This window comes from Ranitomeya imitator, chromosome 8 (assembly GCF_032444005.1).
Source record: "Ranitomeya imitator isolate aRanImi1 chromosome 8, aRanImi1.pri, whole genome shotgun sequence".
In the NCBI taxonomy this organism is placed as follows: Eukaryota; Metazoa; Chordata; class Amphibia; order Anura; family Dendrobatidae; genus Ranitomeya; species Ranitomeya imitator.
Window position 1 is genome coordinate 127,973,587 of NC_091289.1, and position 576,716 is coordinate 128,550,302.

Genomic DNA, 576,716 nt, shown 5'->3' on the forward strand with positions numbered 1-576,716 from the left:
TCACAGAGGCCAGGATGTTGCTGGCAGTTTAACGACAGCCAATGCCGATATGGCACAGGCTGCCCCTTTAAATACAAATGCACCTTTTGCAGAGGGAATCATACACAGGACAAATGTTTTAAAAAGGCAAAGGGAAGTACCAGAGATGCCAATCAGAAAGGAGGTGACACCAGTGAGAATTGAGGTGATGATGCCATAGCTAAGGGATTATCTGGATAGATTGTCAGCTGAATTCTTGAATGATGGTTTTATGTTTAGTTTTAGGATACCGTTTGTGACAGATGTGCCATTGTTTCTCTCACAGAACCTTAAGTCTGCATGCCTCCACCCATCAGTGGCAGGCAACAAAACTGACCAAGGAGGTGTGGCTTGGACGCATGTCGGGTCATTTTAAGGAGCCATCATGTCCTCACCTGCGGGTCTCGCTACTGGGGGTTGCTCCAAAAAAGGAGATTTGATTAGAAATATTAAATTTGATGTACTTCGTAAATAATCATTGTTTCCAAAGACCATCCTTGTTTGGTCGCAAATGGTAGCACCTCTCACATGGTGTAACACTCATTCGGTGAACAGGATTGACAAAAATCAGGGAGCATGTCAACAGAACAGTGTCTAGTTTTGTAATCAGAAATGGGGGCCTGGTTGTGATACATAGAGAATTGAAGGTGGTAGATCTGGATTTCTTTGAATGAGGTGGGATTCAAACATTGGTCCTTGGACCTATGGGAAGGCATTGAAAAAGTGGTTAAGGTGTGGAGGGACTCTGTGGATCAAGGGGTCACGCTGGTTCATCTTGGAGGTGAGGAAGTCAGGGACAGCTTTGAGTAATGGGACAGAGGTGCTGTCGGAGGTACGGTGACCCCTTATTATTGTACAGGTGCTTCTCACAAAATCAGAATATCATCAAAAAGTTAATTTATTTCAGTTCTTCAATACAAAAAGTGAAACTCATATATTATAAAGAGTAATTACAAACAGTGATCTTTTTCAAGTGTTTATTTCTGTTAATGTTGATGATTATGGCATACAGCCAATGAAAACCCAAAAGTCATTATCTCAGTAAACTAGAATAATTAACAAAAAAACAGCTGCAAAGGCTTCCTAAGCCTTTAAAAAGTCCCTTAGTCTGTTTCAGTAGGCTCCATAATCATGGGGAAGACTGCTGACTTGACAGATGTCCAGAAGGCAGACATTGACACATTCCACAAGGAGGGTAAGCCACAAAAACGTCATTGCTAAAGGAGATGGCTGTTCACAGAGTGCTGTATCCCAGCACATTTATGAAAAATTAAGTGGAAGGAAAAGTGTGGTAGAAAAAGGTGCACAAGCAACCGGGATAACCAAAGCCTTGAAAGGATTGTTAATAAAAGGCCATTCAAAAATTTGGGGGGAGATTCACAAGGAGTGGACTGCTGCTGGAGTCATTGCTTAAAGAGCCAGCACACACAGACATATCCAGGACATGGGCTACAAGTGTCGCATTCCTTGCATCAAGCCAATAGACAACGCCAGAAGCGTCTTACCTGGGCCAAGGAGCAAAAGAACTGGACTGTTGCTCAGTGGTCCAAGGTGTTGTTTTTAGATGAAAATAAATTTTGCATTTCATTTGGAAATCAAGGTCCCAAAGTATGAAGGAGGAGTGGAGAGGCGCACAATCCAAGCTGTGGGAGGTCTAGTGTGAAATTTCCACAATCAGTGATGGTCTGGGGAGCCATCTCATCTGCTTGTGTAGGTCCACTGTGTTTTATCAAGACCAAAGTTAGCATAGCTGTCTGCCGGGAAATTTTAGAGCACCTTATGCTTCCCACTGCCAACAAGCTTTTTGAAGATGGAAATTTCATTCTTCAGCAGGACTTGGCACCTGTCCACACTGCCAAAAGCACCAATACCAGGTTTAAAAACAACAGTATCACTGTGCTTGATTGGCAGCAAACTCGCCTGACCTTAACCCCATAGAGAATCTATGGGGTATTGTAAAGAGGAAGATGAGACACCAGACTCAACAATGCAGATGAGCTGAAAGCTGCTATCAAAGTAACCTGGGCTTCCATAACACCTCAGCAGTACCACAGGCTGAACGCCTCCATGCCAAGCCACATTGATGCAGTAATTGATGCAAAAGGAGGAAAAATTGAGACAGAACACCAGGCGGAAGATTCCCTATATTGAGGCAGATAGAGGCACTGTCAATGCCATCTGGCCTATAATCCTGCGGTGTCCGCCTTTTTATTAGGAGTGTATAAAAGTTCAGCCGGCCACAGTTTTCTAGACCTCTGAAAAAAAGAACGTTGCTGAACAAAGGCCATATGGAGTCCAGAGTAAATCTGCAGCCTCATTATAGTGAGTGCCTCCCTCGGGGGTTTCATCTGAATTATGTCACTCAAAGATTTAAAGCTAAACCCCAATGTAAGTGCTCTGCGCAGAACGCCAGATAACTGTGATCCAAATTATGTAAAATGTTCCCAATAGAAGCTTCAACTCAATCCACAAACAAAGCAAGTCTGCACTCTGGTCCTCATCTGTTAACAGAAATATAGGGGGTTTCCACATTATTGGTAGTACAAATGCTCTGGAAAAGCTAAATGGCCCAAAAGAAATTCCACAAATTTTGCACTCCCAAATTTAAATGCCCCCTATATTCCGAGCCCCACTGTGCCTAATCTACATTTAGCATCCACATGTTTGGTAGTTCTGTGGTGATGACAGCCCACCTAATTTACAGTTGCATGAGCTGGGAACAGCATACTGGTCACCACAACGGGAGTATGGAATTTTCACTCAGCAACGTCCATTGCTGCTTGTTTCTGGAAAACTCCAATGAAGTCAAAATCACCACGACACCTGTAGATAAATTCCCATATTCGTATAATTTCCAAAATGGGGTCACTTGTGGGGGATTCTGCTCTTTTAGCACTTAGGGGCTTTGTATATAGAGTCTGCAAATTAATTATAGAAAATTCTGCACTCTAGGATGCCTACTGTATAACAGTGCTGCGTAGTCATACGGCGAGAATTCTATTTTCCAATAGCTCTCTACCCCTTGTAAGACTCATGTCGGTGTGGTAGTTGGGGGCAGGTATATCTCGCCCAGGTATTTGTCCTATGTGAATTAGGCCACGTGGTTTGTGCATTGAATCTGAGGCATACAGCAGGTTTTCTGAGCAGGCTGACCTCAGGTCAGATTTATTAACGTGAAAGCAACATAGAAAAAACAAAACATAAAAATAAATCCTAGCCTGTCCGGCGCTAACTAAACCAACACGTTGCTATCTCAACAACTGGGGGGCTTCTCCCACCCAGCTAACATCACACAATTCTTGAGCACAGCTCTCACTCACGTTTGTCTCACACAGACAGGCAATCTGTGTGCCCCAGGCTGACGCTGGAAACCCCCAGCTGGTCATCCTTTATTCCTGCACTTGTTAACCCATTAGCATCCTGAAGATACTGAGTGGCCTAATTCACATAGGACAAATACCTGGGCGAGATATACCTGCCCCCAACTACCACACCGACATGAGTCTTACACCCTCCTGAGTCTTTCCGCATGGCTAAGCAGTACTGTACAGGCACAATTGGGGAGCTCCTACATTCAGAAATTGAGGGAAAAATTTTGGTGCCATTTTTACCCATTTCCCTGGGTGAAAATGTAAAATCTGGGGCTAAAACAACATTTTGGTGGTAAAAAGTATAATTATTTTTTTCTTCATTGCCCAATGGTATAAAATGATGTGACCCACCTGTGGTGTCAATATGATCCCTTCACCCCTGGATGAATTCATTGAGAGGTGTAGTGTGTAAAATGGGGTCTCTTAGGGGGGTTCTCTGTTGTTCTGGGACCTTAGGAGCACTGCTAATGTGACATGGCACCCTCAAACCAGTCCAGCAAAATGAGAACTCCAATATGGCACTTCTTCCCTTCTGAACTTTGCATTGAACTACCTCAAAAGTATTTTTTCAACCACATACTGGGTATCATGAGAAATTGCACAACACATATTTGGTTCCATTTCCTCCTGCTATCATTATGTAAATAAAAAAATAAAAAAAATTTTGGTGGGAAAAATTTGATTTTTTTTATTTTCATTGCTCTACGTTATAAACTTGTGTAAAGCAGCAGGGGGTTCAAGGTGCTCACCACACATCTAGATACATTGAAAGAGTGAAAGAGTGAAAGAGCCTTGCCACATGACTTAAAGGGAATCTGTCAGCAGGCTTTTCCTATGTAATCTGAAGACGGAAGGAGATAGAGGCTGAAACACAGAATTCAGAGAAGTGTCGCTTGTCAAAGTGCGTACACTTGCTTACCTACTGTGAAGAGATAAACATTGCTGGACTACATTAGTTCGGCAATGCCCCCTCCACATATCAAAGGTACCTCACTGTCAATGGACTTTGTACGCAAAAAGCCAGTAATGGGCGGGGTTAACTTTCACAGCTCTGCTTCATTCTAATTCTAAAAGCTCAGATTTTGTCAGAATGGCTGCACCCAGTAATCTAAGTGATACAATGTTGGATTCAGGGTCTCTTTGCCAGCATCATGCTCCCCTCAGATGAGGTTTCAAAACCTGCTGACAGATTCCCTTTACTATAAGATATCAAACTAGGGACTCCATTTGCACAGTTTTGCCCAACATCAGTGTAAGGCAGGAGTTTGGCTGAGTGAGAGACCTTTGACAGGGGTTTTTAGGGCTACAATTTGTTATAACACTCACACAGGGATAAACATACAAAGGGAGATGTGAAATCTGCATGCCACAGGTTACTATACAGACTAGGCAATTCTGACCTTGAGTTTCCTTATCTGCACCCTCAACTATACACAGAGTGCAACCCCAAACAACAACAGGAGTACACAGTGCACATAGACAGAGGGCGAGACACAGGGCTAAAGACATGTTCACACAGTCATACATGAAAGACGGAAGAAAAAGAAAGGAACCCATAAAGACCTTTGGTATGTGTGAAAACTGAATAAATTGGAAAAGTGCTGAGAAGGGGAACATGCAGAAAAACTGCAGGAGATGTAATAGAGAAAAACTCAGCAAGATAATCCTTCACTGGGGAGCTGGGACTCCAAACATTCATCCAAAGATTGCATGTGTCATGAGAGTATAAATATCCCCCCAAAAGATGTGATAGGATATATCAAAATGATTAAGTGAATACACCTGCATAGAAGCAACAGAGCAAAGCAAAGAAAAGACAGAACATCATCAGCAGTTGGACAAAGACAACACAGACTGTAGTCCAACAGAGAGGGAAACCAACCAACAGCCAGAGGTCACGGGATCAAGCCATGACAACATTTCTCCTTGTGGAGAGTACAAGGTTGGCATAGGGAGACTTGTAGGCCATTCAGGGGTCTCTTAAGAATTGTAATAAGCAAACACCCTCTTTAAAGAGGAAGGGGAAAGGAATTCTAGTGCCACATAATGGGGGTACCAATTCTAAAACTCAATATCGACTCTTTAAAAAGCCTTACTACATGACTTAGATTAAGAATTCAAACCAGAAACTGCATTTACCCCTTAGACCTCCTGTCAAAGGCCTGTCACTGAGTCAACCGGTTCTCCTGCCTTACACTGATTACTGGCAAAACACCCTAAAACAATACGTGTTTGCAAATGGAGTTTCTGGTTTAACATATTATCCTAATGGCAAGGCCCTTTTAAGGGTCAATGTTTACTTTTAGGATTGCTACCCTCATTAGGTGACACTGCAGTTTATGCCCTCTTCATTTCTGAAGAGGTTATTTGCTTTTTTAAATTCATAGGGGTAACGTCACATGGCCTATAAGTGTCCCTACACCAACTTGGCACTCTCCAGAAAGACGAACTTTACCTCTGAGACCCCTTGATTCTTGTAATAGAAACACATTATTAAACTGCTAATTTCCCCAAGTTGCTAGGTAAAATAATGCAGGACCTTGGGGAGGAGTTTGATAGAAGTATTCGCTATTTCTTTTATATCCATGTGTCATGCTCCACCCATTTGGAACACACACTAGGTGTTACACAGTGCATTAGTTTTACTCAGAATGTTCCTTTAAGGCTGCCGTCACACTAGCAGTATTTGGTCAGTATTTTACATCAGTATTTGTAAGCCAAAACCAGGAGTGGAACAAATAGAGGAAAAGTATAATAGAAACATATGCACCACTTCTGTGTTATCACCCACTCCTGGTTTTGGCTTACAAATACTGATGTAAAATACTGACCAAATACTGCTAGTGTGACGGCAGCCTAAGGCCAAGTTTAAAAATTTAGGAACAAGTAATTGTATAAAACATTCAGGAATTATCTTCTATAGGCAGAACTTAAGTTTATTACATGAAAACCATGCAAAATGTGGATTAAATCCACCACAATTAGACCAGTAAAGCTATGGGTAAAAGTTAATTAACCCCTTCCCGACCTTTGACGCATACGCTGCGTCATGAAAGTCGGTGCCATTCCGACCCATGACGCAGCATATGCGTCATGGAAAGATCGCGTCCCTGCAGGCCGGGTGAAAGGGTTAACTCCCATTTCACCCGATCTGCAGGGACAGGGGGAGTGGTAGTTTAGCCCAGGGGGGGTGGCTTCACCCCCTCGTGGCTACGATCGCTCTGATTGGCTGTTGAAAGTGAAACTGCCAATCAGAGCGATTTGTAATATTTCACCTAAAAAACTGGTGAAATATTACAATCCAGCCATGGCCGATGCTGCAATATCATCGGCCATGGCTGGAAACACTTATGTGCACCCACCCCACCCCTCCGATCGCCCCCCCAGCCCCCCGATCTGTGGTCCGCTCCCCTCCGTCCTGTGCTCCGCTCCCCCGTCCTCCTGTCCGCTTCCCCGTGCACCAATCACACCCCCTGTGCTGCAATCAAACCCCCCCGCACTCCGATCCCCCCCCCGCACACAGCGACCCCCCCCCGTGCTCCGATCCACCCCCCCCGCACAGCGATCCCTCACCCCGTGCTCCAATCCTTCCCCGTGCTCCAATCCTCCCTCCCGTGTTCCGATCCACCCCCCCCCATGATCCGATCCACCCCCCCGTGCTCCGACGCCCCCCCCGTGCCCTGATCTCCCCCCCCTTATACTTACCTGGCCGCCCGAGGTCCGTCCGTCTTCTTTCCTGGGCGCCGCCATCTTCCAAAATGGCGGGCGCATGTGCAGTGCGCCCGCCGAATCTGCCGGCCGGCAGATTCGTTCCAGAGTGAATTTTGATCACTGAGATATATCCTATCTCAGTGATCAAAATAAAAAAAATAGTAAATGACCCCCCCCTTTGTCACCCCCATAGATAGGGACAATAAAAAAAATAAAGAATTTTTTTTTTTTTCACTAAGGTTGGGGTAAGAACTAGGGTTAGGGTTAGGGGTAGGGTTAGGGGTAGGGTTAGGGTTAGGGGTAGGGTTAGGGTTAGGGGTAGGGTTAGGGGTAGGGTTAGGGCTAGGGTTAGGGGTAGGGGTAGGGTTAGGGCTAGGGTTAGGGGTAGGGTTAGGGCTAGGGTTAGGGTTTCGGTATGTGCACACGTATTCTGGTCCTATGCGGATTTTTCCGCAGCGGATTTGAAAAATCCACAGTGCTAAACCGCTGCCGATTTATCGTGGATTTACCGCGGTTTTTCTGCGCATTTCACTGCGGTTTTACAACTGCGATTTTCTATTGGAGCAGTTCTAAAACCGCTGCGGAATCCGCAGAAAGAAGTGACATGCTGCGGAATGTAAACCGCTGCGTTTCCGTGCAGTTTTTCCGCAGCATGTGTACAGCGATTTTTGGTTCCCATAGGTTCACATTGAACTGTACACTCATGGGAAACTGCTGCGGATCCGCAGCGTTTTCCGCAGCGTGTGCACATACCTTTAGAATTAGGCTATGTGCACACGGTGCGGATTGGCCGCTGCGGATTCGCAGCAGTGTTCCATCGGGTTTACAGTACCATGTAAACATATGGAAAACCAAATCCGCTGTGCCCATGGTGCAGAAAATACCGCGCGGGAACGCTGCGTTGTATTTTCCGCAGCATGCCAATTCTTTGTGCGGATTCCACAGCGTTTTACACCTGTTCCTCAATAGGAATCCACAGGTGAAATCCGCACAAAAAACACTGGAAATCCACGGTAAATCCACAGGTAAAACGCAGTGCCTTTTACCCGCGGATTTTTCAAAAATGATGCTGAAAAATCTCATACGAATCCGCAACGTTGGCACATAGCCTTAGAGTTGGGTTGGAATTAGGGTTGTGGTTAGGGTTAGGGGTGTGTTGGGGTTAGGGTTGTGGTTAGGGGTGTGTTGGGGTTAGGGTTGTGATTAGGGTTACGGCTACAGTTGGGATAAGGGTTAGGGGTGTGTTGGAGGTAGAATTGAGGGGTTTCCACTGTTTAGGCACTTCAGGGGGTCTCCAAACGCAACATGGCGCCACCATTGATTCCAGCCAATCTTGTATTCAAAAATTCAAATGGTGCTCCCTCACTTCCGAACCCCGACGTGTGCCCAAACAGTGGTTTACCCCCACATATGGGGTACCAGCATACTCAGGACAAACTGCGCAACAATTACTGGGGTCCAATTTCTCCTGTTACCCTTGAGAAAATAAAAAATTGCTTGCTAAAACATCATTTTTGAGGAAAGAAAAATGATTTTTTATTTTCACGGCTCTGCGTTGTAAACGTCTGTGAAGCACTTGGGGGTTCAAAGTGCTCACCACATATCTAGATAAGTTCCTTGGGGGGTCTAGTTTCCAAAATGGGCTCACTTGTGGGGGGTTTCTACTGTTTAGGCACACCAGGGGCTCTGCAAACGCAACGTGACGCCCGCAGACCATTCCATCAAAGTCTGCATTTCAAAAGTCACTACTTCCCTTCTGAGCCCCCACGTGTGCCCAAACAGTGGTTTACCCCCACACATGGGGCATCAGCGTACTCAGGAGAAACTGGACAACAACTTTTGCGGTCCAATTTCTCCTGTAACCCTTGGGAAAATAAAAAATTCTGGGCTAAAAAATTATTTTTGAGGAAAGAAAACGTATTTATTATTTTCACGGCTCTGCGTTATAAACTTCTGTAAAGCACTTGGGGGTTGAAAGTGCTCACCACACATCTAGATAAGTTCCTTTGGGGGTCTAGTTTCCAAAATGGGGTCACTTGTGGGGGGTTTCTACTGTTTAGGCACACCAGGGGCTCTGCAAACGCAATGTGACGCCCGCAGACCATTCCATCAAAGTCTGCATTTCAAAAGTCACTACTTCCCTTCTGAGCCCCCACGTGTGCCCAAACAGTGGTTTACCCCCACACATGGGGTATCAGCGTACTCAGGAGAAACTGGACAACAACTTTTGTGGTCCAATTTCTCCTGTAACCCTTGGTAAAATAAAAAATTCTGGGCTAAAAAATTATTTTTGAGGAAAGAAAACGTATTTATTATTTTCACTGCTCTGTGTTATGAACTTCTGTGAAGCACTTGGGGGTTCAAAGTGCTCACCTCACATCTAGATAAGTTCCTTTCGGGGTCTAGTTTCCAAAATGGGGTCACTTGTGGGGGGTTTCTACTGTTTAGCCACATCAGGGGCTCTGCAAACGCAACGTGACGCCCGCAGAGCATTCCATCAAAGTCTGCATTTCAAAACGTCACTACTTCACTTCCGAGCCCCAGCATGTGCCTAAACAGTGGTTTACCCCCACATATGGGGTATCAGCGTACTCAGGAGAAACTGGACAACAACTTTTGGGGTCAAATTTCTCCTGTTACCCTTGGGAAAATAAAAAATTGCGGGCTAAAATTCATTTTTGAGAAAATAATTTTTTTTTTTTATTTTCATGGCTCTGCGTTATAAACTTCTGTGAAGCACTTGAGGGTTCAAAGTGCTCACCACACATCTAGATTAGTTCCTTTGGGGGTCTAGTTTCCAAAATGGGGTAATTTGTGGGGGATCTCCAATGTTTAGGCACACAGTGGCTCTCCAAACGCGACATGGTGTCCGCTAATGATTGGAGATAATTTTCCATTTAAAAAGCCAAATGGCGTGCCTTCCCTTCTGAGCCCTGCCGTGCGCCCAAACAGTGGTTTACCCCCACATATGGGGTATCTGCATACTCAGGACAAACTGGACAACAACATTTGTGGTCCAATTTCTCCTATTACCATTGGCAAAATAGGAAATTCCAGGCTAAAAAATCATTTTTGAGAAAAGAAAAATTATTTTTTATTTTCATGGCTCTGCATTATAAACTTCTGTGAAGCACCTGGGGGTTTAAAGTGCTCAGTATGCATCTAGATAAGTTCCTTGGGGGGTCTAGTTTCCAAAATGGGGTCACTTGTGGGGGAGCTCCATTGCATAGGCACACAGGGGCTCTCCAAATGCGACATGGTGTCCGCTAACAATTGGAGCTAATTTTCCATTCAAAAAGTTAAAAGGCGCGCCTTCCCTTCCGAGCCCTGCCGTGTGCCCAAACAGTGGTTTACCCCCACATATGAGGTATCGGCGTACTCGGGAGAAATTGCTCAACAAATTTTAGGATCCATTTTATCCTATTGCCCATGTGAAAATGAAAAAATTGAGGCGAAAATAAATTTTTTGTGAAAAAAAAGTACTTTTTCATTTTTACGGATCAATTTGTGAAGCACCTGAGGGTTTAAAGTGCTCACTAGGCATCTAGATAAGTTCCTTGGGGGGTCCAGTTTCCAAAATGGGGTCACTTGTGGGGGAGCTCCAATGTTTAAGCACACAGGGTCTCTCCAAACGCGACATGGTGTCCGCTATCGATGGAGATAATTTTTCATTCAAAAAGTCAAATGGCGCTCCTTCCCTTCCGAGCCTTACCATGTGCCCAAACAGTGGTTTACCCCCACATGTGAAGTATCGGTGTACTCAGGATAAATTGCCAAACAAATTTTAGGATCCATTTTATCCTGTTGTCCATGTGAAAATGAAAAAATTGAGGCTAAAAGAATTTTTTTGTGAAAAAAAAGTACTTTTTCATTTTTACGGATCAATTTGTGAAGCACCTGGGGGTTTAAAGGGCTCACTATGCATCTAGATAAGTTCCTTGGGGCGTCTAGTTTCCAAAATGGGGTCACTTGTGGGGGAGCTCCAATTTTTAGGCACACGGGGGCTCTCCAAATGTGACATGGTGTCCGCTAAAGAGTGCAGCCAATTTTTCATTCAAAAAGTCAAATGGCGCTCCTTCCCTTCCAAGCCCTGCCGTGCGCCCAAACAGTGGTTTACCCCCACATATGAGGTATCAGCGTACTCAGGACAAATTGGACAACAACGTACGTGGTTCAGTTTCTCCTTTTACCATTGGGAAAATAAAAAAATTGTTGCTGAAAAATCATTTTTGTGACTAAAAAGTTAAATGTTCATTTTTTCCTTCCATGTTGCTTCTGCTGCTGTGAAGCACCTGAAGGGTTAATAAACTTCTTGAATGTGGTTTTGTGCACCTTGAGGGGTGCAGTTTTTAGAATGGTGTCACTTTTGGGTATTTTCAGCCATATAGACCCCTCAAACTGACTTCAAATGTGAGGTGGTCCCTAAAAAAAATGGTTTTGTAAATTTCGTTGTAAAAATGAGAAATCGCTGGTCAAATTTTAACCCTTATAACTTCCTAGCAAAAAAAAATTTTGTTTCCAAAATTGTGCTGATGTAAAGTAGACATGTGGGAAATGTTATTTATTAACTATTTTGTGTCACATAACTCTCTGGTTTAACAGAATAAAAATTCAAAATGTGAAAATTGCGAAATTTTCAAAATTTTCGCCAAATTTCCGTTTTTATCACAAATAAACACAGAATTTATTGACCTAAATTTACCACTAACATGAAGCCCAATATGTCACGAAAAAACAATCTCAGAACCGCTAGGATCCATTGAAGCGTTCCTGAGTTATTACCTCATGAAGGGACACTGGTCAGAATTGCAAAAAACGGCAAGGTCTTTAAGGTCAAAATAGGCTGGGTCATGAAGGGGTTAAAGTTTAATAAAATATATGATTATATAATAGCATTTGCATAAAATACTCATGTACATTAGTAATTATTAGAATACCAGAAAGTACACTTTAATATATTTATAAAAAAAGGAGCTTATTTAATATATCTTTACACTTACCCTCTAACCTGTGAAATGAGATTGTGACAAAACTTCAAAGCTAATTTTCCATTTCTTGGAATATTTCTGAATCTTTATCTATATATTTTCAGGGAAGATGTAGTTACCTTACAGCTCTCCTGATCTCCAGGAACCTTTATGCTCAGCATGAACTGCCAATATTTCTTCTAATAATATGCAAAGAAAAGAGAACCATTAGTAATGAATCACTGAGCATATTTTAGTGGATTTTTAAGAATTGCAACAATTGTTCCCATTAAAGCTTCTGTAGAAAGCTGTGAAATTACACATTTAATGATCAGCATTAGTGGTGGGCAGCCTGAACAGTAAAGTTCAGAGTCTGTACAGAATAAGTATTGTTCGGGCATGGACCTACAGTAGAACACGGACTTCTCCTCGAAGTCCATGTTACTCTTTGGGTTCGGCATCCCGAACATCGAATGTTTCACATGCTATCATCTACATGACAGAGCGAGAAACACCGGCGACTTTGATCAGCAGTAAGATTATATTCGTTGGTCAGAGCACCAGCTGCTGTGACCGGTGGTAAAAAGTTTACCTCTGGTCACAGAGGCATCATCAGCTGATGTGAGTACTACTCCCATCAGCCTATGCCTACTGCTACCAATAACATCAAGAGCAGGAGCCGCAGTACTCATCAGCCAGCACCTGCGCTATGAAGAAATACATTTTAAAAAATGATGTGCATTCTTTCTAATTTTGATAACCAGCATGGTAGAACAGAAATATAAAAAATCAAATATACATATATTTGGTATCACCGCATTCAGAATCACCCAATCTATCAATTTGCAATATCTGAAAGCATGAGATGAACTTGATACAGCAACTACTGCAGTGTAAGGGAGAAGACCGGACTGCGGGTACCTGTACTAAACCCGGTCCGGAACTGCCAAAGCTGCATCCCGTGTTGTCCAGGGAAGGCAAAAAGGTCCAGAAAGGTGCCCTGACCTGGAAGCCGGAGGTGCGGTTAATAGATAGATTCAGAATCACCCAATCTATCAATTTGCAATATCTGAAAGCATGAGATGAACTTGATACAGCAACTACTGCAGTGTAAGGGAGAAGACCGGACTGCGGGTACCTGTACTAAACCCGGTCCGGAACTGCCAAAGCTGCGTCCCGTGTTGTCTGGGGAAGGCAAAAAGGTCCGGAAAGGTGCCCTGACCTGGAAGCCGGAGGTGCGGTTAAAAGTGAAAGCGAGCACAGAGTCGGGCTGCGGGGTGCACAGCCGGGCCGCAACTACACATGGCTGATCCGACACCAGGATGCTGCTGGAGCCCACCGCAGTAACAGGGAGAGACCCGGGAGCTCTGTTTAGCTAAGCGCCACACGTCAGCCTAAGAGCCAGGGCTGTGTTCCGGACTGTTCGCTGCTACCCTTGTTGCCGGACAGTGTCACGTCGCCAGGATCCAGGACTGCACACAGCTTCACTGACTTTAGCTGCACAAGTTTATGGGCTAGGGGCTCAGCGGAAGATACCTGAGACCAACTGCATCCTGCAACCTGCCTACAGCAGCGCCAACAATTTTACTACGTGAGAGTTTAATTGACACACACCTGGATGACTGGGAATATAGACATGTTTCCTAGACCTACTATCAGGCATGGAAATTAAAAGGTGCTATGGAGAAGAAGGAGGACAATCGGTAGTGGTAGATGATGGTGATGATGACAGTGACCACATACAGTACTGTCTGTTTTCAGCATAGGATTTAAATCCAAGAAGTATCATTATTTCCTTGCAAAGAGTGACATGTTGAGCATGTCGAGGTGAGGAAACTTAAAGCCGCAATACTCTTCTGGGAAATATGCAAATTGTCTCTTCAGAGAGGAAGAGGACTAGAACTCTAGTGCCACCTATTGGAAACAGCAATCCTAACAGTCAATGTCGATCCTTTAATGAGCCTTGTCACATGACTTAGGATAAAAGCGATCCAAGAAACGATACTTCTTGGATCCCAGTCAGACGCCTCTCACTCAGCCAAACCAGATCTCCACTTTGCACTGACGAGGGGCAGTACCCCGAAACACAATGTCTCCAAATTGAGTTTCTGTTTTGGCTTTTCTCCTAAGTCATGTGACAAGGCTTGTTAAAGGGTCGACATTGACTGTTAGGATTGCTACTTCCAATAGGTGGCACTAGAGTTCTAGTCCTCTTCCTCTCTGAAGAGACAATTACCACAACTATTATGTCATTTAAAATCTGCAGAGCATATGCAATTGCACATGTCTCTTTGATGCAGCCATTTTTCGAAATCACCAACTGGTAGTTATCAACTCTCATAAGGGTCCCGTATTATGATCCATTAGGTCTTATATCACTAACCTATTATATTCCAGTTCAGGTCTATTGATCGTGTTTTAATTCCACTCATCCCACATTGTTATGCTGCTTTGCAATTATGCAGCCATTAGTCTCCCAAACATGTTTCGCTTTACGACTTGCGGCATCATCATGGGTTGAGACCATAATGATAGTCTCTAGTTGCCTTAGGCAAATTGTGTGTTGATGACAGTGACCAGGCACTACTGGCTGACAAAAAGAAGAGTGTGAGGAGAAGGGACAGAAGGAGCACTTAAAGGGAATCTGTGAGCAGGATTTCACACCAAAACTAATTATATACCCATGTAGTTCTTTAAAAAATAACAACTTCAGCAATACCTTCAGATGCCTAATCCATTCTGCCATTACTGAAAAATCAGTATTTGAATTGGTGTGCAAATTTTTTGAAGAACTATTTGTAGATCTTAGTCCCCTGCCACTCCATCTCTATTCACCGCCCAGTTATGCCTCCTACTGCTCTACTGATCACTCCTTTGCAGTGAGGAAGATTAGTGCTTGAGAAAAGGAGAATAACAGATTTAATGACTAAGGAAAGAGATTTGGTTGAGCTGGCAGCTGCTGATTGGTTGATCGGTTGGTTATAATGCTGCTGCTATTCTGTTACACTTTTTTTGCATTAATATAGGAAATGGCTACCAATATTGCAAAAAGAAGAAAGTAAACAGTTTTTACTCTGTGATCGCTTCACAAATCTTGCTTGTCTCAGTTCTTCAAATTGTCTGCAAATCAATTATATTACTTCTACTAGCTGAAGAGCCCGGCGTTGCCTGGGCATAGTAAATATCTGTGGTTAGTTATAGCACCTCACTTCTCTAATTTTCCCATCACGCCTCTCATTTTCCCCCTCACAACTTTCATTTTCCCCCTCACATCTCTCATTTTCTCCCTCACACCTCTCATTTTCTCCCTCACTCCTCTCATTCCCCCCTAACACTTGTCATTTCGACCTCACATCTGTCATTTTCCGATCACTCCACTACTTTCCCTCGCTCCTCTCATTTTGCACTCACACCTTTTCATTTTCACCTCACACCCCTCATTTTCACCTCAGTATATACATGTTTGCATCTCCCTTATATATAGTATAAACCTGTATGTCATCTCCTGTATATAGTATATACCTGTATGTCATCTCCCCTGTATATAGTATATACCTGCTGTGTGTCATCTCCCCTGTATATAGTATATACCTGTATGTCATCTTCTATATATAGTATATACCTGTATGTCATCTCCTTCTATATATAATATATACCTGTATGTCATCTCCTCCTGTACATAGTATATATCTGTGTCATCTGTTGTGAATTCTGTTGTCGAACTCCCTCCTGTGGTCGTGAATGGTACTTCGGCGAGTTCTGTCTATGGGCTCACTCTGGTGGCTATGAGTGAAGCTGCTGCTTCTGAGGTTCCTTACACAGGTGACGTGGTTTATCCTTTGGTTGGCTTTTCTATTTAACTCCACTCAGATCATTACTCCATGCCAGCTGTCAATGTTTTAGCATTGGTTCAGTTCGCTCCTGGATCTGCCTGGTGACCTGTCTTCTCCTGCAGAAGCTAAGTTCCTTATTGTTATTTTTGCTCATTGTTTCTTTGTCCAGCTGGTTATCCTGATTTTGTCTTGCTGGCTGGAAGCTCTGGGATGCAGAGTGGCACCCCGCACCATGAGTCGGTGCGGAGGACCCTTTTGCACACTCTGCGTGGTCTTTTGTAGGTTTTTGTGCTGACCGCAAAGATTCCTTTCCTGTCCTCTGTCTATTTAGTAAGTCTGGCCTCCCTTTGCTGAAACCTATTTCATTTCTGCGTTTCTGACTTTCATCTTTACTCACAGTCATTATATGTGGGGGGCTGCCTATTCCTTTGGGGAATTTCTCTGAGGCAAGGTAGGCTTTATTTTCTATCTCTAGGGCTAGATAGTTCTGAGGCTGTGACGAGGCGCCTAGGGAGCGTCAGGAGCGCTCCACGGCTATTTTTAGTGTGTGCGATAGGATTAGGGCTTGCGGTCAGCAGAGCTCCCACATCCCAGAGCTCGTCCTGTATGAGTTTAACTATCATTTCGGGTGCTCCTAACCACCAGGTCATAACAGTCATCTCCTCCTGTATATAGTATATACCTGTATGTCATCTCCTCCTGTATATAGTACATACTTGTAGGTCATCTGCTCCTGTATATAGTATATACCTGTATGTCATCTCCTCCTGTATATAGTTTATACCTGTATGTCATCTCCTCCTGTATATAGTATGTACCTGTATGTCATCTCCTCCTCTATATAGTATATACCTGTGTGTCATCTCTCCTGTATATAGTATATATCTGTGTGTCATCTCCTCCTGTATATAGTATATACCTGTGTCATTTCCTCCTGTAATAGACCTCGTTCACACGTTATTTGCTCAGTATTTTTACCTCAGTATTTGTAAGCTAAATTGGCAGCCCGATAAATCCCCAGCCAACAGGAAGCCCTCCCCCTGGCAGTATATATTAGCTCACACATACACATAATAGACAGGTCATGTGACTGACAGCTGCCGTATTTCCTATATGGTACATTTGTTGCTCTTGTAGTTTGTCTGCTTACTAATCAGATTTTTATTTTTGAAGGATAATACCAGACTTGTGTGTGTTTTAGGGCGAGTTTCATGTGTCAAGTTGTGTGTGTTGAGTTGCGTGTGGCGACATGCATGTAGCAACTTTTGTGAGATGAGTTTTGTGTGGCAACATGCGTGTAGCAACTTTTTGTGTGTCGAGTTGCATGTGACAGGTTAGTGTAGCAAGTTGTGTGCAGCAAGTTTTGTACATGGTGAGTTTTGCGCATGGCGAGTTTTATGTGTGGTGCCTTTTGAGTATGTGCAAGTTTTGTGTGAGGCAACTTTTGCATGTGTTGCAACTTTTGTGCATGTGGCAATTTTTCCGCGTGTGCAAGTTTTGCATGTGGCGCATTTTCCATGAGGTGAGTTTTGCACGTGTGGCGAGTTTTGCGTGAGCCTAGTTTTTGCATGTGGCGAGTTTTGTGCGTGGCGAGTTTTGAGCGGCGACTTTTGTGTTTCGACTTTTATGTGGCGAGGTTGGTGTATTTGTGGTGAAATGTGTGCTGAGGGTGGTACATGTGTTCAAGCACGTGGTAGTTTGTGGCGCATTTTGTGTGCGTGTTCATATCCCCGTGTGTGGTGAGAATCCCATGTCGGGGCCCCACCTTAGCAACTGATCGGTATATACTCTTTGGCGCCATCGCTCTCACTCTTTAAGTCCCCCTTGTTCACATCTGGCATCTGTCAATTTGCCTCCAACACTTTTCCTTTCACTTTTCCCCATTATGTAGATAGGGGCAAAATTGTTTGGTGAATTGGAAAGAGCGGGGGTTAAAATGTCACCTCACAACATAGCCTATGACGCTCTCGGGGTCCAGAAGTGTGACTGTGCAAAATTTTGTGGCTGTAGCTGCGACGCCTCCAACACTTTTCCTTTCACTTTTTTCCCCATTATGTAGATAGGGGCAAAATTGTTTGGTGAATTGGAACGCACGGGGTTAAAATTTCGCCTCACAACATAGCCTATGACGCTCTCGGGGTCCAGACGTGTGACTGTGCAAAATTTTGTGGCTGTAGCTGCGACGGTGCAGATGCCAATCCCGGACATACATACATACATACACACACACACACATACACACACACATTCAGCTTTATATAGTAGATTTGACATACTGACATGTAGCACCAATACTGCTGCTGCTTTATTTTTGCCATTTACTTAGCATCTCTTGGTTGGCTCTTTCTTGGAGCGGGGAAAATTGTAGTAACAAAAATGCAAAAGAGAAGTTTAAAAAAAATACAGACATTAACCCCTTCAACATCAAACCATTATTCGTTTTTTTCGTTTTCGTTTTCTCCTCTCCTTCTTCCAAGAGCCATAAGACTTTTTTTTGGGTTAATATTGCTGTATGAGGGCTTGTTTTTTGCGGGACAAGTTGTACTTTTGAAAGACACCATTCATTTCCCATTTATTGTACTGAAAATCAGAAAAAAAAATCCAAGTCTGGTAAAATTGCAAAAATAGTGCTATTCCACAATAGATTTTTTAATTTTTTAATTTGCCATCTTTTCCAGGTCAGTACAAGTATGCAGATAGCAAACATGTTTATTAATTAATTTTTTCATTTAAGTGGTGGAAAAAAAATAGAAAATTTGTATGAAATGTTTTTTTGCTTTTGTTACCATTTTCCGAGACTTGTGGAGTTTTCCTTTTTACAGATATGGGGTTGTGTGAGGGCTTATTTTTTACCCACTGAGCTAACATTTTTGCTGATACCATTTGGGTTAGGCTGCGGTCACACTTGAGTGAGTGCAATGCGAGAATCTCGGGACCGCAGCGTGCGGCTGCATAGAAATACATGCAGTGCATGCTCCGGTCCTGAGTGCCAGAGGCAGTGCCGGGTATTGATGCGAGAGACTCGTGCGAGTTTCTTGCATTGCACTCGCAATTATGACCCCAGCCTTAGATGCGATGTTGCAGCAGACAAAGGTAAGTAAGCTAAGTAAGGTATTTTATAACAACCTCTTGATATCTTGGATGAGGACTGTCAGTGTTTGGACTTCGATGAGATGGGCATAGAGGAGGTGAAGGACATGACTCAAACACCTAGTTGTGTTAATGGTAGTGGAAGTAGGTGTGCACAGTTAGCCATAGTGGTAGAAACATTTTCAGTGGCAACCTACGTCTTAGCGGCGTTCTGAGTCATCCAAGTTAGTGCAAATCTAGTGGTGGGCGTAACCTTTCCCACAACTGTCAGACAAGTCATGGATGATGATTGTGCGGTGGATAGTACCTGGAAACCAGACTGGGATGATCAGGAGGTCATGTCATCAGAGAGGACAGTAATTTAACTTACTTATATATTACTAGATGGCAGCCCGATTCTAAAGAATCGGGAGTCTAGAATCCATATATACTTTATTTATTCAAATGTAAGAATAATACAATTAATAAATACTAGTAAGAAAGAACAAAAATAATAGGCAGTATATGGAGAAAACACCAAACAAAAGTTCAAAATTGGTGTGAAAATGTCACTGAACCACTTCACAACTAAATATACTGTATATAGTTTTGGTAAATGGTATTATCATTTTTTTGACGAAATTCGGCAGGAGCTTGAAGAGCAACGTCACTGGGCCCGCCTCCACGCAGTAGAAACTTGCTGTGAGGTAAAAATTCAAAAATCACACCAAAATGGCGGGCGGAGTGTGTCACAGTACGGCACGTTTCTGATTGGCCGCTCGCAGCAGGCGGCAACCAATCAGACACTGGACACTGTTGACGTCACTTATCTCCGGACATTAGCTCCGGACATTAGCTCCGGACATTAGCTCCGGACAAAGCCACGGAAGTTGGCACAAATTGCAGGAAGTAGTATTCTAGGCAATTATATATTAGATCAGTCAATACTTGTAGGTGGTTGTGGGGACATCATACTCTATGGTACACCATCATACTATGTTTGTGTGTATGAGGGGGGGTGCCGGGAGGCATCATAGTCTGTGAGTTGCCACCTAATTCTGCGGGGTGGACTGTGAGGGTATCATACTGTGTGTGGGGGCCTTCATACTCTTTGTGTCAACATTGTAAGCAAGTGACTAAATGAAACAGTGGAGGGACCAAGTGGAAACAATTTAAATATCGTGTTAACAATACAAACTAGAAACAGGCATACTGAAAATGGCACATTATAAAAGGACAATATTTTCAGAGCATTTGGACCGGCGATGTCTAGGTCAGGAACCTTGACAGGTGTTGTTCAGGTCTTTGGTACTTGACTGGCTGCGTCTCGGTACTGGCCTAGCTGGTATCTGCGGCTGCAGCCTACTATCTTTGCTGCTGGAGCAGCAGCAAGGAGCGTCTTCCACCTCTCTTGGAGCCAGATCTACTTCTGTTTTGGCATGCCTACCTTTTATATTAGTGGCTAGTTTCCTCACTGTCACCTGATCCAGGGCACTGCCTAATTCTGTATCTTCTGTAATTCTTCACCTTGAGAATATTTCCACAGGGTTTTGTTCAAATCTGGAGGCTGGATGGCTTTGCAACCCTTTGTCTCCTATGCTTCATTCTCCTACATTCCTCCCTCCCCAGTCCGCGGGGGAGGATAGTCTCTAGAAGATCTTTCTTTCTTCAGGAACAGTCTGAGCTCCAGCAGCAGTTGTGCACACTCCGGGGTCATTTGTTGGATTTGTGACCCGACAAACTCTTCTTGTGTATATTGATTAGGAGGAATGTGAGCATTGGTTCAATCTGTCCTTCACAGTTCATCAGATGAGGGTTCTCTTTGGAGATCTGGGGTTTCAGTCACCAAACCCATTCTTCCTCTTGCTCAGTCATGGTCCCCTCTTGGCTTCAGGTGAGTCTTCCAGGGGACCCATCTTCTTACCCCTCTCCATCTCAGAAAAGCATGGCTGGAGCATGTTTTTGTGCAGCACTCACATCGGGACTCCATATTCACCTTCAGTCTGCACCTCATAAACTGAGATTTCTGGGTGAACTTTCTTTATGATTTGGTAGGGTACTGCCTCTCATCGATGATCCAGTTTTTTTCTGGACCTCATATGCCGTATCAACACCTAGCCTCCTACCTGTATGTTTTCCTCTTGGGTCAGGTTTTTGGCTGGTTGCTTCACCTCTCTGAGGTTTTCCTCCACTAACTTCCTCATCAACGGGAGTCTGTGCCCCAGGACCTAGGTGCTAAGGCTACTTCCCTGGTAAGTGCTCTCTAGATCCAGCTCCAGCTCGGTTATCTCTCAGCCTCTTCATCCAAATAGTAGCATGTCTTGTGTGTAGCCAGGGTTTGCATGGACCTGATAATACACCCACCCCATCTCGGAGGTGAAGTCCAGCCACCTCATCTTCTGATCCTCCTCCAGTGTCAACAGCATCTGCAACAGGGTTCTATTAAAACTTTCATTTTCAGTTACATATCCTTACAGTTGGTAGGATGTGATTTTGGATTTATCAATGCCATAAAGGTGGTGTAACTCCTCCATTATCTTCCCTTGGAAACAGGCCCCTTGGTTCAAATGAATCTTCTTTGGGCACCCATACACATGAATGATGTCCCAACAGATTGCCCTGGCAGCCCTTTCTGCCAACTGGTGTCGTGTTGGAGTAACCACAAGAAATTTGGTGAAGTGGTGGGTCATCACCAAGCAATACTCATAAACTTTGCATGATGTCCCAATCATCAAGTAATCTACCATCAATACTTTGAGCTGAGCGAATGTATTCATGGCCTGAACAGGGGCTTTCTGCTCTGGAGGCTTGGTTAATTGACATTGGCAGCATTTTCAACAAACTTCTTTTATGGTCAGGCGCAGCTGAGGTCAGTACACTAACTGTTCCAACCATTGGAAAGTCTTTTCAGTATCAAAGTGACAATTTCATGAGCTTCTTTGGTCAGGCTGGTGGCCATTCTTTCCAGAATCACCACTTGCCAGGTGACATTAAATTCTTTGGGCAGATGAATTCTCCGATACAACAATCTATTCTTCAGAAACAGCCTCTACCACTGCATCAGAATCTGCAGTGTGCTCATTGACAGAGACCTTATTAACTCTTGGTCAGATCTGCCCACCTTGTTATCTCTGCACATTCATTATCGGAGTGTTGTAGCATGACCATCTCTTGGGTGCCCCAGGACCTGAACAGGCTTGTGCTCTACTTCCACTTCTTGGGCAGCCACCACAATGGAGTTGCATTTCCTTCAAGAACTTCATTTGTATTCTTCATCTGGGGTGACCGAGGACAACACATCTGCATGTATATACTGGACTTTTGATTGGTACATGATCTTGTACCGGTATTTGGACATCCTTGTAACCCACCTTTGCTCCAGCACACCCAGCTTTGCATACTCAAGATGAGCGAGGGGATTGTTATCACTCTGCACCTGAACTTTTGATTTTGACAGGTATTCTGTAAACGTCTCGCTCATGGCCCATACAAGCGCCAGTAGCTCTAGCTTGCACAAGCAATAATTATTGGTGTTCTTCTCAGTTTCCCTTAATGACCGACTGGAGTATGCAATCACTCTTTTCTTCTCTTCTGGACTTGAGTCAGCAATGCCCCTTATCCGTACAGACTTCCATCCATGTACCACACAAAGGGTTGGGATAAATCAATGTAGACCAGTATGGGGGCATTAGTTAGTGCTATCTTCAGAGAACAGAAAGCCTCTTCTTTCTGGAATCCCCACTGCAAAGTCTGTTGTTTTTGCCCTCCTACTGTTCCCCTTTGGAGTTCATTGAGCAGAGCCACAACCTTTGAAAAGACGTTAATGAATCTCGTAGTACCCTGCCAGGCCGAGAAATGCTCTCAACTCTCTCATATTAGTAGTAGTGGACCACTTCTGTACAGTCGCTTCTTTCTCAGGGGTTGGGTAAACCCCAGCATTGGAGACAGTGTGTCCCAGGCACTCAATCTCTCTCTGGAACAAAGGGCATTTTCAGGGTTTGACCTTCAGCCCATGCTTTTGGAGCTACTCCAACACTTGCTCTAAAGGTACCGTCACACATAACGATATCGTTAACGATATCGTTGCTTTTTGTGACATAGCAACGATATCGTTAAGGAAATCGTTATGTGTGACAGCGACCAACGATCAGGCCCCTGCTGGGAGATCGTTGGTCGCTGAGGAAAGTCCAGAACTTTATTTCGTCGCTGGATCTCCCGCTGACATCGCTGGATCGGCGTGTGTGATGCCGATCCAGCGATGTCTTCACTGGTAACCAGGGTAAACATCGGGTTACTAAGCGCAGGGCTGCGCTTAGTAACCCGATGTTTACCCTGGTTACCAGCGTAAACGTTAAAAAAACAAACACTACATAATTACCTTCAGCTGTCTGTCCCCGGCGCTGTGCTTCTCTGCACTCCTCCTGCATCCTGTGTCAGCGCCGGCCAGCCGGAAAGCACAGTGGTGACGTCACCACTCTGCTTTCCGGCTGACCGGCGCTGACAGTGCAGAGGAAAGCAGAGCGCCGGAGGACAGACAGCGGAAGGTAAGTATGTAGTGTTTGTTTTTTTAACGTTTACGCTGGTAACCATGGTAAACATCGGGATACTAAGCGCGTCCCTGCGCTTAGTTACCCGATGTTTACCCTGGTTACCGGGGACCTCAGGATCGTTGGTCGCTGGAGAGCTGTCTGTGTGACAGCTCTCCAGCGACCAAACAGCGACGCTGCAGCGATCGGCATCGTTGTCTGTATCGCTGCAGCGTCGCTGAGTGTGAAGGTACCTTAACTGACTGAGATGTTGTTCAAAGGTGGCGGAGTATACAACGATGTCTCCAAGAAAATTAGGGTGGGTTCGAAGCTTGAAGTCAATCTTCGGTCGATCCTAAGCAGCCGTAGAAACCTACCAGTAGCCACTGACTAAATCTAGGAAAGAGAAGTACCTTGCTTATCCCAGTGCAGACAGTGACTCCTGGGCAGGATGTAAAAGCACAGTATAGGCATTCAATCATCAGAAGTTAAACCTCAAGGTTCAATCCTTCTTCCGGACCAGTACAATAGGCGAGGCCCATGGACTCTGGCTTTTACTGAATCACTCTGTTTTGCAGCATATGTGACAATAACTCTTTCACCTCTTGGTACATCTGTGGGGAAATCTGACAGTTTCTTTCTGTAATGGAAGCATTGGTTCCTGTGGGAATTTCGTGTTGAATGGCCACAGTACATCTGCAGTTGTCCTCATAACGGGCAAACACACTTTGGTAGTGTGGTCTATTTGCCCCACTTGCACAGGGAAGAATTCAGTGAGATCACCCTCCATTTGCTCCAGGAGGTGGCAGCCTGATCATTTTTCCCATTTGTTTTCTTTTACAGTGAGGGATACTGACAGAGTCCTTGGATCTCCCTTCACTGGTGTCAACTCGATGGCATCATGCTTGGTGAGGTCTTCTGGCTTTAAATACACCTGATCATCTCTTTTCAGGGGGTTAACTGTAAGTTTGTTCAAGTTGATGCAGCAAACATGTACACGCCCCTGTCATATTGTGGCCAGAGTGCGAGTGATTAAGAGTCCAGGAATTGTCTCATCTCCTCCTATGGGCTCAATCTGTACCTCTATCTTTTCTATTAGCACACAAGCCTGCAATGGCAAGATGAGTATGGTCTGTCTGACAGGCAAGATTACCTTAGCTTCTGATGGTATTATCATTTTACCAAGGAGCTGGGAGGTGTCAGGCAATTTCTGGCTCTGGATCTTACATAAATGCGTTGTTGGAAAACTCTTCGACTGGCATGGCATCTGGTCACATGATTCCAGTTACTCCCTTGCTATCTATCAGCCAGAAACTCCCCTACTTCCTTGAGGATGTTCATCCCCAGGGTCACAATGGGCCCTGGGCCCAGGGGGCCTTTTACCAGCACAATCCCATTTCTTCCCAAACATTTTCCTCACATCTGAATGGTCATCCACATCATCCCAGCCACTGGCATTGACAACTCATTGGCAGCCATCAGTTTAATGTTTGACCCCGTTCTTAGACTGGTGAGCATCAGGAAAGGGTGTTTGAAAGTACACTTCTGGCATTGTGGTCACTCAGGAACCTGTGTCCACCAAGCAGCGGATGCGTAACCCATTAAACTCAACCAAAGTGATAGGCCTTTCAGAAACAATATCTTTGGAGTCTTCCTCTCCTTTGTCTAGTGTACGGGGCCCGATACACTCCTTGACCATGGGGAGCATTAGTTTAACTGATGGCTTCTGCTTCCATTGTCCTGGCTTGGGCAGTCCCAGGATTTGTGTCCCCTTCCACAGCAGGTCCAACATGGCACTCTATGCTCTTCCGATGAGTGATGAACTTGAGATGATGGGCCAGGTGGGGGAGAATAATCTATTTCATCTCTCCCTCTGTATCGAATATGAGGGTCACTTCTTTGAAGGCTGACATAGGCTTCATTTATACTTTACTGTGCAATTCCCCTCTGATATCTGTGATCTGGAGACCTAATTCTAGGGCCTCTAGTTAAGTTCCCTGCTAGCTGCTTTCGAAGGTGTGATCACTTGGTGGCTCCAGAGAATGCCTGTTAGGGCAAGCGCCTGTCTTTCTCAGACTCAAGCCTCAGCCCCAACCTCCAGGAAACTCATGGTGGGATTAGATTGTAGCTGCTCTTACAGGGTCTGTCTCAAATAATGATCCCTCAGGCTGACAGCAAATTGCTCCCGCAGGACTTTATCTAAAAGCCTCAGCCCCCAGTATTCTTCCTGAGTCTTCTTGGTGATATGCAAATAGATACAGAGAAGACAGGCTAACGGAGCGCCAGGTTGGCGGTCAGGAGAGATGTTGATTTAGAAAGGTCCGATGCAGCTCCTGCCGGGTGCCTCAGGAAAGGAATAAACAGTGAGTTGCAGGATACTCCGGTCATATGGGAGCACACAGGACACAGATGAAAGGATTAAAAGTTTCTTTGTTTATTGAAATCCACAACGCGTTTCGACGAAACGCCTTGTGGATTTCAATAAAACAAAGAAACTTTTAATCCTTTCATCTATGTCCTGTGCGCTCCCATGTGACCGGAGTATCCTGCAACTCATTCTTGGTGTTATGGTCTGTCACTTCCTGCCAGGCGCATACATAATGTGCTACAGTCTCGCCTTCCCCTTAGACTGTTTGAAATAGACGCATCTGTAGATTACCAAGGTCAGTAGTGTCACCTGGGGGATCAAGGTGCCACCCAATATGTCGACTAAAACTACTATTTGGGCGCACAGCAGGGCTCGGAAGGGAAAAAGCATCATTTGACTTTTTGAATACAAAATTTACTGGAATAATTAGTGGATGCCATGGGTGTTTACAGAACCCCTGATGTGCCTAAACAGTGGAAACCCCCTACATGTGACATCATTTTAGAAACTAGACCCCTCACGGAACTTATCTAGGTCTATGGTGAGAACCTTGAGCCACCAGGTGCTCCACAAAAGTTTATAACATTGAGCTGTGAAAATTAAAAAAATCAATTTTTTTCCACACCAATGTTCTTTTTTCACCAAATGTTGCATTTTCACAAGGGTAACAAGAGAGATTGAAAAAAATGGAACCGAACTTCTGTTGTTCAGATTCTTCTGAGTACACTGATATGTCAAGTCGTGTTTGGAGAGCCCCTCATGTGCCTAAACTAGTGGAAGTATCCCTCTAGATACCCCATTTTGGAAACTAGACCCCTCAAGGAATGTATCTAGATTTGTGGTGTGCACCTTGAACCCCCATGTGCTTCACTGAAGTTTATTACGTAGAGCCGTTAAAATAGAAAAATTAAATTTTTCCAACTAAAATGTTATTTTATCCCCAACTATTTTATTTTCACAAGGATGACAGGACAAAATAGACCCCAAACATTGTTGTGCAATTTCTCTTGAGTACAATGATATCCCATATGTGGTCAAAAACTACTTTTGAAGTACAGTTCAAAGGTCAGAAGGGAAGAAATGCCATATCAGAGTTCAGATTTTTCTGGACTGGTTTAGGGGTGCCATGTCACGTTGACAAAGCCCCTGAGATGGCAGAACAGCAGAACCCCCATAAGTGACCACATTTTACAAACTACACTTCTCAATTAATTCATCTAGGGGTGCAGTGATCATTTTGAGACCACAGGTGTGTCACAGAATTTTATACCATTGGGCAGTGAAGAAAAGATAATTACATTTTTACCCCCAAAATTTTGTTTTAGCCCTAGATTTTACATTTACAAAAGGGGAAATGAGCAGAAATAGCACTAAAATTTGTCCCACAATTTCTGATGAATGTAGAAATATTCCATATGTGGTTGTACAGTGCTGCTTAGCAATACGGCGAGACTCGGGAGGGACGAAGTGCTATTTGCTTCCTGTAGCTCAGATTTTCTTAGACTAGTTTGCAGACTCCATATACAGAGCCCCCAAGTACGAGAAGTGACCCCATTTTTGAAATTATACCTCTTTTGGCACAGGTATAGTGAAGATTTTGACTCCATGGGTGTTTTCCAGAAATATGCAGCAGTAGATGTTGCTGCGTGAAAATTGCAAAATGCTGTTGTAGCGACCAGTACATTGTAGTGACCAGTATGTTGTAATCAGGGGCGTCGCTATCATGAGGCCACTTGAGTCAGTTGCTTCAGGCGGCGCCACCTGCTGATAAAAAGGGGGGCGGCATCTGCGGGGAGCGTTCTTTCAGATGCTGGCTTGTGCCTGCATTTGACCGCTCTTGTCTCCCTGACATCCTGTTATCTCCTGCTTCATACTGGGGTAATATGCACTTTGGTGTGCGGTGGCTTTTACGCTCCGGGTTCAGCAACTCAGAGAGGGGAGGTGTCCTACAGGAAAAGAACATTGGCCAATGAAAGCTCTCACATCACTGACAGAAGAGCTGATTGGCCAGTGCTCCTGTCCTCCTGCATGGCACGTCTTTGAAGGGAAGAACTGAGAGCCAGGAAATAAGATCAGAGAGGAGCCACCTGTGCTGGAAGGTACAGGAGAAGCAGCTCCAATCCACAAGGTGACAGATCTCCTGCTGGGCAATCCCAGCAGAGAGAGTGGGTGTGGGGCTCAGCTGCTGTGAGCAGGGGAAGCTGCACACGTACACCAGCCCCCACCCCTGTAGCACAGAAGAGTGTGTGTGTGTGGGGGTTGTGTCGTGTGGGTTGTCTCTGTCGTTGTGCCTTTCTGTGTGGTGTGTGAGTAGTGTCTGTGTGTAGGATGTGTCTATGTGTGTGTCTGTGTATGGTCTGTCTGCAGGTTGAAAAAGATTGAAAAAGCTAACACTTTGGAAGGCGAAACGCGCGTCGGGAATTCCTGCTGGTAGGATCCAAACTGGTGCACATTGCCCTGCTACATTTTATTGGTAAGCGCCGCTTCTTATTATTACTTTAGGCTGTGGGATACTCTTCACCCACGGGCTGATTCCTACTGTTTACTGATGGCTGCAGTGGCAGTTTGCACCGGGGGATACTCACCTTCTTTTTAACCATCCTTTTCATTATATTATGTATTAACTTATTATGCACTTTATGCTTGTCAATTTAATAAAATTTAACAATTTTTCACTACCTCTACGCTTCGTTGGTACTCCTTTTTCTAGTGGGTTGCATGTTTGTGTGTGGGTTGCGTGTCTGTGTGGGTTGCGTGTCTGCTTGTGTGTGGGTTGCGTGTCTGTCTGCTTCTGTGCAGGTTGCGTGTCTGTCTGTGTGTGTGAGTCTGCTTGTGTGTGTCTGTGTGGGTTGCGTGTCTGTGTGTGGGTTGTGTCTATGTGGGTCTCTGTGTATGGTCTGTCTGTGGGTTGCGTGTCTGTGTCTGCTTGTGTGTGACTGTCTTTGTCTGCGTGTGTCTGTGTGGGTTGTGTGTGTGCCTGCTTGTGTGTATGTCTACACACCAATAAAGAACTATGAAGACTCTGGATGAAGGAGATAATTACTAAAACCACAATTTTATTAGAAAAAATCTAAAAATACATATGGATAATATACATAATATAACACACTGGTGAGACGTTAAAATAAACGGATACAGGGTCAGAACAGAAGCTCCAGACTAGTACAACCCCCTAACATATATCATATATCAGGTAACAAGTGACTATAATTGGCTGATAACTCCCTTATAAGTGCTGATAATACAGTTATCCCACAGGGCATGTAACTCTATTCCTACACTCCAATATAGCGATATCAGTATAGACACAATAGTCTCCAGAGAATGGAAGAAGCTAGCAGCTAGGAGTGATATCTACCTGTGGTCATGCTGGAACCAGGGAGAGAGGGGTCGTACCGGCTGAGCGCACCTCGACGCGCGTTTCACTGCAACAGCAGCTTCGTCTGTATGTCTGTGTGTGGGTTGCGTGTCTTTGTGTGGGTTGTGTCTTTCTGTGTGGATTGTGTCTATGTGTGTGTCTGTGTATGGTCTGTCTGCAGGTTGCGTGTCTGTGTGTGTGGGTTGTGTATCTGTGTGTGGGTTGCGTGTCTGTGTGTGGGTTGCGTGTCTGTATGTGGGTTGCGTGTCTGCGTGTGGGTTGCATGTCTGTGTATGGGTTGCGTGTCTACTTGTGTGTGGGTTGCGTGTCTGTCTGCTTGTAAGTGGGTTGCGTGCCTGTGTGTGTGTCTGCTTGTGTGTGTCTGTGTGGGTTGTGTATGTGTCTGCTTGTGTGTATGTCTGTGTGTGAGTGGCGTGTCTGTGTGTGGGTTGTCTTTCTGTGTGGGTTGTGTCTATGTGTGTGTCTGTGTATGGTCTGTCTGTGGGTTGTGTGTCTGTGTCTGCTTGTGTGTGTCTGTGTTTGTCTGTGTGTGTCTGTGGGCTGCGTGTCTGTGTGGGCTGCGTGTCCGTGTGTCTGCTTGTGTGTGTCTGTGTACGTCTGTGTATGTGTCTGTGTGTGGGTTGCGTGTCTGCGTGTGTCTGTGTGGGTTGCGTGTTTGTGTAGGTCGTGTCTCTGTGGTGTGTGGGTTGTGTCTATATGTGTGTCTGCGTGTGTGTGGTCTGTGTGGGTTGCTTGTCTGTTTATGGGTTGCGTCTCTTTGTGTCTGTGTGTGGGTTGTGTGTCTGCTTGTGTGGGTTGCATGTCTGTGTGGGTTGATTGTGTGTAGGTTGTGTCTGTGTGGTGTGTGAGTAGTGTGTGTGTGGGTTGTGTCTTTCTGTGTGGTGTGTGGGTTGTGTCTATGTGTGTGTCTGTATGGTCTGTCTGCGGGTTGTGTGTCTGTGTGTGGGTTGCGTATCTGTGTGTGGGTTGCCTGTCTGCTTGTGTGTAGGTTGCGTGTCTGTCTGCTTGTGTGTGGGTTGCGTGTCTGTGTGTGTGTGTCTACTTGTATGGGTTGTGTGTGTGTGTCTGCTTGTGTGCATGTCTGTGAGGGTTGCGTGTCTGTGTGTGGGTTGTGTCTTTCTGTGTGGGTTGTGTCTATGTGTATGTCTGTGTATGGTCTGTCTGCGGATTGCGTGTCTGTGTGTGTGGGTTGCGTATCTGTGTGTGGGTTGCGTATCTGTGTGTGGGTTGCGTATCTGTGTGTGGGTTGAAAGTCTGTGTTTGGGTTGCCTGTCTGTGTGTGGGTTGCATGTATGTCTGCTTGTGTGGGTTGCGTGTCTGTCTTTGTGTCTGCTTGTTTGTGTATGTGGGTTGTGTGTGTCTGCTTGTGTGTATGTCTGTGGGTTGCGTGTCTATGTGTGGGTTGTGTCTTTCAGTTTGGGTTGTGTTTATGTGTGTCTGTGTATGATCTGTCTGTGGGTTGCGTGTCTGTGTCTGCTTGTGTGTGTCTGTGTTTGTCTGCATGTGTCTGTTTGGGAAGCGTGTCTGTGGGGGTTGCGTGTCTGTGTGTCTGCTTGTGTGTGCGTCTGTGTATGTGTCTGTGTGTGGGTTGCGTGCCTGCCTGTGTCTGTGTGGGTTGCATCTCTGTGTGTGTCTGTGTGTGGGTTGTAAAGGCACGGATGATTGACCTCGTGGAGACCAAAACATCCAACACCGCGGAGACACCATCACGTGTTTCTCAACGCAGTGATCCAGAACACTGCCCCCAAATATGCAAATGCATGTAGAGGAGCTGCGGAGACACCATCACGTGTTTCTCAATGCAGGCAGTGAATAGCCAGGCCTTTCCCCGGGAAGGAACAACCAAGGGAAGGGTAGCATCCAATAAAGGAAAACATCCAATAAAGGAAAACCACCTATGCCAAGCATGGTATCCATCCACAGACAGCTGTTTCAGGGTTTTTGCCCCTTATCAGCGTGGAGTAGAAAACTGGCTATCACGAGCAGTGCCTAGTAGAAGTGTGTGGATTGTGTCTGCTTGTGTGGGTTGCGTGTCTGTGTGGGTTGTTTGTGTGTGTTTTGTGTTTTTCTGTGTGGTGTGTGGGTTGCATGTCTGTTTGTGGGCTGTGTGTCTGTGTGTGGGTTGTGTCTCTGTCTTTCTGTGTGGTGTGTGGGTTGTGTCTATGTGTGTCTGCGTGTGTGTGGGTTGTGTGTGTGTCTGTAGTTTGTGTCTCTGTGGTGTGTGGGATGTTTCTGTTTGTGGATTGTGTCTGTGGTGTGTTTGCCTGTGTGTGTGGATTGTGTCTCTCTATGGTGTGAGGGTTGTGTCTGTCTGTGGTGTGTCAGTGTGGGTTGTGTCTCTGTTTGGACTGTGGGTTGTGTGTGTGTATTGTATCTCTGTGTGTGGGGGGGCTGTGTATGTTTGTGTGTTTAGATATATTGTGAGAATACTGAGGTGTATATGTATATACACTTGTCCTGCATGCATGTTCTGTGTAATAATAATAATAATAATAATCTTTATTTTTATATAGCGCTAACATATTCCGCAGCGCTTTACAGTTTTGTACACATTATCAATATATATGTATATATGATGTATATGTGTATATGATGTGTACCTGCTGTGCATCTGTTATATAGCATGTGTGTACTAAGGACATGTATGATGTGTGTGATCTGTCATTGTATGATGTGTATGTAATGAGCATGTGTTGTCCAGTACATGTGTGCTGTATATAATGTAATTTAACCCCTTCACCACCTTTGACGTTCATATAGGTTGTATCCTTGCCTTTGATACAATCTTGCACACTGGCAATATAATATATGGAGGACTATGGGGGATGCATTGTAATATATTGATAACTATGGGGTGCATTATAATATATGAAGGACTATGGGGGGTGAATTATACTATATGGAGGACTATGGGATGCATTATACTATATGGAGGACTATGGGGAGTGCATTATACTATATGGAGGACTATGGGGAGTGCATTATAATATATTGATGACCATGGGGTGCATTATACTATATGGAGGACTATGGGATGCATTATACTATATGGAGGAATATGGGGAGTTTATTATACTATCTGGAAGACTATGGGGGGCATTATACTATATGGATGGTGCATTATAATATATGGAGGACTATATGAAGCCAATTATACTATATGGAAGTAATTATTATATTTGGAGGTCTCTGTGGGGGGCATGATAATACTTGACGGGCTGGGGATCTGTTGTGAATTCTGTTGTCAAGCTCCCTCCTGTGGTCGTGAATGGTACTTCGGTGAGTTCTGTCCGTGGGCTCCCTCTGGTGGCTGTTAGTGGAGCTGCTGCTTCTGAGGTTCCTTACACAGGTGACGTGGTTTATCCTTTGGTTGGCTTCTCTATTTAACTCCACTTAGATCGTTACTCCAGGCCAGCTGTCAATGTTTCTGCATTGGTTCAGTTCGCTCTTGGATCTTTCTGGTGACCTGTCTACTCCAGCAGAAGCTAAGTTCCTGATAGTATCTAATTCGTTCATTGTTTTCTTGTCCAGATGGATATCATGATTTTGTCTTGCTAGCTGGAAGCTCTGGAATGCAGAGTGGCATCTCCGTACCGTTAGTCGGTGCGGAGGTCTTTTTGCACACTCTGCGTGGTCTTTTCTAGTTTTTTGTGCTGATCGCAAAGCTACCTTTCCTATCCTCTGTCTATTTAGTAAGTCTGGCCTCCCTTTGCTGAAACCTATTTCATTTCTGCGTTTGTGACTTTCATCTTTACTCACAGTCAATATATGTGGGGGGCTGCCTTTTCCTTTGGGGAATTTCTCTGAGGCAAGGTAGGCTTTATTTTCTATCTCTAGGGCTAGCTAGCTCTTAGGCTGTGACGATGCGCCTAGGGAGCGTCAGGAGCGCTCCACGGCTATTTCTAGTGTGTGTGATAGGATTAGGGATTGCGGTCAGCAGAGCTCCAACATCCCAGAGCTTGTCCTGTATGAGTTTTAACTATCAGGTAATTCCTGGTGCTCCTAACCACCAGGTCATAACAGTACAGCTGGCCAAAAGTATTAATGCATCTCAATAGAGGGATAAGAGAAGTTCTGAGACCATTTTTCTTTCTTTGCACTGTGTTTTGTCTTTCTTTTCCCCTAAATCTTTGGGTGGTTCAGGACACAGGTGTAGATATGGACATTCAAGGTCTGTCCTCTTGTGTGGATCATCTCACTGCAAGGGTACAAAACATTCAAGATTTTGTGGTTCAGAATCCGATGTTAGAGCCTAGAATTCCTATTCCTGATTTATTTTCTGGGAATAGATCTAAGTTTCTGAATTTCAAAAATAATTGTAAACTGTTTCTAGCTTTGAAACCCCGCTCCTCTGGTGACCCTGCTCAACAAGTAAAAATCATTATTTCTTTGTTGCGTGGTGACCCTCAAGACTGGGCATTTTCCCTTGCACCAGGAGATCCTGCATTGCGTGATGTTGATGCGTTTTTTCTGGCGCTTGGACTGCTTTATGATGAACCAAATTCAGTGGATCAGGCAGAGAAAATCTTGCTGGCTTTGTGTCAGGGTCAGGATGAAGCGGAGGTGTACTGTCAGAAGTTTAGAAAGTGGTCTGTGCTTACTCAGTGGAATGAATGTGCCCTGGCAGCAATTTTCAGAAAGGGTCTTTCTGAAGCCCTTAAGGATGTCATGGTGGGATTTCCCACGCCTGCTGGTCTGAATGAGTCTATGTCCTTGGCCATTCAGATCGATCGGCGCTTGCGTGAGCGCAAAGCTGTGCACCATTTGGCGGTGTTCTCTGAGAATAGACCTGAGCCTATGCAGTGTGATAGGACTTTGACCAGAGCTGAACGGCAAGAACACAGACGTCGGAATGGACTGTGTTTTTACTGTGGTGATTCCACTCATGCTATCTCCGATTGTCCTAAGCGCACTAAGCGGTTCGCTAGGTCTGCCACCATTGGTACGGTACAGTCTAAATTTCTTTTGTCCGTTACTCTGATTTGCTCTCTGTCGTCCTCTTCTGTTATGGCATTTGTGGATTCAGGCGCTGCCCTGAATTTGACGGACTTGGAGTTTGCCAGGCGCTGTGGTTTTTCCTTGGAGCCCTTGCAGTATCCTATTCCATTGAGAGAAATTGATGCTACGCCTTTGGCCAAGAATAAACCTCAGTACTGGATGCAGTTGACCATGTGCATGGCTCCTGCACATCAGGAGGATATTCGCTTTTTGGTGTTGCATAATCTGCATGATGTGGTCGTTTTGGGATTGCCATGGCTACAGGTCCATAATCCAGTATTGGATTGGAAATCTATGTCTGTGTCTGGCTGGGGTTGTCAAGGGGTACATGGTGATGTTCCATTGCTGTCAATTTCGCCTTCCACTCCTTCTGAAGTCCCTGAGTTTTTATCAGATTACCGGGATGTATTTGAAGAGCCCAAATCTGGTGCCGTACCTCCTCATAGGGATTGCGATTGTGCTATTAATTTGATTCCTGGTAGTAAGTTTCCTAAGGGTCATCTGTTTAATTTATCTATGCCAGAGCACGCTGCTATGCGGAGTTATGTAAAGGAATCCATGGAGAAGGGTCATATTCGCCCGTCGTCGTCACCATTGGGAGCAGGGTTCTTTTTTGTGGCCAAGAAGGATGGCTCTTTAAGACCTTGTATTGATTACCGCCTTCTTAATAAGATCACAGTCAAATTTCAGTATCCTTTGCCGCTGCTGTCTGATTTGTTTGCTCGGATTAAGGGGGCTAGTTGGTTCACCAAGATAGATCTTCGAGGGGTGTATAATCTTATGCGAATTAAACAGGGCGATGAATGGAAAACAGCATTTAATACGCCCAAGGGTCATTTTGAGTACCTGGTTATGCCATTCGGGCTTTCTAATGCTCCATCTGTGTTTCAGTCCTTTATGCATGACATCTTCTGAGAGTACCTGTATAGATTCATGATTGTATATTTGGATGACATTTTGGTCTTTTCGGATGATTGGGAGTCTCATGTGAAGCAGGTCAGAATGGTGTTTTAGGTCCTTCGTCCGAATTCCTTGTTTGTGAAGGGGTCAAAGTGTCTCTTTGGAGTTCAAAAGGTTTCATTTTTGGGTTTCATTTTTTCCCCTTCTACTATCGAGATGGACCCTGTTAAAGTTCAGGCTATTTATGATTGGACTCAGCCGACATCTGTGAAGAGCCTACAGAAGTTCCTGGGCTTTGCTAATTTTTACCGTCGTTTCATCGTTAATTTTTCTAGTATTGCTAAACCGTTGACTGATTTGACCAAGAAAGGTGCTGATGTGGTCAATTGGTCCTCTGCGGCTGTAGAGGCTTTTCGGGAGTTGAAGCGTCGTTTTTCTTCTGCCCCTGTGCTGTGCCAGCCAGATGTTTCACTCCCGTTTCAGGTCGAGGTTGATGCTTCTGAGATTGGTGCAGGGGCTGTTTTGTCGCAAAGAAGTTCTGATGGCTCGGTGATGAAACCATGTGCCTTCGTTTCAAGAAAATTCTCTCCTGCTGAGCGCAATTATGATGTTGGCAATCGAGAGTTGTTGGCCATGAAGTGGGCATTCGAGGAGTGGCGACATTGGCTTGAAGGAGCTAAACATCGCGTGGTGGTCTTGACGGATCACAAGAATTTGACTTATCTCGAGTCTGCTAAACGGTTGAATCCTAGACAGGCTCGATGGTCGCTTTTTTTCTCCCGTTTTGATTTTGTGGTTTCATACCTTCCGGGATCTAAGAATGTGAAGGCTGATGCCCTGTCAAGGAGTTTTGTGCCTGACTCTCCGGGTGTTCCGGAGCCGGCGAGTATTCTTAAAGACGGGGTAATTTTGTCTGCCATCTCCTCTTATTTGCGGCGCGTGCTGCAGAAGTTTCTGGCTGATAGACCTGATCGTTGTCCAACGGAGAAACTGTTTGTCCCTGATAGATGGACTAGTAGAGTTATCTCTGAGGTTCATTGTTCGGTGTTGGCTGGTCATCCTGGAATCTTTGGTACCAGAGATTTGGTGGCTAGATCCTTTTGGTGGCCTTCTTTGTCACGGGATGTGCGTTCTTTTGTGCAGTCCTGTGGGACTTGTGCTCGGGCTAAGCCCTGCTGTTCTCGTGCCAGTGGGTTGCTTTTGCCCTTGCCGGTCCCGAAGAGGCCCTGGACGCATATTTCCATGGATTTTATTTCTGATCTCCCTGTTTCTCAAAGGATGTCGGTCATTTGGGTGGTTTGTGATCGCTTCTCTAAGATGGTCCATTTGGTACCCTTGTCTAAATTGCCTTCCTCCTCTGATTTGGTGCCATTGTTTTTCCAGCATGTGGTTCGTTTGCATGGCATTCTGGAGAACATCGTCTCGGACAGAGGTTCCCAGTTTGTTTCAAGGTTTTGGCGATCCTTTTGTGCTAAGATGGGCATTGATTTGTCTTTTTCTTCGGCTTTCCATCCTCAGACTAATGGCCAAACCGAACGAACTAATCAGACTTTGGAAACATATCTGAGATGCTTTGTTTCTGCTGATCAGGATGATTGGGTGTCCTTCTTGCCTTTGGCTGAGTTCGCCCTTAATAATCGGGCCAGCTCGGCTACTTTGGTTTCTCCTTTTTTCTGCAATTCTGGTTTCCATCCTCGTTTCTCTTCAGGGCAGGTTGAGCCTTCGGACTGTCCTGGTGTGGATAGGTTGCAGCAGATTTGGACTCATGTGGTGGACAATTTGACATTGTCCCAGGAGAAGGCTCAACGTTTCGCTAACCGCCGGCGATGTGTTGGTCCCCGACTTCGGGTTGGGGATTTGGTTTGGCTGTCATCTCGTCATGTTCCTATGAAGGTTTCCTCTCCTAAGTTTAAGCCTCGTTTCATTGGGCCATATAAGATTTCTGAAGTTCTTAATCCTGTGTCATTTCGTTTGGACCTTCCAGCTTCTTTTGCCATCCATAATGTGTTCTATAGGTCGTTGTTGCGGAGATACATGGCGCCTATGGTTCCCTCCTTTGATCCTCCTGCCCTGGTGTTGGTCGAGGGGGAGTTGGAGTATGTGGTGGAGAAGATTTTGGATTCTCGTGTTTCAAGACGGAAACTCCAGTACCTGGTCAAGTGGAAGGGTTATGGTCAGGAAGGGTTATGGTTTTTGCCTCTGATGTTCATGCTGCCGATTTAGTCCGTGCCTTTCATTTGGCCCATCCTGATCGGCCTGGGGGCTCTGGTGAGGGTTCCGTGACCCCTCCTCAAGGGGGGGGTACTGTTGTGAATTCTGTTGTCAAGCTCCCTCCTGTGGTCGTGAATGGTACTTCGGTGAGTTCTGTCCGTGGGCTCCCTCTGGTGGCTGTTAGTGGAGCTGCTGCTTCTGAGGTTCCTTACACAGGTGACGTGGTTTATCCTTTGGTTGGCTTCTCTATTTAACTCCACTTAGATCGTTACTCCAGGCCAGCTGTCAATGTTTCTGCATTGGTTCAGTTCGCTCTTGGATCTTTCTGGTGACCTGTCTACTCCAGCAGAAGCTAAGTTCCTGATAGTATCTAATTCGTTCATTGTTTTCTTGTCCAGCTGGATATCATGATTTTGTCTTGCTAGCTGGAAGCTCTGGAATGCAGAGTGGCATCTCCGCACCGTTAGTCGGTGCGGAGGTCTTTTTGCACACTCTGCGTGGTCTTTTGTAGTTTTTTGTGCTGATCGCAAAGCTACCTTTCCTATCCTCTGTCTATTTAGTAAGTCTGGCCTCCCTTTGCTGAAACCTATTTCATTTCTGCGTTTGTGACTTTCATCTTTACTCACAGTCAATATATGTGGGGTCTGCCTTTTCCTTTGGGGAATTTCTCTGAGGCAAGGTAGGCTTTATTTTCTATCTCTAGGGCTAGCTAGCTCTTAGGCTGTGACGAGGCGCCTAGGGAGCGTCAGGAGCGCTCCACGGCTATTTCTAGTGTGTGTGATAGGATTAGGGATTGCGGTCAGCAGAGCTCCCACATCCCAGAGCTTGTCCTGTATGAGTTTTAACTATCAGGTCATTCCTGGTGCTCCTAACCACCAGGTCATAACAGGGATCATACTGTGGCGGGATAGTTGAGGGGGTACAATAAGGTCTCATCATACTGTGCGTGTGGAAGAATCTTTGTGGGGATCATAGTGTTTGCGGGGCACCTTTATTGGCATCATACTTTATGGGGCAATGAAAGAGGAATCTGGGGGCTTCAATAGGAGGAAAATTACTTTGTAATGGCAGCAAAGTTGTGAGATATGTACCTATGTGATCCAGACAAATTTTTTTTTTTTGGGGGGGATGGGGGAGCAATAAGAGCTTGTGGTTTGGGGCCCCATGGTCTGTTTGTATGCCCTGGTGCAGGATGCATTGTCCTTTTCACAAACATCTGGAGGACTGTTGGCCCATAACTTACACACCATGTCCAATGCTGCCCCTCGGTACATACAGGCATTCAGCCATATTTTTCCTGAGCGTCGGTTGTGCTCGCTACCCTTCCCACTCTCACATCCCTTACTCAACCCAATAGGAAGGCCCCTGCTATTAGCTCCGGACAGCTCCGTGTGCGGCGCTTGTGATTGGCTAAGGCTATGTGCACACGTTGCGGATTACACTTAGGAATTTCTGGTGCGGATTCTGCCTCTCCTGGCAGAAAATACACCTGCGGATTTGTCGCGTTTTTTGTGCGTTTTTGCTGCGGTTTTCTTGCGGATTTGCTGCGGTTCTTACCCCTGCGGTTTTCTATAATGGAATGGGTACAAAAACGCTGCAGATTCACAAAAAAGAAATGACATGCTACTACTTTTCTTTTCGTTTGCGCAGGCGGATTTTCCGCAAAGTGTGCACAGCATTTTTTTTCTCATTGATTTACACTGTACTGTAAATCAATTGCGGATCTGCAGCGTTTCTGCACCTCAAAAAGCGCTGCGGATCCGCAGAGAATCCGCAACGCGTGTCCCTAAGCGTTTCGGGAAAAGGAGGCGTGATCTGTTTGGACATCTTTTTTCTATTTCTCTAAATTAAAATGTCTACTATTGTCCTCATTTTTACAGTATAGATATAAATCTGTATGAACCAGATTTATTCCTACCGATTTAAACAAATTTACTATGAGGGGGGGGGGCGCCATTCTGCACTTCGCCTCAGGCAGCACAGAGGCTAGGTTCACCCCTGGTTGTAATGACCAGCACGTTGTAGTACCCAGTACATTATGCCCTGCTCATGCTTCGGGAGAGCAGGCAGGCTTTCTTACTCCAGTGAGTGGCAAGTATAATAATCTTTTCATCTATTTATTCTCTTTCTATTAGCACACACCATGGGCTTAATGTGGGATACCCATGTGTTTTCTTACTATTGATCATTGGTTGACCTATAACTTATTTCATTGTGTAGGTACTTTCTATTATATGCACTTATATGCGGTTATTGTGTATAACATGGTCATTATATTTATAGGGGTTTCCTACATTTATAGCCCTTGGTTGTACTTTGCACATTTATTGCTGGATATTCTTCACTCACCGGAGTAGATAAATTGTTTGGGGTCATTTATTCCCTTTGGAGCCTGCTTACACACATGCTTGTATATAAGGGGTGTTGTTTAGGGTGATGTTTTTTATATTTTTTAAAAATGTTTTTATGACTGTAAGCACTTTGTTTTTTCAATAAAGCCTTGTTCACTATTTATGGGTTGTGTGTGCACATTATTTGCGCTTCTTTTCTCTTTCTATGTATTTCATGCTTCTGGAGACAAGCACCCATAAATTACGTGGGCTCTCACCGCCACTGAAATGCCAAACATGTGGACACTAAATGTGGTTTAGGCATACTCTGGGGCTCAGAATGGAGAGAGGCATTTGGATTTGGGAGTGCAGAATTTGCTGGATTTCTTTTTGAGGGGAAAGGAGTTATTTTGCTTTTCTAGAGCACTTGTAACGTGGAAGCCCCCATATTTCCATTTACATATAGAGCCGCTGAGTGGTGACTTGCTTTTTTGGGGGGATTGATTTGAAAATTTTGTTAGGAACATTTTACATAACATTTGGGATCACATTTATCCAGCACTCTATACTGAGCAGTTACATCGGGGTTTCCATCTAAATCTTCGAGAGACGTGATTTAGGTGAAACCACTGAGGGATCTGTTCACTATAATGAGGCAGCAGAGTTACTTTGGACTCCGTCTGGCCTCTGTTCAGCGTTGTAATTCTTTTCAGACGTTCACAAAACTGTGACACATGCCACTTTTATGAATACATAAGAAGACTGACACCGCCAGATCACAGGCCAGACAGCATCCACAGTGCCTCCAACTGCCTCATTATAGGGAATCTTCTGCAAGAGGTTATGTCTAAATCATGTATTTCAGGGATTTACACTTAACCCCGGTGTAAACTCTCAGCATAGAGCGCAGGATAAATATGCACCAAGACTTACTGTGATCTTTGAGAGGCAGAATCAACAAATCAACAGTAGGTGAAGAATTAGCTTTATTTAATTTTTACACTGTTCCTCATGCGGTATAGTGAATAGACAACATTATTCTTCATGTCAGTGTGACTACAGCGATACCACATTTATATTTTTTTAATGTTTGGAATCTGTCAAACACTAAAGGATTCTTTTTATTGCAAAAGCTATATTTTGAGAGCTATAATTTTTCCATACTTATGCTGACTGTGAAAAATATTGGAGATATAATTCCATGTCAATCATCTGTATCCTCTTGGGCATGGATTTACAAAAACCACTTCAGATGACACCTGGCCATCTTCAAACAAAGGGATTCACACCCACTCCACTAGCTAGCTGGTACAAAAACTTCTACAGGAAGGTCCCCTGTGGATCCAAGCCATGTTTGCTCCACCAGTTAGGATTTCATAAAAGAGTTATGAGTAGTGCAAACTGTAGGAAAACAAGGAGCACAAATAGGGTCTTATCCTACATTATACAATGTGCAATTTTGATCAAAAACTGCTCACCTGGTGGTGTAGAGACAAGGCTGGAATTTCAGCTGTCGCAGATCCACGGGTCGGCTAGTGACCTAATTAAAGCTATTATCAAGTAAGGCCAGTTTCACACGTCTGTGGCTCCGGTACGTGAGGTGACAGCTTCCTCACGTACCGGAGACACTGACACACGTAGACACATTGAAATCAATGTGTCTCTGCACATGTCAGCGTGTTTTCACGGACTATGTGTCCGTGTGCAAAACATGGAGACATGTCAGTGTTCGTGGGAGCGCACGGATTACACGGACCCATTAAAGTCAATGGGTCTGTGTAAAACACGTACAGCACACGGATGCTGTCCGTGTGCAGTCCGTGTGCCGTGCAGGAGACAGCGCTGCAGTAAGCGCTGTCCCCCCCACGTGGTGCTGAAGCCGCCATTCATATCTTCTGTCCAGCAGCGTTTGCTGGAGAGAAGATATGAAAAATCCTTTTTTTTTGTTTTTTCGTGTTTAAAATAAAGATCCCTGTCCCCACCCCCCTCCCACCCCCTGTGCGCCCGCCCGCTGTTAATAAAATACTCACCCGGCTCCCTCGCAGTGTCCTGTCCTCGCCACACCTTCTCCTGTATGAGCAGTCACGTGGGGCCACCGATTACAGTCATGAATATGCGGCTCCACCTCCCATAGGACCGCAAATTGCTCCGCACCCACCCTATAAGACGACACCCATCATATAAGACAACCGCCGACTTTTGAGAAGATTTTATATTTTATCTGGAAAAGTTGGGGGTCGTCTTATACGCCCAGTCGTCTTATACGCCGGAAAATATGGTAGTTGTTGTTTATATTGGTACCATTTTCAGGCATATGACATTTTTTGATTGCTTTCTATTAGGATTTTTGGGAACCAGCAATTCAGGAATTGTTTTTTTTCATGCAGTTCCAGTTGTGGTAAAATTGATCAGGCGGCTTCAGTACGATTACAGCGATGCCACATTTATAGAGTTTTATTGTGTTTTGACGCTTATGCGCAATAAAAACTCTTCAACAGAAAAAAATTATTACAGTATTATTTGCATTGCTTTATTCTGAGAGCTATGACTTTTTTCTTTTTCTGCTGAAGGAGCTCTGGGGGGGACAAGATGATGTTTTCAGTTATATCATCTTTATTTACATTTGCCTTTTTGATCACTTTTTTCCACGCAGAGATACCAAATATGTGCACTTTTTCATATTCATAGATGGGTACAATATATTTTTTATTATTTTTATTTTGTGATTTTTTTTTATAAATATTTAACCCCTCTGTGACCTTGGACGTACTATCCCGTCGAGGTGCCCTGGGCCTATCTGACCCTTGACGGGATAGTACGTCCTGCCCTTTAATGCGATACCGCGACTTAAGTCGCGGTGATCGCATTAAAATTCCGACGCCATCTCACCTGGGGGGAGATGGCCTCGGCATCCAGGGCATTGTCGCCGCCCACCCGCCCTCTCGATCGCTGTGATTGGCTGTTCAATTCTGAACAGCCAATCACAGCCATTCTCATTGTTTCAGCCAATCGGAGCGGCTGAAACAATGAGGTCACAGGCTAGGATCGAGTACCGATGTACTCGATCCTAGGTCCGGTGCCTGGCAACGCCAGGCACCGGCAAGAACAGCCCGGATTGGCGCGATCGCCGATCGCATCGATCGCGCCAATCGCAGGGCACCGCGCGGTATTACCGCGCTGTGCCCTGCCGGAACCTGCGTGGATCGGTGCTCTAATAGCACCGATCCTAGGATAGGACACAGTGCAGGCCCAGCAGGGCCTGCAGGAGCCGATTGGCGCGATCGATGTCATCGTCGATCGCGCCAATCACAGGGCGCAGCGGCGATCACTCTGTGACCGCTCTGTGCCCTGCAGGTGACCTGGCTGTGACCTGCCTAGGATGGCGCGAACAGATCCGATCCTAGGCAGGTCACAGCCAGGTCACCAGGAAAGCTCTGATTGGTGGGATCGATGTTATGGTCGATCCCACCAATGACAGGTCACAGCAGCAGCATGACCGCTCTGTGACCTGTCTGTGTCACCTGCCTGACCTGTGTATGACCGCTCTGCAGGGTCCTCATTCTAGCTGAGGATTCCTACAGAGCGGTCATACTGCTGGATCTCCCTGCTGGATTTTGTGCCTGGATCTCCCTGCCGTGCTGGGTATTGTGGTGCCACAGCAGCCTGTAGCACCACAATCCCTGCTAAAGAAAGAAGACAACTAAACGTAAGTTTTATCCCTGATCCCTGCCCAATCCCCGTTCATCCACCCCAATCCCCGTTCATCCACCCCAATCCCCGTTCATCCACCCCAATCCCCCCTTCCCCCTCTTTTTACCCCCTCCACCCCCATTTGTGCCGCCTCCGTGCGCACATTTAGTAGCCGCCGAGCGTTGATTGGTGACGCAGTTCACCGATCAACGCTCGCGCTCGCTTTTTTTCCCTCGCCCCCGTTGCGCCAACTCCGTACACACATTCCGCAGCCGCCAAAGTTTGATAAGTGACGCAGTTCACTTATCAGAGTTTGTGCCTGCCGTTTTCCTTTTTTTTTTTTCACCCCCCTTTTGCGCCACCTGACTACAACCGTACGTTTTGATCACTGATCCCTGCCCAATCCCCACTTCCACCCCCATCTCCCTTCCCCCTCTTTTTACCCCCCTTTGCACCTCCTTCCGTGCGCCCATTTAACAGCCGCCGAACGTTGATTGGTGACGTAGTTCACCGATCAACGCTCGCGCTCGCTTTTTTCCCTCACCCCCGTTGCGCCAACTCCGTACACACATTCCGCAGCCGCCGAAGTTTGATAAGTGACGCAGTTCACTTATCAGAGTTTGTGCCTGCCGTTTTCCCTTTTTTTTTTTTTCACCCCCCTTTTGCGCCACCTGACTACAACCGTACGTTTTGATCACTGATCCCTGCCCAATCCCCACTTCCACCCCCATCTCCCTTCCCCCTCTTTTTACCCCCCTTTGCACCTCCTTCCGTGCGCCCATTTAACAGCCGCCGAACGTTGATTGGTGACGCAGTTCACCGATCAACGCTCGCGCTCGCTTTTTTTCCCTCACCCCCGTTGCGCCAACTCCGTACACACATTCCGCAGCCGCCAAAGTTTGATAAGTGACGCAGTTCACTTATCAGAGTTTGTGCCTGCCGTTTTCCTTTTTTTTTTTTCACCCCCCTTTTGCGCCACCTGACTACAACCGTACGTTTTGATCACTGATCCCTGCCCAATCCCCACTTCCACCCCCATCTCCCTTCCCCCTCTTTTTACCCCCCTTTGCACCTCCTTCCGTGCGCCCATTTAACAGCCGCCGAACGTTGATTGGTGACGCAGTTCACCGATCAACGCTCGCGCTCGCTTTTTTTCCCTCACCCCCGTTGCGCCAACTCCGTACACACATTCCGCAGCCGCCAAAGTTTGATAAGTGACGCAGTTCACTTATCAGAGTTTGTGCCTGCCGTTTTCCTTTTTTTTTTTTCACCCCCCTTTTGCGCCACCTGACTACAACCGTACGTTTTGATCACTGATCCCTGCCCAATCCCCACTTCCACCCCCATCTCCCTTCCCCCTCTTTTTACCCCCCTTTGCACCTCCTTCCGTGCGCCCATTTAACAGCCGCCGAGCGTTGATTGGTGACGCAGTTCACCGATCAACTCTCGCGCTCGCTTTTTTCCCTTCAGCCTTTTTGCGCAACCTCCGTACACACATCCCGCAGCCGCCAAACTTTGATAAGTGACGCAGTTCTCTTATCAGAGTTTGTGCCTGCCTTTTTTTTTTTTTTTACAGGTTTTTCTTCTCCTTTTAGCATTTTCTTTTCAGATAAGTTTGCACAAATCACTATCCCCCCACACATACACATACAGTTATCAATAAAGTGCACCCAATCACCATATTCACACAAAAATGTCCCGCTCGTCCCGTTCGTCCCAACAGCGCTATTCATTGGAGGAGGCATATGCTTTCCTTGCCTCCGACACTGATAGCGAGGGAGAGGATCCCACTTTTCTTCACTTTTCTGATTCTTCATCCTCTTCCTCCTCCTCCTCCTCTTCCTCCTCCTCCTCCTCTTCCTCCTCGGGTCCTGCGGAACCACCACGCAGACGCCCCAGGACAGAAGATGAGGCAGCCCCCACCACTCCTGAACCAGCGCTCCCCACTGCGGAACCCACATGGACCTCGCCCCCCGAAAATTACGAGCCACTGATTCCTGATTTTGTGGCAGAATCAGGAATCAAGTTTGACACCACGGGCCTCACAGAAACAGACTTTTTCAAAGTCTTTTTCTCTGAGGATTTTATTAACCTCATGGTGGAGCAAACTAATTTGTATGCTCGTCAATTTTTGGAGCAAAACCCCGGTACATCATTTTCCAACTGGTCTCCTGTAGACGCAGTTGAAATGATGCAGTTTTGGGGCCTGGTCCTCCACATGGGGATCGTGAAGAAGCCAGAAATGCGGCAATATTGGAGTGTAGATGTTTTATATAACACTCCAGTATTCCGAATGGCCATGGTTCGGAGACGTTTTGAGGCCATCCATAAATTCCTGCATTATTCCGATAATGCACAGTGTCCCGCACGAGATGACCCCAACTTTGACCGTCTGTTCAAAGTTCGGCCGGTCATCGAACACTTCAACAAAAAGTTTTCTGAAGTGTACGTGCCCAAAAGGGACATCTGCGTGGATGAGTCCTTGGTCCATTTTAAGGGGCGGCTCGGATTCCGTCAATACCTGCCCAACAAAAGGGCCAGGTACGGAATCAAACTCTACAAGCTGTGTGAGAGTGCCTCAGGGTACATCCACAGGTTTAGAGTGTATGAAGGGAAGGACAGCAGGATTGAACCCCCTGAGTGTCCTCCTGTCCTGGGAGTGAGTGGGAAGATCGTGTGGGATTTGGTGCACCCACTGCTGGATAAAGGTTATCACCTCTATACTGATAACTTTTATACCAGCATCCCACTCTACAAATCCCTCTCTGCGCGAGGTACCGCAGCCTGCGGTACTGTGCGCAAAAATCAGAGAGGCCTCCCAAAGACGCTACTTCGGCAGATGCTCAGAAAAGGTGAGAGCAAGGCCCAATGTAGCGACCACCTGCTGGTGGTCAAGTACAAGGACAAGAGGGATGTCCTTCTCTTGACCACCATACATGGTGATGGCAGAGCCCTCAGCACTGTACGGGGTACCTCTACACAGGTCTGCAAACCGGACTGTGTACTGGGCTACAACAAAAGCATGGGGGGGGTTGATCTCTCTGATCAACTCCTCCAACCATACAGTGCTTTGAGAAAGGCCAAGGTGTGGTACAAAAAGTTGGCCGTCCACATCGTACAAATGGCAATGCTCAACGCTTTCCTGCTGTTACGATGTGCACGCCACACCGATACGTCGTACCTTCAGTTCCAGGAGGTAGTGGTTAAGGCCCTGATATTTGGTACTCCGGAAGGAGAGGGCCCCAGTACTTCCGGAACTGAAGGTGCTCGTATCGTACCAGGCCAGCATTTTCCGGGGGTGGTCCCGCCAACCGGCAGAAAAGGTAAGCCGCAAAAAAGGTGCCGAGTGTGTTACAAAAGGGGAATACGCAAGGACACCATTTATCAATGCGACACCTGCCCCGAAAAACCTGGCCTGTGTATGAAGGATTGCTTCAGATTGTACCACTCCTCCATGCACTACTAATTTACTTTACAAGAAAGCGTACATTAGTTCCAAAAAGGGGGCACATCTAGATAAGTTCCTTGGGGGGGTCTAGGTTCCAAAATGATGTCACTTGTGGGTTTTTTTTACTGTTTAGGCACATCAGGGGCTCTGCAAACGGAACATGACGACCGCAGACAATTTCTGCATTCCAAAACGTCACAACTTCCCTTTCGAGCCCCAACGTGTGCCTAAACAGTTTTTTCCCACATATGGCGTACCAGCGTAATCAGGACAATTTGGACAACAACTTTTGATGTCCAATTTCTCCTGTTACCTTTGGGAAAATTAAAAATTGGGGACTAAAATATCATTTTTGTGGGAAAAAATAGGATTTTTTATTTTCACGCCTGGGCATTATAAACTTTAGTGAAGCACGTGGGGGTTCAAATTTCTCACCACACAACTAGATAAGTTCCTTAGGGGGTACAGTTTCCAAAATGGGGTCACTTGTGGGGGGTTTCTACTGTTTAGTCACATCAGGGGCTCTGCAAATGGAACATGATGCCAGCAGAACATTCCATCAAAGTCTGCATTCCAAAACGTCACTACTTCCCTTTCGAGCCCCAACGTGTGCCCAAACAGTAGTTCCTCCCCACATATGGGGTATCAGCGTACTCAGGACAAATTGGACAACAACTTTGGGGGTCCAATTTCTCCTGGTACCCTTGGGAAAATTAAAAATTGGGGACTAAAATATCATTTTTGTGGGAAAAAATAGGATTTTTTATTTTCACACCTGGGCATTATAAAGTTTAGTGAAGCACGTGGGGGTTCAAAATTCTCACCACACAACTAGATAAGTTCCTTAGGGGGTACAGTTTCCAAAATGGGGTCACTTGTGGGGGGTTTCTACTGTTTAGTCACATCAGGGGCTCTGCAAATGGAACATGATGCCAGCAGAACATTCCATCAAAGTCTGCATTCCAAAACGTCACTACTTCCCTTTCGAGCCCCAACGTGTGCCCAAACAGTAGTTCCTCCCCACATATGGGGTATCAGCGTACTCAGGACAAATTGGACAACAACTTTTGGGGTCCAATTTCTCCTGGTACCCTTGGGAAAATTAAAAATTGGGGACTAAAATATCATTTTTGTAGGAAAAAATAGGATTTTTTATTTTCACGCCTGGGCATTATATACTTTAGTGAAGCACGTGGGGGTTCAAAATTCTCACCACACAACTAGATAAGTTCCTTAGAGGGTCTAGTTTCCAAAATGGGGTCACTTGTGGGGGGTTTCCACTGTTTAGGCACATCATGGGCTCTCCAAACGCGACATGGCGTCCGATCTCAATTCCAGCCAAAGTTAGCTTGAAAAAGTCAAACGGCGCTCCTTTCCTTCTGAGCCCTGCCATGCGCCCAAACAGTGGTTCCCCCCAAATATGGGGTATCAGCGTACTCAGGACAAATTGGACAACAACTTTTGGGGTCCAATTTCTCCTTTTACCCTTGAGAAAATAAAAAATTGGGGACTAAACGATCATGTTTGTGGAAAAAAATAGGAATTTTTTTTTTCACGCCAGGGCGTTATAAACTTTCGTGAAGCACTTGGGGGATAAAAGTGCTCATGACACATCTAGATAAGTTCCTTAGGGGGTCTAGTTTCCAAAATGGGGTCACTTGTGGGGGGTTTCCACTGTTTAGGCACATCAGGGGGTCGCCAAACGCGACATGGCGTCCGATCTCAATTCCAGCCAAAGTTAGCTTGAAAAAGTCAAACGGCGCTCCTTTCCTTCTGAGCCCTGCCATGCGCCCAAACAGTGGTCCCCCCCCACATATGGGGTATCAGCGTACTCAGGACAAATTGGACAACAACTTTTGGGGTCCAATTTCTCCTTTTACCCTTGAGAAAATAAAAAATTGGGGACTAAACGATCATGTTTGTGGAAAAAAATAGGAATTTTTTTTTTCACGCCAGGGCGTTATAAACTTTCGTGAAGCACTTGGGGGATAAAAGTGCTCATGACACATCTAGATAAGTTCCTTAGGGGGTCTAGTTTCCAAAATGGGGTCACTTGTGGGGGGTTTCCACTGTTTAGGCACATCAGGGGGTCGCCAAACGCGACATGGCGTCCGATCTCAATTCCAGCCAAAGTTAGCTTGAAAAAGTCAAACGGCGCTCCTTTCCTTCTGAGCCCTGCCATGCGCCCAAACAGTGGTCCCCCCCACATATGGGGTATCAGCGTACTCAGGACAAATTGGACAACAACTTTTGGGGTCCAATTTCTCCTTTTACCCTTGAGAAAATAAAAAATTGGGGACTAAACGATCATGTTTGTGGAAAAAATAGGAATTTTTTTTTTCACGCCCGGGCGTTATAAACTTTCGTGAAGCACTTGGGGGATAAAAGTGCTCATGACACATCTAGATAAGTTCCTTAGGGGGTCTAGTTTCCAAAATGGGGTCATTTGTGGGGGGTTTCCACTGTTTAGGCACATCAGGGGGTCGCCAAACGCGACATGGCGTCCGATCTCAATTCCAGCCAAATTTAGCTTGAAAAAGTCAAACGGCGCTCCTTTCCTTCTGAGCCCTGCCATGCGCCCAAACAGTGGTCCCCCCCCACATATGGGGTATCAGCGTACTCAGGACAAATTGGACAACAACTTTTGGGGTCCAATTTCTCCTTTTACCCTTGAGAAAATAAAAAATTGGGGACTAAACGATCATGTTTGTGGAAAAAATAGGATTTTTTTTTTTCACGCCCGGGCGTTATAAACTTTCGTGAAGCACTTGGGGGATAAAAGTGCTCATGACACATCTAGATAAGTTCCTTAGGGGGTCTAGTTTCCAAAATGGGGTCATTTGTGGGGGGTTTCCACTGTTTAGGCACATCAGGGGGTCGCCAAACGCGACATGGCGTCCGATCTCAATTCCAGCCAAATTTAGCTTGAAAAAGTCAAACGGCGCTCCTTTCCTTCTGAGCCCTGCCATGCGCCCACACAGTGGTCCCCCCCCACATATGGGGTATCAGCGTACTCAGGACAAATTGGACAACAACTTTTGGGGTCCAATTTCTCCTTTTACCCTTGAGAAAATAAAAAATTGGGGACTAAACGATCATGTTTGTGGAAAAAATAGGAATTTTTTTTTTCACGCCCGGGCGTTATAAACTTTCGTGAAGCACTTGGGGGATAAAAGTGCTCATGACACATCTAGATAAGTTCCTTAGGGGGTCTAGTTTCCAAAATGGGGTCATTTGTGGGGGGTTTCCACTGTTTAGGCACATCAGGGGGTCGCCAAACGCGACATGGCGTCCGATCTCAATTCCAGCCAAATTTAGCTTGAAAAAGTCAAACGGCGCTCCTTTCCTTCTGAGCCCTGCCATGCGCCCAAACAGTGGTCCCCCCCCACATATGGGGTATCAGCGTACTCAGGACAAATTGGACAACAACTTTTGGGGTCCAATTTCTCCTTTTACCCTTGAGAAAATAAAAAATTGGGGACTAAACGATCATGTTTGTGGAAAAAATAGGATTTTTTTTTTTCACGCCCGGGCGTTATAAACTTTCGTGAAGCACTTGGGGGATAAAAGTGCTCATGACACATCTAGATAAGTTCCTTAGGGGGTCTAGTTTCCAAAATGGGGTCATTTGTGGGGGGTTTCCACTGTTTAGGCACATCAGGGGGTCGCCAAACGCGACATGGCGTCCGATCTCAATTCCAGCCAAATTTAGCTTGAAAAAGTCAAACGGCGCTCCTTTCCTTCTGAGCCCTGCCATGCGCCCACACAGTGGTCCCCCCCCACATATGGGGTATCAGCGTACTCAGGACAAATTGGACAACAACTTTTGGGGTCCAATTTCTCCTTTTACCCTTGAGAAAATAAAAAATTGGGGACTAAACGATCATGTTTGTGGAAAAAATAGGAATTTTTTTTTTCACGCCCGGGCGTTATAAACTTTTGTGAATAACTTGGGGGATAAAAGTGCTCATGACACATCTAGATAAGTTCCTTAGGGGGTCTAGTTTCCAAAATAGGGTCACTTGTGGGGGGTTTCCACTGTTTAGGCACATCAGGGGGTCGCCAAACGCGACATGGCGTCCGATCTCAATTCCAGCCAAATTTAGCTTGAAAAAGTCAAACGGCGCTCCTTTCCTTCTGAGCCCTGCCATGCGCCCAAAAAGTGGTTCCCCCTCACATGTGGGGTATCAGCGTACTCAGGATAAATTGGACAACAACTTTTGAGGTCCATTTTCTCTTTTTACCCTTGGGAAATTAAAAAGATTATTGCTGAAAGATCATTTTTGTGACTAAAAAGTAAAATGTTAATTTTTTCCTTCCATGTTGCTTCTGCTGCTGTGAATCACCTGAAGGGTTAATAAACTTCTTGAATGTGGTTTTGAGCACCTTGAGGGGTGCAGTTTTTAGAATGGTGTCGCTTTTGGGTATTTTCTGCCATATAGACCCTTCAAAATGACTTCAAATGTGAGGTGGTCCCTAAAAAAAATGGTTTTGTAAATTTGGTTGTAAAAATGAGAAATTGCTGGTCAAATTTTAACCCTTATAACTTCCTTGAAAAAAAAAAGTTTGTTTCAAAAATTGTGCTGATGTAAAGTAGACATGTGGGAAATGTTATTTATTAACTATATTGTGTCACATAACTCTCTGGTTTAACAGAATAAAAATTCAAAGTTGGAAAATTGTGAAATTTTCAAAATTTTCGCCAAATTTCCGTTTTTTTCACAAATAAACGCAAGTTATATCGAAGAAATTTTAGCACTATCATGAAGTACAATATGTTACAAGAAAACAATCTCAGAATCGCTAAGATCCGTTGAAGCGTTTCGGAGTTATAACCTCATAAAGGGACAGTGGTCAGAATTGTAAAAATTGGCCTGGTCATTAACGTGCAAACCACCCTTGGGGGTAAAGGGGTTAAAGTATTACTAAGTCCCTCTATGGGATTTTCACTTTATGCAGCCTGATCACAGTTCTAATGCATTGCAATGCACCAGCATTGCAATGCATTAGAACTGTCAGCCCTGTAGACACAGTAAGACTAGTAAGATCATGTACTGCAAATGATCTAACTTGCTAGTGCATGGTAATCCGGATGTCATCGGACCTCTGTGACAATCGAAGTGCTCCCTCTGCATGCCTGAATGTAGTCATTGAAACTTTAATTCCAAATTGTAATGCTAGGCCAGACCTTGATACCTCATGCACTGTCCATGGCTGACTGCTTCTGTGATATTATAAAAGGTTCTAATGTGGGTCAATTGATAAGTCAACTACCTGTGTTACTTTCCTTACATTTTTCTACCAATATTACTGTATGAAAATGATGTGAGTGCCATCTGAATGTGGCTTGATTAAAAAAAAAAAATTTGAGTTGTTGCATGAGGTTTGAGGTCTCCCAGCTAAGAAGGCTTACACCGCTGTCTTAATCACCAGTTCCCCTTTGAAACTTCAAATCCGAGCTGTGATGCAGGGCTAGACTCTGATACCTCATGCGTGGCCCATGGCTGACATCTGCTGTGTCATTTGCAAATTTCTATTGCGGGTCAATTGATGCCACTTTTCATGGTGTCTGTCTCTAATTTTAGCTGTTTGGGAAGCTTTTTGTCAACCCTTAGGCTATGTGCCCACGTTGCAGAAATGCTGCGGAAATGTCTGCAGCATTTCTGCAACTCCCTGCCATGAGTAAAACACATGCGGAATTCGCATGCATTTAAAGTGAACGCTGTGCATAAGTAAGCTATATAGATAAATAGATAATATACCCCCAAATAGATATAATAAGGTGCCGTGCACATTAAATAAAGGAGGGAAACAAGGATATAAATAAAATCAAATAGTTACAAAGTGCACCAAACTGTAATCATGTGAAATGTTTCCATGGTCAGACATACCCTGATGATAAGCCCGCATGGCCCAACGCATGTTTCGCTTCAGCTTTGACAAGGGACATGATTACATTTTGGTGCACTTTGTAACTATTTGATTTTATTTATATCCTTGTTTCCCTCCTTTATTTACTGTGCACGGCACTTTATTATATCTATTTTGGGGGTATATTATCTATTTATCTATATAGCTTACTTATGCACAGCGTTCACTTTAAATGGATACTTTCCTGACATATGCACTTTATATTAAATTATTAAAACGCAGTGCAATGCGATTTATTTGGTGCACTTTAGAGGTAGTTTATTATTAATCATTTATTTATTTATTTAGACTTTTCTGGGTAAATCTGACTTTTTTGTCACTGCATTTATTTTTTGAGGATTTATTTGTAATATCAATTCTGCTACATGCACTATGTTCACTTTGTCCCTTACTTTTCCATATGGAATATACTATGAAATGTGAACAGTGCAATATAAGCTAAATTACCTCAATTTTTGATCATTTATGGTGAGATTTCCATGCTCATTATATTATCTGATTTCCTTAGAAATTAATTATTCAAAATTTATTGACATGCCCTTGTATGATAACCTGCATTCTACTGCCACCTGGTGGTCCTTTCCTTAATTTTAAACTTATTGTGTTTATAATAAAATTTATATTTTAATCTTAAATCATTGGTTGTTGTCTCATATCTATAGGTGTTATCTACTCTTATCTCTGCCTTCTCCTTCTCTGCTCTTAGCTCCACCTCCCTGCTCTTTCTCTGCCTCCTGGGATTCTGCTTTGCACCCACTCTTGCTCTACCTCTGCTCAGCAACTTGCCATACAGGTCTCTACCTGTTTCTTTATGTTCACCAGTCTGAACAGGTTCTTACCTGTTTCCATACACCCGCCTCTGTGTACCAGTTCCTACCAGAGTATCAGCCCTGTCTGCCAGAGTGCCAGCCTGTCTGCCAGAGTGTCAGCCGTGCCCGTCTGCCTGTATCTCTGTCAAGCCAGTCTACCTGTCAGGGCCTCTGCCATACCCATCCGTCAGCCAGTGTTACAGCCGTGCCTGCCTGCCTGTGTCTTGTCCCGGGTGGGATCAGCATCCACAGTCAGACTCCATCCTGGAGTGGTACCTGGTAGCTTCCTATTGCACAAGTCTGACCTCACCATCAGAGGCTCCAGCGAACACCTAGAAGCTACTTAGTTACGCCCCTTCCAGGGAAGTTTGGTCTGTGGTCCAGTGGGGCCACACCCCCAGATGCCAGCATCAACCAGTCTCGGCGCGAGCCGAGGAATCTTCAATGTAAGTCCAGTTGTCCATTTGCGTAGAAACTAAATTCTCAGGTATTCAAGTTGCTGCCATACCATATGGAGTCTGCTGAGTTTTATGAAATAACGACGTATCCTTAGCATCAGTTTATTTCTCAAAGAAAGTTATCCCTGCTGTGAACTCTAAGGCTATGTGCACATGTTGCGGATTTTGCTGTGGATCCACAGCGGATTGGCAGCTTTCCATGCATTGTACAGTATCATGTAAACATATAGAAAACGAAATCCGCAGTGCACATGCTGTGGAAAATACAGCGCGGAAACGCTGCATTGTATTTTCCGCAGCATGACAATTCTTTGTGCGGATTCCGCAGCGGTTTACACCTGATCCTCAATAGGAATCCGCAGATGTAAAACCGCAGGTGGAATCTGCACAAAAACCGCTGGAAATCCACAGTAAATCCGCAGGTAATCTGCAGTGCGTTTTACCTGTGGATTTTTCAAAAATGGAAAAATCTGCACACGAATCCGCAACGTGTGCACATAGCCTGACATGCTGGAGACTATGAGCTGCTCCTTGGAATTGTAATTCTGCTGCTATTTGCATTCCACTGTCGACAGCAGCAAGTCGTATCCCACAAAATAAATGTTTTATTATACTCACCTGGGGGACGGTCCGGTCCGATGGGTGTCTTTCTTCTTGGTCCAGCACCTCCCATCTTCTTGCAATGCCGTCCTCCTGCTTGCTTTAAGTGGATGACCCCTCCAGGCATCATCCACACAGTCTGCTCAGCATCTTTACCGTTTCTAGTTCTTCTTGGTTCGGCTCACTCAAATCTTATTATAATCGCCGTCCTCCTTGGTTCATGTGGATGACGCGTCCCTACATCATCCACACAGTCTGCTCAGCATCACACTCCTGCGCAGGCATACTTATCTGCCCTGTTGAGGGCAGAGCAAAGTACTGCAGTGCGCAGGCACCAGGAAAGGTCAGAGAGGCCCAGCACCTGCGCGCTGCAGTACTTTGCTCTGTCCTCAACAGGGCAGATAAGTGCGCCTGCGCAGGAGTGTGATGCCGAGCAGACTGTGTGGAGGATGCAAGAACGCGTCATACACACAAACCAAGGAAGACGGCGATCGTAATAAGATTTGGAGGAGCCGAACCAAGAAGAACTAGAAACGGTAAAGAGAGGGGCGCAATAACGCAGTTACCAAATTAACAAATAGTTTGCTGTAAGGTAAAATTCTCACCTTTACAAGTTGTGAGTATGCACAACACATATAATGAGTATGATAGGAGGGCTGCAGATGGCACCAGACCCTCCAAGAATCTTCAAGCAATTCTAGATAGGCCAACAATTCTGCGCTCCTCAAAAATCAGGCAAGGAAATCACAGAGTTCAGAAGAGTTGCATACTTTTTTCAGGGCTATAAAACGACGCGCCTTGTGGACATCCTGTCCACTTCCTCAGGTACATAGCCAATGCAACTCTTCTGAAGTCTGTGGTTCCCTTGCTTGATTTTGGAGGAGTGCATAGTTGTTGGCATTTTGAATATCCTATCTAGAACCAAGAAGAAAGACTCCTCTCGGACTGGACCGCCCCTCAGGTGAGTATAATAAAAGTTATTTTTCTTCTCTTACAGGTCAGGTTGGGGGCAGATGTATACAGCATTATAGAATGCTGTATATAAGCCCTGAAATGTGATGGCCGTATTTTTTATCAGCCAAACCTGCTGACAGGTTCCCTTTAAATCTGACATGGATAACTTAAAAAATGGCAGTTTATTACAGTTGCAAATGACTGTTATTAGCTCTGTTGGTGTGAACAATTATAAACATGACATTCAGAAATGAAATTACACCAGCAAACTCTCCCCAAAATCTCTGTCTCTATTAATACAATCCATGTAAAATTTGACAAGTGGCTTCCCCTCCAATAAAATAAAGCACACCACAACAAAGAAGCCTAAAGGCTACAAAATATTATTTGAAAAGTCCATTTATTCATTTTATCTTGGTTAAGTTTTACTGAGATTGTGAAAAATATTCTTAAAAGACAATTTGACATTTTGGTTAAAAACAGCAGTTTAAAAGATGTTTGATTTTGCTTACATCTGCTAAATATTTTGGCTTACTTTTTAATTATTGAATATTATAAAGTTATTTGGCCCCAGATTGTATTGTTAACCTTTCATTACCAGAGGCTCAAGATTAATTTTCTTCAACTTATTCCACCATCTCAAATAGAATTGAATATTGAGTAGATTCCATGATTTCCATTTAGGTCAAGCATGATTTAGAAGTGGGCATACTATGATGAACGGTTGTTTTGTAAAATTGTACATGCAAACACAGAGAACTGTTAGTATACTACTGACTTTATAAAAAATCGCACTGCTGATTTCCACAGAAGTGAAGAGATACAATCGCACAATGTTGATTACAATAACAACTTACACAGGCCCCCAATAATGCTTGCAAGAATTAAAAATGTGCTACAACACAGAAGCACCAAGCCTAGGATTAGGGTTAAGGCAAATGTACACATAATTCAATTTTTACAAAATAGTTCCAGCTTTTCCAGAGAGCATAGAAAAAAATAAAGCAAGATAAAGACCAATGACAATGTAACCAGTAAAATAGCAACACACTAATTAATATGTGGGTGAAGCAGAAACAGAGTATTGATTGGGAGAACAGTCTAAAGTTTTGATTATAAAGTATAAAATAGTGTCTAAGATACTTGGCCTTTGTTAATGGTTAACCTTTGTGTAAATAGGATTTGATTAATTTGCAATTATTTCACAAGTAGCACTTATACAAAAAGTAACACACATAATGATTTCTTTCCTAATTCACCCTGTTACGGGTCCACCAGAATATATATTTCAGTCATAATTATATGGCATTCTTCTCTTGAGTTAGGTCATATGATTTCATGGTGACCCTTCTCAGAATTTCATGGCTATATGTTTTCTGAAGGGGGCCACCATCTCAGTCTCCACATATGTAAACAAAAACTACTATCACAGTTACTGATAATGGCTTGACAGCACCTTCACATAATGAAGATCAAAGGTCAGCCTCCTTGAAAGGTGAAATGTGGGAATCAAGATGGAGGCTGAATACAAGAAAGAGTAGGCAAAACTGCTTGTTTTAAGTGTACCATGTATAAGAAAAGTGCAGAGTGTGACAGACAGTCAAGTCAAAGGTGTAAGGATGAAAAAAATAAAATTTACTAGACGGCTTTTTTGATGCTTGTATATTTAACCTAGAATCATCTCTTGCAATATCTTACACTATACAGGGGAGTTGTTTTTTTATTTAACATAAATGATAAAAGAGATTCAAGCTATACATAACACCAGAAAGTACCTTTCAATAGGGCTGATCTGCAATATCAGATAAAGCCCAAGGAAAAGAATGGTATTATTTAGGAAAATGGGCAGACCCTTTTATCTACTCTTAAAAAGTTAAGAGCAGACCTACATTGATATGTGCATTTTCTTGTAGAAAAGGGACACCAGAAGGATGGCACAATTTAGCAGCATAATGAATCTATTAATTTGGTAAGCAAATATAAAAATGTAGTTGCAACACAGATTATTAATAAGGGTACACAGATATTCACCGCATTTGAGCCAGATGGGCTGAATTTAAGAGAACTCAGCTCGGTTATTGCTGTGCACGTGTACATAATTTTTAGTGACCTCTACTAACTGGTACTTTGCCAAGTAACTGGCTCCAAGCTAATATGGTGGCCATTTTTTTTTTGAAAGGGCATGTTGTCTTTCCCAGGTAATTAGAAATCAGAAAGTTTAACATCCATTGTGGGAAAAGTGAGAGGCTTTAAGGAACTATATATCAAAGTACAAGGTAGAAAATAATTTCAGAGGTCTAAGGGGTAACGTTTCCCCTTGTGGAGAGAGACAAACCAGGCATGTTAAGGTAAGGAGGCTAATACGCCACGCAATGCTCCTCTGGGAAATTTAATATGCAAATTGTCTCTTCAGAGAGGAAGAGGTCTTGAACTCTAGTGCCACCTATAGGAAGTAGCAATTCTAAGGATTCTAGGATTGCTTCTTCTAATAGGTGTCACTAGAGTTCAAGTCCTCTTCTTCCCTGAATTGGTAATTTGCAAGATAATTTAGGTTATAGCCAGCACAGTTTTATGAAGGACAGATTACATCAAACTAACCTGTTTTTATGAAGAGGCGAGCATAAAACTGAACATAGAGTAGCTGTGTATATAGCAATTTTGGACTTTATAAAGGCATGTTACACTACCCCCATGGATGCCTAATGAGTAGATAAGGTATATTGGTTTAGAAAAAAAGGTTTATAATTGGCTGACAAACTGACTCGAAGACAGCACCAAGAGAGTTGTTGTGAATGTCTGATACTCTGAATGGTGTCCAGTTATAACTGGCGAACCCTAAGGTTGAGCGCTGGCTCCATTATTATTCCAAATATTTGTTAATTATATAGAAAATTGGATTATTTGTGTTGTTTCTATTTTCCATATTACGCCAAACTATGTATTGTAGTGTAGTGTACTCTATGGAAGTCGTTCATAAGTTACAAGCTGACATGAACAAACCGAAAATAAAATGAGGATCAGTGTGGATAAAAGAAAAGTTATGCATATGGGCACTAATAATATAGTGTAATCTTATCTTCTAGGGAAAATAAAACTAGGAGAGTCACTTATAAAGAAGGATCTGGGTGTACTGATAGATCACAGACTAAATAACAGCATTCAATGTCAATAAACTGTTTCTAAGACCGGCAGGATATTGTCATATATTAAAAGAGGCATGGGGCAGGGAGGTTATATTACCACTTTACCAAGTATTATTGTGATCTAATCTGGAATATGTAGTTCATTTCTGGGCAACAGTTTATAGATAGAATGCCCTGGAGCTAGAAAGAAGGTACAAAGAAGAGCCACAAAACTAAAAGCTTATAGGGGCATCTTAGTTAATAGGAAAGATTGAAATAATTACATGAATTTAGTCTTGAGAAGCAATGAACAATAATGTTATCATTCTACTTTACATAAAGAATACACACGTATCGCAAAGTTAAAACTGAAAACTGTATAGGTCAAATATTTAAAATGAATGAGGGCCATTCTATATATTTTTGCCTATTTGTACCACGATAAAACTTCATGATTTTATGCCTGTTGTATTGTCAATTCCTATATCGGTATCATCAATCGGAGCTAACAGGTTTTAATTAATAAGAAATAGACCCTAGACTGCAGATACTTTTGTGGGCAAGTACTATCAGTTTGGTTATGCAGGGTGGGCCATGTATATGGATACACCTAAATAAAATGGAAGTGGTTGGTGATAAAACTTCCTGTTTGTGGAACATTAGTATATAGGAGGGGGAAAACTTTTCAAGATGGGTGGTGACCATGGTGGCCATTTTGAAGTTGGTCATTTTGGATCCGACTTTATAAATGGCCCACCCAGGTGTATTCATATAAATGGCTCACCCTGTAGTATTACTAAAACATGACACTAGGGTAAAAAATATTTAGAGGCAGTTCGCACTAGGGTAAAAGCCATATAAATTTTTCTAATTTTTTATACATTTTTCCCTTTAAATATGTTTAATAAACCAACACCAATTGTGATATCTGAGAGTGATTTCTGATCTACAAAAGGTTGGGAGCCCCTGCCCCACATGATGGTGTGAATATAATTGACTTTTACGCATCCAATCCCCAGTTGACAAGCATATGTATGACATAAATCATCTGCTATTGTCCTGCCTTGCTGTCGTATTCTTGAGACAAGGTCTATTTTTACAGTCCTTATATTTGGAATCACCAAAATGTAAATTTATTATGAACATACAAATCTTGAGAAAGAATCCACAGTTATAATAATAATATGTAATTAGCCTCACTCTTGCATATTAAAGAATACAACTGGTGGTTCTTGTCTATGTTCTTTTCTTAGCATGTGTTTCATCAGTCATTAACTGAAATGTGGGCAATCTTTACAATGATACTCCTATTGCTACTTCAATCTTATACTACCGCAAGAGTTTAGATAAAAATTAGCTGGTAGCACATATTTAATAACATATTATAAATATATTATGCACTGTACAACAACCATTTATGGTGGTAATGTTATCCTCCTTTTATTTTAATCAGTACTCAAGTATCTGCATCTTTTATAGTGTTGTACAGAAATTACATATCCATGTCCTACTCAGATTTCCCTGCATTAACAGTAATAATATAGTAATATAGTTGGCAAGGCCGGAAAAAGACATTTGTCACCAGCAGGCGCGCTGTCTGGGTGTTATGTTTGACTCCGATCTCTCCTTCACCTCCCATATACAATCTCTTGCCTGCTCATGCCGCTTACACCTAAAGAACATCTCTAGAATCCGCCATTTTCTCACCATGGAGACAGCTAAAACCCTCACTGTCGCCCTGATCCACTCCCGCTTGGACTACTGCAATGCTCTATTAATTGGCCTCCCCCTTACTCGACTTTCCCCTCTCCAGTCCATCATTAATGCAGCAGCCAGGGTCGTTCATCTGGCTAATCGTTACTCGGACGCGTCCGCTCTTTGCCAGTCGTTAAACTGGCTGCCCATTCATTACAGGATACAATTCAAAGTACTTGTTCTCACCCACAAAGCTCTTCACAATGCGACACCCTCTTACATCTCCTCCCTCATTTCTGTCTATCAGCATAGCCGACTGCTGCACTCTGAAAATGACTTTCGACTAACCTCTGCACTAATCTGTACCTCCCACTCCCGACTCCAAGACTTCTCCCGTTCTGCGCCAATCCTCTGGAATGTCCTACCCCAAGATATTAGGACAATCCACAATTTGCATAGTTTTAGGCGCTCGCTCAAAACACATTTGTTCAAAGCGGCCTATCACGTTCACTAATCAAAGTCATTTTATGTGTGTGTGTGTGTGTAGCCCATTCACTATCTCCATCTATTCCCCAACCCCTGAAGATGGCTGGACCATCATTGTAAATACATCATTGTAAATACACACCTGTACTTTGTATCTCCCCCTCCTCATTGTAGATTGTAAGCTCTCACGAGCAGGGTCGTCTTATTTCGTTTTAATTATTGTATTGTTAACGTTGTTACTTATAACTTTTGTGTTTGAAACTGTTAAACTGTAAAGCGCTGCGGAATATGTTGGCGCTATATAAATAAAGATTATTATTATTATTTGTCCATCCAGTTCAGCCTATAACGTAATGATTTTTTTAATTTACATTAGGGGAAGGCAAATTGTTCAGTTCATCTATTGATGTTCCAAAATGGTCCAAAGTTCAGATTTACATTAAAGCAATCATTTCTAATACTTATAGGAACACCTTACAGGTATATGATATCCATATGCAACTTTAATTGCCCACTTGTTTGGTTGGATACCAATGACAATTTATATTTCCAGCAAGTTAATATTTTGGGTTTACATAAGCCATATAATGTTTTACTGTCATTTTTGAAGGAGAACTGAGCATAATCAATAAGCATCTTCCTGACTGTGTCTTACCATGGAACAGAACACATTTTCTGACATATTTTACTACATCGTGTGCACAATTATTAGAAAAGTTATTATTTTGAGCAGAGCATCATTTTTATGCAGAATTTCCAACTCCAACCTGTATAACCACTTATTAAGCTGTGCAGCATTATTAGGCAGCTTGGTTGCCTCAGTCAGAATAGGCCAAAAACAAGATTTAAAGACCCCTGAAAAGTAAAAAAAATGTTAAAGTTTTATAGAGGAGTGCAGTAGTATTGAAATAGTTAAGATATTATCAAAAGGTTTGCTGAAAATTGTCAACTGGGGCCCAAAAAAAGATGCACATTAACTGCCGAAGATTTGAGAAGAATCAAACATGTAGCAACCGGGAACCTGTTATCCTCCAGTTCTGTCACATTCCAGAGATGAGTCCTCCATAGAGTGGCCAGAAGTACAAGGTGTTCAGTGCTCAGAAACATGGCCAAGGTAAGGAAGACTGAAACCCGACAACCACTGAACAAGACACAGCAGTTGAAACATCAAGACTGGGCCAAGAAATATGGCATTTGTGCAGATTGATCTTCTGGCAGACTTCAGGAAAATGGTGCGGCAATGATGAGACAAGATCTCAATATGAGCAAGTGCTGCCACTGGCGATAGTTTACTGATGCCCACCATGAGATCAATATGAGCACGCTTTACCTGCAGTTAGGATGGCGCAGGAGTGAAATTTAAATTAGGAAAAGGATAAAGACACCCGGGGCAGCGGAGGGACCATGTCACAGCCGAAGACCCTACCCACAGCCCCTACTCACACCATAGTCCCGCCCGATGCTCGAATACCAAAACTTCTAATGATGATTTTAAAACTACCAGACTGTAGATTTCCTCACTGAATTTATGTATTAAATCTGTATAATGACGCCATTATGGGTATAGGTTTAGCGTAATATGTATAACCCTGATGACAGGTTTTCTTTAAATGGGAAACTTTTGGTGAAGGAAAATAGTAACCTCTCTGAACAGTATCTGGAAGGCTGTGGTTTGCTGCTGCCCATAAAGTTCATCAACAACAGAGTAAGAAACTGTCAGACTGCAATGATGGAAGACTTATGGCTGTTATTGAAAAGAGAGGATGTTATATAGGTCACTGATATATAAAATGCTAAAAAATGACATGGTTTTTAAATTGTCAATAGTAATCTGGTTTTGTGAATAAAACTAATCTTTATCTGTAAAATTTCACTACCATTTATAATCAATTTAAAACATGCAAGATCCATGTGTCTGAGTCAGTTTTTGGTAGCATAGCCATGCCATGGCTGTTGTGTGTGGATTCACCTTTATAAGTAAATATGCATTATTGAGTACTTATAATTATTAAAGGTTAAGGTTTCTTAAAGAAGGGTAATATAATTACTTACATATCGTACAATGAAAAGTACAGCACACAGTGTTTGGGAAAACAGTCTAGTGCTGAGCATGACATAGTGACATCCTGGATTTTTTAACCCCATGACTGGGCAAAGTGTGTTGAAATTCCCCAAAAAAAGTGCAATTCCACAATTGTTATTTGAGGTTTTTTTATTTAACATGTTCACTATACAGTAAAACTGACCAGGAAAAATGATTCTCCAGGTCAGTAGCATTACGCAAATGCCAAACATGTATAGTTTTATTTTTATTGAAGTGATGAAAACATTTTTTGCCTGTGACACAATTTTCCGAGACCCATAGCATTTAAAATTTTGTTGAAAAGGTGACTGTTTGAAGTCTTATTTTTTTGTGCCCTGAGTTGATGTTTTTAATGATACCATTTTGGAGCACATATAATGTCTTCATCGCTTCCTATTGCATTTTATTGCAATGCTGCGGCATCCAAAAAAAAGTCCCATTTTGATTTATTTCACATTAAGCCATTAACCGATTGGATTAATTTATTTTACATATTGATAGATCGGACCCTTACAAATGCAGCTATGCCATGCGTATTTTTCATTTTTTTGTTAAAATAGTTTTTTTTTTTAAAGGGGCAAAAGGGGGTGATTAGAACTATTGTCTTTTTTTAATTTTTTCATATTTTTAAATACATTTTTTTTCACTATTTACTGTATTTAATAGTCTCCTTAGGTGACCTGAACCTGCGATCTTCTGACTGCTTGTACTATGCATAGTAATACATAAGCACTGTTATGTTTAAAGAAAATCACCATTGAAAATCTCCATCTCAAATACAGGTCTTCAGCAGACCTCTCGCTGTCATGGCAACCCACTCCAAACAAGGCTGTTAGAGGCAGACTTATTAAATTCGTCATCATCAGGCAGAAAATATGTGGGTTTGGAGTGCGTGCACACATCAAAGTCAGGGACACAACATATGACGTAAATGTACGTCATATGTCATGAAGGGGATTTCAATAAGATGGGCTTATATCTTATGGAACCCATAAAAATATGTGGAGTTTTGACTGGATACATAAAATAGAGTGAGGCAGATAATAAGTACAAAAAAAATAAAAAAAATACAAATACATTTTTGAAAATAGAGACAAGCAGAAGGATCACATTTGTACACATACACTAAAACACATTAAGTAAGGAACGTACAGAAAAAAGTTGCGGCCTCCACTGACTGTCTCAGCGAAAATAATAATGGGAATTTCTCTGTAGATCACATCCACCTTTTGGGTCTTTAAGACCTGATGTTTTTTCTTGTCAATGGTATCTCTTTTGTAGTCAGGAAATTAATATCGCAAACTGGTTACTTGCTCATAGGCTCAACACATTAATAGAGTCTGTGTGATTAATAGACCAAATAATTGTCCATCGTTATGACTTATTAGTAGAGGCTGCTCCAGGGTTTAATAATTACAGATAATTAGACCTGCCAGCTAGCTATTCAGTGATATGATAAAGGAGTAATGGGACGACTCAGCTGATTAACCCTTTTATATCTCCCATGGTGATGATTAGTATCCTACAAGATTGAAATTAAATCATCATTTCAGTGGTTGACACATCCTTACTGCCACCCTACAAATATGAACCGCTGCGGTGCGTAAACCCTGGACTTTGTACAATATCAGCCGACTAGTTTATTTCTATATGTACAGTATACATTACATATGTACAGTATGTATTCATAAGAATGATATTCGCCATCAACTTATTGGCAGACAAAAAAAAATTCTAATTAATCGTTGACTCGTATTTTTATCATTATTCAGATGTTTTAAGCTTTACCTAAATTACAACAACCCAGACTTGAAATATTTAAAACTATATATTATATAGACTTGTAAAGTTGATGTGCAATCTATTAAAATGTATCAAATATAAAGGTTTCATAAAATATAATACTTATCATAAATAATTCTAGTTCAAATTAACAGATCCTACATATATTTTATTTCAGTATCCATTACTTATTCTTAGCTATTCTAACTAAATAGTTTAGATGTTAGGGGAGACAGAATATAGTTCGTGCTCAGGTTTCCATCTGACACCTCGGCATAAAGATGAAGTCTACAGTAGTACTATTAGATATGGAGGCTGATATTTTAGTGGCTGAATAATTGCTCAAATTGCTAAGATAATATGTTTAGAATCTTGTGGGAAACAGATGTTGCACTTTAATAAACTCTACAAATATTAGCTTACTTTTTCTACTTTAAAGAAGTTCACCTATACTTACACAACCCCTTCTTAAATACTATATCCCCCTTTAAAAATAAAAACATCTCGGGGCAGGTACTCCTGAGGCTTCTGTGACATTGTCATGGCCGTCGAGTCCTGCAGCGAATAAGCTAAGTGGTCGCTTTTGGGCTGTGGTTCTCACAATACCCTGGACGTTCGAGGTTCATCCAAAGGAATCAGAGCACAGCAGCTCCGTAGAGACAACTGATTGACTATAGGTTTCACAAGGCATGACACTGCCATGTGAGCCTAGGGGACCTGGCTCTAACATTGCTGAAACAGTGCCGTAATGAGGGGTAATTGTAATGTGTTTTTAATTTACAAAGGGGAATATAGTATTTAAAACTGAGTTTTCCTAGTAGTGGACAACCCTTTTAAGGACTGTGAGTAAAACTGGATGATGTAAGCAATCTGCTTAGTATACAGATGTATCAGCTGTATTTTTCAATGCTCATCACTCGATTGATGCTTTTTAAGTGAATGCCAGTTCTCTCTTTTGTAATCGGTCCTACATCATTGTGATTGATGTGTCTTGTAAATAAGCTTTCTGTAAATGTCAGACTGTCATGGATGTGGTAGGTCTCCCAGGCACTACAGTATGCTGGCAAAATATTTAATAACAAAGCATACAAGAAAGAAATAACTGGCAAAATAAAAAGGGTGTGAAAAGAAAAGTAGACACCGTTGAGTAGTAGGAAACATTAAGAAAGTAAGCAAGTTGAAAAAATGAACAACAGATCATTGAACGATGAGTGCGGGACCCTGTGTGGAAGGCAAGTTGAGTTGCAATTCACACATCACCATCTGTTTTAATGATGTGAAAAAGTGTGACATTGAAGAGCACCTGGTGTCCATTGTTCCAGGCATAGAGCGCACGGTCCCGAGCATTGTAATCCAGCATGGATATATGAAAATACTGATTGTGAAAGGGGATGTCCATGTACTCATATGAAGAGGACTTGGTTGAGTATGAGTAGTAGACCTTGGCACCAGTAAGATGGTTGTTGGTGACATACAATGTGCCACAAATCATGAAGGATTCTCCAGCACTCCTTTTGGGGTATCCTGTACTCCAGCTCTTAACAACTTCTAATGTGTCTTGTCGAAGTTGGCTTATGACAATATTTCCAGCATTCTGGTTAGTAGCATAAACGGCCCACAGCCCAAACTCATCAGCCATCAAGTCGATGTCAGAGTAGCCACCCCAAGTGTAAGGATAGACATTGTTGAAACCGGCATTGTCCAAGCTACGTTGGGCCAGGATTTTCCCTGTATTGAAGCTGTACTTGATGATTATGTTGCTCTGATACTTGTTGAAGAAAAGTGAACCATTGTAAACCAGGTGACTAGTGCCAGCCCATTTAACTGGTAAGGTGTAAGTCCTGGATTCAGCTCCTGTGACAAAATCTGCCAGTGACTTGTACTCCCGAACTATTTTGCTTGTGGTGAAACCTTCCATATACCAGACCTATCAAGAAAATAAAAACATTTCTAATTACCTCATACTTCTTCATGCATTGTACATCTATTCTCCTTATTTATCTTTTATTTACATATGAATGAACACATAAAACATGATTAATAAAGTGTAAATCATTAAACAGTTTTCAATGCTTTCTATTTTTTTAGTTAATTGATCTTATATCAAATAATGCATGTAATGGAGTGGAAAAAGATGTGATCATTATTATAATACATCAAAGTATAATTTATCTACTCTTTACAAAATTTTTCTTGTTTATTAACCATGCAGTACATACACGATTGTTTTTCTCAGATGCTACAGGATCCGTCATCCAAGCTCCAAACCGTGGCCCAGATGCCTTTACTGTAACAGGTCCAGTAATCTTCATGAGCTTTCCACATGCTAGAACAAAAAAAGATGTTCATGAATACATGACGTGTGACAGACTTGAAATTATTTTCTTATTTCTCCTTATAGGTGTATCCTCAAGTTGTCTATTCTGTAGTTCAGAGCAATGCAATCTCCTTATGGTCTTCTCACTTCCTGCTTTCTGGCAGGGCGGGTTCGCCTCCTTGAGTGACAGTTCTGGTGAGCAAAACTGTAGTATTTTGCTGTAACACATTCAGCTCTGAGGCCATGTTCACATGTTTTGTATTTTGGCAATATTTTTCATCACTATTTGCAAGCCAAAATCAGGAGTGTAACAATCAGAAAAAAAGTATAATAGAAACACGTCACCACTTCTATATTTTTCACCCACTACTGCTTTTAGCTTACAAATACTGAGGTAAAAACTGATCAAATACTCAATGTGTGAATGTGGACTCAGTGGTTCTGTAGTATATCATTATATTTACACACAAAGATAACAGGGTGTTTGAAGAAACGCATGGCTCAGGACAGTGTAGTTCAGGACAGTGTAGTAATTGGAAGAACTGTTATGGGAGAAGCTCATGTTGTGGACTGGTAATTTTGCAGGATTTATATTAGTAGCTCAGTCATGAGCTGAGAAGTTGGGGAAATGGAGGTGATCAGCTGACTGCAGAATAGAAATCAATGGGCTTGGGAGAGATCAATTGGATGTTAGGAGGGAACTTCTCTCCAGGAATATATCTACCAGGCACTCTCGGCCAGGGTGCACTCTCGGCCATGGTCTGAGCAGGCTCTTGAGGCCAAGCTCTATGGAAACCAGCTGTACACCATAAAAGATAAAAAGCTCTCATTGCAGGAGAATCGCAGCAGATGGAAAAAGAAAACCAACTGCAAACTTGCTTATTTTTATACTGTATAATTAAAGCACCATGAGAATATCCCATTAAATTCACTGATTTCATGCAAAGTATTGATACTAATCTTCTTAATATTCTTATTACACACCACGACTGCACATGAGCTTATACATTTTGCAAATGGGTATATGAGTCTTTGAAGAGCTTATAGACTTTGAAAAGGAATAATTCTAGTACAATGTGTGACAACACAGTGTCAATCTGGACACTAGTGTGGGGGTGATTTATTCTTAATTTAGCCAGATGTACTGTTCGTTTGTTCAGTAGGTCAAGCCATTGTTTCATGTGAGATTGTACATTGACCCTTGTAGTATGTTAATTTGTGGAATGCCTATTGATTACTTATAGCCCACTGTGGTGTACTAGTCTGCACAACTTGGAGGACAAAACTCAGTCTAATTGAACAATCAACCAATGAGGGATTCTTTCCCCCATCTTCCCTTAATCCTGTGGGATATAAAAGGGGCCTGCCTCTTTCACCAGTATGATGCTGCAGAACATCAGCCTAGGAACCAAGGCTACAACTGATGGAATATATCCCCAGGGAGTCATTTGAAGAACCCAGGTTGGGACAATCAGGTCATCTGGCCACATACCTTGCTATGCTCAGTCAGCTTCCTAAGCTTGCTGAAACCTCCTCTCTCAGGATGGCTTCCAAATGCATGGTGCTACTGGTTGAGCTAGTTGGCCCTGGATGCCCCGAATTTTCAGAGGTTCTAATCCCTAGCAAGCCAGCAGAAGGGTGACACTCTGTTATATGCACCATCTTGGGTCCTTGCTGGGAATGTACTATATGTTGCTCCAAAATGAAGAGACTCCAGCTCCATGAACTGTAATTCTTGATTCACATCATGTTGATGAGGGTCATGTCAATTTGTATCACTGACTATGTATGTCCTTCGAATTGCTTATGTGAATAAAGAATCACAGTTCGTGGAGATGGAGTCTCTTCATTTTGAATTGTCCACACCTTGACAAGGAGCTTCCAGGCTCCGGACATCCTCAAGATGCAATCCCGGTGAACTGGATTTTATTTTATTGTTGTTAACTGTTAGTGATATAATAAAATCTTACTGGAGTGTGGTATCCTCACCATGTGTTGTCTGAGTAGTGTTCTGCCCATGGTGAAGGAGTGCAGGCATTCAGTTGGATGAGCCCTGGTCCGTGCGGTCTTTCTAAAGACAGCCAGGCAAGAGCACTCACTGATCCCCGTATCTACACACAATGTATGATCCTCAACAGTTATATTTAGTTTTTTCATAAGTTTTTGGATAATAATTGCTATATGTCAGATTTTCTCTTTATAAATAGCTTTAATGTTTTTATTTACATACACTGTATGGATAAAAGTAAGTATTGGGACACCTACACATTACATCAATAGATTTTATTTTTTAAGGCCTCCCATTCTAAATTGATGGACATTACTAATAGTTTGTCCCTCTCTTGCAAATATGACAGCCTCCAGTCTTCTGGGAAAATTTTCCACAAGATTTTGGAATGTGTCTGTAGGAATTTTTGGCCATTCACCCAGAAGCGCATTTGTGATATTAGACACTGATGGTGGGTGAGCGGGCTTGGTTCGCAGTCTCCATTCTAGCTCATACCAAAGTTGTTTGGGAGGTTTCAGTTGAGGGGTCTGTGGATGTAAGTCACTTTCTTCAACACCAAATTCACCCAATCATGTCATTATGGACCTTGGACATAGTCATGCTAGAACAAAAATGACCTTACCCAAACTGTCTCTAAAATGTCTTAGGGGTCTTCATCTCTAAAATCCTGGAACGCTTGGTCCACTCCCGTCTAATCCGCTATCTCTCGGATAACTCTCTTCTCGACCCCTTACAATCTGGTTTCCGCTGTTTACACTCCACTGAAACTGCCCTCACTAAAGTCTCTAATGATCTAATAACATCATGTCCTCCCTCTATCTGAATCTAAATCTTTCCAAAACGGAACTTCTTGTGTTTCTCCCTTCTACTAACCTCACTCTACCCAACATCGAAATTACCCTTGAGGGTTCAACCATAATTCCCAAGCAGCATGCCCGCTGTCTTGGGGTCATATTCGACATCAAACTTTTCTTTACTCCCTATATCCGATCACTCACTCGCTCTTGTCACCTGCATCTTAAAATCATCTCCAGAATGTGACCTTTTCTCACCTTTGAAACTGCTAAGACTCTTACTGTCGCTCTTCTTCATTCTCGTCTGGACTACTGCAACTCTTTTCTGATCGGTCTCCCTCTTACCAAACTTTCTCCTCTCCAATCCATCTTGAATGCGGCAGCCAGGGTCATATTTCTGTCCAGCCACTTCACCGATGCCTCCATCTTGTGGCAGACATTACACTGGCTACCCATTCGCTACAGGGTCCAGTATAAACTCATCTCTCTCACCCACAAGGCTCTCCACAGTTCTGAAATGCCTTGTATCTCCTCTCTCATCTCTGTCTATCGCCCTACACATGCCCTCCGCTCTACAAATGACCTAAGACTAACATCCCCCATAATCCGAAACTCGCACCTCCGTCCTCAAGACTTCTCTCGTGCTGCGCCAGCTCTTTGGAATGCACTTCCCCAGAGGATCAGACTGATACCTAGCCCCGACCTATTCAAGTGCGCTTTGAAAACCCATCTCTTCAAACAAGCCTACCACATCAACTACTCAGTAAACTAACTTTGTCCTGTTCCCTCCTTCCAAATATTATTCTGAATCTGCACCCTACTATTCATCTGGCTCCAGACCCTCCATGCACATGATAACTGCACTTGGTACTTGACTATTGCACTTAAACACACAGGCTGATGACCGGATCATGCAGCTTTATATGAAAATCCCTATTTATTAAAATTGCCGGACCTGAAATAACAAGCACTTTTCACCTATTGTGTCCCCCCATTTCCTTGTAGATTGTAAGCTTGCGAGCAGGGACCTCACCCCCTAATGTCACTGTTTAAATTGTCTTAACTTGTATTGAATTTATTGTCTGTACATGTCCCCACTTAATTCTAAAGTGCTGCGGAATATGTTGGCGCTATATAAATAAAAATTATTATTATTATTAAGTGTAACATTTCACCTTGAGGAGAGTGCCAAGGTGATATGAGGAGGCTTATGGGCCTTGCAACTGACTTTTAGGACTGCTACATCCGAATGTGGCACTAGACTTCAAGCCTGCTTCATCTCTAAAGAGGCTATTTGAATGCATACGTGTCTTGTATGCTAAAGCTTTGAGATTTCATATCACTGGAAATCAGCAATTTAACTAAACCCAGAAAAAACAACACCATAGCATTATCCCTCCTCTACTAAACTTCACAGGTGGCACAATGCAGTCAGGCAGGTAATGTGCTACTTGTATTTACTAAACTCAGAATTGGTACAGCCGAATGGAGAAGTTTTAATTGTTATTAATACCAAGAGATTTTGACTTTTATCAGTCAGCAGAGCATTGGCGCCCTAAATGTACTAGGCTCCTCGGCACTTGGCAACCCTGCTCTATAAATCCATATGGTCTGCCACTTAGAGGCCATGCTGCTGCTGTTACTATATGCTTCTACTTTACAATAATACCATTCATAATTGATCATAAGATATTTATTTGGCAAGAAATTGCATGACCCTAATTGATACAACAATGGTATCCTATTACTGTACCAAGCATGTATTAAGTACCGTAATCTTTTTACATCTAACTATTTACATTTTTGGAAGACTCAATGCTTGGGAGGGGGTGGATTTTATCAAACTGTGACGATGGGACTAAATGATAATAGAGAAATCAATGATTAAGATATATATCCAAATACAATTGTTTACGTAGTATATGTCTATGTATATTTTCATTTTTTGGCAGGGATCCATTTCGAACATCATATATAACAGTATTACTAAAAAAAAAACCAGCCAAGCATCATCTTATTTATATACTGTTTTCATGATTCTACTTTTGTCATTTTTATTGAGTATTGCTTTCTGCTGATTTTTAAACACTAAGCATGCTGAAATTATAATTAATGCCAAAACTAATGTGGTTATCAGTGCGCCTTCTGAATAAGAATACAGACATTTGCATTCATTAATATTTGTGGCCATAAAATAACTCATAGGCAAAATCATCCTGAAGATGTCCCGCATGAATATGGCCTTACATACATTGCAGATATGAAATCATCACCAAACGCAGCAAGTCAAACAATGCATTGCTTATTGTTTGTCCTTTTCTCCACAGGCCATTAGTAATAGAAAATAATTTGTGTAAAATAATACTGATTATCTCAGAGGCCGCTTTCATTTATAGCAGAGACTCCCCGCAATTCTCTGTGAACACGCAGGCAGGTTGAGCGCAGCAGCACAACACTTCAATAAATAAATTGCAGCTTTTTTTTTCCACCTCATCAGATCTGAGTTTCTTAGCAAAGTTATACCTCTAACCTCTCACTTTTCTAAAGTGCTTTCCTACCTTTTGTAAAAACAACAGATATTTAAAAAAATATGCCTTTCAAATAATCACTTCTAACCATTAAGCACTTATTCTCCTGCTGTGTACGGAAATTAAGCAGGCATGTCTATTTTATTACAGCAGGCATCCCATTTCTTCTGTGTCTTTAGCATATGAGCCAAAGTTTTAATGCAATTTCATAGGAGAGCAATCATGACTGTTCAATAGAAGCAATAAATGAACAGTTTAACCATGTTTTCTTTACATTTCCTGATTCGAAATGCAAAATAAATTAAATAACTTGACAGCTGAAAGTGTTCTCTCTGTAAAGTTTAAAATGGGTTCAGTGATAATAATGCCATTAAATTCTTGTTTTCTGAGAAGTTATGATAAATGTTGTATTTGCTTCAGAATAAACAACCTCTGCTGCATAGTTTAAAGCACCAGCAGAGGTTGTCACAAACACACCCCCTGTCATGATTCCACCACTTATGGTCTCCTATGAATGCTGTGAATGACAGCTGTGCCAACCTATGGGATAGAGGGCTTGCAGAGTTGTCAGCCATTAGGATTGTGAGTGACAGCTCTGCCGCCCAATCTGAGGCAGAGGTGGGAGTATTGTGAATTACAGCTCATCTGTCCTATCTGGCTGGGTCTGTGGGATCTTCATAAGGTATCATCCATTCCGGGTGATTAAAAGGCTATTTAGCATGCTGATCATTGTCAATTGTAGATTTGCTCAAGTGGTGTGTGTGTGCATGTTTGCACTGTGCTCTAAGTTGTATTCTGATTTCGGTGTAAACCTTACTTTTTCCTTTGACCATCCAATTGACTTACAGCTTTGTCTTGATCTGCTATATTCTTGAACTTGGACTGTTATCTAACTATGCTTTTGTTTTTTCCCTTTGTCTATTACAAGTCCTCTTGGTAGTGACCCCAGACCTCTCGACTATCCTGGATCACGGTTAGTCCGTGAGTAGTGACTAGCGTCACATTGAGTAGCGACTAGCGTCACATTACAATTGGGCCAAATACATTTCTTTTCTTTCACCCACCAGTATGGAACGAATTTGCACACTTTGTGATCAGGTGATGAATCTGACCAAGATGGCTCAGGATCTGGTCAGGGAGCCCCAGAAAATAAAAGCATCACAGACTCAGCTGCAGGGTCAGCTTTCCCGTGCAATGGGTGCTACTCAGAACCCTCTGCTGCCGGCAGTAGCAATCATGGCTGTACAGTCTGATGCACAATTGTTCTCTCCTGAACCAGCATTTGCTCTCCCTGATAAATTTTCAGGGAAGAAAAATCTGTTCAGGGTGTTTAGGGAGAGCTGTAGGTTAATTTTACCCTGTGAATCTTCTGGAGATGAGTCACAGTGGGTGGGAATAATCATGTCACTACTATGAGGCGGCCCTCAGACTTGGGCATTCTCTTTATCCCCACAAGCCTCACAATGGTCTTTGATTAATGCCTTTTTTGACTTGATAGGGTTAATATATGTCAAACCTGACAGGATCCAGGTCGCAGAGGCAAAGATTATGACTTTGACTCAGGTGAGCTGCACTGCGGAGGATTACTGAACCGAGTTCCAGCAATGATCTATGAAATTGCTGTGGAATGATGCAGCTCTCAGGTGCCAGTTCCGCAGAGGCCTTGTAGATGCTTTCAAGGATGTTCTAGTTATCTATACTTCACCTTGTTCCTTAAAGGAGGCCATGGCCCAGGCTATTTGGTATTGCAGATTTCGGGAGAGGTGTGATGAGTGACAAGGGGGCTCAGTCATTTCCCTGAACCTGTCCATTTATATGATGCAGAACTGATGGAACTTGGAGCTGCCAGCTCTCGGGTCGTTGAGAGCAGGCATTGGCGCAATTCTGGACTATGCTTTTACCATGACTGCGGGCATTTTCTTTAGGACTGCATGATAAAAAAAACATGCAAGCTGGCAGGAAGCGCCAAAGTAAGTATGTATGATTGTTGAGGAGGTCACCCAGATTTTCAGGTACTTTTCACTCTTCTGATATACTGCTTTTGCAACTATGTTTTCAGAACTTATGTTTATCTGCATTTGCTTTCATTGACTTTGCTTCTGCAACCAACTCCATTAATTCAGGACTGGTTCTTAAATTAGGATTAGGGACAACAAGAGAGACCCATTCAAATTGTCGCTATTAAAAGGACACCGTTACTCCAAAACTTTATCCTCCTGGTAAAGGTGGAATTCACACTTAGAGAGGGAACACTCCATTCTATGTCCATCTCTTGTGTGATACAGTGACTGGCATCATTGTGAATGGCCGGTATGTGTTGCAGAGACAGAGGTTGTCCTCTGCGCTGTAAGCCCGAAATTTTGTTGCTCTGGGACTTGTAGTTCCACAAGTGTTTTGTTATGAGGGGGGCTTACAGGGTTAGTTGGAAACCTGGGCAGGACTGATGAACCACACACACCTATGGGGGTGGTTACCGGTACATAATGTGACCAGGGTATGGATCACATATTCAGAGTGTATGGACCTGAATGGTCAGAGTGTGAGGTTTTGGATGGCCTGTGTGTTGGAACATCCTGAAGTGGAGTGGATTCCTGGAAGCACATGGTGAGGGTATGGACTGATGGACTGCATGTTGGAATGTCCTAGAATGGACTGGATTCCTGGAAGCACATGTGAGGCCGTATGTGCAAAGTCTGTGATGGCACTGCGTTGGGGAAGCTACCGTTCCTTCTACATATCTGGACTATCTGATGTGCCCTGGTCACAAGGACGATGATCCCAGTTAGGCAGCATCCCTGGGAACCAGCACTGACAGGAGTCAGTGTGTGGAGCAGGAGCTCCTGTATGGTAACTCCAGATAAAGGGGGTAACGGGCAAAGTAGTATCTGCCATTGGAACAGATTGTCGGTCGTTATTGTGTTCCCTTGATATATATAATGAACTGTTCATGGTGCAGTTTATGATGCCAAAATAAACCGGATAGTCTGTTTATGTGAGAAACCGTGCCAGAGTGCTTTATTCCCGTTGCCAAGCGAGTGTCCCCCAACACACTCAGAGAGTTTTATCTCACGTATGGTGGAGAGTGCAGGCAACGGTTCAGTTGGCATGTGTGGAGGTAATTGCTGTAAATCGGCAGGGTTACAAAGTTTGCTGTGGATCGGCGGGTCCATGAAGCTTACAAGCATCTCGGCGGGGTTACGAAGAGTTGCTGTGGATCAGTGGGTCCACGAAGTCTGTGGTGCAGAGCCGTGCAGAGCCTTGTGGATATTAGCTGCAGTTGCAGCAAGAGGTCCGGCAGCAGCAGGAGCTGCAGTTGCAGCAGCAGCGGCTTGTGATCAGCACCCAGAGGTGCCGGCAGTTTGTTACTGCAGCAGGATCTGTGGCAGCACCAGCAGGAGCTGGTGATGTGTCGTGAGAGAGAGGACATTGGTCCAGATCATGCAAACTCTTAAAAGGCAATGGTGACCCAAAAATACTTATTTGTTGTGCTGTGCGGACTGGTACTTCTGAGTACCGTAGGGAGTCCATGGGATGTTCCCCAGGGAAGGAGTGGTATCCCAAAAAGGGTGGAGTCCCAAAAAGGGATGGAGTCCCAAAAGGAGGTGGTAACCTGAACAGGGACAGTTGCCCAAAAAGGGGTGGAGTCCCAAAAGGGGGCAGTAACCCGAACAGGGATGGTTGCCCAAAAGGGGGTAGAATCTTAGGGAATGATAGTTGCCCAAAAGTGGGTAAAGCATCCCGAAGGGGTGCCACAGATGAACTGTTGCCAGGGGCAAGTACACTATGTGTGTCCAGTCTGCCATAAGAACTATCCTCCGGGCAAGAGGCTATGTGGGTGTGTTCTGGAGTTGAATGCCGAGGTAGAGGATGTAATTTGGTCTGGTCGATTCGGGGAGGTTCAATGACCCTAGTAAGGGCTGTGGAGGATAAATTTGTAATGTCCGAAAGGAATATCGAGGTCACTAAGGTTTATTCAGTCAGGAACCATACATATCTTGAGGCCACCATAGTCCCAAACTTAACCTGTCCAGTGATAGTAGGCCAGGACTCTAGGCTGTTCTCACACTTGTGGGAGGAGGGCATTCCTCTACAACAAGAGGATGGAGGTCTCTCTACTGTTGGGTTGGCATACATTAAGGAAGTAACACCTCCCAAAATGGATGGGTCAGACGTAGTAGTGACCAGAAGAAAGTGTGGGTCTAACCAACTCTGGGACTTGGCAAAGGTGACCAAAGGTGTGGCTGTTGAAGCCGGGTAAGCTCCAAGAATGGGGGCCTACACTGTTAGAAATGGAGACCGCTGGTTCTGGGATGACCGATCGGGTGGTGGGGACTCCCATTCAGATGGTGACGTAAGCGGAAAAGAGTGTAGTAAAGCTGACTCGGGTGCAAGTGACAAGTCTTCCTCCCGTCGCCGGAGACGTAAAAGAGGCAAAGGGGCTGAGCAAATTGCACCCTCTGAGAAGATTGATAAAGAGGAGACAGGGACAGGTGCCAAAAAGGTTGACGTCCAAGATAAAGAGATAACCTTACAACTGACAAAACCCAGCACTGGGGTAATTGAAGACATAGGAAACATAAAACTGACTCAGAGTGGTGGTAGGGTAGCAACAGTTAAAATTGCAGTTGAAGAACCACTCCAAGACATAATAGAGAGCCTGCAGGAGAATTCGACGGCTGTCACCCGACAACTAGAGGAGGTCTGTCAACAGCTGGCGAATGAGAGGGTGAAGGTGTTGAGTATGGAAGTCGCCAACTCCGCACAGTTGGATCAGGTGCGTCTCCTGGAGTCTGAGCTCTTGGTAATCAAAGCTCAGGTTGGTCAGAAGGAAGTGCGAGACCATAACTCTCAGGAAAACACTGCTTTGTAGTCTAGGAACAAGAACAGTGATGTTTTAAAGATGCTTAAAGGCCCTGAGACAAGCAGCTGAGCACAGGGAGGATGAGCTGGAGAAGGAAGTCTCGGAGCTCAGAGGTCACCTTTTAATGTGGCAAAGTGTGTATAAGGCCTTAAGGGAAGATGTGGAAGTGGTCAGAGAAGCGATAAGAGGTCTTCTGCAAGAGGAGAAGATGGTGGTCGCAGACTTTCAGCGGCAGTGCCAGAGTGGTAATGAGGTGAAGCTGCCAATGCCCATCCATGCCAGGGGTCTGGAAGAGTGTAAAGTGGAGGAAGAGTTGGCGATAAAAGCAGAATAAGACAGTCACCCGGTTGTGGCAGATGTCTTGATGGAAATCTCCGAGGCAAAACGGGAACTGTCCTTCCATGAAGAGAGTGGAACGTCGCACTTCAAGTGCATGATGGAGGTACCCGAAGACGTTCAAGATGCATGTACTGGTGAGGGTGTGCATGAGGCTTTTAAAAAGCAGCAGAAGCATGTAGTGTGGGCATCGGAGACTCAGCAGTTGATCATACTGTCGACTAAGGAAGCCACAGTGAAGCAGGTGGCTATCCTAAGCGATATGCATCTACAATGCCTCCGCACAAAACAGATGATCCTCTTGAGGAATGGGGAAGCCGCTTCATGTTTGGAGCATACGAGGAAAGCTCAAAACTGGGTGGGCTTTGTGGAAGACATCGTTCAAATGCCACGAAATCTGGTGACGATAGTCATTGGGAGATGTGGAAAAGTGATGCAAGAACTCGGTGTGGCGAAAGTGTGAATTCCAGTGGATGGCAAAGTCCAGGTAGCTGGTGAAGATTGGATGGTTCCATTCATCATTTGGGACTCAGGGGAGAGCCTTGCTCACATCCGAATGCATCTTGAATATTGGGTAACATACCTGAAAGAGATAGAGCAGCTGAGACAGGAAAAACTGAAGATTAATAAACAGCTGCAGGACATAAGATGGTGACCACCTTTAACTCAAGGTAAATGGAAAAGAAAGGGCCATCCAAATAATGGAATGGCTGACAGCCAAAGACGTTCAGCAAGCCAAGGAGACCAATATTCTGCAAGTGACAGTTCTAATTTCAGTACAAGACTGATGAACCTGGACAGTAGCCCCTGTGAAATACTAAATGGGTTAGACTTAGACAGACAGTAGGTTCAACTGTACGTGAGACTAACGGCCACTGGAGACGGTCATGGAGAGAAAGGTCGGGTGACGGTGCATACTGGAAAAATGTGGAGACTCTACAGGGTCTGATGTGTTGTGAATTCTGTGGCAGAGCTCCCTCCTGTGGTCACAAGTGGTACTTCGGCTGATTCTGTCTATGAGCTTCCGTTGGTGGATGTGAGTGGTACTGCGGCTTCTGAGTTTCCTTCCTCAGGTGATGTGGTGAAGTCGTTAGGTGCTGCTCTATTTAACTCCACCTAGTGCTTTGCTCCTGGCCTCCAGTCAATGTTCTAGTATTGGTCTTGCTTCCTCCTGGATCGTTCCTGTGGCCTGTCTGCTCTGCATAAGCTAAGTTTTGCTTGTGTTATTTTTGTTTGCTATTTTTTATGTCCAGCTTGCTTTATTGGTTTTTCTTGCTTGCTGGAAGCTCTGGGACGCAGAGGGAGCACCTCCGTACCGTTAGTCGGTGCGGAGTGTCTTTTTGCCCCCTCTGCGTGGTTGTTTGTAGGGTTTTGTGTTGACCGCAAAGTTATCTTTCCTATCTCCGGTCTGTTCAGTAAGTTGGGCCTCACTTTGCTAAATCTATTTCATCTCTGCGTTTGTATTTTCATCTCTACTCACAGTCATTATATGTGGGGGGCTGCCTTTTCCTTTGGGGTATTTCTCTGAGGCAAGGTAGGCTTATTTTTCTATCTTAGGCCTAGCTAGTTTCTCAGGCTGTGCCGAGTTGCATAGGGAGCGTTAGGCGCAATCCACGGCTGCCTCTAGTGTGGTTGGATAGGATTAGGGATTGCGGTCAGCAGAGTTCCCACGTCTCAGAGCTCGTCCTATGTCTTTTGGTTATTGTCAGGTCACTTTGTGTGCTCTGAACTTCAAGGTCCATTGTGGTTCTGAATTACCTAATCAGAACAGTACTGGAGGCCCAAAGTACTAATGCTTCTCAATAGAGGGAAAAAAGAAGTTCTGAGACCATTTTTTTTTCTTTGCACTGTGTTTTGCCTTTTTTTTCCCCTAGACATTTGGGTGGTTCAGGACACAGGTGTAGTGATGGACATTAAAGGTCTGTCTTCATGTGTGGATCATCTCACTGCAAGAGTACAAAATATTCAAGACTTTGTGGCTCAGAATTCTATGTTAGAACCAAGAATTCCTATTCCTGATTTGTTTTCTGGAGATAGAGCTAAATTTCTGAGTTTCAAAAATGATTGTAAACTGTTTCTGGCTTTCAAACCTCGCTCCTCTGGTGACCCAGTTCAACAAGTTAGGATCATTATTTCTTTATTACGTGGCGACCCTCAAGACTGGGCATTTTCCCTTGCGCCAGGAGATCCTGCATTATGTAATATTGATTCGTTTTTCCTGGCGCTCGGATTGCTGTACGATGAACCTAATTCGGTGGATCAGGCAGAGAAAAATTTGCTGGCTCTGTGTCAGGGTCAGGATGAGATAGAGATTTATTGTCAGAAGTTTAGAAAGTGGTCCGTGCTCACTCAATGGAATGAAGGTGCGCTGGCAGCTATTTTCAGAAAGGTTCTCTCTGAAGCCCTTAAGGATGTCATGGTGGGATTTCCCATGCCTGCTGGTCTGAATGAGTCTATGTCTTTGGCCATTCAGATCGGTCGACGCTTGCGTGAGCGTAAATCTGTGCACCATTTGACGGTATTATCCGAGCATAAACCTGAGCCTATGCAGTGCGATAGGACTTTGACCAGAGTTGAACGGCAAGAACACAGACGTCAGAATGGGCTGTGTTTCTACTGTGGTGATTCCACTCATGCTATCTCCGATTGTCCTAAGCGCACTAAGCAGTGCGCTAGGTCTGCCACCATTGGTACGGTACAGTCAAAATTTCTTTTGTCCGTTACTTTGATCTGCTCTTTGTCATCTTATTCTGTCATGGCATTTGTGGATTCAGGCGCTGCCCTGAATTTGATGGACTTGGAGTATGCTAGGCGTTGTGGGTTTTTCTTGGAGCCCTTGCAGTGTCCTATTCCATTGAGAGGAATTGATGCTACGCCTTTGGCCAAGAATAAGCCTCAGTACTGGACCCAGCTGACCATGTGCATGGCTCCTGCACATCAGGAGGATATTCGCTTTCTGGTGTTGCATAATCTGCATGATGTGGTCGTGTTGGGGTTGCCATGGCTACAAGTCCATAATCCAGTATTAGATTGGAAATCAATGTCTGTGTCCAGCTGGGGTTGTCAGGGGGTACATGGTGATGTCCCATTTCTGTCTATTTCGTCATCCACCCCTTCTGAGGTCCCAGAGTTCTTGTCTGATTACCGGGATGTATTTGATGAGCCCAAGTCCAATGCCCTACCTCCGCATAGGGATTGTGATTGTGCTATCGATTTGATTCCTGGTAGTAAGTTTCCTAAAGGTCGACTGTTTAATTTATCTGTACCTGAGCACGCCGCTATGTGGAGTTACGTGAAGGAGTCCTTGGAGAAAGGTCATATTCGCCCGTCATCGTCGCCATTGGGAGCGGGGTTCTTTTTTGTGGCCAAGAAGGATGGTTCGCTGAGACCTTGTATAGATTACCGCCTTCTAAATAAAATCACGGTCAAATTTCAGTACCCCTTGCCGCTGCTATCTGATTTGTTTGCTCGGATCAAGGGGGCTAGTTGGTTCACCAAGATAGATCTTCGTGGTGCGTATAATCTTGTGCGTATTAAGCGGGGCGATGAATGGAAAACTGCATTTAATACGCCCGAGGGCCATTTTGAGTACCTAGTTATGCCTTTCAGACTTGCCAATGCTCCATCGGTGTTTCAGTCCTTTATGCATGACATCTTCCGAGAGTACCTGGATAAATTCCTGATTGTATACTTGGATGATATTTTGGTCTTCTCGGATGATTGGGAGTCTCATGTGAAGCAGGTCAGAATGGTGTTCCAGGTCCTGCGTGCTAATTCTTTGTTTGTGAAGGGATCAAAATGTCTCTTTGGTGTTCAGAAGGTTTCATTTTTGGGGTTAATTTTTTCCCCTTCTACTATCGAGATGGACCCTGTTAAGGTCCAGGCCATCTATGATTGGACTCAGCCGACATCTCTGAAGAGTCTGCAAAAGTTCCTGGGCTTTGCTAATTTTTATCGTCGCTTCATCTGTAATTTTTCTAGTATTGCTAAACCATTGACCGATTTGACCAAGAAGGGTGCTGATGTGGTCAATTGGTCTTCTGCTGCTGTGGAAGCTTTTCAAGAGTTAAAGCGTTGTTTTTCTTCTGCCCCTGTGTTGTGTCAACCAGATGTTTCGCTTCCGTTCCAGGTCGAGGTTGATGCTTCTGAAATTGGAGCGGGGGCTGTTTTGTCGCAGAGAAGTTCTGATGGCTCGGTGATGAAACCATGCGCCTTCTTTTCCAGGAAGTTTTCGCCTGCTGAGCGAAATTATGATGTTGGCAATCGAGAGTTGCTGGCCATGAAGTGGGCATTCGAGGAGTGGTGTCATTGGCTTGAAGGAGCTAAGCATCGCGTGGTGGTCTTGACTGATCACAAGAACTTGACTTATCTTGAGTCTGCCAAACGGTTGAATCCTAGACAGGCTCGTTGGTCGCTGTTTTTCTCCCGTTTTGACTTTGTGGTTTCGTACCTTCCGGGCTCTAAAAATGTGAAGGCGGATGCCCTGTCTAGGAGTTTTGTGCCCGACTCTCCGGGTTTGTCTGAGCCGGCGGGTATTCTCAAAGAGGGAGTAATTTTGTCTGCTATCTCCCCTGATTTGCGGCGGGTGCTGCAAAAATTTCAGGCTAATAAACCTGATCGTTGCCCAGCGGAGAAACTGTTTGTCCCTAATAGGTGGACGAATAAAGTTATCTCTGAGGTTCATTGTTCGGTGTTGGCTGGTCATCCTGAAATCTTTGGTACCAGAGATTTAGTGGCTAGATCCTTTTGGTGGCCGTCTCTGTAGCGGGATGTGCGTTCTTTTGTGCAGTCCTGTGGGATTTGTGCTCAGGCTAAGCTCTGCTGTTCTCGTGCCAGTGGGTTGCTTTTGCCCTTGCCGGTCCCGAAGAGGCCTTGGACACATATCTCTATGGATTTTATTTCGGATCTCCCCGTCTCTCAAAAAATGTCGGTCATTTGGGTGGTTTGTGATCGCTTCTCTAAGATGATCCATTTGGTACCCTTGTCTAAATTACCTTCCTCCTCTGATTTGGTGCCATTGTTCTTCCAGCATGTGGTTCGTTTACATGGCATTCCAGAGAAGATCGTTTCTGACAAAGGTTCCCAGTTTGTTTCGAGGTTTTGGCGAGCTTTTTGTGCTAGGATGGGCATTGATTTGTCTTTTTCCTCGGCTTTCCATCCTCAGACTAATGGCCAGACCGAACGAACCAATCAGACCTTGGAAACATATCTGAGATGCTTTGTTTCTGCTGATCAGGATGATTGGGTGTCCTTCTTGCCTTTGGCTGAGTTCGCCCTTAATAATCGGGCCAGCTCGGCTACCTTGGTTTCGCCGTTTTTCTGCAACTCTGGGTTCCATCCTCGTTTCTCTTCAGGGCAGGTTGAGTCTTCGGACTGTCCTGGTGTGGATACGGTGGTGGACAGGTTACAGCAGATTTGGACTCATGTAGTGGACAATTTGACCTTGTCCCAGGAGAAGGCTCAACGTTTCGCTAATCGCAGACGCTGTGTGGGTCCCCGACTTCGTGTTAGGGATTTGGTTTGGTTGTCATCTCGTCATATTCCTATGAAGGTTTCCTCTCCTAAGTTTAAGCCTCGTTTCATTGGTCCGTATAGGATTTCTGAGTTTCTTAATCCTGTGTCTTTTCGTTTGACCCTTCCAGATTCTTTTTCCATCCATAACGTATTCCATAGGTCATTGTTGCGGAGATACGTGGCACCTATGGTTCCATCTGTTGATCCTCCTGCCTCGGTTTTGGTGGAGGGGGAGTTGGAGTATATTGTGGAGAAGATTTTGGATTCTCGTGTTTCGAGATGGAAACTCCAGTATCTTGTTAAGTGGAAGGGTTATGGTCAGGAAGATAATTCCTGGGTCTTTGCCTCTGATGTCCATGCTGCCGATCTTGTTCATGCCTTTCATATGGCTCATCCTGGTCGGCCTGGGGGCTCTGGTGAGGGTTCGGTGACCCCTCCTCAAGGGGGGGGGTACTGTTGTGAATTCTGTGGCAGAGCTCCCTCCTGTGGTCACAAGTGGTACTTCGGCTGATTCTGTCTATGAACTTCCGTTGGTGGATGTGAGTGGTACTGCGGCTTTTGAGTTTCCTTCCTCAGGTGATGTGGTGAAGTCGTTAGGTGCTGCTCTATTTAACTCCACCTAGTGCTTTGCTCCTGGCCTCCAGTCAATGTTCTAGTATTGGTCTTGCTTCCTCCTGGATCGTTCCTGTGGCCTGTCTACTCTGCATAAGCTAAGTTTTGCTTGTGTTATTTTTGTTTGCTATTTTTTATGTCCAGCTTGCTTTATTGGTTTTTCTTGCTTGCTGGAAGCTCTGGGACGCAGAGGGAGCACCTCCGTACCGTTAGTCGGTGCGGAGGGTCTTTTTGCCCCCTCTGCGTGGTTGTTTGTAGGGTTTTGTGTTGACCGCAAAGTTATCTTTCCTATCTCCGGTCTGTTCAGTAAGTTGGGCCTCACTTTGCTAAATCTATTTCATCTCTGCGTTTGTATTTTCATCTCTACTCACAGTCATTATATGTGGGGGCTGCCTTTTCCTTTGGGGTATTTCTCTGAGGCAAGGTAGGCTTATTTTTCGGCCAAAGGCATAGCATCAATTCCTCTCAATGGAATAGGATACTGCAAAGGCTCCAAGAAAAACCCACAGCGCCTAGCATACTCCAAGTCCATCAAATTCAGGGCAGCGCCTGAATCCACAAAGGCCTAGCTAGTTTCTCAGGCTGTGCCGAGTTGCATAGGGAGCGTTAGGCGCAATCCACGGCTGCCTCTAGTGTGGTTGGATAGGATTAGGGATTGCGGTCAGCAGAGTTCCCACGTCTCAGAGCTCGTCCTATGTCTTTTGGTTATTGTCAGGTCACTTTGTGTGCTCTGAACTTCAAGGTCCATTGTGGTTCTGAATTACCTAATCAGAACACTGATGACACAGACAGACTGTGACTTAAGAACCAAAGCTGAATGCCTACATACTGACCGCTGGGGGCGGGGGAGGCCTAACAAGGGTATGGTGATGAATGATGCTCAAAACTGACTGAGACGGTTTTCTCAACTGGTAGGGCAAGATGACATAAATGCCCAGAATCATGGCCCCTGGTTTATGTCAAGTGTTCAACCCCGCAAGTTTGAACAGAGGGAAAAGGTATATGATACAGGGACTGGCGTCATTGTGAATGGCTGGTATTTGTCGCAGAGACAGAGGTTGTCCTCTATGCTTTAAGCCCAAAATGTTGTTCTGGGACTTGTAGTTCCACAAGTATTTGTTTTGTTATCAGAGGGCTTACAGGGTTAGTTGGAGTTTCGTGCATTGGGTTTCGTGTTTCGGCCGACCCCGACCCCGACTTTTTTATAGGATCGGCCGATTTCACTCGACACAACTTTTGAAAAGTCGGGTTTCGTGAAACCCAACCCAATCCTATAAAAGTAAAAGTCGCTCAACCCTAGTCATAAGAAATGTTTTAGTCCTGTATAAATTTGCTCCGCAAGCCTGGATGGTCTGCTGAGGTACCTGAAAGACTTTAGAGATGAGCTTTCCGATAAAGAGGCAGAGATACTACCTTCTCATCGTCCTTATGATTGTGCTATTAATCTGATCCATAATGCCAAATTACCTAAAGCTCGCCTGTATAATTTATCAGGTCCTGAACATACTACTATGAAAGAATATATAAACGAGAGATAATGGAATGGTCATATCCGTCTTTCCACTTTGCATGTATGTGCTGGGTTTTCTTTGTTTGAAAGAAAGATGGGGTCTCCGTCCTTGCCTCGTTTTCCGTGAATTAAACAAAATTACTGTTAAAAATACTTACCCACTTCCCAGTGGCGTAGGAAGGGGGGTGCGGGGGGGGGCGGTCCGCCCCGGGCGGCACAATGCTGGGGGCGGCCGGCGCTGCAGGAGAAGAAGATGGAAAAAAAAAAAAAAAAAAAAAGACGCCCCTTTAAATCTTCGGGCGGCGCCGTCCGCCGCCACGACCAGGGCCAGCTCCCCCCACCCCCGGGTCCCGCCCCCGCCCCCCGCTCTATACTCACCTCTCCTGGTTCCTGCGGCGCCGGCAGCTGCAGCGTCCTCTGACTCTGCGACGTCTCAGAGCAGAGGGCGCGATGACGTCACTACTGTGCGCGCCGCTCTGCCTCTCTGTCCTGAGCGTCGCAGAGCCGGAGAGACGCTGACTGCACCGGACCTGCGCTGGGAACGGGAGAGGTGAGGATTTTACTTTTTTTTTTTTTTTCTTTATGTCTGTCTGGGGCTGGGGCAATGCTGGACACACTGGGGCAATACTGGAGACCATGGGGCAGATTGCTGGACACACTGGGGCAGTACTGGAGACCATGGGGCAGAATGCTGGACACACTGGGGCAATACAGGAGACCATGGGGCAGATTGCTGGACACACTGGGGCAATACAGGAGACTATGGGGCAGATTGCTGGACACACTGGGGCAATACAGGAGACACTGGGGCAATACAGGAGACTATGGGGCAGATTGCTGGTCACACTGGGGCAATACTGGAGACCATGGGGCAGAATGCTGGACACACTGGGGCAATACTGGAGACCATGGGGCAGAATGCTGGACACACTGGGGCAATACTGGAGACCATGGGGCAGAATGCTGGACACACTGGGGCAATACTGGAGACCATGGGGCAGATTGCTGGACACACTGGGGCAATACTGGAGACCATGGGGCAGATTGCTGGACACACTGAGGGCAGATTGCTGGACACACTGGGGGTAATATGCTGGACATACTGGGGCAGATTGCTGGACACACTGGGGGTAATATGCTGGACACACTGGGGCAGATTGCTGGACAACATGGGGGTAATATGCTGGACACACTGGGGCAGATTGCTGGACAACATGGGGGTAATATGCTGGACACACTGGGGGCAGGACTTGAGGCATGGGCAGAATGTAGATACGGGGCATGATTGGAGACACGGGGCAGGATTGGATCATGGGGCAGGACGGATACGATGGAGGCTGGTGGGGCAGGATGGGGAGATCATATGGGGTAGAATGGATACTCATGAGGGCAGGATACGACAACATATGGCTGGAGCCAGGAATGAGATAAACGGGGCCAGGGTGGGGAATATTATTACCATAGGGGATAATTAAGGGATATTATTACTGCAGTGATGTATTTATTTTATTTTTTGAGTATACTGTTTTAAATGGGGGGGCGGTCCTGTTACTGTGCAGAGTGACACTATATCACCTTTTTTTCTTCATGTGGTGTAATGTAGAAGTTGTGAAAAATTAAGTAATGTGTTCTGCAAGCGGAGCTCGAGATAACTGTGTTATTTCCTGCAGAAACGAGTCCTGGCTGGAAGGAATGATGGCGGTCTGTGCTGGATGAAAGATGAAGGACTTCACCTAGAGACGTCACTGGTGAGTCAGTGTTACCTATACACTGACACTATACACTGTATACTATATAGAGGTCCTGTGTATAATGTCACCAGTGATCTCTGTATTACCTCTACACAGACACTGCATACTAAGTACAGATCTCCTGTGAATACTGGCACTTATGGTGATAGTATTGTGGTTTTTTTTATTACTGATCAGTGTTGTAGTATTCAGTCACTGTGGTGGTAATATGTGGTCTGGAAATGGTGCGGTGGTATTTGTCCCTTGTATGTAGTATTATTCGGTCACTATGTGGCCTGGTCATGGTGTGGTGGTATTAAGTCACAGGTTTGGCCTGTGGGGGTGACACCATTAGGCCCAGTTTAAGTTCTACAAAACAGGAAAACCATTTTTGGTAACCTTTGTCTGTATTGAGCTGGGGGGGGGGGGGCGCCAAACTCGGGATCAGCCCCGGGCGGCAAAAGCTCTAGCTACGCCTCTGCCACTTCCACTTATTCCCAACCTATGGAATAAGCTTAATGGGGCTAAATGGTTTTCTAAACTTGATCTTAGAGGTGCTTATTAGGGATGTGTAAATAGCTGCGGATAACTCCTTATCTGAATAACTATTGCACTTACTGAATAGCTGCATACCTGGATACCTGGAGCGCTCCCGATAATCAATTTTTCTTTTTTAATAAATTTGCAAAAATGACTACATTTTTTTTTCAGTCAAGATGGGGTGCAGAGTGTACATTAATGAGAAAAAACTAAACTTTTTTGAATTTACCAAATGGCTGCAATAAAACAAAGAGTGAAAAATTTAAAGGGGTATGAATACTTTCCGTACCAACTGTACTTTTTACTTTACGTTTTCACTTTGTGCCAGAAAAGGTTGTTTTTTTGTTTTGCTATACTGAGCGGTTTATGAAATTTAAATAAGCTTGCCTGAATATTAGAGCAATACTGCTTCCTGTGCCTACCTCAAACCACAGCTGAATGAGTACAACCCTCTACAATTGGTGCTAGAAGCACGGTCCCGAATCCCAAGGGGGAGTGTGACTGCCGCACAGATACTGCATGTCCTGGGTGAAAGCAACTGCAGAAGCAAAAGCCAACAAAATGGAGGCATTAATAAAGTAACTTATGCAGGCTAATCTCCAGCAGCAACAGATGTGGAAGCAGCAGCATCATCAGAAGTAGTAGCAGCCGATGCAGCAGCAGCACAGGCAGCAGATGGAACTCTTAGCTGAGGAGATCCGTGGCAGGGCAACCGCCCAAATCCAAAATCCAGGTGATGACTCTCACATGACGAAGATGGTAAGAATAGCATGGTAAATGATGACCCCGGGTGATGACGGCAAGGTGATCCTAACGGTGTTTGAATGGGTGGCGGAGCTGGAGAAATTGCCTCGGGAGTAGGGGGCGGCGCCATATTTAACAGGGGAACCACAGAATGCTTACTGTGACTTGTCGTTGCAGGACACAAAAGAGTACACCAAGTTAAAGGTTGAGATCTTGGCATGCTTAGGAGTATATCTGACTGTCAGGGCACAAAGGGTGCACCAGCAGGCCTATCGCAGTGACAAACCTCCTCGATCCCAAATGTTTGACCTCCTACACCTGGTCCAAATGGTAGCAACTTGAATCCCCCTCCCGAGCGCCGATGGTGGAGAAGGTTGTCATGGACAGGTTAATACACTCCCTACCAAGGCCGGTGCAATCCTGGGTTGCTCAGGGAGATTCCTGTAATACTGATGACCTAGTAAGCCTGGTGAAGAGGTACCAGGTGGTCAAGAGTTCCTTGCGGAAGCAAGGGGTCGTAGCATCCCCATACTGGGGTTCCCAAAGGGGAGCTGACACTCAAAAGAGGGGAACTAGAGTTGTATCTAGGGGACATCCAAGAGCCCAGGAGGCATCTTAGTTATTGTCAAAGGCCCCATCCAATACTGTAAATTGTTGGAGGTGTCATACCCCAGGTCACATAGCCATCTGTTGCCCCATGACCACCGAACCTATGGACTGCAGCATAGGACGGTGCTGCTCATATGCCACATATCTTGCCTGTAGTGCTGTCCCTCAACCAGGCAAGGAACCATAGGCATGCCCTGTGACAGTAAATGGAGTACAAATGACTGGTCTGTTGGATTCGGAGAGTTTGGTTATCCTAGTTAGAGCCACAATTCCCCATCTGCTGATTCCTTAAAAGAGCGTGGGCGTCCGCTGCATCCATGCCGATGCTAAGGACTACTCCGGGGGCAAAGGTTTGGTCATAAACACAAATTGTGGCACCGAATCCCATGAGTTGGGCGTAGTCAAGGACCTATAGCAGCCTATTATAATTGGGCAGGACTTTGCATTATTTTGAGACTTGTGGGGAAAGGAAGGACATGTGGTTATCCAGACAACAGCGAGGTTGCTCCTAAAGAAACCTTCTCGAAGCAGCAGCTGACAGGTTTCTGTTTTGTGTGCTTGTTGGCATGAGGATGAGGCAGCATCCCCAGAGGCCAACATTCGTGAGCTGCAGGTGTCCGGGGAAACTTTGGAACCGCCCAATTCAAGATTTAACTCTAAAAGGGGCATTTGATAATGTGATGGTACTTAATGGTGTTGCACAAGAGACAGGGGCTGACACCCAATACACATATTTTGCCATGAATGGGGAGTTGATATATTGGGTCACCAAGCTGAGAGGGGAGGTCAATGAGCAGTTACTGGTGCCAGGGCCGTACAGAAGGAGAGTGTTAGACATGGCCCATACACATGTGTTAGCTGGTCACCTGGGCATAGAAAAATTCTATGAACAGATCCTTCAGAGGTTCTACTGGCCTGGTTGTCACTGTGATATTGTGAATTTCTGTAGGTCCTGTCCCACCTGCCATCTGACTTCACCAGTGGCCCACTTTCATAGCCCCTTGGTGCTATTGCCCATTATTGAGGTGCCATTTGATCACATAGCCATGGATCTAGTGGGACTCCTGGTCTTGTCCGCCAGTGGACATCAGTATATCTTGGTGGTACTGGACTATGCTACGTGATACCCGGAGGCCATCTCACTACATATCTCTTTCTCCAAGTGTATCTCCCGAGAGTTGGTCCATGTCTTCTCTAGAACAGGGGTGCCTAAAGAGATACTGATGGACCAAGGGACCCCAATGATGTCAAAGGTGATGAAGGAGTTGTGCAAACCCCTGCAAATCACTCAACTCTCTGGTGTTACATAGGACTGCAGGTGACATCTACTACATTATCTGTACTCAGAGTTATCACTGTCTTATCTGTGGTGTTACATAGATCTGCAGGTGACATCTACTACATTACCTGTACTCAGAGAGTTATCACTGTGTTATCTGCAGTGTTAAAAAAATATTAAGAGGGGGTTGGGGGGCAACTCTTTGTCTTGGGACTTGGGCCCCCAGTCTTTTCTGACCCAAGCAAAGCCCCTGCGTATAGCTAATAGTGGCAGACCCGTTGGCCGATATAAGGCCCCTAAATATGGGGGCCACAGTGCGAGCACTGGCTCCAGGCCCCTCCACCAACTGTATCCGCCTCCTGCTCATGTAATGTTACCTAAATGTTTGTGTGATTTTACAATGTTATCATTTGGGGCCCCACTTTAAACTTTTGCCCAGGGCCCCACTTTGTCTAAAACCGGCCCTGTTTGCAGTGACATGTCCTTTATCACTCCTGGCATCTATATCCAAGCACAGTGATATCCTGTTGTTCACAAGCATCTACTATATTCACAGTTTATGCTGTATATGCACATATATAAACGTGATACAGCACACTGCCCTCAGCGCTTTTCTCAGGGATTAATTCCCATTACCTTGCACTGCTTAAGGGCCTCCTGTAATTCACTGCAATCCGGAAAGGTTACCAACAATTTTTTGGCTTGTGGTTCTATACTATTATTGTTGCTTTTTTGTCTGCTAAGCCTTCTGGACTGCTAAGCGATTTTTTTTCACTACTATGCATTTTGACAGCTTTGTTATTTTTCAATATTTTTATTATTTACGTTATATTATTTTTTCATTATTTTTATATTTTATTTCGAGTTTTTATTTTTTCATCTAGAATTTTCAAATTTTCAATTTTTCTTTCTTGTATCTATTTTTCCGTTCATAACTTCATATTGGCTTCATATTAGTCCTTATATCTCCATAACTCCATATCTTCATACCTCCAATGTCTTACACAGGTTCCCATGTAGAATTTATAATCACTGTGAGAAGCATGATTCATATCATTGATCTATAAACAATAATGGATTGCTACTTTGTGTAATTTTTCTTATTGAACATCTATGTGTATTTTTGCCTATTGAACATCTATGTGTCTTTAACAGTTTTTTTTGTATATGTACGGTATATCGATGCATAGTTATATTTGTTTCTTTATTTCTTTGTTTCTATCCTAGTCTGATGAAGGTCTGATTGTAAGACCGAAACGTTACATGAATTTGGGATTGCTTGACCTGAATAAAAATGTTTCGCATATCATAGAGTGCCAGATTGTTCACTACTTTTTGGCTTATTATTTTCATAATTATCTGTAGAACACAATAAGATATTGAGCCAACGGTTCAAGAGTGGAACCATAGCCCTCACAGTCACATCGGATGCTACCAAGCCGGGACTGCAAGCGCAGGAAGGGTCAGAATGTTAGATAGAGCGAACCAAACAAGTTTTTCTCTTTCGGTTAATCATTGTGCTGGCAGGAGATGTCCTAATAATCTGTGGGATATTCCATGATATTACTATTACAGGCATAGGATCAGTGCATGAAAGCGAAATTATGCCTCACAAAAATCTAGAAAATGATCCCTCCAAAAATAAGCTATTTTCAGAAAATAACAATTTTATTGTAGATATATAAAAAAAAATAATTAAATGTCAAGTTACATATGCAGTAAAATATTACAGAAATATCCATGAAAGCATTACACTAATGCTTGTGAAAGCATTATACTGTATGTATTTATGTTTCACAATATTACTATAATGTTTTTATGGATCTTTTGTAACTTATTACAGCTGCGGGGATGTCCGGTGAGGGCATAATACTGAAGTAGAGGTCTGATGGTGCATCATACTGTGTGAAGGGGTGTGAGGACATTTTGCTGTGTATGTTGGGAGTGTGGGGGCATTATACTGTGTGGGAACACAATACTATGTGTGGAGGTGTGGAGGCATCATACTGTGTGTGAGGGAGTGTACTAAGAGGGCATCATACTGTGTGCAAGGGGCTGTGGGGCATCATAATGTGTTTAGGGAAATGTACTGCGAAGACAGAAGAAGATCCAGGAAAACATACTCAGAAGGGAGGTAAGAACATTTCTAAAACAATCCACACCGAGGAGATTGGAACAAAACAAAATCCTCTAAACTGCATGCTTGCAAACGCCAGAAGCCTGACAAACAAGATGGAAGAACTAGAAGCAGAAATATCTACAGGTAACTTTGACATAGTGGGAATAACCGAGACATGGTTAGATGAAAGCTATGACTGGGCATTTAACTTACAGGGTTACAGTCTGTTTAGAAAGGATCGTAAAAATCGGAGAGGAGGAGGGGTTTGTCTCTATGTAAAGTCTTGTCTAAAGTCCACTTTAAGGGAGGATATTAGCGAAGGAAATGAGGATGTCGAGTCCATATGGGTCGAAATTCATGGAGGGAAAAATGGTAACAAAATTCTCATTGGGGTCTGTTACAAACCCCCAAATATAACAGAAACCATGGAAAGTCTACTTCGAAAGCAGATAGATGAAGCTGCAACCCATAATGAGGTCCTGGTTATGGGGGACTTTAACTACCCGGATATTAACTGGGAAACAGAAACCTGTGAAACCCATAAAGGCAACAGGTTTCTGCTAATAACCAAGAAAAATTATCTTTCACAATTGGTGCAGAATCCAACCAGAGGAGCAGCACTTTTAGACCTAATACTATCTAATAGACCTGACAGAATAACAAATCTGCAGGTGGTCGGGCATCTAGGAAATAGCGACCACAATATTGTACAGTTTCACCTGTCTTTCACTAGGGGGACTTGTCAGGGAGTCACAAAAACACTGAACTTTAGGAAGGCAAAGTTTGACCAGCTTAGAGATGCCCTTAATCTGGTAGACTGGGACAATATCCTCAGAACTAATAATACAGATAATAAATGGGAAATGTTTAAGAACATCCTAAATAGGCAGTGTAAGCGGTTTATACCTTGTGGGAATAAAAGGACTAGAAATAGGAAAAACCCAATGTGGCTAAACAAAGAAGTAAGACAGGCAATTAACAGTAAAAAGAAAGCATTTGCACTACTAAAGCAGGATGGCACCATTGAAGCTCTAAAAAACTATAGGGAGAAAAATACTTTATCTAAAAAACTAATTAAAGCTGCCAAAAAGGAAACAGAGAAGCACATTGCTAAGGAGAGTAAAACTAATCCCAAACTGTTCTTCAACTATATCAATAGTAAAAGAATAAAAACTGAAAATGTAGGCCCCTTAAAAAATAGTGAGGAAAGAATGGTTGTAGATGACGAGGAAAAAGCTAACATATTAAACACCTTCTTCTCCACGGTATTCACGGTGGAAAATGAAATGCTAGGTGAAATCCCAAGAAACAATGAAAACCCTATATTAAGGGTCACCAATCTAACCCAAGAAGAGGTGCGAAACCGGCTAAATAAGATTAAAATAGATAAATCTCCAGGTCCGGATGGCATACACCCACGAGTACTAAGAGAACTAAGTAATGTAATAGATAAACCATTATTTCTTATTTTTAGGGACTCTATAGCGACAGGGTCTGTTCCGCAGGATTGGCGCATAGCAAATGTGGTGCCAATATTCAAAAAGGGCTCTAAAAGTGAACCTGGAAATTATAGGCCAGTAAGTCTAACCTCTATTGTTGGTAAAATATTTGAAGGGTTTCTGAGGGATGTTATTCTGGATTATCTCAATGAGAATAACTGGTTAACTCCATATCAGCATGGGTTTATGAGAAATCGCTCCTGTCAAACCAATCTAATCAGTTTTTATGAAGAGGTAAGCTATAGGCTGGACCACGGTGAGTCATTGGACGTGGTATATCTCGATTTTTCCAAAGCGTTTGATACCGTGCCGCACAAGAGGTTGGTACACAAAATGAGAATGCTTGGTCTGGGGGAAATTGTGTGTAAATGGGTTAGTAACTGGCTTAGTGATAGAAAGCAGAGGGTGGTTATAAATGGTATAGTCTCTAACTGGGTCGCTGTGACCAGTGGGGTACCGCAGGGGTCAGTATTGGGACCTGTTCTCTTCAACATATTCATTAATGATCTGGTAGAAGGTTTACACAGTAAAATATCGATATTTGCAGATGATACAAAACTATGTAAAGCAGTTAATACAAGAGAAGATAGTATTCTGCTACAGATGGATCTGGATAAGTTGGAAACTTGGGCTGAAAGGTGGCAGATGAGGTTTAACAATGATAAATGTAAGGTTATACACATGGGAAGAAGGAATCAATGTCACCATTACACACTGAATGGGAAACCACTGGGTAAATCTGACAGGGAGAAGGACTTGGGGATCCTAGTTAATGATAAACTTACCTGGAGCAGCCAGTGCCAGGCAGCAGCTGCCAAGGCAAACAGGATCATGGGGTGCATTAAAAGAGGTCTGGATACACATGATGAGAGCATTATACTGCCTCTGTACAAATCCCTAGTTAGACCGCACATGGAGTACTGTGTCCAGTTTTGGGCACCGGTGCTCAGGAAGGATATAATGGAACTAGAGAGAGTACAAAGGAGGGCAACAAAATTAATAAAGGGGATGGGAGAACTACAATACCCAGATAGATTAGCGAAATTAGGATTATTTAGTCTAGAAAAAAGACGACTGAGGGGCGATCTAATAACCATGTATAAGTATATAAGGGGACAATACAAATATCTCGCTGAGGATCTGTTTATACCAAGGAAGGTGACGGGCACAAGGGGGCATTCTTTGCGTCTGGAGGAGAGAAGGTTTTTCCACCAACATAGAAGAGGATTCTTTACTGTTAGGGCAGTGAGAATCTGGAATTGCTTGCCTGAGGAGGTGGTGATGGCGAACTCAGTCGAGGGGTTCAAGAGAGGCCTGGATGTCTTCCTGGAGCAGAACAATATTGTATCATACAATTAGGTTCTGTAGAAGGACGTAGATCTGGGGATTTATTATGATGGAATATAGGCTGAACTGGATGGACAAATGTCTTTTTTTCGGCCTTACTAACTATGTTACTATGTTACATTACTTTGTGTGTGAGGTTGTGAGAGAGTCATATTGTGGTATGTGGATGGATGGTGGGGACATCAGATTGTGTGTGGGTGGTGTGGTGGCATAAAACTACTGTGTTTGGAGGGATCATGCTTTGTGTGGTGACATCATATACAGTGCCTTGTGAAAGTATTCGGCCCCCTGGAACTTTTCAACCTTTTCCAACATATCATGCTTCAAACATAAAAGTACCAAATGTAAATTTTTGGTGAAGAATCAACAACAAGTGGAACATAATTGTGAAGTTGAATGAAATGTATTGGTTATTTTACATTTTTGTGGAAATTCAAAAACTGAAAAGTGGGGCGTGCAATATTATAGCATGGTGGCTCAGTGGTTAGCACAACAGCCTTGCAGCGCTGGAGTCCTGGGTTCTAATCCCACCCAGGACAACATCTGCAAAGAGTTTGTATGTTCTCTCCGTGTTTGCGTGGGTTACCTCCGGTTTCCTCCCACATTCCAAAGACATACTGATAGGATATTTAGATTGTGAGCCCCATCGGGGACAGTGATGATAATGTCTGCAAACTGTAAAGCGCTGTGGAATATGTTAGTGCTATATAAAAATAATGATTATTATTATTCAGCCCCTTTACTTTCAGTAAACTCACTGCAGAAGTTAGTTGTGGATCTCTGAATGATCCAATGTTGTCCTAAAAGCCTAATGATGATAAATATAATCCACCTGTGTGTAATCAAGTCTCCATATAAATGCACCTGCTCTGTGATAGTCTCAGGGTTCTGTTTGAAGCACAGAGAGCATCATGAAGACCAAGGATCACAACCGGCAGGTCCGTGATACTGTTGTGGAGAAGTTTAAAGCTGGATTTGGATACAAAATGATTTCCAAAACTTTAAACATCCCAAAGAGCACTGTGCAAGCGATCATATTGAAATGGATGGAGAATCATGCCACTGCAAATCTACCAAGACCCGGCTGTCCATCTAAACTTACATCTCAAACAAGGAGAAGACTGATCAGAGATGCAGCCAAGAGGCCCATGATCACTCTGGATGAACTTCAGAGATCCACAGCTGACGTGGGGCAGTCAGTCCATAGGACAACAATCAGTTGTACACTGCACAAATCTGGCCTTTATAGAAGAGTGGCAAGAAGAAAGCAATTTCTCAAAGATATCCATAAAAAGTGTTGTTTAAAGTTTGCAACAAGCCACCTGGGAGACACACCAAACATGTGGAAGAAGGTGCTCTGGTCAGATGAGACCAAAATCAAACTTTTTGGCTACAATGCCTAACGATATGCTTGGCATAAAGGCAACACAACTCATCACTCTGAACGCACCATCCCCACTATCAAACATGGTGGTGGCAGTATCATGGTTTGGGCCTGCTTTTCTTTAGCAGGGACAGGAAAGATGGTTAAAATTGATGGGAAGATGGATTGAGCAAAATACAGGACCATTCTTGAAGAAAACCTGTTGGAGTCTGCAAAAGACCTGAGACTGGGACGGAGATTTGTCTTCCAACAAGACAATGATCCCAAACATAAAGCAAAATCTACAATGGGACGGTTCACAAATAAACGTATACAGGTGTTAGAATGGCCAAGTCAAAGTTCAGACCTCAATCCAATTGAAAATCTGTTGAAAGAGCTGAAAACTGCTGTTCACAAACGATCTCTATCAAACCTCACTGAGCTCGAGCTGTTTGCCAAGGAAGAATGGGCAAGAATTTCAGTCTCTCGATGTACAAAACTAATAGAGACATACCCCAAGCAACTTGCAGCTGTAATTGCAGCAAAATGTGGCACAACAAAGTATTAAGCTAGAGGCCGAATAATATTGCACGCCCCACTTTTCAGTTTTTGAATTTCCACAAAAATTTAAAATAACCAATAAATTTAATTCAACTTCACAATTGTGTTCCACTTGTTGTTGATTCTTCACCAAAAAGTTATATTTGGTATTTTTATGTTTGGAGCATACAATGTAGGAGAACGTGGTCAAATTCTGCGCTGCAGAATCATGTAGTCCAAAGGTATTGTTAAAAAGTGGTCTTTATTCATCGCGTTTCTGAGTTTCAAAGAACTCCTTTATCAGGAAATACCACATAAGGATAAAACCCTATTGCGCTTTTTTCCTCCAACAGTTTTCATATGTTTGAAGCATCATATGTGGGAAAAGGTTGAAAAGTGCCAAGGGGCCGAATACTTTCGCAAGGCACTGTACTGTGTGTTCAGAATGTAGTGGGGGGCATCATACTGTGTATGGCAGAATGTATGATAGAGACATCATACTGTGTGAGGGGATATCACACTTTGTGTGATGGAATGTACTGGGGACATTATACTATGTGTGGGTACTATAGGGTTATCATGCCGTTTGCTTGGATGTGTGCATATTTTGTGGAGGGTTGTATGGTCATCATATTGTGTGTGTGTGGCTGGGAGGGCATCATACGGTTTGGGCATTATATTCTATGTAGTTGGGGATATGGGACACTATAATGTATATCATACATTATACTCTGTGGCAAAATGTACTATAGAGAGACAGGGGGCATCATATGGTGTGTATCGGGGAGTTAGGGCTTTACACTGTGTATGAGGCTGAGATGCCAACATAACTGTTTAGGGATGTGAAGACATTGTGTATTGAGGGTATTTTACTATGCGTAGAAAGCTTTGGGAGCATCATATTGTGGTGTGTGGGTGTGTTGTGGGGACATTATATTGCTGTGGTGGAGGGACAGTGGGGACATCATACTTTATGTGAGAACATCATATTGAGTGTGTGGGAAATTACTGTGGAGGTCAACATACTGTGTGTGGCGGAATTTACTGTGCAAGGCAACATACTGTGTGTTGGGGAATGTATTGTGGGTGGCAATATGCTGTATGTGAGAGGGCACTGTGGGAGTCATGATGGGGGTACCATACGCTGCGGTAAAATTAATGGACCTCACTAGGAAAACATTTTTGTGTGGGTGCATATAAAGGGCTGAGCTATGCTAGGGTCCCGGCTTAGCTTGAAGCAAAAGTTACTGCAGAGTGCTATGCGTGCCACAGTATGCATCCTTCTTTCTTATCTTTGAAAGTTGGGAGGTATGCCTATATAGTGGCCTATATATCATTTTACTTTCATTTCATGTTTGATTGGAAGCTGATCAGCTTTCATTAGCATTATGCAACATTTTTTATCTGTTAGCTTGGGTACATGAAACGGGTGGGCATACCATTGATGCAACCTATGCAGCCGTGCAGAGGTCCAAGAGGTAATGGGACCAATTCCACCTCCAAAGAACATAGAATAGGATATTATGATGAGCTATTGGACTGTGAAGGGCCCACGCACTGTTCTCGCAAAGAGGCTCTCTTCTATCTGTGTCCGCTCCTGACATGCTATCAAATGATTTATAAAAATACTGTATATAAGCAAGAAACGCTTAGTCTTACTCAGTTTTTTCATGCACTCTCTCAAACGAGTTTCCAGGCCTAGAACCCGTTGATGCAATTCTTCATAGTCAAATGCTCCAATTTCTTGCTGAATGCTGGTGAGAATGCCGGTGAGATTCCGGATCTCTTCCTTGAACTGTGTGATCAGCCGAGCATCTGTCTTATACTGCTCTAAAACTGGAATTAGTGGCTGCAGTTCGTCCATTTTTTCTTTTAGATCCTGAAAAAACATTAATTGAAAAGTGATGGAATGTTATATTTTTCATAAATATAGAAAAGGAATAGGAATTTATAAAACTTATAACAGTGTCCACCCTTGGGATAATTTTTTAACAAAATGCATGTGCTAGTGTGTTCAGGCTGAAAACCATGGGAGAATGAGGTGCTATGAACGCAGCTTCAGTCACTAGTGGTGATGTCATCAAGGTTACCGCAGGTCACTGAGGCTGCGTTCCCACCGACACTTCACTGTGAGCCAGGACGATAAATTGCAGTGACCTTAATGAGATAACCTCGAGCACCATGAGAATTTTCAGGTTCAGGTTGTAAACCACTTATCACAGACATGGATTACTGGGAGGGACATCTTCACTTCGGACAGGTGAAGAGTATGGTTGTTATTTATTTTTTTACAGCGGACAAGGGCTTCAATAGAATGGGCATAAGGTGAGTATAACTGTTTTTATTAAATTTGTATTTCAAATAAAAGAGTTAATGTATTTCTTTCAAATGAATGATTTTATTCTGGCTCTGTCTTTTTACAATTTAACTATAGGGTTAGTTATAGATAAGCGTCTTACAGATGCTTCTCCATTACTAACCTGTGAGCTTGATGTCTACGGCCATAAAACAGCTGATATCAACTCCAAAAAAGTTACACTTCTTGCCACTGCACCAGGGCAATTGGAAAGAGCCACTCGAAGTGCCAGAATTGGTACAACTATTAGATGCTCCTCTTTTGGGTTGGCTGCAAGCTGCTATTTTTAGGCTGTGGGACCAATATCCATGGCCCCTTACCAGCCTGAGAATACCAGCCCCCAGCTGTCTGCTTTAGCTTGGCTGGTTGTCAAAAATGGGAAAATCCCACGCCATTCTTTAAATTATTTATTCAAATAATAATAAAACAAAATGGTATGTGGACCCCTTTATTCTTGATAACCAGCCGTTATAAAGCTGAGAGCTGTGGGTTGCATCCCGCAGCTCTCAGTTTTACCTGTGCTGGTTATCAAAAATAGAAGCGACCCCACATCATTTTTTTTTAAATTATTTATTTATAGCACAAGCTCCGGTTGATGACTACTTCCATCAGTGGCGCCTGCTCTCGATGTTATCAGTGACAGCAGGCATATGCTGATGAGAGTAGTATTCACTTATCAACCAGCCCATGGGACAGGCTGTAAACCTTTTACCACTGGTCACAGCTGCTGGCGCGCGCTGTCTTCTGACAGCAAGGCAACAGCAGCTCTCTGACCGGCAGTAATTATCTTACCGCCGATCAGAGCCTGTGTTTGCCATGCTGTTATGCAGGTGACCTTACATGACGTCACATGGTGCCAGACCGAGTGATGCCATTAGGTAAGAGGCAGTTTTTAAGACACCCGTCAAGCAACCAGAGATTACAGACATGACTGATGGATCAGGTCCTGCAAATCAAATTTGCACCAACTCTAGAGAGTAGAAAAAACCTTTCTGCTTCCTCTGGTGGTTTTCTATAAGGAGAGACAGAAAGAATGTGTATATAAATGCTAAAACCACATCTTAGCTGAAGCACAGACTGCTAAGTTAGGTGTTATTAGGGGTGTGTAGAACGGAAGGGAGAAGATGAAAGGCGTGGGAGATGTTTTCTAACAAAATATATATAAGCATTTACACTCTGCTAGAAAGTGATATTTCCAATGGCCTGGGTCTCCTAGTTCCGCATAATCTCTACTCACAACTTCTGACCTAGCTGCCTGTCAATCACCTAGTATATTCTCTCAGCATTGATATACACATATTACCTCCAATCTCTTATCATAGCAAAAGGTCAGAGGAGGCAGCAGAGATTTCTCTATTCATACAATCTGTCCTGCTGAGTGTTTAGGACAGATTTTGTGTTTAGTAATGGCCACCATTTTGAGAAACCTTATAATTTTCTTCCAAAATAACAAGCACACATAAACATATTTATCAATTTATTTACGCTAATGCATTTTTTCCTGTATTCATTTTCTTTATTTCCTATCGAACCACTTTAAAAATACAGTAAAATGATACATTTTTGTCAGTTTTTGAAGTTAAAATCTTTTTCATTCAGAAATTTATAGACAACATTTGAAAACACTTCACATGGAAAATGACACAGTGACTTGTATCTCCAATGTCATCTTGCTTTTTCTAGACTTCTCAGTATATTTTTATACAATTATAATTTTCAATGTTTTTGCATTATTTTTAGTTTTCATTTTTATCACTTTATGGACTTACATATTAGTGATTAAATAGAACCTGTCATCTCGAATTTTTATGTTAAAGTAAAGGCATGGCCATAATGCTGCTGTTATACAGATTCATCAGATACCTGAAGTGAAAACATCTGCAATCTGGTTTTTTAATCCACATTTGAAGTTTGGATTTCATAAGCTTTCGGGTATAGGGGCGGGACTGTGGGTAGGGTCTTCGGTTCTGCCACGGCCCCTACATCAGCATTTGGTGTTTGTATCTACCTTCTTTTTAAAAGTTTGTGCTGGTGCCATCCTCATCGCGGGCAGTGCTTGCGCAGATTCATCTCCTGGTGTTCTTCAGGAAAATGGTGCCAGTGGTGGTGCATGCGCAGATTCAGGGGTAGAGCCAAAGACCCTACCGAAAGTCTCGTTCAGGTGCTCCAAAAGTTTATTACATTCAAACTTCAAATGTTGATTAAAGAACAACCAGGAAGAGGAATTCTTCACTAAAGGTATCTATTGAATCTGTAGGACAGAGCTATTATGGTCATGCCTTTAACATGCAAAATCATGGTGACAGGTTATATCACAATCTCATATACAATTTCCATATATATTTGTGGAAGGATAATAGTCATAAAAATTAATTTTATTATAAATTGGATTAAAAATAGTAAATAAGTAATTCATGAAGAATAAATGTGGCTAGTGAATAACTATTGCATTTTTCCATGAAGTACGCTGCAGTTATTACTTTTAACCCCCATCCCTACTATAAGATTATACAGAAGAGATATTTAGGCCAAATTAGTATGAGTTATTACTCTATTCAGTCATGAGTAACAGCCAGTCAAATAGATAATATTTTTCACAGAGTTCAATATTCTTGCTGGTTTCACTCCACGGGGTGATAATATTTGGCCCCCAATGCTGGCACCCCTTCTGACATCGCACTTTCAACCGCATTGACATCTTCGTTAACAATACAGGGGAAATTAATGATGGAAGAGTGAAGCCATTCGCTCCCTCTGCAGGGCCGCTATCAGAGCATTACTGGTGTATGGGAAACAGTAAGCAAAAGGGGCCCGCACCGGGCCTCCTCTCTTCTGCTACCCAGGCCCCAGTGGCAGCATTCCACAGGTTCAGTAACTGAATGTGCATCCTTGGACATAAGTTCATTCACTATGTGGTAGTAATATATGGTCTGTTCATGGTGTGGCAGTACTTCTCACTTGTACATGGCATTATTCAGTCACTGCGTGTTGGTAATATGTAGTCTGGCCATGGTGTGGTGGTATTTGTCCCTTGTATGTGGTATTATTCGGTCACTATGTGGTGGGAATATGTAGTCCTGCCATGGTCTGGTGGTATTTGTCCCTTGTATGTGGTATTACTGTTCATTTTAAAAAAAATATATGTGACACATTCCCTTAATGAAACATGAATAAAATATACCTAAAAAAAAGTATAGGATATTTTAACAAATGTTTAATAGGTTAGAGTAGAGTAGGACCAGGCCAAAAGAGTCTACATTGCCATGGTGGCGGCTTAAAATATATTTTGGGCAAAACTAAAGCTGATGACTATGTATGTGATATGGTGTTAGATGGGAACTGTTAATGTGTGACTGGTAAGGACATAGTGCAGAATTGGAGTTTTTTCAAGAGTGGGTAGTGGGACTGTGGGAGGTTTGAGTGGTAGAGGCTGAGCAAGGGTGGAGTCTGGGTGGAGTCTCAAGGAGGTTCCAAAATTTTGCCAGTATGGGACTCTGAAATTCCTGGTGGCAGTCCTGTCCTTCCCCCATCATTCACCCTCGCTTCTGATGTTTCAGTGCAGCAGGAGTGATGATGTCACAATTTTGCACCTGCTGTGTCAAGCAGTGAAGATTTTCAGAGCACTCGCTGCTGAGACCTGAGCAGCAAGGGAATGGGGAGCGATGGATGTTTATTTATTTATTTTAATGTGTCCCCATTATACCATATGGAGGGCTATGTGAGGTCCATTAGTCTGTATTTAGGACTAAGTGGGACCATTATTCAGCATGGAGGATTATGTGGGACCATTACTCTACATGGAGGACTTTGTGGGGCCATTATTCTGCATGGAGAACTATGTGGGACCCATTACACTGTATGGAGGACTATGTGGGGCCGATTATTCTGTATAGAGAACTGGGGCCATTATTTTGTATGGAGGATGATCTAGTGCCCATTATTCTGTATGGAAGATAATATGGGGCCATTATTATGTATGGAGGCCTGTGTGGGCCACTATTCTTTATAATGCACTATGTGTGGCCATTATTCTGTTTGGAGGACTATATAGTGCCCATTACACTGAAGGGGCCATTATTCTGTATGGAGGACTATGTGGGGACCATTGATCTGTATGAAAAACGATGTGAGGCCCAATATACTATATGGAGGATTATGCAAGACCCATTATTCTATATGGAGAACTATGTGGGACCCATTACAATGTATGGATGACTATGTGGGGCCATTTTTCTTCACGGAGGACTATGTGATGCACATTATACTGTATGGAAGGCAATGTGGCGTCATTATTCTGTATGGAAGACTGTGTGGGGGCTGTAATGTATGGAGGATGATTTAGGGCCCATTATACTGTATGGAGGACTATGTGGGGCCCATAATACTATATGGAGGATGATGATGGTCCCATTATTCTGTATGGAAGACTATGTGAGGCCAATTATTTTGCATGGAGGACTATGTAGGTCCATTATTCTGTATGGAGGACTATGTTGGGCCCATTATTTTGTATGGAAGGCAATGTTGGACCATTATTCTATATGGAGGACTATGTGGGGCAATTATTCTGTATAGAGGGCTATGTAGGGCCCATTATACTGTATGGAGGACTATGTGAAACCCATAATACTATATGGAGGACTAGGAGATGCCCATCATTTTGTATTGGTGAAATGATTCTGTACGGAGGACTATGTGGGGCCCATTATTCAGTACGAGGACCCATTACTCTGTATGCAGGACAATGTGGGGACATTATTCTGTATGAATGACTAAGTAGGGCCCATAATACTATATGGAGGATTATGCAGGGCCCATTATTTTGTATTGAGGACGATGTGGACCAATTAATTTGCATGGAGGACTATGTGGGGCCAATTATTATAAATGGAGGACTATGTGGGGCCATTATTCTTACTGACACAAAAATAGGATTTAGAAATCCTCCAAAATGTTTTAAAAAAACAGCAGAAAAAGGCAGTGATGCTTACCTACCCAGGCCTCTAAACAAATGTACTATCAAGGTGCAGTGGACCCGATTAAAGATGGCAGCAACACAGATGCAGCAACACTGATGAAACAGCCACTCTCAACCTACCAATCCATGGAATGAGTGGCTGTTTGATATATTAGTGCACAAAAGATAATAATCTGTATGAGGTGTTAAGGTACCGTCACACTGGACGATATCGCTAGCGATCCGTGACGTTGCAGCGTCCTGGCTAGCGATATCGTCCAGTGTGACAGGCAGCAGCGATCAGAATCCTGCTGTGATGTCGTTGGTCGGGGCAGAAAGTCCAGCACTTTGTTTCGTCGCCGGCTCTCCCGCTGACATCGCTGAATCGGCGTGTGTGACGCCGATTCAGCGATGTCTTCGCTGGTAACCAGGGTAAACATCGGGTTACTAAGCGCAGGGCCGCGCTTAGTAACCCGATGTATACCCTGGTTACCATCGTTAAAGTAAAAAAAACAACCACTACATACTTACCTACCGCTGTCTGTCCCCGGCGCTGTGCTTCTCTGCTCTGGCTGTGAGCGCCGGGCAGCCGGAAAGCAGAGCGGTGACGTCACCGCTGTGCTTTCCAGCCGCTGTGCTTACACAGGGCAGAGAAGCACAGCGCCGGGGACAGACAGCGGTAGGTAAGTATGTAGTGGTTGCTTTTTTTACTTTAACGATGGTAACCAGGGTAAACATCGGGTTACTAAGCGCGGCCCTGCGCTTAGTAACCCGATGTTTACCCTGGTTACCGGCATCGTTGGTCGCTGGCGAGCTGTCTGTGTGACAGCTCTCCAGCGACCAAACAGCGACGCTGCACCGATCCGGATCATTGTCGGTATCGCTGCAGCATCGCTTAGTGTGACGGTACCTTTATTCACATGCAGGTGATGCAGAGCATCTGGCTTACAGCCTATTAGTGATGCTCATACTTTTAGATCAAGCGGGCTGCCCAGTGCTAACCAAAAGCATCCTGTGTGAACAGATGCCACCGTTTACAGAGCCATCTGGGCCCAACTGCACCCTGAAGGATAAAAAAGTGCAAAAAACACATATTAATATGTTAGGTATTAGTTGATATTAGGGCCCCCACGTTTGCGAGTCCTATCACCAAAAAAGAGCTCACAATACAAAAAGAGGACTTAGAAATCCTCGCTCTTTTTTGATGATAGGACTCACAAATGTGTGGACCCTTAACGTTGGTTGCAAGCTTCCATATTTTGGCCATATTATATTATATTATAACGCCACATGCAGATTAATATCCTTTGTGCACTAATATACCAAACAGCCATCCCCTCCATGGATTGGTAGGTTGAGAGTGGCTGTTATCAGTATTGCTGCACCTGTGTTGCTGCCATCTTTAATTGGGTCCACTGGACCCTGATAGTGCATTTGTTTGGAGGCCTGGGCAGGTAAGCATCTCTGCCTTTTTTCTGGGGCCATTATTCTGTATAGGGGACTATGTGGGGTCCATTATTTTGTATGGAAGTACTATGTGGGCCAATTATTCTGTATGGAAACCTGTGTGGGACTGTTATTCGATATGGAGGACTATGTGGGGCCCATTACACTGGGGTCCATGATACTGTATGGAGGACTATGAGGGGGCCATTATTCTGTGTGGAGGACTATATGGGGCTGAGTATTCAGTATGGAGGACTATGTGGGCCCAATTATTCTGTATGGTGGACTATGTGGCATCCACTGCGCTGTATGGAGGAGTATGTGGGGACCTTATTCTGTATAAGTGACAATGTGTGGCATATTATTCTGTATGTAGGACTATGTGGGGCCATTGTTCTATATAGAGAACTATGTAGGGCCCATTATCCTGTGTGGAGGACTATGTGGGGCCATTATTCTGTATGGAGGATTATGTGGGGCCCATTATAATGGATGGAGGATTATGTGGGGCCATTATATAGTATGGAGGGCTGTGTCGGGATGACAGTTGGGGCATCATACTGTGTTGGGGGTTTCAGTAGGGTCATCATACCTTGTGTGTGGAAGGTACTGTGGAGAGATACACTGTGGTGGTATCATATTGTGTTTGGGGGGCACTTTTGTTGGCATCATACTTTATGGAGTGCAATGAAAGGACAATCTAGGGGCTTCAATAGGAGGAAAATTAATTTGCTAGGGCTGCTAAGTTGTGAGATGTGCTCTTCTGTGACCACATCAAATATTAGATGTTTTTGGGGGAGTAAAAAACATATATAGATTGACAAAGGTCCCAATAAATACAAACACATTTAAAATGACCCTCCTACTATTTATAACATTTTTATTCATTAAAATTAAGTCCCAATATTTAACAATTTAATTAAAAGTGTTGTAAATAATAGAAGTTTTTTTCAGTTGTGTATTTTTTGGGAGTGAAGCTGGATTAAAACTTCTGCTGTAGGGCTCCATGATTACTACGTACAGTGGGCAAAAAATATTTAGTCAGCCACGAATTGTGCAAGTTCTTCCACTTGAAAAGATAATAGAGGCATGTCATTGACATCATAGATAGACCACAACTATGAGAGTCAAAATGAGAAAACAAATCCAAAAATTCAACTTGTCTGATTTGGCAAGATTTATTTTGCAAATTATGGTGGAAAATAAGTATTTGGTCACCTAAAGACATGCAAGATTTCTGGCTCTCACAGACTTGTAACTTCTTCTTTAAGAGATTCCTCTGTCTTCCACTCATTACCTGTAGTAATGGCACCTGTTTGAACTTGTTATCAGTATAAAAGACACCTGTCCACAACCTCAAACAGTCACACTCCACACTCCACTATGGTGAAGACCAAAGAGCTGTCGAAGGACACCAGAAACAAAATTGTAGCCCCGTACTAGGCTGGGAAGACTGAATCTGCAATACGCAAGCAGCATGTTGTGATGAAATCAACTGTGGGAGCAATAATAAAAAAATGGAAGACATACAAGACTACCGATAATCTCCTTCGATCTAGGGCTCCACGCAAGATCTCACCCCGTGGGGTCAAAATGATCAAAAGAAAGGTGAGTCAAATACCCAGAAACACAAGGGAGGACATAATGAATGAACTGCTTAGAGCTTGGACCACCGTAGCAAGGGCTACCATCAGTAACACACTACGCCGCCAGGGACTCAGATTCTGCAGTGCCAGACGTGTCCCCCTGCTTAAGCCAGTACATGTCTGGGCCCATCTGACGTTTGCAAGAGAGCATCTGGATTATCCAGAAGAGCAATGGAAAAATGTCATATGGTCTGATAAAACCAAAATAGAACTGTTTCGTAGAAACAAAACTAGTCGTGTTTGGAGGAGACAGATTGCTGAGATGCATCCAAAGAACACCATACCTACTGTGAAGCATGGGGGTGGCAACATCATGCTTTGGGGTGGTTTCTCTGCAAAGGGGCCAGGACAACTGATCCGTGTACATGAAAGAATGAATGGGCCATGTATTGTGAGATTTTGAGTGCAAACCTCCTTCCATCAGCAAGGGCATTGAAGATGAAATGTAGATGGGTCTTTCAGCATGATAATGATCCCAAGCACACTACCAGGGCAACAAAGGAGTGGCTTCTGTTGTGAATTCTGTGGCAGAGTTCACTCCTGTGGTCACAAGTGGTACTTCGGCTGATTCTCTCTGGGATCTTCCATTTGTGGAGGAAAGTGGTACTGCAGCTTCTGAGTTTCCTCCCTCAGGTGATCTGGTGAGCTCGTTAGCTTCTTCTCTACTTAACTCCACCTGATGCTTTGATCTATGCTTCCTGTCAATGTTTCAGTGTGGGACTTGTTTTTTCCCTGGATCATTCCTGTGGCCTGCTGCTCTGCAAAGCTAAGTTTTGCTTATGTTATTTTGTTGCTATTTTTCTGTCCAGCTTGCTTTATTGGTTTTTCTCGCCTGCTGGAAGCTCTGAGACGCAGAGGGACCACCTCCGTACCGTTAGTCGGTGCGGAGGGTCTTTTTGTCCCCTCTGCGTGGTTTTTTATAGGTTTTTGTGCTGACCGCAAAGTTATCTTCCCTATCCTCGTTCTATTCAGCTAGTCGGGCCTCACTTTGCTAAATCTGTTTCATCTCTATGTTTGTGTTTTCATCTTACTCACAGTCATTATATGTGGGGGGCTGCCTTTTCCTTTGGGGAATTTCTCTGAGGCAAGGTAGGCTTATTTTTCTATCTTCAGGATTAGCTAGTTTCTCAGGCTGTGACGAGGCGCCTAGGTTCTGTTCAGGAGCGCTCCACGGCTACCTTTAGTGCGGTTTGATAGGCTTAGGGATTGCGGTCTGCAGAGTTCCCACGTCTCAGAGCTCGTTCTATTATTTTGGGTTATTGTCAGTTCACTGTATGTGCTCTGACCTCCATGTCCATTGTGATTCTGAATTGCCTTTCATAACAGGCTTCGTAAGAAGCAAATGAAGGTCCTGGAATGGCCTAGCGAGTCTCCAGATCTCGTCCCCATAGAAAACCGTTGGAGGGAGTTGAAAGTCCGTGTTGCCCAGCGACAGGCCCAAAACTTCACTGCTCTAGAGGAGATCTGCATGGAGGAATGAGCCAACATACCACCAACAGTGTATGCCAACCTTGTGAAGACTTACAGAAAACGTTTGACCTCTGTCATTGCTAACAAAGGATATATAACAAAATATTGAGATGAACTTTTTTTAATCACCAAATACTTATTTTCCACCATAATTTGCAAAATAAATCATGCCAAATCAGAGAAGGTGATTTTCTGGACTTATTTTCTCATTTTGACACTCATAGTTGTGATCTAGCTATGATGTCAATTACAGGCCTCTCTCATCTTTTTAAGTGGGAGAACTTGCACAATTGGTGGCTGTTGTGAATTCCGTTCTTGGGCTCCCTCCGGTGGTTGTAAATGGCACTTTTGTGAATTCTGCCCTTGGGCTCCCTCTGGTGGTTTTGAGTGGAACTGCCGCTCCTTGGGTTTAGCTTTAGCAGCTGCTTTCACTAATCGTCTCTCCTGCTCTGCTATTTAACCTGTCTCTAGTCTTCAGCCTATGCCACTTGTGAATGTTCTCTGGCTGGATTCACATCTCTGCTTGGATTCTCCTGGTTTCCTGACCAGTTCTGCAAAGATAAGTTCTGGCTTTGCTCATTTCAGTCCACATGTTGTGGACTTATTGTTCTGTACATTCTATTTTTGTCCAGCTTGTCATTATGGATTTTTTTTGTTAGCTGGAAGCTCTGGGAAGCAGATTTACCCTCCACACCTTTAGTCAGGTGTGGAGATTTTGTAAACTCTGTGTGGATGGTATCAAATCAGAAAGAACACGGAAGCTTCTTGCCAATAAAAACATTAAAGTTTATTGATAATGCATATAAAAACTAAAAAAGTCCAATAGTACTCAATGGCGATACATAGACAGAATCTACTGACTGCATAAGGTAAATACAACATAAAAAACCTATGATAATCAAATGATCCCAAAACTGTAGATAGGTAGGCAAAAAAGAGATCTTATATGTGCAAAAAATAGTGTGACAAAGTTCTACACGCCCACAAAATAAGCTTTAACAGATTAATTACCATATATATGGTTAATGTAAGTCACAATAGACAAAGTTCAAAGGTATATGGGCTGAAAATATACTACCTACAGATATATGCACAAAAATGCCTCTGTTATCATTCATAAGTATGCTACAAAAAACAAGAGTGATAGAAAATACATGGCAGAGAAAGCTACCTAAAGCTAGATATGTAGCGGTACTAAAGATCCAAAGTGGCGTTTCACTTCTATGGCAAATATAAAGTGCTTGTCAGTGCTAAGATGCAGGGCAAGGGGACAGGTTAAGATGTATATTACCTGAAATACAGCTCAGTAGGAGGACCCCGACGCGCGTTTCGCGATTAGGCTTCGTCCAGGGGGATAATCATACCGTCAGTGGCTATGCGGGGGTTTATATAGCGATATGTATGCAGTGGTTGCAGCGGTTTGTAATGGCGCTCCCTTCAACACGCCGGCTCAGACGTCACTAGCGGTCAGCGTCACAAGGGGCTCATCCACTCTCCCTCAATACTCCCCAGCCATCTCACCTTCTCCTCAGAACTGTTCCTCCACATACAATACTTTTTATCCAGACACACACGGCCGCATCATGTCCTATCCTGCTCCCACCTTCTAATGATCAGTCTGCTACTCCTCATTGCTGGTGACATATCCCCAAATCCTGGCCCTCCCCAATTCATCCCCACACTCGTTTCTAACCCCCTGCCACGATCCTCCGCACGTTTTCCCAATGACGACAACCTCATACCCATTCATCCAGCCCCCACTCCCCCGCTCCCCCTACTTGGAGCACTATGGAACGCATGCTCCATCTGCAACAAACTGCCATTTATCCACGACCTCTTCATCACCAACAAACTCTCCTTCCTCGGCCTCACCGAAACCTGGCTCACCCCCTCTGACTCGGCCTCTCCAGCTGCGCTCTCCTATGGCGGATTCCACCTCTCTCACACCCCTCGCCCCAGCAACAAACGCAGTGGAGGAGTTGGCTTGATCCTGTCCGACACCTGCTTCTTCACTCCAATACCGCTACCACCCTCCACTTCTCTTCCCTCGTTTGAGGTGCACTCTGTCCGCATCTATTCCCCCTCCAACCTCCAGCTGGCTGTCATCTACCGCCCCCCAGAACTAGCCATCTCCACCTTTCTCGACCACTTCACCACCTGGCTACTTCATTTCCTCTCTGTTGACATCCCCACTATCATCATGGGTGATTTCAATGTCCCCATTGACATTTTCACCTCAGCTGCCTCTAAACTTTTATCACTGACTGCCTCCTTCGGCCTCACTCAGTGGTCCTCTGAGGCCACTCACAAAGATGGCCACACGCTGGACCTCATCTTCACCCGCCTCTGCTCCCTTACTAATCTCACTAACACACCCCTCCCCCTGTCTGACCACAACCTACTGACATTCTCGTCCCTCTCCTCTCCTAGTGTGCAACCCCCACTCCACAAACTCACTCACCCTCGCAGAAATCTCAAACATCTCAACTTACAATCACTCTCTGAGTCCCTTTTCCCTCTCACTGACATAGCTTCCCTTCATGACACAGATGCTGCTGCCACTTTTTATAACACCACAATAACAGCAACACTCGATTCGGCCGCCCCACTCATGCATAGTAAAACACGTACAATTAACAGGCAGCTCTGGCTGACCAGCCTGACCAAAGAATTGAGACGGGCTTCCAGGATTGCTGAGCGGAGATGGAAGCGATCCCACTCTGCCGACCACTTCACTGCATACAAGCAGTCCCTCGCCAGCTTCAAGTCTGCGCTCACTGCCGCAAAACAAACTTACTTCTCATCCCTCATATCCTCCCTGTCCCACAACCCTAAAAAGCTTTTCAACACTTTCAATTCTCTTCTCCGTCCCCCCGCACCTCCTCCCTCCCCCCTCATTTCTGCTGATGACTTCACCTCTTTCTTTAAACAGAAGATCGATACGATCAGAGAAAGCTTTGGCCCACAGCGCCCACAGCGCCCACTACACCTCTTAGCTCCTCAACCCTGCTCCTCAAAAACCAGCTTCTCCACCATGACAGAAGATCAGCTCTACACCCTCCTGTCAAGATCACACCTCACCACCTGCACGCTTGACCCGCTCCCATCCCACCTCATCCCTAACCTTTCCACGGTCTTCATCCCAACCCTAACGCACCTCTTCAACCTCTCACTCACAACAGGTGTCTTTCCCTCATCCTTCAAGCATGCCAAGATCACACCCATCCTCAAAAAGCCCTCCCTCGACCCATCCTCTGTGTCTAGCTATCGCCCAATATCTCTTCTCCCTTATGCCTCCAAATTGCTGGAGCAACACGTCCATCTTGAACTGTCCTCCCACTTCTCCTCCTGCTCCCTCTTTGATCGGTTACAATCAGGCTTCCGTTCCCATCACTCAACTGAAACTGCCCTAACTAAAGTCACCAATGACCTACTAACTGCCAGGAGCAAGCGACACTACTCTGTCCTCCTTCTCCTGGACCTGTCTTCTGCCTTTGACACTGTAGACCACTCCCTTTTGCTACAAATCTTCTCATCCCTTGGCGTCACAGACTTGGCCCTTTCCTGGATCTCGTCATATCTGACAGACCGAACATTCAGTGTCTTCCTCCCCCACACCACCTCCTCACCTCGCCCCTTGTCAGTCGGTGTTCCTCAAGGCTCTGTTCTAGGACCCCTACTCTTCTCCATCTACACTTTCGGCCTGGGACAGCTCATTGAATCCCACGGTTTGCAGTACCATCTCTACGCTGATGACACGCAGATCTACCTCTCCGGACCTGACCTCTCCTCCTTGCTTACCAAAATCCCGCACTGTCTGTCTGCCATTTCAGCCTTCTTTTCTGCTCGCTTTCTACAACTGAACATGGACAAAACAGAATTCATCATCTTTCCCCCATCTCACTCTACCCCTCCACCAGACCTATCCATCAATGTCAATGGCTGCTCACTATCCCCAGTCCCACACGCCCGGTGCGTCGGGGTGATCCTCGACTCTGCCCTCTCTTTCAAGCCACATATCCAAGCCCTTGCCTCCTCCTGTCGTCTCAAACTCAAAAATATTTCCCGGATCCGTGCTTTCCTTGACCGCAACACTGCAAAAACGCTAGTGCATGCCCTTATCATCTCCCGCCTCGACTACTGCAACCTCCTACTCTCTGGACTCCCCTCTAGCACTCTGGCACCACTCCAATCCATCCTACACTCTGCTGCCCGACTAATCCACCTGTCCTCCCGCTATTCCCCAGCCTCTCCCCTATGTCAAGCCCTTCACTGGCTTCCTATCACCCAGAGACTCCAGTTCAAAACCCTCACACTGACATACAAAGCCATCCACAACCTGTCTCCTCCATACATCTGTGACATGGTCTCCCGGTACCTACCTACACGCAACCTCCGATCCTCCCAAGACCTCCTTCTCTACTCCCCTCTCATCTCTTCTTCCCATAACCGCATCCAAGACTTCTCCCGTGCTTCCCCCATACTCTGGAACTCTCTACCCCAACACATCAGACTCGCGCCTACCATAGAAACCTTCAAAAAGAACCTGAAGACTCATCTCTTCCGACAAGCCTACAGCCTGCAGTGATCCTCAACCTACTGAACAGCCGCACAGCCAGCTCTTCCCTCTCCTAGTGTATCCTCACCCACCCCCTGCAGACTGTGAGCCCTCGCGGGCAGGGTCCTCCCTCCTTATGTACTCGTGTGCCTTGTTATCTGCTCATGTTTAATGTATTTGTCTATATTTGCCCCGTATTCACATGTAAAGCGCCATGGAATAAATGGCGCTATAAAAATGTATAATAATAATAAAATAATAATAATTTGTGAAGGGGTCTAAGTGCCTATTCGGAGTTCAGAAGATCTCTTTTTTGGGTTTTGTTTTTTCTCCCTCGTCTATAGAAATGGATCCTGTTAAGGTCCAAGCTATTCATGACTGGATCCAACCCACATCTGTGAAGGGTCTTCAAAAATTTTTGGGCTTTGCTAATTTCTATCGCTGTTTCTTTGCCAACTTTTCCAGTGTAGTTAAGCCCCTTACTGATTTGACGAAAAAAGGCGCTGATGTGACGAATTGGTCCTCTGAGGCTGTTGAGGCCTTTCAAGAGCTTAAACGCCGATTTACTTCTGCCCCTGTGTTGCGTCAACCGGATGTTTCTCTTCCTTTTCAGGCTGAGGTCGACGCTTCTGAGATTGGGGCAGGGGCCGTCTTGTCTCAGAGGGAGTCTGATGGTTCTTTGATGAAACCGTGTGCTTTTTTTTCCAGAAAGTTTTCGCCTGCGGAACGCAATTATGATGTCGGCAATCGGGAGTTGTTGGCTATGAAGTGGGCGTTTGAGGAGTGGCGACATTGGCTGGAGGGAGCTAAACACCGTGTTGTGGTCCTGACCGAGCATAAGAATCTGATTTACCTCGAGTCGGCCAAGCGGCTGAATCCTAGACAGGCTCGATGGTCCCTGTTTTTCTCCCGTTTTGATTTTGTGGTCTTGTATCTTCCGGGATCTAAGAATGTTAAGGCTGATGCCCTCTCTAGGAGTTTTTCGCCTGATTCTCCTGGAGTCCTTGAGCCGGTTGGCATTCTTAAGGAGGGGGTGATTCTTTCTGCTATCTCCCCTGATTTGCGCCGGGTGCTTCAGGAATTTCAGGCTGATAGGCCTGACCGCTGTCCTGTGGGGAAGCTGTTTGTTCCTGATAGATGGACAAGTAAGGTAATTTCTGAGGTTCATTGTTCAGTGTTGGCTGGTCATCCTGGGATTTTTGGTACCAGAGATTTGGTTGCTAGGTCCTTTTGGTGGCCTTCCTTGTCTCGCGATGAGCGTGCTTTTGTGCAGTCCTGTGGGATTTGCGCCCGGGCCAAGCCTTGCTGTTCCCGCGCTAGTGGGTTGCTTTTGCCTTTGCCGGTCCCTGAGAGGCCCTGGACGCATATTTCCATGGATTTTATTTCGGATCTTCCTGTTTCCCAGAAGATGTCTGTTATCTGGGTTGTTTGTGACCGGTTCTCTAAAATGGTCCATTTGGTACCTTTGCCTAAGTTGCCTTCCTCCTCAGATCTGGTTCCATTGTTTTTTCAGCATGTGGTTCGTTTGCATGGCATTCCGGAGAATATTGTGTCTGACAGAGGTTCTCAGTTTGTCTCTAGATTTTGGCGGGCCTTTTGTGCTAGGATTTGTCTTTTTCTTCGGCGTTTCATCCTCAGACTAATGGCCAAACTGAGCGAACTAATCAGACCTCGGAGACCTATTTGAGATGCTTTGTGTCTGCTGATCAGGATGATTGGGTGTCTTTCTTGCCGTTGGCCGAGTTTGCCCTTAATAATCTGGCTAGTTCGGCTACTTTGGTTTCACCTTTCTTTTGTAATTTTGGTTTTCATCCTCGTTTTTCTTCTGGGCAGGTTGAGCCTTCTGATTGTCCTGGTGTTGATTCTGTGGTGGACAGGCTGCAACAGATTTGAACTCATGTGGTGGACAATTTGACGTTGTCTCAGGAAAGGGCTCAACGTTTTGCTAACCGGCGTCGGCTGTTGTGAATTCTGTTGTCAAGCTCCCTCCTGTGGTCATGAATGGTACTTCGGCTGGTTCTGTCCATGGGCTTCCTCTGGTGGTTGTGAGTGGGGCTGCGGCTTCTGAGTTTCCTTCCACAGGTGACGAGGTTAATTCGTTAGCTGGCTGCTCTATTTACTCCACTTAGATCATTGCTCCAGGCCACCTGTCAATGTTCCAGTATTGGTCTAGTTCGCTCCTGGATCGTTCTTGTGACCTGTCTTCCCAGCAGAAGCTAAGTTCCTGCTTGTTTTTCTCTTGTTTGCTATTTTTCTGTCCAGCTTGCTATTTTGATTTTTGTCTTGCTTGATGGAAGCTCTGGGACGCAGAGGGGCGCCGCCGCACCGTGAGTCGGTGCGGAGGGTCTTTTTGCACCCTCTGCGTGGTCTTTTTGTAGGTTTTTGTACTGACCGCAAAGTTACCTTTCCTATCCTCTGTCTGTTCAGTAAGTCGGGCCTCTCTTTGCTAAATCTATTTCATCTCTGAGTTTGTAATTTTCATCTTAACTCGCGGTCATTATATGTGGGGGGCTGCCTTTTCCTTTGGGGAGTTTCTCTGAGGCAGGGTAGGCTTTATTTTTCTATCTTCAGGGCTGGCTGGTTCCTAGGGCTGTGGCGGGTTGCGTGGGGAGCATTGGGAGCAATCCACGGCTATTTCTAGTGTGTGTGATAGGATTAGGGATTGCGGTCAGCAGAGTTCCCACGTCCCAGAGCTTGTCCTGTATCATTAGTAACTATCAGGTCATTCCGTGTGCTCTTAACCACCAGGTCCATTATTGTCCTAACCACCAGGTCATAACAGTCGGCGTGTTGGTCCCCGGCTTCGTGTGGGGGATTTGGTTTGGTTGTCTTCTCGTCATGTTCCTATGAAGGTTTCTTCTCCTAAGTTTAAGCCTCGGTTTATTGGTCCTTATAAAATTTCTGAAATTATTAATCCGGTCTCTTTTCGTTTGGCTCTTCCAGCCTCTTTTGCCATTCATAATGTTTTCCATAGCTCTTTGTTGCGGAGATATGTGGTGCTCGTTGTTCCCTCGGTTGACCCTCCTGCCCCGGTGTTGGTTGAGGGAGAGTTGAAATATGAGGTTGAGAAGATTTTGGATTCCGTTTTTCGAGGCGCAGGCTCCAGTATCTTGTCAAGTGGAAGGGTTATGGCCAGGAGGATAATTCTTGGTTGTTGCCTCCGATGTCCATGCTACCGATTTGGTTTGTGCTTTTCACTTGGCTCGTCCTGATCGGCCTGGGGGCTCTGGTGAGGTTTCGGTGACCCCTCCTCAAGGGGGGAGTACTGTTGTGAATTCCGTTCTTGGGCTCCCTCCGGTGGTTGTAAATGGCACTTTTGTGAATTCTGCCCTTGGGCTCCCTCTGGTGGTTTTGAGTGGAACTGCCGCTCCTTGGGTTTAGCTTTAGCAGCTGCTTTCACTAATCGTCTCTCCTGCTCTGCTATTTAACCTGGCTCTAGTCTTCAGCCTATGCCACTTGTCAATGTTCTCTGGCTGGATTCACATCTCTGCTTGGATTCTCCTGGTTTCCTGACCAGTTCTGCAAAGATAAGTTCTGGCTTTGCTCATTTCAGTCCACATGTTGTGGACTTATTGTTCTGTACATTCTATTTTTGTCCAGCTTGTCATTCTGCATTTTTTCTGTTAGCTGGAAGCTCTGGGAAGCAGATTTACCCTCCACACCTTTAGTCAGGTGTGGAGATTTTGTAAACTCTGTGTGGATTGTTTTGTAGTTTTTATACTGACCGCACAGTATCCTTTCCTGTCCTATCTATCAAGCTAGACTGGCCTCCTATGCTATAATCTGATTTAATCTCTGCATATGTTATTTTCCCCTCCTCTCACCGTCAATATTTGTGGGGGGCTATCTTTCCTTTGGGGATTTTCTCTGAGGCAAGATAGGTTTCCTGTTTCCATCTTTAGGGGAAGTTAGATCTTAGGCTGTGCCGAGGGGTCTAGGGAGCGTCAGGTACCCCCCACGGCTATTTCTAGTTGCGCTGCTAGGTTCAGGGTCTGCGGTCAGTACAGATACCACCTCCTTCAGAGCTTGTCTCATGTTGTTCCTAAACCACCAGATCATAACAGTGGCTGACTAAATACTTTTTTCCCCTACTGTATGCCTGTCTGCGAGGAAATATCCAATGCCCTAGGCATGTGATCAGCCTCTTAAGATATATTAATTAAGATGTACTTTGTTCGTTGGACAACCCCTTTAAGTTTGTTTACATATGAAAAGGTTTAGCATTATATTTGACGATAAGGAAAAACTTCCTCAATTGTAGATTTTCTTTTAATAAATATCAAGCTTGGCCCACGACTTTGTCCAAGTTTTTAATTTAAGGCCCTCTGCGTATTTGAGTTTGACATCAGTTAGTGAAGTGAGATTATTGAATTATCTGCCATATTATGTAATATTGGTTGATCCATTCAAAAAAAGTTTAAGAAGGACCTGCATACCTTTTTTGGAAAGTATAACATTACAGGTTATGGGTATTAAATTCTGTGATGGGGCGTTGATCCAGGGAACTAGACTACCTGCTGTAAATGGAGTTGGGAAGGATTTTTTACCTTAAAAAGCTTCTGCACACAACCGCACTTTAGGTCAGAGTGCGATCCGATAAAATATCAGATCATATTCGGATCAACGTTGCTGTATGGGGCTACGCACACGTCAGATTTTTTCCTCAGATAGAACTGGTCAGAGTGAAAAATGCAGTGCGCTGAGTAGGACCCGAATGTAAGTCAATGAGTCCATGGAAACCATTCCACCTCCAAGAGAATCCAATCACACTATGCTGGCATTCTGATGAAACTTTGATCAAAGTTTGATTAAAGTGTAATTTGCATCTTCGGCCAAATTCATTCAGAAAATACTGTTGTGTGCCCCTAACCTAATTTGGGCAATTAGCAGCCATTTCATGGGTTTTTGCCTTCCTCAAAATCAGTGTTCCCCAACTCCAGTCCTGAAGAGCCACCAACAGGTCTGTTTACAGGATTTCCTTAGTATTTCACAAGTGATGGAATGCCTGCTTGTGCAGGTGATGCAATTATCACTTTTGGCTCTTGAGGACCGGAGTTGGGGAACACTGCTCTAGAGCAATATCAATGGTTGGGGCTGAACTATATAGACTTCAACCCTAAAAAAACTTTGAAATTATGAAACAAGCTGACTCTCCGCCTGTAACACATAAAAGCTTTCACAGATCTGTCTCAAAGCCTATTATAACTACAATGCCATGATTCAGCCATCACTACAAACCTAAAAGAACCAGCAGCGAGTCACTACATCTCATGTGAGCAGTGACCATTGCAAGACATAACGCTGGTTTCTTTATAAAAAAAAATTCTCCTTGATGAACTGCAAAATACGTTGGTGTGATGAGGGACAGTTTAGGAACATTAGCACTGCACTTGAGTTACAATCAATTCAGTTGGGACCAGATTTAGAATCAGTTATGAGACGAAACACAATAGAGCTGATCTGACTAAATACCCAAGCCATCACCATGGGATATTGGACCGTCTAATATAATTAGAACAGGAGTAGGATATAACAAACATATACGTGAATTAATTTTCCTGTCCTGGGATAAATCTATGGAAATTTCAATACTATATGTCAACATGTGTGAGATGGAAATAGATTATTTACATACATTAGGCTAAGTAGTGAAATTATAGTTAAAATATTTCTCGAGACAGATCTATAGAGACTTTCCTGTGTTACAGGAGGAGAGTGGATTAATATGTAGGAGACATATCTATTCTATGTAATGTAATTTGACTGCCTGCTACACATGGCAAAGAGCAATAATTCCTCTTAATCTGGCCTAGACATTTCTTTTACATAACCGTTTAGGAGACATCATGGGGGGTAATAGTAATCAAGGCAGTGCACTTCTTGGGATAATGCAATAGTTATGCAATAGTCACATTTTTCCTCTATGAAATATCATTTTTTAACGCAACTGATAATGACGGTTAATTTTTATAACTAGTATCCCTCCAGAAATATAAAGTTTTTTTCTCAAATTAATAACTTTTGTTTTCTCTTTTAGGCTGAAGAGACGAAGTGGTGTCAATTATGATGGAGCTGCCACAAATGATTTTAATCAGGGCTTGTGCACACTACTGATTTTCTTGGAGAAATGCTATCCGTGGGTTTCACAGAGAGCATTAATACCAGCTACCTCATAGGGCACGTCTGATTTTTTTCCTTGGACCAAGTGCTCCGCGGAAAAATTGGAGACATGTCTGATTTTGATTTGTGGGGTCTGGGATCAAAATTGGCAATGCAAGTCTATGGGATGAGATCCGAGTGTGGTCTGATTTTGACGGATTGACTTAAAGGGGAAGGTGGAAAAACTTTTCTTTCTCTCTCCATGTCTGAGAAAAACTGATGCCACGTTGATCAACGTATGATCAGAATAATCGGTCCATTTTTCAGGTATGTGGAGACATCGGTCACATGTGAAACTACCCTTAAAGGAAATATGTCAGTACAAAATGACCATTCAAACCAAGTACAGATGCTTGGTGCAAGCTTGGCTGCATGTCCAAACAAAATAGTGCACCTTGCCACCTATCTCCACCCTTCTATTCCTTGATTGATAACATTGGCTTTATAGGTGCCAGACAAGGGGCAGAAAAAGATGGAAAACAAATAGGTGGGAATGTGAACTATTTGTCACACTAAGAGCACCTGTGCTTGGTTTAGACTGATATTTTGTGCAAAGGTTTAAAATGATATTTCTTTGTGAAGTTAAGGAAACAGTAATTCAATGCTCTCTACAATAAAAGACTTAACCCATTTACCTGAAAGTGACGTGTCAGAAGTGTTTTGCGATCTTCTTCAATCTGCCTAAATTTGGACCTAAGACCCTTCATCTGTGTCTCCATCTTCTGCACATACTGATAATCTCTCTGCGTGCGCAAGTTTAACACTTCTATTGATTGTGACATGTTCTGCACCTGGAAATTTGAAATATCATATCAAATAATGTCATATTAATATAAGGTGACGTTTGTAATTTTTAACAAACCAATTTATGCAAAGTAAAGCTGACAATACAGTTTAACAAAATGTACAAGATATACATAACTAAATTGAATGAGCTTACATTTTAGAAAACTTGAATTTAATTTATTGATTGACAAAGGTTAGTCTACGAATGCAAGAGAGCAGTTTGCTATTAGTAGCACATGGTGGTATTTTACCTTGAGAGCCACATTCTGCTCTGAGAAATGGTCACGAGCCACATTCTATGCAAAGAAATCCTAGGAGCCATATCTACAGTGTAAAGCAGGAAACAAGAGGTTGTAGAGTTCCTTGACTAATTCTTCAGCGGTCAGAAGCACTACTGACCATCAGGTCAATGACAATACGCTGCCAGGATCGGGGTTAAAATGCAAGGATTAGAGTTATCTCTGTTCCTGGAAGATGCCAATGTAAAACAGCCAATACCCGCTGTGTAGAGAAAGCTCTCCTTCAGCATGCTCCAGTCGATGGTATAGGTGTTCCGACAGGCATTTGTGCTTGTGATGTCACCAGTGTCACTAACCTCCGGATAAAGAAGTAAGTGGAGACTGAATAATCTTTTAAGACTATCTAGATGACTTTTGACCATTACTGTATATTAACTGTCTCTGCAACCAACTCGCAGTTGCCGGTTTGCAAGAACCCTCGCTCGGTCTGTGTACCCCACATTGCAGTATAAGCAAGGACTACACTTAACGTAAGCCCTCTTTAATTAGAAATTAAAATGTGGGACTTTTATTTTAGAAACATATTTTTTAATGTTCTTCTCATAATCTTTAAATGTCCATAAACATCCATTTAGATTGTACACCATACGGTGACTAATGATTGACATGATAAAAGGACCTTAGTTTGTATGCAATGAATGTTCCGTCTTCCTAATCCATGAATGACAGCCGGCGGAATTAGAGGTCATTCCCATGTGTCCATACGGAGAGACTGATTTCTACAATGTGAATATTATTAATGCTCGATATAATCAGCTCAGTTTAGTTTTTGTTCAACTGCTGTAAATAATGTAATGTATTCTCACCTGTTCCCTAATTTCTGAGGTCAGAGAAACTAGAATTACCGTCACCCAACTGTCTGTAAAGCAGCTGCGCCAGAAAACAGAAACACCTGAGCTGCAAGTACATTTTAACTATTTACAGAATTTGAATATCCAAACATTTAATTTTGTTTTCACTGCAGGAAACTTTGTTTCTATGGATAAGTTGAGAACAACATGGCTACTAGAAACATTTGGTAAAATCAACAATTCTTATTGCATTTTTTTTTTGCATATAATTATATTACATTTTAATTATGAAAATAAAATTAACAAACATAGAAACAGATGGGAGACCTCATTATCCAAAACAAAATAACAACTGACCATGAGCAACTTGTTAGGCCAAGATTCAGTGGTGAAATTGACAACTGTACAAAAACCTCTTGCTTGACAAACAGTTTTTTGCATAGATTTTGGAGGGTTCTAAGTCCTTTTTTCAGGAGCACATACTACAATACGTGATTCATTTTTTTGGTGCATGTGAATTGAGTTTTGTAATACTATATTCACTTACAATGTACTGTCACCCTCCATCGTGAAAATCCATAACGAAAATACATTAAGAAAAAGCAGCTGTAAATGAAGTAGATGATTGGCTAATTGTCTTGAGTATTAGGATCCAAAATACATATCAGGCATTTTAACCCCTTCACCCGAAGCCTGCTTTCACCTTCCTAACCAGGCCATTTTTTTCAATTCTGACCACTGTCAATTTATGAGGTCATAACTCTGGAACGCTTCAATGGATCCCACTGACTCTGAGACTGTTCTTTCGTGACATATTAGTGATAGTGGTAAAATATATTTGATATGACTTACATTTATTTGTGAAAAAATTTGAAATTTGGTGAAAATTTTGAAAATGTTGCAATTTTCAAATTTTTATTTTTATACCGTTTAAATCAGAGAGTTATGTTACACAAAATAGTTAATAAATAACATTTCCCACATATCTACTTTACATCAGCACAATTTTGAAACATAATCTTTTCATGTTAGGAAGTTATAAGGGTTAAAAGCATACCAGTGATTTCTCATTTTTACAACAAAATTTACAAAACCAGTTTTTTTAATGACCACATCACATTTGAAGTGACTTTAACCCCTTCCCGACCTTTGACGCATACGCTGCGTCATGAAAGTCGGTGCCATTCCGACCCATGACGCAGCATATGCGTCATGGTTTGATCGCGTTCCTGCGGGTCGGGTGACCGGGGTCAATGAAATGTCACCCGACCCGCAGGTACGTGAGGACCTCTAGTTGACCCCAGGGGGGGTGGCTTTGCCCCCCCCGTGGCCACGATCGCTCCTGTGCCCTCTGTTTCACCCCCCTCCAGCTCTGATTGGAGAAAGCGTCCATGTGACGCTTTCACTCCAATCAGCGGTGGAGGGGCGGAGTGAAACATGTCTGACATCACTCTCCAGCTTCATCCCTTCCGTGGAAGCTGGAGAGTGAGGTCCCTGCGTGCCGCACCCGCCGCCGCCACTGCCTGATCGCCGCTGCCCGCTGCCAGATCGCCGCCGCCCGCTGCTAGATCGCCCCCTGCTGCCTGATCGCCGCTGCTGCCGCCTTCCGGTACTCCACCCTCTGCCTCCCTCTCCCCCCACCATCCGATCCCCCCCGCCATCCGTTAACCCCTGCACTCCCTCCTATGCCCCAGAAATCAGCCCCCTGCCCAGTGATCACCCAGGCTCCTACATCTCCCCTGCCCCCTCCTTCCCCCCCTCTCGCTCCTGACAGCCACCTTCTGACCCCCCCCGTGATCACCCACCCCAGTGATCACTCTGATCACCCCCTGCACCCCTGATCAACCCCCTTCCTGCTGCTGCTGGCTCCTGCATTACCTCAGGCCCCTTCGCTTGACTGCTCCCCCGTGCCCCACTGATCGCCGCCTGTCCGCCTTCCCATCCACTGATCGCCACCTGTCCGCCTTCTGGTACTCCCTCCTCTGCCTCCCGCTCCCCCAACCGTCCGATCCCCCCCTGCCATCCGTTAACCCCTCCACTCCCTCCCACACCCCAGAAATCAGCCCCCTGCCCTGTGATCACCCTTCCTTGCTGCAGGCTCCTACATCTCCCCTGCCCCCTCCTTCCCCCCGCTCCTGACATCCACCTTCTGCCCCCCCCGTGATTACCCGCCCCAGTGATCACTCTGATCACCCCCTGCCCCCCTGATCACCCCCCCACTGCTGCTGCTGCCTCCTGCATCTCCTCAGGCCCCTTCGCCTGACAGCTCCCCCGTGCCCCGCTGATCGTCGCCTGTCCTCCTTCCGGTCTGCTGATCGCCGCCTGTCCGCCTTCCGGTACTCCCCCTCTCTGCCTCCCGCTCCCCCCGCCGTCCGATCCCCCCTCCCGACCGCCACTCCCTCCCACGCCCCGGAAATCACCCCCTTGCCCAGTGATCACCCTTCCCTGCTGCAGGCTCCTACATCTCTCCTGCCCCCACATTTCCTCCGCACCTGACAGCCACCTCCTGCCCCCCCCAGTGATCACCCGCCCCAGTGATCACCCTGATCACCCACCCCCACCTCCCCCCCGCGCTGCTGCTGCCGGCTCCTGCGTCTCCTCAGGCCCCTTCGCCTGACAGCTCCCCCGCGCCCCGCTTATCGCTCCCGCATGATCGCTCCCGCGCCCTGCTGATCGCTCCCGCGTGATCGCTCCCGCGCCCTGCTGATCGCTCCCGCGTGATCGCTCCCGCACCCTGCTGATCGCTCCCGCGTGATCGCTCCCGTGCCCTGCTGATCGCTCCCGCGTGATCGCTCCCGCGCCCTGCTGATCGCTCCCGCGTGATCGCTCCCGCGCCCTGCTGATCGCTCCCGCGTGATCGCTCCCGCGCCCTGCTGATCGCTCCCGCGTGATCGCTACCGCGTGATCGCTCCCGCTCCCGCGTGATCGCTCCCGCGTGATCGCTCCCCCGCCCTGCTGATCGCTCCCGCGTGATCGCTCCCGCGCCCTGCTGATCGCTCCCGCGTGATCGCTCCCGCGTGATCGCTCCCGCGCCCTGCTGATCGCTCCCGCGTGATCGCTCCCGCACCCTGCTGATCGCTCCCGCGTGATCGCTCCCGTGCCCTGCTGATCGCTCCCGCGTGATCGCTCCCGCACCCTGCTGATCGCTCCCGCACCCTGCTGATCGCTCCCGCGTGATCGCTCCCGCGCCCTGCTGATCGCTCCCGCGTGATCGCTCCCGCGCCCTGCTGATCGCTCCCGCGTGATCGCTACCGCGTGATCGCTCCTGCTCCCGCGTGATCGCTCCCGCGTGATCGCTCCCCCGCCCTGCTGATCGCTCCCGCGTGATCGCTCCCGCGCCCTGCTGATCGCTCCCGCGTGATCGCTCCCGCGTGATCGCTCCCGCGCCCTGCTGATCGCTCCCGCGTGATCGCTCCCGCGCCCTGCTGATCGCTCCCGCGTGATCGCTCCCGCGCCCTGCTGATCGCTCCCGCGTGATCGCTCCCGCGCCCTGCTGATCGCTCCCGCGTGATCGCTCCCGCGCCCTGCTGATCGCTCCCACGCCCTGCTGATCGCTCCCGCGTGATCGCTTCCGCGCCCTGCTGATCGCTCCCGCGTGATCGCTCCCGCGCCCTGCTGATCGCTCCCGCGTGATCGCTTCCGCGCCCTGCTGATCGCTCCCGCGTGATCGCTCCCGCGCCCTGCTGATCGCTCCCGCGCCCTGCTGATTGCTCCCGCGTGATCGCTCCCGCACCCTGCTGATCGCTCCCACACCCTGCTGATCGCTCCCACGTGATCGCTCCCGCGCCCTGCTGATCGCTCCCGCGTGATCGCTCCCGCGCCCTGCTGATCGCTCCCGCGCCCTGCTGATCACTCCCGCGTGATCGCTCCCGCGCCCTGCTGATCGCTCCCGCGTGATCGCTCCCGCGCCCTGCTGATCGCTCCCGCGTTATCGCTCCCGCGCCCTGCTGATCGCTCCCGCGTGATCGCTCCCGCGCCCTGCTGATCGCTCCCGCGCCCTGCTGATCGCTGCCGCGTGATCGCTCCCATGCCCTGCTGATCGCTCCCACGCCCTGCTGATCGCTCCCGCGCCCTGCTGATCGCTCCCGCGTGATCGCTCCCGCGCCCTGCTGATCGCTCCCACGTGATCGCTCCCGCGCCCTGCTGATCGCTCCCGCGTGATCGCTCCCGCGCCCTGCTGATCGCTCCCGCGTGATCGCTCCCGCGCCCTGCTGATCGCTCCCGCGTGATCGCTCCCGCGCCCTGCTGATCGCTCCCGCGTGATCGTTCCCGCGTGATCGCTCCCGCGCCCTGCTGATCGCTCCCGCGTGATCGCTCCCGCGCCCTGCTGATCGCTCCCGCGTGATCGCTCCCGCGCCCTGCTGATCGCTCCCGCGTGATCGCTCCCGCGCCCTGCTGATCGCTCCCGCGTGATCGCTCCCGCGCCCTGCTGATCGCTCCCACGCCCTGCTGATCGCTCCCGCGTGATCGCTTTCGCGCCCTGCTGATCGCTCCCGCGTTATCGCTCCCGCGCCCTGCTGATCGCTCCCGCGTGATCGCTCCCGCGCCCTGCTGATCGCTCCCGCGCCCTGCTGATCGCTGCCGCGTGATCGCTCCCATGCCCTGCTGATCGCTCCCACGCCCTGCTGATCGCTCCCGCGTGATCGCTCCCGTGCCCTGCTGATCGCTCCCGTGCCCTGCTGATCGCTCCCCTTACTGCTGCTGCCGGCTCCTGCATCTCCTCAGCCCCCCACACCTGAAAGCCCCCTCCTGCAGTAAAGTTTCACAAAACACTCACACATACACACACGCACACTAATAAAGCTTAGTTTTTTTACACGCACGCACACACAATGTCCCGCTCGTCCCAGTCACAAAGGCTGTACTCGGCAGAGGAGGCATATTCTTTTATTGCCTCCGAAGCTGATAGTGAGGGAGAGGACCCTACCTTTCTCTATTCCTCCCACTCTTCCTCCTCCAGTGACACGGACTCGCCACCACCACGAAGTCGCAGGACGAGAAATCGTCCGCAGCCCAGGGAAGAAGAGCCGGAGCCCAGGGAAGAAGAGTCGGAGGCCGGGGGAGAAGACCCACAACCAAGTGTGAGTAACCCCCAACCTAGTGCTAGTCACGCCCAACCTAGCACTAGTACCCCCACCTGGACCCCCGTCCCTGAAAATTTTGCTCCACGGATTCCTGATTTCATTCCCCAATCAGGAATCCAATTTGAGACTGCCAACCTCAGGGAAATAGACTTTTTCAAAGTCTATTTCTCGGAGTCAATCGTCAGTCTCATGGTGGAGCAAACAAACTTATATGCCCTGCAATTTTTTGCCCAAAACCCAGTTTCATCATTTTCTGCTTGGAGTCCCGTTGACTCTGCAGAAATGTTGAAATATTGGGGACTGGTCCTTCACATGGGAATTGTGAAGAAACCAGAACTTCGCCAATACTGGAGTACTGATATTTTATATCAAACTCCAATATATGGCATGGTTATGATTCGCAAGCGTTTTGAGGCGATTCATAAATTTCTCCACTTTAGGGACAACACGGACATCCTTCCCCACGATGACCCGAATTTTGATAGACTGTTCAAAATTCGGCCGGTCATCGAACACTTCAGCAACATGTTTGCTGAAGTGTACATTCCCCAAAGGGAAATTTGTGTGGATGAATCCCTCATCCACTTCAAAGGGAGGCTTCAGTTCCGTCAGTACCTGCCCAGCAAGAGGGCGAGGTACGGGATTAAGCTCTATAAGATCTGCGAGAGTACCTCAGGGTACACTCTCAGCTTTAGAGTTTATCAAGGAAAGGACACCAGGATCCCGCCCCCAGAATGTCCACCTGCTCTGGGGGCGAGTGGGAAAATAGTGTGGGATTTGGTCCACCCACTGCTTGATAAAGGTTACCATCTGTACGTTGATAACTTTTATACAAGCATCCCACTGTTTCAATCCCTCTCTGCCAGAGCTACCGTTGCTTGCGGTACCGTGCGCAGAAACCAGAGGGGTCTCCCTTTGTCACTAATTGAGCAGGTTCTCCCAAAGGGTGAGAGCCGGGCCCAATGTAGTGGCAACATGCTTGTGGTCAAGTTCAAAGACAAAAGGGACGTCTTTTCCTTGACAACAATCCATGGTCCCGGCACCACGACCACCACCGTTCGAGGTACCACAGCACAGGTCCACAAACCGGACTGTGCGCTGGGGTACAACAAACACATGGGGGGAGTTGATCTTTCTGATCAAGTCCTCCAGCCCTATAGTGCCATGCGGAAGACAAAGGTGTGGTATAAAAAACTGGCTGTGCACATCGTACAAATGGCATTGTATAACGCATACGTGCTATCACGATGTGCAGGTCAGACCAACAACACCTTCCTTCAGTTCCAGGAGGCGGTGATAAAGGCCCTGATGTTTGGAGACGAGGAAGGAGCGGGCCCCAGCACTGCTGGAACTCAAGGTTCCCGTATGGTACCAGGGCAACATTTTCCCGGTGAGGGGCAAAAAAGAAAAAGGTGCCGGGTATGTTATAAAAGGGGGATAAGAAGGGAAACTCGTTTCCAATGTGAAACGTGTCCCGACAAACCTGGACTGTGTTTGGATGAATGCTTCAGAATTCATCACACGTCCGTGGACTAGCCACATCCTGATATTCGACTACAGCACTCACCCACACCAGGCTGATATACACAATACACCACACACACCAACCTGACGTACACTACACCACACACCAACCTGACATACACTACACCACACACACCAACCTGACCCTACGTCAGGTTGGTATGTGTGGTGTAGTGTATGTCAGGTTGGTGTGTGGTGTGGTGTACGTCAGGTTGGTGTGTGGTGTGGTGTACGTCAGGTTGGTGTGTGTGGTGTAATATACACCACACACACACCAACCGGACGTACACTACACCACATGTACACTACCCACCAACCTGATGTGCACTACTCCACACTCGCCAACCTGACCCTACGTCAGGTTGGTGTGGGTGTTGTAATGTATGTCAGGTTGGTGTGTGGTGTGGTGTACGTCAGGTTGGTGTGTGTGTGGTGTAGTATACACCACACACACACCAACCAGACATACACTACACCACATGTACACTACCCACCAACCTGATGTACACTACTCCACACTCGCCAACCTGACCCTACGTCAAGTTGGTGTATGTGTGTGTTGTAGTGTATGTCCGGTTGGTGTGTGGTGTGTACGTCAGGTTGGTGTGTGTGTGATGTATACTACACCACACACACCAACCTGACGTACACTACACCACATCCTGATGTACACGACGTACACTACACACCAACCTGATGTACACTACTCCACACTCGCCAACCTAACCCTACGTCAGGTTGATGTGTGTGTTGTAATGTATGTCAGGTTAGTGCGTGGTGTAGTGTACGTCAGGTTGGTGTGTGTGGTGTAGTATCCAACACACACACACACCAACCTGACATACACTACACACCAACCTGATGTACACTACTCCACACTCGCCAACCTGACCCTACGTCAGGTTGGTGTGTGTGTTGTAGTGTATGTCAGGTTGGTGTGTCGTGTGGTGTACATCAGGTTGGTGTGTGTGGTGCAGTATACACCACACACACCAACCTGACGTACACTACAACACACACACACCAACCTGATGTACACTATGTATGTCAAAAAGTCAAATGGCGCTCCTTCCCTTCTGAGCTCTGCTGTGCGCCCAGTGGTTTACCCCCACATATGAGGTATCAGTGTACTCAGGAGAAATTGCTCAACACATTTTAGGATCCACTTTATCCTGTTGCCCATGTGAAAATGAAAAAAATTGAGGCTAAAAGAAAATTTTTGTAAAAAAAAAGTACTTTTTCATTTTTACGGATCAATTTGTGAAGCACCTGGGGGTACAAAATGCTCACTATGCATCTAGATAAGTTCCTTGGGGGGTCTAGTTTCCAAAATGGGGTCACTTGTCGGGGTGCTCCAATGTTTAGGCACACAGAGGCTCTCCAAACGCGACATGGTGTCCACTAAAGATTGGAGCTAATTTTTCATTCAAAAAGTCAAATGGTGCTCCTTCCCTTCTGAGCTCTGCCGTGCGCCCAAACAGTGGTTTACCCCCACATATGAGGTATCAGTATACTCAGGAGAAATTGTTCAACACATTTTAGGATCCACTTTATCCTGTTGCCCATGTGAAAATGAAAAAATTTGAGGCTAAAAGAAAATTTTTGTGAAAAAAAGTACTTTTTCATTTTTACGGATCAATTTGTGAAGCACCTGGGGGTACAAAATGCTCACTATGCATCTAGATAAGTTCCTTGGGGGGTCTAGTTTCCAAAATGGGGTCACTTGTCGGGGTGCTCCAATGTTTAGGCACACAGAGGCTCTCCAAACGCGACATGGTGTCCACTAAAGATTGGAGCTAATTTTTCATTCAAAAAGTCAAATGGTGCTCCTTCCCTTCTGAGCTCTGCCGTGCGCCCAAACAGTGGTTTACCCCCACATATGAGGTATCAGTATACTCAGGAGAAATTGTTCAACACATTTTAGGATCCACTTTATCCTGTTGCCCATGTGAAAATGAAAAAATTTGAGGCTAAAAGAAAATTTTTGTGAAAAAAAGTACTTTTTCATTTTTACGGATCAATTTGTGAAGCACCTGGGGGTACAAAATGCTCACTATGCATCTAGATAAGTTCCTTGGGGGGTCTAGTTTCCAAAATGGGGTCACTTGTGGGGGTGCTCCAATGTTTAGGCACACAGAGGCTCTCCAAACGCGACATGGTGTCCACTAAAGATTGGAGCTAATTTTTCATTCAAAAAGTCAAATGGTGCTCCTTCCCTTCTGAGCTCTGCCGTGCGCCCAAACAGTGGTTTACCCCCACATATGAGGTATCAGTATACTCAGGAGAAATTGTTCAACACATTTTAGGATCCACTTTATCCTGTTGCCCATGTGAAAATGAAAAAATTTGAGGCTAAAAGAAAATTTTTGTGAAAAAAAGTACTTTTTCATTTTTACGGATCAATTTGTGAAGCACCTGGGGGTACAAAATGCTCACTATGCATCTAGATAAGTTCCTTGGGGGGTCTAGTTTCCAAAATGGGGTCACTTGTGGGGGTGCTCCAATGTTTAGGCACACAGAGGCTCTCCAAACGCGACATGGTGTCCACTAAAGATTGGAGCTAATTTTTCATTCAAAAAGTCAAATGGTGCTCCTTCCCTTCTGAGCTCTGCCGTGCGCCCAAACAGTGGTTTACCCCCACATATGAGGTATCAGTATACTCAGGAGAAATTTCTCAACACATTTTAGGATCCGCTTTATCCTGTTGCCCATGTGAAAATGAAAAAAATTGAGGCTAAAAGAAAATTTTTGTGAAAAAAAAGTACTTTTTCATTTTTACGGATCAATTTGTGAAGCACCTGGGGGTACAAAATGCTCACTATGCATCTAGATAAGTTCCTTGGGGGGTCTAGTTTCCAAAATGGGGTCACTTGTGGGGGTGCTCCAATGTTTAGGCACGCAGAGGCTCTCCAAACGCGACATGGTGTCCACTAAAGATTGGAGCTAATTTTTCATTCAAAAAGTCAAATGGTGCTCCTTCCCTTCTGAGCTCTGCCGTGCGCCCAAACAGTGGTTTACCCCCACATATGAGGTATCAGTGTACTCAGGAGAAATTGCTCAACACATTTTAGGATCCACTTTATCCTGATGCCCATGTGAAAATGAAAAAAATTGAGGCTAAAAGAAAATTTTTGTGAAAAAAAAGTACTTTTTCATTTTTACGGATCAATTTGTGAAGCACCTGGGGGTACAAAATGCTCACTATGCATCTAGATAAGTTCCTTGGGGGGTCTAGTTTCCAAAATGGGGTCACTTGTGGGGGTGCTCCAATGTTTAGGCACACAGAGGCTCTCCAAACGCGACATGGTGTCCACTAAAGATTGGAGCTAATTTTTCATTCAAAAAGTCAAATGGTGCTCCTTCCCTTCTGAGCTCTGCCGTGCACCCAAACAGTGGTTCCCCCCCATATATGGGGTATCAGCGTACTCAGGACAAATTGGACAACAAGTTTTGTGGTCCAGTTTCTCCTTTTACCCTTGGGAAAATAAAAAAAAATGTTGCTAAAAGATCATTTTTGTGACTAAAAAGTGAAATGTTCATTTTTTCCTTCTATGTTGCTTCTGCTGCTGTGAAACACCTGAAGGGTTAATAAACTTCTTGAATGTGGTTTTGAGCACCTTGAGGGGTGCAGTTTTTAGAATGGTGTCACTTTTGGGTATATTCAGCCATATAGACTCCTCAAACTGACTTCAAATGTGAGGTGGTCCCTAAAAAAATGGTTTTGTAAATTTTGTTGTAAAAATGAGAAATCGCTGATCAACTTTTAACCCTTATAACTTCCTAGAAAATTTTTTTTTTTTTTTTTTTTTAAATTGTGCTGATGTAAAGTAGACATGTGGGAAATGTTATTTATTAACTATGTTGTGTCACATATCTCTCTGGTTTATCAGAATAAAAATTCAAAATTTGAAAATTGCAAAATTTTCAAAATTTTCGCCAAATTTCCAATTTTTTCACACATAAACGCAAAAATTATCGACCTAAATTTACCACTAACATGAAGCCCAATATGTCAAAAGAAAACAATCTCAGAATCGCTAGGATCCGTTGAAGCGTTCCCGAGTTATTACCTCATAAAGGGACACTGGTCAGAATTGCAAAAAATGGCAAGGTCTTTAAGGTCAAAATAGGCTGGGTCATGAAGGGGTTAAGGGGCCTATATGACAGAAAATTTCCAAAATTGACACAGTTCTAAAAAATGCACCCCTCAAGGTGCTCAAAATCTATGTTTGACCTCTGTCATTGCTAACAAAGGATATATAACAAAATATTGAGATGAACTTTTGTTAATGACCAAATACTTATTTTCCACCATAATTTGCAAAATAAATCTTGCCAAATCAGACAAGGTGATTTTCTGGATTTGTTTTCTCATTTTGACTCTCACAGTTGTGATCTACCTATGATGTCAATTACAGGCCTCTCTCATCTTTTTAAGTGGGAGAACTTGCACAATTGGTGGCTGACTAAATACTTTTTTCCCCCACTGCATGCCCGTCTGTGAGGAAATATCCAAGGCCTTAGGAATGTTATCAGCCTCTTTAGACACATTAATTAAGATGTACTTTGTTCGTTGGACAACCCCTTTAAGTTTGCTTCCATATAAAAAGGTTCATCATTATATTTGACGATAAGGAAAAACTTCCTCAATTGTAGATTTTCTTTTAATAAATATCAAGGATGTCCCACAACTTTGTCTAAGTTTTTAATTTTAGCCCTCTGCGTATTTGAGTTTGACATCAGTGAGAGAAGTGAGATTATTGAATTATCTGCCATATGATGTAATATTGGTTGATCCATTAAAAAAAAAGTTTAAAGAGGACCTGTATACCTTTTTTGGAAAGTATAATATTACAGGTTATGGGTATTCAATTCTGTGATGGGACATTGATCCAGGGAACTAGACTACCTGCTGTAAATGGAGTTGGGAAGGAATTTTTACCTTAAAAGTTTGTGCACACAACTGCATTTTTCGGTTAGAGTGCGATCTGATAAAATATCAGATCATATTCAGCTCAACGTTGCTCTATGGGGCTACGCACACAAAATCACATTCAAGAAGTTTATTAATCCGTGAGGTGCTTCACAGGAATTAATGGAATGTGGAAGGAAAAAATAAACATTTAACTTTTTTTTCGCAAAAAGTTTCCTTTAGACCCAATTTTTTTTATTTTCACAAGGTTAACAGGAGAAATTGCACCATATAATTTGTTGCGCAATTTCTCCTGAGTACGCCAATACCCATTATGTGGAGGAAAATTACTGTTTGGGTGCACGGCAAGGCTTGGAAGGGAATGCAAAATTTGCTGGAATAATTAGTGGACACCATGTTGTGTTTTGAGAGCCCCTGATGCGCCTAAACAAAGAAAATCCCACCACAAGTGACACCATTTTGGAAGATAAACCCCTCAAGGAACTTATCTAGATGTAAATTCAACACTTTGAACCCCCAGGTGCTTCACAGAAATTTATAATGTGGAGTCGTGAAAATAAAAAAAAAATCAAATTTTTCACACAAAAATGTTTTCTAGCTCCAAATTTAGCATTTTCGTAAGGGTAACAGGAGAAATTGCACCATACAATTTGTTCTACAATTTCTCCTGATTATGCCAATCTCCAATATGTGGAGGAAAACTACTGTTTGAGCACATGGCAGGACTCATGGAATGAGCGCCATTTGACTTTTTGAAAGAAAAATGTTCTGGAATAATTAGTGGATGCCATGTCCTGTTTGGAGAGCCCCTAATGTGCCTAAACAGTGGAAACCCCCACAAGTAACACCATTTTGGAAACTAGACCTCAGGGATCTTATCTAGATATGTGGTGAGCACCTTGAAACCCCAGGTGCTTTACAGAAGTTTATAACGTTGCGCCGTGAAATTAAATAAAATCACGTTTGTCCCACAATAATGTTTTTTAGCTCCAAATTTTGTATTTTCACAAGGGTAACTGGAGAAATTGGACCCCAAAATTTGTTGTGCAATTTCTCCTGGGTTAACTCATAACCCATATGTAGTCAAAAACTATTTTTGAGATACAGTGTAAAGCTAAGAAGGGAAGGAGTGCCATATTATAGTGCAGATTTTGCTGCACTGGTTTCAGGGTGCCATGTCACATTTGCAGAACCCCTAAGGTGCCAGAATAGCAGAACCCCCCATAAGTGACCCCACTTTACAAACTACACTTCTGATTGAATTCATATAGGGGTGCAGAGGTCATATTAACACCACAGGTGTGTCACAGATTTTTATAACATTGGGCAGTCAAGAAAAAATAATTTACATTTTTACCACCAAAAGTGCGTTAACCCCAAATTTTACATTTTTACACTGGGAAATGTGTAAAATGGCACTAAAATTTGTCACACACTTTCTGCTGAATGTAGAAATACCCTATATATGGCTATACAGTACTGCTTCGCCACACAGAGAGACTCGGGAGAAATGGAGCGCTATTTGCCTCTTGGAGCGCAGATTTTCCCAAAATACAGCTCTGGCAAAAATTAAGAGACCACTACATAAAAACCCTGTCATGGGCAGCCAATCTCCAGACCTGAACCCCATTTAAAACCTCTGGAATGTAATCATGAGGATGATGGATAGCCACAAGCCATCAAACAAAGGAGAACTGCTTAAGTTTTTGAGCCAGAAGCAGTGTGAAAGACTGGTGGAAAGCATGCCAAAACACATAAAAGCTGTGATCAAAAATCATGGTTATTCCCCAAAATATTGATTTCTGAACTCTTCCTGAGTTAAAACAATAGTATTGTTGTTTCTAAATTATTATGAACTTGTTTTCTATGCATTATTTGAGGTCTGAAAGCACTGTTTTTTTAATTTTGACCATTTTTCTTTTTCAGAAAAAAAAATACAAAATGTATTGCTTGGAAATTCGGAGGCATGTTGTCAGATGTTTATAGAATAAATGAACAATTTACATTTTAAAAATCAGACAAACTGAACATTTTGCAGTGGTCTCTTAATTTTTGCCAGAGCTGTATATATACTAAGACAGAGGCACCAAAACACCCTCATACAAAGTGGCATTCATCAGTGTCGAGGCATTTGCAAAGAGATTATCTGCAAAAGAGAAGATATGATGTCAAGAGAGAGGAGGATAAAGTAACCTCAAAGCTTAGAGAAAATATGCAAAGTGACCAGTGCAGGGGTTTTCATGTGCCATGTGCTCCTACCCCAACAGTGCCGTTACGCATACGTGCTTCTCCAAAAGGGGGCACCCCAGGGAACTCACTCCCTATGCGATGCTCCTCACATAGAGCTGACACCTGCACCTGATTGACGTGGCACTCAGTGTGAGCCCACACGATCGCGGTGCCGTACATATACTGTGCTTTGCAGGAACACACCTCCTGAGGTGCCGTATATGTACGTCACATGTCAGGAAGGGGTTAAAGAATTATTCTGATCTTATAAAGTGATAACATATCACTAGTAATATATCCCTTTAAATGGGTTGATCAATAAGTTGAACGACCTCTTCATCAACAATTTCTTCAAGAATGAGGTAAAAAGGCATCCCTGATATAATTCAAATTGCAGCCCCTCCTAATGACATGTCAGTATAAATTGCAGATACCTGCATATCAACTGACAAGAGCTGTATCACACATGCCTCAGTCTGAGGCTAGGAGCACGGCTGTCATATGTGAAGAAATATATCTTTCTCAGTGAGTACAAAAGGGTTATCTCCAGTTTCATCGCCCTCAATGTTTCTTTCCAATGTTTCCAGTTGGGTGAAGTCGAACTCTGTGCACTGCTATACAGCTGTCAGACTGACAGAGGAGGAGGATGAAGCTGGAGATCTCTTCACTGAGCACAATGTAGGTTGAAACATATTTATTCACATATCAAAGCCATGCGCCCTGCTGCTGATTGGGTATGTGTGATACAGCTCTTGTCAGTTGACAGACAGGTCCCGGGATCTGTATGTCTTCAATCTACAACTTGGATTGACACATGACAAGGACGGCTGTAATTTGAGTTATGTCAGAGACTCCATTTTAAGTCCATTCTTGTAGAAAACCCTTTAAATCCCAAAGTTCCACAAGTGAAATAAGAAAAGCTGATACTCCACTCCTGCACTCGCTCAGTCCCAGATGTTGCCTTATCTATAATGTGCTACGAATATCCGCTGTAAAATGCTGCAGATGATTTTGTGACACTGATTGGCTTGGGCGCTCATATGACACAACAATATCACGTGGACGCTGGCAAACCCAACATATATCTGGAATAGCGCTAGTGCAGGAGCTGAGCAATGGCTTTTCTTATTTTTATTGGGCCACTGGGGTATTTAAGAAAAGGTTCAATTCGTCAACAGCTATAAATTTGAAAAGAGTGATCCTAGATTAATCTGATCTTCATTGAAACGTACATCAGTTACCATCAATCTGAATACGTTTCATGAGTTTTCTTCAATCAATCTACAACTGACAATAATGAGAAAAAAAAAGATCTTAACAGATCTGATGAAAACTAATGCAAACACATTGCCTTACACAAGGAATAAGATCCCACAAAAACAGTATGAAAACACTCCTTTTGAGAGTACGTCCATGGAGACGTCACTGCAGATGACTATGTGGAAATGCTGCAGATCTACAGCAGATTTGAACTCTTTGATGAAAAATCCATAACATAAATTGATATTATGTAAATTACAAATTCACAATGAAAATTCGTTTACGCTGTGGATTTTTTTGCATTGCGTGGATGATAATTTTTAAACATCTTAACATTTTGTTGCTTCATTTTGCAAATCTAAATATTGCATTCTGGTAGAATAAAAACTCACACCGTTTCTGCCTTCCATCATGGTAGTGCTGCCTCTACTAATTAGCTTTGGTTATCTGCAAATCTGGTATTACAAAGTCTGCGGTTTATATCAGTTAAGTTTTTTCGTTCTGTAATTTTTATGGAATTATATTTTCTGTCAAAGAGATCCCTTTGCAACCTGTGAAATAACTTGTCTGCAACCTGTCAATCATGAAAAAAGTCGCACAACACCCAACTACTGACAAGTCTTATAAATGTTTTTGGTAACATGACTTTTCGGAGACTTGCTGTCATACAACACAGCAGTGTACATGTAGCCTAAGGGGCGAGTCACAATTTCTATCCGCTCCTCACGTGTTAACCTCTGCAACATGTCAATGGATGTAAACAACGGGAATCTTGTAAATAACTCATGAAAGAATAAAGTTACGTTAAAACCATGGACACCATTGTTTTTCTTTTGAAATTCTCAATAAGTTTGATGTGTCACTGGAAAAAATAAAGTTGGATCCAAAATGGCAGATTTCAAAATGGCCACCGCCCATCTTGAAAAGTTTTCCCCTCCCATATACTAATGTCCCACAAAGAGGAAGTTGATATCACCAACCATTCCCATTTTATTTAGGTGTGTCCATATACATGGTCCACCCTTTATTTCATTTTAGGAAAAGAAAAATGGAATTTGGGCAGGAAACTGGTTCATCAGGTGCTGGACAGAACCATAGCCCTGCAACTGGACAGAACCATAGCCCTGCAACTGCACAGAACATAGCCCTCCACTGTCTATAATGCAATCTTTTGGGTATCCATTAAACTGCCAGTCATTTTATTGGAGCATATTACGCGGATCTAAAAAGAGCCTTACTTATTTTTATCTCCGTCATCATCTCTACAAGGATCCAGCATGTTTAGTGTGTCTTTAGCTCTTCTATCTGTTCAGAGTACTTGCAAAGCAAAAAAAACATATATTAAATAGTATACTAACCCTAAAGTGTAGAGAATGCTGGGGGGAGTTCTGCATGTTACTCCTATTGTTATTACTATTGTTATTATTTTGTTTCATAAACTGTTGAAAAGGGAGATGTGGACTATTCATATCGTGCAGTCTCTAACATTGTAAAGGTCTCCTCATTACTGCCTTAGGATTGCCCTCTGGTGGAAAAAGTCTGTGAGACATCACTGAATTAAATGATTACAGTGAGGCTACATAGTTAGGCTAAGTTCACACTAGGAGTTTGTGCTGCGTGTTTTTTAATGCTTTTTTTATGCTAATTTTCAGCTGCTTTTTACAGCACCAGAATAGTCTATGAGATTTCAGAAATAACATGAGCACACATTGTTTTTTGTCATCAGTATTTTGTGCTTTGCATGGTTTTTTGGACATAGAGCATGTCAATTCTTTCAGCGTTTTTCATCCATTGACTTGAATGAGTGGTGAAAAAACGCACGAAGGTATAATGTTTAGCCAAAACCTGGTGCTATGGAATAGGACTTTGTTTTAACACTAAACTTTATGAGCATGCACAAGAGACAAATCTAGCATGCCAAAACTGCCACAAAAAACGCATCCAAAACAGCGTGAACAACAAAAGGAAAACAAGCTTCTTTCCTGCCAAGAGATCAGGTTTTGCTGCAGAAAAAAAGCTGAAAAACGCCCAGTGTGAACTTACCCTTACACCTCAAAAGCCTTAGATATTTAGGGAGAGACAACAGAGGAAAGTAGTGATGCTGCATGGCATAATACTGTATAACAGGTGCATCCCTCTAGACATGCTAGACACACTTCCTTACATCATCTTATGGTTGCTGGTTTCCATTTACAATTTTGAATCAAAAATAGAGCAAGCCTTTAGTATTTTTTTTAAATTCATCTAGACAATTATTTTTCAATTTGTCAAGTAGAGTTGAGCAAAACAATTCAGAATGCCCTGGTGTGGTAAACACTTCAGTACTCTGTGGCAGTATAACAGGACACTGAGAACTTCCTGGGCAATTCTTATGATTACTTGGCTCCTTGAATGTCATGAGATGGTGTGAGGCCTAGTCATTAGGTCTCATGTGATGTCATAATTTTTGCTGTGTAGCGACATCATAACAATTATCAAAAAGATGCCTATGTTGTATATGAATGGTGGTCTGTATGACATAGGTTATAGACATGCTGCATTTCATCCACATCCTTGTGAGCCTGTACTCTACTCTTCTCAGCCACCTCTATGCTGCCTATATTTGAGACCAAGAGCGACAGGCCATCCCTGCACCATGTCACTACTTGCTGTTGGTGGCGGTGTGGTTCTGGTGGCAGAAGGACTCTGTGTGCTGCATAGTCTTTAGTTCGTGGACTCCCAGCTCCATAACTTGGAGCTGGTGAATGAGGGGCAGACATTACTGCAACCTGTGCAGTAGGGGTCCAAGAGTTAAGGGGTGCCCACTACTACCTCCATAGAAGCAAGCAGCTTCTCTCACAGACAGGAATTTTGATCTGCAAAGGGCCTATATACTGTCCTTACACAGTGGCCCTTTTCTGTTTGTGCCCGCCACTGAAGTAGACTGTGGTGCTGCTGGTGTAAACAGGTAAGCAGATGCAACTGCACAGAAGATGAAGACTCAGTGGTAACGTACACCAAGTGATTATTTGTTTACAACAAATTATTTAAGTGAACATGAAACTAAACATCTAAAGGTTTAGTGATTTACCAGAAGTGTTAAACTAGTTGACATTACCAGGGGTTACTATTTTAAGTATATGAACTGTATCTTTGTTTCACAAGTCGGTTGTGACTCACAAAGTTAACTATTTAATATAGCAAACAATATTTTTACTGGTACCTTAGCCCATGGTATGTCAAAGTGTGTGTGGTAGTCATCAACTAAACAATAAGTCTGTCGTGGTAGTCACTGCAACAGACCTCAATGGGAGTCAGCTCTATATCTCTGTTAGGCTGTAAGTCTACTGCCGTAGTATCCTGAAAAGTCACTTCACAAACTTGTCATTCTGGCAACCTCCATCTCCTAGAGTGCAGCCTGGGTCCTCTCCATATCACCACACCTAGGTCTCTGGGCTCCAGCTCACCTGGTAGTCCAAATCTACAACCACTCACTCAGTTGTCTGTATGCCTTTAACCGCTCACTGGATTATCCATTTCCCTTTAAGAAGGCTTCTTGCACTTCCCACTGATATGACCATCCCTTTAATATGGCTTCCTTTACTTCCTGTTTGTGAACCACTGTGCTGCGCCACCGCTGGGTCGGCCCTGTGTGCTCATCTAATTTAATTGTTTCCCTCGGCTGACTCCTTGGTCCCGCATTAGACCGAGGTACAAGTCAGGCAAATTGTAGTGTATTTGGTGAAACATTCCGGGCCTGGAGGTTTTCCAGCACAGGGGTCCTAGTTGTCTCTGACTAGGTGTGTGCAAAATTTAACTGTATTTGCCTTTGTGCTGTTAGAGAAACTCAATCTCCATTTTCATTAAAGAATAGCTGCTTCACAAGTGGTCTAGTTGTGTTCTTTGTCCATGTCCCACTGTATCCTGGGGAAACCACCCCGATACATGGTCTACACACTGGTGAACCCTTGACCCTGGACTCAGGAGTCAAGAATATCCTAAAAGGAATGAAGACCAACACCAGATGAAGTCCGGAGATTACAGTTATGTCCCTTCCACAGCTCAGCTCTGCTCCCTCCTGCTTTTACCACTTCTATTGCACTGCTCCTGAATGACCACTCCTATGCTTCCTCATACTTCTGCTTCAGCCATTTATTTCGTTTTTTTCTCCTCTATTTCTAGCTGTTTACTTAGTTTTTGCTCAGACTGTGGATTAACATATGTAGCACATGTGTAATAGAATGCAGGTGTTGAGTATGTCACCAAGGAATAGACAGACCAACTGTTGAGGGAGTTTATTAACTTAGATAAGATTCTCCTCGCGGGGAAAAAACAGTAGGATATAAACTAATAATATAACCGTGGAAATATATGGAAAGTGGTATGAGTTCCCAGGCAGTCAAACAGTGTAACAGTAGTAAACAGAATTTCTTGAGAAAACACTTATCAGTCTAATGAGGACTTGCTTGTAGGGTCGTCTTCTCCAACGTAGGCGCCGAGAAACAGCGGCACTTGTCGACTCTGAAGTCTCTCCTCTGTCTCCTGGAAACTCCGGGGTTAAATCTTTGCAGTCTCTTCTCAGGGTGAAACTGGAAGCAGGAAGTAGAACAACCACACTGCTGCACGAGGCTCTGTATGTTAAGCTGACAGTCTTTCTGCAGTAGCAATGCTACACACACTGAGCAGTTTCCTTGCCATACTCAGGGGTCTCAGCTTGTCACTGCGGTCACCGGGGCTGCGTGCTCGGGTCACTGTCTCTGCACTGTCAGGGGGAAAGTCTCCTCTGATGATGGAGGCTTCTGAGTCCACACCCTCACATCCAGCCTTCACTATGGCTTGTATCTCAGTCTCAGTACCCTCACGGGGAGCACTCTCTCGGGGAGTGTGGTGTTGCAGCCTGCTTTCTCTCTGGCACGCTGGCCTGCCCGCTTTTTTGGACCTCCGCCCCTTCCACTTCCTCTATGCTCCCAGCTGTCACATGGTCTCCTCCACCCAGGGCAGAAAGTCCTCCCCCAAACAACCCAACTGTCCGGCTAAGTGGTTCCAGGTAAGGAGCAGGGAAAGCAACCTCCTTTGGGCTCTTTTTTCTCTTCACCCCCTTACACATGTGAAGTTGCTGGCCTGTACCCCACCTGGATCTTAAACTTAGTGCAAAATCAGTCCATCCAGTATATGCTTTTATTCTGCATAGACTGAGTTCCTTCCATGCAGCTTTTGGTCTGAATTGCATCAGAATTTCCTCCTTTTGCCTCAGTATCAAACCTCAGTTCATCTAATCCTGTCCGAAGACATGGTTTATCTCAAGTGCTATGACCTGGGATCTATACACATCTGGACGGATCATATTTTAATGTGCTTGTCTTCTCCTGTCCCCTATGTTTCTCTTTATATTTGATCAATGGTTACTTAAGCGTTCAATGGGATTGTGGGAGCTCTAAACAAACAGAACTAAAAGATAATTTGTTTTTGATTTGTTCAGTTGTCATTTTCCTCCCATCGTCTGCCCGATTGAAACCCATTATAGGGTGAAGGTAGAGACTAATGATGAGCACAAGTGCTCGTTTTTCTAGGGTGCTTGGGTATGTACCGAGTATTGTGGGGGCTTAAATGAGATGTTTGCATCTCCACAGCCGTATGTTTTGTTAAACAGCCACAAAACATGCGGGGATTGCCTGTGTTTGTCAGGTGCATGCCCAAGCACTCTAGACAAACTCAAGTAGCGACCAATTGCCCTCATTACTAGTAGAGACTCATCAATCCAGGGCAGTGAATGGGGAGCAGCTTCTGGGGAGCAGCCTGTCGACTAGTCTACAGTGTGAATGAAGCAAAAAAGAGGATGCACAGCGAATATATAAGTGGGTACTATATCAGCAAGTGAGAGTTAAAGTGAAATAAAACAATAAGCACACCTATCTATCATAAATAAGACAATCGTCATTAAGACAGTAATATATGCAATAATTAAAATCAATTGAAAACCAAAGCAACCATAATACAGATATCCATGATGTAAATAATAAGACAATCAGTGTGAAAAAGTAGATCCAATAATATCCCCAAATCACTGGATTGATAAATTATCCATAAGGGTGTATCCCCAAATTAATTTGGACCTCAATTGTAGGCATACAATGGGCAATGCATGGAATCATGGCATGGAACCAATATCAAAAAAATAAATAAATAAACCATTAAAGTGCATTGTGTTTGAATATTATAAGACAAAGTAATCCCTGTTCAATGAAATAAAATATCTAATATAAAATGATATAAGGATATGAATAATACCTCCAAACACTTGGCCCCTACATCATACTCTACAGAATCAAGTCCATAATATGTAATCCAGAGGTAGGAGATAAATAGTAAGGATGTCAATGGAGAACAGAGCAATGGGCAGATGTTTTGCCTCCATACCTAACAGGGGAACCATAGAAAGCATACTAAGACTTCTTCCTGCAGGATGCCAAGGAGTATGGAAAGTTGAAGGCGGAGATTCTAGCACGTTTGAGCATAACCTAATCTGTCAAGCCACAAACGGGTGCACCTCTGGGGCTACCAAAGGACAAGCCTCCCCAGTTCCAGATGTTTGAGTTGTTACACCGGGTCCAGGAAAACTGCAACCTGAGACCTGCTCTCCGGCACAAATGGTGGAAAGAGTGGTAGTGGACAGATTTATACACTCATTACCTAAATTCATAAAATGCTGGATTGCCTAGATAGATCCCAAGAATGCAGCTGACATAGTGAATTTGGTGGAAAGATACTTGGCTGTGGAGATCTAACTGAGCAGTCAAGGGAGCCCAAAGTTCACCTTTCAAAGAAACCCAAAACAAGAGATTTAAAATCACCTCTGAGGGTAGCCTAAGATCCAAGGAAGGCTCAGGGCTTGATTCATGGGATATTCATTTATTGGAGGTGTCGTACTCCAGGTCATATATCAGCCCTTTACCTTGGAGCTGATGGACTGCTCTGCATGTAAGTGCTACTCCTACTTTGCCTACCCACCCTTCAGTTCTGGTCCTCATCCTGGCAACGGGCCTCAGGAGAGTCAGGTGAAAGTGAATGGCGTTCAAGTGATAGGACTTCCGGACTCTGGGAGTTGGGTAACCCTGGCAGGGGCCACACTTCCACATGTATTTGTCAGTACAAAAGTGGTGGACATCAGGTATGTTCAAGGAGATGCCAAGAACTTTCGACATTGACACAGACTGTGGTTCCATGATGTGGGAGTGGTCAAAAAATGATCAGCATTTTTCTTTAAAAAAATACCATATATTTGCAGAATTTTTTTTCGAAAATTTGCCACTACAAACAGTGCAATTTACCTGTTTTGTTTTATTGTTTATGGCATTTCCTTTTAACATAACATACTCTACGTATGGCTTTTATCAGCAATCTTTTTGTACATTTTTCTATAGTCGAGAAAAAAAATCTTAAAACACTTGTCAAAAATACTTTGCACAAGCACGTCGAAGAGGCATAGTTAGGCTTTCTACTACCTCAGGGAAAGATTCAGTTCACTGCCCTAGCCCTGCATCTAAACACACTGACCCCACCAAAATATCTTTTTGGTAAACCTCTGCCCACAACAAGAGCACTTGCCCCTTTATCCTTATTGTGCCTTGGCATACTGGTAACTCAAGTTTAAAAATAAATAGGTATCCTTTTTTGCTTTATTGTTCGATTATAGTCATGTCATGCTTCTAATAATATCCATGTGTCTGTGCTGCAATGCACAGGAGAAAACAAATACCGGTATTTCTCCTAAGAACAGGATGAAAAAACTAATTTGTATCCATATCTGACTACTGAAAGTAAAGATTAGCATTTTTTCAATCTTCTCTTCCTGTAGGGTCAATGAAAATCCTTTTTACCTTTTTGGAGACAATTTAACATTGCCATTTATTTTGTTATTCCACTTTGATCTATCAAATAAGGAGAATATATTTTATTTGCATTTGAAGACTCATTTTTACAGTAAGCAGGATTGTTTTGATACAAATGAGTACATTTTCTGTAAACCCTAGGAACCAATAATGCATTTGATTTTGCTTTTATGAACCGCAAAAACATGATGGAGTTGATGTGGATTTTACTTTGATCAAATGTGCATGACTGTCTGCCTTTTGCATAGCAAAAAGCTTTGTGGAGGCACATTCTGACCTTTCCTGGTAATTTAATTAATTTGCTTAACCTAGTCCAGGCAATTGGACGATGTCTAAATTTATCACAGTAGTGCTTGCTTTCTGGTAGATTTGATACATTTTCAGAGTTAAGACACCTTTCTGTCACTTACACCTGTTTCACATGTTTTGATATTTCCAGTACCGGAAAAAACAGTACCAGACATATCAGTGTCCATGTGTGTCATACTTGTGGCATACATGTAGCAACCGTGTGCCGCCTGTGTGCCGGATCAGTACCACACGTGCCGATCTCTGGAAAGTAGCGGTACTGTTAGCTGCGGTCGCCGGCGCTCATATGCGCAATGAGCTCTCATCCCTAGCTACGTTTGTCGCATGCTGCAGACACGTTGTCTCACACGGGTTCCTCTCTGGCTAACAGGCATCCTGATCCTTCTTGGAATACCAATACACTACGAGGTATCTATAGTGGAATATAGAAACTTCTCATCTATTCTGCTGAACCAGTTCTGACGAAGGTCCTCCTGTGGACCGAAAACATTTAACGTGTTGGTTGGATGCACAATAAATGGAATTTTTTTTTTTCACGCCAAATTGCTCCCTGAGTGCCAAGTTTTTTTGACAGTTGATACAATGGGCTGGACACCCTGCTTGGGCACCACTCTCTGTTTATCGTATAAGTGCCATATTTTTTGTTTTGTTCCGAACCATATTGGGTGTCGGCCTTTCTGAGCCCTATTATCTTCCAGTTGGAGTTACTCATGGTAATGCAGGTACATAACGTATTCCACAGGTCGTTGATCTGGAGATTTGTTGCGCCTCCGGAGCCTACGTTATTTCTGTCACCATTGGGCTGCGTTTGCCATAAACCTGAGCTTCAGGTGATGGCGGAGGTGAATACTAGTGGGTTGAGGCATCCTTACTGTACATTATTTCCGGTGTAGTCTAGTGCTAAGGGTAGAAATGGGTGGACACCTAGATATTCGGATCTGGCGGGTTTGGCCAAAAAGTTAAAAAAAATTGGGTTTGGGTATCAGAACAGTACCCAGATCCGAACCAGAACCAGAACTCAGAACACATTCACTTGAATGGGAGGCCCAAACATCCAGTGTATGCCACACTGTCATGTGCATGACAGCGCTGAAAACACCGCTTTTGATCGGCAGTGAAATCATCCCCACCGATCCGACAGCTGAAGTTCCCACACTGTCAAAAGACAGCATGAGTGCTCAGCTGTGATTGGAGATATAAAGTTTACCTCCAGTCACTGGTGTCAGTGGATGGGACTACAGCTCCCTTGATCCGACACCTGCTGTCGCTAATAACAGCGAGAGCAGGAGCGGCTGATGGGTGCATTCATTAGCCGGCTCCTGCGCTCTAAATAAATAATTTAAAAAAAGGCGTGTGTTCCCCTGTATTTTTGATAACAAGCCAGGCAAAACTCACCGTTGGGGGCTGCAACCCTCAGCTGTCAACTTCAACATGACTGGTTATCAAGAATACAGGGGTCCCCTCACCGTATTTTTTAATTATTTAAATAAATAATTTAAAAAAACATTGTGGGGTCCCCAATTTTTGACAACCAGCCTTGCTAAAGTAGACAGCTGTGGGCTGGTATTCTCAGGCTGGTAAGGGGCCATGGATATTGGCCCCCAGCCTAAAAATAGCAGCCCGCAGCTGCCCTGAAAAGGCACATCTATTAGATGCACCAATTCTGGTGCTTTGCCCGGCTCTTCCCACTTGCCTTGCAGTGGTGGCAAGTGGGGTTCATATTTGTGGGGATGATGTCAACTTTGTATTGTCAGGTGACATCAAGCCCACGGCTTTGTAATGGAGAGGCATCTATAAGACACCTATACATTACTAATCCTATAGTTGTATTGTAAATAAAAACACAGCCAAAATAAATTATTTTATTAGAAATAAAACAAAACACACTTTTACTTTTTTATTTAAAAATAACAAACACAGTTATGCTCACCTAACGCCTATTCCACCGAAGCCCTTGTTCTACTTTAATAAACCAAAAATAAAAAGCAGCAATATCCCTCACCTCTCCGTCGTTCTGTCCCATGCTGTAATCGATGTCTGGGGGAAAAACAGTTTTCAACCTGGCGGTGCCAAGATGCGACCGTCCAGGCTGAGAACCACTGGTGAATGAGTTGCTGTAAGTGCAGCATCAGTGACCGGCGGTAACATCATTGAGGTTACCTCCAGTAACTGAGGCTGCATTCCCAGCCGAGCTGAACTGCGGTAACCTCAGTGAGATCCCCGCTAGCACCGTGAGAGCACTAACTGTATCGCTGCTTCCCAGGCACCGGTACATGTCACACTGATGATATACAGATATCGTCTGTGTGTCATCACGGTGCACTTGTGCGGGATGTTTTGCGGCCCGTGCTGCTGTTAAAAAAAGAGACATGTCACCATGTACACAAGGCCAATGGAAACATGCTGACATGTGCCCACACCTATTTACTTTCATGGGTCTACTTGTGCAAGTGTGAAAACTGTCACCACATGAACTGGACACACTGACATCTGAAAAAGCCCCTAGTCAAACTCTTTGTTGGCTTATTTAGACCAGTATTTGTACAAGCCAATCAAATATTTGGGAAAAAAATTAAAAGTCCACTTAGTCATGTTCATATTAAAGCAGAAAAAAGGTTAGGACTTAGGAGTAGAAGACTAGATCACTTTTTATGCCTAACAGTTGAAAACAATTGTCTACAATGCTTTTCAGAACATTTTTTTGGAAACTACACAAAAACAAGCACCAACTCATTAGTGGGTGGCTGGGCATGGATGTAAAGAATTGTGCAGATTGCTGCAGGCATTCACAGGCCTCACCCAACCATGCCAAGATAGGTGGCCTGAAACTGTAAAAGAATGGAGGGAAGCAGTGAGTAGGCCGCACTCCGGATCAGTCCATCTAGTATGGGCTCTAATTCTTCATAAACTGAGTTCCTGACATGCAGCTCTTGGTGTGGGAATTGCAACAGAATCTGCTCCTTTTTGCATTTGCCTCAGAATCAATCCTTAGCTCATCTAATCCTTTTCCGAACAGATGGTTTCTCTCATGACCTGGGATTTGTGCACATCTGTGCCCAGGAATCACATTTTAATGTGTTTGTCTTATCTTGTCCCCTTTTTTTCTGCCTGATCAATGGTTTTCTTAAGCATTCACTGGTATTGTGGGAGCTCTAAACAAAAGAGCTAACAGATATTGTGTTTTTGATTTGACGAATTGTCATTTCCTTCCCATAGTCTGCCTGACTAAACCCCATATAGGGTATAGATAGAGACCTATCAATTCAAACCTGACCAACTAGTCTACAGCGCGGTCTCGGCTGCTATTAAAGCACCCCTTTAGCGTTATTTTAGCGTTATTTTTTATTTTAGCCACCTCCCTGCAGGACCCGGAAGGTCCCCTGTGGCCATTTTGGATCCGGGCCTGCAGGGAGGAGGAGGTAGGAGACCCTCAGAGCAACACGTTCACATTGCGTTGTTCCAAGGGTCTCAGGGAACCACGCAGGGAGCCCCCTCCCTGAGCGATGCTTCGCTGTGCCGCCGGAACGCTGCGATCATGTTTGATCGCAGTGTTCCGGGGGTTAATGTGCCGGGAGCGGTCCATGACCGCTCCTAGCACATAGTGCCGGATGTCAGCTGTAATAATCAGCAGACACCCTGCGGCGATTGGCCGCGCTCACCCAGTGAGCGCGGCTGATCGCGCTGGACGTACTATCCTGTCACTGGGAATTAAGTCCCAGGTAACCTCGACGGGATAGTACGTCCAATGGGATTAAGGTGTGAAACTAGTTTTTTCATCACCACATTTTGAGAGCTATAATTTTTCCATATTTAGGCCGATAAACACATGTTATGGCTTGTTTTTTATGGGACAAGCTGACATTTTTATTGCTACCAATTTTTGACACATGACATTTTTGATCGCTTGCTATTCTGATTTTTTGGGCGACAGAATGAACAAAAAACAGCAATTCAAGAATTGCTTTTTTTATACCGTTCGGCGCGTGGTAAAATTGGTAAGGCAGCTTTATTCTTCGGGTCAGTACGATTTATATTTTTTTATGTTATGGCACTTTTACACAATAAAAACAATTTTATAGGAAAAATAATTATTTTTACATCGCTCTATTCTGAGAACTATAACTTTTTTATTTTTCTGCTGATGGAGCTGTATGGCGCCTTGTTTCTTGCGGGACAAGATGTCGTTTCAGCAGCACCATTTTTAGTTACATTCGTCTTTTTTATCTCATTTTATTGCACTTTTTGTTCAGCGGTACGATGATAAAGCATTGTTTTTTGCCTCGTTTTTTATTTAGCTATTTTACGGTGTTCAATGAAGGGGTTAACTAGTAGAACAGTTTTATAGCGTGGGTCGTTACAGACGTGGCGATACCAAATATGTGTAATTTTATTGTTAATTTTTTTATTTACAAAAATAAATGTATTTATAGGAAAAAATATTTGTTTATTTTCTTTTCTTTATTTGGGTATTTTAAAATAAATATTTTTACACTTTTCATATTTTGTTTAACTTTTTTACATTGCCACAGTATGGGACATTACTGTATAACATCACATCGCTGATCTGATGTTCTGCAATGCATCTGCAATGCAGGGCATTAGGCCAGTACCTGACAGGCTGGAAAGGAGGCACTGACATGCCATCTTCCCTGAGGGACCCTGCGCCCATCTTGTTGCTGGGGGTCTCCATGGAGACCATCCAGACAATGTGATTGCATCGCGTTGTCCTGATGGAAGTGCATAGGGAGACCCCTCCCTGTACGATGCCCCTCTATGTCGCTGTCACTACTGATAACGGCATCAGAGGGGTTAAATGCCCGTGATCGGTGCTAGGAGCCGATCATGGACTTTGCTGCAGAGAGTCAGCTGTCACATACAGCTGACACCTGCACCCGATTTCTGCAGCGCTCAGCGGGAGGCCACATGATCGGTGCGCCACACTAGTACTGCGGGAGTACTAGTACTGCGGGAGTACAATTCCCGCTGAGCAGTACTAGATGTCGGGAAAGGGATAAAAGAAATTACCTGACAATTTGTGATGAGAGAACGTGCTCGGAAAATATACAAGCATGCTCATGTGGTAACCGAGTGTCTTCGGCGCACTCGAAGAAATATGTTCGAGTCCCATCACCTGCATGTCTCTGAAGATGCTCTGTACTTTATAATAGAAGTGAATTAAAATGCTCTAAAAGATGACCAGAAGAAAACTGTGCTTCTTTTTCGATTAATTTTGCTTGAGATTTGTTTATTGTTGAACAAGATGCCAAAAATATACTGGAAAAATGCTGAAATAAAAACACGACAGTGATCAAAAACATCATAAAAGTGCTCAGGAAATGACAAAAAAAAAATGCTAAAATAGACGCTTTGAAAAATAAACACCAGCGTTTCTTCCTCTTAAAAAACAGGTTCGCCCGCCCAAAAAAGAAATTCTGTGCATATACCATGATAAAGATGCATATAAAGAGCTATGGAAATTAATGGTGCTACATACGTGAGTTGAATAAATACCGCTAGGCAGACTTGGACTGGTCCACAGGAGAACAGGAGAATCCACCGGTGGGCCACTGTGCAGCACCCTCTTATATGAGCAGTACTTGGCACATTATACTTGAATCACTATGTACAGACGAAGGCAGCATCATAGGGTACCGTCACACAGTGGCATTTTGATCGCTACGACGGCACGATTTGTGACGTTCCAGCGATATAGTTACGATCTCGCAGTGTCTGACACGCTCCTGCGATCAGGGACCCCGCTGAGAATCGTACGTCATAGCAGATCGTTTGAAACTTTCTTTCATCGTCTAGTGTCCCGCTGTGGCGGCATGATCGCATCGTGTAACAAAGGTGTGCACGATATTGTATACGATGTGCGCATAGTAACCAACGGCTTCTACATCGCACATACGTCATGAAATTATCGCTCCAGCGTCGTACATTGCAAAGTGTGACAGCAGTCTACGACGCTGGAGCGATATTGTTACGATGCTGGAGCGTCACGGATCGTGCCGTCGTAGCGATCAAAATGCCACTGTGTGACGGTACCCTTATTCATTTACCAATCTGCCCAGTTCATTCTTATGTAAATTTGTGATTGAGAACACTGTCACATTTGCATGTAGTTGAGAAGTGGGGCCCTGGAGTTGGTTACTGGTGGGCTCTTGGCACCCCAGTCTGATACTGTGCTATGGGTTACATTTATGCTTTATTTGGTCTCCAACGGAGCAGACATATGTATTGGCATGTGTGTCTGTGTCAGACTAAAATACAGGCTCGTTTCATCAATATGCAGAGCAGGCATTCTGCTTTATAGTCTTGCACTTCAGACTGTCACCTTTCTGGCAACTGAGATGTTGTTACATGCTCCTCCACTGCTCTATTACACCAATTTTTGTGAGCGAAAGAGACTGTCTGCAGTAAGCACAGACAATGGACTGCTTTCCATATCAGGGGAGTCTGAAAGGATGGAATACGAGAGGCCTGCCATACTGATGGTTTAAAAGATTGATGGATTTTCTCCTCAGCCCTTGCAGTAGTTTTTAATAGAAACCTTATATTCATGTCTCGTAGGAATTGGATGCCTTACATAAGCTGTGTAATAAAAAATCTATATCTGTCCTTATTCCACAGTGGCAGCTAATCATCAACACCCCTGCTACACTGAGCATTGTCAGTAAAAGATCATTCACCAGTGTGATCCATACAAAGATCCCTGCTTCATCTTGTATTATCTCCTTCTTCTTGTACAAATTGTGTTGCTCTGCTTGTTCCCAGACTTGTACCAGTATGTAGGTCGTATGGACATCATTCGTAGCATTATATATATATATATACAGTGGGGCAAAAAAGTATTTAGTCAGTCAGCAATAGTGCAAGTTCCACCACTTAAAAAGATGAGAGGCGTCTGTAATTTACATCATAGGTAGACCTCAACTATGGGAGACAAACTGAGAAAAAAAAATCCAGAAAATCACATTGTCTGTTTTTTTAACATTTTATTTGCATATTATGGTGGAAAATAAGTATTTGGTCAGAAACAAACAATCAAGATTTCTGGCTCTCACAGACCTGTAACTTCTTCTTTAAGAGTCTCCTCTTTCCTCCACTCATTACCTGTAGTAATGGCACCTGTTTAAACTTGTTATCAGTATAAAAAGACACCTGTGCACACCCTCAAACAGTCTGACTCCAAACTCCACTATGGTGAAGACCAAAGAGCTGTCAAAGGACACCAGAAACAAAATTGTAGCCCTGCACCAGGCTGGGAAGATTGAATCTGCAATAGCCAACCAGCTTGGAGTGAAGAAATCAACAGTGGGAGCAATAATTAGAAAATGGAAGACATACAAGACCACTGATAATCTCCCTCGATCTGGGGCTCCACGCAAAATCCCACCCCGTGGGGTCAGAATGATCACAAGAACGGTGAGCAAAAATCCCAGAACCACGCGGGGGGACCTAGTGAATGAACTGCAGAGAGCTGGGACCAATGTAACAAGGCCTACCATAAGTAACACACTACGCCACCATGGACTCAGATCCTGCAGTGCCAGACGTGTCCCACTGCTTAAGCCAGAACATGTCCGGGCCCGTCTGAAGTTTGCTAGAGAGCATTTGGATGATCCAGAGGAGTTTTGGGAGAATGTCCTATGGTCTGATGAAACCAAACTGGAACTGTTTGGTAGAAACACAACTTGTCGTGTTTGGAGGAAAAAGAATACTGAGTTGCATCCATCAAACACCATACCTACTGTAAAGCATGGTGGTGGAAACATCATGCTTTGGGGCTGTTTCTCTGCAAAGGGGCCAGGACGACTGATCCGGGTACATGAAAGAATGAATGGGGCCATGTACCGTGAGATTTTGAGTGCAAACCTCCTTCCATCAGCAAGGGCATTGAAGATGAAACGTGGCTGGGTCTTTCAACATGACAATGATCCAAAGCACACCGCCAGGGCAACGAAGGAGTGGCTTCGTAAGAAGCATTTCAAGGTCCTGGAGTGGCCTAGCCAGTCTCCAGATCTCAACCCTATAGAAAACCTTTGGAGGGAGTTGAAAGTCCGTGTTGCCAACCGAAAAGCCAAAAACATCACTGCTCTAGAGGAGATCTGCATGGAGGAATGGACCAACATACCAACAACAGTGTGTGGCAACCTTGTGAAGACTTACAGAAAACGTTTGACCTCTGTCATTGCCAACAAAGGATATATTACAAAGTATTGAGATGAAATTTTGTTTCTGACCAAATACTTATTTTCCACCATAATATGCAAATAAAATGTTAAAAAAACAGACAATGTGATTTTCTGGATTTTTTTTTCTCAGTTTGTCTCCCATAGTTGAGGTCTACCTATGATGTAAATTACAGACGCCTCTCATCTTTTTAAGTGGTGGAACTTGCACTATTGCTGACTGACTAAATACTTTTTTGCCCCACTGTATATATATATATGCTAAAAGTATAGCAGCATTGCTCTTTTTGGCCTTTTGCCAGGTATATATGATTTCTGGTAATTCACAAACCACCAGTAGTGATGGGCAAGCACTAAAATGCTCAGGTGCTTGTTGCTCGGGTCGAGCAAATTGGAATGCTAGGGTACTCGACTCGAGCAACGAGCCCAATGTAAGTCTATGGGAAACCCAAGTACCTTTACCGCGATCCCCTCGAGGGTCCATTTAAGGTCTAAAAACATCTGAAAATGATGGAAACACTGCTCAAATGACACGGGAACATCATGGGGATCCCAGAAGCATTTCTGACTCCTAGGTCACAGCTGTAAGCAATGTTGTCAGGGTTTCATGCCATTTTACAGGTGCACCAATAAGCATACAAAAACTAAACCAAAAGGGATTTTGCTGGGAAATATGTTAAGGTACATCCTTTCCAGGGTAATGACTTGTATATAAGGCCAAATAATTAACCCCAGACCAAAATGTTCCTCCACCACTTGGGCTATGTTCACACGCAGTGTTTTTGATGAGTTTTTCAAATTTAACATTGCTTTCAACCAATACAAATGTTTTCACTGTGAAATGTCATTGTAACATTTAACAACCCTAGCTGGCCATGTGGTGTGTGACACATAAGGAGACATATCTTGTTTTATTTATGAAGGAAGGACTCTTAAAATCACAAAGGTTATTTTAAGAGGGGCATCAGGCGACATTAATATTCTTAAAGGGCCATTATTAAACAGTGGGTCTCCTATCCTATTGTTGCCTATGCAGTGAGTGGCTGGGCTGCCAAGAATTACGATGCACCTCAATACCCCTTTCACGAGAGGTACAGAAGGTCTTCCTGAAAAAATGTTGCATTGAATGCAAGGCCTGCCCTGCTATCAAGTCATATGCACCCAAGAATCCTTTGAACCCAGGTACTGGATGGCCACAGGAAAATAAACTTCACATTAGTCATTTTGTAATCCCATACTGTTTTCTATGTATTGACTGCAAGGCTTGCCGTGCTGCCAAGTCTTGTGCACCCCAATAAGGCTCTGGATCCAGGTACTGGATGGTCACAGGAAAATCCACTTCACTTTATTCAGTTGGTCCTGCCATACTGTTTTGTTATGTGTTAACTGCAAGGCCTGCCGTGCTACCAAGTCATATGCACCCTAATAAGGCTTTGAACCCAGGTACTGGATGGCCACAGGAAAACCCACTTCACATCCTTCAGTTGGTCATGCCATACATTTTCCTTATGCATTGAATGCAAGGGCCGCCTTGACCCAAATTTGCACGCAACACAATCCCCATTGGAAGAAACATGGAGGAGGGCCTCATAAAAAAAAGGGTCCCATTACAATGGAGCGAGTCTCCTAGACTCGTAATGCAAACATTTCCCCATGGGAGGGAGGTACATTTTTACAAAATATTTTATGGGGATCATAGACACCCTTGCCAAAAATTGGACTGGTTGTAGCAGCATGGGACAGGTAAACCCTAGTGATCTAGTGGTGGTGGATTATGAGACGTTGATGAAGGCCTCATTAAAAACTAGGCCCAATTTAAAGGAGCGGGTCTCCTAGACTCGTAATGCCCATACACTAAGTGCATGGGCTGAAAAACATTTCTCCATGGGGGTACATTTAAAAAAAATATTTTATGAGGTTCATAGACACCCTTGCCAAAAATTGGACTGGCTGTAGCAGCATGGAAAACGTTAACCCTGGTGATCTAGTGGTGGAGAATGATGAGACGTTGATGAAGGCCTCATTAAAAATTAGGCCCAATTTAAAGGAGCGGATATCCTAGACTAGTAATGCCCATCCACTAAGTGTATGGGCTGACAAACATTTCCCCCTGGGGGAGTACCAATTTTTTTGGTTTCAAATTAGTAACGGGCATCATAAAAACACCCTTGCACAAAAATTGAGTGACTTTTGCATCATGGAATACGTTCACCTTGGTATTCTAGTGGTTGTGGATGATGAGGATGAGGATAAGGAGGAGGATTACACCAAACAGACCAAATCAGGAAGCATATACCCATGTGTGGTTGTGAAGAGGTGCATGAGAATACACCTCCACAAAAAAGACAATGTATTTGAGGTTATGTTTCGCTGTTTTCATTTGGTGGTGTACAAAAGTCTTGCCCAATCCAGCCCTTGTTCATTTTTATAAGAGTCAGCCTGTCAGCATTTTCAGTTGACAGGCGGATGCGCTTATCTGTTAAAATTCCACCAGGGGCACTAAATACTCGCTCTGACAGAACGCTAGCAGCAGGGCAGGCCAGGACCTCCAAGGCATAGAGAACCAGTTCATGCCACGTGCCCAGCTTGGATACCCAATAATTAAAAGGCACAGAGGAATCCCAGAGGACGCTTGTACGATCAGCAAGGTACTCCCTCACCATCTTCACAAACATTGCACTTCTTGTGACAGCACCTCTTGCCTCTGTGCTGACACGATGGGAGGGTCTGAGAAAACTGGCCCAGAACTTTGCCATTGTTCCCTTGCCTGTGCTAGATTGTACTTCTGTCTCTCTCGCTTGGACTCATTGGTTGAACAACAAACTCTGACATCTGATGCCAGGGTTCTCAGATGGGATTTTTTTTATTAATTCCACTACAAGGGCCCTCTGGTACTGCAATATTTTAGTACACCTCTCTGCCTCTGGAAGAAGAGATTGAAAGTTCTCCTTGTAGCATGGGTCTAGAAGTGTCACCAACCAGTAATAAGTGTCACTGAAAAATTTTAATAATGCGAGGGTCACGGGAAACGCAGCGCAACATAATGTCATCCATGCGTGCCAGACTGCTAACAGGCAAGACTTCCATTTTCTCACCAACATGATGACTGGCCATGCTGTCCTTTTTCTCCTCCTAATTCTCCTACTCCCTGTACTCAGGCCATCCAAGCTTATCAGGCGGTATGACAGCTGTGCTTGTAGTACCGCCTATAGCGCATGAAAGTAGCCCCTGTTCTTCCTCCTCCTCATTCTCTACCAATCAAAGTTGGGACGACATGAGGCTTGGCTGATTGTAATCACCTTGTATGGTTCCTTACTCCATGTCTTCATGCTCCACCTGCAATGCATCCTCTTTCATTGTGAGCAGAGAGGTTTTCAGAATGCAGAGAAGTGGGATGGTGACGCTAATTATGGCATCATCGCCGCTCACCATCTTGGTGCAGTCCTCAAAGTTTTTGAGGATAGTACATATGTCTGACATCCATGTCCACTCCTGAGGTCTTATGTGTGGAGTCTCAACTGAATAAAGATGGCCTTGTTGATGCTGGTAGTCAACAACTGCCCTCTTCTGCTCCCAAATCCTTTCCAACATATACAGTGTAGAGTTCCAACGTGTGGGGACATCACACTCCAGTCGGTGAGCCAGAAGTTGCAAACTCTGGGATGATCTAACAGTTAGAATGGCAACTTCTGTCATGTTGGTGTTATAGAAAATGGGTGAATGCCTTCTGTCTGCGGCCACTACACTGCTTCTTCCTGCCTGTTGGGGTGCTATGCCTCCTTCCTCATGGGTGATGCTGTCCTTGCTCTGCATGTCCTCCTGCCAGGTCGGGTCAGTTATTATGTCATCCATCACCTTGTTTTGCACATCTGCACTCTGCTCCTCCTCCTGACTTTCTGGCAATTGCATCTCATCATCATCCACCTCTTATGACACTTTCCCAACATCGCCTTCATGTGACCGTGGCTGCTCAAATCTTTGGGCATCGCTACATGCGATCTCATCTTGCCCCACTTCAAGTTGACTGGCTGAGGGTCCGGAGTTTTTAAAGGGAAAACTGAACAGCTCTTCGGAGTGTCCAAGTGTGGGATCAGTTCTCTCAGGGAACTCAGCATGGTGAGAAGAAGGAGGATCAGGGTGAATAATATGAGGTCCACACTCACCGCTACCCAGGCTTGACCGTGTGGAAGACGTGGGGCTGGTGGTGGCAAAGTGACTGGAAGCATTATCCGCTATCCAACAACAACCATTTCACACTGCTCTGGCTTCAATAGTGGTGTGCTGCGGTCCCCTAGAAACTGGGACAAGAAGGTCGAGAGAGAAAATGTGGGTCTTTGTTGTGGCCCACTTTTAGCTTGGCCACGGCCTCATCCCCTGCATGCACCATCAGCATCATGTCCACTTCCACGTCCCTTGCCTTGCTCATTTTAAATGTACTACTGAAATATTTTAAAAGTTTAATACAAATGTATTAATTTTGAGAAAACTTATATGTGATCAGTATGCCAGAAAAGCAAGTATTTGGAGACCACAGATAGACCGGACATCTGCGTGAGATAACAGATTGTTTCAATATGTGGCCCGATTTTCGTTTTAAATTTTTTTACTGCAAAATACTGTATAGACCAAGGCTAGCAGACAAAAAAAGTTAATGTTTGCCTGCAAAGTGAGGATTTTGACACCACAGATACACCAGGAGTCTGACGGAAATAACAGACTGTTTCAATATCTGGCCAGTTTTTTTGTTTTACATTTTTTTCAACTGCAAAATACTGTATAGAAAAGGCTAGCAGACAAAAAAATGCAATTTGTGCCTGAAAAGCAAGAATTTAGAGATCACAGATAGACCAGGTGTCACACGAAGATAACAGACTGATCAAAATGTGGCCTTGATTTTTTTGGCCCACAAAAATTGTGTCAATAAGTTAGCTATGACACAAAAAAACAAATTGGAGTACTAAAATTGCTAAATATTTAGCGCAATGATATGCGATGCGTGTGGCGTACAAATCAAAGTGATAAATATAAGTACTGTAGCTAAATATTTTTGGGCCAGCTACAGATTTTTGGGGCAGCAAAATGGTGTCCAAAAATGTTGTAAGACACTCCAAAAAATAATATAGTACCAAAAATAAAAGGCCAGATTTTTCTGCGCACTCACATCTGATGCCTGGGACAAAAGAAAAATGTAAATTGTTAGATTTTCACGCTGTTGTACTGCAATGACCTGGCTGTAGTCTGCAGTGTGACCAAGCAATTAAATGTAGAAAAAGGGGGCTATGGATTGCTTTCTAATACAATTAGCAGGTATAAGGTGCAAAAAAAAAATTGCCACGGATACCTGCAGCTTCGTATATTCAAAATATGCAGCAGCAGACAGGAAAGGAGCTTTTGGAGGTATGCAGTGAGATCTATATACTCACATGCAGTGCTTGCATGCCTTGCACTGATGTGGATATGTGCACATAGACTCCCCTGCCTACCTAGCGCTGCAATCTATGTACCCCCGAATTAGCCCTAAAAAGGACTTTAGGTTTATCAGGATTTGTGGATTGAACACTAGTAGACCCACACTAACTAATAAATGTAAGAATCTGACCCTATCTCAGCAGCAGCTCTCCCTACACTAGCTGAGTCTGGAGCAGAATGTGGCTAGCAGGGCAGCGCCAAGTCTCTTAAAGATGACTCTGTTCGGACAGCCAATCACTGTAATACCACAACAAAGATAGCTGCGCTATTAAAGTGCATGGCAGACAATCCCTGCATGCTGATTGGTACTCTAAAAAGCGCCAAAATTAAAAGGAGGAGACCCGAGCTCCCGCCTAATAATCCCAGAAATACTCAGTGCTCGTTGAGTACACGCGCATAGTGATATTCGGGCGATTACCAAGTAGTGGCGAGCTCGTTCGCTCATCAGTGATCGCTAGGAAACCAGTAAAATGGAATAAAAATTTGTCAACCATGAGCTGTTCCACTCATCAAGAAAATACTGCATATGTTATCTATACAACAGTGCACATTACCCTGTTTACATCTGCTGACACAACTGTACTCGTATCACCTTGATGTCAAAGCCTTACCATGACTAGGCTCCAAACCAAATCTCTGCCATTGTTTTACAGATTTTAAAAGACTGGAGACCAATCCCCTACATCAGCTATTGACCTCTAACATCTACAGGATAGCTGATAAATGTATAATCACTTGGGAGTGGCATTGCGTGGACACCTACCAATCCCAAAAAGGGCATTTCCTTGTTCCCCTTTTGAATGGAGCCTTGGTCTCTCACGCACACACACACAAACACTGTGGGACTGACAAAAATAACCGAGTAAACACCTTAGGCCAGGGGTCCCCAAACTACGGCCCGTGGGTCGCATCCGGCCCCTGGAGGCCTTTTACCCAGCCCCCGCCGCAATTCACATGTTCCTCTCGCCTCTGAGCGCCCGGCGCTATGCAGAAGTGAGAGTTCCTCCAGACCTAGATGAGCACGTGGCGTAGGAAGGGGGTGTGGGGAGGCCGCCCCGGGCGGCACAATGCGGGGGCGGGGGGTGGTTCACCGGGCCGCGGCCAGCGCAGGCTGAAGATATACCCCGGATTATCGCTAGAGCCTGGCGGGGGCCATCTTCCGGAGGCCGCGCGTGCTCAGATGGCATCCCGCGGCCATTTTCTGAAGCCCCGGGAAGCCTAGAACTTCCGCCCCTCATTGTGCCGCCCGGGACGGCCCGGCCCCCCCGCACCTCCCTTCCTACGCCACTGGACGTGCTCATCTAGGTCTGGAGGAACTCCTACTTCTGCGTAGCGCCGGGCGCTCAGAAGTGAGAGGAACATGTGAATTGCGGCGGGGGCTGGGTTAAAGGGATTTTCACAGTTTTTTTATAGTCCGGCCCTCCAACGGTCTGAGGGACAGTGGACTGGCCCCCTGTGTAAAAAGTTTGGGGACCCCTGCCTTAGGCCACATTCAAATGTTCAGTATTTGGTCAGTATTTTACACCAGTATTTGTAAACCAAAATGAGAAGTGGAACCATCAGTGGAAAATTATAATAGAAGCACGTCAGGTCTTCTACGTTTCTCACTCACTCCTGGTTTTGGCTTACAAATACTGATGCAAACTATTGACCAAACACTGAAAGTGTGAATGTGGCCTTACGCTGGCCTTATACTGTTTGTAAAGTCTGTTTGATTCTACATGCAGAACAATAGAAATCCTTTTTTATACGCACATCCGTGGCTCAGGTCATCATCTACAGGTGGGATGAGTTTAACGCTCATTGTTTGAGCATTTAATTAATCTGCATAGTTCGTCCTTCTCTGTTTTGCAGGTCAACAAACTAGCTAGGCTGGTCTAATGTTTAACCAAAATATTAACAAACATCTATTGTTCGATGACCCTGCGTCGCTGTCCTCCAGAGATAACAGAGAATAAGTTACCATAAACATCAACTGAAGTGTCAACATTCAGACAATATGACAATAGTCCATGTTTTTTCACCAACCAAAGAAAGAAACATAAATTCACTAGTCAACATTCAGACAACAGCCTATGTTTTTGGTCCTAGGTCACACTAGGTTCACATTAATACAGTGCTCTCTGTCGAGTACTATATCATAATAATGGCTTATTATTTCTACAGCACCAACATATTCCACAGCATTTTACAATTCAAAGAGAACTTGTTATGATCAGTCCAACCAACAATATAATAAGGATCATTCTAATAATGCTACATGTACTAGTTACCAGCCAGTATCTGCACAAGTATAGATGCAAAGTTCTACCGAGTGCATGGAAAGGAAAACAGGGAATAGTTAGTTAGATTAGTGAGAGGAGGTGATAAGTCAATCTAAAGAAATGCTTTTTTCAGGCATGCTTCAAACTGTGGATACTGGGAATTAACCAGATTATCTAGGGTAGAACAATCCAGAAAACTGGTTCAATACAAGGGATGTCCTTGAATTGAGAGTGGGAGGTTAAGATTATAAAGGTTATTAGTCTTAAATCAAAAGTGAAATGGACAGGACAGCTTGACATGTAGAATTGTGGAGAGCTTTGTGGGTAAGAGTGATACATTTACACTACCATTCAAAAGTTTAGGGTCACTTAGAAATGTCCTAATTTTTGAAAGAAAAGCATTTTTTTTCCAATGAAGCTGACATGAAATGATTCAGAAATACACTCTATACATTGTTATTGTGGTAAATGACTATTTTAGCTGCAAACATCTGGTTTGTAATGCAATATTTTCATAGGTGTATAGAGGCCAATTTCCAACAACCATCACTCCAGTGTTCTTATGGTACTTTGGGTTTGCTAACTGTGTAAGAAAGCTAATGGATGGTTAGAATACCCTTGAAAACCCTTGTGCAAGTATGTTAGCACAGCTGAAAACAGTTTGATTAGAGAACCTATAAACCTGACTTTCCTTTGAGCTAGTTGAGAATGTGGAGCATTACGTTTGTTGGTTCAATTAAACTCTCAAAATGGCGAGAAAAAAAAACTTTCATGTGAAATTCGACAGTCTATTCTTGTTCTTAGAAATGAAGGCTGTTCCATGTGAGAAATTGACAAGAAACTGAAGATTTCCTACAACAGTTTGTACTACTCCCTTCAGAGGAGAGCACAAACAGGCTCTAACCAGAGCAGACAGAGAAGTGGGAGGCCCCGCTGCACAACTGAGCAACAAGACAAGTACATTAGAGTCTGTAGTTTGAGAAATCAACGCCTCACAGGTGCTCAACTGGAAGCTTCATTAAATAGTACACGCAATACGCCAGTGTCAACATCTACAGTGAAGAAGCGACTCCGGGATGCTGGCCTTCAGGGAAGAGTGGCAAAGAAATAGCCATATCTGAGACTGGCTAATAAAAGGAAAAGATTAATATGGGCAAAAGAACACAGACATTGGACAGAGGAAAATTGGAAAAAAGTGTTATGGACAGACGAATCCAAGTTTGAGGTGTTTGGATCACACAGAAGAACCTTTGTGAGACGCAGAACAACTGAAAAGATGCTGGAAGAGTGCCTGATGCCATCTGACAAGCATGGTGGAGGTAATGTGATGGTCTGGGGTTGCTTTGGTGCTGGTAAAGTGAGAGATTTGTACAAGGTAAAATGGATTTTGAATAAAGAAGGCTATCACTCCATTTTGCAACGCCATGCCATACCCTGTGGACAGCGCTTGATTGGAGCCAATTTCATCCTACAACAGGACAATGACCCAAAGCACACCTCCAAATTATGCAAGAACTATTTAGGGAAGAAGCAGGCAGATGGTATTCTATCTGTAATGGAGTGGCCAGCACAGTCACCAGATCTCAACCACATTGAGCTGTTGTTGGAGCAGCTTGACCGTATGGTACGCAAAAAGTGCTCATCAAGCCAAACCAACTTGTGGGAGGGGCTACTGGATACATGGGGTGAAATTCGCCTGATTACCTCAGCAAATTGACTGCTAGATTGCCAAAGGTTGAAAATGCTGTAATTGCTGCAAAGGGAGCATTCTTTTACGAAAGCAAAGTTTGAAGGAGACAATTATTGTTTCAAATAAAAATCTTCTTACAATGACGTCCTCTTCTTGTATTCCCGCTGCGACTCTGGCTCTGGCGTACTTTGTCTGCCCTGTTGAGGGCAGGGCAAAGTACTGCAGTGCGCAGGCGCCGGAAAGGTTAGAGAGGCCCAGCGCCTGCGCACTGCAGTACTTTGCTCTGCCCTCAACAGGGTAGACAAAGTACGCCTGCGCCGGAGCCACAGCATGAAGACAAGAAGAGGACATCATCGTAAGAAGATGGGAGGCCCCGGACCGGACCGCAACGCCCATTGGACCAGAACCAGACTGGGACCGCCCCTGGGTGAGTATAATCTAACCTCTTTTTCTCATCTTTCAGGATACATCGGAGCTTATCTACAGCATTACAGAATGCTGTAGATAAGCCCCTGGTGCTGGTGGGCTTAGCTCACCTTCGATTTTGGGGGTGAGAGGTTCCCTTTAATATAGTTGTTACAAAACAGCTAGCATGTAGAAAATCGATAATCACACTTATTTAATAAACATGGTGAACATCAAGGCATTTTAAAACATTTAAAAAGCAAAAAATGGGGAGAATTTTTGTGCTCAAATCAGATCTACTGTATAATAATACATATAGAGATCCACACATTCTCCCTATGGCCATGCAGCTGTCCATAAATATTGATGTTGGGATGAAAGCAAAATGAAACACTGCAAAAAGTATACAACACACTAAAAATGGCTGTGGTGTGCCCATAGATCACTAAGAATTTTAAATGTTTTTAATGTCTTGATGTTCTCCATGTTTATAAAATTAACTAGATGGGGGCCCGATTCTAACGCATCGGGTATTCTAGAATATGCATGTCCACGTAGTATATTGCACAGCCCACGTAGTATATTGCCCAGTCACATAGTATATTGCCCAATCACGTAGTATATTGCCCAGCCACATAGTATATTGCCCAGCCACATAGTATATTGCCCAGCCACGTACTATATTGCCCAGCTACGTAGTATATTGCCCAGCGACATAGTATATTGCCCAGCCACATAGTATATTGCCCAGCCACGTAGTATATTGCCCAGTCACATACTATATTGCCCAGCTATGTAGTATATTGCCCAGCGACGAAGTATATTGCCCAGCCACGTAGTATATTGCCCAGCCACATAGTATATTGCCCAGCCACGTAGTATATTTCCCAGTCACGTACTATATTGCCCAGTCACTTAGTATATTGCCCAGTCACGTAGTATATTTCCCAGCCACGTGGTATATTGCCCAGTGACGTAGTATATTGCCCAGCCATGTAGTATATTGCCCAGTCACGTAGTATATTGCCCAGTCACATAGTATATTGCCCAGCCACGTAGTATATTGCACTGCGACATAGTATACAGCACAGAGCCACGTAGTATACAGCACAGACACGTAGTATTCTGCCCAGTCACATAGTATATTGGCCAGTCACGTAGTATATTGGCCAGCCACGTAGTATATTGCCCAGACATGTATGAAACAGGTTAAAAAAGACTTAAAATAAAAAATAAACATATACTCACATTCTGAGGGCCCCTTGTAGTGCTGGTGCTTGTGTGCGGTGCACGCGACAGCTTCTGGTCCCAGGGTTGGTGTGAGCGCAGGACCTGTAATGACGTCAAAGTCACATGAACATGACGTCATGGAAGGCCCTTCTCGCATAGCATCCTTGCCACCGGAACCTGCCGCTTGCACTGCCGAGGACAGGGCGCACGTCCGAGGGTGAGAATAACCTTTTTTATTATTATTATTATTTGTAACATTAGATATTTTTACTATTAATGCTGCAAACGCAGCATCAATAGTAAAAAGTTGGTCACACAGGGTAAATAGCTGCGTTAATGAAGTGCATTACACCGCGGTCCATTAACGCTGACATTAACCCTGTGTGAGGGCTGACTGGAGGGGAGTATGGAGCGGGCACTGACTGTGGGGAGGAAGGAGCGGCCATTTTGCCGGCAGACTGTGCTCGTCGCTGATTGGTCGTGGCACTGATCGTGGGCGTTTTGCCCCGACCAATCAGCGACTTGGATTTCCATGACAGACAGAGGCCGCGACCAATGAATAGCCGTGACAGAAAAACAGACAGACAGACAGACGGAAGTGACCCTTAGACAATTATATAGTAGATGTGATTATTTATTTTCCATTACACATTTAATTTTTTGGGGTGTACAGCACAGATCCCTTAATTACAGTATTAGTAGTGCTCGTCCTCCCTCTTGCCATTTTGATTGCTATCCTTTTAATTGGTTACTGATATCGGATCGGTGCAGGTTTTGCGGCAGCGATATATATCCGGTTTATTGAATAAGAGCAGACCTGCAGTACTGTATGGAGCTTTACTATCTTCACTTATAGGCTGCCGTCACACTAGCAGTATTTGGTCAGTATTTTACATCAGTATTTGTAAGCCAAAACCAGGAGTGGAACAAATAGAGGAAAAGTATAATAGATACATATTTACCACTTCTGCATTTATCACCCACTCCTGGTTTTGGCTTACAAATACTGATGTAAAATACTGACCAAATACTGCTAGTGTGACGGCAGCCATACTCTGTGTACATGTAGCCATCATGGGACATATATCAAGTTGATTGGTGGGGATGCCATGAGTGCCCACCAATCTGATATAGATGATCTATCCAAGAAAAAAGGCTATCAATATCACAGTAGTGGAAAGCTCGATTAAGCTGTAATGCCAGATAACTTCACATAATACATAGTATACAGTAAAAAACACCTAACTATAACATTGATATGATCCCACAAATCATTGGTTACTACTGAATAATGTGCTGCACTAAGTATTATGAATTTGACGATGATTGTTCGAAATGAAGACTCCATGCAGAAATCTTCCTGGGGAACATTATGTTTTGGTAATCACAGACCTTTTCTAAAAGTTGGCGTAACTGTTTGCTTTTGGCATCTCTGGAACAAAGATTCTGCTCTGGAGCCACCACTGTACAGATGCACCGGCCGTCTGGGTCCTGAGCTGAGCTGTAAACCTGCCATCCTTCTCGGGGGCTTATTTGTGTCTGCAATAGAAGAAAATTCAAGTTAAACTAAAATATTCTATAACAGTTCTAAAGTAAAATTACCCACAGATTGGTAAGTGCATGGACAACCCTCAATCCTTCGACTACAGGGAAGAATAAGTAATAAATCCTTAGAATAAAGTTGCCCCACAAACAAGGCGTTCTGACTCTTTTATAATGTTTCCGTCAGTGACACTCCTAGTCACCCTGCTAGAAACTACAACAAAGCCATATTTACTTGCAATTGAGCTCTCACAATTTAAAATGTTACGGCTTACTCTATTGATACGTCATTACTATGTATGAGTGGAATATCCTTCGTAAGAAAAAATGGTTTCAGAGACAATGGACAGCTGTGGTGCAGTTGGTTGATGAAAGCAACCATACAGTATTTTTACTTGAAGGGGCTTTCCTGGATCACAATTTTCCTTGTAGGAGTTTTCCAGGAAAATAGTATAGATGGCTTCTGCTTAGGATAGACCAACAATATCAGATGGTGGGGTTCTACTTTCATCCACCCGCTAGGCACAAAACGATGTCCACTTGCAGGTAGATAGTGAAATTAAAATGCAAAAAGTACCCTCCATGACACCACACAGAGGATCAGCAGGGGTACTGAGAGCTGGATCACCAATAATTTGATATTGAGGACCTATCTTAAGGATATGCCATTAGTGCTGTGATCCCAGAAAACCTCTTTAAAGTGGTTATCTCAACATACATATTGCTTTAGGAATGCAAATGATTGACAGTTCGGACCAGCAGCATGGTTCAGCCATTAGTCTGAACTGCGCACTCTCCAGTGCTGCAACCATTATCTCTCCAGCATTGAATGAGCGCAGGGGCATTGATGCTGACCACATCCAGAGATGCAATCACTTATAAACTTTAAGGCAAAGGACTTGAAAGTGCTGCGCTATTTCCCTAGGAGACCATTCATTAATGATAGATTAAAGAGCTGACCTGAAATTTGTAAATATCATAACCATATGGATTAAAAATACAACAAAAACGAATACTGGGGGAGCAGAGGGAATAAAATAAGTGCAAAAAACATTCACTTTTGATCTGATGACAGATTCTCTTTTAAGGAGTTGTTCAGTTCAAATTGATAGGTCTACAGTCATTCTGGGTGACTGCCGATTTGTAACTCCACCGAAAACACGCACTGTGCTCTGCAGGAGTTTGCTGGTTTCTGACTCGGGGTCAGAAGGTACATATGAGTTATACATACTCCCGCCCAGTGAAGTATGGAGAGAGGTCGTGTCCTCTAGTCGGCCACACCCACTGGACAGCCGCGTCACCTTGCTCAATACAAGTGTATGAAGCAAGGCCATGCCACTGCAGGGCCCTGTCTGTATAACACATACATACCTTCCGGTCCCAGGTCAGGAACTGGCGAATTCCCACAGCGCATAGTGCATGCACTGGTGGGATTCATGCAGGCACACAGAGGGAATGGAGACTTACTGATTTGGACCGGACAACCCTTTTAATTAATCCTTTTCATCCACTTCAGGATCCAGAAATTATCAAAAACAAGTAAAATCCTGCAAGTAAAATTCTTTCAGATGCAGGTAGGAGGCATCAGCATGCTATATAGATAGTTCATTCAGTCTGTATCCCTTCACTGTGTTACTGATCTGCAGATGGCTATCATAAGGGCCTCTATTAGTGTAATCGTGGTTCGGGATGTTAACCGTGGGCGAGGAATTCATCTCCTGCGCCCCACCACGTTACATGAAAGTGGCAGTCCTGGATGGGTGAGTGGATTTATGTTGTAATGGTGGTATGCCCGTGCAGGCTGCATGTAACCGATGAAGCTGGTTTGCCAGGACCAGATGTTAACCAGATCATGGAAGGAAACCATCATTTAATATGGAACTTCTATTTACTGAATAATAACTTGACATGAACTATATACAGCAAATAGTTGGCATTTATCTTCAAGGATGTTTCTTTAGTCACAAGCGACATGAACACACACATCTCCTTATCCCCTGAAAACACTGTATCTTCTTCGCTTACTTCTTCTACTCTTTGCGCAGCCCAGCACACTATCTTGGGACCTTTTCTTTTCCTCTGAGACTGCTTGGGTCAAAGCGTTACGTCATGACCACTTTTCCTGTGTGGGGACTGCACGGGTCAAGGTGTTACGTCACAGCCCCTCACAGCTACTCTCAGTTTCCAGTCACAAGATTTACAGACTCCATCCTGTAGCAATGCGTCCTATGATTTCTCCATAGGAGAGGATGTGTCACAATATGGCGACTGTTGGCTTTCTTTACTATATACACTGGCTACAATGATGTTCATATTTTCTTGATTCTCTTTACTTTAGCCTTCCTTTACCTCACTAACGAAGACTCCGCAACGTCCTACTAGGCTTCCTGCCCTAGGCCCCGATATTCTTTCTCTCACTTTTTCTGTCCTGATTCTGGATTGCTACTTGCTTCTTTTCTCTGCTATCTCTTCTCTTACAGGCTCTTACTATCTGCTCCAGTAGTTCCTCTCTTGCTTCTGGGACACCCAGTGCATGCAGCACAGCTAACCAGAGACCTGAGGCCTTTACTCTGCACACTCTGGGCTCTTTCTGACTAACTACCAGGAAGTCATATCTGATCCTGCTGCATAGCCCCTCTCCCTCTCCGGGCTAAACTCTGGAGACTTATCTCCATCTTACCCTATTCACTGTCTGGTGTTGGGCAGACTATTACAACATAAATGCTATTTTGTGGCCATTATACTTAACATCACAAAACATTACGTATCACACAGTACACACTATACATTAAACTGTACAACATTACATGAAGGCTTCTCAAAGGTCCAATCCCCTCTCTATGAGTACTGCATAAACAGAATACAGGCTACTTTAAATGGGTTATTCCAATAACAAAGTACATTTTTATAATTTATTTATTATTATTTATTACTCATGTCCATGCCATATCAGCAGCATGGGGGCCACTGGCCACCATTTTCCTGAACTATAAGGCTATGTGCACGCGTTCAGGATTTTTTGCATTTTTTCGGTGGTTTTCCGCTGCAAAAACGCTTAAAAACGCTTACATTAAGCATCACATCATTTTTAATGCATTCCGCAATTTTTGTGCACATGCTACATTTTCTTCCGTGAAAAAAGGCATCGCGGAAAAAAACGCAGCATGTTCATTAATCTTCTGGTTTTTTTTGCGGTTTCACCGCTATATTATTGCATTGGGAAGCTCTTGAAAAAAATGCAAAAAATAAAAAAAAGAGCAAAAAACGTGAGGAAAAACGTGAAAAGTATATTACATTTGTGGAGAATATCTTCTCTGCGTATCGAATTTCCTGGAAAAATCGACACAAACAGGCAAATTAAAATTTTGCCTGATCATCTCTACTTCTTTTTTTTGTGTGTATACTTTATTTTATTTTTGAATATTCATTAACATATTAACATTTTGATTAAACTACAGTAGACAATATTAACAGCCATAAAAAAATGGTGAAGTGACAGGTTGGGAGTCGTAAGAATGGATTGGGGAGTATTGGATTATATTTGGGAGGTTGTGAGGAGAGAGAAGAGTCCTGCTTAAAGGGTATATCTTGGACTTTATAAAAAAAACCAAAAGTGCTAACAGGCAGGTAATTGCAACTTACCTGCCTATTGCTTCCGGCGCCATTCTTCCCTGGCACAGAGCGGTCACATAGCTCTCCTGCCTGGAATTCAGCTCCCTTTGCCGACGTGACAGGGTAGGACTTCCGACGTCATTCTGATTGGCAGCCAGTTCCCTCAGTTAAGCAGCTGTGATCCGGCTGTCAATCAGAATGACATCGGAAGTCCCGCCTCATCGACAGAGCATAGCGGAAAAGAATCCTCTGCTCTGTAGACATGATGTCAGCAGAGGTTTCAGAATCCCCGGCATGAGCAGTTTATGACCGCTCTATGCCGGGGAAGAACAGCGCTGTGCACAACAGGCAGGTAAGTTGCAATTACCTGCCTGTTAGTGCTTAGTACATTTTTTGTACATTTTTTGTAAATATCCCCCTTAAGAGATGGTATTATCTGGATATTTAAGGGTTCAGTAATAAAATATGAAGTTATGGAATATTTTTATTTTTTCTTTGCCTAATGATATTCAAAATGATAACGGTTAGGCCATGTTGACACAGTGCGTTTTTTACTGCGGAACCGCAGCGGTATTGCCGCTGCGGTTCCGCAGCAGTTTTCCATGCAGGGTACATAACAATGTAACCCTATGGAAAACAGTCACTGCTGTGCACATGGTCCGTAATTTCGTTTAAAAAGCCGCGCAGAATAGCTGCGGCAAAAAAGAAGGAGCATGTCACTTCTTTTTCCTGAACCGCAGCGGTTCTGCACCCATAGACCTCCATTGTGAGGTCAAAATCGCAGTAAAACCCGCAGATCAAAAATATATCTGCGGGTTTTACTGCGATTTGATGTGCAGAACCGCTGCAGCAGGAAGTGCGGGGGAGCGGGCGGAAGTGCGTGGGCGGAGTGTGGCTGCCCCCCCGTGCTCCGATCCCGCCCCCCGTGCTCTGATGCCCCCCCGTGCTCCGATGCCCCCCCCAGTGCTCCGATGCCCCCCCCCAGTGCTCCGATGCCCCCCCGTGCCCTAATCTCCCCCCCTTATACTTACCCGGCGTCCCGGTGTCCGTCCGGCCGTCTTCTCCCTGGGCGCCGCCATCTTGCAAAATGGCGGGCGCATGCGCAGTGCGCCCGCCGAATCTGCCGGCCGGCAGATTCGCTCCAAAGTGCATTTTGATCACTGAGATATAACCTATCTCAGTGATCAAAATAAAAAAATAGTAAATGACACCCCCCCACTTTGTCACCCCCATTGGTAGGGACAATAAAAAAATTAAGAATTTTTTTTTTTTTTCACTAAGGTTAGAATAGGGGTAGGGGTAGGGTTAGGGGTAGGGTTAGGGTTAGGGGTAGGGTTAGGGGTAGGGTTAGGGCTAGGGTAAGGGTTAGGGTTAGGGTTAGGGGTAGGGTTAGAGGTAGGGTTAGGGGTAGGGTTAGGGGTAGGGTTAGGGTTAGGGTATTTTCAGCCATTTTAGCCCTAAAAAGCTTCCTAGGAAACACACAGTCTCTGCATAGAAAACTGCATAAAAAAAGGATAAAAAAACGCATCAAAAAACGCATCAAAAAACGCATCAAAAAAGGACAAAAAAAGGACCAAAAAAAGGACCTGCGTTTTCTGCCAAGAGCTGCAGTTTTTTAAAAAAACTGTCCTGAAAAAAAAAGGATGGAAATCCTGAACGTGTGAACATACCCTTAGGGTAATTATTATTATTATTATTATTATACATTTTTATAGCGCCATTTATTCCATGGCGCTTTACATGTGAATACGGGGCAAATATAGACAAATACATTAAACATGAGCAGATAACAAGGCACACGAGTACATAAGGAGGGAGGACCCTGCCCGCGAGGGCTCACAGTCTGCAGGGGGTGGGTGAGGATACACTAGGAGAGGGAAGAGCTGGCTGTACGGCTGTTCAGTAGGTTGAGGATCACTGCAGGCTGTAGGCTTGTCGGAAGAGATGAGTCTTCAGGTTCTTTTTGAATGTTTCTATGGTAGGCGCAAGTCTGATGTGTTGGGGTAGAGAGTTCCAGAGTATGGGGGAAGCACGGGAGAAGTCTTGGATGCGGTTATGGGAAGAACAGATGAGAGGGGAGTAGAGAAGGAGGTCTTGGGAGGATCGGAGGTCGCGTGTAGGTAGGTACCGGGAGACCATGTCACAGATGTATGGAGGAGACAGGTTGTGGATGGCTTTGTATGTCAGTGTGAGGGTTTTGAACTGGAGTCTCTGGGCGATAGGAAGCCAGTGAAGGGCTTGACACAGGGGAGAGGCTGGGGAATAGCGGGGGGACAGGTGGATTAGTCGGGCAGCAGAGTGTAGGATGGATTGGAGTGGTGCCAGAGTGCTAGAGGGGAGTCCAGAGAGTAGGAGGTTGCAGTAGTCGAGGCGGGAGATGATAAGGGCATGCACTAGCGTTTTTGCAGTGTTGCGGTCAAGGAAAGCACGGATCCGGGAAATATTTTTGAGTTTGAGACGACAGGAGGAGGCAAGGGCTTGGATATGTGGCTTGAAAGAGAGGGCAGAGTCGAGGATCACCCCGAGGCACCGGGCGTGTGGGACTGGGGATAGTGAGCAGCCATTGACATTGATGGATAGGTCTGGTGGAGGGGTAGAGTGAGATGGGGGAAAGATGATGAATTCTGTTTTGTCCATGTTCAGTTGTAGAAAGCGAGCAGAAAAGAAGGCTGAAATGGCAGACAGACAGTGCGGGATTTTGGTAAGCAAGGAGGAGAGGTCAGGTCCGGAGAGGTAGATCTGCGTGTCGTCAGCGTAGAGATGGTACTGCATACCGTGGGATTCTATGAGCTGTCCCAGGCCGAAAGTGTAGATGGAGAAGAGTAGGGGTCCTAGAACAGAGCCTTGAGGAACACCGACTGACAAGGGGCGAAGTGAGGAGGTGGTGTGGGGGAGGGAGACACTGAATGTTCGGTCTGTCAGATATGACGAGATCCAGGAAAGGGCCAAGTCTGTGATGCCAAGGGATGAGAGGATTTGTAGCAAAAGGGAGTGATCTACAGTGTCAAAGGCAGAAGACAAGTCCAGGAGAAGGAGGACAGAGTAGTGTTGCTTGCTCCTGGCAGTTAGTAGGTCATTGGTGACTTTAGTTAGGGCAGTTTCAGTTGAGTGATGGGAACGGAAGCCTGATTGTAACCGATCAAAGAGGGAGCAGGAGGAGAAGTGGGAGGACAGTTCAAGATGGACGTGTTGCTCCAGCAATTTGGAGGCATAAGGGAGAAGAGATATCGGGCGATAGCTAGACACAGAGGATGGGTCGAGGGAGGGCTTTTTGAGGATGGGTGTGATCTTGGCATGCTTGAAGGATGAGGGAAAGACACCTGTTGTGAGTGAGAGGTTGAAGAGGTGCTTTAGGGTTGGGATGAAGACCGTGGAAAGGTTAGGGATGAGGTGGGATGGGAGCGGGTCAAGCGTGCAGGTGGTGAGGTGTGATCTTGACAGGAGGGTGGAGAGCTGATCTTCTGTCATGGTGGAGAAGCTGGTTTTGGAGGAGCAGGGTTGAGCAGCTAAGAGGGGCAGTGGGCGCTGTGGGCCAAAGCTTTCTCTGATCGTATCGATCTTCTGTTTAAAGAAAGAGGCGAAGTCATCAGCAGAAATGAGGGGGGAGGGAGGAGGTGCGGGGGGACGGAGTAGAGAATTGAAAGTGTTGAAAAGCTGTTTAGGGTTGTGGGACAGGGAGGATATGAGGGATGAGAAGTAAGTTTGTTTTGCGGCAGTGAGCGCAGACTTGAAGCTGGCGAGGGACTGCTTGTATGCAGTGAAGTGGTCGGCAGAGTGGGATCGCTTCCATCTCCGCTCAGCAATCCTGGAAGCCCGTCTCAATTCTTTGGTCAGGCTGGTCAGCCAGGGCTGCCTGTTAATTGTACGAGTTTTACTATGCATGAGTGGGGCGGCCGAATCGAGTGTTGTTGTTATTGTGGTGTTATAAAAAGTGGCAGCAGCATCTGTGTCATGAAGGGAAGCTATGTCTGTGAGAGGGAGAAGGGACTCAGAGAGTGATTGTAAGTTGAGATGTTTGAGATTTCTGCGAGGGTGAGTGAGTTTGTAGAGTGGGGGTTGCACACTAGGAGAGGAGAGGGACGAGAATGTCAGTAGGTTGTGGTCAGACAGGGGGAGGGGTGTGTTAGTGAGGTTAGTAAGGGTAATAAACTATAGTGTTTTCCAAATAATGTTGAATTTTGAAATATGCACCATCTGTTACAGTATTCAACAGATTTTTTTCTAACAAGTATAAGATAATTGAGCCTTTTCTAAAATGTATATACTAATCTTTACTTCTAACTATAGCCTATCAAGCAATTGCTTCTTATACAATTTACTAATCTTTGAAGTGACTCCAATACAACTTAAATATGTTAGGGCTGGACAAGGATAACTGCTCTTTTATAAGAGGAAAATGCACTTTGTATCATGATGACTTTTCAAAAACAACGCCTAAAGATGAATGTGACATCACTTTAATGTCTGACCCATCTAATCGAGTGATAAAATAAATAAGTCATAAACAAGTTTAATGAGCTTGACATTGAGAACAAAAGGAATTTTTCTACGAGAGGTTAATGAATATCAGCAGCTGATTAAAGCATCTGGTTATGAATTGTGTCATGGGGAGCCAACACAAGATCAATAACGAGCTGAGAGCTCATTGTAGTTATTAATCGTCTTAGGTACTAATAGTTACAAGAAGTCAAGGGTATCTCCATTATGTTATGGATGAAGAATAATAGGATACTGAGCAAACTGCAGAAAGAGTTAAGTCAGATTATTACAAAGAAAAGACTAAATACTGTAATTTATAAAAACTACAGAATATATTTGCTCTTCAAAGTAAACAATAACAGTATTTGAAGAGGAAAAAAAATAACATTTTCTTTACCTATTGGAGAATAAATGTTCTAGGTTTAAGATGAGGACTTTTGCAGAGTTAATTAGTCTCCATCTGACATAACTTTCCTATGATCTGCTGAAGATCCATTATCTTTTACAGTAGTTACCTATATACATTATCTATGTACATACGGTAGGTACATAGCTATGTAGGTTGAAAAAAGACAAAGAACCTGATTAATCAAAGGGTTTACACCAGATTTCTTAGCTAAAACACTGAAAAACTGCTACTTTTTTTGCATTTTCACAACACTTTTGCCCAGCTCTGTCATAACATGGAATTAAAGTTAAATAAATTACTGAATGTTTCTCTACAGAACTATATGCAGTAGCATGTAAACTTTGGGCACCCCTGGTCAAAATGACTATTATTGTGAACAGTTAAAGGGAACCTGTCACCTGAATTTGGCGGGACTGGTTTTGGGTCATATGGGCGGAGTTTTCGGGTGTTTGATTCACCCTTTCCTTACCTGCTGGCTGCATGCTCGCTGCAATATTGGATTGAAGTTCATTCTCTGTCCTCCATAGTAAACGCCTGCGCAAAGCAATCTTGCCTTGCGCAGGCGTGTACTACGGAGGACAGAGAATGAACTTCAATCCAATATTGCAGCCAGCATGCAGCCAGAAGGTAAGGAAAGGGTGAATCAAACACCCGAAAACTCCGCCCATATGACCCAAAACCAGTCCCGCCAAATTCAGGTGACAGAGTCCCTTTAAGCAAGTTGAAGATGAAATGATCTCTGAAAGGGCTAAAGTTAAAGATGACACATCATCGTTAGGAAAGGCCAGGAGATGCAAATTTCCTAGCTTTATAAAAACCCAGCCTCCTCTAACCTTGTAACAAAAAACAGCAGTCACTGGTTCTTTTACGTAGCTGCGTGCTTAGCACTCTGAAAATTAAAAGGGTGGAGGCCCACAAAGCAGGAGAAGGCTGTAAGAAGATAGCACAGCATATTCAAGTTGACCCTTCCTCAGTTTGAAATGTAGTTAAGAAATGGCAGTTAACAGGAACAGTGGTGGTCAAGATAAGGTCTGGAAGACCAAACAACATTTCAGTCAGAGCTGCCCATAAGATTTCTAGAGAGGCAAATTAGAACCCCGACTTGACTTCAAAAGGCTTTCAGAAAGATTTAGCAGACTCTGGAGTTGTGGTACATTGTTGAACTGTTCAGACACCTGCACAAATATGGCCTTCATAGAAGAGTCATCAGAAGAAAACCTCTCCTGCATCTTCTACATACATTTCAGTCAGAAGTATGCAAAAGAGCATCTAAACAGGCCTGATGCATTTTGGAAACAAGTCCTGCAGATTAATGATGTTATAATAGAACTCTTGGCCACAGTGAGCAAAGGTATGTGTGGAAGAAAAAAGGGCACATAATTTCAGAAAAAGAACACCATGTCAACCATTAACCATAGGGGTGGATAAACCATTCTTTGGGGTTGTGTTGCATCCAGTCGCACGGGGAACATTTCACTGGTATATGGAAAAATGGATTCAATGAAATTTCATAAAATTCTTTCTGCAAACATAGCATCATCTGTAAAAAAAAAGCTGAACTTGAAAATAGGATGGTTTCTACAAATGGATAATGATCCTAAACACACATCAAAATCCACAGTAGACTACCTCAAAAGGTGCAATCTGAAGGTTTTACAATTGTCCTCACCCTCACAGTCTCCTAATCTAAACAGCAATGAAAATCTGTGGCTAGACCTCAATGTAGTAGTGCATGCAAGACGACTGAGAAATCTCACAGAACTGGAAGAATTTTCCAATGAAGAATGGATGAAAATCCGTCAAACAAGAATTGAAAGACTCTTGACTGGCTTCAAAAAGTCTTTACAAGCAGTGATGCTTGGAAAAGAGGGTGCTACTAAGTACTAACCATGCAGGGTGCCCAAACTTTTGCATGGGCTAATTGTCCTTTTTTCCTTTTTGTAATTTTTAAATATAAAAGTTGAATATATATATATTTTTTCCTAAAATACAGAAGAATTGTGTCATCTTTTAACTTTAGGCCTTTTAGAGATCATTTCATCATCAAGTTGCTTAATTGATGACAATAACAGTAATTTTGACTAGGAGTTCCCAAACATTTACATGCCCTGTATCAATTAGTTCAGGTTTTACTGCTCTGTAACATGCTGCCTTTAGATGGACTGCTCAATCAATATGACATATGCCCTTTTAAGAGGATCTTTCACTACATTTTTCATGTTTAACTGGACCAACACTGTAATTTATGCTGCAGAGGACAAAAAGGCATTTTCTATTTTGCCTCTCCATTGCAGAGATGTTAGCCAAGCATTTGGCACTTAAACAGTTTTTAAGTTCAAGTGAGCATTACCAGAAAAACTTCACTGGATGTGTACTTCTTCCTCTTTCTGATGCTAACCAATCCTAAGCAGGCAACAACACACTGGGGAAAGAAGAACACCCCCTACAATAGCACTGTCAAATAGTCTACTCTTTTCACTGCATAGTGCTGACATGCTGTAGCACAGCAGATTTGGGTGTGATTAACTAAAGGCCCCTTCACATTAAGCGACGCTGCAGCGATACCGACAACGATCCGGATCGCTGCAGCGTCGCTGTTTGGTCGCTGGAGAGCTGTCACACAGACCGCTCTCCAGCGACCAACGATGCCGGTAACCAGGGTAAACATCGGGTAACTAAGCGCAGGGCCGCGCTTAGTAACCCGATGTTTACCCTGGTTACCATGCTAAAAGTAAAAAAAAACAAACGCTACATACTTACCTACCGCTGTCTGTCCTCCAGCGCTGCGCTCTGCTTCTCTGCTCTCCTCCTGTACTGTCTGTGAGCCGGAAAGCAGAGCGGTGACGTCACCGCTCTGCTTTCCGGCTCACAGCCAGTACAGGAGGAGTGCAGAGCGCAGCGCTGGAGGACAGACGGCTGTAGGTAAGTATCTAGTGTTTGTTTTTTTTACTTTTAGCATGGTAACCAGGGTAAACATCGGGTTACTAAGCGCGGCCCTGCGCTTAGTTACCCGATGTTTACCCTGGTTACCAGTGAAGACATCGCTGGATCGGTGTCACACACGCCGATCCAGCGATGTCTGCGGGAGATCCAGCGACGAAATAAAGTTCTGGACTTTATTCAGCGACCAACGATCTCCCAGCAGGGGCCTGATCGTTGGTCGCTGTCACACATAACGATTTCATTAACGATATCGTTGCTACGTCACAAATAGCAACGATATCGTTAACAATATCGTTATGTGTGAAGGTACCTTAACAGCTTTCAGATCTTATTGATGGCAGTCAGTGTGGGGGGAGGGGCAGTGCTGCACAGTTGTGTATGTGGCTGGCATTCCTTTCTGTGCTATAAAGCTCTAAATCTTCTGCATAGACTGAGTTAAGGCAGAAGCTTAGGATAATAGGGAAGCATGAGCACTTTTAGCTCAATGAATAGATGATATGGAGTGGGTTTGTTAGCTTCTGCTAGTGATGGCTAGAGGCAGTCCTAATTTATCATTTAAAGATTACCTGTCAGCTGTATTGACTTGCCTGTTTTAGTAAATACTTGCATACAAAGTGAAATTACAATTCTGGAACATCATTTCTTATAACTTTATGTAGTGCTGTTCCTCTGTTATTTTCCCATCACGCCTCTCATTTTCCCCCTTACACCTCTCATTTTCCCCCTCACTCCTCTTATTTTCCCCCTCACTCCTCTCATTCCCCCCAACACTTGTCATTTCGACCTCATATCTGTCATTTTCCGATCACTCCACTATTTTCCCTCACTCATCTCATTTTGCACTCACACCTTTTCATTTTCACCTCACACCCCTCATTTTCACCTCACACCTCTCAGTTTCCCCTCAGTATATATGTTTGTCATCTCCCTTATATATAGTATACACCTGTATGTCATCTCCTGTATACAGTATATACCTGTATGTCATCTCCCCTGTAAATAGTATATACCTGCTGTATGTCATCTCCTCCTGTATATTGTATATACCTATGTGTCATCTCCTCCTGTATTTAGTATATACCTTTATGTCATCTCTTCTGTATATACTATATAACTGTACGTCATCTCCTCCTATATATAGTATATACCTGTATGTCATCTCCTGTATATAGCATATACCTGTATGTCATAACCCCTGTATATAGCATATACCTGCTGCATGTCATCTCCTCCTCTATATACCTATGTGTCATCTCCTCTTTTATATAGTATATACCTGTATGTCATCTCCTCCTGTATATAGTATATACGTGTGTCATCTCCTCCTGTATATAGTATATACCTGTGTGTCATCTGCTCCTGTTTATAGTATATACATGTGTGTCATCTTCTCTTGTATATAGTATATACGTATATACGTGTGTCATCTCCCCTGTATATAGTATATACCTGTGTGTCATCTCCTCCTGTGTATAGTATATACCTGTGCGTCATCTGCTCCTGTATATAGTATATACCTGTGTGTCATCTCCTCCTGTATATAGTATATACCTGTTTGTCATCTCCCTTGTATATAGTATATATGTGTGTGTCATCTCCCCTGTATATAGTATATACCTGTGTGTCATCTCCTCTGTATATAGTATATATGTGTGTGTCATCTCCTCCTGTATATAGTATATACTTGTGTGTCATCTCCTCCTGTATATTGTATATACCTATGTGTCATCTCCTCCTGTATTTAGTATATACCTGTATGTCATCTCTTCTGTATATACTATATAACTGTACGTCATCTCCTCCTATATATAGTATATACCTGTATGTCATCTCCTGTATATAGCATATACCTGTATGTCATAACCCCTGTATATAGTATATACCTGCTGCATGTCATCTCCTCCTCTATATACCTATGTGTCATCTCCTCTTTTATATAGTATATACCTGTATGTCATCGCCTCCTGTATATAGTATATACCTGTGTGTCATCTCCTCCTGTATGTAGTATATACCTGTGTGTCATCTGCTCCTGTATATAGTATATATCTGTGTGTCATCTTCTCTTGTATATAGTATATACGTATATACGTGTGTCATCTCCCCTGTATATAGTATATACCTGTGTGTCATCTCCTCCTGTGTATAGTATATACCTGTGCGTCATCTGCTCCTGTATATAGTATATACCTGTGTGTCATCTCCTCCTGTATATAGTATATACCTGTTTGTCATCTCCCTTGTATATAGTATATATGTGTGTGTCATCTCCCCTGTATATAGTATATACAGTGGGGCAAAAAAGTATTTAGTCAGTCAGCAATAGTGCAAGTTCCACCACTTAAAAAGATGAGAGGCGTCTGTAATTTACATCATAGGTAGACCTCAAATATGGGAGACAAACTGAGTAAAAAAAATCCAGAAAATCACATTGTCTGTTTTTTTAACATTTTATTTGCATATTATGGTGGAAAATAAGTATTTGGTCAGAAACAAACAATCAAGATTTCTGGCTCTCACAGACCTGTAACTTCTTCTTTAAGAGTCTCCTCTTTCCTCCACTCATTACCTGTAGTAATGGCACCTGTTTAAACTTGTTATCAGTATAAAAAGACACCTGTGCACACCCTCAAACAGTCTGACTCCAAACTCCACTATGGTGAAGACCAAAGAGCTGTCAAAGGACACCAGAAACAAAATTGTAGCCCTGCACCAGGCTGGGAAGACTGAATCTGCAATAGCCAACCAGCTTGGCGTGAAGAAATCAACAGTGGGAGCAATAATTAGAAAATGGAAGACATACAAGACCACTGATAATCTCCCTCGATCTGGGGCTCCATGCAAAATCCCACCCCGTGGGGTCAGAATGATCACAAGAACGGTGAGCAAAAATCCCAGAACCACGCGGGGGGACCTAGTGAATGAACTGCAGAGAGCTGGGACCAATGTAACAAGGCCTACCATAAGTAACACACTACGCCACCATGGACTCAGATCCTGCAGTGCCAGACATGTCCCACTGCTTAAGCCAGTACATGTCCGGGCCCGTCTGAAGTTTGCTAGAGAGCATTTGGATGATCCAGATGAGTTTTGGGAGAATATCCTATGGTCTGATGAAACCAAACTGGAACTGTTTGGTAGAAACACAACTTGTCGTGTTTGGAGGAAAAAGAATACTGAGTTGCATCCATCAAACACCATACCTACTGTAAAGCATGGTGGTGGAAACATCATGCTTTGGGGCTGTTTCTCTGCAAAGGGGCCAGGACGACTGATCCGGGTACATGAAAGAATGAATGGGGCCATGTATCGTGAGATTTTGAGTGCAAACCTCCTTCCATCAGCAAGGGCATTGAAGATGAAACGTGGCTGGGTCTTTCAACATGACAATGATCCAAAGCACACCGCCAGGGCAACGAAGGAGTGGCTTCATAAGAAGCATTTCAAGGTCCTGGAGTGGCCTAGCCAGTCTCCAGATCTCAACCCTATAGAAAACCTTTGGAGGGAGATGAAAGTCCGTGTTGCCAAGCGAAAAGCCAAAAACATCACTGCTCTAGAGGAGATCTGCATGGAGGAATGGGCCAACATACCAACAACAGTGTGTGGCAACCTTGTGAAGACTTACAGAAATCGTTTGACCTCTGTCATTGCCAACAAAGGATATATTACAAAGTATTGAGATGAAATTTTGTTTCTGACCAAATACTTATTTTCCACCATAATATGCAAATAAAATGTTAAAAAAACAGACAATGTGATTTTCTGGATTTTTTTTTCTCAGTTTGTCTCCCATAGTTGAGGTCTACCTATGATGTAAATTACAGACGCCTCTCATCTTTTTAAGTGGTGGAACTTGCACTATTGCTGACTGACTAAATACTTTTTTGCCCCACTGTACCTGTGTGTCATCTCCTCTGTATATAGTATATATGTGTGTGTCATCTCTTCCTGTATATAGTATATACTTGTGTGTCATCTCCTCCTGTATATAGTATATACCTGTGTGTCATCTCTCCTGTATATAGTATATACCTGTGTGTCATCTCCCCTGTATATAGTATATATCTGTATGTCATCGCCTCCTGTATTAGACCGCGTTCACACGTTATTTGGTCAGTATTTTTACTTCAGTATTTGTAAGCTAAATTGGCAGCCTGATAAATAACCAGCCAACAGGAAGCCCCACCCCTGGCAGTATATATTAGCTCACACATACACATAATAGACAGGTCATGTGACTGACAGCTGCCGTATTTCCTATATGGTACATTTGTTGTTCTTGTAGTTTGTCTGCTTATTAATCAGATTTTTATTTGTGAAGGATAATACCAGACTTGTGTGTGTTTTAGGGTGAGTTTCATGTGTCAAGTGGTGTGTGTTGAGTTGCATGTGGCGACATGCATGTAGCGACTTTTGTGAGATGAGTTTTGTGCGGCGACATGCGTGTAGCAACTTTTTGTGTGTCGAGTTGCATGTGACAGGTTAGTGTAGCAAGTTGTGTGCAGCAAGTTTTGGGCATGGCGAGTTTTGCACGTGGCGAGATTTATGTGTGGTGCGTTTTGAGTATGTGCAAGTTTTGTGTGAGGCAACTTTTGCATGTTTTGCAACTTTTGTGCATGTGGCAATTTTTCCGTGTATGCAAGTTTTGCGTGTGGCAAGTTTTCCATGAGGTGAGTTTTGCACGTGTGGCGAGTTTTGCGTGAGCCTAGTTTTGCATGTGGCGAGTTTTGCGCGTGGCGAGTCTTGAGCGGCGACTTTTGTGTTTCAACTTTTATGTGGCGAGGTTGGTGTATGTGTGGTGAAATGTGAGCTGAGGGTGGTATATGTGTTCAAGCACGTGGTAGTGTGTGGCACATTTTGTGTGTGTTCATATCCCGGTGTGTGGTGAGTATCCCATGTTCGGGGCCCCACCTTAGCAAATGTACGGTATATACTCTTTGGCGCCATCGCTCTCATTCTTTAAGTCCCCCTTGTTCACATCTGGCAGCTGTCAATTTGCCTCCAACACTTTTCCTTTCACTTTTTCCCATTATGTAGATAGGGGCAAAATTGTTTGGTGAATTGGAACACGCGAGGTAAAATTTCGCCTCACAACATAGCCTATGACGCTCTCGGGGTCCAGACATGTGACTGTGCAAAGTTTTGTGGCTGTAGCTGCGACGGTGCAGATGCCAATCCCGGACATACACACATACACACACACATTCAGCTTTATATATTAGATTAAAAATCCTCTTCGTTTTAAAGAACAAATAGATTTATACTGTTGTAGTTTATTGCTTCTTAAAAATAGATTACTGGCTTCCACTACAGTCCAATAGTGGCTGCCTGTCTCCAAGGCAAGGAGCACAACGCTTACACGCTCTTTGCGATAGAGCTTATGTGCTGGATTATTGGATCTAGCCAGAAAAAGCCGACAGTTCAGACCAGTGGTGTAAAAATGTTGCTGGTTCAAACTGTCAATGAATCAATAAGGCCGGAGTCACACTAGAGAGGAATACGGACAAGTGCTATGCGAGAAAAAACCACATAGCACTCGGACCGATTTTAATCTATGGGGCAACTCCCATCATCAGCTTTTTTTTCAGTCGTAATATACATGCTGCGATTTGCACTGTATATCGTCCGAGAATCCCCAAAGCAAGTCTATGGGTGCGAGAAAAACTTGCACACCACACGGACCATCAGTGTGACTTGCGAGAAATACGCATCGGGGTCCTTTAGAAAAGCCGGCAATTCAGTGCAGTGCAATGTAAAATCACACTGACAGGTTAAAATAGAATAGAAAAAATAAATATCTACACATAGTATAGGTATATATATATATATATATATACATACAGTATATATCAGTGAGACACATATATATATATATTTCATAAAAATTTAGGTAGCTGAAGAGCTGATAATTCAGTTGTCGGCTTCTGTGCAATCATTGCAGAAGCAGACAGGATATGACACATGGTTTACATAGTGTAAACCATTGCATATCCGTTAGTTATTTATCTGTGTGTAAAATTTTGGAGCTGTAGGTGCTAAATTAAAGGGTTAATTCACAGAAAAACTGGCGTGGGCTCCCGCGCAATTTTCTCCGCCAGAGAAGGAAAGCCAGTGACAGATTGAAGATATTAATAGCCTAGAGAGGGACCATGGTTATTGCCCCCCCGGGTAAAAAATCTGCCCCCAGCCACCCCAGAAAAGGCGCATCTGTAGGATGCTCCTATTCTGCCACTTAGCCTCTCTCTTCCCATTGCCCTGTGGCAGTGGCATATGGGGTAATAAGGGGTTAATGTCACCTTGCTATTCTAAGGTGATATTAAGCCTGGTTAATAATGGAGAGGTGTCAATAAGGCACCTATCCATTATTAATCAATAGTATGAAAGGGTTAAAAATACACACATACATTAAGAAGAAAGTCTTTTAATAAAATAATGAAACACAAAGGTTTAACATCTTTATTGCACTGTATAGACTGTATATATGTTTTCATGAATAATTGAGGTCATGGATCCATTATATGTCCATTTTTCCAGCCACGTACCGATGTCACACGGATGCTTAGATGTGAGAAAATCGCATCCTCGCATTGCACACAGATGACATACGGATCACTGTTCAGGGAACATTTGTGCGATTCTCGGCTGTGAAAAATGGACTGATTTTTTTATACGTTGTGTGACTCCAGCCTAATACCCCAAATAGCAGGAAGCTGGGAGGCAGAGATATGGTAAACTTTAAGGTTATGTTCGCTTTATCACATTTTTAGCCTGAGAGCTGTGTAAAAAAAAACCACTGATCTCACACGGACAACACTAGTACCAATGCCCTATTATCTTCTGCACTTTGAATGAGACTCTCCTATTCAAGCCTATGGGTGCGAAAAAAAGGATCCCATAAAGATCAACTATATGGAATCCTATTTCTATGCTTATATTGTCTTTACTAACAGGAAATAATTGTTCTTGTACATTTTTTTACATGTTTGTATAAAAACAAAAAGGCATGCCATATATATGCTTCACCGATGAAAATGCAAATGAAGAATCATCCCTTTTTTCTGGATGAAAATCAGATGATATGGTTGGGTGAACTTAGCCAAAAAAACAGGATGAGAACAAACTAAAAATGGGTGTTACTATTCATTTGTCAGAGTGGTGTGTCATTACGCAGTCTGCTGATGCTGATTGGGCAGAATTAAAGTGTATAGGACACACTTCCAATTGATAACACCCAGTTGTTAACTTCTTAATATTTTTATAAAAGGAAACCATGCAGAGTTATTTAAAAAATAACATGCCCCGGTTTCAGGGGAGCTTCCCTATAAGTTCTGGCTTGGAGGAGGAGTTAGAGGACAGTCTGTGTGAGACAGTGAAGGGAGAGGAAGCACGGAATGAGATAAACTGGGAGTGGAGCTGTGACTGAGCTCACCCCAGGACTGAGCGCAGGAAACCAGACATCGGAGTCTGTGGTTGTGTGGAAGCTTCATGCCCCACAACTGAATCCAGATGGCAGGAAATTGCAGGTCTCCTGGCCACAACTTGCACCCGAAGACACAGCAGCATACTAGAGCCCGGAGTCACTCCGAGAGAGGGACTCCTGAAAAATGCTCGAGCTGTCTGCCATGCGGGTAGTGTTCCACCTGAGGGACAGATTGAGAGAGGGACTTATGGAAAGCTTAATCCATCAAGAACCCAGCAAACAGCGCAGTAGGAAGGCTTCCAACCCCACCTGACTAGGGGGATTCTGTACCGCTTCCAGGCTACCCGGATTTCCAACAGAGACAGGGGAGGCATGCATACACTGACGGGGAGGCATGCATACAATGACAGGGAAGGGGGAGGCATACATACAGGGACAGGGATGAGGAGGCATGCATATCATGACAGGGATGGGGGAGCCATGCATACCAGGACAGGGATGAGGGAGCAATGCATACCCGGCTTATAGTCGAGTCAATAATCTTACCCAGTTTTCCGTGGCAAAAGTAGGTGCCTCGGCTTATACTCGGGTCGGCTTATACTCGAATATGTATGGTGTATACGATTACATATCATACAACATGGTGTACTCATGTATTTCAATTCATAGAGTGACATAGAGAATCGACTAGACACAACACAAAAATTGGATTAAATTAGACTCAGCCATTCAAGTTTACGAATGTGTGAAGGTGGAGAAGATGGCATAACAACTCTCTAAAGACCCCTGTTGTTTTGAAAATATGAAAATGTACTGTATTGCATGTGATATCCTTCTGGAGGATGCAGTTCCTGTTAGTCAGGGGTGACAGGGTTAACTGTAGGGCCAGACCATAATTGGGGAGGAGTACGTGTTAGCTCCTGGGAGTTAATTAGATTGTAGTGGGATAGAGAAATGAAATGACACCCAGCCAAGACAAATAGAGGGAGCAAGTCTCAGCAAGAATTCTACAGTGGTGGAAGTTCTTAGTAGTAGGCAATCTAGGGCACTTAAGTACTGGAAAAGCTAAAGGAATAAGTGGTGGTAGGGTCAGCCAGGCTGGGGCACGTTGATAAGGTGGCAGCTAGTGAGAGCTCCCTTACACTGTTTCACAAGAGTGCACTGGCCACACCTAAACACATTGACCCATGTGGCCCTGTACCAGGAAGATGGAGTTACACAATTTGACCTGCTGTACATCTGTAGCGTTCACCCCAAGTATTGTGCCACCATCCATGACCGCCAATAATGTGCCTCTGTATTGTGCACAAGAAAAAAGCAAGGTTATTTCCTGCTACCCTATGTACATTACACAACTTTTATTGTCAGTACAAAAGACTAATTTTACAAATTTGTTTGGTCTCCTCATTGTCGGTTTAAAGGGGGCCGGCACACCACAAATTGCGACAAAACTGAACATGAATGTATCCACAGCAGTAACCCAAACACACACACCCAGGGACATTCCTTCTCATGTAGCCCACCGTGTCATGGGAGATGAGCACCTCGCCCACAGCTACTGTCTCGCACCACCAAATTAACTTTATTCCTCCCGGCAGCCTCTGAAAATCTGAGCCTGAACCTGTCTCAAGGAATAAAGTTCATTTCCTACCAGAAGTGGGGCTCTCAGTGCAGATGTTGGGCAGCTCAGAACACTATTGACCTGGGGGCTAGCCCAATATCTGTAGGTTAATACTGTACTGTTTTTTCACATGACAGGTTCCCTTCAAAATCACACAGATATGTGAATGTAGAATTTTTTTAAATATTTTTTGTAGCTGATGTGATGATAACAGTGATGCATTATTCATGTGTAATATTTGATTATTTCACAGTCTTTAAATTAATAGGCAACCATGTACTCCTGAACCTAAGTGAGTAAAAACAGAATAATTATTGTGAAAGGACTGGCAGAATTCTGACACAAGGTAGCGCTTGTTGTTCTTGTTAGCGTGAAAGGCTTTACTGCTATGCGTTACATAGAGAAATATCCCCATGAGCCTTCAGTCAGCAAGGATGTTATGATCCCTCCAGCTAGGGCTGAGCTTCGTACACCGCAGTCACTGACATGTTATCTAATTCATGCCCTTTCAATAACAGCAAGTGAAATTGTGCAAAATACATAGAAATCTTAAGTGTGATGCATTTTTTCTGACTCCACAATTAAATGACACATGACATGAGAGTACCAGGTCCACTGCTAGGCTACATTCACTACCTGTGTGTAAGCCTTAAAAAATACCTTTATTTCTACTTTTAAAATTTCATTAGTAAAAAGTCAAATATGTGAACTGACACCAAGAAAAGGACTGGGTATTGGTAATTGGTAATACCCAGTCCTTTTCTTGGTGTCACTTCACATATTTGAATTTTTTACTGATGAAATTTTAAAAGTAGAAATAAAGGTATTTTTTAATAGTTATTTTCTTTTTTGGTCTTTAACTAAGTATACCCTAATTGTATTCAGTTTGGTTTGTACTACCTGTGTGTTACCATCCCAGAAAAACTGACCAATTTTTCTCAGGTGTCATCCTAGTTGCATCAGGTTTTTTTTCTCATCCCTTTTTATTCACTGAAGGAGTTAGATTTCCTAAACTTTGCAAACCTTTTTTGTATCTATAGACTCTTAACAACAATGCACCAGGTAAAGGGGTGGTCCTAAACTAAGTTTTATTTTACTACTTAATTTCTATTCATCTATTTGTCAAAATCTATTTTTTTCTAACTTACTATAATTAAACATTTCCTATCCTTCCCTCACTACACGATCTGTTTTATTTTTACCCACTTAGTCTTTGATTGAGAATCCCAGTGTATGCTGGAATGCTGGAATACTCAAATGAGTCGTCATCAGTGAGCACAACCTGCAGCCACTATTGCAGCCTTTGTTCACTTCTTGAAACAAAGCATCATCAGTAGTGTCCATTAGGGGCAGGGATAGTCCCATGCTTCAGATGTCAATTAAGATGGATGCTCAGTAAGATTTATTCACTGTGACAATTCTCTATCCCACCAGCTATTTTAGTAGGGGGCCAATCACACTGTGTGTGGTGACTGTGGTAGCCATCATGCTGTGTTGTGGGCTGTGGGGGACAAAACATGCTATATAGTGGACTATGGGGGCCCAATCATGCTATGTAAGTGACCAACAAGCTGTGGGAGATCAATCATACTATATGAGGGGCTATGGGGGACAATCTTGCTGTTTGGTGGACTGTGTGGGACCAATCAAACTTTATGCGGAGAATGCAGTGAACCATTATTCTGTGTGGAAGTCTGTAGGGGACCAATAATACTGTGTGGGATGGCTGTGGTGACATCATGAAGTCTGGTAGGTAGTGGAGGACCAAACACAAGAAATAGGGTGCTGTGCGGTACCAATCACACTATGTGGAGAGTTTTGGGGCATATCATGTTGTAGTTAACCAATTATACTATAAGAGGTGCTGTGGGGGACCATGATATGGTACGAGGAACTTTTGGGAATCATATTGTGCGAGGAACTGTGGGGGAACATAATACATAATGTATGGCTGTGAAGGACTATCATACTGCATGCGGGGCTGTTGATGGCTATCTGTGACAACACTGAATTTAATCTTAATTATGTCAGATACATTTTCCAGTAGGTCAAGAGACATAGGTCATTGTTCATATGAGCCTGAACTTTGACTCTTGAATTGATTCTTGTTGCAACTTATTGTGTTCATGTCCTTGGAGGACAGAGATGCAGGGTCATTAAACTATTGATGTTTGCTAATATGTTGATTTCTCATTGTATCAGTCCGTGCAGCTTGTTGACCTGCAAATATTGAAGGACAAACTATGCAGATTGATTAAATACTCGATCGATGAAAGATTACCTAAACCCACCTACCCCCTGACCTGTGGATGATGGCCTGAAGGACAGTTGTGAACTATAAAAGGGATCTGCCTCTGTTACCATAGAGACTCTACATGACAGTAGCCATTGCACCATGGCTCCAACCGAAGGAATACAGATCTTATCTATTGACCATCACTGCACCCATGGAGATGCTTGGAGAAGCCAGGTTGGGAGAATCAGGTCACCTGGCCCCATGGAGACATTTGGAGAAGCCAGATTGGGGCATCAGGTCACCTGGCCCCATGCAGATATTTGGAGAAGCCAGGTTGGGTCACTCAGGTCACCTCTCCTAATGGAAATGTTTGGAGAAGCCAGGTTAGGACAATCATGTCACCTGACCACGTACTTCAATGGACTGTCAGCTACCTAACCTTGTTGTTACCTTCTCTCTGTGGGTGCCAGCTAAAAGCGGGGAGCTACTGGTGGGTTTAGTCAGCCCTGGAAACCTAAAAGTCGCAGCTGCTCTTATCCCTGGGTGAGACTCTGTAATTTGCTGGGACTGTTCTATATGTTATTGTCTGTTGGTGGTTCAGTAACATATTGCCACAGTATTTTACCCACACCCTATGTTGTCTGAGTAGTATTCTGCCCACGCAGAAGGAGTGCGGGCGTTCAGTGGGATGAACCCTTGCCCATGCAGTCTTTTTAAAGACAGCCAAGCCGGTGGATGAGAGCACCCACTGACACTTGTGTCTCCACACCATCATACTGTATGTGGGGCTGGGAGGGACCATCATACAGTATGGAGGGGCTGTGGTGGACTATTATACTGTATGGAGGGACTGTCATACTATGTGAGAGGCTGAGGGGATGTCATACTGTGTACAACATGCTTTGTGGTGGGCTGCAGTGGACATCATGCTGTATGGGTTTTTTTGGGCAGGGTTTCCAACCGTCTAGAAATTCCAGGACAGTCTTTAAGAACAGGGCACTTTTTTGCCATGTATGTAAATAATGTTTAAGGCATCAATGATTTTTCACAAGTTGAAGAAACTTATACATATTATTTTGACTATAATCTGTTATGATCAGGTGACCTTGGAGCAGCATGAAAACTTTCACTGGAGTAGGTGGTAACTATACTGACCGCAAACCATGATCTTATCCCCGCAACTAGAAGTAGCCGTGGGGTGTGCCTAACAAAACCTAGACACCTCGACACAGCCGGAGGACTAAATACCCCTATAGATGGAAATAGGAATTTCTACCTTGCCTCAGAGCAGAACCCCAAAGGACAGGCAGCCCCCCACAAATATTGACTGTGAGTAGTAGAGGAAAAGACACACGCAGGCAGGAAACAGGATTTAGCAAATGAGGCACACACTAGCTAAATAGGAAAGGATAGGACAGGATACTAAGCGGTCAGTATTAAAAATCCTTCCAAAAATATCCACAGCAGAAAATACAAAAACTCCACCATCTAACTAAAGATGTGGAGCGTATATCTGCATCTCCAGAGAATCCAACAAGACTGAGAAAACACTGACACAGTCTAAGCTGGACAAGAGAAAAAGAAATGAATAGCACAGAATATAAGCACACCGCATGTGTGCCACAGAAACAAAAACCAGACACTTATCTTTGCTGAATTGACAGCTGAGCAGGAGAAGCCAGAAAGTGATCTAACATTTCAGAAGAAACATTGACAACTGGTAAGGACTAATAAATCCTGCACACCTAAATATCCCAGTCAGAACTGCAATCAGCAGATACACCTGGCCAGGACTGCGACTCAGAGACAACTGCATTCCCACCTACAACCACTGGAGGGAACCCAAGAGCAGAATTCACAACAATAATCATCATCATTTTACAGTTTACGGTGAATGCAGCTGATGTCTTCTTATCAGAATTATGGGCTGTTGACATGCATCATAATGAGTAAATTTGTGTTTCCAACGTGTCCGTAAAAATATTATCATTCATACTATATAGGTGGCTGTTTGGGACATCATACTGTGTATGTGGCTGTGGGGGAATTCATACGGCATGTGGAAGCTATAAAACCATAATACTATGTGGGGGACCATGATGACCACCTACTTTGTGGGGTGCTGCATGAGGGGCATTGCTATATTGCTATATTATTATACTGTATATCAGTAAGGAGGTACAATGGTAAAAGGGACATTATTACTGTCTAGGGCACTGGTTATAGCACTTTATTCTTTGTGTAGAGGTGGGGAAATGTGTGGAGGGTGCTGAAAAGCAGTAAGCCAAAGTTGTCAGAGACGAGACACAGATGGGAGAAGAGGACTTGATAGTCAGAGCCGAATGGTAAAGAAAAGGAAAACTTAACTTCAATCACTGGTGAAAACCTGTACATTATACACATTTATGGTCTGCAGAGCACTGATGTAAAACTAATATCACCATTACATGGTCACTGTATGGTTGTAATATCAGTCCTAGTACAGTGGTTCTGATTATTAGCATGGCAATATTATCACTACTGTATATGCAGGTAATATTTGGTTATGGTCTGGTGGTATGTCTGTTATATTGCAATATTGTTATAATGAAATCTTAAATCGGGCTATCATTGTCAATATAGGTCATGGAGTAAACCTTGATTTCCTCCAGGCAGGATAATATTAGTAATATAGATGCCGATCTAGGGCTTGGGAGGGGATAGCATGAGCCCGTTTGCTTTCAAATACCAGGGTTTAATGTCATTATTAGTCTATTCCTCCCAAGCCTCATGCTTGTGCATTTATACAACTCATCAATTACACCCTCCATAAATGGTTGGTGTGTGACCGGTTGTTTCTTCAGCTTTAATGAGCTTGATTGCAGTGCCCAACTAGGTTGATAGGGATTGTGACATCAGGGACCAGGGAGGGGGTCTGGACATCAGACCAGTTCATGGCTGCTTTGTTAGTCAATGAGGGTTTCCAATGCAGTAAAGCTCGGTGCCACTTATATTCCATAAACCACCCTGGCGCACTTTATAGGATGCCATTGTATTGTTTTGTGATGACCTTTTCTATTACCATTTTACTGGATTAACCTCTGAACCTCTGGTTTGGCCTTGGACATTCTTACTATTGTTAATCTCTCTGACCTTTTTTGTTCTAACCTGGCTTTTATTCACTCCATTTTTGGTTCTGATTCTGTCCTTGTTATTGATTTTCCCTCAGCTCGCTCCACCGGTCAGTAGCTTAGAGTAATAACTTTGTTTTATTGTATTTCCATTTATTTCCTGTTGCACTAAAACATGGAACAAAATAATAATTCATTTTATTCCTGTGAGCAGAGAAAAGAATTTTCAAGATTTCACTATAGAATAAGAAATCTTGGAATATGCGCAATAGATGTATGCGGATGAAAATATGAATTTGTTACTAACTCTTTTCCATAATACAGTATATGCTTAATTGAAAGAACTCATGAACAGGTGCCAAGCTTCGGTACAGCTAAACATGGTAAATGAGGATTGTGCAATGCGATATCTAATAGATCCCAGCAACTTCTTAAAGAAATATTACCATGTTATAATGTTATGATCTCTACAGATCCAGAACTGCTACAAAACTTTATACAAGTGAGGTGCTGCAGTTCTCTATTTAGGATTAAAGAAACTGGATTCACCAATCCTTAAATAGTGGCATATCATGGCAATAGATGGGGGCCACCATCTTTTTCAAGTATATATTAGTGTCTGCCAATTTGCTTTCCCGACACAGAAGTGAATGTGGAAGTAAAGCCCATCCACATACAGGTGATTCTCACAAAATAAGAATATCATCAAAAAGTTAATTTATTTCAGTTCGTCAATACAAAAAGTGAAACTCATATATTATATAGAGTCATTACAAACAGAGTGATCTATTTCAAGTGTTTATTTTTGCTAATGTTGATGATTATGGCTTACAGCCAATGAAAATTCAAAAGTCATTATCTCTGTAAATTAGAACAATTAACAAAAAATACCCTCTACGTCGCTCGAACCCAATGAACCTGAACATCCACGTGTTTTCTCATCCCTACTCATTAGTATTATCCCCAAAAAATGGACCAATTTTTCTCCCAGGTGTCATGCTAGTTTTTTCACTTCCATTTTTTTTTTCACTTAAGAGGTGTACTTGCTTCCAAGACCCCAAAGACTCCTGTAAGGTTACACACGAAATATCTGTTAAAATCTATTACAAAGCAATAGATTCGTAAGACATTGACAGCCTTCTGATTTGCATTGGTTTCTCATGGAACCCCTTTGACTTGAATGACCGAGTATGATTCACAAATCAGTGAGTCTCAAGGATCTCACTCTCTTGTCCATAATGTGTGAATACATCCAATCTACTCTATGGGTCCAAATTAAGTCCAAGGAAAAATCGGATGGTGCTCGGACATGTCACACGGGTGTGAGAATGTAGCTTTATGAAGTGAGAACTAAGTACTGTGCAGCAATGAGTAATAATACGAGTTCAGAGTCTTTATTATTGATACCAGCTTGTAATGATCCCAAACTTACAAGGCAGCTGAGTATCACTCTGACCCCTTACTTTCTGATCAAACTGACACCTGTTTTTGGTGCTGATTTTTATTATTACTTGAGAAATTTTATTCTACATTGATGCTGTATTGATAGTTACAGATTTGTTTCAATGGTTTCCCTTTAGAACCACAGTGGCTCAGCAGTTAGCACAGTTACTCCCCAGCATTGGGATTCTGGGCTCAAAACCGACCAAAAACACCATCAGCAGTTTCCTACCACATCTCTTCTAAAATTATAATAATAGAAATGTAAGCTCTGATGGGTAGATTTAGTTATGAAAATGTTAATACAGTGCTGCAAAATGTGGCCCACTATACGGAAGATAGTCAAACATATAATGACAGGCAGACACTTATCCATGATGCAATACGGTCAAAGATGCTTTTGAATTGCTCTAAATTTTTTCAGCACCAGGACAATGACCCAAAACACAGCCAATGTCATAAAGATCTATCTTCAGTGTAGAGAAGAATAAGGAGTTCTGAAAGTCATGATATGGCCCCACATAGTCTCGATGTCAACATCATTGAATCAGTCTCGGATTACATGAAGAAACAGAATTATTTGTGCCAGTCCATATGCACAGAAGATCTGTGGTTAGTTCTCCAAGGTATTTGGAACTATCTCCCAGCTGAGTTCCTTCAAAAACTGTGTGCAAGTGTATTTGGAAAAATTAGTGCTTTTTCGAAGGCAAAAGGGTGATCACACTGAATAATGATTTGATTTGGATTTCTCTTTTGTACATTCACTTAGCATTTTGTTAATTGATAAAAGTAAACTATTAACACTTCTATTTTTTAAAAACATTATTACTTTCCAGCATTTTTGAACAACAGCCTAAGACCTTTGCACAGTAATATACATTATATATACAGTACAGACCAAAAGTTTGGACACACCTTCTCATTTAAAGATTTTTCTGTATTTTCATGACTATGAAAATTGTACATTCACACTGAAGGCATCAAAACTATGAATTAACACATGTGGAATTATATACTTAGCAAAAAAGTGTGAAACAACTGAAATTATGTCTTTTATTCTAGGTTCTTCAAAGTAGCCACCTTTTGCTTTGATGACTGCTTTGCACACTCTTGGCATTCTCTTGATGAGCTTCAAGAGGTAGTCACCGGGAATGGTCTTCCAACAATCTTGAAGGAGTTCTCAGATATGCTTAGCCCTTGCTGGCCCTTTTGCCTTCACTCTGCGGTCCAGCTCACCCCAAACCATCTATAGAGGCCAGGTCATCTGGCGTAGCACCCCATCACTCTTCTTGGTCAAATAGCCCTTACACAGCCTGGAGGTGTGTTTGGGGTCATTGTCCTGTTGAAAAATAAATGATGGTCCAACTAAACGCAAACCGGATGGAATACCATGCTGCTGCAAAATGCTGTGGTAGCCATGCTGGTTCACTATGCCTTCAATTTTGAATAAATACCCAACAGTGTCACCAGCAAAGCACCCCCACACCATCATACCTCCTCCTCCATGCTTCACGGTGGGAACCAGGCATGTAGAGTCCATCCGTTCACCTTTTCTGCGTCCCACAAAGACATGGTGGTTGGAACCAAAGATCTCAAATTTGGACTCATCAGACCAGCACAGATTTCCACTGGTCTAATGTCCATTCCTTGTGTTCTTTAGCCCAAACAAGTCTCTTCTGCTTGTTGCCTGTCCTTAGCAGTGGCTTCCTAGCAGCTGTTTTACCATGAAGGCCTGCTGCACAAAGTCTCCTTTTAACAGTTGTAGAGATGTGCCTGCTGCTAGAACTCTGTGTGGCATTGACCTGATCTCTAATCTGAGCTGCTGTTAACCTGCGATTTCTGAGGCTGGTGACTCAGATAAACTTATCCTCAGAAGCAGAGGTGACTCTTGGTCTTCCTTTCCTGGGACAGTCCTCATGTGAGCCAGTTTTTTTGTAGCGCTTGATGGTTTTTGCCACTGCACTTGGGGACACTTTCAAAGTTTTCCCAATTTTTCGGACTGACTGACCTTCTTTTCTTAAAGTAATGATAGCCACTTGTTTTTCTTTACTTAGCTGCTTTTTTCTTGCCATAATACAAATTCTAACAGGCTATTCAGTAGGACTATCAGCTGTGTATCCACCAGACTTCTACACAACACAACTGATGGTCCCAACCCCATTTATAAGGCAAGAAATCCCACTTATTAAACCTGACAGGGCACACCTGTGAAGTGACAACCATTCCCGGTGACTACCTCTTGAAGCTCATCAAGAAAATGCCAAGACTGTGTAAAGCAGTCATCAAAGCATACGATGGCTACTTTGAAGAACCTAGAATATAAGACATAATTTCAGTTGATTCACACTCTTTTGTATATAATTCCACATGTGTTAGTTCATAGTTTTGATGCCTTCAGTGTGAATGTACAATTTTCATAGTCATGAAAATACAGAAAAGTCTTTAAATGAGTAGGTGTGTCCAATATATATATATATATATACATATATATATATATATATATATGTATATATATATATATATACATATATAGTATATACTGTATATATGTAAGATTTTCATCACAATCCTAAGCACTGCTTGGAATCATGCATTTGGACCTCCATAATGTTTTTCTATATTACAGAGTAAGAGGAGGACATCTAGAATTGTTGTCCTGCTCCAACCACCTGCTCCGCTTTCAAAAATAATTTAGCAACATAGAATATTTCTTAGTACCAGAATTGAGCCGTTCCCCTTTCATTCTGTTCCCTGACTGTAAATGTTCAGAGAATGGTTGGGGACAGATGCAATCAGAGTATGCATCTCTCTACGGGGCACCAATAAAAACAAGTAGATATTTATTTAAAAATCTTAATGAAAAAAAGATCTAAAATGTAAAAACTGACAGCTGTAAGCATATGCAGAAAGCCATGAATATGGAAGGCATTGGTTCAATATGAATAAGTGATCGTGATAAACCTCACTTGGTTTTATTTCCTTCCTAACTCTAATCATTTTGTTATTAACCGCTATGAACTTGTAATTCATTTTAGCATATGTTATGAGAGGACTCATCTGGGAATCGCCTTTTCTTGTGGTTTTCTGCATATGTCAGAACACTAGCCTCCCTCAGGCTACAAACAGGCTTATAATGTTTCAAAGAGAATAGGGGGTAGATGGCCTCTTCACTAAGTGGCAGACACTGAGCACAAGCTGTGATCCTCTTAAGAAATTACAGAGTCTATTTTAGTTTACTTTTGCTTTTTGGAATTTGGATTGATTAAAAAATTACTTGCAAGTAAGAAGTTAGCGAATCATTATAGGTTTCATATAGTATCATTGGTAAGGAAAATGGTTTTCCAAGTGATAAGTGTTTTTCTCTATTTAAAGTTTTATAACAAAAATGATGCATTAAATGTTATGTAACGTAATAAATGGTAATCATCAATGTGGATCACTTATCAAAAAGACAGATGGAATTTTTCACAATCCACCGGATAATTTAAGGGCCAATTTAGACATGCCGATATTGTAAGTATAAATGGGGACCACCAGTAATGAGGACCATCATCTACCTTCGTTATCTGTACTAGCTGTCAATTTCACTTTCTCCACACATAAATGAAAGAGAAGTAAAGCGTATACTTAGGTAAATGCAATAACCAGGCATTGAACTTTTTAAACTAGGTAATAGATGAAACTATCAGAAATATCCATCTATAGACAATTACAATAATTATGCCATTTTGTGTATAGCTATAAATACTGGACCGGAATTGTTTTGGACTTATAATGCATGTGAAGAAATCGGAGTATATCTTAATTACCCAGATGACTATTTTTAGCAAACCAAGAAAAATAGTCTGTTATCTATGCTTTTGCTTGCATAAGTCTGTAATCGTGCCTTGTAAGCTGATATTTCATATAACATAGTGTGTGCTTATCTTTGATGACTAGTGATGTTTGCTGGTATGCTAATTATGCATTGTATTATGGATCCAGTTTGCTGACTTTTAAAGCAAAGAGGGAAAAAGTATGCAAATAGATTAAATAATCAAGTAATGCTACTTGATCTCATCTCCATTGTTCCCCTTATCTTGATGCTGGACTGAAGGACACTTGTTAAATCTAAAAATAGGTTACATGCCTCAGTATAAAGAGACTCAGAGACATAGAGACTGAGAGAGAGACAGCCAGAGATTCTGCCAAGACACCCAAAGGACCACAGATAGGACTGCAGCCAATTTCATGGCACCATCACGAGGGACACGGATCTATCATTCCACAGGAAACAACCTAGTTTTCGGCTTCGGTAGGAAGAATGAAGATCTGCTCCATTGACAATCGCTGAACCATGGATACGTTTGGAGAAAGCCAGGATTGGTACCCGCTGGTCGCCTGGCTCCATGGAGATGGTCAGATAAGCAAGGTTGTGACTCTCCTGTCAACTGGCCTTGGACCTTGTATGGACTGAACAGACTGTAATGTTTCTATGCTTGTCATTATCTCCTCTCTGTTTAATTACCACATGTGGGGTAACTGACCCTGGAACATCTGCCATTATCCTAATGGGTCAGCAGAAGGATGAGACTCTGCAATATGCACCATCTTGGGGAAATTTGCTGGGACTGTTCTATGGGCTATCTGCCTGTTTTGTAGTTCAATAAAGCATTGCCACACTGGTTTACCCTCACCCTGTGTTGTCTGAGTAGCGCTATGCTGACGTTAATGGGAGAGTGGACATTAGGCGGGACGATCACTGGTCCATGCAGTACCGGCTAGTGGACGTAGGTCGCTATCAACCCCCCCATATCTTCACACTGTACATCAGAAAGAAATATTCTAAACAATTTTATTCTCTTGTATGTGTAAAACATTGTCCATAACTCACAATCTTATTTTGCCATCTTGCCTCATCATACTAGGAATGCATGTTCCCAATTGTCTTGTATAAAAAGACCAAAGACTGGCAATTACCTGACGAATAAGCAAAACACTGGGTTTTTTGGGTGAGATGTTTTGTCAGAAATCTCAAAAAAATCATTATTCTCAATTGCACATCATCCTGTGTAAACAAGACAATTGCTGGCGCTAACATGAAGTTCTATGCACACAGATCTATTATGTTAAAAATTTGGAGTTTGAATATAGCTCGTTTAATGGCCCTGGCCCCAATTTAAATTGGCTCTGAGATTGGTCCCAGAAGCATACAAAAATCATTGTGTTTGAAATGTGATACAATCTCGGGCCTCAAAGATCTAGCAGAAGGAATACCTATTTTGTCCTGACCCTGGAGCCAATCACTTCCTGTTAGTGTATATTATTCATTCCGAAAATAACTTATTCTTCTGTATATACGGTATATTTCCTGTGTATGCAACACAAATTAAAGGGCTTGCCCACTAATCAGGCAACACCTTCTTCATATTATATTCTACACTGTAAAATAAAAAACAGATACTCACCTCCCATAGTGGTCTTGTTCCAGCAATGTCAGCATCAGGTCTCCCAGGGTTCTTGTGATTTGTTATGCCACGTGAGCCCTGCAGCCAATTAGCAATAGCTAATGACCTTCTGGGCTCTCACTTCATTCTGACAAATCTCAGACGTCTCAAGGAACTGTGAGAACTGCAGCCCACTAGTGACCTCTGATCGGTTGGAGGGCTCATGTAGCATTACATGATCATGAGAGCCCTCAGAGACCTGGTGCCATTTCAGTGATGTAAGGAGGTATCTGTTTTTTATATTTAACATTGGGGAATAAAGTATTAATGAAGATGTTATCTGAGAAGTGAACAACCACTATAATAACAAATTAAATTATTGGTCCTGGTGGGCTTCAAGAGCTCCATTTCAACATTCTTCTCCTCATTGAGAAACAATAAATATTTTGATTATATTCTATATAAAGAACTGATATTCCAGAATCCATGGGTCAACTTCAGCCTTAAACTATAAATTCTTCTGAAATGCTATAAAGTCAGGTTCAGCTCCTGCCAACCATATGAATAGTGATCTCCACAATGTCCTGTCTTCGGTTTGCAGGCCTCGTCAGGAAAGCTGATGATTTCAGCGATAACATCCATCCATCTTGCTGTGGGTCACATTGTTCCTCAAGATCCAAATATTAGTAACTACTAGAGAGAAGTTATTGTGCAGAAGAGATGATGGAGTTTCATGGCTCAGTCATTTTTACTGATAAAACTGTCATTTTATCAAAAAGCAAAGCCCTATACCTTTGAAGATCTGACATTTCATTTTCAGTACCAAGGTCAGTTCCGGCTGAGAACCCTTTAAGAGGCTTCGTAACTTTCAAATTAATCTGAAAAAAATGTCATCGGATAGATATTGTTTACAGTAAAGCGTGTTTCGGAGTTGCCAAGGTAACGCAAACAAAACCATTTTCTCTATGGATGTCATGTCTTGTAATCTTTATTCATGTAACACAGGCACATAGGGAGTTACAGGACCCGAGGCCCAAGCACAGAAAAGTTCCCCCGGCTGATGTTACTATGGCAATAATGTAAGCAACCCGCAACATCCGCCCTGCGCAGCTGTAAAGACATCAGCAGCTCTGGGAAAACAAGATTTGTATTTTAGAGTGTCATTTTTCATTAATAATATTAAGGCTAAGTTCACACGTCGCAGGTTTGCTGCATATTTACTGTGCAGATTTCACTCAGCAAGTCTGCCTAGTTCGCAGCACAACACAAGTCAATGGGTTTTTCCAAAGCCCAGTCACACGTTGTGAAAAATAATCCACCCGAAAATGAAAGCATGCAGCATGCTCATTATTATGCAGATTTTTCATTGTGGTTTTTACTCTATTTAATGTTAAGCTTATGGGGAGAAATCCGCAACCAAAATCTCAGTAAAATTCACAATTAATGCGTGGATTTCATAAACGGTTTTATAACCAAATTTTTCTGCAATGTGTGAACATAGCTTTAGCGTTACACTTGTAAAAGACGCAATAACATTTTTATACATGATTGTCTAAGACGAGAGAAAAAGGATATGGCCTCTTCTGCCCTTACATTGTGTCTGGTATTGCAGTTAAGCCCTGTTAACGGCAAGAGGCAGAGCTATATCATCAAACACAGCCCAAAGAGAAATATGGCACTGATTCTACAGAAAAGTGCATTCTGGAAGCGTCTCTAATACAAAAAGGCAAAAATAAGTAAGTTCCCCAGTATTGATTAAACACATAACCGATGCATTACTGCACATGAGTAGCGGAGCTGGGGATTTAGGCATAGTAGCTCGTCACTGAGTTAAAATACCTTAAGTGCTTTAATAAAACATACCATGGGATATAGAGATATTCTGTGTCAAGTAATACGCTCAGCTCTGCTGCATCTGTAACAAGAAGCACTAGTATGTATGATGTAATTTACTCCTATGAGCCTTTCGGAGATTTTTTTCAAATCGCAAGTACTGCAAAGCCTTCAGTTGCCTTGAAAAGACTTATGTTGTGCTCTGAGGTCTCCTAGGACTGTATTCAAATCTTTTCAAGCTCTTTAATGCAAGCACAGGCTTGTCAAAATGACTTCCTCAAATAAAAGGATGGTAACCTGGCAGTAACCAACAGCCTGTTTTATAGTACATTGCACTACCATGTCTTTTTGATAGGCAGTGGTCCAAAAATTATCCCTTTCTTGGAAACACTTTTTAGATTCATTTACTCTGTGCAGGATAAAGTTCCCAGCAGCAGTCCAATATAACTATAGAACATAATGGACAGGCAGGAGATGTGTGGCTGTCTATCAGCAGTGGCAACAGCAGCAATCGCACAGTACAGAATATGGTAACGTGCCAATTTTGACTCCATTACAGAATCCAGAAAAAATCACCCATTTTGCTTCTAATGTTTGTACTACCAACAATACTTGTAGGTCTTTAAGGTGATTCCTCTCCTAATTAGTGAGGAATGGATCTGCAGGTTTCAAGCTCAGTTATCGAGATTTGTGTGGAAAAATGAAAATTCACGTGTCTCTAACAAAACACTTCAAAAAAGTGCCGGATATTTCTCATTATTTAACATCCCTGATTAAACAGAGCTTTCAATGGATAAGGCCTAATAATTTAACCAGAAAAATCTTTTATTAAGAATATCTCATTAAAATCCCTGATCTTTGCTCACTCGTTTGACAATAATTTACCCATCCCCAGATCTCCGATAATGTCGGGACTATTTAGGCTTGGCAATCCCAGTATAAGTCATTGAAATTGAAACTGAAATACCAATTGAAATTTTAGAGGTAATCATATCCCCTTTAAATCTGAAAAGCGGGAAAATGGCATCAAATTGATTTCGGATTTATTTCTAGATAATGACAAAATCCTTTCTCCCTTTTATCTCTTACCAGAAAAATTGAAACTTGATGATACTGATTTTGTCCCATACCTAGATATAAAGAGATATCATCCTAATTTAGAAAAATAAAACATTTCCAAAGAATCACTTAGTGATCTCCACCTTAGGGTACCGTCACACAGTGGCATTTTGATCGCTACGATGGCACGATCCGTGACGCTCCAGCATCGTAACAATATCGCTCCAGCGTCGTAGACTGCTGTCACACTTTGCAATGTACGACGCTGGAGCGATAACTTCACGACGTATTTGTGATGTTGAAGCCGTTGGTTACTATGCGCACATCGTATACAATATCGTGCACACCTTTGTTACACTATGCGATCATGCCGCCACAGCGGGACACTAGACGACGAAAGAAAGTTTCAAACGATCTGCTACGACGTACGATTCTCAGCGGGGTCCCTGATCGCAGTAGCGTGTCAGACACTGCGAGATCGTAACGATATCGCTGGAACGTCACGAATCGTGCCGTCGTAGCGATCAAAATGCCACTGTGTGACGGTACCCTTACTCAAGGAGCCCCACAACTCTTCTAATTGGAGAACTAAAAATCTTTATAAACATTTCAATAGCGACATTGACCTTATTAAATCCACTAGTATTAACAACTGGGAAAAAGATTTTAGTAAGAAGTTTTAAATGGAGGAGTGGGAGAGTGCTCTGAAAATTAGGTAAAAATTAAATACTTGGGTCACCCTACATGAAACCTGTTATAAGCTACTTTCTCATGCCTCAAAGATTAAATAAGATCTCTTCATCCCAATCTCCCCTTTGTTGGAGAAAATGTGGACACAGAGGTCATCTAAAACACTTGTTTGGGGATTGCAGTAGTATCAGTATACTTTGGAAAAAAGTTGAATCTCTTATTAATAAAGTCATATATAACCAGATCTCACTCACCCCTTCCCTAGCAATTATTTCCGTGGGCATTGATAAACTGTTAAAACAGCACAAATATATTGTTTCCCATGTCCTAATTACTACTATTTATTTAATAGCTACATTCTGGAGACCTAAAAACACTCCTTCTATCGAAGATATCATTGAATGATTAGCAACACATAACGAAAATGAGCATAATCATGCTCTTAAAAATTTGCAATATTTTAAAATATGAGAAAGCTTGGTCTCTTTGGAACAAGAAATGCGCAACTTCTTGGTCTTACCTTTTTCACATTAGGCATTTATCTGTCGGTCTCTTCTCTCAAGCAGCGGGTAACTCAATTTAATAGATGTTAAGCGCACTCATTTTTAAATTCAATTGAAACTGAGTTTATTGTGTATATAATGGTCAATTCTTGACCACATATTGTGTATTCACAGACTTAGAAACCTGACAGTGTAACGGAGAAGGCGTACCAGTAGTCAGAGTACAGCTACATGATAATGCAGTGTGATGAATTACTGGCACTGTTGCTTTCAACTCTTCTCTCTCTCCACTTATCAATTGAATCTCTGTTTTATTCTTAAGGTACCGTCACACTCAGCAACTTTCCAACGATCATGACCAGCGATATGACCTGGTCGTAATCGTTGGAAAGTCCTTGTGTGGTCGCTGGAGAGCTGTCACACAGACAGCTCTCCAGCGACCAACGATGCCGAAGTCCCCGGGTAATCAGGGTAAACATCGGGTTACTAAGCACAGGGCCGCGCTTAGTAACCCGATGTTTACCCTGGTTACCATTGTAAATGTAAAAAAAAAAAAAAACACTACATACTTACATTCCGGTGTCTGTCACGTCCCTCGCCGTCAGCTTCCCGCACTGACTGTGAGCGCCGCCCGGCCGTAAAGCAGAGCACAGCGGTGACGACACCGCTGTGCTTTACGGCCGGCGTGTGAAGGTACCTTTAGACTACTAGACTAATCTTCGCTACTGCAGATATTCAATTACATTATCTGCAGTATTTGTCCAATGTTTTATGACTTTCTCTCCCTGCCTCTATTGCTAAGCTGTGAGCTTTGATGTCCTCTATCCATGTTCACTCCAAAATGACTGCTGCGTTCCCTGCTTTGCTTTTATACAGGCTATAGTAATCTCTCCTTACTGGCTGCGCTATACCATATGATATGATAGCTTAAAAGAATTGAATGTATTTGAGTCTTCTAGGGCTGATGCAATCTCCATATTCTGTTAAATGGTGGCAGGCATTTTTGTTGATACATGAGAAGCGAATTGCAAATTGTTCGAATTTTCTGTGTCTGGAGAATTTCCAAAAATTCAACACAAATTTGATTTACATCAAGTTATTAGTGCACCTAATTCTAGAAACTGACAAATATCAGACTTCTCAAACTGTATTTCAACTTGGAAGTTCTTCTTAGAAATGAAATTTAATGGAAGTATAAAATGTAACAGTCTGCCAACTAATCCCGTTGTCAAAAGTAAAGGTACAGTGTTATTTTTCATCATTGGGAACTATTATTTTCTGTCTTTGTAAAGATCACGGTACTACTGGTGCTTAATGGCTTCAATGTACAGAGCGTCTGGAGCCAGGCTTTGTTACATCTCTACAATCCCTCCTAGAATTCTCAACATCCTGAACATTCTTTTTATGGCCAGTTGCCAGAAGCAAATTGCAGAAGTTGTCACTTATGTCGTAACAAATCTTTCAGGCTGGTGCCACATTTTTTTTTTTTTACAAGTTCTCACTTTCAACCAAAAAAGTAATAATGTTGAAGAAAAATATGAGCTTCAGGGAGCATTGGAAATTACATTTGAATAGTTGATAAAATCATATTTAAAAAGTGCAATTTTGAGAAACAGATTAACCCTTCATCTTCGTTCTCATAGAGGTCTTTATAATTACTACTTTTTGGTACTTGCAAATTCATTCAGTCATCATTACCAGAAAACGGCAGAATATGATTGCAAAAATTGTATTGTTCTATTGCTTTTTGAATTTGCGTATTGTTGAAGTCAGGGGTGTAGAATGAAATTATAGGACTTGTACTGTTATGTAAAATGGACCCCACCTCAAACAATTACTAAAGTAATTATACTTAGACCTTATCTTAACCCCTTCATCACCATGGACTTTTCTGTTTTTGAGTTTCCATTTTTTGCTCCCCTTCTTTCCAGATCCATAACTTTTTTACTTTTCCATCAATATGGCCATGTGAGGGCTTGATTTTTACGTGACGATTTGTATAACATTGGTTTTGCTATACATTGGTTTGTACTGGTTTTGTTTGTACTAGAAAATGAGAAAAAAATTCAAAGTGCAGTAAAATTGCAAAAACAGTGCAATTCCACAATTGTGTTTTTTTTACCATGTTTACTAAATGGTAAAACTGACCTGCCATTATGATTCTCCGATTCATTAATTCCAAAACTTCTAAAAAAGAAAAAAGTTGCCAATTTCCAAAACCCGTAACAACTCCTTTTGTTTAGATCAGGGCTGACTGAGGGCTTATTTTTCATGTGCCATGCTGACATTTTTATTAATACCATTTTGGTGTATTTATGATCTTTTGATCTTCCATTATGCATTTTAATTCAATTGTGCGGTGACCAAAAAAACGCAATTCTGGTGTTTAGATTTTTTTCACGTTGTGCCATTTTTCTGATCAGAATAATTCTTTTTATATACTAATAGTCTGAGTGATTCTGAAAGCGGCGATACCAGATATGTGTATTTTTTCATTGTTTTACTTTGAATGGGGCGACTTGGGGATGAGTTGAACGTTTATATATATATATTTTATATTTAAAAAAAAATCTTTTACTTTACTCTTGCTTCAATAGTCTCTTGGAAGACTAGAAGCTGCGATCATACGATCGCTTGTGCTTCACAGAGCAGAGCTTCAGAAATGCGCACTTGCTATGAGCGCCAACCGCTGATCACAATTCCACACGCGACTGTTAGGGGCACATGTGCTAGAAAAGTTGCGGGCTCAGCGACAGAGCCTGCAGCAAACAGGGGGAGCCAACTTTAGACGTAACTATGGTGGTAAATGGGTTAAAGAAGCATTTCCATCAAAGTTTTTATTCTCCTAATATATTGCAATCATCTACTATATTATTGTCTAAGGGTCACTTCCGTCTTTCTGTCTGTCTTTCTGTCACAGATATTCATTGGTCGCAGCCTCTGTCTGTCATGGATTCCAAGTCGCTGATTGGTCGCGGCAAAACAGCCACGACCAACGACCAATCAGCGACGGGCACAGTCCGGAAGAAAATGACCGCTCCATCCTCCCCGCAGTCACTGCCCGGCATCCGCATACTCCCATCCAGTCACCGCTCACATTGGGGTTAATGCCGGTGGTAACGGACCGCATTATGCTGCGGGTAACTCACTCCGTTACCGCCGCTATTAACCCTGTGTGACCAAGTTTTTACTATTGATGCTGCCTATGCAGCGTCAATAGTAAAAAGACCTAATGTTAAAAATAATAAAAAAATAAAAAATTATCGTATATTCAACCTTCGGCGCCTTTCCTGCTCTTCGCGACGTTCCAGTGCTAAGGATGGTATGCGACAAGGACCTTCCATGACGTCACGGTCATGTGACCGTGATGTCATCACAGGCACTGCGCGCCTGCGCGAGAAGGACCTGCCATGACGTCACGGTCATGTGACCATTACGTCATGGCAGGTCCTTCTCACGCAGGCGCGAAGAAGCTGCGGTACCATGGAACAGGCAGGGTCAGCATCAGGAGCAGGTATTTAATATTCACCTGTCCGCGTTCCATCCGCCGGCGCCGCTCGTCTTCCCGTCCTCTTGCAGTGACTGTGCAGGTCAGAGGGTGTGATGACATATTAGTGTGCGTGCCGCCCTCTGCCTGAACAGTCAGTGCAGAGAGACGGGACGCTGAGGAGCAGCGACGAGAGGTGAGTATGTGATTTTTCTTTTTATTGCAGCGGAGGACAATTGGAAGGATGGACCGCAGAAAGACTTAGTAGGCCTAAAATAAAAAAATAGGCTCAATGCAGGTTCAATTATGTTGCAGGGGTGCACAGGCAGCATTGGTGTGATCAGCGGAGGACAATTTGAAGGATGGACCACAGACAGACTTAGTAGGCCTAAAATAAAAAAATACATTTCAAAAACCTGACCGGCACATCCAAACATAGACTAAGTGTGAACAGGTGCTGAACCTAGAGTCGCCAACTCGTATATAGTTAAATAAATAAGGCAGCACACTGCAGCACCAAAACATGTAAACTTGAAAACACGAAATTTGAACTGCATTACTGCACTAGAAATATGAAAAATGAGAGCTTTTAGCGCATAAAAATGACCAATTTTATGTGTACCTGGTAGCCCCTTTACGGCATCTCTCTTATACCAGGTCCTAAACTTGCCTTACCTCGCTGAGAATAAACGTCTCCGTCTGAATGGGTGCATGTGAAACCTCTTCTTGCAGTTCAAATTTCGTGTTTTCAAGTTTACATGTTTTGGCGCTGCAGTGTGCTGCCTTATTTACTTAACTATATACGAGTTGGCGACTCTAGGTTCAGCACCTGTTCACACTTAGTCTATGTTTGGATGTGCCGGTCAGGTTTTTGAAATGTATTCTTTAGCCTTCTGGTCGTGCACTCCGCCTCCTAGCTTCAGGTGTTTTAATTACAGCAGGTCCAATACCCCTCCACAGAGAGAGAATTTTAGTCTAAGAAGAGGTTTCACATGCACCCATTCAGATGGAGACGTTTATTCTCAGCGAGGTAAGGCAAGTTTAGGACCTGGTATAAGAGAGATGCCGTAAAGGGGCTACCAGGTACACATAAAATTGGCCATTTTTATGCGCTAAAAGCTCTCATTTTTCATATTTCTAGTGCAGTAATGCAGTTCAAATTTCGTGTTTTCAAGTTTACATGTTTTGGCGCTGCAGTGTGCTGCCTTATTTACTTAACTAAAATAAAAAAATAAGCTCAACGCAGGTTCAATTATGTTGCAGGGGTGCACTTAGTGCATTGGTATACCACACGGCCAAACCCTTATTGATGGCTGGCTGTTTCATTAGGTATTGCACCTGTGCATTTGCTATTTTATTTGGGTCCACTGCACCCTGCTTGTGAATTTGTATTGAGGCCCATTTAGACAGGTAAGCATCTCTGCCTGTTTTTGGTGTGTTTTCTTGAATTTTTCCTTTTTTGGTGTTTTTCATGTTAGAGTAGGACTGGCAATATGTAAGGACCCTTGGTACGGGTTGCCAGCTTGCATATTATGGCCAGAATATCAACTAATACCTTACATATATTTATATGTTTTGTTTTGGAAGTATACTTTTTGCAGGGTGCAGCTGGGCCCAAATTGTTTTGTACACTGTTCACACAGGATGCATTTTACCACTGGTCAGCCCGCCATAGGGCGTTTTTAATAGGCTGGAGCCAGATGCTTTGCATTCCTTGTGTGAACACACCACATACATAGTATTTTATCTTAGTGCATTGGTGTACCACACAGCCAAACCCTTATTGAAGGCTGGCTGTTTCATTAGGTATTGCACCTGTGCATTTGCTATTTTATTTGGGTCCGCTGCACCCTGCTTGTGCATTTGTATTGAGGCCCATTTAGATAGGTAAGCATCTCTGCCTTTTTTGGTGTGCTTTCTTGAATTTTTCCTTTTTTGGTGTTTTTCGAGGTACGGATTAGAGCAGAGGTTAGTCGAAAGTCATTTGCAGAGCGCAGCGGTCGGTTAGGCTGATAGACAGAAATAAGGGGGGCATATAAGGGGGTGCTGCACTGTGGAGAGCTTTGTGGGTGAGAACAAGTACTATGAATTGGATCCTATAATTTATAGTCTTTACCAAGGGGGCATTCCTCAAAGGACTCTCTGAGGTTTTGTTTTTAGGCTTCTCTGCATTATATCCCTGTGAACAACTCTTCTTTGGTAAAGACCATAAAAACCCATGAAATAATAAGTCCCTTATGTCTGTAACAGTATGGCGGGGTTAAAAACAAACAACAAAAAAATACTCAGGGAAGCATTAGCAATAAAAATAGCAAAATCTGACCACTTTTGACATGGTGGCAAGTTCTCTTTAAAATAACAATAAATATCACAAAGCAGAAAGGAGCGAGCAATGGGGGCCAGCAGTCATGTGACCTCAAGCATGCGATTTGCATACTTCCAGCCAATACGCTTACGCTGAGAGAGACCAAGCACGTCTAGTCGACACGTGACTGCATGCATGTAAATTGTATACCTCTGGTCACATGTGCGCCACCGGCACCAAAAAATCATAGCAGAGCGCATGCTGTGAGGATTAACAAGTCTGCAGTCACATAAAGTGACTGGAGACTTGTAGCATAAGACCAGACATCCCCTTTAAGTCTTAAAGGTCCAGTTACAGCGCATGATTATTGTAAAATGAGCGTTCCTATTAATGCTCATTTCCCGATATTTATGCAGTCTAAACAAGCTGGCAATCACAGGACAGCTTGGAAGAAACCCGTCGGGACGACAAGAAAGGGAGAGTGCAGGGCATGTGCATACAGGGGTAGCTGTGGACTGCCCTTGTAAGGGCAGGAGCTTTGGGGATAGCTTACTGGTAGCCTCATAGGGATTGACATAGGGATTGTCATCTCTGCTTTACCCGGGTGTTTATCTGACGTGGAAACATCTGGTGCTCCTTTGCCTGCCTGATGGAATTGGTGAGACCGTTCCTTTAAGTCTGTTTAAAGTTACAATATGCATCTCTTACAGTACACGCTAAGCAAATTGTTTATTGTCTATGTATGCGCCTGAGGATATAGGGATTGGTGCTGTCTCTCATTTTTCTGGGTACAGCTCCTTGTGATCCCTGTCTCAGTAATAGTGGTTCCGCAATCACTGTCAGAATTTTACTAATCCTATTTTGGGCTCATTTGTATCTCTAATCCATCACATATGGTTGAGACTTGGCCCTTCTGTTTTTATATATATTCACTTGGGTGACGTGATTTTAATGACTTTAGTATATTAAAAGTTATGTTTTATTTTCCACTTTTTTGCTTTGTTATGATTAATTATTAGTGGGATCATCTGTATGACTCACATTCTATATACAGATTTTTTGCTTTGTTACCAATCACAGGACAAATAAGACAAAACTACTTGATAGAGGGCACCATCTATAATTTTCTATATGCTCAACCTGCTGCAGGACAAATAAGAACAACACTCATTCTCTGCAGCGTGTCTTTTGATTGTATGTTTCTGCATTGTGATACTCAATATACAGTATCTTCATACATGTTCTTCATGCAGTTTTCCTTATGGTTTAGCTGAAATGAAACTGTGTAAAGTTTGCTTCTTTCCCAAACAAGCGTACATCCAAGGGGCAGAGTAATCAGAAAAAATGTCTCTAAGGTCCCTCTCAGTCCAACTGTACATTGATTTTTTCCAGACAGTAATTGGATTGAGTGAATATAAGATTACGAGAATAAAAGGAAATTATATATAGTTCAGGCACTTGGGTCTTACTATTGTAAAAGCAGTTATTACTTTACCGATTTGGGATGAAGCAGAAGGTAAACCAGTTATATGGTAGCATCATGAAAAACCATACTAACTAGTTTTATTTTTATGTAACGTCTTAGCAAAGCAATTTTGTAGTTAATTATTTGACTTACAGTAATATATAAATGTATGTGTGTATATATATATATGTATATATATATATATATATATATATTACTTTAGAACAACCAAAGAACATGCAGTCACTGAATCCAATAAAAGTATCTTTATTTCAAATCACTAAAATTACATACAAAAAGGCCAAACAAATAGCGAAAATGGGGCCAGCAGATGACAAGACAAATGCCGCAGGCAACAGAAAGAGCAGTCGCCCAAGGTATGGTGACCCCGGCAAAACTCCAGAACCGGCCAGCTGGTGTAACAGAGCACACACCGCGCCACATGTCAACCACCCATTCTAAAAAAGGTATAAGCAGTGCTGCCACGAAAGGCTACATAGTAACCTAGATAGTGTACATAAGTGAGGTAGGAGACATGTGGACGCTAAAATCACTGTGCGTATTACCTGCTGTAGAGGGTCCGGACCAGTGAAGGGGACAAGGGACACCCCGACGCACGTTTCGGTAGATGTACCTTCCTCATGCGCCCCCTGAGGAAGGTACATCTACCGAAACGCGCGTTTCATCTGATCATGTGAATTTTGGCTAGGTTGACTACTCATCTGACGCTAGGTTGACTATCCATCTGACAGGCATCTATCTGGCTTACTCCACTTCTGCACTCATATTCCATACATGTGTTCTAAGGAAGTTTAGGAGAGATAGCCTTTGCTCAGCCAAAAACGATCTTGTGTTTTTTGGCATCTTTAAATCCTCTTGATTATGATATTCTGCTCTTGAGACAGATATTTGCTTTTTTTTGCTGATACTGTTTGCATATTATAACATTTAGTTGCTACATTTTTATGGAGCAGCATCAACACAGTAAGGGTAGATGGGTAGGTTCACACAACCATTGTCTTCACATTCGAGAAAAATGGTCAACTATTCTAATCAGACGTTGATCAGAGTTATCGGTTTTCTCGGACATGGATGGGAAAAAAAAGAAGTTTCTTCACGTCTGGTGTCAGATGAGTGTGGTCAAATTTCTGCCACGGACCCATAGGCTTGCATTGCTGATTTTGATCCGACATACGGATCAAAATCGGACTCTTCTCCTTTTTTTCTGCAGACCACTCACTCGGAGAAAAAAAAAATCGGACATATGCCCAGGCTCAGTTCCATAGAATATCATAGGCTCTTGAATCACCTGACACATCAGAAGTACTACTGAATATTAAGTTTGACATTATTATACACAGAGGTACATTGGTGAAGGAATGTCAGAGCTCCTTTCTAATTTAACATCTCCCCATGTAGTAACACATTTATCAAGTTCTACTTAGTATTCCACATTACACTCTAAGAAGACGATGATAAATAATCAGTTCAATCCCTGCTTACATAAGTTTACTCACAGACATTTGTCTGCACCCATCTCTCATAGAGAAATACCAGTCTGCACATTGTCCCCACTGAGCAAACAGAAATAGGTTATTCATCAAAGAAGCAGAAACAAATCCTACACAGTCTAACTAGAAAGATTTGCTTTAGTAAAAGCTGCAAACACATTATGCAAGTTTTTATATTTAAAGGGGTTGTTTAGCTACCTACATAAAAAATACTCAAAAAATAATACAGAAGTAATATTCACCTGACCAATCCCCCACTACTTCCATTCTTTTCAAATTTGTTTTTATTGTTTAATTATTTTTATATAGTACAGAGTAATAGTGAGAAGGGGTGGGATAGGGAGAGGAAACAAAGTAAGGGGAACAGGGATGGATTATCATAAGCAATTTTAATGTAGACATTGTCAGGGCTAGCGGAACGCACCAAATAATTAGGAAGATGGTATAAGGTGCGTTCGCATCCCGGGGTCCACCGTGCAGAGATGGAACCTGCTGCTGAGTAATGACGGACTATATGGTGGTATAATGTGGATACACACACGGGTTAGCTTCACCCGGTATGAAGGAAGCGAACCCCTTTGCGTCACAGGGCCGCGGTACCGCACAAAGAGCGCAAGCAAGGAGTCACAGAACTCTGTCCCAAGACTCAGTGAAAAAGTTCCTCTAGACCTCTTACACTCGACATCACTACTGGGGTGTCGGAGTTAAATAGAAACAATAATTAAATTCACAAGAGTGCATGCAGTGTTGCTCTGGCAGATGCCACTAACCACCCAGACTTGGGTTAGGAAAGCGCTCTATTAGCGCACGGCGCCACACTGGTGGTCACTGCAATCAGATGCAGTATCATGTGGTAGGTGCAGGTAGCACTGTCGGGCACTAGATAGCAAGCATCCACCATTCACGAGCAGTCAACAGCACTAGGAAGGGGGATGAGAGCTACAGTCAAACATCTACACACACACGTTTTCAAGTATACACTAGCGCATGTCCGAGCGGCCATGCAAACCTTTTATAGCAGCAGTGCTACGGGACCTTCCAGATGGTCCAATAGGAACTGCAACAGGACCTGAGCATGTGACCCCTGACCTCCAATGGGAGGTCGTCTCGTGGGCATGCTCAGTATGGGAAAAGCAGGACTTAGTCCCAGAAAGACCTGCCTGCTGCTGATCAGTGTTGGCTACAAAGGCAGAGCCTGGAAGGGCAGCAGTAACCAGTTACACAGTATCAGCTCGAGCCAGACGCTGGGACCAACGTCTCCGCTGAGCAGGCTCCACTGTGACTGGAGAAGAATGGGAGACCACAGCGGAGATGGTTCAAGATTCTCCCTGTGCAGAGGTGGGAACTCGACACCTAACAGGAATTTTATATTGTTTTGTTATTTATTATGTTTCCTATGTTCTTATTATAGAACATAACTGTAAACACATTAAGTAAACAAAGATAATGAGTTATAATGACCATATCTTACTTTTTGTGGTGATTCGTTGTTTGGTTATTGTTGTTTTGTTAGATTTGAGAGGTTTAGTGTTTTTGGGTAAATTTAAGTGAGAGGTTGTTCTAGATGGGGAAATGTTTTGAACCAGGGTTACTACTAATTTGTATCGATAGCGAAAATGTTATTTCTGATTGCAAAAATATATTCATAAATGTTGTGTGTTACCATTTTTTTCTATAACTTTGTTTATTGTCAGAGTCTCTGTTTGTCTCCAATACACTGCTATAAGTATCTTTGTGACTACGTTGATGAGAATAGTGATGGGTCTTAGTTAGTGATAAGACAACGTGCTCACCACTGATAGTTATTTGATCGAGCATTAGGCTGCTTAAGGTACCTTCACACATAACAATTTTGTTAACGATATCATTGCTTTTTGTGACGTAGCAACGATATTGTTACCGAAATCGTTATGCGTGACAGCGACCAATGATCAGGCCCCTGCTGGGAGATCGTTGGTCGCTGGGGAATGATCAGGACCTTTATTTGGTCGCTGATCACCCGCTGACATCGCTGAATCGGCGTGTGTGACACCGATCCAGCGATGTCTTCACTGGTAACCAGGGTAAATATCGGGTTACTAAGCGCAGGGCCGCGTTTAGTAACCCGATGTTTACCCTGGGTACTATTGTAAAAGTTAAAAAAACCAAACAGTACATACTTACATTCCGGTGTCTGTCCCTCGCTGTTAGCTTCCCTGCACTGTGTCAGCGCCGGCGCTCACAGTCAGTGCGGGAAGCTGACGGCGAGGGACGTGACAGACACCGGAATGTAAGTATGTAGTGTTTTTTTTTTTTTTACATTTACAATGGTAACCAGGGTAAACATCGGGTTACTAAGAGCGGCCCTGTGCTTAGTAACCCGATGTTTACCCTGGTTACCAGGAGACTTCGGCATCGTTGGTCGCTGGAGAGCTGTCTGTGTGACAGCTCCCCAGTGACCACACAACGACGAAACAGCGACACTGCAGCGATCGACATCATTGTCTATATCGCTGCAGCGTCGCTTAATGTGACGGTGCCTTTAGGCATGCTCATTACTCAGCAGAGTGAAGTGTGTCACACGCCCCCAGAAGAAGACAGGCGAAACATGCATCATGCAAGGGACACAGCCAGCACCATACTGCTTTTTTACTTATATCTAGATAAATTTTGCTCATTGCTAGTAAACTAGGGTATAGTTTGCTCATACAGCGCAACTATTGTTCAGCATTTAGTATTCTTGTATGTTAAATTCTGTGATATGCACTATGCACTTTTTCTGGACCTTCAATCTGTGCATGTATTCATGGGAGACACACCAAACATGTGGAAGAAGGTGCTCTGGTCAGATGAAACCAAAATCGAACTTTTTGGCAACAATGCCAAACAATATGTTTGGCCTAAAGGCAACACAGCTCATCACCCTGAACACACCATCCCCACTGCAAACATGGTGGTGGCAGCATCATGGTTTGGGCCTGTTTTTCTTCAGCAGGGACAGGGAAGATGGTTAAAATTGATGGGAAGATGGATGGAGACAAATACAGGACCATTCTTGAAGAAAGCCTGTTGGAGTCTGCAAAAGACCTGAGACTGGGACGGAGATTTGTCTTCCAACAAGACAATGATCCCAAACATAAAGCAAAATCTACAATGGAATGGTTCACAAATAAACGTATCCGGGTGTTAGAATGGCCAAGTCAAAGTCCAGACCTCAATCCAATTGAGAATCTGTGGAAAGAGCTGAAAACTGCTGTTCACAAACGATCTCCATCAAACCTCACTGAGCTCGAGCTGTTTGCCAAGGAAGAATGGGCAAGAATTTCAGTCTGTCGATGTACAAAACTGATAGAGACATACCCCAAGCGACTTACAGCTGCAATCACAGCAATAGGTGGCGCAACAAAGTATTAAGTTAAAGGGGCTGCATAATATTGCACACCCCACTTTTTAGTTTTGAATTTTCACAAAAATTTAAAATAACCAATAAATTTCGTTCAACTTCACAATTGTGTTCCACTTGTTGTTGATTCTTCACCAAAAATTTACATTTGGTATCTTTATGTTTGAAGCATGATATGTGGGAAAAGGTTGAAAAGTTCAAGGGGGCCGAATACTGTCGCAAGGCACTGTATATATATGTATGTGTGTGTGTTACTCACATGTACAGTACAGACAAATGTTTGGACATAACTTCTCATTTAAAGATTGTTCTGTGTTTTCATGGCTATGAAAATTGTACATTCACACTGAAGGCATCAAAACTATGAATTAACACATGTGGAATTATATACTTAACAAAAAAGTGTGAAACAACTGAAATTATGTCTTCAAGTCATCAAAGCAAAAGGTGGCTACTTTGAAGAACCTAGAATATAAGACATAATTTCAGTTGTTTCACACTTTTTTGTTAAGTATATAATTTCACATGTGTTAATTCATAGTTTTGATGCCTTCAGTGTGAATTTACAATTTTCATAGTCATGAAAATACAGAGAAATCTTTAAATGAGAAGGTGTGTCCAAACTTTTGGTCTTTACTGTATATATACTGTATATGTACTCTATGTGTGTATTTCTATTCTGTCTATTCTATTTGACCTGTCAGTGTGATTTTACTGTACACCGCACATGATTTACCAACTTTTCAAAGGACACCGGTGCATTAAAAATGGACAGCACTCGCACACCCATAGACTTGCATTGGCGAGACTTGGCCGATATATGCGTAATATCGCAGCATGTTGCGATTTCACTTGCATGTAGAATGCGCCCGAGAAATAAAACGATGATGTGAGCTTCCCCATGGATGAACATTGGTCCGAGTGCTATGTGATGTTTTCTCGCATAGCACTAGTCCGTATTCTATGCTAGTGTGACTCCGACCTTAATAAGATTTACTGCCTACTCTCAGCAGTATAAAAGAAATATTTATTACTAGAGGTCATCTACTTTTAGATGAACAGAGGGTACCACACTTTTAAAATATGCAAACACATTTAAGGGCAATTCATTCATTTATTTATATATTTTTTATAAATGCATGCACTTTGGACTAAAAAAACCTTTTTTTGTAATTGTGTTTTTTTAAATATTTTGAACCTTTTACCTCTATGTTGCATTGTCTAATGCTGGCTACAGAATGAGCTAACTAAGAATCCGATAGTGAGCTCCTCCTGACTGAGAGTTTGTCACCTTTTTATCTGTCTCTTAAGGCCCCTTCACATTAAGCGACGCTGCAGCGATACCGACAACGATCCGGATCGCTGCAGCGTCGCTGTTTGGTCGCTGGAGAGCTGTCACACAGACCGCTCTCCAGCGACCAACGATGCCGGTAACCAGGGTAAACATCGGGTAACTAAGCGCAGGGCCGCGCTTAGTAACCCGATGTTTACCCTGGTTACCTTCCTAAAAGTAAAAAAAACAAACAGTACATACTTACCTACAGCCGTCTGTCCTCCAGCGCTGTGCTCTGCACTCCTCCTGTACTGTCTGTGTGAGCACAGCAGCCGGAAAGCAGAGCGGTGACGTCACCGCTCTGCTTTCCGGCTGTCCGACGCTCACAGCCAGTACAGGAGGAGTGCAGAGCACAGCGCTGGAGGACAGACAGCGGTAGGTAAGTATGTAGTGTTTGTTTTTTTTTACTTTTAGGATGGTAACCAGGGTAAACATCGGGTTACTAAGCGCGGCCCTGCGCTTAGTTACCCGATGTTTACCCTGGTTACCAGTGAAGACATCGCTGGATCGGTGTCACTCACGCCGATCCAGCGATGTCAGCAGGAGTCCAGCGACGAAATAAAGTTCTGGACTTTATTCAGCGACCAACAATCTCCCAGCAGGGGCCTGATCGTTGGTCGCTGTCACACATAACGATTTCATTAACGATATCGTTGCTACGTCACAAAAAGCAACGATATCGTTAACAATATCGTTATGTGTGAAGGTACCTTTACTGAGCTTCTTTCAGCTGATTTATGATCACATAAAAGATTAAGTCTCCTTGAATGTGGTTCTGGTAGATTTGAGCAAACAGATTCACAGGACCCTGGTCCAGGATCCATGTCAGTAATCTGTGACTGCTGGTCCAGAGCCCTCCACATCTCTTCATACCTGCCAGAATCACTGTCGCTGCTTTTGATTAGTTGGGTCTGCTAATCAGAACCTATGCAGGAGATGTCAGCACATAGAAGAAGGGTCACAGGGCTTTGGCCCAGCCACGATGGACTACTTATGTGGCCACTGGACTAGGGTCCTGCAAATTGTTTTACTCAAATTTTCTTGTCATCAATCAGCTGAGAGAAGTTCAGTAAAATAATTAAAAACTCCCTAATATAACAGATTCTTAGTTAATTAGTTAATGAAACCCAAATGCAAATTTTTTTGGGACCCAAAATATGTACATTGATGTAAAAGACAAACAAAGAAGATAATTACCCCAAAGTGTCCATATCCTTTAAATTGAACAGCAACTACTCCAACTCCTAGGCTTATTTTTTAAAGATTTACACTTCTTAGAGGGTGCTGATTTGCCAGCAAATGAGCTGTCAAATTAAAGCTGCTCTAAAATCATCAACGCATCACTTTACCTTGAAACCCTTTAAAGAATAGAACACAGATAAAAAAGATTCCGACTTTTGGAAGCTTCAATATGTCATGTTGACATAGTCATCAGTCAGCTGCCACTTTTCTGAAGAGACAGCAAGTATTTTGGAAGCCCTCCATGACTTCATTTTTGGTGTGTGTCAATAAATCTTTGGAAATTGTGCTAAGTATACTATATTATAACTCCTTTCTTGTTTTTTGTTTTTTTACTATGAAAAAGTAGTCTGTATTTCATGTCTCACTCATGAAGATAAGCCATAAAAGAAAGCCGGGTAATTTTCATAGGTATGTCATACCATCAGGTAATCTTCGGAGGTATTTCAAACCACCAGGTAATCTTAGTAGGTATTTCATACTACCAGGTAATCTTCAGAGGTATTTCATACCACCGGGTAATCTTCAGAGGTATTTCAAACCACCAGGTAATCTTCAGAGGTATTTCATACAACTAGGTAATCTTCAGAGGTATTTCATACCACCAGGTAATCTTCGAAGGTATTTCATACCACCTGGTAATCATAGGAGGTATTTCATACTAGCAGGTAATTTTTGGAGGTATTTCATACCACTGGGTAATCTTCAGAGGTATTTCATACCACTAGGTAATCTTCAAAGGTATTTCATACCACCTGGTAATGTTCGGAGGTGTTTCATACCACCTGGTAATGTTTGGAGGTGTTTCATACCACCGGCTAATCTTTGGCGGTATTTCATTCCACCAGGCAATCTTTGTAGGTATGGCATTCCTGAATTATGAATAGGACACAATATTTCAATCATTAGCGTCCCTTGCGCATGCGCAATATCATGCTGTCTAGCTGATATATATATCTATATTAACTTTTTTAGCAGCAGGGCGCATAATTGTTAGTCTGACATGCGTTATGCTTGCATTTGTTTATCTATAAGTGTTTGGGTAAAAGGGGGGTGTTGTCTCCCTTTTTGTAGTTTCAGTATTCCAGGCTCCAGCGTAGTTATATGCTTTACCGTCTTTGTGCGCAGCACTTTGACCAGCGGTGTACATCGCGCATGTGCAGCGCCCCAGAGATCTGGTCATTGCAGTATGACACTCTGCCGCTAAGGGGAGTGATGGTACGTCTGATGGCACTGAAGGAATTCTACTGACCAGGTATCACCAGCACACATTACACTTCACACTCCGGCCACTAGGGGGAGAAAAAGGCTTTATTTATTGGGCCACTCCTCACACTGGTAAATCTAGGGGTTGGATAGGAAGTTAGTCAGAAGCTGACTGGGTTGGATTCAGGCAACATCCCGTGGCAGGGGCTGTTGCAGGGAGAAGACACAGGGGGGTCCCTTTCAGGCGTGGGAACCTGGCAGATGCCTAGTGAACAGAGCAGAACGTTACGGAACCGCGCCTGCACACCCCGCGGCGGTATCCTAAGAGAGTGACACGAAGGGAAGGATATTGTGGAACAGTGAGAAACGAGATCAAGCACAAAGGAGAGCCAGTAGGAGTCATGCCGTGAGACCGAGACAACATCCTACTGAGGCGCGTAGCCGGTGGCCGGAACACCGCGGGAGTAACTGACTCTAGGCCTTACTTCGAACTCCGCAGGACAGTTAATTATAGGTTGGCTGTCTACCTTAAATTTCCTATGAAGACATAGGGGGCAACGCGTGGAGAGGGGCATCTCTAGGGTCCTGGAAGAGCTCCGAGCCTTCCCGTCATACGGGTGCATCCTAGCCATAACATACCTGGGGGACGAGAAACTAGTAACATCTGGAACACAAGAGAGAGAATTAGAAAGAACGAACGAACGAGAACAGAAGTTGTGAGGACTATTCCGAATGCTCAGCAGGGTAGCACTACAACACACAGGCGCTAGTGGTAGGCACTGATTTCCACCTGCAAAGGGAACTCTGGATGTGCCCATCGGACCGGCCGGTCTCAGATAGCCCTGTTAAGCGTGCTCTGGATTGAGGATCCTGAAGTCTTCAGTAAAGAGGTAAAGAGACTGCAACCTTGTGTCCTCGTTATTGACTGCACCTCACACCATCACCATCTACCTTACTGGGAAGCCCTGGGGACATACTTCACCTGTGGGAAGGTATACCATCCAGCTGCCATTCCATCACCCTGACCGAACACCACAGGTGGCGTCACGAATACCTTTATTGGACGCCCCTTAGCAGGGTCGCGGACCGGGTCTAGCCACCGTGACAGCCTCAGAACCGAACCAGAGAGGCCCGGTACTGAGAACTCGTGGCCCTGTGTCTGGGGGCGCTCCACATGTGCATGGCTATGCGGTCCAGCTGACACGCATATCAATGTCATCTGTCAGTGCAGCTGGGCGCATTCTGATCAGTGGTGTCTTTCGCGCATGAGCATTGCTATGCGGTCCAGCTGACACGCATACCATTGTCCCTAGTTAGACCGCACATGGAGTACTGTGTCCAGTTTTGGGCACCGGTGCTCAGGAAGGATATAATGGAACTAGAGAGAGTACAAAGGAGGGCAACAAAATTAATAAAGGGGATGGGAGAACTACAATACCCAGATAGATTAGCGAAATTAGGATTATTTAGTCTAGAAAAAAGACGACTGAGGGGCGATCTAATAACCATGTATAAGTATATAAGGGGACAATACAAATATCTCGCTGAGGATCTGTTTATACCAAGGAAGGTGACGGGCACAAGGGGGCATTCTTTGCGTCTGGAGGAGAGAAGGTTTTTCCACCAACATAGAAGAGGATTCTTTACTGTTAGGGCAGTGAGAATCTGGAATTGCTTGCCTGAGGAGGTGGTGATGGCGAACTCAGTCGAGGGGTTCAAGAGAGGCCTGGATGTCTTCCTGGAGCAGAACAATATTGTATCATACAATTATTAGGTTCTGTAGAAGGACGTAGATCTGGGTATTTATTATGATGGAATATAGGCTGAACTGGATGGACAAATGTCTTTTTTCGGCCTTACTAACTATGTTACTATGTCATCTTCCAGTGTAGCTGGGCGCACTATGGAATTCTGACATGCGCAGTTCGGTGCGTCACAGAAAAGCTTCAACTCAATCCACAAAAAACAAAGCCCCATTCAGGTATGTCATCTGTTAATGGAAATATCGGTGGCTTCCACATTACTGGTAGTACAAAGGCTCTGGAAAAGTGAAATGGCTCCATAACCCTCCAAAAGAAATTCAGCAAATTCAAATGCCCTCCCTTCTGAGCCCCACAGTGTACCTAAACCACGTATTGCATCCACGTTTGGGATTTTTGAAGTAATGAGAGCCCGCCTAAATTATGGGTGCCTACCTTCAGAAACCCAGGCTGGGCATAACATACTGGTGACTACAATGCACTGGTCACTACAATGCACTGGTCACTACTGTGTAATTGTGAAATTTTCCAAATTTCCATTTAAAAAAAATAAATGCCAGTCATACTGAATACATTTTACCATTATTATGAAATACAACATGTCATGAAAAAGCACTCTCAAAATCACCAAGATCTGTTGAAGAGTTCCAGTTATTACCTCATAAAGGGACAGTGGTCAAAAATGTAAAAATTGCAACTATTAGTAACTCTACAAGAATTGTATACAATAATGAATAAAAATATTTTTTAGCTAAAAATATATGTATTTTTAAATTATACATACTATACTCACTGAGGATACAAGGTCAAAACATGCGAAACGCATGTTGGGGTATATGTCTTTGCAGTAACTCTGTATGGTGCATCACACTATTTGTAAGAGGATTTTTGCTGCACACATATATGAACGGGTACATGTATGTTTGCATCTACTATATAATTGTCTAATGGTCACTTACGTCTTTCTGTCCTTCTGTCTGTCTTTCTGTCTGTCACGGATATGCATTGGTCGCGGCCTCTGTCTGTCAGGAATCCAAGTTGCTGATTGGTCTCGCCAGCTGCCTGTCATGGCTGCCGCGACCAATCAGCGACGGACACAGTCACTGGTACCGCTCATTAAAGTAATGAATATGGACTCCACTCCCATAGGGTTGGAGTCGCATATTCATTACTGTAATGAGCAGTACCATGTGACCGCTCACTACAGGAAGAAGCTGCCACGCCCGCAGACCGTGGGACATGCAGGGACTGTGTCAGGAGCGCCCAGAGCAGGTGAGTATTTCATATTCACGTTTTCGCGTTCCACCGACGCTCCGTCTTCCACGTCCTTTGCACTGACTGTTCAGGTCAGAGGACGCGATGACGTATTAGTGTGCGCGCCGCCCTCTACCTGAACAGTGACTGCGGAGAGACGGAATGCTGAGGAGCAGCAGGCAGCGACGAGAGGTGAGTATGTCATTTTTTTTAGTGCAGCAGCAGCAGCATTACATGTGGCACAATGTTATATGGAGCATCTATGGGGCCACAATGAACTGCATAGAGCATTATATGGGGCATCTATGGGGCCATAATGAACTGCATGGAGCATTATATGGGGCATCTATGGGGCCAGAAAGAACGGCTTGGAGCATTATATGGGGCATATTTATATATGGGGCATCTTATGTGGCCATAGAGAACTGTATGGAGCATTATATGGGGCACATTTTAATATGGAGCATCTTATGGGGCCATAATGAACTGCATGGAGAATTATATGGGGCATATTTTAATATGGAGCATCTTATTGGGCCATAATGAACTGTATGGAGCATTATATGGGGCTCCTGATTCAATATGGATATTCAAAAACACTTAACCTACTGATGCTGTTGCTGACTAATGGCATCCTGTGATAATCTAATTTCTTTTGCATCAGGGGACTCATGTGCTTGACGCCTACGCTTATATGCTATGTTGTTTTTGTCCTAGCGATGCTGTTGCTCTTCAAGAGCCTCATTTGCCCTTTGTTGTCTTCGACGTCGTGCCTTTGCTGCTTTCCTTTCATTGTTATTGGCGTACTTTTTAGGAGGAGCCATGTTGGCATTGATATTTGCTTTTTAAAGGGGTTTTCCCACGAATAAAAGTTCATTTTAAAAATTGTCTGGGTCTGACCGTGTACCAAACATACCACAGCTCCTGGGCAGGGGAGGAAGCAAAAGACAATACTGACATTATAGCAGGAGATCACAGAGAATACATTTTGTGAGGTAAAATATTTTTTAAAAACAGTCAGTAAAATATTTTACCTCACAGAATAAGTCCACTGTGATCTTCTGCTGTAATGTCAGTATTGTCTTTTGCTTCCTCCCCTGCCCTGGAGATGTGGTATGCTCATGGTCAAACACAATCAATTTTTAAAATGAACTTTCGTTCGTAGGAAAACTCCTTTAATGTGATCGGCTTCCTCTGCCTGTAGACACGTCGCTCATTTGCCGCCAGGATCAGCCGAATGATTCGCTGCACCTGTGTGTAATTCGCTCAGGCTCAGTAATTCAGACCACCGCAGACAGATAGCAGCGGCCACATTCAAACTGCGGATGCGCTCCTCCTGTACAAAGATGGTGGCAGTCAGTGAATCATTCAGCTGATCCTGGCGGCGGTGTGTACGCGACAGTGTTCCGCTGGTGGTACTGCGCTTGAGGCTGCGTGAGTGTGTGTGTGAGTGTGAGTGAGTGTGTGTGTGAGTGTGTGTGAGTGTGTGTGTGTGGTGCGTACGGCGTATAGAGTGTGTGTGTGTGGTGTGACGGTGTTCCGCTGGTGGTACCGCGCAATAGATTGGTACCAGCAGCAGTTTCCATATTGTGACACCCATCACTTGGGTATCCCAATATGGCGGTCGGTGAACTTCCTCCGCTTGGAATTCTGGGATACGGTGACATCTGGACAGAACAGGAAATGAAAACATTACAAGGTAATTATATTAGTAAAATAACACTAAAACAAGGTGCCTCACGCCAAAAGAGGACACAGCAGCATACGTATAATACTAGTCTGAATCACATACAGGTTAATTGCCCATAAAGTTAAGCCAAATAGACAAATACTAGACTTGCCAAAAAGTCAAAATATTTCTGTGTAGAACTACATATTAACTACTTTTGGTTTGCCATCATTAGAAGTAAATTTCTATTTATTTTTACCTTGTATAAGCATGCGTACAGATGTAGCGGTAAATCACTGAGTACGACCACCCACTTGCCTGGGTCAGAATGAACAGAAGTGTAAATGAATAAAATACAAATTATACTGAATGTTTTCCCACAAACCTATAGATCATTCTGCTCTACAGATGAGGATAGCCACTACTTCTTCTATTTGTGGGCTATGCTGCGGATAGTCCATTAATATCTAATTGGTGGGGATGTGACACCTGGCACCTCCAACAATTAGCGGTTATCTGCACCACCGGCAGTGGCCGGAAGCTCTCGGATGCTGACGAGTACAACAGCTCCATCAAAACTATAGTTGCTGCGGCCAGGTAATGTATATCTGTTAACCTGCAGTGTCCGACCGCAGTCACTATAGAGATGACGTACAGTATCTGCTGTGTTCCAGCAACAAATGAGAACTTCTGGCCAGCGCCTACTACAGTAATAGCCGGTCAGAGGGGGCTCCGAGTGTCGCACCTCCACCGATCAGATATTGATGGACTGTCCTAAAGACAGGTCATCAATAAAAAAGTAGTGGTTAATTCAGAATTCCCTCCCAGTATAGATAAAAATGTGTTTTGTAATTTGCACAGACCCTTTTATATCTACAGTTTGATCCCCTCCTTTCTATTCATAAGAATGGACCATACAAAAAATGATACTTAATGTATCTGGTTTTGTAACTCCTCACTGTTTGCATAATTTATGCTAAACCATTATCTGTACAAAATGTGGCTTAGGCCAGTGGCTTAATGCTCACTCGGGGTGTGCATACTCTCAGCTAGCTAATCCTCCTCCAAAAAGCCATTAGTTTGACAGCTCCAATCTCCGATCACCAGTAATAAAATCTGAGAATTCCGAGAGTCAATTTAGGAGGATTCCACAGTAGCATATGTCAGTATTAAAGGGAATGCGCCATCAAAAAATAATCAACTGTTATCCGGTTTTTATATTAAACATGTTTTTTCTCACATTTTTGACTTTTTTGCGTATAAAAATCTGTATTAGAAATGAAAATGAGAAATTTTTCAATTTTCATACTGGTCACTGGGGCTATTTTAGCCTTTCTCTTACTGTTCGTTGCTAATGCACATGTTCAGCAGTAGACTTCTATCACTATCTTTTGCATTGAAGCATCTAATGAACTTTTGCAAATGTCATTGTATGGGGAGGAGAGCAGGGCAAGCTAAGACTTTACCTGCTGTGACTGGTAGATAATGTGTTATCAGCAGTATATAATCCTGACTCTGATGATAAGGAGCCTTCTGGAAACACTTTCTGGTGTTTCAGGACAGTTCAGGAAGTTGGAATCTAAAAAAAAAAACAGTGGCCAGTATGAAAGTTTCAAGATTACTAATTTTCATTAAAGATAAAGATAGTGACAAGAAAATAGAAAATTGGCAATAATGTTTTAAAAATAAATGTAACAGAAAATTTTGATTTAAAAATAGGCAATTTTCTGATGATACATTCCTTGGTGTTATTAAAGGAGCACTCCAATTAAAGTTTTTATCCTTTTAATATATTGGAATTATCATATTATATGGCAATGTGTACTTAGAATAGCTAATTTTGCCTTTCTACACAGTTAATTCTTCTTTTTCCCATCAGGCCTATGACATCATTTGATTAAAACAAACTACCTGAATCCTTCTGAGCACTACCTAGAAACAGGAAGTCTCTTTTCCTTGCATGAGTCATCCCCCTCTTCAACTCCTGACCTAGCTGCTCTGCTTCTCCCCCCTGCCAGGGACTTTGCAGTAATGTACAGTGCCTTGTGAAAGTATTCAGCCCCCTGGAACTTTTCAACCTTTTCCCACATATCATGCTTCAAACATAATGATACCAAATGTAAATTTTTGGTAAAGAATCAACAACTGTTAGGGCTAGCGGAACGCACCAAATAATAAGACAGATAGAGTATGGTGCGTTCGCAGCCCGGGGTCCACCGTGCAGAGATGAAACCTGCTGCCAAGTAATGACGGACTATATGGCGGTACTCATAGGTAAACACACGTGGGTTAAACTTCACCCAGCGTGAAAGAAGCGATCCTGTTGCGTCACAGGACCGCGGTATCGCACATAGAGCGCGAGCAAGTAGTCAGCGAACTCAACCCCAACTAGGATTGAAGTCCGATTAGACCCTTGCTGGCACAACACCGCAACTGGGTGTGTAAGGAAACTCAATAACAATTTTAAGGCACAAGAGTGCATGCGGTGCCGCACTGACGAACGCCACTAACCACCCAGGCTTGGGTAAGGAAAGCACAGAGGAAGTGCACGGCGCCGTACTGGCGGTCACAGCAACTGGACGCTGTAATGTGTGATTAGTGCTGTAGGCTAAGTCGGGCGCTAGATAGCAACCATACACCTTCCACGAACAGACATTCAATAGGGTAGGGGTATCCAAGGACGACTTGCACTCACAACATACACACATTAACAATTGTACACTAGCGCATGGCCTTGCGGTCATGCGCAGTTTATATAGTTGCAGCACAGGAAGTGGCCACAAAAACTTTGCCCCTCCAAGACCTGCCAAGAGGACCAATGGAATGTGCTGCAGAGCCTGAGCACATGACCCTCGATCTCCAACGGGAGATCTTGCCCTGGGCATGCTCAGTGTGTGCAGACAAGGACTTAGTCCCAGAGAAGTCCGCTCGCTGCTGACCAGCACTGGCTTTAATGGCAGAAGCTGAAGAAGCAGCAGTAACTCTCAGTACAGAGTGAGACTGAGCAAGACGCTGGGACCGACGTCCTTGCTGAGCAGACTCCACTGCGGCTGGATGAGAATGGGAGACCGCAGCGGAGATGGCTCGAGATTCCCCCTGTGCAGAAGCGGGAACTCGAGACCTAACATTACCCCCCCCCTCCTAGGGCCCCCCCCCCCCCTCCTTGGGCCTCGCTACGCTCGAAGGCAGCAATGAGCTGTGGGGCCTGAATGTTTTCAGCAGGCTCCCATGACCTGTCCTCTGGGCCATAACCCTTCCAATCCACCAGATAGAACTTTTTGCCGCGTACCACCTTGCACCCCAAAATAGCGTTCACCTCGTAATCGTCCGTAGACGAACCAGATGTCCCGGCAGATGACTCGGAAAACCGGGACATGTATACGGGTTTCAAGAGGGACACATGAAAGATGTCGGTGATACCCAAGCGTGGAGGAAGAGCCAAACGGTAGACCACAGGATTAACCCGTTCGAGAACCTTGAAGGGACCCAAGTAGCGAGGAGCAAACTTAGTGGACTCAACTCGCAGCCTGATGTTACGGGCGGAGAGCCACACCAAGTCGCCAGGAGCAAAGGTCGGAGCGGGGCGCCGATGAACATCGGCGGAGGACCTCATTCTCTCCTTGGAGGCCCGAATGGCATCCTGCGTGCGGTCCCAAATGTCCCGTGCCTCCACAGCCCAGTCTGCCACCCTGGAGTCAGCAGAAGACACAGGCATGGGCACAGGAACACGCGGATGCTGGCCGTAATTTAGGAGGAATGGAGTCTGACCGGTGGAGTCGGCTACGGCATTGTTAAGTGCAAACTCTGCCCACGGTAGCAAGGATGCCCAGTCATCCTGCCTGGCAGAAACAAAATGTCGTAAATATGTGACTAAGGTCTGGTTGGCCCTCTCTACCAACCCATTCGTCTCGGGATGATATGCCGAACAGAGATTTAACTCAATACTGAGTAGACGACAAAGCTCTCTCCAGAATCGAGACGCAAACTGGGGACCCCGGTCACTAACAATTTTGTCTGGCATACCGTGTAGGCGAAAGATATGCTTGACGAACAAGACAGCCAACGCCCGTGCAGAAGGTAGCCGTGGAAGAAGCACCAAGTGCACCATTTTGGAAAAATGGTCGGTGATCACCCAGATAATGGTGCAGTTACGAGACTTGGGTAAGCCCACCACAAAGTCCATCCCGACCATCTCCCAGGGCCTGTCCGCCACCGGCAGAGGATAAAGCAAACCAGCTGGCCGTTGCCAAGGAGTCTTGTTCTTGGCGCAAGAGACACACGCCCGAACATACTCTGCGACATCGCGAGCCATATGCGGCCACCAGTATGTCCTCGCCAGTAACTCAGATGTCCTTTTGGTACCAAAATGTCCACCCACCCTGGACGAGTGTGCCCAAGAGAGAACCTCCGGTCGCAAACTGGATGGAACAAAAGTCTTGCCCGGGGGCACCGACTCTAGCGAAACTGGGGCCACAGTTCTCAAGCTATCGGTGGGGACAATAAGCCGAGGCTCCTCCTCCTCCGCAGATGACACAACGGAGCGAGAGAGAGCGTCGGCCCGAATGTTCTTCTCCCCAGAAAGAAAATGGAGGGTGAAATGAAATCGGGAGAAGAATAAGGACCATCTGGCCTGGCGAGAATTCAACCGCTGGGCTGTCTGCAGGTACACCAAATTTTTATGGTCTGTGAAGACTTGGAAGGGAAGACGTGCTCCCTCCAAGAGATGTCTCCACTCCGAGAAAGCCAACTTCATGGCTAGCAACTCCCTGTCTCCGATGGAATAATTCCTCTCTGCTGGTGAAAAGGTCTTGGAGAAAAAGAAGCAAGGATGCTTCCGACCTTGAGCATCCTTTTGGAAGAGGACTGCTCCAGCACCAACAGAAGAGGCATCCACCTCCATGATAAATGGCTTATCAACATCGGGGCGATGTAGGATGGGAGCGCTAGCGAAGTGTGACTTTATAGAGTTAAAGGCCTTGGAGACCTCCTCAGACCACAATTTGGGATTCGCCCCCTTCTTGGTGAGGGCAACCAAGGGAGCTACCAAAGTTGAGAAGTGCGGAATGAACTGGCGATAATAATTAATGAACCCCATAAAGCGCTGCACCGCTTTAAGAGAATGGGGTTCTTGCCAGTCCATCACAGCCTGTAGTTTAGCAGGATCCATAGCCAATCCCTGAGCAGAAATGATGTAGCCTAGGAAACGCAAGGACTCCTGCTCAAACATACACTTCTCCAACTTGGCATAGAGGGAGTTTGCCCGTAGGAGGTCGAAGACTTTGCAAACATCTCTCCGGTGGGAGTCAATATCTGGAGAGTAGATGAGAATATCATCCAGATAGACTACGACCGAGGTGGAAAGCATATCCTGGAAGATATCATTCACAAAGTCTTGGAAAATGGCCGGGGCATTACAGAGCCCGAAGGGCATCACCAGATATTCATAGTGCCCATCCCTGGTGTTAAAAGCCGTCTTCCATTCGTCCCCCTCACGGATGCGAATCAGGTTGTAAGCACCCCGCAGATCTAGTTTAGTAAATACCCTTGCTCCCCGAAGCCTATCGAAGAGCTCAGATATCAAGGGCAAAGGATACTTATTTTTAACGGTGATGGCGTTAAGACCCCTGTAGTCTATGCATGGACGTAGTTCCCCATTCTTCTTCTGCACGAAGAAGAACCCTGCCCCAGCAGGTGACACTGACTTCCTAATGAATCCTCTTGCCAGATTTTCCTGGATGTACTGTGACATTGCCTCCGTCTCCGGGAGAGATAGCGGATAGACTCGATCCCGGGGAGGCTCAGCACCAGGCAAGAGATCAATAGGACAGTCATAGGGGCGATGGGGCGGAAGGATCTCCGCCACCTTTTGGAGAACACGTCTGCATAAGACCAATACTGCTTGGGGAGAGAGGAAAGATCTGCGGGTACCTCAGTAGTAGCAACCTGAACGCACTCCCTCTGACACCTACCCCCACAAGATTCGCCCCATCCTAGGATTCTGCCAGAGGACCACTCGATATGAGGAGAGTGGTACCGTAGCCAAGGTATTCCCAACAGGACCTCATCAATTCCCTCAGGAATGACGAGCAGAGATATAATCTCCTGATGAGATGGCGACATGGACAGAGTAAACGGGATGGTCTGGTGTGTTATCTGTGAGGGCAGTGTCGACCCATTCACCACTCGTACCGTTACTGGTTGAGCTAGCATAACCAGGGGTATTGCGTGACGTTGGGCGAAGGCAGAAGACATAAAATTGCCCTCCGCCCCAGAATCCACGCAGAGCTCTACCGAGTGGGAGAATGAGCCTATAGTAATTGTCCCCTTAAAGGACAATTTAGAGGCAAACGTCGCCGTGTCTAGTGCACCTCCACCTACTACCACTAGACGCTCACGTTTCCTCGACCGCTGAGAACATCTGGTGGCTAGATGTCCCGACTGCTGGCATACATGACAGACCTTGAGTGCACCTGCGGTCCGGGACTTAGATCCCGCTTGTGACACTTCCCTGGCCTCATGTGACTCAGGAACCAGAACAGGAGATTCCAGAGGTTTGGCGAAGGTAGGAGCCAGCCGAAACCTCTGCCTACACTGGGCTCGCTCTAACCTCCGCTCGTTAAAACGGAGGTCAATTCGAGTGGATACAGTTATTAACTCCTCCAGTGTGGCAGGAATCTCCCTAGTGGCCAGAGCGTCCTTAATGTGGTCAGCCAGGCCCCTCCAAAATATGGGGATAAGAGCTTTATCTGACCAATCCAGCTCAGAAGCTAAAGTGCGGAATTGGACGGCAAAATGACTGACCAAGGACTCACCCTGAGTTAATGCCAGCAGTTGGAGCACAGTATCATGGGTGACTTGAGGTCCTAAAAAGACCTGTTTCAGAGTGCTCAGAAACAGCGGAGCACTCTGCACCACATGATCGCCACGCTCCCACAGCGGCGTAGCCCATTCCAACGCCCTGTCCGACAAGAGAGACACTATAAATCCCACCTTAGCCCGCTCTGTGGGAAAACGTGCAGCCAGGAGCTCGAGGTGAATAGAGCACTGACTCACAAATCCCCTACAAAATTTGCTATCACCAGAAAATTTTTCTGGCAGCGGGAGGCGAGAAAATGTCGGAGCAGGGGTGGCAATGGACAGGGTTGCTGCAGCCACGCTAGCAGCCTGTACAGCAACTGCGGTAACATCCACAGCTGAGGTTGCGCTCTCAAGAGCCACCAACCTACCCTCCAGCTGCTGGATATACCGCAAGGATTGCTGTTTGTCCGTCATTACTAGCCAGACCCTGGCGCTAGTGTAATGTTAGGGCTAGCGGAACGCACCAAATAATAAGACAGATAGAGTATGGTGCGTTCGCAGCCCGGGGTCCACCGTGCAGAGATGAAACCTGCTGCCAAGTAATGACGGACTATATGGCGGTACTCATAGGTAAACACACGTGGGTTAAACTTCAGCCAGCGTGAAAGAAGCGATCCTGTTGCGTCACAGGACCGCGGTACCGCACATAGAGCGCGAGCAAGTAGTCAGCGAACTCAACCCCAACTAGGATTGAAGTCCGATTAGACCCTTGCTGGCACAACACCGCAACTGGGTGTGTAAGGAAACTCAATAACAATTTTAAGGCACAAGAGTGCATGCGGTGCCGCACTGACGAACGCCACTAACCACCCAGGCTTGGGTAAGGAAAGCACAGAGGAAGTGCACGGCGCCGTACTGGCGGTCACAGCAACTAGACGCTGTAATGTGTGATTAGTGCTGTAGGCTAAGTCGGGCGCTAGATAGCAACCATACACCTTCCGCGAACAGACATTCAATAGGGTAGGGGTATCCAAGGACGACTTGCACTCACAACATACACACATTAACAATTGTACACTAGCGCATGGCCGTGCGGTCATGCGCAGTTTATATAGTTGCAGCACAGGAAGTGGCCACATAAACTTTGCCCCTCCAAGACCTGCCAAGAGGACCAATGGAATGTGCTGCAGAGCCTGAGCACATGACCCTCGATCTCCAACGGGAGATCTTGCCCTGGGCATGCTCAGTGTGTGCAGACAAGGACTTAGTCCCAGAGAAGTCAGCTCGCTGCTGACCAGCACTGGCTTTAATGGCAGAAGCTGAAGAAGCAGCAGTAACTCTCAGTACAGAGTGAGACTGAGCAAGACGCTGGGACCGACGTCCTTGCTGAGCAGACTCCACTGCGGCTGGATGAGAATGGGAGACCGCAGCGGAGATGGCTAGAGATTCCCCCTGTGCAGAAGCGGGAACTCGAGACCTAACAACAACAAGTGGAACACAATTGTGAAGTTCAACGAAATTTATTGGTTATTTTAAATTTTTGTGGAAATTCAAAAACTGAAAAGTGTGGCGAATACTTTTGCAAGGCATTGTAGAATTGTAGTCCTAATGATGACTCATGCGGTGAATAGATGCTATCTGTTTCTCTGACTCCCAGATCACTGCTGAAAACAATGGTGTGACACTGTTACTCTACTTTAAGGACTGACAATAAAACATTCAAAACAGATGAAAAATTTGAAAAATTGAAGTTTACAAGAAAAAAAGTTAAGAAACGTTCTTTCCTGCATAATAACTTGCATACCAGTCAAAATTTAAAAATGATTTAAAATAATAATAATTTTAGTTAACAAAAATTGATTTTTATTAATTTCTACTACATTTGTATTCATTTTTTATTAAAAAATAGGAAATTTCAGTGTAATTTATGAAGGAAGCAAGAACTGCCAATAATTAGATGGAAGAGGGACTCAAATACACCCTGTATTAGACATAAAGGAGGGCCTCATACACATTATGTTCAAATTGTCATATATTGTAATCTTAGACTCATAAAGGCTATGCACTAAGTGCAAAGCCTGCCAAAAATTACAAGCAGGGTCATTCAAAGCCCCTTGAAGGCACCAACTGTAGTACCTAATTCAAATATTGTGAACAAAGTGTAGTTGCTGTACTCCTACACTCATAAAAGCTTTGCACAGTGCAAACCTTGCCAAAAATTACAAGCTGTGCTATACATACTCCTTTGAAAGCACCAACTATAGTGCCTCATTCAAATATTGTGAACAAAGTGTAGTCGTGGTACTCCAACACTCATAAAGGCTCTGCAAACAGTGCAGAGCCAGAAAAAAACTATAAGGAGGGTCAGCCATACACCCTTGAAGACACCAAATTGAGTGCCTCAAAAAAAAATTAGAAATTGTAGTTGATGTACTCCTAGGGTCATCCAGTCATCTATTGACCCTTGAAGGCAACAACTGACAGGCATCATTCAAATATTTTGAAAGAGTAGTTGATGTACTCCTACACTTTTAAAGACTTTGCACAAAGTGCAAAGCTAGGAAAGATTATAAGGAGGGTCACCCAGTCAAACATACGTAGATCCAACTTGCAGGCCTCATTCAAATCTTTTAAAAGTGTAGTTCATGTATTCCTACAAAGTGCAAATCCAGGAGAAAATGATAAGGAAGGTAATACAGTAATCCTCTTCAGTTGTCTGCTTCTTCTCCTTTCTCAGGAAGCTGGGGTTACTGCCTCCAACGCTCCCTGGAGCCCGATTCTCAGGTGACTGGGCTGTAAATGACTTGGCTTCGGGTGATGCTGAAGCCCCTGACATATAGAAATTGGCAACAGCCCCCTGTGTCACCTGCACCATCACCTGCTCCCACATAGGAGGTGGGGAACATCAAGGACAGTCGGATCTCTGGAGAATGGTCACCTTGCCTTGAGCCACCTCAAGGAGCCTTTCCCAAGCCCGTTCATTTCACAAGAAGGGTTCATCCTGCTCCCTTCCTGCTCTGATTCTACCCATCACATACCAGTAATGTTGCCCCTCCATTTTGAGAAACTTGACCTTGGTTCCAGCCGTCAGCTGTTGCAGCCTTCAAGGCAAGTGTTCCATATCTACTGCCTTCTGGTTGAACAAGATGTGATGACAGGTTTTGGAATCTTCTATGGACCCCAATTTCCGCTGTTGCTCATATGGAATGACCTCTCCAAGTATGCTAATTCTCAGTACCTTGCGGCTAGTGGGCCCGCTATTATGTCTCCAACCCTGGCACTGGATTACCTCCTTCTTTATTCTGAGCAGCCTAGCCCCCCGAAGTCTGCTAACCAGTTGTTGGATCCTGGCTCTCCCTTCCGCATTCCGCAAGAAATGCAGCAGTGAAGGCTGCAGTCTGGGTTCAGGCCTTGTTGGTTCCTGGAAAGCGGCCTATTCTAGACCGCAGGCTCCTGCCACCTCTGCTGTCATGCCAGCTTGGTCTGGCTCCGATATTCCTCTGGTCCTTCCCTTGGGAGTCTTCAGGATTCTGCCATCTTTGTCACCTTGTCACCCACTAAGCACGTTACACTGTTTGGATTACTAAGTCAATCCAGATAGAATTTTTGAACACTTTTGTAGAGTGTTATATACCACCAAAATGTAACACAAAGCACGTAATACTCTATGGATAACAATTCAATCCAGAAAAATGATTTATCTCTTTTTTGGAGTGTTACATAACAGAAAAATGTAACACAGGGCACACAATACTCTATGGCTTACTAATTAAATCCAGAAATAGTTTTGAACACTTTTTTAGAGTGTTACATACCACCGAAATGTAACACAAACCATGTAATACTCTATAGATGACTTATTGAATCCAAATAAAATTTTGAAAGGTTTTTTTGAGTGTTACATACCATAGAAATGTAACACAAACCACGTATTACACTGTGGATGACTAACTGAATCCTGAAGTACAGCTCTGGCAAAAATTAAGAGACCACTGCAAAATGTTCAGTTTTTCTGATTTTTCTCTTTATAGGTATATTTTTGAGTAAATTGTAAATTGTTCTTTTAGTCTATAAACTTCTCACAACATGTCTCCGAATTTCCAAGCAATAAATTTTGTATGTTTTTTCTGAAGAGGAGAAATGGTCAAAATTAAAAAAAAAACAATGCTTTCAGGACTCAAATAAGGCAAATAAAACAAGTTCATAATCATTTAGAAACAACAATACTAATGTTTTAACTCAAGAAGAGTTCAGAAATCAATATTTTGTGGAATAACCATGATTGTTAATCACAGCTTTCATGCGTCTTGGCATGCTTTCCATCAGTTTTTCACACTGCTTCTGGCGCAAAAATTTAAGCAGTTCTTCTTTGTTTGATGACTTGTGACTATCAATCATCCTCCTGATTACATACCAGAGGTTTTCATTGGGGTTCAGGTCTGGAGATTGGGCTGCCCATGACAGGGTTTTGATGTGGTGGTCTCTTAATTTTTGCCAGAGCTGTATTTTTGAATGCTTGATTGGACAATATGACAATATAGTCAATTTTTTCATCCCAAGAAAAAGAATGTGGCTACGTTCAGCATCTATATATTAGCAATGGACTGAAAATCCCTAAGCCCTGCCTAAAGACTGTTTTCTGCCACTCTCCCTGCTCCTGCAACTGTCCCTAGACTAAATGCAGAATGTATCCGATACAAACAGCAAAGCACAATATTAGCCCTTAGAAGGACTATTAGTATGATGGTTGAGCATCAGCACCAGTATCTACTCTAGAGGACTCTGATTAGTTAAACTGTGTACACACTGCTCTTTTCCTTCAATAAGAACTGTCCCTGAGCTGTGCAATGACATTTGTGAGCGGATCATGGCAGCACCTGTCCTTTTAAAACCTCTGGTACGGTAATACGGAAAGGACAATTACAGTAATGCCACTATCAAGATGGCTACGGCATTACAGTGACTGGCAGGCAACCCCTGCATGCTTATTGGCTGTGTAACAGGCTCCAAACATGCAGGGTGGGAATTCAAGCTTCATTTCTGAGCACCAGCCAATACTCGTCGAGTGACTAGCACATCTGAGCACCCACATACTCGAGTGATATCAGAGTATCCCCAAGCACTTTGCTCATCCCTAGTGATCACTATAAAGAGTGGCCCGAAAGACAACCAAACCTGCTTCTTAGATACTGAACTTCACAGTGATACTGATGTGTGATAGCAATTAGGACTTGCTAGTAATATCTATATCTTACTCCAGCAATTTCCAAGAACCTTCCCTGGAGTCGTAAATAGTGTTGAGCATTCCGATACCACAAGTATAGGGTATCGGCCGATACTTGCGGTATCGGAATTCCGATACCGAGTTCCGATACTTTTGTGGTATCGGGAATCGGTATCGGATTCATATTAATGTGTAAAATAAAGAATTAAAATAAAAAATATTGATATGCTCACCTCTCCGGAGGCCCCTGGACATCACCGCTGGTAACCGGCAGCCTTCTTTGTTTAAAATGAGCACGTTTAGGGACTTCTATGACGTCACGGCTTCTGATTGGTTGCGTGCCGCTCATGTGACCGCCACGCGACCAATCAGAAGCCGCGACGTCATTCTCAGGTCCTAAACTCCTCATTCTAGGAATTTAGGACCTGAGAATGACATCGCGGCTTCTGATTGGTCGCGTGGCGGTCACATGAGCGGCACGCGATCAATCAGAAGCCGTGACATCATTCTCAGGTCCTAAACGCGCTCATTTTAAGCAAAGAAGGCTTTGCCGGAGAGGTAATGATATCAATATTTTTTATTTTAATTCTTTATTTTACACATTAATATGAATCCCAGGGCCTGAAGGAGAGTTTCCTCTCCTTCAGACCCTGGGAACCATCAGGATACCTTCCGATACTTGGTGTCCCATTGACTTGTATTGGTATCGGGTATCGGTATCGGCGATATCCGATACTTTTCGGGTATCGGCCGATACTATCCGACACCGATACTTTCAAGTATCGGACGGTATCGCTCAACACTAGTCGTAAATGAAAAAAGCTTGTCTAAAACATTCTAAGTGTTACCTCTAACAACACATCTCCATGCTTTTTACCAGAAAAGCGAAGCTCATTTGGATTTGTAGTGGCAGATAGAAACAGCTACAAGATAAATTAAAATATAAAAGTTTCCAATGTGCAAAAAGTCAGATTTACAAAGCTAAATGCAAAAATTTCAAGAATCAAGATCACTCTAAACCTGGACCTGACAATGCCATTATCTCACTAATGGAAACGTGATGCTGGAAATTTGTTTAATGAAGTCTCCTGGTAACTGACTTAGCACGGAAGACTTGTAATACTTAAAACATGAAATGCATGTATCGCTATTAGATGTGTCAGAGCTGATGTATACTTAGTCAGTTTTATGGAACTCATTTAATTAAAGGGGTATTGTCAAATTTGAAAGTTAATCTCTATGCATAGGATAGGGAATAACTACCTGATTATTACTTGGGGTTCAACTCTTTCTGCCCCAACAATCCAGAGAACTGGGGTTCAGGAATGCAGTGGTGGTTGATCATGTGCTGCACTACTCCATTCATTCATAATGGGAGTGCTGGTGATTGCTGAGCACTGCATTTGGTTGGACTTTGGCACTCTCATTAGTATGAATAGAACAGCAGTGCACAAGATCAACCTCCACTCAGCCGAGGACGAGCTTTGGTTCTCGGGATCGGTTAGGTCACAAAGACGGACCGTCAGAAATTGAGAAGCTATCCTCTAAAGTTTGGCCAGGTGATAGTTTCCAAACTTTAACCCCTTTCTGCCACTGGACGTACTATTCTGTCCATGTGGGGTGGGCCCTACTTCCCAAGGACGGAATAGTACGTCCAGCGCGAACGGCCGCGCTCCCGGGGAAAGCGCGGCCGATCGCGGCCGGGTGTCAGCTGCCTATCGCAGCTGACATCCAGCGCTATGTGCCAGGAGCGGTCATGGACCGCCCCCGGCACATTAACCCCCGGCACACCGCGATCAAACATGATCGCAGTGTGCTGGCGGAATAGGGAAGCATCGCGCAGGGAGGGGGCTCCCTGTGGGCTTCCCTGACCCCCCGCAGCAACGCAATGTAATCGCGTTGCTGTGGGGGTCTCCTTACCTCCCTCTCTGCTCCAGGCCCGGATCCAAGATGGACGCGGCATCCGGATCCTGCAGGGAGGGAGGTGGCTTACCAAGTGCCTGCTCAGAGCAGGCGCTTGGTAAGGCTGCAGTGCTCTGGGACAGATCGGTGATCTCACAGAGTGCTGTGCAAACTGTCAGATCACCGATCTGTGATGTCCCCCCCGGGACAAAGTAAAAAAGTTAAAAAAAAATTTTTCACACGTGTAAAAAAAAAAATAAAAAAAAAATCCTAAATAATGAAAAAAAAAAAATATTATTCCCATAAATACAGTGGGGCAAAAAAGTATTTAGTCAGTCAGCAATAGTGCAAGTTCCACCACTTAAAAAGATGAGAGGCGTCTGTAATTTACATCACAGGTAGACCTCAACTATGGGAGACAAACTGAGAAAAAAAATCCAGAAAATCACATTGTCTGTTTTTTTAACAATTTATTTGCATATTATGGTGGAAAATAAGTATTTGGTCAGAAACAAAATTTCATCTCAATACTTTGTAATATATCCTTTGTTGGCAATGACAGAGGTCAAACGTTTTCTGTAAGTCTTCACAAGGTTGCCACACACTGTTGTTGGTATGTTGGCCCATTCCTCCATGCAGATCTCCTCTAGAGCAGTGATGTTTTTGGCTTTTCGCTTGGCAACACGGACTTTCAACTCCCTCCAAAGGTTTTCTATAGGGTTGAGATCTGGAGACTGGCTAGGCCACTCCAAGACCTTGAAATGCTTCTTACGAAGCCACTCCTTCGTTGACCTGGCGGTGTGCTTTGGATCATTGTCATGTTGAAAGACCCAGCCACGTTTCATCTTCAATGCCCTTGCTGATGGAAGGAGGTTTGCACTCAAAATCTCACGATACATGGCCCCATTCATTCTTTCATGTACCCGGATCAGTCGTCCTGGCCCCTTTGCAGAGAAACAGCCCCAAAGCATGATGTTTCCACCACCATGCTTTACAGTAGGTATGGTGTTTGATGGATGCAACTCAGTATTCTTTTTCCTCCAAACACGACAAGTTGTGTTTCTACCAAACAGTTCCAGTTTGGTTTCATCAGACCATAGGACATTCTCCCAAAACTCCTCTGGATCATCCAAATGCTCTCTAGCAAACTTCAGACGGGCCCGGACATGTGCTGGCTTAAGCAGTGGGACACGTCTGGCACTGCAGAATCTGAGTCCATGGTGGCGTAGTGTGTTACTTATGGTAGGCCTTGTTACATTGGTCCCAGCTTTCTGCAGTTCATTCACTAGGTCCCCCCGCGTGGTTCTGGGATTTTTGCTCACCGTTCTTGTGATCATTCTGACCCCATGGGGTGGGATTTTGCGTGGAGCCCCAGATCGAGGGAGATTATCAGTGGTCTTGTATGTCTTCCATTTTCTAATTATTGCTCCCACTGTTGATTTCTTCACTCCAAGCTGGTTGGCTATTTCAGATTCAGTCTTCCCAGCCTGGTGCAGGGCTACAATTTTGTTTCTGGTGTCCTTTGACAGCTCTTTGGTCTTCACCATAGTGGAGTTTGGAGTCAGACTGTTTGAGGGTGTGCACAGGTGTCTTTTTATACTGATAACAAGTTTAAACAGGTGCCATTACTACAGGTAATGAGTGGAGGAAAGAGGAGACTCTTAAAGAAGAAGTTACAGGTCTGTGAGAGACAGAAATCTTGATTGTTTGTTTCTGACCAAATACTTATTTTCCACCATAATATGCAAATAAAATGTTAAAAAAACAGACAATGTGATTTTCTGGATTCTTTTTTCTCAGTTTGTCTCCCATAGTTGAGGTCTACCTATGATGTAAATTACAGACGCCTCTCATCTTTTTAAGTGGTGGAACTTGCACTATTGCTGACTGACTAAATACTTTTTTGCCCCACTGTACATTTCTTTATCTAAATAAAAAAACAAACAATAAAAGTACACATATTTAGTATCGCCGCATCCGTAACGACCCGGCCTATAAAACTGGCCCACTAGTTAACCCCTTCAGTAAACACCGTAAGAAAAAAAAAAGGCAAAAAACAACGCTTTATTATCATACCGCCGAACAAAAAGTGGAATAACACGCAATCAAAAAGACAGATATAAATAACCATGGTACCGCTGAAAGCGTCATCTTGTCCCACAAAAAACAAGCTGCCATACAGCATCATCAGCAAAAAAATTAAAAGTTATAGTCCTCAGAATAAAGCGATGCAAAAATAATAATTTTTTCTATAAAATAGTTTTTATCGTATAAAAGCGCCAAAACATAAAAAAATGATATAAATGAGGTATCGCTGTAATCGTACTGACCCGAAGAATAAAACTGCTTTATCAATTTTACCAAATGCAGAACGGTATAAACGCCTCCCCCAAAAGAAATTCATGAATAGATGGTTTTTGGTCATTCTGCCTCACAGAAATCGGAATAAAAAGCGATCAAAAAATGTCACGTGCCCGAAAATGTTACCAATAGAAACGTCAACGCGTCCCGCAAAAAACAAGACCCCACATGACTCTATGGACCAAAATATGGAAAAAGTATAGCTCTCAAAATGTGGTAACGCAAAAAATATTTTTTGCAATAAAAAGCGTCTTTTAGTGTGTGATGGCTGCCAATCATAAAAATCCGCTAAAAAACCAGCTATAAAAGTAAATCAAACCCCCCTTCATCACCCCCTTAGTTAGGGAAAAATTAAAAAATTAAAAAAATGTATTTATTTCCATTTTCCCATTAGGGTTAGGGCTAGGGTTATGGCTAGGGTTAGGGCTAGGGTTAGGGCACGGGTTAGGGTTAGGGCTAGGGTTAGGGCTAGGGTTAGAGTTAGGGCTGTGGTTAGGGCTAGGGCTAGGGTTAGGGTTGGGGCTAGGGTTAGGGTTGGGGCTAGGGTTAGGGCTAGGGTTAGGGTTGGGGTTAGGGCTAGGGTTAGGGTTGGGGCTAGGGTTAAGGCTACAGTTAGGGTTGGGGCTAAAGTTAGGGTTAGGGTAGGGGCTAAATTTAGGGTTAGGGTTTGGATTACATTTATGGTTGGGAATAGGGTTGGGATTAGGGTTAGGGGTGTGTCTGGGTTAGAGGTGTGGTTAGGGTTACCGTTGGGATTAGGGTTAGGGGTGTGTTTGGATTAAGGTTTCAGTTATAAATGGGGGTTTCCACTGTTTAGGCACATCAGGGGCTCTCCAAACGCGACATGGCGTCTGATCTCAATTCCAGCCAATTCTGAGTTGAAAAAGTAAAACATATGGGGTATCAGCGTACTCAGGACAAATTGAACAACTATTGGGGTCCGATTTTTCCTGTTACCCTTGGGAAAATACAAAACTGGGGGCTAAAAAATAATTTTTGTGGGAAAAAAAAGGATTTTTTATTTTCATGGCTCTGCGTTATAAACTGTAGTGAAACACTTGGGGGTTCAAAGTTCTCACAACATATCTAGATAAGTTCCTTGTGGGGTCTAGTTTCCAATATGGGGTCACTTGTGGGGGGTTTCTACTGTTTAGATACATCAGGGGCTCTGCAAACGCAATGTGACGCCTGCAGACCATTCCATCTAAGTCTGCATTCCAAATGGCGCTCCTTCCCTTCCGAGCCCTCCCATGCGCACAAACGATGGTTCCCCCCACATATGTGGTATCAGCGTACTCAGGACAAATTGGGCAACAACTTTCTGGGTCCAATTTCTCCTGTTACCCTCGGGAAAATACAAAACTAATTTTTTGGGGGAAAATTTTTTATTTTTATTTTCATGGCTCTGCGTTATAAACTGTATTGAAACACTTGGGGGTTCAAAGTTCTCACAACACATCTAGATAAGTTCCTTGGGGGGTCTAGTTTCCAATATGGGGTCACTTGTGGGGGGTTTCTATTGTTTAGGTACATATGGGGCTCTGCAAACGCAATGTGACGCCTTCAGACCAATTCATCTAAGTCTGCATTCCAAATGATGCTCCTTCCCTTCCGAGCTCTGCCATGCGCTCAAACGGTGGTTCCCCCCCACATATCAGGTATCAGCGTACTCAGGACAAATTGGACAACAATATTTAGGGTCAAATTTCTCCTGTTACCCTTGGAAAAATACAAAACTGGGGGCTAAAAAATAATTTTTGTGGAAAAAAAAATATATTTTATTTGCGCGGCTCTGTGTTATAAACTGTAGTGAAACACTTGGGGGATCAAAGCTCTCACATCACATCTAGATGAGTTCCTTAGGGGGTCTACTGTTGTGAATTCAGCTTTTAGGCTCCCTCCGGTGGTTGTAGAGGGTAATGCAGTTGTGCCTGGACTGCAGGAGTGGACAGGTGTATCTACTAATTGCAAAACTGACTGGGGTATATAGCTTTGCAGGATCCTTTAGTCAGTGCCAGTTGTCCATTGTTCTGGAAGGATTCACTTCCCTGCTGGTCTCTCCAGTTTGCTGTGCTTTTCTACAAAGATAAGTCCTGCTTGGTTTTTTCTGTCCACCTGCAGTGGACTTTATAGTTCTGTGCATTTTTCATGTTTTTGTTTTGTCCAGCTTAGTCTGTGAAGGATTTTTTGCAGCCTAGATATTTCTCTGGAGATGCAGATATACCCCCCATGTCTTTAGTCAGATGTGGTGATCCGTATTTTCTGCGGTGGATATTTTCTAGTGTTTTTATACTGACCGCATAGTACTCTGTTCTATTCTTTCTTTTTAGCTAGTATGGCCTCCTATGCTAAAATCTGATTTCATATCTACGTATGTTATTTCCCTCTCCTCTCACAGTCAATATAGGTGGGGGGCTATCTATCCTTTGGGGATTTTCTCTGAGGCAAGATAGGTTTCCTGTTTCTGTCTTTAGGGGTAGTTAGATCTAAGGCTGTGCCGAGGGGTCTAGGGAGTGTTAGGTACCCCCCACGGCTACTTCTAGTTGTGCTGCTAGTTCAGGGTTTGCGGTCAGTACAGGGACCACCTTCTCCAGAGTCCGTCTCATGCTGCTCCTAGGCCACCAGATCATAACAGTACAACTGGCCAACAATGAGTTAATTGCATCTCAGAAGAAGGGCGGAAAGCTTTTGAGCCATTTTTTTTTCCTTAGCCTGTTTGGTAATTTCCTCCCTCTTTACCTCTGGGTGGCTATGGAGTCTAGTATTAACATGAATGTTCAGGAGTTAGTTTCTCGGGTGGATCAGCTTGCTGCTAGGGTACAGGGTATTTCAGATTTCATTGTTCAAACTCCTGCCTTAGAACCTAAGATTCCCACTCCTGATTTATTCTTTGGTGACAGATCCAAATTTTTGAGTTTCAAAAATAACTGTAAACTGTTTTTTGCACTAAGACCCCGGTCTTCTGGTGATCCAATTCAGCAGGTTAAAATCATCATATCTCTGCTGCATGGTGACTCACAGGATTGGGCATTTTCCCTGGAAACTGGCAATCCTGCTTTGCTTAATGTTGATTCTTTCTTTCAAGCATTGGGGTTATTGTATGATGAGCCTAATTCTGTGAATCAGGCTGAAAAAATCTTGTTAGCCCTGTGTCAAGGTCAAGAAGCGGCAGAATTGTATTGCCAGAAATTTAGAAAATGGTCTGTACTGACTAAATGGAATGAGGATGCCTTGGCGGCAATTTTCAGAAAGGGTCTTTCTGAATCCGTTAAAGATGTTATGGTGGGGTTCCCCACGCCTGCTGGTCTGAGTGATTCTATGGCTCTGGCCATTCAGATTGATCGGCGCTTGCGCGAGCGCAGAGTTGTGCACACTGTGGCGTTGCCCTCTGAGCGGAACCCTGAGCCTATGCAGTGTGATAGGATTTTGTCTAGAGCTGAACGTCAAACATTCAGGCGTCAGAATAGGTTGTGTTTTTACTGCGGCGATTCTGCTCATGTTATTTCTGATTGCCCTAAGCGCACTAAGAGAATCGCTAGTTCTGTTGCCATCAGTACTATACAACCTAAATTTCTGTTATCCGTGACCTTGATCTGCTCATTATCATCATTTTCTGTCATGGCATTTGTGGATTCAGGCGCCGCTCTGAACTTAATGGACTTAGAATTTGCCAGACGTTGTGGTTTTCCCTTACAGCCTTTGCAGAACCCTATTCCTTTGAGGGGCATTGATGCTACACCGTTGGCTAAAAATAAACCTCAGTTTTGGACACAGCTGACCATGCGCATGGCGCCAGCCCATCAGCAAGATTGTCGTTTTCTGGTGTTGCATAATTTGCATGATGATATTGTGCTGGGTTTTCCATGGTTGCAGCTACATAATCCGGTGTTAGATTGGAAATCCATGTCTGTGACTAGTTGGGGTTGTCAGGGGGTTCATGATCAGGTTCCTTTGATGTCAATTTCCTCTTCCCCCTTTTCTGAAGTTCCTGAGTTTTTGTCTGACTTCCAGGATGTATTCGATGAGCCCAAATCCAGTTCCCTTCCACCACATAGGAAGGGACTGTGATTGTGCTATTGACTTGATTCTAGGTTGTAAGTTCCCTAAGGGCCGACTTTTCAACCTGTCTGTGCCTGAACATACTGCCATGTGGAGCTATATTAAGGAGTCTTTGGAGAAAGGGCATATTCGGCCATCTTCATCACCGTTGGGAGCGGGGTTCTTTTTTGTTGCCAAGAAGGATGGCTCCTTGAGACCCTGTATTGATTATGGCCTCTTGAATAAGATCATGGTTAAATTTCAATACCCCTTGCCTTTGCTTACTGATTTGTTTGCTAGGATTAAGGGGTCTAACTGGTTTACTAAGATTGACCTTCGAGGGGCATATAATCTTATTCGTATCAAGCAGGGTGACGAATGGAAAACTGCATTTAATACGCCCGAAGGCCATTTTGAATACCTTGTGATGCCATTCGGACTCTCTAATGCCCCATCTGTGTTCCAATCCTTCATGCATGATATCTTTCGTAGTTATCTTGATAAATTCATGGTTGTATATTTGGATGATATTTTGATTTTTTCCAATGATTGGGAGTCTCATGTGAAACAGGTCAGGATGGTATTTCAGATCCTCCGTAATAATGCTTTATTTGTGAAGGGGTCAAAGTGCCTCTTTGGAGTGCAGAAGGTTTCTTTTTTGGGTTTCATTTTTTCTCCCGCATCTATAGAAATGGATCCGGTTAAGGTTCAGGCCATTCATGATTGGATTCAGCCCACATCTGTGAAGAGTCTTCAGAAATTTTTGGGCTTTGCTAATTTTTATTGTCGTTTCATTGCCAACATCTGTGAAGAGTCTTCAGAAATTTTTGGGCTTTGCTAATTTTTATTGTCGTTTCATTGCAAACTTCTCCAGTGTGGTTAAACCCTTGACCGATTTGACGAAGAAAGGCGCTGATGTCTTTAGTCAGATGTGGTGATCCATATTTTCTGCGGTGGATATTTTCTAGTGTTTTTATACTGACCGCATAGTACTCTATTCTATTCTTTCTTTTTAGCTAGTATGGCCTCCTATGCTAAAATCTGATTTCATATCTGCTTATGTTATTTCCCTCTCCTCTCACAGTCAATATAGGTGGGGGGCTATCTATCCTTTGGGGATTTTCTCTGAGGCAAGATAGGTTTCCTGTTTCTGTCTTTAGGGGTAGTTAGATCTTAGGCTGTGCCAAGGGGTCTAGGGAGTGTTAGGTACCCCCCACGGCTACTTCTAGCTGCGCTGCTAGTTCAGGGTTTGCGGTCAATACAGGGACCACCTTCTCCAGAGTCCGTCTCATGATGCTCCTAGGCCACCAGATCATAACAGTCTACTTTCCAAAATGGTGTCACTTGTGGGGGGTTTCTACTGTTTAGGTACATTAGGGGCTCTACAAACGCAATGTGACGCCTGCAGACCATTCCATCTAAGGCTGCATTCCAAATGGCGCTCCTTCATTTCTGAGCCCTTCCATGCGCCCAAACGGTGGTTTCCCCCCACATATGGGGTATCAGCACACTCAGGACAAATTGGACAACAACTTTTGGGGTCCAATTTCTCCTGTTACCCTCGGGAAAATACAAAACTGGGGGCTAAAAAGTAATTTTTGTGGGAAAAAATTTTTGTATTATTTTTACGGCTCTGCATTATAAACTTCTGTGAAGCCCTTGGTGGGTCAAAGTGCTCACCACACCTCTAGATCAGTTCCTTTGGGGGTCTACTTTCGAAAATGGTGTCACTTGTGGGGGGTTTCAATGTTTAGGCACATCAGTGGCTCTCCAAATGCAACATGGTGTCCCATCTCAATTCCTGTCAATTTTGCATTGAAAAGTCAAACGGCGCTCCTTCCCTTCCGAGCTCTCCCATGCGCCCAAACAGTGGTTTACTCCCACATATGGGGTATCAGCGTACTCAGGACAAATTGTACAACAGCTTTTGTGGTCCAATTTCTTCTCTTACCCTTGGGAAAACAAAAAATTGGGGGCGAAAAGATAATTTTTGTGAAAAAAATGATTTTTTATTTTTACGGTTCTGCATTATAAACTTCTGTGAAGCACTTGGTGGGTCAAAGTGCTCACCACACCTCTAGATAAGTTCCTTAGGGGGTCTACTTTCCAAAATGGTGTCATTTGTGGGGGTTTCAATGTTTAGGCACATCAGTGGCTCTCCAAACGCAACATGGTGTCCCATCTCAATTCCTGTCAATTTTGCATTGAAAAGTCAAACGGCGCTCCTTCCCTTCCGAGCTCTTCCATGCGCCCAAACAGTGGTTTACTCCCACATATGGGGTATCAGCGTACTCAGGACAAATTGTACAACAACTTTTGGTGTCCAATTTCTTCTCTTACCCTTGGGAAAACAAAAAATTGGGGGTGAAAATATAATTTTTGTGAAAAAAACAATTTTTTATTTTTAAGGTTCTGAGGTTCTGCACTATAAACTTCTGTGAAGCACTTGGTGGGTCAAAGGGCTCACCACACCTCTAGATAAGTTCCTTAGGGGGTCTACTTTCCAAAATGGTGTCATTTGTGGGGGTTTCAATGTTTAGGCACATCAGTGGCTCTCCAAATGCAACATGGTGTCCCATCTCAATTCCTGTCAATTTTGCATTGAAAAGTCAAACGGCGCTCCTTCCCTTCCGAGCTCTCCCATGCGCCCAAACAGTGGTTTACTCCCACATATGGGGTATCAGCGTACTCAGGACAAATTGTACAACAGCTTTTGTGGTCCAATTTCTTCTCTTACCCTTGGGAAAACAAAAAATTGGGGGCGAAAAGATAATTTTTGTGAAAAAAATGATTTTTTATTTTTACGGTTCTGCATTATAAACTTCTGTGAAGCACTTGGTGGGTCAAAGTGCTCACCACACCTCTAGATAAGTTCCTTAGGGGGTCTACTTTCCAAAATGGTGTCATTTGTGGGGGTTTCAATGTTTAGGCACATCAGTGGCTCTCCAAACGCAACATGGTGTCCCATCTCAATTCCTGTCAATTTTGCATTGAAAAGTCAAACGGCGCTCCTTCCCTTCCGAGCTCTTCCATGCGCCCAAACAGTGGTTTACTCCCACATATGGGGTATCAGCGTACTCAGGACAAATTGTACAACAACTTTTGGGGTCCAATTTCTTCTCTTACCCTTGGGAAAATAAAAACTTGGGGGTGAAAATATAATTTTTGTGAAAAAAACAATTTTTTATTTTTAAGGTTCTGCATTATAAACTTCTGTGAAGCACTTGGTGGGTCTAAGTGCTCACCACACCTCTAGATAAGTTCCTTAGGGGGTCTACTTTCCAAAATGGTGTCACTTGTGGGGGTTTCAATGTTTAGGCACATCAGTGGCTCTCCAAACACAACATGGCGTCCCATCTCAATTCCATTAAATTTTGCATTGAAAAGTCAAATGGCGCTCCTTCGCTTCCGAGCTCTGTCATTCGCCCAAACAGTGGTTTACCCCCACATGTGGGGTATCGACGTACTCAGGACAAATTGTACAACAACGTTTGGGGTTCATTTTCTCCTGCTACCCTTGTTAAAATAAAACAAATTGGAGCTGAATTAATTTTTTTGTGAAAAAAGTTAAATGTTCATTTTTATTTAAACATTCCAAAAATTCCTGTGAAACACCTGAAGGGTTAATAAACTTCTTGAATGTGGTTTTGAGCACCTTGAGGGGTGCAGTTTTTAGAATGGTGTCACACTTGGGTATTTTCTATCATATAGACCCCTCAAAATGACTTCAAATGAGATGTGGTCCCTAAAAAAAAATGGTGTTGTAAAAATGAGAAATTGCTGGTCAACTTTTAACCCTTATAACTCACTAACAAAAAAAATTTTTGATTCCAATATTGTGCTGATGTAAAGTAGGCATGTAGGAAATGTTACTTATTTAGTATTTTGTGTGATATATCTCTGTGATTTAATTGCATAAAAATTCAAAGTTGGAAAATTGCAAAATTTTCAAAATTGTCGCCAAATGTCCGTTTTTTCACAAATAAACGCAGGTAATATCAAAGAAGTTTTACCACTACCATGAAGTACAACATGTCATGAGAAAATAATGTCAGAATCACTGGGATCCGTTGAAGCATTCCAGAGTTATAACCTCATAAAGGGACAGTGGTCAGAATTGTAAAAATTGGCCCGGTCCATAACGTGCAAACCACCTTTGGGGGTAAAGGGGTTAAAGGAGTTTCTCAGGATTAGAAAAAAATGACTGCTTTCTTCCACAAGTTGTGTCTATTGTTACATCGTAGTTTTAATAAAGTGACTGGTGTTGAGCTGCAATACCAGGCATGGCCTGTGGACAGATCTGATGCTGTTTTACAGGAAAAAAACTGCAAAGTTTTTCTAATCATGTACAACCTCCTTTTTTTAGATAGCTTAGTGGTTTCCAACTACAGTCATTTTTGGAAATTACTTATGAAATATAGCAAAATTATCAGTGAGTGGTGGAAAATGGCAAATTCAGGTGTTAGGGTATGTGCACACGTTGCAGATTCTATGCAGATCCACAGCGTTTTTTGAGGTTCAGAAATGCTGCAGATCTGCAATGGATTTACAGTACAATGTAAATCAATGAGAAAAAAAAATGCTGTGCACACTTTGCGGAAAATCCGCTGCGGAAACGCTGCGGTTTAAAAGAAGTAGCATGTCACTTCTTTTTTGTGAATCTGCAGCTTTTTTCTACCCATTCCATTGTAGAAAACCGCAGAGGTAAAAAACGCAGCAAATCCGCAAGAAAACAGCAGCAAAAACGCATAAAAAACGCTGCAGAACCGCACAAAAAACGCGACAAATCCGCAGGTGCGTTTTCTGCCAGGAGAGGCAGAATCCGCACCAGAAATTCCTAAGCCTAATCCGCAACGTTTGCACATAGCGTTACAATATTTCATACTTTAAGTATATATACAGCTCTGGCAAAAATTAAGAGTCCACCACATCAAAACCCTGTCATGGGCAGCCCAATCTCCAGACCTGAACTCCATTGAAAACCTCTAGAATGTTGTTTCTAAATGATCATGAACTTGTTTCTTTGCATTATTTGAGGTCTGAAAACACTATTTTTTTTTATTTTGACCATTTCTCCTTTTCAGAAAAAAATAAATAAAATGTATTGCTTGGAAATTCGGAGACATGTTGTCAGAAGTTTATAGACTAAAAAAAAATTTACATTTTACTCAAAAATATACCTATAAAGAGAAAAATCAGACAAACTGAATATTTTGTAGTGGTCTCTTAATTTTTGCCAGAATTGTGTATTTCTAACCCAGCACTAGGTGTAATATGTAGACTATGTGTTCTACATATAATGTAGGTATCAGTAGTGTACCGTAAATGTGGCGGCAGGCAGCGCCACTGCTATGGGGCTCGTGAGCTTGGGGGGTCTGGTGTCAGCGCCCACACCGGCCCCCTTTGCCCATAAGCGCCCACTCGCACATAATGATAGGGATGGAAGTGCCTGCTGATGCTCCCTCCTTCATCATCATTGCTTTTGCTGATGGCTAGAGGTGAGGAGGTGGTGTGTTTCGGGGTCACTTTTGTTGGCATCATCATCATACTTTAGGGGGGCAATGAAAGAGAAATCTAGGACTTCAGCAGGAGGAAAATTACTATGTAAAGGCTGGAAAGTTGTGAGATATGCTCTGTGACCCCGACAATTATTATTTATTTATTTATTTTTTTAGGGGGTGGGGAGATAGAACTTCTGCTATGGGGTTTCTAGATTTCTATGTACACCACTGGTACGTATGTATTAACATTACATGTGGTTGCCCCTGCTTTGTTAGAAAAACAGGATAGTAATACAAAATCATAAATAGAATAAAACATCATTATATTTCCATATAGGAAGCAAAGATGCAATAAAAGCTTCACATAAACATCACCTTGCTTGACCTTGCTACTTCAAAGATAAAACTAGTAATTTTGTCATCAGTTTTACACAGCAATATGAGCAGCAAATACTTCTTCACTGCAGACTAATCTTGGCACTCTGAAAGGTATTTACATCTCAGACATTTATGGCACATCCACAAGACCTACCTCTGGGATTGGCACCTAGGTCAAAAATGGGACCTTGTTGATCTCATCCTGCTTGAATGGAGCGTTGGCCGCACATGCACAGCTCCCTTCATTCACTTGTATTGAGATCTTAAAGTAGCATAGTGCACTTGCTTGACTATCTGGAGAACTCCTATGAAGTGAATGACCACTTCTTGATTTAGATGGGCACATATTTTCTCAGGGGTGAGACTGGCATCTAAAAGACTTTGTTAGTATATTGTAACATAGTAACATAGTTAGTAAGGCCGAAAAAAGACATTTGTCCATCCAGTTCAGCCTATATTCCATCATAATAAATACCCAGATCTACGTCCTTCTACAGAACCTAATAATTGTATGATACAATATTGTTCTGCTCCAGGAAGACATCCAGGCCTCTCTTGAACCCCTCGACTGAGTTCGCCATCACCACCTCCTCAGGCAAGCAATTCCAGATTCTCACTGCCCTAACAGTAAAGAATCCTCTTCTATGTTGGTGGAAAAACCTTCTCTCCTCCAGACGCAAAGAATGCCCCCTTGTGCCCGTCACCTTCCTTGGTATAAACAGATCCTCAGCGAGATATTTGTATTGTCCCCTTATATACTTATACATGGTTATTAGATCGCCCCTCAGTCGTCTTTTTTCTAGACTAAATAATCCTAATTTCGCTAATCTATCTGGGTATTGTAGTTCTCCCATCCCCTTTATTAATTTTGTTGCCCTCCTTTGTACTCTCTCTAGTTCCATTATATCCTTCCTGAGCACCGGTGCCCAAAACTGGACACAGTACTCCATGTGCGGTCTAACTAGGGATTTGTACAGAGGCAGTATAATGCTCTCATCATGTGTATCCAGACCTCTTTTAATGCACCCCATGATCCTGTTTGCCTTGGCAGCTGCTGCCTGGCACTGGCTGCTCCAGGTAAGTTTATCATTAACTAGGATCCCCAAGTCCTTCTCCCTGTCAGATTTACCCAGTGGTTTCCCGTTCAGTGTGTAATGGTGATATTGATTCCCTCTTCCCATGTGTATAACCTTACATTTATCATTGTTAAACCTCATCTGCCACCTTTCAGCCCAAGTTTCCAACTTATCCAGATCCATCTGTAGCAGAATACTATCTTCTCTTGTATTAACTGCTTTACATAGTTTTGTATCATCTGCAAATATCGATATTTTACTGTGTAAACCTTCTACCAGATCATTAATGAATATGTTGAAGAGAACAGGTCCCAATACTGACCCCTGCGGTACCCCACTGGTCACAGCGACCCAGTTAGAGACTATACCATTTATAACCACCCTCTGCTTTCTATCACTAAGCCAGTTACTAACCCATTTACACACATTTTCCCCCAGACCAAGCATTCTCATTTTGTGTACCAACCTCTTGTGCGGCACGGTATCAAACGCTTTGGAAAAATCGAGATATACCACGTCCAATGACTCACCGTGGTCCAGCCTATAGCTTACCTCTTCATAAAAACTGATTAGATTGGTTTGACAGGAGCGATTTCTCATAAACCCATGCTGATATGGAGTTAAACAGTCATTCTCATTGAGATAATCCAGAATAACATCCCTCAGAAACCCTTCAAATATTTTACCAACAATAGAGGTTAGACTTACTGGCCTATAATTTCCAGGTTCACTTTTAGAGCCCTTTTTGAATATTGGCACCACATTTGCTATGCGCCAGTCCTGCGGAACAGATGTGCCATATTGTGTGGATGTGCCATAAATGACTGAAATTGAAATGCCACTGAAAACTTCACAAAAAATACATATTACATTTTAAATCCTGTTAAAAAAAAAGACATGGGCTGCACATCCAAATATTCTAAATTGATCTAAAATGAACTGGAAGTTCTTAGTTAAATTTTGATCAAAGAGCTTAAGTACATTGACACGTCATGGTGACCTCTGTAGTATAAACCTACTCTATTCAAACACCAGGCCAGTGATTGTATTAATTTTAGCCCTGAAGTGGTGCTACTAACATATGGTCTCAGCATCTAATATTATACTCAACACACCCGTAGTCTTCAGCTCTTCCCAGTGCTGCTCGAGTCCCACAATGCCATCTTGTGACTGCAACTTCTGACTTACAAGAAGACACAGGTAACAGTCACAATCTCTCAATGTAGGTCTATGAGAGCCAGAACGAGAATTCCATAGACCTACATTGATAAGTGACCTCTGGCCCGCTCCAGCAAACATTGGAGCGATCTGACTGATCACAAACTGCTGGAGACCGACAGGATCGGCATGGATAACAGATGAACACGGTGGCATGTGAGTATAATACTAGGGGCCTTACATTGACTGGTAGCACCATTCTAGCGCTGCAATAAAAAAAACGCTGAAGTGGTGCTTTTTGGCTATGTGCACACGTAGGAAATGTGGTGCAGAATTTTCTGCACAAAATCCGCATCTCCTGGCAGAATCCGCAGCTGCGGATTTGCCGCAGTTTTATGCGGATTTTGTGCAGATTTGCCGCGGAATTGATGCGGATTTTGTGCGGATTTTATGCAGTTTTCTATTCTATCATGGACGGTTGCAGAAACTCTGCAGATCTGCATGAAATAAGTAACATGCACTTCTTTTAAATGCGCAGCAATTCGGCACTGATTTTTACGCACCGTCTGCACAACGTTTTATTTTACCCATTGATTTACATTGTACTGTAAATCACAGTGCGCATCTGCAGCCTTTCTGCGCGGAAAAATCCACTGCGGATCTGCAACAAATCCGCATCGTGTGCACATAGCCTAAGTGTAAGAATTTTTGGTGTCCACAGGGAGAGTAATCCAGGTGTAAAGCAGCACTCCTACTGACAGGCAAAGTCCTGCTAGGCTGTAGTCCACACAGTGATTGCACACAACCCGAGTCGCAAGTGAACTGATCTTAAAAATTCAGCATTTCATCTGATCTCAGAAAACAAGCTGAACATGTAGGTAGGACCTTTTTATAGTCTCCTGCTAAATTAAAAATACATGTTCCCTTTTTACAATGACAGAAAACACTACTTTCATAATTGCTCTCACAGGAAATATTGTCAATACTTTTTTTTAATAAGTTAATCCAAAAAATATTAATCACAAAAGTAAAGGGCTAACCCTATTGTCAATATTACATGCGCTTGTCGTCTGGACATTTCAGATCATACTGTGGCTGGACCATGCAAACTTGTACAAACTGAAAGACCTTTTTTCCTCTTGCCCATGGCTACACTGAGGAAAACTATTAGGGCACGCTCATATGAGCATATGACTTGGACGAGTGATATCTGATGTTTTATCTTATAGCACTCAGGCCAATGTTATACTATGGGGCAGTGCAGATTTGTGCCTTTTTTTCTCATGTTGCTTCCGCGAAAATAATTGCAGCATGATGTGAGTGGCTCCGCAAATTCAATCACACGCATCCATTCAAGTATATGGGTGGTAGTGAAACATAGGACTGCACTTGGATGTATTCTGAGTGCAATCCAATGTAGTGAACAGAGACAATAGAAAAGAGGGATAAATTAAGTTCTCTGTCTTCTCCGCACCTGTGATCCGATTCTCTCATGTGAGAGAATCAGATCACACTCAGGTGACACTAGGCTGAAACTCTGATCTGAGTTTTAGCTGAATGTCATTAACATAGAGAATGATCTCTCATTTTTTATCCTCTGCTGGATTATTGGACTCTCATCTCCTTGGACATGTATACGGTTACTGAATTGCATTCGGATTCTGGACTATCTTATCCTTTGTGTGGTGGATCGTGTATGGACCTTTCGTATTTTTGCCTAAATAAAGGTCATGGAATTGTTTACTATACCCTAGCTCTGTTGATTGTGTGGTACCGGAGAAGGACCCCTTGACAACTGGTGGCAAGCAGCGGGATCAACAGAGTGTAACCTAATAGAGAACCACCCACAGAGTGAGTACAGAAATTGGACTGTATCCAGTTTACAGGAGAGAGCCAGAGACGTGGGCCTGAACTACCAGGGAATGACTAAAGAGGCCTTAATTGACCTACTGGTGGGTGCCAGCCCAGCCAGCTTTTCCCATATGTCTGAAGGACGAGCACTGGAGACGAGGACCCCCACCCCAAAAAGCCAGTGGGTGGTGTGGTACGAAGAAGAGATGGCGGTTCTGGGCCCAGGTGTCTCTCAGGAGTACAAGGAGGAGGCTGCCAGCCGGGCACAGCGGAGACAAGAAGCAATGGAGCTTGAAAGAGAGAGTAACGCAATGTGGAGTGTAAACTTAACGATCCAGGAGCCTGTACGGATCACCCAGACAGAGTTTAAGTCATTTGATGAGGCTTCCAGAGATGTGGAGATGTTCTTCAAGGACTCTGAGCAGCAGTGTGCTGTGATGGACGTGCCCCATTCTGGCTGGATGCGTTTGTTAGTGGGACTCCTGAACGGTAGCCTGGCAGAGGCTTACCAAACCATTGACTCACAGCGGAATCGGGATTATAACATTGTAAAGCAGACTACCCTGGATTACCATGCTATCACCCCAGGCTCATATAGGGCCAAGTTCCGAGACCTCCCATGCACTACGGAGGGATCGTTTAGGATGTATGCACATAAGATGTCCCAGACATGTTGGAGATGGCTGGAAGCAGAAAACGCCTTTATTGTGGAAGATGTTAAACAGGCGTTCCTAATAGAACAATTTCTTGCCAAGTTCCCCGCAGAGGTACGGGAATGGGTCCATGAGATCACACCATGCACCGTGGATAGAGCTGCAGCCCTGGCCGATGAAGCCCTTACAATCCGACCCGCAATGGAGGAGGCTTCTGGACAATGAACCACGGCCTTCTCCCGCACCCCGCCCCCCTCCAATTATATCTTCCCTTCCACCTAGTCGCAAGCCGATGACAATTACGCCTCACAATCCTGGGCCCCAAAAGTTACGACCTGGGGGTATCACTGAGAAGAGATGTTATGGGTGAGGGCAACCTGGACATTTGCAGTCTGGCTGTCCCTCAAGGATTCAGAGGGAGCCCCACGCAGCCCCACCTCGTCCAGTACATCTTGTGCACTCCATCCCGCCTGAGGAAGAGCTACCACCACCCCCACCAGAGTGGACCACCGACCATGGCACCATAGATACCCCTCCTGGAGTGTACGGGCTCCGGCCTTTGTCCATCAGAAATACAGAGCAATGGCATTGCCACCTGCAGGATATCTTAATTGATGGATGCAATGTGTGGGGATTTAGAGACACGGGGGCATTCCTGACTATCACTGACCCCCGTGTGGTTTGACCCGAGGCAATTCACCAGGGCCTGGGAATTCCCATTGTCCTGGTGGGGGTGTCCACAAATATGTACAGCGAGCTTTGGTACATTTGGATTATGGTTTTGGAGAAAACTTTGTTGGATTGGAGTTATGGGAGGACTTCCTGCAGATATCCCCCTTGGAAATGACATTGGGGAGTAACAAAGTCATTTTGTGGGAGCAGAAGGTCTGTGGGTCTCTCACTCTTCTGAAAGAACAATTGGAGGGAGGTATTGCAGATACCGAAATGCCCATCATTCCCTACGTTCTAGAGTTCAGAGACTATCTCATCCAGCTAGTGTCATGCTCACGCCCTTTCTGGTGGGTGTGAGCTCGGGTGGTTTGTGGCCCCACTGTACCATGACTCAGACTACCCTGGAAGGGGCGTGACTATGACAGCTGCCTGGGTTTTCGCTGGAGCCTCTGCTGGTGAGGTCAGGCTTGTGCAGCAGGCAGCTGCCAGGTGCTACTCTAGGGTTGCGTCTGGCTGTGGCTGCTGATCCCACTTGGGAGACAGGAGCACTAGGATTGTTGCGGGCATCAGGCAGGACTAGCAGATGAGCATGGATGAGATTCAGACGAGCAGGCTGTCACGGCTGAAACACAGAGCTTGCAGAGACACAGGACTGGCAGGAACGACAGAGATACAGCGCTGACAGGCATGGCAGAGAACACAGGGCAGGCAGGCACAGCGGAGAACACAGGGCTGGCAGGCATGGCAGAGAACACAGAGCTGGCAGGCACGGCAGAGAACACAGGGCTGGCAGGCACTGCAGAGAACACAGGGCTGGCAGGCACTGCAGAGAACACAGGGCTGGCAGGCACAGCAGAAAACACAGGGCTGGCAGGCATAGCAGAGAACACAGGGCTGGCAGGAACGGCATATGAAGGTGTGGTGTATGAAGGAAAAGGTAGGGACCTTTTCAAACAGGAGATGCAGGTAAGGAAACAAGCAGAAAGGAAAGTAGTATGAAGGAACAGGTTGGGACCTGTTCACACAGGAGATTCAGGTATGGAAACAAGCCAGAAGGAAAGGAGAATGAAGGAACAGGTTGGGACCTGTTCACAAAGGAAGAGAAGTGCAAGGCTGCAGATAGGAGCGGAAGAGCAGCAAGAGATAGCGTAGCAACAAAAGCTAAGCAGAGCAGAAGCGCAAGGAATGCGGAGAGGAGCTGCATAAAGAGATTTCTGCAGAAGCTAAGCAGAGCGGAGCCACAAGGAATGTGAAGAGGAGCTGCAGCAAGTGATTACTGCAGCAGCAGAAGCTAAGCAGAGTAGAATGGAGCAGAACCGCAGGAGTGCGGAGCAGAGGGTGGAAAACAGGATCAAGGCAAGGCAAGGAGAAAAGCCTCTAGAGAGGGAGAAACACAGAGCAAGGCCTGGCAAACTCAGAAGCTAAACACAAACTGAGCTAACACTTTGCAAAGGCCCAGAGCTGGCAGAAACCACATCATGGCTTGGAGCAGTGGGTAAGATAGTGTGAGAGATGAGAGACCATGCCCTGATGCCAGCAGGGTTGTTACAGTACCCCCTCCTTTACGGCCCCTCTCCTTCAAGCCTGCCAGAATAACTTATAGAAGAAGGATAGGAGCACACATAGTCAGAACCATCACAACATTCCTCTGTTAGAATGAGGTAGATGAGACATTAGAGATCTCAGGTTGCCCAGTCTCTTTGAGTCCAGTAAGATCAGCTTCCCACATAGAAGATACAAGGGACAGGATGTCTTTCACCTGGTTGACTGAAAGCAGGGACTTGGAAGCTTCTGATTTGACCTCAACATAATCCGATTCTTTGGAAACTGAAGACACCTTCACTGGATCCAACTTAAGCCCATCATCACAAGAAAATTGAACCTCCTACTTTAGACTGTTGGAAAGCAGAGATGAGAACACTTCTGTCTTGGGATTTTCACCCAATAGCCAGATGGAAGCTGGAGGCATACATACAGGAAACATCTTCAGCCTGGAACCCTGAAAAAACTGTACCTCCTCTTCCGGATTAGAGGATGAGTAAGTCTCTGTCTTAGTATCAAGTAGCCACTTGGAAGCAGAAGGCATACATTCAGGAAACCCCATCAGCCTGTTACTCTGACAAACCTGGACCATCTCTTCCTCCGGATTAGTGAAGAACAGAGATACAAGAGCTTCTGCTTCAACTTCTTCATCCACCTGCCACATGGAGTCTGAAGGCATCTTTACAGGAAGTATCTTCTGCCCATAGTTCAGAGAAAAACTTTTAAGAGTCAGGGATGTTCCTGGGAACTGGTCACTGGTATTGTCACTGGAGGTGTGCGGAGAGAACGCCACTGCTTCCTTTACTTCAGTGATAGATAGAAGATAGATGCAGATAGGAGCGGAAGAGCAGCAAGAGATAGCGTAGCAACAAAAGCTAAGCAGAGTAGAACTGCAAGGAATGCCGAGAGGAGCTGAAGCAAGACTTTTCTGCTGAAGCTAAGCAGAGCGGAGCCACAAGTAATGTGGAGAGGAGCTGCAACAAGAGATTACTGCAGCAGCAGAAGCTAAACAGAGCAGAGCCACAAGGAATGTGGAGAGGAGCTGCAGCAAGAGGTTTCTGCAGCAGAAAAGCAGAGCAGAACCGCAAGGAATATGGAGCGGAGCTGCAGCAAGAGATTACTGCAGCAGCAGAAGCTAAGTAGAGTAGAATGGAGTAGAACTGCAGGAGTGCGGAGCAGAGGTAAAGCCACAAAGGTACAGAGCAGACAAAGCTGCAAGAGTGCGGAGCATAAGCAGACTGAGAACACAAGGAAAGACACAACAGGGAAGGAAGCCACAGACAAGGAGACCGAGATAAGACTAAGTTCAGACAAGGAAATTGAACAAGACAAGAAACAAGAACAAAGACACAGGGACAAGGATATTATGCCTCCTGGAGGGCGGAAAACAAGATCAAGGCAAGGCAAGGAGAAAAGCCTCTAGAGAGGGAGAAACACAGAGCAAGGCCGGGCAAACTCAGAAGCTAAACACAAACTGAGCTAACACATTGCATAGGCCCAGTCCACTGGGTGGAGCTGCACTAAATACTGGAGGCCTCTTGGTAATTGGTCAGGAACAGATTAGACAGGTGCACCTGATTCCTATAAGAACCAGAGAGTTCAGGCACCGCCCTCTATGCACACAGCCAGGAAGCATACAGAAAGCAGAGGAACAGAATATGGAGCTGGCAAGAAACAGAAACCACAGCATTGCCTGGAGCAGTGGGTAAGATAGTGTGAGAGATGAGAGACCATGCCGTGATGCCAGCAGAGTTGTTACAGCTTGCTACCTTGGCTAATGAACATCAGCGAACGGCCCAGTCCAGTCAAAAAGCCTTGTATGACCATAAAGCCAGGACCTAGGAATTTATGGACAAGTGCTCATGATTATTGCAACCCTTTGCACTGTACAAGGAACTATAAAGTATTGAGCAATATGGACTAAAGTGAGCAGGCCAGAGGTCTGTGTAGGCCTCATGGTGTGCTCACTTTTTATGAGGGGGGAGAGGTTGTGATGGTGTGATATGCTATGTGGGTATCATTTTAGTGTATATTTCTATTTTACTTATTTTCATGGTGTTCTCTTGTAGAAGGAGTTATTTTTTAATTGAACATTGGCTGTGGTTGCCATCTGATATCAGCCCCCACAGCACTGTATTGTCTTCTCACAGGATCAGTGAATAGTCCTTTTTGCTAATATGCTAATGATATATTGACCTAGCTTGTAGAAACAATGAGCCCCTGCAACCTTCCCCCTCCTGACCTGTGAATGAGGAGATGGATTTGTAAATATCAGGGAGGAGACACAGGTGAGTCTTGTGTGGAATGATGATGTGAACACAGCAAGTCAGAGAGTAGGGGAAGCATATGGACCATTTTTTTATCCTCTGTCTGCTGGATTATTGGACTCTCATCTCCTTGGACATTTATCCGGTTGCTGAACTGCATTCGGATTCTGGATTATCTTATACTTTGTGTGGTGGATCGTAGGTGGACCTTTCGTATTTTTGCCTAAATAAAGGCCATGGAATTGTTTATCATACTCTAGCTCTGTTGATTGTGTGGTAACGGAAAGGACCTCGTGACACGAGCTCTTAGAAATGTTATCCCTGGAAACTAGTAGCAAGCCCTTAGAAATGTTATCCCCGGAAACTAGTAGCGAGCCCTTAGAAATGTTATCCCCAGAAACTAGTATACTGATTAAAGTCTGAGGTTTTCTATTTTTGAAATTTGCCTCATAGGAGAAAAAAAGTTGTGAAAGGGCAGTACACTAATAAATTATATGCAGGCTAAATAATCTCATTACTACATGATGTTCCCTAAACTATATTGAAATTTTGTGAAGTTGTGCCAAAGAACTACACCATCTGTACAACTGCACGTTACAGAATGCAGTATAGTAAATTAATTCTCTCTCGTTTTAGTAGAAAACTTCCAAAACAAATGGAAGTTATGATTTATTTTAAAAGTAGTCATTCTGATTACTCTCAAATTACCAAGTATACAGAAGCGGATGGGGTTGTCCTTTGACACTCTAAATGTTGCTAAGCTACAAAACCCGGGATGCTCATTAGAACAGCATAGCTATTTTCATAAGAAAACTCTGTTTTTCTAAGAATTACTTTCTGTAAGCTCAGCCATTAAGATGGATGTAACAATTTCTTTTTCTTCATAAGTATGAGAATCCCATTGCCAGCCAATAACCCTTAGATTTTCATTTTCATAAGGAGTCTACAAGGTCGGTTAGACTTTATGAAGTGCTCTCTCCAGCTTCCAGTCTTGATGCAATTCCTTCTTATTCATTTTAATCCAAAATGCTCTAGGAACCTCAAGCGCAAGAATATATTCAGTCTGAGTAGAAGAAGCCTGGAGGTACAAAGCCGGGATGTCTTGGGAACATGAAGACAAATAGGGTCCCTGTTCTGAGACCTTAGGTTTTAATTCACTGACATAAAGTAAAATGTCTCTTCAACTCCTCATCTGCAAGTTGCAGTTTTAAGGCAAGATCTATCGGGAGGGGAAATCTTGTCAAAATTGAAAAATGTCATCTTACTCTACCATTTTAGGGTCCACAGTAGGGAGGTTACCTGGACCAAATGATGTGATACATACTTTTAGTACGCCTGGTTGCATACAATTACAGTATATAGTAGATTGCACAGTCTACTCCAGAGAGATTTGAAAATATTCTTCCTGCACTCCCAACAGCTGAAATATATCTGCCGCTGAAACATCCATCGTTAAATACTTAATGAAGCTACTTTAAAATCTCACAATGAGAAATTGGAACCGCTGCTCCATCTTTAATTTGGCAATCATATGCGTGACTTAACTCTTTCCCAGCACGAGACAGATTTCTGCCAGTAATGTCATACACCATGTTATGTCTATGTTCTAACATGTAAAACAGAATACTAAAAAAATAAAAAATATCAGTATGTTGCAAAGTAGAAAAAAAAGCTTTACAGAAGAAGATGTTCCTGGTGGATTACCGCTACCATGAAAGGTCCCTGTGATACTTCATGTTATAAATTCCACTTACATCGGGGAATAGTGTTTTAACATTTTAATCAGCGCTCACTCTCTATCATCTCTTTGTGTTTTCGCTGATTTCTTATAAGTTGGAAAATGCATTTTTAATTTTTTTTATTTCCTTAAAGATTACAGACTGAAAAGTAACATCTAAAGTGTAACGCGACTGCTAAAAACCCGAAGCTCTCCTGCCGGAGAATCTGAAGTAGATCAGCTCAAGCAGCTGTAGGGTTAATAATTATACAGTCATGGATATTACAGAGGAAAAAAAGATTTCAGGTGCGGGATAGGACAGCCATGCTGTGCGTGCACTTACCAGGGAGTTGCTGGTGGGAATACGTGTTGTATTTAGCCCAGCCAGGGAGGGGAGGGTCTGGGACATCCAGTTAGAGATCATTGCCATAGTGCTGAGGAGAGCACCAAGTGTTAGAAGCGGAGAGTCCATCCTAGGGAAGCTAATGAGTTTTCATAGTGACTGATCAGCACCAGAGATGGAAAGAAAAGGGAGGAGTAACTGCAGAGAGCCACAAACAGCGTCCAACAGGAGAGGGATTCTGCACTCTCCTTGGAAGCTCAGAACTGATTCCTTCTGCAATTTGTCAAAATCTACACACTCAGAACAATGTTGCCCAACGTTAGACGGTGGCATATATTCAACATTGCATAAGATTTGCACTTACCAGAATGACAGTCATGCAACATATCACACCAATAAATCAACACATCAATCACAGAGCCACTATTATAAGCAGGAGCCTATCCAAAAGTTATATATAAATCCAAAAATCATGGAAATATAGTCCACCGAGATAAAAGCAAAAAGTAGTACAAATGATGAGTACTTCAATTCACGGCAAAGTGAAGGTACACAAATATAAGCATAAGGCAGGGGTAATTTCACGCACTACTGCAAAACTTCACACGGGTAAAGTGTACAGTGTTGAGTAGGGTTGAGCGACTTTTACTTTTTTAGGGTCGAGTCAGGTTTCGCGAAACACGACTATCTCTAAAGTCGAGTCGAGTGAAATCGGCCGATTATGGCGAAAAGTCGGGGATCGACCGAAACACGAAACCCAATGCAAAGTCAATGGTTTTTTTTTCTCTCTCTCTCTCTCTCTCTCTCTCCTCCATCCCTGAACAGAAAAGCTGGTGTTACACATTTCAAATCGCTACAGCGCACAAGCGACAAGATGACGATAGGCGTCCACACCCCTAAGACCTATGTCATCACTCTGCCCACGCTCCTTCATTGGCTGAAAAAATGGCGCCAAGTGCGTCATACGAAACGCGACTTTGGCGCGAAAGTCGCGTACTGCATGGCCGACCCCACACAGGGATCGGGTCGGGTTTCATGAAACCCGACTTTGCCAAAAGTCGGCGACTTTTGAAAATGAACGATCCGTTTCGCTCAACCCTAGTGTTGAGTATAGAAAAGTAAAGAAAACTTTATACATACTCAACATATAAAAGTTATCAAAATTGTAACAGTGTACCTGCACAGACAATTGTAAAAATGCGCAAAAGTAGATTTATAGATAATTTTAATTCTGAATTGTGAGTGGAGAGTAATACCTACCATGCTCCGGAGTCAATGTTTTTTTTGCCCCATACAGTTTTGTCTGAATAAAGTTCACTAGAGAAGCAGAAGTATTATTTCAGTGAACATAGGTTATATGAGGGCTCCGTTTTTTTCTTTATTTCACTGGACCAGTCTTAGGCTAGGGTCACACGAGTGTATATGCTCTCATCTGAGAAAATCGCTCCAATTATGCTAATTGCACTTTAATTATGAGAAGATGGAGAAAAATATTCTATATCTTCTCAATTCTGTCAGTCCATGAAAATCGGACTGCAGTCAGATGTCATCTGAATGCGGTCCGATGTGTTCCACACACTCATTCACTTGCATGGCTGAGTGCAACGTGAATATCAGATCAAACTCGGGCATGCTATGATTTTTTCCTTGTACTGACTGGATCCAAAGGAAAAATTGGACATGTGCACTGCCCCATAGAATAACATTGGTCTCAGTGATACAATGTTTTGTTGGATCGCACTTAGACCAATACGACCATGTGCATGAACCTTTAAGTTGGGCTCCCTGAGCTTCTGTAAATGAACATAAAACATTGGTGCCAATTGTCACGGTTCCACTCATCAGTGTGTCTGGGATATAGCTACTGACAGCACATCCATTAAATCTGGTTTAGAGATGTGCTGAGCTGTCAGTGTGTTGGTTGAAAGCTCAACTATCCAATCTGAGACTGTGAGGCATCGGCTGTCTCCATATGTTCATTATGTCAGTTAATTGCCATGCTTCTTAACCGAGCTGTCTCTCAGAACTCTGCAATACGTACATTCAGCTTGTGAGTTTTGTCCTGTGCTCTCTGTGCCTTGAGCTCTGTAAGCTGGATCTGTTGCCTGACCTTGGACTTAGTTCTGACCACCCCCTTCAGCTCTGATCCATTATCCTCCCGTTACTCTCACTTCGGAACGTTACCTGACTACGCTTTTGTCTCTACATTCTGTTTATGACGTACCCTCCTGGCTTCTGACCTTGGACTCCTTGACCACTCTGACTCAACGCTTGGCTGTGAGATGTGACTAGCATCACACCAATCACTAACCCATGCTAACGACTGAGCTGGCATGCCGATATACAGCCCCTGGCAAAAATTATGGAATCACCGGCCTTGGAGGATGTTTATTCAGTTGTTTAATTTTGTAGAAAAAAAAGCAGATCACAGACATGGCACAAAACGAAAGTCATTTCAAAGGCAACTTTCTGGCTTTAAGAAACGCTAAAAGAAATCAAGAACAAAAAATGTGGTAGGCAGTAATGGTTACTTTTTTTAACCAAGCATAGGGAAAAAATTATGGAATCACTCAATTCTGAGGAAAAAATTATGGAATCATTAAAAACAAACAAAAATAAACCGCTCCAAAACATCACTAGTATTTTGTTGCACCACCTCTGGCTTTTATAACAGCTTGCAGTCTCTGAGACATGGCCTTAATGAGTATACCACAGTACTATTCATCAATCTGGCTCCAACTTACTCTGATTGCTGTTGCCAGATCAGCTTTGCAGGTTCGAGCCTTGTCATGGACCATTTTCTTCAACTTCCACCAAAGATTTTTAATTGGATTGAGATGCGGACTATTTGCAGGCCATGACATTGACCTTATGTGTCTTTTTTCAAGGAATGTTTGCACAGTTTTTGCTCTATGGCAGGATGCATTATCATCTTGAAAAATGATTTCATCATCCCCAAGCATCCTTTCAATTGATGGGATAAGAAAATATCAACATAAACTTGTGCATTTATTGAAGATGTAATGACAGCCATGTCCTCAGTGCCTTTACCTGACATTTAGCCCCATATAATCAATGACTGTGGAAATTTGCATGTTCTCTTCAGGCAGTCATCTTTATAAATCTCATTGGAACGGCACCAAACAAAAGTTCCAGCATCATCACCTTGCACGATGCAGATTTGCGATTCATCACTGAATATGACTTTCATCCAGTCATCCATAGTCCACGATTGCTTTTCCTTATCCCATTGTAACCTTGTTTTTTTTTCTGGTTAGGTGTTAATGATGGCTTTTGTTTAGCTTTTCTGTATGTAAATCCCATTTCCTTTAGGTGGTTTCTTACAGTTCGGTCACAGATGTTGACTCCAGTTTCCACCCATTCATTCCTCATTTGTTTTGTTGTGCATTTCCTGTTTTGGAGACACATTGCTTTAAGTTTCCGGTCTTGACGCTTTGATGTCTTCCTTGGTCTACCAGCATGTTTGCCTTTAACAACCTTCCCATGTTGTTTGTGTTTGGTTAAGATTTTAGACACAACTAACTGTGAACAACTAACATCTTCCTCAACATTGCGTGATGATTTACCCTCTTTTAAGAGTATGATAATCCTCTCCTTTGTTTCAATTGACATCTCTAATATTGGAGCCATGATTCATGTCAGTCCACTTGGTGCAACAGCTCTCCAAGGTGTGATCATTCCTTTTTAGATGCAGACTAACAAGCAGATCTAATTTGATGCAGGTGTTATTTTTGGGTATGAAAATTTACAGGGTGATTCCATAATTTTTTCCTCAGAATTGAGTGATTCCATAATTTTTCCCCTATGCTTGTTTAAAAAAAGTAACCATTACTGACTACCACATTTTTTGTTCTTGATTTCTTTTAGTGTTTCTTAAAGCCAGAAAGTTGCCATTTGAAACGACTTTAGTTTTGTGCCATGTCTGTGATCTGCTTTTTTTCTGCAAAATTAAATAACTGAATGAACATCATCCAAGGCCAGTGATTCCAAATTTTTGCCAGGGGTTGTACTATCCCATGTCAATGAATGATTCCATTCACTGAATTCACCCATATATTTATAAGAGGGGGGATATCAAAGCATTTTCACCAATATTTCAGCTTCAAAAACTATAAGTATTTATCACACAATATATGTGCCAAAATTGCAATTTTTACATTGTTCTGGCTACTTTTTTAACCCCTTTCTGACCTCGGATGGGATAGTACGTCCGAGGTCAGATCCCCTGCTTTGATGCGGGCTCTGGCAGTGAGCCCGCATCAAAGCCGGGACATGTCAGCTGTTTTGAACAGCTGACATGTGCCCGTAATAGGCGCAAGCAGAATCGCGATCTGCCTGAGCCTATTAACTAGTTAAATGCCGCTGTCAAACGCAGACAGCGGCATTTAACTACCGCTTCCGGCCGGGCGGCCGGAAATGACGTCATCGCCGACCCCTTCACATGATCGGGGGCCGGCAATGCTTCAGAATTGTAACCATAGAGGTCCTTGAGACCTCTTTGGTTACTGATCGCCGGCAGCTGTGAGCGCCACCCTGTGGTCGGCGCTCACAGCACACCTGATTTTCAGCTACATAGCAGCGAACAGCAGATCGCTGCTATGTAGCAGAGGCGATCGTGCTATGCCTGCTTCTTGCCTCCCATGGAGGCTATTGAAGCATGGCTAAAGTAAAAAAAAAAAAAAGTAAAAAAAAATGTGAAAAAAATAAAAAAAATATAATATAAAAGTCTAAATCACCCCCCTTTCGCCCCAATCAAAATTAATCAATAAAAAAATAACAAATTTACGCATATTTGGTATCGCCGCGCTCAGAATCGCCCAGTCTATCAACTAAAAAAAAGCATTAACCTTATTGCTAAACAGCATAGCGAGAAAAAAATTCGAAATGCCAGAATTACGTTTTTTTGGTCGCCACGACATTGAATTAAAATGCAATAACGGGCGATCAAAAGAACGTATCTGCACCAAAATGCTATCATTAAAAACATCATCTCAGCACGCAAAAAATAAGCCCTCAACCGACCCCAGATCACGAAAAATGGAGACGCTACGGGTATCGGAAAATGGCGCAATTTTTTTTTTTTTTTTTTTTTTTTTTTTTAGCAAAGTTTGGAATTTTTTTTCACCACTTAGGTAAAAAATAACCTAGTCATGTTAGGTGTCTATGAACTCGTACTGACCTGGAGAATCATAATGACAGGTCAGTTTTAGCATTTAGTGAACCTAGCAAAAAAGCCAAACAAAAAACAAGTGTGGGATTGCACTTTTTTTGCAATTTCACCGCACTTGGAATTTTTTTCCCGTTTTCTAGTACACGACATACTAAAACCAATGATGTCGTTCAAAAGTACAACTTGTCCCGCAAAAAATAAGCCCTCACATGGCCAAATTGACAGAAAAATAAAAAAGTTATGGCTCTGGGAAGGAGAGGAGTAAAAAATGAACACGGAAAAACGAAAAATCCCAAGGTCATGAAGGGGTTAAAAATGGCAAGGATAATTGTTATGGCCAGCTAAGCCAATTAGGTTTAAGTGGAAGTTATCAATTGTGAATATAAATATAAAAAACATCACAATAAAGTAGCAATTCTCACTCCAGTAGGAGGATGGAGTAAAACGTAGGGCAGTTTCAGGTAGAAGTGTTATACCTAAAGATGTACCAAATTTGAACACACATCACCCAACATTTTGATAAATTAAACCCAAAATAATAGTACAAGTGCAACTAATGTCAAAAATTTCTCTTAGGATAACTTTTCACCCCTGTATATCATGAGGAATTGGAACACTAATGGAGGAATTTATCATCAGAAGACTTTTTGCAGTTACTTGTGTTTGTTGCTGTGTTTCTGTTATTTGGCATATTTATCAACGTATCTCATAAGGTTTGAAAAAATGTCATGTATCCATAAATATAACATTTCTGTCGAGATTTTTACTCCATTCCCTTACTGGAAGAAGAATTACGAATTTTTATTCAACTTTTTTAAAAGTCACAATTTGTAAATTTAGGTTGGACATATTTGCATATCTTAGAACATCTTCTTTTCTACACAAGATTATTGAATGCATCAGATCATTGCAAAACTAGCAACTTTTGTAGTAAAAAAATGGAGCAAAACCTTTCCAAGTCATCCAAGTATAGCAGAAAGTTAACTTTAAATTACGCAAAGGATATACTTTATTCACATAAAAATGCATATTTCATAGTTTTTCAAGTTCTTTTGAGAAACCTATAAAGAAAAAATTCAGAAAAATGCCACTCCTTAATCCTGCTGTGCTTGAAACGTCAATGACAGTAAAAACGGAATGAAAATGTCACAAATTAAAGTGCTGTAATAGTAGGCATTTTTCTATATCACTTTCAATAGACAAAAAATACTGCAAAAATGCAGCCTAAATGGTACATTTGCAGATGACTTGAAATCAGATTTTTTTTCTACTTTAAGCGGAATGGAGATATCCATTTTATTAAAGAAATTCTGCTAGAACAAAATGACTGGTCGGGTGGGTACATGGTCTCTGGACATCGGTGTAGCTGCCAGGATGGCACGTGGAGAGTGAGGATGTGGCACGCTCAGCAATCTAGGGAGCAGCTGGGCGGATGCAGTGACGTCAGCAAGGAAATAAGAAGGTTAGCACGATTTTCACAGGAGCTTGAGAACACAAAAACAAGAGTCTCTAAATACAATCTGCAAACTGTGGGCCTAAAACAGGTCTAGTGAGCTGATATCCTAGATTCATGCTGGGCAGCCTGCAAAAACTGATGTGGAGCACAACTGAGGGCAGCAGACCGAGGTGAAGGGAGTGGAGACCGGGATATCTGGGACAGGTGTGTAACACCATGCACTTTCCAATGTACTTGTTTTCTCCTATCTCTGCGCCCTTTTTTCCTGATTGACAGCTCCTGGAACCAGAGGAAGGTTGAGATACATGGAAATCAAATAGGGCGGAAGGTGCACTGATCTGTTGGGCCACGCTCAAGTTGAAGTGAGCATTTCATTGGCATATTTTAATAAAAAAAACAATTTCTGGCAAATGTAGCAGTTGACTAAGAGACCGATTCATCGTTTACTATTTTTTCTTTTTTTAAGCCATTTTCCTTATTTTATGCTGTGGTATTTGCTGATGTTTATTGCCCCAAAATCATCAAAATGGCACGTGGTTCTTGACTTTTTGCAAAAAGTCAAAAATGGTCTATTTTGTTGACTTGAACAATTTTTGTAACTTTTTAAAGGAAGAAATCACACCTTTTTCAAATTATCACAAAAATTGCTCAATTCTTATTGATGGAAATAAAATCACTCTGGGATGTAGGACTGGAGTACATTTGTGACAAATTTTGTGACTTTTGAAAACTAGCAAATGATGAATCAGGTGAAAGTATCTGGAAACCTTAAATCCTGCCCACAGTGGTGAACTAAAAAAAAAAACAATGATATTTGATGCAAAAAACTAAATAAAAAACTTGACAAAAAACAGGCGCAAACGCAATAATAAATCGGGGGGTTCTTAAAGGTTTTTTTTATTAGGGCTATGCCCCCTAAAAAAGTATTTTGTGTGGTTTTAACAGTCATTTGATGCTGACAGACTCTCTTTAAACAGTTAAAAATGCAGAAATATAAGATTTCCTTCTCTCCAGGATATGACTGGACAAAGAATGAAAAGCTCAAATACATAAATCTATCTAAAATCATTACTACAAAAATATCATTAGTTCAAGGAAAACCATTAGTAAGTGATTCACTGAGGATCTCATTATACTAGCAGTGCTGAAGCCTGAAGGTGATATATGCATTTTTACCTATAGTTTCCAGGACATAATTTACATCTATAAAGTAATTTAGCCAATGGTGCATAGTATTTTTAACTATTCAGTAGTCAGAGCAGAGGGATGGTCACCTCACATGGTGTTCTTCATCAACTACAGGGGGCAGCATTTTGAACTATAAGCTGCTTTTGTTGACTTGTGTGAACAGAGTTGCCTAGACAAGCTGAAATGTTCCTTCTGTGAACACAGGCTAGCTGCTATTTCAGGCATCCTGAGCGCTCTCTCTACAACTTTATTTCATTTTATCAATTGGTTCCTCTTAAATGGAATTCCTAGTCAACTGCTCTGGGTAACCCCACGCCCCACAACTGATCAGCAGATTTTTGTCAATGAACACAGAAAGCTGCCAATCAGTGGTGTGGACAAGGTTATACAGAGCTCAGCAGCCTGAGCACTGATAGATCAGCGGCATATGAAACAGGGATTGTTTCAAAATGATAGCACAAGGACAAAGTGAAACTTCAATTAGTGTTTTTCAAAAGTGTGAAGAGACCCTGTCTTATATAAGGCTATGCTGTTCCTTCATCTTTATCAGGGCTTACAAATATCACTATTACATACATATAATGTCTTAATTGTATTATTATGCTTGTTGAACCATATTTTGTGGTCCCTTGCTGCTATCTACTGGCCATTGTTATTAAAGAGAACCTGTCACCCCCCTCAGGTGTTTGTAACTAAAAGAGCCACCTTGTGCAGAACTAATGCTGCATTCTGACAATGTGGCTCTTTTAGTTATGCTCCTTGCACATTCTGAAATAAACGCTTATAAAATGTGACCCTCATACCGTGAAATTGTCCCGGGGCGGGTCTTTCCCCCCCTAATCAGATGCAGCACAGCCGTCACTCCGGGCCTGTGCGCGCCGGGCGCCACCTCCTCTTGCTTCATCAGCATCCCTGGTGCCTGCGCTGTAAGTTGAAAGGGCAGCGCAACTGCGCATGCCCGGAAAAACATACAGTGCAGTCGCCGGGAACGCTAATGAAGCAAGAGGAGGCGGCGCCCGGCGCGCATAGGCCCGGAGTGACGGCTGTTCTGCGTCTGATCCTTGACATGTCAGCATCATAATTTCTGAAGGTACTGTGAGTAATCTACCTAAAAGTTTGTCCACTGCATCATTCTACCTGGATCCTCCACATGCAGTTGGTCAGGCTAAGGAGGAGGGGATAGCGAGTAACCTATCTACCATCACTTGTACAGAGATCCGTGTTCACATCCTTCAGACATATCTAACCTATGTACATCAGTGGCAGAATAAAGGCTATGCATTGTTATGTATCCTATGGAATACAGTATTTGCATCAGTCCTTTTGCCTTTGTAGCGGACAGTAAAATTCCTTTTATTCAATAACCTTAAAAATGTAATAATTATTAACATAGAGTCAGAAATAGTGGGTAGACCAGAAAAAACAAATGTAAACATTTAGATGTTTTTCTATGATATGATAATCCAGAACATTTGATGAAATGACACCTCTCCTGTCAGATTCTACAAGTTTACTTCACTTTGAATTCTTCACTTTTAATTAGTAATTAAAAGAGAAGAGGAAGATTCCAGCAGCAGGCAGATTCGGTAAAAAATTCTAATGTTTATTAGATCATAAAATCCATACAAAACCTTACCCACCACCACCTATAAAATCAAAAAGTCTGGCAGAAGTGTTTAGAATACATGTCCTTAGTAATTGCGCTCAGTGGCTTGTTTATACAGCATAATTAAAAAGAGAGAAAAACTGCCTTCTCCACCCCTTAGGCAATGTTCACACATAGCGTTTTTGCTGTGTGTTTGCACTCTCATTGCTGTCAATGGTGAAAAAACAATAAACCGATAAATGTAATTTTAACATTTTACTAACTTATCTGAGCATGTGGTATGACAAATCCTGTTTAATTTCTGAAGGTGGGACTCTGAAACTCACAAAGTCTATGTGGTCCATACAAGAACTGCCAAAAGTTATAAGGAAAAGGGACTCTTGTACAATCTGTATTAGACATAAAGGAGGGCTTCATACACATTCGGTTAAAATTGTTAGATAGTGGGACTCCTAGACTGGTAAAGCCTATGCTCTAAGTGCAAGAACTGAAAAGATTAAAAAATTTAGAAGGAAGGGTGACTCCGATATACATTAGACATATGACAAATACTCAAGAAAAATAGCAGCAACAACATATCAAAATTCTATGTACAAATTGTATCTTATTTCCCAATAGTCCCTATGCTATAACCATAACTGGATCACAATTATGGACTGATCACTCCTAAACCTAGACAGGGGGGAATGTGGAAACCACACACAAAAATGTGACCTAATAAGTCCATAGTAAAAGGTAGTATTTTATTAGAATCTCAAATAATCCACAAATTAATGACAGGGACAGAAAACGTTAAATGCAGCCATTAAAACACCTACAGCTGTTGAAATGGATGCCTCAGCCCAAAAAGCAGACAGGGAGATTAACAAAATAGTCAATCAAACATAAATTTAATTCATTAAAATCACCCACCCCATATTGTGCATCTATCTTATTTATCCAAAATACAATTAACAATATAAAGGTGCAAAGTTGCACTCAACAGTAGGGTTGAGCGACTTTAAGTTTTTAGGGTCGAGTCGGGTTTCGCGAAACCCGACTATCTCAAAAGTCGAGTCGAGTGCAATCGGCCGATTATCGCGAAAAGTCAATGGGGGAGCACAGTCGGCAGTAAGTGGAGGCCAGGAACACACCTACAGTGCCCATTTTAATGGCAAAAACATCCATTCTTGTTACTGAAGCTTGTCAATCTTAATTTACCTTATAATAATAGTAAGGCATTGGAAATTGGAGGTCATTTGGCTAAAGTTGTGGGGGGTAGGGCTGGTTCAAGTATTTAGTGGGCCCAGGAAATCTGGACCACGTCACGACAGTGGAGCAGGGAGAGGTAAGTATTTAAACTTTGCAAGTGCTGTGATCCTGAGCAAGCAGGGGGGGCCCACTCGTTGGCATTGGCACTGGCACAGGGCCCCTCAAAGTACGGCGGTGTACTGACTTTCAGCAGGGTCACAATCTTGCTGTGTAGCGTGCATGGGGAATGTTGCGTTATCGGTCAATGTACCAGCAGACTCATCTATCACTGGCTGGGCAATGGGCAGGATGAGGAGGAAACACAGATATAGGCCCAAAGAATAAAGTGGGCTAAACGCAGTTCAAAATTGGTAACAGGACTAACCAGGGGGCATTGCTTTGTTCAGTGGAGTACAACTGTAATGAGAGGCTGTCACAGTGAGTAGGCCCAAATCGGTAAGTAGGCTAAATGCAGTTCAAAATTGGTAACAGAAGTAAACAGGTGACACTGGTTTGTTCAGTGGAGGAGAACATCAAGGAGCGGCAGACACCGTTAGTAGGGCCAACAAAACAAGTAGGCCAAATGCAGTGTTATATTAAAAACAATTTAACGAGAGCCTGAAGATAGAAGCTAGGGAAAGGCAACCTGGAGAAAACCTTGGAGCGGAAGACACCGTTTGTAGAACCCAGACCCAACTTGTAGGCCTAATGCAGTGTTGTTTCAACAACTACTTAACGAGAGATTCAAAGATAGAAGCTAGGGAGAGGCAACCTGGAGAACACCTTGGAGCGGCAGACACCGTCCCTACAACTCAGACCCAACTTGTAGGCCAAATGCAGTGTTGTTTCAACAACTACTTAACAAGAGCTTGAAGATAGAAGCTAGGGAGAGGCACCCTGGAGAACACCTTGGAGCAGCAGACACCGTCTCTACAACCCAGACCCAACTTGTAGGCCTAATGCAGTGTTGTTTCAACAACTACTTAACGAGAGCCTGAAAATGAAATTTCAGGACAGGAAACCTGGAGAACAGCACGGAGCGGCATACACTGTTAGTACGCCCCAACCAAACTAGTAGCCCCACTGCAGTTGTTCGATTAAAAAACTATTTAACAAGAGCCTGAAGATTGAAGCTCAGGAAAGGCAACCAGGAGAACACCTTGGAGTGGCAGACACTGTTAGTAGGCCCCAACCAAACTAGTAGCCCCAATGCAGTTGTTCGATTAAAAAACTATTTAACAAGAGCCTGAAGATTGAAGCTCAGGAAAGGCAACCAGGAGAACACCTTGGAGCGGCAGACACTGTTAGTAGGCCCCAACCAAACTAGTAGCCCCACTGCAGTTGTTCGATTAAAAAACTATTTAACAAGAGCCTGACGATTGAAGCTCAGGAAAGGCAACCAGAACACCTTGGAGCAGCAGACACTGTTTGTAGGCCCAACCAAACTAGTAGCCCCACTGAAGTTGTTTGATTAAAAAACTATTTAACAAGAGCCTGAAGATTGAAGCTCAGGAAAGGCAACCAGGAGAACACCTTGGAGCGGCAGACACTGTTAGTAGGCCCCAACCAAACTAGTAGCCCCACTGCAGTTTTTCGATTAAAAAACTATTTAACGAGAGCCTGAAGATTGAAGCTCAGGAAAGGCAACCAGGAGAACACCTTGGAGCGGCAGACACCGTCTCTACAACCCAGACCCAACTTGTAGGCCTAATGCAGTGTTGTTTCAACAACTACTTAACAAGAGCTTCAAGATAGAAGCGAGGGAGAGGCAACAGAGAGAACACCTTGGAGCGGAAGACTCAGTTTGAAGACCACAACGAAACTTGTGACCCCAATGCAGTTTTATAATTCTGACAAGCTGAAAATCAGCCTTTTTTTTTAGAGCAGGACAGCTGTATTAAGTGGCGTAGACACACTGCTAGTAGGCCTTACACCACAAAGTAGGCTCACTGCAGGATGAAAAGTTACATGGGTACACGGTCGGCATTGGTGTGCTCAGCGGAGGACAAATGGAAGGAGGGACTGCAGACAGACTTAGTAGGCCAAAAATTGTAAAAAATAGGCTCAAAGCAGTTTGAATTATCTGGCAGGGGTACACAGGCAGCATTGGTGTGGTCAGCTGAGGATAATTGGAAGGAGGGACCGCAGACAGACTTAGTAGGCCTAAAATAAAAGAAATTAGGCTCAATGCAGTTTGAATTATCTTGCAGGGGTACACAGGCAGCATTGGTGTGGTCAGCGGAGAACTATTGGAAGGAGTGTCTGACAGTTAGTACTCCCAAAAAATAAATAGATGTTAATGTCTCGCAAAACAACAAAACCAAAAAACAAAAGGTGGCATACTTAGGTACAGGGGTGAGCTCCTCTGCTGAGTTTCAGACATAGTAATTTGGCGCTAAGTATTTACTGGTGTCAATATAGGACACTGACCCTGACTATTTTAACTAGCATCATACATGTCAAAAAATTGGTATTGTCAGTGCCAGGCATTGAAGGATGTCAGCGCATAGACTAAACATTGGTGGAGCTGTGAGAGATAATTTTGCAAGTGGTAGAACAGTGTTTGAGCTGGGGGGGAAACTCTCTTGTGGCCGGCGGTACAGGCCCAGGGCACCTCATGTTACAACGGTGTGTCTGACGTTGGTTGCGTGCCACCACCACCAGAGACACTTTATTGTACTATGAGGGACCCAGTGGCAGTGCCGTCGACCAAAAACGGGCACACCTACCTCTTCAGACAAACGGGTGCTTGCACCAAGTGGCGAGACCACGGCCCCGTGGGGTGAGTTAGCCCATTTAGGGAGGTGTAAACATGTCGTATGCTGGACAAACAGCTGCTGCAAATTAAGAGATTGGAACAGTCAGTAAGACCAGTCCACAAGCGAGACCTTTTTATAGGAAAGCTAGGTGTCAGCCGGGAAAGGTGGGGCAAAATAATTCGAAATCCATGAGTGGTTCATTTTAATGAAGGTTAGATTATTTACATTTTGGGTAGCCAGACGAGTCCTTTTTTTGGTCAATATTGAACCAGCAGCACTGAATACTCTTTCTGATAGCACACTAGCTGCTGGGCAAGCAAGCTCCTGCAATGCATATTCTGCCAATTCAGGCCAGGTGTCTATTTTGGATGCCCAGTAATCAAATGGGAATGACGGTTGCGGGAGAACATCGATAAGGGATGAAAAATAGTTAGTAACCATACTGGACAAATGTTGTCTCCTGTCATTTTGAATTGATGCTGCAGTACCTGTCCTGTCTGCGGTCATTGCGAAATCACTCCACAACCTGGTCAGAAAACCCCTCTGTCCAACGCCACTTCTGATTTGTGCAACTCTAACACCTCTGCCCTGTTGCCCCCTGCAGCTCGTGTGAGAACTATCACCGGCGCTGTGTGCTGGGAATGCCTGAATCAAATGGTCTACAAGAGTTGCTTGTTTGGTTGCTAATATTTGTTCGAGGTTCTCATGTGGCATGATATTTTGCAATTTGCCTTTATAGCGAGGATCAAGGAGGCAGGCCAACCAGTAATCGTCATCGGTCATCATTTTAATAATGCGTGGGTCCCTTTTGAGGATACAAAACGCATAATCCGCCATGTGGACCAAAGTTCCAGTTGTCAAATCTACGGTTGTGCTGGGTTGAGGGGCAGTTTCAGGCAAATCTACGTCACTTGTCTCCCTCAAAAAACCTGAACCCGGCCTTGCAATGCCACCAGTTTCTATTGGCCCCAGAGAAGATTCCTCATTCAAAAAATACTCATCCCCATCATCCTCCTCGTCCTCGTCCTCTTCGCCCGCTACCTCGTCCTGTAGATTGCCCTGACCAGACAATGGCTGACTGTCATCAAGGCTATCCTCTTCCTCGGCTGCAGATGCCTGCTCCTTTATGTGCGTCAAGCTTTGCATCAGCAGACGCATTAAGGGGATGCTCATGCTTATTATGGCGTTGTCTGCACTAACCAGCCGTGTGCATTCCTCAAAACACTGAAGGTCTTGTACCTTCGACCACTGCACACTTGACAACTCCATGTCTGCCATCCAACTGCCTGCTCGTGTATGTGTATCCTCCCACAAATACATAACAGCACGCCTCTGTTCGCACAGTCTCTGAAGCATGTGCAGTGTGGAGTTCCACCTTGTTGCAACGTCGATGATTAGGCGATGCTGGGCAAGGTTCAAAGACCGCTGATGGTTCTGCATACGGCTGGAGTGTACGGGCGAACGGCGGATATGCGTGCAAAGTCTGCGCACTTTGAGGAGCAGGTCGGGTAACCCCGGGTAACTTTTCAAGAAGCACGGCACGACCAGGTTTAAGGTGTGAGCAAGGCAAGGAATGTGTTTCAGTTGGGAAAGGGCTATGGCAGCCATAAAATTCCTTCCGTTATCACTCACTACCTTGCCTGCCTCAAGATGTACAGTGCCCAGCCATGACTGAGTTTCTTGCTGCAAGAACTCGGACAGAACTTCCGCGGTGTGTCTGTTGTCGCCCAAACACTTCATTGCCAATACAGCCTGCTGACACTTGCCACTAGCTGTCCCATAATGGGACACCTCGTGTGCAACAGTGGCAGCTGCGGATGGAGTGCTCGTGCGACTGTGGTCTGTGGACGAGCTCTCGGTTCTGCAGGAGGACGAGGAGGAGGAGGAGGGGGGGCGAAAGCCTACAGTCAACTGTTTCCTAGACCGTGGGCTATGCAGAACTGTCCCAATATTGCTGTCCCCTGTGGACCCTGCATCCACCACATTAGCCTAGTGTGCTATGATGGACACGTAATGTTCCTGGCCATGCCTACTGGTCCATGCATCTGTTGTCAGGTGCACCTTTGTACTCACAGATTGCCTGAGTGCATGGACGATGCGGTCTTTTACATGCTGGTGGAGGGCTGGGATGGCTTTTCTCGAAAAGAAGTGTCAACTGGGTAGCTCGTAGCGTGGTTCAGCGTAGTCCATCAGGGCTTTGAAAGCTTCGCTTTCAACTAACCGGTAGGGCATCATCTCTAATGAGATTAGTCTAGCAATGTGGGCGTTCAAACCCTGTATACGCGGATGCGAGGATGAGTACTTCCTTTTCCTAACGAGAGTCTCATGTAGGGTGAGCTGGACTGGAGAGCTGCAGATCGTGGAACTAGCGGGGGTGCCGGTGGACATAGCAGACTGAGAGAGGGTTGGAGATGGTATTCTTGCTGGTGCCCTACATGCAGTGTTTCCTACTACAAAACTGGTGATTCCCTGACTGCTTTGGCCTGGCGACGAAACCTGCACATTTACTGCAGGTGGTGCGGGAAATGGTGGGCTTACAGTGAGGGAAGGAATGTAGCGTTGCTGACTAGCTTCATTGGCCAAGGGTGCTACAACCTTAAGGGACGTTTGGTAGTTAATCCAGGCTTGCAAATGCATGGTGGTTAAATGTCTACGCATGCAACTTGTATTTAGACTTTTAAGATTCTGACCTCTGCTTAAGGTAGTTGAACATGTTTGACAGATGACTTTGCGCTGATCATTTGGATGTTGTTTAAAAAAATGCCAGACTGCACTCTTTCTACTATCGGATACCTTTTCAGGCATTGCAGACTGAGCTTCTTTAACCGGATGTCCACGCTGTCCTACAACTGGTTTTGGTTTTGCCACGTGTTTTTGGCCAGATACGGGCCTGGCAGATGGAACCTGTTGCGATGTTGATGCCTTCTGCGGCTCCTCCTCCTCCGCTTCAGAGCTACTGCCGCCTGCACCCTGTTCCCCCAAAGGCTGCCAATCGGGGTCAACAACTGGGTCATCTATGACGTCCTCTTCTATCTCGTGTGCAACTTCGTCTGTGTCACCGTGTAAGCCGGTGGTATAGTGTTCGTGACGGGGCACCATAGTCTCATCAGGGTCTGATTCTGGATCAGTACACTGCGAGGGCAATGTTGTGGTCTGAGTCAAAGGAACAGCATAGTAATCTGGCTGTGGCTGTGCATCTGTGCACTCCATGTCCGATTCAACTTGTAATGGGCATGGCCTGTTAACTGTTTCTAACCCAGGAACGGTATGTGTAAAGAGCTCCATGGAGTAACCCGTTGTGTCACCTGACGCATCTTTCTCTGTTGTTCTTGGTGAAGAAGACAAGGAAGCGACTAGTCCCTGACCGTGAACATCCACTAACGATGCGCTGCTTTTACATTTAGCAGTTTCAGAAGAGGAGGCGAAAGAGCTAGAGGCTGAGTCAGCAAGGAAAGCCAAAACTTGTTCTTGCTGCTCCGGCTTTAAAAGCGGTTTTCCTACTCCCAGAAAAGGGAGCGTTTCATGAAACCTGACTTTGCCAAAAGTAGGCGACTTATGAAAATGACCGACCCGTTTCGCTCAACCCTACTCAACAGCATCTAATGGAATCACTTATATGGGGTAAAGCAAGGAAACTGCCTTATTACGCATACCAAATGGTAAGTGCCAAATGTAGTTACCTCAAGTGAGTGGCAGAAATGTGCTTGCAGGGCTGGAGCGTCACCCCAACACGCATTTCGGATGTCCTTTGTCAGGGGACATCATACACATTCTGATTAACATTCTGTTAAAATTGTTACGGTAGGTAGTGGGGCTCCTAGACTGGTAAAGCCTATGAACTAAGTGCAAGAACTGAAAAGATTAAAAAGGAAGAGTGACTCAGATACACACTGTATTAGACATACAGGAGGGTCTCATACACATTCTGTTAAAATTGTTAGGAAGTGGGACTCCTAGATGCCTAAAGCCTATGCACTAAGTCTAAGGGCTGCCAATAATTAGAAAAGGCACTATGATACATCCTGGAAGAGACATAAAGGAGGGCCTCAGAAAACCTTTTTTTACCATTTGGAAGGATTGGAAATCCTAGACTCATAAAGATGATGCACAGTACAAGGGTTGCCAAAATTTAATCACTGTGATACACTCTGGAAGAGATGTAGAGGAGGGCCTTAGAAATCCTTTTTTCAACATTTTGAATGAGTGGGACTCCTAGACTGGTAAAGGTGATGCACTGTGTGCAAGGGATGCACTGCATTAGACATTCATTACCATGGACCCTCTCCAGGCTATTAATATCTGCCCTCAGTCACTGGCTTTACCACTCTGGCGGAGAAAATTGTGCGGGAGCCCACGCCAATTTGTTCCGCGATTTAACCCTTAAATTTAATAACTACAGCGCCCAAATTTTGCACATACACACTACTAACATTAGTAATGTGGAAAATGCAAAAAAAAAAATGGGAATATGACATGGTTTACTGTATGTAAACCAAACCATGTCTCATATCATGTCGGGATTAGGAAGGAGAAATGAAAAGTCGGCAATTGAATTACCGGCTTTTCTGCTATATCGCGCTGAAGTAAATATAAATATATAGAGATTCCCCATTGACTTGCATTGGGTTTCGTGTTTCGGCCAATCCCCCGACCCCGACTTTTCAAGATAATTGACCGATTTCACTCGACTCGACTTTTGAGAAAGTCGGGTTTCGCGAAACCCGACTCGACCTCAAAAAAGGAAAAGTCGCTCAACCCTAATAAAGGGAACACTTAAACAACAGAATATAACTCCAAGTAAATCAAACTTCTGTGAAACCAAACTGTCCACTTAGGAACCAACACTGTTTGACAATCAATTTCAAATGCTGTTGTGCAAATGGAATAGACCACAGATGGAAATTATTGGCAATTATCAAGACACACTCAATAAAGGAGTGGTTCTGCACATGGGGACCACAGATCACATCTCAGTACCAATGCTTTCTGGCTGACGTTTTGATCACTTTTGAATGTTGGCTGTGCTTTCACACTTGTGATACCATGAGACGGACCCCACAACCCACAAAAGTGGCTCAGGTAGTGCAGCTCATCCAGGATGGCACACCAATGTGAGCTGTGGCAAGAAGGTTTGCTGTGTCTGTCAGCGTAGTGTCCAGAGGCTGGAGACGCTATCAGAAGACAGGCCAGTACACCAGGAGACGTGGAGGGGGCCGCAGGAGGGCAACAACCCAGCAGCAGGACCGCTACGCTAGCCTTTGTGCAAGGAGGACCAGGAGGAGCACTGCCAGAGCCCAGCACAATGACCTCCAGCAGGCCACAAATGTGCATGTCTGCACAAACGGTTAGAAACTGACTCCATGAGGATGATCTGAACGCTCGATGTCCACAGATGAGGGTTGTGCTGACAGCCCAACACCGTGCAGGACGATTGGCATTTGCCACAGAACACCAGGATTGGCAAATTCACCACTGGCGCCCTGTGCTTTTCACAGATGAAAGGAGGGTCACACTGAGCCCATGTGACAGACGTGACAGAGTCTGGAGACGCTGTGGAGAGCATTTTGCTGCCTGCAACATCCTTCAGCATGACCGGATTGGCAGTGGGTCAGTAATGATGTAAGGTGGCATTTCTTTGGAGGGCCACACAGCCCTCCATGTGCTCACCAGAGGTAGCCTGACTGCCATTAGGTACCGAGATGAGATCCTCAGACCCTTTGTGAGACCATATGCTGGTGCGGTTGGCCCTGGGTTCCTCCTAATGCAGGACAATGCCAGACCTCATGTGGCTGGAGTGTGTCAGCAGTTCCTGCAAGATGAAGGCATTGAAGCTATGGACTGGCCCGCCATTTCCCGAGACCTTAATCCGATTGAACACATCTGGGACATCATGTCTCGCACCATCCACCAACATCACGTTGTTCCACAGACTATCCAGGAGTTGGTGGATGCTTTAGTCCATGTCTGGGAGGAGATCCCTCAGGAGACCATCCACCGCCTCATCAGGAGTATGTCCAGGCATTGTAGAAAGGTCATACAGGCACATGTAGGCAATACACACAACTGAACATCCTTTCCTTCTTGAGGCATTTCCAATGAAGTTGGATTTGATTTACATTGATCATTTTTATATTTTATTGTTCTCAACACATTCCACTATCATTTAGTGTTATCTAGGATGTGGTATTTTAGTGTTTCCTTTATTTTTTTGAGCGGTATATATATATACTGTGTATATATATATACTGTGTAGATATATATATATATGTGTAAGAGAATTTAAGAGCGAGGAGCAAAGGTATGATCATAACCTGGTATGTGTCTCCTTCTTCTCTACTCCTTGATTGTCCACAGAACCGTTACCCCTGCCACCAGCATTGTCAGGTGGGAATTTTTTGTCCAATTCATCACAATCTTATTAACTCTCTCCAGCCATTAGTGTTAAGCGATACCTTCCGATATTCGGAAATATTGGGATCGGATTGTATCATCCAATATCCAAAAAATATCGGATATCGCCGATACCGATACCCGATACCAATGCAAGTCAATGGGACACAAATATCGGAATGAAAATAAGCCCTTTCTTTCCCTGTACATCCTGTTCCGGACGGGGGAAGAGTGTGGGTGGTGCATGGGCAGAGACTGCTTGTCTGTGTGGGACCATGGGGGGGTCTGTGAGGACCTGCTGGGGGTCTGTACAGGCCTCTCGGTGGTCTGTGTGGGCTGCTGGGGATCTGTGCGGCCTGCCGGGGTTCTGTACAGGCCTTTCGGGGGTCTGTACAGGCCTTTCGGGGGTCTGTGCGGCCTGCCGAGGGTCTGTGCGGCCTGCTGGGGGTCTGTACGGGCCTCTCAGGAGTCTGTGCAGCCTGCCGGGGGTCTTTGTGTTTGTGTGCAAGCATCGTCCGATGGGACTACAAGTCCTATTGGGCTATGCCTGCTACAATGGCAGTGATTGACACATTAGCCAATGATGGGACAGTAGTGGTCCCATCATCCAGCTAATGTGTTGAATGTAAAAAAAAAAAAACTACTTACTACATACATACAACATACATACTACATACATACATACTACATGCTACATACATACACACTACATACATACTACATACAACATACATACTACATACATACATACTACATGCAACATACTACATACAACATACTACATATATACTACATACAACATACATAATACATACAAACTGCATACATACCACTACCACATACATACACACTACATACATACATACATACATGCATACTACATACATATTCCATACAGTCATGGCCAAAAGTATTGACATCCCTGCAATTCTGTCAGATAATACTCATTTTCTTCCTGAAAATGATTGCAAACACAAATTATTTGGTATTATTATCTTCATTTAATTTGTCTTAAATGAAAAAACACAAAAGAGAATGAAGCAAAAAGCAAAACATTGATCATTTCACACAAAACTCCAAAAATAGGCCAGACAAAAGTATTGGTACCCTCAGCCTAATACTTGGTTGCACAACCTTTAGCCAAAATAACTGCGACCAACCGCTTCCGGTAACCATCAATGAGTTTCTTACAATGCTCTGCTGGAATTTTAGACCATTCTTTGTTGGCAAACTGCTCCAGGTCCCTGATATTTGAAGGGTGCCTTCTCCAAACTGCCATTTTTAGATGTCTCCACAGGTGTTCTATGGGATTCAGGTCTGGACTCATTGCTGGCCACCTTAGAAGTCTCCAGTGCTTTCTCTCAAACCATTTTCTAGTACTTTTTGAAGTGTGTTTTGGGTCATTGTCCTGCTGGAAGACCCATGACCTCTGAGGGAGACCCAGCTTTCTCACACTGGGCCCTACATTATGCTGCAAAATTTGTTGGTAGTCTTCAGACTTCAAAATGCCATGCACACGGTCAAGCAGTCCAGTGCCAGAGGCAGCAAAGCAATCCCAAAACATCAGGGAACCTCCGCCATGTTTGACTGTAGGGACCTTGTTCTTTTCTTTGAATGCCTCTTTTTTTCTCCTGTAAACTCTATGTTGATGCCTTTGCCCAAAAAAGCTCAACTTTTGTCTCATCTGACCAGAGAACATTCTTCCAAAACGTTTTAGGCTTTTTCAGGTAAGTTTTGGCAAACTCCAGCCTGGCTTTTTTTATGCCTTGGGGTAAGAAGTGGGGTCTTCCTGGGTCTCCTACCATACAGTCCCTTTTCATTCAGACGCCGATGGATAGTACCGGTTGACACTGTTGTACACTCGGACTGCAGGGCAGCTTGAAATTGTTTAAATGTTAGTCGAGGTTCTTTATCCAACATCCGCACAATCTTGCGTTGAAATCTCTTGTCAATTTTTCTTTTCCGTCCACATCTAGGGAGGTTAGCCAAAGTGCCATGGGCTTTAAACTTCTTGATGACACTGCGCACGGTAGACACAGGAACATTCAGGTCTTTGGAGATGGACTTATAGCCTTGAGATTGCTCATGCTTCCTCATAATTTGGTTTCTCAAGTCCTCAGACAGTTCTTTGGTCTTCTTTCTTTTCTCCATGCTCAATGTGGTACACACAAGGACACAGGACAGAGGTTGAGTCAACTTTAATCCATGTCAACTGGCTGCAAGTGTGATTTAGTCATTGCCAACACCTGTTAGGTGCCACAGGTAAGTTACAGGTGCTGTTAATGACCCAAATTAGAGAAGCATCACATGATTTTTCGAACAGTGCCAATACTTTTGTCCACCCCCTTTTTTATGTTTGGTGTGGAATTATATCCAATTTGGTTTTAGGACAATTCTTTTTGTATTTTTTCATTTAAGGCAAATGAAGATAATAATACCAAATAATTTGTGTTTGCAATCATTTTCAGGAAGAAAATGAGTATTATCTGACAGAATTGCAGTACACACTACATACATACTACACATACAACATACTACATACATACTCCATACATACTACATACAATACATTCATACATACTACATACATACAACATACTACATACATACTACATACATACAACATACTACATACATACAACATACTACATACATACTACATACATACATACAAACTACATACATACTACATACAATACATTTATACATTACATACAATACATACATATAGACATACAGTACCTATAACATAGAGTACTGTTATGATCTGGTGGCCTAGGAGCAGCATGTGACGTACTCTGGAGAAGGTGGTACCTGTACTGACCGCAAACCCTGAACTTAGCACCACAACTAGAAGTAACCGTGGGATGTACCTAACACTCCCTAGACACCTCGACACAGCCTAAGGACTAACTTCCCCATAAGATAGAAACGGGAAAACTATCTTGCCTCAGAGAAAATCCCCAAAGGATAGACAGCCCCCCACAAATATTGACTGTGAGAGGAGAGGGAAATGACATACGCAGACTGAAATCAGGATTTAGCAAAGGAGGCCTTACTAGCTAAAAAGAAAGAATAGGACAGAGAACTATGCGGTCAGTATTAAAACACTAGAAAATATCCATCACAGAAAATACAAAACTCCACATCTGACTAAAGACATGGAGGGTATATCTGCATCTCCAGAGATACAGCTTGGCTGCAAAAAATCCTAACACAGATAAAGCTGGACAAGACAAAACATGAAAATGCACAGAACTATAAGGCCCACAGCATGTGGACAGCAAAAACAAAGCCAGAACTTATCTTTGTTGAAAAGAACAGCAAAACAGGAGAGACCAGTCAGGGATGTGAAACCTCCAAAAACAATGGACAACTGGCACTGACTAAAGGATCAAGCCAGACTAAATAGCCCAGTCCAAATTTCAATAAGTGGACACACCTGATAAATGCTGTCCAAAGACAGCAGCACTACCACTCAACCACCGGAGGGAGCCCAAGAGCAGAATTCACAACAGAGTACATACTCACCATCACTTGTCATTTTTATCCCCGAAGCCAGTGTCATCTGTAAAAAAAAAGGTGAAAAAAACAAACAACCAATATACTCCCTGTCTGCAAAAATCCACGAGTGTCCCACGACAATCTCCCGTGGAGAACGGCAGCATCAGCTGATGCGACCGCTCTCTAGGGGCTCCAGGAATACAATGACGGGAGGAAGGTATCCTTCCGCACTGTATTCCTCCGCCACTGTATAAAAATAGTCACTAGTCTCACTTTTGGCATTGCTTTGTGAGAAATTTTCCCACGCAGCAATTGCCATAATGTGAGACTTTGAACTCTAGTAACCTCTCAGCGATGCACTGCAGGAGACATTGTCTCTTGTCAGTGTGTCACTGAAGGTCCTATAGAGCAGTGACATCACCAGATGTCACTGTTCTATAGGAGAGATCGTCGTGGGACACTCACTATTAATTGGACTACGGCGGACAGGTAGTATACGGTTTACTATTTTACATTTTTTGCAGGCGCTGAAGTATGGTAAGTATGGTTAAATGAAGAATATTAAAATACTTTTTTCCAAATGTGTGTGTGTTTTATTAACCATTTACTAGTATTGGATTAATAATGGATAGGCGTCTTATTGACTCCTCTCCGTTATTAACCTGGCTTAATGTCACCTTACAATAGCAAGGTGGCATTATCCTCTTATTACCCCATATCCCACCGCTACACAGGTGTGGGAAGAGAGGGCTAAGTGCCGGAATTGGCGCATCTTACAGATGCGCCATTTCTGGGGCAGCTGCGGACTGGTATTTGTAGCCGGTGGGGGAGGGCAATATCCATGGCCCCTCTCTAGGCTATGAATATCAGCCCGCAACTATCTGCATAGCCTTTCTGGCTAATAAATATAGGGGGCCCCATGTCATTTTTTGGGGGGTCCCTATATTTTAATAGCCAGTAAAAGCTACGCAGACAGCTGCGGGCTGATATTCATAACAGGCTACAAATATTGGCCCCCAGCTGTCGGCTTTCCCCCTCTGGTGCAGAAAATTGCGCGGGAGCCCACGCTGTTTTTTTCCATTTTCTTAAATTAAATGCTCATTAAGGCCTCTTTCACACTTGCGTCAGTACGGGTCCGTCGCTATGCTATGTACCGACGCACGTTGTGAAATTTCTGCACGACGTGGCCAGCGGATTCAGTTTTTCAACGCATCCGCTGCCCATTCTGAAGTCCGGGGAGGAGGGGGCAGAGTTTCAGCCGCGCATGCGTGTTAGAAAATGACGGACGCGACGGACAAAAAAATGTTCTCTTGAATGTGTTTTTGTGCCGACGGTCCGCCAAAACACAACGGATCTGTTGCATGACTAACGTGACGTGTGGTCATCCACCGGTAATACAAGTCTATAGGTAATAAACGCATCCTGCGAGCACATTTGCAGGATCTGTTTTTTCTCATAGAGTTGTATTAGCACTGGATTGCGCCTGAAGGCCACACATTTCATCCGATTTTTGCTGGATCCGTCAAAAAAGCTGTTTCCGCTGGATGGAAAACACATACAGAGGAATGGTTGTTCTGTCCGGCGACAAAACACGCAACGACGGATCTGGCAAAAAACGGATGAAACTGAATGTGAAATGATGAATCCAGCCTCCGAATCCATTTTTTCATGAACGTTTCCATTCAAATCATGCACATTTTCTGTTTATTTACTTATTTATTTCCAAAAACTGCATCAAAACCGCGCAAAAACCGCACCAAAAAACTGCATCAAAACTGCATCATAACTACACCAAAAACTGCATCCAAAACCACACCAAAAACTGCATCAAAACTTGCATCAAAAATTGCACAAAAAACTGCATCAAAACTGCACCAAAAACTGCATCAAAGATCGCATCAAAAACTGCATAAAAAACTGCACCAAAAACTGCATAAAAACTGCACCAAAAACTGAATCAAAAACGGCATCAAAAACCGAACCAAAAACGGCATCAAAACCTGCATCAAAAACTGCACCAAAAACTGCACCAAAAACTGAATCAAAAATCGCATCAAAAACCGCAACCAAAACTGCATCAAAACATGCATCAAAAACCGCAACCAAAACTGCATCAAATACCGCATCAATTACTGCACCAAAAATTGCATCAAAAATCACATCAAAAACCCCACAAAAAACTGCATCAAATACCACATCAAAAACCACACCAAAAACTGCATCAAAACCTGCATCAAAAATTGCACCTAAAACTGCATCAAAACTGCACCAAAAACTGCATCAATAATCGCATCAAAAACTGCACCAAAATCTGCATAAAAATTGCACCAAAAGCTGCATGAAAAACCACATCAAAAACCGCACCAAAGACAGCATCAACACCTGCATCAAAAACTGCCCAACAGCTGCATAAAATATCGCATCAAAAACCGCACCCAAAACTGCATCAAAAACTGCACCAAAAACTGCATCAAAAATCGCATCAACAACTGCACCAAAAACTGCATCAAATACCGCATAAATAACCGCACCAAAAACTGCATCAAAAATCGCGTCAACAACTGCGCCTAAAACTGTATCAAAACCTGCATCAAAAACGGCTCCAAAACTGCATCAAAACTGCACCAAAAACTGCATCAAAACTGCACCAAAAACTGCATCAAAAATCGCATCAAAAACTGCACCAAAAACTGCATCAAAACCTGCAGTTTTTGATGCAGGTTTTGATGCAGTTTTTGATGCAGGTTTTGATGCAGTTTTTAGAGCGGTTTTTGAGGCAGAATTGTGGATGGAAGTTATATGCGCCAAAAAATGGTGACTTACCAGTGGACTCACTACGATGATTGTTTAAAGAAAGCTCAGCCAGTGGTAAAAGAAGATCAATCCTCTTGGTTGTCTGACACAACACATCTGATGTATGTCTTCAAACTTTGGTTTAGTTGTTCAGTCGGACCATTAGGCCGGGGACACACACAACATATAAAAATATGGTCCGTTTTACACGGACGAGAATCGCACAAATGTTTACAAAACAGTGATCTGCGTGCAGTGCGAGGATGCGATTTCCTCACATCAATTTATCCGTGTGACATCCGTATGCCATCCGTATGGCGAGATTTTCTCACTGGCTTGCAAAGCGGACATAGAATGGATCCATGGCCTCAAAAATGATTAAAAACATATATATAGTCAAAATATATATATATATATATATATGTCAGTGAGACACATATATATATATACATATATTTATATTTCATACAGCTCTAGATAGCAGAAAACCAGGTAATTCAATTGCCGGCTTTTCCTATCTCCTTCAATTATGACACCTATCCATTATTAATCCAATAGTACGAAATGGTTAATGAAACACACACACATTATTAAAAAGTATTTTAATGAAATAAAGACACATGGTGTTTTAATATTTTATTGTACCCTTAATCCACCTGAAGACCCTTGTCACCTGAAACAAAGTTAAAAAAACAAACAATATTCCATACCTTCCGTTATTACAGTCTTGTCCCACGCTGTGAATCCATCTGAAGGGGTTAAATCATTTTACACTCAGGAGCCTGCTAATGCAGCTGTGCTACTGACTGTAAAACTTGGTGAATGAATGGAATGCAGGGGAATGTGTTATGATAGGCAATTCAGTAACACAATGTACATAGCGATCAGAGCACATACAGTGATCTGACAATAACCCAAAATAATAGAACGAGCTCTGAGACGTGGAAACTCTGTAGACCGCAATTCCTGATCCTCTCCAAACACAACTAGAGGCAGCTGTGGATTGCGCCTAACGCTCCCTATGCAACTCGGCACAGCCTGAGAAACTAACTAGCCTGAAGATAGAAAAATAAACCTACCTTGCCTCAGAGAAATACCCCAAAGGAAAAGGCAGCCCCCCACATATAATGACTGTGAGAAAGATGAAAAGACAAACGTAGGGATGAAATAGATTCAGCAAAGTGAGGCCCGATATTCTAGACAGAACGAGGATAGGAAAGATAACTTTGCGGTCTACACAAAACCCTAAAGAAAACCATGCAAAGGGGGCAAAAAGACCCTCCGTACCGAACTAACGGCACGGAGGTACACCCTTTGCGTCCCAGAGCTTCCAGCAAAACAAATAGACAAGCTGGACAGAAAAAATAGCAACAAATAGCAAAGAAGCACTTAGCTATGCAGAGCAGCAGGCCACAGGAATGATCCAGAGAAACACAAGTCCAACACTGGAACATTGACAGGAAGCATGGATCAAAGCATCAGGTGGAGTTAAGTAGAGAAGCAGCTAACGACCTCACCAGATCACCTGAGGGAGGAAACTCAGAAGCTGCAGTACCACTTTCCTCCACAAACGGAAGCTCCCAGAGAGAATCAGCCGAAGTACCACTTGTGACCACAGGAGTGAACTCTGCCACAGAATTCACAACAGTACCCCCCCTTCAGGAGGGGTCACCGAACCCTCACCAGAGCCCCCAGGCCGACCAGGATGAGCCACATAAAAGGCACGAACAAGATCGGGAGCATGGACATCAAAGGCAAAAACCCAGGAATTATCTTCCTGAGCATAACCCTTCCATTTAACCAGATACTGGAGTTTCCGTCTTGAAACACGAGAATCCAAAATCTTCTCCACAATATACTCCAATTCCCCCTCCACCAAAACCGGGGCAGGAGGCTCAACAGATGGGACCATAGGTGCCACGTATCTCCGCAACAATGACCTATGGAATACGTTATGTATGGAAAAAGAATCTGGAAGGGTCAGACGAAAAGACACAGGATTAAGAACCTCAGAAATCCTATACGGACCAATAAAACGAGGTTTAAACTTAGGAGAGGAAACCTTCATGGGAATATGACGATAAGATAACCAAACCAGATCCCCAACACGAAGTCGGGGACCCACACGGAGTCTGCGATTAGCGAAAAGTTGAGCCTTCTCCTGGGACAAGGTCAAATTGTCCACTACCTGAGTCCAAATCTGCTGCAACCTGTCCACCACAGTATCCACACCAGGACAGTCCGAAGACTCAACCTGTCCTGAAGAGAAACGAGGATGGAACCCAGAATTGCAGAAAAACGGCGAAACCAAGGTAGCCGAGCTGGCCCGATTATTAAGGGCGAACTCAGCCAAAGGCAAAAAGGACACCCTGTCATCCTGATCAGCAGAAACAAAGCATCTCAGATATGTTTCCAAGGTCTGATTGGTTCGTTCGGTCTGGCCATTAGTCTGAGGATGGAAAGCCGAGGAAAAAGACAAGTCAATGCCCATCCTACCACAAAAGGCTCGCCAAAACCTCGAAACAAACTGGGAACCTCTGTCAGAAACAATATTCTCTGGAATGCCATGCAAATGAACCACATGCTGGAAGAACAAAGGCACCAAATCAGAGGAGGAAGGCAATTTAGACAAGGGTACCAGATGGACCATCTTAGAAAAGCGATCACAGACCACCCAAATGACTGACATCTATTGAGAAACGGGAAGGTCAGAAATAAAATCCACAGAGATATGTGTCCAAGGCCTCTTCGGGACCGGCAAGGGCAAGAGCAACCCACTGGCACGAGAACAGCAGGGCTTAGCCCGAGCACAAATCCCACAGGACTGCACAAAAGTACGCACATCCCGCGACAGAGAGGGCCACCAAAAGGATCTAGCCACTAACTCTCTGGTACCAAAGATTCCAGGATGACCAGCCAACACCGAACAATGAAGTTCAGAGATAACTCTATTCGTCCACCTATCAGGGACAAACAGTTTCTCCGCTGGGCAACGATCAGGTTTATTAGCCTGAAATTTTTGCAGCACCCGCCGCAAATCAGGGGAGATGGCAGACACAATTACTCCTTCCTTGAGGATACCCGCCGGCTCAGATAAACCCGGAGAGTCGGGCACAAAACTCCTAGACAGAGCATCCGCCTTCACATATTTAGAGCCCGGAAGGTACGAAATCACAAAGTCAAAACGGGCAAAAAACAACGACCAACGAGCTTGTCTAGGATTCAAGCGCTTGGCAGACTCGAGATAAGTCAAGTTCTTATGATCAGTCAATACCACCACGCGATGCTTAGCTCCTTCAAGCCAATGACGCCACTCCTCGAATGCCCACTTCATGGCCAGCAACTCTCGGTTGCCCACATCATAATTTCGCTCAGCAGGCGAAAACTTCCTGGAAAAGAAAGCGCATGGTTTCATCACTGAGCAACCAGAACCTCTCTGTGACAAAACAGCCCCTACTCCAATCTCAGAAGCATCAACCTCGACCTGGAACGGAAGAGAAACATCTGGTTGACACAACACAGGGGCAGAAGAAAAACGACGCTTCAACTCTTGAAAAGCTTCCACAGCAGCAGAAGACCAATTGACCAAATCAGCACCCTTCTTGGTCAAATCGGTCAATGGTTTGGCAACTCTAGAAAAATTGCAGATGAAGCGACGATAAAAATTAGCAAAGCCCAGGAACTTTTGCAGACTTTTCAGAGATGTCGGCTGAGTCCAATCATGGATGGCTTGGACCTTAACCGGATCCATCTCGATAGTAGAAGGGGAAAAGATGAACCCCAAAAATGAAACCTTCTGCACACCAAAGAGACACTTTGATCCCTTCACAAACAAAGAATTAGCACGCAGGACCTGAAAAACCGTTCTGACCTGCTGCACATGAGACTCCCAATCATCCGAGAAGATCAAAATGTCATCCAAGTACACAATCAGGAATTTATCCAGGTACTCACGGAAGATGTCATGCATAAAGGATTGAAACACTGATGGAGCATTGGCAAGTCCGAACGGCAATACTAGATACTCAAAATGACCCTCGGGCGTATTTAATGCAGTTTTCCATTCATCGCCTTGCCTGATTCTCACCAGATTATACGCACCACGAAGATCTATCTTAGTGAACCAACTAGCCCCCTTAATCCGAGCAAACAAATCAGATAACAATGGCAAGGGGTACTGAAATTTAACAGTGATCTTATTAAGAAGGCGGTAATCTATACACGGTCTCAGCGAACCATCCTTCTTGGCTACAAAAAAGAAACCTGCTCCTAATGGCGACGATGACGGGCGAATATGCCCCTTCTCCAGGGATTCCTTCATATAACTGCGCATAGCGGTGTGCTCAGGCACGGATAAATTAAACAGTCGACCTTTTGGGAATTTACTACCAGGAATCAAATTGATAGCACAATCACAATCCCTATGCGGAGGCAGGGCATCGGACTTGGGCTCATCAAATACATCCCGGTAATCAGACAAGAACTCTGGAACCTCAGAAGGGGTGGATGACGAAATTGACAGAAATGGAACATCACCATGTACCCCCTGACAACCCCAGCTGGACACCAACATGGAATTCCAATCCAATACTGGTTTATGGGCTTGTAGCCATGGCAACCCCAACACGACCACATCATGCAGATTATGCAACACCACAAAGCGAATAACCTCCTGATGTGCAGGAGCCATGCACATGGTCAGCTGGGTCCAGTATTGAGGCTTATTCTTGGCCAAAGGTGTAGCATCAATTCCTCTCAATGGAATAGGACACTGCAAGGGCTCCAATAAAAACCCACAACGTTTAGCATAATCCAAGTCCATCAAATTCAGGGCAGCGCCTGAATCCACAAACGCCAATGCAGAATACGACGACAAGGAGCATATCAAGGTAACGGACAGAAGAAATTTTGACTGTACAGTACCAATGGTGGCAGACCTAGCGAACCGCTTAGTGCGCTTAGGACAATCAGAGATAGCATGAGTGGAATCACCACAGTAGAAACACAGCCCATTCAGACGTCTGTGTTCTTGCCGTTCAACTCTGGTCATAGTCCTATCGCACTGCATAGGCTCAGGTTTAATCTCAGGTAATACCGCCAAATGGTACACAGATTTACGCTCACGCAAGCGTCGACCGATCTGAATGGCCAAAGACATAGACTCATTCAAACCAGCGGGCATAGGAAATCCCACCATGACATCCTTAATGGCTTCAGAGAGACCCTTTCTGAAAATGGCTGCAAGCGCAGATTCATTCCATTGAGTGAGCACGGACCATTTTCTAAATTTCTGGCAATATAGCTCTATCTCATCCTGAGCCTGACAAAGAGCCAGCAAATTTTTTTCTGCCTGATCTACTGAATTAGGCTCATCGTACAGCAATCCAAGAGCCAGGAAAAACGCATCGATATCACTCAATGCAGGATCTCCTGACGCAAGAGAAAATGCCCAGTCCTGAGGGTCGCCACGCAAAAAAGAAATGACGATCCTAACCTGTTGCGCTGGGTCACCAGAGGAGCGAGGTTTCAAAGCCAGAAACAGTTTACAATTATTCTTGAAACTCAGAAATTTAGTTCTATCTCCAAAAAACAAATCTGGAATAGGAATTCTCGGTTCTAACAAAGAATTCTGAACCACAACATTTTGAATATCTTGAACTCTTGCCGTGAGCTGATCTACACATGAAGACAGACCTTTAATGTCCATTGTAACACCTGTGTCCTGAACCACCCAAATGTCTAGGGGAAAAAAAAGACAAATCACAGTGCAAAGGAAAAAAAATGGTCTCAGAACTTCTTTTTTCCCTCTATTGAGAATCATTAGTACTTTTGGCTTCCTGTACTGTTATGATAGGCAATTCAGTAACACAATGTACATAGCGATCAGAGCACATACAGTGATCTGACAATAACCCAAAATAATAGAACGAGCTCTGAGACGTGGAAACTCTGTAGACCGCAATTCCTGATCCTCTCCAAACACAACTAGAGGCAGCTGTGGATTGCGCCTAACGCTCCCTATGCAACTCGGCACAGCCTGAGAAACTAACTAGCCTGAAGATAGAAAAATAAGCCTACCTTGCCTCAGAGAAATACCCCAAAGGAAAAGGCAGCCCCCCACATATAATGACTGTGAGTAAGATGAAAAGACAAACGTAGGGATGAAATAGATTCAGCAAAGTGAGGCCCGATATTCTAGACAGAACGAGGATAGGAAAGATAACTTTGCGGTCTACACAAAACCCTAAAGAAAACCACGCAAAGGGGGCAAAAAGACCCTCCGTACCGAAATAACGGCACGGAGGTACACCCTTTGCGTCCCAGAGCTTCCAGCAAAACAAATAGACAAGCTGGACAGAAAAAATAGCAACAAATAGCAAAGAAGCACTTAGCTATTCAGAGCAGCAGGCCACAGGAATGATCCAGAGAAACACAAGTCCAACACTGGAACATTGACAGGAAGCATGGATCAAAGCATCAGGTGGAGTTAAGTAGAGAAGCAGCTAACGACCTCACCAGATCACCTGAGGGAGGAAACTCAGAAGCTGCAGTACCACTTTCCTCCACAAACGGAAGCTCCCAGAGAGAATCAGCCGAAGTACCACTTGTGACCACAGGAGTGAACTCTGCCACAGAATTCACAACAGGAATGTACTGTAGTAACCTCGAGTCGCGGTGATGCGCCCTCTGCTGGATGAACTCAAATGAACTTGAGCGTGGGAAAATATTCTGAAAAGTTATAGTCAGTTGGGTACCTGTAGTCTCAGAAGTGCTTAAAAATAGTCCATACTTCCTAGGAAGTAGTGTTGCGGGTTACTTAGCTTTAGGAAGATGTTGCTGGTGGCTTCCAGGCGGCTCATGCGAGCACCGTCCCGGCCGGTGACGAGTGCTCGCGCGGCCTATGCTTGAAGATCCTAGTGCGGTGCCTTGCAGGACCTGTGGTGACGTTTCGGGTCACGTGATCGGCAGTCACGTGGTGCCCCTGGAGATACTACGGGTCGCAGTGGGAGCCAAAAACCAACGCATTTCGGAATGACGTAGATTCCTTCATCAGGGTACAACATGTTCAAGCATAGGCCGCACGAGCACTCGTTACCGGCCGGGACGGTGCTCGCATAAGCCGCCTGGAAGCCACCAGCAACATCTCCCTAAAGCTAAGTAACCTGCAACACTACTTCCTAGGAAGTATGGACTATTTTTAAGCACTTATGAGACTACAGGTACCCAACTGACTGCCTACATAATCAGAATTTCAGCCTCCAATATACTCACCTGCTTGGTATATTTTTGGGGCTCGGTTTGGTAGTCCACCGGTGTTACATTAATTAAGGCACCTCCTAATCACAGGACTGTATTATTATATAACATTCTTACATATATGTATATATTTTTTAGATCGTTTTTACCGAGTACTCCCTGAATATGTCACAATAGCATCCTAGCTATATTTTAAAGAGAAGAAAGCATTGACTGAGACCACCTTTTCTTCTCTTCTCCAATCATAGTTTCTATTTCCATTCGGTCTGGTCTGAGAATCGTACATATTTTTTCAATCTGAATACGTCCCTCACCTAACAGGTAAAGATACGCTTTGATTGTTTGATTTATGTACTTTTAGCATGCAGCGCAGGTAAAACAGATTATATGTATATATATATTTTTAGCATTATTCATTCCCTTGTGTGGTACGGAATATTACTTGCAGCCGCTTATATTCATCCGCACCAGTGCCGCTACTTCATATACTCCCTATTATAAACTGAGATAGAACTGTGGAGGAGATATATACCCTGCAGTTGTCTCGCAATTTTAGCAACAGGATCTATGTCAAGATTCAAAAAATGTGGGGCATGTGAAAATGTCATGCTGTGACAGTCTTTTGTAAGGAAATGGATTCTCAAACTATTCCTGGAACTGGAATCCATCTATTCCTGTCCCAGAGGTACTCTAGATGGTAGAGAGGCCCGAGTCTCCGACTTTGCTACACTCCTTGTATACCCTAAGCTGTGCCCTCCCCCAGGAGGCCTGGGAGAGATATGTTAGTGTATAAACACGTAAGACAAACAGCGATAACAAAGGGGAACTTACATCCCTAACCCAATGGCAATAGGATAATGGAGAAAGTATACACCCCAAAACAGCATACAACAATCTCCAGCAGCAACTACAAACTCCAAACTTCAGCACACCAACTAGAGTAAGCCAGGAAGTAAACTTTCACAGGTGGGTTGAAAAGGTCTGGCCAGGTTTTAGAGAGGGAGAAAATGAGCAGGTCAGGAGCAACTGTGAGATGGAGCATGTCTTTAACCAGCATACAAAGAGTTGTTATCCTATTCAGCACCAAAGGAAACTAAATCAATTTAATATGAGGAAAAATCACGCAGGCTTAATGGAAGACCTGCGATTCACAATTCTCAATGATCGCCTAACCTCATATCTCACAGGAAGACTTAATACACTCATGACAGCGCTGCTGGCCTTGTTCTGCATGCCACCTGGCCAGGTTGAGTCAGTGACTTCATTATCCACCACCTTGTTTTCCAGTTTCTTTCTCTGGCCCTCCTCCTGACTTGTCTTAAAATGACGTTTTGGCAACTTTGTCTCATCATCATCCACCTCTTGAAACAGTAATTGCCATTCATCACCATCAGCTTCTTTTGATCATGGCTGCTCAAATATTTGAGCATCACTGCACATAAGCTCCTCATGTCCCTTTTGAAACGAGCACGGTGAGAGGCCAGAAGAAGCCATAAATGGAAAAGTAAAGAGCTCCTCGGAGTGCCTAAGTATTGGGTTACTTGTGTCCAGGGATTCATCATGTTGGTAAGAAGGATGACCAGGTGAGGATTATTTAGTACAAAATCTTGGCTAGTGCGACTGGACCATGTGGAAGAGAGGGTTGTGCTAGGAAACATACCGGAAGCATTATCTGCCATCCAACCCCTAACCTGCTCACACTTTTCTGGCCTTAACAGTGGTGTCCTGTACCCTTCTGAAAAGTGGAAAAAGAATCCAGATCTAGTGCATGAGCATGTTTGTTGTGCTCCTGCAGTAGGCACAGTTTCACCTGGACCATAGTCATGGCCTGTGCATGCACCATCAGCAGCACGTCCACTTTCCCATCCCTTACCATATGCCTTGTGCATTTTAAATTATCTATGCAGTTAAGAGGGGTGTTATTAGAGAATAGAGTATTTAAATTGTCACTGAAAGGAATTTTGCTTAATCGTAGCAGCACCAAGGTCTGTAATGCAGTCAACCCTGAGAAGATGCCTGTAATACTCCACCACCTGAACATCAATGAATTGCAGATAAAACAGTATTATTAGAGAATTGATTTTTTTAAAATTGTCACCAAAAGAAATGTTGCTTGTACGTGGCAACACCAAGGTATGTAAGGCAATCAACCCTGGGTAGATGGATATAATATGCTATCCCTACTCTGCCAGCTAACCCTAAATGAATTGTGCATAAGAACAACATTATTAGAGAATATAATCTATTTAAATTATCTTTGAAACAAATTATCTTTGAAACAAATTTTGCTTGTATGTGGCAGCACCAAGGTGTGCAATGCAATCAGCCCTGAGTACATGCCTGTAATATGCTATCCATACTACGCCAGCTAACAGTAAATGAATTGCAAATAAGGGCAGCATTATTAGAGAAAATAAACTGTTGAAAATTAATTTTGCTTGTATGTGCCAGCACCAAAGAGTGGAATGCAATCAACCCTGATCTAAGAACCTCTAAAACACTATTCCTACTTCAGCAGCTAATCCTACCCTAATTGCAGCTAAGAGCGTATTATAGAATAGAATCTATTTGAAATAGCCCTAAAAAGAGCTGTTAGCTTAAAGTTGCACCAACAGGTTCTGAAACGCTATATAACACACTGTCCCTTCTGCAGCAGTGACTCTCCCTACACTATTTCCAGGTACATGTGACCAAGGTGGCATCACCAGGTCTAAGATAAACCTGATGATGCTCTGAGGCCGGCCAATCACAATAATGACAGCAGCCAACATGGCTACGGCATTACCGTGATTGGCAGGCAATCCCCGCATGTTTAGTGTGTTTAGTGACTGAAAATCAGACGCCGCACATATCGGGCGGGAAAATTAGCATGGCACCCAAGTTCCCAGATACTCGATTTAGTGCTGAGCGTCTCCAGCACCAGAATGCTGGATCGAGTCCCGAGTAGTGCCGGGCATGCTTACTCATCACTAATAATACCAATTTTTATCTTTGATCCCAGTGCATGAGCAGTAGGGTGCCAAGGAAAAATGAATTTTGCAAATTGGTAAGTCTTACCCCTCAAATTTGCTCCTTTTGGCATAAGGATTCACCATGTAAAATATGTTGACATTAAATTTAGATTTACCACTTGCTCAAGGCATGTGAATTATTCCATGTTTCTCATTTTCCACAATATTGTGCACACAATAGCCACTCAGTTTGTCATCATATCTTTAACTGGATATACTATTTATAAAAAACCTAAAAGTTCAAATCACCCCCCTTTTGCCCCATTGAAAATTAAAGGGTAAAAAAACCCCACACATTTGGTATCACCGCGTTCAGAAACGCCCGATCTATCAAAATATAAAATAAATTAATCTGATCGGTAAATGGCATAACATGCCATACATTATGCAGGATATGCATGACGATAAATACTAAACAAACATTTAAAAGTGCAATATGATGTGCCATCGAGCAACCAGTAAATGATAACTAATCGTTAAAAAAGAAAATTATAAAATATCTATGACCAAAAAGGAACAAAGTTAGGAGGTAAGACCTTCAAAAACTTGCTACTTAATTTTTACCATACATTTCCTTGGCACCCTTAACCCCTTCATGACCTTGGGATTTTCCGTTTTTCTGTGTTCATTTTTCACTCCTCTCCTTCCCAAAGCCATAACTTTTTTATTTTTCTTTCAATTTGGACATGTGAGGGCTTATTTTTTTGTGGGATGAGTTGTACTTTTAAATGATATTGATGGTTTTACCATAACGTGTACTAGAAAATGGGAAAAAAGTTCTAAGTGCGGTGAAATTGCAAAAAAAGTGCAATCCAATGAGAGTTTTTTGTTTGGCTTCTCTGCTAGGTTCACTAAATGCTAAAACTGACCTATGATTATGATTCTCCAGGTCATTACGAGTTCATAGACACCAAACATGTCTAGGTTATTTTTTATCTAAGTGGTAAAAAAAAATTCCAAACTTTGCTAAAAAAAAAAAAAAAGTTGTGCCATTTTCCGATACCCGTAGCGTCTCCATTTTTCAGGATCTCGTGTAGTTGGGGACTTATTTTTTGCATGCTGAGCTGACGTTTTTAGTGATACCATTTTGGTGCAGATACGTTCTTTTTATCGCCCAATATTGCATTTTAATGCAATGTCGCAGCAACCAAAAAAAACCTTAATTTTGGCATTTCCAATTTTTTTCTCGCTACGACATTTAGTGATCAAGTTAATCCTTTTTTTTATTGATAGATCGGGTGATTCTGAACACAGCGATACCAAATATGTGTATATTTGATTTTATTTTTATTGTTTTATTTTGAATGGGACGAAAAGGGGGTGATTTAAACTTTTATATTTTTTTCTTTATTTCATATTTTTGTAAACTTTTTTTCTACTTTTGCCATGCTTCAATAGCCTCCATGGGAGGCTAGAAGCTGGATTGGCTCAGCTACATAGGAGCGATCATCAGATCGCTCCTATGCAGCGGAATTACAGGCTGGCTATGAGCGCCGACCACAGGGTGGCGCTCACAGCAAACCGGCATCAGTAACCATAGTGGTCTCAAGGATCTCTATGGTTACTAACCTCACGCATCGCTGACCTCCAATCATGCTATTGCGCGCTCATGTCAGCTGTTCAAAACAGCTGACATGTCACAGCTTTGATGTGGGCTCACCGCCGGAGCCCGTATCAAAGCGGGGGTTCTGACCTCGGATGTACTATCCCGTCCGAGGTCAGGAAGGGGTTAATGAGCAGCTTATGCATTACAAATAAACAGCTCTGGCAAAAATTTAAGAGACCACTGTGAAATGTTCAGTTTGTCTGATTTTTCTCTTTATAGGTATATTTGTGAGTAAAATGTAAATTGTTCATTTATTCTATGAACTTCTGACAACATGTCTCCAAATTTCCAAGCAATACATTTTGTAGTTTTTTTCTGAAAAAGAGAAATGGTGAAAATTAAAAAAAACAAACAGTGTTTTCAGACCTCAAATAATGCAGAGAAAACAAGTTCATAATCACTTAGAAACAACAAAACTGTTTTATCTCAGGAAGAGTTCAGAAATCAATATTTTGTGGAATATCCATGATTTTTAATCACAGCTTTCATGAGTCTTGGCATGCTTTCCACCAGTCCTTCATACTGCTTCTGGTGCAAAAATGTGAGCAGTTCTTCTTGTGACAATCCATCATCCTCTTGATTACATTCCAGGGGTCTTTCAATGGGGTTCAGGTCTGGAGATTGGGCTGCCCATGACAGGTTTGTGATGTGGTGGTCTCCTAATTTTTTCTAGAGCTGTATAGTCGGATTATTGGAGAGAGTAATAATTTAGGACTTTAAACAGTAAATTCTGTAGACATTGTGTGCTCAGAAAGAAAAATAATACAAAGAAACACTCAAGGGAAAGATTTAGTATGGGACAAAGCTATAGATTTATAAAAATAATGGGAATGCACATACATCTGCTAAGGGAGCTGTGATGAAGGATTGACAACCACCCAGAAATTTCTGGAAAGATCATAAAAATAGGTGACTCTTTCTACTGTCCAAAAAATAAAAAATAAATGTATCAACATTTTTTTTATGTAGTGGAGCTTGAGTAGGTCAGGGTGAATCTAATAATCATCATTACACAGATCACAGTAAATTTTGATAATAGGTTTATATTAAAAGACATGTATTACTTCTAATTTTTATCAATTATTATGGTTTTTCAATTGTCTGTAAAAATATTATCTGTGTTCATGATTTTTGGATAAGTTGTCCAAAGAACAGAAAAATCAGTCTTATTACAATCGTAACAGAACTGATCACTTTTAAAAAAAGAAGAGAATATAATTGCCATTACATGGAATTAATACTTGTAAAATTACATGGAAAATATTAAATCATATTGAGTCATATAATAATACTATAGTTTCACTTTTCTGAAAGCTAAGTGATACGATACCAGAAGGAAACCATTTCTAGACCCAGCAAAATATGGCTGCATAAATCCTCTCTTTTATGGGAGTTCTATGAAAATTGAAACGCACTGGTTTTCTTTGGATCATATCAATGCTGAACGTCTGGCTTCAGGTTAGCAGTGTTGGATTTTATGTACTTTAATAAAAGTTATATTTTAGAAATGACTGTTTTTCAGAATGGCTGATCCCAGCTGTGAAGTGCTATTAAAAGGGCAGTAATATTTTATTATTACTAAAATGAACTTACTTAATGTTAATTCATGGCTGTCAGCTGGTTAGAAACGTTCTAACATTCCAATCAAAGACTTAATGCTTATTATTGCATACCTATCTATCCAGTAGAAAAAATTGGAGGCAGTACACCAACTTGTTAAGGTGAAAATAGTGCTATTTAATAGCCCATAATGGCGACGTGTCAGTTAAAAAATGAGAACTTTTCTCATTTATCAGGTTTGAGAATGGTTCTTATTTTTGGAACAAAAACATTGCCATTATGGGCTATAAAATAGCACTTTTTTCATCTTTACAATATCTATACTAGATGGTGGCCCGATTCTAACGCATAGGGTATTCTAGAATATGCATGTCCTCGTAGTATATTGCCCAGTCACATAGTATATTGCCCAGCCACATACTATATTGCCCAGCCACGTACTATATTGCCCAGCCACGTACTATATTGCCCAGCCACATACTATATTGCCCAGCCACGTACTATATTGCCCAGTCCCGTAGTATATTGCCCAGCCACGTAGTATATTGCCCAGCCACATAGAATATTGCCCAGCCACGTACTATATTGCCCAGCCATGTACTATATTGCCCAGCCACGTAGTATATTGCCCAGCCACGTAGTATATTGCCCAGCCACGTAGTATATTGCCCAGTAACGTAGTATATTGCCCAGTCACGTAGTATATTGCACAGCCACGTAGTATATTGCCCAGTCACGTAGTATATTGCACAGCCACGTAATATACAGCACAAAGCCACGTAGTATATTGCCCAGCCACGTAGTATATTGCCCAGTCACGTAGTATATTGCCCAGTCACGTAGTATATTGCACAGCCACGTAATATACAGCACAAAGCCACGTAGTATATTGCCCAGCCACGTAGTATATTACACAGCTATGTAGTATGTTGCCCAGCAACGTAGTATATTGCCCAGCCACGCAGTATATTGCCCAGCCACGCAGTATATTGCCCAGTCACGTAGTATATTGCCCAGTCACGTAGTATATTGCCCAGTCACATAATATACAGCACAGAGCTACATAGTATATTGCACAGCCACGTAGTATATTGCACAGCGACGTATTATATTGCACAGTGACATAGTATACAGCACAGAGGCACGTAGTATATTGCCCAGCCACATAGAATATTGCCCAGCCACGTACTATATTGCCCAGCCATGTACTATATTGCCCAGCCACATAGTATATTGCCCAGCCACGTAGTATATTGCCCAGTCACGTAGTATATTGGCCAGCCACGTAGTATATTGCCCAGCCACGTAGTATATTGCCCAGCCACGTAGTATATTGGCCAGAAACGTAGAATATTGCCCAGCCACGTAGTATATTGCACAGTCACGTAGTATATTGCCCAGCCACGTAGAATATTGACCAGTCACGTAGTATATTGCACAGCCACATAATATACAGCACAGAGCCATGTAGTATATTGCCCAGCCACGTAGTATATTGCACAGCGACGTAGTATACAGCACAGAGCCACGTAGTATATTGCCCAGTCACGTAGTATACAGCACAGACACGTAGTATATTGCCCAGCCAGGTAGTATATTGCCCAGTCACGTATGTAACAGGTTAAAAAATAAAAAAGAAACATACTCACCATCCAAAGAGCCCGCTGTAGTTCCGGCGCTTGTGTGCGGTGTCCGGTCCCAGGATTGGTATGAGCGCAGGACCGTCCATCACGTCGCGGTCACATGACCGTGACGTCGCGGTCACATGACCGTGATGTCATGGAAGGTCCTTCTCCCATAGCATCTATGGAAGCGGAACCTGCCGCTTGCAGTGCCGAGGAGAGGACGCGACGGCGGAAGGTGAGAATAAGGTTTTTTTTATTATTATTATTTTTAACATTAGATCGTTTTACCATTGATGCTGCATACGCAGTATCAATAGTAAAAAGTTGGGGACACACAGGGTTAATAGTGGAGCTAACAAAGTGCGTTACCCGTGGCATAATGCGGTCCTTTACCACCGGCATTAACCCTGTGTTAGCGGTGACCGGAGGGGGTTATGCGGGCGACAGGCACTGACTGCGGGGAGTAAGGAGCGGCCATTTTCTTCCGGACTGTGCCCGTCGCTGATTGGTCGTGGCAGCCATGACAGGCAGCTGCCGAGACCAATCAGCGAATGAATAACCGTGACAGAAGGACAGACAGACAGACAGACGGAAGTGACCCTCAGACAATTATATAGTAGATATGGGAGAGGTAGTGCTCCAAACATATCAAAAAAAGTTGAAGAAAATGGAATCTATGCCAAAGGTATGCATCATTTCGGCTCAAGGAGCCTTTTTCAAGACCTTCAGAAAGGCTCACACCTTGAGCCGAAACAATGTGTACCAAATAATTTTTTTTCACGCTTTTTTGCTATGTTTGGAGCGTGACTTCTCTTTCTATTATATTTTATGATTATCCATTTGTCAGTGGATTTGGAGAACCACACCCATATTTTGCAAGACTGATGCCATTGCACTTCCTTTTTTATCTATCTACACTCCCTGACAGAAGTTATGTCGCTTATCCATGTTATGTTAATAAAAGCTTATAACCTGACATTAAATTCATCCATTGGATGTATAAATTATTCTTTTGAAAGATGAAACCCTCTGAAATATGGTTTAGGTTAAGAAAATAAATTGGCATCAATGCAGAAATTTTATGTTGCATAAAATTGGTGAATGAAGTTGTGGTGCTATTAGATTCATATTTAATATTTTGAGTAACTTCCATGAGCTTGAATGGCTGCATCTATGCGGTTCAACAATGATTCATACAATTTATTAATGAAGTCATCAGGAATAGCAAAGAATGCAGACTTACATGCCTCCCAGAGTTCACCTAGATTCTTTGGTTTTGTCTTCCAAGCTTCCTCTTTCATCCTACCCCAAACATGCTCAATGATGTTCATGTCTGGTGACTGGACTGGCCAGTCCTTGAGCACCTTGATCTTTTTTGCCTGGGGGAACTTGCTGTAGAGATGGATGTGTGAGATGGAGCACTATCCTGCTGCAGAACTTGACCCCTTTTATGATTTGGAATATAAGAGGTAGCTAATATTTCTTGATATTTAAGGCTACTGATATTGCCTTCCACCTTGCAAATGTTCCGCACACCCCCCATACTGAATGTAACCCCAGACTATGATCTTTCCACCACCAAATTTAACTGTTTTCTGGGTGTATTTTGGATCAATACGGGCTCCAGTAGGTCTCCTGCAGTATTTGCGACACCTGTGGTGTAATTCTACTAAAGATTCATCAGAGAAATCCACCTTCTGCCACTTTTCCAGCTTCCATCTGTTTAGCAGGCTGTGGGACTTTGCAAATGCCACACGGTTTTTTATTTGCCTTTTGTTTAGTACTGGCTTCTGGGCACTGATTCAACCATGGAGGCTATTTTGAGACAGAATCCTATGAATTGTTCTAGTTAACACAGGGACTTGAGGTGATCAGGCCTGGTGGAACTCTGCTGCAGTGGAAGAGAGGCTTGCTTTGGATTTTCTAACCAACAAACGTTCCTCCTGAGCAGTTGTCTTGCAGGGTCTGCTGGACCTGGGCTTGCCAAACACATCTTCAGTCTCTTCAAATATTTTTTTAATTCTTTGTACTTGACGCTGAGACACATTAAAGGTGCCAGCCACCTCTGCAGTGGATCTGGTCTTCAGCCTCTTGATAATCCAGGCTTTGGTAGCAGGGTGGATTTTTGGCATGTTGTCAGAGCTCAAGTTGCAGTTCAAGTGGAGGTCTGGGGTGCTGGGTTTCTTTTTATACACACACTAATTAACTGATCATTTACTGAGCACAGATGAGAATGTAAACTAGGGTTGGGTGCATTACATGACCAAGCGACAAAACTTTTGTCTTGCCAAAATCTGGCCATTCTGTGTCCATTAACTGATCAATATTTCTGCATTGATGCCAATTTATTTTCTTAACCTAAACCACATTTCGGAAGGTTTCAGCTTTCAAAAGAATAATTTATACAACCAATGGATGAATTTAACAGTTTATAACTTATAAGCTTTTATTTATTTACATAACATGGATAAACAACATAATTTCTGTCAGGGAGTGTATCCCATCCTTTCAGCCCTTCAAAACCAGTTCCATACAGCTCTTCACAGGCATCCCAGAAAGCAAACTGCATGATGAAATTTAAGAGGTATCTCCAACAATGTACAAAGGTTTAATATTCAGCAGAAGAGGTGATTATACAGCATATTTTGATGTATGTCACAGCTTTGTTCCCATTCCAATAATATTCTTTTTATTTGGGAGGATGTTTTAACACTTTCTGGGAAGGGGATTATAGTTATAGTCAATAAGGTGAGTAATAAAACATAACAGAGTGACCTAACACTTGCTTTATTAAACAAATAAGATAAATTCAAAAAATAATTACCGTATATACTCGAGTATAAGCTGAGATTTTCAGCCAAAATTTTTGGGCTGAAAGTGCCCCTCTCGGCTTATACTCAAGTAAAGGTGGGTGGCAGGGTCGGCGGGTGAGGGGGTGAGGGCGCTGAGGCATACTTACCTGCTTCCAGCGATCCTGGCGCTCCCCGCCTGTCCCACGGTCTTCTGTGCTGCAGTTCTTCCACTGTTCAGTGGTCACGTGGGACCGCTCATTAGAGAAATGAATAAGCGGCTCCACCTCCCATAAGGGTGGAGCCGCCTATTCATTTCTCTAATCAGCGGTGCCGGTGACCGCTGATAGAGGAAGAAGCTGCGGCACCGAAGACAGCTGTACGGGGGAAGGAGCCGGACGCCGGGACCAGGTAAGTATCGCATATTTACCTGTCCACGTTCCACACGCCAGGCGTCGCTCCATCTTCCCGGCGTCTATCTGCACTGACTGTTCAGGTCAGAGGGCGCAATGACGCATATAGTGTGCGTGGCGCCCTCTGCCTGATCAGTCAGAGCGGAGAGACGCCGGGACTGGACGCTGGGAGCTGCAAGCAAGAAAGGTGAGTATGGCATTTTTTTTTTTTTTTATTGCAGCAGCAGCAATGGCACAGATATATGTGGAGCATCTATGGGGAAATATGAACGGTACAGAGCACTATATGGGGCACAGCTATGGGGAAATATGAACGGTGCAGAGCACTATATGGCACAGCTGTGGGGCAATATGAACGGTGCAGAGCACTATATGGCAGAGCTATGGGGCAATATGAACGGTGCAGAGCACTATATGGGGCACAGCTATGGGGAGATATGAACGGTGCAGAGCACTATATGGCACAGCTATGGGGAGATATGAACGGTGCAGAGCACTATATGGCAGAGCTATGGGGAAATATGAACGGTGCAGAGCACTATATGGCACAGCTATGGGGAAATATGAACGGTGCAGAGCACTATATGGCACAGCTATGGGGAAATATGAACGGTGCAGAGCACTATATGGCACAGCTATGTGGCAATAATGAACGGTGCAGAGCACTATATGGCACAGCTATGGGGCAATATGAACGGTGCAGAGCACTATATGGCACAGCTGTGGGGAAATATGAACGGTGCAGAGCACTATATGGCACAGCTATGGGGAAATATGAGCGATGCAGAGCACTATATGGCACAGCTATGGGGAAATATGAACGGTGCAGAGCACTATATGGCACAGCTATGGGGCAATAATGAGCGGTGCAGAGCACTATACGGCACAGCTATGGGGCAAGAATAATCTATTTTTATTTTTGAAATTCACCGGTAAATGTTGCATTTCCACCCTAGGCTTATACTCGAGTCAATAAGTTTTCCCAGTTTAGGGGGGTCGGCTTATACTCGGGTCGGCTTATACTCGAGTATATACGGGTAACAGAGAAAAAAAGGTTAATGCAAGAGGAAAAGAATGTGGAAGGAAATGTTAGGAAAGGTAGAGGGGAAGGGTAAGAAAAGTAAAGGGCACAGGAGAAGGTTGGATCAGATAAACGTGGAGAGTAGGGACAGGAAAAAGATCGTCTTTGTTCCCTATCCGATAGAACTCAGATGCCTCATTTAGGTGCATCTACCACTGATTTTATATCAATAGGGATAGCACAATAGGCAGCTGCCAGTCATTATCTTTCTAGCTATTATCTGTCTGCCATTCATTACGATTCCACAGTGTGCATATTTTCCTGTGGGACCAAAACAATAATGGTCCAAACAATAATATGGCTCCAATACAAGAATGATAAAACTAAGGCCAAACAGCGTTTACAATGACTGTTTTAACTGATATACAAAAGCACTTCCCACCATAGTGATTGGTGGAGAAATAGCACAAAGTCATCATTGTATTATTTTTTTCCTACATTTGTTGATCAAAAGGAAGGCAAAACGTTCTTCTGAGTTAATTAGTAATTGCTTTATAGTAATTGGAAAAATTGTTTGCTTATTCTATTATAAAAATCAGATTACACCCTTGCAATGCAACTTTAGTAGCCTTGTGAGACTGTCACAGTAAATCAGACTTGTTTTGTTCATGCTGACATTGATGAAGGGGAAGTATTTTGCTGACCTCCTCAAATATCAACTTTTTCCCTTTTTGAAATTAAACAGCAAAAATACTCTTCAAGGTGTTGGCCAATGAAGACATATATCAAGTAAACTCAAGAGAGTTAATAAGTAGTGATGAGCGAGTATGCCCCCCAGGGGCGCTGGGGAAACCGTGGTAGCACGCACGCCACCGGACATTCACTTATAGGTAATTGTATATGCCTGGGTCTTCTTTATTGTATATGCCTGGGTCTTCTTTATTATTGATTCTGAGATATGGGAGTTGTGTTTACGTTAGGATTACTGAGCTATAGCATTATATAAATTTATTTTAGGCTATGAATTGCACAAAGTCCTCTAACATGGATATAAAATGGGATGCAATTAGCACCTAATATGTGATCTATGTGAGTCTGTGGGCTTTAACGAATTGGTACACGCTATAGTTAGGCGGTTTTCCACTACTCCTTTGGTTTATTTGTTTTAATACGGCATTTAGTGTGTTTTTCTCCACGGATCCCCCATGGGGTATGATTCTGATTAAATGAAGTAGCTTTTTTAATATGTATGTCTATTGTTCCTATTTGTCTTTAATAAAGTTAATTTGAAATTTTACTTATGGTTGGCTTTTTTAAGATGGCTGTAATTTGACAGCCATCTTTTGTTTTTTTGTATATTTGATATAATGTCTGGGTTTATATCTCTTTTGGACATAGTGAAAACAACATTCCAGTTAGGTATGGATGAAGAATTGTGGACTTGACACTGTAGGTGTTGTAAAAAGTGAATGTTCCATTCAATCTCTAGCGTGGGAAACCTTGGCCTCCTCTGTAGAGTTACAGTAGTAATTTTCTTAAGAGTTCTGTTGATTTAACATGAAGAATTGTGTGGCATGTTATGCTTTTCTTGCCATTAAAAATACTAGAATCACCGACAGAACCCCTGATGGTATGTCAACAGCAACTGGGAATTTAGTGTAGCCTAAAGCTGAGGTTGGTAGACCTCTTGCAGCTATGTGACTCCGGTAATGCCTGAGTGACTTCTTCTGTAGAAGGGTTGAGTATTCCTAATACTTTTCTTACTGAATCTATAAAGACATCTGGCCTACAAATCAAGTAATAGCTTTATTATATCACTAGATATATTGTAACATTTATTTCACTTGAGCCCATTGTTTCCAATAACATGAGAAGTTCCTAAAACTTTCTTCATTCCCCTAAGGTCCTCAGATACATGATGATCCGGTAAACTAGTTAGTTAGCTATTTGGAGCAGTAATCAACTTTACAAGAATAAGCAGGACCGCTGGCTGAGCCCGCCAGGCTTGTAGTCATTACAATTACCTTCGCTGAAGCCCCCTCCGCATGGCAAGGATATGAGATTCTCCACAAGTTACACAGCAGCTTATTGATTTAGCAAAAGAAACACAGAAAGTTATAAATCCGGGAGTCTTATTGGCTCTGACTTTTGCCAGAGGGCCTGAAGCAAGAAAAATAAATTTCACAGTATTGTACTCATCTCACTCAGGATGAATATTAAGAGGAAGCGCCTGCACTTTTTATGCTGATAGGCTGGGAAATTACAATTGACACAAATTATCTTTTTATATTATGCTTTCATTTGTGATTTAAATAAAAGAAGGCAAAAACTTCATAAACTGGAAGATTTTTATCTACAAAACTTATGTATCATTCAACAAATGTAAGAAATGACAACTAAACGATAAAAGTGGATATTTTCCAACAATGCGCAAAATATCACGGTATGGTCCAATGTCTTATTGGACACAACAAATAATGTACTTAAAGGTTGGGTTATGTCTTCTGGGACTTTTATGGCATACTGATAGGTCTTGCAATAAATGTCCCATAATTGCAATAAATGTCCCATAATTGTGGTCTCACCACTAGATCTCAAATATATATGAGAAATAGGATCCTAGCCCAAAATATTAGAAAAGAAGAGGTGGCTGATAGGCTGTGCGTGCGCAGCTTTATCGATTCATTTCTAACGGAGTCTTGAAAAATTTGAACGAGAACCTGTGCTGGCACCTGCCTCTATTACATATTATGTATCGACCTGCCAAAATGCTGCAGATGGGACAAACATTTATGTACAATACTTATTACATTCAATAAGTAGTGATAAAGTGATGCAGTCAGGTTTTGTGCAGAAGCCGCCCTCACCGTGTTACATTGCATCCTTATCAACAAAGCATAAAACATAAAAGATAGCAATAAACAAGCTACCTGCATGGGTGACACTTTTTAATTTTACCTTATAGATATGCTTCTTTTAAAGGGAACATGTCAGCAGGATTGTGCTCAGTCACCTACGGTGTCAGGTCAGCGCCGTTAAACTGATTACAATGATACCCGGTGATGAAATCCGTCTTCAGGTTGTTGTTTAATCTTTATTTTCAATTATGAGTTAATGATACGCTCGGGCTTTGAGTCGGGGCTGTGGGGGTCTTCCTGTGGTGCTCTGATTAGCTATTCATCTGCATGGCTTCTGACAGGTCACTGATCCCTCACTGACCTGCCCCCTAGTTTATGTATATTGTGAAAAAAAATCACCTGCAGCAGGCAGGCGCCGGCGGTGCCACCTGCACTTCAGCATGATGTGCATGTGCAATGTGCAGTTTATTGTTTTATATCATGCTATAATACATTCATAAAAAAGTGTCTGTAAATGTCTCCTGCTTTGCCTGTTTTATTATCTTTCTGACATCAACCCTTTTATTGACTATAACTCACAATCTTGTTCATTGTCTACCCTCCTGGTTATTTTTTGCTGATTTGACCATTCCTGCCAGACTGCTCCACCGGCCAGCAACTACTCCAAGGACATATTCCAGGGCACCGATGTAAGTCCACATCCATGTATAAGGGTTAAAACACTATTCCAGGATTTTTTTTTATTTCAGCACTGGAGTAGTGCTACTAATCTAATTCCCTGACCTCAGCATTCTACTTACCAGCTACCATCTTCAGCTGTTCCTGGCGCTGCTGCGGTCCCGTGCCACCATCTTGTGATCGCACCTTCTGGCTGACCATAAGTCAGAGGTAACGTTCAGAAGCTCCCAATCTAAATCTATGAGAGCTTTGTTCTGGCTCTCATAGACTTCCACTGAGTTGTGACTTCCGCATTGCCCAGAAAACACAGGGGTGATCTGGCACGTCACAAACTGTTGGAAACCAACCGGAGTGGTGTAGAGAACAGATGAAAACAATGGCTGGTAGCTACAGTACTAGGGTCATGGAACTTAGAAGCACCACTACATTGCTGAAATAAAAAAGAATGTCTTTATAATTTACAATGGTTTTTCAATTTACAGTAATTAAGCAGGCATGTGTTTAGTTTCATTATCTGGTTACTAAATATGGCATATCTTTTACTGTACTTAACATCAACAGTTGGAATATATGCTTACTATGAGCAGGAATAATTTTGCCCTGTATTTTGCCCAAAGTGAAGTTACCGTACATCATTGATAAATTCTCCCCAAAGTTGTTATGTGTAATATTTAATTCAAGCTTGTGTCCATCATATTATTACATTATAGGCTTTCAGAGCACGATCATAAGGTAAAATACAATAGAATCCCAGACATTACATAAACACTGTCAGGCCTGCTACATAAGTCCGTTATATGACGCTTTGGATAACATTGCCTATATCCATGTGTCCAATAGAATAGAATATTTTGGCTAAGAGACGTCATTCAAATTAGAATTTATTTTCTCTGCACTCCTCAGATTTCTTTTTATTTACTGCAAATGATTTTAAAGCACAATACAGCAATTAAAACAGTAGAACTAATGATATTGTTCTTGTCAAAAGTTGAAAAATTAAAATAAATAAATTAAGCTCAGCATGTTGTTTTATATTAGTCTGTAGCTGAAACCGGTAGGATTATTGCTTCCACTGGCTGTTGGGAAATATATTATGTCTGGTAGCCTTAGTTGGCCTAGTATTAGAATACATCTGCATTATGTGAAGACACAATGGACGGGAGTGTAACAATAATGGATGGAGGGGTAATAGTCATACCTGGACCCAGACAAATATGTGAAGACACCAATATAATGAAAGTCTCTTGGTAAGTGCGGCCCTTATTATTCATTTTATATTTTCGCCAAAGAACTTCAATGTGTGCCACCGTTTCTGGTATTATTAGTATAGTAGGGGATTGTTTGACCAATTTCCTAATGAAAAATACAAAGTGGATTAAATATGAAAACCATTTTGAGCGATAATTCTACATGACTCTTGTTTGAGTGGGTCCATGTAAAAAATTGACAAATCTAACACTTTCTGTCCCCTCACAAAATGAAAGCTCACCCTATGGGCCCTACCAAAGGATTATTCCCTCTGCTTTCTCACAAAGCAATAGCACCTTTAGTAGCCCCTACCAAGCTAACAGTAACTCCTTTGTGCCTCCCACACAGTAAGAGTGCCTTCTCTACACCACCTCCATATAACATTGCCTCCTCTGTTGCACCACATACTAACGGAACTTAGTTTGAGTGGGGCTGCTCATATCCTTATACAGTCAACTATCTGTACACGGAACCCAAGACTCAAAGGTCACTGGCTGGAAGTAGCCTGCAGTGTACTAAAATCAATGATGGTTCATAATATTCAACTATATTTGTAGCCAAAGAACACAGATACAGTTGAATGCAGCACTCGCTCAGGGATCCGGGGGCAGCAGGACAAAAATCAGGAGCTCGCATCACTAGGGTTGAGCGACCTTGACCTTTTTAGAGTCGAGCCGTGTTTCGCGAAACCCGACTATCTTAGAAGTCGAGTCGAGTGGAATCGGCCGATTATCGCGAAAAGTCGGGGATCGACCGAAACACGAAACCCAATGCAAGTCAATGGGGGAGCATAGTCGGCAGTGAGTGGAGGCAAGGAAAACACCTGCACTGCCCATTTTAATGGCAAAAACATCCATTCTTGTTACAGAAGCTTGTCAATCGTAATTTACCTTATAATAATTGGAAGGCATCGGAAATTGGGGGTCATTTGGCTAAAGTTGTGGGGGGTAGGGCTGGTTCAAGTAATTAGTGGGCCCAGGAAATCTGGAACACGTCACGGCAGTGGAGCAGGGAGAGGTAAGTATTTCAACTTTGCAAGTGCTGTGATCCTGAGCAAGCAGGGGGGGCCCACTAGTTGGCATTGGCACTGGCACAGGGCCCCTCAAAGTACAGCGGTGTGTTTGCACGGCGGGGGCGCCTCCCACCGGCAGCAACACTTTTGCGTACTATGAGAGGCCCTGTGCCAGTGACGTCGCCAACTAGTATTCCTCCCCCCACCTGATGAAGGAACCTGCACTTTCATCTGCACCTTCCTCTTTGTCCCCGTGTAAGGTGGTATGGTATGCGGGAAGGGGGACCTGACTTTCAGCAGGGTCACAATCTTGCTGTGTAGTGTGCACGGGGAATTTTGCATTATGGGTCAATGTACCAGCAGACTCATCTATCACTGGCTGGGCAATGGGCAGGATGAGGAGGAAACACAGATATAGGCCCAAAGAATAAAGTTGGCTAAATGCAGTTCAAAATTGGTAACAGGACTAACCAGGGGGCATTGCAGTGGAGGACAACTGGAATGAGAGGCTGACACAGAGAGTAGGCCCAAATCAGTAAGTAGTCGAAATGCAGTTCAAAATTGGCAACCGTAGTAAACAGGCGGCACAGCTTTGTTCAGTGGAGGAGAACAGCAAGGAGTGGCAGACACCGATAGTAGGCCCCAACCCAACTAGTAGGCCAAATGCAGTCTAACATTAACAACTACTTAACGAGAGCCTGAAAATGGAATTTCAGGACAGGAAACCAGGAGAACAGCAAGGAGCGGCAGACACTGTTAGTAGGCCCCAAACCAACTAGTACGACAAATGCAGTTGTTCCATTTAACCACTATTTAACAAGAACCTGAAGATAGAAGCTCAGGAAAGGCAACCTGGAGAACACCTTGGAGTGGAACACACTGTCTCTACACCCCATACCCAATTTGTAGGCCTAATGCAGTGTAGTTTCCAACAACTACTAAACGAGAGCATTAAGATCGAAGCAATGGCGAGGAAACCTGGGGAACACCTTGGAGTGGAACACACCATCTCTCTACACCCCATACCCATTTTGTAGGCCTAATGCAGTGTAGTTTCCAACAACTACTAAACGAGAGCCTGAAGATAGAAGCTCAGGAAAGGCAACCTGGAGAACACCTTGGAGTGGAACACACCGTCTCTACACCCCATACCCAATTTGTAGGCCTAATGCAGTGTAGTTTCCAACAACTACTAAACGAGAGCATTAAGATCGAAGCAATGGCGAGGAAACCTGGGGAACACCTTGGAGTGGAACACACCATCTCTCTACACCCCATACCCAATTTGTAGGCCTAATGCAGTGTAGTTTCCAACAACTACTAAACGAGAGCATTAAGATCGAAGCAATGGCGAGGAAACCTGGGGAACACCTTGGAGTGGAACACACCATCTCTCTACACCCCATACCCAATTTGTAGGCCTAATGCAGTGTAGTTTCCAACAACTACTAAACAAGAGCCAGAAGATCGAAGCAATGGAGAGGAAACCTGGGGAACACCTTGGAGTGGAACACACCATCTCTCTACACCCCATACCCAATTTGTAGGCCTAATGCAGTGTAGTTTTCTACAACTACTAAACGAGAGTCGGAAGACCGAAGCAATGTGGACGAAACCTGGGGAACACCTTGGAGTGGAACACACCATCTCTCTACACCCCATACCCAATTTGTAGGCCTAATGCAGTGTAGTTTCCAACAACTACTAAACGAGAGCATTAAGATGGAAGCAATGGCGAGGAAACCTGGGGAACACCTTGGAGTGGAACACACCATCTCTCTACACCCCATACCCAATTTGTAGGCCTAATGCAGCGTAGTTTCCAACAACTACTTAACGAGAGCATTAAGATCGAAGCAATGGCGAGGAAACCTGGGGAACACCTTGGAGTGGAACACACCATCTCTCTACACCCCATACCCATTTTGTAGGCCTAATGCAGTGTAGTTTCCAACAACTACTAAACGAGAGCCTGAAGATAGAAGCTCAGGAAAGGCAACCTGGAGAACACCTTGGAGTGGAACACACCGTCTCTACACCCCATACCCAATTTGTAGGCCTAATGCAGTGTAGTTTCCAACAACTACTAAACGAGAGCATTAAGATCGAAGCAATGGCGAGGAAACCTGGGGAACACCTTGGAGTTGAACACACCATCTCTCTACACCCCATACCCATTTTGTAGGCCTAATGCAGTGTAGTTTCCAACAACTACTAAACGAGAGCCTGAAGATAGAAGCTCAGGAAAGGCAACCTGGAGAACACCTTGGAGTGGAACACACCGTCTCTACACCCCATACCCAATTTGTAGGCCTAATGCAGTGTAGTTTCCAACAACTACTAAACGAGAGCATTAAGATCGAAGCAATGGCGAGGAAACCTGGGGAACACCTTGGAGTGGAACACACCATCTCTCTACACCCCATACCCAATTTGTAGGCCTAATGCAGTGTAGTTTCCAACAACTACTAAACAAGAGCCAGAAGATCGAAGCAATGGAGAGGAAACCTGGGGAACACCTTGGAGTGTAACACACCATCTCTCTACACCCCATACCCAATTTGTAGGCCTAATGCAGTGTAGTTTTCTACAACTACTAAACGAGAGTCGGAAGACCGAAGCAATGTGGACGAAACCTGGGGAACACCTTGGAGTGGAACACACCATCTCTCTACACCCCATACCCAATTTGTAGGCCTAATGCAGCGTAGTTTCCAACAACTACTAAACGAGAGCATTAAGATCGAAGCAATGGCGAGGAAACCTGGGGAACACCTTGGAGTGGAACAAACCATCTCTCTACACCCCATACCCAATTTGTAGGCCTAATGCAGTGTAGTTTCCAACAACTGCTAAACGAGAGCCAGAAGATCGAAGCAATGGAGAGGAAACCTGGGGAACACCTTGGAGTGTAACACACCATCTCTCTACACCCCATACCCAATTTGTAGGCCTAATGCAGTGTAGTTTTCTACAACTACTAAACGAGAGTCGGAAGACCGAAGCAATGTGGACGAAACCTGGGGAACACCTTGGAGTGTAACACACCATCTCTCTACACCCCATACCCAATTTGTAGGCCTAATGCAGTGTAGTTTTCTACAACTACTAAACGAGAGTCGGAAGACCGAAGCAATGTGGACGAAACCTGGGGCACACCTTGGGGTGGCAGACACCGTTAGTAGGCCCTACCAAAGTTGTACCCCCAATGCAGTTTTAAAATTCCTAGAGGCTGAAAACAAGACTATTGACGCTCAGCTTTTTTCAAAGGAACACAGCTGAATTGAGTGGCGCAGACAGACACAGGTAGTAGGCCTTAAACCAAAAATGTGGCTCACTGCAGCTTAAAAAAGCTTACAGGGGTACACAGGCAGCATTGCTCTGGGCAGTGGAGGACAATTTCAATAGTGGACCGCAGACAGACTTTGTACACCTACTATTAAAAAAAGGATGCTCTATGCAATAAAAAATAGGTTCCAGGGGTACACGGGCAGCAGTGGTGTGGTCAGTGTAGGAGTAGTAGAAAGAAGGGACCGCAGACAGGCTTCGAAGGCCTAACATAACAAAATAGGGCTGTTGGCAATTTAAAATTGGTTCCAGGGGTACACGGGCAGCAGTAGAATGGTCAGTGGAGGCCTTGTGGAAGGAGGGACCGCAGACAGGCTTCGAAGGCCTAACATAAAAAAATTGGGCTGTAGGCAATTTAAAATTGGTTCCAGGGGTACACGGGCAGCAATGGTCTGGTCAGTGTAGTAGTAGTAGAAAGAAGGGACCGCAAACAGGCTTCGAAGGCCTAACATAACAAAATAGGGCTGTTGGCAATTTAAAATTGGTTCCAGGGGTACACGGGCAGCAGTAGAATGGTCAGTGGAGGCCTAGTGGAAGGAGGGACCGCAGACAGGCTTCGAAGGCCTAACATAAAAAAATTGGGCTGTAGGCAATTTAAAATTGGTTCCAGGGGTACACGGGCAGCAGTAGAATGGTCAGTGGAGGCCTTGTGGAAGGAGGGACCGCAGACAGGCTTCGAAGGCCTAACATAAAAAAATTGGGCTGTAGGCAATTTAAAATTGGTTACAGGGGTACACGGGCAGCAATGGTCTGGTCAGTGTAGTAGTAGTAGAAAGAAGGGACCGCAGACAGGCTTCGAAGGCCTAACATAACAAAATAGGGCTGTTGGAAATTTAAAATTGGTTCCAGGGGTACACGGGCAGCAGTAGAATGGTCATTGGAGGCCTAGTGGAAGGAGGGACCGCAGACAGGCTTCAAAGGCCTAACATAAAAAAATTGGGCTGTAGGCAATTTAAAATTGGTTCCAGGGGTACACGGGCAGCAGTAGAATGGTCAGTGGAGGCCTAGTGGAAGGAGGGACCGCAGACAGGCTTCGAAGGCCTAACATAAAAAAATTGGGCTGCAGGCAATTTAAAATTGGTTCCAGGGGTACACGGGCAGCAGTAGAATGGTCAGTGGAGGCCTAGTGGAAGGAGGGACCGCAGACAGGCTTCAAAGGCCTAACATAAAAAAATTGGGCTGTAGGCAATTTAAAATTGGTTCCAGGGGTACACGGGCAGCAATGGTCTGGTCAGTGTAGTAGTAGTAGTAGAAAGAATGGACCGCAGACAGGCTTCGAAGGCCTAACATAAAAAAATTGGGCTGCAGGCAATTTAAAATTGGTTCCAGGGGTACACGGGCAGCAGTAGAATGGTCAGTGGAGGCCTAGTGGAAGGAGGGACCGCAGACAGGCTTCAAAGGCATAACATAAAAAAATTGGGCTGTAGGCAATTTAAAATTGGTTCCAGGGGTACACGGGCAGCAGTAGAATGGTCAGTGGAGGCCTTGTGGAAGGAGGGACCGCAGACAGGCTTCGAAGGCCTAACAAAAAAAAATTGGGCTGTAGGCAATTTAAAATTGGTTCCAGGGGTACACGGGCAGCAATGGTCTGGTCAGTGTAGTAGTAGTAGAAAGAAGGGACCGCAGACAGGCTTCGAAGGCCTAACAAAACAAAATAGGGCTGTTGACAATTTAAAATTGGTTCCAGGGGTACACGGGCAGCAGTAGAATGGTCAGTGGAGGCCTAGTGGAAGGAGGGACCGCAGACAGGCTTCGAAGGCCTAACATAAAAAAATTGGGCTGTAGGCAATTTAAAATTGGTTCCAGGGGTACACGGGCAGCAGTAGAATGGTCAGTGGAGGCCTAGTGGAAGGAGGGACCGCAGACAGGCTTCGAAGGCCTAACATAAAAAAAATTGGGCTGCAGGCAATTTAAAATTGGTTCCAGGGGTACATGGGCAGCAGTAGAATGGTCAGTGGAGGCCTAGTGGAAGGAGGGACCGCAGACAGGCTTCGAAGGCCTAACATAAAAAAATTGGACAGGCTGTAGGCAATTTAAAATTGGTTCCAGGGGTACACGGGCAGCAGTAGAATGGTCAGTGGAGGCCTTGTGGAAGGAGGGACCGCAGACAGGCTTCGAAGGCCTAACATAAAAAAATAGGGCTGTTGGCAATTTAAAATTGGTTCCAGGGGTGCACGGGCAGCAGTGGTCTGGTCAGTGGAGGTATAGTGGAATGAGGGACCGCAGACAGGCTTCGAAGGCCTAACATAAAAAAATTGGACAGGCTGTAGGCACTTTATAATTGGTTCCAGGAGTACACGGGCAGCAGTAGACAGGTCAGTGTAGTAGTAGTTGAAAGAACGGGCCGCAGACAGGCTTCGAAGGCCTAACATAATAAAATGGGCTGGCTGTAGGCAATTTAAAATTGGTTCCAGGGGTAGACGGGCAGCAGTGGTCTGGTCAGCGGAGGCCGATTGTAATGAGTGTCTGCCAGTTAGTAGTCCAAAACAATAAATAAATGTGAATGTCTCGCATTAAAACAAAACGAAAACACTAAAGGGTGCAATCATTAGGTTCAGGGGTGGGATCCTCTGCGTAGTTTCAGACCTACTAATTTAGCGCAAAGTATTTACTGTGGTAAATAGAGGACACTGCCCCTGACTATGTTAAGTACCATCATACATGTCAACACAATGGTATTGTCAGTGGCAGGAATGGAAGGATGTCAGCGCATAGACTAAACATTGGTGGAAGTGTGAGAGATAACTGTGGAAGTGGTAGAGCAATGTTTGACCTGGGGTTGGGTGAACTCTCTTGTGGCCGGCGGTACAGGCCCAGGGCCCCTCATGTTACAACAGTGTGTCTGACGTTGGGTGCGCACCACCACCGCCAGAGACACTTTATTGTACTATGAGGGACCCAGTGGCAGTGCCGTCGACCAAAAGCGGGCACACCCACCTCTTCAGACAAACAGCACTCTCACGGGTGCTTGCGCCAAGTCGCGATACCATGGCCCCGTGTGGGGAGTTTGGCCATTTAGGGAGGTGTAAACATGTCGTACGCTGGACAATCAGCTGCAGCAAATTAGACATTCGAAAAGTAATTCACAGTAGTCCACAGGCAAGAGCTTTTCATAGGAAAGCTAGGTGTCTGCCGGGCAAGGTGGGGCAAAAGAATTTGAAATCCAGTTGTGGTTCATTTTAATGAATGTTAGATCATCAACATTTTGGGTAGCCAGACGAGTCCTTTTTTCGGTTAATATTGAACCAGCAGCACTGAATACTCTTTCTGATAGGACACTAGGTGCCGTGCAAGCAAGCTCCTGCAATGCATATTCTGCCAATTCTGGCCAGGTGTCTAATTTTGATGCCCAGTAATCAAATGGGAATGACGGTTGAGGGAGAACATCAATAAGGGATGAAAAATAGTTAGCAACCATACTGGACAAATGTTGTCTCCTGTCACTTTCAATTGATGCAGCAGTACCTGTCCTGTCTGCGGTCATAGCAAAATCACTCCACAACCTGGTCAGAAAACCCCTCTGTCCAACGCCACTTCTGATGTGTGCACCCCTAACACTCCTGGTCTGCTGCCCCCTGGAGCTCGTGTGAGAACGATCACGGGCGCTGTGTGCTGGGAATGCCTGAAGCAAACGGTCAACAAGAGTTGATTGTTTGGTTGCTAATATTAGTTCCAAGTTCTCATGTGGCATAATATTTTGCAATTTGCCTTTATAGCGTGGATCAAGGAGGCAGGCCAACCAGTAATCGTCATCGTTCATCATTTTAGTAATGCGTGTGTCCCTTTTGAGGATACGTAAGGCATAATCCGCCATGTGGGCCAAAGTTCCAGTTGTCAAATCTGCGGTTGTGATTGGTTGAGGGGCAGTTTCAGGCAAAACATACGTCACTTGTGTCCCTCAAAAAACCAGAACCCGGCCTTGCCACGCAACCAATTTCCAGTGCCCCCAGGAAAGCTTCCTCATTAAAAATATACTCATCCCCATCATCCTCCTCGTCCTCCACCTCCTCTTCGCCCGCTACCTCGTCCTGTACACTGCCCTGACCAGACAATGGCTGACTGTCATCAAGGCTTTCCTCTTCCTCTGGTGCAGACACCTGATCCTTTATGTGCGTCAAACTCTGCATCAGCAGACACATTAGGGGGATGCTCATGCTTATTATGGCGTTGTCTGCACTAACCAGCCGTGTGCATTCCTCAAAACACTGAAGGACTTGACACGTCTTGTATCTTCGACCACTGCACACTTGACAACTCCATGTCTGCCATCCTACTGCCTGCCCGTGTATGTGTATCCTCCCACAAAAACATAACAGCCCGCCTCTGTTGGCACAGTCTCTGAAGCATGTGCAGTGTTGAGTTCCACCTTGTTGCAACGTCTATGATTAGGCGATGCTGGGGAAGGTTCAAAGACCGCTGATAGGTCTGCATACGGCTGGAGTGTACAGGCGAACATCGGATATGTGAGCAAAGTCCACGCACTTTGAGGAGCAGGTCGGAGAACCCAGGATAAGTTTTCAATAAGCACTGCACCACCAGGTTTAAGGTGTGAGCCAGGCAAGGAATGTGTTTCAGTTGGGAAAGGGAGATGGCAGCCATGAAATTCCTTCCGTTATCACTCACTACCTTGCCTGCCTCAAGTTCTACTGTGCCCAGCCACGACTGCGTTTCTTGTTGCAAGAACTCGGACAGAACTTCCGCGGTGTGTCTGTTGTCGCCCAAACACTTCATAGCCAATACAGCCTGCTGACTCTTGCCAGTAGCTGGCTTATAATGGGACAAGTGGTGTGCAACAGTGTCAGCTGCCGATGGAGTGGTTGGCCGACTGCGGTCTGTGGAAGAGCTGTCGCGTCTGCAGGAGGACGAGGAGGAGGAGGAGGGGGTGCGAACGCCTACAGCCAACTGTTTCCTAGACCGTGGGCTAGGCACAACTGTCCCGAAATTGATGTCCCCTGTGGACCCTGCATCCACCACATTCACCCAGTGTGCCGTGATGGACACGCAACGTCCCTGGCCATGCCTACTGGTCCATGCATCTGTAGTCAGGTGCACCTTTGTACTCACAGATTGCCTGAGTGCATGGACGATGCGCTGTTTAACATGCTGGTGCAGGGCTGGGATGGCTTTTCTGGAAAAAAAGTGTCGACTGGGTAGCTCGTAGCGTGGTTCAGCGTACTCCATCAGGGCTTTGAAAGCTTCGCTTTCAACTAACCGGTAGGGCATCATCTCTAACGAGATTAGTCTAGCTATGTGGGCGTTAAAACCCTGTGTACGTGGATGCGAGGATAAGTACTTCCTTTTTCTAACCAGAGTCTCATGTAGGGTGAGCTGGACTGGAGAGCTGGAGATCGTGGAACTTGCGGGTGTGCCGGTGGACATGGCAGACTGAGAGACGGTTGGAGACGGTATTGTTTCCGCCGGTGCCCTAGATGCAATATTTCCTCCTACAAAACTGGTGATTCCCTGACCCTGACTGCTTTTGGCTGGCAAAGAAACCTGCACAGATACTGCCGGTGGTGCGGAAAATGGTGGCCTTACAGTGACGGAAGGGATGTTGCGTTGCTGAATAGCTTCATTGGCCGAGGGTGCTACAACCTTAAGGGACGTTTGGTAGTTAGTCCAGGCTTGAAAATGCATGGTAGTTAAATGCAACTTGTATTGAGACTTTTCAGATTCTGACCTCTGCTTAAGCTAGTTGAACATTTTTGACAGATGACTTTGCGCTGATCAATTGGATGTTGTTTAAAAAAATGCCAGACTGCACTCTTCCTAGCATCGGATCCCTTTTCAGGGATTGCAGACTGAGCTTTAACCGGATGGCCACGCTGTCCTCCAACAGGTTTTGGCTTTGACACGCGTTTTGGGCCAGATACGGGCCCGGCAGATGGAACCTGTTGCGATGTTGATGCCTGCTGCGGCCCCTCCTCCACCTCCGCTTCTGAACTACTGCCGCCTGCACAATGCTCCCCCAATGGCTGCCAATCGGGGTCATCTATTACCTCCTCTTCTAGCTCGTGTGCAACTTCGTCTGTGTCACCGTGTCAGTCGGTGGTATAGCGTTCGTGACGGGGCAACATAGTCTCATCAGGGTCTGATTGTGGATCAGTACCCTGAGAGGGCAATGTTGTGGTCTGAGTCAAAGGACCAGCATAGTAGTCTGGCTGTGGCTGTGCATCAGTGCACTCCATGTCAGAATCTACATGTAATGTGCATGGCCTGTTAAGTGTTTCACTTTCTAAGCCAGGGACGGTATGTGTAAAGAGCTCCATGGAGTAACCCGTTGTGTCGCCTGCTGCATCCTTCTCTCTTGTTGTTGTTTTTGCTGAAAAGGACAAGGAAGCGACTTGTCCCTGACCGTGAACATCCACAAGCGACGCGCTGCTTTTACATTTACCAGTTTCAGAAGAGGAGGCAAAAGAGCTAGAGGCTGAGTCTGCAAGGTAAGCCAAAACTTGCTGTTGCTGCTCCGGCTTTAAAAGCGGTTTTCCTACTCCCAGAAAAGAGAGCGTTCGAGGCCTTGTGTAGCCAGACGACGAACCTGGCTCCACAGCTCCAGACTTAGGTGGAATATTTTTTTTCCCACGACCACCTGATGCTCCACTACCACTACCATCATTACCAGCTGACAATGAACGCCCACGGCCACGACCTCTTGCACCAGACTTCCTCATTGTTTTAAAAACTTAACCAAAGTAACTTTATTTGTTGCTGTCAAACAACTTACACGGTGACCTATAACTTCAGTATGATTTCAATATCCCTTTACAGGTTGGTGAGACCACAAGGAAAATCAGGCACAATGTTACACACTCTGTTTTCTGTGGCACCAAATCACAGAGATGCCACACACGCAGGACTGTCACTCAAGCACAAATGTCAATATTAATCTCCCACTGTTTTATTTTTTTTTTTTTTTCAGGGAGACTTTATAAACAAAATAAAATAAAATAATTTTAAAAGGAAGAATTTAGAAACCAAATAAAATAAAATGATTTTTTCAGGGACAATTTAGAAACCAAATAAAAAAACATAAAAAGGCTTTCTATGGCCCACTGAGTGAGAGATGGCACACACAGGAGTCAGGAGTGGCACACAAGCCCAGAGGCCAATATTTTTCTCCCACTGATTGATGTACTGATTTTTTCAGGTAGATTTTGGAACCCAAATCAAGCAAAAAAATAAATAGACTTTCTATGGCCCACAATTTGAGAGAGAGAGAGAGAGAGAGAGAGATGGCACACCCAGGAGTCAAGACTGGCACACAAGCAGAAAGGGCAATATTAATCTCCCACCTATTTATTTATTTTTTTTTTCAGGGAGACTTTAGAAACAAAATAAAATAAAATGATTTTTTCAGGAAGAATTTAGAAACCAAATAAAATAAAATGATTTTTTCAGGGACAATTTAGAAACCAAATAAAAAAACAAAAAAAGGCTTTCTATGGCCCACTGAGTGAGAGATGGCACACACAGGAGTCAGGAGTGGCACACAAGCCCAGAGGCCAATATTTTTCTCCCACTGATTGATGTACTGATTTTTTCAGGTAGATTTTGGAACCCAAATCAAGCAAAAAAATAAATAGGCTTTCTATGGCCCACAATTTGAGAGAGAGAGAGAGAGAGAGAGAGAGAGAGAGAGATGCCACACCCAGGAGTCAAGACTGGCACACAAGCAGAAAGGGCAATATTAATCTCCCACTGTTTTATTTTTTTTTTTCAGGGAGACTTTAGAAACAAAATAAAATAAAATGATTTTTTTCAGGAAGAATTTAGAAACCAAATAAAATAAAATGATTTTTTCAAGAACAATTTAGAAACCAAATTAAAAAAAAAAAAAAAAGGCTTTCTATGCCCCACTGAGTGAGAGATGGCACACACAGGAGTCAGGAGTGGCACACAAGCCCAGAGGCCAATATTTTTCTCCCACTGATTGATGTAGTGATTTTTTCAGGTAGATTTTAGAACCCAAATCAAGCAAAAAAATAAATAGTCTTTCTATAGCCCACTGAGTGAGAGATGGCACACACAGGAGTCAGGAGTGGCACACAAGCCCTGAGGCCAATATTTTTCTCCCACTGATTGATGTAGTGAATTTTTCAGGTAGATTTTAGAACCCAAATCAAGCAAAAAAATAAATAGGCTTTCTATGGCCCACTGAGTGAGAGATGGCACACACAGGAGTCAGGAGTAGCACACAAGCCCAGAGGCCAATATTTTTCTCCCACTGATTGATGTAGTGATTTTTTCAGGTAGATTTTAGAACCCAAATCAAGCAAAAAAATAAATAGGCTTTCTATGGCCCACTGAGTGAGAGATGACACACACAGGAGTCAGGAGTGGCACACAAGCCCTGAGGCCAATATTTTTCTCCCACTGATTGATGTAGTGATTTTTTCAGGTAGATTTTAGAACCCAAATCAAGCAAAAAAATAAATAGGCTTTCTATGGCCCACTGAGTGAGAGATGGCACACACAGGAGTCAGGAGTGGCACACAAGCCCAGAGGCCAATATTTTTCTCCCACTGATTGATGTAGTGATTTTTTCAGGTAGATTTTAGAACCCAAATCAAGCAAAAAAAATCAATAGGCTTTCTATGGCCCACTGAGTGAGAGATGGCACACACAGGAGTCAGGAGTGGCACACAAGCGCAGAGGCCAATATTTATCTCCCACTGATTGATGTAGTGATTCTTTCAGGTAGATTTTAGAACCCAAATCAAGCAAAAAAATAACTAGGCTTTCTATGGCCCACTGAGTGAGTGATGGCACACACAGGAGTCAGGAGTGGCACACAAGCCCAGAGGCCAATATTTTTCTCCCACTGATTGATGTAGTGATTTTTTCAGGTAGATTTTAGAACCCAAATCAAGCAAAAAAATAAATAGGCTTTCTATGGCCCACTGAGTGAGAGATGGCACACACAGGAGTCAGGAGTGGCACACAAGCCCTGAGGCCAATATTTTTCTCCCACTGATTGATGTAGTGATTTTTTCAGGTAGATTTTAGAACCCAAATCAAGCAAAAAAATAAATAGGCTTTCTATGGCCCACTGAGTGAGAGATGGCACACACAGGAGTCAGGAGTGGCACATAAGCCCTGAGGCCAATATTTTTCTCCCACTGATTGATGTAGTGATTTTTTCAGGTAGATTTTAGAACCCAAATCAAGCAAAAAAATAAATAGGCTTTCTATGGCCCACTGACACAGGAGTCAGGAGTGGCACACAAGCCCAGAGGCCAATATTTTTCTCCCACTGATTGATGTAGTGATTTTTTCAGGTAGATTTTAGAACCCAAATCAAGCCAAAAAATAAATAGGCTTTCTATGGCCCACTGAGTGAGAGATGGCACACACAGGGATGGCACTCTAGCAGAAATGCCAATCTTAATCTCCCACAAAAAAAAAAAAAAACAGGGACTGTCCTACAATTACTATCTCCCTGCAGTAATCTCAGCCAGGTATGGCAGGCAGCAATAAGGAGTGGACTGATGCACAAATTAAATAAAAAGTGTGGACAAACAAACAAGATAGCTGTGCAGAACGGAAGGAACAACAGGATTTGTGCTTTGAAAAAAGCAGTTGGTTTGCACAGCGGCGTACACACAGCAATGCAGCTATCAGGGAGCCTTCTAGGGCAGCCAAATGAGCTACAGCGCTGAGAAAAAAAAAAATGTAGCTTCCACTATCCCTGCACACCGAAGGTGGTGTTGGACAGTGAAAATCGCTACAGCACAAGCGGTTTGGTGGTTAATGGACCCTGCCTAACGCTATCCCTGCTTCTGACGAAGCGGCAGCAACCTCTCCCTAAGCTCAGATCAGCAGCAGTAACATGGCGGTCGGCGGGAACGCCCCTTTACAGCCCCTGTGACGCCGCAGACAGTAAGCCAATCACTGCAATGCCCTTCTGTAAGATGGTGGGGACCAGGACCTATGTCATCACGCTGCCCACACTCTGCGTTCACCTTCATTGGCTGAGAAATGGCGCTTTTCGCATCATTGAAACGCGACTTTGGCGCGAAAGTCGCGTACCGCATGGCCAACCCCGCACAGGGGTCGGATCGGGTTTCATGAAACCCGACTTTGCCAAAAGTCGGCGACTTTTGAAAATGAACGACCCGTTTCGCTCAACCCTACGCATCACCACTGATGACATAATGAAGTGATGACCTGCTATCTCACAAGGAGATAAAGCTGTTAAACTCTTTATCAAAGTGCCATCAGATGATTGCTACCAGTCATAAACCTTTATATGGAGACAATAACACACTTTCCATGTCATGGATAGCTATGAGGGGATCTGACAGAATTCCAATCCAACAAATCGCACTGATTTTCCAGAGAAATTTGAATTGCAGAGTAGTCATTCTTAGTAAATTGAATGTCCTTTAATATGTTTTGGGAGCTTTGTAATAAAAAAGTTATGGCTCTGGGAAGGAGGGAAGCGAAAAACTTGAACGCAAAAACAAAAAAAGCTGGGGACATGAAGGGGTTTAGATTGTAAAGTCATGTGCACACGTTGAAAATTTAGTGTTTTTTTTACCTCAGTATCTGTAAGTGAAAACCAGGAGTGGGTGATAAATACAGACGTGATGAGTAATTCTTACTTTGCCACACTTTTACAGGTTTTGGACATTGTTATGTATTGGTAACTGATTGTCATGTTCTGCAAACCCTGTTCTGTTTTTGCATGTAAAGCAAATCAAATTAAGGGAACTATAAAATAAACAATACTAATAACAATAATTCCCAATATTGATAGTAGTATTACTTTCCCTAATACATATTTGGCGTTCCTATTTAAAACAGCATTTTTCCCTATTCCCATATTTCAGTACATGAGAACATTCATCCTAGTTCAGAATGTTGCTAAGTGGAAACCAGGAAAAAAATGGGCCATTTACTGTGCTGAGAGTTTACCCTGGCCCATGTGAGAGCAGGAGGTATACTGCGGGGAGCTGTGAATGCAGAAAGCGAGGCCTTATGTCATAGATACTGTATGGCACAAATGAAGTGTGGAGCAGAGCAATTCTCAGCGGGCAGTTTGAACACTTAAGATTTGTAGGTTACCTAATGGCATTTCACCTGCTTGTCATACTTGCACAAGAAATAGCACATAGAGGAACTATTCCATATGAAATAAAAGTCTGGACTATTTCAGGCTGGTGAGTTAAGTGTAGAATGTGCATTCTCGTAAGAACACCTGCCTGATTACTGCTCGTGGCTGCATCCGATAACACTAATCTCAAGACAGCCAACGTGCGGTATGCTGCGATAGTAACGCTCCCCAATCCCCATGCACATTACTTTAGGAATGCTTTTTGTTTTGACTGAACTTTTACTTTGTTTTCTTGGCACAATACTGCAGTTTCTCCCTTAAATGGTTAAAATTATACATGAACATAAGCAAGTTTCAATACAAAACAAAGTATATTTCAGAATTTCATGGAACCATAATGAGTACATGACATTTCATCCTTCTTTCTTCTATGCTATTTATGCTACTTTATGCTTCAGATTTTTGCACCGTTGGACCTATTTCATCTTATTGTTTGTCCTTTTTTAGGTGAAATCTCTGGAACTTACGTGTTGCCTAACTAATTGAAAAATAAGGTTTCTCACCAAAACGCAGTCTAAGACCCCTTTCACACATCTGTATAAAACACATACATGAAAAAGTGGTACCGGTATCATCAGTGTTTTCCATCAGTGTGTCATCAGTGTGTCATCAGTGTGTGTCATCAGTGTTTTCCATCAGTGTGACATCCGTGTGACAGTCATGTGTCATCAGTGTGACATCCATGTGTTATCAGTGTGTGTCATCAGTGTTTTCCATCAATGTGACATCCGTGTGACATTCGTGTGTCATCAGTGTGATATCCATGTGTTATCAGTGTGTGTCATCAGTGTTTTCCATCAGTGTGTCATCAGTGTGTCATCAGTGTATCATCAGTGTGTGTCATCAGTGTGTGTCATCAGTGTTTTCCATCAGTGTGACATCCGTGTGACATTCGTGTGTCATCAGTGTGACATCCGTGTGTTATCAGTGTGTCATCAGTGTTTTCCATCAGTGTGTCATCAGTGTGTTATCAGTGTGTGTCATCAGTGTGTGTCATCAGTGTTTTCCATCAGTGTGACATCCATGTGACATTTGTGTGTCATCAGTGTGTCATCAGCGTGTCATCAGTGTGTGTCATCAGTGTGTGTCAGTGTTTTCCATCAATGTGACATCCGTGTGACATTCGTGTGTCATCAGTGTGACATCCATGTGTTATCAGTGTGTGTCATCAGTGTTTTCCATCAGTGTGTCAGTGTATCATCAGTGTGTGTCATCAGTGTGTGTCATCAGTGTTTTCCATCAGTGTGACATCCGTGTGACATTCGTGTGTCATCAGTGTGTCATCATTGTGTCATCAGTGTGTGTCATCAGTGTTTTCCATCAGTGTGACATCCGTGTGACATTCGTGTGTCATCAGTGTGACATCCGTGTGTTATCAGTGTGTCATCAGTGTTTTCCATCAGTGTGTCATCAGTGTATCATCAGTGTGTGTCATCAGTGTGTGTCATCAGTGTTTTCCATCAGTGTGTCATCAGTGTATCATCAGTGTGTTATCAGTGTGTGTCATCAGTGTGTGTCATCAGTGTTTTCCATCAGTGTGACATCCATGTGACATTTGTGTGTCATCAGTGTGTCATCAGCGTGTCATCAGTGTGTGTCATCAGTGTGTGTCATCAGTGTTTTCCATCAATGTGACATCCGTGTGACATTCGTGTGTCATCAGTGTGACATCCATGTGTTATCAGTGTGTGTCATCAGTGTTTTCCATCAGTGTGTCATCAGTGTATCATCAGTGTGTGTCATCAGTGTGTGTCATCAGTGTTTTCCATCAGTGTGACATCCGTGTGACATTCGTGTGTCATCAGTGTGTCATCATTGTGTCATCAGTGTGTGTCATCAGTGTTTTCCATCAGTGTGATATCCGTGTGACATTCGTGTCATCAGTGTGACATCCGTGTGCTATTTAGTGTGTGTCATCAGTGTTTTTCATCAGTGTCTCATCGGTGTGTGCCATCAATGGGTGCCATCAGTATGTAATCAGTGTGTTCTATCATTGTGTCAGTGTGACATCCGTGTGTCATGAGTGTGACATCCGTGTGTCCAGTATCATTAAATTACAAAGTTTCTCTTGTACTTTGCCATGTACAGTACGCAGATAGCACACTGACGCCATCCGTGTGCTGTACACATTTTACACGTACCTATAGAATTGTATTGGCCCTTGTCATCTGTGCTGCCGATATAAAACGGACATGCCGCTGTGTGGTTTACATGGACACATGGTAAAAACACAGACATGTGAATAGCAGCATAGATTACAGTCATGGTCAAAAGTATTGACACCCCTGCAATTCTCAGATAATACTCATTTTCTTCCTGAAAATGATTGCAATCAGAAATTCTTTGGTATTATTATCTTCATTTAATTTGTCTTAAATGAAAAAACACAAAAGAGAATGAAGTAAAAAGCAAAACATTGATCATTTCACATAAAACTCCAAAAATGGACCAGACAAAAGTATTGGCACCCTCAGCCTAATATTTGGTTGCACAACCTTTAGCCAAAATAACTGTGACCAACCGCTTCCGGTAACCATCAATGAGTTTCTTACAATGCTCTGCTGGAATTTTAGACCATTCTTCTTTGGCAAACTGCTCCAGGTCCCTGATATTTGAAGGGTGCCTTCTCCAAACTGCCATTTTTAGATGTCTCCACAGGTGTTCTATGGGATTCAGGTCTGGACTCATTGCTGGCCACCTTTGAAGTCTCCAGTGCTTTCTCTCAAACCATTTTCTAGTGCTTTTTGAAGTGTGTTTTGGGTCATTGTCCTGCTGGAAGACCCATGACCTCTGAGGGAGACCTAGCTTTTTTACACTGGGCCCTACATTATGCTGCAAAATTTGTTGGTAGTCTTCAGACTTCATAAAGCCATGCACACGGTCAAGCAGTCCAGTGCCAGAGGCAGCAAAGCAACCCCAAAACATCAGGGAACCTCCGCCATGTTTGACTGTAGGGACCGTGTTCTTTTCTTTGAATGCCTCTTTTTTCTCCTGTAAACTCTATGTTGATGCCTTTGCCCAAAAAGCTCTACTTTTGTCTCATCTGACCAGAAAACATTCTTCCAAAACGTTTTAGGCTTTTTCAGGTAAGGTTTGGCAAACTCCAGCCTGGCTTTTTTATGTCTCGGGGCAAGAAGTGGGGTCTTCCTGGGTCTCCTACCATACAGTCCCTTTTCATTCAGACGCCGACGGATAGTACGGGTTGACACTGTTGTACCCTCGGACTGCAGGGCAGCTTGAACTTTTTTGAATGTTAGTCGACGTTCTTTATCCAACATCCACACAATCTTGCATTGAAATCTCTTGTAAATTTTTCTTTTCCGTCCACATCTAGGGAGGTTAGCCACAGTGCCATGGGCTTTAAACTTCTTGATGACACTGTGCACGGTAGACACAGGAACATCCAGGTCTTTGGAGATGGACTTGTAGCCTTGAGATTGCTCATGCTTCCTCACAATTTGGTTTCTCAAGTCCTCAGACAGTTCTTTGGTCTTCTTTCTTTTCTCCATGCTCAATGTGGTACACACAAGGACACATGACAGAGGTTGAGTCAACTTTAATCCATGTCAACTGGCTGCAAGTGTGATTTAGTTATTGCCAACACCTGTTAGGTGCCACAGGTAAGTTACAGGTGCTGTTAATTACACAAATTAGAGAAGCATCACATGATTTTTCGAACAGTGCCAATACTTTTGTCCACCCCTTTTTTATGTTTGGTGTGGAATTATATCCAATTTGGCTCTAGGACAATTCTTTTTGTGTTTTTTCATTTAAGACAATGAAGATAATGATAACAAAGAATTTGTGCTTGCAATCATTTTCAGGAAGAAACTGAGTATTATCTGACAGAATTGCAGGGGTGTCAATACTTTTGGCCATGACTGTATAATGGGTACATGTGGTATCTGTGCAAGAAACGTATGCACGTACTGGAAATACGAACATCTGAAAGAGCCTAAAATTAAGAACCAGCTACCTAGACATATGGCTAAGGCCTTATTCAGATGTCATATTTTTGATAAGTGTTTCATCAGTATTTGTAGGCCAAAACCAGAAATGCAACCTATAGAGGAAAAAAAATATTAAAGGGGTTTTCTAGGTTTAACTTTTCTATTGTAAGACAGCAGAGGTATGAAATAACAAAAACACCAATAATCAATCTCCCCATTCCAATGCTGCTTTTCCAACGCAGTCCCATTTTCTGTTGACAGGCTGCAGCGATGATATCATGACTACAGCGCATTGGACTGCTGCAGCTAATCACCAAGGTTCATTAGCTCTGCCAATGGAGATGACTGTTAAGCTCAGTGATTGGCTGAAGAAGTCACAAGTGCCGTAGTCACGAATTCATCACAGCAGTCAGTGAACAAAAACCAGTGTCAAAGACCAGCGCTAAACCTGGGGAGGGTGAATATCGGTGTGATTGTTTTTTAATTCGTTTAATGCAGGCCTATGGTCAATTCAAACCTTATCTCAAACAGCCCCCATAATTGAAATATTCACTCCTGTTCTGCTTCTTGGAGCTAACTACCCCTGGTTTTGGCTTATAAGTACTAATTTATGGTAAATTTTGTTCATAAGAAGCATGGAAGTCTGGGTGATGCAGATGTATTATGAGTCCAAAAGCAGCAACTACATAAACCCATTCTTTACAAACCATGCTGCAACTTTCTTCACTGCTTCTGAGAAAGGTTCACTCATTTTGAAATGATCAGAAATAAGTTACCAAAGTCATCTGTACCTACATTCGATGTACACTAGTGATGAGCGAGTATGCTCCTTACTCGAGTTTCTCCGAGCATGCTCTGGTGGTCTCCAAGTATTTCAGTGAGCTCGGAGATATAGTTTATGTGGACGCAGCTTCATGATTTGCGGCTGCTAGACAGCTTGAATACATTTGGGTAGGGTTGAGCGAAACGGATCGGCCAATTTCAAAAGTCGCCGACTTTTGGCAAAGTCGGGTTTCGTGAAACCGGACCCGATCCCACTGTGGGATCGGGTCGGCGGTCGGCGATCTTCGCTTCAAAGTCGGGTTTCGTTTTATATATATATATATATATATATATATGTCTTTGAGACACATATATATATATATATATTTATATTTATTTCAGCGTGATATAACTGAAAAGCCGGTAATTCAATTGCGCTGAAGTAAATATAAATATATTGAGATTTCCCATTAGCTTGCATTGGGTTTCGTGTTTCGGCCGATCCCCCGACCCCGACTTTTCAAGATAATCGACCGATTTCACTCGACTCGACTTTTGAGAAAGTCGGGTTTCGCGAAACCCAACTCGACCTCAAAAAAGGAAAATTCGCTCAACCCTAGTCATAAACACTCGGAGGTCACCCGAGCGTGCTCAGCAAAACCCGAGCAACGAGTACACTCGCTCATCACTATTCTTAGCCACATTTTAATACAAAACAATGCACGATGTGGACAAGTTCATTTTCAAACAGAATTGCATGAAATGTTGATAGTTTCTATAGAAACTGCACGCACATTATTCTAATAAAATCCATAAAATAATTAGAAACTATCACATACTTTTACATCAGTTAAAAAGTTTTAAGTTTGTGCGATGTGGCGGTCATAGAAGAACAGAAGTGCTTGTACTAGGTAGTTTCCGAGCAGGTGTTCCTGCATATAGTCCATCCATTAAGACTCTCAGTAGAACATAGTACTGATTGCCTAATGAAGGACTTGCCGGAAGGACTCTCAGGTCAAAGATCTGATTCATTTCATAGCTGTCAGTAAATCATCTCCTTCCAAACAGCTTTCTACAGAATGATGTTCATCACTCCTTAGTGTAGTATAATCCATTATCATGGCATTATGGGCCTTAACAATATTAGCTGGCCCAAGGTGCCCATTCACACTGCCCTGCCACCCCTTGTTGGAGCTGTGGCAGGTGCTGAATAGGAATGACTTCCAGCACATCAGAATGACAGGATGACTGGACCACTGGCAGTAACCATGGGCCAATTTGACTTCTTTACTGCCAAACCAAGCTGCAAGGGGAACATTTTTGTTTCTGAATTATTGCATGTTGTGCTCCCAGTGATATTCAACTCATATTTCACATTTTATACAATCCAGGAAGAAGAACATTGCATACCTAGAGCTTCATATCTGATCCGTTCTTTGATTTCTAAAGCTGATTCTATATCTGTTAATTTATGAAGGGATTTTTTAGCAAAAAAAACGAAAAAGTTTTCCATATTTGTAAGCATCTCACTACCCTGCATTGTTGATTCAGCACTAAGGCTCAATCTGTGCTTCATTTTATTACTTTTTCCACATCATGAAACGCCGTCTGTTACAAGTAGCTCTGTCCTCACTAATGTAGAAATAGGATGTGACCTGTTGTTTATGACTTCAGCACTTTTCTCAGTATCTCAGTAGCAGTACCATATGACAATATTACCTTAGTTTTGTTCCAGCCGCTGTTTCTGTAACAAGTGATGACCACTGCCTTACATTTACATTGGCTTGTACTGAAACCCAACAAATAGATGTTTTCTGTCATGTTATGAAGACAAACCCGGTCCATATTGACAAATAGGGGTGGTCTCTTTTTTGGTACCACGCTCTATGAGTGGGATCAGAAAGTTATTTTACTGCAGAAGACTCAAGCTGTATCAGAAAAAATACTTTAAGGCTATGGTTAGATGGCCATAGATTCTCTCATCCGAGACAATAGGATCGATTATGCAAACGACACTCTGATCATACTCTAATGAGAGTGTAAGCATAATGTGATCCGATTCCCTTGTATAAAATTGTTCACTCTACGAGCAGTGCCCACAAAACATATCTGGAACAAAGCATTATTCACATTCTATACCACAGTAGCATTGATGTCTCCAGGAAAACACGGCAGCTGGTCCATCTCCTTACATGTGCTCATGTGAACCCGGCCCTAGGGCTCATGCATATCATCATATAAATCAGATTTGTGCTATCTGATTCTTCATCAGATAGCACACTGAAACACCCTGACACACATTATTCAATAGTGCTAGTCTGATAAATGATTTTTCTCTCGGTCCAACTGTTCATGAAAGGAAAATTGCAACATGCACTACTTTCTTCCGAGTCTCAGAAAAGGATCAAACTTCCGTATTTTTCAGACTATCAGACACACTTTTTTCCTCTAAATATGTGGAGGAAAATAGGGGGCATCTTATAGTCAGGATGTACCTGCTCTGGCGGTGGTGGGGAGGTGAGGGAGTGACAGCGGCGGAGCAGCAGGTCACAGGAGGCAGGAGCTAACTCCTGTGCCCACTGCTACAGAGAAATGAATATTAACTGCATTCCACACACATGGGCATGGAGGGCAATGAATATTAATTTCTCTTTAATAGCACACATGCTTTTAGCTTTAGCAGTCGGCTTCACCAGCTTCCTACAGCTGCCAGGTGTTCACGTGTGCCCACTACTTAACTTAAGGAAATGAATATTCACTGCTCTCCACTCCCATTGGTGTGTAATGCAGTGAATATTTATTCCCTTTAGTAGTGGGCACATGTGAATTCCCAGCTGCTGCATGAAACCAGCGGCTGCAGCTAACACGGTGCCCACTATTAAAGAGAAATTAATATTCACTGCTCTCCACTCCTATAGTCCCGGCGTGGAGAGCAGTGAGTATTCTGATGTCCCCGCTATTCGCTGCTTACAAGCATAAATCAGCTGCTGGCATGGGAACAAGATGCTGTTTGGGAGCACAGGATGTTAAGTATAATGGTTTATTTTTTTTTTCTGTTTTTTTCTGTTTGGGGCCGTGTATACCAGCATGGGGATAGGTGCCAATCATACCAGGATAAGAATGGGGCAATGAATACCAGGACAGTGATGTGGCCATGTATACCAGGATAGGGATGAGTGGGCCCTGGATGCCAGGATAGGGATAAGAGGGATCATGCCTACCAGGATAGGGATGAGGGGGCCATGCATACCAAGATGGGGATGGGGGCCATGCATACAAGGATAGGGATGAAGAGGCTAAGCATTTCAGGATAGGAATGAGGAGACCATGCAAACAAGGATAGGGATGAGGGGTCCATGAGTACAAGGATAGGGATGAGAGGGCCATATATACCGGGATAGTGATGAAGGGACCATATATACTAAGATAAGGGATATTGGTACAGAATTGATCATGTTTTTGCATCAATTTTTTTTCTAATTTTCTCCTCTAAAACCTAGGTCCTTTTTATGGTCTGCTGCATCTTATAATCCAAAAATACGGTATTTGTGTCAAAGAGTGAGTAAAGAAAAATCAGATTACACACAAACCATCAGAGTGGTATCCAATATTTAATGGATACATTTCTATTATTAACATAAACTGTTTTTCAGTGGTCCCCAACATTTCTGACCTTGATAGACACATTCAGCTCTGAGAGAGGGTCGCGAGCCACATCCAGCTGCCAACCTCCTCAATGTAGTGGCAACCAAAGCTCCCATTACGGCTATAATGATAACCAAAGCTTTTCCACAGAAATCACCCAAAAGTAGTAGACCAAGATCAAGGGGTTCCCACAATACCCCCATTCAGTATTCTCCTATCAAGCACTGCTACCATACTGTTGCATCCAGCTTCAAGCACCTCCTCTGACAGGTAGTATCATCCTGTCTCCAGCATACCATCTCCAGCGTACCATACGTACATTATCTCTAAACCACTAAGACCAGTATATGTGCATCTAGCTCTGCTCTTCTGTGTAGTGTTACTCACAATGTTAAGATATGCGCTTCATACCTGTTTGCTAGACCTGGAGCTATTGCGCGGAAAACCGCGAGGCTCAATTCATGTGGCTCTCGAGCTGCAGGATGGAGACCCCTATAATGCTGTATTGGATCATGTACAATTTTATGTGGTGATGTATGAAAACATATGGCGCATGGAAGTCATTCAGATGTTAAAAACAGAATCACAGATGGCACATGGATAAAAATCGGATGACAATTATTTGAAAATTGCACAAATTTTTTTGGATGAAACTCAAATAATTTTTCATATGCTCTTATGCATCTGGCTTTAGGCTTAGAAGAAAAGCTAAAAAACTAGATCCTAGTTTCCATTGCAGATTTCTGCCACAGCATTTAAAAAGAAGTCACTATCAAATTTTACCACTAGATCCCCTTACCATTTACATTGCATTTTGTCATAAATGTTGGGGAGAATCCCAGGCCAAAAGATTGATGAATAATATATAAATAAATCATTGTGTAGATAATGAGTTTACAAGACTAATTTAAGAAAATAGTAACGTTCCTTAACTAAGTAGCTAAACTCTTATAATCGTCTTCATTTTGTCCTTGAAAACAGCGAGAAATCAACTTCAAACAAGTGACTCCAACAAACTGAATCTGTAAATGGAAATCTGTCACCCACAGAGCAGCAAGTTATAGAGAGATTCTAATCTCCCCTGGAGGAAAGGGATTAGCGGCTTTAGGTCCCAAAATGAAGATTTTGATTCAATCGATAAGCCAGCATCAATCTTTGCCCTCAAGGAATTAAGGACCTTGCTCTAGTTTACATGTAGTACATTGAAATGCAAGTACAGTGTGTAACCTACAAATGAAGGTTAAAACAATGCACAGTATAGTGTTATGCACTGATGGGCTACAACTACTGTAATACTGATCTAACAGAGCGAGCACCGTACAGCCAGCCACAAACCTTGTAAGACCGCGCAAGACTCCAGATTAATTTAGGCTGGAGCTACATAGCAATTCTCAGACAAATTGCACAACCAATACATCTATGCAACTGTAGAAAAATAGAAAGAGTCACAGCACTGTTGTGCCTATGTATCACCACTTCCTCAGATACAAAGTGCTGCTGAATGCCGCTGCTGTGCCATATTTGCCATTTATAGACGCTGGGTGCATTTAAAAAGACAAGTATGCAAATCCAAGAAAAAGAAAAAACAGAAATGCACTCACCGGTCTCTTGTGCGATAGTCCTTTATTCAGAACATGTGCTGGCACACTTGGGGAGAACGTGGACAAAAGACGATGGCCGTTTCACGCTGCCGCGCTTCTACGGGTCTCAATGGATTTATTAATGAAGTCATCAGGAATAGCAAAAAATGCAGTCTTACATGCCTCCCAGAGTTCATCTAGATTCTTTGGTTTTGTCTTCCAAGCTTCCTCTTTCATCCTACCCCAAATATACTCAATGATGTTCATGTCTGGTGACTGGGCTGGCCAGTCATTGAGCACCTTGATCTTTTTTGCCTGGGGGAACTTTGCTGTAGAGTTGGATGTATGAGATGGAGCACCATCCTGCTGTAGAATTTGACCCCTTTTATGATTTGGAATATAAGAGGTAGCTAATACTTCTTGATATTTTAGGCTGTTGCTATTGCCTTCCACCTTTCAAATGTTTCGCACACCCCCATACTGAATGTAACCCCAGACTATGATATTTCCATCACCAAAATTAACTGTTTGTTGGGTGTTTTTTGGATCCATACGGGCTCCAGTAGGTCTCCTACAGTATTTGCGCTGGCTGTGGTGTAATTGTACTGAAGATTCATCAGATTAATCCACCTTCTGCCACTTTTCCAGCGTCCATCTGTTTAGCGGGCTGTGGGACTTTGCAAAGGCCACATGGTTTTTTATTTGCCTTTTGTTTACTGCTCTCTTCTGGGCACTGATTCGACCATGGAGGCCATTTTGAGACAGGATCCTACAAACTGTTCTAGTCGACACAGGGACTTGAGGTGACCAGGCCTGGTGGAGCTCTGCTGCAGTGGAAGAGGGGCTTCCTTTGGATTTTCTAACTAACAAACGTTCCTCCTGAGCAGTTGTCTTATGGAGTCTGCCGTACCTGGGCTTGTGAAACACATCTCCAGTCTCTTCAATTTTTTTTTAATTCTTTGTACTTGATGCTGAGACTGTTATGAAAGGCAATTCAGTACTACAATGGACATAGCGGTCAGAGCACATACAGTGATCTGACAATAACCCAAAATCATAGAACGAGCTCTGAGACGTGGGAACTCTGCAGACCGCAATCCCTAATCCTCTCAAACAACACTAGAGGCAGCCGTGGATTGCGCCTAACTCTGCCTATGCAACTCGGCACAGCCTGAGAAACTAACTAGCCTGAAGATAGAAAATAAGCCTACCTTGCCTCAGAGAAATACCCCAAAGGAAAAGGCAGCCCCCCACATATAATGACTGTGAGTTAAGATGAAAAGACAAACGTAGAGATGAAATAGATTCAGCAAAGTGAGGCCCGACTTTCTTAACAGATCGAGGATAGAAAAGGTAACTTTGCGGTCTACACAAAACCCTAAAGAAAAAAACGCAAAGGGGGCAAAAAGACTCTCCGTACCGAACTAACGGCACGGAGGTACACCCTTTGCGTCCCAGAGCTTCCAGCAACAAATTAGACAAGCTGGACAGAAAAAATAGCAACAAATAGCAAAGAAGAACTTAGCTATGCAGAGCAGCAGGCCACAGGAATGATCCAGGGAAAAGCAAGTCCAACACTGGAACATTGACAGGAAGCCAGGATCAAAGCATTAGGTGGAGTTAAAAAGAGAAGCACCTAACGACCTCACCAGATCACCTGAGGGAGGAAACTCAGAAGCCGCAGTACCACTTCCCTCCACCAACAGAAGCTCACAGAGAGAATCAGCCGAAGTACCACTTGTGACCACAGGAGGGAGCTCTGCCACAGAATTCACAACAGTACCCCCCCTTGAGGAGGGGTCACCGAACCCTCACCAGAGCCCCCAGGCCGACCAGGATGAGCCACATGAAAGGCACGAACAAGATCGGGAGCATGGACATCAGAGGCAAAAACCCAGGAATTATCTTCCTGAGCATAACCCTTCCATTTAACCAGATACTGGAGTTTCCGTCTAGAAACACGAGAATCCAAAATCTTCTCCACAATATACTCCAATTCCCCCTCCACCAAAACCGGGGCAGGAGGATCAACAGATGGAACCATAGGTGCCACGTATCTCCGCAACAATGACCTATGGAATACGTTATGTATGGAAAAAGAATCTGGAAGGGTCAGACGAAAAGACACAGGATTAAGAACCTCAGAAATCCTATATGGACCAATGAAACGAGGTTTAAACTTAGGAGAGGAAACCTTCATAGGAATATGACGAGAAGATAACCAAACCAGATCCCCAACACGAAGTCGGGGACCCACACGGTGTCTGCGATTAGCGAAACGTTGAGCCTTCTCCTGGGACAAGGTCAAATTGTCCACTACATGAGTCCAAATCTGCTGCAACCTGTCCACCACAGTATCCACACCAGGACAGTCCGAAGACTCAACCTGTCCTGAAGAGAAACGAGGATGGAACCCAGAATTGCAGAAAAATGGCGAAACCAAGGTAGCCGAGCTGGCCCGATTATTAAGGGCGAACTCAGCCAAAGGCAAAAAGGACACCCAGTCATCCTGATCGGCAGAAACAAAGCATCTCAGATATGTTTCCAAGGTCTGATTGGTTCGTTCGGTTTGGCCATTAGTCTGAGGATGGAAAGCCGAGGATAAAGACAAGTCAATGCCCATCCTACCACAAAAGGCTCGCCAAAACCTTGAAACAAACTGGGAACCTCTGTCAGAAACGATATTTTCTGGAATGCCATGTAAACGAACCACATGCTGGAAGAACAATGGCACCAAATCAGAGGAGGAAGGCAATTTAGACAAGGGTACCAGATGGACCATCTTAGAAAAGCGATCACAGACCACCCAAATGACTGACATCTTTTGAGAAACGGGAAGATCAGAAATAAAATCCATAGAGATATGTGTCCAAGGCCTCTTCGGGACCGGCAAGGGCAAAAGCAACCCACTGGCACGAGAACAGCAGGGCTTAGCCCGAGCACAAATCCCACAGGACTGCACAAAAACACGCACATCCCGCGACAGAGACGGCCACCAAAAGGATCTAGCCACCAACTCTCTGGTACCAAAGATTCCAGGATGACCAGCCAACACCGAACAATGAAACTCAGAGATAACTTTATTGGTCCACCTATCAGGGACAAACAGTCTCTCCGCTGGACAACGATCAGGTTTATTAGCCTGAAATTTTTGCAGCACCCGCCGCAAATCAGGGGAGATGGCAGACACAATTACTCTTTCCTTGAGGATACCCGCCGGCTCAGACAAACCCGGAGAGTCGGGCACAAAACTCCTAGACAGAGCATCCGCCTTCACATTTTTAGAGCCCGGAAGGTACGAAATCACAAAGTCAAAACGGGCAAAAAACAGCGACCAACAAGCCTGTCTAGGATTCAACCGCTTAGCAGACCCAAGATAACTCAAGTTCTTATGATCAGTCAATACCACCACGCGATGCTTAGCTCCTTCAAGCCAATGACGCCACTCCTCGAATGCCCACTTCATGGCCAGCAACTCTCGGTTGCCCACATCATAATTTCGCTCAGCAGGCGAAAACTTCCTGGAAAAAAAAGCGCATGGTTTCATCACTGAGCAATCAGAACCTCTCTGCGACAAAACAGCCCCTGCTCCAATCTCAGAAGCATCAACCTCGACCTGGAACGGAAGAGAAACATCTGGTTGACACAACACAGGGGCAGAAGAAAAACGACACTTCAAGTCTTGAAAAGCTTCCACAGCAGCAGAAGACCAATTGACCAAATCAGCACCCTGCTTGGTCAAATCGGTCAATGGTTTGGCAATACTAGAAAAATTGCAGATGAAGCGACGATAAAAATTAGCAAAGCCCAGGAACTTTTGCAGACTTTTCAGAGATGTCGGCTGAGTCCAATCATGGATGGCTTGGATTTTAACAGGATCCATCTCGATAGTAGAAGGGGAAAAGATGAACCCCAAAAATAAAACCTTCTGCACACCAAAGAGACACTTTGATCCCTTCACAAACAAAGAATTAGCACGCAGGACCTGAAAAACTGTTCTGACCTGCTTCACATGAGACTCCCAATCATCCGAGAAGATCAAAATGTCATCCAAGTACACAATCAGGAATTTATCCAGGTACTCTCGGAAGATGTCATGTGTGGCACCCCTAGGGGTATTTGCCACAAAAATAGTTACTGACACTAAACACAAATATTAAGATAGCAAAACTGCACTACCACCTCCGGCCAGAAGGGGGAGCTCCAGAGACTCCCCTTAATCCATTCTGGTCTGAGAGAAGAAATGGCAGTTGGGCTAAGGAGCTGATAGTGAGAGGTCATACAGCTGAATTTCTAACAGCCCTATGACGGTTTCCAGGCCCAAATTACCGGCCTGAGGAGAAGAGGGACAGAGAAAAGGGACATTGTGAGAACCGGGTAGCATTAATCACTACCCAGAACAGGCGCAAAGACGGATACCGGATCCGTGGCTGTATTCATTATATATAATACAGCAACCGGAAAAACGTGAGGTGATATCAGCTTCACTAGGGCCGGACGCAGCAACAGACACAGAGTTCAGCGGTACTCCCGGAGGGGGTAAGCCGATAAAAGGCTCGGGTTGCCCGTCGAACCAGGACCCGGAGGGGACAGATTGGGCCGGCAACCAGTTCACATACAGCAGCAGGGCCACACAGAAATTGCGCACAATAAGAGGCGAAGACCCCGGCAGGGTCAAAGTAACTCAGAGTTCCCATACAGACTCCGGTGACAGGACGACAGGACTGGTTGTAAATCCTTTTATGTTAAAGTAAACTGGTTAAACGTTTCAGTGCCTCAGTCTTTCATTTGGACAATAGCCATCTATCCAGGATCGGGATCATCACCGCTGGGAGAACCTGCTGCTGATCAAGTAAGTGCCTGTCCCCTCACGATACCCCTTACACTGTGCATTGCCTGAGGCCACAGCACCGGGTCAAGCCACCTGTGACATCCCCCTCAAGAGACAGACCCCATTGGTCCGGTGCTGGGTATCCCGGTCTCCTGGGCGTCACAATTGGCGTCACGAACAGGATCTAGCCAGCCCGTATACCGGGTATTGTGTGCCGTGATTGGAGCCCAAAACTGTGAAAACTTGGATGAAAAATCTTGAAAATTGACTTTATTTAAGAAAAATCCATTCCCCATTGAAAACTATTGAAAGTGACTTTTCCCTATTGGTTATAATGGAGTAAAGATGGCCGCCATCCCCTGAGGTAATCACCTCATAACCGTTAGGCACAAGACTGTTAATTGAGCTACGCCATCACCTGAGCCCCAGTCTAACTGAAAAACTTCAGAATCCACCATTACAGAGCGCGCGGCCGGCAGGAGCAGCAGGGGGCGTGTCATTGTGGGCGGCATCAAGCTGAGCGCTCTGACATCAGAGCAAGGGGAAAATCGATCCTGCTGCACAGCGGAACGAATCTACACTATCCCGACGGAAGCGGAGGACCGGAAGGGTCCGGATTAACTAAGGGGGCACAGTATGTCGCAGCACGGAGACGCCGCAGCATCCGGCGACGCTAATGCAGCTGAAAGACAGAGTGTCGATAGAGAGTCCGGTAGAGCAGCGGTGCAAGGAGTGGCGCCCATCATGCCGGTGCTGATGCCATATACCCCGGGTGGCCCATGGCTTCCAATGTATGAAGGTGAGCCTAATACCCTTGACGATTTCAGAGAAAAGATGCTGGCCCATTTTGACATGTTCCCCGTGGGTGAAGTTCAGCGTGTTAGTCTCCTGATGATGCAGTTAAGTGGCCATGCTAAGCGAGAAGTCACAGCATGGGCAGCTGATCTAAAAGGCACTGTTGAACGCATATTTGCTGGATTAAAAGCTACATTTGAAACCACTGCCAGCAGCAAAGCTAAAGTACGATTCTTTAATTGCAAACAAAAAGTTAATGAGGGCGTGAGAGACTTTGCCTTAAACCTGCAGGAAGCCCTTAAATCACTTACACTGGCTGAACCCATTCTTAACACCGGAGCGGATAAACTGCTAAGAGATGAATTTATTGAGGGACTCTACACCCCTTCTCACCGGGGGCATGTGAGCATGCTTGTTTTTAAGAACCCTGAATTGACATTTGCCCAATTAAAGGAGAGCGTTATACGTCTCCAGCTGGCAGAGGCACCTCGGGATCAGGAGCCTGCGCAACTCATGGCAGAGGCTCCTCAACAACATGGAGTACCAGTGACATCAGCTATTTCCGGGGCCATTGCTAAGCCCCTGGGGCCCAGTACTAATGAGGCTTTTCAACAAAAGCTTGACTCTTTAACTAATGTTGTTGCTTCAATGGCTAAAACCATGCAGGAGATGAGAGGACCCAAGATGGAGTTGTCAAACCGTAGAGAAGGTGTTCCATGGATGAGACCCCGGAGATACCCGACATGGAGAGGACGACCCCGCGACCGCTACCAACCGGATGGACAGCCCATTTGCCGCCGTTGCCAGCAGCCAGGTCACTTTGCACGAGATTGTGATTTAAACGGGAATCCCCTGGGAATGCGGGCCGCTTCGCAGGAATGAACTTTCAAGGCCCAACACCCTGGCACGACAGGTACATCGGAGGACGACCCATTATCCCTATCGTGCTGGACGGAATGCCCCTCAACGCTTTGCTGGACACAGGTTCCCAGATTTCATCTATACCGTATATCCTTTATAAGAGGTACTGGGCTGATGCAGATATTGATAAAGGGCCCTCTGATGTTGAACTAGATATATGGGCCAGTAATGGTAAGTTGGTACCGAAACTAGGATTCAGGGAGATGACCATAAAGATTGGTAAAGTAGAATTGAAGAAACAGGGTATAATTGTTGTTGATGTTGACCGGCGGAACTGTGAACCAACTGTATTGATAGGAATGAATGTGTTAGAGAACTGCTTTTCCGAAGTCATTTCTGTCTTACAGCAGATTGCTGAAACTGCCCAATCCTGCCAGCAGAGAGTTCTCCGGAGGGAAATAAAAGTATTGATGTTAAGGCAACAGGTAGAAGTTGCAGGTGGAGAAATCGGCAGTGTGAGGGTAAGTGATCCAACGTCTATTGTAATCCCACCAAAAACAGAAATGCTGGTATGGTGTAGAGCAGCCATTGGTACTAAGGGACGAGATTATCAAGCCTTAATAGAACCAGTGTACACCGACAGCAGGCCCACTATACTCACAGCACGAGGGATAGTCGAGGTACACCGGGGACGAGTGCCGGTACGACTTTTGAACTGTGGAGAGGAAGAGGTCACTTTGCCAAGGTATGCTACAATGGCAAAGCTATATACTGTTGACAACAATGCCATCACAACCATTGAGCCCTTAGAACCAACCTGTCAGGTGGAAGGCAATGGCTCAGACGGAGAATTGGAGGATTGGTGCCAACAGCTACACGTGGGCATAAATTCAACACCTACCCATCAAAAACAAGGGGTGTATAGGCTAGTGAAGGAATATGAACAAGTCTTCAGTAAACACCCATTGGACTTCGGACGGATAGAAGGGGTAGAACACACAATCCCCACCGGTGACCATCCCCCAATAAAAGAAAGATATAGACCCATACCGCCCGCTCACTATCAGTGTGCAAAAGATATGCTGAGGGAGATGAAACAGGCCGGGGTAATAAGAGACAGCTGTAGCCCCTGGGCGGCCCCTCTAGTGATTGTCAAAAAAAAGGACGGAACCATGAGAATGTGCGTAGACTACCGGAAGATTAATAACATCACCCATAAAGACGCCTACCCCTTGCCTAGGATAGAAGAGTCCTTAACTGCTTTGAAATCTGCTAATTATTTTTCCACCTTAGACTTAACAAGCGGGTATTGGCAAGTCCCTGTGGCTGAGAGAGATAAGGAAAAGACGGCATTCACCACACCAATGGGTCTATGTGAATTTAATCGCATGCCGTTCGGACTCTGCAACGCATCCGGTACCTTCCAGCGGCTGATGGAATGCTGCCTCGGACACAAGAACTTCGAGACCGTCCTCCTGTACCTAGATGATGTGATCGTCTACTCAAAGACTTACGAACAACACTTAATAGACCTGGCAGAAGTGTTCGAAGCCTTATCCAGGTATGGCATGAAAGTCAAGCCATCCAAATGTCACCTTCTCAAGCCAAAGGTACAGTACCTGGGACACATCGTGAGTTCGGAGGGAGTAGCACCAGATCCCGAGAAAATAAGCGCCATAAGGGATTGGCCAAGACCTACCAGCGCAAAAGAAGTGAGACAATTCCTGGGATTGGTGGGTTACTATCGCAGATTTATAAAAGGATTTACCAAGTTGGCAGCACCCTTGCAAGACACCTTGGTAGGGCAGAGGAAGAAACCTTCAAACCGAAACCCTCCTTTTCAGTGGAACGACGAAAGGGAAGACTCCTTTGAACAACTAAAGAAGGCACTAACCAGAGAAGAGGTTCTGGCATACCCAGATTACCATCAACCTTTCATCCTCTACACCGATGCCAGTAATGTGGGACTAGGAGCGGTGCTGTCACAAAAGCAAGAAGGTCGGGAGAAAGTCATCGCCTTTGCAAGTAGAAAGCTCCGGCCTGCTGAAAGAAATCCAGAAAATTATAGCTCCTTCAAATTGGAACTACTGGCAGTAGTTTGGGCTGTGACTGAACGTTTCAAACACTATCTGGCCGCTGCAGAATTTATTGTCTACACTGACAACAATCCGTTGACCCACCTGGACACAGCCAAATTAGGTGCGTTAGAACAGCGATGGATAGCCCGGTTATCTAATTACAACTTCAAGATCAAGTATTGAGCAGGTCGCAAGAATGGAAATGCCGATGCCCTATCCCGGATGCCACACTTGAGAGATGTAGAAGAAGAAACGGGGGAGCTTGAAGAAATTGAACTACCAGCCTTCCATCATCCCAAGGCAAAACATCATCAGTCAAGTACCTATCAGAAACAACAAGAGGTGAATTTTAATCCGTTAGCACACCATAGATGGGCTGACACCCAAGACAGCAATCCGGCTGTGAAGTTGGTGAAGGAACTGTTGACTGAGCAAAGTGCATATCCTGATGAGGATGCCCCAGAAGAGACGCATCAACTCTGGAAAGAGAGAGGCAAAATGTTCCTGTATCAAGGGAAGCTCTGTAGAAGGTACACCAATCCGAAAACACATGAATTGGTTTGGCAGATTATCGTGCCTAAACAAGATGTCAAGATAGTCCTCAAAGCTTACCATAATGGTGCTGGTCACTTTGGTTGGAAAAAGTTAGAAGTACTTCTAAGAGAAAGATTTTATTGGGTCGGGATGAGAAAATCAATCGAACAGTGGTGCAGAAATTGTGGCCCGTGCAACCTCAGAAGAAACGATCAAAAGAACCAAAGAGCACCACTGCAGCCCATAATCACCAAACAACCACTTGAACTTGTAGCCATAGACCACGTGAAGTTGACACCAAGCCGGTCCGGCTATGTCTATGCCTTGACCATCGTGGACCATTATTCACGCTTCTTGGTAGTAGTACCCGTAAAAGATCTGAAAGCAAAAACAGCAGCCAAAGCGTTCCAAACATACTTTTGTAGACCCCATGGATATCTGGAACAGGTTCTCACCGACCAAGGTACAGCCTTTGAATCAGAGATCTTCAGAGAATTCTGTAATATGTATGGTTGCAAAAAGATCCGGACGACGGCCTATCATCCACAAACAAACGGCTTATGCGAGAAGATGAACCATATTGTAATAGAACTACTAAAGACTTTACCTGAGACAGAAAGGAATCAATGGCCAGAGAAATTGCTTGACTTGGTGGATCTGTATAATCATGTCCCGGTGAGCTCCACCAATTGCACCCCAGCTTACCTTATGCGTGCAAGACCAGGCCAATTACCAATCGATCTAGAAATGGGAATTCTGAAACCAGACGCAGAAGTCCAAGACTCCAATTGGGATATCATACGGCAAAAGCAGTATCGCCAAGTGCAAGAGAGTGTGGAAAGAAGCCTTCAGCAAACTAGAGAAAGACAAGAGCGAACTTTCAACCAGAATGCTCTAGCGACCCCATTAAGACCGGGTGACCAAGTGCTCAAGAGAAATCGTCGAACCAATAAACTAGACAATCAGTGGGAAACCGTACCCTACACAATTTTACCAACAAGAATGGATAATCCTAAAATGTGTCTCATTAGCAAAAACGGGGGCTTAACATCTGTACTAGTGTCAAGAGACAATCTTAAATTATGTCCGGAAGCATTGAAAGAGCCAGAAGTTGTCCAGCCAGAACCAGAAGTTATTCAACCCATACAGGTTCAACTAGTAAAGGAAAAAGAAGAGGAAATGTATCACACCTGTATAGGAGACTTTCCCAGAACCCTACTAACATACCATGGTGCAGTAGTGGTTCCCATGGTGGCCTTTTACCCAACACCGAACCCAATACCAGAAGTCCCAAGACAGGAAGAGGCTGACCCCGTACTACAGGAGATTCCAGGCCAGGAAGAACAGATTCCTGATCAGAGTGATCCCATTCACGGTGGACTTGCCAACTCCATAGTCGTGGAATTATCTTTAGCAGAGCGGGCAGATACTACATCCGCAGTAGACAGTAGTACTCCACATGAAGAGATACCGCTATTACGTAGATCACAGCGTAGTACCCAGGGCCAATTACCGGCCAGGTATGCAGATTACCAACTATAAATGTGAATTGTATATATGTTATGCCATATATAGTTAAACAGAAAATGTAGTATAGTCATTGTTATCAGTCTGCAACGTTTAAGCCCAGTACCTACAGAGACTTGTCTGTATGAACTTCTTGCATATTCTTGAACTTGTCATCAGCCCGGAGGCACTAAATCAAAGCTCCGGAAAGACTGCTTTTTGAACTTTGCTTTTTGCTCTTTTTGAACTTTCTTTAGACTTTCTATTGAGTACCTTCAAGGGTAGAACTGTATTAATGGACGCTATTTGAAGTGACTTTTTACAGAATTCTATTTTTGTTTCCTTGAGTGGTTTTTGTAACTTTTCATTTTTAAGACTCTGTACATATTAATTGTTATTTCAAAATGTTATCGTCCCACAGTCCCGGAGTACTGTTCTTAACTAAGGGGGAATGTGGCACCCCTAGGGGTATTTGCCACAAAAATAGTTACTGACACTAAACACAAATATTAAGATAGCAAAACTGCACTACCACCTCCGGCCAGAAGGGGGAGCTCCAGAGACTCCCCTTAATCCATTCTGGTCTGAGAGAAGAAATGGCAGTTGGGCTAAGGAGCTGATAGTGAGAGGTCATACAGCTGAATTTCTAACAGCCCTATGACGGTTTCCAGGCCCAAATCACCGGCCTGAGGAGAAGAGGGACAGAGAAAAGGGACATTGTGAGAACCGGGTAGCATTAATCACTACCCAGAACAGGCGCAAAGACGTATACCGGATCCGTGGCTGTATTCATTATATATAATACAGCAACCGGAAAAACGTGAGGTGATATCAGCTTCACTAGGGCCGGACGCAGCAACAGACACAGAGTTCAGCGGTACTCCCGGAGGGGGTAAGCCGATAAAAGGCTCGGGTTGCCCGTCGAACCAGGACCCGGAGGGGACAGATTGGGCCGGCAGCCAGTTCACATACAGCAGCAGGGCCACACAGAAATTGCGCACAATAAGAGGCGAAGACCCCGGCAGGGTCAAAGTAACTCAGAGTTCCCATACAGACTCCGGTGACAGGACTGGTTGTAAATCCTTTTATGTTAAAGTAAACTGGTTAAACATTTCAGTGCCTCAGTCTTTCATTTGGACAATAGCCATCTATCCAGGATCGGGATCATCACCGCTGGGAGAACCTGCTGCTGATCAAGTAAGTGCCTGTCCCCTCACGATACCCCTTACACTGTGCATTGCCTGAGGCCACAGCACCGGGTCAAGCCACCTGTGACATCCCCCTCAAGAGACAGACCCCATTGGTCCGGTGCTGGGTATCCCGGTCTCCTGGGCGTCACAAATGCATAAAGGACTGAAACACTGATGGAGCATTGGCAAGTCCGAACGGCATCACTAGATACTCAAAATGACCCTCGGGCGTATTAAATGCAATTTTCCATTCATCTCCTCGCCTGATTCGCACCAGATTATACGCACCACGAAGATCTATCTTGGTGAACCAACTAGCCCCCTTAATCCGAGCAAACAAATCAGATAACAATGGCAAGGGGTACTGAAATTTAACCGTGATCTTATTTAGAAGGCGGTAATCTATACAAGGTCTCAGCGAACCATCCTTCTTGGCTACAAAAAAGAACCCTGCTCCTAATGGTGACGATGACGGGCGAATATGCCCCTTCTCCAGGGATTCCTTCACATAACTGTGCATAGCGGCGTGCTCAGGCACGGATAAATTAAACAGTCGACACAGGAATCAAATTGATAGCACAATCACAATCCCTATGCGGAGGTAGGGCATCGGACTTGGGCTCATCAAATACATCCCGGTAATCAGACAAGAACTCTGGAACCTCAGAAGGGGTGGATGACGAAATTGACAGAAATGGAACATCACCATGTACCCCCTGACAACCCCAGCTGGACACCGACATGGATTTCCAATCTAATACTGGATTATGGGCTTGTAGCCATGGCAACCCCAACACGACCACATCATGCAGATTATGCAACACCAGAAAGCGAATAACCTCCTGATGTGCAGGAGCCATGCACATGGTCAGCTGGGTCCAGTATTGAGGCTTATTCTTGGCCAAAGGCGTGGCATCAATTCCTCTCAATGGAATAGGACACTGCAAGGGCTCTAAGAGAAACCCACAATGCTTAGCATACTCCAAGTCCATCAAATTCAGGGCAGCGCCTGAATCCACAAATGCCATGACAGAATACGATGACAAAGAGCAGATCAAGGTAACAGACAGAAGAAATTTTGACTGTACCGTACAAATGGTGGCAGACCTAGCGAACCGCTTAGTGCGCTTAGGACAATCAGAGATAGCATGAGTGGAATCACCACAGTAGAAACACAGCCCATTCAGACGTCTGTGTTCTTGCCGTTTAACTCTGGTCAAAGTCCTATCGCACTGCATAGGCTCAGGTTTAAGCTCAGGTAATACCGCCAAATGGTGCACAGATTTACGCTCACGCAAGCGTCGACCGATCTGAATGGCCAAAGACATAGACTCATTCAAACCAGCAGGCATAGGAAATCCCACCCTGACGAAGCTGACGCGAAACGCCCGTTGGGGCCACTGCGTGGAGCATCCTAACTGCCATCATCTGGGTAAGGTTTTTGGGCGCACTTCTATGTACGAACATACTTTGACTAGAGGTCCTCTGAGCCTTTGCGCATGGCTCAGCGCACTTGAAAAAGTACTTGTTATGACTCTAAATGGAAGCATTAGAGTGCTTCGATCCTAAGCCTAGTTACTAGTTGCACTATGCACTTTAGGAGATTATTTTTGGCATTAGGTATATCCACGCAGTGTTTTTCCATCTTTTTGCTACCATCATCCCTCTTATTTTTTGTCTTATGTTTTATATGTATAGTCAATATGATGTGTCAATATCAGTATATTGTGGTTGTAATGGTTGGTAACTAATAAACTATTGATGAATATTTATGGACATTAACTCCGATTTCTCATGGTTATTTCTGTTCTGTGGAGTGTCCGATCTATAATTGTGCTTCTCCCTGGGAGGCTCCCCCACTAAGGCTGTGAGCATGGTAGAGAAATTTGTTAAATATTTCAATTTGGTCTTTTTCTGTTTTGGTGGATTTTTGGCATGTTGTCAGAGCTCAAGTTGCAGTTCAAGTGAAGGTCTGGGGTGCTGGGTTTCTTTTTATACACACACACTAATTATCCGATCATTTACTGAGCACAGGTAAGGATGTAAACTAGGATTGGGTGCATTATATGACCAGGCGACAAAACTTTTCTCTTGCCTAAATCTGACCATTCTGTGTTCATTAACTGATCAATATTTCTGCATTGATGCCAATTTGTTTTCTTAACCTAAACCACATTTCGGAGGGTTTCAGCTTTCAAAAGAATAATTTATACAACCAATGGATGAATTTAACGTCAAGTTATAAGCTTTTATTTACATAACATGGATAAACAACATAACTTCTGTCAGAGAGTGTAGTCTGCGACTTGCTGTCATACACCTATCTTACAATTGTGAAATCGCAGAAAAGTCACACTCATGTGACTTGCATTGAACTCTTTGGCAAGTGACCCGCATGCGGCTATCAAAAAGCAGCAGAAAATCTTATTCAACATATAATTCAGAAATTGGCATCCGACTTACTTTTGATCGGACAGCATACGGGCTGCACCTTAACCAACGTTATTCAATACGCCTGTTCAGGTGAAGGATTTTTCTCTTATTCTGACAGTTCATGAGAAAAAAATCACAGCATGCACTATTTTCAGGCAGTATTTGGTGAGTTTTTTACCTCAATAGGTGTAAGGCTAGGTTCACATTGCGTTAGTGCAATCCGTTTAGCAGATACGCTAACGGATTGCGCTAACGCAATGTCCAAAAAAGGAATGCGTTCGGCAATCCTGCTAGCACAGATGCCCTATCTGTCCTAGCGAGGAACGGACGCTGAACGCTGCAAGCAGCATTCGAGGTCCGTCCGGAACTAACGCCACATCGCAGAAGCATGCCAAAAATGGCATACGTTTGCGATGCGTTAGGGATCCGTTACATAGCGTTAATTGTGACAACGCAATGTGAACCTAGCCTAAGCCAAAATCAGGAGTGTAACTATCAGAGGAAAAGTAATAGAAACAAGTCCCCACTTTTGTATTTATCACCCACTCCTGGTTTTGGCTTACAAATACTGAGGTAAAAACTCACCAAATACTCAACGTGTAAATGTGACCTTCTTCTGAATTTCGGATGAGACTCACCCATTCAAGTTTATGCTTATATAAAAAAACATCAGATTGCACACAGAGCATAGATTGCAATCCAGCTGTTACAGATACATTTACAAATACATTTTTATTATAAAGCTACGAATCTGTAAGTGATAACGTACATTTTTTAATGTATATGTTAGAAAATACATACGGTAACACATGGACGCCACACAGATGTTACACAGATGGCACATGGGTGGAAAGCAGATGAAAACCATCAGATCTTTCTGGATGAAACTCGGACAATCTTTCATATGCTTGTCTGCAGCCTGCCTTTTGCTCAGTTCACATGATAGCATTCAAAAATTGTCCGATTTTCATCATTAAAAAACAGATGATGTTTCATTTGTATTGCCATCTCTTGCCTGTATATCCATTTTTTACATCCGTATGTAATCCAGTTTTATACATCAACAGTGAATACAATTTAGAAGACCAAAAACATTCACCCATGTTAAGGATTGTAATGTATCTGTAAAAATCTGATGCTTTATCTTTGATCCATATGGAAACCAATTTTTTTGCAGAACCATAGACTTGAACAGATGAGTCTCGTCCGAAATAGGGAAGAAAAAAGTGCATGCAGCAACTCTTTTCATGCTGACATTTGATCTGAGTAAAAATACGGCAATCTGTTGTTTAATTGAATCTGAACTAAATTGAATAACATCGATCACAGTGCTGTTTGTGAGTTGCCAAGGGCTGTGCTTTAACCAAAAATATGGCTATGTGAAGGCATCCTTAGGCTAGGTTCCCACAATGAGTATTTGGTGTCTTTTGATGTTGCAGATATTCTGTAATTAGCTAAATTAGGTTACTTGTGCTTTTTCGTTACATGTTGGGCTCATACTCATTTGCAAGAAAAATGGATGAGTACACTCCGACAAAAAAATCAGATTGCACTGTGCCTAATGTTATTCTATGATTGTCTGCTCATCTGTGATATTTTTTCTCAGACTGAGAAACAAACAGCAGCATACTGTGATTGTCCTGGTATATCAGATGAAACTTACCAATGAAAGTCGAGAAAAAAAAACTCTCAGCACACGGCCGTTCGATTTTTCGCACTCATCTCTTTTAAAACCTGACATTTCATAAACCACATACAGTAAAATTACAGTGTGACAAGTCAGACTAGAATACATAAAATAGATATTCATGTGCTTCTCACAATATTAGAATATCATCAAAAATTTAATTTATTTCAGTTCGTCAACACTAAAAGTGAAAGTCATTACCTCAGTAAATTAGAATACTTTATAACACCAGCTTGAAATATGATTTTAAAATTTGAAATGTTGGTCTACTGAAATGTATGTTCAGTAATTGCACTCACTACTTGGTTAGGACTCTTTTTGCATCAATTACTGCATTAATGCGGTGTGGTATGGAGGTGATCAGCCTGTGGCACTGCTGAGGTGTTATGGAAGCCCAGGTTGCTTTGATAGCAGCCTTCAGCTCATCTGCATTGTTTTGTCTGGTGTCTCTCATCTTCCTCTTGAAGATGCCAATCAAGCATAATGATACTGTTGTTTTTAAACCAGGTATTGGTACTTTTGGCAGTGTGAACAGGTGCCAAATCCTACTGGAAAATGAAATTTTCATCTCCAAAAAGCTTGTCGGCAGAGGGAAGCACGAAGTGCTCTAAAATTTCCTGGTAGATGGCCGCGCTGACTTTGGTCTTGATAAAGCACAGTGGACCTACACCAGCAGATGACATGGCTCCCCAAACCATCACTGATTGTGGAAACTTCACACTAGACATCAAGCAGCTTGGATTGTGGCCTCTTGACTTTTCCTCCAAACTCTAGGACCTTGATTTCCAAATGAAATGCAAAATATACTTTCATCTGAAAACAACCCCTTGGACCACGGAGCAACAGTCTAGTTCTTTTTCTCCTTGACTCAGGTAAGAAGCTTCTGTTATTGTCTATTGATCAAGAGTGGCTTGACACAAGGAATGCGACACTTGTAGCCCATGTCCTGGATACATGTGTGTATGGTGGCTCTTGAAGCAATGACTTCAGCAGCAGTCAACTCCCCCAAAGCTCAGCTTTGAGAAAGATCTAATTGCAGATCGAAATGCGTTGCTAGACATCCTTTTACCCCTTTTGGTTGTCCAGATTGTTTGAGGAGTTTGCCAATATTATTTATTTTAATATGGATGAATAAAAATTGAAATTTTAAGGAGCTGGAACACCCATCCTGTTTTCTCCTATGAGAAGAAGTTGTCCAAGTAGTGGACAAATTCTTTAAATGACATATAAAATTATTTTATGTAAAAGTAAATGTTAAAATCGCATGTCATTTGCATGTCATTTGAATGCAAGGTGATAAAAATCACATTGTACTTGCATTAAAATCATATGATCTTGCATGACACTTGTCCGACTTTTCAGGAATAACATTGGACCGATTTTTTTAACACTGGTGGGTATGAGCCCTTTTAGTAAGTTTTTTCTACATTTGCTGCTATTATGGTTTTTCAACTGTGTTTTTTTCTCCTTTTGGTACCTCTTGTTTTAAATAAACCTGCTTTGTTTTGAATACTTCTTGTTACTTAGCTTTGATAAAACTTTTTGATAAAGTCATGTGCAGATTACACGTGCTTTTTAGTTCAATTTCAATACATTGTCGCATACAAGTATGTGTTTGTTTGCCTGTGGATTTTTCTCATCTCACTCAAGTTTCTGGTAAAAGTCTGCAAATAAAATGCATATAGCTGTTTTTCTTACTGTATGTTGCCGTTGTTGGAGTACTTTTGGTGCTGTTTATACAGACTTTATAGCACTTCCTTTTACACTATACAGCATATTATCTGGCAATGTGCGGTGGCACAGAGACTGTAAAGCACCCAGGACACATGGTTCGATTCATCAAGGCTGACATTGCTCACACCCTCACATCGGCCTTGATTCATTAACTAAACTTGTCATGTTAAATAATGCTTTTAACCCGCAGATATGGAGTTAATCTGCAGTTAACAGTATTTTGAACCTGCCTGACGCCCGCACTTAGAGCACCGCTACGGGGAGAAAATGAACTTTATTCCCCCAGTAGTAGAGTTGAGCGACCTTGACCTTTTTAGAGTCGAGCCGGGTTTCGCGAAACCCGACTATCTCAAAAGTCGAGTTGAGTGGAATCGGCCGATTATCGCAAAAAGTCGGGGATCGATCGAAACACGAAACCCAATGCAAGTCAATGGGGGAGCATAGTCGGCAGTGAGTAGAGGCCAGGAAAACATGTACAGAGCCTATTGTATTGGCAAAAACATCCATTCTTGCTACTGAAGCTTGTCAATCGTAATTTAGCTTATAATAATTGTAAGGCATTTGAAATTGGGGGTCATTTGGCTAAAGTTGTGGGGGGTAGGGCTTGTTCAATTAATTAGTGGGCCCAGGACATCTGGACCATGTCACGGCAGTGGAGCAGGGAGAGGTAGGTATTTCAACTTTGCAAGTGCTGTGATCCTGAGCAAGCAGGGGGGCCCACTCGTTGGCATTGGCAATGGCACAGGGCCCCTCAAAGTACAGCGGTGTGTTTGCACGGCGGGGGCGCCTCCCACCGGCAGCAACACTTTTGCGTACTATAAGGGGCCCTGTGCCAGTGACGTCGCCAACGAGTATTCCTCCCCCCACCTGATGAATGAACCTGCACCTTCATCTGCACCTTCCTCTTTGTCCCCGTGTAAGGTGGTATGGTATGCGGGAAGGGGGACCTGACTTTCAGCAGGGTCACAATCTTGCAGTGTAGCGTGCACGGGGAATGTTGCGTTATGGGTCAATGTACCAGCAGACTCATCTATCACTGGCTGGGCAATGGGCAGGATGAGGGGGAAACAGATATGGGCACAAAGAATAAAGTGGGCTAAATGCAGTGCAAAATTGGTAACAGGACTACACAGGGGGCATTGTTTTGTTCAGTGGAGGACAACTGGAATGAGAGGCTGACACAGAGAGTAGGCCCAAATCAGTAAGTATTCTAAATGCAGTTCAAAATTGGCAACAGTAGTAAACCGGCGGCACAGCTTTGTTCACAGTAGGAGAACAGCAAGGAGCGGCAGACACAGATAGAAGGCCCCAACCCAACAAGTAGGCCTAATGCAGTGTGGTTTTCAACAACTACTTCAGAAGAGCCAGAAGATCGAAGCAATGGAGACAAAACCTGGGGAACACCTTGGAGTGGAACACACCGTCTCTACACCCCATACCCAATTTGTAGGCCTAATGCAGTGTAGTTTTCTACAACTACTAAACGAGAGTCAGAAGATTGAAGCAAAGGCGAGGAAACCTGGGGAACACCTTGGAGTGGAACACACCGTCTCTACACCCCATACCCAATATGTAGGCCTAATGCAGTGTAGTTTTCTACAACTACTAAACGAGAGTCAGAAGATTGAAGCAATGGTGAGGAAACCTGGGGAACACCTTGGAGTGGAACACACCGTCTCTACACCCCATACCCAATATGTAGGCCTAATGCAGTGTAGTTTTCTACAACTACTAAACGAGAGTCAGAAGATCGAAGCAATGTGGACGAAACCTGGGGAACACCTTGGAGTGGAACACACCGTCTCTACACCCCATACCCAATATGTAGGCCTAATGCAGTGTAGTTTCAACAACTACTAAACACGAGCATGAAGATTGAATCAATGGAGAGGAAACCTGGAGAACACCTTGGAGCGGCAGAGACCGTTAGTAGGCCCTACCGAAGTAGTAGCCCCAATGCAGTTTTCCAATTCCTAGAGGCTGAAAACCAGACTATTGACGCTCAGATTTTTTCAAAGGAGGACAGCTGTATTGAGTGGCGCAGACAGACACAGTTATTAGGCCTTAACCCAAAAATGTGGCTCAATGCAGTTAAAAAAAGGTTACAGGGGTACACAGGCAGCATTGGTCTGTTCAGTGGAGGACTATTAAAATTATGGACCATAGACATACTTTGTACGCCTACTATTAAAAAAAGGATGCTCTATGCAATTAAAAATAGGTTCCAGGGGTACACGGGCAGCAGTGCTCTGGTCAGCGGAGGACAATTTGAATTAGGGACTGCAGATAGACTTTGTAGGCTGTCCCCTGTGGACCATGCATCCAACACATTAACCCAGTGCGCCGTAATGGACACGTAACTTTTTGTTGAAATGCCTACTGGTCCATGTGTCTCTTGTCAGGTGCACCTTTCTACTGTTTTATTGCCTGAGTGCTATGACAATGCAGACTTTTTGATGCCGGTGGAGGGCTGGGATGGCTTTTCTCGCAAAAGAAGTGTCGACTGGGTAGCTTGAACCGTGGTACAGAGTAGTTCATCTTTTTTTAAAAAATATAAAACAAAGAAAAAAAGTAGGCTCCATGCACTTTCAGCTGGGTTCCAGGGGTACACGGCCAGCATTGGCCTGGTCAGTGGAGGACAAGTGTAAGGAGGTACCGCAGACAGGCTTCGAAGGCCTAACATAATAAAATTGGGCTGTAGGCAATTTAAAATTGGTTCCAGGGGTACACGAGCAGCAGTGGTCTGGTCAGTGGAGGCCTAGTGGAAGGAGGGACCGCAGACAGGCTTCGAAGGCCTAACATAATAAAATTGGGCTGGCTGTAGGCAATTCGAAATTGGTTCCAGGGGTACACGGGCAGCAGTGGCATGGTCAGTGGGGCCTGGTGTAAAGAACGGACCGCAGACAGGCTTCGAAGGCCTAACATAACAAAATTGGGCTTGCTGTAGGCAATTTAAAATTGGTTCCAGGGGTACACGGGCAGCAGTGGCCTGGTCAGTGTAGTAGTAGTAGAAAGAACGGACCGCAGACAGGCTTCGAAGGCCTAACATAACAAAATTGGGCTTGCTGTAGGCAATTTTAAATTGGTTCCAGGGGTACACGGGCAGCAGTGGTCTGGTCAGTGGAGGCCTAGTGGAAGGAGGGACCGCAGACAGGCATCAAAGGCCTAACATAATAACATTGGGCTGGCTGTAGGCAATTCGAAATTGGTTCCAGGGGTACACGGGCAGCAGTGGCATGGTCAGTGGAGGCCTAGTGTAAAGAACGGACCGCAGACAGGCTTCGAAGGCCTAACATAACAAAATTGGGCTTGCTGTATGCAATTTAAAATTGGTTACAGGATTACACGGGCAGCAGTGGCCTGGTCAGTGGAGGCCTAGTGGAAAGAACGGACCGCAGACAGGCTTCGAATGCCTAACATAACAAAATTGGGCTTGCTGTAGGCAATTTAAAATTGGTTCCAGGGGTACACGGGCAGCAGTGGCCTGGTCAGTGTAGTAGTAGTAGAAAGAACGGACCGCAGACAGGCTTCGAAGGCCTAACATAACAAAATTGGGCTTGCTGTAGGCAATTTTAAATTGGTTCCAGGGGTACACAGACAGCAGTGGTCTGGTCAGTGGAGGCCTAGTGGAAGGAGGGACCGCAGACAGGCATCAAAGGCCTAACATAATAACATTGGGCTGGCTGTAGGCAATTCGAAATTGGTTCCAGGGGTACACGGGCAACAGTGGCATGGTCAGTGGAGGCCTAGTGGAAGGAGGGACCGCAGACAGGCATCAAAGGCCTAACATAATAACATTGGGCTGGCTGTAGGCAATTCGAAATTGGTTCCAGGGGTACACGGGCAGCAGTGGCATGGTCAGTGGAGGCCTAGTGGAAAGAACGGACCGCAGACAGGCTTCGAAGGCCTAACATAAAAAAATTGGGCTGGCTGTAGGCAATTTTAAATTGGTTCCAGGGGAACACGGGCAGCAGTGGACAGGTCAGCGGAGGCTGATTGTAATGAGTGTCTGCCAGTTAGTAGTCCAAAACAATACATAAATGTGAATGTCTCACATTAAAACCCAACGAAAACACAAAAGGGTGCAATCTTTAGGTACAGGGGGTGGGATCCTCTGTGTAGCTTTTGACCTACTAATTTGGCGCCAAGTATTTACTTGGGTAAATAGAGGACACTGCCCCTGACTATGTTAAGTACCATCATACATGTCAACACAATGGCATTGTCAGTGGCAGAAATGGAAGGATGTCAGCGCATAGTCTAAACATTGGTGGAAGTGTGAGAGATAATTGTGGAAGTGGTAGAGCAATGTTTGACCTGGGGGTGGGTGAACTCTCTTGTGGCCGGCGGTACAGGCCCAGGGCCCCTCATGTTACAACAGTGTGTCTGACGTTGGGTGCGCACCACCACCGCCAGAGACAGTTTATTGTACTATGAGGGACCCAGTGTCAGTGCTGTCGACCAAAAGCGGGCACACCCACCTCTTCAGACAAAGAGCACTCTCACGGGTGCTTGCGCCAAGTCGCGATACCACGGCCCCGTGTGGGGAGTTTGGCCATTTAGGTAGGTGTAAACATGTCGTATGCTGGACAATCAGCTGCTGCAAATTAAGACATTTGATAAGTAATTCACAGTAGTCCACAGGCAAGAGCTTTTCATAGGAAAGCTAGGTGTCGCCCGGGCAAGATGGGGCAAAAGAATTAGAAATCCAGTTGTGGTTCATTTTAATGAATGTTAGATCATCAACATTTTGTGTAGCCAGATGAGTCCTTTTTTCGGTTAATATTGAACCAGCAGCACTGAATACTCTTTCAGATAGGACACTAGCTGCCGGGCAAGCAAGCTCCTGCAATGCATATTCAGCCAATTCTGGCCAGGTGTCTAATTTGGATGCCCAGTAATCAAATGGGAATGACGGTTGAGGGAGAACATCGATAAGGGATGAAATATAGTTTGTAACCATACTGGACAAATGTTGTCTCCTGTCACTTTGAATTGATGCAGCAGTACCTGTCCTGTCTGCGGTCATAGCAAAATCACTCCACAACCTGGTCAGAAAACCCCTCTGTCCAACGCCACTTCTGATGTGTGCACCCCTCGCACTCCTGGTCTGCTGCCCCCTGGAGCTCATGTGAGAACGATCACGGGTGCTGTGTGCTGGGAATGCCTGAAGCAAACGGTCAACAAGAGTTGATTGTTTTGTTGCTAATATTAGTTCCAAGTGCTCATGTGGCATAATATTTTGCAATTTGCCTTTATAGCGAAGATCAAGGAGGCAGGCAACCAGTAATCGTCATCGTTCATCATTTTTGTAATGCGTGTGTCCCTTTTGAGGATACGCAAGGCATAATCCGCCATGTGGGCCAAAGTTCCAGTTGTCAAATCTGCGGTTGTGCTTGGTTGAGGGGCAGTTGCAGGCAAATCTACGTCACTTGTGTCCCTCAAAAAACCAGAACCCGGCCTTGCCACGCAACCAATTTCCAGTGCCCCCGGGAAAGCTTCCTCATTAAAAATATACTTATCCCCATCATCCTCCTCGTCCTCCACCTCCTCTTCGCCCGCTACCTCGTCCTGTACACTGCCCTGACCAGACAATGGCTGACTGTCATCAAGGCTTTCCTCTTCCTCTGGTGCAGACGCCTGATCCTTTATGTGCGTCAAACTTTGCATCAGCAGACGCATTAGGGGGATGCTCATGCTTATTATGGCGTTGTCTGCACTAACCAGCCGTGTGCATTCCTCAAAACACTGAAGGACTTGACACATGTCTTGTATCTTCGACCACTGCACACCCGACAACTCCATGTCTGCCATCCTACTGCCTGCCCGTGTATGTGTATCCTCCCACAAAAACATAACAGCCCGCCTCTGTTCGCACAGTCTCTGAAGCATGTGCAGTGTTGAGTTCCACCTTGTTGCAACGTCTATGATTAGGCGATGCTGGGGAAGGTTCAAAGACCGCTGATAGGTCTGCATACGGCTGGAGTGTACAGGCGAACGGCGGATATGTGAGCAAAGTCCACGCACTTTGAGAAGCAGGTTGGAGAAACCTGGATAAGTTTTCAATAAGCACTGCACCACCAGGTTTAAGGTGTGAGCCAGGCAAGGAATGTGTTTCAGTTGGGAAAGGGAGATGGCAGCCATGAAATTCCTTCCATTATCACTCACTACCTTGCCTGCCTCAAGATCTACTGTGCCCAGCCACGACTGTGTTTACTTGCTGCAAGAACTCGGACAGAACTTCCACGGTGTGTCTGTTGTTGCCCAAACACTTCATAGCCAATACAGCCTGCTGACGCTTGCCAGTAGCTGCCGCATAATGGGACAACTGGTGTGCAACAGTGACAGCTGACGATGGAGTGGTTTGACGACTGCGGTCTGTGGAAGAGCTCTCGCTTCTGCAGGAGGACGAGGAGGAGGAGGGGGTGCGAACGCCTACAACCAACTGTTTCCTAGACCGTGGGCTAGGCACAACTGTCCCGAAATTGATGTCCCCTGTGGACCCTGCATCCACCACATTCACCCAGTGTGCCGTGATGGACACGTAACGTCCCTGGCCATGCCTACTGGTCCATGCATCTGTAGTCAGGTGCACCTTTGTACTCAAAGATTGCCTGAGTGCATGGACGATGCGCTGTTTAACATGCTGGTGCAGGGCTGGGATGGCTTTTCTGGAAAAAAAGTGTCGACTGGTTAGCTCGTAGCGTGGTTCAGCGTACTCCATCCGGGCTTTGAAAGCTTCGCTTTCAACTAACCGGTAGGGCATCATGTCTAACGAGATTAGTCTAGCTATGTGGGCGTTCAAACCCTGTGTACGCGGATGCGAGGATAAGTACTTCCTTTTTCTAATCAGAGTCTCATGTAGGGTGAGCTGGACTGGAGAGCTGGAGATCGTGGAACTAGCGGGTGTGCCGGTGGACATGGCAGACTGAGAGACGGTTGGAGACGGTACTGTTTCCGCCGGTGCCCTAGATGCAATATTTCCTCCTACAAAACTGGTGATTCCCTGACCCTGACTGCTTTGGGATGACAAAGAAACCTGCACAGATAATGCCGGAGGTGCAGAAAATGGTGGCCTTACAGTGACGGAAGGGATGTTGCGTTGCTGAGTAGCTTCATTGGCCGAGTGTGCTACAACCTTAAGGGACATTTGGTAGTTAGTCCAGGCTTGCAAATGCATGGTGGTTAAATGTCTATGCATGCAACTTGTATTGAGACTTTTCAGATTCTGACCTCTGCTTAAGCTAGTTGAACATTTTTGACAGATGACTTTGCGCTGATCAATTGGATGTTGTTTAAAAAAATGCCAGACTGCACTCTTCCTAGCATCGGATCCCTTTTCAGGAATTGCAGACTGAGCTTTAACCGGATGGACACGCTGTCCTCCAACAGTTTTTTGCTTTGCAACGCGTTTTGGGCCAGATACGGGCCCGGCAGATGGAACCTGTTGCGATGTTGATGCCTGCTGCGGCCCCTCCTCCTCCGCTTCAGAACTACTGCCGCCTGCACCCTGTTCCCCCAATGGCTGCCAATCGGGGTCAACAACTGGGTCATCTATAACCTCCTCTTCTAGCTCGTGTGCAACTTCGTCTGTGTCACCGTGTAGGTCGGTGGTATAGCGTTCGTGACGGGGCAACATAGTCTCATCAGGGTCTGATTCTGGATCAGTACCCTGAGAGGGCAATGTTGTGGTCTGAGTCAAAGGACCAGCATAGTAGTCTGGCTGTGGCTGTGCATCAGTGCACTCCATGTCAGAATCTACTTGTAATGGGCATGGCCTGTTAACTGTTTCACTTTCTAAGCCAGGGACGGTATGTGTAAAGAGCTCCATGGAGTAACCCGTTGTGTCGCCTGCTGCATCCTTCTCTCTTGTTGTTGTTTTTGCTGAAGAGGACAAGGAAGCGACTTGTCCCTGACCGTGAACATCCACTAACGACGCGCTGCTTTTACATTTACCAGTTTCAGAATAGGAGGCAAAAGAGCTAGAGGCTGAGTCTGCAAGGTAAGCCAAAACTTGCTCTTGCTGCTCCGGCTTTAAAAGCGGTTTTCCTACTCCCAGAAAAGGGAGCGTTCGAGGCCTTCTGTAGCCAGACGACGAACCTGGCTCCACAGCTCCAGACTTAGGTGCAATATTTTTTTTCCCACGACCACCTGATGCTCCACTACCACTACCACTACCATCATTACTAGCTGACAATGAACGCCCACAGCCACGACCTCTTCCACCAGACTTCCTCATTGTTTTAAAAACTTAACCAAAGTAACGGTATTTGTTCCTGTAAAACAACTTACACGGTGAGCTATAACTTCAGTATGATTTAGATATCCCTTTACAGTTGGTTGAGACCGCAAGGAAAATCAGGCACAATGTTACACACTCTGTTTTCTGTGGCACCAAATCAGAGAGATGCCACACACGCAGGACTGTCACTCAAGCACAAATGTCAATATTAATCTCCCACTGTATTTTTTTTTTGTTTTGTTTTCTTAAGGAAACTTTAGAAACAAAATAAAATAAAATGATTTATTCAGGAAGAATTTGGAAACAAAATAAAATAAAATGATTTTTTCAGGGAGAATTTAGAAACCAAAAAAAATAAAAATAGCCTTTCTATGGCCCAGTGCCCACTATTTGAGAGAGAGAGATGGCACACCCAGGAGTCAGGAGTGGCACACAAGCAGAAAGGGCAATATTAATCTCCTACTAATTTCTTTTTTATTTTTTCAGGGAGAATTTTGAAACACAATAAAAAAAAAAAAATAGGCTTTCTATGGCCCACTAGTTGAGAGAGATAGATGGCACACCCAGGAGTCAGGAGTGGCACACAAGCAGAAAGGGCAATATTAATCTCCCACTGATTTTTTTATTTTTTCTGGGAGTATTTAGAAACCCAATAAAACAGAAAAATGAAAAGGCTTTCTATGGCCCACTATGTGAGAGAGATGGCACACACAGGGATGGCACTCTAGCAGAAATGCCAAATTGCCAATCTTAATCTCCCACAAAAAAAAAAAAGAAAAGAAAAGAAAAATGAAAAGGCTTTCTATGGCCCACTATGTGAGAGAGATGGCACACACAGGGATGGCACTCTAGCAGAAATGCCAAATTGCCAATCTTAATCTCCCACAAAAAAAAAAAAAAAAAGAAAAGAAAAATGAAAAGGCTTTCTATGGCCCACTATGTGAGAGAGATGGCACACACAGGGATGGCACTCTAGCAGAAATGCCAAATTGCCAATCTTAATCTCCCACAAAAAAAAAAAAAAAAAAACTGAAAAATGAAAAGGCTTTCTATGGCCCACTATGTGAGAGAGATGGCACACACAGGGATGGCACTCTAGCAGAAATGCCAAATTGCCAATCTTAATCTCCCACAAAAAAAAAAAAAAAAAAACAGAAAAATGAAAAGGCTTTCTATGGCCCACTATGTGAGAGAGATGGCACACACAGGGATGGCACTCTAGCAGAAATGCCAAATTGCCAATCTTAATCTCCCACAAAAAAAAAGAAAAAAAAAAAAAAAGAAAAATGAAAAGGCTTTCTATGGCCCACTATGTGAGAGAGATGGCACACACAGGGATGGCACTCTAGCAGAAATGCCAAATTGCCAATCTTAATCTCCCACAAAAAAAAAAAACAGGGACTGTCCTACAATTACTATCTCCCTGCAGTAATCTCAGCCAGGTATGGCAGGCAGCAATAAGGAGTGGACTGATGCACAAATTAAATAAAAAGTGTGGACAAAAAAAGATAGCTGTGCAGAAAGGAAGGAACAACAGGATTTGTGCTTTGAAAAAAGCAGTTGGTTTGCACAGCGGCGTACAAACAGCAATGCAGCTATCAGGGAGCCTTCTAGGGCAGCCCAATGAGCTACAGCGCTGAGGAAAAAAAATGTAGCTTCCACTGTCCCTGCACACCGAAGGTGGTGTTGGACAATGGAAATCGCTACAGCACAAGCGGTGTGGGGGTTAATGGACCCTGCCTAACGCTATCCCTGCTTCTGACGAAGCGGCAGCAACCTCTCCCTATGCTCAGATCAGCAGCAGTAACATGGCGGTCGGCGGGAACGCCCCTTTATAGCCCCTGTGACGCCGCAGACAGACAAGCCAATCACTGCAATGCCCTTCTCTAAGATGGTGGGGACCAGGACCTATGTCATCACGCTGCCCACACTCTGCGTTCACCTTCATTGGCTGAGAAATGGCGCTTTTCGCATCATTGAAACGCGACTTTGGCGCGAAAGTCGCGTACCGCATGGCCGACCCCACACAGGTGTCGGGTCGGGTTTCATGAAACCCGACTTTGCCAAAAGTCGGTGACTTTTGAAAATGAACGACCTGTTTCGCTCAACCCTACCCGGTAGCATTTGGGTTTCAGTCACAGAAGCAGCACTGGTGCAGTTTGTTATCACTTTGTGTATAGAGAACGGCAGCTGTAAATGTGCCCCCGTCACTGACTTCAAGCCGACCCTAATGCTGAGTCACAGTTACAGTCGCCGCTGAAATCGTTCCAGTGCCTCCTCTATGACTCAATGCTGCTGGGGAAATAAAGTTAATTTGTCCCCACAGCGTGGCTCTTAGTGTGGATGCCGGAGAGATTCAGAATGCCCCTGTGTGTCGTGCCACAAATCTTACTCCAGTCAATGAGTGGAGTAAGATTTGTGATGTAAGGTAGGCCAGAGCTTATCATGAATTAGACAAGCAGATGTTGCATTGCCCTTTTCTAAGCAACTCCCATTTTGGCAGAGCCGGCTAAAACTGGCATACTATCACCGAAAGTTGCAAAAACGCACAAATTTTGTGACATTTCAAAATGCCTTATGCCACATTTCTGTTGTAAACACTTTAATGAGTAGGAGCCACAGAACTGGCAGCACAATGGCATTTTTCCTTTTATAATAGTAACTGAGAAAATGCTGCCATACGGGTTGTCAACGTTGAATTAGCTTCTGAAAACTGCTATAAAAGTGTCATTTTGTCAAGAAGTTTAGACTTCAGAGATGGAAGAGATTCAGTGACTGAGGAGCTGAAATTATTTTTTTCAAGGTTTTCACTTTGTAAGCTGACAAATATTCTTCACCCACAAATTACTAGTGGGACATTTCTGCTGTATTGTAATAGCCGTTATTGTTCAGTGAGTGATATTTAGGACAGAGGGGCACATGACATTCTTTATTCTGATGCAAATCGGCATGACACTATAGCATCTTTTGTCCTTAATGGGGTTTTCTCATGAACAAAGGACATTGTAATTAACGGATCTCGAAATACAAATAAATTCCATCATTAGATGTTTATAACAAAATATTCCTGTGCTGAGATACTATAAATGTCCCCTGCTGTGTACTGTGTAATGGCTGTGTCTTACCATACAGGAACATGGTCTGAACGTACCGCATCTCTTGGGCAGGGGAAGAAGCAAAATAGAATATACAGCTAGGACAGCACAGGATCACAGCTGACATTTTGTCAGGCAAAACATTTCACTGCATGTTTTTGAACAATGTTTTACCTCAAAGAAAGAATCATGTGATCCCATGCCGTCCTATCTGTATACTCTCTGGGGTCTCAGCTAATGGAAATAGCTGAGACCCTGGAGAAAATGATCAGGGACGGATTTTCTGGTCACTGATCATTTGATTGCCGCTATTCAGTGAATAACGGTGATCACAAAAAAAGTTCCTGCTGTTAAAATAATTTCTCTCTTCTGATATGATATACATATCAGAGGAGAGAGAAATGAGGTCCCCTCAAATCTCCCTGTATCTCCACCTTCCCCAGTCCCTCCTGTTCCATTCATTGACCCTCTGCGTCATCTTCCTGGAAAAATATGGTGGGTGCACGGGCAGTGCGCCCGCCGAGATCTGCGTCCTCTGAGATCTTCCTGCCGGTGCTCGGCAGCAATAGGGAAATTTTCCTATTGGTTACTTTTTATTACTGTGATAGACCCTATCACAGTGATCAAATGAAAAAATGTACATAAATCGCTCTTTGTCGTCCCATTAGTCAGATAAAAAAATTATAAAATAAAAAATATTTTTTCCATTCTTTGCAGTAACTGTTAGGGTTAGGGTCCGGCTTAAGGTTGTGTTAGGGTTTATTAGGGTTGGGGTTAGAGTTAGGATTGTGTTAGAGTTGGGGTTAGGGCTGTATTTAGAATTGTGTTTTTTTCAAAAGTAAAAAAAAAAGTGATGACGATATGACGGCTAGTGTTGAGTGCAAGTACTCGCTACTCAAGTTTACATTTAGTGCTCGGGTATGCACGGAGTATCGCGGATCTCTGCATTTTTTTGGGGTGTCTAACAGTCGTGAAACATGTGGGGTGGGGACTTGAGTATGTCACTTGAGTACTAGAGATATTTGGTGCATACCCGAGCACCCAATGCAAATTGTAGTGAGCACTTGCGCACAACACTGATGACTACTGACTGTGTTGTACCTGTGGGGTAAAAATATTCATTTTACACCTGGATAAAACCATTGAGGGATGTGGTTTCCAAAATTGTCACTTGTAGGGGGTTCCATCGTTTAGGCACATCAGGGGCTCTCCAAACCCGACATATGTCTGCTCTCTTTGCGTTCAAAAAGTCAAACGGTGCGCCTTTCCTTCTGAGCCCTGTTGTGCTCCCAAACAGTAGATTGCCCCCACATATGGAGTATCAATGTGCTGAGGAGAAACTGCACAACAAATTTTGTGGTCCATTTTCTCATGTTACCTTTGTGAAAATAAAAAAATGTGCGTCTAAAGTAATTTTTTTGTGAACAAAATAAAATGTTCATTTTCTCCTTCCACATTGCTTCAGTTGCTGTAAAGCATCTAAGGGGTTAAGTATTTTTTGTTTCTGTTTGGTAGTTTCCTTAGCACTGGCATCAGTTTTTTTTCAAGTGTTTTTCCATCATTTTTGAATTGTCTATTACTGGCATTTGAAGAAACCATTCTGAAGCAAAAACGCTGGAAAAATACTCAAAATGACACCCGAAAAAAGACATCATGTGCACAGAGATGGTACCCCTAAGACCTCACTCTGATATCTATAAATTTTCTTCAGACATAAAACACGCGGCTTTGTTAATCAGTTTTGGAACAGATTTTTGTTAGGCCTCGTTCACCCGTCAATGAAAAATAGTACTAGTGTCACGAGTGTTTTGGATCAGTGTCACCAGTGTACGGGTCCGTGTGTCACTTTTATCATCAGTGTCATAAGTGTTTTTCATGGATGGATAAAGAGATGAATTATAAAGCTTCTCCTATACTTTGCAATGTAATATAGATTCACAGTAAACTTCGTGGCTCAGTTGCTAGCGCTGTAGACTTGCAGTGCTGGGTTCCTGGATTCATGTCCCACCAAGGACATCCATAAGGTGTTTGTATGCTCTCCTTGTTTTTGTGTGGGTTTTCTCTTGTTTCCTCCCACACTCCAAAGACTTAGGTAACCTATGATGGTGACGATGATGATGTCTGTAAAGTACATAAACTTCTCTACATGTTTTTCACAAACTCATAGACTTGTTTTGTCCCTTTTTATACATGATGCTGGAATAAAACAGATGTGTCTCCATGAGTTTTGCATGTCTTTGTATGAGTACAAGTCTTATCCATAAAAAACACAGAATATGTATGTGGCTCACGGATGTCTGAATGAGGCCTAGTGCTAAGGACATGGACTGGAACTGACTGTGGGATGTTGGGATCTGTGAATTGTACTGGCAAAGTGGCCACTGATTCAAGAGGCTCAGAATCTTTGCTACAAAACTAATGAGCATGGCCGGCTGCAATAGAGGGTGGCTTTGAAGGAATCATAGTTCACAGTGGCATGGCAGGACAGACTGTGGATCCTACAATCAGATTTTGGTGACCAACTTGGTGGGAACTCCTGCGAGTGTTGAGATTCTTGACCCCAGTTAAAGTAAGCTGTGCATGGATCTGCTACTTGTTTTTGATCAAAACTGTTAATAATAATAATAATAATAGTTTTTATTTATATTGCGCCAACATATTCCGCAGCACTTTACAATTAAGACTGTTAAATTACTATGGCTATATTGCACTGGGAATTACCTTTTACGGGTATTGGGGCTTTTGGGTCCCCCAGGTATTAAGCAAAATTTGCGACTTCTACCTACATGTAGAATTGATCATTCACAAAGCAATATCTTGCATATTTGCCAGTACCCACCCCAGAAGAAAAGATCTACGGACATAAAGTAGAAAATACCAGCATATAACAGGCATTTCCCAAGCTGCATGCGGTTCTTCTGTAAAAGCATCTCTAGTTTATGTTCCACAGAATGGCATTTGTCTGACAACACTGCTTCCTGCTCCCCCTGCTGCATTTTGTAATGAAGGCAGAGCAAATCCACATTTGTGCTGTGCATTAGCGGCAATGGACCATTTGTGTTTATTGTCTGAGAGATGTTCCTTGGATAATGTGTCTGTAGACTGGACCTTAATGAGCGTTTTACTGCACTGCTCCAAGTACTCCAAACGTAATGAGGTAGCTTCCCAATAAAAATCCCATTACGAGAAGGCCTGAAATACTGAGCACAATGACCCATATTAACCCAATCTATGCCAGCGAGGAAAAGAGGGTTTATATACAGGTTTATTAGCAGGATATGAAGTACCTAAAATATTAAATTTTACAGTTATGCAGGGTTTAATAAGCTTATGGAAAATATATTAATGGATGAGAGAGAATTTACCACATCCATTAATTAATTGCAGACGATGGGAATTATCCCAACGTGCCTTTTACTGCTAATGCTTATTTAGCCAATTACACATGTTCCTTCAAATTTGAAATAACAGTTCAGATCATCATTATAACCCATTACATAATTCTGTAGTGTCATCATCATTAGGTGTATTCACTGACATGCATTGATCAATGTCTCTTCCCCAGATAAAAAAATAAAATAAAATATGCAATGGTATTAGTGTTGAGCAAACATGCATGGATAAGACTTCTCCTGTGCTTCCCCTATACTCAGGAACTCTCTACCCCAACACATCAGACTTTCATCTACCATGGAAACCTTCAAAAGGAACCTGAAGACCTACCTCTTCTGACAAGCCTACAACCTGCAGTGATCCTCAGTCTGGTGAACCACCGCACAACCATCTCTGCCCTCTCATAGTGTATCCTCACCCATCCCCTGTAGACTGTGAGCCCTCGCGGGCAGGGTCCTCTCTTCTTCTCTACTTGTGTGTGCCTTGTTTTGCTCATGTTTATTGTACTTGTTTATGTATGCCCCTTTTCACATGTACAGCGCCATGGAATAAATGGCGCTATAATGATGAATAATAATAATAATAATAATAAGGTGTTATCTGAGTATCTTCGGTATACTTGAATACTATGTTCGAGTCGCCGCGGATGCGTGTTTCGCAGCTGATCGACAATCGCAACACATGCAGGAATTGCAGCAATTCCCACACAATTTTCTCATTCACCCTCAGGTCAGTGAATCATTCAAGTGGGTCAGCCTGGTTGTCATGGCCTTCATAAACCCTAAATCTGTGGATGTACTCTAAGGTATTCTCCTTAGCTTTACAGTTTACTTCTGGCCCTCTTACTGAGCAAGTATTGTCCGAATTTTAGCCTCTCTTTGAAATGAGCCAGAGGTAAATCTATAGAGATCCATTTGAGGGTTGTATGGCTCAGCAAATTTTCTGCTGAGGTCTTCAACTATTGGCCAAATTTTATATAGACGATCACAGTTAGGATTGCCTCGGGCAGGACACTGTGCATTATTACTATAATGCAAACATTTTTGTCTCTTTTCAAACTGTGTCCTTGTGATAGCCATATAGAATGCTGGTCAGTAGCGTAGCTACTGGGGGGGCAGAGGGGGCCATCGCCCCGGGCCCTGTCACATGAAGGGGCCCACTGAGAGCCGGCACTGCCACTTCTGTGCTGAGGCACAATACAGCACAGGAGGAGAGAGCAGTAAAATGCCTGCTCTCCGGAAGGAGATTCTGCACGCTAGCAGTGGCAGCACAGTGGCCAGAGGCAAATCTCTCCCCTGCACTATTGTGCTGACAGACCTCAGAAGCTTCTTCTCCCAGGCTGCAGATTTCTTCCCTCTGTGCAGTGTGCACGCTGTGACTGGCTCAGGGCAGCGCTGGGTCCTAGTGCTCAAGTGCATTTCACTCGCTCAGATACTTCCTGGTCCTGCTGCAAACTTTATTGGTAAGTGGGGATACAATAATGATTATTGAAAGGCATGTCATAGTCACTGGGGGGGTAAATGTGAGAGGATAGGGTATTGTGGGGGAGTGGGACAGGGCACTGGGGGGTGAATGGGAAAGGATGGGGGTGTTGTTTGGGCTTAGGTGGGGGAGGGTTGACAGGGCACTGGGGGGGTGACTGTGAGAAGATAAGGGTATTGTGAGGGCTGAGGAGGGTGAGGGGCGATGGCACTGGGGGGCTGATTAGTATACGATTTTGTTACGGGATTATATGCCCTCCATCACATGTAATAGTTGTTCTCTGGGATGAGGAGGTAGGGGGCTTATTATACTTACCAGCTGGGGAAGCCATGAGCTGCATCACATTTAAAGCATCACTCCAGCATTTTTTGTTATTTCACCATTGGAGTGGCGCTATCAGGCTATGTGCACACGTAGGAAAAGTGGTGCAGAATTTTCTGCATAAAATCTGCAACTCCTGGCAGAATCCGCAGACACGAATTTGTCACAGTTTTTATGCGGATTTGCAGCAGAATTGATGCAGATTTTTTGCGGTTTTTGCCACTGCGGATTTCTATCATGGAGGGGTGCAGAAATGCTGCAGATCCGCACAAAAGAAGCGACATGCACTACTTTTAAATCCGCAGCAATTCTGCACTGATTTTTCTGCACCATCTGCACAACTTTTTTTTTTTACATTGATGTACATGGTACTGTAAATCACAGTGTGGATCTGAGGTGTTTCTGCGTGGAAAAATCTACTGCGGATCCGCAGCAAATCTGCATCATGTGCACATAGCCTAAGGGTATGTGCACACGTAGCAGATTTGGCTGCAGATCCGCAACGGATTTGACGCTGCAGATTTCCAGCAGATTTCCATGCGGTGTACAGTACCATGTAAACCTGTGGAAATCAAAATCCGCAGTGCACATGCTGCAGAAAATACCGCCCGGAAATGATGCATTGTGTTTTCCGCAGCATGTCAATTCTTTGTGCGGATTCCGCAGCGTTTTACACCTGCTCCATAATAGGAATCCGCAGGTGTAAAACCGCAGGCGGAATCCACACAAAAACCACTGAAAATCCAGTAAAACGCAGTGTTTTACATGCAGATTTTCCAAAATCTGCATGGAAAAATCCGCACACGAATCTGCAACATGCGCACATAGCCTCAATCCAAGACCAACTGTCTGATACTCACCTTCAGGTGTTTTCATCTGTTTTCGCCACCGCACCGCTTGGGTCCATCTCCTGCAGTTTGTGACCTGTCCGCTGCTCCAGTGTTTCATAGAGCGGTACGGAGGTCACTAATCAATGTCTGTCTATAAGAGCCTCGTTCTGGACCTCAGACTTACATTGAGCGCTTGTGATGCAGCTTCTAACTTCTGGCCAATCAGAAGCTGTGCTCACTAGTGTTGAGCATTCCGATACCGCAAGTATCGGGTATCGGCCGATACTTGCGGTATCGGAATTCCGATACCGAGATCCGATACTTTTGTGGTATCGGGTATCGGTATCGGATACATAGAGATGTGTAAAATAAAGAATTAAAATAAAAAATATTGATATATTTACCTCTCCGGCGGCCCCTGGACTCAGCGCGGGTAACTGGCAGGCTTCGTTGTTCAAAATCAGCGCTTTTAGGACCTGAGAATCACGTCCCGGCTTCTGATTGGTCGCGGGCCGCCCATGTGACCGCCACGCGACCAATCACAAGCCGCGACGTCACCGCAAGCTATTAGCGCGCTCATTTTTGAAAAATGAGCGCGTTAATGACTTTCAAAAACGTAGCGGCTTGTGATTGGTCGCGGCCACGCGACCAATCACAAGCCGCGACGTCACCGCAAGCTATTAACGCGCTCATTTTTAAAAATGAGCGCGTTAATGGCTTTCAAAGACGTAGCGGCTTGTGATTGGTCGCGTGGCCGCGACCAATCACAAGCCGCGACGTCACCGCAAGCTATTAACGCGCTCATTTTTAAAAATGAGCGCGTTAATGGCTTTCAAAGACGTAGCGGCTTGTGATTGGTCGCGTGGCTGCGACCAATCACAAGCCGCGACGTCTTTGAAAGTCATTAACGCGCTCATTTTTAAAAATGAGCGCGTTAATAGCTTGCGGTGACGTCGCGGCTTGTGATTGGTCGCGTGGCGGTCACATGGGCGGCCCGCGACCAATCAGAAGCCGGGACGTGATTCTCAGGTCCTAAAAGCGCTGATTTTGAACAAAGAAGCCTGCCGGTTACCCGCGCTGAGTTCAGGGGCCGCCGGAGAGGTAAATATATCAATATTTTTTATTTTAATTCTTTATTTTACACATCCCTATGGATCCCAGGGCCTGAAGGAGAGTTTCCTCTCCTTCAGACCCTGGGAACCATGAGAATACCTTCCGATACTTGATGTCCCATTGACTTGTATTGGTATCGGATATCGGTATCGGCGATATCCGATATTTTTCGGGTATCGGCCGATACTATCCGATACCGATACTTTCAAGTATCGGACGGTATCGCTCAACACTAGTGCTCACAAGATGGAGCCGCGGGACTGGAGCGGTGCCAAAAAGCGGTGAATACGGCGGAGGATGAGTATATGACCGAGGCAAGGGACTTGTGCTTAAAGCACCAATCCAGCAGTGAAAAAAAAAACCTGCTAGAGTGGTGCTTTGATCATTTAATAATCAGACTGCCAAATCATGACATGGAGCGCCTGCTGCATGAGCCCCCAATATCACTGGCGTCATCAGGTGGTCATGCGACCACATGTTTACTATGTGCTCGTGTCAACTAGAAAGGTTTGGTTTCTTTCAATAGAAGAGAATTGAGAGAAGCCGAAAGAGTTGTAACTTGACCGCCTGCTGACATCAGCGATGCTGGGGCCATTGTCACTGGGGGGACTCAGGGGACATTATTAAAAGTCAAGTGGGCACTTAAGAAGCATTATTATTTGTAGGGGCATCAGTGTGTATCTACTGGGTGGTAGAGGCTGCTAGGCCGGCTGTCAGTCGCAGTAAGGCTATGTGCACATGTTGCAGATTTGGCTGCGGATCTGCAGCAGTTTTCAATGCGTTATACAGTAGCATGTTAGCCTATGGAAAACAAAATCCACAGTGCCCATGGTGTGGAAAATTCTGCGTGGAAACACAGCGGTTTATTTTCCGCAGCATGTCAATTCTTAGTGCGGATTCCACAGCATTTTACACCTGTTCCTTAATAGGAATCCGCAGGTGTAAAACCGCAGGTGAAATACGCACAAAAACTGCACAAAATCCGCAGGGCGTTTTACCTGCAGATTTTGCAGAATCCGCACTGAAAAATCCGCAATGGAATCCGCAATGTGTGCACATACCCTAAGAGGCACAGTTACAGCTGCTGCTCTCTGTACACAGAGCGATGACTGAAACCGTGCCGGTGCCGCCCCCGAGGTTGCAGTGAGGAATAAAGTTAATTTCCTCCTGGCAGTGTGACTCTCAGTGCAGGCGACACACGGAGTCCGAGCGCTACTAACTATTAGGCTGCCGTCACACTAGCAGTATTTGGTCAGTATTTTACATCAGTATTTGTAGCCAAAACCAGGAGTGGAACAAATAGAGGAAAAGTATAATAGAAACATATGCACCACTTCTGTATTTATCACTCACTCCTGGTTTTGGCTTACAAATACTGATGTAAAATACTGACCAAATACTGCTAGTGTGACGGCAAGCTTATACTGTGTTTTGGGGGACCAGTGGGACATCATGCTATGTATAGGGGAACTCTAACGGACATCATACTGTATGTATGGGAGCTGTAGGTTCATCATACTGTGTTTATAGGGGAGTTGTGAGCATACCATACTGTGTATAGGGGAGCAGTGGTGACATCATACTGTGAATAGGGGAGCAGTGGTGACATTATACTGTGTTTTGGGGAGCAGTGGGGACATCATATTATGTATAGGGGAGCTGTGCGCTCATCATACTGTGTATAGGGGAGCTCTGGGGGCATTATACTGTGTATAGGAAAGCTGTGGGCCCACCATACTGTGTACAGTCAAGCTGTACATGGAGGCTACTTCGGGGACATTATTAAATGTTAAGTGGGCACTTAAACATTATTGTCATAGGGGCACTCAGAGTACTGAGAGCATCAAAATTTCATATGTGGTATTATTACTTTTTAGGGACAAAATGTGGAGGGCACTAGCACAGGGCATTAATGTTTTCTAGGGGTGAATTTTATTATCTAGAGCAGGGGTCCCCAACTCCAGTCCTCAAGGCCCACCAACAGGTCATGTTTTCAGGATTTCCTTTGCATTGCACAGGTGATGCAATTATTACCTGGGCAAGACTAAGGAAATCCTGAAAACATGACATGTTGGTGGGCCTTGAGGACTGGAGTTGGGGACCCCTGATCTAGAGAGCACAAAGGAGTCATTATTACTATGTAAGGGGCACAGTGGTGGCATTACTATGTGGGGCGGCACCATTATTGTACCACACAGCAGGTGCTGTAGGACACATACGGCAGCAGCGGCTCAGTATTGGGGTATCAGCAGGATGAGGAGTTTGTGCAGGTTGGGGATAGATGGGGACGGGGCTGGAAATGTGAGAAGTCTGATGTGTCGTCATAATTTCTGCAGACGAGTCCTGGGTGGAGAAGTTGTCATGTCGGTCTGGGCCAGATGGAAAAGACGAGAAAAGTGAACCATTCCATCAGAAAGAACGTCAGTGGTAAGACATTATCTGTAACTGTGCTGTGATCTCTTATATGGTCTGCAGAACTGGTATCTACCAATATATGGTCTCCATATAGGAATATCAGTGTTCGGTTTTGTATATAGATGTATTTTCAGTCACAGTGCGGTCATCTGCTGATGTTCCCCTATGCTCACAATTAGGGTGCACCACATAGCTGTAGTCAGGGGTATCTGATTAGGGGCCAACTCAGATTTTTCGCCCCCCCCTAAGCTGAAACCCTAGCTACGCCTCTGATGCTGGTGTACTGTAGAGAATATCAGCACTCCAGTATTGTCGAAGGTCTAGTTTTCTGACTATGCCCATACACAGCACAATGCTCCAAAATGTAATAATCTCTGCTGCATTTATAGAGGTTCATCTGGTGTTTGATGACATGGGATTTTGGGTAAAAAATTGATGGGCAGACAAAAATTTTCTCTGCCACTCTAAGCTTTATTATTTCCGTACTGAAGAAGTATTTGGCAAATTCAATTTCAGTGAGGCTGGTTGCGTCAAATTGGATCCCTTAGCTGCCAATGAAATCTGGAATAATAGGATGATAATTTTGGGGAGTTGGAGTCCATATGGGATCGATTGCTGCAGGGCTTGTCTGGGTCCTAGGGCGTCTTGCTGGCTGTCCATCCTCACAAGATGAGGAGGAAGAAGAGAAATAGAGGAAATTGGGATCTTCCTCACTTCCGGAATTTGTGACAAAAGCAAAGGAGCATATGCCTCCTCTGGTGACTAGCGCCTTCTTGACGAATGGGCCATTTTCATTCTATTCTTCAAGACATTCTTAAAAAAAACACTTTGGATGTGTGTAAGTGGTGCTTTTGCATTTGTATTGTGTGAGGTTTGTGTAAAGGGTACTATTTATTACAAAAAATAGTGAGAAAAAAAGGAGAGAAAAAAGTAAAAAGGAACATTTTTTGAAGAAACACAGAAGGAAAAATGAAAAGAAAAACCAGCAGCCATCTTAGCTCAGTCACTGCGCGTTGCAGCTCGGTAACTGGAAATACCGGAGGCGTACATATACGCAGCTCCCGCAGCGCAGTATATATGCAGTGCATGTAGGGAAGGGTTTAATAAACAGTAAAGGCTAAGTAAATAACTGTAAGCTGATATTAATAGCCTGGGAAGCTCCATGTTTATTACCCCCTTCCAAGACTATAAACATCAGCCCACAACTGGTGGCTTTTCCTCAGCTGCTTAAGAAAAAGTAGGCGGAAGCCAGACCATTTTTTTCTTTAATTTAATGAATTATTAGCTAAATGCATGTACAGGAAACTACCCATGCAATGAACTGTTTATATATCTCTATGACATCTATCAATTGTGCAGGTCTATGATCTTGTCCCTAACCTCCTTATAAAACTATTCAGTCTTGCCCATGTTGTAGAGGTTAGAGTCTGACTGAATAATTGAGTCTGTGGACAGGAGCCTTTTATAAAGGTGAGTATGTAAGACAGCTGTCTTGAATTCAGGTACCGAGTTGATTAGGAGAGTCTATCTGGTCTGTAGGAGTCAAAACTCTTAATGGTTGGTAGGGCATCAAATACTTATTTCTCACTTCAAAATGCAAATAAATGTATATAATTTATACAAAAATATTTAGAATTGAAAGTCCTCAGTGGTTGATACCTTTTATACACGATACACGGTACCAAGATATATATCTTTCCTGTATACTTTATACAATGTGATTTAATGGATTTTATTTTTGATATTCTATCTCTCAATGTAAAAATTAACCTACCCTTAAAATTATAGACTGTTCATTTCTTTGCCAGTGGGCAAACTTACAAAATCAGCAAGGGATCAAATACTTATTTCCCCTCCTGTATACCCTGTGTACTGTATGTGCGCTTTTGGGTCCATAGGAAATAAAAATCCAATTCTGCCAAATACGCAGGTGACTTTCAGAAAAAGATGAATGTTTATGTGAGGAATCAAAGCATTTCTGTCCATTATATAAAAAAAGCACACAAACGCACAAACAGATGCGTGAATGTAGCCTAAGGGTCCATTTACATCAACCGACCGATGAATGACACGATACAACCATCAATCAGTAAACTTTTACCAATTGGCAGTCATTTGAATGCCAGCTTACACAGGCAGATGAAAGCAAACGATGCACACTGACTGATCTATACTAGATCGCTCATGGTGCATAAGCTGCCATTGTTCTTGATGGTTTATACAGGACCCTGCACCGCTAAGATGGATGATCTGTTACACTGCACAAAAGATCATGATACTGGTATGGTTGATGTTTCCAGTGGGAACCTTCCCATAACCTTAACTCACCCCACCAAATTAAATATCCAATAACCTCCCCCTAGCTACAAGCCCCAAAATTAAAAAAAAATAACACCATAATTTTGGTATGCAAATTGCCTCTTCAGAGAAAAAGAAGCCTTGAACTCTATAGCGCCACCTGGTGGAAGTAGTGATCCTACAAGTCACAATCAACCCTTTAATGAGTCGTGCAATATTACTTGGGATAAAAGCCAAATCAGTATCTCAATTTGCAGACACGGTGTTTCGGGCTGTTGGCACTCGTCAGTGCGAAGCATGAGAACTAGTTTGGCTAGGTGAGAGGCTCTGGACTGGGGTCTAAGGGGCAACGTTTCTCCTAATGGAGAGTGACATAATTTTGGATAATTTCAACCACAGCAGCCTTTATTTATACAACATACAAAAATGTAACAATAATATAAATAAGACACTGGGAGGGTCCTCGAAAGCTCCCAAAATCTGGTGATTAACCACACCTAAACTGTGGACATAATAAACAGACCACAGTTTACTCCCAGCCATTACCTCAATGGCTCGGGAGCACCATCACCCAAAGGGGTTCCATTGTCCTCTTAAACCCTGTGGATCTGACAAACTATTGCTGTAAATTCCCCCAAAATCACCAGACCAAAACCATATTGTATTATCAATTGATGAATCCATATTCCCATGGATCCCCCAGACCAATTCAACCAACTTCAAGGATCCTCCCAAATGGCATAAGCCACCTTGACCCAATCATTAACGCAAAAAACCCCACCGGAACAAATAAAAAATTAGGGTGGGTGGGCGAGACTGTTCTTGCCTACTGTGAGCGGAAAACTAAAGTGTCCCAACCCCTAACCGACCCTATAAATGTCCCCTTAGCATAACCCACCCCACTAAATCCCTGTCCTCACCCCCTCCAATCCATTGTCATGTCGGCCTCTGCCCACACCGGTGAGGGGCGCGGCTTGCTCTGGCCTTTACTTTTCACCCTAAGAACAAGTGTTTTGCTCGTTCATTGGATGATCTGCAGCCTGTGTAGATGGCAAGATAATCATAAAACGAGCATTTTTAAGAACAATCATCTTGCAGAGTAAATGCCGCTTTGTTCAGGGCCCTGTTGAGCTCTATACAAATTATGGTACATATCAGGTTGAAAAGCCAATAAGTGGGGCAAGTGTCACAATTTTAAAACTAGTTTGATAATTATTTTGGAAAAATTTTTCTTTTCAACATACAAACAATCATTTAGAAAAAATGCAGGGTAAGTGGGGTCTCTTTTACCTTTCTTGCATTATAGTTTCAGGAGATTAGTATGTACCGTACATCTACAAGGAGTGATTGCACCTGAATTGCTCTTATTAGCACTAATTTTGCACAATGTTATATTTTTTTAGTTCTCTTTCCTCCCTCATCACACACACACTATTTGTGATGCGGCTTTATATCGCACATTGCAGACAAACTAGCAAAGTCAAGTGTTTATTGCTACTAAAACATTTATTAGGTAAACTGCGTCCATTAATAAATTCTTCCTAGTACAAAAAGTACAGCGTGATTCAAAGCAATTTATTCTTTCGATTGAAAACTAGAGGTGATATTAAGCATAGTCACTGTGTTGTGCTGCAGCAAAATTACATTTTACAGACAGGAAATTACAGCTATTGAATAGTCTGTGATCTTCTAATAATGAAATATTCAGAATATAAAAAATGCTGGGAAAATTCCAATAACAAAAGTTTTTATTGTGATCAGTTGACTGTGAAAGCAGTGTTAATATACCGTAATATTGACAAGTGGGAACTAGATTTATCTTTTTATGTGCCATTGCTTTAAAGAGGTTGTCCTTTTTTTATAAACCTTTCTAAGTTGCAATACTTATAAAAAAAACAAAAAAATGAGTATTACTAAAGGTACCTTCACACTCAGCGACGCTGCAGCGATACCGACAACAATGTCGATCGCTGCAGCGTCACTGTTTGGACGCTGGAGAGCTGTCACACAGACAGCTCTCCAGCGACCAACGATCCCGAGGTCCCCAGTAACCAGGGTAAACATCGCGTTACTAAGCGCAGGGCCGCGCTTAGTATCCCGAAGTTTACCCTGGTTACCAGCGTAAACGTTAAAAAAACAAACACTACATACTTACATTCCGCTGTCTGTCCTCCGACGTCACCGCTGTGCTTTCCGGCTGGCCGGCGCTGACACAGGATGCAGGAGGAGTGCAGAGAAGCACAGCGCCTACGCAGTTAGCGTCTTTGAAATTTAAGCTGCAAATTTGGTGACACATCAGCAATACCTTTGCAACAAAACTTGCATGAGTTTCTTGTGGATTTCATCCATCCAACTCTACTACAAGGGTAAATCAATGGTGAACTTCAAATGAATATCCTGTAGATTTAAAAATCAGCACGTTATTATTTTTTCTGGAATATGTTAATTGGACTTTGAAAAATCATGTATTTTACTAAACTGTACTGCAGATTTTATCAAGTGAACATGTCCTAAAGCCTTGAAGACTTCACTCATCCATTAGTTTAAGTGCTGCCGACTTGCTGCGGCTTTTATCCTATCCATTGCAAAGCGTAAAATCCACAGAGTATGGATATAACTTGATCAAATTTTGATGGCAAATTTGCATAGAAAATTTACTGTGCAACTCTAAGAATATTCTCAAAGCTCTGAGCCTTTCATTTACTGTGCTATCCGATTCAATAGATAAAAAAGTTATAAAGCAGAACATTACCACATTGGAGGCCAAAATGATTCTCTTTTGTCCGCTGTCATGTGAATGGAGATCTATGAGTACATTTAACATTTACTTTTGGAGCTTTTGCTTGCATAAATGTCCTATATGTATGGCTCTTAAGTACGGATTGGCGGACCTGTGGAAGTTCTGGTTCTTCGAATTCGACCGAACTTTAGTTCAAAGTTTGGATCGAGTATGAGAACTCCTCCCTCGAACTCTCGAACTGTAAGATGGACTTCCAGGAAAGGTCTGTGTTCGCAGCTCAGCACTGGACCCTACGTGTCCGGTACAAACTTGAAGTTTACAGTTTCGGGTTTGCTCATCTCTACTCTCAAGTAGCGTGCACAGTACCTAACAGGCTACTGAAAGCTGTCATAGGCTTGTAGATTGTAAGCTTGCAATTGTAGATTGTAAGCTCGCGAGCAGGGACTTCACCCCTAATGTTTCTGTTTAAATTGTCTTAACTTGTACTGAATTTATTGTCTGTACATGTCCCCGCTTAATTGTAAAGTGCTGCGGAATATGTTGGCGCTATATAAATAAAAATTATTATTATTATTATAGGTGGCTTTTGGCATGTTATAAGCTGATTACAACATTTTACGATGATCCCTGCACACATGAAATAGATGTCATCTGAGCACTTGTCTAACCAATAGCTATTTCCTCCAAGTCCCTTTCACCTAAACACTAGACATAATAGTGTCTATGTGTTTTTAATGGTGAGTGGGGAGAATGTCAATGCCATATACCTTTGGAAGTAGAAATGGCTAATCAACCCAGTAAACAAAAAGACTTGGTGCAAAAAGTTTGGTTAACATTAATCTAATGTGAATTTGGCTTACTCTACTTTGTTCAGTTTGAATGAAAGAAAATCCAGAAACATCCAGTTAGATTCTAATAGGTTATGCAGTCCTGCGATAAGAGAATGGATTTTAAGATGCTTCCCTTCATTTTAAATGAGTACATGGTCAAAAAAAATTTAGACTTAAATTCTTCGCAATTTAAAAACTTCCTATAAAATCATGAAGTGGAGATCCCTTAATGATAATAAATTATGGGAAAACTACTGGATTTAAACATTAGGGACACTTAGTAAATGTCAACATGGAATAAAAGTCATTTTTAAATTAATATTTTTCATGTTTTTACTATATTTGCTATTATTTTCAAATGTTTTTGAATAGATTTTTTAGTTAGTGACAGCATACAGTTTCAGACAGGAATTTAATGATGAAAGAAGTTCTTGTCTATTCACAGTATGTGGTTTCTAAATTTTCTTTATTTTTTTCTTGTTTGTTGTCTATGGCAGTCACCTTCTAATAAGAGAATGTCTATGGGATTTTTTTTTTGCAAAAAAGGGAAAGGTTTAATTATATTGAGACAATCCCCGGATGAAGCTGATTAAGCGAAAGTCAAGTTGGGCAATACAGATTGCTTTGGGACTGGATTGCGCAAGGCTGTTTTTACTGCCACTTGTTTCATCTTATCTTGTGAATATAATAAATGAGTTTCGCCGATTGGTCTTCTAGCCAGCGGTGCTTCACCATTGTGGTAACCTTTGGCTTTTTTAATTTTTAGAACACTTTGTAGAATATTTAGATCACTTTATAGATTAACATCATCTTTGCTGAAGGTCTGATTTTGCTGCCTGCTGATTTCATCTTGATCTCTGGTGAATGAATGACTGACAGCTTAAAGCAAGTCACATAATATTATTCGCTAAGCTCCTCGTTGCATGGTGTTTTGATGCCTTGGATTGCAAGACAAGTTGTCAATGGCTTATAGCTCATCTCTTAGGGTACCGTCACACTATAACATTTCGATTGCTACGACGGTACGATTCGTGACGTTCCAGCGATATCGTTACGATATCGCTGTGTCTGACACGCAGCAGCGATCAGGGATCCTGCTGAGAATCGTACGTCGTAGCAGATCGTTTAGAACTTTCTTTCATCGCTGGATCTCCCGCTGTCATCGCTAGATCGGTGTGTGTGACACCGATCTAGCGATCTAGCGATGCGATCTAGCGATGCGTTCGCTTGTAACCAGGGTAAACATCGGTTAACTAAGCGCAGGACCGCGCTTAGTTACCCGATGTTTACCCTGGTTACAAGCGTTAAACTAAAAAAAAACAAACAGCACATACTTACATTCTGGTGTCCGTCAGGTCCCTTGCCGTCTCTGCTTCCCGCACTGTGACTGCCGGCCGTAAAGTGAAAGCAGAGCACAGCGGCTGTGCTTTCACTTTCACTTTACGGCCGGCAGTCAGTGAGTACGGGAAGCAGAGACTGCAAGGGACCTGACGGACACCAGAATGTAAGTATGTGCTGTTTGTTTTTTTTTAGTTTAACGCTTGTAACCAGGGTAAACATCGGGTAACTAAGCGCGGTCCTGCGCTTAGTTACCCGATGTTTACCCTGGTTACCCAGGGACCTCGGCATCTTGGTCGCTGGAGAGCGGTCTGTGTGACAGCTCCCCAGCGACCACACTACGATTTACCTACGATCACGGCCAGGTCATATCGCTGGTCGTGATCGTAGGTAAATCGTATAGTGTGACGGTACCCTTAGTGCCAGTTTAGACAAAAGTGATTTTGGTCAGTGTTTCACTTGTGTGCACAACAGATTGCACAGGATAGCACACATCATTGTAAGTTAATATGCTATTGCATATGAGCAGCAGGCACACGGAGCTGTTGGTAGCACTAGCTGTGCCGGCAATAGTAATACCAAATGCAGGTCACAAATGGCCTCCTTTGCCTCTGACAATTGTATTAATTGGGGGAAAGCGCAGGGCGGAATGGAAAATGTGATACAACACTCAATTTGGACATCAACACCATCAGTTTGAGTCAGTGTTGTGTACAGCCAACCTCCTCTACTACCAAAGCCTGTAATCTTTTATATAGTGGATTTTCAAAGCTGTCAATGAAACCTCTATCGGTTCAGCTTCTTAGTCCCCTCACCCACAGCACCTTGTGGCTAAAGAAGATATTGCACAACAACAACCTCTTCAAGTTCATTTATTCAGTGAGATGGACTGTCTGCCTTTGTACTTGGATAAAACGTGGCAGAAGATAATGGAGGAAACAATTCAAGTGTCTATCTATGTTGCTGTCTCTATGAGTGGTGTTACGGTTACTGTTAATCGAAAATCTAAGGGTGGGAATCGAATATATGGGCAGACTGATGGATGATCTCATCAGAGGGTGTCGGCAGTGGAGTTGGCATTAAAGAGCAGCGCTAATGTCCGGCCAAGAGATCTTTTGATGGAAGGTCTTCTTTTTCTGAGGTTATCTCAGAAGCAAATGTCAGAATTGATACTTGATTTTGAAATAAGAGGTTCAACAGTGTCTCAAAGCTCTGGTGATGTCATGGTGGTGTTGAGACTTATTTGCAGGCATCTTGGGTGGGGGAATTCATTTTCATGTTGTCGAGAGGGCAAATCTATTGCAATGCTCAAGTTCTGCTGTTGGAAAATAAGTTGTGGACATCCTGGCCCACATGGACTGTGTCCCTACATCATCATCATCATTTAATACCAGAGATACCTGTAGTGCTGAGGAAAAAGAGACTGCTCACAATTCTGTCCACCCTGACTTCCTGATCTAATATTGTAGACATCTGGGGTGCAGATGTAAGAATAGGCTCCTCACACTGCTGTCCACCCTGTATTCTTGATGTAATATTGAAGGTAACATGAGTACTGAGGTAAATAAATGCAACTCACACTACTGCCCACACTATTTCTCTAATCTAATACTGAAGGTATCAGAGGTGCTGAGGAAAGAAGAGCTTTCTCACACACTGCTGACTATCCTTTCTTTTCTATCTAATACTGGAGATACCAGAAGTACTGGGTAAAAAAGCAATGCTTACACTGCTGCCACCCTGTCTATCCTATCTAAGGTACCAGAGGTGCTGAGGAAAGAAGAGGTTGCTCACACTGCGGCCGCCCTGTCTACCTGATCTAAGGTACCAGAGTTGCTGAGGAAAGAAGAGTCTGCTCACAGTGTTGTCACCCTGTCTATCTGATCTAAGGTACCAGAGGTGCTGAAGAAAGAAGAGGCTGCTCACACTGCGGCCACCCTGTCTACCTGATCTAAGGTACCAGAGGTGCTGAGGAAAGAAGAGTCTGCTCACAGTGTTGTCACCCTGTCTACCTGATCTAAGGTACCAGAGGTCCTGAGGAAAGAAGAGTCTGCTCACAGTGTTGTCACCCTGTCTATCTGATCTAAGGTACCAGAGGTGCTGAGGAAAGAAGAGGCTGCTCACACTGCGGCCGCCCTGTCTATCTGATCTAAGGTACCAGAGGTGCTGAGGAAAGAAGAGTCTGCTCACAGTGTTGTCACCCTGTCTATCTGATCTAAGGTACCAGAGGTGCTGAAGAAAGAAGAGGCTGCTCACACTGCGGCTGCCCTGTCTATCTGATCTAAGGTACCAGAGGTGCTGAGGAAAGAAGAGTCTGCTCACAGTGTTGTCACCCTGTCTATCTGATCTAAGGTACCAGAGGTGCTGAAGAAAGAAGAGGCTGCTCACACTGCGGCCGCCCTGTCTACCTGATCTAAGGTACCAGAAGTGCTGAGGAAAGAAGAGTCTGCTCACAGTGTTGTCACCCTGTCTATCTGATCTAAGGTACCAGAGGTGCTGAAGAAAGAAGAGGCTGCTAACACTGCGGCCGCCCTGTCTACCTGATCTAAGGTACCAGAGGTGCTGAGGAAAGAAGAGTCTGCTCACAGTGTTGTCACCCTGTCTATCTGATCTAAGGTACCAGAGGTGCTGAAGAAAGAAGAGACTGCTCACACTGTGGCCGCCCTGTCTATCTGATCTAAGGTACCAGAGGTGCTGAGGAAAGAAGAGTCTGCTCACAGTGTTGTCACCCTGTCTATCTGATCTAAGGTACCAGAGGTGCTGAAGAAAGAAGAGGCTGCTCACACTGCGGCCGCCCTGTCTACCTGATCTAAGGTACCAGAGGTGCTGAGGAAAGAAGAGTCTGCTCACAGTGTTATCACCCTGTCTATCTGATCTAAGGTACCAGAGGTGCTGAAGAAAGAAGAGGCTGCTCACACTGCGGCCGCCCTGTCTACCTGATCTAAGGTACCAGAGGTGATGAGGAAAGAAGAGTCTGTTCACAGTGTTATCACCCTGTCTATCTGATCTAAGGTACCAGAGGTGCTGAAGAAAGAAGAGGCTGCTAACACTGCGGCCGCCCTGTCTACCTGATCTAAGGTACCAGAGGTGATGAGGAAAGAAGAGTCTGTTCACAGTGTTATCACCCTGTCTATCTGATCTAAGGTACCAGAGGTGCTGAAGAAAGAAGAGGCTGCTCACACTGCAGTCCACCTTGTCTTTTGTAGCTAATGCTGGATATTCCAGAGGAGCTGAGGAAAGAAAGCAGTGTGAGCACTGCTTTCACCCCGTCTTTCTGCATTCTGAGTGGGTGCTATGACCTAGAAATAACCTATACCATGTCTGTTAAGATATCTCTAGGTAACTGCATTGGAACATCCTACAGCAGATGCTCACAGGCTTCTGTCCTATTAACATTCTAGACCAAGTGTAACAAGAGCAAACTTTTTTATTCTATAGAAATCAGCTACATAGAAAAATTGTTTTTTTGCTGCTAACAGTATTTATAAATGTATTTATAATGACATTCCTAATATTTATTTTCTATTCCTCTATAGCCCTTTTAAGTACTGTACCTATATTGATCTAGCCTTTTCTAAAGGATCCCAAAACCCATATATTAATGGTATCTAGAGGATTGCATCACATCATGTTCTGCCTGGCTGCCCAATTCTTAAACAAGTCCCTGGCAGGATCCATACTGCACTGGAGCGGTGCCAGCTCAATTTCACATATGCAGTCCTGTAGTGCTCTTTGTCAGTTGTGCTGGCTGTCCCACTGCTCTGAGTGTCTATTGTGTATGCATGAAAAGCTCCATAAAATGAGCATCAAGCCACCTGTTCAACACTGCAGAGCGCACGTCTGAGAGCTTGTCAATTTAATTGAATTATTACTAAGAAGTAGAAAATTAACCCATGCTTTACACCAGGTATAGCATTTCTATGTTGAACAGAAAAGATCATCTTAATATTCCAATTAAATTCATGGCAATAGCTCCTCTATTTCTTGCCTTATCATAACCTCTGCATTGCATTAATGCATTCATATTCATTGCTAGTGCTACATAATAAAACTTCAGGTGTAAATGTTTGGGTAAAAAAGAGACTAAAATATGTTACAGAGTAGAAAGAAGCTGGACATGATATAATCTGAAAACTCCTTTGGTGTAATGTATAAATAAGGATTTGTCTTTTCCCATTCACCAACACTACCTGACCTCAGCAAGTAAATTGCCCCAACCACCCAGAGTTTGACCCTATACATACATCCACCTTTATATTTTCTTGAATTTGGTGTAAGACTCAATTTTCTTCCAAATAAAATGTAATGAATTAAATAGCACCACTGTATCAAAACCTTCTGTCAGACTGCAAGTCTGATCACAACCACTAGGTGGCCACATAGACACATATAGCATGTATATCATCGATAAATTCATCATGACACTCATGGATTTTTTTAAGCTCTTAAACTTGTGCCATGCGTCTTGGGATATGTTGAGGCAAGATAAATAGTAAGGAAGGACACATCTGTTTGCGGGCACTTTATTCTCCTGTAAACACTCATTGTAAGATACTCATTGTTCATGCCTTACAGATGTGACCCCGTGGACCTTGTCATATTTAATTCAGTCTTTTTTTGTCACTGAATAATAAAAAATGACTTACACTGCAATACCAATCGTGATCTACATGCATTACATTTACTAAACACACACTGTGGTGTAACTATTTTCCCCATGACATTGCTTAATTTAAAAGCAGCAGTCAGAAAATTAAGGATGTCCAGTTTGCAAAACCCAGTTTCTGAGTTCATAAAAGCAGCTTGTGTGCATCAGCTTTCTCATTCTGGAAGATCTGAACTGCCTTCCATTACGCAGCCAACTCACTGATTTAAAAAGGGGAGTGTGCAGTTCTTCATCTCTCCTGTGGGGGTGCTGCAGGAATATTGAACAATAGTCAAATTAGCCCGCAGTTAAGAGCTCTGCTCTAGGAGTCCCAGTAAGAGGATACTTTATGGTCTGCTGCTTATTTTCACGGAAAACTTGCAACAAACAGGGAACGGCAGGGAGTTTGTATGTTCTCCCCGTGTTTGCATGGATTTTGTCCAGAGACATACTGATGGGGAATTTAGATTGTGAGCCCCAATGGGGACAGTGCCGATAATGTACTGTAAGGAGCTGTGGAATTAATGGCGCTATATAAGTGAATATAATAAATAAATAAAATAAATTGTCTAAAGAAGAAATCCTGTTTAAACCAGACGTCTAGGTTGAAAAAAAATGCATATTTTCCAGAAATAGTTTTATTCTTGCCCACTGATTATGGCTGAAAATGCAAGTCAACCTCATTCTGATGCATCATTATGAGCTGGGCGATCAAACCCATCCTATGTGCAAGAGGAAAAAGGAAGACCGTAGATATGTGTGAAGGCTTGCTGCACAAAGTATAATTGTTTCCCTAATTGTAAATCTGTTACATCCTGATATAAAAGTAATTACACCTTCTGACGAGTTGAGTTCCTTTTCAGACTGCAGCAGGTTTTTAGCTGAATTAATTTTAATGTTCATCTTCACAAGCATCCCAGATTGTGCTGCAAATAAGTATCCATATAGCGCGATTCTTGATGCTATTCCATAGGGTTCCAAGTGATGTGAAAATTGTTATATCACCATCTGGCAATACTGTCCGTTTAGCAGACCTTACACACTGGATTTACATCAGCTCCAATATTGATAGGGGTGGGCGATTAATATGCCTTAGGACCTCCCGAATCTCCTCCAAAGCCAAATGTTAAGGGAGATAAGGGTCGACCAATTGGATGTCACAGATTATTAAATTTAGGGTTATTTCATTTTGGTAAACGAAAGGCTTAGGGGTGATTCTTATAACAATGTACAATTATATGAGAGGATAGTGTAGAGATCTTTGTAATTATCTTCTTAGGTCTGCGATGAGGGCAAGGGGGCTTCCTCTACGTCTAGAAGAAAAAAAGGTTTAATCATCATCATAGACAGCGACTCTTTATTGTAAGAGCAGTGAGATTATAGAAATCTCTTTCTCATGATGTTTCAATGGTCGTTCCTTAAAAAAGTTTAAGTAGGGCCTGAATGCTTTTCTTGAAAAATATATTTCCGGTTGCGGGCACTAGATTCTGTGATGGGACGTTGATCCAGGGAAATAGTCTAATTGCCATATGTGGTGTGAGGAAGACATTTTTCCTCTAAAAAGGGGCAATTATTATCTGCTTCATGGGGTTTTTGCCTTCCCCTGGATCAACATGTTAGGCTACTTTCACAGTTCCGTCGGTACGGGGCAGTCGCTAAGCGTTGGCGCAACGTTACGACGGACGTTGTGAAAATTCCGCATAACATGGGCAGCGGATGCAGTTTTTCAACGCATCCGCTGCCCATTGTAAAGTCCCGGGGAGGAGGGGGCGGAGTTCCAGCTGCGCATGCGTGGTAGGAAATACAGGACCCGACGTACGAAAAAACATTCCCTTGAACGTTTTTTCGTGACGACGGTCGGCCAAAACACGACGCATCCAGTGCACAACGGACGCGATGTATGGCCATACGTCGCGATCCGTCGGCAATACAAGTCTATGGGAAAAAACGCATCCTGCGGGCACGTTTGCAGGATGCGTTTTTTTTTCCCAAAACAAAGGCCAAACGACACAAGTGTGAAAGCAGCCTTAGGTTAAAGGATCAACTCTAGGGACCTGTACCTTCTCTTTGCCTGATGCCTTTGTCCTGATAGGAAATAAGCCTCTACAAGACTTCATCTCATCTTCCTCCTGAGGACACATTTAGGTCAGACGAAGCATGCCTGTCTTTGGGGGGTCTTGGTGGTGGAGCCCCAGTTGTCAAGACAGTAAATATTATTTTGAATTAGCATTAGCAATCAATGCTCATCCTTTAAAGGGGCTGCCTCACTTCTGTAAGGTTTAGTCTCTCTGTGTATTACAGGGGCAGCCATTCATCTACAAAGGTCCAGCTGGCAGCAGCTTGATTCGTGAAAATCAACTGTTTGCCAAAGGTTTCAAGTACCAGACATATGGCAAGCTGCTGATTGCTGCAGCAGATCCCATGTCTGATGGGTGAATCAGGAGCGGAATGATAAAGATTTATTTGACCACTATGTATTTATTGTTTGATATTCTCCCGTTTATCTCACTGAACTTAAGCCAATTATTCTTTATTTCTCCACCTTGAAGCTGAAACCCACCAAGATTGAAATCTAGCATGTATTTAGGAAATTGAATGTAATCCTCCTTGCCCCCATAGACATTAGAGGTTGATCCTTTTTTTTTAAATTCTGTTAATCTACTCGGATGCAGGAAACGTGCATAATTACACTTCATAAATTGTGCATCACCTTTAATTTAACTGTACGCCTGCTTTAAACAGAAGGGGTATTGTATCAGTATGAATGCAAATGACAGAATGCTGAAATGATGGGAATGTGAATGTTCTCATTTGCATGTCTGCGCGCAGAACTCATAAGTACTCTTTATTTTTTACACAACTCAGAGGAAATTGTTGTTTCCGTTTCAATAACATTTGATAAACATCCTCATTTGTAAGACAGACTGCAATATTCTTTTGATGCGAAGCCTCTTGTACCTTCAAAGCATTTTGCAAGGATATTGCAGAGAACTATTTAATTCTCCCTGTATATCAGCCATAGAATCACAGATGTACAACGAATCTGCCTATCACGCCAGGAGACGATCTGTCTTCCAGATGTTAATGGAAATGGTAAATGACTGAAATGTTTAGTGTCTTTTTGTGCAGCTTGGGCATGCATTCAAACAGAGGATTACACATTTGGCCTTGTGATGACTTTCACCATTGTGTAAATATTTACACTACGATATGTTTGGGGAAGCAAAATGTAATCAGTGAGGTCACATGACAGTGTAATAAGATCGGTCCGATTTTCATCCAGAAAAGTGTGCTGATTTTTTCATTACTTGTCATCCATTTGCAATCCGTTATTTGACTCAGCATTTATCAATCATTTACAGTCTCTCATATTACAGAATTGTAATATATCCGTAAAAATCAGATGCTATATTATGGCTCCATACAGCATCCATTCTTTTATCTCACACCCACAGACTTGAATGAATGAGTATCATCCGATTTTCCATTTTTTTTCACGTGCAGATTCGGTCAGTGGAAAAAAATCTTTCATCTGCACTGCCCCATTGAATAACATTGAATGAAGAAAGGGAATATTACTTTTTCAACAGATTTTTCACCCCAATTTTACAAAGCTGGCGGCGAAACGCGCGTCGGGGTGAAGGGACGCCTGGGAGAAGCAGCGCGGCAGGTAATATACACCCGTTAGTTTATTCCTATTTGGTCCCCCCTTTTTCTATTGAGGCGGTTAAGTCCTTTAGATTGGCCCATTGTGGCAAGTATAATTGCATTGGGGAAGTACAATATTGGTCGGGAGATCCTTGTCTCGGGTGATTTCTATTATATGCCGCTCAGCTTCTCAGACATATGGGCACTGGTATTAGCACTTTTTTGGCTTAAGTATTGTTAGCCTTCTTCTACCATGTGGTTTATGCAGATGGTTGTTGCATATATGTGCCCATAGTTACTATATTTTGTTGGCGTCCCTTAGTACGGTATTTTGTTTATTTTGGATTTATTCTCTTTTTATATTTATTTACCAATAAAAATGATTTTACATTTTAATTGTGGGATCTCTTCTTGGTTCCATTAAGATTGATATAGTATTCTGTCTCCTAGTAATATTGTCAATGCTGACTCCAATCCTCCTCTAACTTGGCTTTCTTCCAGTGGTTTCTTGGGTTGTGGCCACACACACTGTGTTTCTTGCAGCCACGCAATCAAAAGTAAAACTTTTGCCTCGGCAGTGACGAAAAAAAGTTTTTCAATTAAGGGTTTTATCAATTGCAATATCCCAGGCATTATTTACTTATTAGAGTGCGTGGCTTGCAATATTCAATATGTAGGCTGTAACACAGGTCCACTGAAAAAACGCATAAGGAGACATTTATCTTATACCGTGAACCTGGAGGCATTAAATGTCTCATCTGTTTCTAAACATTTCATAATAACTTTTCACAACCGAGATACAAAACATTTCAAATTTTTGAGTATTGAAAGGGTAAAAAAAATCAGCACGGGGTGGTAATTTCCAATGTAAATTGTTAAACCAAGAGTCTTTCTTGACCTTTAAATTGTGCTCAAGGGTCCCATTAGGTCCGAACATTAGGCAAGATCACATCCTACTATATAATTAATGTTCTCTGAATAGTCTCTTTTTACATAAATCTGTTAAGGTATAGTGTTTATACTATGTGACTGGCAATAATTAAATATTTAGAATTGAGAGTCCTCAGTGGTTGATACCTTTTAATGGCTAACTGAAAAGATGGTAACAAATTGCAAGCTTTCAAGACTACACAGGTCTCTTCATCAGGCAAAGACTAAAACAAATTCTGAAGAATCACATATTTATGCACAACATAGTATAGGAAAAAAAAAAAAAAGGGAAAAAAAACCATGGATAAGCCAGGTGACATGAAGCAGAATTACCATGGGTGATAAACAGTTACGTCCATAAATATTGGGCCAATTCTTAGATAAGGATTGTTTTATTGTCCTGTGATTAGGGTCTCTGTTGTAATGACCCTTCATGGTCTGAGGGGCAAGTTCCTTAGTTGATGTAAAAAGACATAAATCCGTGTGACACATTCATTCCTGCATTAAGAGTGTCAAAGGTCGTCATCAGTTTATATTCCCAGAGACATTTCTGTCTCCCAAATCATAACATTATGGACATGAAATTACTTGTATTGAAAGGAAACTTCAAATCGCAGAAAGACAGGAGAGTCTGGGAATATAAACTGATGACGACCTTTGACAGTCTTAATGCAGGAATGAATGTGTCACATGGATTTATGTCTTTTTACATCAACTAAGGAACTTGCCCCTCAGACCATGAAGGGTCATTACAACAGAGACCCTAATCACAGGACAATAAAACAATCCTTATCTAAGAATTGGCCCAATATTTATGGACGTAACTGTTTATCACCCATGGTAATTCTGCTTCATGTCACCTGGCTTATCCATGGTTTTTTTTCCCTTTTTTTTTTTTTTTCCTATACTATGTTGTGCATAAATATGTGATTCTTCAGAATTTGTTTTAGTCTTTGCCTGATGAACAGACCTGTGTAGTCTCGAAAGCTTGCAATTTGTTACCATCTTTTCAGTTAGCCATTAAAAGGTATCAACCACTGAGGACTCTCAATTCTAAATATTTTTCTATCGACTGGCTAACACGGTACAAAGATATATTTCTTTCCTGTATGGCAATAATTAATGTAACATTTCTTGCTTATCCTGATGTACGTGTTTTTTATGATATATTGTTTTTATGTGCATACTATTTATTTTTAGATGTCTAAGGAGTCAGGTCTCTGACTAATTAACCTGAACTAATTAACTTGTCTTACCACTCCCTTTGACCTTCTGGTATGCATATATGTCTGTCTGTCACTCTAAGATGTAATCAATGATTAAGACCATGTAGGTTGAAACAAGCAGGATTCATTCCTTGCACTGGGATTGCTCATATCTGCATATCTGTGCTTTTTAATATGATGATAAATAGTTTTAAGAATTATATCTCCTGTGGTAGCTGGAGACATCTTTTCTTGCACATTGGATTGAATAACATTGGTTTGAGTGCGATATATTTTTTTTAATGTATAGCACTAGGACCGAAAATACAGTTGTGTGCACCAGCCCTTAGAAACAACTAAGAGAAATGCAATCGGTCTGCTAAATATTGTGCTTCAATTCATAAATCTACAGTGCAATACTGAAAATACTGGACTTTTCAGAGAATATAAACTGACAGAAAAGAATTACTTGTGACAATATACGGTATATACTCGTGTATAAGACACGTTTTTTCAGCACTTTTTTTGTGCTGAAAATGCCCCACTCATATTATTAATGAGTCATTGTCCCAGAAAGATGGCGGGCAAAGGGGAGCAGCGGGTCACAGAGGCAGGAGCCGTTGGTTGCGGCTAAATCCTGTGCCCGCTGCTAAAGAGATATGAATATTCTCTGCTCTGGCAGTGAATATTAATTTCTCTTATAGCATGCACAGTCACAACCACAGCCGACGGCTTCCAGCACACATCCTACTTACCTTCCCTGCACGCCCTCGCTGCATCTCGTTCCATGCCAGCAGCTCTTCTGGCCAATCGATCACATGTCCCCTGCTTATTAAAGTAATGAATATTCACCTCTCTACAATCCCTTAGGCATGGAGTAAATTTGTATTACCTAAATGAATGGGAACACGTGATCGATCAGACAGAAGAGCTGCTGGCACTGGAGTGAGATGTAGCGAGGGTGCGCAGAGAAGGTAAGTAGGATGTTAATTTTTGTTATAGGAACTATGCATACAAGGATAGGGGATAAGGAGCCATGCATACAAGGATAGGGGATAAGGAGCCATGCATACAAGGATGGGGAGCCATACATACAAGGACAAGGATGGGAAGCCATGCATTGACAATCACATAATAATACACCATGTGCAGAATTATTAGGCAAGTTGTATTTTGATCACATGATACTTTTCATACATGTTGTCCTACTCCAACCTGTTCAGACTTGAGAGCAAACTACCAATTAAGTAAATCAGGTGATGTGCATCTCTGTAATCAGGAGGGGTGTTGTCTAATGACATCAAAACCATATATAAGGTGTGCTTAATTAGGCAACTTCCTTTCCTTTGGCAAAATGGGTCAGAAGAGAGATTTGGCGGGCTCTGAAAAGTCCAAAATTGTGAGATGTCTTGGAGAGGGATGTAGCAGTCTTGAAATTGCCAAACTTTTGAAGCGTGATCACCGAAAAATAAAGCGTTTCATGGCAAAAAGCCAACAGGGTCGCAAGAAGCGTGTAGGGTAAGAAAGGTGCAAAATAACTGCCCAAGAATTGAGGAAAATTAAGCATGAAGCTGCTAAGATACCATTTGCCACCAGTTTTGCCATATTTCAGAGCTGCAACATTACTGGAGTAACAAAAAGTACAAGGTGTGTGATACTCAGGGACATGGCCAAGGTAAGGAAGGCTGAAAATCGACCCCTTTGAACAAGAAACATAAGATAAAACATCAATATTGGGCCAAGAAATATCTTAAGACTGACTTTTCAAAGGTTTTATGGACTGATGAAATGAGAATGACTCTTGATGGGCCAGATGGATGGGCCAGAGGCTGGATCAGTAAAGGGCAGAGAGCTCCACTGCGACTCAGTCTCCAGCAAGGTGGAGGTGGGGTACTGGTATGGGCTGGTATCATCAAAGATGAACTTGTGGGACATTTTCGGGTTGAGGATGGAGTGAAGCTCAACTCCCAGACCTACTGCCAGTATCTGGAAGACAACTTCTTCAAGCAGTGGTACAGGAAAAAGTCGGTATCGTTCAAGAAAAACATGATTTTCATGCAGGACAATGCTCCATCACATGCCTCCAACTACTCCACAGTGTGGCAGAAAAAATAATGACATGGCCCCCTTGTTCACCTGATCTGAACCCCATAGAGAACCTTTGGTCCCTCATAAAATGTGAGATCTACAGGGAGGGAAAACAGTCCACCTCTCGGAACAGTGTCTGGGAGGCTGTGGTGGCTGCTGCACGCAATGTTGATCGTAAACAGATCAAGCAACTGACAGAATCTATGGATGGAAGGCTGTTGAGTGTCATCATAAAGGTGGCTATATTGGTCACTAATTTGGGGGGGGTTTGTTTTTGCATGTCAGATATGTTTATTTCTAAATTTTGTGCCGTTATATTGGTTTACCTGGTGAAAATAAACAAGTGAGATGGGAATATATTTGGTTTTTTATTAAGTTGCCTAACAATTCTGCACAGTAATAGTTACCTGCACAAACAGATATCCTCCTAAGATAGCCAAATCTAAAAAAAAGACCACTCCAACTTCCAAAAATATTAAGCTTTGATATTTATGAGTCTTTTGGTTTGATTGAGAACATAGTTGTTGATCAATAATAAAAAATAATCCTCTAAAATACAACTTGCCTATTAATTCTGCGCACAGTGTAATATGTGATAATGCGCTAAGGGGTTAAAGTTGTTTAGGTTTCTGACTTTTACATCATTGTGACTTTTCCAAATGTTTTACACTGAATCATCGAATGTGACTTTTTAAAAAGTCACAAAATGTGGTATAAATGTGCTTTAGTCCCCCCAAAGTATGCCACTTAAGTTGACTCAATTTTTGTGCCATTTTACAAAATGAGTGTCTTTGTGTGCTAAAAAGTAACAAAATGCTTCAAAGACAAAAAAAAAGAATTTTAGATTTTGTGCAGAATTCATGAAGCCGTTGTGCCAATTTGAAGAAATTGGTGCAAAAAAAAATGAAACAAAAACCGCTAGACAAAAAAGAAGACCGATTTCCTCCGCGCATAGCCAGTGCTGACAGAAACTAATTTAAATGGACAACATAGTTGGTATCAAATATCAAATCACAGTATGATTTCCTTGTATTTAGATGACCTAGATTAATTACATGGGACCTGCAAACATGGAACACATTACTACAAGTGAGTTATTAAAATTGTGTTTATTTTCCATATAATTGGTCAACTCATATTTGCACAGAGAAGTGAAAACATACTATCTGGTAAAGCTCTGCCAGAGAGAACTTCAAGAAAAGATGGCGCTCATGTGTAGATAGAAATTCACCATATACCTAGACATATAATCATTAACACTTTAAAAACAAAGCTATCTCATAGAGCCAGGGCCGGATTGGTCATCTGGCAATTCTGGAAAATGCCAGTAGGGCCTGTCTGCTCGTGCGCTGCCTTGTCTGCTACATTGTTAGCAGAATCGGTGTTCTCAAGACATCCATACTGTTAAGAGTTGTGACGTAGTGCAAAATCGCTGACTCCGTCACTTACCCCAGCAGGCTACATGTGTCATTAGAAATATTCGTCTTGTAGTAAATCTTGATTTCCTTCATCCAGGGTAATATTAGTAGTAATATATCCCATCTGGTTCATGGGGATGGGGACAGCATGGCCCTGTGTGATTTCAAATGCCCGGACTGAATTCCTGCCCCAGTCCGTACCGGCATAGAGCACACTTCACCCATACATTATCATGGCTACATTCTGGTGCATTATATGCTATTATTACTTTTTATATTCATGACATGATCTGCTTTGGCAGGCTATATATTATTAGTTTATAACAATATACATATAGTACCCTGAGTTCGGGGAATATAAAAGGGAAAGCAACATACAGGATCTAAGCGCAATATTAAAAATATCACAAATAAAAGTACAAAGCTCATGCACTCACCCTGTTGACTTTATAGCAATATAGCACAATAATATAAGATATAGCATGGATATACCTGGCATCATATTGTTCTGCAGCGTGGGCTCAGAAGAACGGAACATGATCCTTACCAACAAGTTGCCAATATTCCTCAACTTACGGAAAAATAATGTAAACCAAGGCAATAAGAATAAATCTCTGGATCAATGACCCATGTCCAGCAATTCTGGTGCCCAGAGCTTGTAATATTATTGCTCTTAATAAAGATATTGAGACCATTTCAACTGTTTCAATAAATTAATTAACCATGACAACTTCCTCTAGCGGATAGAGCGAGGGCAATTATGTCTCTTTGTTGTTTGTTTCAATCTTTATTCAAGTAAATCTGTTTAATCTTGTTGATAATAATAATCAGCAGATAGTTCTCAGATATCAGTAAAGGCAAATAGTTTGCAGCTTTAGAAAAAAAAACTGGATAAGTAAGAAATGTCACATCAGCTTAGTTACTAAAAAGATTAAAAAAAGTTGATGTTAGTCGATGCCTAAAGAAAAATCTACATAAAAACCCATATTTAGCAGCGCAATTATGCCATATTTCTGGTGTAAATTACCTTGAAAATGTGCAAAAATGCTGGAACTTTTGGCTTTTTTCATGGCAATTTTGCTGAGCACTGGCAAAATGTGCAGAGCTGTGGTGGGACAGTCGGTGTGGTGGTCTACGCAACTGCTCGTCTAATTCATTGCTGACATTCCTTATGAAGGTTTGTGGCACTTGCCACTTGTCAGATGCTACTGATTAATTGCAAGGCATCTACCTCCAGCATGCCCCCTCATCGAAACCGGCATAAAGATCGCCAATGTTCACACCGGTGTTGATGGATCGGGGCCATTGATCTTAGTGAATATGACAAGACTCAAATTGTGCTTCAATGAAAGGAACTTTGCTAAAAGTGTCTTAGGTTCATAGATGTATGTGGAGAGACAAGGTTAGCCCATCCAGTCTAATCCCACGCAAAACTTATTATAGCCCAAACTACTGGAAAAGTTGCTGGTTATGATAGAAATAAAGGTGCCAGAACAGTGCAAGAGCTATCATAGCTGCAGATTAGTCAGAATGTCCAAAGGGACTACCATTCAATTAAAGTTCAAAGAGAACATCAGAATTCATGGACCATAGATCAATGGAAGAAGGTGGCTTAGACTGATTTATCATATTTGGCTGAGAGCAGTTGTCACTTACCTGGGAAAATGATGGCAACAGGATTTACTTTGGAAAAGTAGACAAGTTCGTTAAAGCAGGATACTTTCTCAAAGTTTTGCTTGGAAACCATGGTTTCCTGGCATTCACGTTGATGCTACTAACATTTAGCACCTGTTTAAACAGTCCTGCAGTCGTCTATCAGTAGGAAAATTTGCCCTCTTGCCCAGCTGCAAATAAATAACTATTCAGGAATTGCCTGGGGAGCATGACAAAGAATTCAAGAAGTTCATTTAACCACCAAATCCCCCAGATCTTAATCTGACTAAGCATCTGTAGAATTTGCTGGAAAAAAGGGCCACTAATTGCAGGATTCAAGTCACAACTCGCACGACGTAAAAGTTTTTTCTTAATTTAACAGTTTTTATTGGGTAATAAAAAAATGCTATATTCACCTCCCTGACCAGTGCTGCCGTATTTCCCTTTTATTTGCTGGCATCAACATAGGATGTGGGAGTCAAGTGGCCCCTTTCCCAATCCATCCAAACTGGACTTTTTTACTTTTATGTGGCTCGGCGGACAGAGAAGCTAACCACAAAACCCAGGCTCAAGGGTTTGAACCCAGAAGAATGAATCATTTTGCATTGTAGCACGGGCCTTCCCATAATGCCCTGCAGCTATGACATCGAGTGGATTACCATACCTTGTACACTGATCAGTACCTGAGTCATTTTCCATCTTCAGAGTCACTAAGTCTTTCTCTCCTATACTTATATATACTTATAGTGTAAGTTCTTATGGTCAGAGGGTTCCTCTCTCCTTTAGAACGTAAGCTCTTAGGGTATGTGCACATGATGCAGATTTTGCTGCAGATTTTGCTGCGGATCTGCAGCGTTTCCGCAGCAGCGGATCCGCAGCAGTTTTCCATGAGTTAACAGTTCAATGTAAACCTATGGGAAACCAAAAATGCTGTGCACATGCTGTGGAAAAAACCACACGGAAACGCAGCGGTTTACATTCCGCAGCATGTCCCTTCTTTCTGCGGATTCCGCAGCGGTTTTACAGCTGCCGCTATGGAAAACTGCAGTTGTAAAACAGCAGTGAAAACCGCAGAAAAACGCAGTAAATCCACGATAAATCTGCAGCAAAAATGCAGCGTTTTTGCCCTGCAGATTTATCAAATTTGCTGCGGAAAAATCCGCAGTGGCCAAGAATATGTGTGCACATACCCTTATGATCTAGTGGTTCTCTCTCTTACCTCTGGAGAGTAAGCTCTTGTGATCATAGGTGTACTCTCTCTCACCTGTAGAATGTAAGTTCTTATGATCAGTGGGGTCCTCTGTTCTGTCCCCATGTGTATTTTCTGATTAATTACAAGAAGTGATGAGCAAGTATACTCGTTGCTCGGGTTTTCCCGAGCACGCTTGGGTGGTCTCCGAGTATTTGTGACTGCTCAGAGATTTAGTTTTCCTTGCCGCAGTTGAATGATTTGCGGCTACTAGACAGCTTGATTACATGTGGGGATTCCATACCAACCAGGCAACCTGGGGGTTGTACTCAGGCTCGCTAGCAGCTGTAAATCATGCAGCTGCGTCAACAAAAACTAAATTTCAGAGCAGTCACAAATACTCGGAGACCACCTGAGCAACGAGTATACTAATTATAAGCTTTCCGGTATTGGGGGTTAAAGTGATGTTATTTGCCGTGAAGCACATTTTTTTTAAGGAAAATTTTGGAGAAATTGATTAATTCAAATGTCAAAAGATCTGCTCATCTCTTCTTTTAACCCAAATCACACCCTTATCGGACAATGCACAGAATGTGCACATTGCCAATATGGTATGAGTCATAAATATTGTTTTTTTTGGCATGAATTCCACCAGAATTCTGGCACATTTAAATTCATAAATCTCCTCCAGTGCTTTTTATTTCATTTTTTTTGCATTTTTGTGTTGTTTTTTTGGGGGGTAAATTGTGTTGTTGTCAATATGTAGCATGATTAGGACATGATGTATTTCCTTAGGATTCTCGTTGGGATTTGAAAGATGCCAGAAAAATCACATACTACAAATGTGATGAATTAAAATGCAACCAAAAATGAATGCAAAAACATGAAAAAGCTTGAAATGTATGGTTTTTCTTTACAAATGTTAAAAAATCCCAGAACAAAGAGTGTGTGTGGAAGCCCTTAAAATGTGTTATGGCAATTTTGAAATAAAATATATAACATTTTAATAGTGTGTCCTAAAGCATGTCATTACAGTTTTATTCCTTCCTAATGAGAATATGTCAAAAACCAGTATAAACCATAAATAAACCAGCTTTTTATACTTTTACTGTTTTTGTACCGCTCCATAGAAGTATAATTTACTTCACATTATAATGGTAAAAATGCAATTTGTACAGATAAAATGATTTCTGTTTTTTCTGTTTCTGTCAAAACACAATTAAACTGCCTCTAAAATACTTCCAACATGCTTTTAAGTTATTGACAATGATGGTAATAATAACATTTCTTTTTTGTCTACTATGTCTAACAACAAAATTAATGAAATGCTATATGGCTAGACAGACAATAATATGTTGTGTTAACTTGATAGAGACAAAGTACCAGGTACATTGAGATGTGCCGACAATTAACAACCCGTCAGTTAAGCTTCAGAAAAATTTACAAAGATTTTAAAGAGGCAATTAATTTTGCAATTTTATTTTGCTGCTGATTGATTGTTTTTTTATGTATTTGGATAAAAGCTTGGAAACAGTTTGTACAAAGGTAAATATAGAACTTCATGAAAACAAGTCATTAATAGAACTATTATTAGATAACAAACAGGAGTGGCCTCAAATTGCCCAATCTGGACCAAAAGTGGAACGACATCAACAGACAAAAGCTTAGAAAGACTTGGCCAACCACTGGGTTCCAAAGTAAAAATTTATTTGAATATACACTGTTCAAAAAAATAAAGGGAACAGTTAAACAACAGAATATAACTCCAAGTAAATCAAACTTCTGTGAAATCAAACTGTCTATTTAGGAAGCAACACTGTTCGACAATCAATTTCATATCCTGTTGTTGCAAATAAATAGACAACTGATGGAAATTATTGGCAATTATAAAGACACACTCAACAAAGGAGTGGTTCTGCAGGTGGGGACCACAGACCACATCTCAGTACCAATGCTTTCTGGCTGATGTTTTGGTCACTTTTGAATGGTGGCTGTGTTTTCACACTCGTAGCAGCATGAGACGGACTCTACAACTCGCACAAGTGGCTCAGGTAGTGCAGCTCATCCAGGATGGCACATCAATGCGAGCTGTGGCAAGTAGGTTTGCTGTGTCTGTCAGAGTAGTGTCCAGAGGCTGGAGGCACTACCAAGAGACAGGCCAGTACACTAGGAGACGTGGAGGAGGCTGTAGGAGGGCAACAACCCAGCAGCAGGATCCTCAGCCTTTGTGCAAGGAGGAACAGGAGGAGCACTGCCAGAGCCCCGCAAAATGACTTCCAGCAGGCCACAAATGTGCATGTGTCTGCACAAACGGTTAGAAACTGACTCCATGAGGATGGTCTGAGTGCCCGGCGTCCACAGATGGGAGTTGGGCTCACAGCCCAACACCATGCAGGATGCTTGGTATTTGCCACAGAACACCAGGATTGTCAAATTCGCCACTGGCGCCCTGTGCCCTTTACAGATGAAAGCAGGTTCACACTGAGCACATGTGACAGACATGACAGAGTCTGGAGACGCGGTGGAGAGCGATCTGCAGCCTGCAACATCCTTCAGCATGACCAGTTTGGCAATGGGTCAGTAATGGTGTGGGGTGGCATTTCTTTGGAGGACCACACAGCCCTCCATGTGCTCGCCAGCGGTAGCTTGACTGCCATTAGGTACCGAGATAAGATCCTCAGACCCCTTGTGAGACCATATGCTGGTGTGGTTGGCCCTGGGTTCCTCCTAATGCAGGACAATGCCAGACCTCATGCGGCTGGAGTGTGTCAGCAGTTCCTGCAAGATGAAGGCATTGAAGCTTTGTACTGGCCTGCCCGTTCCCCAGACCTGAATCCGATTGAACACATCTGGGACATCATGTCTCGCACCATCCACCAACATCACATTGCACCACAGACTGTCCAGAAATTGGCGGATGCTTTAGTCCAGGTCTGAGAGGAGATCCCTCAGGAGACCATCCGCCGCTTCATCAAGAGCATGCCCAGGCATTGTAGGGAGGTCATACAGGCACATGGAGGCCACACACACTATTGAGCAGCATTTACTTGTCTTTAGGCATTTCCACTGAAGTTGGATCAGCCTGTAACTTCATTTTTTCACTTTGATTTTGAGCATCATTCCAACTCTAGACCTCCATGGGATATTAGTTGTGATTTACATTGATAATTTTTAGGTTTTATTGTTCTCAACACATTCCACTATGTAATGAATAAAGATTTACAACTGGAATATTTCATTCAGTGATATCTAGCATGTGGGATTTAAGTGTTCCCTTTATTTTTTTGAGCAGTGTATATCTTGTAATATCACATAGTCGGGCTTTATAGGTTGGGCAATGGCAGTGGTAATGTACCAGGAATGTGTTTTTAATTAGTTTATTTATACTAATTTGTTCTAATTTCCATTGCACCGACACGGCGGTCAGGATATTCAGGAACTAGAATCTGCAACCTTTTGTCACAAAATGAGTTAAACAGTTTGACACTACATCTTCCACTTATGAGCAGCACAGAGGTTTCTCACACTGACTTAAAGCTGGTGTACGTATAGGCCAGTATAATACAACATCAGCGTATGTTGAAGGGGCGGTTCACTTTTGGGGACAATTTTTTTTTTTACTTAAATGTTCAGCACTGTCTATTGCCGGTTGCAGAACGGATTCACTCAGAATCCTTCAGTCTTGTTTTTTTAGCTCCTCTAAAATGATTTATGACCACAGACCACATCCAAGTTGAACGCGCAAGGAAAGAAGAAGCCTGTAAAAGCAAAACACTGGGAAATTTTTAATGAAACTGAATTGCAAGAATGATTATTAGCCCCAAATACATAAATTTAAGTAAAACATTTTTTTCAAAGGTTGACAACAGTTATAATGAAGATATATTTCAAGGGCTCCAATATAATAATCTGTTTCTACTTATTCAGATGATCAATTGGATCATTGTAGGCTCTACTAATTCACTGTCTCAACTTGCCTGTTGTCTATCCATACTAAGAAATCCAGGAGCTTCCCGAAAAGTTTATCTTCAAAATTATGCATCTGTTTCTTCCTCTTATCCCTGCTCCAGGAAATATTCTCTGGCTTCTTCCTTTCAACTAAACTTTGCACAAATCAATATAATATATATTTGAAATACATATACTTTTCTCCTGCCTCCTGAAGTCATCATTTATTCAGAATAAATAGCTTTAACCTGTCTGGCTTAAGCCAACAGGTGCTACACAGATACAGTAGAATCAAAGATGGGTTAACAAAAAACCCATTGAGTGCATAACCTGAAAAATGGAATTTTATTTAGAATAATTAGAATAAATAAATAGAGAAATCAGATAGCAACATAGAGGCTCCTAAGCAAAAATGCAGGCAAATGCGGATAATTACGAGCTGCATTAAACAATTTGTACTACACAAATAGTCCAGACATTAATCCTGAAGAATTGTAATAGCAAGGATTAACTGTCCCCTAATGCAGATTGTATTTATCAACGTTTCCCTGGATTTTTGCTTAGCAGCCCCTATGTTACTATCTGATTTTTCTATTGCTTTGTTTTAATTATTCTAGATAAAATTACATTTTTAAGGGTGTATACTATTTGGGTTTTTTGTTAACCCTTCTTTGCTTCTACATACAGTACAGACCAAAAGTTTGGACACACCTTCTCGTTTAAAGATTTGTCCGTATTTTCATGACTATGAAAATTGTAAATTCACACTGAAGGCATCAAAACTATGAATTAACACATGTGGAATTATATACTTAACAAAAAAGTGTGAAACAACTAAAAATATGTCTTATATTCTAGGTTCTTCAAAGTAGCCACCTTTTGCTTTGATGACTGCTTTGCACACTCTTGGCATTCTCTTGATGAGCTTCAAGAGGTAGTCACCGGGAATGGTTTTCACTTCACAGGTGTGCCCTGTCAGGTTTAATAAGTGGGATTTCTTGCCTTATAAATGGGGTTGGGACTATCAGTTGTGTTGAGCAGAAGTCTGGTGGATAGGATACACAGCTGATAGCCCTACTGAATAGACTGTTAGAATTTGTATTATGGCAAGAAAAAAACAGCTAAGTAAAGAAAAACAAGTGGCCATCATTACTTTAAGAAATGAAGGTCAGTCAGTAGAAAAAATTGGGAAAACATTGAAAGTGTCCCCAAGTGCAGTGGCAAAAACCATCAAGCGCTACAAAGAACCTGGCTCACATGAGGACTGCCCCAGGAAAGGAAGACCAAGAGTCACCTCTGCTTCTGAGGATAAGTTTATCTGAGTCACCAGCCTCAGAAATTGCAGGTTAACAGCAGCTCAGATTAGAGACCAGGTCAATGCCACACAGAGTTCTAGCAGCAGGCACATCTCTACAACAACTGTTAAAAGGAGACTTTGCGCAGCAGGCCTTCGTGGTAAAATAGCTGCTAGGACAGGCAACAAACAGAAGAGACTTGTTTGGGCTAAAGAACACAAGGAATGGACATTAGACCAGTGGAAATCTGTGCTTTGGTCTCATGAGTCCAAATTTGAGATCTTTGATTCCAACCACCGTGTCTTTGTGCGACGCAGAAAAGGTGAACGGATGGACTCCACATGCCTGGTTCCCACCATGAAGCATGGAGGAGGAGGTGTGATGGTGTGGGGGTGCTTTGCTGGTGACACTGTTGGGGATTTAGTCAAAATCGAAGGCATACTAAACCAGCATGGCTACCACAGCATCTTGCAGCGGCATGCTATTCCATCCGGCTTGCGTTTAGTTGGACCATCATTTATTTTTCAACAGGACAATGACCCCAAACACACCTCCAGGCTGTGCAAGGGCTATTTGACAAAAAAGGAGAGTGATGGGGTGCTATGCTAGATGACCTGATGATTTGGGGTGAGCTGGACCGCAGAGTGAAGGCAAAAGGGCCAACAAGTGCTAAGCATATCTGGGAACTCCTTCAAGATTATTGGAAGACCATTTCAGGTGACTACCTCTTGAAGCTCATCAAGAGAATGCCAAGAGTGTGCAAAGTAGTCATCAAAGCAAAAGGTGGCTACTTTGAAGAACCTAGAATATAAGACATATTTTCAGTTGTTTCACACTTTTTTGTTAAGTATATAATTCCACATGTGTTATTTCATAGTTTTGATGCCTTCAGTGTGAATTTACAATTTTCATAGTTATGAAAATACAGAAAAATCTTTAAATGAGAAGGTGTGTCCAAACTTTTAGCCTGTACTGTATGTTATGAGAATTTTTCACAATAGGATTATTTTTTGTATGGGTATTTTTTGATACATATACAGGAGAGTTGGAATTAGAGATGAGAGGATCTTTTGAATTCGAATTTGCCAACTTTGCTGTTTTTTCACCAAAATTTCTATTTGCAGTGAATAAATTTGTGTGAATCTCAATACTGGGAAATTTGTAATTGCTTGGAAAATACATGTGGGTAGAGGGGAGAGATACAGTAGAGAGAGGATCCTGCTGACCATTAGAACTTGCACTCTACAATAGAGACAGAGAGAACACTGCTGACTATAAGAGCTTATACTTTACAGGACAAAGAGAGAAAGAGATAATACCCTATTGACCACTTTATAGGAAAAAGCAAGGAGCCTGCTGACCACAATAGGTTACACAATGCAGAAGATAGAGAGGACCCTGCTGACCATAAAAGTTTAGCTTATGCACTACAGTAAAGAGAGAGATAGTACCCTGTTGGCCATGAGCTTGCAATCTACAGGAGATAGCAAGAAAGAGAGAGGACCCTGCTGACCATAAGAACTTACAGTATATACGAGTAGTAGAGAAACTTACCCAAAGACCATGGAGATGGAAAATGACTACAAACTGTGCTTCATTGGGAACCGCTGATCTGTGATGGCCCAGGTACTGACCATCACTGTACAAGGTGTGATCATCTGTAAGATGTCATAGCTGGAGGACATTATGGAGAGGCCTGAGCGCAAAAAAGGCATAGTCCGGTCTTTAATGCTTCAGCAGCCTTGGAATCAAAGTGTTCAAATTTAGTTGGAACGCCTCATGTCTTTGTATGGGAAACCTGGTAACAACACCTAGTATCCACCCAATAATTAAGAGAAAAATGGAAAATTGAAATAATGCCAAGGGGGAAAACTAGTGAAAAATATAGGATATGAGACCAAAATATATTATTACTCCTCATGTAAACCCACCTGACAGCTTTCATATATATCTCGTTTATACCCACAAAGGTATCAAGCTCATTTTTGGAATTACAACACAATTACAATTCATTTTGTAGCATATGATAACTACATGCACAACACTTTTACACTCGTGTCTCCTGAAATTTTTGCACGTTACAGTAGAATTGAAGGGGTTAAATATCATCCACACTTGTTTTATTGTTAATAAATAAGATAACTTACAATCCCCTTAACATTTTTCAGCTCCCAAAACCTTCTAAAGTGGCGGGCAGACCGGCGCCTGCTCAAGTGTCATCTCTCTTGTGTCAAATAATCGCAGAGTAACATAAGCATAAATGCACTATGGTCTTCTAATATTAATGACCCCACTATATAATATGTACGTTCTCAACAATTTCTGGATAGGGGTTCTCTCACTCTGTCCAACAGCTATACAATAATTACTGTCAATGAATCACTGCCTCTACTTGCACTTAACCAATTCCATTAACTTCATATATCAACAGTTATGACTAGATATAAATATTTTTTTGCTTTTTATATTAAGGAAATTGAAGTTGTTTTGGCGAGGAAGATAATACACTTACACTTTCTGAATGAAATGATTAGAACAATCCTATTATAACCTCTAAAAAGCTTGTAAATGCATGCTGGGAATGTAAGCATTGGCACATATACTGTACAAATAACTGGTTTACCATATGTTAATCATAAATGAATCATAAATCAAAGGATGAGTGAATCATTTGAAATTTGAGTTCACCAGTTTTGCCAATTTTCTCTTACAAAGTTGATTTGTGGCAAACCAAAGGTAATCCAAAGCATCCAAATGCCTGAAAACTGTGCATGACAGTTTTCTCTTTTCCTTACACATTACTGTACTTCACTGCTGTGCTGTCACACACTATCTGTACACTTTGTTCAGTGTTTTATGGCTGTGGCCATCCATTTTGATAGGCTATGCTGTACCATGTGATGTGATAACTGCAAGAATTATGGTGAAGTCCCCCTGGTCATGCCCAAGGTCAAGTCAGGCTTTTCCAGCTGATGCATTCCTTTACAATAAAAATTATTGCCTAAATGAGACACATTGTAAAAGATTCAGTGAATTCCTAAAAATTTAACATGAATTCCATTCATATCAAATCGATTGGCTAGTCTCTAATCTTGATGTCTTCACTACTGAACTTGCTTTAAAAACATGTACATCTAAATATTTCACCAGATATTCAAAATCCACATTATGAAGCTATAAGGTTGGGAATGTACTATATAAATAGTGCCATTCCTCCATTATAAAGAAAGTGTGAAAGTGGAGTACTCCTGAACATTGATGCCAAAGAGAAAATGGAGTAACCATAAACCATATCTAAATATTTTCAAACTAGATGGAGGCCCGATGCTATCACATCGGGAGGGCAGTAATGTCACGATGGGGGCAGGCTTTGCAGCGTTGAGAATCTCTCCCCCCATGTGCTCACCCACCTATCCACTCTCTATCTACTCTCTATGTGCTGACTTCTCCCGTTTGTGCTCTCTTCTTTGACCTGTCTACCCCATGTGCTATCCCCCTTGTCTGCTGTCTCTCTCCCTCCTGTGCGCTGTCTCTCTCACCCCTGTGTGCTTTTTATTGCCCCATCTGCTGTCTTCTCCTCTTTTTAAAGGGCTTTTCCCATGAACAAAAGTTCATTTTAAAAATTGACAAAAGACAATACTGACATTACAGCAGGAGATCCCAGAGGATACATTTTGTGAGGTAACAAATTGTTTAAAAACAGTCAGTGAAATATTTTACCTGACAAAAGAAATCCTCTGTGATCCCCTGCTGTAATGTCAGTATTGTCTTTTGCTTTCTCCTCTGCCCAGGAGATGTGCTATACTCAATACACGGTCAGACACAGAAAATTTTTAAAATTAACTTTCATTCGCGGGAAAACCCCTTTAATGTGCCCGGCTTCCTCTGCCTGTAGACACATCGCGCATCTGCCACCTGGATCAGCCAAATGATTCACTTCACCTGCGTGGAATTCACACAGGCGCAGTAGATCAGACCGCCGCCATCTTTGTGCAGACAGATAGCGGCGATCACATTCAAACTGTGCATGAGCTCCTCCTTTACAAAGATGGTGGCGGTCAGTGAATCTTTCGGCTGATCCCGGCAAGGGCGTGTTCACGACTGTGTTCTGCTGGTGGTACCACACAAGAGGCTGCATATGGCGCATACCGTCTGTGTGTGGTGAGCACGGCGTACACAGTATGTGTGTGTGGTGTGATGGTGTTCTGCTGGCGGTATTGTGCAAGAGGCTAGTACCACCAGCAGTTTCCATATTGAGACACCCATAACTTGGGTGTCCCAATATGGAGGTGGGTAAACTTCTGCCGCAGGAATTCTGGGTTCTGGACACATCTGGATGGAGCAGGATGTGAATACATTACAAGGTAATTATATATTAAGAACTGTGGTGCCATTTGGAAGATTGACTCTAGGAACAGCTTTTTGATAAGTACTGAAAATGTGAGAATGTCCCCATAAACAGCGCCAAATTACCAAAATAATGCTAGCTTGAGTGATCCTTCACTAAGGCTAGGTTCACATTGCGTTCATTGACTACGTTAAACGGACTACGTTACACCGCTGCATAACACGGTGTAACGTAGTCCATTAACGCCGCCACTGAATGCAATGGCGAATGCATCGCTAGCGCACACCCACAATGGGCATGCGCTAGCGATGTGCCATCATTTGAGTGACGGACCCGAGACACTGGCTGCAGCGTTTCCGGGTCCGTCACTGCGAGCGCAGATGGAGCTAGCAGATGCTCCATCTGCGCTAGCGTGATGTAGCGCAGGCACTTGTGCTAGCAGCAGCCCGTTAGCGTATGTGCTGAATGGGCTGCTGCTAACGCAATGTGAACCTAGTCTAAGAAATATACAAATTTCCTCATCAGAGAGGAAGGGAACTTGAATTCTGGTATCACCTATTATAAGTAGCCATCCTAAACTTAGTCAATGTTGACCTTTCATGATCCTTGCCTCATGACTGAGGATAAAAGCCAAACCAGAATCTCTATTTGCAGATACTTGTTTCAGGGTACTGCCCCCTCCTCAGAGAAAAGCAATAAATCTAATTGGGCTAGATAAGAGGCCTCTGACTGGAGGTCTAAAGGGTAACATTTCTTCTTGAGGAGACTGACATGACTGTTGGCACTAGGGTTTAAGTCATCCTCATCTCTGAAGAAGCTATTTGCATATTTAATTTCCAAGTAAAGCATTGCATGAACTGTAAGAATCCTCACACCAGCATCTAACTCTTCACAAGGAGAATTTTTGGAATATGGATTATAATGACCTGTAAAGCTTCACGTAGAAGGGCAGAATGACTCTCACATTAATTACTTTGTTTCTTTATAGGTCCAGCAAGAAATCTAGTATTAGAATAATGGGATAATGTAACAGAGGATCAATCAATGTAAATAAAAGAAGTCTGTGAAAATAAGTATGCAGATGCCGGACAGAAACTTGGATATGTGTATATGAACACGAGTTGTCTTTTTGAGAAAGCCCTTTTAGTCACATCTCGAAATGCTAATTTTTTCTAGAATAATAGTAATAATATTAATACTAATAAAAAAAACAAACTTAAAGTTTGAATCCACACATATCTGTTTCTCCCCAAAACACAGTGTCTGCAAATTGAGATTCTAGTTTGGCTTTTATCCTAAGTCATGTGACAAAGGGTCAACATTGACTGTTAGGATTGCTACTTCCAATAGGTGGCACTGGAGTTCTAGTCCTCTTCCTCTCTGAAGAAACAATTTGCATATTTCCCAGAGGAGCATTGCGGCTTTAAGTCTCCTCATCTCGACATGCTTATCATGTCACTCTCCATAAGGAGAAATGATATTTCTTTGATCCCGGTCAGACGCTTCTCACTCAGCCAAACCAGATCTCCACTTTGCACTGACGAGGGGCAGTACCCCGAAACACAGTGTCTGCAAATTGAAATTCTGGTTTGGCTTTTATCCTAAGTCATGTGACAAGGTTCGTTAAAGGGTCGACATTGACTGTTAGGATTGCTACTTCCAATAGGAGGCACTAGAGTTCTTCCTCTCTGAAGAGACAATTTGCATCTTGAGGATAAGACATGTATATTGACATGAACATTCATTGAAACTCTATTTCTACCTTGCCAGTCTGCGGTTCCTGTGCCAAGATACCAGTATTACAAAAAGAAAAGTGCAGTGAGACACAGACAATGAGAATGACTTCGATGTCCTTTTACTGTAATTAATTTATGACATAAATGACGGTTCATTGAGCAGCAGTTTAAAGAGCTTCTCCGGTCAAAACTAATTGCCTGGAAAACAATGGCAATTTATGAGGTAAGATGTGTATCACTCACACTGTGTAGCATTGCTGCTCCCTCTGGCTTGTTCCTGCAACCATCTCCTATAAACTAATGATGCAGTGGTCACCAGTGTGGACCACCAGATGGTGTCATCACCTGATTATGGGTATAGGAGTTCAGGTATCTTATATTAGACAGTGTCGATGACAACAGATTAGGGGTAAAGTACCCAGATGGGCTTTACAATACTGCAATAATGAGTGTTCCTAAAGTGAGAGTAGGACAATTATGACATTACATTGATTTTTCTTACTAATTGCTTTTTTTGTCTCAGCCCATAATCTCACAAATCCCAAAAAGCATTTAAAAAGTAGATTTACTTGTTTTTTCCAGAAATAAGTTGAGGGATATTTCCGTAACTTCAATTCATTTTAAAGACAGCAAACGTTTGACAAACATATTTTCAAGATCAGTGGGGTCTCAATGGCTGTAATAACTAGTGATGAGTGAATGTGCTTGGATAACATCTTATTCGAGCATGCTCAGGTGTTATCCGAGTATCTTGGGCATGCTCGTATGTTATGTTCGAGTCCCCATGGTTGACAGACACAACACTTGTGGGGGTTGTCCTTTTTGATTGGGAATCCACAGATTCAGCCTAAAGGTACCGTCACACTCAGCGACGCTGCAGCGATATACACAACAAGCCGACCTAAACTTGATCGCTGGAGCGTCGCTGTTTAGGTCGCTGTAGAGATGTCAAACACAGCAACTCCAGAACGATGCAGGAGCGATCCAGTGACGTAATGGCGACTCACTTCTCGTTCTCGCTGGTTGTTAGCTCCATGTCAAACAGCCGGAGTGTACCGATCCGACACACATCTAGGGGCCCTATGCTCGTTGTTGGCGTCGTTGATTTTGATGTCAAACATGATGATACACGCCGACCTGGCGACTAAATAAAGTTCTGGACTTCTAGCTCTGACCAGCGATGGCACAGCGGGATCCAGATCGCTGCTGCGTGTCAAACACAACGAGATCGCTATCCAGGATGCTGCAACATCACGGATTGTGGTCGTTCTCTTTGCAAAGTTGCTGAGTGTGACGGTACCTTTACAGCCGCAAATCATGCAGCCACAGGGAATCGAACATAATACACAAGCACACCCAAGTTACTGGAAAGTCGGATTACAAAGATTCCCCCCAATCTCAAAGGAACCTTTGTGCTAAAGGTTTTTGTTTGGGCTTGAGTTAAATTTCTGCAGTCACTGTGTGACTGCAGACTGGCAAATTCTGGCAATGTGCATTATGGCGAACACAGCCAACTAGGTTGTCATCCACTACTCTCAATGGTCACTGAGAGAAGCAGGCGAGAATCTAACCAGCACATAACCATTAGTAATCAAGCTGCATACTAGCAGTCACAAGATTACTGTCAATAGAAGGGAATCTTGACAGTGTTCACAATGCGCACTGTCAGGAATTTGCCAATTTGCAATCCCATAGACCGATAACGGAAAATGAGCCCAATCCCGGATCTAAACCAAGCCTTAACTAAAGTTTTGCTTAATTTATAAGATAAATGTTATTATACTTTCTTATAATAAATATAGTTTTCATTTTCCAACATTTACTCGGCACCGTCGTTGAGCACAGTGCTGTTCTTTAGCCAAATCAATATCTGTCCTGTCAGCAGGAGTTCTTCAACAAAATATTTATATGCACATATATCTCTTTCAGAGAAAAGTCAAGCAATCCCATTGCATGACCAGTCCTTTCCACCATGACTGAGAAATCAGAAAGAGAAACTGATATTAAAATGAGGCTGTAGATCTAAAGCCTCTGTCACTCCAGCTCTATCCCCCTCCCAGCGCTGCCTCCTTCTGCTTGAATGATGGTAGTTATGCTGTGTTATTTCCAGCAAATAAGTACCAAAGAGGTGGCATTAGGCGAGGAATAGAGCTGGAGTGACAGAGGCTTCAGATCTGCTATAGCTCTTCTGCCTCATTTGAACATCCTCCTCACATTACCCCCTCACATATGAATGACCCCTCCTCACATGTAAAGCGCCATGGAATAAATGGCGGTATAATAAATAATAATAATAATATCAATTAAAATGCTGATTTCTCAGTAGGAACGGACTGCCAATGTGAAGGCATTGCTGGACTCGTCTTTGAAAGAGCTACACACGCATATAAATTGGTGGAAGAAATCCTGCTGACAGATTTCCTTTAAAACCTATATTTTATATTTCATACACAACACAACCATACGACTCATACTTATTTCTGCCTGGCTTAGATTCTTTTTTGACCTACTGTAAGTAACTCCTAGATAGAAAGCTATTCTTGATTCTCTCATGATGATATTTTTATACATAGATTTACATTTGTGCGTTATTTTTTAAAATATGAACAGATATGAGAGCTCAATTACATTTGCCAACAGGACACAATATACCGAAGACGTTAGAAATTGTAATTTCTCATTGATTGGTAAAGTTATTTTATGTATTTCCATTAGTACAAGTCGAGACAGTTGAGACACAGCAGTCGGATAGATGTAATTAATCAGAGTTTCAAAAAAAAATCCACAAAAGATCAAGTAGGTTTTTAGATTTTACAGCAAAGCGAAAAATAGTTACTTGGATTAGACAGACACTATCTATACAATGAATTAGTGCCCGGGCTGACTTCTACTCCATAGGGTTAATGTGATGCTACCAGCTTGTATGAAGAGTCCCACAGCACTTAATTACAAAATGATATCTGAAAACCTAATTAAGTTTCGTAACAGAATGTAATTGAATCAGATAAACATATTGGTTGAGTACTAAGTCAGGGATTGGGCTGTAAATGGCTTATTATTACCGAGACTGGAATTAGAAAATGGAATAATGTAACCTTGGCATTTAATACAGAGAAAATGTGATTATTTGTTTTCAGATACAAATCGATCAATTAATTAATCAATTAGGAATATGCAATGTAAATGGTTTATAAGTAATAGTGATGTAGATACATGTAAAGACATTGTAACCAACTATGAGAAAATGATATCTGATAAATCTGACTCCTGCACAGAAATATATTTGATCATTCCCTTTAATTTCCCCATTCTTTTTACTGTTGTTTCCATGTGATCTCGGTATAAACAAGGTACAAATGTACAACTGCTGTCTCAATATGGCAATTTTAAAGTTTAGCACCTGGTAAAATAAGTTTTATTGGATTTTACATTACTCTCCGGGATCCTCATCCATCAGCAATACAGTGAGAGCAGTTGCGCCCCTTGAATCCTGATGAACCGTTCTCTGCATTACCCAACATGGCAATATTCATAAATAAGTTGTTGTGTTTGATGCAACAATTAGTTGTATTGGAGGAGTGACAGAAAATGGATGGCGGAATGTTGCGAATCTGAAAATTTGTGTGAAACGATTAAGTGAAATATTTACTTTTTTTTTATTTTGCATCATCTTTATTTCATCTGTTCTCATACAAAAACACAATTAAAAATGTAGGAAAAACTAAAAAATACATAAGGGGCGATTTATTAAAGCTTTTATGCCAGAATAGTGGCATAAAACATTTTGAAAAGTTGCCAAAGTATTGTGCAACATGGAGTTGTGCAAAACGAATGTGCGACTTTCGGTGTTTTCATGCCAGTTTGAAGCTGCTCCGCAAAAATGGGCAGAGCTAAGGCGAAGCCAGGGTGGCACAGGGCAAGCTAAATCTGCACGTCAAATTCTACAAAGGTGCCAGTGGTTTCTACGCCAGAAGTGCTATTCCTGCTGGTGACTGGAGATGCATTTCTGGTGAGACACACAAAGGTGTACGCTTAAAGGGAACCTGTCACGGGTTATGGCCGCTATAAGATACGGCCATCACCTTTCAGGGCTTGTATACAGCATTCTATAATGTTGTATATCTGCCCCAACCTGATCTGCAAGAGAAGAAAAATAAATTTTAATTATACTCACCTGCGGGGCGGTCCGGTCCAATGGGCGTCAGTGGTCTTGGTCCAGCACCTCCCTTCTTCTTACGATCCTTGTCATCCTGCTTGCTTCTTGTGGATGATGCGTCCCTTCATCACCCACACAGTGTCCTCGGCACAGCGCTCCTGCGCAGGCGCATGTGTCTGCCCTGTCAAGGTCAGAGCAAAGTACTGCAGTGCGCATGAGCCAGGGCTCTTTGACCTTTCCCTGCACCTGCGCACTGCAGTACTTTGCTCTGCCATCAACAGAGCAGAGAAGTACGCCTGCGCCGGAGCGCTGTGCCGAGGACACTGTGTGGATGACCAAGGGATGTGACATCCACAGAAAGCAAGCATGAGTGTGGCATCGCAAGAAGATGGGAGGCAGCAGACCAAGAAGAGCGATACCCCTCGGACTGGACCACCCCACAGGTGAGTATAATAAAAGTTATTCTTCTTCTCCTACAGGTCGGGTCAGGGGCAGATACACAACATTATAGAATATTGTATATCAGCCCTGAAAGGTGACGGCCGTATCTTATATTGGCCAAAGCTGCTGACAGGGTCACTTTAATTTGGTTCATTATAAGCCTACAAAGCATTCATTATGACTGACATGCACAGTCTTATTGAATCAGCCCCAATTTCTTTAATTTGATTTCTGCTTCTACCCCTTTTAAATATTGCAATATTTTACCATTTTCAGCCATTTTACATGACAAAGATTTCAAAAAGTGCATAGCACATTTTGTTACACCGACATATGAAAGTTGGCTCCTCAGGGAGTGAGAGGACTTGAACTCTAGTGCCACCAATTGGAAGTAGGAATCCGAAAAATCAATATCGCTTATTCAACAAACCTTACCACAAGACTTTGGATAAAAGCCAAACCAGACAATAATTGCAGACCCATGTTTGGGGGTATGTGTCTCTCATTAGTGCAAAGCAAGAGATTTGATTTGGCCAGATGAGATTTGGCTAGATGAAAGACTTCTGATGGGGATCTAAGAGATCCATTAGCTGGATTGCCACTCTCCACAAGATTTACAGCACATTTCACCCTTTGCATTCAAAAGGGTAAAATCTAAAATCTGCAGCATAAAAGTGGGTGGCTACAGGGCAGTGAATAAAGTGAAAAAAACAAACAAACCTACCGAACAAGAGCCAATCCTCCACTCTCTCTGTCTTGTGTCCCTCTCTGGACATAAACAATGCCACAACACCGCTGCAGCCAATCTTCATGCAGGGTGGGCAATTTATAATAGGTTGTCCAGGATGACCCCTTTATATACTGTAGATTTCAAATCTGCAAGGCCCGAAAATTTACATTTTTTATAAAATCTAATTCCCAATGATTCTACAGAATCTGGATGGAACATCTGCTGCGCTTCTGTCCCATGTACACATCCTGGAAGGGGTTCTCTCACTGATATACATGGCAAATCAGTAGCATACACATGACAATTACTGATCAATAGCTGTACCTTTATGATAAAACATTTCCAGCCTATACTATGAACATAGAAGTATTATTTGGCAATGATTTTTCTAGCAAGGACTGGAGAAAAAAACCCATCAATCTGGTCTCATCTGGTTGTTAATTCTATACATTAAAGGGAATCAATCTCTCATGAATTTTTTGCCATCAAGTCTGATAGCAGCATCATAGAGAGACAGAGACACTGATTCCAGGGATGTCTCACTTACTAGTTGTTAGTTCTAGTTTCAATAAAATCATTGTTTTATCAGCAGGAGATTATTATTAAAGGTAAATTCACTCTTGGGAATTGTATACAGTATGGCATCGATCCTCTTTTGATTTTCATTTAATATGGTAGTAGGCTATAGACAACCATATGTATAGTTTAGTTATTGATTGACTCAGCATGATGGTGGCCACATAGATGCCCGACTCCAGCTGAATGCTCAAGGGGAGCACTGGCATTTTTATAGATGTGATCAATAGATTTCTAGGCTATTTATACTCTGATCTCTTCATTGACACTATAAATGTGATATCTAGGAGGAATGCACAAAAATAAGGAAAAAGGTTGCACTTAAGCACTTTATCTACATTGAATTGTATTATTCTCTTGATGCAAAAAATTGGTGAGAGATGCACATTCATTACCTGTTTATATATTTAAAAAGTCTGTATTATATCACTTTGTATAATACCCTCTAATCAGAAATTCTGACCAACTTTTCACCATGAGTGTCCCCTCCTAGCACTCAAATAATATTCAGGCGTCTCAGCCCCTTATTTCTTATTCTGCACCTTTTTCTGAATTGTAATCTTGTTTTTATATATATATATATATATATATATATATATACAGGGTGGAGCGCGGTAATTTGCTGATTTGGGAATGAAATAAAAAAATTATGATCATTAGAAAAATTTTATTTTATATTTTAATTATACTGAACAGTAATGGAATTTTTAAATTACATGGTTTTAAATAGTGTATCTGGCAAATGTCGACCTTCGCTATCCACACACTGCTGCATACGTTTTCTGAAGTTTTCATGAACTCTAACAAGCATGTCCACTGGTATTCTGCCAATTTCAGCTTCAATATTGTTCCTTAGGTCTTCCAAGGTGTTGGGACGGTTGATATACACCTTAGACTTCAGGTAACCCCAAAGGAAAAAATCGCATGGGGCTAAATCTGGTGAGCGTGCTGGCCAGTTCACATCTCCCCTCAAAGAGATAAGCCGTCCAGGAAACATTTGCCTCAAACAATTCATGGTAACCCTCGCTGTGTGTGCAGTGGCACCATCCTGTTGGAACCATGCATCCTCTAGTTCCATTGCCTCAAGAGCCGGCTGAAAATAATCCTGTATCATAGACAAGTACCGTTCGGAGTTCACAGTTATGGCACGACCATTATCCTGAAAAAAGTAGGGACCAATGATGCCTACTCGTGATATGGAGCACCACACAGTGACGCGGTCCGAATGCAGAGGTCTCTCGTGAACTTCTCTGGGGTTTGTTTCACTCCAGTAACGCATATTTTGTTTGTTTACACACCCACTGAGGTGAAAATGTGAAAATTCACCCAATTTACAATTGATTGCCGTCCAGGAACACGTCCGCGTGGAGGAACAGCGAATTGTAAACGAAAAGCACGCTGCACTGCAATGATCGAGTGGGCATTTGAAAAATACGCTTCAACACAAAATGACCTCTCCTCACGTGTCCACTGCATGATGGCAACTGAAAGGCAGAGGAATACAAATCTCCCATCAGCCACTGTAAGCCACACCCACTCTCCCCTCTCTTCGACCGACAGTGCCGCCACAGCATGCAGTGCAAAAAAGCAAATTACCGCGCTCCACCCTGTATATATATATATATATTCTTTATTTAGAAAATTTCGATAATATAACAGGAAAGGAAAAATAGTTAAATATTTTCCAGAAAAAGTAAAAGAAAAAAAAAAAAAACTTAAGAAACCACAACAATAACACTACAAGGCTGCGGATCTGCGAACGAAAAGGGTTGTAAGAAGAGTTTAGAAAACAAGGGGCAGTGGTGGGGAGGGATACGGGAAGGGAAGGGTAGGGAGTCAGGAAGTCCTGCTTAAAGGGAACCTGTCACCACCCAAAATCCATGGTGGGGTAAGCTCACCGTCATCAGGGGCTTATCTACCGCATTCTGTAATGCTGTAGATAAGCCGCCGATGTTACCTGAAAGAGGAGAAAAAGACATTAGATTATACTCACCCAGGGGCGGTCCCGCTGAGGTCTGGTCAAATGGGTGTCTCAGGTCCTCTCCGGCGCCTCCCATCTTAATTCCATGACGTCCTCTTCTGGTCTTGACGCCGCGGCTCTGGCGCAGGCGTACTTTGTCTGCCCTGTTGAGGGCAGTGGAAAGTACTGCAGTGCGCAGGCGCCTGAAAGGTCAGAGAGGCCCGGTGCCTGCGCACTGCAGTACTTTGCTCTGCCCTCAACAGGGCAGAGAAAGTACGCCTGCGCCGGAGCCACAGCAGGAAGACCAGAAGAGGACGTCATGGAATGAAGATGGGAGGCGCCGCAGCGGACCTGAGACACCCATTTGACCAGACCGCAGCAGGACCGCCCCTGGGTGAGTATAATCTAACCTCTTTTTCTCATCTTTCAGGTAACATCGGGGGCTTATCTACAGCATTACAGAATGCTGTAGATAAGCCCCTGATTCCGGTGGGCTTACCTCACCATCGATTTTGGGGGTGACAGGTTCCCTTTAAAATAACTAAGCGATTTGGGAGATCAAGCTCAAATCAAGGCATGAACGTTACAGAGCAGGTTATATGTAAAGCAAAAAAAAGGAATAACAAAAGAAATTTGTAGGAAGACTGAAGTTAAAGATTACCGTTTGTGCTTATTTGGTGATCCTCTCAGGCGTTCAACCAGGCTATCCATGCGTTTAGAGTCTTTAGGTTTTTAGATCCTGAAAGTTTAATTTTCTCGTATATAGTGATTTGGTTGGATTCTGTTATCCATTCTTTGCAGGTAGGGGTCTCTACATCTTTCCAGTGTCTTGCGATAGTTATTTTAGCTGCGTTGAGCAGGTGTTTAATCTTGTTTTTACTGTTTTTGAAATCATTAAAAATTGAGCTATGTTATAAAAACTGTAGCAAGCAGTCCAGTAATTGATTCATCACAGGAATCAGGGTTTCTGTCCCTACATTATGCTTCTCTCAGATTACATAAAAACCTGGTGACAGATTCCCTGAAATACCTATGATAACATTCTGTATATGAGATAATATACATGGATGAGTTTAATATAACGGTTAATGAACTCATTTTGACCCCAGGGATATCATCTATCATGTAATTGCGCAGTTTTCTTTAACACTTATGTGATATTAGTCCAGTACCCGGGATAAGGGTACGCTGGCATACAGTAGCTGAATGAAACACTGTAGTAAGACAGAATTACAAAGGTGAGTTATAAAAAGCAGGATGTTAGAAATGATAACATGATTGATTAAACTGGGTTTCCTTTCCCCTCCTGTGTCATTTTGCTGCAATTCTTCACCCATTTGATCTGTGTCAAATATCACGGCTCTGATGGATGAGTTTCCTAAATTTAACTCGGCTGCCAGTACTAAATGATGTACTTTGTCAATGAATAAAGGGTGATGGTAACGTCCATCTTCTCTGTCCTGGGAAAGAAAAGATGTCACTATTGTGTATGATAAGTCATGCGCTAATTAGAAGGTGACAATATCAGTCGTCCGCAGGTGGGAATAGGCAGCATCTGTTTAATACCCACACGGGGAGAATGTGAGCGATGGATGTGACGCCGCACATGTCTTCTCACAGGCCCGAAACAATTAGGCTGTGTGTCTCCCCCCACAACGCTCTCACACACATGTTTGCTGTCACTCATGTGACAGCTTGTGCAAATGTTTAGTGACGAGAATCAATGCGGAGGAAAGACAGCGATGAATTGTAGATCAGACCACAGGGACTGTAAACTCATTTGGTGAAGGTGAATATTGGGGAGTATATGACCCTCAAGAGGGAAAGTAAAAGCTTCAACTAATTTATTAGAAAAGGTGATGATGATGACAAATGCCGGGAACGAAATGCATTATTCATCAGCTTCATGCAGAGGTAGAATGCAGATCACACTGGCACCTACACAACATTATTCTGTTCCTTATCATAACTTATATCAAGACTGTTTTTCCCCATACTTTAGGGGAGTTAAAGCCAGTAAATGCAGTACAATGGGCTCCTTTACGTTTAATATAAATGTTTGTGCAAATTGTCTCTTCAGAGAGGAAAAAGACTAGAACTGTAGTGCCACTTGTTGAAATGAACAACCCTAAAAGTCAATATTGACCCTTTAATGGGCCTTGCCATGACTCAGGGTTGAGCTACTTTTATAGGATCGGGTCGGGTTTCACGAAACCCGACTTTTTCAAAAGTCGGGTCGAGTGAAATCGGCCGATCCTATAAAAAAGTCGGGGTCGGCCGAAACTCGAAGCCCAATGCAGTGCATTGGGTTTCCAATGGTTCCCAGGGTCTGAAGGAGAGGAAACTCTCCTTCAGGCCCTGCGATCCATATTTAAGTGTAAAATAAAGAATTAAAATAAAAAATATCGATTTACTCACCCTCGGACGCGCCCTGGTACTAACCGGGAACCTTCCTTCCTTCGAATCAGCGCTTGCAGGACCTTGCTGTGACGTCGCGGCTTGTGATTGGTTGCGCGACCGCCCATGTGACCGCTCGCGCGACCAATCACAAGCCGCGACGTCACCGCAAGGTCCTGCAAGCGCTGATTCGAAGGAAGAAAGGCTGCCGGTTAGTACCAGGGTGCGTCAGAGGATAAGTATAGCGATATTTTTTATTTTAATTCTTTATTTTACACTTAAATATGGATTCCGATACTGATTTCCGATATTGCAAACATATCGGAACTCGGGATCGGAATTCCGATACCAGATTCAGAAGATCGCCGACTTCATGGCCGACCCCACACTGGGGTCGGGTCGGGTTTCATGAAACCCGACTTTGCCAAAAGTCGGCGACTTCTGAAAATGGCCGACATGTTTCGCTCAACCCTAGCCATGAGACTTAGAATAAAAGCCAAATCAGAATCTCAATTTGCAGACACGGTGTTACCCCTCTTCAGTGCAAAGCGTGAGCTCTGATTTGGTTGCACGAGAAGCTTCTAACTGATATCAAAGGGGTAACATTTCTCTTTGAGGAGAGTTCAAGTCTTTCTGCTCTCTGAAGAGGCAATTTGCATAGTTAATTCCCAGTGGAGCATTGCATGGCTTATAAGTCTCTTTACACTGGCATGCCATGCATGTTACTCTCTAAAAGGAGAAACGTTATCCCCTAGATTCCAGCCGCATTGTATGGCCTATAAGTCTCTTTACACTATAAGGCCAGACAAAAAGAAACATTACTCCATAGATCTCTGTGTACATGTTTGAATAATGTTCCGTAATAGAAGAATGACATCTTAGAGGGAGCCTGTCAGGACTATTTTACTACTAAAACCAGTGGTATGTCTGTATAGATCCAAGTACAATGATAAAAATAATACCTGTTTTGCAGCAATCTAATGTACCCATGCTGAAAATTCCAGCTTTGAAGCAATATGAAAATTAGCTAAAAAATGCATTGAGGGCGTGTCCATTCACTCAGAACGCCCAGATGTACTTCTAAGTTAATTTACATATGATTTTAAGGCTTGATTTCTCAGTATTTGCACATCGGATTACTACAAGACACGTATCAGTTTTAGGCTATGTGCACACGTTCAGGATTTTTTGCGTTTTTTTCGTCCATTTTCCACAGATAAAACGCTAAAAAAAACACCTACATAAGCATCCCATCATTTTTAATGCATTCCGCAATTTTTGTGCACATGCTGCACTTTTGTCCGTGAAAAAAAAACACATCAGGGTAAAAGGCGCAGCATGTTCATTAATTTTGCGGATTTTCACGTGTTTGAAGCTATTTATTGCATTGGGAAGCTACAGAGAAAAAACCCGCAAAATCTGCCAAGAAAAAGCGCAAAAAACATGATAAAAACGCAATAAAAATGCAAAAAAAATGCAAGCGGATTTCCTGCAGATAAAGTCCGATTTCCTGCAGAAAAAGTCAGATTTTTTTTAGGAAAATTCTGCACACTTTCCTGAACCTGTGCACATAGCCTTAGGCCGGTGTCACACTTGCGAGTACAATGCGAGAAAATCACGCATCAATACCCAGCGCTGCTGCCGGCGGTTCGGATCGGAGCGTTCAGCTGCACAGAAATACATACAGGCGCACACTCCGGTCCTGAGTGCCGGTGGCAGTGCCGGGTATTGATGCGAGTTTCTCGCATTGCACTCACAAATATGACCCCGGCCTTACTGTTGTACTCGGACCTATACAGGTCCTTCTCAAAAAATTAGCATATAGTGTTAAATTTCATTATTTACCATAATGTAATGATTACAATTAAACTTTCATATATTATAGATTCATTATCCACCAACTGAAATTTGTCAGGTCTTTTATTGTTTTAATACTGATGATTTTGGCATACAACTCCTGATAACCCAAAAAACCTGTCTCAATAAATTAGCATATCAAGAAAAGGTTCTCTAAACGACCTATTACCCTAATCTTCTGAATCAACTAATTAACTCTAAACACATGCAAAAGATACCTGAGGCTTTTATAAACTCCCTGCCTGGTTCATTACTCAAAACCCCCATCATGGGTAAGGGTACCGTCACACTATGCCATTTCGATCGCTACGACGGTACGATTCGTGACGTTCCAGCGATATCGTTACGATATCGCTGTGTCTGACACGCAGCAGCGATCAGGGATCCTGCTGAGAATCGTACGTCGTAGCAGATCGTATGGAACTTTCTTTCATCGCTGGATCTCCCGCTGTCATCGCTAGATCGGTGTGTGTGACACCGATCTAGCGATCTAGCGATGCGATCCAGCGATGCGTTCGCTTGTAACCAGGGTAAACATCGGGTAACTAAGCGCAGGGCCGCGCTTAGTAACCCGATGTTTACCCTGGTTACAAGCGTAAAACTAAAAAAAAAACAAACAGCACATACTTACATTCTGGTGTCCGTCAGGTCCCTTGCCGTCTGCTTCCCGCACTGTGACTGCCGGCCGTAAAGTGAAAGCAGAGCACAGCGGTGACGTGCTTTCACTTTCACTTTACGGCCAGCAGTCACAGAGCGGGAAGCAGACGGCAAGGGACGTGACGGACACCAGATGTAAGTATGTGCTGTTTGTTTTTTTTTAGTTTTACGCTTGTAACCAGGGTAAACATCGGGTTACTAAGCGCGGTCCTGTGCTTAGTTACCCGATGTTTACCCTGGTTACCCGGGTACCTCGGCATTGTTGGTAGCTGGAGAGCTGTCTGTGTGACAGCTCCCCAGCGACCACACTACGATTTACCTACGATCACGGCCAGGTCATATCGCTGGTCGTGATCGTAGGTAAATCGTATAGTGTGACGGTACCTTTAGACTAGCGACCTGACAGATGTCAAGAAGGCCATCATTGACAGCCTCAAGCAAGAGGGTAAGACCCAGAAAGAAATTTCTCAACAAATAGGCTGTTCCCAGAGTGCTGTATCAAGGCACCTCAATGGTAAGTCTGTTGGAAGGAAACAATGTGGCAGAAAACGCTGTACAACGAGAAGAGGAGACCGGACCCTGAGGAAGATTGTGGAGAAGGACCGATTCCAGACCTTGGGGAACCTGAGGAAGCAGTGGACTGAGTCTGGTGTGGAAACATCCAGAGCCACCGTGCACAGGTGTGTGCAGGAAATGGGCTACAGGTGCCGCATTCCCCAGGTAAAGCCACTTTTGAACCATAAACAGCAGCAGAGGCGCCTGACCTGGGCTACAGAGAAGCAGCACTGGACTGTTGCTAAGTGGTCCCAAGTACTTTTTTCTGATGAAAGCAAATTTTGCATGTCATTCGGAAATCAAGGTGCCAGAGTCTGGAGGAAGACTGGGGAGAAGGAAATGCCAAAATGCCTGAAGTCCAGTGTCAAGTACCCACAGTCAGTGATGGTGTTTGGTGCCATGTCAGCTGCTGGTGTTGGTCCACTGTGTTTCATCAAGGGCAGGGTCAATGCAGCTAGCTATCAGGAGATTTTGGAGCACTTCATGCTTCCATCGGCTGAAATGCTTTATGGAGATGAAGATTTCATTTTTCAGCACGACCTGGCACCTGCTCACAGTGCCAAAACCACTGGTAAATGGTTTACTGACCATGGTATTACTGTGCTCAATTGGCCTGCCAACTCTCCTGACCTGAACCCCATAGAGAATCTGTGGGATATTGTGAAGAGAAAGTTGAGAGACGCAAGACCCAACACTCTGGATGAGCTTAAGGCCGCTATTGAAGCATCCTGGGCCTCCATAACATCTCAGCAGTGTCACAGGCTGATTGCCTCCATGCCACGCCGCATTGAAGCAGTCATTTCTGCCAAAGGATTCCCGACCAAGTATTGAGTGCATAACTGAACATTATTATTTGTTGGTTTTTTTGTTTGTTATTAAAAAACACTTTTATTTGATTGGATGGGTGAAATATGCTAATTTATTGAGACAGGTTTTTTGGGTTATCAGGAGTTGTATGCCAAAATCATCAGTATTAAAACAATAAAAGACCTGACAAATTTCAGTTGGTGGATAATGAATCTATAATATATGAAAGTTTAATTGTAATCATTACATTATGGTAAATAATGAAATTTAACACTATATGCTAATTTTTTGAGAAGGACCTGTATATGATGTTTTGCGCACATTGCTCCCAATGCGGGCGTACCTGCCATGTGATTGACACATCCTGTACGGTCCTATAATGTTCCTATACTATACATAATGTTCACCACTGTACAATACACACATCAATGTCAAACATAACTGGTAATTTAATGGAGTGCTTGATGCATGATTGCATTAACTCATTTCACTTGTATATACCGTAGATCTGATAACAGCCTAATCTTTCCAGTGGTTTGCTATTTTCAATTCCGTATCTAAACTTTTGTTTCAACAGGTTATTTACTCTGGTATATCTACCTTTGTTGGATAATGAAAACCTGTAAGAGAGAATAATGCGCCAGGCCAATGCACAAAGAACAAAGACGATAAACCGCTGATACGCCATAGCCTGTCATAAAATCCATGTAGCAGTGACAATGGGAAAAGCAGAGATACTTCATCCAGAAGATACTAGTTTTATGTCCTTTTATTTTTAAATGGCGGATCACATGTTAAACTTTTCAGGAACCTCTGAGCATTAGAACTGAATAAGACAAAGTATTTAGTAGAAAATATGCCCTAGCGCTGCCTCTTATGTATGAGTGCACGAAGCCGCATGTGCCGACGCATCTCTTGGCCACGTGCGTAAAATACTGTGCTCACTGGAAAAAAATATAGTGGCACGCGCTAAAGAGTTCCCATAATGAAAATGAATGTTCTCTGTGGTGAACGATGGTCCAAGATGTGCAGGATGATAATGTAACGGATCTTTCACATTTGTGCTATGTAACACAGTGTCGGTGGCATACCGGCTGGCACCGCTCACTTAGATGTCTGTGTGAAAACTGCCTCCCTGTGTGTCTGTGACGTCACAAGCTGCGGACTCACTATGAGTCAAAAAGTGTGAATATTCCTATCAACATGTTTCTGAGGTATCGTCTTCCTTCGTCAGTGTACGGCGCAGCTCAACTGTGCGTCCTGCTCATCTCTACTTGAAAAATCAAGTACATCCAAGGGGCGAAACGCGCGTCGGGGTTTGTGCTGGTGGATCCCACCCGGTGTGTTCTGTCCTGGTGCCTCGCATTGGCAAGTGCTGCTCTCTATATTTGTCATTTAACGCCGTTAGGCATCCCTTACTCTCTGGTATTATTACACATGGATTCTTAGCAGCACGTCCCTTTTATAACTATGCATGTTGGCCTCATGGACAGTTCACACCGGGGGACACCCATTCATTTTTAATCATCCTTGAGCACTTTATTTGATATTGTTTTCTGTATACTGTTTGCACTTTATGCTTATAAAATGTAATTTAATAAAGTATTGTGACTTTTTGATTACCTATATGCTCCTAGTGTACTCCTTGTCTATGGTCCTTATGGAGTTGGTTCTTTGTTTCGGTGGGGGGTTCTTTTGCACTATTTAGTGCCTTAATCTCCCCCTTGTGTCTAAAATGTTGCCTGGTCTTGTTATCATCATCTCTACTTGGGACCTGTGGATTATTTTTTGTTCCTTCACTCACAGTCGGAGCTGACAGAACGTTCTCATCTTTGTGTAGCGTCACTATATGACATCTTGCTTTTTGATGTCTGTGAACTGTAGCAGAAATACTGTTTTTTGCTTTCAGCAGGTGTCTGCACCAAACTACACAATAACGGTCTTCTCTGGTTATTACATTTTTGCAGCATTTTTTCTTATTTGATGCGTTTTTAGTGCAGATATGAAGTCGTATTTTTCAGTGCCTCTTATTGTACAGAAAAGCTTTGATTCTGCACTTATGAAAGTGACTGCAATGTTTTAATTGTGTTTTTTTAGGCTCCACATAGAAGCCGCTATAGAAAAAAAGCACTGAGACCGCACAGTTCAGCAGCGTCTTTAGACACACAGGGGACACAGTTTTCATGAGCTATGACTTACTCATACACATCCTACAAAAGTACAGATTATTTCACAGAGAAATGAGTATTAGGCCGGCGTCACACTAGCGAGTTTTACGGACGTATGAGAGGCACAAAAACTATGCATTGCACAAGGAAAAATGATTTTCTATGGGGCAGCTCCTATCTGCCGTATATTTCTCGGCCGTATTTTACGGGCGTAGAAAATCGCAGCATGCTGCGTTTGTCAGCGTATTGCGCAAAAAATATCCGCCAATGAAAGTCAATGGGGGTGAGAAAAATACGGATTACTCACGACCATCAGTGTGACTTGCGAGAAATACGCAGCGGTGTTCTATAGAAAAGACGGCAATTCAGTGCGGTGTACAGTAAAATCACACTGACAGGTTTTATTAGAATAGATAGAATAAATGCCAGTAAATTGCGGTGCTGCGCCCCCTGCTGATATAACCTCGAGCATGGGAATTTTTCTGAATATTTTCTCACGCTTGAGTTCATCTGAGTTTGTACCAGCAGGGGGCACAGCACCGCAAGTCTAGGTAGCTACGTTCCCCTTCTTCCCATTCATTCCCCAGTTTTTACAGGCAGGGGCGGCTTGTTTTTACATTAGCAGGCTCCTGCTTGTAAAATTATTTAACCTCTTCAGATGGATTTACATCGTGGGACATGACTGAGCTTCGGAGAGGTATGGGATATTGTTGTTTTTATATTTTAACTTTGTTTCAGGTGACAAGGGTCTTCAATTGGATTAAGCGTATAATAAACTATTTACAACACCCTGTGTCTTTATTTAAATAAAATACTTTTTTCATAATATGTGTGTGTTTTATTAACCATTTACTACTATTGGATTAATAATGGATAGGTGTCTTATTGACACCTCTCCACTATTAACCAGGCTTAATGTCACCTTAGCAAGGTGACATTAACCCTTTATTACCCCATATCCCACCGTTACACGGGAATGGGAAGAGAGGGGCTATGTGCCAGAATAGGCGTATCTTCCAGATGTGCCTTTTCTGGGGTGGCTGGGGGCAGATGTTTTTAGCCAGGGGGGCCAATAACCATGGACCCTCTCCAGGCTATTAATATCTGCCCTCAGTCACTGGCTTTCCCACTCGGGCGGAGAAAATTGCGCGGGAGCCCACGCCAATGTTTTCCGTGATTTAGCCCTTTATTTTAACAGCTAGAGCTCCAAAATTTTGCACACAGACTCTTGGAACATTATTAGTGAGGAATATGTACAAAAATAAGGGATATAAAATGGTTTACTGAATATCATGTCGAGTTTGAGGAGATAGCAAAAGCCGGCAATTGAATTACGGGCTTTTAAGCTATCTAGCGCTGTATTAAATATATATATATATATATATATATATATATATATATATATATATATATACTAGCTATTGAACCCGTTTTACGCCCGGGTGGCTAGCATCTATATTAGTATATGGTCTCCATCCTGGTATGTGCTGCTCCATCCTGCGTCCCCATCCTGTCATGTGCTGCACCCATCCTGCACCCCCATTCTGACATGTGCTGCTCCCATCCTGCACCCCATTCTGACATGTGCTGCTCCATCCTGCGTCCCCATCCTGTCATGTGCTGCACCCATCCTGCGCCCCCATCCTGCCATTTGTTGCACTCATCTTGCGCCCCCATTCTGTCATGTGCTGCTTCCATCCTGCGCCCCCATTGTGACATGTGCTGCTCCCATCCTGCGCCCCCATTCTGACATGTTCTGCACCCATCCTGCGCCTCCATTCTGACATGTTCTGCACCCATCTTGCGCCCCCATTCTGTCATGTGTTGCACCAATCCTGCGCCTCCATTCTGTCATTTGCTGCTCCCATCCTGTCATGTGCTGCTCCCATCCTGTGCCTCCGTTCTGTCATGTGCTGCTCCCATCCTGCGCCCCCGTTCTGTCATGTGCTGCTCCCATCCTGCGCCCCCGTTCTTTCATGTGCTGCTCCCATCCTGCGCCCCTGTTCTGTCATGTGCTGCTCCCATCCTGCCCCCGTTCTGTCATGTGCTGCTCCCATCCTGTGCCCCCGTTCTGTCATGTGCTGCTCCCATCCTGCACCCATTCTGTCATGTGCTGCTGCCATCCTGCGCCCCCATTCTGTCATATGCTGCTCCCATCCTGCGCCCGTTTTGTCATGTGCTGCTGCCATCGTGTGCCCGTTCTGTCATGTGCTTTTCCCATCCTGCGCCCCCGTTCTGTCATGTGCTGCTCCCATCCTGTGCCCCCGTTCTTTCATGTGCTGCTCCCATCCTGCGCCCCTGTTCTGTCATGTGCTGCTCCCATCCTGCGCCCGTTCTGTCATGTGCTGCTGCCATTCTGCGCCCCCGTTCTGTCATGTGCTGCTGCCATCCTGCGCCCCCGTTCTGTCATATGCTGCTCCCATCCTGCGCCCCTGTTCTGTAATGTGCTGCTCCCATCCTGCGCCCGTTCTGTCAGGTGCTGCTGCCATCCTGCGCCCCCGTTCTGTCATGTGCTGCTCCCATCCTGCGCCCGTTCTGTCATGTGCTGCTACCATCCTGTGCCCCCGTTCTGTCATGTGATGCTCCCATCTTGCGCCCCCATTCTGTCATGTGCTGCTCCCATCCTGCGCCCCTGTTCTGTCATGTGCTGCTCCCATCCTGCGCTCCTGTTCTGTCATGTGCTGCTCCCATCCTGCGCCCATTCTGTCATGTGCTGCTGCCATCCTGCGCCCCCGTTCTGTCATGTGCTGCTCCCTTCCTGCGCCCCCGTTCTGTCATGTGCTGCTGCCATCCTGCTCCCCCGTTCTGTCATGTGCTGCTCCCATCCTGCGCCCCTGTTCTGTCATGTGCTGCTCCCATCCTGCGCCCGTTCTGTCATGTGCTGCTGCCATCCTGTGCCCCCGTTCTGTCATGTGCTGCTTTCATCTTGCGCCCCCATTCTGTCATGTGCTGCTCCCATCCTGCGCCCCTGTTCTGTCATGTGCTGCCCCCATCTTGCGCCCCCATTCTGTCATGTGCTGCTGCCATCCTGCGCCCCCGTTCTGTCATGTGCTGCTACCATCCTGCGCCCGTTCTGTCATGTGCTGCTGCCATCCTGCGCCCATTCTGTCATGTGCTGCTCCCATCCTGCGCCCCGTTCTGTCATGTGCTGCTACCATCCTGCGCCCGTTCTGTCATGTGCTGCTGCCATCCTGCGCCCATTCTGTCATGTGCTGCTCCCATCCTGCGCCCGTTTTGTCATGTGCTGCTCCCATCCTGCGCCCGTTTTGTCATGTGCTGCTGCCATCGTGTGCCCGTTCTGTCATGTGCTTTTCCCATCCTGCGCCCCTGTTCTGTAATGTGCTGCTCCCATCCTGCGCCCGTTCTGTCATGTGCTGCTGCCATCCTGCGCCCCCGTTCTGTCATGTGCTGCTCCCATCCTGCGCCCGTTCTGTCATGTGCTGCTACCATCCTGTGCCCCCGTTCTGTCATGTGATGCTCCCATCTTGCGCCCCCATTCTGTCATGTGCTGCTCCCATCCTGCGCCCCTGTTCTGTCATGTGCTGCTCCCATCCTGCGCTCCTGTTCTGTCATGTGCTGCTCCCATCCTGCGCCCATTCTGTCATGTGCTGCTGCCATCCTGCGCCCCCGTTCTCTCATGTGCTGCTCCCTTCCTGCGCCCCCGTTCTGTCATGTGCTGCTGCCATCCTGCTCCCCCGTTCTGTCATGTGCTGCTCCCATCCTGCGCCCCTGTTCTGTCATGTGCTGCTCCCATCCTGCGCCCATTCTGTCATGTGCTGCTGCCATCCTGTGCCCCCGTTCTGTCATGTGCTGCTTTCATCTTGCGCCCCCATTCTGTCATGTGCTGCTCCCATCCTGCGCCCCTGTTCTGTCATGTGCTGCCCCCATCTTGCGCCCCCATTCTGTCATGTGCTGCTGCCATCCTGCGCCCCCGTTCTGTCATGTGCTGCTACCATCCTGCGCCCGTTCTGTCATGTGCTGCTGCCATCCTGCGCCCATTCTGTCATGTGCTGCTCCCATCCTGCGCCCCGTTCTGTCATGTGCTGCTACCATCCTGCGCCCGTTCTGTCATGTGCTGCTGCCATCCTGCGCCCATTCTGTCATGTGCTGCTCCCATCCTGCGCCCGTTTTGTCATGTGCTGCTCCCATCCTGCGCCCGTTTTGTCATGTGCTGCTGCCATCGTGTGCCCGTTCTGTCATGTGCTTTTCCCATCCTGCGCCCCCGTTCTGTCATGTGCTGCTCCCATCCTGTGCCCCCGTTCTTTCATGTGCTGCTCCCATCCTGCGCCCCTGTTCTGTCATGTGCTGCTCCCATCCTGCGCCCGTTCTGTCATGTGCTGCTGCCATCCTGCGCCCCCGTTCTGTCATGTGCTGCTGCCATCCTGCGCCCCCGTTCTGTCATATGCTGCTCCCATCCTGCGCCCCTGTTCTGTAATGTGCTGCTCCCATCCTGCGCCCGTTCTGTCATGTGCTGCTGCCATCCTGCGCCCCCGTTCTGTCATGTGCTGCTCCCATCCTGCGCCCGTTCTGTCATGTGCTGCTACCATCCTGTGCCCCCGTTCTGTCATGTGATGCTCCCATCTTGCGCCCCCATTCTGTCATGTGCTGCTCCCATCCTGCGCCCCTGTTCTGTCATGTGCTGCTCCCATCCTGCGCTCCTGTTCTGTCATGTGCTGCTCCCATGCTGCGCCCATTCTGTCATGTGCTGCTGCCATCCTGCGCCCCCGTTCTGTCATGTGCTGCTCCCTTCCTGCGCCCCCGTTCTGTCATGTGCTGCTGCCATCCTGCTCCCCCGTTCTGTCATGTGCTGCTCCCATCCTGCGCCCCCGTTCTGTCATGTGCTGCTCCCTTCCTGCGCCCCCGTTCTGTCATGTGCTGCTGCCATCCTGCTCCCCCGTTCTGTCATGTGCTGCTCCCATCCTGCGCCCCTGTTCTGTCATGTGCTGCTCCCATCCTGCGCCCGTTCTGTCATGTGCTGCTGCCATTCTGTGCCCCCGTTCTGTCATGTGCTGCTATCATCTTGCGCCCCCATTCTGTCATGTGCTGCTCCCATCCTGCGCCCCTGTTCTGTCATGTGCTGCCCCCATCTTACGCCCCCATTCTGTCATGTGCTGCTGCCATCCTGCGCCCCCATTCTGTCATGTGCTGCTCCCATCCTGCGCCCCTGTTCTGTCATGTGCTGCCCCCATCTTACGCCCCCATTCTGTCATGTGCTGCTACCATCCTGCGCCCGTTCTGTCATGTGCTGCTGCCATCCTGCGCCCATTCTGTCATGTGCTGCTCCCATCCTGCGCCCCCGTTCTGTCATGTGCTGCTACCATCCTGCGCCCGTTCTGTCATGTGCTGCTGCCATCCTGCGCCCATTCTGTCATGTGCTGCTGCCATCCTGCGCCCGTTCTGTCATGTGCTGCTGCCATCCTGCGCCCCCGTTCTGTCATGTGCTGCTCCCATCCTGCGCCACCATTGTATTATATGCCCCCCATAAGATGCTCCATTATATATGCCCCGTATGCTGCTGCCATATATAAAAAAAAAATACCATACTCACCTATCGTCGCTGGGCGCCGAGTGCTGGGGGCCTGAGCAGGCGGGGACACCGGCGCGCTGTGGGGGTCAGGTGCCGGGGTCACCGGTAGCTCAGGCCCCCAGCACTTGCTATACTCACCTGTCTGTCCTGTTCCAGCGCAGCGCGTCATCGCGCCCTCTGAACTGGGAACGTCACAGCAGAGGACCCGGGAGACGGAGCCGCACGCAGCACTGGAATGGGGGACAGGTGAATATACTTACCCTCCTGGCGGTCCCTGACTCTCCGGTGGAGATCGCGGTGTGCGTTCAGTGTTTACGCATACCGCGATCTCCTGGGAGCGTCACTCTGTGAGGCCCAAACTGCGCTGGCGCTTGCGCTTGCGCAGTCTATAAAGGCTTCGGACAGAGTGACGCTCCCAGCGTTATATTATAGATATATATATATATATGTCTCAGTGACATATATATATATATATATATATATATATATATATTATATATATACATATATATACTGTATATATGTTTTCAGGAATATTTGAGCCCATGGATCCATTGTATGTCCGTTTTGCAAGTCGGCGAGAAAATCTCGCTGTACGGATGCCATACGGATTACATACGGAGGATGACATGTGTAAAATACGCTGCCACACCCTGCCTACGGATGACATACGGATCACTATTTTGGGAACATTTCTGCGTATTACGCATGTAGAATACGGACCGTATTTCCCTACGCTGAGTGTGACTCCGGCCTTAAGTCACCTCAAAACTATCTTCCTTTCTGCTCCTAACACACAGTTTCACGTTGTGCAGCCCGCCGCTCTCATGGGGGCTCCGTCATGTCTCATAGGAGCTATACTGAAGGTTTCTGCAATCACTGCACTGATGACAGCTTTCTTTGCAGCTGCATGTCTCATGAAAGGCTTCTATGGTTTTCCTTTGCAGAATTGGAGCCTTTGCACCCCCATTGTAGCAGGAATCAAGGAGCTGTCCACTAGTCCGCCCTTGTGAATAGTCCAAGTGTGCTGAATAAAAAAAAGCCTACTTACCTCCTATAGCAGTGCCGCTCCTCCATTGTGAGCACTTTGTTCCCTGTGATCTTGTGACATTTTTACGTCAGCTGTCACAAATTGCCTGCAGCATCCATGGTTCTGTCAGACTGCACTGCAGGCCTCCGTGCTGACGAGACGTAACAATGTCACTCACAGCACCACCAGGGGACACACTGCTCACTGCACAGCAGTTCGGGTACGGAAGGTAAGTATGTCTATTTTAATTTGTTCATCAAACTGAGGGCGATCAAAAGGGTCTGTCCAGTAGTGTAATACCCCTCTAAGCATTCTCACTCAGTCATCTGGGTAGATTTTTTCCTCACCTAAGTTAAATTTAAGATATCTACATCTGTACAGTAGCCCCAGAAGAAGAAAATAGTGCCGCGATGCAGGGATCAAGTAGCGAAATGCCACCAGTGTCTCCCCTAGTAAGGGCTGAGGCGGAAGCTCTGTGTAGTGCTGGAGGTCCATTCAGGCCCTTATCTCCTCACAAACCTTTCAGAGGGAGAGCTACATGTCATGTACACTTCTGTAATGGGCACTGGCCATCATACCCTGAATACTGCCTAAGTGGAAAGAGGCCAACAACCAGCAGTGTAGATCATGGCACCGCTGATTACCAGGAACGAGGCACAACATTCACTAACTGTGGCAATGACCAACAATTTGAGAACAGATCAAGAGTCATAAGCATCGGGTCAAAAAGCAGAAACTGCAACCTACCGCTTTCCAGTAGAGATGGGTGAACTCGAAAGGTGAAATTCAGGGTCTGTACCAGACTCCTATTGTCCATGCACGGATCCCGAACACGGACTTCTCCTGGAAGTCTGTGTTACTGTTTGGGTCCGGCAGCCCAAAGAAAGCTTGTGGAAAGTCTGCAGCACAGCCATTCAACAAGCTTTACTATGTGGGAACTTCTGATTCCATCACAGCTGTGTCAAGTATTGGTGAATACACTCATCATCGTACGGCAGCTCTTGCTGCTAACAGCGAGACCAGGCATATGATCATCAGAGTAGTAACCTCTTCAGCTGACGCCTGTGACTGGCGGTAACCTTTTCACCACTGGTCGCAGCTGCTGGCTCAGACGCTATCATCTGTGTGACAGAGTGGGAACCGCAGCGCTGTGACCGGCGGTAACATGTAACATTATCACCAATCCAAGCCGGTGTTTCTCGTGCTGTTTATAGATGACAGCGTGGGAAACACCAGATGTTTGGGTCCTCCATTCACTTTAATGGGGTGCAGGTTACCTGCAGGGCAGGTAAAAAAGAAGTTCAGCAGGCATGAGATCTCTATAAATCATATCCACTTTGCTGGAACTGTAAGATGCAGCGTTTTTGACCCACAACAAAAAAAATATATATACAGTGTTAAAAATGCACAAAAAACTCATTGTTGGAATGTAGATAATGCTGTGTGCCCACAAAGAGTTTTTGATGCTGCATATTTTTGTTGGGTCAAAAACGCAATGTCTTACAGTTTCAGGAAAGTGGATGGGATTTACCAAACCCTCATGCCCACTGCGCTTTTTTCACTCAGTGTAAATTGACCTGCGGTTCGCGTTTCAGATCCACAACATGTCAATTTCTCTTGGGTACACCGAGTTTTCTGTCTGGATTTTCCCCATAGACTTGACATAGATGTGAAAATTCTGCATGTAAAAAAACGCAAATGCGTTTTTAGTGTATATCTGTGGCGCAAATCCATAAAAAACTCATGTAATCCGCACCTAAGTATAGCAAAGTTTTACCAAAGCCAAATACCAGGGAGTATCAAAAACAAAGCATCTTTATTTAAAGAATAACACCAACAAGAGACAAAAAAGCCAGGTAAAAAAAGACATTGATAAAAAAGCAAGTAAAAAAAAAGCAAGAAATTCTGCAACATCAAAAGCTCGCCAAAAGCTGACCGTGGCAATGTAACGACATGGGGAACTCCATTCAAAGGTGATCTTTTTCTCTGGTGGGATATTATTATGGGGGAATGGTCTGCAGTTTCATATTAATATTCATGGTTCTGGTTTATGGTATGAAAAAATGGTCCATCTTATACATTTGGTAGAAGTGTGAACCTATCATGGCATATTGGAAAGGAAAGGAGAAGACGCAAATGGAGATGGATCTCCTAAAATCCCTTTGTCAGCTGAAATATTTGTCTTGTCCCTCCCTTTCTCATTCCTGGTCTGAACTGTGCTCTACCTCCCATGCTCCTTGCCTAGGTAACCAGCCACCGCTGATAGACTGCAAAGGTGGCTGATCACCAAGGCAACAAGCAGTAAACCATAAAATTAAAAAAAAAAAGTCCTATTTTCTTGAGAACAGGGGGATATCTGTGCAAGTACTTAGCAAATTTATCCATTTAATAAGATGACACAAAGCACTTTACAGTACTGTACATGCAAATCTATGCGAACAGGGCCCAATTATTATCCCTATCCTCGGCATCTCCTCTTTGGTCCTAAGACTGCCTTGAAGTAAATGTAATAAATCTATAATTAACAGCGATTGTTTTCTGTGTAAACTTTTATAAGCAATGCTTTCTGCAATGAGTGCTCTTCTAGATATCTCCATGATAATTACATATCTGTTACTCCCTAGCTGCGCAGGATTGCAGAAAACATCTGTCAGCGAGAGACAGAATTATGCGAGGAACTGCATATTGATCCCAAAATCCGCCAGATCTGTTACCGAGTCAGGCGCGCGGCAGAGCGACAACTTCCACAGCTCACCACTGCCACCTGCCTGTAGAGTGCAGTACTGGTTGTCATAGAGAAAAATACATCACTTGTCACTGTAGTCTGTATTTAATGCAATAAAACAATGTAAAAAATTTGTGGGTTCTGACCGACTGGACTCTATGATAAGGAGAAATAGACTATTTAATTGTAGCACAAAGCTGTTCTTATCCATGGGGCTGCGTCTGGTGCTTCAGTTCAGACCCAGATCATGTCCATTCCCTTAAATAAGACTAAATTGTAGAATAATTTTCACTCACTTTGATCGAGAGCCGCACTACAAACACAGCTCAGGCACACAACACCGTGCCCACAACACTCTGCAGCCAGCAAGTGGCTGATATACCTGTATGCGTACACAGACATAGGCTATAGTATAATTTATACTTTCTTATAGGGAAACTATCATCAGAAATGGACCTATTGTTCAAATCTGGGTTTTGCATCACATGCGTTTTTAAAAATAATTTGGCAATGTTTAAAATTTTTCCATATCGTGGTTTTAATTTTAATAAAAATAGTAATCTTGCAGCTTCCACAGTGGCCCCTGGGGCTTTTTTTAGACTCATTTTTTATGGTCTTTCAGGAAGTGTTTTCAGCAGGCTCCTTATCATCAGAGGCAGGATTACAATGACGGGAAACAGTTCTATGCACAGCTGCTAATACAGGATCCAACAATCGCAATAGGTGAGATCACAGCTGACCCTGCTCCCTGCGCTCCTTCACAGTGGTCTTTGCACACTCTCATTAGACGCTTCAGTATGAAAGATATTGTCAAAATCTGTTCACTGCTGCTAATGTACAAGTGAAGTGTAGAAAAGCCGCAATTAGAAAATTGCAAGATTTCTAATTTCTAATTGTTATTTTGATAAAGATTTGTTATGGAAAATTGCCAAAAATGTTTCCAACGTACATCAAAAACAAAAACCTAATGTAAAAATGTAATTTTCTGATTGCACATTTCCTTAATTTCTGTTATTAAAGAGCCTTCACCCATTACTGTAAGCAGGGCCGGACTGGGACTAAAATTCAGCCCTGGCATTTGAAGTTACACAGGCCCACTTGTCACATGGTGACCGTATAATATCTTTGTAAACTTGTAGGCAGGGCCGGTTTTAGGCAAAGTGGGGCCCTAGGCAAAGTTTAAAATGGGGCCCCAAATGCTAGCATATTGCACATCACACAAAAGCATTTCGGTTGTATTTACAAGCGCTGAGTTCAGGCCGCTAAATTAGTTTGATCGACAATACTGAAGCTGTTCAACGCTTGTTTCCCGGCCTCTTTCCACCAGCTGAGGAATAATTATGGGACAGAACGATCACTAATAGATCACTAACAGATCACCATACAGTATCATGTTATCAGCAGCACATCTACAGTTTACACCGGCGATGTGCTGCTGAGAACAATGATTTTTGTTCCAGCAAAAAAAATCTGAATATGCATAATTTTACTTGTTTAGTAAAATACACCCCATAGTCCTCCATATACAGTTAGGTCCATATATATTTGGACAGAGACAACATTTTTCTAATTTAGGTTATAGACATTACCCCAATGAAATTTAAACAAAACAATTCAGATGCAGTTGAAGTTCAGACTTTCAGCTTTCATTTGAGGGTATCCACATTAAAATTAGATGAAGGGTTTGGGAGTTTCAGCTCCTTAACATGTGCCATACTGTTTTTAAAGGGACCAAAAGTAATTGGACAATTGATTCCAAGGCTATTTCATGGACACGTGTGGGCACTGCCTTTATTATTTCATTCTCAATTAAGCAGATAAAAGGCCTGGAGTTGATTTGAGGTGTGGTGCTTGCATTTGGAAGGTTTTGCTGTGAAGTAAACATGAGGTCAAAGGAGCTCTCCATGCAGGTGAAACAAGCCATCCTTAAGCTGCAAAAACAGAAAAAACCCATCCGAGAAATTGCTACAATATTAGGAGTGACAAAATCTACAGTTTGGTACATCCTGAGAAAGAAAGAAAGCACTGGTGAACTCATCAATGCAAAAAGACCTGGGCGCCACGGAAGACAACAGTGGTGGATGATCGCAGAATAATCTCCATGGTGAAAAGAAACCCCTTCACAACAGCCAACCAAGTGACCAACACTCTCCAGGAGGTCGGCGTATCAATATCCAAATCTACCATAAAGAGAAGACTGCATGAAAGTAAATACAGAGGGTTCACTGCACGGTGCAAGCCACTCATAAGCATCAAGAATAAAAAGGCTAGACTGGACTTTGCTAAAAAACATCTAAAAAAGCCAGCACAGTTCTGGAAGAACATTCTTTGGACAGATGAAACCAAGATCAACCTTTACCAGAATGATGGAAAGAGAAAAGTATGGCGAAGGTGTGGTACAGCTCATGATCCAAAGCATACCACATCATCTGTAAAACACGGCGGAGGCAGTGTGATGGCTTGGGCATGCATGGCTGCCGGTGGCACTGGGTCACTAGTGTTTATTGATGATGTGACACAGGACAGAAGCAGCTGAATGAATTCTGAGGTATTCAGAGCCATACTGTGTGCTCAGATCCAGCCAAATGCAGCCAAACTGACTGGTTTCACACTACAGATGGACAATGACCCAAAACATAAAGCCAAAGCAACCCAGGAGTTTATCAAAGCAAAGAAGTGGAATTTTCTTGAATGGCCAAGTCAGTCACCTGATCTCACCCCAATTGAGCATGCATTTCACTTGTTAAAGACTAAACTTCAGAGAGAAAGGCCCACAAACAAACAGCAACTGAAAACCACCGCAGTGAAGGCATGGCAGATCATCAAAAAGGAGGAAACACAGCATCTGGTGATGTCCATGAGTTCAAGACTTCAGGCAGTCATTGCCAACAAAGGGTTTTCAACTAAGTACTAGAAATGAACATTTTATTTAAAATTATTGAATCTGTCCAATTACTTTTGGTCCCTTTTAAAACAGGGTGGCACATGTTAAGGAGCTGAAACTCCTAAACCCGTCATTCAATTTTAATTTGGATACCCTCAAATGAAAGCTAAAAGTCTAAACTTCAACTGCATCTGAATTGTTTTGTTTAAAACTCATTGTGGTGATGTCTATAACCAAAATTAGAAAAATGTTGTCTCTGTCCAAATATATATGGACCTAACTGTATTATAATGTGCACCACAGTCCTCCATATAGTATAATACACTCATCATAGTTCTTCATATATTAAAATACACTGCTCAGTCCTCCATATAGCATAATACACTCCTCATAGTGCTCCATATAGTATAATGCACCACCATAGTCATCCATGTAGTACAATTCACTTCCCATAGTATAAGGCACGCCATAGTTCTTCATACAGTATAACGTATTCCCCATAGTGCTCGATACAGTATAATGCAGCCCATATATAGTATAATGCAGCCACCACCCTACAGAATACAATGCAGCCACCCCAGAGTATAATGCAGCCACCCCATAGAATGTAATGCAACCCCCTCAGAGTATGATGCAATCACCCCTCAAAGAATATAAATATAATACAGCTCCCCATAGAATACAATGTAGCCCTAAATAGAATATAATACAGCCCACCTCCCCATAATATATAATGTAGCCCCCATAGAATATAATGCAGCCCCCCATAGTATATAACACAGCCTCCCCCATAGAATATAATATACCCTCACAATAGTATATAACACAGCCACATAGTATATAACACGACCTCCCCATAGAATATAATATACCCCCTTAGTATATAGCAAAGCCCGCATAGTATGTAGCAAAACCCGCAGAGTATATAGCACAACCCGCATAGCAGATAACACGGCCCAAGTAGTAGTATACAGCACAGCCCATGCAGTAGTATACAGCACAGCCCACACAGTAGTATACAGCACAGCCCACGTAGCAGTATACAGCACAGCCCACGTAGCAGTATACAGCACAGCCCACAGAGCAGTATACAGCACAACCCACGTAGCAGTGTACAGCACAGCCCATGTCGTAGTATACAGCACAGCCCATGTAGCAGTATACAGCACAGCCCACATAGCAGTATACAGCACAGCCCACGTAGCAGTATACAGCACAGCCCACGTAGCAGTATACAGCACAGCCCACATCGTAGTATACGGCACAGCCCACGTAGCAGTATACAGCACAGCCCACGTAGCAGTATACAGCACAGCCCACATAGCAGTATACAGCACAGCCCATGTACCAGTGTGCAGCACAGCCCACACTCCTCACCTCTCCTCGTGCCCATGTTGCTCCCTGCTCCTGTCTCGGCGGCTGCCGCTACACTGCCTGGCACACAGTGAGTGTGCGCGCACCCGCAGTGTCAGAGGCAGAACAGGGAATGATTTGAGAGGGAGCGTCAGGAGACGCTCTCTTCTCCATCATTGCGTTCAACTGTACCGGCGTCATGGACGCCGGTATAGTTGAATGCGGCGGCGGTGCTGGTGGGGGGGGGTGAGTCGGCATGCAGCAGCCCACTACTGGCACCGGCCCTTCTGGCATTTGCCAGAAGTGCCCGATGGCCAGTCCGGTCCTGACTGTAAGCAAATCGGTCACAACCAACTAGAAAAAAAGAGTGATGGCATAAATATAGGTGATCACTGGCAATTTTCGGAAGACCCTTCAAGTTGGCTTGATTCCTTATTTTGACTAATGTATCTACTGTGAGATGAAACATATCATGTAGATAAATGTAGCAACAGATGTCTACCTTCCATCTTTTAGGCGATGTTCACACACAGTGTCTCAGCATCATTTTTTTAGTAAATAAGAAGCTGGTTTTCACAGTACCAGCATTAGCTGGGAAATTTCAGGAATATCATGCACTCACACTTGTTTTTGTCCCTGATTGAATTTGAGATCTGCAGCGTGTCAATTTTTTCAGCATTTTTTCAGCATTTTATCAATGGGAAAGTGCAAAACTGCTGCAATAAATGAACAACACAAGTTTTGCTGCATTTTTGGTGAACACAACAAACTGTATAAACATGCGCTGTAGGAAAATTACACGTGTTATCTGCACACAAAAACACAGCTAAAAAGATGTTGCAAAAAGCAATATTGTTACTGCCAAGAGAGCAGGTTTTGCAAAACAAAGGCTGCAAAAATTTTGCATGTGAACACAGTCATACTCCATCCCTCGCAATGAAAAAAGTAATTCAATACAACCTGATCATGTGTGTTTATAGCAGAATCTGATACCATAATGAGCAGCTATTGAAAGTGGTTATCTTATCCAGGTATATTATTTTTTTCCATGGGCTTAAGGACTTGTTAAGAATTGTTCTGCTTGCCGCCGGCTTGTAGCGATCACCAACTGCTCGTACCACAGATTCTGTGATGTCACGTTGACAGAGCAACTTCTTCTCTTCTCCTGTGTTCTGTTGGAAGGTGGCTACTCCAGATGTCATGCTGATTGACAGCTAGCTCCCTGCCTTCTTACTGCGGGGAGCCACATGCTGCATTGACAGAGAAATCAAGAAGAGGAAAATCTGCTCTGTTGATGTGAGGTCAAATGAAGCAGTAGAATCACCGGTCCGTGGCCACTCTGAGCTGGCACTGGGCAGAACAGGCTTGTAGTTGGCAACTATCAGTTCTTAGCCCCATGAGAAAGAAGTAAGATAGTCCCAGATAACCCCAATAATCTGTACGGTCAAGTTTAACTGACAAACTCAACAACGCTACGACTAAAGTATATGCTTTGGCAAATAAAATGAAATGTAAAAATGTTGTCTTTCATGTGTACATAGGATGTGAGTGGAGACCCTTGATAAACTATGCATACATTGGAGCATAATATGAAGTGTCAGAGCAGTTAATGTGGGTTGTGCATACTCGATGCGACCAGCTAATCAGAAATCCAATTACCCTCTTACATACCATTAAAGAGGTTGAGATGTGTATGTGTGTCTGCCAGTGTGTGTGCGCTAACCTTCACATTGTCTAGTGATCCTGCATCAATACCCGTCAGGTATAATTCCTACAGCGCTCAGTTCTGTAGCTTCTTGCTCGGCTCCCAGAGACATAAATCTCCGACTATATCCATCACCTTGTACAGATTTGCCGAAAAAGCAATTATTTCAATTTCAGCAAAAATATATAAATAAAAAGTTATTCATCAATGCAGAACTTTTAAGTAGATTGTAATTATTAAAGTCGGCGCCTCGGAAAGAGGAACAAAACTCATCAATATTCTAGACCTGTGTACGAACAGGAAAAAACAGGGATTTTATTGTGATCATATTTTGGATTTATTACTGCCAGCGAATGCAAAGAAGACAAGTAATCAGGAGGCGTGAGACTAATATTACTGTGATACTGACAGACAGCGCTCCGAACGCAGGCTGAATGAGCAGTTAGATGAAGTGAAGACACTTAAAACTTCAGAAGCTGACGCATAAATATCCATAAGATCAGCATGGCGTACCTTGGAAGCTGCATTATTACCAGATCTTAGTTCTTCTTGAACCTTGATTCTCCATACAGAACCGGGATTTGTGTTGTTTCTGGTGCAGTTTCACAAAACAATAAAACTAAACATATAGAAGCAATTAAATAGGAGCAACAAGAAAACGGGAAATATCAGAGCGCTGCTGAAGCCATGAAATGGAAACTGAGATGCCTTACAAAGTGCAAATGCAGGGCAAGAAGACCCAAAGTTCCTCTAAGGTCGGTTTCACACGTCAGTGGCTCCGGTACGTGAGGTGACAGTGTCCTCACGTTCCAGAGACACTGACTCACGTAGACACATTGAAATCAATGTGTCTCTGCACATGTCAGCGTGTTTTCACGGACCGTGTGTCAGTGTGCAAAACACGGAGACATGTCAGTGTTCGTGGGAGCGCACGGATTACACGGACCCATTAAAGTCAATGGGTCCATGTAAAACACGTACCGCACACGGACAGCGTCCGTGTGCAGTCCGTGTGCCGTGCAGGAGACAGCGCTACAGTAAGCGCTGTCCCCCCACCTGGTGCTGAAACCGCCATTCACATCTTCTCTCCAGCAGCGTTCGCTGGAAAGAAGATATGAAAAATCCTTTTTTTTTTTTTTCGTGTTTTAAATAAAGATCCCTGTCCCCACCCCCTGTGCGCCCGCCCGCTGTTAATAAAATACTCACCCGGCTCCCTCGCAGCGTCCTCGCCGCAGCTTCTCCTGTATGAGCGGTCACGTGGTGCCACCCATTACAGTCATGAATATGCGGCTCCACCTCCCATAGGGAGGAACGCTGCTGGAGAGAAGATATGAATGGTGGCTTCAGCACCAGATGCAGGGGACAGCGCTTATCTCTAGCGCTGTCTCCTGCACGCTCCGTGTGGTACCCAGTCGGCACACGGGCGGCACACGTCTGCCGCACGTGTGCCACACGGATGGCCTACGTGAACTCACGGACACACGGACACGGATAACTCCGATACCGATTTTTTCGGTACCTGAATTATCTGGATGTGTGGGACTGGCCTAAAAGGGGTTATAAGCCCTATTGGTAAGGGGGTCGTCTGCTATGAGGCAGTGTAGAGATCATCTGAAAAGCAGCAGCTCTCACCAAGGTGAATCCAGTCCTTCTCTGACTTATTCTAGAGGGGTTATCCGATGCAGACAAGTTCTCCAAACTACCCACAGTATAAGTAATAGCTTGTTGATCCACTGCGCAACAAATTTCAGGGAAGTTCTTGTCCCTTGAGAAAATGTTATTGCATCTTATAGATTTTGATATGCTGAACACGAATATCTGCTTCAAAAGTCTGTATCACGTAAGGTTTTTAATCCCTTGATGACTGAAGCGTTTTCCGATTTTTCGTTTTCGTTTTTCACTCCCCTTCTTTCCGAAGCCATAACTTTTTTATTTTTCCGTCAATATGGCCATGTGAGGGCTTATTTTTTGCAAGACCAGCAGTCGTTTTAATAGATACGATCTTTTGATTGCCCATTATTGCATTTTAATGCAATGTCACGGCGTAAAAAAAACCAATTCTGGCGTTTTTATTTTTTTATCACTACGCCGTTTAGAGATCATTTTAGTTTTTTTTTTTCCTTGATAGATCGGGCGATTCTGAACGCGTCGATACCAAATATGTGTAAGTTTGATTTTTTTTAATTATTTTACTTTAATTGAGGCGAAAAGGCGGTGATTTGAACTTATGTTTTTTATTTTTTTATATTTTTAAACACTTTTTTTTACTTTTGGCATGCTTCAATAGTCTCCATAGGAGGCTAGAAGCTGCCATAGCACTTATCGCCTCTGCTACATAGAGGTGATGCTCAGATTGCTCCTATGTAGCTGAATTACAGGCTTGCTATGCGCGCCGTCCACAGGGTGGCGCTCATAGCAATCTGCCATCAACAACAATAGAGGTCTCGATGAGACTTCTGGTTGTGATAGCAACGCAGCGATGACCCCTGATCATGTGACGGGGTCGTCACTGCGTGTATTTCCGGACCGGTGTCTGGAAGTGCATTTAAATGCCTGCTGTCCAAGTTTGACAGTGGCATTTAACCACTTAATAGGCGTGCGTGGATCGCGATTCTGCTCGTGACTATTGTGGGCACATGTGAGCTGTTAAAAACAGCTGAAATGTCTCGGTTTTGAGGTGGGCTCACCACGGGAGCCCACCTCAAAGCGGGGAATACTGCCAGCTGACGTACTATTCCATCAGCTGGCAGTAAGGGGGTAAGAAACAACAGTTTATAGTCTACATTATGACGTCCGAGACACTACATACATGTGCATCAACGTCAGTAGCAAAAGCAATTGTTCAAAAGTGTTTTGCAGATGACTTTCGTTTATAATCCATGTCAGAGACTTCTCGAAAAAGATTCCAGCAATAGTCAGCCAGCATTGACATACTCTACTTTCCCTGGTACCTTTTCTCCATTAGCGCAATGTCTTGGTGAAATGTTTCACCATGTTCATTGCTAAAGGCACCAAGATTGGCTGGAGAAAAGTCCAAGTGAGAATGTAGAAAATGCATGTTTAGTGACATATTGCTGTGATCCCCTGCTGTAATGTCAGTATTGTCTTTTGATTCCTCTCCTGCCCAGGAGATGTGGTATGTTCTGTACACAGTCAGCCGAATGATTCACTTATTCGCTTGCATATGTGTAGATCAGCGATTTATGTTATTTCAGTGGAAAATTCAGAATATACTATTTCAGAAAAAGTTCATATATGAGTTTTTAGAATTATAACAGAAAATTATAATGTTTCGTATCATTTCTCAAAAACCTTACGTGATAGGAAAAATGTGAAGTCATTTCTGAAATCAGCATGAAAAAAAATCTATCAGGAACACTCAAAATTGTCCGAGGGACAAAACCTTTGGAACACAGTGTTACTGGGGGTCTGATTAGTAGAATTTTTTTTAACTTTTATCCCTGTTGGAGTGGAGCAACAGTGCGCATGCCCAACCACTACTCAACTCATACCCTGTGGAGACCCATAAAAAATGAATGGAGCAATGGTTGGGCAACTAGCCACTACATTTTCTGATGGGGAAAAACTTCCCTATCATTAATACAAAATCTCTGATCTGCCAAACAGAGGTCGGACCCCCATTGATCAACAATTGTCAATGATCCTGGGGATAGTTGATAACTAGTGATGAGTGAGTATACTCGTTGATCGAGTGGTCTCCGAGTATTTTTAAGTGCTCGAAGATTTAGTTTTTGTTGATGCAGCTGCATGATTTACGGCTGCTAGACAGGCTGACTACATGTGGGGATTCCCTAGCAACCAGGCCACCCCCACATGTACTCAAGCTGGCTAGCAGCCGTAAATCATGCAGCTGCGTCGACAAAAACTAAATCTCCGAGCAGTCACAAATACTCAGAGATCACTACTGATAACTTGTTTTCATTGATCAACCCTTTCATTTGCTATGCAATCTGAAAACAGCATGCTGTAGGGGTTAAAAGACAGATTTCAGTGTTGCCACTCTTATCAAGCTCTGATGTTTTGTTGGCTTGCAATGAATGTTTTAGCACCAGTAGCTTGTGTCTCCTGGGCTAGTAACGCCCCCTCTTGTGATAAGCTGCTCACTTTCTATACACATTGTATATAGAGAGCCTGGTGTGGGTGGGATTAGCTTTCTCAGCTCTGCTTCATTCTAAATAAAAAAGCTCAGATTTTGTCAGAACGGCTCCATATAAGTGAAACATCACTGGATTCAGCTTCTCTTTGCCTACATCAGGCTGCTCTCAGATGAGGTAGCAAAAACCTGATGACAGGTTCCCTTTAAGTGTTAGATCTGCCGTAATCATATTTTGTAGTCATGAGAATGTCCTTTTAAATATAGGGCTTTAAGACAGGAACATGTGCCAAGAATTTTCTATAATGGTATGTTGAACAGGGTTGCATGCTTTTAAAAATTTGTTAGAAGTATCCCTTAATACTCAACTTGTCACACATCCCTCAGCTGAGACAGTTGGGATCTATGGGAATATGGGAATATCTCTCTGTAGGGGCTCATTCAGACGACTTTCATTTGTAACATGTAATTCACAGATAGAATTTGCACCTATGATAGTTTATGGGGCTTTGCACATATCCAATTTGGGGGATTTGATTGAGTAGTCTACACAAAATCTGAGAGACATGTCAGATTAAAATTCCCAATGCAAATCTAGGGTCTCAAAAAAAAAGTGAGAGGTTAGGTAAGAGCCTCTAGACTGAGGTCTAAGGCCGGCGTCACACTCGGTGTCAGACAATACGGTCCGTAATTTACGGCCGTAATATGCTGAAAAGTCCCCAAAATAGTGGTCCGTATCTCCTCCGTAGGCAGGGTGTGTAAGCGTATTTTGCGCATGGCATCCTCCGTATGTAATCCGTATGGCATCTGTACTGTGAGATTTTCTCGCAGGCTTGCAAAACCGACATACGGATATACAAGGGATCCATGTGCTCAAAAAATAATAAAAACATATATACTGTCTATATATATATATATATATATATATATATATGAATATATATATATATATATGTTAGTGAGGCACATATATATATATAAATTAATATTTCATCCAGCGCGAGATAGCTTAAAAGCCGGTAATTCAATTGCCGGCTTTTGCTATCTCTTTCAAAAACCCGACATGATTTGAGACATGGTTTACATACAGTAAACCATCTCATATCCCCCTTTTTTTGCATATTCCACACTACTAATGTTAGTAGTGTGTATGTGCAAAATTTGGCCGTTCTAGCTAGTAAAATAAGGGGTTAAATGGCAGAAAAAATTGGCGTGGGCTTCCGTGCAATTTTCTCCGCCAGAGTAGTAAAGCCAGTGACTGAGGGCAGATATCAATAGCCTGGAGAGGGTCCATGGTTATTGCCAATCCCCCCCCCCCCCCTGGCTGGTTAATTTTTTTTACAGCCAGGAGCTCTGCTATAATGCAGCTATGCTCGTACCTGTAAAACCCCAGCGAATGAATGGAAACTAGGTCAATGACCTATAGTTACCTTCATTCGCGGTGAGGTGCCCTCTGCTGGATGTCCTTCCAGCGTGGGTAAAAATGCAGAAAAGTTCCCAGGCTCGAGTTCATATGAGGACAACCAGCAGAGGGCGCCTCACCGCGAATGAAGGTAACTACAGGTCATTGACCTAGTTTCCATTCATTCGCTGGGGTTTTACAGCTACGAGCATAGCTGCATTATAGCAGAGCTCCTGGCTGTAAAAAAAATTAACCCCTTCAGATGGATTTACAACGTGGGACGTTACAGATCCTCGGAAGGTATGTATATTGTTGGTTTATTATTTTTTCTTTGTCACAGAGCGAGGGTCTTCAGCCAGTGGATTGAGCGTACAATAAAATATTACAACAAACGGTGTGTTTATTTCATTTAATTACTTTTTAATAATGTGTGTGTGTTTTTTTTAACTCTTTCATACAATTGGATTAATAATGGATAGGTGTCATAATTGACGCCTCTCCATTATTAATCTGGCTTAATGTCACCTTACAATAGCAAGGTGGCATTAACCCTTCATTACCCCATATCCCACCGCTACACGAGAATGGGAAGAGAGTGGCCAAGTGCCAGAATAGGCGCATCTTCCAGATGTGCCTTTTCTGGGGTGGCTGGGGGCAGATGTTTTTAGCCAGGGGGGGGGCAAAAACCATGGACCCTCTCCAGGCTATTAATATCTGCCCTCAGTCACTGGCTTTACTACTCTGGCAGAGAAAATTGCGCGGGAGCCCAAGCCAATTTTTTCCGCCATTTAACCCTTTAATTTAATAGCTAGAACGGCCAAATTTTGCACATACACACTACTAACATTAGTAGTGTGGAATATGCAAAAAAAAAGGGGGATATTATACAGTAAGGGGGATACAGTAAACCATGTGTCAAATCATGTCGGGTTTAGGAAGGAGATAGCAAAAGCCGGCAATTGAATTACCGGCTTTTAAGCTATATAGCGCTGGATGAAATATTAATATATATACATATATGTGTCTCAATGACATATATATATATACCTTTTCTATGTGTACACATTTATTCTACCTATTCTACTGTAAGCTGTCAGTGTGATTTTACTGTACACCGCACTGAATTGCCGGCTTTTCTCTCTAACAGCGCTGCGTATTTCTCGCAAGTTACACTGCTGGTCCGTGTGTAATCCGTATTTTTCAGGCCCCCATAGACTTGCATTGGCGATTTTTTTGCGCAATGCGGTGACAAACGCAGCATGCTGCGATTTTCTACGGCCGTAGAAAGCCGTATAATACGGATCAGTAAAATACGGCAGATAGGAGCTGGGGCATAGAGAATAATTGGGCCGTGTGTAATGCGTGTTTTACGGACTTATTTAATACGCTCATACATCTGTAAAACTCGCTAGTGTGACGCCGGCCTAAGAGGTAATATTTCTCCTGGCGGAGAGTGACATACTGGCTCTGGCATGCCAAGGTAAGGAGGCTTATTTGCCATGCAATGCTCCTCTGGGAAATTTAATATGCAAATTCTCTCTTCAGAGAGAAAGAGGATTTGAGCTCTATATAGCGCCCGCTGCTGGAAGTAGTCATCCTACAAGTCATTATTGACCATTTAACAAGCTTTGAAATGTGACTTGCACGGCGAGTCAGCCTCCTTACCTTGGCATGCCAGAGCCAGTATGTCACTCTCCACAAGGAGAAACATTACCACTTAGACCTCATTAGTTTGGAGGAACTTACATCTCTGTCCACGAGGAGTCTAATGTGTTAATGACATGCAGGTCCCCACTGTCTTCCAGATGCCAGCTGGCAGATTTTTTCCTATATAAAGTAAATGGATGAAAGATTGGAAAAAGGAAAACAAGGCTCACCAGGCCTGAATATTGAATGTTGAATGAAAAGCTGAGAACTATGATTAAGGGTGTTTGTTGCACCAGAAGCGTCTCATTTTTAATGTTTTCTATGTAGAGCCACTTGTTTTAATGGATTTTGATTAAAGTATTTTTCTTTTTACTGGATGGCCGCGCTGAACCTTTCCTCACTCACAATGGGGAGAAAGCTGGAAATCAGGTTTCTGAAGGAAGTGTGACTGCTCTCCTTTACATAATGGATCTATTCAGATCAGCACATTGTCAGTGTGGTTCGGGTCAGGAAGGGCCGTCCAGTTCCTTATGACTGCTTTCATCTCTGGCCAATAGATATTATTATTATTATTATTATCATTATTATTACTTATTTATATAGCACCATTAATTCTATGGTGCTGTACATTCCTGCTCTAAAACGTACCCCAAGTCTTCTGAAGGGAATTACGCTACTGTTTTGGCTTCGGACCCGTTTAAATCAAAGCTGGTGGCAGCTTACCGTGTGCTGTGCCTTTGGGAGTCGTCGTAGTGACTGCGGCGTTGATAATTATTGTTCCTGCCTGAGTGGGAGTATTTATATCGCCTCGCTGCAGCGTGCCCAATAGCCAGTACATAGCAGGCAGCCTTTCTGGCGACTAATTACCCTAGGTGCAGTACCTAATCTGACCTGAGGGTGAGGGGGGCGATTAGGCTTAAAACCGCCAAATTTCTCCAATATGAATTCAGAGTTTATAAGTAGGCTGTTTAAAGTAAAGGCTATTTTCTTTTTGAAGGAAATGTGTAAGCAGAAAATAACGTTTTGATTAAATAAAGTTTTTGCTTTAACCCCTTAATCCCATATGACGTACTATCCCGTCCAGGTGACCTGGGACTTAATTCCCAGTGATGGGATAGTACGTCATATGCGATCGGCCGCGCTCACGGGGGGAGCGCGGCCGATCGCTGCCGGGTGTCAGCTGCCTATCGCAGCTGACATCCGGCACTATGTGCCAGGAGCGGTCACAGACCGCTCCCGGCACATTATCCCCCGGCTCAAAGATGATCGCGGTGTGCCGGCGGTGCAGGGAAGCATCGCGCAGGGAGGGGGCTCCCTGCGGGCTTCCCTGAGACGATCGGTACACGGTGATGTACTCACCGTGTACCGAGCGTCTTCTCCCTGCAGTCCCCGGATCCAAAATGGCCGCCGGGCTGCATCCGGGTCCTGCAGGGAGTACTTCCGGGTCAGGATCAGGCTGCAGCTGCAGCTCTAATCCTGCCCGGCTGTATGTAAGATCACCGATCTAACAGAGTGCTGTGCACACTGTCAGATCGGTGATCTGTGATGTCCCCCCCTGGGACAAAGTGAAAAAGTAAAAAAAAAAATTTCCACACTTGTAAAAAAGAAAAAAATTCCTAAATAAAGCAGAAAAAAAAATATATTATTCCCATAAATACATTTCTTTACCTAAAAAAAAAACAAAAAAACAATAAAAGTACACATATTTAGTATCGCCGCGTCCGTAACGACCCGACCTATAAAACTGGCCCACTAGTTAACCCCTTCAGTGAACACCGTAAGAAAAAAAAAAAAAAACGTGCCAAAAAACAACGCTTTATTATCATAACGCTGAACAAAAAGTGGAATAACACGCGATCAAAAAGACGGATATAAATAACCATGGTACCTCTGAAAGCGTCATCTTGTCCCGCAAAAAACGAGCCACCATATAGCATCATAACCAAAAATATAAAAAAGTTATAGTCCTCAGAATAAAGCGATGCCAAAATAATTATTTTTTCTATAAAATAGCTTTTATCATATAAAAGCGCCAAAACATAAAAAAAATGATATAAATGAGGTATCGCTGTAATCGTACTGACCCGAAGAATAAAACTGCTTCATCAATTTTACCAAACGCGGAACGGTATAAACGCCTCCCCCAAAAGAAATTCATGAATAGCTGGTTTTTGGTCATTCTGCCTCACAAAAAATCGGAATAAAAAGCGATCAAAAACTGTCACGTGTCCAAAAATGTAACCGATAAAAACTTCAACTCGTCACGCAAAAAACAAGACCTCACATGACTCTGTGGACCAAAATATGGAAAAATTATAGGTCTCAAAATGTGGAGACGCAAAAACTTTTTTGCTATAAAAAGCGTCTTTTAGTGTGTGACGGCTGCCAATCATAAAAATCCGATATAAAAAACGCTATAAAAGTAAATCAAACCCCCCTTCATCACCCCCTTAGTTAGGCTAGGTTCACATTGCGTTAATGGGTTAACGCTAACGGACAGCGTTGCACGGCGAAAATGTCACAATTAATGCCGTGCAACGGGTCCGTTAGCACAACCATTGACAGCAATGTGATTTTCGGGTGTAGCGCATCGCTAGAGCGTGCCATTTTCGGCTCGCGCTAGCAAGGTGCCATTCTTTTGTGGCGCGCCTCAGACGCTGCTTGCAGCGTCCGCGGCGCGCCCGAGGTCCGATCCCCGATCTTCCAGAGCGGGGACGTTAACGCGACCACTAAACACGACACCTAAAAAGACATTGCGTTAGCGCAATCCGCTAGTGCTAAACGGATTTCCCTAACGCAATGTGAACCTAGCCTTAGGGAAAAATAATAAAATTAAAAAAAATGTATTTATTTCCATTTTCCCATTAGGGTTAGGGCTAGGGTTAGGGCTAGGGTTAGGGCTAGGGTTAGGGTTTGGATTACATTTACGGTTGGGATTAGGGTTGGGATTAGAATTAGGGGTGTGACAGGGTTAGGTGTGTGGTTAGGGTTACAGTTGGGATTAGGGTTAGGGGTGCGTTTGGATTAGGGTTTCATTTATAATTGGGGGGTTTCCACTGTTTAGGCACATCAGGGGCTCTCCAAACGCGACATGGCGTCCGATCTCAATTCCAGCCAATTCTGCATTGAAAAAGTAAAACAGTGCTCCTTCACTTCCGAGCTCTCCCGTGCGCCCAAACAGGGGTTTACCCCAACATATAGGGTATCATCGTACTCGAGACAAATTGGACAACAACTTTTTGGGTCCAAGTTCTCTTGTTATCCTTGGGAAAATAAAAATTTGGGGGGCTAAAAATCATTTTTGTGGGAAAAAAAAGGATTTTTTATTTTCACGGCTCTGCGTTGTAAACTGTAGTGAAACACTTGGGGGTTCAAAGTTTTCACAACACATCTAGATAAGTTCCGTGGGAGGTCTAGTTTCCAATATGAGGTCACTTGTGGGTGGTTTCTACTGTTTGGGTACATCAGGGGCTCTGCAAATGCAACGTGACGCCTGCAGACCAATCCATCTAAGTCTGCATTCCAAATGGCGCTCCTTCCCTTCCGAGCTCTGCCATGCGCCCAAACAGTGGTTCCCCCCCACATATGGGGTATCAGCGTACTCAGGACAAATTGAACAACAACTTTTGGGGTCCAATTTATTCTGTTACCCTTGTAAAAATACAAAGCTGGGGGCTAAAAAATCATTTTTGTGAAAAAAAAAAGAATTTTTATTTTCACGGCTCTGCGTTATAAACTGTAGTGAAACACTTAGGGGTTCAAAGTTCTCACAACACATCTAGATAAGTTCCTTGGGAGGTCTAGTTTCTAATATGGGGTCACTTGTGGGGGGTTTGTACTGTTTGGGTACATCAGGGGCTCTGCAAATGCAACGTGACTCCTGCAGACCAATCCATCTAAGTCTGCATTCCAAATGGTGCTCCTTCCCTTCCGAGCTCTGCCATGCGCCCAAACAGTGGTTCCCCCCCCACATATGGGGTATCAGCGTACTCAGGACAAATTGGACAACAACTTTTGGGGTCCAATTTATTCTGTTACCCTTGTGAAAATACAAAACTGGGGGCTAAAAAATAATTTTTGCGAAAAAAAAAATTATTTTAACGGCTCTGCGTTATAAACTGTAGTGAAACACTTGGGGGTTCAAAGCTCTCAAAACACATCTAGATAAGTTCCTTAGGGGGTCTAGTTTCCAAAATGGTGTCACTTGTGGGGGGTTTTAATGTTTAGGCACATCAGGGGCTCTCCAAACCAACATGGCGTCCCATCTTAATTCCAGTCAATTTTGCATTGAAAAGTCAAATGGCGCTCCTTCCCTTCCGAGCTCTGCTATGCACCCAAAAAGTGGTTTACCCCCACATATGGGGTATCGTCGCACTCAGGACAAATTGCACAACAACTTTTGTGGTCTAATTTCTTCTCTTACCCTTGGGAAAATAAAAAATTGGGGGCGAAAAGATCATTTTTGTGAAAAAATAAGATTTTTAATTTTTACGGCTCTGCATTATAAACTTCTGTGAAGCACTTGTTGGGTCAAAGTGCTCACCACACATCTAGATAAGTTCCTTAAGGGGTCTACTTTTCAAAATGGTGTCACTTGTGAGGGGTTCCAATGTTAAGGCACATCAGGGGCTCTCCAAACGCAACATGGCGTCCGATCTCAATTCCAGTCAATTTTGCATTGAAAAGTCAAATGGCGCTCCTTTCCTTCCGAGCTCTGCCATGCGCCCAAACAGTGGTTTACCCCCACATATGGGGTATCGTCGCACTCAGGACAAATTGCACAACAACTTTTGTGGTCTAATTTCTTCTCTTACCCTTGGGAAAATAAAAAATTGGTGGCGAAAAGATTATTTTTGTGAAAAAATATGATTTTTTATTTTTACGGCTCTGCATTATAAACTTCTGTGAAGCACGTGTTGGGTCAAAGTGCTCACCACACCTCTAGATAAGTTCCTTAAGGGGTCTACTTTCCAAAATGGTGTCACTTGTGGGGATTTCAATGTTTAGGCACATCAGGGGCTCTCCAAACGCAACATGGCATCCCATCTCAATTCCAGTCAATTTTGCATTGAAAAGTAAAATGGCGCTCCTTCCCTTCCGAGCTCTGCCATACGCCCAAACAATGGTTTACACCCATATATGGGGTATCAGCGTACTCAGGACAAATTGGCCAACAATTTTTGAGGTCCAATTTCTTCTCTTACTCTTGGGAAAATAAAAAATTGGGGGCGAAAAGATCATTTTTGTGAAAAAATATGATTTTTTATTTTTACGCCTCTGCATTATAAACTTCTGTGAAGCAATTGGTGGGCCAAAGTGGTCACCACACATCTAGATAAGTTCCTTAGGGTGTCTACTTTCCAAAATGGTGTCACTTGTGGGGGGTTTCAATGTTTAGGCACATGAGGGGCTCTCCAAACGCAACATGGCGTCCCATCTCAAATTCCTGTCAATTTTGCATTGAAAAGTCAAATGGCGCTCCTTTCCTTCCGAGCTCTGCCATGCGCCCAAACAGTGGTTTACCCCCATATATGGGGTATCAGCGTACTCAGTACAGATTGTACAACAATGTTTGGCATCCATTTTATCCTGTTACCCTTGGTAAAATAAAACAAATTGGAGCTGAAATAAATTTTGTGTGAAAAAAAGTTAAATATTCATTTTTATTTAAACATTCCAAAAATTCCTGTGAAACCCCTGAAGGGTTAATAAACTTCTTGAATGTGGTTTTGAGCACCTTGAGGGGTGCAGTTTTTAGAATGGTGTCACACTTGGGTATTTTCTATCATATAGACCCCTCAAAATGACATCAAATGAGATGTGGTCCCTAAAAAAAAATGGTGTTGTAAAAATGAGAAATTGCTGGTCAACTTTTAACCCTTATAACTCCCTAACAAAAAAAAATTTTGGTTCCAAAATTGTGCTGATGTAAAGTAGACATGTGGGAAAGGTTACTTATTAAGTATTTTGCGTGACATATCTCTGTGATTTAAGGGCATAAAAATTTAAAGTTGGAAAATTGCGAAATTTTCTAAATTTTCGCCAAATTTCCGTTTTTTTCACAAATAAACGCAAGTTATATCGAATAAATGTTACCACTAAAATGAAGTACAATATGTCACGAGAAAACAATGTCAGAATCGCCAAGATCCGTTGAAGCGTTCCAGAGTTATAACCTCATAAAGGGACAGTGGTCAGAATTGTAAAAATTGGCCCGGTCATTAACGTGCAAACCCCCCTCGGGGCTTAAGGGGTTAAATGTCATTTTAAATTTAGCAATTTGTAAAACATGGTTATATTATTTTTTTTCCATGTCACAATCAATATTAAAAATACAATTTAGAAATGTTAATAGATACCGTTGGAGAAATAGCGCGAACATAGGGTCTTATCCGAGATTCAGATGGTTGGGCACAATAAGATTGTACTCACCAAATAGAGCCAGTTTATGGCTTATGATGCATTCGCTGCAGCAGATCCACAGGTCCAATGATGACCAACCGAAAAGAAAAAAAGAAAAAAATCTGTACATCTGTGATGTTTTTCCTGATGAAGGAATCTGGGAAGTCCAAAATGCGTTGAATAAAGCCGCAATAAATATATGACATAGGTCTGGACTTTCACTTATTCAGCAGCGCAGAGTAAATCCACGTTTACCCAATTTAGAAATCTTGCAATTTTCACACCGGCTACCGGGGCATTGTTAGACTCTAATTTCCTATTTTTTTTGGAAGTGCACATAATCAATGGCAGCAATGAACAGACCTCAATCCTATCTTTTCCATTGAAGCATTTAATGAGCGTGTGCAAAGACCAATGTGAAGGGAAAAGAGGGGGAGCAGAGTCAGCTGTGTCATCACCTATTATAAATGGTGGATCCTGTCTTATCAGCTGTGTAAAGAGGTGATACCGGTTATAATAATTCTGCCTCTGATGATAAGAAACCTGCTGAAATCTCTTCTTGAAAGGAAATATGAATTTAAAAAAATCCCATTGGTCAATGTAAATATTGCAATATTACTTTTTTTTTCATTCCTCCCAGCTCCATATCATTCAGCAGGTGTGAGTATATGGAGCAGGCTCAGGAGCTGAGCCCGCTCGACACAAGACGAATGCTGGCTGTGTTAAACAGCCATCCTCTGTCTCAAACAGCATTGAACTCTTTGAAGTAGGGGAGGAAAAAACAAAAGCACGAAAATAAAATTTGTCTGTATCCTAAAGGGGTTAATAAAGATTGTGATATAAAAGTAATGCCAACATCTAATAAACAAATCAAATGGTAAAATTGGAAAGATAAAAAGTGCAAATAGGGTCTCATATGATAACCAAGTGGTGGGAATATAATAGGTACACAATTCCGATCCGGTTGTGACAGTCCCAGCTCCTATAGAAGCATGTAATGGCTGCAGGACCACCAAGGAGATACTTTGCAGTAAATGAGGAATGTGGTGGTTCTGAGTCCGCGCAGGCCAAGGTTCAAAGGTATGATCACACAAGAAGGTGAAGCATGAATGCGGTTTATGTCAACGCGTTTCAAGGTTTTCAAACCTCTTCAGGATGAAAGCACACTGATCATCATTGTGGTTTGGTCCTGATGAAGAGGTTTTAAAACCTTGAAACGCGTTGACATAAACTGCATTCATGCTTCACCTTCATGGGTGATCGTACCTTTGAACCTTGGCCAGCACGGACTCAGAACCACCGTGTTCCTCATTTATTGCAACATCTCTTAAATAATATGCGTAACATAAAATCCTATTTTATACACGATGACGCATTCCCTTTAAATGTATATGCTACCATAATATCTGGTAACTCCATCAGAAGATTCTGCACTGTGTATCGATATTTTTTATGTATATATTCAACAGTTATTCTTAGAGGTGGTAGCTACCAGTTTGTTAATTATATTAAAAGGTCAGAGCTTTCGTTAAGCCGATAAATTGATTTCATTTATACGGTGTGTATACTTCTGTGAATGCCAGGCACAACTAATGCATGTGTAACATACAGAACATTGTGAAAATTGTGCTATGTTTTGTCATCAGATTAATGGGAATATACTAAGACTCAGAGGTATACTCTACTGCATTCATAAGGACATGGGAAACAAAAGTCTGTAAATGTCCATTTATTTCTGTCGGATAGTTTCCTAGGCATGATCTGTGATCTGTGCAGAGGTCACTATGCAGGGACAGAGGAAGAGGTGAGCAGTGATATCACTTCAAAAGAATCTGTCAGCAGGTTTTTGCTGTGTAATCTGAGAAATATTCAACAAATATATGCCTACTAGTGCCATCTCAAACAATTCTCTCAAGATATGCAGTATGCAACTTGGCAGAATAGAAACATTCTATAAAATATATCTTTTAATAAATCATTTTAATAAATCCCAAAATAAACACACCTGTAGATAACGTCCATAGATAATAAAACTTTAAATGCAGGTATGCAAATTGTCTCTTCAGGGAGGAAGAGGACTAGAACTCTAGTGCCACCTATTGGAAGTAGCGATCTTAACAGTCAATGTCGACTCTTTAACGAGCCTTGTCACATGACTTAGGATAATAGCCAAACCAGAACCTCAATTTGCAGACACTGTGTTTCGGGGTACTGCCCCTCGTCAGTGCAAAGTGGAGATCTGGTTTGGCTGATTGAGAGGGGCAGTACCCCGAAACACAGTGTCTGCAAATTGAGATTCTGGTTTGGCTATTATCCTAAGTCATGTGACAAGTCTCGATAAAGAGTCGACATTGACTGTTAGGATAGCTACTTCCAATAGGTGGCACTAGAGTTCTAGTCCTCTTCCTCTCTGAAGAGACAATTTGCATATTTCCCAGAGGAGCATTGCGGCTTTAAGTCTCCTCGCCTCGACGTGCTTATCATGTCACTCTCCGCAAAGAGAAACAATACTTCTTGGATCCCGGTCAGACACCTCTCAATCAGCCAAACCAGATCTCCACTTTGCACTGACGAGGGGCAGTACCCCGAAACACAGTGTCTGCAAATTGAGATTATGGTTTGGCTATTATCCTAAACTATGCTAAGTCATGTGACAAGGCTCGTTAAAGAGTCAACATTGACTGTTAGGATTGCTACTTCCAATAGGTGGCACTAGAGTTCTAATCCTGTTCCTCTCTGAAGAGACAATTTGCATATTTCCCAGAGGAGCATTGCGGGTTTAAGTCTCCTCACCTTGACATGCTTATCATGTCACTCTCCGCAAGGAGAAACAATACTTCTTAAATGCAGGTATCAAACACTTATCGCATAGGTTCTAAACATGAACAAATATGTTAAGTAATAATTGTATTAGATCTCACCCAGTTGAGATGTGGAGATGTAATCATCCTCAGAGCTCCATTGGAAACTTGAGATAAGTAGACGGGTTATCTAACATCGTTGTGCTCCATGCATTAGCTCCCACCCGAACAAGAACAGCAACCAAGTGTCATACTGATGATTTAGGCCTCTAATGGAAAAATGTTCTTGCCCAACAGGTTTCTACCATAGTTACATGGCGTCATCAGGGTAGTGTATATGTGGGGTAAGTATGCAATTTGGTGCAGTAGATCAAAGTCTCTCAGAGCACATAATCCAAAAATGCACCAGTTAGAGGGTCCTATAGTGGTAGATATTAGTGATGAGCGAGTGTGTTCGTTATTCGGGTTTTCCGAGCATGCTCGGGTATTCTCTGAGTATTCTGGGCGTGCTCGGAGTTTATGTTTGAGTTGACTCAAACATAATCTTCGAGCATGCCCAAGAAACTCGGAGAACACCTGAGCATGCTCGGAAAACCGAAATAACGAGCACACTCGCTCACCACTAATAGGTACACCTCATGCGATGTGCAAAATTCATTGAGAACAACACTGTACCACGAGGACTTCGCATCACCGTTCTCCCTGTGGCACGAAGCAGAAGTCAAAAGGAAGTCACTAGTCTTACACAACTCTTACTAGAAGATGAAAAAGGTAATTTCTCTACACTGAATGAGAAACTCAGGGAGCAGATAGATCTGACCAAAAAATTCCAGAGTGATACAGATATTAAAACTAAAGAGTGTGCATTATAAATCACCAGAGAGGTTCCACTACCATCTAGAGGAACGTAAGCACAAACAACATCTAGGGATCTCCAGGATATTAAACCAAATAAAGCATCTTGGGTGAAAGAACTGAGCGAAGGGACAAACAGACAGATATCTCATCAAAGATACAAAACGACCAAGTATTGAGGCATCCACTAGACCCCAAAGGGGAACATCATTTCTTTAGCCGAAAACTACCCCCTCTGGAGTCGCAATACACAAATGAAGGATAAGTATCCAGGTTAGGGTGCGAGCCAATGCCTGGAGAACGACGGAGTTAGATAGCCCATCTGCTTATCACAAGATTTCCATGTGGCTCCTTTGACATCTATTCTTCATGTCTGAACTGGGTGAGTTCTAATACAATTATTACTTATTTTGACATGTTCATGTTTAGATACAATAGGTGTTTCATACCTACATTTAAGTTTGTATTATCTATGGATGGTATATAGAGGTGTGTTTTTTATCTCGATCTCCCTTCGATTTGAAACGATTTAGGCTATGTGCACACGTTCCGGATTATTTGTGATTTTACGCATTTTTCGGTGGTATTACGTGGCAAAAATGCATAAAAAACGCATACATTATGCATCCCATCATTTCCAATTAATTCCGCAATTTTTGTGCACATGTTGCGGATTTTTCCGCAAAAAAACCCACTATGTTATTGAATTGGGAAGCTCCGGAAAAAAACGTGAAAAATCCGCCCAACATCCGCGCAAAAAACGCGACAAAACCGCAAATAAAATGCGAGAAAACGCGTGCGGATTTTATGCGGAAAATCTCCGGTTTTGCTCAGGACGTTTCCGCATAAAAAAAAAAATCCTGACGTGTGCACATAGCCTTACTGTATTATTAGCATGTGATAAAAAATTAGTTGACAAAAACCAGATCAGGGAGTATTATACTTGTCAGTGGCCAGAGTGAAAGCTGCAAGATTTCAGGACTTTTTTAAATTAATATAGAGAGTAAAATAGAAATTATTTTAAAAAGCACCAATAATTCTTATTTAATTCTTGATTGAAGCAATAAGTGTTTTTCTACTTAAATAATTAATTTAAAGGGAACTTTCATTTGATACATGCTGCTCAATCCATGAGCAGCATGTACCTGGCACTGGTTGTATTATCGCAGCCAGGTACATTGGACTCTGAAATCATTTCAGAGAAAAATATACTTTAAGTGCCTCTGGTGATCAAGACAGCACTATAAACTAGTTGGGCAGGCAGTCTCCAGCGGCTTCTAATGGATTGGACAGCATGTGTCTCTAAAAGTAGTGGACAAATGCTGTCACATTCATACCCCTGGACACACCAATCGCGTTAATGTATTGGTGAATAATGTCTTTCATCTTGTGTGAATATTGTGTAATGTGAATTGTATAGTATTGGGGTGTTCTGTGTGTAGTTAACTTTTGGGGTAAGTTTGGAGTTAACTTTTGGGAGTAGCCCATTGTGGGAGGTGAAAGTTTTAGGGAGAGTGGCCTCTTCCAGCTAGGAAGGAGGATAGGGTCTTGAGAACTGAGTGAGCAGTGAGAGACCCTAAGCGAAAGGAGACTGAGGGAGAGGAATAGCAAGATCCTGAAGATCATTGACTAAGAGAGACAGAATAGCTTTCCGGAGATGGGTCCTAGGAAAGGAGCCTAGCCACGAGACCTTGGGCTTGTAACACTGTGAGGTAATGGGCCTAAACAGGACTGAGTACAGGGGACTAGTGAAGGGTTCCGAGTGGACATTCCAGGGTGCCAGTAGTGGAAGAAATAGGATGCAGACTCGCTGTCCAAGTAAAGGAGGCTTGTTGATCAGGACTGTGGAACTAAAGCTGTGTTATAGGGACAAACAGTGGATGTAAATAGCCCTGTACTATGCTACCAAGGAGGATACTGTGTGGAAAATGCTTCATGTCCCTGCTATACCTCATACATAACGCTTGCCAAGTTGACATTTAGTAAAGAGTTTACTTTTGAACGGTGGTCTCCCTGATTGAACTATGAAACATCTGGTCCTGGCAAAGCAGCAACATTAGTTTTATGCGTCTTTCATGATCACAAAGCCCTCACAGTAAAAGTGCACACACCCAGCCAGGACTGGGTGTCGGGAGCCTCAGAACAGTGCCTCGCCAGCGGCTACGCCCTGCACCATGTTACATATCAGGTTACAAGTTTACAGGGGTTGTCCACGCTTTGCACCAATAAAATAAAAACACCTCTACTCCCCTCGAATGCCGGCGGTGTCAGCACTCGCATTCACGGGGCTCTTGTGTGGTGTGTTGTGACACAGGAGCCCGGATCCCAATCAGCACTGGTGTCACTGTCCCTGTCTTCATAAAACTGAACATGAAAAGGAAGTGAAAGAGCCGCTGCAGCCTGGCCTTCCTCTTGATGTTCAATTCGTACCAAGACGGGGACAGTGACGCCAGCGATGATTGGGATCCTGGCTCAGGTGTCACAACACCGCACAAGAGCCCTGGGAACCCGAGCGCTGACGCTGCTAGGACGGCGCCGGCACAAGAGGCGCATATAGGTGTTTATGTTATTGAGGCCCAGCGGGGAGTATCAGAAGACGTTGTCCTAGTAGTGGACACCACCGATAATAGCATTATTTTAAGACCAAATGTTCACAACTGATTTCATTTTCCTGACTTGTGGAGCGATGGATTTACAGAGTTAAAGAGTCAAAATAGACTTTGAATCTGCAGAGTAACTCTTTCGTTACGCCCTGTTCTTCACTTGTGTCAGCGTATCAAGGACATTTTTGGGGGATGGAAAGAATAGTAAAATTTGCAGCACTATGCTAGCCATTAAGAACACTGGAATCCTTAACAGAAGCCTTTTGGATCCCATTAATGGCATTTATCTGTATTCACTTGAAAACAGGTTAAGAATAGCTGTCATGGCTTCCTAACAAAGAGAAGCCATGATTCTGTTATGTACAGAGCAGGAAGCAGGTGATATTGCCAGAAACATCCTTCTTTGTGTGCAGAGCACGTTTTAAGGACACATGAATAATACTAAACAGAGTCTGAAAAATATATGGTAGATATTTGCTAAAAATCAGCAATGTAGTTGTGGGCACAGCTGGAGCCTAGCTGAAAATTTCAATGTATAAAATGCATCTTAAAGGGAATGTGCAGTAGATTTTTTTCTATGTAATCTGAGGACAGCATGAGATAAGGGGCTGAAACACAGAATTCAGGGATATGTCGCTTATCAAGCTATGTGCTTTTGTTTCCATATAATTATGGTTTTGTCACCAGGAGATAATCACTGACCAGACTAGTGCCCTTGTGCCATGTAGTCTGACCACGCCCTCTCTGATAAGCAGCTCACTGTCAATAGACAATATTCAGAGACATCAGTGGTATGGGTGAGGGCAGCTTTTGATCTCTGCTATTTGCTACATGCAAAAACTCCGTCATACCTGCTGCACCCTGTAATCTAAGTGATACCTCACTGAACTCGGAGTCTTTTTTTCCTACTTTATGCTGTTCTCAGATGAGGTAGCAAAAACCTGCTGACAGATTCCTTTTAAAGCACTGCTACAGCATTTCAGGGCTGGAGTGGTGCTTTACATGTAAGGTCCCAGCTCATGGTCTTATGCGCCGACGTCTTCACCTTTTTTCAGTTCCGCTCAGGTCCCGCGCCGCCATATTGTGACCGCAAATTTTGACTGTCCAGAAGACAGAAGTTACATCATAAGCCCTCTATGACAGGGGTCCCCAACTCCAGTCCTCAAGGCCCACCAACAGGTCATGTTTTCAGGATTTCCTTAGTCTTGCCCAGGTAATAATTGCATCACCTGTGCAATGCAAAGGAAATCCTGAAAACATGACCTGTTGGTGGGCCTTGAGGACTGGAGTTGGGGACCCCTGCTCTATGAGACCAAGAACAAGGCTCTCATAGAATTGCATTGAAGAGTTACCTCCGGCTCGCTCCATGAAACACTGGAGCGATCTGGAAGGTCAAAGGTGAAGATGGTGGCAGGTAAGTATAGGAGTTAAGTCAGGGAGATGAGATTGGAAGCACCACTCCAGGGGTAAAATGAAAAAAAAAAAAGCTGGAGTGTTGCTTTAAAAAAGAGAGAACAAGATTCCACCTGGTGGTTGCAATAGGCAACTGCACTACATTTATATTTCCGATTTTTTTTCCCCCACAAATGTGATCCTTTTGGCAAATGTAGAAATAAAACGGAAAAGCAACAAACACACAAGATTGCCATCACAGTCTACTGTACAGCGGCGTGCCGATTTCCTACTTGTCAGACAGCCATCGGAATAGGTCATTTTGCCTCAGCGGGTGACCTGACCCGCCATTCACCATTCCGGACTGAATCGATATAATCATGTCTCTTACCTATTCATTTGAATTTCTGTACCAGCACAACTGGGAATCTGCTCTATCATTTGCCAAGCTTAATGCAGGGTTGTGCAGTCTTGCATTTCCACGGCCAAAACAAGCACTTGCTTGTAATATAAGGGAGCTGCTAGTAAATGCTGAAGGGTATGTGGTAAAATGTCACATTAGACCTTATTTACAGAAAGTGCTGTAAATTCACAGCAGACGTAATACAGGATAATGGAATAAGTGGATTAAAATGCTTCCCTGGAATGGAAAGAAGTAGACGGAATAGACGAGAGGAGCCCGGACTGGCATTCTCTGCATTTTATCCATCTCTATATTTCTGTGTAATTATGGCATCGCTCGGTTACAACCTCTACCTCCAGACTCATTGCATATCATTCATCATTCACTCATATATCTTGCGTTAAATCTTCATTAAGCCTCATTAGTGGTGTCTCCTTCTTCAGGGGGTGTGGTACAACCGCAAAATAATAATAATTGAGATAGTAGGTATAAGGGTCTCTACTGATTCCTACATCCACTGAGTCCACAGATAACATCAATTCCTCCACACGCTGACAAATAAGTCTTGACAAACTATTACAAATTATTCCTGCACATTCATGTGCCACAGGGGGTGCCATGCTTTGTCTAAGAATCCATACTAAAAGTGCATTGTTAACCCCAACCTCACTCAGGTAAAACGCAGCATATTCATTTCTTTGCTTTTAAAAGAATGACTCCGCCAAAAAAAATTAATCTGGAGAAGCAATATGGGAAAGGAGTCGGTTGTCACCTAGCTTTCCCAGACTCCTGAGTGGTATATTGGTTAGCATATACAGTAAGATATCCCTTTTCCCCGATATAGATTTTAAGAGGTGATTTGTAATTCTTTTGGTGACCAAGTTGATTTTCACCAAGACATAAGTAATGAGTGAATAGATGTTCACTTGCTTTAAAAGGAATCTGTTAATATGATTTATCCCACAAACTAGTTATATGTGCCTGAAGCTCTTTCAGAAACAAGGCCAGCAAAACCCTTAAACGGCCAGTCCATTCCTCCATTACTGAAAAATCAGCACTCGAATCGATGCGCAAATGAGGCTGAAGATCTAATTTGTAGATCTGAAGCCTCTGTCACTCCAGCTCTATTTCCTTCCCAGGGCCGTCTCTTCATGCTTGACTGACCGCAGCTTTTCCCGGAGTCACATTACATAGAGACTGCTAATCAAGCAGTAGGAGGCGGCGCTGGGTCAGGAAGTAGAGCTGGAGTGACAAAGGCTTCGGACCTAGAAATGGCTCTTCAGCCTTATTTGCATATCTATATAAATGCTGATTTCTCAGTAACAGAGGGACAGATTGGCCTTTGAAACGTATCACTGGACTTGTCTTTAAAATATCTCCATGGGGTATTTGGGGGGATATCCTGCCAACAGATTCCCTTTAATACGTTTCTGAAGCCAAGATTGTATCAAGAATGATACCAGATGCTATACAAACATGAAAAACAAAATGTGCCCGTCTTACGGGTGGCTCACTTGACGCCATCTACTGTCCATCTGTCTTCCATTGGCTCCCATTTTAAGAAGCATACTTTCAATGCACGTGTTCTTCTACTGCATGGTTGTGATAAATGCGATCTGTCACACATCGGTCACCCAAAGGCTCCCAAGTTACAACACGTGTACAATTACAAGGATTGTCCACTACTATTAGGATAGGACAACCCCTTCTCAATCTTATTTTTTTACCCCCATTTAAATTAAAAACACTTATGCTCACCGCCATATTAGCTGTGTTGGCACTTGTGTTCCCGAGGCTCGCGTGAGGTTATGTCACGTGAATCCTGCTCCCAATCAGCGCTGCCCTCACTGTCCCCACTTTAAGATGTCTAAGTAATCAAGAGGAAGTCAGAGCTACGGCTGCCACTCATTTCCTCTATACATCGGAAGGCGAGGAGAGTGATGGCAGCGCTGATTGGGTGCAGAGCTCACATGACATAACAACCTCACCAGAGCCCTGGAATGCACTGCAGACACCGCTGGAGCGGCGCCGCCGCAGGAGGTGAGTATAGGTGTTTCTATTTTAAAGGGGGCAAAGATTCAGATTGAGAAAGGGTTGTCCTATAACATATAGATATTTTATTCTGAATGGACAAGATTGTATTCAGTTGGTAACATGACAACTCCATGGACGCTGTAGTATTTTTCTTTTCAGGTTTAGGGAAAAGTCTTCTCTAATACAACTGGGAAATAACTTCATCATCTAGAGTTCTAGACTCACTATTCCGCACAGGTCACGAAGACATCGGAACTGATTTCTAATATCATCGTCCTGGTCATTTATGGTCAGAATTTCTAAAATACCAATTTAGGAGATTATATCTAAAGGGGCCTTTGACCCCGCGAGACAAGAGGGGGTGCGGGTGTAACTCTAAGTTTTGAAGCACGTATCCCAGCATTGTCTTCTTTTTAATACATATGCTCAGCATTATATATAGGGAAACACTTACTGCAGTTGTATAATATATAGGTTCTTTTTATGTAGATGTAAGCGACACCCTTTATTGTTAATGATATAGAGGGTGGTCCATCGTCTGCCGATAGAAGGCTTAATTGACTAAAACATTCATGCAGGATACAATTAACCTATCAAAGTAAAACTAGGCTTAACGAACAGATGGCTCAGGCCTAAAGACATAATAATTCACGTTACAAATTGCGCTAACTCTCCAGTTACAGCTGTCAGTGTCTAGAAATTGTGACATGGTATATTACAGATCAGGATTTGGATATTAATAATTACTATAAATTATGGAGATGTCCCAGTTCTTCATTACTTCTACCTTAGGCGTGCCTTAAGAACATCTATAATAGACAGAAGTTTGTGAAATGAAATCTCACTGTAAAATGTTACATCGGACTCATGGAGAGCGTCAATCAAACATCTCCATATGTACAGGCTTCTAATGTTAATGTTCAAGGTGATCTGAAGGTGACCATATTGGAAGAATAGTTCATGGATCACTAGGTCATATATGCTCCTCCGAAACTCTCAGACAAGAATTTCCATCCAATGTAAAATAAACAACAACTTGCAAATCAATTCTGGTTTTCATTACTTTAAGGGATCTTAGGCTACGTTCACATTTGCGGCTTTGGACGCAGCGTCGTGGACGCAACGCACGACGCACGAAAGGCGCAAGTAGAACGCATGCATTTTTGACGCATGCGTTCAACCCTTTTTTAATATATAGGGTCTTTTCAGTGTCTCTGTTTTTAAAGTAAAGAACGCATGCGTCCTACAACGCACAACAACGCAAGTACTTGCTTCTTCTGCGTTGCCAATACAATTCAATGGAGGTTTTGAAGCTTCGACGACGCAAATACAACGCAAGTGCGACGCAAGCGTTTTTTAAAAATTTTGGACGCAGAAAAAATGCAACATGTTGCGTTTGCAACGCACTGCCAGGTGCGTCGAAAGGACGCATGCGTCGCAAAACGCACCGAAACGCATGAAAACGAACGCACATGCGTCCCCAATGTTAAAGATAGGGAAGCATGACGCGTGCGTTGTTTTGCAGCGACGCCGCTGCGTCCAAAGCTGCAAATGTGAATGTAGCCTTACAAAAGTAACATTCATCATGTTAGATCATTTTTACACACTGATCTTTATATTGACACAAACTGGTCCTCCCAATACAATAGGACCCAAGTTGTCACGGGTGACAGAATAGCACGAAACTTGACATGTCTCAAGAAGGCACTAGTTGTTCCGAGCAAGAAAAATGCATAGGATAGGACTGTCTTTGGGTCTACAGTACACTATATTAGTCAGCAGCCACAATTTGCAGTCCTATGTAAAATAAATATACTATATAGTCCTACGATATGACAAACGCAGTCCTTCTATTACAAGTATTTTATTGTTAGATGCATCATAGTCTATCAATGTCATACTTTAAAAGTTATGAAAATAATCCGACAAAGTAGTGACAATATGAGAAAAATGTCATAACAGAGCGGCGTCATCTTAATCGCTCTCCAAACCCATAAATCGTCGGTGAGACCTGAGACTTTTGCTGGTGGGCCCTTTAACTCCTATTCCTCTACCTGTCAAAACACTAAGAAGAAAAAAAAAAAAGAAAAGAGGACGACAGCAGCAGCGCCGCAAACTACACTGGTCCATGACTCCGGCTGGCAGTGGAGATTTTCCACACTCAGGATTACTATGCAGCCAATCAGACCCTGAGGCTCCTCTACCCAACCCCAGACCGCAGAATGCATTACCGATACAGATAACAAATACATACAAAATAAATCCATCAATCTTTTTTTTTTTTTTTTTTTGCCAAAATTGTCATATTAATCATTCAGATATGTGATTATATTATTTTTTTGTTTTTTTATTTCAATGTGCTTAATGCCATCGCTCAGATATAAATATGAATGTATTACGGATATGGACATTTAGATGCACAAGGACATTTACATTTACCAGTAATCATGGAAATATAGACACACGGTCACATTAAACCACCATATCCGTAGATCACTCTGTGTGTAAGACGATACGCTAGGGACTATGTGTGCTAGGACGGGATATTCATGTATTTATCTACAAAAAAAGAAATGGTGCTTTAGTAATTGGATTTCACATGCACCAGGGACGGGAATTAGCTGTTTACCCATATGCTGCATCACTTCGGTCACCAACGCGTTTCAGTCCAATAACCCAATGACCACTATGCATTTACTTAGACATTCGGGAGAGAATCCTTGACTTTAAATGCCACTTCATTAAGATGTAATTAGACATCAGAAGAAAGCAATGTGCATATCCTCCTGAGACATGCCAGCTATAGCTGCCCACAGCGATATCTGGGGTTCTGTCTAAAGTCTGAGGAGAATGAGGGCAAGGATTAGTTGGCATTCTGCTTTAGTGTGAGATTCAGCGAGGTCTGGCCAGCCTCCAGCCAGATTAGAGCATGGCAATGCTGCTGTCAGGAGCAGTTCTCTTCAGCTATCGATGGCTTTCCATGGGAAGTTATCTGCCTTTCCTACAATCCTCATAAATAAAGTTCTCCTCGCCTCCTTCATTGACTCCCTCCCTGGCTTTCTCTGCAGTGAGTGCTGCCCATCTACACAATTGATTCTGCCACCTCCAGATTGTGCCTGCTGCCTGTCACAGCAGTGATCTGTGTGGCATGGACCTCTGCCCAGCACCAGAGATGAATGGACCCTGGTGGCACCCCTCACATGGCATGCTAGTTTACTGTACCTGAGCAGGCTCCAGCAGAGCCAGGATGGTGACGATGAGGAGGCTTGGAGAAGTCTGCATGATGCTGCTCCCCTGTCTGGCCGGCACATCAGCACTGATCGCTGCTGCTGCTGCTGCTGCTGCTGCACATCCTGCGCTGTCCCTGGTGCTGATCCAGCAGCCAAAGTTTGGAGCCCAGCAGAAGGCGAGAAGCGGTAAGAGGATGGAGGAGGAGGAGGAGGAGGAGGAGGAGGAGGAGGAGGAGGAGGAGAGCTTCTACAAGAGGTGCTCAGACCTGGACAACGGATGTGACATCACTACATCTCTGGGGGTCCTGCTGGCATTGATTTTTTTTTTGGGGGGGAAGTCTTCAAGTAGGTGCCCCAAAATCAGAGTTAGGGGTAATGACACAAAGCTTATGTCTTCACCATACAAGAGCCATGTTCTGCTCTCTGGACTTCTCCTCTGAGCAAAAAGTCCACAGTCCGATGCCCACCTCGTGCCTGGGTGATCTGCAGAGACGAGCTGCTCCCCTTGGCTGTGTGCCTGGTGCTGGGGATGGTCTCAGCCACTACCTCACACTGAGAGACTTAGCAGAGCTCGCTCAGGGAGGGGGGATGTCTCCAGGGTGGCTCAGAGCCCACTGCAGAGCACTGCTTGGTCATGCCAGGAGGGAGAGAGGGTGGCCAGAGAGGGGTTAATGGCAGAGGCAGGAGCCGTTCAGATGTGGTGGGTGGGGGATTGGTGGAGGTGGGACAGAAAGGAGGAACACGATGAGAGGTGGGAGAGGAGAAGACCCCTCAGGAGATACAAGGAGCTCATAAACCTACAACCTGTTACCTTATCTCCTGTGTGCTGGACAGCTGCCATGTATGGTGTATATAGCAATATAAACCAATATATACTGTATATATATACACACCTGAGATACTAAGATGCAAACAGAAAGCTGACATGCAAAGTGTATGTATGTGTATATATATATATGTATATATATATATATATATATATATATATATATATATATATATATATATATATATATATATATATATATATATATATATATATATACCCGAGATACTAAGATGCAAAGAGAAAGCTGACATGCATGATATATCATGCATGGTGTATAGTGAAGTGAAGATGAACTATTTTTTTTAGAGAATAAAAAGTCGGATGCCATACGGAGATACAGTCCAGCATCTGATTTTTAGAGATACAATGCAATTCTGTAACATACCAAACTAAATGGTCTTTTACATCATTAATAGCTGCTGTGAAAAAAACGGATTGAGCACTGACAGCACACGGATGACAAGTGAGAAAAAAACTTCCAACTTTTGTGGATGAAACACTGACTTATGATTTATTCACTTGCATGGACCTACCCTAAGAGCTTCAGATCGTGACTATAGCTTTACCATTGCTGAAGATATATTTCCCTTAACAAGCCATACTATCTGCTCATTACTATCTAAACTGCCTTTTACATGTCCTAAGACAGTTGTATTTTAATACAGCATTCTGACTTGGGTGCAGGGTGGTTCTGTAACTGCTCATCCTGGGCCTCCTGGTTCATGATGAGAGAATTACACTGACTGTTTGCTAGAAAGAATAAGCAGGGAGTAAATCATTCTGTAATGCACGTTTTTGTTCTCATACATGCCTTGTAGAAATCTGGGCGACAGCACTAATGGAGGATATCATGGTGACCTTTTTTATCTTAAGAGACCATTATAACCCATTACTGCCTCAATACAACATTAAAATCATCTATATGTTTTGTATAAATGCTATTAATCCATTGCGGTCCCATAGTATTTATTATTATTTCCTGACAGCTTCAGCAAAAAATGTGCCACTCATAACACTATATATAGTGGGGCAAAAAAGTATTTAGTCAGTCAGCAATAGTGCAAGTTCCACCACTTAAAAAGATGAGAGGCGTCTGTAATTTACATCATAGGTAGACCTCAACTATGGGAGACAAACTGAGAAAAAAAAATCCAGAAAATCACATTGTCTGTTTTTTTAACAATTTATTTGCATATTATGGTGGAAAATAAGTATTTGGTCATAAACAAAATTTCATCTCAATACTTTGTAATATATCCTTTGTTGGCAATGACAGAGGTCAAACGTTTTCTGTAAGTCTTCACAAGGTTGCCACACACTGTTGTTGGTATGTTGGCCCATTCCTCCATGCAGATCTCCTCTAGAGCAGTGATGTTTTTGGCTTTTCGCTTGGCAGCACGGACTTTCAACTCCCTCCAAAGGTTTTCTATAGGGTTGAGATCTGGAGACTGGCTAGGCCACTCCAGGACCTTGAAATGCTTCTTACGAAGCCACTCCTTCGTTGCCCTGGTGGTGTGCTTTGGATCATTGTCATGTTGAAAGACCCAGCCACGTTTCATCTTCAATGCCCTTGCTGATGGAAGGAGGTTTGCACTCAAAATCTCACGATACATGGCCCCATTCATTCTTTCATGTACCCGCATCAGTCGTCCTGGCCCCTTTGCAGAGAAACAGCCCCAAAGCATGATGTTTCCACCACCATGCTTTACAGTAGGTATGGTGTTTGATGGATGCAACTCAGTATTCTTTTTCCTCCAAACACGACAAGTTGTGTTTCTACCAAACAGTTCCAGTTTGGTTTCATCAGACCATAGGACATTCTCCCAAAACTCCTCTGGATCATCCAAATGCTCTCTAGCAAACTTCAGACGGACCTGGACATGTACTGGCTTAAGCAGTGGGACACGTCTGGCACTGCAGGATCTGAGTCCATGGTGGCGTAGTGTGTTACTTATGGTAGGCCTTGTTACATTGGTCCCAGCTCTCTGCAGGTCATTCACTAGGTCCCCCCGCGTGGTTCTGGGATTTTTGCTCACCGTTCTTGTGATCATTCTGACCCCACGGGGTGGGATTTTGCGTGGAGCCCCAGATCGAGGGAGATTATCAGTGGTCTTGTATGTCTTCCATTTTCTAATTATTGCTCCCACTGTTGATTTCTTCACTCCAAGCTGGTTGGCTATTGCAGATTCAGTCTTCCCAGCCTGGTGCAGGGCTACAATTTTGTTTCTGGTGTCCTTTGACAGCTCTTTGGTCTTCACCATAGTGGAGTTTGGAGTCAGACTGTTTGAGGGTATGCACAGGTGTCTTTTTATACTGATAACAAGTTTAAACAGGTGCCATTACTACAGGTAATGAGTGGAGGAAAGAGGAGACTCTTAAAGAAGAAGTTACAGGTCTGTGAGAGCCAGAAATCTTGATTGTTTGTTTCTGACCAAATACTTATTTTCCACCATAATATGCAAATAAATTGTTAAAAAAACAGACAATGTGATTTTCTGGATTTTTTTTTCTCAGTTTGTCTCCCATAGTTGAGGTCTACCTATGATGTAAATTACAGACGCCTCTCATCTTTTTAAGTGGTGGAACTTGCACTATTGCTGACTGACTAAATACTTTTTTGCCCCACTGTACATTTAACGGTCACCACCTACATTCTGCACATGCACCACCGGTACCCTAAGCACATAGCACATACAGCGCTGGCAAAAGTTAAGAGACCACTGCAAAATGTTCAGTTTGTCTGATTTTTCTCTTTTCAATTGGGTTAAGGTCTGGAGACTGGGCTGCCCATGACAGGGCTTTAAAGTGGTGGTCTCTTAATTTTTGCCAGAGCTGTATATACCTCCCAAATGCCACCTGCATTTGCAGCACCTGATCCCTGGACCTATAGGCACCTGATCACTCGATCTATAGGCACCTCAACATTGGTCCTATAGGCATCTGATCACTGGACCTATAGTCACCTGATCAATGGACCTATAGGCACCCGATCACTACACTTATAAGTACCTGATCACTGGACCTATAGGCATCTGATAACTGCTCCTATATGCACCTGATCAGTAGATCTATATTCACCTGATCACTGGACCTATAAGCACCTGATCACTGGACCTATGGGCACCTGATCACTGGACCTATGGGCACCTGATCACTGGATCTATAGGCACACCTGAACACTGGACCTATTGTCACCTGATTAGTGGGCCTATAAGCACCTGATCAGTGGGCCTATAGGCATCTGATCACTGGACCCCTAAGCACCTGATCACTGGATTTATATGCACCTGATCAGTGGACCTATAGGTACCTTATAACTGATCCTACAGGCACCTAATCACTGGACCTATAGGTATATGATTACTGGACCTATAGGCACCTAATCACTGGACCTATAGGTGCCTAACCAGTGGACCTATAGGCACCTGATCACTGGACCTTTAGGCGCCTGATCACTGGACCTATAGGCACCTGATTACTCATCCTATAGGCATATGATTACTGGACCTATAGCCACCTATTGACTGGACCTATAGGCACCTAATCAATGGATCTCTAGGCATCTGATCACTGGACCTTTAGGCACCTGATCACTGGACCTTTAGGCACCTGATCACTGGACCTATAGGCACCGGATTACTCATCCTATAGGCACATGATTACTGGATCTATAGTCACCTATTCACTGGACCTATAGGCACCTAATCAGTGGACCTCTAGGCACCTGATCACTGGACCTTTAGGCACCTGATCACTGGACCTATAGGCAGCTGATTACTCATCCTATAGGCATCTGATCACTGGACCTATAGGCACCTGATCACTGGACCTATATGCACCTCATCAGCGGACCTTTAGGCACCTGATTGCTGAACCTATAGGCACCAGATCACTGGACCTATATGCACCTGATCACTGGACATTTAGTCATTTTATCAATGGACCTCTAGGCAGCTGATCATTGGACCTATAGGCACCTGATTACTGGACCTATAATCACCTATTCACTGGACCTATAGGCACCTAATCAGTGGACCTCTAGGCTCCTGATCACTGGACCTTTAGGCACCTGATCACTGGACCTCTAGGCACCTGATCACTGGACTTATAGGCACCTGATTACTCATGCTGTAGGCACCTGATCGCTGGACCTGTACCCACCTTCTCACTGTACCTATGTGCACCTCATCACCAGTCCTATAGGTGATTGCTGGATCAATAGACACCAGATCACTGGATGTATATGCACCTGATCATTTGTCCTATAGGCACCTGATAACTGGACCTATAGGCACTTGATTACTCATCCTATAAGCACCTGATCACTGGACCTATAGGCACCTGATCACTGGACCTATATGCACCTCATCACCGGTCCTGTAGGCACCTGATTGCTGAACCTATAGGCACCAGATCACTGGACCTATATGCACCTGGTCAGTGGTCCTATAGGCACCTGATCATTGGTCCTATAGGCACCTGATCACTGGATCTATAGGCACCCGATCACTGGACCTATACCCTCCTTCTCTCTGTACCTATATGTATCCCATAACTGGTCCAATAGACACCTGATCAGTGGACCTATAGACACACGCACTGTACTCAATTTGGAGCAGTGTTGCATTTGTGTGTAGAGCCTACACTTTACATCCATGCCGCACATGTGCCAACTACAACCTGAACACCTGCCTCACATGTGCCACCTTACACGCAAATCACTTGACATAGATCACTTTACACACCAGCACATTTTAACCCCTTAAGGACCTCCAATATGTCTTTTTACTGACTTGAGATTTAAGAGAATAACATCCTCCCCGATGAGTGAAAAAACCGCAGTTGTCAGTTGCATACTATAGCTGCATCAGCCACGATCAGTGATGGCACCAACCATGGTTGTTTAATCGCTTAGATGCTGCTGTCAATAGTGACTACGGCATCTACATAGTTAACAGAGTGTGGGGGCTCCATATATATGGCACAGACTTTGGTAGACAAGGACAATGACTCCTGCCTATAGCTCTATAAACTACTAAGGACAATTAATCTATAAGTCCCCTGATGAACCCCCTGAGGAAAGATTACAGGGGAGAAACGCGTCGGGACAGCGTGAGCTAATGTATCTACATGTCTGCAAAAAGGGAATCCCTGAGGAGCAAAGAGCTAAGCGAACGATTCTTAAGAGCTATGGTTTTTGAATCATATGTTGCATCAGTCATGCATGATATTGATGTGGGTATATTTCTCCGATGATAAACCATCGAGCCGTTAATGTACGTCTAACTAATTTTTCTGTGACACCCATAAGGGCAGCTTAGATTCAGCATAGCTACATAGGGTATTGTTCTCTTGTGTTTAAATTTTTGAGCTGTCAAAGCAATTTTCCATAATACCCATATAGGGCAGCTTAGATTCAGTATAGCTCTCCTCTTTGTTGTTTTTTTGCCTTGTGGCACTCTATAGTCTGACCACAGATATTTAAAGTCTCCAAGTGATTATTGTAACATATTAATGTCTATGTGGTGAAGTAATAGAGGTAGTTACAGTTAGACTGGCTTAGTGAATAGATAGTAGTGCTTATGTGTGTTCATTATGGATCTATATTGATCCATATTTTTGTGTTTTGTCTGTGATTATTAGAGTATTAGGGATCACCCAGGGATTTAAGGGGCAGCCGTCGTGGAGCGGGGGCGCCACATCGCATATTTAGGGTGCCAACCTCTGCTGAGGAAGGATACCAGAATCTAGGGCCTATTAGGGCAAGGATAGGCATATTATACCCTGCACAATCTTTTTTTCAATTTTTTAATTTTTTAATTTTGATATTTTTGTTATTATTACTTTTTTTCATTTTTTTCATTTTTTACTATATTTGTTTTTTTTTGTTGTTTTTTTTTTTGTTTTTTTTGGTATCACAAAAATTGTTTCTGTATATGCGATTCTATACATAGGCTGTATCCCTAATTCCTGGTATATGATTCCCTAGTGGGATGTTTTTTTATCTAGTTTTTGGATTTATGGTATTATCTGGGATTATTAATAAAGATTTATGATTTTAGGGGTAGGTTGTTGTTTGGTAGTGCAGCCTCATATTTAACCTCATTGGCACCCTGAGATCATGATTGTGTCCTGATGTTTGCCATGGCAATTCACAGCCAAATAACAGCCTAGAGTCTGTATATAGTGACCTCTTCAGAAGTTAGCGACATTTAGGTGGTAAGAAATTAAATGTTTAATTCCTGTCATGCCATCGTACATATATGACTGAAAGGCACTTGAAGGGTTCATAAACTACCTGAAATTAGTGTTGAATATGTTGAGGGGTGCTGTGTTTGATTTGGTATCACTTTGGGGGATTTTCCAATATATAGGTCTCCCAAAGTCACTTCAAAACTGAATAGGTCCGTAAAAACATGTTTTGCAAATTTCCTTGAAAAAATGAAAAATGACTGCTACAATTTTACAGCTTCCAACATCCTAACAAAGTAAAAGAACATTTTATAGATGGTGCTGATGTAAAGCACACATGGGTTAAATGGTATTTATTAACTATTTGACGCGGTATGACAGTCTAGACTAAAGCGATCATCATTCCAAGTTTAAAAATTACATTGTTTTAAAACTATTGCTAAATTACTGATATTTTTATTAAAAAAAAGAAAACAAAACATATCAACCTAAATATACCACTAATGTAAAGTTATAACTCCTCACGACAAAACAGTCTCAGAATCACTGGGAAACGTTGATATTCCAGATTTGAAAAATGTGGCCTGGTGTGGCTGAGGTTAAGCATTGGTCAAATGCTGTAACTATCTGACTTTGGAGGTGATAACAGCAGACTGGCGGAAGTGTCGGCTGTCGGACCACCACACATCGTGCATAAGGGTAGGTCATCAGTGTATAAATAGTGCACAACCTCTTCAGGAGATCTGAACCTGTTGTCATCTTACAACAACCTGACGCTGCACCTCCCGAGGAATACCTATGGCAAGTAATATATATGGCATGTAATGAATAAAGTGGGAGCCATATGCTGAATATTTCTTTCCTTTCTCTGATGCGAGAAGTGAAATGACAGAATGCGTGTGAATGATACCTATTCATTAGGGTAACTTCTGCCATAACAAAAAACTTATGCAAAGTAGGTGTTCTGGTTTGGAGGATCCGGCATACCAATACTGTGAAAAAAGTGGAAAATCAAACAAGCGCAAATTCATTAAAACATCACATTTATTTGTAGATAATTAGGAGCTAGTCTTGCTCGAAACGCGTCGACCGTTGCGCTAACATGTTTTTTAAACTTTACTTTTTCATGTTTTGATCTACAAATAAATGTGATTGATGAATTTTGCATTTGCTGGATTTTCCACTTTTTGCTCGCGATTCACTTGCTCGCGAAACCAGCCTAAAGTCACTGTGCTCTGCACCCTTATTCCAGGCATTTATCAACACGGTGAGCTGATGCCAATATATACCAATACTGTATATTACATGAAAACCTATTCTTTTGGAGGAGCATTAGGTAATGCCACATTTCTCCTCTGCCCAACCCTTATGCAGTTACTTCTAGCTGTGTAAATATTAAGTGTATGCAATTTTGTCATTAATAGTTGCATAAAACTGTAAACTGCATTAACCAAGGCAATAAGGTCAAGTATTGCGCTACATGTTGAACATGCACATTAAAGTTACCTGCAATAGATATTGAAGGCAATGAGGAATGCCAGATCTAGAAAAAAACTCCATATATCTGAATAATGCCGTAGCCATCTGTGCATTTCCATGCATACTCGTAGAGCATCTGGCCATTGCGGTAAAGAAAAGAGCAGCAACGTGTCTACTGCGTGTGAGCGTAGCCTAAGCCTTCCTATGTAATAGTGAAATATACAAATAAAATGATACACTTCGCTTTCTGTTACCAATAATTCTTCTGCCACTATGTTTGATTACTCAGCAGTGACTAAGCAGGATCAGGAACTACTGACATTTATTGTTGCAGAAAATGTTAAGCATTTCCTATTTTTTGGTGCAGTCATTTCATCCATATCTATGTAACAAAATATTTATAAGTAATAAAGGACTAAATCAGAATGCAGGATTCATCACAGGATTCTGACTCCATTCTCCTTCCCCAAGACATCATTTGCCATGCTGAAACAGTGCATACACTGTGCTGATGTTAGTTGCTACCACCGACATCTGTCAATTCTGCATTCAATGCCAAAGTAGTTATAAGCAGGGGCGGACATATCATTAGTTCAACCTGTGCAGCTGCTAAGAGGGCCCATAGGTTTCCACCTCCAAAGCAGATGGAATTGTGCATTATGATGAGCTGTTGGGCTCTTAGGCTACTTTCACACTTGCGTCAGTACGGGTCCGTCGCTAAGCGTCAGCGCGACGTACCGACGCACGTTGTGAAAATTTGGCCAAATTGGGCAGCGGATGCAGTTTTTCAACACATCCGCTTCCCATTGTAAAGTCCTGGGGAGGAGGGGGTGGAGTTCCGGACGCGCATGCGCGATAGGAAATGACGGACCCGACGTACGAAAAAACGTTCCCTTGAATGTTTTTTCATGCCGATGGTTCCCCAAAACACGACGCATCCAGTGCACGTCACAATCCGTCGCTAATACAAATCTACAAGTCTATGAGAAAATGCAGGATCCTGCATTCTCATAAAACGACGGGATGTGACGGAAGCTGAAAAACGCAATTGTGAAAGTAGCCTTAGGGGCCCATGTACTGTTTTTGCACAGTGGCCCTTCAATGACCGTGTCCACCAGTGATCATAAGTGACGGCAAAGTTCAGGATTATGCTTGGAGAAAGGAATAAGAGGCAAGGCTATGGGACCGCAGATAGGGTCTGCAAAAGCAAGGTTATGCAAAATTCTGCATAACATGCTGCCATAGTTACCCGGGTTTTCCAAACAGCAAGCACTGCGATAACAGCTTAATGGATTCTCCTATCCTATTGAATTTCCCTCTATTCCAGCTCTGTGGTTCTGGTGGCCTCCTCTAGGTCCACAGGTAAACACATGGACATTATTCACGTTGGAGGTGCTTCGAGTTATTAGCCTAATTGATTTTGAACAAGAACACTGAAGTTAGTAAAAATGCCATGCCTTTTAAACTGATTTCCTTTTGAGGAATGTCACTCTAGCGTATGGCATATGCGATATACTAATGACCAGTGATGAGCGAGTATACTCGTTGCTCCGGTTTTCCCTAGCACGCTCGGGTGGTCTCCGAGCATTTGTGACTGCTCGGAGATTAAGTTTTTATTGATGCAGCTGCATGATTTACAGCCACTAGCCAGCCTGAGTACATGTGGGGGTTGCCTGGTTGCTAGGGAATCCCCACATGTAATCAAGCTGTCAAGTAACAGTAAGTCATACAGCTGGAAAACTAAATCTCTGAGCACTCACAAATACTCGGAGACCACCTGAGCGTGCTTGGGAAAACCTGAGCAATGAGTATACTCGCTCATCACTACTAATGACCCTCGGGTTCTGCTCTGCGCTGAGCGTGAACTGAGTGTCATGCGTCTGTGCTCCAATCCTCTTGCATGACAGGATCGGAGCACAGCTGTGAAGGAGACAGAGAAATTAATTTCTCCACGTCCTCCACTGTTGGCATATATCGCATCGCACTCAGATGATATCCATATTGTACGGTAGTGTGACTCTGGCCTTTGAGTTACATGTAAATATGCTTATGTTGGTGCTTGGGCTCTATCTGCCTTTTTCGTCTCCATTCATTTGTATATGCTCTGTTTAGCAAAACTAATGGATGTATGTTTTTCAGATAGTGGAGAGTTTCTCCTGTAAGATTCAATGTCAATTTTAAAATTTTACATTATCAGCAACATTTTTAATATAAACCTATATGACTAGGTACCCCTTTGAATCATTTTTTAATATCTTCCACATACAAAAAGTCTGAGGAGTAAAAAATCTTAGCAATCAGTCCTAGAATTTGCTTTTACAACTCTTATATTGCCCTATGCATTTCCATGGTAGCAGACAACAAGCAAACCCTGTGTAGTCTGATCGATTAATTAGAGTATGAGGGCAGAATGAGACTATCTGTCGCCAACTTCTTTAAAAAATATCAAATTAGCTTTATCATAGAGGGCAGATGAACAGAAGCATCAGAGTACATAGGGTTTGCTTGCTGTCATCTACCACAATAACTACTACAGCAATCAACATTTATATTGAGCTGTACCCAAAAGAAACTCAGAGGTCCAGATTCATTCAGACTGGTGTTTCGTATGCCAGTCTTAATGAGGGACATACAGGAATAAGATGCACCAAATTCATTAAGACGTGCATGTCACTTAATGAATTTTGAGCATCTTAACAGTGGCATGCACCTTTGTGCATCTCACTAGATATGTTACTCTAGTCAAGGGCTTTGTCGGATGAACCCCATCCTATCCAGGCTCCTCCCCAGCACCACCCTTCATGACCTTGGATGTACCCAATACGTCATGGTTGGTAAGTACTTACCAACCTTGAACATACTGGGTTTGTCATGGCTAAAATTCGCACCGCGACCGCACTTAAGGTGATTGTATTAAGGTGCCTGCTTTTGCCCCAGGGGGTTTTGACACCCCCTTCTACTACAATTGCTGTGATTGCCTGTTCAGTTCTGAACAGTTAATCACAGTGCTTTCACTGACGGGTTGTAACAGCACCGATCATAGGCTGGAGACTAGCACGCCGACGTCACCAGGGCCAGCTGTGATTGGTGTGTTCGGAGGATGACGCTGATTGCACGAATCAGAGTGCACAAAGGCAATCTGACCTTAGTATGACTGCTGTTTTGTCTCGCTGTGCTGGGTGTTGTCATGCCACAGACTTTTTAAGCCTGTGCCATCACTGCTGCTTGTTTTCCTGTGATTCTTGAAAGAAAGAAGTTGTTCCTAATCCATTCCTGATCAGTATATTTTTCCTAAGCCACCTTAATCCCCCACTCACCCTTTTCCCCCCTTTTTTCCCTCTCTCTAACCATCTCCTCACTCCCCTTCTGCTGCCGAGTGCTGATCAATAATTGATCGCTGATCAGAACTCGAAAACTCGATTTTTGGCAGTTTTTGTTTGTATGTCCTGCAGTAGAAGAAGAAGGTCCTGATCCATTCCTGATCCATAGCTTTTTCCTAATTCACCCCAATCGCCCTCTATCCCACCTTTCCTCCTCTCCCCTCTCCCTAACCCCTTCCCCACTCCCCCTTCTGCTGCCGAGCATTGATCAGTAATTGATCGCTGATCAGAACTTGATAGCCCGAGTTTTGGCAGTTTTTTTTGGTTTGTGTATCCTGCTGCAGCTGAGCGCTGATTAGTGACACAAATCCATGAGTGTCCATGCTAGCTGTTTTCTAGGACAAAAGCTCCTACTTAAAGAATACACCAAAGTAGTGAATAATGAATATCTACCAATACATCAAAACATCCAAGATGTTCAAATACAGCTACTGAAATCAAGACATCCATGCATCCGAACCGCAATTACCCTGTATGAACATGATTTAAATTTAGAAGAGAAATGGCGTGAACTTTGGGTCACTGCAGTAGACGATGAGCCTCAAACGTTTCCTCACTTTCAAAATCCACCACCAGGCTTCAATCTGCCAAGGAAAGCCTGGGTCACTTTGAATCGTATCAGAACAAACTTTGGTGTCTGTGCAGATCTTATGCATAAGTGGGGAAAATCTGACTCTCCTGCCTGTGATTGTGGAGCTGATCGTCAAACAATTCAGCACATTGTCGAGGAATGTCCCCTCAGATCTTATACTGGTGACAAGAATGATTTCTACATTGGAAATGACAATGTTATTGCATACATAGAGAACCTTGATATCCGACTCCGATTTCTGTTCCTTTGTTCTTTTCAATCACTGTTTATTATTGTTTGTTATTTATTCTTATGTGATGTTAAAATATATGTTCATACGATTAAATAAATTCAGGACCTTTTTCGTCTTTGTTTATTCCTCCCTCCTTGCACCACCTTTGTGTTTGCGTCCTACAGTTGCCGTGCACTAATCAGTGCCATAAAATGCATGACAGCTACAGTAAAGGCCTCATTTTGACACAGTCAGTGCGGGAAGCTGACGGCGGGGGACGTGACAGACATCGGAATGTGAGTATGTAGTGTTTTTGTTTTTTTTTACTTTTACAATGGTAACCAGGGTAAATATCGGGTTACTAAGCGCGGCCCTGCGCTTAGTAACCCGATGTTTACCCTGGTTACCCGGGGACTTCGGCATCGTTGAAGACAGTTTCAACGATGCCGAAGTTGTTCCCCGGACCGTTGGTCGCTGGAGAGAGCTGTCTGTGTGACAGCTCCCCAGCGACCACACAACGACTTACCAACGATCATGGCCAGGTCGTATCGTTGGTCGTGATCGTTGGTAAGTCGTTTAGTGTAACGGTGCCTTAAGAGTGAAGTTATCAGTAAACTAGAAGATTATGAGACAAAGTCAAGTGAAAAGTTTCGGAGAAAGCCTATTAGTATTCGAAGTGAAGATGGAGGTGAATTCACAGGACATCAAATAAAATACTATTTAAGACAGAATGCAATAGAAGACCAAAGAACCATCCCATACACAACTGAACAGAATGGTGTAGCAGAGAGAAATAATAGAAACTTGACTGAAATTATTAGGTGTATGCTAACAGATTCCAATCTACTTGAAAAATATTGGGGTGCAGCTGCAATGACAGCCACTTATCTACAGAAACGACTCTTTTCAAGAAATGGGGAGAAGAACTCATATGAACTGTGGTATGGTGAGAAACCAAGTGTGAAATACTTGGTTTTGGTTGCAAAGCATTTGCATTAATTCCACAGGAGATGGGCTCCAAATTCAAAACAGAGGCATAGCAGGAATCTTTGTTGGATATAGTGACAACTGCAAAGGGTCCAGAACCCTAGATCCTAAAACAGACAGAATTATTTTATGTAACAGTGTAACTTTCGTTGAGGAATTAAACAACAACACAATAACAACACTTGAAGCACTAAAGGAGAAAACCAATAATGAAAAGATTATGACAATTACATGGCAGATTCTCTCCTGTGTGACTGTGCCTTGGCTGCAGACATATCATATATATACTGTATATACATACATATATATATATATATATACAGTGGGGCAAAAAAGTATTTAGTCAGTCAGCAATAGTGCAAGTTCCACCACTTAAAAAGATGAGAGGCGTCTGTAATTTACATCATAGGTAGACCTCAACTATGGGAGACAAACTGAGAAAAAAAAATCCAGAAAATCACATTGTCTGTTTTTTTATCATTTTATTTGCATATTATGGTGGAAAATAAGTATTTGGTCAGAAAAAAAATTTCATCTCAATACTTTGTAATATATCCTTTGTTGGCAATGACAGAGGTCAAACGTTTTCTGTAAGTCTTCACAAGGTTGCCACACACTGTTGTTGGTATGTTGGCCCATTCCTCCATGCAGATCTCCTCTAGAGCAGTGATGTTTTTGGCTTTTCGCTTGGCAACACGGACTTTCAACTCCCTCCAAAGGTTTTCTATAGGGTTGAGATCTGGAGACTGGCTAGGCCACTCCAGGACCTTGAAATGCTTCTTACGAAGCCACTCCTTCGTTGCCCTGGCGGTGTGCTTTGGATCATTGTCACGTTGAAAGACCCAGCCACGTTTCATCTTCAATACCCTTGCTGATGGAAGGAGGTTTGCACTCAAAATCTCACGATACATGGCCCCATTCATTCTTTCATGTACCCGGATCAGTCGTCCCGGCCCCTTAGCGGAGAAACAGCCCCAAAGCATGATGTTTCCACCACCATGCTTTACAGTAGGTATGGTGTTTGAAGGATGCAACTCAGTATTCTTTTTCCTCCAAACACGACAAGTTGTGTTTCTACCAAACAGTTCCAGTTTGGTTTCATCAGACCATAGGACATTCTCCCAAAACTCCTCTGGATCATCCAAATGCTCTCTAGCAAACTTCAGATGGGCCCGGACATGTACTGGCTTAAGCAGTGGGACACGTCTGGCACAACAGGATCTGAGTCCATGGTGGCGTAGTGTGTTACTTATGGTAGGCCTTGTTACATTGGTCCCAGCTCTCTGCAGTTCATTCACTAGGTCCCCCCGCTTGGTTCTGGGATTTTTGCTCACCGTTCTTGTGATCATTCTGACCCCACGGGGTGGGATTTTGCGTGGAGCCCCAGATCGAGGGAGATTATCAGTGGTCTTGTATGTCTTCCATTTTCTAATTATTGCTCCCACTGTTGATTTCTTCACTCCAAGCTGGTTGGCTATTGCAGATTCAGTCTTCCCAGCCTGGTGCAGGGCTACAATTTTGTTTCTGGTGTCCTTTGACAGCTCTTTGGTCTTCACCATAGTGGAGTTTGGAGTCAGACTGTTTGAGGGTGTGCACAGGTATCTTTTTATACTGATAACAAGTTTAAACAGGTGCCATTACTACAGGTAATGAGTGGAGGAAAGAGGAGACTCTTAAAGAAGAAGTTACAGGTCTGTGAGAGCCAGAAATCTTGATTGTTTGTTTCTGACCAAATATTTATTTTCCACCATAATATGCAAAAAAAATGATAAAAAAACAGACAATGTGATTTTCTGGATTTTTTTTTCTCAGTTTGTCTCCCATAGTTGAGGTCTACCTATGATGTAAATTACAGACGCCTCTCATCTTTTTAAGTGGTGGAACTTGCACTATTGCTGACTGACTAAATACTTTTTTGCCCCACTGTATATATATATATATATATATATACAGTACAGACCAAAAGTTTGGACATACCTTCTGATTTAAAGATTTTTCTGTATTTTCATGATTATGAAAATTGTAAATTCACACTGAAGGCATCAAAACTATGAATTAACACATGTGGAATTATATACTTAACAAAAAAGTGTGAAACAACTGAAAATATGTCTTATATTTTAGGTTCTTCAAAATAGCCACCTTTTGCTTTGATGACTGCTTTTCACACTCTTGGCATTCTCTTGATGAGCTTCAAGAGGTAGTCACCGGGAATAGTTTTCACTTCACAGGTGTGCCCTGTCAGGTTTAATAAGTGGGATTTATTGCCTTATAAATGGTGTTGGGACCATCAGTTTTGTTGCGCAGAAGTCTGGTGGATGCACAGCTGATAGTCCTACTGAATATACTGTTAGAATTTGTATTATGGCAAGAAAAAATCAGCTAAGTAAAGAAAAACGAGTGACCATCATTACTTTAAGAAATGAAGGTCAGTCAGTCCGAAAAATTGGGAAAACTTTGAAAGTGTCCCCAAGTGCAGTTGCAAAAACCATCGAGCACTACAAAGAAACTGGCTCACATGAGGCCCACCCCAGGAAAGGAAGACCAAGAGTCACCTCTGCTTCTGAGGATAAGTTTATCCAAGTCACCAGCCTCAGAAATCGCAGATTAACAGCAGCTCAGATTAGAGACCAGGTCAATGCCACACAGAGTTCTAGCAGCAGACACTTCTCTACAACAACTGTTCAGAGGAGACTTTGTGCAGCCTTCATAGTAAAATAGCTGCTAGTAAACCACTGCTAAGGAAAGGCAACAAGCAGAAGAGACTTGTTTGGGCTAAAGAACACAAGGAATGGACATTAGACCAGTGGAAATCTGTGCTTTGGTCTGATGAGTCCAAATTTGAGATCTTTGGTTCCAACCACCATGTCTTTGTGCGACACAGAAAAGGTGAACGGATGGACTTTACATGCCTGGTTCCCACCGTGAATCATGGAGGAAGAGGTGTGATGGTGTGGGGGTGCTTTGCTGGTGACACTGTTGGGGATTTAATCAAAATTGAAGACATACTGAACCAGCATGGCTACCGCAGCATCTTGCAGATGCATGCTATTTTGTCCATTTTGCGTTTAGTTGGAACATCATTTATTTTTTAACAGGACAATGACCCCAAACACACCTCCTGGCTGTGTAAGGGCTATTTGACCAAGAAGGAGAGTGATGGGGTGCTACACCAGGTGACCTGGCCTCCACAGTCACCAGACCTGAACCCAATCGAGATGGTTTGGGGTGAGTTGGACCACAGAGTGAAGGCAAAAGGCCAACAAGTGCTAAGCATCTCTGGGAACTCCTTCAAGATTGTTGGAAGGCTATTCCCGGTGACTACCTCTTGAAGTTCATCAAGAGAATGCCAAAAGTGTGCAAAGCAGTCATCAAAGCAAAAGGTGGCTACTTTGAAGAACCTAGAATATAAGACATATTTTCAGTTGTTTCACACTTTGTTAAGTATATAATTCCACATGTGTTAATTCATAGTTTTGATGCCTTCAGTGTGAATTTACAATTTTCATAGTCATGACAATACAGAAAAATCTTTAAATGAGAAGGTGTGTCCAAACTTTTGGTCTGTACTGTATATATATATACATATATATATATATATATATATATATATATATATATATATATCTCTGTATATATATATATATATATATACAGTATATATATATTTTATAGATACTGCTGTTATGTGATGTATTGTGCTGATTGTAATGTAATAAAACACAGTCACAGTGATGGACGTTGTCACCTGAGCCTGTTGTACAATAACAGGCACAACAATGATGAATAATGGGGTCAATCCAAGGAATGGAGAAAAATGGTGGTTGAGTTCATTGCTGCCACAGGTAATGAGGTGATGTATTACTGGGGTAATGGTATAAAAACTTTATTTATTGCTACGCGCTTCAGAGCCGTTCTACCTCCTTCATCAGGCAGGTGTACATACACAATGAATACCCATGATTTTATTAATTCATTGAGAACATATATCATTTGGATCCAACCCTTGATTGGCTGGAAAATTAGCTGCCGCTTGTGCTGTGCTCTGTCTTAGTGGTAACAGACTATAGGAAAAAAACACACAGATTAAAACCATACATACACTAAAACTGAACCCTCCGAAGGTGCACAAAAGCTTACAGAGTGATCTATTTCAATTTTCAAGTGCTTATTTCCGCCGCTAATATTAACGATTATGGCTTATAGAAAATGAAAACACAAAAGTCATTATCTCAATAAATTAGAATAATTAACAAAAAAACCTGCAAAAGCTTCCTAAGCATTTAAAAAGGCCATGTGGTCTGTTTCAGTAGGTTCGACAATCATGGGGAAGACTGCTGATTTGACAGATGTCCAGAAGGCAGTCATTGACACACTCCACAAGGAGGTTAAGGCATAAAAGGTCATTGCTAAAAAAGCTGGCTGTTCACAGAGAGCTGTATCCAAGCTTATTAATGGAAAGTTGAGTGGAAGTAAAAAGTGTGGTAGAAAAAGGTGCATAAGCAACCCCGATAACCGCAGACTAGAAAGGATTGTTAAGAAAAGGGCATTCAAAAATTTGGGGGAGATTCACAAGGAGTGGACTGCTGCTGGAGACATTGCTTCAAGAGCCACCACACACAGACATGGGCTACAAGTGTCACATTCCTTGTGTCAAGCCACTCATGGCCAATAGACAACACCAGAAGCGTCTTTCCTGGGCCAAGGAGAAAAAGAATTGGACTGTTGCTCAGTGGTCCAAGGTGTTGTTACTAGATGAAAGTACAGTTTGCAGTTGATTTGGAAATCAAGGTCCCAGACACAGGAAGAGTGGAGAAGCATACACTCCAAGAATGGCCTTTTCTTATCAATCCTTTCAAGGCTATGATTGCTTGTGAACCTTTTTCTACCACACATTTTCTTTCCACTCAACTTTCCATTAATATGCTTGGATAAAGCACTCTGTGAACAGCCAGCTTCTTGAGCAATAACATTTTGTGGCTTGGATAAAGCACTCTGTGAACAGCCAGCTTCTTGAGCAATAACATTTTGTGGCTTACCTTCCTTGTGGAGTGTGTCAATGACTGCCTTCTGGACATCTGTCAAATCAGCAATTTTTCCCATGATTGTGAAGCCTACTGAAACAGACTAAGGGACCTTTTTAGATGCTCAGGAAGTATTTGCAGGTGTTTTTTACTAATCTAATTTACTGAGATAGTGACTTTTGTGTTTTCATTGGCTGTAAGTCAGAAACATTAACAGAAATAAACACTTGAAATATATCACTCTGTAGTGACTCTATATAATGAGTTTTTATTTTTTTTATTGTATAACTGAAATAAATTAACCTATTTATGATATTCTAGTTTTGTGAGAAGCACCTGTGTGTGTCCAACAGCCACCTTACAATATACAGTGGGGCAAAAAAGTATTTAGTCAGTCAGCAATAGTGCAAGTTCCACCACTTAAAAAGATGAGAGGCGTCTGTAATTTACATCATAGGTAGACCTCAACTATGGGAGACAAACTGAGAAAAAAAAATCCAGAAAATCACATTGTCTGTTTTTTTTAACATTTTATTTGCATATTATGGTGGAAAATAAGTATTTGGTCAGAAACAAAATTTCATCTCAATACTTTGTAATATATCCTTTGTTGGCAATGACAGAGGTCAAACGTTTTCTGTAAGTCTTCACAAGGTTGCCACACACTGTTGTTGGTATGTTGGCCCATTCCTCCATGCAGATCTCCTCTAGAGCAGTGATGTTTTTGGCTTTTCGCTTGGCAACACGGACTTTCAACTCCCTCCAAAGGTTTTCTATAGAGTTGAGGTCTGGAGACTGGCTAGGCCACTCCAGGACCTTGAAATGCTTCTTACAAAGCCACTCCTTCGTTGCCCTGGCGGTGTGCTTTGGATCATTGTCATGTTGAAAGACCCAGCCATGTTTCATCTTCAATGCCCTTGCTGATGGAAGGAGGTTTGCACTCAAAATCTCACGATACATGGCCCCATTCATTCTTTCATGTACCCGGAGCAGTCGTCCTGGCCCCTTTGCAGAGAAACAGCCCCAAAGCAAGATGTTTCCACCACCATGCTTTACAGTAGGTATGGTGTTTGATGGATGCAACTCCGTATTCTTTTTCCTCCAAACACGACAAGTTGTGTTTCTACCAAACAGTTCCAGTTTGGTTTCATCAGACCATAGGACATTCTCCCAAAACTCCTCTGGATCATCCAAATGCTCTCTAGCAAACTTCAGATGGGCCCGGACATGTACTGGCTTAAGCAGTGGGACATGTCTGGCACTGCAGGATCTGAGTCCACGGTGGCGTAGTGTGTTACTTATGGTAGGCCTTGTTACATTGGTCCCAGCTCTCTGCAGTTCATTCACTAGGTCCCCCCGCGTGGTTCTGGGATTTTTGCTCACCGTTCTTGTGATCATTCTGACCCCACGGGGTGGGATTTTGCGTGGAGCCCCAGATCGAGGGAGATTATCAGTGGTCCTGTATGTCTTCCATTTTCTAATTATTGCTCCCACTGTTGATTTCTTCACTCCAAGCTGGTTGGCTATTGCAGATTCAGTCTTCCCAGCCTGGTGCAGGGCTACAATTTTGTTTCTGGTGTCCTTTGACAGCTCTTTGGTCTTCACCATAGTGGAGTTTGGAGTCAGACTGTTTGAGGGTGTGCACAGGTGTCTTTTTATACTGATAACAAGTTTAAGCAGGTGCCATTACTACAGGTAATGAGTGGAGGAAAGAGGAGACTCTTAAAGAAGAAGTTACAGGTCTGTGAGAGCCAGAAATCTTGATTGTTTGTTTCTGACCAAATACTTATTTTCCACCATAATATGCAAATAAAATGTTAAAAAAACAGACAATGTGATTTTCTGGATTTTTTTTTCTCAGTTTGTCTCCCATAGTTGAGGTCTACCTATGATGTAAATTACAGACACCTCTCATCTTTTTAAGTGGTGGAACTTGCACTATTGCTGACTGACTAAATACTTTTTTGCCCCACTGTACATACATATACATATGCAGTGGCTTGCGAATATATTCACCCCCTTGGCTTGCTGCCTATTTTGCTACATTACAATCTGTGTTTAGATATTTTTGCAATCCAATTTGTGTGATGCATCAGCACTAAATAGTCTGATTTGGTGAAGTGAAATGAAACAAGTCCCCTATGTGCAATCTAAGTGTTACATGGTTTGTACACACCTTTTCTGAAAGGCCATAGAATCTGCAATATAAATAAGGAAGAGGCACCACTAGCCAAACAACACCATGAAGACCAAAGAGATCTCAAAACAATTCAGGGACAAAGTTGTTGAGAAGTACAAGTCAGAGTTGGGTAATATCCAATCTCTGATTATCCCCCAAAGCACCAACAAATCCATTAACATCAAATCAAAAGAACAAGGTACCACAACAAAATTGTCACGAGAGGGGTCATCCACCAAAACTCTCAGCCCAGGAAAGGAAGGCATTAATCAGAGCAACAGAGCAGAGACCAAAGGTAACCCTGAAGGAGCTGCAAAAATCCCAAGCAGAGACTGGGGTATCTGTCCATATGACCACAATAAGCCATACACTCCATAGAGGCGGCCTTTGTGAGATAGTATGCAGAAAAAGCCTTTACTTACACAAAAAAATTGTAAGGCTAATTTTGAGTTTGCCTAAAGACATGTGGTAACTCCCCAAATGTATGGAGGAAGGTGCTGTGCTCAGATAAGACCAAAATTTTACTTTTTTGTCACCAAAGTAAACGCTATATCTGGCACCAAAAAAACATATCTCATCACCCCGCAACACCATCCCCACACTAAAACATGGTGGTGGCAGCACTGTGCTGTGGGGATGTTTTTTGACAGTAGGGAGAGGGGTAATTGTCCAAGTTGAGGGGAAGATGGATGGAGCGAAATACAGGGATATTTTTTAGAAAAACCTGCTTCAGTCTGTCAGGGATTTGAGACTGGGATTGAGGCTCACCTTTCAAGAAGACAATGATCCAAAACATACTGCTAAGGCAACACCCGAGTGGTTTAACCCCTTAAGCCCCAAGGGTGGTTTGCACGTTAATGACCGGGCCGATTTTTACAATTCTGACCACTGTTCCTTTATGAGGTTATAACTCTGGAACGCTTCAACGGATGTTGGCGATTCTGACACTGTTTTCTCGTGACATATTGTACTTCATGATAGTGGTAAAATTTATTCGATATAACTTGCGTTTATTTGTGAAAAAATGGAAATTTGGCGAAAATGTTGAAAATTTAGCAATTTTCCAACTTTGAATTTTTATGCCTTTAAATCACAGAGATATGTCATGTAAAATACTTAATAAATAACATTTCCCACATGTCTACTTTACATCAGCACAATTTTGGAACCAAAATTTTTTTTTAGGGAGTTATAAGGGTTAACATTTCTCATTTTTACAACACCAATATTTTTTAGGGACCACATCACATTTGAAGTCATTTTGAGGGGTCTATATGATAGAAAATAACCAAGTGTGACACCAATCTAAAAACTCCCCTCAAGGTGCTCAAAACCACATTTAAGAAGTTTATTAACCATTCAGGTGTTTTACAGTAATTTTTGGAATGTTTAAAAAAAATAATAACTTTTAACTTTTCTTCACAAAAAATTTATTTCAGCTCCAATTTGTTTTATTTTCCCAAGGGTAAGAGAAGAAATTGGACCCAAAAAGTTGTTGTGCCATTTGTTCTGAGTACGAGGATACTCCACATGTGGGGGTAAACCACTGTTTGGGCGCATGGCAGAGCTCGGAAGGGAAGGAGCGCCGTTTGACTTTTCAATGCAAAATTGACTGGAATTAAGATGGGACGCCATGTTCGACTCTGCAAAAACTCTTACTGTTTCACTTATTCATTCTCGTCTGGACTATTGTAACTCTCTACTAATCGCCCTTCCTCTTACCAAACTTTCCCCGCTCCAATCTGTCCTGAATGCTGCTGCCAGGATCATATTCCTCACCAACCGTTACACCGATACCTCTACCTTGTGCCAGTCATTACGCTGGCTACCCATCCACTCCAGAATCCAGTACAAAACTATTACCCTCATCCACAAAGCACTCCATGGCTCAGCACCACCCTACATCTCCTCCCTGGTATCAGTCTACCACCCTACACGTGCCCTCCGCTCCGCTAATGACCTCAGGTTAGCATCCTCAATAATCAGAACCTCCCACTCCCGTCTCCAAGACTTTACACGTGCTGCGCAGATTCTTTGGAATGCACTACCTAGGTTAATACGATTAATCCCCAATCCCCACAGTTTTAAGCGTACCCTAAAAACTCATTTGTTCAGACTGGCCTACCGCCTCAATGCATTAACCTAACGATCCCTGTGTGGCCTATTTATAAAAAAAAAAAAACTATTAGGTTCCTCGCATCATGTTCTCATACACTTTATGCAGTTAATAGCCCTCTGTGTCTGTACTGCTACATACTTAGGCAGTTAACTGGTTCATGCAGCTTTACATGAACACCTGAGCCTTACACTATGGCCGGTCCGAATAACTAAAGCAATTGTTACCATCCACCTCTCGTGTCTCCCCTTTTCCTCATAGTTTGTAAGCTTGCGAGCAGGGCCCTCATTCCTCCTGGTATCTGTTTTGAACTGTATTTCTGTTATGCTGTAATGTCTATTGTCTGTACAAGTCCCCTCTATAATTTGTAAAGCGCTGCGGAATATGTTGGCGCTATATAAATAAAAATTATTATTATTATTATTATTATATGTTGCGTTTGGAGAGCCCCTGATGTGCCTAAACATTGAAACCCCCCACAAGTGACACTATTTTGGAAATTAGACCCCCTAAGGAACTTATCTAGATGTGTGGTGAGCACTTTAACCCACCAAGTGCTCCACAGAAGTTTATAATGCAGAGCCGTAAAAATAAAAAATCATATTTTTTCACAAATATGATATTTTCACCCCCAATTTATTATTTTCCCAAGGGTAAGAGAAGAAATTGGACCACAAAAGTTGTTGTGCTCTTTGTTCTGAGTACGCCGATACCCCACATGTGGGGATAAACCACTGTTTGGGTGCATGGCAGAGCTCAGAAGGGAAGGAGTGCCATTTGACTTTTCAATGCAAAATTGACTGGAATTGAGATGGGATGCCATGTCATGTTTGGAGAGCCCCTGATGGGCCTAAACATTAAAACCTCCCACAAGTGACACCATTTTGGAAAGTAGACCCCCTAAGGAACTTATCCAGCAGTGTTTTAACAGCTTTGAACGCCCAAGTGTTTCACTACAGTTTATAATGCAGAGCCGTGAAAATAAAAATTATTTTTTTTCACAAAAATTATTTTTTAGCTTCCAGTTTTGTATTTTCCCAAGGGTAACAGGAGAAATTCGACCCCAAAAGTTGTTATCCAATTTGTCCTGAGTACGCTGATACCCCATATGTGGGGGGAACCACCGTTTGTGCACATGGCAGAGCTTGGAAGGGAAGGAGCGCCATTTGGAATGCAGGCCTAGATGGATTGGTCTGCAGGCGTCACGTTGCTTTTCCAGGGCCCCTGATGCACCTAAACAGAAGAAACCCCCCACAAGTGACACCATTTTGGAAAATAGACCATTCAAGGAACTTATCTAGATGTGTTTTGACAGCTTTGAACCCCCAAGTGTTTCACTACAGTTTATAACACAAAGTCGTGAAAATAAAAATTAATTTTTTTCCCACAAAAATGCTTTTTAGCCCCCCAAATTTTTATTTTACCAAGGGTAACAAGAGAAATTGGACCCCAATAGTTGTTGTCCAATTTGTCCTGAGTATGCTGATACCTCATATGTTGGGGTAAACCCCTGTTTGGGTGCACGGGAGAGCTCGGAAGGGAAGGACCACTGTTTTACTCTTTCAACACAGAATTGGCTGGAATTGAGATCGGACGCCATGTTGCGTTTGGAGAGCCCTGATGTGCCTAAACAGTGGAAACCCCCAATTCTAACTGAAACCCTAACCCCAACACACCCCTAACCCTAATCCCAACCATAACCCTAACCACATCCCTAACCCTGACACACCCCTAACCCTAATCCCAATAGTAAATGTAACCCTAACTCTAACTTTAGCCCCAACCCTAACTTTAGCCTCAACCCTAACTTTAGCCCCAACCCTAACCCTAACTTTAGCCCCAACCCTAACCCTAACTTTAGCCCCAACCCTAACTCTAACTTTAGCCCCAACCCTAACTTTAGCCCCAACCCTAACCCCAAGCCTATACCTAACCCTAGCCCCAGCCCTAACCCTAACCCTAACCCTAGCCCTAACCCTAGCCCCAACCCTAGCCCTAACCCTAGCCCTAACCCTAGCCCTAACCCCAACCCTAACCCCAACCCTAGCCCCAATCCTAGCCCCAACCCTAACCCTAGCCCTAACCCTAGCCCTAACCCTAATGGGAAAATGGAAATAAATACATTTTTTAAATTTTTTTATCACTAAGGGGGTGATGAAGGGGGGTTTGATTGACTTTTATAGTGGGTTTTTTAGCGGATTTTTATGATTGACAGCCGTCACACACTAAAAGACGCTTTTTATTGCAAAAAATATTTTTTGCATTACCACATTTTGAGATCTATAATTTTTTCATATTTTGGTCCACAGAGTCATCTGACATCTTGTTTTTTGCATGACGAGCTGACGTTTTCATTGGTAACTCTTTTGGGCACGTGACATTTTTTGATCGCTTTTTATTCCGATTTTTGTGAGGCAGAATGACCAAAAACCAGCTATTCATGAATTTCTTTTGGGGGGGCCGTTTATACCATTCCGCGTTTGGTAAAATGGATAAAGCAGTTTTATTCTTTGGGTCAGTACGTTTACAGCGATACCTCATTTATATAAATTTTTTATGTTTTGGTGCTTTTTAAACGATAAAAACTATTTTATAGAAAAAATAATTATTTTTGCATTGCTTTATTCTGAGGACTGTAACTTTTTTATTTTTTTGCTGATGATGCTGTATGGTGGCTTGTTTTTTGCGGGACAAGATGACGCTTTCAGTGGTACCATGTTTATTTATATCTATCTTTTTGATCATGTGTTATTCCACTTTTTGTTCGTCGGTATGATAATAAAGCGTTGTTTTTTGCCTCTTTTTTTATTTTACGGTGTTCACTGAAGGGGTTAACTAGTAGGACAGTTTTATAGGTCAGGTCGTTTCGGACGCGGCAATACTAAATATGTGTACTTTTATTGTTTTTTTTAAATTTAGATAAAGAAATGTATTTATGGGAACAATATATATATATTATTTTTCTTTATTTAGGAATTATTTTTTTTTACACATCTAAAAAAATTTTTTTTTACTTTTTTACTTTGTCCCAGGGGCGACATCACTGTATAGTGACAGATCGCTGATCTGACACTTTGCAGAGCACTGTGTCAGATCAGCGATCTGGCGTGCCCTGCTGCTAGGTTACAGGGCCTGCTCTGGTTCTGGAAGTACTCCCTGCAGGACCCGGAAGTAGCCCCGCAGCCATTTTGGATCCGGTGCCTGCAGGGAGGAGACGCTCGGTACAAGGTGAGTACATCGCTTTGTACCGGGGGTCTCAGGGAAGCCCACAGGGAGCCCCCTCCCTGCGCGATGCTTCCCTATACCGCCGGCACACCGCGATCATGTTTGATCATGGTGTGCAAGGGGTTAATGTGCCAGGAGCAGTCCGTGACCACTCCTGGCACATAGTGCCGTATGTCAGCTGCGATAGTCAGCTGATACCCGGCCGCGATCGGCCACGCTCCCCCCGTGATCCACTATGACGTACTATCCTGTCACTGGGAATTAAGTCCCAGTTCACCTTGACGGGATAGTATGTCATATGGGATTAAGGGGTTAAAGAGAAACATGTAAATATTTTGGAGTGGCCTAGTCAAAGCCCAGACCTTAATCCAATTGAGATTCTGTGGTCATACTTGAAGATTGCTTGTCACCAGAGGAAACAGCTAACTTGAAGGAACTGAAATAGTTTTGCCTTCAGGAATGGACAAAAATCCCAATTGCAAGATGTAGATAGCTCATAGCGACTTATTTAAACTCTAAAGCGAATTGCAGCTGTAATTGCCAATAAAGGAGGCTGTACAAAGTACTGCCTTTAGTTTGGTAAATAGTTATGCACACTGAAGTATTCAGTAATATTGTTCTATTTGTTGTTTGCTTCACAATTAAAAGAAAGTCGAATTCTCACAGTTGTACTCATGCTCTTTATATGAACTGATGCAAACCTTCAAAACAAACAAATGAAATTCCAAGTTGTGAGGCAGAAAAACACGAAACATTCAAAGGGGGTGAAAACTGTTGCAGACGACTGTATATTCTTCAACATCAAAATTGAAACGCCAAGAAGGAAAAGTCGTGGAATTATGAAAATTACAGGATGGATGGACATGTTGATTAAGAAAAAGATGCAAACTCGGCTTCAGAAAAATGGCCGCCGCGATCTCCATCTGCGCATGCGCGGCATCCCACGGCCATTTTCCTGAAGCCCCGGGCAGCAGAGCACTCCATCTGCGCACACGCGGCCTCAGGAAGATGGCCGCCCCCACGATAACCAGGGGAATAGCGCAGATCGCGCCCTTTTTCTTCACCTGCGCAGTGGATTCGGCAGTTGGGCATGCGCAAACCACTACGCCACCAACTGAAAGATGAGCAAGATCTGGGGGAAGAAACAGCAATGTCACCACGCCCATTCGACCAGACCAGCCTGATTGACAGGCGAAAACGGCGACTTTGCTAAGGTATTTCGGCAGCATAGGTGGGGAATCAGGGTACACAAAATACATTATTGTAACACACAGCTCAGGTCCTATTTAACGGTATTTTTATCTCAATCTGAAAAAACGGGGTGACAGGTTCCCTTTCCACATGTGTTAATTGATAGTTTTGATGCCTTCAGTGTGAATGTACAATTTTAATAGTTATGAAAATAAAGAAAAATCTTTAAATGAGAAGGTGTGTCCAAACTTTTGGTCTGTACTGTACATTTGCATGGCCTGCGTACCCAATGTTAAAGATAGGTACACAGGACGCATGCTGACGTAGGCGGAGCTGAATGAAAGAGGTGCGGCAGTGGGCAGAACTTCGTGGAGAAACTACGCAGTCCTCTGCACCTCTGCCCTATGTAAGTGTGAAACCAGCTAGTTTTTGTTCCAGCACTTGTCTCGTATATAACTTAAGACTGTGCACCTATTCACCATTTGAAAAATACAAGACACATAACTGATCAGCTTTTTTTTGTCTGCTCAGTTTGCCTTAGAAACTCTGTGAATATATGCCATACATATCAATATACCAGACCAGATTTAGCAATTACAATAAACTTGATTTCTTTAGTCAAATTCTCCTTAGTGAATCCAAACAAAGCAAAGTTGGCAGATGACCAGCAACTGAAATATCTTCCACAGATAATTCAATGCTGAGAAGGATTATCTGATTCTTCTTGTTTTCTGAAGCTATATTTAGCAATGCAGATTAATGTATAAAGTCTTTCATGGAAGGAATGGAAACAATATTCTCTAAGTGACTTTATAAATGAAAAGGAAATGGCAGATGGAAATTTGGATGCTGAAATCGCAAACCGATTGGTTCTATATAAATCAATAGGTACTAAGTACTACTTGTAATAAGCTCCCTTAATTAGCTATATTTATAACACACAATCAAATCTGTTGTACGAATTTAGATGAGACCACTTATTGTACAGTCTCTCTATCCAAACACATATACGAGGGGCGATCCAAAAGTAATGATAATCAATACTAAACACAATGAATATAGTCAAAAAATAAATTTATTTTTTTACATAGTCTCCTAACAAGTCTATACATTTAGTCCATCTCTTTTCTAAACTTAGAATTCCCTTCGAAAAAAATTCTTGATCTTGACCCTCAAAAAAATCCCCAACAGCGTTATCACGTCGCTATTGTCGTCAAATTTCTTGCCCCGGAGGTGTTCCTTGAGCCGAGGAAAGAGAAAGAAGTCACTGGGGGCTAGATCTGGTGAATAGGGGGGGTGTTCCACCAGTTCAAAGCCCACTTCTTGAATGGTAGCCATGGCAACAGCAGCTTTGTGAGCCGGCGCGTTATCTTGGTGAAACAACACTCCAGCCCGCAGTTTGCCGCGCCTATTCTCCTTGATAGCCTCCTGCAATCTTCTTATTATTTGTTCTGCGTAGTAGGAGCCCGTAATAGTGGCTCCCTTCTCCAAATAGTCCACCATAATAATTCCTTCAGCGTCCCAAAAAACGGACGCCATAACCTTCCCTGCTGAGCTTGACACTTTGAATTTCTTTGGCGTCGGTTCGTCGGCTCGTTTCCATGTCATCGATTGTTTAGTTTCGGGATCAAAGTGGTGGATCCAGGTCTCGTCCATGGTCAAAAAACCTTGGAACTTTCGAGATTTGCTATTGAAATGTCAACTCGTTTCTTCTTTTGTTCGTCGGTTAACATATTTGGCACCCAACGCGCGGAGACCTTTCTCATATGCAATTCTTTTGCAAGGATTCTTTGAATACTGCCATATGAGATCCCTGTGACCTCAGCTACATGCCTGATAGTCACTCTTCGATCTGCCAATACAACTTCTTCAACTTTTTTCACGTTTTCTTCATTGAGGGACGTGGATGGGCGTCCTTCACGATGTTCATTTTCCGTTGATGTTCTTCCCAGCTTAAATTCCTTGGCCCAGCGTGCAACTGTGGAATATGGAGGAGAAGAGTCCCCTAATGTTTCCACCAAGTCGCTGTGTATGTCTTTGGTAGTCATTTTTTTCAAGCAGAAGTATTTCATGACAGCTCTGAGCTCGTTTTTTTCCATTTTGATGTTCACTCCTCGGCAGTTCATATTCAAATGAATGTAGCTCCCGGGAATCGTGGTCTATTTAAGTAATTTTTTTTTCCTGGACTAGTGGGTACCTAAGAGAGAAGAAAACATTTTATTTTAATTTCTGTGTGCAATAGAAATAACCGATTATCATTACTTTTGGATCGCCCCTCGTAGGTTGTTCTAAAGCTTTAATCTGTAGATTAACCTGTTGTTGGTGTACACATGACTTAACCCATTAATTAGGTATTTTTCAGCTATGTTTCCTTAAACTACAGAAAATAATGCTAAAGGGTTCATCGTTTGACTATAATAATCGACAAGGCTAAACATTTTGTAGCAAAGGGCTGTATAGATGGAAAACACTGTGAAATGCTAATGCAAACCATAAAAAAAGGTTATGAATAGGTGTCAAGGAGACCATTATAAAGTGACTTTATAGGCTTCTCCTACTAAAGCTAATTTGCTTCAGTATTACATCTGCCTATTATCATTAGTGGATTAGTTGTCTGTACATTATAATCATTCGTACTGTAAAAAAATAAAGCTTTCTCTGCACTGAATTCCTGTTAAACCTGTAATAGACATGAGTTTACGCGCAGTGGCCATTCCAAAATTCCAAAGCTGCAAAGAGCAGGGGAGGAGCAGTAGCTTGGGCCAATGAAGGTGCAGGAGGTGTGTCTAAGACTACCTGAGGTTTCCCCTAGGCTTTGTGACTAAGTTGTAGGTACAGATTATAGCTCTTGTCCTAATAGAACTGTAGTAGCTAATAATTGTAATAGTCAATAAAAAACCTATAAGTATTGACTAAGATATCATTTGTAAATCATCTTAAACTATCATATAAATATCAGTTTATCATATAATGTTGTGCTTTCAGAAACAAGCATTCAATCTTAAAAATAAGTAAAGAAGAGAGAGGTGTAATTAAAATGAAAGGGGTTGTCCGGTCCAAATCAATAAGTCTGCCGTCACTCCGTGTGACTATAGATTTTTGAATCCTCCCAGCGCATGCACTGCGCGCAGCTGGGATTCATCGGTTTCTGTCCTGGGACCAGAGAATATGTATGAGTTATACATACTCCTGCTAAGAGACTGTCCATTGGGCGGAGCCTTGCTCCATGCCCTTGTGTTGAGAGGTTGCACCTCATCTAGTGATATGGCCATTCTGTGGGCATGACCGACTAGAGAGGGTGGCTGGCTAGAGGGCGACGCTTTGCTCCATACAAGTACCCACTGACCAGGAGCATGCATAACACATACATAGTCTTCGGTTCCAGGTCAGAAACGTTCACTGGGGTAATTCATAAGTCTGCAGTCTCACAGACTGACGGCAGACTTATTGACTTGGACAAGACAACTCCCTTTAAAGAAAACCTGACAGCTGTTGCATGTTGCCTGTTACAAGTTGACAGGGACCTGTCAATCCAGGGCAGCAGGAGGTGCTAACCCACTGGGGACCCGCCTGCCTGACTAATCTACAGGAGGATCAGTTCTCTGTGGCTTGTAAACTATGTTTTTCTCTGAAATGCCACAGTGTTATAGAGTCATACATACCTGGCTGAGTTAATACATCAAGTGCCTGATACATGCTGTCCATGGATCGGGCAGCATGTTTCAGCTGTCAGGTTCTCTCTAAAATAATAACCACATATTTATGAAAGATAAAATAGCATTTTTTTTAGATATTTATATATTTTAAATAATAGGAGTCACATTACAAGATCATAAGGTTTAGATTCTGGCTCATGGATTGTCGATAGCATAACATCGATGGATAACATACAGTTTAATCAACTTATGTCATTTTATGGTATTCTATGCTTTCTAAAAGGAGGTATCCGCCACTGAGACATTCATGATCTATTTTTAGGATAGGTTGCCAATAATAGATCGGTGGGTTGACCCTACCGATAAATTCTTTGCAGCTTCACTGATGCCTGGATGTAAGCAGTGTATGGAGCCAGAAAGGTATAGCGTAGTTGATTCTGTCTCCTATGGATACTCCAGTTACAGGAGGGAAAATGAACCAAAAAATATTTCCCAATTCTTTTATGATCTCTTGGGGAACAAATTATGTAAAACATGTACAAAACATCTGTGAAAATAAAAAAGAGTAGCAAAAAATAAAAATACTTTTTTTTCCTCCAAAATTTGCGTCTTATAGTCCGGACGTACCTTATATATGTCCCCTGTGGCTGTGGATGGGAGAGGAGTGGCAGCTGAGGAGGGATTAGTCAATCTCAGGAGGCAGGAGCAGCTGCTGAAGCTAATGCTGTGCTCGCTGTTTAAGAAAATGAATATTTACTGCTCCTCACTCTCATAGTCCCTTCCACTTCTATGCACTGAAGCTGGCGCTGAGAAGTAGGAGGGACTATGGGTGTGTGGCAGAGTTAAAATTCATTTTCTTTAATAGAGGGCACAGTGTGCTTCCTACAGCTGCTGGGTGATCACATGTGCCCACTAATAAACAGAATGAATATTGACTGCTCTTCATGCCCATGGATGTGGAGAGCAGTGAATATTCATTCTCTTTAATAGTGGGCACACATGATTGGTCGGCAATTACAGCTAACATTGTGCTCGCTATTAAAGAAAATGAATATTCACTGTACTCCATGCCTATAATCCTGAGCGTGGACAGCAGTGAATATTCTGGCAGCTGACCTCAGCATTTGAGGGTGCATGGCAGTGATGTCATGTGATGCTTACTTGCTGCAGAGAGCCTCTAGCAACAGAACAGGATGCCGCTGCGAGGTAGCGGAAGGAAGGTAAGTAGAATTGTTTCCATTTAATGTGTGCAGCATGATGTGGGCCATGTATACCAGGATAGTGTATGGTGGCCATGTTTAACATGATAGGTATGGTGGCCATGTATACCAGGAAGGGGATGGTAGCCATGTATACCAGGATGGGGATTTTGTGCATGTATTCCAGGATGGGGAGTTGGGCCATGTTTACTACAATGGCAATGGTAGCTATGTTTACCAGAATGGATATAGGGACCATGTATACCAGGATGAAGATTTTTGCCATGTATACCAGGATGACAATGGTGAACATGTTTAGCAGGATGGGGATGGTGGCCATGTATACCAGGATAAGGATGGTGACTATGTGTACCAGGACGGGTATGGGAACCATGTATGCCAGGATGAAGATTTTGGCCATGTATACCAGGATGCGGTAGTTGAATGCCGCTGTCAGCAGTTAATAGCGGCAGGTGGATCGCGATTCCACCTGCCGCTATTGCGCGCACATGTCAGCTGTACAAAACAGCTGACATGTCGCGACTTTGATGTGGGCTCAGCACCGGAGCCCACATCAAAGAGGGAGACACGACATGCGCCGTACTAGTACGGGGCATGTCGTGAAGGGGTTAATATTTAGTACAGAAACCTTTGTTTAAAATTACAGAGGTCAGACGGTTCCTGTAGGTGTTGACAAAGTTTGCACACACTGCAGCAGGGATTTTTTTGCCTACCCCTCCATACAGTTTGTGTGTTTTAAGTCTTTGTCCTTTTGGAAGCACCAGCCATTACTCATCTTCAATGCTCTTACTTAGGGAAGGAGGTTGTTGGCCAAAATCTTGAAATACATGACCCTATCCATCCTTCCTTCAATATGGTGCAGTCGTCCTGTCACCTTTGAAGACAAGCACCCCCAAAGTATGATATCTCCCCCCACCATGCCTCATGTGATTGTACTCATCCTTCTTTTTCCTTTAAACAAGGCTAGTGTAGTTAATACCAAAAAGTTCTATTTTGGCTTCATCTGACCATATGGACTTCTCCCATGCCACTTTGGATCATCCAGATGGTCATTGGCAAACTTCAAACGGGCCTGGACGTGCTGTTATGAGCAGAGGAACCTTGTGCAACCTGCATTATATTAATCCATGATAGCGTAGTGTGTTACTAATGATAATGTTTGAGACTGTGGTCCCAGCTCTCTTCAGGTCAATGAACATGTCCTCCCCTGTAGTTCTGTGCTGATTCCTGATCTTATGCAGAATCATTTTTACCCTATGAGGCAAGATCTTGCATGGAGCTTCACACTGAGGAAGATTGACAATCATTAAAGATCAATGAATACTCATTGCTCTCCACACTCATGGGAGTGGAGAGAAGTGAATATTCATTCCCTTAGGTAGCGAGCACACATGACCGCCTGGCGGCTGCAGCTACTAATGTGCTGCTATTAAAGATCAATGAAAATTCACAGCTCTCCACTCCCATGGGTGTGGAGAGCAGTGAATATTCATTTCTCCTTAGCAGCCCACACAGGTGTTAGCCGCAGCAGCAGCTTTTGCCTCCTGTGACCCGTTGCTCCACCTATGCCTCTCCCTCCACCTCACCATCCAAGGCCATCTGAACTATAAGGTGCACCCCTCATTTTCCTCCAAGTTTTGGAGGACAAAAATGCGTCTCATAGTACGCAAGATACGGTAGTATTTGAAGCTTTTGAGTGACATTTTACATAGTATATAAGACTCAAAAAAGAGTTGAAAAATTGGTCTGGACTCAGTTAGTCATCCATAGAATATTTGGTGTTTTCTGTTAAATTTCAGTGGTATATTAAACTCCAAAAAAGCATTTAGAATTCTTTTGTATTCAATAAGTCATTCATGGAGCATTAGGTGCTTTCTGTGATATTTCTGTTGTATAAAAAACTCCAAAAAAGCATTTAAAAATTTGTCTGTATTCAGTTATTCATCCATAAAGTATTTGGTGCTTTCTGTGACATTTCAGTGGTATATAAGAGTCAAAAAAGGGTTGAAAAATTGGTCTGGATTTAATTAGTCATCCATAGATTATTTACTTTCTGTTTCTGTGTTATATAAGACTCCAAAAAAGCATTTCAAAAATTGCATGCAATTAGTCATTCATATGCTGTAGTATTAGTTGATTTCTGTGATACTTCAGTAGTATGCAAGACTCAAAAAAAGCATCTAAAAAATTGGTCTAGATTGAATTACTCATCTATACTATATTAGGTGCTTTCTGGTAAATTTAGGTGGTATATAAGACTCCAAAAAAGTGTTTAAATTATTCAATGAGCCATCCGTAGAGCATTAGGTACTTTCTGTAACATCTCTGTGGTATATGAGACTCTAAAAGAGCATTTAATTAATACAATTAGTCATCCATAGAATATTAACCAGTTACATTTCAGTGGTATATAACCCTCCAAAAAACATTCAAATCATCAAAGGACACATCAGCTAGTGAGCAATCTGCGGGACCTAGGCTATTCTGAAAAGAGAAGGAGGTGAGTTAGGGCCAGGGATGTAGAAATGGTAGCGGGCCTGCTAGCTGCAAGGAACTGATAGATGGCATTCAGGTGGAAGGTTATCAATTATGACTGACAGCGGAGATGGGGGTCCATAGAAGAGTTTGAGACGTGTCATCACCTTCCGTTCAACCAGTAGAGACTGAATATTTACCTTGAAGGCTGCCAGAACTGACTGCTGTAGCCAAGGTCCTCAAAATGGAGGGTCAACATCACTGGGTGTGATTGGAGAAGGTAGGGAGCAGGATGAACCCTTCTTGAGAAATGAATGGGCCTGGGAGAGGATCCTTGAGGTGGCTTGAGATGAGGCTACTAGCCCCAAGAAATTTTCCTGTCCTTGGGATTCCTTGCAGGACAGGTGATGGTGCAGGTGACACAGGGTGTTGGTGGCTCATGCACTACCCAAAGCCGGGTTTCTTACAACCCTGGACCTTGGGAATCGGGCTACAGAAAGCAGGTGCAGGCAGTCAATCCTCGCCTCCCGAGGAAGAAGAAGAAGACGCAGACAATTGAAGAGGATTACTATATTACCCTTCTTATATTTTTTCATGGCTGTCTAATTTCTAAAAAACGTTTATGGGTGTAGGAATACATCAACTACACTTTGAAAATGTTTATGTTCTAACTTTTTTCCTTGATTCAATTAGTCATCCATATATTTTAACGTGCTTTGTGTAAAATTATTGTGGATTAAAAATTTTTAAAACACATTGGCCTGGTACAGTTCAAAAAATGTTTTTGTTCCAAAAATTTACCATTTTCATATATATTGTAAAACCTGCTTCATTTGAAATTTCGTTGGTTTGAAATATAAACCAAAAATGACCTGCTACTGGTGTACAAATTTGGTTGTTCAAAATTAGATTGTTGCCATACATACTGTAAAACTTGATTTGTGTGAAATTTTGTTGGTTTGAAATAAAAAACAAAACTAGCCTGCTGCAGATGTAGAAATTTGGTTGTTCAAATATTCACTAGTGTCATACAGGATATAATTTAGAACTTGGTTTGTATGAAATTTCATTGGTTTGAAATAAAAACCTAAATTGTCCTGCTATAGGTGAAGAAATTTGGTCTCTCGGTACTCAGTCCCCAGCCGCTGTTATTTTTCCCATTGTGGTATCCCTGCCTTCTACCAGAAGGAAAATCTCCTATGCCCTAACCAACGCGGTAACTGGGATTGTCCACTTAACTACTGACATGTGGACAAATGCTTCTGGCCAGAGACACTACATTTCCCTGATAGCACACTAGGTGAACATTGTGGAGGTCGGGGCACGGCACATGGGCTACCGGCACTGAGGATTGCTAGCACTACTTCTGTCAGGGTTTCCTACGCCAGTTCCTGTGGACCCATGTGGTTAAGATGGAGACTACACAGGTGCAGCATAACCGATGAGGCAGCCACTCTCAACCTACCAAACTAATGGAGGGGGTGGCTGCTTGGCACATTGCTGCACATAAAAGACTTGCATGTGGCGCTGTTCACACAATGGAGATGCACAGCATCCAGGCAGGTCTAGTAGTGACACCCTTCTATTAGATCAGGCGGGCCTGCCCAGCGCTATCCAAATGCACCCCATGTGAACAGACACCACAGTTTACAAGACAAAAATGGGCCCAACTGCACCCCGAAAAAAAGTGCAAAAAACACAAAAAAAATTTTAAAATTTTTTTGTGAGGTATTAGTTTATACTTTGGCCAAAATACGCAAGCTCGTAACCCACATCAAGGGTCCCCACGCTTACGAGTCCTAATTCTACAACCAGACATAGTCATGTGTGATAATGGGCGTAAACTATTGGAGGCTGTGAAGCTTGCTCGCACACATACCATGCTTGGCCTATGTGGTCAATTTGGTAGTTCAGTGGTTTCTGAAAACCTCCCCAGATTTGCCATAGTTTCTGATGAAGGTAAGCTCTGTTTGTGTACTGAGCATCCGAGCATCCTAGCATCTTAGTGCTCACTCATCTCTAATTGTCACTTTTTATGTTTTTTTTCCCAACAGCTGCAATATGTCTTATTTAAACAGTTCTACACCCATCCATTTTCCCTTTAGTTTTATATCGTACAAGCGATTTTAACAGATCTAAAAAAAATTCTGGCATGGACAATCAAATAATTTTTTCCTCTTTTTACATGGAGCTCAATTTTTCATGTAATTTTTTCTGACATTTGGAGAAATTGTAAAGAAAAATAGCAAACTTGTCTCTATTTCTCACATTTTTTTTCTTACAATCACAAATGAATGGTAAAATTGTTTTAAATTACGGTTCCTCATTCTGTAAAAATTATTTTTAAATATAGGACATGTTTTTCATGCTTTTCTATTTATTTTTCATTTATTTTATATATAAATAAGACCTTGGGAAGGGATGCATATCAACATTTACATAATTTTATTTTATCTGCATAGCAAAGCTGTCTAGGCAGTTCCTGTTCCTTCCTTAAACCCAGTCACTTGATCATGAGGAGGAAGTACTGTTAGTTTTTTTTAATCTGTTAACAGGCTGGTTTTACTTGTGTATACTGCAATGGAAAAAGAAAATATGGTAACAAAACATGTTTGTCTTTGCTGTAAAGTGTCTGGCTGTATCTGAAAGCCAGCTTGCTGCTCCTTTAGCTGTATGATGGCTTACTGTGCAGTGACATTTTAGAATGTCAGTGCAGAGCAAAGTGTGTACTGCCCAGACGTTAATAGCATATGGGTGGTCCAAAAGTAGTTGATATTTATGTTAATGTAATGCCTTGCTCTATTTGCTAAGCATCATGTGGCACCCCTAGGGGTATTTGCCACAAAAATAGTTACTGACACTAGACACAAATACTAAAATAGCAAAACTGCACTACCACCTCCGGCCAGAAGGGGGAGCTCCAGAGACTCCCCTTAATCCATTCTGGTCTGAGAGAAGAAATGGCAGTTGGGCTAAGGAGCTGATAGTGAGAGGTCATACAGCTGAATTTCTAACAGCCCTATGACGGTTTCTAGGCCCAAATCACCGGCCTGAGGAGAAGAGGGACAGAGAAAAGGGACATTGTGAGAACCGGGTAGCATTAATCACTACCCAGAACAGGCGCAAAGACGGATACCGGATCCGTGGCTGTATTTATTATATATAATACAGCAACCGGAAAAACGTGAGGTGATATCAGCTTCACTAGGGCCGGACGCAGCAACAGACACAGAGTTCAGCGGTACTCCCGGAGGGGGTAAGTCGATAAAAGGACTCGGGTTGCCCGTCGAACCAGGACCCGGAGGGAACAGATTGGGCCGGCAGCCAGTTCACATACAGCAGCAGGGCCACACAGAAATTGCGTACGATAAGAGGCGAAGACCCCGGCAGGGTCAAAGTAACTCAGAGTTCCCATACAGACTCCGGTGACAGGACTGGTTGTAAATCCTTTTATGTTGAAGTATACTGGTTAAACGTTTCAGTGCCTCAGTCTTTCATTTGGACAATAGCCATCTATCCAGGATCGGGATCATCACCGCTGGGAGAACCTGCTGCTGATCAAGTAAGTGCCTGTCCCCTCACGATACCCCTTACACTGTGCATTGCCTGAGGCCACAGCACCGGGTCAAGCCACCCGTGACATCCCCCTCAAGAGACAGACCCCATTGGTCCGGTGCTGGGTATCCCGGTCTCTTGGGCGTCACAATCACTTGAGAGTTTTAGTGTTAATGCTGCCTGTTAATTTGGTTATGGTGAATTATAGAACATTTCCTCTACATTTTGTTATGAAATGACAAATAAGGACACAAGAAATGTACCCATTTTTTTTATCTATGAATAAGAAATAAAATTCACAATAAAACAATAAATAGGATCACGCACAGTATGAAAGTAGTGCTTCTGAGTGTGAATGGGGAGCTGCAAAAGGATGCATTGCATGTGCTTCAGGCAAGCTGTAATTATGAGCATAGCCTTGTCAATTCTAAAAAAGATTTTGCATTCATTAGCAAGAAAAGAAATCAGTATAATCTATTTAGCATGTAATTTGTGCATCAGTTTAATTGGCTGCAAAATCTATGAGATGACAACTTCATGCGATTTTAGGAGCAAGGGCAGATATGCTATTAATTTTATTTAAATAATGCTATTGTGATATACTTCTCCAACCATCGATTTATCAAAGTTCTTGGCCCTACCTTGAACTGTGTATTTCACAGGTTCAGTACACGCGCATTGCTATAATTCATTTGTCATGAAATGGCAGACCAGTACATTTAATTTATACAGTTACACACTCCAGGCCCTCTAGTTATAGTAATTCACAAGGAACAAAATGTCAAATTCATATGTATTTTGTAATAGCAACATAGTAGTGTTTGTATAATTATATATATATATATATACAGTGGGGCAAAAAAGTATTTAGTCAGTCAGCATTAGTGCAAGTTCCACCACTTAAAAAGATGAGAGGCGTCTGTAATTTACATCATAGGTAGACCTCAACTATGGGAGACAAACTGAGAAAAAAAAATCCAGAAAATCACATTGTCTGTTTTTTTAACATTTTATTTGCATATTATGGTGGAAAATAAGTATTTGGTCAGAAACAAAATTTCATCTCAATACTTTGTAATATATCCTTTGTTGGCAATGACAGAGGTCAAACGTTTTCTGTAAGTCTTCACAAGGTTGCCACACACTGTTGTTGGTATGTTGGCCCATTCCTCCATGCAGATCTCCTCTAGAGCAGTGATGTTTTTGGCTTTTCGCTTGGCAACATGGACTTTCAACTCCCTCCAAAGGTTTTCTATAGGGTTGAGATCTGGAGACTGGCTAGGCCACTCCAGGACCTTGAAATGCTTCTTACGAAGCCACTCCTTCGTTGCCCTGGCGGTGTGCTTTGGATCATTGTCATGTTGAAAGACCCAGCCACGTTTCATCTTCAATGCCCTTGCTGATGGAAGGAGGTTTGCACTCAAAATCTCACGATACATGGCCCCATTCATTCTTTCATGTACCCGGATCAGTCGTCCTGGCCCCTTTGCAGAGAAACAGCCCCAAAGCATGATGTTTCCACCACCATGCTTTACAGTAGGTATGGTGTTTGATGGATGCAACTCAGTATTCTTTTTCCTCCAAACACGACAAGTTGTGTTTCTTCCAAACAGTTCCAGTTTGGTTTCATCAGACCATAGGACATTCTCCCAAAACTCCTCTGGATCATCCAAATGCTCTCTAGCAAACTTCAGACGGGCCCGGACATGTACTGGCTTAAGCAGTGGGACACGTCTGGCACTGCAGGATCTGAATCCATGGTGGCGTAGTGTGTTACTTATGGTAGGCCTTGTTACATTGGTCCCAGCTCTCTGCAGTTCATTCACTAGGTCCCCCCGCGTGGTTCTGGGATTTTTGCTCACTGTTCTTGTGATCATTCTGACCCCACGGGGTGGGATTTTGCGTGGAGCCCCAGATCGAGGGAGATTATCAGTGGTCTTGTATGTCTTCCATTTTCTAATTATTGCTCCCACTGTTGATTTCTTCACTCCAAGCTGGTTGGCTATTGCAGATTCAGTCTTCCCAGCCTGGTGCAGGGCTACAATTTTGTTTCTGGTGTCCTTTGACAGCTCTTTGGTCTTCACCATAGTGGAGTTTGGAGTCAGACTGTTTGAGGGTGTGCACAGGTGTCTTTTTATACTGATAACAAGTTTAAACAGGTGCCATTACTACAGGTAATGAGTGGAGGAAAGAGGAGACTCTTAAAGAAGAAGTTACAGGTCTGTAAGAGCCAGAAATCTTGATTGTTTGTTTCTGACCAAATACTTATTTTCCACCATAATATGCAAATAAAATGTTAAAAAAACAGACAATGTGATTTTCTGGATTTTTTTTTCTCAGTTTGTCTCCCATAGTTGAGGTCTACCTATGATGTAAATTACAGACGCCTCTCATCTTTTTAAGTGGTTGAACTTGCGCTATTGCTGACTGACTAAATACTTTTTTGCCCCACTGTATATTAGCCCCTTAACAACATTTTCTGACAAAGCAAATATATAAGCGCAAAGTTCAAATGCCACTGCATACCATTACCTCCACCTGCACACCAAATTAGATTTTGTTGATCCTGCATACACAAAAAACTACCTAGAACTTGAGGTTGTAAAAGTCTAGATCTGTACAAAGTTTATATAATATCAGCTAGTACTGTACAACAAAATACAAATTGTATTGACTTGATTCACTGGCAAAGAAGACCTGTTTTTGCAGAGCTCGGGTATTTTCTTCCTGCACTGCATACATGGTAGCAAGGGCGCACACTGACGTTGAGCTTACATATTCAAGTACAATTGATATCTACTGAAATATTGCAAAAATTTGTAATTGCCAAAATTATGATTTTTTTTTTATATGCTCCAGAGTGGATTCAGCGAAATGATAGCAGTTGGCTTACATTTTTCTGACCGTAAAGGGAAGCCAAAAGGTTAAAAATTAAAAAACATATTATACCCACTTGAACAGTCACCTTTCCGGCCTGTCCACTTCTCACCGTCCAGCCCTTGTTTCATCTTCTTATTACCACCACAAGCTCTAAAATCCCTTTAGTATTTATTTTTATTTTTTACATCTTGAGATGAGTTGGAAAGACCCCAGAATATAATAAGGGACATTAAATTCATGGAAAATAACTTTTCCGTGAATCAAAAATTCTCAGATAATCTGCATTATTCAATTACTCATCAATAGGGTATTATGTGCTCTGGGGTACATTTCTGTGGTATTTAACACTCCAAAAAATATTCAAAAACTATCTGTATTGAATTCGTAATCCATACTATATATCGTCACAACAGCACAGAAAAGGCAGGGGAGGAATGCACTCCCAATACCACTGTGTTGGCCATCATAGATGTAGAATAATTGAGCCACTGATGTAAGCAAGGAAGGCGGTTGGAGCCAAGGGTTAGTAAACAAGAGAAATGTACATTCATTTTTAGACCTGGGAAGGAGGGTCAAATTAATGTATTTTACGTAATTTTTCTTATAAATTCTGTATATTGAAAAATATGAGGTTTAATTAAATTAAATATATCTTGGTACATGATCAGGGCTTCATAGTTATGCTTAATCTTCTCATACACCTGTTGGTCTCATGATTTTCCATGGCTTTTTGCAAATCTTTCTTCATGTGTTCAATACTTTTCCCTGTGTCATTTCTCATTATCCCACATGATGGACACCTATGGTTTGAGTTTTTTGCCTGTGTGGATTGGACGGGTTATTACTGACATCTGGTGAGAATTTCAAGTCCAGAGCCCTTTTAGAAATGTGTGTGTGTGTGTATACACAGGTGCTTCTCACTAAATTAGAATATTATCAAAAAGTTAATAATTTTCCGTTCTTCAATACAAAAAGTGAAACTCATGAATTATATAGAGTCATTACTAACAGAGTGATCTATTTCAAGTGCTTATTTCTGTTAATGTTGATGACTATGGCTTACAGTCAATGAAAACCCAAAAGTCATTATCTCAGTAAATTAAAATACTTTATAACACTAGTTTGAAAAATTATTTTAAAATCTGAAATGTTGGCCTACTGAAATGTATGTTCAGTAAATGCATTCAATACTTGGTTGAGGCTCCTCTTGATCAAGTACTGCATCAATGTGGCATGGCATGGAGGCTATCAGCCTGTGGCACTGCTGAGGTGTTATGGAAGCCCAGGTTGCTTTGATAGCAGCCTTCAGCTCATCTTCATTGTTGGGTCTGGTGTCCCTCATCTTTCTCTTGACAATACCCCATAGAATCTCTATGGGGTTAAGGTCAAGCGAGTTTGATGGCCAGTCAAGCACAGTGATATTGTGGTTTTTAAACCAGGTATTGGTACTTTTGGCAGTGTGGACAGGTGTCAAGTCCTGCTGGAGAATAAGATTTCCATATCCAAAAAGCTTGTCGGCAGAGGGAAGCATGAAGTGCTCTAAAATTTCCTGGTAAATGGCTGCGCTGACTTTGGGGTTGAAAAAGCACAGTGGACCTACACCAGCAGATGACATGGCTCCCCAAACCATCACTGATTGTGCAAACTTCACACTAGACCTCAAGCAACTTGTATTGTGGCCTCTCCACTCTTCCTCCAGACTCTGGGACCTTGATTTTCTAATATAATGCAAAAGATACTTTCATATGAAAACAACACTTTGGACCACTGAGAAACAGTCCAGTTCTTTTTCTCCTTGGCCCAGGTAAGACCCTTCTGTCGTTGTCTATTGGTCATGAGCGACTTGACACAAGGAATACGACACTTGTAGCCCATGTCCTGGATACGTCTGTGTGTGGTGGCTTGTGAAGCAATGACTCCTGCATAAGTCCACTCCTTGTGAATTTCCCCCCAATTTTTTAATGGCCTTTTCTTAACAATCCTCTCAAGGCTGTGGTTATCCCAGTTGCTTATGCACCTTCGTCGGTGTTTTTTTGCTCATGCCACCAGACCAGGTGACAAACTGGCATTTGCACAGTTCCGTATAAGCTATTCAGATTTTCAAAATGGCAATATAAACTGCTTTGCTGCTTTTTAGTGCGGGACTAGGATCTGGAACTTAGATACACCTCCTGTCTCTGAAAAAATCATTGCTAGCAACACAGATATCTAGTGGCCAAGGAAGCAAAGTTCATTATGTCTGAAAATCAAAATTTCAGACTGTCCAAGAAAACAAAAATATAAGAATGATAACAACATCATTTTAGAAATATGATTCAAGTAGTAATAGCTAAAATAAAAAATTCAACATTTTGATACACACAGAGGTCCTTACCTGACTTAAATGTAGTGTATACAGTGTAAGAGATTATCAAGCCCTTCAATAAGTCATAGTCAATCACAATGTAAGTTAGAGCAATAACCCTACCAGCGTAATAGTCAAATAGTGATCACATAGATTTATAATTATCAAGTTAAAATAAAAAGTACACTTAAATCATCATATTTTCTGGTCTATGAAAAAATTCAGTAATAACAAAATAATATAAATTACTATAAAAATGACCTTAATCAATGCTCCTGTGCAGCGAAGGACTCGTCACGGACCATAGATAATACAGTATCTGGTTCTAACTGTTTCGCACAAGCAAAGTGTATATTTTTTTTCTTTGCCCTTTGGATAATATTTAGCTGGATGTTAATATTTATTTGTAAACTAAAGACTTTTGTTTACATTTATTTTTCACTTGTAGATGTCAGAGTAGCTCTTACATAACAAAGAAGAAAAATAGGGCACGTAGCATATGGAAATAAGGTACATGATATTATCCAAAAAATCTTTATATACACTGCTCAAAAAATAAAGGAAACTCTAAAACAATATAATGTAACTGAAAGCCAATCACACTTCTGTGAAATCAACCTGCCAAGTTATGAAGCAACACTGATTATATGTCAACTAGCTATTGAACCCGTTCTACGCCCGGGTGGCGAGCATTTATATTGGTATATGGTCTCCATCATGTGCTGCTGCCATCCTGCGCCCGTTTTGTCATGTGCTGCTCCCATCCTGCGCCCCCGTTCTGTCATGCGCTGCTGCCATCCTGCGCCCGTTCTGTCATGTGCTGCTCCCATCCTGCTGCCATCCTGCGCCCGTTCTGTCATGTGCTGCTGCCATCCTGCGCCCGTTCTGTCATGTGCTGCTCCCATCCTGCGCCCCCGTTCTGTCATGCGCTGCTGCCATCCTGCGCCCGTTCTGTCATGTGCTGCTCCCATCCTGCTGCCATCCTGCGCCCGTTATGTCATGCGCTGCTGCCATCCTGCGCCCGTTGTCATGTGCTGCTCCCATCCTGCGCCCGTTCTGTCATGTGCTGCTGCCATCCTGCGCCCGTTCTGTCATGCGCTGCTGCCATCCTGCGCCCGTTCTGTCATGTGCTGCTCCCATCCTGCGCCCGTTCTGTCATGTGCTGCTCCCATCCTGCGCCCCGTTCTGTCATGTGCTGCTCCCATCCTGCGCCCGTTCTGTCATGTGCTGCTCCCATCCTGCTGCCATCCTGCGCCCGTTATGTCATGCGCAGCTGCCATCCTGCGCCCGTTCTGTCATGTGCTGCTGCCATCCTGCGCCCGTTCTGTCATGTGCTGCTGCCATCCTGCGCCCATTCTGTCATGTGCTGCTGCCATCCTGCGCCCATTCTGTCATGTGCTGCTCCCATCCTGCGCCCCCGTTCTGTCATGCGCTGCTGCCATCCTGCGCCCGTTCTGTCATGTGCTGCTCCCATCCTGCTGCCATCCTGCGCCCGTTATGTCATGCGCTGCTGCCATCCTGCGCCCGTTCTGTCATGTGCTGCTGCCATCCTGCGCCCGTTCTGTCATGTGCTGCTGCCATCCTGCGCCCGTTCTGTCATGCACTGCTGCCATCCTGCGCCCGTTCTGTCATGTGCTGCTCCCATCCTGCCGCCATCCTGCGCCCGTTATGTCATGCGCTGCTGCCATCCTGCGCCCGTTCTGTCATGTGCTGCTCCCATCCTGCGCCCGTTCTGTCATGTGCTGCTGCCATCCTGCGCCCGTTCTGTCATGTGCTGCTGCCATCCTGCGCCCGTTCTGTCATGTGCTGCTGCCATCCTGCGCCCGTTCTGTCATGCGCTGCTGCCATCCTGCGCCCATTCTGTCATGTGCTGCTGCCATCCTGCGCCCGTTCTGTCATGTGCTGCTCCCATCCTGCGCCACTATTGTATTATATGCCCCCGTATGCTGCTGCCATATAAAAAAAAAAATACCATACTCACCTATCGTCCGGCTCCACTGCAGGTGTGTGTTCAAGAAAATGGCGCCGGAAAGCGCGGACTGCGCAGGCGCCGATTCCGGCAGCAGGAATCGGCGCCTGCGCAGTCCGCGCTTTCCGGCGCCATTTTCTTGAAGACACACCTGCAGTGGAGCCGGAGTGTGTCTTCAAGAAAATGGTGCCGGAAAGCGCGGACTGCGCTGGCGCTGATTCCGGCAGCAGGAATCGGCGCCTGCGCAGTCCGCGCTTTCCGGCGCCATTTTCTCTAACACACTCTCCGGCTCCTCTGCCTGTGACTGGACTCTGTCACAGCAGAGGAGCCGGAGACGGAGCCGCACGCAGCGCTGGAACGGAGGACAGGTGACTATACTTACCCTCCCTCCTGGCGCGTCCACGGTCCCTGACTCTCCGGTACTTCAAGTAGTAATAGCTAAAATAAAAAATTCAACATTTTGATACACACAGAGGTCCTTACCTGACTTAAATGTAGTGTATACAGTGTAAGAGATTATCAAGCCCTTCAATAAGTCATAGTCAATCACAATGTAAGTTAGAGCAATAACCCTACCAGCGTAATAGTCAAATAGTGATCACATAGATTTATAATTATCAAGTTAAAATAAAAAGTACACTTAAATCATCATATTTTCTGGTCTATGAAAAAATTCAGTAATAACAAAATAATATAAATTACTATAAAAATGACCTTAATCAATGCTCCTGTGCAGCGAAGGACTCGTCACGGACCATAGATAATACAGTATCTGGTTCTAACTGTTTCGCACAAGCAAAGTGTATATTTTTTTTCTTTGCCCTTTGGATAATATTTAGCTGGATGTTAATATTTATTTGTAAACTAAAGACTTTTGTTTACATTTATTTTTCACTTGTAGATGTCAGAGTAGCTCTTACATAACAAAGAAGAAAAATAGGGCACGTAGCATATGGAAATAAGGTACATGATATTATCCAAAAAATCTTTATATACACTGCTCAAAAAATAAAGGAAACTCTAAAACAATATAATGTAACTGAAAGCCAATCACACTTCTGTGAAATCAACCTGCCAAGTTATGAAGCAACACTGATTATATGTCAACTAGCTATTGAACCCGTTCTACGCCCGGGTGGCGAGCATTTATATTGGTATATGGTCTCCATCATGTGCTGCTGCCATCCTGCGCCCGTTTTGTCATGTGCTGCTCCCATCCTGCGCCCCCGTTCTGTCATGCGCTGCTGCCATCCTGCGCCCGTTCTGTCATGTGCTGCTCCCATCCTGCTGCCATCCTGCGCCCGTTCTGTCATGTGCTGCTGCCATCCTGCGCCCGTTCTGTCATGTGCTGCTCCCATCCTGCGCCCCCGTTCTGTCATGCGCTGCTGCCATCCTGCGCCCGTTCTGTCATGTGCTGCTCCCATCCTGCTGCCATCCTGCGCCCGTTATGTCATGCGCTGCTGCCATCCTGCGCCCGTTGTCATGTGCTGCTCCCATCCTGCGCCCGTTCTGTCATGTGCTGCTGCCATCCTGCGCCCGTTCTGTCATGCGCTGCTGCCATCCTGCGCCCGTTCTGTCATGTGCTGCTCCCATCCTGCGCCCGTTCTGTCATGTGCTGCTCCCATCCTGCGCCCCGTTCTGTCATGTGCTGCTCCCATCCTGCGCCCGTTCTGTCATGTGCTGCTCCCATCCTGCTGCCATCCTGCGCCCGTTATGTCATGCGCAGCTGCCATCCTGCGCCCGTTCTGTCATGTGCTGCTGCCATCCTGCGCCCGTTCTGTCATGTGCTGCTGCCATCCTGCGCCCATTCTGTCATGTGCTGCTGCCATCCTGCGCCCATTCTGTCATGTGCTGCTCCCATCCTGCGCCCCCGTTCTGTCATGCGCTGCTGCCATCCTGCGCCCGTTCTGTCATGTGCTGCTCCCATCCTGCTGCCATCCTGCGCCCGTTATGTCATGCGCTGCTGCCATCCTGCGCCCGTTCTGTCATGTGCTGCTGCCATCCTGCGCCCGTTCTGTCATGTGCTGCTGCCATCCTGCGCCCGTTCTGTCATGCACTGCTGCCATCCTGCGCCCGTTCTGTCATGTGCTGCTCCCATCCTGCCGCCATCCTGCGCCCGTTATGTCATGCGCTGCTGCCATCCTGCGCCCGTTCTGTCATGTGCTGCTCCCATCCTGCGCCCGTTCTGTCATGTGCTGCTGCCATCCTGCGCCCGTTCTGTCATGTGCTGCTGCCATCCTGCGCCCGTTCTGTCATGTGCTGCTGCCATCCTGCGCCCGTTCTGTCATGCGCTGCTGCCATCCTGCGCCCATTCTGTCATGTGCTGCTGCCATCCTGCGCCCGTTCTGTCATGTGCTGCTCCCATCCTGCGCCACTATTGTATTATATGCCCCCGTATGCTGCTGCCATATAAAAAAAAAAATACCATACTCACCTATCGTCCGGCTCCACTGCAGGTGTGTGTTCAAGAAAATGGCGCCGGAAAGCGCGGACTGCGCAGGCGCCGATTCCGGCAGCAGGAATCGGCGCCTGCGCAGTCCGCGCTCTCCGGCGCCATTTTCTTGAAGACACACCTGCAGTGGAGCCGGAGTGTGTCTTCAAGAAAATGGTGCCGGAAAGCGCGGACTGCGCTGGCGCTGATTCCGGCAGCAGGAATCGGCGCCTGCGCAGTCCGCGCTTTCCGGCGCCATTTTCTCTAACACACTCTCCGGCTCCTCTGCCTGTGACTGGACTCTGTCACAGCAGAGGAGCCGGAGACGGAGCCGCACGCAGCGCTGGAACGGAGGACAGGTGACTATACTTACCCTCCCTCCTGGCGCGTCCACGGTCCCTGACTCTCCGGTGGAGATCGCGGTATGCGTTCAGTGCTTACGCATACCGCGATCTCCTGGGAGCGTCACTCTGTGGGGGCCAGACTGCGCCGGCGCTTGCGCCTGCGCAGTCTATAAAGGCTTCGGACAGAGTGACGCTCCCAGCGTTATATTATAGATGTTTCCTTCTGTTATACAAATGGAACAGACAACAGGTAGAACGGATAGGCAATTAGTAAGACAACCCCAAAAAAAGAGTGGTTCTGTAAGGGGTGACGTCACCGCTCTGCTTTCCGGCTGCTGTGCTTACACAGGCCAGAGAAGCAGAGCTCCGAGGGACAGACAGCGGAAGGTAAGTATGTAGTGTTTTTTTTTTTCTTACTTTTACGCTGGTAACCAGGGTAAACATTGGGTTACTAAGCGCAGCCCTGCGCTTAGTAACCCGATGTTTACCCTGGTTACCAGCGAAGACATCGCTGAATCGGCGTCACACACGCCGATTCAGCGATGTCAGCAGGAAGTCCAGCGACGAAATAAAGTGCTGGACTTTCTGCAGCGACCAACGACATCACAGCAGGATTCTGATCACTGCTGCGTGTCAAACACAACAATATCGCTAGCCAGGACGCTGCAACGTCACGGATCGCTAGCGATATCGTTTAGTGTGACGGTACCTTTACTGAGAAACACTGTCTGTCAGACTCAGTTTCTGTACCCCAATCTCCCCCACAGGTGTTACACTAAAGTAGCTGTTAAATAACAAAGAAGAAAGATAGGGAACATAGCATGTTGAAATAAGGTACATGTGATTGTGCTCAAAATCTTTATAAATTAAGTCTTAAAAAGTTTTCTTTTGATAATGTAGCATAATATATACCCTGAAGAGTAACCATCACTTCATTATTTATTTTATAAATGAATGGTACATGTGAAAATAATAAACTTTATAATTAGAGAAAGAGAGAGCCCACCAGGAAGAAGCAAGACGCAAAATGTGCGTCAGTAATCTGTACTTCATTTATCTCTCAGCCTATACAATTTACTTACCTTCACTTACCTTTGCTGCTATTTACCTGCTTTAATGTCTTGCTGTGGTATATATTTATGTACGGGATATTGGTCCTTGGAATTATATGTATACTAGCACCTTTTGAATGTCTATGCGGCTGCTGTTGTCTATTCAGACACGCTCATTTGCAAGCACTATGCACTTTATGCAGCTTATGTTAATGACATGCATAACCCTTTGTATTCCCAGTAGTTTTCAATTCACAGCATAAGTGGGATTAGTCCTGATTAGACTATTAGTAAACTTACCCTTTGGATGCTGAATATAAGACTTACAGAAAGCCGTTCAGTTCTTAGGGGTAGTCCCTCCTTACTACATATATGGGGTGAGCTGGACCGCAGAGTGAAGGGAAAAGGGCCAACAAGTGCTAAGCATCTCTGTGAACTCCTTCAAGATTGTTGGAAGACCATTCCCGGTGACTACCTCTTGAAGGTCAGCAAGAGAATGCCTAGAGAGTGCAAAGCAGTCATCAAAGCAAAAGGTGGCCACTTTGAAGAACCTAGAATATAACACATAATTTCAGTTGTTTCACACTTTTTTGTTAAGTATATAATTCCACATGTGTTAAATCATACTTTTGATGCCTTCAGTGTGAATGTCCAATTTTGGTAGTCATGAAAATACAGAAAAATCTTTAAATGAGAAGGTGTGTCCAAACTTTTGGTCTGTACTGTATATATATATATATATATATATATATATATATATATATAGATACATATGTATACTGCATATAATATTTTTTTTTCATACTGTATCAGGACACCCTATATTGGAATAGGCTTTTGAGTATTCTTTTTTATTTTTTGTGGCTTACTCGGAACCGGCAGGCTCGGACTGGCCCACCGGAGAACCGGAGGATTCCCAGGTGGGCCCAGGCACTGACACCTGCTGGCATACTGGTCAGCAGCTGCCTCGGGCCCCAACTGCTCTAGGGGCTCCCAGCCAGTGGCTATGGGGCCCCTGAGTCAAGGGAACCCACCCTGTGCCAGGGTAGCAGCAGCTGGAGACAGAATCCTGTCCCCGCTGCTAAAGCAAAATGAATATTCATGCTTCCCCACGCCCCTATGGGTGTAGAGAGGCGTGAATACCATTTCTCTTTAATAGCGGGCAGCGTTAGCCGCAGGCTGCAGCTAACACTGCCCACATGTAAAGCCCCACCAGACACACACGCACACATACACACACACACAGCACCTCACACATACACACATATGCAGGCACACAGACTCACACAGAGCAGTTCACCTCCCGGCATCCTGCTTCCTGTCTGAGACAGCCCAGCTGGATGACATCATCATCCAGCATGCTGTCTCAGACAGAAAGCTTCCAGCGAGGAAGAGGCTCCTGTGATGAGCTGCTGCTGCGGGAAGGTGAGCTGTGCTGTGTGCATGCGTGTGTGTTTTAGTGTCTGTGCCTGCATGTGTGTGTCTGTGCCTGCGTATTTGTGTGTGAGAGTGTGTGTGCCTGCGTGTGTGTGTGTGTTATGAGCTGCTGCTGCAGTGGGTGTGTGTGGTGGTGAAGGACAATGATATTGGTGGGAGGATACAATGATGGAGGTGATGGGCAATGATGGTGGTGGGGGAGGCAATGATGGAGGTGATGGGCAATGATGGTGGTGGGGGAGACAATGACGGAGATGATGGGCAATGATGGTGGTGGGTAGGAGATAATGATGGAGGTGATGGGCAATGATGGAGGTGATAGGCAATGGAGGTGATCGGCAAGGATGGTGGGGAGGCAATGATTGAGGTGATGGGCAATGATGGTGGTGGGGGAGGCAATGATGGAGGTGATGGGCAATGATGGAGGAAATAGGCAATGGAGGTGATAGGCAATGATGGTGGGGAGGCAATGATGGAGGTGATGTGCAATGATGGTGGGGGTAGGCAATGATGGAGGTGATAGGCAATGGAGGTGATAGGCAATGATGGTGCGGATGCAATGATGGAGGTAATGGGCAATAGTGGTGGTGGGAGGCAATGATGGAGGTAATGAAATGGGCAATGATGGTGGTGAGAGGAGGCAATGATGGGGGTGATGATGGAGGTGATAAAATGGACAATGATTGTGGGGGTGGAGGCAATGATGCAGGTGGTGGAATGGGCAGTGCTGGAGGTGGTGGGGGAGAATGATAGGGGTGGAGGGTGAGAAGGCAATGATGGAGGTGATGATGAGGACAATGATGGGGTGGAGTGGGGCTGCATTATACTTTATGAGGGGGCTACATTGTATTCTCTGGGGGGGACTGCATTATTCTCAGGGGACTACACTACATTATTTTAGGGGGGTTGCATCATACTATATGAGGGGGCTACAGTATACGCTATGGGGGGGCTGCATTATATTCTGTGGTAGGGCTGCATTTTCTCAGGGGACTACATTATATTCTGTGGTGGGCTGCATTATATTATATGAGGGGGCTGTATTATACCCTATGAGGGTGCTATATTATATTCTATGGTGGGGACTGCATTACACCTGAGGGGGTTGCACTATGTTTTGTGGGGTGCTGCATTATATTCTATGAGAGGGGACTGCATTATATTTTATGAGGGGGCTACATTATATTCTATGTGGGGGCTACCCCAACCCTTGCTACATAATTAAGACGTGTACTACCTTATATTATGGAAACAGGAACACATGGGCTACTTGCACAGTGAACAAGTCTGTATGATCATGTTCACACACCACCAAGAAACCTGAAGACACAAAAGAGAATAGTGAAACCAAAAACACTCAGTTTGAAAAAATGTTGCAGTAATCCGCAAGTGCTAGTAAAAGATGTAAAAAACAGGGTATTTGGTTGATACGTTTTTTGCAAAAAATGTATACTAAGCTGCTCTACCAATCTTCACGGTATACCCTTATCAGAGCAGTCCTAACTAATGTATGCAATCCCTATCTGATGTATTTAAAAACCTGATCATCTGTATATAACCTGTGTGAACAGGGTTCAGAGAGGAAAAATCCTGAACCCTGTTCACACAGGTTATATACAGATGATCAGGTTTTTAAATACATCAGATAGGGATTGCATACATTAGTTAGGACTGCTCTGATAAGGGTATACCGTGAAGATTGGTAGAGCAGCTTAGTATACATTTTTTGCAAAAAACGTATCAACCAAATACCCTGTTTTTTACATCTTTTACTAGCACTTGCGGATTACTGCAACATTTTTTCAAACTGAGTGTTTTTGGTTTCACTATTCTCTTTTGTACCTTATATTATACCCTGATATTAGCGCTTTTTACCACACAGTTGGTGGTCTTGTATCTATTTCTATGTAGCTACATAGTGGGCCCCAAGAATTATTTTCTCTGGTGGGCCCAAGGTGCTCCAGTCTGACGCTGGGAACCGGTATATGTCTCTGGTAGGCAGTTTCTTTGTAATTGTGTCTCTAGTTTTATCTATTTTAGAATTATTTGTGAATAAAGATTTTTGTATTTTACTTTGGCTTATGCTTTCTTGTTCTGTTTTGGATTGATATATATTTTATTAAGATTTTCTCTGCATCCTACACTCCTTTTTTCGGTTCTTCGCCTTGAGCAGCTGCCCTTTGGTTTCTCTACATACACAAAATTGTTGGTACCCTTCTCGTAATGTAATCAAAACCCACAATGGTCACTGAAATAACTTGAAACTTACAAAAGTAATATTCTATTTAAAAGTGAATATCAACCAAATGGAATCAGACATTTCAATTGTGGCTGAAAAGAAAAAAAATGTAATAAAAATGGCCTGTAAAAAATGATGGTAGCCCTAGAAAAGATTGAAAGTAATTTGACCATAAAAATATGTTAAACTAAGGTGTGTCATCTAATTAGCAACACAGCATCAGCACAGCATGTCTGCCTATTTAAATGGTTGAAAAGTGGTCACTGTGCTGTTTGGTGTCATGATGTGTGCCACACTGAACATGAACCATAGAATGCTAAGGAGAGGTTTGTCTCAGAAGATTAGAAAGAAAATTATAGACAGATGTGTTGAACTTAAAGGCTATAAGATCATCTTCAAACAGCTTAATGTTCCTGTTACTACGGTTGCACATATTTTTCAGAAATGTAACATTTATGAGACTGTACAATATATGGAATGAAGTGGTAGTTCCAGCTTCTTAAAATTCAAAGTCTTTATTTTCCAAGTTAAAACTGCATAGTCATCAAAGAATCCTTGTACATCATGGATGCATAGGCTGGAACTACCACTTAATTCCATATATTGTATCCACTGCACGTCGGGTCAGGAAGAGTTCTGCGCACCTGTGGTATCGGTGAGCTGGTAGAGGCTTAACATCTTTTCCTTTTTCGGCAAAGATATCGTACAAAGATATCGCACCCCAACGCGCATTTCGGAATTAGATTCCTTCGTCAGGGGCTGATGAAGGAATCTAATTCCAAGATGCGCATCGAGGTGCGCGTTATAAATACTTAGCGGTATTTGAAGGTTTGTCCCCTGTTTTCTCTTATGGCGAGCGCTTTGAGTACTATGCACTTGGCACTTTGAAATGCACATCATATAGCACCTTGCTGACCTTTATACATATGCACCTTATCTTTTATGCCTTCTGTAGTCCTTATTTTTGATAGTCGAATATTGTCTATTTTATTTCTTTCTTTTTACCCTGCTTACCAAGATATAAATATATATATATATATATATATATATATATATATATATATATATATATATATATATATAAAAGAAAAAGGAAAACAGCACAACGAAAATGAAAAAAAGGTGGCCTTTATTGCCTGAACGCCGTTCAGGCAATAAAGTCCACCTGTTTTTCATTTTCGTTGTGCTGTTTTCCTTTTTCTTTTTTATATTTTTACCACTTGCAATAGTGGTTTGGAAAGCTTTGCACGTCTTTTCAAGGTAGTATTTTGATGCTGCTCCTTTTTTCATTATATATATATGTATATATATATATACGTATATATATATATATGTATATATATATATATATATTTTTTTTTTTTTTTTGCTTGTGTGCACTTTGTATGTTTTTAATTTTTTGTTATTAGCCCACGAGTGTGACCTGTATTTGAGGTCCTTTTTTGCCTGTGCAGTGTATTTATTATATATACACACTTTGAAAAAAAAATATTATTAGTATTTTTTCTTGGTAATTATACCTTTTAGGGGCAATAATATATTTTTTACCTTTTATAAGTATACCTTATCCGCCATATGCAAAATTGGTCAATTTTTAAATACAAAAACTCTTTTATAATATTATTAATTTTTATGTGTATCTTGATTCGTGTACATCCATTGTGTGCCTTTCTATTGTTACTGCTTAATATTTCTATTTAAATAAAGATATACCTTTTTATTGTACATTCTTTGTCTTGGTGGTCCTTGGTTTTATCATGCTTGGAGTATGGATTAGTTTCTTCCTTCAAGTGGTTACCACTTAATCTTTTGCACCTTACGGTGTTTCTATGATATTTATTTATTTTTATGTATAAATTTTAAGCAAACGTAGCATTTTAAATATATAATACCATAGGGTGTTACTGTTGTGCTTATCTAAATCACTATGGGTTGTTGTAGGCTTCTGAATTCTCACAGCACATTCACTGCATACTTTTAGGATTCTCCCTTGCACAAGTATGCAATTTGAATACTTCTGGCCACATTCCTTCTAGACGTGTTCAGCCTTGCTAAATTCATCTTCATTGAGCGAGTCAACGTATGTCTAGTCAGTACGTGACCACATGTATGCAAATCGCCTGCACAAGAGAATCCTGACAGCGTGCAGTGTGCACTGTGAGAATTCAAAAGTCTTCAGTCACATAGAATGACTGCAGACTCAGCACAAACTTTATCAACCCCCTTAATGTTGCTCACATAAATAAAAATATAGGAATTAGTCATCATCACAAAAAAATTTACATACAAGTACATGAAAGATGACGTTGCCTCTGGAGTGGTTCTCTTCCTTTTCTTCTTCATCTTGTCCAGACTCCATGATGAGTTTTTAGTTCCATAGCTTGTTTCTGCAGAATTAGATTCTGCATATTATATTTCCCAGAGGAGCATTGCACGGTGAATAAGTCTCCTTACCTTGACAAGCCAGAGATGGTATGTCACTCTCCATAAGGAGAAACGATACCCCTTAGACCCCAGTCCAGAGCCTCTCACCTAGCCAAATTAGTTTTCATGCTTCTCACTGACGAGGGCCAACAGCCCAAAACACTGTCTCTGCGAATTGAGATACTAATTTGGCTTGTATCCTAAGTCATATTGCACGACTCGTTAAAGAGTTGATTGTGACTTGTAGGATCGCTACTTCCAACAGGTGGCGCTATAGAGTTTAAGTCCTCTTTTTCTCTGAAGAGGCAATTTGCATATTATATTTCTCAGAGGAACATTGCACGGTGAATAAGCCTCCTTACCTTGACAAGCCAGAAATGGTATGTCACTCTCCATAAGGAGAACCGATACCCCTTAGACCCCAGTCCAGAGCCTCTCACCTAGACATATTAGTTCTCATGCTTTGCACTGACGAGGACCAACAGCCCGAAACACCGTGTCTGCGAATTGAGATACTAATTTGGCTTTTATCCTAAGTCATATTGCACGACTCGTTAAAGAGTTGATTGTGACTTGTAGGATCGCTACCTCCAACAGGTGGCGCTATAGATATATATAAGTCCTCTTTTTCTCTGAAGAGGCAATTTGCATATTATATTTCACCTTGTAATTTACTTTCCCTGAAATTCAGCTGTTTGAAGAGGTGGTGCAGAGTTTAAAATCTATTTTTTTGTTGCTAATACTGTGCTCCTATCACACTATCTGGGCAACATGCCTGGGAAAAAGTGAGGCCATGGTTAAAGGGGAATTTAGCTTGGTGTTCAAGGTGTATGTGGGGTAAGTGGTAAGGTTAGTGAAAGCACTAGTGAACCAACATCATCACGTCCTATGGAAAGATATCTGTCAAATTCTGTTTCTGGACTGGCTACTCCACTACCTTTCTATATCAGATGTCCAGTGATACACCTTGTTGATGAGGCCCAGAAAGAGCATGTGCTCGAGTGGATGGCAAGTACAGCTTCAAGTGGCCTCTCCTTCTCTTCCTCCACCTCAACATAACACCCGGGACAGTCCACAGAGATGGAACCAAAATTCCCCTTTCTTCCCCCGCATTCCAACTGTACAACTGACTGTACGGAACCACAGATGAGTGAGTCTGATGAGCTGTTCACACATTCTATGCCATGATCATCAGAAGTGCACTCAAAAGCTTCACAGAGTCAAAAGAAGGAAACCTGCTCCAATGCCCAAAATTTTTTGTGCTTGGATCGCAGGACGAAGTATGTTCTGAGCAGCATCTTGACCCTCGTCATCAGACATTAACACCTGGTGGGAAGTGATCCTTATGAGACTCAGATATCTGAGGCTTATGCAGACTGTACTGTGCTGTCAGGGCAGGAAGAGGACAGCACGGTGGCGCAGTGGTTAGCACAGCAGCCTTGCAGCGCTGGAGTCCTGGGTTCAAGCCCCAAGAAGGACAACATCTGCAAAGAGTTTGTATGTTCTCTCCGTGTTTGCGTGGGTTTCCTCCGGGTACTCCGGTTTCCTCCCACATTCCAAAGACATACTGATAGGGAATTTAGATTGTGAGGGGACAGCGATGATAATGTGTGCAAAACTGTAAAGCGCTGCGGAATACGAATATGCGGGGACAGCGATGATAATGTGTGCAAAACTGTAAAGCGCTGCGGAATATGTTAGCGCTAAATAAACATTATTATTATTATTATTAAGAGGAGGAGGGTGACTCCAAGGACAAGGAATGTGATAACACAAGGGATGATGATGATGAAGTGTTAGATCCCAGTTGGCATGAACATAGAGGCACAAAGCTGAGTAGGTATCTGATGAGGAAGACAAGGAGTTTACATTGCACCGTACATCATAGACACATAGTGATGCAGCCACGATGAGCAATGCATCCTCAGCCACAAGTGTGGCTGTGACCAGCAGTGTCCACAGGTCTGCAGCGCACAGGAGTGGCAAGGGTTGCCTAGCATGGGCCTTTTTTGACACTGCAAAGCATGGGCCAACTCACGTAATCTGCCAACTTTGTAAAAAAAAACTCAAGGTAAAAAGTGCAATAATTTTATTAGTACATGTTAGGGTTGGTGGAACGCACCGAATATATATTTATTAGAGGAAGTTGGTGCGTTCGCAACTCGGGATCCACCGTGCAGGAAAGGACCTGCAGCTAGATATGACGGTACTATTTAGTGGTATAAACAGACTCTGTTACTTCACAGAGTCTGTTAGCAAAGATAACACTGTGCCCTGTTTAACTCACAGAGGCACACAGCTACTTAGTAGAGCAGATGGTGGTCATGCAGTCAAATACAAACATGAAACTCCTCGCCAGAGGTGCCAGCATTCTAGGGGCTTATTTCAGCCGGGTCCCTGAATACACACACACACAACTCCTCGCCGGAGGTGCCAGCATTCTAGGGGCTTATTTCAGCCAGGTCCCTGACTGCATACAAAACATGACCACACTGGCGCTGAGCTCATATATAAATTGACACTAGCGCATGGCCATGTGGTCATGAGAACCATTTATAGTTGTAGCACCTACAGGACCTTCCAAGAAGGACCAATGGAAGGCTGCCACAGAACTTGATCAGGTACAGGGCCTTCCTGGAGAACCAATGGAAGTTGCTGCAGTACCTGAGCATGTGACCCTTGATCTCCACTGAGAGATCTTGCCCTTGGCATGCTCAGTGTGTGCAATGCAGGACTTAGTCCCAGAAAAGTCTGCTCACCGCAGACCAGTGCAGGGTACAATAGTAAAGCCTGGAGAGGCAGCAGTAACCCTTTGCACAGCATCAGACCCAGCCAGACGCTGGGACCGATGTCTCCGCTGAGCAGGCTCCACTTCGGCCGATGCAGAATGGGAGACCGCAGCAGACATGGCTCGAGACTCCCCATGTGCAGCGTCGGGAATTTGACCCCCAACACTACATATATGAACCTTCGCATGCACAATCAACATGCGAGGTTAAAGTCGAGGTAAAAAGTGCAATAATTTGACTACTACATGCATGAACCTTTGCATGCGCAATCAACATGCGTTAATGTGGGAATCCCACTGAGCAAAAATACGGACCAGTGGACCTCAACAACTATCAGCCGCCCCATCAATCACATCTGCTGCTTCTTCCTCCTCCTCTGTAACTGTGCCAACAATTGAGATGCAGGTCTTTGCTGCAGAACCTCGGGTTCTTTAACCGCACCAGTCAGAGAACAAGCACACCACAACTTTCTTAATCCACCATAACATCTTCGCCTGCACCTTTATCATGGCCCAGCAGTTTGTCCGGTTCACCGTACACGCCCTCTCTCAGCACTGCAGCCAGCCCATGGTACTGCAGTTGTGGTCACAAAAAAGATTGTTTCCTACTACGCATGACAAAGCTATGAGGTTGAACTCCACCATCTCCAATCTGTTGGCCATGGAAATGCTGCCTTTCCAGTTGGTAAATACAGATGGTTTCCGAAAGCTGATGGCTGTCGCAGTCTTCCAGTACCAATTGCCCAGTCGCCATTATTTTTCTAAGGAAGCTGTGCCTGCTCTAAACCAGCATGTCACAGACAACATCACCCATTCCTCGACTAAATCTATGTCTGCCAGGGTGCATTTCACTACAGACACTTGGATGAGATAGTGTGGCCAAGGGCGTTACATCTCGCTGACTGGGCAGGGGTTACTCTGGTGGCTGTGAGGGCAGGCGCTGCTCCAAAAGTCTTGGAAGCCCCAAGACTTGCAGAACAAACCTCTACATTTAACACTTTCTCCACTGCTTCTGCCTCCTCATCTATCTCCTCTACGGCTTTAACCTACACCCTAAACCTCTGCTTTAATGAGACATGCGTTCCCACAGTGCAGAGTGAATCCCCACCACCTCCGTACTGCGCAGCCAGGGTTCACCACAATCAGGCAGTGTTAAAATTGATATGCCTTGGTGATCACAGTAATACAGCTGGAGAGTTTTGGACAGCTCTCTAGGCTGAATTTGATCAATGGCTGTCTCCACTAAATCTGCAGCTATCCAGGGAAGGCCATTTCTGATAACGGTGCGAACCTGGTGGCGGCCCTATGGCAAGGCACACACGTGCTTTGCATGGCTCACACCCTCAACCTGGTGGTACAGCATTTTCTCCACCACTATCCTGCCCTGGGTGAGCTGCTCCAGAAATCACGAAAGCTTTGTGCTCATATCAACCGTTCGCACCCTTTAGGTCATCTAATTGCATCGATAGATAGGTCTCTGTCCATGCCAGTTAACAGGTTGATATGCGATGTGCCTACATGGTGGAATTCCACTCTGCAAATGTTGCATCAACTGTGGCAGCAGCAACAAGCCCTGATGCAGTATAGTATGTCATATTGTATAGCCTAGGCCAACGCAGTACAGATGTGCGCATATCACATTTACAGAGTGGGCACAGATTAAGGACCTCTGCACCCTTCTACACAGTTTCTAAATGGCTATTTTTTGAGATGGTTAGCTTTGACGATGTCATCATCAGCATCACTATTCCAATCATATATATACTGGAGTAGATTTTGAATATCCTGTGGGAGCTGCTGATGTTACCACACATTTGTGGAAATGTGAACAGTCATGGTTGGTCTACATCTAATTGGTTTTCTTAGGTGGAAGACCTGTTGGTCCCAATTATACTATTGCTATTCTTGTGACATTTATTCTACTTCAGTGCTGTCAAGCCCTCATCTTTTAAAATGTGAAAACTCCAGGTTGGGTATACATCTGCTGAATTGGGCATAGTGGAAGACCTGTCAGTCCCAATTATATTATTTCACTGTGGTGAAATTGATGCCACTTTGGTATTGTATGCCATTAATTTTTGGAAATGTGAACAGTACACACCTGGTTGGATGTCAATCTCGGGATTGGGTATATTGAAAGACCTGTCAGTTCCTATTATACTATTTCTACTCTCGTGAAATATGTGCCACTTCTGTGGTGTAAGGCCCTCATTTGTTAAATGTGAACACTCTTGGTTGGGTCTTCATCTGCTGGATTGGGCGTAGTGGAAGACCCATCGCTCCCTATTATACTATTTCTACTGCGGTGAAATTAATGCCACTTTGTTATTGTCTGCCAATAATTTTTAGAAATTTGAGCTCTCCTGATTGGATGTCCATCTGCTGGATTGGGCATAGTGGAAAACCTGTTTGTCCCTATTAAACTATTTCTACTGTGGTGAAATTGATGCCATTTTGGTATTGTCTGTCAATAGTTTTTGGAAATGTGAACATTAATATATAATTGGGTGTCCATCTGCTGGATTGGATGCAGTGGAAGACCTGCCGGTCCGTATTATATTATTTCTACTGTTGTGAAATTTATCCCACTTCTGTGGTGTAAGGCCCTCATTTGCTTAAATGTGAATACTCCTGGTTGGGTGTCCATCTGCTGGATTGGTTGTAGTGAAAGACCTGTCGGTCCCTATTATACTATTTCTACTGTGGTGAAATTGATGCCACTTTGGTATTGTCTGCCAATAATTTTTAGAAATGTGAATACTACTGGTTGGGTGTCCATCTGCTGGATTGGGTGTGGTGGAAGACCTATCAGTCCATATTCTACAATCTATTCTGTCATGAAATTGATGCCACTTTGGTGGTGTCTGCCAATAATTTTTGGAAATGTGAACACTCCTGGTTGATTGTCCATCTGCTGGATTGGGCAAAGTGGAAGACCTGTTGTTCCCTGGTATACTATTTCTACTGTTGTGAAATTGATGCCACTTAGTTGGTGCCTGCCATTAATTTTTGAAAGTGTGTAAACTCCTGGTTGGGTCTCCTTCTTGCGTGTTACCGGTAGCAGTAAGCCTCTTAGAGCATCAGGCCTCCACTTCCTTGGACTCAACATCCCAAGTTACTATCCTTAAATTTTTCTGACAATGGTAGTCTGCAAAACTGATATTTGTGCCATCTGAGTATGGCTCAGCATGAAAGCCGGAAGAGGTGTTGCATGTGGTATCAGAGCTCCCAGCAATGGGGGCCTACACCGATCCCTCAACCACCTCGTCTTACTGTGATGTTCAATTGAAAGCTGCAAATGCTGTCTCAGACCCCGATACCTCATGCCTGGCTGATTGCTGCAGTGCCAGCCATGCTGCAATTTGTACCATGGTTGAATTGAGGCCACTTTCCTGGTGTCTGTCCCTCATTTGATGTGTTTTGGTAGCATTTGGGGCCACTATAAGGTATTGTGCATGCATTTGTTTTTGCCTCCTGTTGACATGAATGATGTTCGGTTAGTCAGCGAATATTCGACAAATTAATTGGTGAGTTTTGCTAATTCGGTGATCGTAATTTGAACCAAACATTGAAATATTTGTTCATCTCTACTCATGACGAGTGGGCTAAAATACCTGTGGACAGATGCTGAAGTCTCACAGAGTTACAAAAATCGTTTGTAGTTATTGCCTGAAAAGGTTGTGCAACAAGATATTAAGTTGAGGGTACCATAATTTTTTTTCCAGGCCACTTTCTATAGTTTTTTTATTTTATTTTTCTGTTGAACCAAAATTCAAAGGCAATGCCTTACTTTCATTAGTTGATGTTTAGTAAATTTTAATTGAAAATTACTTTTGTTAGCTTCAAGTTATTTTAGCAACCATTGTGAGTTTTTCTTACTTTAACAGAAGACTACCAACAATGTTGTCCTCATACAGAATGTAAGTATTTCATAACAGTTTTTTATTGGATTATTGTTCAAGGGATATGTCTTATGACAAAAGAGGTCTTTCTAGAAGTGTTTTTGACGCTTTAGAAGATTTTCTCATCTTTTGCAAGTCATGTGATCATTAGTGAAGCAAACATTAACTTCAGTGAACATGTCTGTAGTTCCACATAGTTTTTCAGAGGGGAGGAAATATTAAGGCACTTCATTTTGAGTTTTGACAAGTTCTATCTGACTAAACAAAGGACAAGCTTAGAGAGAGCAATCTTCCACCAAGACTTGATAAGCTTATTACTTTATATAACCAGATTTATATTCATTACCATGTACATAAATCTGAAGTCTCTTAGAAATAATACCTTGTTTAAAGCTCAAGTGTTCCTGTTCCATTACTGCATTCTCCTGTGAAAACCAGCATTACTTCACCATAGAAAAATATTCTAATAAGAAGAAGAAAGATGCACTTCAAACAAAGACTTTATAGAGGGTATTTTATTAGTAGCAATAGCTGTGGAACAAAAAATTGTGACCGTAAATGAAATAATTTAGCAAATTATAGTTAAAAAAAATCGTAACTTTTAGTTCATTTTTATTAATGTACAGCATATTGCTTAACACCTTCACGATGCAACCAATTTCCGTTTTTGCGATTTCATATTTTCCTCACCATCTTCTCAGACCCATAACTTTTTTATTCTTCTGTTCACAGAGACAATTGGGGCTTGCGTTTTTCAGGGAAACCATTCATTTTACCATACAGTATACTGGAAAACAGGAAAAAAGCGGTGTACATTGTGTGGTAAAAATGACCTTTATAAAGTTAGAGGGTTGTGTCACCATTTTACGAGACCTATAACGTTTTTATTTTTCGATGATGGAGCTGTGTAATGGCTTATGTTTTATTGATACTATTTTCTTATACTATTTTTTGCAGTATTACAGCAACCAAAAAATTGAATTTTTATATTCTTGATTTTTCTTCTTTTTATGGTGTTTACTGATCTAGTTATTTTTATATTTTAATAGATCAGACTTTTCTGAAGACACAAATGTGTGTTTTTTAAATTTTTTATTAACTTTAGTTATAAATGGGGGAAACGGGAAGTGATTTAAACTTTTTTTTTTTTTCAAATTTCTTAAAACATTACTTTTCACTTTTCACTGTACTCGTTAGTCCCGTTAAGGGACTTGAACATGCGGATTGTCTGATTGTGCTTTATACAGCAATTCCACAGTAGTGCTGTATATAGTATAAATCACGGCCTCCTTTGAAGCCCAGCCATAGGCATGATTTCAAAGGAGCTCTGTAATAACAAGCACGGAGGTCTTCAACAGACCCCTGGTTGACATAACTCACTGGCAAACAGAATCATATCACAGGCGCATGATCATTTGGATGATCTGTTGTATGTGTTTATATTTATCTGCATCAAGAACTGAAATGTTGATTGTTGGAGTACTGGGTGTCAGACCCTCACTTATCTGATTTTGAATCATATAATATTGTAGTTCGTCGATATCATATGCTTGGACAACCCCTTCAAATCTATGTGAAGCTGCTGGGCTTATTGTTGAACTATAAAGATTTTGCATTTAACCCCTTCACCCCAAGCCTATTTTCACCTTCCTGACCAGACCAATTTTTTAAAATTTTGACCACTGTCATTTTATGAGGGCATAACTCTGGAATGCGTCAATGGATCCCTCTGATGCTGATAGTTTTTTTGGGACATATTGTACTTCATACTAGTGGTAAAAATGCTGATATGACTTACATTTATTTGTGAAAAAATGGGAAATTTGGCAAAATTTTGGAAAATGTTTAAATTTTCAAATTTTTATTTTTATGCCATTAACCCCTTTCGGACCTCGGACGGGATAGTACATCCGAGGTCAGATCCCCTGCTTTGATGCGGGCTCCAGCGGTGAGCGATCAGTAACCATAGAGGTCTCAAGGACCTCTATGGTTACAATTCTGAAGCATCGCCGACCCCGATCATGTGACGGGGGTTGGCGATGACGTCATTTCCGGCCACCCGGCCGGAAGCGGTAGTTAACTAGTTAATAGGCGCAGGCAGATCGCGATTCTGCTCGCGCCTATTATGGGCACATGTCAGCTGTTCAAAACAGCTGACATGTGCCCATAATAGGCGCGAGCAGAATCGCGATCTGCCTGCGCCTATTAACTAGTTAACTACCGCTTCCGGCCGGGTGGCCGGAAATGACGTCATCGCCAACCCCCGTCACATGATCGGGGTCGGCGATGCTTCAGAATTGTAACCATAGAGGTCCTTGAGACCTCTATGGTTACTGATCGCCGGCAGCTGTGAGCGTCACCCTGTGGTCGGCGCTCACAGCACACCTGATTTTCAGATACATAGCAGCGAACAGCAGATCGCTGCTATGTAGCAGAGCCGATCGTGCTGTGCCGGCTTCTAGCCTCCCATGGAGGCTATTGAAGCATGGCAAAAGTAAAAAAAAAGTTTAAAAAAATGTGAAAAAAATAAAAAAATCTAAAAGTTTAAATCACCCCCCTTTCGCCCCAATCAAAATAAATCAATAAAAAAAAAATCAAATCTACGCATATTTGGTATCGCCGCGCTCAGAATCGCCCAATCTATCAACTAAAAAAAAGCATTAACCTGATCGCTAAACAGCGTAGCAAGAAAAAAATTCGAAACGCCAGAATTACGTTTTTTGGTCGCCGTGACATTGCATTAAAATGCAATAACGGGCGATCAAAAGAACGTATCTGCACCAAAGTGCTATCATTAAAAACGTCATCTCGGCACGCAAAAAATAAGCCCCCAAGCGACCCCAGATCATGAAAAATGGAGACGCTACGGGTATCGGAAAATGGCACAATTTTTTTTTTTTTTTTTAGCAAAGTTTGGAATTTTTTTTCACCACTTAGGTAAAAATAAGCTAGTCATGTTAGGTATCTATGAACTCGTACTGACCTGGAGAATCATAATTGCAGGTTTTAGCATTTAGTGAACCTAGCAAAAAAGCCAAACAAAAAACAAGTGAGGGATTGCACTTTTTTTGCAATTTCACCGCACTTGGAATTTTTTCCCGTTTTCTAGTACATGACATGCTAAAACCAATGATGTCGTTCAAAAGTACAACTCATCCCGCAAAAAATAAGCCCTCACGTGGCCAAATTGACGGAAAAATAAAAAAGTTATGGCTCTGGGAAGGAGAGGAGTGAAAAACGAACACGGAAAAACGAAAAAACCCAAGGTCATGAAGGGGTTAATCAGAGAGTCATGTCACAAAAAAGTTAATAAATAACATTCTATACATGTCTACAGGGTGGGCCATTTATATGAATACACCCACATAAAATGGGAAAGGTTGGTGATATCAACTTCCTGTTTGTGGCACATTAGTGTATGGGATGGGGGAAACTTTTAAAGATAGGTGGTGACCGTGGCGGTCATTTTGAAGTCGGCCATTTTGGATCCAACTTTATTTTTTTCAATGGGAAGAGGATCTTGTGACACATCAAACTTATTGAAAATTTCACAAGAAAAACAATGGTGTGTTTGGTTTTAATGTAACTTTAATCTTTCATGAGTTATTTACAAGTTTATGACCACTTATAAAATGGGTTTAAAGTGCTGCCCATTGTGTTGGATTGTCAATGCAACCCTCTTCTCCCAGTCTTGTCACACTGATAGCAACACTAAAGGTTGGCTACTAAAGGTAGCATTCTCACCTGTGACCTGTTTGCTTGTAATCAGTGTGTGTGCATAAAAGCTGAGCGAGTTTCTGGGATTCAGACAGACTCTTGCATGTTTCATCCAGCCATTGACATTTCTGGATTGTGAGTCATGGGTAAAGCAAAATAATTTTCAATGGATCTATGGGAAAAGGTAGTTGAGCTCTATAAAACAGGAAAGGGATACAAAAAGATATCTAAGGAATTGATTATGCCAGTCAGCAGCGTTCAAACTATGAATAACAAATGGGAAATCAGGGGCTCTGTTGAAAGAAAACCACGGTCAAGTAGACCAGGAAAAATCTTGTCCAAAACTGCCAGGAAAATTGTTCGGGATGCAAAGAAAACCCCACAAATAACATCAATTAAAATACAGGACCTTGAAAACTAGTGGTGTGGCTGTTTCAAGATGCACAATAAAGAGGCACTTGAAGAAAAATGGGCCGTATGGTCATGTCGCCAGAAAAAAGCCATTACTGCGCATATGCCACATAGTATCTCACCTACAATACGCAAAATAGCACAGAGACAAGCCACAAAACTTCTGGAACAAGGTAATTTGGAGTGATGAGACCAAAATTGATTTTTTGGCCACAGCCATAAACATTACATTTGGAGAGGTCAACAAGGCCTTTGAAGAAAGGAACACCATTCCTGTTGTGAATTCTGTGGTCAGGCTCCCTCCTGTGGTCATGAGTGGTACTTCGGCTGGTTCTGTCCATGAGCTTCCTTTGGTGGATGTGAGTGGGGCTGCGGCTTCTGAGTTTCCTTCCTCAGGTGACGAGGTTAAGTCGTTAGGTGCTGCTCTATTTAACTCCACCTAGTTCTTTGTTCCTGGCCTCCAGTCAATGTTCCAGTATTGGTCTTGCTCTCTCCTGGATCGTTCTTGTGGCCTGTCTGCCCTGCATAAGCTAAGTTCTGCTTGTGTTACTTTTGTTTGCTATTTTTTCTGTCCAGCTTGCTATATTGGTTTGTTTTGCTTGCTGGAAGCTCTGGGACGCAGAGGGAGCACCTCCGTACCGTTAGTCGGTGCGGAGGGTCTTTTTGCGCCCTCTGCGTGGTTGTTTGTAGGTTTTTGTGCTGACCGCAAAGCTATCTTTCCTATCCTCGGTCTATTCAGTAAGTCGGGCCTCACTTTGCTAAAATCTATTTCATCTCTGTGTTTGTAATTTCATCTTTACTCACAGTCATTATATGTGGGGGGCTGCCTTTTCCTTTGGGGAATTTCTCTGAGGCAAGGTAGGCTTATTTTTCGGCCAAAGGCATAGCATCAATTCCTCTCAATGGAATAGGATACTGCAAAGGCTCCAAGAAAAACCCACAGCGCCTAGCATACTCCAAGTCCATCAAATTCAGGGCAGCGCCTGAATCCACAAATGCCATGACAGAATAGGATGACAAAGAGCAGATCAAAGTAACGGACAAAAGAAATTTCGACTGTACCGTACCAATGGTGGCAGACCTAGCGAACCGCTTAGTGCGCTTAGGACAATCGGAGATAGCATGAGTGGAATCACCAGAGTAAAAACACAGCCCATTCCGACGTCTGTGTTCTTGCCGTTCAGCTCTGGTCAAAGTCCTATCACATTACATAGGCTCAGGTTTATGCTCAGATAATACCGCCAAATGGTGCACAGTTTTACGCTCACGTAAACGTCGATCGATCTGAATGGCCAAAGACATAGACTCATTCAGACCAGCAGGCATAGGAAATCCCACCATGATATCATTAAGGGCTTCAGAGAGACTCTTTCTGAAAATTGCTGCCAGCGCACATTCATTCCATTGAGTAAGCACAGACCACTTCCTAAACTTCTGACAATATATCTCTACCTCATCCTGACCCTGACACAGAGCCAGCAAATTTTTCTCTGCCTGATCCACTGAATTAGGTTCATCATACAGCAATCCGAGCGCCAGAAAAAATGCATCAATATCACATAATGCAGTATCTCCTGGCGCAAGGGAAAATGCCCAGTCTTGAGGGTCGCCACGTAATAAAGAAATAATGATCTTAACTTGTTGAACTGGGTCACCAGAGGAGCGGGGTTTCAAAGCCAGAAATAGTTTACAATTATTTTTAAAACTCAGAAACTTAGCTCTATCTCCAGAAAACAAATCAGGAATAGGAATTCTAGGTTCTAACATAGAATTCTGAACCACAAAGTCTTGAATATTTTGTACTCTTGCAGTGAGATGATCCACACAAGAAGACAGGCCTTTAATGTCCATCACTACACCTGTGTCCTGAACCACCCAAATGTCTAGGGGAAAAGAAAGACGAAACACAGTGCAGAGAAAAAAAAATGGTCTCAGAACTTCTCTTTTCCCTCTATTGAGAAGCATTAGTACTTTGGGCCTCCAGTACTGTTATGAACAGGTGATTTAGAACCACAATGGACCTGGTGGTTAAGAGCACTGAAAATGACCTGATAGTTACTAATAACATAGGATGAGCTCTGAGACGTGGGAACTCTGCTGACCGCAATCCCTAATCCTATCACACCACACTAGAGGTAGCCGTGGAGCGCTCCTGACCAGACCTAGGCGCTTCGGGCACAGCCTGAGAAACTAGCTAGCCCTGAAGATAGGAAAATAAGCCTACCTTGCCTCAGAGAAATTCCCCAAAGGAAAAGGCAGCCCCCCACATATAATGACTGTGAGTAAAGATGAAATTACAAACACAGAGATGAAATAGATTTTAGCAAAGTGAGGCCCGACTTACTGAATAGACCGAGGATAGGAAAGATAGCTTTGCGGTCAGCACAAAAACCTACAAACAACCACGCAGAGGGCGCAAAAAGACCCTCCGCACCGACTAACGGTACGGAGGTGCTCCCTCTGCGTCCCAGAGCTTCCAGCAAGCAAAACAAACCAATATAGCAAGCTGGACAGAAAAAATAGCAAACAAAAGTAACACAAGCAGAACTTAGCTTATGCAGGGCAGACAGGCCACAAGAACGATCCAGGAGAAAGCAAGACCAATACTGGAACATTGACTGGAGGCCAGGAACAAAGAACTAGGTGGAGTTAAATAGAGCAGCACCTAACGACTTAACCTTGTCACCTGAGGAAGGAAACTCAGAAGCCGCAGCCCCACTCACATCCACCAAAGGAAGCTCATGGACAGAACCAGCCGAAGTACCACTCATGACCACAGGAGGGAGCCTGACCACAGAATTCACAACACATTCCTACTGTAAAGCACGGAGGTGGATCGCTGATGTTTTTGGGATGTGTGAGCTACAGGCATAGGAAATTTGGTCAAAATTGAAGGAAAGATAAATGCAGCACATTATCAGCAAATACTGGAGGCAAATTTACACTCATCCGATCAGGAGTTACGCATGGGACGTACTTGGACGTTCCAACATGATAACGATCCAAAACACAAGGCCAAGTCGACCTGTCATTGGCTACAGCAGAAAAAAGTGAAGGTTCTAGAGTGGCCATCTCATTCTCTTGACCTCAATATAATTGAGCCACTCTGGGGAGATCTCAAGCATGCAGTTCATGCTAGACAGCCCAAGAATTTACAGGAATTGGAGTCTTTTTGCCAAGAAGAGTGGGCAGCTTTACCATTACTTCAAGCTGTCATTGATGTTAGAGGCGACAATACACGGTATTAAGAAATGGGTTATGTGAATTTTTCATCAAGGTCATTTCGATGTTTTGGGTTGACATTATGATTTAAAAGATAAAACACAGTAGTTTGCTCATAAATGGCTTCACCCAACCACTAACCATGAGTGGAGAAAAAGTTTTGGTGCTATCATTAACATTCTCTGAAAAAAGGCCAAGAAAGCAAAAATTCTGCCTGGGTATGTAAACTTTTGAGCACAACTGTATTTCCCCCAAGGTATATATACCAGGATGGAGTAATATTAGTACAGAGTCACTCCAGTCGCCTTGTGATTGTTGTATGTGGTTTGTTGTGAATACCTCTACCTTACTTGTCTTACATTCTTTCGTATGGCTTTTCTGCCTCTTTACTCTGTACCTATTTTCTGTTTGTAATTTATCTGTTGTCTGATTGTGCCTTGAATTTCCCCTGTCTGTCCAGCCAGTGTTACCCTTTTACTCCTGCCCATTTCCTCTTTTTGGGGGAGGGTTGGCATTGTGTAGGATTTTGTAGGAGCACACAGAGGCACATTACATAGGCATCACCATTTTCCAGTATAACCCTGGCTTTAGGGACAGACTAGGGCCTCCCTAGATTAAGGGACAGTATTGGGTTCCCCCCTTTCCAACTTTCCTATGGTCACATCATGACATTATTGCTCGCCCTATATTTTTTTATCCTAACATGGATCCGATTTCTGTCTTTGGAGGTGACAGATCTGTGGTCTATAGTTGTACAGCAATAGCAGCAAAATGCAGGTCTGGGGAGTCTCAACTGCCATCCAGACCCAGCCTGGACCTAATGTGGCCCTCCCGGATCGGTTCTCTGAAGAGGCGGGATAAAATCATGGCTTTGAGGGAAGCATGTAAACTGTATTTCAGGCTGCGTTCCTCCAGGCTAGTTCCTCTTGGAGTGGGGAGCAATAGGTGTGGATTGTTATCTCCCTACTTTAAGGGGATCCCCTATCCTGGGCCTTTTCTTTTTCATCTGACTTCCTGTGTCTCCGGTCGGTATATTAATTTTTTGATGCCTTAGGTCTCATCTATGATGATCCTGACTGGGTCTTCCTCGCTGAGTCTAAGATATGCAAGCTCCAGCAAGGGGATCAGCCAGCAGAGCAGTTCTGTTCTGAGTTTTGTATATGGGCTACTGACACCAGGTGGAACGATCTGGCACTTAGAAGCCAGTTTTGTCAAGGCCTGTCAGAAATGCTAAAGGATGCTTTGGTCCTCTATGAAACTCCTGAGTTCTTGGAGGCCGCTATGGCCTTAGTCATCTGGATTAACAGATGCCTCAGAGATAGACCCATGATGACCCTTTCCCCAACCGTACTTCATAGGGGGAGAGCTTCCTCTTTTGTCCTGATTAGAGGTGATGTCCTCAGTTTGATCTGAACCTCCTGCGGTCCGCCACAGAATGGAGGTTTGTTTCTTTTGTGGTCAGAAGGGTCATTTCATTGTGATTTGTCCCTCTGCGCTAAAATTAAAGAAACCAGATGAAAACTTCTGACCCCAAGTTGTATGGAGGATTATAATCAGAGCATATACATTTCCTACATGTGTACCTCTTATTTTGGCTTACCTGCAGAAGTGGTTGGTGTGAAAACTGAAAGATTGTCTATTCTTTTGAATAATGTGGAGAAGGCCAATGTAGTGGATGCACAGTTTACCCAGACTCATGGCTTGTCTTGTAGGGTTCTGGCAAAACCCATCCTCATATTTTATATTGGTTCTGCGCCTCTTGGTCAGGGGTGTTTCACACAGCTGGTGCATAATTTAAGTCTTCACTTTGGGGTCCTTCATAAAGAACACATTTCTTGCTATGTGCTTGTAAGTCTTCCTACATCTACTGTGTCTCCAACTGCATAACCCCGTTGTTGATTGGAAGTCTTGAGAAATAGCAAAATGGAGTGATTTCTGCTACATTAACTGTCTTAATACCTGCCTATATACCATTTCTGCCAAAACACTACCCTCTTTTCCATCCAGTTTTGAGGAAGTGTTTTCAGAGCAGGAGTGCCAGGAATTGCCTTCTCCCCGGGCTTATGACTGTCCTGTTAACTTGATCCCTGGAGCAAATCTACCCAAATCCAGGTTACACAATTGTTTGGGTCATGAAAGACAGGCCATAAAGGAGTATATCACATAAAGGCTTGCCAAGTTACTTCTTCCCACGTTGCTGCAGGGGGTTTTTTCTCAAGAAAAAAACGGAGGCCTGCGTCCTTGTCTCGATTACCATCTGAGACCCTTATTCCCCTCAGCTCATTCTGGAATTGTTTCATCAGATTGTTGGAGCAGAATGGCTGTTGAAGGTGGACCTTAGGGGTGTCGTATAATCTGACTAGAATCAAATAAGCGGATGAGTAGAAAACGGCATTTAACAGCCCCGAAAGGGGTTTCAAAAACCTCATTATGCCATTTGGTCTGACTAAAGCCCTGATTTTTTTTCAACATTTTATCAATGATATTGTCTATCATCTGGTGGGCAAATTTGTGGTGTTTTAACTTGACAACATTTTACTTTACTCTTCTGATTTTGGGACACGTCAGACAGGTAATACAGATTCATTTTCTGGAGGAGCAACTCACCCTGTCATGATAATTGCTGAAAGGAAAATTAGTTTTATTTACAATCTGAGAAGTGCCTCACTCCAAAACAAGCTCTTTATTCATTATTATTAATAATAATAATAATAATAATCTTTATTTTTATATAGCGCTTTACAGTTTGCACACATTATCATCACTGACCCCAAAGGGGCTCACAATCTAAGTTCTCTATCAGTATGTCTTTGGTATGTGGGAGGAAACCGGAGAACCCGGAGGAAACCCGTACAAACTACTTGCAGATATTGTCCTTTGTGGGATTTGAATTACCAGGTTTCATTTATTTACTTATTGTCTTGGGGATAAAAATGTCAAGGCTGATGCCTTGTCCAAAAGTTTCTCTGGGGGAGGTAATACTGAAAACTCTGTTCCTATTCTGTAAGAGTTAATGGTTATTCACGTCATATGTTCTGATCTTTAGGTTGATGTACTGAAGGCTCAGGATGATGCTCCTGCTTCCTGTATTTCAGGGAAATTATTTGTGCCATTACATTTACATTTAAAAATTTTACGAGAACATCATCATTGAGTTCTTGCAGGTCATCGAGGTAGCAAGGCTACTGTGGATCTTGTTTCTGGTGGCCTAGGCTGGGTCAGGGTGTTGTGAGTTTTGTGTCTACCTGTAATACTTGTGCGCGTTCTAAGACCCTACATACTTGTCAGTCCGGGTCTCTTGTACCTTTAGTTATATCTAATAGACCATAGACTCATCTATCCATGGATTTTATTACCAACCTTCTGCCATCCGCAGGTAAAACAATGATTTTAGTGGGGGTAAATAGGTTAATCATGATGGCACGTTTTGTTCCTTTACTGGCTCTGTCGAATGCTAAAATGTTGCCTTAGGTGTTTATCAGTAAAATCATGAAGCTTCACGGGGTTCCCTCCTATGTGGTCTCAGATAGAGGGACCCAGTTTGTGTCGAAGTTTTAGAGGGCTTTTTGTTCTCTGCTAGGTGATCCGATAGCTGCTACTGTGCAGGCGCCAGCGACGCCATCTTTAAGGAGGCAAATATTTTTTTCTCTAGCAAGATGGTGCCGCCAACGCCAACTCAGTAGCATTTATCGGCAATCACTAGTAGCTGTCACTGCGCTGGTGCTGGCGGCACCATCTTAGAGGAAAAACAAAATGGTGAAAAACCAGCTCACCTATAAGTAGTGTTGAGCATTCCGATACCGCAAGTATCGGGTATCGGCCGATACTTGCGGTATCGGAATTCCGATACCGAGATCTGATACTTTTGTGGTATCGGGTATCGGTATCGGATACATAGAGATGTGTAAAATAAAGAATTAAAATAAAAAATATTGATATATTTACCTCTCTGGCGGCCCCTGGACTCAGCGCGGGTAACCGGCAGGCTTCGTTGTTCAAAATCAGCGCTTTTAGGACCTGAGAATCACGTCCCGGCTTCTGATTGGTCGCGGGCCGCCCATGTGACCGCCACGCGACCAATCACAAGCCGCGACGTCACCGCAAGCTATTAACGCGCTCATTTTTGAAAAATGAGCGCGTTAATGACTTTCAAAGACGTAGCGGCTTGTGATTGGTCGCGGCCACGCGACCAATCACAAGCCGCGACGTCACCGCAAGCTATTAACGCGCTCATTTTTAAAAATGAGCGCGTTAATGGCTTTCAAAGACGTAGCGGCTTGTGATTGGTCGCGTGGCCGCGACCAATCACAAGCCGCGACGTCACCGCAAGCTATTAACGCGCTCATTTTTAAAAATGAGCGCGTTAATGACTTTCAAAGACGTAGCGGCTTGTGATTGGTCGCGGCCACGCGACCAATCACAAGCCGCTACGTCTTTGAAAGTCATTAACGCGCTCATTTTTAAAAATGAGCGCGTTAATAGCTTGCGGTGACGTCGCGGCTTGTGATTGGTCGCGTGGCGGTCACATGGGCGGCCCGCGACCAATCAGAAGCCGGGACGTGATTCTCAGGTCCTAAAAGCGCTGATTTTGAACAAAGAAGCCTGCCGGTTACCCGCGCTGAGTTCAGGGGCCGCCGGAGAGGTAAATATATCAATATTTTTTATTTTAATTCTTTATTTTACACATCCCTATGGATCCCAGGGCCTGAAGGAGAGTTTCCTCTCCTTCAAACCCTGGGAACCATGAGAATACCTTCCGATACTTGATGTCCCATTGACTTGTATTGGTATCGGATATCGGTATCGGCGATATCCGATATTTTTCGGGTATCGGCCGATACTATCCGATACCGATACTTTCAAGTATCGGACGGTATCGCTCAACACTACCTATAAGGCATTAGTTGTGGGGAAGCCCGGATACCGTGCAGTCATCACGTAGAACGATGAAGTGAACAAGAAGAAAAATCCAGCTTCCAAAAATATCTAAATTTATTGAAGATAAAATCAAAAGTCCAAAGACATGATCCACAGGAAAATGAGTAGCAGCAAGCTACGCGTTTCGAACAGTGAGTTCTTTTTCTTAGAGGAGACTTTTTTTTTGAAGAATTTATTCAAAGCACCAATTAACTGAAATATATGGTCATTTTACATGCGGATCATGATTAGTGTTGAGCCACCCCCCCTAGTGTTCGAGTTCGGTTCGGTTCGTCGAACTGGGGCGTGTTCGACGAATGTTCGTCGAACGTTCGACGAACACCGTCGAACCGCATTGAAATCAATGGCAGGCAAACACAAACACATACAAACACAAAGAAAACACATAGAAAACACCTTAAAAGGTGTCCAAAAGCTGACAAACTGCTCAGATGACACAAAAAACACATGGAAAAGTCACAATTACATATAGTCATGCGAAAAGAAAAGAGGTGGAAGAGTAAAAGGAGGAGGAGTCACAGATTTAGGCATGTCATGCCCTTCTAAAATCAAGAAAGGCTGGAGTAAAAATCTAAAATCACCCTACCAACACCCAGACGTCGTGACAAAAAAATTAAGAAACAAACTTTCCTTAGAATACACGTAGTGGTACCCCCGTTGGGAGTTGTGCCAAAAAAGGAACACAATACATTCAGACTAATCCACCATTTGTCATATCCAAGGGGCAGGTCAGTAAACGACAACATTGATGCGGAACCAATACAGTACTATGTACTGTATCTGCTTTGACGAGGCAATCAGGCGGGTCAAGAAGTTGGGAAGGGGCACCCTAATGGCCAAAACAGTCATTGAGGGGGCGTTCTGGTTACTACCTGTGCCTCCGAATAGTGTCCTCCCATTGGGCTGCTTCTGTGAAGGAGCATACTACATAGATCGCTGTTTGCCCATGGGGTGCTCCATATCCTGCTCACTATTTAAGGCATTTAGTTGCTTCCTCGAATGGGTCGTCATGGACGTTTCTAAGGCGGCACATATTATCCATTACCTCGACGACTTCTTATGCCTGGGCCCAAAAGAATCGCCACAGTGTGAATACACGCGGTAGTCTACTTGTGAGAAGGAGAGAGCTGGAAGGAGAGTGGACACCCCAGAGCCAAGGGGTTAGATTGTGAAAGGAAAAAGGCGGTGTAGCTTGCTTCATGTGTGAGGTACTCTGCTGAGTAGCACAAAATGCTACTAGGCACAAAAGGATTTCCTGGGCTAGATGCAGTTAAAAATTAGTACTTAGATAAACAGGCGGTGTAGCTTGCTTCATGGATGGGGTACTCTGCTGAGTAGCACAAAATTCTCCTAGGCCCAAAAGGATTTCCTGGGCTAGATGCAGTTAAAAATTAGTACTTAGGTAAATAGGCGGTGTAGCTTGCTTCACAGGTGGGGTACTCTGCTGAGTAGCAGAAATTGCTACTAGGCCCAAAAGGATTTCCTGGGCTAGATGCCATTAAAAAATAGTACATAGGTAAACAGGCAGTGTAGCTTGCTTGATGGGTGGGGTACTCTGCTGAGTAGCACAAAATGCTACTAGGCCCAAAAGGATTTCCTGGGCTAGATGCAGTTAAAACTTATTACTTAGATAAACAGGCGGTGGGGGGGTGAGCAACTCTGCTGACTAGCAGACACTGAAGCTTTGGAGCAGACCTCTGGATCCCAGGCCATAGTATGAGTAAACAACTCTGCAGATGACCCCACCCACCTGGAATTGACGATGGCAACGTCATGTAAAACACAGCAAGGGGACTCAATAAAGAGTCTCCATTTTTTCCAAAAATTCGGCCACAGACACCACTTAAGTGGCATCAATTTTGCCAGAGTTTGTTAAAACGGTTGGTGAGGTGACTTTCAAAAATCATCAAGCTTTTAGTCTCCCCAGGATGAGACAGGGGTAGAAAAGTCCTTGCGGATCCAGGATTTGTTCATCTTGAAGATTGTTAGTCTGTCTACCGCGTGCGCTTAACTGTCAGCACACCACCAGCAGCGCTGAACACACATTCAGAGGCTGCGGGGCATGACAAGACATGGCATGAGTGGCGAGCTCAGGCCATTTTTCAAGATTGCAAGCCCAAAATGAGCAAGGGTCCAGTTCCACAGTCATGGCATCGATGTTAACTTGGAGATACTCTTGTACCATCTTCTCTAGGTGTTGGCTGTGCGTCAGACTTCTTGTCTCCTGTGGCTTTGCAAAGGATGGTCTAAGAAAATCTTGAAACGATTGGAAAAAATTGCTGTTACCACCAGATACGATGTTACTGTTACGGTTTGAGTGAAGACTCGATAGTCGCACGATTGGCAAGTTAGAACTCAGAGATTCACTACGTGCACCACTGGTGTTTTGTGGAAAAGCAGATGTAAGATTCTGTAACAGTCTCTGCTGATACTCCTGCATGTGTGAATCCCTTTCTATGGCAAGAATTATTTCGCCAAATTTACTTTTGTACCGGGGATCTAAGAGTGTGGCAACCCAGTAGTTGGCATTACTTCGGATTCTGACAATCCGAGGGTCATGTTGCAGGTAGTGCAGCAAGAAGGCACTCATGTGTCTTGCGCATCCTGGAGGACCAAATCCTTGTTGTCTTGGTGGCGGCGAGGTGAGAATCATGCTTCCTTCCTCTGCCCTCTTCCTTCAACCTCACACAACAGAAATTTGATCAAGGTCTCCCTCATCTGATGAGTCTTCCATGCCCAGCACCAGTTCATCCTCCACTTCTTTCTTGCCTCCTGCACCTTCCTCAACAGTTTGGCTGCTACCATGCGCCCTCGGTAATCCCTCTCTCCCAGCCTCCAATGTCAGCCGCCTTGGTGCTGCCAACAGTCTGGACCTTGCAGATATTATCCCTTCTGCGTACGACTCCTCCTGTTCCTCCTCCTCTTCCTCTTGTTCCAGGACCTGACTCCGAATACTGTTTAATGTGTGCTCCAGCAGGTAAATCACCGGAATAGTCTTGATGATAATGGCATCGTCAGCACTAAACCTCTTTGTTGCTATTTCAAAACTGTGCAGAAGGGTGCATAGGTCCCTGATCTGAGACCACTCCTGCAGTGTGATTTGCCCCACCTCTGGATCTCGTTGGCCCAGGCTGTATGTCATAAAATATTGCACCAGAGCTCGTCGGTGCTGCCACAGTCACTGCAACATGTGCAGAGTTGAATTCCACCATGTGGGCACATCGCATTTCAGCCAGTGAACTGACAGGCCCAACGACTTCTGTAGAGATGTAAGTCATTGAGCTGCGGAATGCGAACAGCGGAAGTGAGCACACAGCGACCGTGCCCTCTGCAGAAGCCCATCTAGTCCGGGATAGTTGAATAAAAATTGCTGGACAACCAGTTTAAAAACGTGAGCCATATAAAACACGTGTGTGACATTGCCCCGGCGAAGGGCCGCAACCAGGTTTGCAGCATTGTCGCACACAGCCTTCCCTGGCTGCAGTTTCAGTGGAGACAACTATTGATGGAACTCGGTCTCCAGAGCTGACCACAACTCTTCAGCTGTGTGACTCACATTTCCCAGACATTTTAATGTAAACACCGCCTGATGCCATTGAGCCCTGGTGACAGCATAGTAACGAGGTGTGCAGGATTCCTTCTGCGCATTTAGAACGTAGGTGGCATTACCAGACAGGCTTTGGGTGCATGTGGAGGACCAAGAGGAGGTTGAGGAAGCAGAAGCAGTGGAGGAACTTCTAGATACAAAGAATTGACGAGCAACTCATGGGGACGGCAAGACTTGGACAGCAGCCCCTTCTCCTGATGTCACCATAGCTACCCAGTGCCCAGTCACCAACAGGTAACGCCCCTGTCCAAGTCTACTCGTCCAAGTGTCTGTGGTGAAATGCACCCTGTCACACACACAGTTTCTCAAGGAAGCGGTGATGTTGTGTGTGACATGCTGGTGTAGCGTAAGCACATCTATCTTTGAGAAGTAGTGGTGACTGGGCATCTGGTACTGGGGCACTGCGATGGACATAAGGTCTCAAAAATCCTCTGTCCACTAGGCGGAAAGGCAGCATTTCTGTAGCCAGCAGCTTGCAGATGGTGAAATTCAACCTCTTAGCTTTGTCATGGCTAGGAGGAAATGGTCTTTCACTTTTCCACATCTGAGGGACTGAGAGCTGGCTGTTGTGCTTAGACAGAGTAGAGTAGGGTGGCCCGGCAAACTGCTGGTCTGTGAGGAAGGTGCAAACGGAGATGTTGTGTTGCCTTTATCAAAATGTAGTCTCGATCTTGGAAAGCGCTCAACACCAGCAGCTGTTTCCACTTGCAAATGTCCTGGCGACCTGCCAATCACACTGACGGTGTGTTGCGGTTAAAGAGGTGGAAGGTCTGCGTCCAAAACCATGTGCGACTGCTGTCCCCACAGTCACAGAGGATGAAGAGGACGTGGATGCAATTGATGAGGCAGATGGTGGTTGACCCAGCCCACTAGGCTGCATTGTAGCACAGTGAGCTTCCCACTGCAACTTATGCCTGATATCCATGTGACTGTTCATGCATGAAGTACTCAAGCTAGTCATTTTTTGGCCTCTACTGAGATTTTGGTGACAAATCTAACAGACAACATGAGTTGGGTCATCCTTTGTGATGCCAAAAAATGCCCAGGCTATGCAAGGATTAGAGCCCTTGTGACCTGAAGAGCCTCCACGACTTCTGCTCAGAGGCACAGTTGGGGTTGAGGATGCAGTTGTTGATGTGCTTCGAGTACGCCGTCTCTGTCCATAAAGGCGCAACCTAACCTCGTTGTCAGACTCGTCACTAGCATCCTCCTCCACCTCCTCTGCTGACCTCATGGACTGGTGGACTGTGAGTTGACAGTAAGTGTGGTCTCCAACCTCGTCATCATCATCCCGTGTGTTCTCACACCCATCGTCCTCAGAGCCAACCTCTTCCTGCCCTGCCCGAAAAGTCAAGTTTTCGTTCCAATCAGGTATCTCAGTCTCATCATCATCTTCCTCATTGTCTCCACCAACAGGAGTTACAGTTTGGGAATGAGGGTCTACATTATGCTCAGAACCTTCTTCATCTGGGCCTGGATCCAACTCTGGGCATCAGTGCAGATCATTTTATTATTATTATTATTATTATTATACATTTTTATAGCGCCATTTATTCCATGGCGCTTTACATGTGAATACGGGGCAAATATAGACAAATACATTAAACATGAGCAGATAACAAAGCACACGAGTACATAAGGAGGGAGGACCCTGCCCGCGAGGGCTCACAGTCTGCAGGGGGTGGGTGAGGATACACTAGGAGAGGGAAGAGCTGGCTGTGCGGCTGTTCAGTAGGTTGAGGATCACTGCAGGCTGTAGGCTTGTCAGATCTGATCTGGATCTGATCCAGATTCAGATCTGGATCCAATCTGGGCATCAGTGCATGTCATTGCAGATCTGGAACCAATTCTGGGCATCAGTGCAGATTATTTCCTCGTCTGGATTCACAGAAGGTCTGTAGCAGACCTCTGATTCCCAGGCTATAGTATGAGTAAACAGCTCTGCAGACTCAACCATTTGTGTTACCCCATATTCAGACGGGCGGCTGGAGGCTTGGGAGCTGTGAGGAAGCAAGTGCGATTGGGGTGACTACTCTGAGGACTGGAGTAGTTGTGATGTTGAAGGTGACATGGAGGAGAGCCCACTTGAACGAGCACTTGATATCCGTTCAAGCACCTTCTGTTTTTGTGCCTCATCAGGAAGTTTTGGCGATGCTCGTAGCAATGGTCGTAAGAAAGGGATCATATCAGATTGTCCAAAAAAAGAAGTAGACAACTTACTTTGGCTGGAAGATGGTCATTATTTTGCAGATGTTACTGTTGCTTTACCACCTACCCCAAGGACACAACCTTTTTTTCCTTTCCAACATGCCTATTCCCCTTTCCACCAGCAGCAGGCCTTTTGCCACTCATTTTGGTGCTTAACTAATTGGCAACTCTGTATCTGTAGTTGTTGGCACAAAAACCGATGGATGAAAACCGAGTAGAACTGAGTGGCCAAACTGTGGTACTAGGCCCAAAAGGATTTACTGGGTTAGATGCAGTAAAAATTTAGATACACAGGCAGTGTAGCTAGCTTCACAGGCGGGCTACTCCGCTGATGTGCAGACAATGCTCCTAGGCCTCAAAACTATTTACTGGGTTAGATGCAGTAAAAATTTAGATACAAAGGTGGTGTAGTTAGCTTCACAGGCAGGCTACTTTGCTGATGTGCAGACACTGCTCCTAGGCCCACAACTATTTACTGGGTTAGATGCAGTAAAAATTTAGATACATATGCGGTGTAGCTAGCTTCACAGGCGGACTACTCCGCTGACGTGCAGAAACTGCTACTAAGCCCAAAAAGATTTACTGGGTTGTATGCAGTAAGAATTTAGATACACAGGCGTGCAGACACTGCTCCTAGGCCCAAAACTATTTATTTGGTTAGATGCAGTAAAAATTTAGATACACAGGCGAGCAGACACTGCTCCTAGGCCCAAAACAATTTACTGGGTTGGATAGACAACCAAAAAATAATGGACACCAGAGCTAAAAAATATAACAACTTTATTGAGAACCAAATTTCTAAAATGTTACACGTAAATATTAAAAATACAAGTAAAAAAGATGCAATGAAAAAGAGAAGGGTGAACCTAGTTCCACGCACGGTTAGCAGCTAATGATAATGGAGCAAATCAACAGTACTAAGTCAGCAGACCGTGCATACATATATAAAAATAAATAAACCCCCAGATATAGAAACTCCAAGCTAAAGGCCCGAAAAAACAGACTGTTACACAAAATTGTGATGGTAAAGAGTGGGCAGCTATACCTAGGGGAGGGAGGAAAAAGCTCCAAGTCAAATAAATATGTATAAGCATATAAGCAGGCAGCGAGGTGGTACAGGAGATGATTACATCAGATGAATCAAATACTAGAGTACATGTGGTATGGAGTAAAGTCTCGCCCTATCCTGGCGTATCCAACAGATATACTAAGGAAATAGTACTAAGGGATCCCCTGTGTAAAAAGCACAGAGGGACAGTGCCACAACATATGCCTGCCAAATGGCTGAAGGGGATAAAGGTTATAATAAGATCCGGTACGTTGAAAATCATATACCAACCTGCTGCTGCTGCTGTCGTGCGTGGACAAGAGGCCCCGATGCGCGTTTCGCAATGTGGCTTCTTCGGGGGGCGCGCTCCGGCGAGACTTTACTCCATACCACCTGTACTCTAGTATTTGATTCATCTGATGTAATCATCTCCTGTACTACCTCGCTGCCTGCTTATATGCTTATACATATTTATTTGACTTGGAGCTTTTTCCTCCCTCCCCTAGGTATAGCTGCCCACTCTTTACCATCACAATTTTGTGTAACAGTCTGTTTTTTCGGGCCTTTAGCTTGGAGTTTCTATATCTGGGGGTTTATTTATTTTTATATATGTATGCACGGTCTGCTGACTTAGTACTGTTGATTTGCTCCATTATCATTAGCTGCTAACCGTGCGTGGAACTAGGTTCACCCTTCTCTTTTTCATTGCATCTTTTTTACTTGTATTTTTAATATTTACGTGTAACATTTTAGAAAGTTGGTTCTCAATAAAGTTGTTATATTTTTTAGCTCTGGTGTCCATTATTTTTTGGTTGTCTATTAACCCCTTTACCCCCAAGGGTGGTTTGCACGTTAATGACCGGGCCAATTTTTACAATTCTGACCACTGTCCCTTTATGAGGTTATAACTCTGGAACGCTTCAACGGATCCCAGTGAATCTGACATTGTTTTCTCGTGACATATTGTACTTCATGACAATGGTAAAAATTCTTTGATAGTACCTGCGTTTATTTGTGAAAAAAACGGAAATTTGGCGAAAATTATGAAAATTTCGCAATTTTCCAACTTTGAATTTTTATGCAATTAAATCACAGAGATATGTCACACAAAATACCTAATAAGTAACATTTCCCACATGTCTACTTTACATCAGCACAATTTTGGAAACAAAATTTTTTTTTGTTAGGGAGTTATAAGGGTGAAAAGTTGACCAGCAATTTCTCATTTCTACAACACCATTTTTTTTTAGGGACCACATCTCATTTGAAGTCATTTTGAGGGGTCTATATGATAGAAAATACCCAAGTGTGACACCATTCTAAAAACTACACCCCTCAAGGTGCTTAAAACCACATTCAAGAAGTTTATTAACCCTTCTGGTGCTTCACAGGAATTTTTTGAATGTTTAAATAAAAATGAACATTTAACTTTTTTTCACAAAAAGTTTAATTCAGCTCCAATTTGTTTTATTTTACCAAGGGTAACAGGAGAAAATGGACCGCAATCATTGTTGTACAATTTGTCCTGAGTACGCCAATACCCCACATGTGGGGGTAAACCACTGTTTGGGCGCATGGCACAGCTCGGAAGCGAAGGAGCGCCATTTGACTTTTCAATGCAAAATTGACTGGAATTGAGATGGGACGCCATGTTTCGTTTGGAGAGCCCCTGATGTGCCTAAACATTGAAACCCCCCACAAGTGACACCATTTTGGAAAGTAGACCCCCTAAGGAACTTATCTAGAGGTGTGGTGAGCTCTTTCACCCACCAAGTGCTTCACAGAAGTTTATAATGTAGAACCGTAAAAATAAAAAATCATATTTTTTCACAAAAATTATCTTTTCGCCCCCAATTTTTTATTTTTCCAAGGGTAAGAGAAGAAATTGGACCCCAATAGTTGTTGTACAATTTGTCCTGAGTAAGCTGATATCCCATATGTGGGGGTAAACCACTGTTTGGGCGGATGGGAGAGCTCGGAAGGGAAGGAGCGCCGTTTGACTTTTCAATGCAAAATTGACAGGAATTGAGATGGGATGCCATGTTGCGTTTGGAAAGCCACTGATGTGCCTAAACATTGAAACCCCCCACAAGTGACACCATTTTGGAAAGTAGACCCCCTAAGGAACTTATCTAGAGGTGTGGTGAGCACTTTGACCCACCCAGTGCTTCACAGAAGTTTATAATGCAGAACCGTAAAAATAAAAAAATCATATTTTTTCACAAAAATTATCTTTTCGCCCCCAATTTTTTATTTTTCCAAGGGTAAGAGAAGAAATTGGACCCCAAAAGTTGTTGTACAATTTGTCCTGAGTGCGCTGATACCCCATATGTGGGGGTAAACCACTGTTTGGGCGGATGGGAGAGCTCGGAAAGGAAGGAGCGCCGTTTGACTTTTCAATGCAAAATTGACAGGAATTGAGATGAGACGCCATGTTGCGTTTGCAGAGCCCCTAATGTACCTAAATAGTAGAAACCACTCACAAGTGACACCATTTTGGAAAGTAGACCCCCTAAGGAACTTATCTAGATGTGTGGTGAGCGCTTTGACCCACCAAGGGCTTCACAGAGGTTTATAATGGAGAGCCGTAAAAATAAAACAAAATTTTTTTCCCACAAAAATTATTTTTTAGCCCCCAGTTTTGTATTTTCCCGAGGGTAACAGTTGAAATTGGACCCAAAAATGTGTTGTCCAATTTGTCCTGAGTGCGCTGATACCCCATATGTGGGGGGAAACCACTGTTTGGGTGCATGGGAGGGCTCGGAAGGGAAGGAGTGCCATTTGAATGCAGACTTAGATGGAATGGTCTGCAGGCGTCACATTGCGTTTGCAGAGCCCCTAATGTACCTAAACAGTAGAAACCCCCCACAAGTGACCTCATATTGGAAACTAGACCCCCCCGGGAACTTATCTAGATGTGTTGTGAGAACTTTGAACCCCAAGTGTTTCACTACAGTTTATAACGCAGAGCCGTAAAAATAAAAAATCTTTTTTTTCCCACAAAAATTATTTTTTAGCCCCCAGTTTTGTATTTTCCCAAGGGTAACAGGAGAAATTGGACCCCAACAGTTGTTGTCCTATTTGTCCTGAGTACGCTGATACCCCATATGTTGGGGTAAACCCCTGTTTGGGCACACGGGTGAGCTCGGAAGGAAAGAAGCACTGTTTTACTTTTTCAACGCAGAATTGGCTGGAATTGAGATCGGACGCCATGTCGCTTTTGGAGAGCCCCTGATGTGCCTAAACAGTGGAAACCCCCCAATTATAACTGAAACCCTAATCCAAACACTCCCCTAACCCTAATTCCAACGGTAACCCTAACCACACCTCTAACCCTGACACACCCCTAACCCTAATCCCAACCCTATTCCCAACTGTAAATGTAATCTAAACCCTAACTGTAACTTTAGCCCCAACCCTAACTGTAGCCCTAACCCTAGCCCTAACCCTAGCCCTAACCCTAACCCTAGCCCCAACCCTAACCCTAGCCCTAGCCCTAACCCTAGCCCTAACCCTAGCCCTAACCCTAGCCCTAACCCTAACCCTAGCCCTAACCCTAGCCCTAACCCTAACCCTAACCCTAGCCCTAACCCTAACCCTAGCCCTAACCCTAGCCCTAACCCTAGCCCTAGCCCTAGCCCTAACCCTAGCCCTAACCCTAGCCCTAACCCTAACACTAGCCCTAACCCTAGCCCTAACCCTAGCCCTAATGGGAAAATGGAAATAAATACATTTTTTTATTTTTCCCTAACTAAGGGGGTGATGAAGGGGGGTTTGATTTACTTTTATAGCGGGTTTTTTAGCGGATCTTTATGATTGGCAGCCGTCACACACTGAAAGACGCTTTTTATTGCAAAAAATATTTTTTGCGTTACCACATTTTGAGAGCTATAATTTTTCCATATTTTGGTCCACACAGTCATGTGAGGTCTTGTTTTTTGCGCGACGAGTTGACGTTTTTATTGGTAACATTTTCTGGCACGTGACATTTTTTGATCGCTTTTTATTCCGATTTTTGTGAGACAGAATGACCAAAAACCAGCTATTCATGAATTTCTTTTGGGGGAGGCGTTTATACCATTCCGCGTTTGGTAAAATTGATAAAGCAGTTTTATTCTTCGGGTCAGTACGATTACAGCGACATCTCATTTATATCTTTTTTTATGTTTTGGCGCTTTTATACGATAAAAACTATTTTATAGAAAAAATAATTATTTTGGCATCGCTTTATTCTCAGGACTATAACTTTTTCATTTTTTTGCTGATGATGCTGTATGGTGGCTCGTTTTTTGCGGGACAAGATGACGCTTTCAGCGGTACCATGGTTATTTATATCTGTCTTTTTGATCACGTGTTATTCCACTTTTTGTTCGGCGGTACGATAATAAAGCGTCGTTTTTTGCCTCATTTTTTTTTTTTTTTCTTACGGTGTTTACTGAAGGGGTTAACTAGTGTGCCAGTTTTATAGGGCGAGTCGATACGGACGCGGCGATACTAAATATGTGTACTTTTATTGTTTTTTTTTTTTTTTATTTAGATGAAGAAATGTATTTATGGGAATATTTTTTTTTTTTTCATTATTTAGGAATATTTTTTTTTAATTTTTTTTACACATTTGGAAATTTTTTTTTTTACTTTTTTACTTTGTCCCAGGGGGGGACATCACAGATCAGTGATCTGACAGTTTGCACAGCACTCTGTCAGATCACTGATCTGACATGCAGCAGTGCAGGCTTCACAGTGCCTGCTCTGAGCAGGCTCTGTGAAGCCACCTCCCTCCCTGCAGGACCCGGATCCGCGGCCATCTTGGATCCGGGACCTGGAGCAGGGAGGGAGGGCGGCAAGACCCTCGCAGCAACGCGATCACATCGCGTTGCTGCGGGGGTCTCAGGGAAGCCCGCAGGGAGCCCCCCTCCCTGCGCGATGCTTCCCTGCACCGCCGGCACATCGCGATCATCTTTGATCGCGGTGTGCCGGGGGTTAATGTGCCGGGGGCGGTCCGTGACCGCTCCTGGCACATAGTGCCGGATGTCAGCTGCGATAGGCAGCTGACACCCGGCCGCGATCGGCGCCGCTCCCCCCGTGAGCGCTGCCGATCGCATATGACGTACTATTGCGTCCTTGGGAAGTAGGGCCCACCCCCCATGGACGCAATAGTACGTCTGATGGCAGAAAGGGGTTAAATTTAATATGGCGGAGCATATATGCTGTTTGCTCTTTGTATAGGTTTACTTACTGGGTTAGATGTAGCAAAAATTTAGATACACATGTGGTGTAGTTAGCTTCACAGTGGGGCTACTCCACTGACGTGTAGACACTGCTCCTAGGCCCAAAACTATTTACTGGGTTAGATGTAGCAGAAATTTAGATACACAGGTGGTGTAGTTAGCTTCACACGGGGGCTACTCCACTGACGTGCAGACACTGCTCCTAGGCCCCAAACTATTTACTGGGTTAGATGCAGTAAAAATTTAGATACACAGGCGGTGTAGCTAGCTTCACAGACAGGCTTCTCCGCTGACGTTATAAACTGAACACAACGGGTAATATAAGGTACAGGATTATCACATTAAATAGAAGGTCATAATTAATTTGAGTGACGATGCACAATAATCCATAGCAACAGGGGAGAACTATAAATCCACTATTTTATTTTAGAAAAACATAACAAAATATTAAATACACATAAGAGACAGCAGCAACCAATAGTGAAAAAGCAGCTAAAAGATGGGCTCCTCAGATGGTATAAGAAGCGCTGCAAGATAACACATATATCACTGTTGCAGACCCCGCAACAACACATATGCTGATGCCATGAGTGGACAGAAAAGCAATGAATAACTCCTATATAGTACTAGCCTGGTATGTAAGCTGACACTCTATGGCGCTGAGCATCCCAGGTCCTAAGTAGATGTAATATAATACAATGATATACAAAGAAGGTGATAGACGTTATGCCGAAACTGGCTCATAACCATTACCTTTGGATGTCATGGCAGAGGAGTGCGGGCATGCAGCAGGATGTGGGGAGCCTCGACGCGCGTTTCACTGCCTTGGCTTCGTCAGGAGGCATAGTGATTAAGAGTGGGCCGGGGTATTTATATGAAAATGCGGGGAACCTGTGGCAAATCGGCACGCTGTCCCAGCATGATATGTGTGCGCCGACGGTGGGGCGGGCCGCCGCGCACTGCGGACCATGGGAGGGAGGACGTACGTCCTCCCTCGTCATCTCCACAGCAACGCTCCCGGCCAGCGCCACCGCCGAGGCACCAGAGCGCATGCGTGGGGCGTGTCTGTGCCGAGGGCAGGAAGGAACCTAAGCCGCCGTGAAGGAGGATGAAAATCAACAACAGTGATCCTCCCCATGGCAACAGAAGTGCATGTAAGTAGCGTAGCTTCATGATGGTAATGCCTGGCACTGGACAATTAACATTTAAGCACACTGGGCCCCTACTAATCACACTGAAGATAGTAATAAGAAGTAGCTAATGCAGAATAGAGTAAAAGTGTCCCAAAATTTACCGCACCATAAGGGGATCTTTGCAGGGGTTCAGTGGAACACTATTAGATCTAAATAATGGACCACGTGGAATACCATGGTCCGGTGTTATAATGGGCCATAATCAGGGTCCAAAACCAATCACCAAACCAAAGGATGCACCAGGAAGACCAGACTGGATCAAGATATATTATTTTATTATTTAATTATCAAGCAGCGATACAAAATATATAAAAAACTACCGTTAAAAAATATACGATAAAAATACAAAACAATCATACAAAAAAGTGTGCAGCACGTGATGGCATATAAAAATGAATATACGGATACCCAACCGCACAATAATAATAATTATATATATATCTGTGCAAGGTAAAGGTACCGTCACATTAAGCGACGCTGCAGCGATCTAGACAACGATCCTGATCGCTGCAGCGTCGCTGTGTGGTCGCTGGAGAGCTGTCACACAGACAGCTCTCCAGCGACCAACTATGCAAAGTCCCCTGGTAACCAGGGTAAACATCGGGTTACTAAGCGCAGGGCCGCACTTAGTAACCCGATGTTTACCCTGGTTACCAGCGTAAACGTAAAAAAACAAACACTACATACTTACATTCCGGTGTCAGTCCTCTCCGGCGCTCTGCTTCTCTGCACTAAGCGCCGGCCGGAAAGCACAGCGGTGACGTCACCGCTGTGCTTTCCGGCCGGCGCTTACACAGTGCAGAGAAGCAGAGCGCCGGAGAGGACAGACACCGGAATGTAAGTATGTAGTGTTTGTTTTTTTTTACATTTACACTGGCAACCAGGGTAAATATCGTGTTACTAAGCGCGGCCCTGCGCTTAGTAACCCGATGTTTACCCTGGTTACCAGTGAAGACATCGCTGAATCGGCGTCACACACGCCGATTCAGCGATGTCTGCGGGAGTCCAGCGATGAAATAAAGTTCTGGACTTTCTGCGCCGACCAACGATGGCACAGCAGGATCCAGATCGCTGCTTCGTGTCAAAAACAACGATATCGCTAGCCAGGACGCTGCCACGTCACGGATCGCTAGCGATATCGTTTAGTGTGAAGGTACCTTAAGTATTACCCACAATCGGGGTATATTAGTTCCCAGAAAAATTGAGTGACACAATGTGGAAACAATAATAAAAAATAATAAAAACTCCAAAATTTATGTGCAATATATGCAAAAAAGTGCTGAAGTGCAAATAAATTCAAAGAACACAATTGTTTTAACCATCAGGGTTATTTCCAGACCCTGCACAGTGCTAATAGAGACAAAGTACTAAGTGCCAAACTATAATAGATTTCAGTGAAAAATAGTGGATATTAGTGGATATTACCGCGCCGTCCTGAGTACACGCACACACCCAGGGTGGACGAATGCCATGCCCGATGTAGAGTCCCTCCAGCACATGATAACAATGGTCAGATCATTGTAGAACAACATATAATGAATAAAATAGATCACAGTGAACACACAAATCACGCAAGTAAGATTAAAAACAACACAGAACCGGCCCATAATTTAAGAAAATAATATTTACAAGAAAGACTTGAAACTGAGGGCTTCGTTCAGACCTCTAGGTGAGAGCTAGGGTTGAGCGAAACGGGTCGGCCAGATTCAGAAGTTGCCGACTTTTGTCAAAGTCGGGTTTCATGAAACCCGACCCGACCCCTGTGTGGGGTCGGCCATGAGGTCGGCGATCTTCTGATCTGGAATCGGAATTCCAATACCGAGTTCCGATATGTTTAAGATATCGGGAATCGGTATCGGAATTCATATTTAAGTGTAAAATAAAGAATAAAAATGAAAAAATATTGATATACTCACCCTCGGACGCTCCCTGGTTCTCACCGGCAGCCTTCCTTCCTAAGAATCAGCGCCTGAAGGGCCTTTGATGACGTCGCGGCTTGTGATTGGTCGCGTGAGCGGTCACATGGGCGGTCAAACGACCAATCACAAGCCGTGACGTCATCTAAGGTCCTTCAGGCGCTATTTCTTAGGAAGGAAGCATCCGAGGGCGCGTCCAAGGGTGAGTATATTCCTAATAGGTATATATTCACCCTCGGACGCGCCCTGGTTCTTACCCGCAGCCTTCCTTCCTAAGAATCAGCGCCTGAAGGACCTTAGATGACGTCGCGGCTTGTGATTGGTCGCGTGACGCCCATGTGACCGCTCACACGACCAATCACAAGCCGCGACGTCATCGAAGGTCCTTCAGGCGCTCATTCTTAGGAAGGAAGGCTGCCGGTGAGAACCAGGGCGCGTCCGAGGGTAGGTATATCAATATTTTTTATTTTGATTCTTTATTTTACACTTAAATATGGATCCCAGGGCCTGAAGGAGAGTTTCCTCTCCTTCAGACCCTGGGAACCATTAGAAACCCAACTTTTCTATAGGATCGGCCGATTTCACTCAACCCGACTTTTGAAAAAGTCGGGTTTCGTGAAACCCGACCCGATCCTATAAAAAGAAAAGTCGCTCAACCCTAGTGAGAGCGTATCGAGGACCACTATCCAGCGGGCTTCTTTTTGGAGCAGTCTCTCTTTTGCATTCCCACCACGAATACCCATGGCTTCTCCGCTGACGTGCAGATACTGCTACTAAGCCCAAAACGATTTCCAGGGTTAGATGCAGTAAAAATTTAGATACACAGGCGGTATAGCTAGCTTCACAGGCGGGCTACAAAGCTGATGTGCAGACACTGCTATTAAGCCCAAAAAGATTTACTTGGTTAGATGCAGTAAAAATTTTGGTACACAGGCGTGCAGACACTGCTCCTAGTCCCAAAACTATTTACTGGTTTAGATGCAGTAAAAATTTAGATACACAGGCAGTGTAGTTAGCTTCACAGGCGGGCTACTCCGCTGATGTCCAGACACTGCTCCTAGTCCCAAAACTATTTACTGGTTTAGATGCAGTAAAAATTTAGATACACAGGCAGTGTAGTTAGCTTCACAGGCGGGCTACTCCGCTGACGTGCAAACACTGCTCCAAGGCCCAAAACAATTTACTGGGTTAGATGCAGTAAATATTTAGATACACAGGTGGTGTAGATGACTTCACAAGGGGGCTACTCCGCTGACGTGCAGACACTGATCCTAGGCCCAAAACCATTTACAGGTTTAGATGCAGTAAAAATGTAGGTACACAGGCGGTGTAGCTAGCGTCACAGTCAGGCTACTCAGATGACTAGCAGACAATGCTATTAAGCCCAAAATGATTTCCTGGGTTAGATGCAGTAAAAATTTAGATACACAGGCGATGTAGCTAGCTTCACAGACGGGCTACTCCCCAGACGTGCAGACACTGCTACTAAGCCCAAAAAGATTTACTGGGTTAGTTGCAGTAAAAATTTAGATACACAGATGGTGTAGCTAGCTTCACAGGTGGGCTACTCTGCTGACCTGCAGACACTGCTACTAAGCCCAAAACTATTTCCTGGATTAGAGGCAGTAAAGATTTAGATACACAGGCGGTGGAGCTAGCTTTACAGGCGGGCTACTCTGATGACTATCAGACAATGATACTAGCCCAAAAGGATTGGCTGAGCTAGATTACACCAAATGCTGTGACAAACACTTGCACAGCACTGTCACAGACCTGCCTGGCAAAAAGTGCTAGGAACTGCTGTCACCTACCCTGAAAAGGGCTGATATTACAACTAGCCCGACACCGGTCTCCCTAAACCTATCTCTCTGAAAATTTGCTCTCATAAAAGACTCTTAGTCTGTATAGCGCCAACAGCAGCAGCGGTGCCGTCTAACACTAAGCTGCAGCAGTGAGGAAATGGTGGCGACGGGTAAAATGGCTGGTTCTTGTAGGGCAAGGACATGTGACATACACAGCCAATGACACATGCACTTGCTTGTGTGCATCACATGCAAATTGCTGTGTGTGTGCACTGCTGATAGGCTGAAAGTCTGCACTGCCCTACTGAAAATGCGGGAAAGAAAAAAAAATGGAGATCGGCATAATTTCAGCCCACATCTATCCCCCGCCCCCCGCCCACTATACACTGAAACAGTCTATTAACAATGATAAACAGTTTTAATGTGCAAATCAAGTTAGGCTTTCGGTGAACGAACAGTTATCGAACAGAAACTCGAACAGCCGAATTTTAAGCAAATTGTTCGAGTTCAACAAACGACTCAAACACCGCCCAAAACAGCTCGAATTTGAAATTGGCGAACAGTTCGACTCGAACACCGCTCATCTCTAATCATGATGCAGCGCAAGCATCTCCGTCAGCGTCTGCCTGCTGAAGGTGTTTTTTGTTTTTCAATTTATAGAATATTCTTTATGTAAAATAGGTCGGAAGTCATACAGATGAATAGCTAAGCAGAGCACCACATAAAGTCCCTCCTCCACAGGCCGCCTTGGAGCATGAGAATCTTATTAACTGAAAACTGAAAATGCAGATTAAACAACCACAAGATGTATTTCATCAACAAAAGTATCATTTTGATCAGTATAACAGCGCCGACCTGACACTGTCTGTAGGTTACTGAGCACAATCCTGCTGACAGGTTCCCTTTAATGCCTGGTGTTGAAAGGCTTATTAGCGGTCATTAAGGGGTTAAAAACCAGCAAAATGTGATTCTTGTTATCATGTACTGCTCCTTACGCCATCATCTGGCCACACAGTGTCAGTTTTGCTTTGAGCATTCTGTAAATGTATGCATACTTTGTGCACATTGAACTTTCCATCCAAACTTTCTATTAAATTATTTTTTTTGTTGTCTTTTTTGTTTATTCCCACTGGTATTCTGCAAATGTTGCCCTAGTAGATATACAGTATGAAGAGAATCACTAGAGAGGTTTAGCTTGAGTGTTTTGACAATACACATCTTGATGAAAAATTGACAGAACAACCTTGGTAATGGCTTTAAAATGGCTTCCTTATTAAGCATGCTTTTTTTTGCTAGGAATTCATTTTAATATTCTAGAAACATGTTTTCTCTAAATGTGACTGAGATGAAGAGAGAAGTTAATTTTGTTCTTCATTTGGCAAAAGAGCAATAGGACATTATGCTTCTCTTGAAATGGGGATCTGTTCTTTTGCTAAGTAGTTTTTATTTTCACTTCATTTTACTATAGATGGTTAGTGGAACTCCCACAGTAATCAGGACAATAGCTTTATTTCAGTTCATTTTTGTTTTAATACTAGTATAGAATACAAGATGATGCTAGTTAACATGAAAAAGTGATGAACGCAATTGGCAGATCTAAACAAATCTTCAACCAGACGTGACCGAAACTTACTGAAAATATTGCAGAAATTACTTGACACTGCCAAATTATAAAACAGAAAGCATTTCTTATCCATAAAATTCTGCTTTATTAAACCAGAAAAAGATCGAAAAGTCATTTACACACACACACACACACATACACACTACACACACTCACACACACACATTACACACACTCACACACACACATTACACATACACACACACACACTCACATACACACACTACATAAACACTCACACTCACACACACGGTATGTATATATATGTATATGTATCTACACTGTGCAGCATCCTTCTGCATTTAAATAGTTAATTAATTAATTTATTCCTACACAGTCTGGTTTTGCTGGCCCTAATGGTTTAAATGGTATGTGAGTAAAGTGGGAGTTAAAAAAACAGGAGTTGGACTAGTTGAGTGATGCAATTAGCTTTTTTTGGTACCATTTAGCAAGATTTTTTGTGTGAAGTCGGTATGATATCTTTTGACAGTTTAAAACTTCTTTTTACTGTGTGATGATTCTTTAATTTGGAGGAAAAGGAGGTAATTGTTCTGAATTTGTTATCGCCAAAAAAGCTATTCAGCTGAAGATATAGGGGTACTCTGGTAGACAGTATGTACATTATGCCTAGCAGGCTTACTTGAGCAACGGCCAAAATTGTAAAAGTGAAGTTTTTATTTCTCTCTGCCTCAGCTTACTTTCAGTTATTGGGCTGGCACAGGAAGCAATTACAGTCATTGTTTTCTATATACTGAGGGTGCTGTAATCTTTCCATACTACATTGATTAGCAGTCTGCTCTGCACACATGCTGTAAAGCAGGCTGTCCATCACTGTACAGCTCCCTGCCCTGCCCTGATGACTGGAAGAAAGCTGCTGCACGTAAAATATTATTTCATTTTTTCCCTGTTGCCTGTGCTACAGTAAGGCAAGCACAAAATTGAAATGCTAGTTACCAAAAAATAACAATATATTTGCAAGTAAATAGCGCTTCTGGTGGTGACAGACTCATCCTGAGCTTGCTGAACTAATACACCAACTTAGAAAAAACAGAGATCCCTAAAAAATAACCTTTATTAATATAATTAAAAAAGACTATATTTATCCACAATCAATAAAAAAGTATTAAATGTACCTAGTGGACCCTAGACCGAGCTACAATGCACCCTGCCTAACAGTGGAGGTTGGCACCCTACTTTACCGCGGTAGGCGCCCCCACTCCTCGGCGGCTAGCCCTTACAAGCCCTATAAGGACCTATAGTTAGAGAAAGACTAATTAGCCCTACTGAAATCTATACTAATACCCTAGCTAACAGTGGAGGTTGGCACCCTAATTTACTGCGGTAGGCGCCCCCACTCAACGACGGCTAGCCCTAGGGTCCCTAACAGTCCCTAAGGTTCGGGATAGACAAAAAGATATGTCCCACAAACACCACTGATACCCGTAATGGAGAAAAAACAAGAATAGAAAAAATATTCAAAACAAAGAATAAATGTATATCACAAAAATATATATATATACTAGCACCTTATAATACTAGTGTAGAAAGATGCTATGATGGAAGAAACATATACCACAGGTGCTGTATAATAAAGATACCTTAACCCAAATACGGGTATACTGGATGCAATAATATGTCCAAACAAGATAATACACAGCACTTAGATGAAGTCCATTTTCTGTTACACTTCAATGGTGCAAATGTTTGATGTAAAGTAACCAGTAGTGCATGTCCATAAAGTATGGTACAATTACAATGACAAAAAAATGGACCAAAAGACAAAAAAAGAGGAAAATACCTCTAAAAGGCACACAGTCAGAACCACAACCACCACTCGATAATAATATTGCGAGAACTCCTCAGAGTACTTATAATGAGGGTAAAAGGGCTCAATCGTCCTTTTTATGCAAATAGACAATCAGATCCATATTATAACCAATAAACGCGTTTCCCCCCCCATAGGGAATGGCGGGGGTTCATCAGGGGTAATGCAGTCACACATACAGTGAAGATGCTGTTGTAGTATGAGCCACTCACCAGGTACGCCTTTTTATAAGAATCACATCATGGAGGAGCCGGCAGCGTTACACACGTGGAGTGTGCCGGAAATGACGCCGCTAAGGCGCCCAGAATGCACAGCGCTGCATCTTGCAAATAACAGAGAGAATAGAAGGGCGGCCGCAGATGGACTACATAAAAATGGCCGACATTGCTGCGCAGCCGCACTGATATCCAAAGCGCTCTGCAAAAGAAAGCCAGCAGAGCCAAGCCCCCAGACACTGGCCGGAGTGGCAGCGCATACGCACAGCCAAACAAACGCAGCAGGAGCTAGATGAAAATAGGATTAGCCATGTAGTGTCATACTACTGGCCAGAATAGCAGCGCAAGCGTAATAACGACATACAGCACTATAGTGTCAAAGCAAAGTGCTCATAAAGGCAAACCAGCAGTGGAGATAGATATCCCCACACACACATTGAAGTATATTATAATACAACCACTGTTAGACACAATACCATGATCTAACCACCGATGAATGGTAAGTGGCTTTTTTGGACAAAAAAAGAAAAGAAAGAATAAATAAAGTCAAAAAATATATGTCACAGTATAAGAGAGGTCGGACCATACGACCATATCAATAAATAGGATGTATAAATATACATGACCATGAATACAAATACAGCGAACCACCATATAGGACTAAACGAAACTAGCAAAGGACAACTGCTCATTAAGGCCCAGAGGACTCACAGATCTAAGCAGATATATCCACCTGGACTCACGTTGTAGTATTTTCCTGTCAAAATCCCCACGTCTAACCGTTGGATTAATCACTTCTATGACCTTAAACAATAGACATCCAATGTCACCGCCATGTTCAGTATTGACGTGTCTCGCCAATGGTGTATCCCTGTTGTGTCTGATATCACCGAGGTGTTCGCTCATACGAACCCGTAGTTCCCGTTTGGTTTTTCCAACATAATCTCTGGGACAGGAACACGTACAGAGATACACCAGGCCCACAGTTCTACAATTGGCAAACTGCCTGATGGAAAAAATTCTACCAGTAGCCGAGCTTCTGAAGGTTTTTGACACGTCAATATATTTACAAAACGAGCAATGCCCGCATTTGAAAGTGCCCGTAGATCTATTGGCAAGCCACGTACTCTGTTTCTTGGGGGGAATGAAGTGACTGTGAACAATGCTGTCTTTTATAGATCTCCCCCTCCTATATGTAATTGATGGATGAGGAGATACAAATTTACCAATTACAGGGTCTGATTTGAGTATCTGCCAGTGTCGTTTAAAGATCTCATAGACCTTATTAGATTGATCATCGAAGGTCCCTATTAGCCGTGTAACAGTTGATTCCTCAGTTTTAATTTTTGGTACCAACAATGATGTTCTATTGGATCTACGTGCTATATGATAAGCAGAATCAATTACATCATGCGGATAGCCCCTTGCCCTGAAGCGGTCCTTGAGTTCCAATGACTTGTTCTCAAAATCATTCATGGAGGAACAATTCCTCCGAAGTCGCAGGAATTGCCCCTTAGGGATACCCCTCTTTTGCGGAAAGGGGTGGTGGCTCTCCCATCTCAACAAGCTATTAGTAGCTGTTGGTTTTCGAAAGATGGTTGTACTAAGGGAGCCATCCACTTGTCTACAGATATTAACATCAAGGAAATTGATGCTATGCCCCCCAATCTCAAAAGTAAATAATAAACCTTCAATAGTGGTGTTGAGATATGCTACAAAATTAGTAAAGGAGCAGGCGTCCCCCCTCCAGAGGACCAGGATGTCGTCGATGAAACGGCCCCAGAAAATAATTCTGGGGCTCCACATCTCATCCTCATCCTTGAAAACCAAAGTATCCTCCCACCAGCCCAGGAGCAAATTAGCATAAGTGGGGGCACAAGGGCTCCCCATCGCTGTGCCCCTGAGCTGGTGGTAATACTTTCCGCCAAAAAGAAAATAATTCCGCTGCAAAACAAAGTCGAGGAGTTCCAGTAGGAATATATTATGGCGTCCACATTCGACCCCTCTACTACTGATGTAATGTCCAATAGCCCCAAGCCCATCCTTGTGTCGGATGCTGCTGTATAAGGCCTCCACATCTATGGAGGCAATGATGGTATCGGACTCAACCACGACCCCCTCCAATTTTGTCAGCAGATCACTTGTGTCCCTAATATAGGAGGGGAGGGCCGTGACAAAAGGTCTTAAAAGTCTATCCAGATAGATGCTCGAGTTTTGAGACAGAGCATCTATCCCCGACACTATAGGACGCCCCTTAAGGGGATTCAACCCCTTATGGATCTTAGGTAAGGCGTAAAAGGTTGACACCATAGGACACTTTGGTAAAAGAAAACTAAATTCACTTTTAGATATAAGTTTAGAATCAAAGGCCCGTGTCAAAATCCTCGACAACTCCGCAGTATACTCAACCGTAGGGTCACCCCTCAGCACCTCATAAGATGACTCATCAGACAAAACAGAGATACACAACCGAATATAATTCTCGTGATCCATAACAACGATATTACCGCCTTTATCAGAAGGCTTAATGACTAAGGAGGTGTTATTCCTAAGATCATTCAAAGATTTTCTCTCAGAATACGTCAAATTCGGATGAGTTGAGTCAAAACTCGGAATGATCCTATTAATCTCATCCGTTACCAATTTTTGGAACACATCAATGCTGCCAAACTCACTAGACGGTGGCATCCTATTGCTGATTGGTTTGAGGTCCGAAAAAGGACCCTCACCTGCAACCCGGTTACCTTCCTCACTGAGCTCAGTAAGAATTTCAAGATCACTTAGGTCCTCAAATGAGACACCCAATTGTTGACATTTCTGTACATCATTTTTATGGAAAAAATTTCTCCACCTGAGCTTTCTAGTGAAGAGGTTTAGGTCTTTGATCCACGTGAATGGATCAAAACGCATAGTTGGAACAAAAGTCAGACCCTTTCTCAGCACTTGTTTCTCAGATATAGTGAGTAAATGAGACGAAAGGTTAATGATCTGATTATTGTCCTCCTCAAGTCTCATCACTGTTTTTGGTGGCTGATGGGATTTCGATTCCGCAGATGATAAATACTCCCCCCCCGATCCTCTAAAAAAGAGGAAGATGAGGAGGTAGAGGGTTGAAAACCCCTGTCCGATCCATAATTTTGCCATCTCCGTCCACCCCTACGACTACGATTTTTTGGTCTAGAAAATTGTCTGGACACTGCCCCCCTAGGTGCTGAGTCTATATCCGAAGAGTCAATATCCGAGGAGGAAAAATCCGTCCCTGTTGTTGTGGTAATCTGTAAGGAGGGATATGCTCTCTTTTCCTTAAATTCCAAGCAATCCTTTACGAATTGCTTATGTTTCCTCTCCTTAATTTCTAGGTGGAATTTTTCTACAGAGTTTTTAAGGGCCTCCTCCTTATTGGTAAATTCAGGGTCACTCTTAAATTTAAGGATATTGTCCACAAGTTCTTTTAGTTTAACTGAAGAATTTTCAAGAGTCTTCTTCTCCTCCTCTAGGAGAATATACATAAACCTCAATGACGAGGCCACTGACTCTTCCTCCCACTTAGATAGTAATGTGGGAGATACGCACCTGGGGGCTGGTAATAAGTGTATTCTAAGACCACGTGGTACAATTCTATGTTTAATATAATTGTCCAGGGACTGAACCTCCCACCAAGACTTGATGTTATTCTTGTATGCTGCCAACAGATCAAAAAACAGTGACCTCAGAGTAGGGGTGGATACGGACCCACTCTGGCCATCAATGTCAGAAAATACTTCCCTAGCATCATCAAGCCATCTCTTGTTATCCAGTGGTCCTGAGAGAAAGCTGGCCATCACAAAACACAACCTAAAAAACCAAATCACAATAATGCGGAATCCCAGAAAAACATATACACCAACTTAGAAAAAACAGAGATCCCTAAAAAATAACCTTTATTAATATAATTAAAAAAGACTATATTTATCCACAATCAATAAAAAAGTATTAAATGTACCTAGTGGACCCTAGACCGAGCTACAATGCACCCTGCCTAACAGTGGAGGTTGGCACCCTACTTTACCGCGGTAGGCGCCCCCACTCCTCGGCGGCTAGCCCTTACAAGCCCTATAAGGACCTATAGTTAGAGAAAGACTAATTAGCCCTACTGAAATCTATACTAATACCCTACCTAACAGTGGAGGTTGGCACCCTAATTTACTACGGTAGGCGCCCCCACTCAACGACGGCTAGCCCTAGGGTCCCTAACAGTCCCTAAGGTTCGGGATAGACAAAAAGATATGTCCCACAAACACCACTGATACCCGTAATGGAGAAAAAACAAGAATAGAAAAAATATTCAAAACAAAGAATAAATGTATATCACAAAAATATATATATATACTAGCACCTTATAATACTAGTGTAGAAAGATGCTATGATGGAAGAAACATATACCACAGGTGCTGTATAATAAAGATACCTTAACCCAAATACGGGTATACTGGATGCAATAATATGTCCAAACAAGATAATACACAGCACTTAGATGAAGTCCATTTTCTGTTACACTTCAATGGTGCAAATGTTTGATGTAAAGTAACCAGTAGTGCATGTCCATAAAGTATGGTACAATTACAATGACAAAAAAATGGACCAAAAGACAAAAAAAGAGGAACATACCTCTAAAAGGCACACAGTCAGAACCACAACCACCACTCGATAATAATATTGCTGAACTAAGCAGTTTGTGAACAAAATGGAAATTAAAAAATGGGAATTGTTGCAGTTGAATGTGAATCGGTGCAGTGGTCGATTGCTGCAGTTAGCATTGATTTTCTTAGTTGTACAAGTTGACAAGCTTTTTTCGTGTGTTATAACTCTTGGCAGAAATTAAAAATGTTCATGACCTATGACTTTTATATACAGTACGTCATAGGTCACCCCATCTGTACTGTATATTCTGATTTCTCTTTGCCTTTTTTCCTTTTTCAATTGCTAAGCTGCCACAGTCAATGCAACATGTGCAGAGTTCCACCGTGTCGGCAATGCAAGTTGATTACCTGAGGGGTGCGAATGGCGGAAGTGAGCACATAGTGGCCATGCTTTCTGCATTAGTGCATCCAGGCCAAGATACTGGCAGAGAAATTGCTGTTCCAACAGGCTGAGGACATGAGCCATGAAAGGCACACATGTGAGATTGTCCCATTGTCTCACTATCCTTTGTGTGTAGTGGTTTAGCTCTCCAACTCCTGTTGTCTAGTAGTATAGTTCTCCGTCAACTGGTGTGTAGTGGTTTAGTTCTCCATCCATTGGTGTTTAGTAGTTTAGCTCTCCAAACTCTGTTGTCTAGTAGTTTAGTTCTTCATGCTCTGGCATGTAGTGGTTTAGTTATCCACCTTCAAGTGTCCTGCAAGCCTTGGGGATTCCAAGACTTGTGGAACAGACCCTTCCCCACCTGCTCTCACAGCTACCAGAGTCATCCAGTGGCCAGTCAATGGAATATAATGCCCCTGGTCATGCTTGCTCGTCCAGGTGTCAATGGTGAAAAGCACCCTGCGAGACATAAATTTTTTCAAGGAATGGGTGATGTTGTCTGCGACATGCTGGTGTAGTGCAGGTACATTTTTCTTAGTGAAGTAATGGCGACTTGGCAACTGGTGCTGGGGGACTGCAACAGCCATGAACTTTCGGAAACCTGCCGTATACACCAGGTGTAAAGGCAGCATTTCCATGGCCAACAGATTGGAGATGGTAAAGTTCAAGCTCTTAGTTTTGGCATGTGTAGGAAGAAGTAATCTTTTACATGACCACAATTACGGGACCAAGGACTGGCTACTGTGCTCAGAGAGGGTAGAGTAGAGTGAACACCACAAACTGCTGGACTGTGAATAAGGTGCAGGCGGAGATGTCATGGTGGACTGAGAAAGATATGATCAAACAAACAAAATGGCTAACCGCACTTCACAAGCTGGAGCGCCCGTCCAGGTCCAGGGAACCAACTAGGACCATCGAAAGTTCAAAGTAAAAGAAGTGACAGCGCTCCATCCGGGTGTAATCCAAATCAGCAACTTTATTCAAGCCATAAAAACAGCAGACAGCAACGTTTCGACCCTGTGGGTCTTTATCAAGCTTGATAAAGACCCACAGGGTCGAAACGTTGCTGTCTGCTGTTTTTATGGCTTGAATAAAGTTGCTGATTTGGATTACACCCGGATGGAGCGCTGTCACTTCTTTTACTGAGAAAGATATGATGTGCTCGTTGTCTGAGATTGGTCAAAAACAGCAGGTATGTTCACTTCCATACCAGCTGACAAGCTGTCACTCACCACGACTATAGGGGGTAGTCAAGTGGATTTTTTGCAGTTGGAGACCTGTGAGAGAGCACTTGACACAGTGACCGAAGAGGAAGATGAAGCACCCACTAGGACCGTGGGGTACTCGAGCCAGGTGCAGCAGTACTTAAAGGGGTGATCACAGAGGCGGTGACCCGGTCCGTGGCCCTGGGTGTCCAACAAAAATTATGAAGGGAAGTGGAAAATGAAGTCTATGGGGGATAATTTGTGATGCCCCCTGTGGTGTTTAGTCAGGATGGCCGATGCTGCTTAAAGGGACCACTGGGGCAGATGGTAACGCAGTGAGGATGGTTCTGCTCACCAAAGGTGGAGCGGGAGGGCCCCAGGGCTACCTGTGCAGTTGGTAGGGATGATAGATGGTGGGGTGGAGGACTGAGGGTACAGGAAATAATTGGAGGACACAGGGATTGCAGTTTCCTTTACCTTTTTACTGGTGAATTGCAGATGCAGTCTGGGGCATGGGGCACAGGTTACAAGTGTGAATGGGTCTAGGTGGCCTGGGAGTAACTTGGGATCCACTTAGCCAGGTGGGTTCAGAGGCCTTCCTTTTGGTGCTGTATATACTGTCCCTTGCTGCCTGATGCTTTACACAAGTTCCTTTCAGTGTCTGTTACTCCTAACCCATATGGTTAATAGCATGAGCTTTTCATGGGCACTGTCTTCTCACTGGCAGCCCCAGGCTCCTGACCTGCTGTGGTGCCTCCAGATGTCAGATGAGCCAGGAGACCTGCAATCTCCTGCCCTCTGGTTCTAGTTGCTGGGCCTTTAGTCCCCATGCAGCTACCGACTCCGGTGTCCAGGTTCTTCTGCGCTTAATCCTGGGAAGAGCTCAATCACAGCTTCACTCCCAGTCTCTCTCTTCACAAGCTTCTTCTCCCTCCACTGTCTCACACTTCACTCCCTAACCCTGCCTCTAGACTAGAACTTATAGGGAAGTTCCCCTGAAACCGGGCTTAGAGCTCGCCCTTCTGGACTGGATTCAGGAAGATGTTGTATGTTTGTGTTACCTGCTAAGGGGATCCCTCCTTACTTTCAGGCATGAGATCACCCCCCGTGAGGAAGGCAATGCCATTGTGGCAACCGGACTCCTGGGTTGCCACAAAGAAGCAGCAAGTGTGGTTTATGTGGCAGCTGGTGGCCCACTAGTTGCATTTTAGCCGAGTAACATTGCCAGACTAATTTATGTTGATCGCGCATGTGGCGGTTCATGTATGCAGCAGTCAAATTATTGAATTTTTTTCCTCTCCTGAGTACTCAGTCTTTTTTTTACAAATTTGGCAGATAAAGTGAGTTTCATCATCCTTTTCGGTCTCAATAAGATCCAGGCTACATAAGCCTTGCCGTGTATGTAAACTGCTGACCCGCGAACATTGCTGGCCACAGCCAGAGTTGTGGCTGAGGATGCAGTTCTTGTCATGGTTGCATCACTCATTGTCTGTGCGGGAAGCCGCAACGTAACCTCCTCATCTTCCTCCTCCTCTACTGCCTTTGCAGAGTTACTCAGCTGTGTGTTGATTTCACACCAATTGGGATCTACAATCTCATCGACATTATCTCTGTCCTCCCACTCCTCGCGCTGAGAGTCGCCCATCTAATCTTCCTGCCCTAACAGCACAGTACAGTCCGCGAGCATCTCAGGAATCTGAGTCTGATCAGGATCATCTCCATCCCCGGGGGTTAACGTCTGATGATGAGGGTATGAATTCTGCTCTGACCTTAGTTTGTTTGGCCCCAGATCCAACTCAAAAAAATTTGGGGCATCAGTGCAGATGCTTTACTCCTCTTGAGTCTTGGAATCTTTGGAGCAGACATTTTATGCTTATTGAATAAAATGTGTGAAAACCTCTGCATACTCGCCCATCTGTGGTTCTCCACAACAGTCAGTTGGGCGGATGAAGAGTTGTGATGCGGGGTAAACAAGGGTAATTAGTGCAACCTCTGACGACTGTACTGTGTATGATGTTAAGGTGGAGGAAGAGGAGGAGAGGCCACTTGATGCAGTGCTTACCATCCACTGGAGCACATGCTTTTTCTATCCCTCATCTGCAAGGCATAGATGAAGGCATCCTGCAAGCTAGCTGCCTTGGGATAACCTTCTACTCTGTTCTCTTCTTTAAAACACATATCCATACCCTTTCCACTTCCTACTGACTACAACTCAAAAATATTTCCCGCGTCAGTACATTCCTTAGTCAAGAATCTGCAAAAACCCTATTTCATGCGTGCATAATCTCTCACCTCGACTACTCAGAACTCCTGCTTTGTGGAATACCTTCTAACAGTCTCGCACCCCTCCAATCTATCTCAAACTCTGCTGCCCGAGTAATCAATATATCCCCTATCCTATTCCGCAGCCTCTCCTCTCTGTATCTGGTTATTTCTAAGGCTGCCGTCACACTAGCAGTATTTGGTCAGTATTTTATATCAGTATTTGTAAGCCAAAACCAGGAGTGGGTGATAAATGCAGAAGTGGTGCATATGTTTCTATTATACTTACCTTTAATTGTTCCACTTCTGGTTTTGGCTTAAAAATACTGATGTAAAATACTGAGCAAATACTGCTAGTGAGACGGCAGCCTAAAATTCAGAACTTAATGGAAGTGTCACTGTTTGCAAACACCTTGGTATCAGGGACCACAATATCACTTCATTTTATTAATCTGTAAAAAAAAACATTCTTGGATGGAAAGGGCACAAGTACTTAATTAACTTACTTAAAATTTTGAAAAGTTACAAGTAGCTGAGTAGAATTTGTAAAAGTAATCAAATCAGCAAAAGTAGAAAAAGAACAGCAGTTAGACAAAGAAGGCAAGACAAATCCCAAGAATTTATTTGAACATATAAATTAAAACCCAAAGTCCAAACAAGAGGGTCCCCGAAATCATAATATTTAGGAGTTAGTCACTGAAGATCAAGAAAAAGCAGATTTGCTAAATGCAGTACCAAAGAAGAGTGATTAACTGATGTTGTTTGTGCCAGTGCCTTTGATATTTCAACTAATGCACTCTGTTGGCTAAATGTAGGTATGGTGCATGCTAAGCTACATAAAATCAATATGAACAAGGCCCCAGGCTATAATGGGCTATTTCCAAGACTTCTTATGCAACTCACCTCAGCTATTCTGCCACTGTGCATAATATTTAGAGATTGTACTGCCTGGTAACTGTAAAGGATTATGTATTAGAGAATGTGGTAGAAAATAACATTATAAGTTTGAACTTTTATATATTTTTTATTTTTTTAGTATTGTCAAAAACATTTTTATTTTATTTTTTGCATGCTTCAGTAGTCTCCATGGGAGACTAGAAGCTGCAGTTGTCTGATCACCTCTGCTACACACAGGTGATGATCAGATCACCTGAGTGTAGCAGAAATGCTTACTTGCTATGAGCGCCAACCACCAGGCAGCGCTCATAGCAATGTGGCTATAACAACTATAGAGGTCTGCTGGAGACATCTGGATGTCATGCCAACCCATCGGTGACTCGCGATCATGTGATAGGGTCACTAATGGGCGGCATTTTCAGTGCGCTTCCGGTAAGTACGAGTTAAATGTCGCTGCAGAGATTGATAGTGGCATTTAACAGGTTAATAGCCACGGGTAGATTGCGATTCCACACACGGCTGTTAGAGGCACATGTCTGCTGTTCAAAACAGCTGATGTGTGTCAGGAAAGATGTGGGCTCAGTGTCGAAGCCCACATCAAAGGGAGGGATTCTGACATGGACATACTATTACTACCAACATCGGAAAGGGGCTAAAGATGTATGAATGCATGGGATAGGGACATAATACTACCACTGTAGAAACCATTGGTGCAACCTGATCTGGAATATGCAATTCAGTTTTAGACAACAGTTGACCAAGAGTTTGAAATGATACAAAGAAAAACTACAAAATGAATAAGGGCCGCCAAGAATCATTGGTATAATTAATTTGGTGCATTGTACTTAAAACTCACTGTTGCATATCCATGACTGGGATCAGTGTAGATCTTATCTGGTGGAAGGTGTTACATTAGATGTTACCAGGCTGAATGTCTTTGATCATCTTAAAAAACAAAACAAAAACCCTGGTGTGCTGGCCCCAGCTGCCAAATTATCCTCAACCAGTTCCTACAATCCATCTCTTCTGACCCAGCAGTCAGGACTATAAATTTAGAAACATCCTCAGGGGTGCACGCATGTGGGGGTGCACACAAGTGGCCCAGAAGCAAAGCGTCACGAAGCTAAGAGTCATGAAACAGTAGTTATTCCATGGCAGTTAGTCAGGGCAGGAGTCAGGTAACCCACACTCCCTTCTATCCATGTGCTTTATTTCTATCCTCCTATGTTCCCTTGCAATCCACTTTCACCACCCCATCCCTCCTCCATCAAGACTCATATACATCAGCTCCTCACTCCTTCCCTCTCCCATGTACAGCTCCCATGCACTTCTCACCTTCTTGAAAAACCTCAGTCCATCTTGCCCAAACACACTGCACAAAAAAACTTCATACAATTCCAAAAACGACTTGCTTTTTATCTTCCTACTCCTACTGATATCAGGGGACATCTCCCCCAACCCCGGTCCACCATCCACCAACCTCATCCCCTACCTTACTTCACATCAAAACCTTAATAATCTTACTAATATTAATTGCACTCCTTCATCTCCTCCTTCTTTTAATTGTGCCCTTTGGAATCCACGGTCTGTATGCAACAAGCTTCCTTTCCTACACAATTACTTTCTGAAAAACTCTCTGAATCTGTTGGCCCTCACGGAAACCTGGATTCAGGTTTCTGACACTGTCTCTCCTGCTGCCATCTCCCATGGTGGCTTACAACTCTCCCATTCTCCAAGAACCACAAACAGACCTGGTGGTGGAGTCGGCATAATCCTGTCCCCACAATACACTTTCCAGGTCATCCCCCCAGTTCCGTCACTCTCATTGACTTCTTTTGAAGTCCACACCATCAGGCTCTTTCGTCCCCTCTCCCTAAGAGTAGCGGTTATATACCGGCCCCCAGGCTCACCCACCCACTTCCTGGACCATTTCTCTGCCTGGCTGCCACACTTCAGGTCCTCAGAACTACCAACCCTTATCCTGGGAGACTTCAAAATCCCCATTAAAAGCCCCACTTCCACATCTGCATCTCAGCTTTTATCACTAACCTCTTCTCTAGGCCTCTCACAGTTCTCAACATTTGAAATACACAAAGACGGTAACACCCTGGACCTGGTTTTCGCTCAGCTCTGCTCAATCTCCTACCTAGATAACTCACCGCTTCCCCTCTCTGACCACAACATTCTCTTCTTCACACTCACAAATCCTCGCTCACCCCAGCACCCTCCTACCTACCATTCAGTCAGAAATCTACAAGCCATTAACCCTGATACACTTTCAGACTCTCTACGCTCATTATTGTCCCCAATCTCTTCTTTTTTCTGTCCTGATCTGGCTGTACATCACTTCAATGACACTCTTAGAAGCACCCTTGACCAAGTAGCTCTCCTCACCCTCAGAACCTCCAAACACAGAGTAAAACAGCCCTGGCTCACATCGCAAACCCGATTTCTCCAGCGATGCTCTAGGTGTGCTGAACGCTTATGGAGGAAAATACGCACACCAGAAGACTTTACACACTTCAAATTTATGTTAAGGACCTATAACTGTGCCCTTCACCTTGCCAAACAGACCTACTTCACCACTCTGATCTCCTCATTATCCAACAACCCCAAGAAACTTTTTGACACCTTTCACTTCCTCCTCAGGCCAAAGGCACAAGCCCTTATCACAGACATTTGTGCTGATGACCTGGCCTCCCACTTTATAGAGAAAATAGATAACATCCATCAGGAAATCAACTCCCAATCACCAAGTTCAGTGACTCCCATCAATCCCTGCATTTCCCCTGGCTCACTCTCCACATTCAATCCCATCACAGAAGAAGAAGTCTCCAAGCTCCTCTTCTCTTTTTGTCTGACTACATGCACTACCGACCCCATTCCCTCACACCTCCTCCAGTCTCTCTCTCCAGTCATCACAACTCACCTAACTACAATCTTTAATCTCTCCCTCTCCTCTGGCATTTTCCCTTCCTCCTTCAAACACTTTATCATTACTCCATTACTAGAGAAACACACCCTCGACCCGTCTTGCACAAACAACTACAGACCAGTCTTCAATCTCCCCTTCATCTCTAAACTCTTGGAGCGCCTGATATACTCCCACCTTAACCGTTACCTCTCCACTCACTCCCTCCTAGACCCTTCACAGTCCGGTTTCCACCCCCACCATTCGACAGAAACTGCACTCATCAAAGTGACCAATGACCTTCTGACAGCAAAACGTAATGGTGACCACTCTCTGCTCATTCTTCTCGACCTTTCTGCAGCTTTCGACACTGCTGACCACCCTCTCCTACTTTCTAGGCTCCAGTCACTAGGCATTAAGGACACTGCTCTCTCCTGTTTCTCCTTCTATCTTTCTGACTGCTCCTTCAGTGTTCTGTTCATTCTGACCGCTCCTTCAGTGTTCTGTTCTCTGGCTCCACTTCATCTCCTCTTCCTCTCACTGTCAGGGTACCTCAGGGCTCAGTTCTTGGCCCCCTTCTCTTCTCTCTCTACACAGCCCCAATTGGACAGACCATCAGCAGATTTGGCCTTCAGTACCATCTTTATGCTGATGACACACAACTATACACATCATCCCCTGACCTTACCCACACTGTACTACAGAACGCCACTGATTGTCTGTCTGCAGTCTCCAATATCAAGTCCGCTCTCTATATGAAACTCAACCTCTCCAAAACTTAACTTCTTCTGCTCCCGCCATCTACTAACCTCCCTAAATCTGACATTTCCCTCTCCATGGGTGGCAGCATAATAACACCCTGGCAGCAGGCGCGCTGTCTGGGTGTTATGTTTGACTCCAATCTCTCCTTCACCTCCCATATACAATCTCTTGCCCACTTGTGCCGCTTACACCTAAAGAACATCTCTAGAATCCACCCTTTTCTCACCATGGAAACAAAAACCCTCACTGTCGCCCTGATCTACTCCTGGACTACTGTAATGCTCTATTAATTGGCCTCCCCTTCACTCGACTTTCCCCTCTCCAGTCCATCCTTAATGCAGCAGTCAGAGTCGTC

At 43.4% G+C, this 576,716-nt stretch overlaps 1 protein-coding gene across 2 annotated transcripts; it reads right to left on the bottom strand.

The window, feature by feature from the left end:
• Positions 1-63,068: 63,068 nt before the first annotated feature.
• On the bottom strand, positions 63,069-468,742 carry OLFM3 (olfactomedin 3). 2 transcript variants are annotated; one of them, XM_069737372.1, is made up of 6 exons: positions 468,181-468,742; positions 165,310-165,456; positions 120,217-120,372; positions 98,649-98,868; positions 66,959-67,065; positions 63,069-66,666 (listed from the first exon to the last, which is right to left on the bottom strand). In XM_069737372.1, the coding sequence occupies exons 1-6, from the start codon at positions 468,238-468,240 to the stop codon at positions 65,989-65,991; spliced, it is 1,368 nt and encodes a 455-aa protein (XP_069593473.1). In that variant the 5' UTR covers positions 468,241-468,742; the 3' UTR covers positions 63,069-65,988. The 2 variants fall into 2 exon arrangements, with proteins under 2 accessions (XP_069593473.1, XP_069593472.1); XM_069737371.1 differs by lacking the exon at positions 468,181-468,742 and adding an exon at positions 260,333-260,478 and having other exon boundaries at positions 63,529-66,666.
• Between the last annotated feature and the right edge of the window lie 107,974 nt (positions 468,743-576,716).

Coding starts and splice junctions, on each gene's coding strand:
- OLFM3 (XM_069737371.1), bottom strand. CDS start 260,461: ATGGACTCTCCGCTTCTAACACTTGGTGCTCTCCTCAGCACTATGGCA. Junction 165,457..260,332: donor TTCCCACCAGCAACTCCCTG/GTAAGTGCACGC, acceptor CTTCTATTGCAG/ACACAAATAAGCCCCCGAGA. Junction 66,667..66,958: donor CATCTGAGAAAAACAATCGT/GTATGTACTGCA, acceptor TTTTCTTGATAG/GTCTGGTATATGGAAGGTTT.